At 44.0% G+C, this 477,367-nt stretch overlaps 3 protein-coding genes and 1 long non-coding RNA gene across 8 annotated transcripts; 3 read left to right on the top strand and 1 right to left on the bottom strand.

The window, feature by feature from the left end:
* Positions 1-12,850: 12,850 nt before the first annotated feature.
* On the top strand, positions 12,851-52,185 carry GABRD (gamma-aminobutyric acid type A receptor subunit delta). Of its 3 annotated transcripts, none has more exons than XM_020975917.2 (10): positions 12,851-13,451; positions 13,859-13,998; positions 30,525-30,637; positions 32,817-32,884; positions 33,744-33,964; positions 38,422-38,504; positions 41,244-41,381; positions 43,623-43,778; positions 45,965-46,176; positions 49,952-52,185. In XM_020975917.2, the coding sequence occupies exons 2-10, from the start codon at positions 13,931-13,933 to the stop codon at positions 50,249-50,251; spliced, it is 1,359 nt and encodes a 452-aa protein (XP_020831576.1). In that variant the 5' UTR covers positions 12,851-13,451; positions 13,859-13,930; the 3' UTR covers positions 50,252-52,185. The 3 variants fall into 3 exon arrangements, with proteins under 3 accessions (XP_020831576.1, XP_020831572.1, XP_078001885.1); XM_020975913.2 differs by having other exon boundaries at positions 13,839-13,998; XM_078145759.1 differs by lacking the exon at positions 12,851-13,451 and having other exon boundaries at positions 13,818-13,998.
* Positions 52,186-105,795: 53,610 nt separating this feature from the next.
* PRKCZ (protein kinase C zeta) lies at positions 105,796-340,654 on the top strand. Of its 3 annotated transcripts, XM_020975890.2 has the most exons (19): positions 105,796-105,901; positions 106,106-106,441; positions 126,410-126,531; positions 136,228-136,317; positions 141,301-141,351; positions 261,546-261,631; positions 289,964-290,095; positions 293,345-293,426; positions 294,488-294,540; positions 297,881-298,069; positions 301,461-301,558; positions 315,448-315,534; positions 317,457-317,592; positions 320,673-320,760; positions 321,977-322,096; positions 327,040-327,119; positions 328,130-328,219; positions 339,330-339,445; positions 340,143-340,654. In XM_020975890.2, the coding sequence occupies exons 2-19, from the start codon at positions 106,371-106,373 to the stop codon at positions 340,228-340,230; spliced, it is 1,779 nt and encodes a 592-aa protein (XP_020831549.1). In that variant the 5' UTR covers positions 105,796-105,901; positions 106,106-106,370; the 3' UTR covers positions 340,231-340,654. The 3 variants fall into 3 exon arrangements, with proteins under 3 accessions (XP_020831549.1, XP_020831556.1, XP_020831560.1); XM_020975897.2 differs by lacking the exons at positions 105,796-105,901; positions 297,881-298,069 and having other exon boundaries at positions 105,919-106,441; XM_020975901.2 differs by lacking the exons at positions 105,796-105,901; positions 106,106-106,441; positions 126,410-126,531; positions 136,228-136,317; positions 141,301-141,351 and adding an exon at positions 153,536-153,621.
* Positions 340,655-343,728: 3,074 nt separating this feature from the next.
* FAAP20 (FA core complex associated protein 20) lies at positions 343,729-355,089 on the bottom strand. Its single transcript, XM_020971834.2, has 4 exons — positions 354,904-355,089; positions 352,222-352,366; positions 349,540-350,096; positions 343,729-344,086 (listed from the first exon to the last, which is right to left on the bottom strand). Exons 1-4 carry the CDS (start codon positions 355,020-355,022, stop codon positions 344,014-344,016), a joined length of 894 nt encoding a protein of 297 aa, XP_020827493.2. The 5' UTR covers positions 355,023-355,089; the 3' UTR covers positions 343,729-344,013.
* A 489-nt stretch (positions 355,090-355,578) lies between these two features.
* Positions 355,579-372,280, top strand: LOC110200493 (uncharacterized). The gene is made up of 3 exons (XR_002322262.2): positions 355,579-356,348; positions 365,731-365,873; positions 367,530-372,280. It is a non-coding gene; the product is annotated as an uncharacterized LOC110200493 (long non-coding RNA).
* Positions 372,281-477,367: the final 105,087 nt, after the last annotated feature.

Genomic DNA, 477,367 nt, shown 5'->3' with positions numbered 1-477,367 from the left:
ACAATTTACAGATGAGAAAATAGAATGCTAGGTTACATGACTTATCTAAGGTCACACAGCTAGTAAATGACAGAGCTGGGATTCATCCCAGTTACCGTGACTCTAAACCCCATTACCTTGAGGTTGCCCTAGCATGCAGTGGTGTCCTGGTGCTGTGGGGGAATGACTGAGTTTTATATCATGGGATTATAGACTAAGAGCAGGAAGGAACCTCAGAAATCATCTAGTTTTACTTCCCAGTTTTACAGATGAGGAAATTGAGACCCAAAACGACAGTATTTTTACAATGAGCTTTATATATAGTCTCTCTCCTTTGAGCCCTGCAAAAGACCTGTGAGACAAGCTTACAAGTACAATTATCCTCATTTTATGGGTGAGAATACTGAGGCATAGAGGGTTAAATGATTTATTCAACCAGCAGATGTCAGAGGGGGGGGATTTGAACCCACATCATTTTGAACCCAGACTCTAGCTCAGTGCTTTGTCCATCATATATCATGCTGCCTCCTAGAAGCCCTGCGCTCTCTTGCCATGACACAGAGTTTTCTTTATCCATCTTCACCTACTCGCCATCATCTCTGTCATCATCAACATTATTCGGAGCCTGGGTACATAATTTTACAGGGTCCAAAGTTCTTTCCCTGTCTCTTATCTCATTTGATACTCTCAATCAGCCTATATCGGATATCCTTTTGGAGGTGGGGAACCTGGGACTGAGAGGACCCTCCCCCATTTGACATTCCCCCTTCTAGTTCCCCTTTATCTATTGTCTTCCCCCATAGAAAGTAAGCTCCTTGAGGGCAGGGACTAACTTTTTTTTTTGCTTTTATTTGTATTTTCAGCACTTAGCACAGTGTCTGCGACATAGTACTTAATAAATGCCCTCTCTCTCTCTCTCTCTCTCTCTCTCTCTCTCTCTCTCTCTCTCTCTCTCTCTCTCTCTCTCCCTCTCAAAACTTTGATATTGTGGAGGTTCTGAAACTAAGTTACTGAATGCTTGAATTGATTTGTTATATTATTATACATCTGCATTTGGAGGGGGGGTTGTATTGGTCTTTGACCATGTGATTACCCATCTCCCTGGTGCATTTAATGAAATCACAAAGGGAGCAGATTTATACCAATGCCCTGTTATTGCTTTATGAAGTGTGAAGATAGTTCCCTGATAGAATTGAAAGGGTAGCTTATCACAGAGTGGCAGATTAGGTGGTCAAAAAAATCTAAGCTTGTTTGCTTATTGGTTACAAGGAATTGATTTTTTTTAACTGAGGAGGAGAAAATTTAGAGGAAGAGGCTGGATAATGATAGCTGATAGCAATGCAGAAGAAGAAGAGAAAAGAACAATAAGAACACTAGTGGAGAGAGAGAGAGCAGGAGAGAGAAAGGAAGGAAGGAAGAAAACATCTTCAAAAACACCTGGCAGCAGAGAAGAGAACCTTAACAATGAATTCAGGGGAAAAGTAGTCCTGGCAGTCGGTAACTGAACTATGGAGAGGAGCAGGGCTAGGAAGCCCACGTAAGCACCCAACTCAACAGAAATTGTGCCCAGGGGAGGGGAGTATGAGATCACCACAAAAAGAGAAAGTACAACAGGGTTCTGTGGTAGAAGAGAAAGGTGTTAAATATCCACATTTCCAAGTGTGTGCCTTACTGTGAGTTTATTCTGTGCCTATGCTTCTCACTGATACATGGTGTATTTGTGGGATAGTGCAATGAGGTTTATGAATGGGAGAGAATGGGGGGGTAGATATTATGTCTGCTAGCTGATTGTTGATAGGAAGTGATTCAGAGGAGGCCCCCATGAGAAGGGTAGACCCATAGGAGTACCTTAAATCCCAAGATAGAAGCCACCCCAATCTGTCTACACAAATGTAAGTTGGGGAGATAACTCAGAAGGGATATATTAAACATCTCTTTACCTAGCCCTAATCACTCTCTCTGTCTCGCTCTAGCCCCACATTATCAGTCAATTAGAAGGCCGAATAGCAAGAATTTATTAAGCACCTACTATGTGCCAGGCAGTGTGCTAAATGCTGCCAACTGCCCATTGGACCCCTCCGACTGGATATTCTGTTAGCATCTCCAACAACATGTTCAAAACAGATCTCATCCCCCCTACACTTATTCCTTTCCCAATCTTCAATTTGTTTTGATTCAATGAGCATTTATTGAGCACCTAGAATGTGCCAGGTACTGTTCTGGGGATATGAAGACAAAATAAAACAGTCTCTGTCCTCAAAGGAGCTTCTATTCTGCTGGAGGAAGACGTCAGAGACAGAGGTAAGTATAGCTAAAGTATGGCCAGAATGCAAAAGAATTTGAGAGGGAGCCCAGCTGTGAAAGCACCTGAGCCGGGATTTGGAGGCAGGGAGGAAACAATGTGCAAGGCCAAGGGGGCTGGAATGTAGAGTATTGTAAGGTGAATTCAGCATAGAAAGACAGGTTGGAGCCAGATTGGCAAGGGCTCTCAATGCCAGCCATCAGTGCAGCATGCTGGAGAGGAAGCTGGATTTGAAACGAGTGGAATTTGGTTCAAATCTTGGCTTTGCTCCTTGTTACCTGGGTGACTTTGGGTATGTCACTTAACCTCTCCTGGCCTCAGTTTGCTCAGCTGTAAAATGAAGGGATTGATCTAGATGGCCTCTAAGGTCCCTTCTGTCTCTACATCTATGAACCCCTGGGTTTGTATTTTCTCTTAGAGGTGATAGGGAGCCATTGAAACTTCTTGAACAGAGGAATGCTTTGGTCAGACCAATGTTATAGGGGATGTTAATTTCTGTTGAAGACTAGACTCTTCTTAATTACCCAGGTTTACAGCCTCAGTCATTATCAACTCCTCTCTCTCTCTCTCTCTCTCTCTCTCTCTCTCTCTCTCTCTCTCTCTCTCTCTCTCTCTCTCTCTCTCTCTCGCCACCCCCAGTCAATCCAATCAGTGGCCAAGTCTTACTGATGCAGCTTCCACAGTGTATCTCACAGACAGTCCCTGTCTGTCCGCTTACAATGCCTCCATAGTTCACACCTTCATCCCTTCTCACCTCCACTATTGCAAAAACCTACCAAAGAGACTCTGTGTTTCCACTGTCCACCTTCTTCCTCCCAGTTTAGTGCTATACCAAGTCCAATTAATATTCCTACAGCACAAATCTGACCATGTCAGTGACTACATCGCTCCCTTCTTCAGTGTTTCAATGACTTCTCATTGCCTGCAGGATAAAATGTAAACCTCTTTTCTTGACATTCAAAGTTCTTCACAGTGTTTGCTCCAATCTATTTGTCCTGATTTATTTCATATTACTTCCCTTCACATACTCTGTGTGGCTTACTTTCTGATTTAGAATCTTGTCTTTACCTCTCCTATATCCTTGGGCATCTTCCATATCTAGAATCCCCCACCCCCATCCTAACCTCTTATAATCTCTGGCTTCCTTCAAGGCTTATCTCAGGTACCACCTCCAGTGGGAAGCCTTTCCTGATCCCCTCCCATTGTGAGTGATCCTTTCCTCTTCAATCACATCGATTTTTTTTTCTGTCCACAAATTGACTCTCCTTGGAGAATGCAAGCTCCTTGAGGGCAGAAATTGCTTCCCTTTTCTTTGTATCCCCAGGGCCTACTATATACTGTCTAGTGCATGGTAGGCACAAAAAATGCTGGTTGGATTGGATTGGATTCCTACAACAATGCACATTATTTAGACCTTTTTGTAAAATTCAGTGAAAAAACTATTCATTCACTCATCCATTTGTTTGCTTATTAAACACACTAATTTCCCACCTGGCTGCCCTCATTTGGACATCTCCAGTATATCCACAAGAACCTCATTATCCTGCAAGATCCCACCAACCTTGTTACTTACACCTCTTCAGAACCCTCTGCCTGGGGGCCCCTCTGATTTGAGGGCAGAGAGAAAAGAACTCCTGCCCAAACCTCCATTTAAGGGAGGGGACCAGACTTGCTGTCTCTATAGTGCTTACCTCCCACTCCCCAGTGCAGTGCTCTTTTTTTTGTATTTATATCCCCAATGCTTTGCACATAGCCTGTCACATAGTGGGGGCTTAACAAATGTTCACTTACTGCCACCTGTACAAGGCACGCACAGTCTAGTCTATCTATCTGGACCAATTCTCCAGAGCAATAAAAATGAGCTACTCTGTCATTTCCTTGCTGTAGGTACTCCCCTGCAGTGAGACAGATCCCATTCCCACTTTCCTTTTTATCATGAGTGACTTTCATGCATGCTTTACCCCAAATCTTCAATATAGGAGCTTACCAGAGAAGTAAGCTCTTCTTGAGAAATTCTTATAAAATTATTCAGATGTTATAAGAATAGATGCTGACATTTCTAAAGACTTTCAGGTTTGCAAAGAGGGGGGAGTGAATACTGAGCTAGCTTTGCAGTCAGGAAGACCTGGGTTCGAGTATTGCCTTTGATGCAAACTGTGTGGCCCTGGGCAAGTCACTTAACCTCTTAGTGTTGGAGAGGGAGGGTTGATCTGCGTTGAGGAGTTTCCTCTCCTTCAATGAAATCATGGGTCCAGATCCCAAAAATAAGGTTTCCAAAGCCTTTTATAAGCATCATCTCATTTGGTTAACAAATCTCCTGCTGGATACTTTCTGCCAACTTTGTCTCTCTAGGGAAAAACCATCTATGGAGAATTAAGCATCTTGGACCAGGAATTCAATTCAACTCAGGGCTTACAATGTGCTGATTGAGCTGAAGATGGGAAGACAAAAATCCAAACTGCCCCTGTCCTCAAAGACCCCACATTCAAATGGGGAGCATCTCTCTCTGTCTCTGTCTTTCTCTGTCTCTGTCTGTCTCTCTCTCCCCCCTTCCCCCTCTCTCCCCCCCTTCCCCCCTCTGTCTCTCTCTCTCTGTCTCTCTGTCTGTCCCCCTCCACATACATGTGCATTTATTTATGTGTGTATATACACATATACTTCTGTATACACACACACACACACACACACACACACACACACACACACACACACACACGCAACCTGGCTCCACGGCACCTTTCAGGTCTTATTACTTATTTTCCCACATACTATAATCCAATCAGACTAACCTTGTTACTGTTCCTCACATACAACATTCAGCCTCTGGTCATTGTACCTTTGCCCAGGCTGATCCTCCTGCCTGGAATGCCCTCCCTCCTCACCTATGCGTCTTATAATCTTTAACTTCTTTCAGAGTATAACGCAAGTGCCACACTACAAAAGGATTTTTATAATTCCCCCCAGCTTCTCCACCCCCCCAACCTGAAATTACCATGTATCTAATTTGTATTTACCTATTGTCTCTCCCCATAGAATGTAAGCTTCTTGAGGACAGGGACTATTTTTATCTTTGTGCTCCTCCCTCTAGCACATAGTAGGCACTTCAGAAATGCTTGTTTACTTGATTGATAGACGGATTGACCGGGAGAATGACTTGGTTCGATCTGTTGTTTAGAAATACCATTTTGACACCTGCATGTTGGAAGGGTTGGAAGGGGGGAGAGATTGGAGAAAGGAAGAGCAATGAGGAACTTATTGGAACATTACAGGCAAGGAATGATGACGATCTAAACTCATCAGTCGGTCAACAAACATTTAATTGAGCACTTACTATATGTCAGGCAGTATGCTAAGCTCAGGGGTTACAAAGAAAGGCAAAAGACAATCCCTGCTCTCAAGGAGCTCATAATACAATTGGAGAGACAGCAAGCAGACAGCTATGCAAAAACACAATAAAGAGAAGAGGGAAGACAGAAGGGAATGTGAATCAAGAGAAAGACATGAGTGAGAGAAACATTAGGGAGAGATTAATTGACCACAGCTGAGAACTGATTGGCGGTAGGAGAGGTAGTCAGAGATGATCCTGATATTGCAAACTTGGGTGCCTAGAGGGGTGGTGGTGCCCTTCACAGAAAAAGGAACCGAAAATGGCATAATGTATGCTAACACTCTTTCTTCAGAATCCCAGAAGGAGCATAATCCAACCCTCTGAATCCAAGCTATTAACACGGCTCAGTCCAGACAAGTGGCTGTCTCTTTAGGGGTGTTCAAACCTCAGGCAGCTAGTTTTCTAGGTGGTTTTGATTTTTTTTTTAATCCTGTCAGTTTAAATGAATGCTTCTTTGAAGTGGAATGTTGTTCCTTCCTTGATGGACAGCCCTTTTGTTATGAATGTTAATTCGTGTTTAACATTTTCTGGTATAAAAAAGAATTCAAATTGTCTCTCTAAAAACACATAAAAACCAGGAGTAAAATTCAGCCCTCCACCACACTAAACAGGAGTGATTAGGCAGAGTGGTTTGTTTAACTGGGTAGGGAAGGAGCAAGCCATGTTCTACAAGATAAACCTGCTGGGTTAGTTCTCAGGGATCCTTAGAAACCCCCAACAGAACTAAGTATATTGCAGTGACTACACCAATGGAAATGAAAACAATAGTAAGAGGCAGTCAGGTTCAGATTAATTGCAAAGACCAATCTCAGACACATTTACTCTCTCTTGAAGGAAGGGTGAAAAAGGGAGGGGGTGCTTCAGGTGGTATACGTGGTCAGACATAGTCATTGTAATGGTTGGTTGTGTTAAGCCATTTGGGTGGTTTTTTTTTTTTACAAGAGAGATTTCTCTAGAGGGACAGTATATTGGGAAATCCATTCTTATATGAATTTATTAAGAACCTACGACATGCCAAGCACTGTACTAGGTAGTGAGAAATAAAAAAAAAAAGATTCCAGCAGCTTAAATTCTGTGGAGAAACAATATGGACACAGATGAGTAAAATCAAAAGATATAAAAAGTGAATGTAAAGTCTCTTGAGGGGAGCACTCATAATTGAGAGGATCATTCAAAGCTATCTTTCAGGAAGTCATACTCCCCTTAAAAGGAACTAAGGATTCTAAGGAGCAAGAAGGTAAGGAGGGAGAGCGTTCCCGGCAGAGGGGACAGCTTGTTCGGGACAAAGCCCTGGCTGTGTAAAGAGAATTGAAGATAAATGTGGTGGGGAATTGCATCCGGTGCACTGGGTATTATCTCACTCAACGTTTAGCACCCAGTCCTTTAGAAAGGCACTCTATTTAAATGGGCCTTTAGCTAGGAGACCTGGCCCTCCTTCCACCCCCAGTCAGGTTTCCCTAGCTTGCCCAAATGGATGGATTCCATCTAATAGATAGTCGCAGAGGGTTAATGATTGCATTCTGCCTATATGCAAAGACGTTTCCTTCCCTTACAATGTCAATCCCTCCCTGATTAGCGCATCTGATCAGGAACCCAACAAGACAGCCCAGTACTTAGTAAAGGGATGGGTGTCACGTTTAGCTAAATACAGTTTCCTTTCTGTGGCCCAGCCAAGGGCTCACCCCGTGTGGTTGACCTCATGACTCACCACCACCTCTCCCAGTGGGGAGCAGGCTCTCTGTGACTGATGCTGTGAATCCAGGCCAGATTGTCTCTCCAGGGTAGGCAACCGAAAGGTTTTTGTCCCCCCTTCCCTTCTCCACCCCCATTCCCACCAAGCACACAACAAAGCGATTGCTCTGTAGAAATGAAAACATTTATTTTTGCAATATACCTCAGATTTGAAAATCTGGTAGTCACAGGAAGTCTTTCTATGTTCCCAAATGTCACTCCTAATTTGGCTGTTAAGAGTGTCGACTCAGGGGCTGCACAGGCAGGGCAGTGCCTCTGCCTTCCGTGGCCAAATATTTGTGTATCCCGCCTAGCTCCATATGGTAAGAGCAGCACCTCACTGCACTCTGAAGAAGAGCAAAGCAGTTGTTAGTTATGGTCAAGGGCACCTCCTGATGGGAGGAGTCTGAGATGTGGGCTTTAGAGTTACACACTTTTAAGGAAGCGACTGAGCAAAACTTCGAGGAAATACCCTAAAAATTTGAAAGTGAAATGTCAGAAGGAGAGGAATAATTTGTAATGTCTCGAAGAGAATCTTCTCTCAATTGCATGGTGCCTGGATGGAGCACTGGATGGAGCACTGGATGGGGGGGGTGGCAAGGTAGAAGGATTGCTCTGGGCAAAGGCTGTAGAATCTGAAAGCCATTTTCCCTCAGAATCTGAAGACCTTGTGTTCACCAAGAGCCTTCTGGGCTTGCTCTTCATTTTGGCCAGGCTTCATCAAGATGGGGGGTGAAGGGGGGGTACAGAGTAGGGCTCCTATGCCAAGGCTATGGCTATCCTTGGGTTCCACTAAAATGGAGAGTAAGTTGCATTGTCTACACTTTGACTAAGAGGAAGGAAAGAAGAAGAAGAGGATGAAGGGAACAAGCCTAGCAGGCACTAGGCTTTACAAATAGCGACAAACCTAGGAGATTGGGGCAGCTAGGTGGCTAAGTGGATACAGCACCAGCCCTGGAGTCAGGAGGACCTGAGTTCAAATCTAGCCTCAAACACAAAACACTGTGTGACTCTGGGGCAAGTCACTTAACCCCAAGTGCCTCAGGAAACAAACAAACAAACAAAAAATAATCCTAGGAGGTTGGTAGTATTATTACCCCCATTTTACAATTGAGGAAACTAGGGCAGACAGCATTGAAGTGACTTGCTCAGGGTTGCACAACTGAAAAGTTTTTGAGACTGGATTTGAACTCAGATCTTCCTGACTCCAAGCTCAGTACTCCATTCATTATACCACCTACCTGCCTCATGACGAAACAAAGAATCAGCCTTGGCATCAGGGAAGATTCAGATTAAATAAGGCTCTTGTTACTGATAGGATAGAGACTGGACCTGTGCTTTCACTGATATGGGGAACTCCCAGATGAAGTAACTCCTATCAATGCATGTTGGTACTTTTTCCCCCCCAAGGCAATTTGGGTTAAGTGACTTGCCCAGGGTCACACAGCTAGTAAGTGTCAAGTGTTTGGTCTGAGGCTGGATTTGAACTCAGGTCCTCCTGACTTCAGGGCCGGTGCGCTGTCCACTGGGCCACCTGGCTGCCCCCATGTTGGGGCAATTGTTAGAGAGTTCTCTAGAGCACTATAAAGTTAACTGACTTGCCTAAGACCATCCAGTCAGTGTGTGTTAGAGGTGTTATACCCGTGTTATAGAAAGGATTTGACTCCAGGCTTTCCTGACTCTGAGGCCACCTGTCTCTGGGATACCATTACTAATTACTAATAATAACACCTCGTTATTACAGCAAATCCGTCCATTAAATATGTTTCCGATCTTTGAATTTTAGAATGTTAAAGGTCATTTAATGCAATCCCCTCATTTTATGGATAAGAAAATGGAAACTCATCAAGGTTTGACTTCCCCGAAGTCACACAGCTGGCTTGTGTTGGAGCTGAAATTAGAGCCCCTGGACTCCTGACTCCCAGTTCATGCCTTTCCCAGTCCAGCATGCCTAAGATTCCCAAAGAAAACAAACCAAAGCTTTATGATTAGGACCATCCGAAAGATGGGATAACTTGAGGGTTGGTAACTTATTCATCAACAGTGCCAGCCAGAACTAGGTTTAAGGTCCAGGCTTCTTGACTTCCAGTCTAGGACTCTTCCTGAGAGGTCCCCAAGCTTTCAGAATTGGCTCAGAAAGTAGAGGCTAGGGTCAGGGCAGGGGGCCTCATCTTTATTCCATTTTAAGGGAAGTGTCCAGATCACCTCTGTCTTCATTCCTCTCTGGGTTTCCATTCCTGACTCTCTTCCTTTTTCTACCATGTTACCCATGGGCCATTGCCAGCCATCCTGTCCTATGTCTTGCCACTGGACTCCGATGACTCCAGAGCAGAGACTGAGGCTGATGACTTTGCACAGTTCTGCCTCACTTAAATCTAATTGATTTGCAAGTCAAAGCATCACCGTCCTGATGTCATTGGTCCTCTTTGAGAACTCAGGACAAACAATAACACTGCACAGCATCCTTCTCGCTCAGGAAATTAACTCTGTCCCTGTGGTCCTGCCCTCTGATTGATCAGTTCCTCCTAAAGCCTCCACTTTAAAGAAAGTGCCCAGGTCAACCAGACTCCATTCATAACTATCTGGCTTTCTCCATGACCCCATCTGGGTACCTTCCCTCCCCACCACTCCCAGGCCCCAACGTTTCAGCTTTCTTTTATGTAATTGCCTTCCCACATTAGAATGAAGATTCCTTGAGATCAAAGACTATCTTTGTTTCTCCTTGTATTTCTCTTTGTGTATATTTGTATTCTCAGCTCTTAGCATAGTACCTGGCACATGGGAAGTGCTTAGTAAAGACTTATTCATATGTCTTTGTCATACTGGAGATTTTCCCAGTGTCACCTTGTTCAAAGGTGTGTAATTCTGTGTTTACATGCTAGCCTTGATGCCTGAGCCAACACGATGTCCCAAAGAGTCATCCTCTTCATTTCAATGTGAGTTACAGAAAGCAGGAATGTGGATGATGGCATCCTAGTTGGAAGGGACCTCAGTGGTCATTCAGCTCAAGCTGTTCCTGAACAAGAACCACATTGTCTGCAACAAGTGGTCATCCAGTCTCTGCCTGGGGACGTCCAGTGAGAGAGAAGCCACTTCCCTGGGAGGCAGCCCATGCATTCCCCTTTTGGACAGCTTGGAGTTAGGCAGTTTTTACTGATAGGAAACTTAAGTCTGCCTCTTTGCAACTAACATTTATGCCTCCTGAGTCATTAAAGGAAGCTTTGCCCCTGAATTTGTTTTGGATAGCAGCTCCTAAGATGTCACAGAGGGAAGATCTCCAATCAGTAAGCATTTCTAAGATATCTCCTCTGTGCCAGGCACTATGTCAGGTGCAAAGACAAAAGGGAGGCAGGTCTTGCCTCAAGGAGCTTATGCTGAAACAACATGTGTGTATATGTATGTGATATGTATGTACACACATGCAAATATGTGGGTATATGTGTACATTGTGCTATATATCATGTATACATGTTTTGCATGTGTATGAATATAAATGTGTGTGTACATATACACAAATATATGTATTACATGGGCAGTTAGATGGCACAGTAGATAGATCACTGGGCTTGGAATCAGGAAGACCTGAGTTCAAATCCAGCCCCAGAAACTTCCTAGTTCTGTGACCTTGGGCAAGTCACTTAACCTCTGTTCCCCACTGGAGAAGGAAATGGCAAACCACTCTAGTACCTTTGCCAAGAAAACCCCATGGACTCATGTCCATGGGGTCATGAAGAGTCAGTCAAGATGAAATGACTAAACAATAACAAATAAATGTATTAGACATATGTGTATGTTTGTGTATATTATATATGTGTATATAATATATACACACACACACACACACATATATACACACAGACAAAACAAAGTATTTTGTGGGGGAAGTGTGGAATCATCTGGGGGAATCAGAGGAATCTAAGGGAATCAGGAAAGGCAAAGATGAAAGATGGAGGTGAGCTGAGTCTTGATGGAAAATAAGGCTACCAAGAGTTGGATGTCAGAAGGTAGGGCAATCCAGACATGAAAGACAGCCAGTGCAAAGGCATGGAGATGAGAGATGAAGCTCTGTGTGTGAAAAAGACATGCTTGGCAGAACTATGATAGAGTGTGTGAAGGGGAGTAAAGTGTAACAAGGCTGGTAGGTCAGAGGCAGGTTAGGAAGGACTTTAAATGACAGAAGAATTCATATTTAATAAAGATTTTCACAGACTCAACCAGGGTTAACAGGAAGAGACTAAAGTTGACTGATTGGTGAGAGTGGGGAAAATCACTTTGGCAGCTGTGTGGAGGATGAATTGGAGATTGATTAGGAAGCCATTGACAATCCAGGTAAGAGATAATGAGGGCCTGAAACAGGGTGGTGGCCGTGTGAGTGGAGATAAGGGGATGAATGTAAGAGAAATTGGTGAGGTGGAGAGGGCAGGACTTGGGAAATGTTCTGATATGGTGAATGGGTGATAGCAGTGAGGAGGAGTCAATGATGAGAGCAAGGTTTTGAATCTGGATGACTAAAGGATACTTGCCAGTAACAGGAAAGTTGGGAAAATGGAATGGTTTGGGAAGTGCCTTGTTTGGACATATTAAGTTTGAGATGCCTACAGGACATCCAGTTTGAAATGGCCAACAAGAAGTTGGAGATGCTGGACTGGAGCCCAGGAGAGACTAGGGCTGGGAGTGCATAGAGATGATAATTAACCTGCATCTGCAGAGAAAAGATAATTGATTGGCTCAATTAATTTACCCCAATCTTATGTCTTTCTTCAGCGGTTTTTTTTAAAATATTCTCTCAGGAAAAGAAAATCCCCTTTTCTTTGCATAGATGAGTCCAGAAGGTTCTCCTTGGGTTAATGGTGGCCCTGGCAGAGGAATTTGGGGAAAGGTTTGTTGGACAGTGGAAAGTACTGGATTGGAGTCAGAAAATCTGAGTTGGAATCCTGGCTCTGCCACTTTTTACCTGATAGATCTTCAGCAAATCACTTACCCTCTCTGGGCCTCAGTTTCCTTATGTGTAAAGTGAGGGGTTTGCATTAGACAACCTCTAAAGTCCCTTTCAGCTTTGGAGGGTATATTGCCAGGCCTAGGAGCTTTTTGGAGAGAATGACCCATGTGACTGTTAATTTTCAAGGGGGTTAAAAAGAGTTGAAATTTAGGGACTTTATTTTCTGGGTTCCACTTGGGATGGGGGCTTGAGTCAGTCGCTGTTTTAAGCAAATCTCATTTAAAAACCTCTTAACCTCTGATTGATTATATAAAGATCTGCAGATTGGAGATACAAGCAGGATCGCTGAGAGTGGTGCTGTGTCTCGGTTTCCAAGAGACTCAGCCACCACCACAACCCGAGGGTGTGAAGATACAGTGTTAGGGCTACAGACGCCGTCCTTCTCTTTCTGGTCCCTCTTTTGCAGTCAAGCCTCTCGCGGAAAATAACAAAAATTCGTTTTGTGAAATAGAAATGGGAATTCGATAATAGTAACGCCTGGCTCTAGCTAAACAAAATTATCTAGGATTGCGGCTGGAGCTGCGGGTCTTTGGGTCTCTTCCCAGGAACGCTAACGTCGGCAACGCTCTGATCCTCTAAGTTTAAACCAGAAGAGCCTCTATGCTGCTTAGTCTGGGCACCTGCCTGGTGCTCAGCTCCCAGGCAGCCAAAGGCTAACGCATCTGCCCTGGGCCGGTGCCCCAGGAAGGCTCCGCAGCTTAGACGCTTCTTGACCATCTCCAGGCGCTAGCACAGAAAGTGAAGCGGTCCAGTTGCTGGGGAACACCCCACTCCTCAATGATTCTCCCCCAACCCCTTACACTCCTTTCCTTCTAAAGCCTAAACTGGACGACAGATTTTCCAATCCCCCAAGTCCCTTCCTCCGAAACGCACACAACCCTCCCTGCGTTCAAGGGAGCTCCGTCCCAAGCAAGCCCCACTGCCCAGGGCCCCAACGGCTGCGCTGGGGGAGTCGTCCCCACGCGCCTGCTCCGGCACAGACGCGGGGCAGTACCAGGCAAAGGAAGGACGTGGAAAGGGGAAGGAGAGAAAGGAGTTGGATTCGAAGCCAGGTGAGTCTTAATTTGCTAGGGGAGACAACCCCGGGGCCATTTATGAGGCTGAAGGGGGCCTGGAAGCAGCTTGAGCCCTTGTCCTCGCGGGGGCTGGCACGGGGTGAGAAGCTGAGCCTTTCCTACTTGTGTTCTGCCGGCTTGGACTAGATCCCCAGCCCGCCCTGTAAATGAATCTCGAAACTGCTGGAGCAGGGGGCGAAGAGTGGCGGGGGCGGGGCGGGGCAGGGAGGGGCGGAGGAACGGGCAGGACCGGTTGCGCCCTTGCCCTTGGAGCCAAGGAGACAGGCAAGTGGGACAGCGCGGGGCGGGCACGGGGGCGGGCCCGCGAACCCTAGCTCCCCTCCTTCCTTCCCCTCCCTGCTTACCACTGCTTTCCGCCTCCAGAGAGCTCACTTTCCTCGCAGCCATGGGCTCGGCTCACCTGCCGCCCCCGAGCCTCCCGCCCCTGCTCACAGCCGCCTAACTCCGGGAGCGAGATGGAGGCGCTCGCCTGGCTCCTGCCCCCGCTCGTCCTGCTGTGCGCCCAGCAGCACAGATACACCAGGTAAGCGCGCCAGGCGCTGACTCCCTTTCATCCCTCTCCCTCTCCGGGTACGGGGTGGGGGAGACTGGCGCATCCAGAGAAGAATTTCCAAAACCCAGAGTGAAGATGGAAACTGGGGAACGGACGCGGAGCTGGACAGCGGCTCTTCAACGAGTCCCGCTTTATTCCTTCACCTTGGGATTAAGTAGGAAGGCGCCTCCAAGGACCTGAATCCAGCCTCCCGAGGCAGCCCCAGGTACCGGCCCGGGGTCCTTTCGAGATGACTCGGAGCGTCTTCCTTCCCTACTTTTCCCAACCCTTCCCACCTCCGACGGCAATTCGGAAGCGCTTAGCAGGCTAGGTCAGTGGCTCGGCCCTGAATGGTCATCTAGGTGCAGTGACCTGGAGCTCCAGGCCAGGAGTGCATGCAGTGAGAGGCAGCAGCTCGGTCTAGGGCTGGGAAAGTCCAGCAGACCGAGAAAAAGAAGAGTCTACCTACATTCTCCCTTAAGGGTGCTGTCCACGACTCTCGGTTCTGAACCAGGGAGCACTGAGGCAGCCTGGGAGACAGCTGGGAAGAGATGTAGGGGGGCGGCCTTGTTTCTCTATAACAAGCGCATACTTCCAAAGGCCCACGTCTCCTCCCTAGCTTCTGTGTTGGCCTAACCGTGGGAGGCTGGGCCTGGGAACTTTCAAGCGTTCTCATCCCTTAGAAACTTACGGGCTCCTTGACCCTATACCCATCTCTCTGCCTCCAGCACGAGAAGACAGAGATAAAGAGGATTCCCTGTCCACCAAGGACAGAACTAAAATAAATGAGCTTCCTTGCGGCAAAGAGGATCTGGGTTAGAGGCAAGGAGGAATTTTCTGTCCTGTGTAAGGCTGTGATAGACTGAAGTGATGGAGAGATCATGTGGAATCTCTCCAGAATTCTTTAAAAAGAGGGTAGTCGTTGTACTGCTCAAGGGAAGAGGAAATCACGGATGAACGACTTCTTAGATGCCCCTCTTAGCAGGAAGAGGCATCTCTAATGGAATTTGGATAAACAACTTGTCTATTATGGGTTTCTCTGGGCAGGGTTAGAGAAGCACCTGTCAGTGCTGGAGAGCCCCTTGTCTAGCTTTGGGACTGATTTGTGGGAGCCACAGACGTAGAGAGAACAGCAGGCAGCTCCAAAGTGGCAGCTTCCTGCCTCAGCACTATTTAGAATTTCCATTGTTGGTCAACTGGGCATCCTGCTTTCCAAGGGGCTCTTTCTAGAGGAGTGAGGTACCCTAGCCTGAATTCTGGAATCCTGGGCTACACCCCTGAGTTACCCCACCTCACATACAAGGCACTGGACACAACGACTCTAAGACTGTGTCTTTTAAAGTTCAAACTCAAGAAACATTTATTAAACAGCTGCTATTACGTGAATAAGATATTAGTGAGATGGTAATAGAGAAGGATAGTGGTGCAGGGTTGGGGGAATGAGGAAACAGGTGAGAAATGCCAGATCAAAAATGGGTCATTCTGCATTTTGGTTGTTTTGATGGTCAATTCCTTTCTCTTTAAAGTGGATCTGATAGGCTGACATTTTGTATAGTTAAAAAAAATCTGAAGTGACTAAAAAAGATAATTCTATGCCTGTGTGTGGTTACAGCCAGTGTGAGAGAGACAGAGACTGAAGAGAGAGGGGAGCACTATAGAGGCACAGAGGGCAAGCAAGGAGAGGTAGACACAGACAGATGGAAAGACAGCATGGGGCAATAGAAAAAGCATAGGACTAGGGGTCAGGGGTCCTGCACATCTAGCTGTGTGACCTTGGGTAAGTCACTTCTCTCTGGATTTCAGTTCCTCATCTATAAAATGAGGAGGTAGATTAGATAAGCTCTAAGGTCCCTCTTATCATTGATCATCCGAAATAAGAGTAAGTTATGTCATTGTTAACTGCTGAAACCTATTGCTTAGAGGAGGGGAGAGGTTCTGAACTCTGGAGAGGTTCATAAAGCACTGAATGTGGCAGCAGGAAGACCTGTGTTTAAATTCAACATCAGACACTTATTAGTTGTATAAACCCCCCCACTCCACCTTAATCTCTTGGAGTCTCAGTTTCCTCATCTGTAAAATGGGAATATAATAACACCAACCTCCTAGGGTTGTTATGAGGATGAAATGAGATATTATTTGTAAAGCCCTTTATAAATCTTAAAGTTCTATATAAGTGTGAGCTATTACTGGTATTTTATTCTGCTGCAGACCCTAATCCTGTAGGGTAGAATATTTCCATGCAGCCACTTCCTCCCCATGCATCCAGAATCTTTCCTGCAAAGATCTTGCTGCTGCACTTTTACCCACACCAATTAACCTTTCCCTCTTCCTTCATTCCCTCCTATCCCTATCATCTCAATTTAACAGAAAGGTGCAGAGAATAGGGACTTAGCCATAATTGTGCATGTACTCAGAGCCTAGGAAACTGCTGCCAGGGTGTTTGAGAAAGAAAAGTGAAAGGCCCCGCCCTAGGCATGTGGGGGAAGGTTCTAGCATTTCTTATCCCTATTCCTATTAATAGGAGTCATGCTGGTCTCATCCCAGAGCTGAGGGGTGGGGGGAGGGTCCTGACTGTACAGCTCTATGTTGAATTAGCACTTCATTCCCTGTTTAAAAACCAGAGCCTTCTTTCTACATTTGAAAATCCATAGTTTTGAAATAATTCTAGTCAATGGATCTGCAATTAGCTCCCAGGGACAGTACAGACAGGGTTCATTCTTCCTCTCTGAGTTCTAGAATTCATGTTAATTTAACTCAATTTAATTTGCATTTAGTATTTCCTCCGTGCTGGGGATGTGCTGGCTTCTCTCCGTGGTTCAATGCTTCATGGGATTGTTGAGTGGGTAGCATAGGAGGTGAGAGCCTTCCTCTGCTCAGAGGTATTCCACAAGAAAGTAAAGCAAGCATTTTTTTTTTTGGCTAGGCAATGGGGTTAAGTGACTTGCCCAGGGTCACATAGCTAGTAAGTGTTATGTGTCTGAGGCTGCATTTGAACTCAGGTCCTCCCGAATCCAGGGCCAGTGCTCTATCCACTGCACCATCTAGCTGCCCCTGAAACAAGCATTTATTAAACACCTACTGTGTACCAGGCACTGTGCTAAGTGCTTTATAAATATCATCTCATTTGATCCTTACCACACCCCTGGGAAGTAATTTCTATTATTATCCCCATTTTACATTTGAGGAAGCTGAGGCAATGAGAGGTCAAGTGAATTGCCCAGGGTCACAGCTATTAAGTGTCTGAGGCTGGATCTGAACTCAGGTCAGTGTTCTATTCGCTATACTATCAAGCTGTTTCTAGGTGTTAATAAATGTTAGTTAATAAATGAGCATTTATTAAGTGCTTACTGTATGCCGGGCACTGTGGTAGGTAGTGGAGATTTAAAAAGAAAATATAGCTGTCTCTGTCCTCAAGGAGTTTACTTTCTGATGGGGTGGAGGGTGTGGAAGAATAGTATAGATGCAAATAAGTACATATACAATATTGTTGTTGTTGTGGAGTTATATCTGACTCTTCAAGACCATTTGGAATTTTCTTGGCAAAGATACTAGAGTAGTTTGCCATTTCCTTCTCCAGCTCATTTTATAGATGAGGAAACTGAGGCAATAAGAGTTCAGTGACTTGCCCAAGGTTACACAGCTAGTATCTGAGGCCAGGTTTGAATTTAGGCACATGAGTCTTCCTGACTCCAGGCCTGGTGCTCTATGCACTATGGCACCACCTAGATGGCCCCCAAATACACAGTATATACACAGTAAATGCAAGGTAATTTGAGATAAGGCCTTAACGACTCTGGATTGTTAAGTTGTTAAACTGGTAAGGGAAGTAGCACCTGCCTTTGAAAAGATGCTCCCCTGTTTTTTGCCTTGGTTAAAAACTTCTTTGTGACCCTCATCTCAACTCTTTTCTCTCAGCCTCAGCCCAGTGGAGGCATTCCTACTAAGTAAGATTACCCATAGTGGTTTCACCTGGCTCAAATCCTTAGGCTCATATTCATTCAACAATCATTTGTTTGTTAAGTGCCCAGAGGAGAGGCAGTGTGGCACAGTGGATAGAGGGGTTTAAAGGAAAGAAGATGTGGCTTCAAGTCCTCTCTTTGACACATATCAGCTGTAAGACCATGGGACAATCAATTCACCTCTCAGGTCCCTGAGCAACTTTCTAAGGCAAGTTACAAAGATGTTGTTGATCTGCATTAATGAAAGGAGGGAGTTTCCATGCAGTTAGCTCCATATGCTGATGGAATCAAAGGTTTACACAAAAAGAAAACACATCAGATACTGGGCAAGGTAAATAATGAAATAACCATTGCCCTGGAGAGTTTATAGCCAACTGAGGGTACCCCACAGATCCACAGATAAATATAGCAGGGATCACCCATCGAATGTCATCGCTACTTAAACCATCTAGTATCCATGTGGCAGTTACCTGATATATGCCAATGAACATGGAGAAGAAAAGATAGAGGGATAGAGGAAGGAATCCAGGCATGTCTTCCTAGAAGAAGAATACTGTCTGAAATCTGGTCTTCATTGAACTCAACAATGAAAACAGGGGAAATGGATGGACTCAGATTATAAATTTCTCTCTTTTTATTTCACCTGTTTGTCACCTTGGGCTGAATAAGGAATTTTATGGCAGTGGGATGTTCCTGCATCGGTAACTTCCAGGGTAAAAAATCATTAGTTGGCCTCTCTCCTGCCTCACACTAGGTCCTGTTGGGTCTTCCTCCCTTTCCAGATTATACAGTTCCCCGATCTCTGCTGGCAAGACTAGTATCAGACACAAAGCAGGGACCTCAATCACTAATATATTTTATATAACACCAAAATGAACAATGGCAAAATTGACATGGAGAAAAGGGGAACCACTGTGCGTATGTGTTGACCAGTTACCAGTTACTGCAGAAATGGTAGCTTTCCTATGTTAATTCCTTTTGATCACATATAAGAGAAATCCAGACTCCTGAGGAGAGGGGATGCCATGGTCAGCCCCCTTCTCCCTGGCTTTTGGAAGGAGCAAATGCTTTCTAATGACAACAAGGGTCATCTCAGCCAACCAGCCCATCTCCACTGCATCATTAGCCTCTTCATCTAGAGTTTTTCAAGAGATGAGCAGAGAAGCAGAAATCAGGTGCTAAGTGCTTAGCTCTGCAAAAGTTCATGTAGCCTCAAGATGGAAGTAATCTCTCCTTCCACTGTTAGCTCATGGCTTCCCCCTTCCATGGAGAATTCTGTGGGAACTATCGTGGGTACTAACACAATTCATGACTTCATTGGCCAGTGAGTTCCTGGGAAAGCAGATCCATCTCTGTAGTTATGTGGATGCTGGGTCAGATTCTGACACAGGGTTACATAAATAAATATGAAATATATACAAAATCTATACCAAGTAATTTCAAAGGAAAACATTTGCTGGAGGAGGAGAGAGAGGATCAGGGAAGATCTTGAGTAGGAGTTATCATTTGAACTGAACCTTGAAGGAAGCTTGGGATTCCAAGAGGTGGAGGAAAGAACTGAAAGCACTCCAAGCATGGAGAACAACTTATGCAAAGATAGAGAGAGGAGAAATGATAATATCTGACATTCATATAGCACTTTACACACATAGTGTTATTTACTTATGATATGTAATTTATATGTAACATATAATATATTTAAAAAATCTAATTTGAGCTTCACAGTAATCCCCATGAAACAGGTATTATAGGTATTATTATCTCCCATTTTACAGACAAGAAGCTGAAGCTCAGAGAGTTTGAATTACTTACTAATGGTCACAGAGCCATTAAGTGTCACAGATAGGAATTGAACCCAGATTTCACAGACCCCAAATCCACTAACAGTATCCTCTATATCCATATATCTGTACCACACAGCCTGTCACATGTGTCCCATTGGAAAATGATGACAACAAGAAATTTTATTGCTAATCAATGGTGATGAGCCTATGGATGAAGACAACAGTTGCTGATTAATTTTCAATGATCTAAGCTCCCTTGTTCCTGAAGAAAGATGTAGTAAAGAAATGGAGTATGTTTATGTTTATATGGCTGCATTCCCGTTTCTATGGTTTGTGTGTTTGGACAGTGGCAATATCCTCAGAACAGGTCTTCCTGTTAGCCTATTTCTCTTTTCTCTAATCTATGGACCACACAGCTGCTAACCAATGAAGTCAATCAACAAAGTTTTACTAAACATACTATAGGCTAGGAGTCAGCCAGGTGACATAGTGGCTACAGTGTCAGGCCTGAAGTCAGGAAAACTCATGTTACTGAGTTCAAATCTGGCCTCTAATTTACTTGCTTTTTTGCTGGGTGACCCTGGGCAAGTCACTTAACCCTGTTTGCCTCAGTTTCCTCACTGTAAAATGATCTGGAGAAGGAAATGGCAAACCACTCTGGTATCTCTGCCAATAAAACCCCAGATGGGGTCATGATGAGTCAGACATGACTGAAATAACTCAATAACAAATTGTCTGGGAACTGGGGATGTAAAGACAAAATAGAAATACTCTCTCCCCTCAAAAAGCTTCAATTCTTTTGGGAGAGACCACAAGTATATACACAAATATATGGAAATATGTCCCCAGATCATCTTCCTAAGCCATATGTTTGAATATCTCATTTCCTGCTCAAAAAACATCAATGACTCTCCATTGCCTACAATACCAAACACCAATTCCCCAGCCTGACATCTCAAGGCCTCCATAGTCTGGCTCCCATCTCCCTTCCCAGCCTTATTTTACAGAATGCATCTTTCACAGACTCTCCATGCTCATCAGTCTCTTCAGCCCCTTGCACAGAATGCTTGCTGCTCAGCTCTCCTTGGCTTCCATCTCCCCAGAGAAGCTTTGCATGCTGCTTGTTCCTCATTAGCCTAATTTCTTATTGTCCAAAGAACTCTTGTTCTTCTTCATCTTGGTAACTAGAACTCTAGGGCTGCTGACTTTGTAATTAAAAAAAATTCTAATATTCTTGTCAGTGTTTCTTTCAGCTTAGGTGTGGAATAGGTGTGGACTTCAGAGACATTTTGTCACCAAAGCAATAAATGTTAGTGGTAGGATTTGACCTCAGATCTTCTGACTCCAAATCCAGGTCACAGATTGTCCTCACAGACTGAGAGATGGAAGGGACCTTGGAGGCCAATTAGTTCAGATCCTTCACTGCACAGTGAATACTGAGGCCAGGGAGCAAAGTGACTCACTCAATGTCTTGAAGCTAGTAAATGACAGAGGCCATATTTGAACCAAGGTCCCTGATTTGAGCCAAAAGACATTGCTTTCTTACTCAAATCATTCAGCTCCACCTGCTATCTGCAGCTGGCCCTGTTCTTTGCACATAGTAGGACCTTGGTAAAGGTTTCTTTCAGTGAATTGAAGTAACTGGGCAAGAGAGCTGTGTCCCATTATAATTTAGGGAATAGAGAAAAAACCCAGTGTATTTATTCACAAGCCAGGAAACCCCTGGAAACTCCAAAAACCCACTTAAACAAACTTTTAAGGCACTATCATGTGCCAGGCCCTGAGAGTACAAAAATAAATGTGAAATTGTGATGCTGACTCGCTTACTATTACGTGCACAAAAAAGTCCACCTCCTGACTCTGGCCAGTTTTTTTCTGGCTGTCCCCCATTGTTGAGATGCTCTTCTTTATCTCTGCCTCCTGAATTTTGGGACTTCCTTCAAGGCTCAGTTCAAGTCCCATCTTCTGGCAAGAAGCCTTTTTCTGACACCCCACCCCATCCATGTTAGTGTCTTCCCTCTGTTGATTATCTCCAAATGATTCTCTCAATAAATATCACATATTATCTCCTAGATTGTGAGCTCTTTGAGAGTAGGGACTATTTTTGCCTTTCTTTTCTTCTCCATTTCTTAGCATGGTGCCTGACACCTAGTAGGTAGTTGATAAATTCTAGGTGACTTGACTTTCTCTCAAAGTGCTAACTTTCTACTGGGAGAATGAAGAAAGAGTACATTCTAGGCAGGGGTGAGGGCTGGTGTGAAGAAACAGGAGCGAAAAATAACTAGGAGTCCAGTTTGGGTCCTCAGGGCAGGGGCTGCTACATGTTTGTCTTTGTATCCTAAGCACCTAACACAGCACCTGGCATGTTGTAGAGATGCAAGAAATGTTGGTTGGATTAGATGGAATTTGTGAAGAGAGCAGTATGAAATAAGACTGAGAGAGTAGGTGGGAGCCAGGTTGTGGCAGGCTAATGATAATAATAGCTGATTTTAGGTAGGTAGCTAGATGGATGGATGGATGGATGGATGGATAGATATGAATGGATAGGTAGGATGGACAGACATTGGATGGATGGATAGAATGAATGGATAGATGAGATTGATGGATAGATGGATAAACTGGATAGATGGATGGGTAAATAGGATGAATAGATAGATTGAGTGGATAGATAGGATGTATATATGTATGTATGTATAGATAGATATGGATAGATAGGTAGGATGGACAGACAGATTGGATGGATGGATAGATAGGTAGGTAGATAGGTAGATGGATAGGATGGATAAATAAATTGGATGGATGGATAGATAGGATGATTAGATGCAGAAATATATATATGTGTATATATATATATACATATATATAGAGAGAGAGAGAGCGAGAGAGAGAGAGAAAGACACAGAGAGAGAGAGAGAGAGAGAGAGAGAGAGAGAGAGAGAGAGAGAGCGAGAGAGAGCGCACTGTGGACCTGTGATTTCTGATTCAGTTTGATATGCTTTCTAACTCAGAGTTTTAGAGAGTTGTTTAGAGGACTGAAGCAAGTGACTTGCCCAAGGTCACACAGCCAGTATGTGTCAGAAGCAGGACATGAACCCAGGTCGTCTTGGTGGCCAGCTCTCTCTCTCTCTGTCCATACAGTCTTTATATCTACTATCTCATTTGAACCTCGTGATAGTTCTACAAGGTTAAAGGATTTGCCCAGAAGGGACCCCAGATGCCATCAACTGAGGCTCAGACAAGTGAAGTGTTGCCCAAGGTCAGACCTCTAGTAAGTATCTGAGACAAGATTTGAACTCAGATCTTCCTAACTCCAAGTCCAACACTTGACTCACCATGCCCCCTAGGCTGCTTCTATTTTGTCACTAGGGATAAAATACCACTGAAGGTTTCTGAGCAGTGGAGTGAGCTGGTCACGCCTGATGACTTGGCAGCTGTGTGGAACATATATTGGATAGAGAGGAGACTGGCTATTGTAATAGCCTCAAGTGAGAGGAGGTGAGGAACAGTTGGCACTGCCTTGTGTTCTGTAATGTCCATAAAGGATATCGACCCAAGCTACAGTGAAAAAATAAAAAACAAAAACCAACCAAACAAAAAACAACACCCAGCACAACCTTCTGAGCTTCCAGATCTGACCTTTCCCAGGGCAGTGGCGAGGCAGCTAGGTACCACAGCGAATGTTGGACTCTGGAAATAGAACGAACTGAATTCAAATCCTGATTCACATACTTAGTCATTGTTTTCTCATCCATAAAATGGGAATGATAATGGCCCCTCCTTCATATAGTTATCATAAGGATAAAATGTGGGAAAGCTCCACGTGTAGAGGGCTTTATGAACCTTAAAGGACTGTATAAATGCCAGCGATTAGCTGTTCCTCACCTTCCCTACTTAGTGATTGAGAATCTGATCAATTTAGACTTCCCCCAGCTCCTCCCTCCCTTTTTATTGTCACCTAGGAGGGGGGAAGCAACCTTCCTTTGCCTCATATCAGTTACTAGAGATATTTCAGGGTAAAAATAAATGTTTATTGAATGAAAAGGTTGAGGTTGTTGAAAGTGAAATAAGACAAAAAGAAAATTTTAAACACCCCACCAATGTTATAACTTTATAACTGGTCAATAAGCATTTATTAAGCTCCCACTATATGCTAGAAACTTGGAACAAAAAATACAATTTCCGATCTCAAGGAACTTAGATTGTCCTGGGGGATATAAAACATGCGAAGATAAGTTAATGCAACATAGATTTTAAAAATTAGACACAGGGGCAGCTAGATGGTGCAGTGGATAGAGCAGTGGCCCTGAAATCAGGAGGACCTGAGTTCAAATCTGGCCTCAGACCAAACACTTGACACTTACTAGCTGTGACCCTAGGCAAGTCACTTAACCCCAATTGCCTAAAAAACAAAACAAAACAAAACAAAAATAAATAAAAATGAAAATTAGATACAAAACGATTGGGGATGGGGGGGGCATGGAGCAGAACTGACAATGGGCAGATATCAGGAAGGACCTCTTGAAGGAGATGGAGCATAAGCTAAACCCTGAAGGAAACCAGGAATTCTAAGAGGCAGAGGGGAATAAGATGAACATTCTGGGCTCAGGGTAGAGCCTAAGCAAAGACATGGTGAGGCATGAAGAGAGCTGGTAGGAGGGAATAACAAAAAGGATGGTTTGTCTGGAATGTGAAGACTCTGAGGATATTGATACAGGTTGTCCCAAAAATCTTAGTGCAATTTAGAGCTAATAGTGTAAAACAAACCAAGTGATTACCTCAGTTCTTATTTAAGCTAATAGCTCCAAGTCGCACTAAGACTTTTGGGACAACCTGTATGTATTCAGCTTGGAAAAGCTAGGTCAGAACCTGACTGAAGGGTTTTAATTGGGTTTTATCTGGGAGCCCTGGGGAGCCCTTGAAGCTTCTTGAACAGTAGAGATGGGATTTAGGGATATTATTTTGGTAGCTGGTAGCAAGGTATTAGCAATAGTCCAGGTGAGAGGCAGTGAGGGACTGAATTTGGGTGGGTGTGGTAGGGATAGGATGCTGGGGAGTGGAAGATAGGAAGAGCTCGAGGAGCTGGAATTGATAAGACTTGGGAACTAATGGGATGCGTGGGTGAGTGAGAGTGAAGAGCCCAAGCTGATTCCTGTATTGGGAATTCGAGTGACTGGGAAAATGGTAGTGCCCTGGACAGGAATAGGGAAGTTAGGACAGAAATGATGAGTTTTATTTGGGACAAGCTGAGTTTGAGGTGCCTAAGGGAAAGCCAAGCTCCAATGTCAAGTAGGGAGCTGGAGATGTAGAACTGGTGCTCAGGTAAGAGATGAGAGATTTGGGAGGCATCAACACAGAGGTAATAATTGAATCTAGGGGAGCTGATGAGATCAACGAGAGGAAGAGAGACAGAGCCAGAGACAGAGAAAGGACAGGGCTTAGAACATAGCTTCGGGGTATACCCAGGCAAATCGAAAAGGACCCAGATGCTAATGCTAATGCTGCAAAGGAGACTGAAAAGGATTGATCCTGTGGGGTAGAAGAGAGCCCAGTTGAGATTCTATAAAATGCATTTGCAAGGCACTTGGTTGGTGTGGTTGTACAATGACATTTACCAGCATGCGAGCAGGAGGAGAGAAGGAAGATGGTGGGTGTAATCCAGGATTGCGGGTTGGCATACAGCAATATTTCATCCTCATGGACACCCCCTTCTCCCTTTTCCTGAGACTTTAAACCTGGATTCTCTCCTTGTTTCTCCCCTTGCCCCCTTTCCTCACCACTGCTTCCAGCCTGGCAGCTAACACAATAGTTTAAATCCATTTTCTAATTTCTTTTAGAGAGGCAGCATAGTGTAATGGGTGGCAGCTAGGTGGCTCAGTGGAGAGGACACCAATCCTGGAGTCAGGAAGACTTAAGTTCAAATCCAATCTCAGACACCTACTAGCTGTGTGACCCTGGGGAAGTCACTTAACCCTGTTTGCCTCAGTTGCCTCATCTGTAAAATGAGCTGAAGACGGGAATGGCAAATAACTTCAGTATCTTTGTCAAGAAGACCCAAAAAGGGGTCATGAGGAGTTGGACACAACTGAAACCACTGAACAATAACACCAACATAGTGTAATGGAGAGAATACTGGATGTACCCAGGAAGACCTGGGTTCAAGTACTGCCTTAGACACTTACCAGCTGTGTGACCCTGGGCAGGTCACTTAATTTCCCTTAGCCTCAGTTTACTTATCTATAAAATGGGGATAATAATAATACCCTCAAAGGGTTGTTGTGAGGGTCAGTTGAGAGAATGCATGTAAAGTGCTATATACATGTCAGATGTATTATCTTTCTCACACTCACCTTAAACTCACATACTGATTCTCAGTGATCTACTCTGCATTTCTAAGGGGTTCCCTGGGACTGATCAATCCCACCTGGGTGAATCCTCATCTAGTCTGTCATCCAGATCAAAAGAAAAAAAAATCTTTGAAATTATCTTCCTTATAGAATCCACTTTTCACTATCAATCCTTCTGAGCCCTCAGGGAGATCTCTTTACCCCACCCCCACCCCTTTATTTCCGGAAGACCTGAACTAAAGCAGATACCTTGATGTGTGTGACATGATATATACGTGCTGCTTGAGGCAGCTTCATGCTGTGGATAGAATGGAGTCCGGAAGAGTTGAGTTCAAATCTTGCCTCAGCTACTTACTGCCTTTGTGACCCTTAACAAATTGCTTAGCTTTTCTGAGTCTCAGTTTCCCTGTCTATAAAATGGGGGTGATAATAATAGCACCTCCCTCACAGGGTGGTTGTGAAGATCAAATGAGTACTTTGTAGACCTTAAAGAGCTATAGAAATAGCCACTTTTATTGCAATTTAGTCCCTGTGGAGATTGATAAAACCCGTCACTGAAAAGACTGTTCAAAGATAAAAGAGAATTTTTACCCATAAGTTGAAACTAAGCCCCAAGCCACCCACCGGTGTCCAGAGTTGGTCAAAGTACAGTATGGCGGATTTTTTTTTAAAGGGAAACGTTCCCCCCAAATTCTTTGATCTTCAGGGTTGGATCATTCCCAGTATTTATTTTCTGCTCAGTGCTCATGGGATTTGGCATCTCATCCCATCAGTCTTCACTTGAGCAGGCTCTGTGTGTACATGGGAAAAATGACCTAGGGAGAAAGTGAGTGTGAACCCACTTAGCCAAGGGAAAGGGGGCATGAGAGATGTGACTATGTGCTCACCCCCTGCCTCTGGGCCAATCCACTTGTCTCTCTGGCTTTCTCTTCATCTCCTCTAATTAGGATACAGGCTTTTTGCACACTGTCTTGCCTGCTTGATCTGCACCCCCTCTGCAGCTGTGCACAGCTGGAGTGGAGGGTTCAGGGACCTGCTACTATCTTACAAAAAAAGTGACATCCGTGGGTGGAACACAAGTATTTCCCTCTGGCAGTATTTATGGCCTTGTGGGTTAGCAAATGCTAGAAAGTCTACCGTTTTAGGAATTATTTTAAATCATTTCATTTCTGTGCCTTCAAAGCTCCTGGCCTTGACTGAGTAACTCTGAGGACACCTGGGGAAAAGGGTCCTGGGCCACTGCAAAGGAGTAAGAGTGGGCTTGGTAGGTACCAACTATTGAATATAGTTAGTAAGAACACAGAGAAAGGACCTCTCATTTCAGTGAGGAAACCTTCCCCTGCCTCCTTGTTCAACTTCATAAATAATTGTGGGTTCAATTGGAAAAATATATTGAGGCCAGATCATGGAGGTCCTAGACTACTAATCTAAGGAACTGGTAATTTGGAGGCAGTGGGAGCTATTGAAGCTTCTTGAGTGAGGGAGTGGTATATTTGAATAAATGTTTGTTTAGGAAGAGCAATCTGGCGGGGGTGAGCAGGATGGATTGGAGGAAATCACCATGCAAATTTTCCTATCTCCTCTCCCTTCCAACCCCACTAATTTCCCTCATTTTACAGATGAGGAAACTGAGGTCTAAAAAGACTAGGTTACTTTGGCCTGGCCACACAAGTAGTGAGCATCAAAGGTGGAATTTGAATCCAAATCCTTTGGTACTTTATACTACCCTCACCCTGCATTCCACCACCAGGAAGATGAGAAAATCTCTAAATTCTAATTCCAGCTCACCATAAACAGGTTACTTCCTATACTGTCCACAGAGTGAAAGAATATCTGACAGAGAGCTAAGGACCTGATTCTAATCCTTGCTCAGTTACCCCTGACTGACTGTGCCTGTGACCTTGGGCTCCTAGGCATGTCTCTGATTGTAAATAAACGGATTGGCTTCTCAATCTGGTTTATGTCTCTTGTGAGTGTGGTCAGTGATGGGGGGCAGCATGACAAGAAGAAAGACTATGGAACTTAGTGACATAGGATCTGGGTTTGAATCCTATCTCTGCCACTTACTAGCTGTGTAATTTAATCTGTATAGGTCTTGGTTTCCTCATCTGAGGAAATATACCCTGGGTATATTAATTAAATGAAATTTCTGATTCTGCAAAGCTAAGGACAAACCTTTAGACCCATGGTGACCCTACCACAGTGTGGACACACAGCAGTGGTAAGGCTGAGTAGTCAGCTTTGCTCTCTTTCTTTTGTCCAGTCGTTTTCAGTCGTATCTGACTCTCCATGACCCCATTTGTGGTTTTCTTGGCAAAGATCTTGGAGTGGTTTGCCATTTCCTTCTCTAGCTCATTTTACAGAAAAGGAAACTGAGGAAATGAGGCTAAGTGACTTGGCCAGGGTCACATAGATAGTAAGTGTCTGAGGCTGGATTTGAACTCATGTTTTCTTGACTCCAGCCCCAGAACTTTCTCCACTGTGACCTTTAGCTTCCTTCCAGAGGTAGAAATGACAGGATTCTACATTTATACTCCTGTTTATGATCTGGGCTCAAATCTCTCCTCTGGCGCTTACTGTTTATGTGACCTTGGGCAAGTCAAGGTACCTGTCTGGTCCTCAGTTTCCCTCTCTGTCAAATAAAGTGGTTGGTCCCTTCCAGCCCTGCAATTATGAGTCAATGACCTTATGGTACCACACAGGTAAGTGCTGGAATAGGCCTGTAAGAAGAAGACTGGGAAGCAGAGCCTGGTTTCCAGTATATAATTTCAAGGTCACAGGCATGGCATGAGTCATTTCTATGGTTGTTTTTCACCTATATGAGGTACTTCCTGTGAAGCCATGTCAGGCCAGGGATGGAGGAGTAGCAGAAAGGAATTATCTGCCATGCAATGAATGGGCGTCTAGGGAGCTCTCCACCAATGCTCTACCCACAGCTAGTCTCAGAGCAGAGGACCAAATACTGGAGCCATATCACAGTGCCAGGCAGAAGACCCATGGAGTAGAGGGCTGTGGGGGGAGCTCAGTGCTCAGGAAGAGGCAGGGGTAAAGGAGTCTAGTCTACAGTTTGGGGGGGGCAGGAGCTCTCGGCATAGAGTGCCCATGTATTACCTCCTCCTGCAGCCTCTTTTAGACTAGCTGAGCATGTAGACCCACAGCTGTCTGCCAATTCTTCTCCCTGGACTCCCTGGGTGAGGAGAGGTGGATCTCTAAGCCCTTATTCTAGTTCATCATCATAGGATCTGGGTACTTCCTGACTTCAAGAGACCTGGGTTCTTTCTGAACCTCAGCTTTTCGAGTGGGCATCATAGTATAGTTGACAAGGCACTAGACTTGGAGTCAGAAAGGATTGAATCTTGCTGCAGACACACACAAAATGAGAAACCCTGAGCCTCAGTTTCCCTAACTGTAAAATAAAGATAATAATAGTAATACTCCAGGGGTCTTGTGAGGATCAGACAAGATAATAATTATAAGGGGATTAACACAGTGCCTGGCACGTAGTAAGTGCTATATAAATGTTAGCTAAAAAAAAAAAATGAGAGGATTGCACTAGATAGTCCCTGAGCTGTCCTTGGTTGATGGAGGTGATTGGGTCTGATTTTGGAAGACCTTTCTTGCTTTGCTCCACTGAGTCCTTGAATCTATGAAAAGAACTGGATTTTTTTTTTTTTTTTGCCTTCTACCTTACAGCTGAGGAGACTGTGCTCTATTTGGGGACTATTTGGGGGCAGGCAGCTGTAAAGATGCTGTCTCAGTCCCTCTGGCTTATTTGCCAATTTTCCAGTGCTTTCCTGGCTGGGGGTGGGGGAGACAACTGGGTATGTTTAGCTTGGGGAAGAAAAGACTCAGGGGGGCATGTGATGGAATTGCTGCCCAGCAAGGTTTTGAAGGGTTGTCACATGGAAAAGGGATTAGATTTGTTCAGCTCAGCCCCAGGGGGAAGAACCAGTAACAGTGAATGGAAGCTTCAGAGAGACAAATTTAGGCTTGTATTCAGGAAAGATTTCCTGAATTAGAACTTTGCCAAAGTAGAATGGACTTACCCCCACCCCCACCCCACCCCGGAGGCTGGATGACCTCTTGTCAAGAACTCGATAGAGTGAATTTTTTGGTGCGGGGGTGTGACGGTGGTTATGGTTGGATTGACTGCTGAAATTCAGCTCTGAGCTTTTGTGATTCTTTGAATGTTTCAAGAATGAATAATCGGGAAGGTAGACAATTGGGAGCCTCTACAGGTTCTTGAATAAGTGAATACTTTGATAGAAGTTTTGTTATTGTTTTAGAAATATAAGTCTGTCTAGGATGTGAGAGTATTTGCACCCATTGCTAAGAAAGCAGACTCTGCTCTGCTACTAATACCCCAATAGTATTTTTGCAGTGATTTCTGCCAGTGAAGCATACTTTAACTTCTTTTTCTCTCTGCCCAGAGCAATGAATGATATTGGCGATTACATAGGTTCTAATGTGGAAATATCCTGGCTCCCCAATCTGGATGATCTAATGGAAGGCTATGCCCGGAATTTCAGGCCTGGTATTGGAGGTAATGCAGGGATATTTGGGGATGGGATGGGAAAAGGGAAGGAAGAATTCTCTGTCCTGAGTCCAAGTAAATTCACATTGATCCCTGTGGGACAATTTGTGTCCCACTGCTTCCTGAGATGGGCAGTGGGCTAGCCCATTCTTCAAGGACTGAGGTCAGTTCTGGGTCTGGAGTATTGCCCAATTAAAGACCGCCCCCCCAAGAGGTTATCCCTATACTTCAGAACTCTGGGAAATGGACAGCAGCATAGGCTGCTGGGGTAGGCAGTCCCCCAGATTTCTTACTGTTTCCCCTTTATCAGCCTAAGTTTGCCTTGGCTGTGTCACCCAGAGCCAAGAACTACAGATTGGCATTGTAAGAAAAAAAAATCAGTGCAATGTGATGAAAAGAAACAAGATTCTACTCTGTTAAGATGGTTCTACTGCTAAATCACCATGTGACCCTAGGCAAGTCCGAGTCCCTCTGTGGCGTCATTTTTCTCCTCTCTAAAATGACTAAAGGATTTCTAAGTCCCTCGCACTTCTAACATTATAGGATTCTTATCATAATCATGGCTATTATTATCTTACTTGAAAAACAGAGTGTGTAATGGATTAAAGTATAGCATAGAAGTCAGGAAGACCCAAATTTCAGTCCTACCTCTGACATAGTCTGGCTGTCTGCCCCCAGGCAAGTCATATCACTGCTCAATGCCCCTGGACAACAATCTTAAGATACTAAGTTACATGCCAATGGATACTGGTGTAGAGAGTTTCCATACTGGGAAGATACCTACCTAGATGAAGCCAAAGGGCTAAACAACAACAACAAAAAAGTTACTTGGGAAATTACTGGAGGATTCCTACATATGATATGCCTCATCAGGGTGCTCTGGGTGATGCAGTGGATAGAGCTGGACCTAGAGTTAGGAAGACCTGAGTTCAGATCCAGCCTCAGACACTTACCAGCTGTAAGACCCTGGGCAAGTCATTTAACCTCTGTTCATTCAGTTTCCTCATTTGTAAAATGGGAATGATAATGGCACCTACCTTTCAGGCTTGTGGTGTGGATCAAATGAGATATTTGTAAAAGTGCATTGTAAACCTTAAGATGCTATAGAAATGCTAGCTATTATTACTGTTGTTGTTATTAGCTAATCAAGCAATTAATCTATCCAAAGAGCATTTATTAAACACCTACTACATATAAGACATTGGGCATACAAGGACAAAAGCAGAACAGTCCCTACTTTAGAGAAGATTAAACTCTAGCTGGGACAAGCAATAAATACATACACAGGTGTATACAAAGTGGATGCAGGGTGAATTTTGGCAGGAGAGGAGGAAGAATGAACTAGTACCTGGAGGAATCAACAGATCATAGGATTCTAGATCTAGAGTTGAGAGAGAGCTGAGAAGTCACTGAGTCCTGGCCTCTCCTTTCACAAATGAGGAAATGCTCTGAAATACAGGGATATTCTCTTACAGGCTGGTCTCTACCTGGGGACTAGCCCAAACCCAGAGATGATCTCAGTCCCTGAGGAATGGGCCCATCTCAGGAAGCAGTGGGACAGCGAGGCCAAGGGTCTTTCCCAAAGTTATCCAGAGTCAGGATTCAAACCCAGGTCATCCGACTCCCAGGCCAGCATCCTTCTTAATGCACTGACATTAGGAACTGCTGCATCGCCTCTCCCACTCTGCCATGATCCATGCAAGCTCTGGCAGGGCCTTCCAAGCTGGAGGGACTTCAAGTACAGGCCCAGTAATGGACTGTTTGTCTTTAATGCAAAGAACAGTCTAGTTAAGAGCAGAAAGGCTTATCATCAGGTTGGTCAAAGGTGACAAGTTGTTATTGTTTTGGGTCACAATAACTCACGAAAATGGGCTACAAAGGCAGGGAGGTTTTGGAATCTGTATCCATTAGAAGTGGGAGGGACTCCTCCTCATAACAAAATCCCAGATCCTTGAATATTGAAATACAAGTAATTACATTATTTCTATTGAGTCCAAGGACTCTCTGTTGGCCTGGGACCAATGCTGGCTCCTGCCTCTGGTGCAGGATTCTTTGGAAACCTGTGCTTGGGTATCTAAACTCCCTGGTGATGGGAACAGATGGGCTGGCTTTCATGTCTCGGATGCAGTGGGGGGATGGGGACTGCCCAGCACAAAGAACTTCTCCACTGCTTTTTCCCTTCTTTCAGGTCCTCCTGTGAATGTGGCTCTCGCCCTTGAGGTTGCCAGCATTGACCACATATCGGAAGCTAACATGGTAACTCTACCCCGTTGCTGCTCCCTCTCATTGGCCACCCTTAGACAGGCTATCCCTCTGCCCCCTTATATACCTTCCTCATGCAGCAGACATTCAAGTGGCAAGGTGAGGGAGGCATAACTAACCAGCAATTTACCTGGAATATATCTGGGCAACTGAATGGACTCCAAGTCCAGCGTGGGTCATCTGAGAAAGTTAATATGTCTTAAATTGCATCAAAAGGAGTAGCATTGAGGACTAGTGAATTGATGAAGGGCTCACTGAATTTTGCCCTTGTCCGACCATGCTTGAAGCATTGTGCTTATTTCTGGGCACCATCTTGAAGAAGGGTACTGATGGGCTGTAGAATGTTTGGAGAGGGTAACAGAATGGTGAAGGGCTCAGAGATCACTCCATGTGAGGATAGATCAGAGGACCTGGGGATCTTTGACCTGGTGAAGGAAAGCCTTAAGGGAGATGTGAGAGCTATCTTTAAGTATTTGAAGGGCTATCATATGAAAGGGGGATTAACTAGGTTCTGATTGGTCTCAGGGGGTAGAACCAGTAGCAATGGGTGGAAGGTAGAAAGAAACAAATTTGGGCTTCATATCAGGAAAATTTTCTTGAGTTAGAGGCATATGATAGTGGAATGAGCTGCCTTGGGAAACAGTGGGTTCTCCACCACTGGAAGTCTTCAAGCAAAGGCTGGATGACTAATTGCCAGGGATGTTGGAGAAGGTATCCTTGTCCAGGTGTGGGCTCTACTTGGTGGGCTCTGGGGTCTCTTCCAACTCGGAAATTCTGGGATTCTGGCCACAAGTAAGTGAGGCTCTGGGGTGATCTGCTGCCTCTGGTTTCTCTCTCCCTTTCCTCACTCAAGGAGTACACCATGACCGTGTTCTTGCATCAGAGCTGGCGAGATAGCCGATTGTCTTACAACCACACCAATGAAACCCTGGGCTTAGACAGCCGCTTTGTGGACAAGCTTTGGCTCCCAGACACCTTCATTGTCAATGCCAAATCAGCCTGGTTCCATGATGTAACAGTGGAAAACAAGCTTATTCGGCTGCAGCCCAATGGGGTGATTCTATACAGTATCAGGTAAGGTCCACATCCCCACACAATGGCTCATACAATAACTGTACTCCAGAATTCTAGCATCCTGGACAGGCAGGAGGAAACTGCCCTCTAAACAATTTGGTAATCCACAATGCCAAAATAACACAAGAAGGAATGAAGACAAATTCAATCCAGTTCAATTAAGTTCAACAAGTATTTATTAAGTACCTGCTATATTCCAGGTGTTGGTGATATGAAACAAAAACAAAACAGTCTCTTCCTTCAAGGTGTTTACATGTGCACAATTTTTTAAAAATACCAATAATTTTTAAAGGTGATCACAGTATAATATAAAATGTGGTTTGTTTATTATAGAACAGGAATTCCAGAGAGCACAATGGAAGAGTGGGCTCGAGAAGGACAGGTACACAGAAGGGGTGGAACTAACTAGGATAGTTATGAGAGCATAGGGAACAGTGGCCAGGGAAGAGAGTGTTGGCCCAGACAGCCTCAGATTCTGAATCACCGAGATTCTAAGGGGAGCGATCATGCAGTAAATGGTCATGCCCTTCACTGACATAATAGTATTATTGATTTGATTATCAATCTCTCAGCAAGAGGTTAAAGCAAGAGTAGGGAAAGGAAGAAGGAGGAATTTATGCACATGACAGCACTGCTTGATGGTCAAAATAGGGGATTGGGAGAGCCTTGGAGTCTGGCTGATTATAGACGGGGTAGAGGGTCATTGAGGTACTCACCCTCTAATTACCAGTCAAGTCAGATCTGCCATAGGACTCCCTCCATTGTCAAGTAGATTATCCCCCTTGGGGTTGGATATTCAACTGATGGCATAGGGTAGCTGGGTCAAATTCAAATAGAAATGAAGTCACTAAATTATACATAAAGACCTCATGTAGATGGCATATTGGCAGCATATTAGAAATGTTACCATTTGTATGTTCTATCATATTTTTATTTATTTTGTTAAATATTTCCCAATTACATTTTAATCTGGTTCTGGTCACACCCCAGAAGATTGTTGGCCTCATTGTAGCCTGTGGGCATGTGTTTGAGCCTCTGCCTTAGAATACCCCAAGGTCTTTGTTGGAGAGGCAGCCGACTGTGAAGGGAGTTCACCTGGCATGCAGCTTCTGGGGAAAGGAAGTATGACATCTGCTTATCTTTTATTTTAATTAATTATCCTTGCTAAGTACTTAGCTCAGCTGTTTATACGCTGCTGAAGGGGCATGGGTGCTACTAAAATATAAATATAACAAAATTTAGAATTGGGAAATCTTTAAAAATCATTAAGGTTTTGTAGCCTCTGGATTTCAGCACCCTGGAGAAGAGCCCCAAGGCCATAGCCTAGTTAGATGTGTACCTTTTACCACTAGAATGGCATACTGAATAGCAGCATTCTCTTTCCTTCCTAATCTATGCTTGATAAATGAATCAGCATTCTCTTTCCAAAAGGGGCCTTTCCCTCCTCCTGAGGGAAATTTTTTTTTATTAACATCAGAGGAAGATTGTAGCACTGCATTCCTCTGCTACAACCCAGAGCCTGACTTCATCACTTCTGACCCACAATGATATTTTGAACACAGGGAGATCAACCAAGCCCCATGGAGAAGCTGAGACTTTAGCTTTGTCTACTCAGCAATACACATATAAATGAAAACGACAACAGCAACAAAAAACTAGTCATATTGTCCATTTAGAAAAATCTAGAAATATGCTTGTTAACTGTTATTTATGTAGACATTCAAAAGCAGTTTGAATTTTTAAAAGTTAAGTTCAACGTAACATGTAATTATGGGGTGCCTACCCTAGGCCAAGCACTGTGGTTGGCATTGTGAATAAAAGACAAAAATTAATATGGCCCCTACCTCCGAAGAGCTTACCATGGGGGACTGGAGTTGGGTAGAATATGTACACAGATAAATAAAGACAAAATGTGCACGAAGTAAGTACAAAGTAATTTTAGGTAAACTATTCCTGTTATTATTTTCCTGGATTTTTATTCAGAGATTTAAAAACTAAGTTTCATATTAAATTATTGAAAAGTCTACAGTATGAATTAATGACCTAAGAATCCTGTTTCGTTTACAAGTGAAAATTTTATTGACAGCATTATTGATAGGAGGGAGATCAGGGAGGGTTTCATGTAGGAGGTAGCCCCTGAGCTGTGCTTTGAAGGAAGCTAGGAATTATTTTTTTATATTTATTTATTAAATATTTTCCAATTATATTTTAAAATTTTAACATTCACTTTTTTTCAATTTGAGTTCCAAATTCTCTCCCTCCCTTCCACCCCTCCTCCATCCCTGGAGCAGGCAAGCAATATGATACAGACTCTACATGGGAAGTCATGCAAAACATTTCCATATTGGAAGCTAGGAATTCTTAAAAGAAAAATTATCTTTTGTTTCTCTACCACCTTTATTTCTGAATATATTCTTCCCCTTTCTTTCTTCTCCCCGGGGACTCATCAAGTCATCCCTTGCAGCACAGAATGAAAAAGAAAAAGGGAAATCATTAGACTGTAAGCTTGAGATAAGGGACTGTCTTTTTCTTTCTTTCTTTTTTGAAGGAATTGGGGTTAAGTGACTTTCAGTCAGTGAATGTCTGAGGCTGGATTTAAACTCAGGTCCTCCTGACCCCAGGGCTGGTACTCTATCTACAGGGACTGTCTTTTGACTGTTTTTGTATGCCCAGCACTTAGCTCAGTGCCTAGCACATAGTAGGTGCTTCATAAATATTTATTGCATTGGATGTTTTTTTTAAAAAGCTTATCTAACCCCTCAACTGAGCCTGACACCATATAGATTATTTCACACTCATTTCCCCTGACCTGTGCAAAGAAGGAAGGAGTTGTATTTTTTAAAACCTCTTCTCCAGGGCTAAACTTAGCCATTATGATTATATAGCACTCTATTTCATTATTTATTGTTCTTTCTATTAATATTATTATAGTTACTGTACATATTTTTCTTGATTCTGTTTATTTCAATCAATCAATAGATACATATTAAGCTCCTACTATGTGCCAGGCATCATGCTAGTCAATGGGGACAAAATTATAAAGAATGAAACAATCCCTACTCACAACGAGTACATTCTAATGACAGAGACAAGTTAATAATGATGAAGATGATGATGATAGCTAACATTTATATAGTACCTACTATGTGCAGGCACTATGTGAAGCCTTTTACAACTATCTCATTTGATCCTCACAACAACCTTGGGAAGAGGGTGCTATTATTATCTCCATTTTACAGATGAGAAAACTGAGGCAAACAGAGGTTAAATGACTTGCCTAGGGTCACACAGCTAGCAAGTGTCTCAGTGTCACATTTGAACTCTGGTCGTAACTCCAGGATGAGCATTCTATCCACTGTATCATGTTGCATGAATGCATATGTATACAAATATATATGTACAAATATAGGGCAGCTAGGTGGCACAGTGGATAGAGTGTTGGGTCTAGAATCAGAAAGACTCATCTTCCTGGGTTCAAATCTGGCCTTAGAGACTTACTAGCTGTGTGACTATGGGCAAGTCACTTAACCCTCTTTATCTCAGTTTCCTCATCTGCAAAATGAGCTGGAGAAGAAAATAGCAAACCACTTCAATGTCTCTGCCAAGAAAATCTGAAATGGGGTCAGGAAGAGTCAGACACAACTGAAAATGACTGGACAAGAACAATAAAATACAAATATATACAAAGAAGCTAAATATAAAATAGTTTGGGACAAAGGACACTAGCAGTTGGGGAGGTGGGATGAGGCATGGTCTTGTTCTTTTTTTTTTGTGAGTCAATCAGGGTTAAATGACTTGCCCAGGGTCACACAGCTAGTGTCAAGCGTCTGAGGCTGGATTTGAACTCAGGTACTCCTGACTCCAGAGCCAGTACTCTATCCATTGTGCTGCCTAGCTGCCTGCATGACCTCGTTCCACATCAGTTCACATCAGTCTTGTCATGCTTCTCTGGAGCTTTCACATGCATCAGCATTCCTGTGGTGAGATAATGTTCTTACATTCATGTACTGCTATTTGTCTGGCCATTCCTCATCAATAGGTATTTATTTTGTTTCTGGTTTTGTCCTTCCTACCATTCTTGGGGTGTCCTATTGAATAACAGCCCTTGCCTCCCTTCCTGATTTAGGTTTGAAAGGTGAATCAGGTGTTCTCTTCCAGAAAGGGCCCACTTCCTCTTTCCCTCCTCCCTGTTACTCTATTGGCTGCATTTTTGATTTTCATCCAGATGTTTGTCATCCCCACAATCACAGTCACCAAAAGGTCAAGTGAAGTACTCAACCATTCTGCAAGTCAATGACAGTCTGGTGATCAGTAATAAAGCTACCTAGTGGGTGCTTCCTACTCCCTGAGCATGGCCCGCCCGGCTCTCTTCTGAGGAGGGATGAAGGGCGAATGAAGGAATGTCTCTTCCCTCTATAACCCTCTCTTTCCTCTTGTTTCTCTTTTTCTGGGGGCAGAATCACCTCCACGGTGGCCTGTGACATGGACCTCTCCAAGTATCCCATGGATGAACAGGAGTGTATGCTAGACCTGGAAAGCTGTAAGTACTAGCTGAGCAGCCTAGATCCTGCTGGAAATCTCTTCTTAGGGAAAGAAAGCTTCAGCCTGTAGCCTGTATTTCCTCCCACACCTTCCTACAAATACAGACAGAATCATAACTAGCAATTTTGATAGGAGGGGACAGATTTCACCAATTGAACCATCATTCTCTTCCCTTTCCTTCCTCCTGGGGGAAAATTTTATTAACAGGGAATGAAGACAGGTTGACCCTGTCCAGGTGTGGTCATGCTGGGTGGGATGGCTGATCTTCCAGAGACTCTAGCCAGTGTCTCTTAAAAGCAGCTGATGATCCACAACCCATTAACTCCTGGAAGATGACAGACAGGGAAGAGGGGTGCAGGAGTGGGAGGATTCAGGCCCCAGGAGAGCATCTGATAGCAATGAGACTTTAGTGATTATGTCCCACTTCTGGGTGAAGGAAGAAGGTCATGGGACAGGTAACTATGGTGTGGTTGACTGGTAGGTCAGAAGCTCACAATGGGAAGGAAATACGCTTCCTGGAATATAAGCATCCTGATGCAAAGTTCCAGTCACCCTGACCTAGTTATGTTTCTAAGCTCCCATCCCAACTCTTCTTGCCCAGGTGCCTATGACAGATACAGGCCAAACTCAAGATGATGAATTAAGGGCTATGCTAACTTTTGGTTTTTCATAAGCTAGAAAGTACCTCCCAAAAGATGGCTTTTCATTCTGAGCAGGAAGCATGATCAGGGGACGCCCTTCTTTCTAGTTATAAGATCATAGATTTAGAGGTGGAAGACCACTGAGTCTAACCCTCTCATTTTACAGATGAGGACACTGAGGCACAGAGAGGTTAATATGATTTGTCCAGAGTCACCTGGTTAGTAGATGCCTGAGGTAGGATTTGAACCCAGATATTTCTGACTCAAAGTCCAGCATTCTAACCACTATGTCATGCTGCCTCTCAACAGTCCTAATAATTGTGTCTTGGGAAAAGCTAAAAAAGATATCCTAGAGGTATGTTTGAGCTTTGATTTTTGCCAGGACTGCTTCACTTAGCAGCTCATTCAGGACAGATATAGACAGGAGGATTCTGATACATTCCAATTCCAATTTAACCAGCATTCGTTAAGTACCTACTGTGTGCCAGGTACAGTGCTAAGTACTGCAGGTACAAAAATAATACCAAAAAACCCAGCCCTTACTCTTAAGAAGTTTGCTTCCTGCTTGGGGCAGGGGAGGAAATGGGACAACAAAACATGGACTGAAACAGGTGAATGCAAAGCATATACACAAAAATGCAAAGTAATTTCAAGAGGGAGGGGACATTAACAACTAGAAAAATATGGAAAGGTCTTGTCTAGACCTTTGCGGCACCTGCACTATGTCTGAAGGGAGCCAGAGACTCTCCAAGGCACTGAATGCATTCTTTATTACTAGAACCATCCTGGCTTGGGGTGAGCTAGAATGTATAATGCATGGAGAACTGGCCTCAGAGTCAAGAGGACCTGGGTTCAAATCATGCCTCTCTCCCATGTTGGTTGTGGGACCCTCAGGCAAGTCAATTAACCTCTACAATTATAAATTGAAGAGCAGGTGGCAGGCTACTTTGGTAAAGGGACTTTCCTCACTTGGGAATTCTCCAAACCAATGACATTACAGATCAGGGTTGAAGGGAAAAAAATAGAAGAGCTTGGAAAAAAAGAAACCCCTCTGAACCCCAGTTTGCTCATCTGTAAAATGGCAGCATCACAGGGTGGTTGCAAGGATTCAATGAGATAATATGGGTAAGATGCATTGTAACCCTTAAAGCTATATAGAAATGTGAATTCTTGACAGAATTGTATGGACCTTTTTTCTCAAACAACCCAAACACCATTTACCTCTTCCCTCCTCCACAGTCATTGGCTTCCTAGTTTCAGTAGTAAGAGATATGAAGCTGAAAGGGATCTAAGAGATCATCAAATCCAACCCCCTTGTTTTATAGATGAGGAAATTGGGCCATAGGGAAGCTAAAGACTTAGTCAGGGTCGCCTAGCTAATGTGTCTGAGGAAGGATTCACACTCAGGTCTTTCTGACTCCAAGGCCAATGCCTTATCCACTCCAGCAATTAGACTCTCAAAGTACCTACATTCCCTAGAAGCCCAGTCCTAACCTCGCTCTTAGCTTTTCCTTCACTGGACAGTTCCCAGAACTTAACCACACAGACTGACTCAGAAAGAACCATCTGCACTCCTCCTAGTAATGGAACTCAGTTGGGGATCCTTACAGTTCAATCTGCATTTGGAGAGAAGCCATGGTGTCTTCTACACTCTCATGTACAAGAGCTGATTCCTCTGAATCTGCTCTGGGTTGCTGAAGAGTCTGCCTATCTTGGGAACTTCATCTGTTGGGTTTCTAGACCCTCAGCATCAACAGAAGAAGTTACCATCAATCTAGGGCTGGAAGGAACTTCAAAGTCTTCTACCCCAACCTCCTCCTCCTTGTACAGAGGTTTAGAGAGAGGAAACAATTTGTCCAAAGCCCCACAGGTTTTAAATGGCAAAGTTAACATTTGAACCCAGGCTCTCTGATAGAAAATCTAGAATTCTTTTCCCTGCACCTTACTTTTTCCCACCCTGTGAAGCATTCATGATCTCAAACACACAGGCGGAACACCATCTTCATTGGGTCCTGGGGAGAAGAGCATAGGAGCAGCTGGGGAGCTGCCTTCAGAGCCTAGCCTTCACTCTTCTATTGGTCGAATTTCCTTTGCAGATGGTTACTCTTCAGAGGATATCGTGTACTACTGGTCAGAAAACCAAGAGCAAATTCATGGCTTAGACAAGCTACAGCTGGCACAGTTCACCATCACCAACTACCAGTTCACCACTGAGCTAATGAACTTCAAATCTGGTAACAAGTCTTCCCTGGTTCAGAAAGCATTGGACAGAGCCAACTTTATTTATAAAAAAAAAATAACCTAAGGTCATAGGAGTTGATAATAACATAGCCAGTCTCCAGAAGGGTGAAAATTAGTTACTTCTCTTACATCTTCTTTTTTTGCTTCAACCAAAGACCACCCTGGGTTGGAACTAAAAGTACAGATGGATCTTCCCAAGGCAAGTGGGTCCAATCACTCTGCCCTGGGTGGACCCCACTCTGCAGTGTTGTGTTCAGTTATGGACACCCCATTTTAGAAAGGACATTGATAATCTGGAGAGTGTCTAGAGGTGGGTGACCAGGTTGGTGAAAGGATCATAGGATCCTAGATCTGGAACTGAAAGCAATCTCAGAGAGGCCATCTAGTCCCACCTATCATTTGACAGATGAGGAAACTGAGGCTTTGAAAGATGAAGTGAATCAAAATATCAGAGGAGAGATTTTAGGGGCAGCTAGGTGGCACAGTGGATAGAGCACTGGCCCTGAAGTCTGGAGGACCTGAGTTCAAATCCAACCTCAGACCAAACACTTGACACTTACTAGCTGTGTGACCCTGGGCAAGTCACTTAACCCCAATTGCCTAAAAAAAAAAGACCTTTGAACTCAGATCTTGACTCCAAGGCCAATGTTCTACCCACCATTTCTTGGGGTGATGCAGTAAGAGGATCAGTTCAGGAGCTGGGGAAATTTAGCCTGGAGGGGCAGCTAGGTGGCTAGAGCACCAGCCCTGAAGTCAGGAGGACCTCAGTTCAAATCCGGCCTCAGACCAAACACTTGAGACTTACTAGCTGTGTGACCCTGGGCAAGTCATTTAACCCCAATTGCCTAAAAAAAAAATTTAGCCTGGAGAGGAGGAGATTTAGGGAGGAACATGATAGCCATCTCCCAGTACATGGAGGTTGGTCATGTGGAAAAAGAGAGAGATTTGTTTTGCTTGGTCCCAGAGGACAGAACTAAGAGGAATGGGTAGGAGTTATAGAGAAATGGATTTGGAGAAACTTTCTAACAAATAATGCTAGCCAAAAATTGCATTAGGGCCAGCTAAGTGGCATGGTGTATAGAAAGCCCTGGACCCAGAGTCAGGAAGACCTGAGTTTTAATATGAGTTCTAATATGACCTTACACACTCCTTAGCCATTTGATCCTGGGCAGGTCTCTTGACCGCTGTCTGCCTCAGTTTCATCATCTGCAAAATGGGGATAATAATAGCCCTTACTTCCCAAGGTTGTTATGAGGATAAAATGAATTAATATTTTTAAATTTCTTTGCAAACCTCTATACAAATTTAGGGTTAGGGTCATATAAATGCTAGCTATCATTATTTTTATTATTGGGAACAGTCCACCAAGGATTGTGTTTCCTCCCTTCTGGAGGTCTCCAAATAAAGGACAGAAGGATCTCACTTACTAGGGATGGTCTTGGTCAGGTGTGGCTGGACCCAGATAGCCACTGAGGCCCCATCCAATGATGGGATTCTCTGATTCTAGGAATGGCTCTGATTGCTCAGTCTCTGACAACTGAGCTGTCAGGGCCAAGGAAGCCACCAATGTGGGTAGAGAATGCCTGTAGAAAGGTGGGAATCTACAGATTATAGATCCAAAGTAGGAAGGCTCTCTAGAAGTCCCAGGAGTAAAAATTTGGAGGGGGAAGGGACCTTAGAGATCAGTCACCCAAGCTCTCATTTTAAGAGGAGGAAGCTAAGACCAAGAGAGTGGAAATGACTTGTCCAAAGTCACACAGGCACTTAAGTTTCATAGGCAGGATTTAAACCTAGGTCTTGAGCATTCACCTCTTATCTCCTGACTCTTTCCATTGTATCTCACTATTTTCTAGAACATCAGAGTTGCTGTTTCCTGAGTCTTTTGAGAGCACTGAGTCTTTCCTAGGCTGGGGTTGGGGATGTGGCATAGGGCTCAGAGTTGTGATGCTTTCTCTGCTAGGGCTGTACTGTTTGAAAGAGGCACTGTCTGTGACCAAGAATGGGCTGAGGTTTGGGGGGTGAAGAGGATAGAGGGTCTTGTTCCTTTCTGTGGCTCTCAGGAGCCCCTTCCAGGTGCCAGATGCTTAGCAAGGGTCCTGCTGGAGAGCCCTCCTCCTGTGAACGGGCTATGGGGCAGAGATGAGCAGAACCTACCATTTTTTGTTTTGCATTTAGATACCCAGATGTAGACCAAGAGCCATAAAGCAATGGGGGTTTATGTGTGTGTCTTACAGCAGGACAGTTTCCCAGACTCAGTCTACACTTCAATCTGCGGAGGAACCGAGGTGTCTACATCATCCAGTCCTATATGCCTTCCATCCTTCTGGTTGCCATGTCCTGGGTCTCCTTCTGGATTAGTCAGTCTGCTGTACCTGCTAGAGTGTCACTAGGTAAAGAGGGTGTGAGCTCAGGGAGAGGGCCGGGAGTATAAGGGCATGATAGAGGGAGGAGATAAAGGATCACAGATCTTGAGCTGGAAGGGACCTTCAGTCCCTTGTTGATGAGGAAACAGAGGCAGACAAAGGTGGTGACTTGCCCAGGGTCACACAGCTGGTAAGTATCTGAGGAGGGATTTGAACCCAGGACTTCCTGACTCCAAGTCCAATGCTCTATCTATCATACCATGCTGCCTCTATGGAGGAAGGAAAGAAAGGATAAATGCCATGGTTCTCATAATGGCAATTTACAAGATTGAATTTCCAAGGGTGGCTGGGAAAGGTTGGGGCTGCTCCCTCTTCACTATGGAAAAATGTGCAAGTCAACCCAGAAGTCACTCAGCAAACATCTGAGTACCCTGGGAGCGAGAGGGACAATGAGGAGGGAAGGGACTCTGACCTCAGAATATGGCATCAACAAGTGGTGACTTCGGGGGAGTCACGAGAAGAGAACCATATTTATTAGGAAGTGGAGCCTTCTGGAATGCATGAGCTAAACGTCAAATCCTACCTCAGACACTTACTGGCTGTGTGACCATGGACAAGTCATTTAACCTTTGTCTGCCTCAGTTTTATCTGTAAAGTAGGGATGGTGATGGTTGTTGTGAGGACCAAATTTGATCTGAAGTGTGAAACATTTTGTAGCCCCCAAAGTGCTAAATAAATGTGAGTTATTATTATTAATGAAGTAATTTGTAAACCTTGAAGAGCTACATAGATTCTAGTTATTATTATGAAGTCTTACAATATTGTTCTTCTGCTCAAGAACCTCACTGACTCCATATTGCCTCTAAGAGAATATACAGTCTCCTCAGCTTGCCATTCCCTAAACTTCATTTCACCTCTGTTCTCTGCTCAGGCTATCTCCTATGCCTGGATTATACTTCCTCTTCACATTTGCTTCTTAGAATTCCCAGATCCTAACAAAAAGGGGCAGCTAGGTGGCGCAGTGGCTACAGCACTGGCCCTGGAGTCAGGAGGACCTGAGTTCAAATTTGACCTCAGACACTTGACACTAGCTGTGTGATCCTGGGCAAGTCACTTAATCCCATTGCTTAGCAAAACACACACACACACACACACACACACACACACACACACACACAGAATTCCCAGATCCCTTCAAGGTCCTCCTTGGAAAACCTTTCTTGATCCCATTAGCTGTTAGTACTCTTTCCACATTCCTCTAATGACCATATATTTCCCTGCCTATACTATTTCCCTGTGGCACTGCCTTCTCCCAATAGGATGCAATATTAACAATAACAATAACAAACAAAACAAGAGGGTTGGGGACCAGAACTTGACCCATGATTTCATTGGCACAAGGAACTTATGGGTGAGGATGTTCCCTTTGCTGATGCAGGTTGGTACCTTCTCTTCAAGTTGTAATCTCTGAGAGCTGTCCAAAGTACTGAGAGATGAAGCGGCTTGTTTTTCTTAGTAGTTGTTATTCATTATAAATGAAGCAATGATTATTATGAATCAAATTTATACAGCCCTTTAAAATTTGAAAAACTCTTCACCTACAGTACTTCATTTGATCTTCACCTGTGAGTGCTATTATTGTTACCATTTTACAAATAAAGGAATTGAAGCTCAGAGTGTCAAGTGACTTAGCCAGGGTTATAGAGCTAGGAAATATCTGACCTTCCATAGTTTCAAATCCAGGTCTTCCAGACTCCAAGTCTAGGGCTCTGCCTTCTGTGGCACACTGCCAACTCAAGTGAAATAGTGAATAAATCTTTGGGTTTGGAGTCAGGAAGACCTGAGTTCAAATCTAGCCTCAGACATTTACTAGCTGAGTGACCCTGGTCAAGTAATTTAACATCAGTCTACTTTGGTTTACCCAACTGTAAAATGGGGGTGATAATAGCACCTTGCTCATAGGGTTATGAGGATCAAATAAAACACTATTTGTTAAGTACTTAGCAGAGTACTTGGCACCCAATGGTGTTTAATAAATGCTTCCTTCCTTCTTTCTTTTCTCCTTTCCTTCCTTAAGGACAGGGACTATTTTTATTTTTTGTTTTTGTGTTTCCCAATGACTACCACAGTGCCTCACACACAGTAGGCTCTCAATAAAGGCCTGTTGGATTTGCCTGGTTGCCTGACGGGCTCTGTTGACTGCCCTCTCCCAGGTATCACCACAGTGTTGACCATGACCACACTGATGGTCAGCGCCCGCTCTTCCCTCCCTCGGGCGTCAGCCATCAAAGCTCTGGATGTGTATTTCTGGATCTGCTACGTGTTTGTGTTTGCTGCACTGGTGGAGTATGCCTTTGCCCACTTCAATGCAGATTATATGAAGAAGCAAAAGGCCAAGCTGAAGGTCACCAAGCAGAGCAGCGAGGTGAGCATCCCAGGGAGTGGGATTCAGAGGCCCTCCCAGCAGGCGGTTCCCTTTGCTTGGCATCCAGGGTCAGGGACAGGCTTCTTCCCTCCTAGGGAACTGTCAGAGATGCTGCTCTGTACCTTCCCTCCCACTGAGTGCAGCCTGACTCTCAGCCTCCTGCCAATTCTCAGCATAAGTGGCTGGGAGCTGGTTGTCCCCGTGCCAACATGGGAGGAGAATGGGCATCCAGGATGCTTGTGATACAAGCTGCTGGTGGGCAGAGACAGAGCTTCTCCTTTTTATTGCTCATAGCAGGGCTTGTCACTGGGACCCTTCCCATAATAGGTACCTCCTAAATGCTTACTGAATCAAACTGGACAAGGTAATAGGGAGGTAGTGTGGAGGCCTTTGAGTCAGAAAGACATGGGTTCAAGCCCTGTCTCTGACACACGCATTGTTTAACTCTGTACAAGTCAAGGAGAAAGATAAATATATAGAGATGATATGGAAATAGAGATGAAAAATATATGTATATCTATATCTATATATATATCTACACACACACATATACATACATACATATATATATACATTATATATATATATATACATATATATATATATATATATATATATATACACAGAGAGAGAGAGAGAGTGAGAGAGAGAGAGAGTTAATGAGTACTTACTATGTTCCAAGCACTGGCCTAAGTACTGAGGATACAAATACAAGCAAGCAAGACAGTGCCTCCCCTCAAGGAGCTTACATTCTAATAGGGGAAGACAGCACATGAAGGGGTTTGGGGGATGCAGGATGGAATAAGAGGAAGGCAACCAAAACAAGGACAGTGCAGCTAATGGGAAAAAGTCCAATCAAAAATGAGGTGAAGCATGATGGTGTCCTTCCTGAAATCATGGTCCTGGGGAGGGGGATACTAATCAGAGGAGGAGGACTTCAAGATGGAGGTTTCTTAGGTGAACCATGAGGCATGCTGGGAAAAAGAGGAGGGGTCTAGAGCATCCAGGTGGTGGTAAGTTACCCTCTCAGTGCCCCAGACACTGATCTAAGTGGTAGAGCAGGTGCCTATTATCTGCATTGATAAAAGAAGTTGGCTCAGTGAGAGCCTGGTGCAGAATTGAAGTTACAGCCCAAACCAAAAATAAATAAACAAGCCTGGTTCTGTGGGGTTATCTCTAGCTTTGCTGAGGCTGAATCCTTTCCTTCCTTTTGCCGATTCTTGATTTTAAGGAACTGGGGGTGTTTCACCTGCAAAAGACTCAGGAGGGTGGAAGTGGGAAACATGACAACTGACTTCAAGTTATTTGAAGGGATGTCATGGGTGCAGCTTGCTTTGCTCCCAGAGGGTAAGGCCAAGAGTGATGGGTGGAAATGAAGAGAGAAATAGATTTATACTTGATGTCAGAAAAAATTTTCCCTCAGTCAAACAATAGCTGAAAAGCATTTATTAAACACCTACTATTTGCCAGATGCTATGCTAAGTGCTAGGGATACAAAGAAAGGCAAGAAATAGTAAATAAGCATTTATTAAGCACCTGCTACATGCCAGATATAGTGTCAAGCTCTGGGGATATAAAGAAAGGCAAAAGATAGTCCCTGCCCTCAGGGAGCTCACAGTCTAATGGGGAAGGCAACATGCATAGAGCTATATACAAATAAGCTGTAGATAGGAGATATTAGAAAGAATGAACAGACAGAAGGCACTAAGAGTCAGGACAAAAAGGAAAGGCTTCTTATAGTAGGTGGGACGTTAGTTGGGTCTTGAAGGAAGGCAGGTAAGTGCAGAGGCAGAGATGAGTGAGAGTATTCCAGGCTTTGGGGACAGCCAGAGAAAATGCCTCCAGAGGCCAGTGTCTCTGAATCACAGAGTACATGGAGGGCAGTAAGACATAAAGAGACTGGGGAGGTAGGAGAAGGCCAGGTTCTGTGAAGTCTAAAAGGGGAATTAGAGGTTGTAGGAGCATAAGACCACAAGTCTGAAGCTGGGAGTCCATGGAGTCATAGTATCCACAGGTCATAGATTCTACATTCTTTGCCCTCCTTTTATTTTATTTGTATTTTCCCAATGGTTAACCATTGTCTCTCTGAGAAACCATGAAACAGAAAGCAAGAGAAACTCTTCAGAAATACCAGTCAGGAGACAAGTTCATGATACAGTCTTTGTAAAGTACTTAACATAGTGCCAGGCATATAATAAGTGCTTAATAAATGCGTGTCCCTTCTTTTCTCCCTTAGTGAGAGAAATGAGAATGTTAAAACCGTGGTTTTAAGGATTGGAAAACTGAGTCTCAGAAACTTGCTCAAGGCCACACAGCTAGTAAGTGGCAGATGTAGGATTTGAACTCAGGTCCCATGGATCCGAATTCAGTACTTGTGTTTCTGCTAAACCATATCCATTTTACAGATGAGTACATTTCAGCACCCTTTTATATATTGTCTTCTCCCAGTGGAATATAAGCTCCTTAAGGATGGAGACTGTCTCTCCCCTCCCCCAGCTTGTATTTACATCCCCATCATTTTTAGCACAGTGACCGGCACATAGTAGGTGTTTTCCCCCCAGCTTGCATTCACATCCCCATCATTTAGCACAGTGACTGGCCAATAGTAGGTGCTTTCCCCCCAGCTTGCATTCACATCCCCATCATTTAGCACAGTGACTGGCCAATAGTAGGTGCTTTCCCCCCAGCTTGCATTCACATCCCCATCATTTAGCACAGTGACTGGCCAATAGTAGGTGCTTTCCCCCCAGCTTGTATATACATCCCCATCATTTAGCACAGTGACTGGCATAATAGGCACTTCCCCCCCCCCAGCTTGTATTTACATCCCCATCACTTAGCACAGTGACTGGCATAGTAGGCACTCCCCCCCCCCAGCTTGTATTTACATCCCCATCATTTTTAGCACAGTGACTGACACATAGTAGGCACTCCCCCCCAGCTTGTATTTACATCCCTATTATTTAATGCAGTGACTGGCACATAATAGGTACTTGATAAATGCTTCTTGACTTGACTAGGTCACACAGGCAGTGAGTAGCAGTGGGTCTCCCCTCACTGGAGGGGAGCTGAGGCTGGTGGACCCCTTGTCAGGAATGTTGTTGAGTTTAGTTTAGAACTAGATTGGACTTGATAGCCCCTGAAATCCCTTTTCACTTGGGGATTCTCTGACTCTTAAAGATGCTGAGGACCCTGTGTTCACCTTCTGTCCTTCCAAATCCAGCTTTATTCTCAGTGCTTTCTTTATTCTAGGTTTAGCACTTTTTTTTTTGGTTAGGAAATTGGGGCTTTCTTTATTCTAGGGCTTAGCATCAGGCCTGGCGCATAGTAGGCACTTATGTACGTAATAGACTGTCTGATTGAATGCTTAGGAGGAACCAGTTCCTGTCCTTCAGAACTCAAGGCTAAGCCTGCTCTTTCTGGGACAAGGGCAAAGAGGGTGGGGACAGGGTAGTGGGTGCAGTGTGTGTGTTCCACCAGCAGACAGATCCTGTGAGGCCATCATCCTCCCCAAGCACTAGCTGACATTCTCTAGGGAGAGGCAGTATAGTATAATGATTAGGACTTCCTGACTTTAAGTCAAAAAGACCTGGGTTCAAATCCTGCCTGAAAAGGACCCAAGAAAAGTCACTTAACTGTGCCTCCGTTTCCCCCTCAGTAAAATGAGGGGCTTGTGAAAATAAAGTTTAGCTAAAAAACAAACTGAGGGGGTTAGACTCTACAGCATCAAACGTCCCTCCCAGCTCTCAGTCTGTGACCCTCCGATCCCTTGCAGATCAATGTGAAGAATGCCATCGTGCTGTTTTCCCTCTCTGCTGCGGGTATCAATCAGGAGCTGGCCATTTCCCATCGCCAACACAGAATCCCAGGCAACCTCATGGGCTCCTATCGCTCCGTGGAAGTGGAAACAGGGGAGATGAAGAAGCAGGAGGGATCCACAGCTGGAAAAAAGGGAGGCTTGAGGTCATTTTTCAAGCCCATCGATGCTGACACCATAGATGTCTATGCCAGAGCGGTGTTCCCAGCAGCCTTTGCTGCTGTCAATGTTATCTACTGGGTGGCATACACCATGTAAAAGCAGCTACACACACCACACACATGTACACACCCATATACAATGTATACACTCATACACATACACACCCATACACAATACACACATACACACACACACACACATACACACACACACACACAACACACACACACACACACACACACACACACACACACACACACCCCTTCTGGAGCTTGTGGGTGCAGCTGTCGGACATTCCAGCCCCAATTTCACCTCACTGCTATGAAAGAGACACTAGACCTCTGGTCTGGTTTGTACTTTGACTTTTTTGTTTTTTCAGCGGAAGGGGGAAAAATCCCTGAAGGAAAAAAAAAACCTTTGAAACCTCTGGCTTCACCTCACTACTGACCAGGTAGAGGAACATCTTTCCAGTTCTGGATTCCTCAGTTTACCCTTGTACTGGTCCTGAAGAAAGAACTCCAAAGGCTAAGCTAACCCAGGATGATCAGATCAGGGTCACAGCAGCAGAAAATGTTCCTGGAATCCTAGAAGGGACCACAGAGAACATCAGATCCCCACCTCTCATTTTACAGAGAAGGAAACTGAGGCTCAGAAAAGGGAAATAACTTATTCCAGTCAAATAGATGGCTTTGCCAGTCCCAGCTATTTCTAACTTGGGGTCTGACCTCTTGACTTTCGGGTGACTGAGCACCCTGTGGGAGATATGGATTTTTGGACCCACAAGATGTTTTTCCATTTCTAGGTTCTCTGGGGTTAGTAAGGGAGGGAACCTGAGGGTTCTCACTGTGGTTATTGTGTATCTTGGATTAAATGTTAAAAAGGAGGAAAAAATCTCTGCTGACCTCTGGCCCCCACATGTAAGAAAGGATTTCTCCTAGAAGGGAGCTGCATTCTTCAATGACAGCTTCCCTAGTCCCTGTGCCTGTAGGAGACGCCCGCACCCCTGGGGAGGAGGGCCTGGCATATGATGCTTTTGAACACAACAAGAAAAGAAGGAACGTTTGAGCAGGATGAAAACTTGCCCCTTCCTGCTTCTGCCTGTTCTGTGACTCAGGCTTAACTTTATAAGGCCAGAGTAAAAAAAGATGAAATATTGGAGGCTTTCTTTTTTCTATCCTTGGTCCTATTTATAACTTAAATAAAATCACTGATATCACCAGGGAAGAGAATACTGTGAGGAAAAAGAAATGATTCTCAACTTAACCCTCAGAGAAAACAGCTCCATCGTCAGTCATGTTCAAATGGCCGATTCCAGTCTTAATGGAAATTTTGTGCCCTACAACTCCAGAAAGCTGTGGGCTGACTCCGGCCCCTGTATGTCCCCCCAAGGCAGGTTCTACTTAAGAGCAGAGCTGAGGAGTGACAGAGGTTTGGCTCTTTCTGATAGCTAATATTCATAATAAGGGCTAATGTCTATGGATATATGTGTGGGATGCCACTCAAATTAAAAAACATGCTTAGAGGTTTTTCAAGGAGAAACAGAAAGTTAATTTATTTGCTATTCTGGAGAATAGGGTGTCCTTCCACTGGGATGATCTGATGAAGGGAGAGAGAGTAAAGGAGCTAAGAACCAGATTAAATAGCCCTAACAGGCAAATCCCCCTTCCCACCAACTGGCCAATGTTTTGGCTCACAATCTACGGAAACAGAAAACAAACGAAAGAGAACAATATACATGTCTGTATTTAGCCCCTTAGTTTGCTGGCGTAATACCAAAGAAGCAATTAAAAATGTGCAGTCAAGCTAGACACTGTCCTGTATAGCCAGGTCACCATAACTGAAATATAGCAACAGGTACAACAAGATACAGGGGGGCTTCTTCAGGAGTTTCAGGCTTGGCAAACTTAAACTACTGATATAACAATGGCATAGAAGGGGGGGTAGTTGGGGTTGGATTCCCGTAACTCAGGTGATTTCTAATAAACTGAAAGTTAGGCCTGTTGGGCTGCTATGCCTGCCTTGAGTCACAATACGATTTCTATTTATTCTTCTAAAAAGTCTTCACAGGACCCCTCATCCCACTCTTATCCCAAACCTTAATTATACTAAGGAGTCTTCACTGGGATATCCCATTCATATATAAATATAATTTATAATTACATATTATATATTAGCATTATATTATTTATAATGCTAATATGTTATTATATAACACAAATATATTATATAATGATATATAACATACAATTTATATATTTATAAATGTTATTACAACAACACTTTCTTTAATTTAGTCAATTTATTAACATTTATTAAGCACCTACTATGTGCCAGGCTGTGGCTAAGGATTGTGCTAAGCATTAGGATACAAAAAGAAGCAAAAAAACTGTCCCTTCCCTCAGGGTTCTTCCAATCTAATGGGGGAGGCAACCTGCAAGCAAGTATATACAGTTGTTAATTTGTTTCAGTCATGTCTGACTCTTCCTGAGCCCATTTGGGATTTTCTTGGCAGAGATACTGGAGTGGTTTCCCATTTCCTTCTCCAGCTCATTTTAGGAACTGAGACAAACAGAGTTAAATGACTTGCCCAGAGTCACAGAGCTAGTAAGTGTCTGAGGCCAGATTCGAACTCAGGGAGATAAGTCTTTCTGACTTCAGGCTCAGCTGTATACAGGATAAATAAGAAATAACTGAAAGAGGAAAAGCACAAGAATGAAGAAGGAAGGCTTCCTGTAGAAGGTGGAATTTTAGTTGGGACTTAAAGGAAGCCAGGGAAGTTGGTACTCGGAACAGAGGAGGAAGAGTGTGATAGGTGTTATCATTACCTCCATTTTACAGATGAGGAAACTAAGGCAAACAAAGGTTATATGACTCATCCAGAGTCACACAGCTGGTAAATGTCAGGCTGGATTTGAACTCAGGTCTTCCTTATTCCCGCCCAGCACTCTCTCCACTGGACCACTTAACTAATTTATAGATCATAGTTCTGGGGCTGTAAGAGCTGCTACCGATATTTAGCAATTCAATAAGCATTTGTGGGGGTATCTAATCCAACTGCTTCATTTTACAGAGGAAACTGAGGCACAGAAGGACAAAGGGATCTTGTCCAAGGTCACAAAGGATGAAGTGGCAAAGTCAAGATTTCAGCCCAGGTCCTCTAATATGTTAAGGTCTTCCTGATCACAGTAATTGACATTTTTATTGGACCTTAATGTGCGTTAAGCTGTCTCTCTTCATTGTCTCAAATGAGTCTCTCAACAATCCTGTGAGGTAGATAAATCCTAAGAGATAGCATGGTCCCCATACACAGATGAAAAAGGATGGATGAGAAGTGAGATTTCAATCCTAGTCTTCCAGTCTCCAAATCTACTGGTAAATTCCTCCTTGGGAGTCCCCATTCTACAGATGAGGAAAGTGAATTTTAAATGACTTGCCTGAGGTCAGACAGCTAGGTAGTGACTATGGAGGATAGTGTTGAAACTAGGACTTCCTGACTCCTAAATCAGCATGGCCCGGGGGTCTTGTCTTCAAAGGAGCCCATCCCATTGTGTCTGCTCAGTCCTTGCCCCACTCAAAGGCAGCTGGCTGTAGAATGCTGGTTTGGTAATAAGAAAGACCTGGGAACCAATCCCACACTTCCCCCACCTCCAGGGGCAAGTCATTAACCATGTGGGAGCCTCACTTTTCTGCCTAGTAAATGGAGTTAATAATAGCTGTTATTCCTGCCTTCCAGGGTTGCAGTAAGGCTGAGAAGAGAGAAGAGATTTAAACTGATCTATAAACCTTAAAGGGTTATATAAATGCCAGTGGTTATTATTATTATCATTATGAGGCTGTGTTATCTCTGAAGGTAAAGTCGGCAGATTCTCAGCAGGAAGGAGGAAGCTAAATCTGGGTCCTAGAGCCAGGGGAAGGTCTGATTTTCAAGGCTTTGAGGAGAGGGCAAGTATGTGGGCTCTGAATACTGCAGAGAAGGGTTCTTCACCTGGAGCCCACAGACCAAAAGGCCCATGAACTTTAAAAAATATTTGTATTTTGGTAATTATTTCAATATGACGGGTTACTGTATGTGTGTGTGTGTGTGTGTACATATACGTGGGGGGGGGGAGTTTCCTTTGTAATCCTATGTATTTTATTTTATGCATTTAAAAACATTATTCTGAGAAGGGGTCCCAGGCCTCTCCAAACTGACAGCCCGAGGGGCCCACACGCACAAATAAAGATTAAGAACCTCTGTCCCAAGTTGGCATGGCCCAGCCTTTCTGAATGCCCTGCTGGCCGGTGCTAGTGAGAAGCCTCATTACTGACCAGCATAAAGGGTGGGCTACTAGGTGTCGCCATAGTGTGTAGAGCGCCAGGCCAAGAGTAAGGAAGACTCATCTTCCTGAGTTCAAATCTGGCCTCAGATGTTTACTATCTGTGTGACCCTGGGCAAGTCACTTTACTCTGTGTGCCTCAGTTTCCTCATCTGTAAAATGAGAAGAAGGAAATGGCAAACCATTCTAGTATCTCTGCCAAGAAAACCCCAAATGGGGACATGAGGAGTCAAGCATCGCTGAAACAACTGAACAATAACAGCGCAAAGCGTGAGCCAAGGACAGTGTCAGTGGTCACAGAAGAATGAATTAGGCCAGGGGAGAGCTGCTCCCTGAGAAGAATCTGGGAAGCTGTTAATTGGGAGGGTGCTGGAAACAAAAGAATAGAATTAATGATGCTCTTAAAGGGAACAAGGCATGCAAGGGACTGTGCAAGATGTCACTCCCCAGCGCTAACAAATATCCCGGAGGCTCTTTTGAGCTAGGAAGAGGATAAAGTGTAAAGCAGAGGGCCTCTGAATACCTCCCAGGGACAGAGTATCAGCTCTGGAGCCGCGAAGACCTGAGTTTGAATCTTGCCTCATAGTCCCGTGGTGTTGTTCAGTCATTTTTCACTCACATCTGACTCTTCCTGACCCCATTTTGGGTTTTTCTTGGCAAAGATGCTGAACTGGTTTGTCATTTCCTTCTCCAGCTCATTTTTACAGATAAGGAAACTGAGGCTAATAGGGTGAAGTGACTTACCCAGGGTCACACAGCCAGTAAGGCTACACCTGAACCATGAGTCTTGTTGACTCCAGGCCTAGTGCTCTATACGGTATTGTGCCACCTAGCTACCTGTCACATACACAGGTTATGTATTATACACACACACACACACACACACATATGTAGTATGCATATATATATATATATATATATATATGTGCATAATAAAATCACTGGACCAGTCCCTGTCTATCCATCCATGCCTGTATGTATGCACTTGCATACATATGTATTTATTGTACAAGTGTGCTGTTTGTCATATCCATACATATGTACGTGTATGAGAGCATGGGTCCAGTCGCTATCTATGTTTTATATTACATATGATATTTATACATCCATCCATCCAATCTACCTATCAACATACATGTACACATTTGGTACATACCCTCTCAGCGACTTCCCTCCCAGCTTGCACTCCCAGGCTGACTCTCCCAGGGGAGGGCTTTCAGTCTGTTTCTGTGCCCATGAACCAGCCACTGGAGCCCCACCACGGGGAGAGCCAAGACCTTACCAGTTGTATGACCTCCTTTCACCGGTGCCTTTGGCAGCTGCTCATGGCCGTGGTGAAAAGCAGCCAGCCAGAGAGTCAGGGGCCCTGAGCTAAACAGGAAGATCCTGTTCTTTTGAGGTTTATAAGGGCTCCCACTGGGGCTCTGGGTTCAATGTTACTCCCTTCTATTCTGATTATTTTCTAGATACTTTTATCTGAGTATAAACACTCTATCCTCCCCTCCCCCAAATAGAATGCAGGTTCTTTGAGGACAGAGGCTGTTTCATTTGTGCCTAAGTATCTCTCCCCAGTGGCTGACTCATTGAATCAATGTTTGTTGATGGATTGCTCTCAGGAATCTGGGTTTGTTTGTTTGTTTGTTTTGTTTTGTTTTTGTTTTGGAGGTAATCTGAGTCAAGTGACTTGCCCAGGATCACACAGCTAGTTAAGTGTCTGTGGTCACATTTGAACTCAGGTCCTCCTGACTCCTGGGCCAGTGCTCCATATACTGTACCATCTCAAAAAGAGCCACCAAAGCTTGAATGAAAGCTCCCTCTATAGCCTTTACTTTGCTCTGCCGATAGACCTCAGAGTAGAAGCCAATTTTAAGTCAATGAGCCTTTCCCAGGCAGAAAAACTTCCAGTCCCCTCTTACTATGTTTGCTCAATTTCCCCAAAGTCGTTATCGTTAGACTTAGAAGTGAAAGCTCTCCAATTAAAGAGGCTGCCAGGCTCTGCCTGATCAGCTTCTGGGAGCACTTGAGCCACGATAAATCGGAAGTGAATTATGCAGAGAGACAGCAGCAAGTGACCACCAGTGGCCAAGGGCAGGGGATTTCCTGGTCACTTTCCTTATATGAGGGATGCAGTTGGTCATAGCACAAAGAAGCAAGATGGGGGTGGGGATGGGGGGAGGTGCCTTGGAGCTAATCAGGGTAGGAAGCTGGCTCACAAACCTCATGTGATGGGAATGTAAGCGAATTTTCAATAAAAATCCTTAATGAGTATCTAATAGAAAGACCATCAAGCTGATGGGGTTTCATGCTCAGATGAGCATAGTGATGTTCTCATTCTTGCAATGAGCAAGACTGTCTCCTCTGCCTGGAATGGTCTCCCTCCTCACCTCTGACTCTTACAATTTGGAGATGGAAGGATCTTTAGAGGCCATCAAACCAACCCCCTCATTTGACAGATGAGGAAACTGAGGCCCAGATAGCATAAGAACTTGGCCCAAAGTCACACAGGTGGTAAGTGGCAGCAGTGGGATTTGAACCCAGATCCTCCTGGGTGCCAGAGCCGTAGCTTTCTCCATTGTGCCCGCTGACTCTCGAGTCTTAGTTTCTTCAGGGTTCAGCTTGTGTCACCTATTACATAAGTAAGACCTTTCCTGTTCCCCCTTCTTTCCCAGTTAGGCTCTTCCTTAACAAATTACTTTGTATTTTCTTTATCTACATCTTGTACACATACTCAGCTGTGTACATAATGGTAGCGCTTAGAGGGCAGAGACTGTTTGTTTATGTCTTTGTATCCCCAGGACTTAATATGGTGCCTGGAATATAGTGGGCACTTAATAGGTTCTGGTAGGATTGGACTGGGTTGGATGAGCTCATCCCTTTTCCCCAGGATCTAAGCAGGGAGAGTAGGACCTTCATCATTCATCGCCAAAGCACATTCCAGCAATGTCTGCCTGGGACTTTGATCCGTGGCAGTCATGCACATTCACCCTGGGGTTTCCAGTTCAAAAAGAGATAAGGAATTTCCTGATTTGCTCACTAGCCACTGTGTCACCTAGAGCCCAGGAAAACTGAAATAGGCTCAATACATGGTCACAACCCATGGTGACATGCTATTTATTTGGTGACATCTGTACAGACACACATATAGCTGACATACAGTAAACATTTGACTGTCCTAAGGACCTACGTCTAGACTTATACCCAGGAAATTTTGTACACGGGACAAGCATTACATCTGTGTCAAGAGACCATGAGTCCTTAGGGAGGTGGGGCGTATAGAATCCAAGGAAGTGTGGTACAGTGGGAAGAGCACTCACTCTTGAGTCAGAAGTCCTGAGTTCAAATCCCAACTTTGACACTGACTGCTTGAACTTGGGCAAGTCGTTTAACCTTGTTGTTTTCATTGGGAGACCAATCATTAAGAAGGTTATTGCAATAGACATAACGAGAGGTTAGGGGGGCCTGTGATGAGATATGGGGGCTGTTTTGAGTGGAAAAAAAAGAGAATGTATAAGAGAAATACGGTGGAGATAGAAACAATAGGGAAAGGGATGGAGGGAAGGGGAAGAGGAGAGGAGAGGAGAGGAGAAAAAGTGAGAGAGAGAGAGAGGAAAAAGAAGAAAAGAAGAGAAGAGAGAAAGGAGGAGGAGGAGAGAGAAAAGAGAAGAGCAGAGAGAGAGAGAGAGAGAGAGAGAGAGAGAGAGAGAGAGAGAGAGAGAGAGAGAGAGAGAGAATGAATATAGATGAGAGTATGAGAATCTGATGAGGGGGAGAGGATATCAAGGATGTGAATCTGGGGATTGGAAGGATGGTGGTACCCTCCACAAAAATAGAGAGATGGGTTTCTGGAGAAAGAGAATGAGTTCTGTTTTGGTCATGTTGAATTCAGATGCCCATGGGACACAAGGAAAAGCCTTGTATGTACCAAAGTATTCATAGTTGTAGTTTTTGTGGTAGAAAAAAAAACTGAAAACAAAGGCAGGAATAGGGCACACCAAGTGGGTGGAGGTAGGGGTGTCTGAGGAGAGATGCTGAACCCAGGGTTCCTGACTCCGGCAGAAAGCATTCTATTCACTAGAGCTCACTGCGTCACTAGGGAGCCAGCCCAGACTCCTCTTCCTAGTCAATCTGTGGCCCAGCTCCCCCACAGAACTGGGTATATTTAGGTCGAAGAAGAGAAGGGAGGACATAGGAGGAACATAATAGCAGTCTTCAAATATTTAGAGGGTTCTACGTGCTCTCTGGTCTAGCGAAATTCTCTAAGATTATAAGTTGCAGAGAAGGTAGTATTTAGCACTGATGGAGGGAGTTTCCACACCTGGGAGTTCCCTATATCAGTGAAATATAAGATTTATAGCTGAAGGCCATGGAATCCAACACTCTCATCTCCAAATGGAAAAACTGAGGCTGAGAGAGATTGCACATCTTGCTCATTGTCACAGATATTACAAGTGTATGGGGCAGACTTAGAAATAAGGTCTTCTTGACTCCAAGCCTAGTAATAAATATATCCACGGTACCAGAGCAGTCAAACAGGACAGGTCCTGCATTAGGAAAAAGAGAAAAGAAAAACAAATGAAAGAAAAATCTCTATTGCACCACAGTTGCCACGCAAGTGCAGTTCCTGTTTCTATCCCTGTCCCTGCCTCTTCCCCATCCCTATCCCTTCTCTGTCCCTAATTCTATCCCCTACCCCATTCCTAACCCTACCTCTATCTTTATCTCTATCTCTACCCCTATCTTTATCCTTATCCCTGTCCTTGTCCCTATCCCTCCTCCATCCCTGACCCTATCGTTACCCCTATCCCTCTTCCTGTCCCTGTCCCTAACCCTGTCCCTATCCTGGATCCAGTGAAAGGGATCAGTGTGGTTCTCCTTGGCCCCCCGAGGGCAGACCCAGGAATGATGGACAGAGCTTACACAGAGACCAGTCCAAGCTGGATATCAGGAGAAACTTCCTAGCCACCAGAGCTAGCAGCAAGAGTGAGGGGCTGCTTTGAGAGACGGTGAGCTCACCTTCCTCTGAGGTCTCCAAATGAAGGCTGGATGACACATTATGGATACTGGGGGTGGGTGTTTTCTTATTTAGTTACAGGTGGTATGAGGTCACTTCTGGGCTCCTTTCCAGCTCTGAGATTTTGGGATTCTGTAGGTGTCCATTAATTGGTAACTGGTTGAGTAAATCGTGGCACATAAATGTAATGTAACACCAACCATGGCCCTAAAAGAAACAACAAATCTGAGAAATTTGGAGAAACATGGGCACATTTATATGAATTGATTTAGAGCACAGTAAACAGAACAAAAGGAAAACATACACAATGCCTGCAATAATGCCAGTTAAAAGGCAGTGGCATTCCAATTATCAATTTCAGTCTCAGAAGAGACAATCACACATGCTTTCCTTCCATAGAGAAAGGTGGTAGACTTTAGGTGCTGAATGTTTTAGGGGCTGTCAGACACAGTTACTTTATGCATCAGTTTTCTTTCTGCCAACATTTGTAAAGCGCTTATCACAGTGTCTGGCACGTAAGTGCAATGTGCATGCTAGTTATTATTATTATTATTATTATTATTACTTTCTTTCAAGGATTGATTCAGTGGGGAAATTTAGGGAAAGGACAATCCTGTTAAAAACCAAAGGGCATCAGAAAAGAAAAACAAAACCTCCAACAAAAGAAGCCTTGGATTGCCTGCCGCTTGACACTCCCTGCCATTAGCTTGTTCCTATGCATCTCTGCAAGCCTCCTGGGGGCATATTGTCTGGCCATGCAGTGGCAGCTTTCCACCCTCCCACTCACTCTCCCCTTTATTTTCCCCTGATTATTATTATCTGTTTTTTTAAAGTTTTGCTCCTTCCCGGCTGCTGCCATGTCTCAGTGAGTGGGCTATTTAGAAAAGAGGCATGTCACTCATACAGCTTGGGATGAATGCTGTACCCTTAACCACAAGAACATGAGATTTTAAAAAATGTTCTTCTATATCAGCAACCAGCAATCACTCACTCCAGCCTATGCAGTATGCTTATTTTCACCCACATAGTTTACATGGCTGGGAAAAAACGAGTAATGTGGCTGTTCTTTAAACACTCAAATCTATTCCTGTAATTATGATGTGAGTGGAGTAAAGGTTGAACATGGATCAAAGTCTGCAGCTTGGGAGGAAACTGATTCGGGATTCATATCAGGGCTTCCTGCAACAAAAGTCATTGGAATTAGGCTATTGACCCTTATAAACTGGGTAGGAACTGTAACTAGGGTGGGGCAATCAGCCCTTTGGCCCAAGGCACTGAATTTAGAAGGCATTGACAGTATTAGACTGTACTTCACAACAAAGGAATAATGAATTATAGCAACTAGCTGGCAATCAATCAATGAACACTTATTAAGTAACTACCTTATTAAGTACCACTAACACTTGTTAAGTACCAGGCACTGTGCTAAGTGCTGGCAAAAATTATTCATTAAAAAAAAAAGAAGCTACCACGTGACCTTCCTCTTCTGCCCTGCCTTGTTTCTCATCCCTACCATCCTACTAGAGCAGATTCCCAAGCAGCAACCTCATAGATGATTCCTCTCACTTAACCTCTGTCTGCCTCAGTGTCCTTAACTGTAAAATAGGGATAATGATAGCCCCTACCTCCTAGGGTTGTTGTGAGGATCACATGAGATAATATTTATAAAGTGTTTAGCACAGGGCTGGTACATAGTAAGTGCTTAATAAATGTTGATTCCTTCCTTTCTCTCATTCCCTTGCAACTGGAGGGCATGTTTTCTGCCCCTTTCCCTGGGCACAGTTTGTGACGCTTATCCCAAGTGAACAAGTCCTGGTTATAGCTCTGCTCTGGGGTCCAGCTATAGGGACTTGGACATGTCTTCAGTGCAGTGGAAAACAACATCTCTACCAGGTCTGCTAGGGTCCCTCCTTGTCTTTGTAGCAGAGGGAGTAGGAGGATTATCTGTAGGGCACTTGGTGTCAGGCACCATGCTAAGCCCTGAGGAAATACATTGCAGTCCTAATAGGGTTAGCGCTAATCAAGTAAATAATGAAAAAGATTCCCCTATAAATAATCAAACAGTAAGCATTTATTAAGCACCTATAATGTGCCAGGCATTGAGTTAGGAGCCAAAGTTAGAAATACAGAAAGAAAGAAAGAAAGAAAGAAAGAAAGAAAGAAAGAAAGAAAGAAAGAAAGAGAGAGAGAGAGAGAGAGAAAGAAAGAAAGAGAGAGAGAAAGAAAGAAAAAGAGAGAGAGAAAGAAAGAAAGAAAGAAAGAAAGAAAGAAAGAAAGAGAGAGAGAAAGGAAGAAAGAGAAAGAAAGAAAGAAAGAAAGAAAGAGAGAAAGAAAGAAGGAAAGAAAGAAGAGAGAGAGAGAAAGGAAGAAAGAGAGAAAGAAAGAAAGAAAGAAAGAGAGAGAGAAAGAAAGAAAGAAAGAAAGAGACAGAGAGACAGAGAGAGAGAGAGAAAGAAAGAGAGACAGAGAGAAAGAAAGAAAGAAAGAAAGAAAGAAAGAAAGAGACAGAGAGACAGAGAGAGAGAGAGAAAGAAAGAAAGACAGAGAGAAAGAAAGAAAGAAAGAGAGAGAGACAGAGAGAGAGAAAGAAAGAAAGAAAGAAAGAGAGAGAGAGGGAGAGAGAGAGAGAAAGAAAGAAAGAGAGAGAGAGAGAGAAAGAAAGAAAGAAAGAAAGAGAAGGAAAGAAAAAGAAAAAAAAACAAGAAAATCTCTGATCTCAAAAAGCTTATATTTTATTGGTAGCTTATGTCCGTCTCAAAAACGGGTCCAGTTAACAGTAGTTATCAGGTTAACAGTAAGAACAAGAATATAAGTTAACAGAATCAAGATTTGTTCTCTATCGGTCACTGACTGATGAGGCCAGCTGGCCTTTGAGAGGCCAGCTAACTTTTATTTAGGGGGTTTAATTTAACAAAATAGTAAATAATGAGGCAAAAGACCTTCCAGCAAACAAACGGGGGACATACTTTCCCACAGCCTCCCCTCCACCACTGGTGGGAGGGGGAAAGGGAGCTCAGGCAGCTGGAGCAGGTGAGCATGCTGCTTCCCCCACCAAGCTGTGACGTCATCTGTGACCCGCTGGTTTCATCTTCTTGGCGGCTTCCCGTACTGTACTGCCATCTGCTGGTTCTCCATTGAGATGCTATTGCTGTTACCGGTTCTTTTTCAGATTGTTCAGTCATTGTTCAGTTGTGTCTGACTCTTTGTGAATCCATTTGGAGTTTTTTTGGCAAAGAAATCACAAAGTTTGCCATTTCCTTCTGTAGCTCATTTTACAGATGAGGAAACTGAGACAAACAAGGTGAAGTGACTTGCCCAGGGTCCCACAACTAGTAAGTTTCTGAGGTCAGGAAGATGAGTCTTCCTCTGATCCTTACAATCCCCTCTTCATAGGCAGAGCCCAATACCCCCATGTTAACTTAGTTCTTTTGTGAATCAGTCTTGAAGCACCCAGCCAGCAAAGTCTCTTTCGGGGGGAAAGCTGTCTTGCGTTCTAGCCCAGTTAGCCCTTTGAGTTGGGGAGAGTTAAGACTTTGGAACTCCTTTCGTGCCCTAGCTGCTATATTAGAGTCACGCAAAATTACCCTGAAGCTTCACTTTAGGAAGACTAGAGGGAGAAGTCTGGAGTCCCTTGTCCTTTGTCCTAGATTCCCTAAATTTCTGCTGGCCCCTACAAATCACTCTCATATCTAACATTCTAGCAGTCTGTATTAAGAAACTCACTTCACTTCGGAATCTCTCTGTGTGTCTTTTGCAAATCATTTCACATAGCACATATTTTTCTGAAGGGCCCCAACTTTGCTGAGAGACGAAACTCAGACCAACATTAAAACACCATGTGCCGTGTATAATTGATATCATCTTGCTTGTCCTCTCAGATCCGGGGGCCATGACTCCAGATTCAGGTCTCTTTCCACTCTACCACACTGTCTCCTATGGCAATGACTGCTTCTAGTGCCTGTGCCTGCACTTTTCTGGTCTGGGCTTTGCTGCTTGCCTACAATCCCATCTGCTTCTTTGGTGGCACTGAGACACGAATTCTAAGAATAGACACTCTTTCTCCTTGTACTCAAACTCCCTTTCACGGGGTCCTGTGAAGCTTGAATGGTTGACCCCAGGATTTCCTTGATATGAAGTATTCTCTGAGGCTGGGGGTCAGGGTGGAACTAAGAGTCCACAGGGGGAATCTTAGGTACTTCTGCTTTCAGGAGACACCCACCTTCCTCTCTCTTTCTTCTTGACCCCTATCTTTCTCCCCTACTTCCTATCTCCAGAGCCCCTGCCTGTCAGGTAGTTAGAAAGTGATAAGACCATAGATTATCCAGCAAGGGATTTATAGCAGGAGAGCTAGGTTCAAACCCCACTTCAGACCGTTAGTAGTTATATCATTCAACTAATCAGTTCACCTCTCAGAGCCTCAGTTGTCTTGATCTGTAAAATGGGGGTAACAATATACCTATCCTACAATGAGATCTAGTGGATAAGGCACTTGGCCCAGAATCAGGAAGAACTGGGTTCAAACCCTGTCTCTAACTCTTATTCCAGTGTGAGCTTGCTCAAGTCAGTTAACCTCCACAGGCATCATGGTGGGCATCTGCAAAATGATGGGGTTGGACCTTTCAGCTGTGTATCTATAAGACTCCCAGAGTCTTAGGTAACTCTCTAGATCTTATCGATTGAATCAGGGAAGATAAAGGAAAGGAAAGGAAGGGAAGGGAAGAGGAAGGGGAAGGGGAAGGGGAAAGGAAGGGAATGGAAGGGAATGGAAGGGGAAGGAAAGGAAAGGGAAGGAAAAGGAAGGGAAGGAAGAGAAGGGAAGGGAAAAAGCATTTATATAATGCTTACTATGTGTTAGGCACTGTGCTAAGCACTTCACAAATATTTCATTTGATCCTCACAACAACCCTGGGAGGTGGGTGCTGTTATCCCCATTTTACAGGAACTGAGGTTGATGAAGGTTCAGTAACTTGTCCAGAGTCACACAGCTAGTAGGTGTCTGAGGCTGGTCTGGATTTCAACTCAAGTCTTCCTGACTCCAGGCCCAGCACTCTATCCACTGCACAGAAGGACTACACCCTGAACTATTACAGATAATTTCCAGACCAAGAACTCCTCACTCTGATAAAATTATAAATCCTACTGGAATCTACCTCTAACAGTAGAATTTCAAGGTGTTCAGACAAATTGGTGGGAGATCTAATCTTGGGTGACTCATCCTGGATTCTCAGGGTCCTTCGGGTGACACCAGATAAGGGACCTTGGACAATAACAATAGGCATTTATGCTGTATTTCAAGATTTGTGAGACAATTTATTTTTAATTTTTGAAACATTTTTAGTTAGGCAGCATAGCCTAGTGGCTAGTGAGCTCACCTCAGAGGCAGGGAGGTCTAAATTCAAGCCTTGTCTCTGATACAGCCAGGCTATGTGACCCTGGGTAAGTCACTGAACCTCTTAGTACCTCAAGTCACTCTCCAAGGTTCTAAGTTACAGAGGAGGCACCGATCTCTTCGGTGAAGGGAGTTTGCTCACCTGGGAGCTCCCTACACCAATGAAGTCATAGGTTCAATCCAAAGACATTTTTTATTTTTTATTTTTTTACAGCACATAGGCTTTGGCTTTATTCTCTCAACCTCTGCTCACGCTGGCAAATTGGATCCCTGGAGCTCAGATGGGTCCTATAGATCTCAGGGATCTAGAGGTAACCCTTGGGTGAGTTGCAGGATTGAGTTCTAATATTATAGGTAACAAGGCCCCACAAGTGTACTTCTCCCAATGATTAACCATTGATCTCAATCAGCTAGCCACTCTGTCGGTCAATAAATAGTGAGTTCCTACTATGTTCCAGGCACTGTGCAAAGCACTGGAGATACAAAGAAAAGAAAAAGGCCATCTGGTCTTCATGGACAATAGGAGAGACAAAATGCAAACAGCTACATGGAAACAAGCTATAGGCAGGATAACGGAGGAATGGCTGAGAAAGGCTTCCTGTAGAAAGTGTGATTTTATCTGGGACTTGAAGGAAGGCAGGGAAGCCAGGAGGCAGAGATAAGGCAGGAAAGCATTCCAGGCATGGAGCACAACCTCAGAAAATGGTTGAAGTCTGCAGATAAAGAGTCTCATTTGTGGAATAAGGAGGCCACTGTTACTGGGTCGAAGAGAAGGATGGGGGTGGAGGACAAGATGTAAGAAGATTAGAAAGGTGGTGGAGGGAAGGAATAGGTTATGAAGAGCCTTAAAAGCCCATCATCCAGGAAGCTATAGGCAGTTTATTGAGTAGGAAGGAAAGAAGCATTTATTAAGCACCTACTATGTGCCAGGCACTGTCCTAAGCATTTTACAAATATTATCTCATTTGATCCTCACAACATCCTTGGGAGATAAGTACAATTACCTACTTCCCAGGCTCTGACCTACATTACTAGACCTGTGCTTAAGGAAGATTATGGCACCGCTGAGTGGAGGATAGTCTGGACTGGGGAGGATAGTCCAGACTGGGGAGAGACTTGTGGCAGTAAGTTTTGTTAAAGTGATATAGTAAGAATGGTTGGTACAAAATACCACCCCACAACAAACTAGGGGTATAGTCTCCTACTGGTACAGAGGGATGTAGGCTCCAGTTTAGAAGGCATGAGTGACAAAAGCACTTCTCCTTTTGTGATGTCCTCATGGTGTTTCCCTGTGGTAGAGGAAAGCTTTCAGGTGGGCTCCTGTAACAGCTAGGTGATGAAATGGATAGAGCCTTGGACCTGAAACAAGGAAGACCTGAGTTCAAATCCAGTCTCAGGTACGCTTATGAGCTGAAGGAACTAGGGGAAATGCTTCTTTGTCCTCATCTGTAAAATGGGGTTAATAATAGCACCTATCTCACAGGGTTGTGGTGAGGATCAAATAAGAGGGTGGCACAATAGATAAAGCACCAGTCTTGGAGTCAGGAGGACCTGAGGTCAAATCTAGCCTCAGAAACTCACTGGCTGTGTGATCCTGGGCAAGTCACTTAACCCCATTGCCTCCAAAATAAAACCAGGATCAGATGAGATAACATTTAGAGCACTACATACATGCTAGCTACTATTATTAAACTGCCTTTCCTTGGGCATCCAATTGTTTGGTTTGTGCTTTTTTTTTTTGGTGAGGCAATCGGGGTCACGCAGATAATAAGTGTCAAGTGTCTGAGGTCGGATTTGAACTCAGGTCCTCTTGACTCCAAGTCTAGAGCTCTATCCCTGCACCACCTCGCTGCCCCCGGGCATCCAATTTTTCTTCTTGTCCCAATATTCTGAGGATACTGCTAGGAAATTCACCAGAAGTCCAAAGTCTTCTGAACTTTCAAAATTTGCAAGGTCATCCTTAATGATTCCCTCTTGGGGACTCGGCAGAAACAACCTCCATCACTGAGCTAGCTAAGCACAGAAATTCCAGGGTCCACACTGACTGGCTCTTTTGCCCCAAGCCCACAAGGCATGACTGAATCTCTTCAGTCAATCTCCATATACTTCCTGTCATGTATCATTTTACTTCATCCAATGGCTGGACATAATTCAGTCCTTCCCAGCCTCACTAACTAGGTGGGCTACTTGGGTTCAATACCCTTGCTGACTAATTTATTGGTGATCTTCTCAAAAGTTCGAGCTGAGGTTCAAGCATTTTGTTAGGAAGGCAACAAGAATTTATTCTGTCCACTGGAGATGCAAATACAAGTGAAGAGGAAGACAGCCTCTACACTCAAGAAGCTTATATTCTAATCAGGGAAGACAGTACAAAAAAGGAGCTGAAAAGTTGGGAGGGAGGAAGGAAAGGGGTGCTGGTATCAATATATGGTATTGAGAAGCCTGTAGTGTCAGAAGCAGAAGTGAAGAGGAATGAAGAGTGGTCAGCCTAGGCTTCTTCCCAAAATGGAGCCTTGAGAGGAACTCACCAATGGGAGAAGGGGCCTGACATGTTAGTTCTTTAAATGGAGTGGGATGATCGATGAATTAATTAATTCAATTAACCTCTACATTTACCTATTAGAACCTTAACATTGGACAGCAGTACAAACCCTACAGCTAGGTGGCGCCATAGTGCAGCAAGCACTGGGTCTGGAATCAGGTTGACTCATCTTCATGAGTTCAAATCTGGCCTCATTCACCAGCTGGGTAACCCTGGGCAAGTCACTTCACCCTGTTTGCCTCGGTTCTTCATCTGTAAAATGAGTTGGAGAAGGAAATGGCAAACTACTCCAGCATCTTTGCCAAGAAAACCCCAAACAGGGTCATGAAGAGTTGGACACAACTGAACAGCGACCCTTTACATCTAAATGTATTCCTCTCAATGTCTAAAGCATCCTTACGCTCTTTCAAACCTCCCCCCACCCCCAAGTCCTCACTAAGCTCCTTTGTCCATTCATTCTCATTGACTTTTCCTTCTGTAATGATAATTCATATGCACTGCTTTGTTACACACACACACACACACACACACACACTTTTTATTTTTCATAAGTCTTCCCAGGTTTTATTGTATTCCTCATACTTGGTGCAAAGTACTCTAATTTCATCACCTCCTTTGGCGCCTGGCAACATCCCTGTGAGCCTTACCTTTGCTGAGCAGGGCAGCCTGTGGTTTCAATGCCAAGCCCGGGTGCTTCTGATAATGGTGCCTCCCTCATGTCAGGGTCCCCCCAGGGTGACCTCACAGAGGATGAAGGGGCCATAAGAGGATAGGATGGGAATGTCTGCTTCTTTGATCGGTCAGTGATAACGTCAGCGGGAATACATGCCTGTGCGTGCTTGGGCACTCGTGGACTGGTCCAGATGTGTGTGCTAGGAGCCAGCTCTTCCCTGCACGACTGAAGAGGCTTTGTTAGGCGGGCAGTAGAGCTGAAGGTCCTATTATTGGCGATGTCTCTGGAAACCAGTCCATTCTTCCATTCCATGGTGGTAGTGGGTGGTGGTGGGTGGTGATGAGGGTGAAGATATATAATAATAACAGCTACCATTTATAGAATTCTTTAAAGTTTGGGAAGCACTTTACATATAGTATCTCATATGGTCCTCACAACAACCCCAGAGGTAAGTGCTATTAACGTCCACATTTTACAGATGAGGAGCCTGAACCCTAGAGACATTTAGTGGCTTATCCTGGGTCTCTGAGGCAGGATTCAAACTCGTGTCTCCTTGACCCACGTCTAACACTCTATCTGATGCCTATTTGCTATTCACCACAGCCCTTTGAGATGGGTGCTTTTATCTTCCGCATTTCACAAATGAAGAAACTGAGTCTTTGATAAGGGACTTGCTCTGGATCACAGAGTAAGTGTCTGCAGCAGTATCTGAACTCAGGGCTTCCTGATTCCTGGCTCTGGGCTCCATCCTCTACGCCAACTTGCCTTGTAGGTTTTACTTTGTGACTTTTATCTGTTATCTAATTTAACCTGTCCCTTAGGACAGTGCCTGGCACACAATAAATACTTAACAAATGCTTGGTGATCGATCCACTGATCTTCACAAGAACTCTGTGAAATGGATGCTATGATTCCCATTTTATCAATGAGGAAAACTGAGGGCCAGAAAAGTGAAGTGATTTATCCAGGGTCACCCAGCTAGCAAGGGCCTGAGGTAGCATTTGAACCCACATCTTCCTGATGCTCTGTCCAACCCATACCCCCTTTACCTCATTCTCTCTCTTTGTAAGAGCCTGCTAAACCTCTCAGACCAGTCACGCCATGGAGTTTAGGATCTTGGGCACTGGAAAATAAAAGAGGAACAGGGGGGAAAAAAAGAAAGAAATTGGAAGGGGATTGGCACTATTCACAGTTGAATCTGGTTTTGTCTATTTTAATAAGAGGAAAAAGAACATTAGTATTCAGCTCGATAGGCTGAACTACAAGGATTGCCATGGTGATCTGTATTTAATACGCAGTATCACTGGGCTGATTCTTCCAAATTCTTGGCCATCACTTTGTGGTGGTGGTGTTCAAGAGACACAAAGGGTCCCAGGGATGCCTGGCCCAGGGTGGGGTTTAAGTGGGCGAGCTTTTCAGAACCCCATCCTCACATATGGGCAGTGCTAAGCACCTAGTAGGTCCTTCATGATGTTTGTGCAATAAATTCCCAGAGGCCAGTAAGCAGCCTGGCTGGGGTCTTTGTGTCTGTAGCATTCCCCAAGCAGTAGACATGCTTAAGAAATCAGAGGAGGAGCTGGGCCCAGGATCCCCAGGCACTGTGAATATAACAGAGGGATTGCTGCGATGGATTCTGGCCCCAAGCCGTGGCCCAAAGGCGGTGGGTGGGAACTAGTGGTGGGAACTCTAATTTTCAGTCTCTTCCATTCCCACTCAGCTTTCTTCTAAATCAGGCCCAGTATCCTCTCTTTGTGACAGGAAGCCACAAAGGGGAGTTGAAAGTGTGCTTAATTCCAAGGGAATTATAAGCAGAGAAAGTTCACTCTCCTACTTCTGTTTCTTGTTGGTGTTGGGAGACTGATTTCTTTCTGGCAAGACCACTACCCTCTAAAGCAAGGCTCTGTAAAGGTGTCCTCACCAGTGAGGACATCCCTAAGTCACTTGACCACAAGATGAGAAGGGAAATGTCTTGGGCATTGTATTGCACCAAGGCAGAAGTTCTTTTTTTTTTTTTGAGGCAATTGGGGTTAAGTGACTTGCCCAGAGTCACACAGCTAGTAAGTGTCTGAGGCAAAATTTGAACTCAGGTCACAGGATCCACAGACTTCCTCCCCCCTCCTTCAGAGAGTCAGGGGGCCTATGAACTTGGTTAAATCTTTTTCTAACAAAATGTCAATTAATTAATTTCCTTTGTCATCCTATATATTTCATTTCATGCATTTAGAAACATGATTCTGAGAAGGGGTCCCTAGGCTGAATCAGATGACCAAAGGAGTTAGTCCAGGATACAAAAAAGATGAAGAACCCCTTCACTAAAAGAAAGAAAGGAAGAATGGAAACTAAGAATAGAAGAAAATGAAAGAGATGAGAAAAAGAAGGGATTGACAGGAAGAGAGAGAAGGAAGAAAGGGGGAAGAGGGAGAGAGATAATGAAGGAGGGCAGGAGAAGGAGATGTGATTCCCACCCTGCAACTCACCTAATATAATCACAGAACATATTCATATATGATGAATTTTTAACTGGGTAAACAAAATGAATTTGTGACCAGTGATCCTTTTATGAAGTAGGAACTTGAATTAAAAATGGGCTAGCACAGTCGGCTAACCAAATAAGAAACTTCAGTAGTTTATCTGTTCAGTTGCTCATCAATTTGAGAGTTGGAGCTAAAAGCGGAGAAAAACTGTGTCCCTGGGAAGGAATCACATCGCTTTAGGGAAAGAGAAGGAGACTTTTTTTTTTATTTTCACTTCTTAAAATTAATTAATTTATTTTTAGTTTTCAACATTCACTTCCACAAGATTTTGAGTTCCAAATTTTCTCCCCATCTCCTCCCTGCCTCCACCCCAAGATGGTGTGCATTCTGAAAACCCCTTCCCCAATCTGCCCTCCCTTCTATCTCCCTGCCACCTTCTCTTATCCCCTTCTGAAGGGGACTTTTAGACTTTTTCTCCTCCCCACCTCCAACTGACTATGTCATCAGAGAGACTGGATTAGCAGGAGACAATGCATCCAGATGGTCTTGGGACAGATGGCTATGAAGGGCCAGCCACTCAAGTGAAAAGGCAGCTTTAGGGAGTGTGACCCCTTGTGGCAGAGAGAAGTACTGGCTAAAGACCAGCAGTACTAGGACTTCTCATTTACTTCTCTGCCACATGTGTTTTCCTACTGAAACTGTCTCTGTCTCATTACCATGGCCACCTTTCCCATGGATGCTATGTGTATTTGTGCGAGGGTACACCTTAGGCATTTCATAGGAAAGTTTTGTACTAATTATTCTTACTATACCATCTTAATAAATATCTTGGATAAAAGCTAATTAAATCTACTGATTGTTAACTCAAAGTATACTAGTGGGGGCCCTAGAGCTAAAGTATTAGGAGACATCCAAAGGGTTACCCTTAGAATCCTGAGAGTAGTCAATTGCCTCTTTGGGTACCCGACTGGATGGTGGAAATGAAAGATCAAGGGTGCAACCTAGAAGGAGTATTTATTACCCTAGAATGTCCTGCCACCTCACTTCTGCCTTACAGAATCCTTAACTTCCTTCAGAGTTTAACTGCTTGAAGTCTTCCCTGATGCACCCACTTGTTGGCACACTCTCCTCAAATCACTTTTTAATTATTGATATGTCTACATGTTGTATCCCTACAGTAAACTCCTTGAGGTTGGGTACTATTTTTTACCTTTTTGTTCTCTAGTGCCTAGATCACAGTAGGTATTTAATAAATGTTTGTTGAATTCCATTTTTTTTTTAGGCAATTGGGGTTAAGTGACTTGCCCAGGGTCACACAGCTAGTAAGTGTCAAGTGTATGGTAAGAGGCCGGATTTGAACTCAGATCCTCTTGACTTCAGGGCTGGTGCTCTATCCACTTTTTTTGGGGGGGGGCAATTGGTGTTAAGTGACTTGCCCAGGGTCACACAGCTAGTAAGTGTCAAGTCTGAGACCAGATTTGAACTCTTGTCCTACTGACTCCAGGGACGGAGCTCTATCCATTGTGCTATGTAGCTGCCCCCTGTCGAATTCCATTTAAATCAGTTCAATTCCAACTGGCCTCCCCCAAGCCAATGCAAACTCATTTGGTTTTGCTATCTTTGCAGAATACATTCTAATTCTGAGATACATTCTAATGGTTCAGTCCTGATTCCTTCTATTTCCCTCCCAGCCACCTAGGCAATAGTTTTCTGGAGAGAGAGAGACAGACAGACGGACAGACAGACAGAGACAGAGAGAGAGAAGGAGGAAGGGGAAGAGGGAGAGAGCTATGCATCTATTAAATGCTTGTTGTGTACTAGAGTCTGTGCTATGGCTGGGAATAAAAAGGCAAAAATGAAAGGGCACCTGTCATCAACGAGCTTCTACTGTATTGGGTGGGGGGAGAGAAGGGAACACATGTACCCAGATAAGATGAAATATACACAAACCAGTAAAAAGTAATTGATACTCCTTCTTCTTTAGGAAGTGAGCTGCAGCTTAGGTGTCTCATTCCAATGGACTATTGTCCATTGGAATTTTAGTTCTATGGAACTAAAGGTCCCCACACACCCATGACAATGACCTGGGGCCGAGGTAAGGAAACATCTGCTATCATCTGCTCATTTTTTCCTGTTCCACACCCAGAGGTCCAAAGAACTCCTAGAAAATATTACAGGAGCTTCCGGAGGTGAGAGCATTCCCTAGTAAGCAAATGAGCATTCCCAGCTGAAGCTATCCATTCTAAGGAAGCAGGAAGTTAATTCATGGATTCCCAGGTCAGGTGTAAGTTTGAAGGAATTGACCTTTTACTGAATCATCTTCCACATGTGAACAAATGCATAGGGAATAAAGCTAGTTGTTTTGTGTAACTCTGATGTGGTGACTGGGGCTTTGTGCCAAGGCAGCAGCAGAATTCAAAAGACAGTAATAGCACTATAAATCCTCAGGAAGTAGAAACAACTGAGCTTAACAATTAATTGCATATTGAAGTTATTGTTGCTGGGTTTTTTTCTTTGACAGTTTCTTTAAGGCTTGTTCAATTATATTTTTATTTTTTCTCAATTACCTGTAAAAACAATGTTTAACATTTGCTTTTTAAAATTTGAGTTCCAAATTCTCCCCCTCCCTCCCCTCCTTGAGAAGGCAAGCAATTTGCTGTAGATTATACATGTGCAGTTATACAAAATATATTTCCATTTAGCTATGTTGCAAAAAAAAAAACCCCACACCAAAAAAGAAAAGAAAAGAAAATTAAAGTTTAAAAAGTATGCTTTGATCTGCATTCAGACTCCATTAGTTCTGTCTCTGGAGGTGGATAGCATGAGTCCTTTCAGAATTGTCTTGGATCACTGTAACGCTGAAAATAACTAAGTCATTCACAGCTGACCATGATACAATATTGCTGTTACTATGTATAAGGTTCTCCTGGTTCTGCTCATTTCATTTTGTATCAGTTCATTTAAGTCTTCAGAAACCATCCTTCTTTGTCATTTCTTATAGCACAAGAGCATTCCATCACAATCATATATCATAGCTTGTTCAACCATTCCCCAATTGATGGGCATCTCCTCAATTTTCAATTCTTTGCCACCACAAAAAGAGCTGCTATAAATATTTTTGTACATATAGGTCCTTTTCCTTTTTCTTTAATCTCTTTGGGATATAGACCTAGCAATGGTATTGCTGAGTTAAAGGGGTACACACAGTTTTAGAGCCCTTTGGACATATTTCCACATTGTTCTACAGAGTGGTTGAATCAGTTCACAACTCCACCAACAGTACATTAGTGTTCCAGTTTTCCCACATCCTCTCCAACCTTTGTCATTTTCCTTTTCTGTCATATTAGCCAATCTGATAGGTCTGAGATGGTACCTCAGAGTTGTTTTAATTTGCATTTCTTTAATCAAGAGTGATTTTTTCATATGCCTATAGATGGCTTTGATTTCTTCATCTAAAAACTGCGTGCTCATATCTTGACCATTTATCAATTGAGGAATGATACATTTTCTTATAAATTTGGCTCAGTTCTCTATATATTTGAGAAATGAGGCCTTTATCAGAGACACTTGCTGTAAAAATTTCCCCCAGTTTCTTGCTTTGTTTATACAAAAACTTTTTAATTTAATGTAACAAAATTATCCATTTTACATCTCATAATGCTCTCTATCTCTTGTTTGGTCATACATTCTTCTGTTTTCCACAGATCTGACAGGTAAACTATTCCATGCTGTCCTAATTTGCTTATGATATCACCATTTATGCCTAAATTATGCACCCATTTAGACCTTATCTTGGTATATGGTGTAAGATGTTGGTTTATACCAACATCTGCTTCTGCCAAACTGCTTTCCTATTTTCCTAGCAATTTTTGTCAAATAGTGAGCTCTTATCCCAGTGGATCTTTGGGTTTATCCAACACTAGATTACTATAGTCATTTACTACTGTTTATTGCATATCTAATCTATTCCACTGGTCTACCACTCTATTTCATAGCCAGTACCAGACTGTTTTAATGATTACTGCCTTATAATACTAGTGGGCCTCCTTTCTTCACTTTTTTTCCATTAATTTCCTTGATATTCTTTGCCCTTCTGTTCTTCCAGATGAATTTTATTATTATTGTATCTAACTCTATAAAATAATTTTTGGTAGTTTGGTATGGTACTAAAAAAAGTAAATTAATTTAGGTAGAATTATAATTTTTATTGCTGTTGGTTTTTTTTTAATTAGACCTGTGATTTTGGTGATATAGGAAGTTCCTGGTGAGGAAAATCTCTCTAAGAAAGCAGATCACCTTCTCTGTAGCTTAGAGGATTGCTTGGAGGCACTGACTGGTTAACTGACTGACCTAGGGTCATATAATCAATATGTGTCAAAAGGGGAGACTTGAACCCAGGGGACTTGAAATCCAGTCTCCATGATTCCGAAGCTGACTCTCTCTCCATACTGTCTTTTACCTAGCTCACACTGAGTTAACAAGAATAATTTAGGGGCAGCTAGGTGGCACAGTGGATAGAGCACAGGGCCTGGAGTCAGGAAGACCTGAGTTCAAATCTGGCCTCAGACCAAACACTTGACACTTACTAGCTGTGTGACTCTAGTTAAGTTACTTAACCCCAATTGCCTAAAAAAAACCACCCAACTCAAAAAAGAATAATTTAGTGAAATATGGTGGAAATAACATTGGTTCTGAAGTGAGAAAGCCTGGGCTGCTTTGATTGCCTCAGTAACTGTGGACTTTAACCTCTCTGTGCCTGTTTCCTCATCTGTAAAATAAAGGGCCTCTGATGTCTCTTCCAATTTTAAATCTATGACTCTGTCACCCTAAAAGATTAAGCTACCATATGGCAAGCAATCTACAGTCTAGGGGAGTCCCTTTCTGCCCCTCCCTGCTCGCAGCCCTGATCTGCTGTCTCCCACCAAGAGACAGACTCCCTAGCAGCAGCCAGCAGGGTGGGAAGCATCCTTAGGTCTGGGTCCCCACCATGGGGCAGTGTCTGGGAGTCTCTTCTCTCTCTGTCTTTGTGTTCTGAAATTGAAAATTCCTACATGAGATTTCTGTTCATTTTCTTCCCATCCCCAACGGAATTTATCTTTTGTTTTGCTTTTTAGAAGCAATCAGGGTTAAGTGACTTGCCCAGGGTCACACAACTAGTAAGTATCAGAGGCTGAATTTGAACTCAGTTGAATCCTGACTCCAGGGCGCTGCTCTCTCCACTGTGCCACCTAGCTGCCCCTTGAATTTATCTTAAGATGTTTTTGGGAGGAGACTTTTCCTGCTACTTCCTATTAAGCAAGAATTTCTAGTAACAGCTCTCCAGATTCCTCTTTATGAGGAGTCACCATGTACTCTCCAGGACATGATCAAATTCAACAAGCCTGGAGTAAGTGCCTGCTGTATGCAGAGTAGTATGCTAAGCATTGGGGAGATGCAAAGTTTAGCTAATACTTATGGAGGTATAGCACTTACCATTTCCTATTCTTTAAAAACAAACCAAATTTTGTGAGGTCTAGAAAAAGAAATTTGAAACTTTTGGAGAAAAGTGATGAAACTTTTCATTACCTTTGATCCAACAATCCCAGTGCTGGTTGTAGAATCCAAAGGCGGGGGGCAACTAGGTGGCGCTGCAGTGGATAGAGCACAGGCCCTGGATTCAGGAGGACCTGAGTTCAAGACCGGCCTCAGACACATATCACTTGCTAGCTGTATGACCCTGGGCAAGTCACTTAACCCCAGTGCCCAACCAAAAAAAAAAGAATCCAATCAGCAAGCACTTATTAAGTACCTACTTGTGTGTTAGGATAGAAGACTATCTCCAAGGTCGCTCAATTATAACCTATGTGTGTAGGGTGATGAGTCTCACCACAAAAAAATAGCCATCACCAGTGATGTCTTTAAAATGATAATATTATCAATATCTTCATCCATCCCCAGAAGTCTTAGCCTAGTTCTACAAAATCACATCCAGAATTCAGGATAGCTTCTACTCTGTGTTCTCTCTGTATGCTTAATGTGAAATGGCTCAGGCAGTGGATCCCAAATATTTCTCCGTGACCATCTTGCCATCTACTGGACACAAATGCATAGAGCTCTACCAAGCATGCCCTCCTCACCCTCAGTCCAACAGTCAGCCTTTGAAATTAGCTTCAGGAGAGGGGAGGGACGTCATTAGCCAGACTCCAGGTGGCAGACAAGCAGAGAATCAGTGATTTGTAGAAACAATTTGACTTTCACCTGACCTATCTTAACTAGTGTTGTCAAAAACCTTTCCGCCCTCCCTCCCTCACTCCCTCTCTTCCTTTCTTTCCCATTCTCTTCCTCTTTTCTTCCCCACTCTCTTCCTCCCTCCCTTTCTCTCTTCTTTCCCTCTTTCCTCCCTCTCTCTCTTCCTCCTTTCCCTCCTCCACTCTCTTCCTCCCTTTCTTTCTTTCCTTCCTCCTTTCCCTCTTTCCTTCCTCCTTTACCTCCTTCCTTCCTCCCTCCCTTCCTCCTTCTCTTCCTTCCTCCCTCCCTTCTTTCCTCTCTTCCTCCCTCCCTTCCCTTTTTCCTCTCTTCTTCCTTCCCTCCATCCCTTCTCTCCTTCCTTGCTCTCTTCCTCCTTTCTCTTTTTCTTTCTTCCCTCCTTCCTCCCTTTCCTCCCTCCTCCCTCTCCCCCCACTTCCTCCCTCAGTCCTGCAGGCAGCTCTGGAATAGGTAATAATTCAGAATGTCTGTCCCCATCCTCACGGAGCTGATAGTCTTGTGGGTAGCTAAGCCCTCCGAGCCCATCCAGTTCTGAGCCCAGTAGAGTGTTATAAAGGAAGGGAAAGAGCCCATGGCTGAGCTTATGGTGGAGTCACGGAGGTCACCTGCTCAATCACAGTGACCGTATCTCACAATTTTACAGTCTCAGCATTAAAAGTTTATCCAGCCCAATACGAACTGCACTGCCCCAGAGCAGCCACGAGGGCAGCACCTCTGGGACTTTACCCAGCATTTGTAAATTTGGAGGGCATGTACAGTCCTTGGCAATGCAGAACCAGCAGAGTGTGTACCTGGTTAGCAGCTGCCTTTTTATGCCTAGCACCTAGCCCTTGGCCTAGCACACAGTAAGGGCTTTAAAAATGTTTATATTTTAAAATATTTATCAATTGAAAACAAGAAGAATGAGAGCTGATCTTGTGTACTATACAGGGAGCCAGGCTCAGAATCAGGGAAATCTGGGTTCAAGTCCTACCACAGACACCTACTGGCTGTATGAGCCTGGGACCCTTGACTTCTTACTGCATTAGGCAGCTCTCGAAGATGGGGATTCTTACCTCAACCTTTTTTTCCCCTGGGTCCTGGACCACTTCAGCAGTCTGGTGGAAATCTAGGCATCCCTCCTCAGAATTGTGTTTTTTTTTTCAATCATGTTTTTAAATGCATAAAATATACAGGATTACAAAAGAAACCTATTTTGCTGAATTATAGTCAGTAGAAAGGAAGAATGAGATTGGCTGCTATCTCACAACAAATATAACAGCCACCATCATTTTGACATAGTGATGAGCATGAAAGATATTTTATGGCAAAGACTGCAACATGATATGAAAGGATCTATGATTTCTGTTGGTGACAAAGTCACAGGTACTGCTAACATGACTGTGATTTGTGACCTCTGCCATTCATAATCGAAGGAAATGCTAAAGTTCCACTACAGTTTGAGTGAAAATGAAGATGTAATTATTTTTTTCCCATCAGCATTCACAGTCCCCCTGGAAACTGTCTGAAGATCTCTGGTTTACAGCCTCTACTAGAAGGGCTGTTGGTCAGAGAAACAGTGAAGACCTGCATGGGGAGAAGGAAAATACGTCTTCAGCACTGGAGAGCTCCTTATTACCTCTGCAATACAGGCATGAACCAAAAAAGACAAAAGAAGCGTTGGTGCTTCAGGTGTGTCCAACTCTCTATGACCCCACTATGGGTTTTCTTAGCAAAGATACTGGAGTGGTTTGCCATTTCCTTCTCTTGCTCATTTTATAGAAGAGGAGACTGAGACAAATAGAGTAAAGTGACTTGCTCAGAGTCACACAGCTAGGAGGTATCCGAGGCAGGATTTGAACTCAGGTCTTTCTGACTCCAGGCTCTGCACTCTATGCACTGCACCACCTAGGTGCCTCCTAGAAGTTACCAGAGAACATTTCTTTACCTGTCAGTGGTTCACTTCGGGTGAGTTCCTCCCCATCCCAGTCCCACTCTGTTCCCACCCCTAGCTTGGAATCTGTTCTGGGGGCACTCAGAGGCATCCTAGGGTCTCCTCCCACAACCTGGACATCCCTCCTCTCAGCTGCCACTCACCTGGCTACAGTCTGTTACAAAAGTCGTTTGCTGAGAAGGAGGAGGAGAGAAGATCTGAGGAGAAAAGAAGTCAGGAGAGCTGGGATTCCCACTCAGGTTCTGTGACTCCAAGGGCAGAACTCTTTCCATAACAACATGAAATTATTCCAGGGGCCTGGCTTTCATTTACAAAATTATTCCAGGGCCCTAGATTCCAAGGGCAACTAGGTGGTGCCATAGTGCATAGAGTGCTGGGTCTGGAGTCAGGGAGAGCCATCTTTGTGAGTTGAAATCTAGTCTCAGACACTTATTAGCTGTGTGACCCTGGACAAGTCACTTAACCTTGTTTGCCTCAATTTCCTCATCTGTAAAATGAGCTGGAGAAGGAAATGGGAAACCATGCCAGTATCTCTGTCAAGAAAACCCCAAACAAGGTCATGAAGAGTTGGGGATTACTGAGCAACAACCTAGATTTCATTTGCTAAAATTCTCTTTGATACACAGACAAGGTCACTCACTAGAGTGGCAGTTTAAAGAAGATGCAATAGACCATTGCATGATAAGCCCATACACACATGGAATGGTGCATGTGAGATCTGAAGAAGAAGGTCATTATCAAACCGAGAGGGCTGGGAGAGGCTTCCTGGAGAAAGTAGCAGGTGATCTGGACTTTAAAGGATGAGTAGAGATTTGGCAGCTAAGAAGGGGAAGGAAAACAGGGAGGTTTGTGTTCTCTTAGAGAGGTTCTGCAGAAATTAAAAACAAGATTTGTCAACTGATTACGTTGAGTGAGAGTGAAGAAGACATGGAGATTTAGAAGAGGAGACAGTCAGCAGGGGGTAAAGAATGAGTTCTGTTTCAGAACGGAATTTAAGTTGTTTGTGAGACATCAGTTCAAAATGTCCAGCAGTCAATTGGTAATGTGGGACTGGAGCTCAGGAGAGAGACTAGGGTTGGGTTTATAGATTTGGGAGTCACCTGCATAGATGCGATAATTAAACACTTGGGAGCTGATGAGGGCAGCAAGAGAATGAGAAAATATAGAGAGGAAAGAGAAGAGAAGGGACCCTCCCAGTTAGTGGGTATGACATAAGTGATGAATCACTAAAGAAGACAGAAGGAGCCATATGAGAACTATGAGGAGAATCCAGGAGGAAGTAGTATATCCTGAAAACACAGAATAGAAACTGAGGCTCAGAGATCATAAGTGATTTGCCCAAGATCATGGGTTAGTAAGCATCAGAGGTACTTACCTTTGTAAGATATATGTGTGTTGGGAAGTGGGGCTTGCCTTATGTATGTATTTTTTTTTAAGGCAACCAGGGTTAAGTGACTTGCCCTGGGTCACACAGCTAGGAAGTTTCTGAGGCCAGATTTGAACTCAGGTCTTCCTGACTACAGGGCTGTTGCTCTGTCCACTACACCACCTAGTTGCCCTTTGCCTTATATATGTAGACAGCTACCCATGGCTCCCTAAAGTCAGGTTCCACCTTTTTGCAAAGTAGAATTGCTGTGCTTGTACCTCTAGCAGATTATCTGGGTAGGACAGGAAGGATTGAGGACTGCAAAGTGGCTGCCCTTCTCTGAACTCTCTTTGGCTTCTCAGTGACCCTTCTAAAATGTTTTCTTGTTTGTTCAGTCATTCCAGTCATATCTGACTCTTCATGACCCCATTTGGGGTTTTCTTGGAGGAAATACTGAAGTAGTTTGCCATTTCCTTCTCCAGCTCATTTTACAGATGAGGAAACCAAGGCAAAAAGAGGTGAAGTGACTTGCCTAGGGTCACACAGCTATGTATAAGGCCAGATTTGAAATCAGGAAGATGAGTATTCCAATCCCAGTGCTTCATGCATTATGGTGCCACCTAGCTGCCCATCTACCTACAATCCCTCAGATATCTCTAAGGATCCTAGAGGATTAGAATAAAAGTCAATCTCTCTAAAAGGGGAGTGTAGCCCTTAGCCTAAACTTGACAGCTTAGTCCCTACCCACCAAATGCTGGTTACACAAAAGACCATCACAAATAGTGACTAATGAGTAAACCCATTTATACAGAAATAGAAAAAGTTCTACAGACCAGAATACTGCCACAAAATACACAAGAATGAATGAGTTCTTCTGCCAGGAATGAAATAAGATCTTAGCACGAACCAGGAGAGAGAACCATCTCACACAGGATACCCATTTGGAAAATACTGCATTGGAGGATTCTGGGAAGATGGTGGAGTAGGTCAGAAAATTCCAAGCTCTCCATATTCCCCACAAACAAGACAAAATAGCACCTCAGGGCTAACATAGTGCAGTAAAAATAAATAATAGTAGGGGCAGTGGTCCTCCTGGTGAAGAGGTCTAGGACTTTTTGGGGTACTGCTGGGAACCCCAAAATTGCAACACCAGGCCCTGCCTGAATGAATTCAACTCAAATCTTCTTCCAGCTAGAGGAAAAATTTATTGTTACACTTTTCAGCGGTCAAGGATTCTTAAGGATCCTGGGATCTTAAAGGGGTACAATTAAAGTTTATATAGGACAAAATACAATGAAACATGCACCAAATATGCAAATATGCTAACTAGGTGATTCAGGGTGGGATTAGAGAGTGGTTAAGGAGTGGTCAGTTCTTAAAAGGACATGCACTTCTTGTACCTACTACTCGGGCATTTCACCCAGAGTTCACTAGGAAAAGCTTACAAGGGGGGCCACATGGAGGTGTGGTTTTAGGCCTGCTACATCACCAAGTTAATTAGAGTTCAGGGGTGACTGAGAGTTATCCAGTCTGCCACCAATCAATGTCTTGTTTGACAAGATAGATGTAGGGAGTATATGTATGTCTTAAGTCTAGAATACAGATAATGAGGAGTCCAGGATGTAGATAATGAGGTAGGGTGGTAGTATAGATAGTCCAGTGGGTAAGAATGTCTTTATGACCCAGTGCAAAGCCAGTTCAAACTAATAAATCCTTCAGGTGCTGTTTGTAACTGCACCAAGGAGAGAGATAAGGGTCTTGCTGGGGCCCACTCATGAGTAATTGCTAGGCACAGTGTCCTTGGGCTGGGGAGAAACTGTCAGGAATAGTGTTTCTGAGGCTAGGGAGAAATTGGGGTCCAAGCACAAGCACCCAAACATAAGCACCCAAGCACCCCATCACTGGGACAATCAGAGAAGATCTGAAGAAAAATCCCAGGATGAGACTTTATCCCGGTGAAGAGTAAATACCCCAGGCTAGGTCCACTTAAAAGACAAGCAGTGAGCCCTGGGGTTAGCTGAGTTGGGAGGCTTCCTCAGCCTCAGTCACAGGAACTTTTACCCCCAGGACAGTGAGGGGAGTTGAGAGTGTAAGCTGGGGAAGATTGAGGGAAACTCTGCTGACAATGTCAGACTCAGTTGTGCTGAGATGTGGCTCCGGGTGAGAAGAAACCAGCTCATGCCTGGTGAGTGCAGAAGCAGTGGGGCAGGGATGTGCTGGCTGTATGCACTTACTGGAGGCTGGAGGTGTTGCTCTGGTTAGAAGGGAGAACTGAAGGAGCATCTGAGGCCAGAGGAACCATCCTCCATACCCCAGGGCTAGAGAGATTACAAAAACTAAGCTGCAAAGGAGAAAGAATCCAACCATAGAAAGTTACTATGGGAATAGAGAAGACCAGGGTTTGTCTTCAGGGGAGGATACTGAAGCAAAGAAACCCTCTTCTACCCCAAAGAGTGATGTCAAATGGTAACCTGCCCAAAAAGAACTCATAGAACTTAAAAAAGACTTTAAAAAATCAAATGAGAGAGATTGAGGAAAAACTAAAAAAAAAAAAAAAAGAACAATCCAAGAAATACAAGAAGATTATGAAAAGAAAGTCAACCAATTAGAAAAGGAGATACGGAATTTTAAGGAAGAAAATGACTCCTTGAAAATCAGAATTGGGTAAGGGGAAGCCAGCAAAATCATAGGAGACCAAGGAATAATAAAACAAAATATAAAAAATGAAAAAAACAGAAGAAAATGTGAAACATCTCATAAGAAAAACAACTGATCTGAAGAACAGATCAAGAAGAGGAAACATAAGAATAATCAGACTAAGGGGCAGCTAGGTGGCACAGTGGATACAGCACTGGCCCTGAAGTCAGGAGGACCTGAGTTCAAATCTGGCCTCAGACCAAACACTTGACACCTACTAGCTGTGTGACCCTGGGCAAGTCACTTAACCCCAATTGCCTTAAAAAAAAAAAGAATAATTGGGCTACCTGAAAGCTATGATTAAAAAAAAAAAAGAATATTGATGCAATAATACAAGACATACTGGGATGGGAGAGAAGAAGTGGGAGGGGGAGAAAATTTAAAACTCAAAATCTTATGGAAGTGAATGTTGAAAACTAAAAATAATTAAATTAAAATTTAAAAAATAATAATAATACAAGACATAATTAAAGAAAATTGTCCTGAAGCATTAGAACAAGAGAGGTAAGCAGAAATGGAAAAAAATCCACTGATCACCACCTGAAAAAGATCCTATGAGGAAAACCCACAAGAATATCATAGTCAAATTCCAAAACACCCAGCTTAAGGATAAAATATCATGAGCAACAAGAAAAAAAAATTAAATATAGCAATGCCACAATTAGAATCACACAAGACCTAGCAGCAGTGACACTAAAAACCTGTAGGTCTTGGAATAACATATATGGAAGAGCAAAAGAACTAGAGTTCCAGCCAAAACATCAGACCCAGCAAAACTAAGTATAATCCTAAGTGGAAAAAAAAAGGCCATGTAATGAATTGTCAGACTTTTAGGATTTTGTTTAAAAAAAAGTGAACTTAATAGATTTGACATACAAGAGCCAGCAGAAATATAAGGTACATACCAAAGACTAATTACAAGGTACTCATTAAGGACAAATTGTTTACTTTTTTATGAGGAAATGGAAAATGTATTCCTAAGACTGTTATTTGTAACTGGATAGTTCAGAAGAAAGATTGGGGTAGACCTGAGTATGGTGTGATTTGAAAAAGTAAAAGTGTTTAGGAACAGCTGTAAAGAGTAATTATCTTATACAAATGAGGTGTGAGAGGAAGAACTGACACAGAGGAATTAGATGGGGGAGGAGGGCTGGTAGTTCTGGAGCCTACTTTCATTGGGAATGGATTCAAGAGGGAAATATATATATATATATATATATATATATGTATTTATATAAAATATATATATAAAATATATATATATATATACATATATATTTGATAAAAGTCTTCTAAATTCAGAAAGAAATAAAACACTAAGGGGATAGGGAGGGGGGAGAGGATAAGGGAGAGATCTCTAGAAGGGAAGGGGAGGGAATAGGTTAAGGGCAGTATAGAAGGGTGTTTAGATTAATAAGAATGGGAGGATAAGGGAGGGATCCTGGGGAGGGGTAGGTTAGTAATAAGAGGGCAAAGTAGTGGGTAGAAGTAAAGTAGAGGAGTCAAGAAGGATAGGAAAGAAGAAATACACACACACCTAAAACAAATATCAGGAGTAGAGTTTGTTAGGGAAAAAGGAGCGGGGGGGGGGGGTAATCATGATCTCAGACAAAGTTAAGGCTGAAATAGATTTAATCAAAAGAGAAAACCAGGGAAATTACACTATGTGTCAGCCATATTCATCAACGTTGTTTTGGATTATTTAAAACAACTAGACAGTATATAAGGTTGGAATATTGCTGTGGTATAGGAAATGGTGAGTTGGTAGACTTGGGAAAATATGGAAAGACTTGGACTTATGACTTATGACTATGGACTTATCCACCCTCAGAGAAACAGAAGACAAGTAAGTATCTTACATAGTGATCTCACATAGACGCATATGAATGTATATGTCTATATGTAAGTATGATTATAGAGATCTAAGTATATGTATGTACAGGTATATGCATGAATGTGTATATATGTATTTTTGTGTGTATATATCTATATATGTGTGGGTGTGTGTATGTGCATATACATACATGCATGTATATGTATACATATATCCATGTTTAATTGTAGCCTGGGGAGGGTGGATAAGGGGGAAAAAAGAATGAAGTAAAAAGTACACAGCAGAGAACAAAAGAAAACTCACAAGAAAGCAAAGATGGACAGCTCTCAACACAATGCACAATAATTATATAGGCTTTCCCTCCCTTTTTTTTGGTGAGGCAGTCGGGGTTAAGTGACTTGCCCAGGGTCACACAGCTAATAAGTGTCAAGTGTCTGAGTTTGGATTTGAACTCAGGTCCTCCTGACTCTAGAACCTCTAGAGAGACTCTATCCACTGTGCCACATAGTTACCCTTCATAGTCTTTCTTGAAATGGAAATTTATTACTGTGTATTTTGAATCCTGTTCTGCTGTGCACATGGCATTTTTTTTTCTTTTCTTACGTTGTATTATTTTAGTTTTGTATTTAAGTTTGTTTCTTTTTTCTTTGCTTATTTTGTATTTAAGTTTAGAATAAAATTTACAAAAAAAAAGAAAAAGAAAGAAAATACTGCATCAAATATGTTGTAGGAAAAGCAATGCTTCACTAGGGACTCAGAAGGGCTGAGTTTCAACTTAAAGCAGCTTCCTGAACCATTTGTGTTCTGGTTGTACAGGGCAGCGTTGCCTCCCTGCGTGGGACAAGCTCCATTAGTCACTCCCTAACCTGTTAATTACTTAGGAGATCTTTCAGTCTCACCAGATATTATCTTGAAATGAGCTCCTGGTTCCCAGAGTCCCCCAGCCCAGTGAAGGCTGTCTTAATCACCCTCTAATCCCCTCAGACCTGAAGTCTGTGCTTGAAGGTATCTCTCCTCTTAAGGAGAGAAGGAGAAAGACAGAAAGAGACAGAGACAGAGAATTCCATTCTTAAAGCTATCAGTCCCAGAAGTCAGTCTGGTGGCAGACAATAATAATAGGTAACATTAATAAAGCACTTTAAAGTTTGCAAAGCCCTTTACATATTTCATTCCCTTTGATCCTCACAAGCCTGGGAAATTGATGCTATCTTTGTCTTCCTTTCACAGATGGGGATTCTGAGGAAGACAATGACTTTCTAAACTTGCAGAGAAATGTCTCTCAGTACTAGAAGGGTCTAGGAGAATAAAGCAGTGGCAAACATTGATCGTGCGCCTACTATGTGCAAGGCACTGGGGATATAACAAAAAGGAAGCAAACAATCCTTCCCCTGGAGGAGGTTATATTCTAATGACATAGAGAGGTATACACAAGACATGTATGAAGCTGATATAAAGGACTGTTGGAGGGAAAACACTAAGGTGAGTTGGGTAGGGGACCAGGAAGGGTCTCCCATAGAAGATGGCTAATAGAACTGACTTTCAGAGAAGGCTTCAAGGATCTAGAGGCTTCATGGCACAGGGGACAGGACTCTAGGCTTTAGGGAGACCTTGGCTTAAGAGTTAGATGCTTACTGAGGTGTGACTCTCATCAAATCACTTAACTTCTCTGGGAGGCTGTTTCTTCACTGCTGAAATGACAATAACATTAGCACTCACCTCATAAGGCTGTTGTGAGAATCAAAAGACAGCGATCAACTATAGAGCTTTCAGGGAGGATTAGCACCTCTGGTGCGGGGGCTGCCAAGCGCTTTTCAGGGCTGTTCATCCATCCACCTTTGGTGTCCAACTGATTGACCCAACTCTTACCTGTGGCTCTAAGAAGCTGTAGCATGCACAGTGGCCACAGCCCAGTAAAACCCTCTCAGCAGATGCGCTAAACCAGGTTGAGGGTAACTGACGGGCCTCAAACCCATTTGTGAGTTAGGGGGGTGTCTATCCCAAATATGTGAAGACTTCCCCCAGTGGAATGGGCAGATGAGAACAATTTGTTCCACTGGCTGCGAAGGCAGATGAAGCAGGTTCTATGAAGTGCCTAGAGCCGGATCAGACATCGAAGATGCCCACGTCATCCACTGTTTCCCGGGCCCATCGGCAGTTGTCCTGACTTTCATCCTGCAACTGGACTCTAACAACTCTGGAAGAAAGGGTGAGGCATCAGACTCTTTGTGCAGCTCTGCCTCACTTCAATTCACCATGAGTTAAGACATCATCCCATGATTTCATTGGTCCTCTCGCAAAATGAAGGACAATAATATTAAGCACCTACTATACACTGGGCATTGCGATAGGTGCTGGGAATACGAAGATAGAAGTAAAACAGTCCCTGCCTTCAAAGTGATTACATTCTGTGAAAGAAACAAACTTATACATAAAAGTGTATATTCAAGGTATGGAGGGGTGTTTGCCTTTTTTTGTTTATTTGGGTTTTTTTTCCCTTTCTTGTATCCTCAGTGTTTAGCATAGTGCCTGGCACATAGTAAGTGTTTAATAAATGCTTGGCAGCTAGGTGCTGCAGTGGATAGCTGGTCCTGGAGTCAGGAAGACTCATCTTCAGGAGTTCAAATCTGGCCTCAGACACTTAGTAGCTGTGTGACCCTCACCCTGTTTGCCTTAGTTTCCTCATCTGTAAAATGAGCTGGAGAAGGAAATGGCAAACAACTCCAAAATCTCTGCCAAGAAAACCCCAAATGGGGTCATGAAGACTCGGACAGGACTGAAATGAGTTTTAATCACTGGAGCCCAGCATACGGACAGTGGGGACTCAGTGGTGAGGGCTTGAGCTGATGTCATACCTGAGAACCCTGAGGGACAGTTGTAGGAGCCTGGTTCAGGGAAAGCAGACTAGGCAAGGCTACTTGCCGCACCTAAGTCATCCCATTTGATACAGAAAACAATCCTATAAGGCAGGTGTTCAAAGTATTAGCACCATTTTAGAGATAAAGAAATTGAGACTCAGAGAGGTTAAGGGACTTTCTGAGAGTCACACAGCTAGGAAGTCTCAGTGGTAGGAAGTGAAATCAGATCTCTCTGGATGCAGTCTCTCCCCCCCCCCCCTGCTCCATGGCTCTGCCTCAAGGTGAGTTTTCACAATCCAATTATCTCATGATAACTCATACAGAATCCTGTTACATTCACCCATCCTCTAAAACAGGCCTGCCTTATCTCCTGACCCGATCCTATCATAGACCCAGCTGCTAACATAAAAGAGAACATCTATTTTCTGGGCTGTAGACAGCCTGATGGATTAGAAACCCAGATGTCAGGATTACAATAAACAAGCAAGGATTAGTGTCTGATGCAGCCTGTTTAGATCCAGGGCTTTTATTTTTGAGAGGAGGGAAGCATAGTGTAGGAGAAATAGCGTTGGACCTAGAGTCAAAAGGTCTGTGTTTGAATCTTGGTTTTGCCTCCTGACTATAAGGGTGACCTTGGGAAAATCACTTCCCTCTCTGGGCCTCACTTTCCCCATCTGTAAAAATGACAGATTGGACTGAGGGATCTACATATTGTCTTTTGGCCTCAGATTCTGTGATTCTGGGAGTGACAGACTGAAATCAACCAACCTGATGGCTTCAGATGAATGCCCTGCATTAGTGTACACGCCCTTACAGTATTTTTCAGGTGGTCCCTCACAGACTCAAAGGGGCCTTAGAAATAATAATAGTTGGCATTTATATCAAGCATTAAGTTTTGTGCATTTCTTTACAAATATTATCCTTCCAACAACGCTGTGAAGTGGGTATTATTATACTCATTTTACGGGGCAGCTAAGTGGCGCAGTGGATAGAGCACCGGCCCTGAAGTCAGGAGGACCTGAGTTCAAATCTAGCCTAAGACCAAACACTTGACACTTACTAGCTATGCGACCCTAGGCAAGTCACTTAACCCCAATTGTCTAAAAAGTAAAAAAAAAAAATACAACCCACATATTATACTCATTTTACAGATGAGGAAACTGAGTTTGAGAAAGGTCAAATGACTTGCCCAAGGTCACACAGCTTGTAAGTACATGAGGCAGGATTGGCCTGGAGTCTTCCTGACTCCAAACCCCAACACATCTAGTCCAATCCAATTTAATTCAATTCATTAAACATTTATTAAGCACCTGCTAGGTGTCAGGCAGTATGCTAAGTGCTGGGGATACAAAAAGAGGCGAAAGACAGTTTCTGCCCTCATGGAACTTAGAGTCTAATGGAGGAGAAAATATGCAAACGGACATATGAAGCAAGCAATGTACAGGATAAATAAGAGATAAGTATCAGAGAGAAGGGGCTAGAATGAAAAGGAGTTAGAGAAAGCTTCCTATAGGAGGTGTGACTTTAGTTGAGACTTAGAGGAGGCCTGGGAAGTCAGTAGTCCTAGCAGGGGAAAGAGAGTATTCCAAGCAGAAGGTACAGCCAGAGAAAATGCCCAGAGCCCAGAGACAGAATGTATATTGTTCGTAGAACAGCCAGGAGGCCAGTGTCGCGGGATTAAAGAGTATGTAGCCTGCAGTAAGGTGTGAGAAGATTGCAAAGGTTTTAATGCCAAATAGACTATGTTGTATTTACTCCTAAAGGCAATAGGAAGCCACTAGAGTTTATTGAGTAAGTGTTACACTGTTTCATGGATGAGGAAACTGAGGTTAAGAGAGAGGAAGTACTTTTCTCCAAGGTCCCATTCTTAACAGCAAAGCTGGGACTTGAACCCAGAATAGGGTTCCTGCACAGTGCCTCAGGAGGCTTACCTTCATTCAGTCCATGCCTGAGAGGAATCACAGGGACCTCAACAGCCACCTAAGCCTAAATCCCCTCCAAACATCCCCAAGGAAGCTCATGCCGCCTCTTTTTGAAGACCTCCACAGAGGAGAAGGCTAGGCAATCCATTTCACTTTGAGACAGTACTCACTGATAGGAAGTTTGGTTCCCCCCCCCCACAACCAGCCTAAATCTACCTGTTTTTGCTCCTCTTCCTGCCCTTTGAGGCCAATCAAAACAAATCTGATCCCTCCTGTTGTTGACTCCAGTCAAGAATTCGATGTTATAATCTAGAGCCCGGTCTCTAACTCTGTGACCTGGCTGCAGAAATGTCAATTATTTTCCTTCTCCAGGACAATGCTCCTTACCCCAAGGTGACTTAGCCCCAAAAGAATAGAAACAGAGAGGAAACACTGGAGGGCCTCAGCTCCAGGCTGACCATTCTCTGAGGATGAGACCAGGCACAGGTAGGTAAAAAGAAAAACAAGAATTGGTTTCCAAGGTGCTCACAATGATAAGCTCCCAGATTGAGAGCCAGAAGGGCCCAGAGAGGCCATCAAGTTCAACCATTTCATTTTACAGAAGTGCAAGCTGAGATCCAGAGAAGTGAGATAACTTATCCAAGATAAAGCAGCTAGTAAGGGTCTTACAAGGGATTTAACATAGGTGCTCTTGGCTCCCAGGCTAATGCCTTATTTTACCCACTAGACCATGCTGCTTCTTAATCTTGTTTCTTCCAGTGAAATAAGCACAGTGTAAGTGGTTAAAAAAGCAATAACTAGCAGAGGATAGAGTGGACTTTGTCCTAGGGCACTGGAATTTAAAGAGGGCACTGCTAACACTCGAAATGTTCAGTATCAGATAATCAAGTGAGCTTAGCACTCAGCAAAAATAATTGTTTAAAATAGCAAGTAACCAAATGACACCCAGCTTTGGCCACCCTGTATTCCAGGAGACTTTCTCTGCCCTAGCTCCCCTCCAACAGTGACCTCGAGGTGTCCAAGGGCAACTGAATTGAGGACCCATGTTATTTTATGTACCCTAGGAACAAAAATTTTTATTTATGGGTCTGGCAGTTATAAATGCTTATCAGAGTGTATACAAGCCCAGAGTGTTTAGGCCTTGACCTCTGACCTCTTTAGCCGTATAATCAGGGCAAGAGAATTCCCTTCCTGAACCCTGACCCTTCACCCCAGCCATAGGGGATCATTGACTGACATTTCCATTCAGAATACTTCAGAGTGCTTGGGCTGGAGTTATTTTCCTCTAGGGACACCATGAGATGGCAGGACATAGAGCTGGGTCCACTGTTTAGCCAAGCTGGATCCTTAAAGGGCACAGCATTTCAGCTTAAACCAATGGCCCAGCTAGGCCGTCTCTGTTGGATCAGATATATCTCTGCTAGGAAGGGCTTAGCAGGTAACTTGCCTGCCGAGCTGACTCCTGACTCACTTGATCCTCACCACAACCCGAGGGCAGAGGTGCTGTTATAAATAATCTCCATTTTACAGATGAAGACACTGAGGCACGTGGCGGTTAAGTGACTTGCCCAGGGTCACCCAGTTTGTAAGTGTCTGAGGCCAGATTTGCACTCCGGTTTTCCTGACTCCTGTCTTCTCTGTCTCTGGCCTTCTAGGTGGGAAAATCTGTCCCCTGTTCGCCTTAGGAAAGGGAGGGCAGATAGAAGTTGCTAGCATTCTGAATCGTAACTCAGAATGCACTCTGAGTCTTTCAGAGTGGTCCTTCAATGCATAGGAATGGAATTAAAGCCAGGGGAACACCTTGGGCATCGTCTTGTTCAAGCCCTTCATTTTACAGTTGGGGAAACTGAGGCCTAGAGAGGGACTTAGGGATAGCATGGATTTCGAGCTGGAAGGGACTTGAGAGGTCACCCAGTTAAACCCTTTCATTTCATAGATGGGGAAGGTTGGAGTGGACCTGGAATGCAAATCCAGAACCTCCAGCAGCCAACCTGGCATCCTACCTTTAGTGCCACACTGCCTCCTGCTGGCGGCTAGGGGTAACTGAAGAAGAACTCAGCACCTATTGGCCTTCCAGCCACTTAGGGGTTAAAAGACGGCTTTCAAGGACTGTCCCAGAACCCGCCCATTACAGATAATATTATTTCCATGAGAGATACCTTTGCATGGCCAAAGGAGTCATCTATAGCAAACTGTCAGAAGACTGTGTCATGGCGCCTTCATACCTTTCTCTCCTCCCTTTACGTAGGTGCTCAGAGCTTAGAGACCTCTAAGGTTCTCTAAGGTTTAGCCACCTGATTTTCAGACAGGAGAAAACCAAATACTTAGGGAGGGAATTTGTTCAAGGTCAAGAAACTAGTTAGTGGCATAGTTGTGGCTGGGACATAGGTCTCCTGACGTCCTGTTGAGGAGGACACTTTCCAGGGTCCTACCTTCTCTTTCATGTTTTCTTTTTCCTGTCCTCTCCCTTGGCCCCTGACAATATATTGTAGCTCAGGTTAGGGGTGGGAAGAGTAGATAAGGTACATGACTTAAAGAGTCTTGGTTCAAAAACATTTATTAATCACTTACTGTATGCAGAGCATTGTGCCTGCACACTAGGGGAGACAATAATAATAGCAGGTATTTATATAGCACTTTTGGAGAAGGAAATGGCAAACCACTCCAGTATCTTCGTCAAGAGAATCCCAAATGGGGTCATGGAGAGTTGGACATGACTTAGCAACAGCAACATAGAGATAGCACTTTCAGGTTTGCAAAGCACTTTATAGATTATGTCTTTGAGGGCAGGGACTGTCTTTTGCTTCTTTTTGTATCTGCAACACTTGGTACAATGTCTGGCATATAGTAGGCACTTAATAAATGTTTATCTATTGATTGATTCATTATATCACTGGATCCTCATTGAGATGTGCTGGTAAATATTTGACAACTGATTTGTTGGGGAAGAACACACACACATTCCTGGCACACTTTAAAATTTAACCTTCACTATTAACATTTCCTCCATCATTTTCTTAAGTCTAGGCAGGCAGCACCAATAACAACAAATAAGTTAAGCCCTGATTTGTAGGGTTTGCGGATTTCTGAGATGTAAATGCTTACACTGGAAACTGAACAATTGGCTTTTTGTTTTGTTTTGTGTTTTAGCCAATTGGGGTTAAGTGACTTGCCCAAGGTCACACAGCTAGTAAGCGTCAAGTGTTTGGTCTGAGGCTGGATTTGAACTCAGGTCCTCCTGACTTTAGGGTCAGTGCTCTATCCATTGCACCACCTAGCTGCCCCCAACAATTGGCTCTTTGGCTGGCTGCAGCACACCTCTGACTATGAGGTAAGTGCAATTATTATCTCCATTTAACAGATGAAGAAACTGAGGTTCAGAGAGGTGAAATAATCTCTTACACAGCAAAGAAGTTCCAGAAGCAGGATCCAAGCCCAGGTCCTGTTGACTCCAAGTCCCAGGGTGCTTTCCTCTTAAATGCTGCCTTCCAAGGTATTCAGAGAAGTCACAGTTCCTGCCCTGGGGCTCAGAGTTTAGTTGGGGAAATGAGCCACATAAACTGTCAGAGAACAACATGGGAGTTTTGAAATAAGAGCAAGAGAAATGTAGAAAGACCTAGTCTAGATGGGTTGGGGCATTCCTGAAAGGCTCCACGGTAGGCGAGGGTCTTTTGCTGAGAGATGATTTTTTTTTTAAAACAATGATAGGCAGAGCAGAGAATGGTGGGCATTGGAGAGCAGGCCTCTAGAAATTCATTGAACAAGCATCTTTAAGCCTCCTGGGTACAGGGAGGCCCTGGGAGAGGCACAAAGGTCAGTTAACTGAAGCACAGTGTTTGTCCTTAGGATAATAACTGACATTTCTGCAGCAGTTTAAGGCTTGCAGAGGGTTTTATAATAATCTCACTTAATCCTCACAACCGCCCAGGGGTAGGAACTATTGTTTTCCCAATTTTACAGAGGAACAAACTGGGGGCAGTGTGGTACGGAAGAGAGGACACTGATCTTGTAATCCCAGGGCTTGGGTTCAAATCCCAATTTCTGGGTCTCCTTGGGGAAGTGACTTTACTGCCATGGGCCTTAGCTTCCTCAGCTACAAAATGTCCTATGAGGCCCCTTCTAAATCTAAGATGTTTTAGAGTGTAAGCTCCTTGAGTGTAGGGACCATCCTTCATTCAGCCTGAGTCTGAGAGAGAAGTCATAGTCAAGGTCGTATTTCTAATGTCTGAGGGAGGATTTGAACCTGGGTTTTCCTGACTAAGGCAGCTAGGCTGCGGAGTGGATAGAGTCAGGAAAATCTGAGTTCAAATCCAGCCTCAGACACTTACTAACTGGGTGACCCTGGGCAAGTTACTTAACCCTGCTTGCCTCAGTTTCTGCATCTGTAAAATGAACTGGAGAAGGAAATGGCCAACCACTCCAGTATCTCTGACAAGAAAACTCCAAATGGGGTCAGGAAGAAGCAGGAGTGACTGAAAAATGAGTCAGTAACAACAACTCCCCGACTCAAAGCTCACCATTATATTCCCATATCACAATGCCTCATAAAGCTCACAGCTTAGTAGAAAACTCAGACCCAAACAAAGCACATAATGTGGCATGGAAACATGGGTACAGCATCACAGAATTAGTTTCCTCCTTTAAAATGGGTGACTGGTCTACTCTAGATGACCCTCGAGGTTCTAGGTCTCACGATCTAGTTCTGATTCTAGATCTTATGATCCTACTCTAAATTCAGGCAAAATTGTCCTGGGAGGTTGGAGGGTCCTCGATGCAGGCTTTAGGAAAATTGTCAAGCACCACGCCTTCCAACATGGCAGCTCTGACTTAGCATGTGTCTGAATGCCAGGGCAGATCTGGTTGTTATCCTGCTTCGGGCTGGTTTGGGATCCCTCCTTTATGGTAGATTTGCAGCTTGCACTCTGATTTTAATTTAATTTAATTCATTCTGAACTTGATAAATTGCAAGAGACATCAACATTTCCGAACGCAAAGAACGGAACAAAGGGATTGTAAATTAACTGAAAATCTCTATGGAGTACATCTTGGTAATTCAGCTCCAAAGCTGTCCTGATAGTCTGTCTGTCTCTCTCTGAGCTTCCTTCTGTTCATTTAAAAATATTTCATTGAGCAGGCAGGCTTCAGAAAAACCTGGAGAGACCTATATGAACTGATGCAGAGTGAAACGAACAGAACCGGGAGAACACTGTACACAGTAACAGCCACATTGTGCGATGACTGACTTTGATAGACCTAGCTCTTCTCAGCAATGCAAGGATCTACGACAACTCCAAAAGACTCACAATGGAAAATGCTGTCCACATCCAGAGAGAGAACTACGGAGTCTGAACGCAGATGGAAGCAGACTGTTTGCTCTTCTTTTCTTTTGTCGTTTTGTTTCTTCTTTCTCATGGCTCCTCCCATTAGTTCTAATTCTTCATTACATCATGACTAATGTGAAAATATGTTTAATATGAATGTATAAGTAGACCCTGTATCATATTGCACCCATCTTGGGGAGGGGGAAGGAGAGGGAGGAGGAGAAAATTTAAAACTCAAAATCTTATGGAAGTGAATGTTGAAAACTGAAAATAAATTAATAATTTAAAAAACGTTTCATTGATTGTTGGGGGGGCACCATTGTCCCTAGCCTTCCCCCAGTTGTGTCCCCACTGCCCTCCCCAATTAAAAAAAAAGTCCTCCTTTGTAGCAAATAAGCATACTCAAGCAAAATAAATCAATGCATTGGCCATATCCAAAAACTGTGTCTCACTTTGTATCTCTAGCCCATCACTACTCTTGTCATTGGATGGGAAGCAGCTTCATCACCCATCTTCTGGAGTTGTGATTGGTCAGTACATTGATCAGAGTTCTTAAGTCTTGCAGAATTGTTTTTGTTACAATGTTGTAGTCATTGTACAAATTGTTCTCTGGGTTCTGCTCATTCCACTCTTCATCAGTTCATAAAAGTGTTCCCGGGTTTCTCTGAATCTATGTCTTTCATCACATCTTATGGTGCACAAATGTTCTATTACATTTATTGTACCCTCTTTGAGCTCACTTCTCCATCCACAATTAGCATTGTTAAGTTGGGCCCCCAAATTGGCTCTGCTACTACTCTCAGGGTTCTAGGGAGTAAATCCACCCACCTAACATTGTAGGTCATAAGTCCCCACCGGTATGCTTCTCATTACCAATCAGCTAACAGATTCAGTTAGTTCTTAGCAAAGGTACTTACTCAAATAGCAAAAACAGTAGTTTTAAGCATTCCCTCCCCCCAAACCCCCCAAAAAATCCTAGGACTCATTCTTTCACAAATACACACAGAGCTAAGGATAGGTGGACACAAACCTAAAGGGAAATCATAGTGAGGTATGTGTGTGGAGAATACACATTTCCAATGCATACGACTCTAGAATGACAGGGCTTAGATTTCCTTTCTTCCCCTGCAGAATGCTCATGAAGGTCACTCTGGGAGCAGGGTATCAGCAATGGATGAGTCAATCTACTATTTAATTAAGGTGGTCCATTGAAGGACACAGGATTTTGGCTGGGCAAATGGCCCTGTGGGCTTGCTCCTTGAAGGCACGGAATCTCTATTGGACTGGTGGATCCACTGCTAGGATGGGCCCAGCAGGTAACTGGGCTACGGGGCTGACTTCTCACTGTGCTTAGCTACAGCTGGTCAGGACTGGGCAGGTCACTCAGCTGCTGGACAGGTTGATCTGCTGGACTCCCAGAGCTCACTATTGCATGGATAGCTATAGTCTTTATTGCTTCCAGCCTCTGGTTCAGCTGAGTGTTTCTATGTTCTTTTTATCTAGAGTATGATAATTACATATCTGTAACCTAGCTTCTTTTTTTAACTTCTCACAGCCTTGGTTCTGAGGTGTGTCACCTCCAGGCAATAAGTAGGAAAGAAGACTACTCTCCTATTTCACTGTTCCTTCCGGTTCAAAGCAAGTTGCCTAGACCCAGGACTCTACTTTTATTTACCATGATTAGATTTTGACACTTTCCACATTCCTGTAGGGCTCTGGTGCAGATAAGTCTGGGGACAAAGCTACCTGACCACTCTGGGCTTTGGAACAATCCCATCGTTTTGGCTGGCTTTTTTATATGCAATTGAGCTATATAAATTTCAGACCCTTTCTAAGATGCGGACTGGTTCCTTTATATCTGAAAGGGCTTCCATTTTACCTTCCAGTGTCTGTTTTTGTCCCTTCTGACCTTTAGCTTAGACTTTAAGTCTTTACACATCCATAAACTATAACTTGTTTTATCTTTCCTCAACCGATGGGCATCCCTATGCTTTCCAGATCTCTGCTACAACAAAGAAGGGCTTCTTTGAATATTTTTATATTTATGTGCCCTTTCTTTCTTTTATCCTACTAGAAGCTTGGCATAGCTAGGTCACAGGGTATATATTTAGTTTAGTGACCTTTTTGGGTATAGTTGCAAAATACTTTCCAAGTAACTGGACCAATTCAGAACTCTGCCAGCTGTATTATGTGCCTGTCTTCTCACAGCACTTCCATCGTTTATCATTTTCCTTTTTTTTTTTAGTCATCTCTCTTGATATAACAGGCACAAAGTAGGACCTCAGAGTTGTTTTAATTTGTATTTCTCCTATTGTTTGTGATTTGAAGCATTTTTATGTTTGTTGATGGCTCATTTTTTTTCTTTTGAGAACTGCTATCTCATATCCTTTGATAAATATCTACCGGGGAATGATTATTGCTCTTACATATTTAAATAAGTGCTCTATATATCTTGGCTATCAAACTTTTGTAGGAGAAACTGACTGCAAAGATTGTTTTCCCTCTCGGTTAATGGTTTCCCCTTTAATTTTCAAGCCCCACCATCCTAATTGTTGGATGCCTTAGTCATTCACTCCATCTAAGATCCAGCTCTACTACAATTCATTTCACTTCCCATCTATCTCCTAGCTGGCCTCTGCTTAAATACCTTCTTCTTCCCCTCCTCCTAGCCCCCCTTTTACAGTGCTGTAATTATATAATCAAATCATCTCTCTCACTGATTCTGGAAAGAGCATGTCGATTGACTCATCTCTGCAACTTTCCAAAGCAAAATGTCCTTCCCTGGCTACCACTCTCCTATATGCATTATCTCCTCTTCTTAGCATAAAGCTCTTTGAGGGCAGGGAGTATTTTCATTTTTTAATTTTTTTGGTGAGTCAGTTAAGATTAAGTAACTCACCCAGGGTCACATAGTAGTAAGTGTCAAGTGTCTGAGGCTGGATTTGAATTCAGGTCCTCTTGAATCCAAGGCCAGAGATCTATCTACTGTGCCACCTAGCTGCCCCCATTTAAAAATTTTTAACCCTAGTACTAAGCACAGTGATTACCACATAGTAAGCATTGAGTAAATCCTTCTTCATTCATTCATTCATTCATGCAAATTTTATATAATTCAAATTTTATTCAATTTTATACAATCAAAACATTTATATAATTATTATGTAATTTATAATCAAAATCATCTATTTTATCTCCTCTGATACTCTTCATCATTTCCTTGTTTGGTATAGAACTCTCCCCATATCCATAATTATGAAAAATATCTCTTTTTTGGTTGTTGTTGTTGTTGAGATAATGGGGTTAAGTGACTTGCCCGAAGTCACACAGGTAGTAAGTATTTGAGGCTGGATGTGAACTCAGGTCTTTCCGACTCTAGGGCCAGTGCTCCAACCACTGGGCCACCTAGCTGCCCCATCTCTTTCCTTTCTCTTCTAATTTATTTATGTAATAGCAACATGGTCAATGGGAGTCCACTCCTTGGAGTATATGAGGCGTCCTCTGCCTGCTTCCAGCCCATATAGAAGAGGATATGGTCCCAGAAGCTTCCAGAAGGGTCCAGCTCCTTGGCTCAAAGCATGTCCAGGTATTCTGACTGTCCCTTTACCATGTGAAAAAGAGGAGTCTTTGGATGGGCTAGAACTAAGAATACATTCAAGAGTTATTAACTGGCCCCACTGTTTTCTCTTTCCTACCTGATCATGTTTGAGTGAGGAGTAAGCCTCTGGGGGGTCAGTGAGAGAGACAGAGACAGGACAGAGAGACATGGAGAGAGAGAGAGAACTGTCTTGGGTCTTTATCTCTCTATCTGGGCTGCTGCACATAGCTCTGCTGTTTGTATCCCGGCTATGTTTAATCTTTCCCTGCTCTTAAATGTGGGAGTATTAGCTCAGTCTGTGACCTTGTGAGCTTTGAAAGGTCAGGAGATTGAGCTACCAGAGATGTGGGAGCTGGAGCCCAGGTCAGAGCTTACAGCCAGCCAAGCCCAATCTGCCAGGGCAGTCCTGACAGTGTATTGAGACCACAACCAGAATGCGGTAATCCCACAAACAAAAGGAAGCAATCCATCATCCATGCCATATTCAGAAGTGAACTTAGTGGGTCAAGTTTTGGTGAAACTGCTTTAAGTTCAAAATTGCTTCCTTTAAGGACTGAGGTGGTATAGGGGGAAATGTGATATCAGGAGTTGGAGGTGGTGGTATTTGTATTTCTCTTCTTGTTATATTTTAGTAAAAGTTAATTGATCTAAATTGGTTGAATGAAATTGGGATGCTAATCACTAGCAATTAACATTGGGGAGAACATAACCAGAAACCGGACTAGAACTGATATTAGCATACTCCCAATCCCTTGGAGGTATTCTTGGGACCTCAGTGGTGGGGGACATGTAGCTGTGATCTTTGCTCTGGAGACCAGACTCATCATATTGACTTTGAGTTAGAATAAATATCTGCTTAGGTTTCTAAGGGCTACATTTATGATATGACCTTTTTCATATTTAGGTCATGTGTCCACTTTGGAGTTTATTGTGATACTTTGTGTGAGATGTTTGTCTAAACCTAATTTTTGTCACATTCTTTCCCCAGCAGTTTTTGTCAAACGGTGGATCCTTGCCTGAGTAGTTGGATTCTCTGGGTTTATTGAACCCCATGCTACTGTTTTTCTTTATTCCTGTATCTTGATTAGGGAGGAGAGAGTGAAGATGGTGACTTTGCATAGCCCTCCCTCACTTAAATCCATGTTTATGTCATGGTTTATGTCACCTTCCTGATGTCATAGTTCTCTCCAAGAAAGGACAAATAACAATCTGTGAGTATAGTAGCTGGCCCACTGGGGATCCAACTGGCCAGTTCCAGTTGAGCAATGCAGTTCGTTCCTTCCTTCCTTCCTTCCTTCCTTTCTTCCTTCCTTCCTTCCTTCCTTCCTTCCTTCCTTCCTTCCTTCCTTCCTTCCTTCCTTCCTTCCTTCCCTCCCTCCCTCCCTCCTCCCTCCTTCCTTCCTTCCTTCCTTCCCTCCCTCCCTTTCCTTTCCTTCTCCTTCCTTCCTTCCTTCCTTCCCTCCCTCCTTCCTCCTTCCTTCCTTCCTTCCCTCCCTCCCTCCCTCCCTCCCTCCTTCCTTCCTTCCTTCCTTCCTTCCTTCCTTCCTTCCTTCCTTCCTTCCTTCCTTCCTTCCCTCCCTCCCTCCTTCCTCCTTCCTTCCTTCCTTCCCTCCCTCCCTCCCTCCCTCCCTCCCTCCTTCCTTCCTCCTTCCTTCCTTCCTTCCTTCCTTCCTTCCTTCCTTCCTTCCTTCCTTCCTTCCTTCCTTCCTTCCTTCCTTCCTTCCTTCCTTCCTTCCTTCTTTCCTTCTTTCCCTCCTATACCTCTGTCCATATAGGGAATCATATCCTTCTATGGATGCTCTGCCCAAAGGAATATAAATTTTGACCACTGAAACCTCATGGAAAATTCTTGGAGTTTATGGGCTAGATTTCTTTTCTAAGGAACACATCTTAAACCCAAATCACTCGGCTCTCATTAATTGACCAACAATAGATCCCAGCCCAAGCCTCACTTGGACATTGTTTGGGCCAAGATGGCTCAGAGTGAGTATAAATAGCAATTGTTTCTGTTTTGGCCAGAAACCCTGAGGGCTTCTCCTTTAGTATTGATTTTGGTTTTGGTTTTTTGACTTGGTAAAAGAGGCCATGCTTTGACTCACTTCTCACCTAGCCTTAATCAAGTGTTGCCTCAGTCAAACAGAGACCTGGGAGAGACCTCAGCTTAAAAAGGCCAAAGTCTCCCATTGCAACCAGGGCCATCTGCTGTTGTCCTGATCTATATCTTGCCACTGGACCCAGATGGCTCTGGAGGAGAGAGTGAGGCTGGTGACTTTGCTCGGCCCTCCCTCATTGTAATCCAATTCACTTGCAAGTTATGTCATCACCTTCCTTGAGAAGGAAGAACAAACCAGGAAGGAACGAAAGATCTTGATTAGATAATTTTTTCCACTAATCACCTTTTCTATTTCAATGCCAAATTTCTTTGATAATTACTGCTTTGTAGTACAGGATGAGATCTGGTCATGCTAGGCCCCCTTCTTTCCCATTTTTTCTTCTTTATTTCTTTTGATACTCTTGACCTTTTGTTCTTCTAGATACATTTTGTTATTCTTTTTTCTAGCTCTACAGAGTTTCTTAGCTCTATAGTTTGATTGGTATGACACTGAATAAATAAGTTGATTTAGGCTGTATTGTCATTTTAATTGTATTGACAAGTTCCAGCTAGGAGAAATTAACATCCTTCCAATTATTTGATATTTGTTTTGTAGTCTGTAGAGTGTTTTGTAGTTGTATTTATATAATTCCTATTTACATTTTGATAAGAAAACTCATTTTAGATTTCCTGTAGTTATTTTCAATGAAATTTCTCTGTTTATCTCCTGCTGCTGGGTTCTGTTGGTAATATTAAAAAAAAGTTGATCTTTATATAGATTTATTTTATATCTTGCTACTTGGTTTCAATTAATGTTAGCTGAATCTCCAGGGTTTTCTAAGTAGATCATCACATCTTCAAAAAAGCAATAATTTTGAGTTTTGTTTGCCTATGCTTATTCCCTAAATTTTCTTTTCTTTTATTCTACTGTGGTAGCTAGCATTTCTAGAATTACATCAAATAAAAGGGATGATGATGGACATGTTTTCTTTACCCCTCGTGTTATTAAGAAGCTCCATTTTCTCCATTCAGTATCTTTCCATTATGTATAATTCTGGTTCTTGGTTTTAGATGGGACTTTATTATATTATTATATTATATATATTTTATTATTTTCCCTATTTTTAAAAAACAAAAATGGTTGTTTTCTCAAAAGCTTTTTCTAGATCTGTCAATATAATCAAGAGATTTTAAAAGTTTTTGTTATTAATATGGTCTATATAATTTTCCTAATATTGAGCCAACTCTGCACTCCTGGTATAAGTCAATCTGATCACAATGTACAATCTTTTTAATATGTTTCATAGCCTCTTTGCTAATATTTTTTTCAATGTGTGTTAATAACCATCAGCAATTTTGGTCTATACTTTTCTGTTTCTGCATTCTCTCTTCTTGGTTTGGGTGTCAAGGCCATATTTATATCATAGAAGGATAGAATTCCTCCCACCCCTAGTTTTTTCTTTCTCTGTTAATCTAGGTATTTTGTATGCTCATAAATATTAATTTATTTATCTGTTTTGTTGGCATATCATTGGGTAAAAATCGTTTCACACAATTTCTTTTACCCTCAAGCCTGGACTCTCACAATAGCCTATGGATTAGTCTCCTTAACTCAAGTCTCTTTCCCATTCCAATCTGTCTTCCACTCAGTCATCAAATTAATCTTCTCAAGGCACAGATCTGATATGTCATCTCCCTATTCAATCAACTCTAGTAATTCCTTATCCCTTTCAAGATCAAATGTAAAATCTTCTATTTGGCATTCAAAGCCCTTCATAACCTGCTTTTCCTCTTTCCAGTCTTTTTATACCTTATATCTCACCCCACCCCCATATACCCTGTGACCCAGTGACATTGGCTTCTTTGCTGTCCCTTTGGCTTTCCATACCTCACTCCAAAGCAGTTTAACAGACTAGTCTGTCTCTCATACCTGGAACACTCTCACTCCTTGCCTCTGCCTTCTGACTTCCCTGGCTTTCTCCAGATCTCAGCTAAAACCACATCCTCTACAATAAGCCTTTCCCACTTGCCCTTAATGTGATCGCTTTCCTTCTATTGATTATTTCCAATTTATCCTGTCTCTAGTTTGTACATCATCATTTGTATGTTGTTTCCCACATTAGACTGGGAGCTCCTCAAGGGCAGGGACAGTCTTTTGCCTTTCTTTGGATCCCCAGTGCTCAGCACAGTGCCTTGAATGCAGTAGGCACTTAATAAATGCTTATTTCTTCTTCATTTGTTGAAAATGATTCTTTTTCCTTTTTGATATTGTCAATTTCATTTTTCTCTTGGTTTTTAAAGATAAGATCGACGGTTTACCTATTTATTAGTTTTTTTTCTCCAAAAAGTAGCCCCTGGTTTTATTTATTAATTTTATGAAGTTTTTATTTTGATTCTATTGATCTCTTCTTTGATTTTCAGAGTTTCTATTTTTTGTGTTCACTTGGGATTATTTTTTTTAAATTTGTTGTAGGTTTGTAGCTTTTAACAAATTCCCTTTGTTTTCTTTTTCCTCTTGGCTTTTCCTCCCCCTGCTTTTAGCTTCCAGTTCCAGTGGCCTTATTTTGAAGCTGGGGTCAGTTGTCCGGTCTGCTGTGTTTTGATGTCATGAAGGTTTAAAGCACACACACACCCACACACACCCACACACACTCAGAATGAAACAGCATTTTAAAATGACATAATTTCCAGAGGAAGTTGAAATGACATTCCCATTAAATCTGGCCCCACTAGCCCATCTGAGCCCAGCAGGCTTTGTTTTTGCATTAGATTGTGAACACCAGGAAGAGAAGCCTGCCTGTGGTTCTGGCTGGAACCAGGGCCCTCTCTCAGGAGTTACTCTTCTCACTGAGGCATCTGTTAGGGTCTCTCCATTTGGTTGTTCTTGCCCAGATTACCTCTAGTAGTGGGTTAATTAATAACTAGGCAATGGGTATTGCTTTTCCTGTTTCAGGGGAGGAAAGTCAAGTTGGTCAAGTTGGGTTCTATGCTTTGTATGAGTGTCAGAGCTGGGGGGGAAAACTTAAAAGAGAGAATGTGGGGCAGCTAGGTAGCGCAGTGGATAGAGCTCCGACCTAGGAGTCAGGATGACCTGAGTTCAAATTTGACCTCAGACACTTGACACTAACTATGTGAACCCGGGCAAGTCACTTAACCTCTGTTTGCCTTAATTCATTGGAGAAAGATCTTTCCCAAGAAAACCTCATGTGGGGTCACAAAGAGTTGGACACAACTGAAACAGAGTTGATCTTGTAGTCAAGAAGATGTGGGTTCATATCCTGTCTCTGATACCACCTAACTGTTTGATAACCTTTGAATTCCCTAGACAGCTTCTTGACATTTATCTACTGAGCCACAGATGTGTGGTGAACTATGTTGGTGGAGGGGTTCATCTTGTGGGCTGATGAAATCTCAGATCCTTCTAGTTAGATTGTAAGCTTCCTGAGGGTAAGGACTATTATTATTATTATTTAGAGGCAATTGGTGTTAAGTTACTTGCCCAGGGTCATACAGCTAGTAAGTGCCTGAGGTCGGATTTGAACACAGGTTCTCCTGACTCCAGAGCCCTGGATTTATCCACTGGACCACCTAGCTGCCCTCCTCCCAAAAAAACTTACAACAAAAAGCTGAGATAGGTGAATAGATTTATTAAGTGCCTGTTATGTGCCTGGGACTGTACTAAAACAATGTAGGGCAAGGAAAAGCTCACAGGACTAGGAGTTGTGAAAGATTATAGCTCTATTACTAATAAAAACACTTTACATGTTATCTCATTTTAACATCACTACAACCCTGGGCAGTAGGTGCTATCACTATCATTTGCATTTTACAGAAGGGGAAGTGGAGGCACAGAGAGGTTAAGCAGAATGGGCCGCAGGTGTTCAACTTTTGGGCTGGGAGGAGGCAGAGGACCAGCCGAATGCAGGTAGCCCGTCCGGCCCTGCGATTGGCTCCGAGCCTGCGGCAAACCCTTGAGGATTGGCTCCAGGTGGCCGCCCTGATGGGCTCCCTCATTGGTCGCCAGGTACTTGTCTCTCTCTTTCTCCCCTCCTACCGCTCACGCCGCACGTCTATTGGCCGGCCGGCCGAAACCCGGCCAATCCGGCATGTTCGGACCGTTCTAGAGGGGGTGGGGTGGCGCTCAAGCCCCTCAGAGTGAACTTCAGTCCCTCCTGCTTCGTTCCCTCCTGCTTGGCGTGGGCCAAGCGCGCGCCCCTTACTACCCTGTGGTGGCGGTCGCGCGCGCGGACCACTCCCAGGCCAAGTTCTTCCAGGCTGGAGTATCTTCCGGGGAGTAAAGTTGGGGGAAGGGGAGCAGAGTTCTCGGGCAGGGCCGGGGGTAATGCCTGGGTTCTCTCTTCTGCGGCGTCCTCAGAGGGTGAGAGGGGCTAGGGAGAAGGGGCTACAGCCTCAGTAAAATGTGTATCCTCCACTCCCCGCTAAGCCACCCCCCAGGATCTCTCCAAAGCCCCTTAGCCTAGCGGCTTTCTCCCTCCAATCCCGCATTCACCCCAAATGCCCTCACCCCATGGCCAGCCTCATAGCTTCATCCTCCAGGAAGGTTTCCCGTTTACCTAAAGATTGCAAATCCCCTCCCCGCTTTGTCCTCCCCCACACGCCTGCCCCCTTTCCCCGGCTTCATACTCCCCTAGGACACCCCTTGCCCGAGGTCTTCTTCCTAGCTAATGGGTTCCAAACACTTCCCCCGATTTTGTCTTTCCCCACATGCCTGCCCTTTCCTCCTAGTTTCCTGGGATTCCACTCCACCTCAAGATCCCAGCCCCCCCAGCCCTGGGCCTCAGTTTCCTCTTTCGTAAAATGATAGGCTAGTAATGGATGGCTTTTGAGGGCTTTAAATCCAAATCCATGACCCTTATTACCAGGCAAATCTGTTATTCAAGGATCATTCCCCCCCCCCATTTCCAGTTCTAAAGCATCCCTGGGATGCTTCTTTCTGCACCTCAACATCCAGTTTTGACCCGCAGGGATTTCTGATCTTTAATCCACTCCTCCCAACTCCCTTTTGTTCTGGAGGTCACCCCCTCCCCTTGTCGCCCAGCTGCTTTTACTACTGGAACCCCCCAATCCACATCCCTCTCTCTTTCAGGAATCCCCCAGTCCCATTCTGCCTTTCTTGCACTTCCTCTGCGCCCCATTTGTCCCCAGTTCAGGTCACTAGGTCAGTTGTAGCTTTTCAGTGATAACTTTTGAGAGGAGTGTCTTTCCTCTTTGAGTCATTAAACTTCAGGGTCAGCGTGGGTTTGTCGCTATCCAGTCCACCCCTCCCCCCAGCGGGGCGTCTAATCCCTGCCCAGCCCCCTTCTTCCCCACTCCTAGGGGGAGAGAGGGTGGGGGCCCTCGCCAAAGGAAGCCAGTAAGTTCGGCCCCCGACCTGCCCCTCCCTCCTCCTGCTCCGGCCCCTCCTGCTCCTGCTCCTCCTCCTGTTCCTGCTCCTCCTCCTCCGGGAGACCAGCCTGCAGGTAGGATTCTGCTTCCTTCTTAGCTCTTGGGTTAGAAATGTGACCTGGGGGAGATTTACTCACTGGCGATCCTGGAAGTCCTAGGCTCGCTGTGGTTCTGTCCTAGAGGCAGAAATTTCCTGCCTTGGATATTTGGGAAGGGAGTCGGGAAAACTTCCCTGGGGGGCCCTTCCCCGCCTTCCTTACCCTCCCCCCTTCCCCCAGGTAGCTCCAGGCGCTCGGAGTCCTCACACAGACAGCGCCCACTCCCGGGGGTTGCCCTCTCGGGGCGGTGCGTCGGCCCTGGTGTTTCTGCTTCGTCGAGTGGGCCAGGCGGTGAAATGGAGAGAGCGCCGTGGACATCAAGCCGGGTTCCCAGCCCCGATCCGAAGCCCTGATCCCTGGAGCCTCTGCCGGCTGCGGCTCGGGAGCCAGACCCGCTGCTCTGCGCGCGCTCAGGACGCAGACTCCGCTGGTTGGGATTAATGCCATGCCGAGCAGGATGGGGTCCAAGACAAATGTGGGTCGGGAGATCGTTCGCATTAAGGCACACTACAACGGGTAAGCAAGCGACGCCCACTGCCCCCACCCCCTCACCGGCATATCTGGGGCGGTTTTGCAGCCTTCCCTCCGGTCCTGGCCAAGTTTGCGTCTGTTTACTAGGCAGCCATGGAAAGTTTGTCCCCTCTCTCGGGTCGGTGCTTTGGCAACAAACCGGGGGGGGGGAGGTTGGGCGGAGAAGGGGGTGGTGTAACAGTCCATGAGGGGAGAAGCTGTCTTTTTAAAGTCTTCCTTTTGCGATTACGACTGGATCGACTTAATGAGCAGTAAACTGTAGCTATTGCCGGAGTTAAACTTTTTCTTCTGCGTCTTAGAGTTACAAAATGTAATTCACCGCAGTGACTCATTAACAAAGCATTCGGGGGGCTGGGCTCGGTGGAAGAAGCTCTAGCAGGCAAGGCGGAGTCAAGAGTGTTCGGGCTTACCTGTGAAATGGGCCGATGATTTGTAAGCTGGTCATGGTAGACCTGTTTCTCCCCCTACAAAGCCCGAGTAGGGAGCTTTGCAAACCTTAAAGCCTGAATGAGATGAGCGATTAATCCGTGAGAAGCCGAGTCATGTGTCAGCGTTAGAGGCCGGAAGGCCCGAGTTCAAATGTCGTCTCGGACACATACTGGCTTCAGCACCCTGAGCCCAAGTCCCTTGACCTCTCGAGATTCCAGCTGGCTATTAAATTGACAAGAAGGGGCGATTTGGCACTGGTGACTCGGGAGGCTTCCTCACCCACTACTAAGACACAGGTGCATCCCTATGCCCTATTTAATAACAGTGTGCACCATTGAGGGCAGGGTAAAAAAGGGCCCCATTCTCCAGCTTGATTTTGTAATTATTTTCTTTTTTGGTTTGTCTAGTCTAGACCTATAATCTTCTCTCTCTCTGTCTCTTTCTCTGTCTCTCCATTATCTACAACTCAAATCTCTTCTGGGGGCGCGGAGACGTTCTTAGACTTGCCCAGAATCACACAACCAGTATGTATCTGAGGCTGAACTTGAGCCCAGGGCCCCATGACTCCAAGGTTTGACCTCCATACCCTCCACCAGAGCTGGCCTTTGTCAATTAAGTTAGCACGTTGTTCTCTAGTATAGAGTGCTGTTTTTGGAACATTTTTAGGCTGTTGAGGTTCAGAGCCATGGGTCAAGAGTCAGGACTTGGATTTGAATTCTGGCTGGACACTTAATTACTTGTATGATCTTGGGCAAGTCATTTCCTTGGGCCTCAGTTCAGTTCCTTCCTTTGTAAAATGATGGAGCTAGAAAGGTCTCTCCAGTTTCAGGTCCATAATCTATGATCCTATTTAAGTTCCTGCCAAGCTGGGACTGTCACATACGTTCTGTACATGATCTAGGCTGCTGTGGGCATTCAGACGTTGTCAGGTCCTTTCCCTTGAACTTTTCTGTATCCTGGCCCCCTTGGGACAGTTCGGTGAAGCCCTTGGTCCCCTCTTTTTGAAATGCATAAAATGAAATCTTGAGGATTCCAGAGGAAACCAGTTCTATTGAAATAGTTATCAAAATAAAAAACACAACTACCTCAGTTCATGGCCCTCAGGTTAAGAGCGCCTACTCTCTGGGTCCTCACCTGAATCTAGGCCTTTGATTCAGTCCCCAGAGTAGTGCCATTGTCTAATTGGTGCTTTAGCCGAGCAGGCTGATAGGAGAGAATTTTCTTTTTTTTACACTTTAATCTGGAAAAAGGAGAAAAATAAGATATCTAGTCCTTTCACTGCAAGGAAATTGTTTACAGCCTGTAGCCTTCCACTGAGTTAGATTTTTCCCTCAGGCCTTGTCGTATTTTAGCAAGTGAGCTTAACCCATGAATTGAATCTACCCTCCTGAAGTAGGACCCTAGGCTTAGTAGAAGGGATAGGATTTTTTTTAAAGCCTTTCATTCTCAGTCACTTTCTCATTTCTGAAGTTGACCAAGAGCTCTCAGTTCTTTCCCCAAGTCCAGGAAACCGGCCAAACACGAGTAGCAATCTTTTGGAGAGAACACCTCTCAGCTGAGTTAAGAGTGAAAATGGTATTCATATTTTTTTGTTTGTAAAAATTTCAGCTTGGTATTTGGCCTGGAAAAAGACAGAAGAAAGCTTATTATCATCTTAGGAAAAGGACACAGGTCATCGGGCTCATATTTTGATCATTTCATTCCCTTAAGAAATATACTGGTGAGCTTTCTAAAATTAGACTTTGCCAAAACTTAAAGATTTTTTTAGAATCTGAAAATATTTTTGGGAAATGCAAAATTATTTCCTATTCTTTAAAAAAATTCTTTTTGTTGGAAAATAATTCGTATTGAATAATTCTTGTTACAATCCAAAAGAGAAAGCCTTGAGGATGAATTCCATTGTTCAGACTATATTATATAAAATGTCATCTCATAGCATCCCATATTCCTCTTAGCATCCCTGGCTTCCTTCAAGGCTTAATGCCTGTCCTGTCTCCACTGCTTCCCTCTTGAAATTACCTGGTCCTTATATTATTTAGAGAGTCCAGATGCAGAGCTAACCTCAGAGTCTCAGGGACCTGAGTTCAAGGCTCTCCTCTGACACTGGCTATATGAACCCTGGGCAAGTCATTTTACCTTTTGGTGACCAAGCCAACTCTATGATTACCTTTCAGGGAAGATGCTGATCTAGATTGAGGGAGGGGCTTCCTAAATTAAGGAAATCGAAGAAGAGCTGGTAGAAATAAAACAAGAATGTATGTGTGTCTACATGTTGGCATAGGATGTCAACTTCACAAGACTGCAACTGGTGCATTTTTGCCTTTGTAAACTCAGCACCTAGCACTTAGTAGGAATCGTTGATGTGCTAGAGGCACCTTGAACCTGTGAGCATTTACATGTGGGAAATCTGGCAGAGCTACAGATCAGGGCTTGATTTTTTGTTTCATTGATTGTTCAAGCTAAAGAAAGTGATGGAGAAAATGTTCATAATAATAATAGCTTCAGCACTTGCTCTGTGCCAGGCACTGTACTTTACAATTATTAACTCATTTGATCCTCACCACAACCCTGGGAGTTGTTAACATAACTTCATTATTTATTTAATTATTACTAGCTGCTAATAAATTATTACTTAATTTTATTATATTATTAATAATGATTAAATTAGTTGATAATATTATCCCCATGTTACAATGAGGAAACTGAGGCTAGCAGGGCTAAGTTATTTGCTCAGGGTCACAAGTCAGTAAATGCCTGAGGCTGAATTAGAACTCATGAAGATGAATCTTCCTGATTCCAAGCCTAGTACTCTATCCATTGTGCCACCTAGCTGCTCCAAAGATATGGCACTGGTTTACCATTTCCTTCTCCGGCTCATTTTACAGATGAAGCACTGAAGCTCACAGGCTAAAGTGACTTGCTTAGGGTCTGAGAGCTAGTAAGTATCTGAGACTGGATTTGAACTCAGGGAGGCGAGTCTTCCTCACTCCAGGCCCAGAACTCTATCTGCTTCGCCTCCTAAATGTCCATATTGAACACATAGGAAGATAAATACATGATGTATACAAAGTTAGTCATCATTAAGCACCTACTACGTGTCAGGCACTGTGCTAAGTGTGGAGATACAAAGAGAGGCTTAAGATGGTCCCTGCCCTCAAAGAGCTCCCAGTGTAATTCAAGACAATTCCAAAGAAGACTAAGTTGGAGATAGTAGACAGAGGGAAGCCACTAGAATTAAGGGGGTTTAGGACAAGAAGGTGGGATTTGAGCTGGGCTCAAGGGAAGCCAGAGAAGCCAGTAGGGAGAGGTGAGGAGTGAGTGAGTGCATTCCAGGCATAGAGGAAGGCAAGTTAAAATGCTTTGGAGTCCGACAGGAGCATCTTGTGTGAAGAGCAGCCAGGAGGCTGGTGTTACTGGGTCACAGAGGATGTGTTTGGGTAGGTGGGTGTACGACTGGAAAGGAAAGGCTGGGGGAAGAGGTGATCATAAACTTCAGTGCCAAACAGGATATTCCATTTGGTCCTGGAAATAATAATGGACTACTGAAATTTATTGAGTTTAGCAAGATCACTTTGACAGCAGACACAGGTAAGGTAACCTTGGGGAGGAAGGCACTGGAAAGAGGGAATACCAGGAAAGACTTGCTATAGATGGTGATCCTTGAGTGATTAGAAACAGCATAGTTTTTAATGATTAAAAAACTCCCAATAACTAAGAATTCCTTTTATGGAGGGTGAAAGAGGGTGGCGTTTTCTGGGTTCCTGCATACACAGCAGTGAAGATAAATGTCCCTCCCATCTGAGATAAAGCAGTTTGAGTCCATGTGGAGACAATTCTGCAGGGCTGTTAATTATTCAGGTAGCTCCTAAATAATTTGTATGCCAGCTGCAATTAGAGAGTGTTTTAAAAAACCATGTGATTCAATTCATCAGCTCCTTATCCTGTACCTGCTTGGAGTCTAGCATTGTGCTGGGTACTGAAGGTATGTTGGATCTGCCTTGAAGGACTATGGGGCTCTCTATGTGGGTGTGAGGGATTTCTCAATACACAGATAAGCTCACCCAATGTTGGTATTTCCCTTCTCTTACCTCCTTCCTATAGCCAGCCACACACACACACACACACACACACACACACACACCCAGTTCAGGGTATAATTATATACTAGCTCATACTGTTTTCTCTTTGAAATTTACTAGGCTTGTTTTCTGAGGGTAAGCAAAAGCTCTTGGACATCTGGACCGATTTATAGGGTCATAGAGAGGTGGGAGGAACCTCTCGGAGGCTGCATAGACTTTTTGTTTTTTATTTTTTGGAGACTGTCTAGTCTAATGGTCACATTTTACAGATGAGAAAACTGAGGCTGTGGGAAAGAAAGTGTCACACAACATAGGTATAAGTGTGAGAAGTGGGTTTTGAATCAAGGTGTTCTGACTCACAATTCCTTGCTTTTTTCAATTGATACAGTTTCTGCCCCTTTTTTTTTTCAACCCCAGTGCTTAGTACAGTTCCTTGAATGGAGTAATTCCTTAATATGCTTGTTGATCATTGGTCGACTCTGTCTATGGTTCAGTCCAACAAGCATTTATTAAGCACTTATCACGTGTAAGGTAGAGAAGCATGTTGGTACAGAGGCTTGGAGTGAGAGGACCTGGGTTCAGAGGTTATCTCTGACATTAACCATGTGGCTTTTTCTCATCTGCCAAATGAGGGGCTCAGTCTAGATGGCCTCCCAGGTTCTTCTAGCATTAAATCTGTGATCCTGTGGGAGCCCTTGTCACAGGGAGCCCCCCTGACCCATTCTGGCTGGGTAACTTGGTAGATCCATTAAGCTCTCTGTGCCTCAGGGCAACCACCTAAAACCAGAAACTCAAAATCATCAGTGATCTTTTAATGGTGGAATCCATTGGCTTCTCTGATCCTCATCCTTAACTTCTCTGAAGGCTTCAACACTGTGGATCATTCTTCTTGATATTTTGAGATGCCTTTCTTCCATTCCCTCTCTCTTTCTATCCTCATCTACCCCAAACTCCCTCCTGGCTCTCCTCTGACCTCTCTGACCACTCCTCAGTCTCCTTTGCTAGATCTTCATCCAGGTTGTGCTAACTAACCTTTGGGCGAGAGGCTTTCCCTTTGCTCTCTTCTCTTCCCATCTCTATTCCTTCATCTAATAATAATCTACAAGGAAGGGCCTTTGCCCCTATATATGGTTTTCTGCTATCCGAGATTCTGACACCTTTTATTGAGTTCCCAGACCTGTCCTTTGATCTGGGAGAGCCTGAGTTTCGAGCCCTTCTCTCGTTAGGGGCAAAGGATCACCATGTTACATTGCTAGCTAGCCCCTAGAGCTTTAGCTACTCGAGTTGTCTGCCCTTCCCTCTTCCAAATACTAAGCCTGTATGTTCTCAGAGGAGGAGGAAGAGAGAGAGAGACTCAGCAGTAGGTGAAATGAGATGCTGACTATTGACTTTGTCAAGAGTTTCAACATATCAGACCTGGAATTTGAAGCCCTTCCCAAGTCTCCTGCCTGCCTGCCTTTGCACAGGCTGTCCCATAGGACTTAACAGATTCCTTCATCACCTCCCTCCCTTCGTTCAGGGTGATTCAGTGATGCCGGCCTCCTGGTTGCCCCTGCCGCATGACACTCATTCAGTGAGCTTTAGCTACATCCTCTGTGCTTGGAACGCTCTTCCTCCTCCTGGCTTCCCTGGCTTCCTTTAATTCCCAACTAAAACCCCATCTTCTGCAGCAGTCCTTTCCCAGTTCTTAATCTTAGTGCCTTCCCTCTGACATGATCTCCAGTTTATCTCGTCCTTTTATTTATCTTCATATGGTGAGATGACACAGTGGATGGAGTAGAGGACTCCTTGGATTCAGGAAGACCTGAGTTGGAATCTTGCCTCAGATACTTAATAGCTGACTAAACTCGGGCAAGTCACTTAACTTTTATGAGCCTCAGTTTCCTCATCTGTAAAATGGGAACGATAATGGCACCTACCCCAAATGAGATAACATGTGAAACATTTTTCAAACCTTGAAGTGCTCTATAAATGAGATGATTATTATTGTTATTTTTTGGTCATTTGCATGTTATCTCCCCTCTTAGCTCTTTGAGTGGAGGGATTATTTTTTTACCTTTCTTTGTATCCCCAGTGCTTAGCACATTTGTTGCCTGGCAGATACATAGATCTTGACTTGTCTTGAGGTGTCACCTTCTTCAGGGAACCTTCTGTGATTTCCAACCCCATCCCTCTGCAGTGGTCAGTGATCTCATTTCCCTCCAATGATTATTTTGTATAAGATCATAAGATCACAGGTCTAGATCTAGAAAGGACCTCAGGGGCCATCTTATCCAGCCTCTTTTTTCATTTTAGAGACCAGAGAGATGAAGTGATCTGTCTCAAGTCTCACACTTAGGGGTAAGAGTCAGAAGGAAATTGAATCTAGGTTCTCTGACTTCAAATCCATCAATCTTTCAAGCTGGCTTGAATGTTTATTTACTGATACAATTTGATTGATATCTTTTATTTTTTTAATATTTCCAGAATTTCTTCCAGTATTTTCCACTCCTCTCCTACCTAAATAACAATAGTTTTAAAGAAAAAAAAGGGAAAGAAGATACCAAAAAATAAGCAAAAACAATAAATAATGGAAAAAGTCTGACAATATAAGCAATGCACACGCTTGTGGTATGGCTAACTTATTCTGCATCGGGTTTGTTTATATGTAGTTTGCATGTTGTGTTTCCCACTGGGTTGTGAGCCCCTTGAGTAGGGGTGATATTAACCTTTCTTTGGATCCCCAACGTACTTAGCACAGTGCCTTCACGTTGACTGACTGACCTGACCCACAGACCTCCCACCTCTTCGAAGGAGTGGGGTGGGACTGTCTTCTGGTGTCTTCTTTAGGGCCAACGTGCTCGTTCTTTGTAATTTTGCAACATCCATTTTTTTTATCGTTGTTATTCTTTCTGTTTTCACTCATAGTCAATGTTTATATTGCTTTCTTGGCTTTGCATCAGTTCACTTAAGTCTTCCCATGCTTTGCTGTATTTTTGTTGTTTCTTACAGGACATTGTATTCCATTGGATACTAATTATATTGAATTTCATTTGTTCTGATGGAATTCCATTCAATTGAATAATTTCTAGAAGGGGAACATTCTAACTTCAGAAATGTAAAGGGTAGGAATGTTAGGCAAGTTGCCTCCTCTCTCTGGATCGCGGTTTCCCCCATGTGTAAAATGAAGAGGTCGTGATAGATGATGAGAGTTAGAGGTCCCTCCAGCTTTAACATTCTATGAAGCAGTTGGGAGGGTTCAGGATAACAAATGCTCAGCATAGGTTGGGTAGGATCCAACTTTACTGATTTATCCTGAACTGTATGTGCCTAATCCTTTGACCCTTGAACTAAGTTCTGATTTTAAGACTTGGCCTGCTCTTCTCCTTCCAGGGAAGTAATTTTTGGGGCTGGGAAGTACCATAAATTAATCATATACTAATTGGCCTTCCCTTTATTTCTTGGTCAAAGGAGGGAATTGCAGAGGCATTCCCAGACACTGCCCTCCACCCTCTAGGTTAGAAAGAGGCTGGTTGATGTGAAATCAGTTCTCCTAATTACTAGTTTCAGTAACCACCCCCTTTCTCCACCCTGGGGAAGATCAGGGACCATAATTGTGCAGAGAATAAAAAATAATATTTCTCTTTTCATCAGTCAATCAACAAGCACTTATTAAGTCTGTTTTATGTCTGAGGATTATCGCTTGGGTGAGTAAAATGACCGGTTTGTAATTGAACAAGAGCACTGCGATGTAAGCTCATCTTCTGTAGACTCGATGAAAACATCCTCAGGAGAACTTCCTTAAAAGATAGACAATGAGGATGAGATAGAATTTTCTGTTAGATACCTTATGTTATCTTCTATTTTGTCAGTCTTTTGACTTTGTTTTAATATTTCTTGTTGCCTCCTGGAGTCATTGGTTTCTGTTTGGTCCATTCTCATTTTCAGGGGTTTTTTTGCTTGGGCAGCTTTTATACTACTTGTACAAAGCTGCTAATTCCCTTTCCAATTCTTCCATAATTCTCATTTCTTTTCCATTTTGTATTTTCCTCTAGTGCTTTCATTTCATCTACAAAATCATTTAAAAAATCTTGTTTAATCACTTCCAAACCCAAGTGGGGTTTTCCATGAGGTATCGCTTGTTATTCTCTTCTGTGTTTATGTCTTGAGCATCCCTACCACAATAATACCTTTTTATGATAAGGGTTTTTTTTTGCTGGCCCATTCTTCCACAGCCACCTTCCTGACTTGAGACTTGATCTAAGGGCTGGGCTCTGCCACACTTTTGGAGGGAAGGGCTTGGCTGGTCCTGTTGCCCCCCAAGAAGGGGTATTGAGTGTTGTGTTATTCCAGGAGCTTAGGGAAAACTCAGGCTGGGGATGTGAAAGCATTTAGTGCTCCCCGAGTGGTCGGCTTCGAGGCAAAGTCTGATTGCTGCCCTCTCGGTTTGAGCTTGACAATTCTTGACTGGAATTTGGGTCTGAGTAGCAGGTCTGTGGACTTTTGCCTCATAGAAAGTTTCATTTAGGTTGCTGCTAAACTCAGCACTGTTAATAACATCTAAAGCATTCTGCAAACTTTAAAGTGTTTCATATAAATGCTAGCGATTGCTCTTTGGATCTCTTCCTGTGGGTCTCCATATTTTAGAAGATTTTCCTTCCACGTACTTTGGAGAGGATGAGCATTTGGCATGGACGCACCCGTCAAAAGCATTGTTCTCAATTTGTATATGTACTCTTGGTGATGGTTTTGCCTCTGACTTGTGTGTGCTTTGGGTAAGTTATTCCTCGGGCTCCTGTTATCTCACTTTCACGAATGGCAAAAATATCAGCACCTTGGACTTTTTATAGGAATTTTGAAAGTAAACAAGGCTTAAAGTTCTTGGTTCTTGGAGGAAGGAATGAAAAAAAATGTGTGATAGGTACGAGTTGGTCTGGTGGGCGACCCTCCGAGGGGCCTGAGATGCCATAGGTGTGGGTGCTGCTCTTTGGCTCACACACAGCTTAACATCTGGCTGGCTGGGAAAGGGGTTTGGCTTTCTTAGTGTTGCTTGTTTTCTTTTTGAAGTTGTGAACAGTTAATTCTCAACGTGCAGATGGCCATGACTGGGAAATCATACGTGATATGATTAGACAAAATAGAAACTCCAGTGTTTGTGCCATTTAAAGTCCTTCAAAATATGGCTGCAGCCAACCTTTTCAGGCTGATGACACCATATTTTCTTTCCAGCCACTTGGGTGTCTTTTTGCCGATCCTCACGCCACGTTCCACATCCCATCTCTGTGTGTTTGTGCCACGGATCCCTGGATTGCTAACTTTCCTCATTCCACTGCTGAGGCTTCTTAGTTTTCTTCCTATCTAAGGTCCAGTGTCCCCTCCATTCCTGGAGGCCTTTCCTGATCCATCCTTCCCCCTACCTGTTAGTTGTGAAGCCCTTCCCCCTCCCACCAAGATAATTTTGTATATGTCTCATATATGCTTGCATTCCTCCAGAAGAATGGAAACTCCTTACTGGGAGAGCAGGTACCGATTTTGTCTTTGTAACTGTACTGCAAGCATTTAGCACACATACCTGTGTTCTTCCAGAGATCCCAGAAATACTCTCTTTTGTGTTTATTCTATGTCTAAGTTTTACAGAATAAATCCTTTTATTAAAGGGATTTGTTCTGTGACGTTTGGATTCTGTCAGAGCTGCACTTGAGGACTTAGAGGGTCACATATTCTCTCTTTTTTTTTTTTTGACTAGGCAGTGGGGTTAAGTGACTTGCCCAGGGTCACACAGCTAGTAAGTGTTATGTGTCTGAGGCTGGATTTGAACTCAGGTCCTCCTGAATCCAGGGCCAGTGCTCTATCCACTGCGCCACCTAGCTGCCCCGAGGGTCACATATTCTCAAGGCCTGAATGCCCTCTCTATGGTCTGTGGATTTAGATATAGCCCTTGCTAAAATGTAAGCTGCTTGAGGGATAGGCTGGTTTCCTTTTTGTCTTTGCCAGTGCCTAGCACATACTAGGTGATTGATTAGTGAATGCTTATTGGTTGATTTGCCTCTTACATGAGATGCTTATTAATACATATTGAATGAATCCATCGGGAGAGAGGTCTCCTATGGTGAAAGCCTTCTATCCCATCCTCACCACCATGAAGCAGATACCCTTGGTTCAGTGGGAGCTCTTTCAGGTGGGATGGGGATCACAAATGGCTTTCCTAGGATGGGAAGTCTGGCCTGACCTTAGTTAGGCAATAGCCTTGAGAAGAAGATACATGGGGCCAGAGTGACCCAGTGAGTCCCAGCCCAAACCCTACGAGAATCAAGGGATTAGGAAAGAATGAAACTTGTGAGGAATCATGTTGGGAAGACTATTTCAGGGGACAGCTAGGTGGTGTAGTGGATAGCGTGCAGCACCTGGAATCAGGAAGGCCTGAGTTTAAATCTAGCCTCAGCTACTTCCCAGCTGTGTGACTGTGGGCAAGTCACTTAACTCTGTTTGCCTTAGTTTCTTCATCCATAAAATGAGCTGGAGAAGGAAATGGCAAGCCACTTCCATATCTTTGCCAAGAAAACTCCAAATGGGGTCATGGAGAGTCAGGCATGACTGAAATGATTCCTCCACCACCACCACCACCACCACCACTACCACACGCTAGGCCCCATGGCCACTTTCTGCCCTCGTGTTGAGGGCATCACCATCCTTCTAGTCACCCAAGTTCAAAGCTTCTGAGTCATTTTTTTAAAATTAGTTAATTTTATTTTAGGCAGTTGGGGTTAAGTGACTTGCCCAGGATCACATAGCTAGTAAGGGTCAAGTGTTTGAGTCCGGATTTGAACTCAGGTCCTCCTGACTCCAGGGCCTGTGCTCTATCCACTGTCCCATCTAGCTGCCTCTTTCTGAGTCATTCTGGACCCTTCTTTCTGTCATTCCCACATCCAAATCAGTTGCCAGATCTTGTCTCTCCAACATTTCTCTACGTTTGAGCAATTCCCCTTTGCTCTCACTCCTACAGCTGTCACTTTGCTTGTGACCTCATCACTTCTCATCTGGACTCTTGCAGAGATCTTCTACCTGATCTTCCTGCATCCAGTCTTTCCTCTCTCCACATAACTGCCCCAATAATCCTTTTATAATTTTTAATTTTGATGGATATCTTTAGCTTGGGACATGACATTCATTCCCTCTTGTTTCCTCAGCCTCAGTGACTCCCTGTTGACCTGGGAGGAAATACCAGCCCCATTGGTGGGCATTTAAAACCCTGCTACAGTCTGGCTCTGGCCTTTTTTTTTTTTAAGCTATATTTCACACTATTTCCCTTCAAGCATTTGATTTTCCACACCAAATGGCCTCCTCAATATTGTCATGCTGGGCATTCTATATCTCCAGCTGCCATACTTTGCCTGGAATACTCTTCCTTCTTACCTCTACCTCTTAGAATCTGTCCCTCCCTTCCTGTTCAAGTGCCACCCCTACTAGAAGACTTTGATTTCCATCCCCGCCCTCTCCATTGGTTTGTATTAACTTTGAATAGACTTTACTTATCTATTTATAGATTGGATCCACCCAATCATCCCTGTGTTATCAGCTCCTCCTTGGCCACACCCAGGTGGCTTTTGTCTTGACCTCTCCACTGCCCAGCTCACCTCCATTCCAGTCCTCTGGCACCCTGACCTCAGGCTTCAGACAGGAAATGGATGGGCAAAGGACCCGGGATGAGGGTGGGGCTGATTTCCCCCTAACCGCATCAGATTTTTCTGATTCTTTCCCCCTCTCCAAGACCAGCCTTGTAGATTAGTGAGTTATAATTTGTGGGATACTTCTAAGTTTACCTGTCTCAAAATCTCTGCCTGGAATTCTGCCAGTTAGACACTAATTGGGGCTAACAACAAACACTTGCTGGTGAATTGGGGGCAAGGAGGACAGAGGTCTCAGCTGGGCAGCCAGTGTGGCGCAGATAGGCTACAGGAGAGGCTTAGGTCGACACTGCCTTTGTTTGCTTCAGTTCCCTCATTTGTAAGATAGGGATAATAAGAGCACCTACCTCCCAGAGGGGTTGTGACTATCTAATAAGATGATGTGTACAAATCTTAAAGAGTGATGTAAATTTATATAGTCTCAGAGTTGCCTCAAGGCCCTGAGAGTTTAAGGGATTTTTCCCCAGGGTCATAAATCATGATTGTCTCAGAAATAGGACCTGAATCCAGATCTTTCTGGCTTTGAAGCTGTCTTTTCAACTATTACTTCACACCTTTTCTCTGTAGCCAGTAGGTGCTTTGTGGTTATGGAACTGAAAGATCTTGGGGCTCCTCTTCACCTGCTGTCCCTTCTCTGAAGGGCCCCATTTCTGGCTGTGCCTGCCCTATATTTAATGTAGGTGCCCTTCTGGGGAAGGGAGAGGGGTGGACAACCATGGAGTGCCCATTGGAAACATTTCTATGGTGCAAAGTAAGTAAGAGAGGAAGGGGTTTGGGCTGCAGGGAAGAAATGTGTGTGTGGCCCGAGTGCCTGCTCAGTTCATTCTGGGAAGAAAGTACTAGAGTCTTTTAGGCAGGTCCACACACACGTAGCTCTTTCTAGTGCTACGCCACCACCTGGAGGAGAGAGAGAGAGAGAGAGAGAGAGAGAGAGAGAGAGAGAGAGAGAGAGAGAGAGAGAGAGAGAGAGAGAGAGAGAGAGAGAGGAAAGAGAGAGAAGAGAGAGAGGAAAGAGAGAGAAAGAGAGAGAGAGACCCTTCCACATCTCAAGGGTTAGGGGCTTAGGGGACCCCACTATCTGGAAAATTACCTTATATTTTTTGACCCTCCCTTCATACCAGAGAAAAAGACTGAATTTTTTCTTTTTCTTTTATGGGGCATTTACAGTACTTTGTTGTAAAAATTGGGTTAAGTATTTGGTTAAAGTTTCTGTGTCTTCGTCCTCTCCACAAAACTCCCCCCAAAATTCCCATTTCATTTCTTGTGGGGACCCTTGATAGAGTGAAACCTGAGGTGGAGAAAGTTGTGCGTGTGTGGGATAACTGTACATATGCACGTACATATATACAAACATACACACATACATACATAAACGACTTGAATAACAGCAACCTCGTCAAAATTGCAGATGACCGATACACCAGTAATAGTAACAGCTAATGTTTGTATAACGCTTACTCTGTGCTAGGCTCTGTGTTAAGCCCTTTCTCAATGGCCTTCTTAATGGATCTTCTAGAAAGAGGTGACAACATGCATGGTTCTTTCCTTGTATTTTTCTGTTGTTGGACGAGGCCAAGACTCAGTGCTTAGATTTGCATTTCTTTTTTTAAGGACTCTGGACTGGGTTTCCAACATCTGTAACTTCTAGAGACATGAGGTTGGGATGTGTGTGTGGTTAGGGTATACATGAACAGGTGAGTTTTCTCTCTGTATCGTAGCAGCCAAGTGGACCTCTGGCCTTTGCCCAAAGACCTCTAGGCAATCGATAATCTCCTGAGGTATGAGGTAGCTCCTGCTCCTTTTGGACTGCCCTCACCATTAGGAGGGCCTCAGATACCTACTAGCTGTGTGACCCAGGGCAAGTCACTTCAACCTGTTTGCCTCAGTTTCCTCATCTGTAAAATGAGCTGGAGAAGGAAATGGCAAACCACGCCAGTATCTGTGCCAAGAAAAATCCAAATGGGGTCATGACGAGTCGGGCGGGAGTGAAGTACACCCTCACCCTGTTAGGAGAGGCAGCATGGCAGAAGTTACTCCTGAGAAAGGAGAATTTGAGTTCAAATCCTGCCTCTCCCTATATAGGCTGGGTGCCTGAATTGCTCTCTGTCCTCCTCTGCTATTGACCTCCCTGTCTCACCTTCCATGGGAAGCTTTCCCCAGCCCCTAGGGCCTTCCCTCTGGTCCTTATTTCTTATTTATCCTGTATATAGCCTGCTTTGAATATATTTGTTTATACTTCCTCTTCTCCTCTTAAATTGTAAGCTCCCTGAGGGCAGGGAATGCCCTTTGCCTCTTTTTGTATTTCTGGAATTTAGTTAGTGCTTAATAAATGTTGATTGATTGAAAATGAATGAATGAATGATTTATGCTGGGCTGGTTACTCTACCTCCAGGTAGAGTAACTCTCTTGAGAGTGGGAGTTTCCTACCTGACTCCATCCTCTGGTGGAATTTTGAGTCTAAAGAAACCAAGCTCTTTTGCCTACTTTGGTGATTCCCTGCCTGTTCTCCCCAAATTTAGCTCCAGCATTTCCATCTCTGTTGACTAGTCTCAGGGCAGCTAGGTGGCACAGTTAGGAAGACTCAGTCTTCCAATCCAGCCTCAGTTAATGAAAACCCCAGATGAGGTCACACGTTGGACATGACTGAACTACAAAAAAGCATCAGTGTGTCTGGTGTTGGGCTAGGCACTGGAAGATAAGTATGAGATTGAAACTTTCCCTGCCCTCAAGGAGTTTATATGAATAAATATTAGGTGAATAAAGATGACCGTATACACAGCTGTTAGATCTAAGGTAGTTTAGGAGGGAAGGAAGGGCAGTAATAGGGCAATAAGGAAATGCTTGTGTAGAAGATCTTGCAGAAAGGAAGAGCTAGACTCTGGGAAGTGAAGAAGGAGAAAGGGCATTCCAGGCATGGGGGCAGGACCAGTTCAAAGGCATGGAGGTAGGAGATGAGTGTTGTGTAAACAAGAGAGTAAACAAGTAGATTGGCTGGATCAGAATTCTAGAGGGCAGTAGTATCTAGGGGGCTGGTAAAACAGATGACTTTCTGTTCGATCCTCAGTACCAAGGAGTCACTGGAATTTATCAAATTGACATGGTCAGACCGCTGCTTTAGGAAATTCATTTCACCTTCTATCCCAACATTATCCTGCTTTTACTTTGTGTGTGTTTCTGTGCACCGTTGTCCCCTTTCACCCCAAACCTCCCTGTGGTAGAATGTAGGCCCCAGTGCCCAGCTTCATGAATGTTTCAGGAAACTTTATTGAGATTGGAAAGATTCTTGAATTGAGGTGAATTAAAAGAATTGCAGAAATCAAACTGCCCCCTCCCCAGGGGGCTTATGACTCCTCTCCCTCCTACTCCGAGTGGCTAGGATCCTCTTCTCCAGCCAGGACATTCCCATTCCTGGAGTGCTGTTCCTCCTCACCTCAACCTCTACAAATCCCAGGCTTCCTTCACAGCACTGTTTATGGACCACCTCCTCCTAGAAGTCTTTCCTGATTTCACCCCTCTCCTTTTTGAAATCACTTTGTATATACTTAGTATTTTCTCATCAGTATATGTGTTACCACTTTCCCTTTTCCTTGTCAGATTGGGGTCCCCACGGCCTGGTAGGTAGCAGGGGCTTGGGAGATTACGCTTCTCACCTCAGCTGCGTGCCTTTGTAACCTCTGGGCCTCAGTTTCCTCCTTGGTACTGTGAGAGGGGTTGGCCTCCTGACCTCCCTGGGCTCTCTTCCAGCTCCAAGTCAGTGATATTATTACGATTCTCCTCGAAGACATTTAAGCAGACACCCTGACTCAGACTTAATCCCTTCTCAGCGCTATTCCTTTGCTCTTGATGTGACTTCCTTTCCTGTTCATGGCCTGCTAACCACCCGGGTAGGGATTAGCTGGCACCTTTGAATAAAGAAGACTGCTTATGTCTCAGAAGTGTGTTTGTAGAGCTGAGATGAAGGAGGACCTCTGATCATCTACACCCTGATGACTTTACTTATCCTATTTCCCCTTTACCTCCTTCACTTGGACCCTGCATATGGATCATTGGGGTGCCGTGGTCCTTGGTGCTGAGCAGTGAGTGCAGTCAGATGCCCCAGCCTGCACACGACTCTCATGCCGTTTGGTTTCTGTTTGGAATAAATGGGGGATGGGGAGGTGTCGCAACTTAACAGCTCCATGGCAGGATGTGGAACATGGTCAGGGCCAGATAAGTGTTACTGGAGCTGGATTATTGGAGAGGCAGCATCATTTAGTAGATAGAATACTGAACAGAATCAGGATGAGGAGGGGTCTGGATTCTGCTTCTGATTGGTCATCGTGGGAGCTTGGATTTAGAGCTAGTAGGGACCTAGCTCCTCATCTCTTCTAGCTGCCCTCATTTTCATCATTATTGTGTCCAATTCTTTGGTTTTTTTTTTTTCTGGCAGAGATACTGGAGTGGTTTTCCTATTTCCTTCTCCAGCTCATTTTACAGATGAGGAAACTGAGGCAAGCAGGATTAGGTGACTTGCCTAGGTAGTAAGTGAGTGTCTGAGGCCAGATTTGAACTCAGGTCTTCCAACTCCAGGCCCAAAGCTCTATCCACTATGCCACCCAGCTGTGCCCCTCATTTTCATAGGCTCACAGAGTATGAGAAATGGAAGGGACTTTGGGGTCCATGATTTTTTACCTTTTTGTGTCCTGGACCCCTTGGATGATCTGGTAAGAGGTTAGGCCCTTCTCAGAATCATGTTTATAATTGTCTAAAATAAAATGCATAGGATTGCAAAGGAAACCGATTAGATTGAAATAGAGTTCTCAAAATATTAAAACAAAATAGATCTCAGTTTAAGGATCCCTGCTCTGGCCCAACCCATTCTTTGACCAAAGAGATCTCCAGTACCAACAAGTGGTCAGCAAATCTCGTTGAAGACCTTCAGTGGGGCAGCCCAGTCTTCTTTGGGGCAGCTCCCCTTGACTCTTAGCCCACCTTTGCCTTTTGCATGCATGGCTGTGTCCTCTGGGGCCAAACAACTTTAATCTCTCTTCCACTGTACTTAACTGCCCTTTAAATCCTTTTTACCCAGAAAGAAATTGACCTCTCTGAGCCTTAGTTTTCTGCTCTGTAAAATGGAATTAATGAGAAGCAGAGTGGGTAGGGGTTGTGGATAGAGAGCTGGACTGGGAATGAAAAGGACCTTAAGACATTAAGTACCTACTGTGTGCAAAACACTGGCAAAAAGTAGGACCGGTCCTTGTTCTCCAGGAGCTCACATTCTAACCCTTAGGGAAAGTTTTAGCTTCAAGTAAGAGAAGTTAAGGGAGGGAAATAAGCATTTATATAGTATTTACTATGTGTCAAGTGTTATACTAAATATATATATATATATATATATATATATATATACATATATATATATATATATGTATGTATATATATATAACAAATAATACCTTATGTGATTCTCCCATTCTCCCAACAACCCTGGGAAATGTAGGTTTTATTATTATTCCCCCCTTTTTAGTTGAGGAAACTGAGGCCAACAGTCCCAGTCACATAGGGAGTCATTGTCTGAGGCTGGATTTGAATTTGGGTCTTTCTGATTCCAGGCCCAGGGAGCCACTCTCTGGACAGGTCCCGTGGTCCTTAGGGTGAAACAGCAAAACAGACTATACTGTCTCTTCTTCAATGTCTTTTCCACGAATGAAATCAGATCACTTTCTGATATTGAGGCATTTGACAGTAGCAAAGACTTTTCTAGATTCCAGGCCTGTTTCTGATCTTTACTGGCCGGGTGGCTCTGTGCCAGTCACTTAACCTCCTAGTGCCAGGGGCAGGTGTCTGAGAATGCTGGCTGTGGGAAGGGAGTTTCCTTCCTGGGACTGCCTCTCCCTTTGGTGATGAAACAAATCCTAAACAAAGCCAGGCCCTTTTCTCCCAGGGTCATTATCTGGCTCTTGCATTAGTCAAAGTTCATCTTGTATAGGGATGATTCTCTGTTACCTGGGACTTTTAAATTCTGGAGATTTGTAGATTCCAAAAGTGGAGATGAAGAAGAAAACTGTGGCAGCCTATGCCCCAAGGCTACAAATTAGAGATAAGTTGCCTATCTACATCTGATGGAGTTTTTTTAAAAAAAATTCAGCTTTTTTTTTTAATTACAAAAACAAAACAAATCAGAATCTTTCATCTCTCCTACTCTCCCACCCACTAAAAAAAGGAAAGGAAATTATTGAAACATGCATGATTGAGGAAAAAAAAATCGAGCATTGACCATATCCAAAAAAATATATGTTTCAAGCTGCGCCCTGGGTCCTGTTGAGTGGCAGCTACGTGGTTTGGTGGATAGAGCGTCAGGCGTGGAGTCAGAAAGTCCTGAGTTCAGGTGTGACACTTACTAGCTGAGTAACCCTGGGCAAGTCACTTACCCTGTTTGCCTCAGTTTCGTATCTGTAAAATAAGCATAATAGTAGTGTTTACCTCACAGGGATATTGGGAGGAGGCACTGAGATAATATTTGCGAAGTGCTTGGTATAGTGCCTGGCACGTTGTCCGTCATTTTTCGATCACATCTGACTCTGTTCTGTTCTTTAATCACCTTCATTTCCAATCTTCCTCCTCCCTCCCCTTAGGAGTGAAGCCATACCTGGCCACAAAGAGTATTGCTTGTGTCTGTTTGTTTTTTTTTGCAAGGCAATGGGGTTAAATGACTTGCCCAAGATCACACTGCTAGTAAGTGTCAAGTGTTTGGTCTGAGGCTGGATTTGAACTCAGGTCTTCCTGGTTCCTGGGCTGGTGCTGTCCCTATTCCTTGTATCTGATGCCCAATGCAGCCTTCCATACTCCTAGTCTCCACCCCTTATGTAAAATGAGGGTGTTGGACTGGAATGTCTGAGGTTCCTCCTAGCTCATGATTGGATCATCCCATCCTGACCCCACAAGGACTGAGGAAGGAGGTTCATTTTCTTCCCTTTTTCCAGGGCCAACCTTGGTTATCATAATTACCTAGTATTCATTTTTTTTGTATTATTTCCATTTATGTCATTGTGATCATCAGGTTTATTGTTTTCCTTCTCTTTCGTTATCTTATTTGAATCCCACAACAACATAAGACAGACGTCCTGCAAGTAATACACCCATTTTAGAGCTAAGGAAATTGAGGCTCACCAAGTGGCAATGTGCCTGTGGTAATAAAGCTCACAAGCATGATCTGTTGAATTTCTTGTAATCCTTCTCATCCTTTGATTTAGGAAGCAAAGAGTTTGAGTCAACCAGTTAAGAAGCATTTATCAATTAAGCATCTACAATGTGCCAGGCATTGTGCTAAATGCAGGAGATACAAAGAAAGCCAAAAATAGGGGCCCTGCCCTCAAGGAGTTCCCAGTTTAATGGCAAAAGTGGGAGCCTACAGGCTTCAAAGACAGGGCCTCCCTGACTGTAAGTCCTGCACCTGTAGTATACTACCTGTAGCCTATCTGAGCCTCAGTTTCCCTGTCTGTAAAATGAATCTGATAATAATGGCATGTATCACCCAGGTGTGTAGAGGGACAGATTCTCCATAAATTTCAAAAACATTGTGTTTCTTCTGGTACCATTTGTATGAAATGTTAAATCACTCCACAAAAGTGAATGGCTAAATAATTGTTATTATAATAAATATTTTTGTTGGGGATTTACACTTCAGAGCCATAAGTGGCATGCTCGAAAAGGTGCCCATGATGCCCCTTCCAAGAAAGGGCTCTGACTCAAACGAGGAATATTCTTATATTCAAAATCTCTCCTTTTCCTCTCTATCCCAGGGACATGCTGATAACCAACCTGGATGCATCTATGACCTATGACGAACTTTGTGACGAAGTGAGAGAAATGTGTAGTTTACACCAGCAACAGCCGATCACCCTTAAATGGATCGATGATGAAGGTTTGTCCAAATTGGCTCTGCTCTGGGACTTTGTTTTCAGCTGTTCCTAAAGTGTCAAATCTGTGGGACCTAAGCATTTTCTTTTTCTTTTTTTTTTTTTTGGTTAGGCGATTGGGGTTAAGTGACTTGCCCAGGGTCACACAGCTAGTAAGTATCAAGTGTCTGAGGGTGGATTTGAACTCAGGTCCTCCTGATTCCAGGGCCGGTGCTCTATTCACTGTGCCACCTAGCTGCCTGGACCTAAGCATTTTCAAAACCAACTGCTTCCCAGGATAGGTAAAGAATGTTAGTTAGTAGCAGCGCATGGGTTCAAATCCTGACTCCTCTGCCATCTAGCTGGATGACCTTGGACAAGTCACCTCTCTGGGTCTGTTTCCTACTTTGTAAAATGAGAGGATTAGACTAAATGATTTCTAAGGTCCTTTCCATCTTGAAATCTATATAATATAATATACAATTATATAATGCTTTAAGGTTCGCAAAGCTTGTAGTGGCGATGATAGTGATGATGATAATAATTATAGCATCTGGAGCTGTTCTCTGGCTTTGAAGTTTGCAAAGCACTTTACAAACAATATCTCATTTGACCTGCACGACAACCCTGGAAACAGGTGCTATCATTATCCCCATTATACAGATGAGGAAACTGAGACCCAGAGAGGTCAGATGACCTGCCAAGGGTCTATATCAGAAACTGATAGGATTTTCTTAGTGGAATCAACATTAAAGAAGAAACATTAACGCCTACCTTACCCTTGAGCTGAAGGACCATGGGATCTTTCCATCTGCCTTAAAGTTGAAACCTTCCATATGTATTGTATCTCTCATTAGAATGTGAGCTTCTTGAGGGCAGGGGTTGTCTTAATATTTGTGTCTACAGCATTTAGTACAGTTCTTTGCATACAGTAAGTGATTTATAAATGCTTCATTCCCTCATTCATTCATTTTAGATAACTAGTATGTTTCTTGAGGTAGGATCTGAACTCAGGTTTTCATGATTGAAAGTCCAATGCTCTGCTTGGGGCAGTCTAGTGGCAAAGTGGAGGGAGCACCAGACCTGCAGTCAGGAAGACCTGAGTTCAGATCCTGCCCCAATCTCTAGCTGTGTGACCCTGGACAAGTCAGTTGCCCAATAATCTTAAGCTGCTTCTAGAGAATCACAGAGTCTAGGATGGCATCCAGGGAACAATCTGGAGAAACAGGAGAGCAGGAACAGGGCTTCTTAACCCTTTTTTGTTTCATGGACACAGAAAAGCACATAGACTTGCTTCTCAGGTCTCAGCTGGACCTAGAGTCAGGAAGACCTGAATTCAAATCCAGCCTAACTATATGGCCCTGGGCAAGTCATTTAACCTGTGTTTGCCTCAGTTTCCTCATCTGTAAGATGGGGTAATACTAGCACCTACCTTTCCACATTGTCATGAGCATCAAATGAGGTATGTGTAAAGAGCTTCGCTATGTGAGTGCTAGCTATTGTTTAGCATGATAGAGCTAGTTTACGGTGGCGTGGGCTGCCTGGGAGGGCCATGGGCGCAGTGATCCTGGCCGATCATTTTTCAGTCATATTGCAGAGGAGATTTTTGTTCTGGGAGGAGTTGGAGTCTACGGCCTCTGGGCTTCCTTTCAATTGTAAGATTTGGTGATGGTTAAATTGCAATCTAGGTAGAAATACAGGCACTAAGTAGGTTGCAAAGGTGGGGTTCCTCAGCACTTTCTCTTTCCCACCAGAGTCTTCTAGTAAAAGCCTCATTAATAATAGAAGGTTGCCTGGTAACTCGGATCCCTGACATCCCTACAGGGGGAGACTGGAATGGAGTTTGTCATTAGGGCTTACTAGCTGGTGGTACCATTTGTGGAAGTGTTGGGGTCTTCCCATTGGCTGGTCAGGGCCCCATCTCCTCCGGGCAGTGGTGGAGACATGACCAAGTCTGGCCCTTTTCTTCTCAAGTCTGTGTGGACCACCCTCATTTTTCCATGATCACCTACTCACCTGGCTGGGCCCTTGTCTTTCAGTCATGGAATCTCTCATTTGGCAGGGGAATCAGAGGTCATCCCCTTTCTGCAGCATCCTCCCCAGTAATGGGGAATTTCCCACTAACTGGACCAGCCTTGCCATCTTGGACAGGCTTCCAAGTCTCAGTCTCTGAGCTGGAAGGGACTTAGGAAAGCATTTATGCCAATACATACCTGAACCAGAATCAGCTTACCTGACCAAGTGGTCATCTGATCCCCTCTGGGTGACCTCCAGGGAGAGAACTTAGCGCCTCTCATTCCATTGAGAGGAACCTTTCCTACTTAGGAAGTTTTTCCTTGCGTGGAACCTCAGTCTCTCTCTTTTTAAAATGTAAATAGTATTTTATTTCTGTCCACTTACATGTAAAAATAGTTTTCAACATTTATTTATTTTTTCCTCTATCTCCTCATTTACTTTTTTATTAATTTATTTATCTTTAGTTTTCAACGTTCACTTCCACGAGATTTTGAGTTCCAAATTTTCTCCCCATCTTGTCCCTCCTCCCACCCCAAGATGGGATGCATTCTGAATACCCCTTCCCCTAATCTGCCCTCCCTTCTATCTCCCCCTCCCTTGTCTTATCCCCTTCCCCTTCAATTTTCTTGTAGGGCAGGATAGATTTCTATACCCCATTGCCTGTATATCTTATTTCCCAGTTGCATTCAACTGGGAATTTCAAGATTTGGGGTTTCAAATTTTTCTCCCTTCCCCCACCCCAAGATGGGAAGAAATCTGATATAGGTTATACATATGTGATCATGTTAAACATTTCCATACTCAATCTTTTCAGTTTCCCCCCTTTTCTTCTAGTTCTGCCTTCTGAAGCCAAGGAGAAAAAGCTAGCCCCTCTTCCATCTGATGATAGTGACCGTGTTTGCTTGCATTTAGATAATGCTTACAAAGCACTTTGTGCATATTAGCTGATTTGAGCATCGCAACAACCTTGGAGGGCAGCTGTTGTTAGCTTCATTCCCATTTTACAGATGAGGAAACTGAGGCAGGTAGTGGTTAAGTGACTTGCCCAGGGTCACGCAGCTAGTCAGTATCTGTTGTCTTAATTTGAATTTAGGTCTTCTCGACTCCAGGCCCCAGAGTTCTATCACTCTGCCAGCTAGGTAACTGAAAGCACTTTAAGTACCTTCAGGAACCCCAGACAACATGCTGTCATGCCACAAAACATTTCCATGGGTCCCTGCTTCTGTTACCCTCCCTCATACCTCAGTGTGGCATGTCCCTGAGGGCTTAGCACAGAATGATTGCTTTCAAACGGCCTCGTCAGCACCTCTGCCCTGACGCTGGGCTGCTTCCCTGCGCTGCTAACCACGGTCATTCATTTTGCATTGATTTTTAAAATAACATCACTAGTCTTTTCTGACCTTGTTTCTGGATCCTGAGGTTGTCATGCGTGAGGGACCTTGCAGTCCAGAGGAAATAGGTGATAATGATTATAATATGAGAGGCAGTGTGCGGGCCTTGAAAGCAAGACCTGGGTTCAAATCCTGTGGCTGGCACTGCCTGGGTGACCTGGGGCGACTCATTTCACCTTTCTTCGGTTACTGGATGTTGGTATTGGCACAGGCAGTTGAGATGGGTCCCCAAGATGGAGGAAGGGGGAAGGAAATCAATATTTCTGTAGTACCTGCTGTGTGCCAGGCATTGAGCTAATAATAAGTGCTAATAAATAATAAATAATTGTGCTTTACAATTATTATCTCATTTGAGCTTTGCAACAACCCTTCCAGGAAGGTGCTGCTATTATTCCCATTTTACAGTTGGGGAAACTGAGGCAGACAATGATTAAGTTTCTTCCAAGATTCTCTTGGCTAGTAAGTGTTTTGAGGTCAGATTTGTACTCAGATCTTCCTTATTCTGGGACAGCTAAGGTGGCTCAGTGGATAGAATGCTGGCCCTTGAATCAGGAGAACCTGAGTTCAAATGTGACCTCAATTACTAGCTGTGTGATCTTGGACAAGTCACTTCCCTCTGTTTGCCTCAGTTACCTCATCTGTAAAATGAGCCAGAGAAGGAAATGGCAAACCACTCCAGCATCTCTGCCAATAAAACCCCAAATGGAGTCACGAAGAGTTGGACATGATTGAAAAAAATGAGTGAACTTCCTTATTCCAGGCCCAGCTCTTTTATCCGTTGTACCACCAGTTGCTTCTATGAGGGGCTGAGCTCTGGGCTTGAGGCTTTCTAGCCAACCCTTGCCTACCTCCCGAATAACAGCTTCCATTCATGGTGTATTGCTTGAGACCAAATGCTTTTCTCATGGCAGCCTTGCCCCTTCCTCCCTGTCTGCAGATAGTGATTGTATTCTATGTGTTTTTGAGAGTGAAGAAACTGAGGGCCAGAGAGCTCGTGCTAAATGTCCACGGGGCTCTGATGCTTATTACACTTTGTGTTCTGGAACAAGTCATTTCTTTGCTCTGGGCTACCCATTTCCTGGGAGGGTTGAACTAAACAGAGCCCCTTTCTAGCTCTAGGACTTTGATCCTCAGGGTTGGACTGGTCCACTCTTTTCATTTAGCAGATTAGGAAGTTAAATGGCGGTCACCAAGATGGATTTGAACCCAGGTTTCTTCTGACCCAGAGGCTAATGCTTTTTCTAATATAATATACCACATTACCCTTGTCACCTGCCTATTGCTATTATTTTCAGTTTATTATCTGACTTCGATAATGTATTCCATACCCATAGTCCCCCACCTCTACCAAAAAAGAAAGGAAAGGAGTGTAGACCCAAAGAAGGGAGGGAATAGTCTTAACTCTTCCATTGGTGAATTGGTTGGTTTTACCTAACTGCCTTTTCTTTTCTTTTCTCTTCTTTTCTCCTCTTTTCCCTTCTTCCTCTCCTCTCCTTTCCTCTCCTGTTATTTGTTGTCAGGGATCCTTCCATGGATGGGAGAAGGGGATGGAATATATTTGGATGAAGATGATGTAAAGGTGGAGGTGATAGGGTCATAGATTGAGCAGTGGAGATGACCTTGGGGTGTCACTAAGTCGACCCCTCTCATCTTGTAGAGGCTTAAGAAACTGGTCCGGTGTCATACAACCAGTAGCTTTGCAAGGTGGAATTTGAACCCGCGTCTTCCTAATTTCCAGGGTAGCAATTTATCCATTCCCACCAATCTGCCTCTAAAGATACTGGTAAAAACTTCAAATGAAGGCTAAGTGGTATCCTGAAGTCACTGCCAGCTGTCCAGCTGTAACCTTACTGCCATCCACGTTCTGGAGAGCGCGGCTTCCATGGACCTCTGGGCGCCATACCACCACCCTGTCCACAGTGGCATTGCAGTGAGATCCCTCCATGAGAAGGGGAGGCAGTTGGGTACAAAGGAAAGAATTGCTGGATTCTGAGTCAGAAGAATAGGCCTAGATCTTGGCTCAGGCCTCAGTTTCCCTATCTGTAAAGTGAATGAAGTAGACCCTTCACCCTCTCAGGACCCTTCTTGTTGCAGATCCCCTGGCGGATGTGTAACTGACCCACGACCAAGCAATGAGAGTTCTCAGCGAGTGCGTTTTTCCTTCCCTCTGTAACCCTCATGATGGGGGTGGCGGCACATTTTCATTAAAGTGATGATATTTTCCTTCCTGTCACAATTGTGAGCTCTTGGCAGGAAGGTCTGGCTTGTTTTAACCCACCTCTTCCAGGGTCAATTGCAAGGCAAGTCACCCTGAGCTAAAGAGAAATACTACTAGCAGACACTTGGAGCTTACGGGGATCCCATTCTCACAACTCCCCACTGGGGAGGTAGCCTATTTTACAGATGCAATGACCAAGGTTCAGAGGAGATGAGACTTGTCAGTGGACGCACAGGTGCTCACGGTCCCGTAGCTCATCATTTTCAGAGGTGGCATTTGAAGCCTAACCTTGCCGACCGTCTTTGCCCCGTACTGCACCACACCAACTAGGGGCATGCCCGGAGTGTCAGATGATGGTAGATGTTTTGGAGACTGACAGAGAGGGTCAGGGAAGCCTGGGAGAGCAGAAGGTGGAGAGCCCAGGTAATCCACATCTCCCCCTCAATGCTGCCCATTTGTTGAAGGAGGCCGGCTGAACTTGGCCTTCACCATTCTTTGGCATCCAGAATCTGGGCTCTTTGACCTTTTAGGTATCAAGAAATGAATCACTGGTCAGTTGGAGGCGGCAAAGGAGTGTGCTTTGGTGCTGCCAAACCAGATTAAATGTAATTGGGAAATAGGTAACAATCCAATCTTACAAAATAAATCCAAACACAGCAGAACATAAGGTTAATTCGTGGTTTTCTAAGTCAATATGGAGCCTGCAGAGATCCTCATGTAGGGCTGAGTTGTCTTGTTTCTATCTGAGTTTTATCCCACTGGCTCAGAGCACCAAGAGGCAGGGACCTGCTCGAGGTCTCCCAGCCAGTGTGTGCAGAGGAGGAGCTAGAACCCAGGTCCTCCTGACTCTTCATCCATTATGCCAGGCTGCCTCTAACCTTGTCTTTGTTGTGTAAATATTTTTAGATTGACTTAGGTCATCATAGGAGCAAGAGGTAGAGCTAGAAGCTGGCCTGCTTATTTTACAGGAAAGGAAACTGAGGCCCAGAGAGGTTAGGCAGGTTGCCCAGGCTTGCACAGCATGATTTGGTACCCAGGTCTTTCTCACTCTAGACCTAGTTCTCCATCCATCCCAGCCCAGGGGAATGTAAGCTCCTTCAGGGCCTGTAGCATTTTCTTTTGTTTTTAATGTGCATCCCTAGCCCAGTGCTGGCTTATACTAGATACAACTTAGTATAAATGCCTGTTGAAGAATGAATGAATGGATGGAGACTGTTGTTGAAGGATTTTTGTTCTGGTCTCAGTTGACCTGGATGGCCTCTGGGGTCAGAGAGTCTTTGTTTCCGTGACTGCCTTAATGACTGTGTGACCTTTGACAAGTCATATGTTGGGACCTTATTTTTCTTATCTGTAAGGTTTGGGGGTTGGACTGGATGACCTCTAAGCCCCTTTCTAGCTGTAAATTCAATGATCTCTCGAAACAGGGAATATCTGCATTTTTTAATGTGTAAGGACTGTTGGGGTAGGGGTACAGGGGGGAGGTGGAGGAGGGACATGCTGAGATGGTTGTTGGGGGATTTGAATTAAAACTTGTTTTGAATTAAATTGAATTAAAAGGTTGTTTCTCTTCCCCCTCCCTTGCTCTTCTTTCTTTCCTTTTTCCTTCCTCCTTTTCTTCTCCCTTCCCCACTCTTTCTTCCTCCCTCTGTTCTCTCCTTTCCCCTCACTCCCTCCGTCTTTTCCTCCCTCCTCCTCCTTCTCTCTTTCCCCCCTCTTCTTTTTTCCTTCCTTCCCTTCCCTCTTTGCTCCCTCTGCCTTTTCCTTCTTCCTCCTCCTTTTCTCTCTCCCTCTCTCTCTCTCCCTCTCTCTCTCCCTCTCTCTCCCTCTCTGCGTCGCCCTCCCTTGCCTCCCTCCCGCGCCTCCCTCTACCCATCCTTGGCTGCACGTCACAGTGTCCCGGGCACACAGAGCCTGCGCGCATTAGAGGCAGCCCTTGAGCTCAGGCCGCTCTCCACAGTCCTCTCGCTTCTCTCTAGACTGTCTCTTGTTCTCGGTCACTGTCGCTGGGCGCGCAGACACTTCCTTTCCCCGGCCCTTGTTTGTCAATGTTTGGTGTTCCTTTTGCTCCGCGATATCCGCATTCTTCACATGTTCTTCTCTAGGGTCTGTTGATTCCTCCACTCATTCCCGGCCAGGTGGGATTCCTCTTTTGGGGCTCCCTCTGCTGGCCTTAGCCAGGATAGAGCTGAATCAGACTGAAGACTAAAACATTCCTTTGCCTTTTTCCCGAAGTAATCCCAGGAGGCGGAAGAAACACTTTGGGTGTCCTTTTCACGGCTGTACCTGCAAAGTGAAGGCCGTCAGATAGTTCTGTAAACGATAGACCCAAACCTTTTTGCTCTGACCTTGCTCTTCTTGGGATTCAGTGATTAGGGGGCAGCCACTTCCTACTGGGAGGCAGTGTCTTAGTCGGTAGAGGGCTGGTCTTGGAGTCAGGAAGACCTGCTTTTGAGACGTGACCCTGAGGTCTGGCCATCCAAAACTGGATAAATAATCTAAAATCCCAGAGTTCCAGGCAACTCCCTGACATATGAGTCAGCCAGTCAGTCTTTTTGGGTAGCAGGAGTCTTCTACCAGGATGAACACTGGTCCAGACCAGGGGTGGGGAACCTGACACCTTGAAGCCACGTGTGGCCTTCGAGGTCCGTGGGTGCGACTTTTGACCGAGTCCAAGTTTTACAGAACAAATCCTTTTATTAAGGGGATTTGTTCTGTGAAGTTTGGATTCAGTCAAAGGGCTGCACTTGAGGACCTAGAGGACCACGTGTGGTCTCGAGGCAGCAGGTTCCCCACCTCTGGTTCAGGCTCTGTGCATGTGGGCTACTTCCTTCCCCCCACTTTTAAAATTCATTCTTAGATTCTCCTCTCCAAAAAAAAAAGGTACTTTTAAAACATTGTTTTCATTTCCTCAAGGTTGGGTCATTGGATTGTAGAATTTAGAATGAGAAGGCACCATGGTAGGGTAGGAGCACTGAATTTGGAATCAGAGGACCCAGGTTTGAATCCTTCCTCTGCCAGCTATGTGGACCTTGGGCAAATGCCTTCCTCGCTCTGGGCGCGTGCCCTCCTCTGTAAAACGTGGGCATCGACCTCAGAGGTCCCTCCCAGCTCTGAAGCCTAGGCAGTCCTCGAGCCCTGCTGACTCTTAAAATGGAATCTGGCTTTTCATTGTGTCGGGGGGGTGACCGGGACATGCCTAGACCTCAAACTGCCATTGGGCTTTCCTTTAAAACCACCCCACCCGTACGGAGTAGTGTGTTCAGGTCTGGGCACTGCTTTTTAGGAAGGATGTTGGTAAGTCGGATGTCAGCCGGGATGGTGACGTGTCTCAAGATCATAGGAACTAAACTTTAGAGCAGGAATTGACATTGATTCTAACCCCATCATTTTATAGGTGAGAAAACTAAGGCCCAGAGAGGTTGAGTGACTTGGCCAAGATCACACAGCTAGTAAGTTTCTGAGGTGTGGTTTGAACCCAGTCCTTCCTGACTCCAGTTCCTGCTGTCTGTCCACTTCATCATTCCTCCTTTTTTTTTTCTTTTTGGTGAGGCAGTTGGGGTTAAGTGACTTGCCCAGGATCACACTGCTGGTAAGTGTCAGGTGTCTGAGGCTGGATTTGAACTCAGGTCCCTCCTTTTCTCTGCTGAAGGAAGTAGGGATATTCATCCTGAAGAAAGACTTAGAGGAGGCTTGAATATTTGAAGGGTTGTCCTGTGAAATAGAGGTTAAACTTGTAGTGTTTGGGCCCCGTGGGAGCAGAACCAGGAACAAGGCTTACAGATTGCCAAGAGACAGCTAGGGGGTTGATGCCACTAACTTGGTAACCATGAGAGCTACCCATAAGTGGAATGGGCCGCCTCGAGAGGTGGGGAGTTTCCTCTCCGTGAAGGGCTCTGAGCAGAGGCCGGAAGACCTCATGTGGGTATGGCATGGAGGGATTCTTGCTCACGGAAGGGTTGGGCCAGGTGGCTTCCAAAAACTCCTTCCCTCTCTGGGATTCTTGGATTCTGATAGCATCAAACAAGTTGGTAAGAGCCGTATCGAATATCCCGCCGAGTTTACGTGGTGTCTCTTGCCTCGTTTTTCCATTTCATTAGGTGATCCGTGCACCATATCTTCTCCGATGGAACTGGAAGAAGCTTTTCGCCTGTACTGTCAACACAGAGATGAAGGACTCATCATTCACGGCAAGTAGCTGGAAATGAAGCTTCCTGGCCTCTCTTCACAGGGCTTTCCTTGGAGAATGATCTAACTGGGGCTTGTCTCTTTGACTCGGGCTAACCCTTGGCCGCTGGAAATAATTGTGTAGGTTCTAAGTGCTGGCCAGGGCGGGTCGTTTGTTCTTCGGGTCAGATATATTATCCCGCTACTTATTCTGTCCAATTACGCTTCCCAGCGTGGAGAAGCTAATGAGCGCTCTTGCCCCCAGTGGCCCTTCTCACAACTCTTAGGGGGTGGGGAGTATCTACAGATGCTTCTTATAGCATCATCACTTTTCTACTTCTTCTCAAAACTGACGAATCTAAGCTCAGCCTAGTCTAATTGTACTCCAAGCACTGTGCGAGGCGTGGAGGATGCAAACAGAAGAGAGACAGACTCTGCCCTCAGGGAGCTTACATTCTCCATGGCTCTGAACTGCTGTTAACTTGATCATTAACTATTGGGGACAGTTAGTGTAAGGACATATTTTCTCCTTGAGGAATATTAATTTTCCCCCTAACTTCATTGTTCTTATTTCCATCCTTTGAAAATCTCTCTAAATGTCTCACTTAACGATGAACAGATTCCCCCCGGTCACACTCTCCATATCCCAGCGTTTCTGAACCCCTGTAGTTCATCGTCTAAACCCATTCCCCATCTTGTTCAGTCGTGTCTGACTCTGCATGACCCAATATGGGGTTTTCTAGGCAGAGATACTGGAGGGGTTTGCCATTTCCTCCTCCAGCTCATTTTAAGATGAGGAAACTGAGGCAAACAGGGTGAAGTGACTTGCCCAGGGTCACACATCTAGTAAGTGTCTGAGGCCGGATTTGAATTTAGGTCTTCCTGACTCCAGGCCTGCACCACCTAGCTGCCCCATCTCCCACTACCAGATAGATTCCTTCTTCCTATTCTCCTCAATCCACCCCACCCCCAAAGTCCCAGTCAAATGCTACTCACCCCATGACACTTTCCTCGGGAATACCTGCTCCGTAGGTAACAAACTTGCTTTCATCTTTAGTCTCTTCCTTTCCCATTACTTCCATTTTGTGGCTCTCACTGAGACCTGATGACACAGCCTCCTTGGCCACCCTTTCCAGCAGTGGCTGCACTTTCATTCCACTGCATTCACTGGTTGAGGCAGGGGACTTGGAATACTCCTTCCTCCCCATTGCCACTTCCCCGTTCTCCTTCCACCACCATCACTTGGTTGCTTCTCGTCCTTTTGAGGTTCATGCAATCCACTCTGCCATTCAGTCAAAATTCTGATAGATGTTGCCTGCAAACCTTCTGTATGCTCCCCTTCCTTCTGCAATGAGTTCAGTACTTGGCTCAGCTTTTCTCCCTTCCCCAGACCCTGCTCTCATACTAGGGAATTTCAGCCTACATATTGAGACTCCTTTGGATACCCTAACCTCTCAGTTCCTCAACCTACTTACTTTTCATGACCTTACTCCTCTGCCCAAGTCAGCCACACACAAAGATGGTCGTACCCTTGATCTTACCATCACCTAAAAATATCCCCCTCCATGTCCATGAACTTGGAAATTCCCTGTCTGACTAAATCTATTTGGCTTTCCACTTCTCCTTCTGCCTTCTCTTCCCTAACCCGGTTCCTTGTCCCCGCTGTGGTCTCCGATTCCTCGACTCCCTCGCCTCTTCCAAGGTTATTGCCTCTGCACTAGCCACTCTCTCTTCTTTCCTGATGTTGACCCCTTGGTGCCAGTTGAACTCAACATTTTCCTCTTCTCTTGAGTCCCTAGCCACCTTATCATGTTGCCCATTGTGTCTTGCCGTGCCTCAGCCTTGGTTTACTCCCACTGTCCACTGCCTTCCTTCTTACACACACGCTGTTCACCAAAGGTGGAGAACATCATGAAACTGTTCTACCAGGATCCATTAGGGATTCATATCATATAACCTCTGCTGATCCCTCTCTGCAGCTGGGCAATCCTGCTGTACTTCCCTTATCAACTCACTATCCCACTCTCCACAGCGGTTCTTCTAAACCTTTTTATCCCTTCTCAAACCTCCCAGCTAGGTGGCCCAGTGGGTAGTCAGGAAGACCTGAGTTCAAATCTGGCCTCAGACACTTAGTAGTCGTGTGACCCTGGGCTAGGCACTTAATCCTGTTTGCCCCAGTTTCCTCATCTGTCAAATGAGCTTGAGAAGGAAATGACAAACCACTCTAATATCTTTGCCAAGTTACCCAAATGGGGTCTCGGAGAGTTGGACACAACTGAAATGACTGAACCCAATGAATAAACCTAAGAAGCTTGTCTCATATTTTACTAAAAAAAAAATCGAGGCCATTTGCCGTGAGCTCCCTCTTCTCCCTTCCCATCCAAAATCACTTGTATGCCTTCTTCCACTATTTCCTCCTTGCCCTCTGTCCCATACCCCTTCTCCTTATGAAGGCCAGCCCCTCTACCTCCCTTGCATCCTGTGTTCTCCAGCAGACTGCTCCTCTGGCATCTCCATTTATCTTCAATCTCTGCCTGCCAGTCTGCTGCCTATAAACATAACCATGTCTCCCAAGTCCTGAAAAAAGCCCCCAAACAACCCTCACCTGCTATGTTCCACTCACTATATCATCCTATATCTCTGCTGCCTTCTTTGGGAAGACCATCTACACTGGGTGCCTTTACTTCCTCTTTTCACTCTCTTCTTAACTCTCTACAGTGTAGACTTCTGACCTCATTATTCCACCCAAACTCCTCTCTCCAAAGTTACCAGTGATCTCATCATTGCCACATCTAATAACCTTTCTCAGTCCTCATCCCCCTTGACCCTTATGACGCCATTGACACTGGTGATCACCCTCTTCTCCTTGCTACTCTCATCTCCTTAGGGTTTCAGGACATTCCTCTCTCCTGGTTCTCCTTCTCCCCATCAGACCGCTCCTTCTCAGTCTCCCCTAATGGATCTTCATCCAAGTCATACCTGCCAACTCTGAGCATCCCACAAAGTTGTCAGTCCTGGGCCCACTTCTCCTTCTGTACTCTTTCACTTGGCAATTTCATTATTTCCCACGGATTCAATGACTGTCTCTATGCTAATGATTTACAAACTGATTTATTCAGCCCTAACCTCTACTGACCTCTAGTCTTGTGTCTTCTACTGCCTATGATGTCCAGTTGACATCTTAAACCCAACATGTCCAAGACTGAACTCTATTCCCCTCTACATCCTGTTACCACCTTCCTTATTACTTTAGAGGTCAACACCATCTTCCCAGTCCTTTGGACTTACAACCTGGGACTCATCCTGGATTCCTCACTCTCTACCCCCCCACCCCATAACCAATCTATTGCTTAAGTCTGTTGATTTCACCTCTGAAGCATCTTTCTAATATGCTGCCTTCTTTCCTCTGATACTGCCTCTCCCCCTCCTTCCAGTGCAGCCCCTGGACACTTCACTCTTGCATTATTGCAGTAGGCTGCTGCTGGGTCTGCCTGCCTCAAATCTGTACCTTCTCCAATTCATCTACAATTCACCTGCTAAAGTGCTTTTCCTAAAGCACAAATCTGATCATGTCACCCCCCCCCCATTCAATAAACTCTGGTGGCTTCCTGTTGTCTCCAAGATCAATCAGAAACATCTTGTCTTTGGTGTCTAAAACCCTTCATCACCAAGCCTTCCTCTTTCCACCTTTTTGTCCCTCCTCCCCCCTCCCCAGTGCATTCTTTGGTCCAGTGCCATTGGCCTCCTGGTTGGTCCTCAGACAAGAGACTCCATCTCTTGGCTTCGGGTGTTTTCTTTGGCCACCTCCAAAGCCTGCAATGCTCTCCCCCCCTCATTCTCTACCTCCCGGCTTCCTTCAAGTCCCAGCTAAAATCCCACCTTCCACAGGAAGCATTTCTTGGTCCTGCTTCATTCTAGTGCCTTCATGTCCATTGATTGCTTCCCGTTTATCCTGTATACAGCATGTTGGCACGTAGCTGTTCGCTTACTGTCTCCTCCATCGCAGTGTGAGCTCCTCAAGGGTAGGGACTATACCCCTAGTACCTAACATAGTACCTGGCACACAGTAGGTACATAATAAATGCTTGTTGACTGACTGAGTGATAGAGATACTTAGATTTCTTTAGTTTACACATCCTCTTAGCTTTTCAGGTTTGGAGATGGGTTGTGGATTCTGGTGATGCAAAGCATAGGACTGTTGTCTTCAAATTTATCCTTTTTATCCCTGACTCTCAGCCTGTGTTCCAGAATTCTCTCGGCTTCACAAGCCATCCCTGTGGCCTCTGTGAAGAAGAGTGTGGCAGTGGCCAAGATATTTTGTATTTCTGACTCCCTGATCATGCCATTTCCCCTTTGGACCTCTGAAGTGGGAAAGAGAAGCCAGAAGGGATTCTAACATCTCAGAGTCCTGAATCTTCTACTTTGTAAAAAAAAAATTCTTTTTTTTTTTTTTGATGAGTGAGTAATCTGTCTGATTTATGAGAAGACATGACAGAAGATTCACACAGAGATGGGCAGGCATGGGTGGGTTGGAAGAGATCACAGATTCCTTGGGGGGTATTTGAATAATCCATTTTAAGGGTGTTATGTAAGCAAATGGCAAATTTATCCCAGATGATGGAGATGATTTGGAAAAAAAGAATTTTATCAAATGCTTTTTAAATAAATGAATTTATGAACATTTTAAGTATTAATTCTGGAATCTCTGGATAGATTCTAGAATACTGTATCTTGATCTTTTGTAACCCAGTTGCTTGTTACTTCTTCCCTCCCTTAAGTCCTGTCTTACTGTGTTTTTGAGACCTTTAACCATGTAATTTAGGGCACGTGTGCGTAAGATGTGCGCAGGTTATCCAGCATTTCACTTTCAAAGCTTTTCTAGAGCGACTTGTTTCTCATCAGAACATTCTTTAGAAATACTTGAGCATTCAAATTGCGTGCAGATCATTCAGAGGGAGGGCTCGTCTCCTCAAGGCACTAACTCCTTTTTCTTTGTCTGTGTTCAGTTTTTCCGAGCATCCCAGAGAAGCCAGGAATGCCCTGCCCGGGAGAAGACAGTGAGTACTCGAAAACTTCCTAGCACTTTGATGGAGGGCATTGAACTTTGGGGGAGAGTTGAATTGAATGGCTTTAAAGGGATGTGCTTGATACCAAAAGTTGGTGTGGCTGTCTCGGGGTAAATCTGGTCTAGTTATAAAAGATGTCAGGTGGCATGATGTTGTGGAAGTAGAATGTTCTCCAGGAATGGTGTTCAAATTGCAACCCTGATGCTTTCTAGCCGTGTGACCCTGGGCAAGTCACTTACATTCCCTGCATCTCAGTTTCCTCCTCTAAAAAACACGGGTTAATAGTCCCAGCATTATCTCCCTCCCGGGGGCGTTGTGAGTCTCAAATGAGATAATGTTTGTCAAATGCTTTGCCAGACGGAAAACTCTATAGAAATGTCACCCCTTATTGTTGATAAGTATTCTGTGACCTTGTGAAAAAGTGGAAAATTGAAGTCTCCAGACGGACAGTGAATACAGATTGCGTTTTCAGCACAATCGCTCTTCTTCCCATCCTGCTTACTCTTGTTTTGGTTCCTGGACTTGGGATCCTCTGCCTTTTGATTGGTTAGTGAGTGGCATGATGAGAAATCTCCATTGGGCCCCCTCTGCCCTGGGTGGTTGGGAGGGCCGGGCAGCCGCAGCTGGCCTCGCCTCTGCCCTCCTGGCTTCTTTCACCCACCCCACCCCACTGCCGTGGGCTGTTCCATTTGGTTTGGTTTCACTACAATATGTGGCCTCTAGGGGCACCATGATTTTTTTCCCCCTCATAAAAGCAACATGTTTTATTAAAATAGTTTATGCATCAGTACATTAGTACTAATACATCAGTACAACCAACCTAAACTTGCTTAGTACCCATCCATTTAAATCAATTTAATTTCATTGAAGTATCATCACTTCTTACTCTTTCCTACGCATTCCCCATCCGAATTCTTTACTTAGCTATTCATTCTCATTTGCTTTTACCCTTATATAATATGAGTTAATGTGTGCTGTCAACACCTAAGCCACTAGAGGATGCAGTGGAGAGAGAGCTGCACCAGGAGTCTGAAGAATCTGAGTTCAAATTCAGCCTCAGACATTTAGCGGCCTGTGTGACTATCTTTCTGTCTCCCCAAGCTTGGCTTAGCATAGAGCCTGGCATATAGTAAGTGCTTCATAAATGCTTGTAGGCAAGTTACCTCTGCCTGGTTCAGTTTGCTCATCCATGAAATACAGATAATCGTTGGCACCCACCTCCCGGGATTGTTGGGGGGATCAAATGAGATAGTGTATGTGAAGGGTTTCCCAGATCTAAAAGCATGATGGCAATGGTCATGATGGGTCAGTCATTTTTGCTTTGCGTTATTTCATAAAGATATTTCTAGGCATTACAGTATTCTATTATGTGAATGTCTCGTAATTTCTTTGACTATTTCCTTATTGGATATCTGGGTTATCTCTGTTAGTTTGCATTTTATTTAACACTCCCATGGACATTTTTTTTTAAACGGATAGCTCATTAGGAGAAAAAGAACATACCCATTTCTAGATATTTGGGGATGGCATCATCCTGGTTGTATAATGCCCTGGAAGGTTGGAAGAAGAAGGTCCCCCAAAACTAAAATGGGGAATGACTTTGAGACTTTGCCATATGATTGGTTCAAAGAAGAAGCAAAGAGAAGGCTCGGGGGTGTTAGCTGTCCTTTATGAGATCTGCAGTCACTCAAAAAGAAATTGGCATGGTAGTCCACACTCAGAAAAACAAGTAGATGAAAAATGTGTGTTGCCCAGATCCTGACATGCAGTTGAAGGGGAAATGTGTTGAGTTAATTCTTCAGAGCACATGATAGCTGAATGAATGAATGAAAAAGCACTTATTAAATGCCAACTGTGGGTCAGGCTCTGAGCCAACAAGCAAGAGGGCAGTCTCTGCCCTCAAGGAGCTTGTATTCTAATGTTGCTGATTAATTGTTTAGTCATGTCTGACTGCTGGGGACCCCATTTGGGGTTTTCTTGGCAAAGATACTGGAGTGATTTGTCATTTCTTTCTGCAGCTCGTTTTACGAATGAGGAAACTGGGACAAACAGGGTGAAGTGACTTGCCCAGGGTCACACAGCTAGTAAATGTCTGAGGTCAGATTTGAACTCAGGAAGAGTTCATTCTATGCAACACTCTATACACTGCGCCTCCTAGCTGCCCCAGTAATGGTGGTGTTGTTTAGTTGTTTCTGACCTTTTGGGGTTTTTCTCTGCAAAAATATATTCTAATAGGGGAAGAGAATACCACTGATTGGGGAGTGGTAGCCAGGGAGAAGTACTTTGGACAGAGAATGAAGAGGGAATGATTTGAGTGAGAAGGCAATCAATTGACTCGCCCTTTCCAAGAGTGATGTCCTTGATCTGACTGCCGCTTCCAGAGCGAAGTGTCTTAAAGTAAGCCTGAAGAGGTGTCTTGTGCAGGGGCCTTAGAGATGTGCTATTCAGCCCCAGAGGCCACAACTTTGGAACAGTGGGTGGAAGTTGCAGAGATTTAGCATGATGTCAGGGAAGACTTCCTAACTATTAGAGTGATCCAGAAGTGGAATGGGGCAGCTAGGTGGTGCCATTGAGGAAAGAGTGCTGGGCCTGGAGTCAGGAAGAATCATCTTCCTAAGTTCAAATCTGGACTCAGACACTTACTAGTTGTGTGACCCTGTACAAGTCACTTCACCCAGTTTGCCACAGTTTCGTTACCTGTAAAATGAGCTAGAGAGGGAAATGGCCAACCACTCCAGTCTCTCTGCCAAGAAAATCCCAAATAGGGACACAAACAGTGGGGCATGATTGAAAAATGACTGAATATGAAAAGTGGAATGAGGTGCTTTTGGAGGAAGTGGGTCTCCCCGTCATGGGAGGGCTTCAAGCCAAGACTGCATGACCACTTGTTTTGGGTGTGTTGTAGTAGGGACTCTCTTTGGTATGGGCTGGAGTAGACCAATGAGATGTCTTCCGACTCTGGAATTCTAGGACTTGGGAATATAGCAGGGCCTTCATGAGAACCAGAGTCACAAAAGAGACTGGCCTAATATTCCACAAGGGAAAAGCTGAATGGACAAAGAATGCGTGTTCCCAGAGTTGGATGTGGAGTTGAGTGGGAATTCTGTTGTGTTAGTTCAGTGGTGTGTGTCTCTTGGATATGTCCTATCAGTGGACAAAACACTGTGACCATTAATGACCCAGAGAAGCATGACAGGCTGGGTCTTCTTTGGGAAATCAGGTGGTTCTTGAATGATTCTTTGCCACTTGATGTCACAAAAACGTATCTATTTAAGGCCTGCATTCTCTTGGTAATGCTGAATGGCTGTGATTCATTGAACCTGATGATCTGAGAAGAAGCAGAATTGCTGGTGACTCAAAGGGTAATGGTGGGTGTCAGTGAACTGCCTTGCGTTATCCACAGGGATATGCATGAGAAGGGATGCGGGAGGCGCCATGAAAAGGATGGGCAAATGGAATTGAATTGGAAAAAATGTGGAGCTGTGGGAACCCCTTAAGGTCTAGAAATGTCCAGAGTGCTCAGGGTTGGGCTGGGTGGTTGGTCAGCCAGACTGGCAGTGCCAGTCACCCACCTATGTTGTCAGTGGCAGCCCTGATGCCCTGCCACCATCTTGCTGGGGAAAGGCGGCACATCACTTAGTGGCCCTTGGAAACATCCCCTGGCCAGTTTGACTTTTCTCATCTTGTCTTTGTATTGGTCTTGCCCAGTGCCCCTCGGCTCTGAGACAGTTCGAGCCTGTGTAACAGAGAACGGATGAGGTCACATTCCTCACAGCTTGCTTGAATGTCACCTTTGTCCAGATTTCAAGGCTATTTAGGATCACAGGTCATGGAATCGTAGATTTAGAGCAGGGACTCAGAGATCATCTACAAATGGGGAGACTGAGGCTGAGGAAGAGGAAATGGTTATGTAGATTGTAGATTTAGAGCTGGAAAGGACTTGAAGACCCTTAGATCCAACTGCCTTATTTTGTGCATGCCACAACTGAGGACCAGAGAGGTTATTGATCTTGCCCAAGGTCATGCAGGTCATGGATTTGGACCAAGAGGGCACCTGTAAGGCCCTTGAGTCCGAGCCCCTCATTTTACAGATGAGAAAACTGAGGCTCAGAGGGGTCATCCAGCTAGTAAGATTGAGGGAGGACTCGATCCCAGATCTTCAGGGTGCCAAATCCAGCATTTCTTTACTATATAAGTCTATACACACATAAAATGTATGTGTTAGGAGGAAGGTAGAAAGGGTCAAGGATGTGCACCTTTTATGAAAAATGTCCAAAGAGGGGCAGCTAGGTGGTGCAGTGGATAGAGCTCTGGTCCTGGACTCAGGACGACCTGAGTTCAAATCCGGCCTCAGACACATAACACTTACTAGCTGTGTGACCCTGGGCAAGTCACTTAACCCTACTGTATAACCCCACCCCCAAAAAAAAGGAAAAAGGAAAAGGAAAAATATCCAAAGAGAATGAATGCCAAAGGATAGTAGTACTGTAATGGTGGGAAAAGTTTTCATATCAAGCAATGTTCAGTCCAGGTGTTGGGTTGGGGGAAGGTGGGGAGGGGTTCAGTGGAAAGAGCCCTGTCCGGGAGTCAGACTTCCTGGGTTCAAAACTCCCTTGGATGCTTTCTGTTCCTGAAGTGACCCTGGGCAAGTCATTTCACAACCATGATGCTCTGTTTCCTCATCTGTAAGATGAGGAATTGTTTAAAATAGCCTCTAAGGTCTGTTCCTTCCAGTACTAGCTATGTAATTTACTTTTTACATTGTAAATACTTTTGATTCATTATTTGTGAGTTAGCTCATAGGGAAAGGTTATATAAGTAAGCTGAAAATTGGATTTTTTATTATTAGTGGCATGGAGACTCCTGGAGGGCACGAGGGCTGTTTGAGTTTAGTCTTCCATCCGTGGGGCCTAGCACAGAGCTGGCATGCAGTAAGTGCCAAATAGTTGCTTTCTGAAGATCTGATTTTCTGTTTACAGATACCAATCCAGTAGCACCTTGAGGGCAGTGACTGGTTTTTTATCTTCTACCTTGCTGGTGTGCAGTAGGTACTTAATATTTGCTTATTGAGTAATTGACCATCTATGTACATATCATATCATTCTAGTAGCTCCTTTAAAGCAAGGGATGTTTCATTTTTGTCTTTGTATCCCCAGCACAGTGCCTGCCATGTATGTAGTAGGAGATCAATAAATGCTTGTTGAATGATTTTTCTGTGTACATTTTATTTCACTACAGTATTGCATGAGTTTCTGGAGGGCAGGGGCTGTTTCACCCTTGTCTTTGTATCCCCAGTGCCCTGCACCCAGTGGCAGTCAGTAAATGCTTGTTACAGAGATTTGACTCCCAAAACGCTAGCTATTATTCTGAACACTTCAGGATGAGAGGGTCCGGGGCCTGAGAGCTTAGAGCTCTCAACGCGCCCCATGGGCCACTTACGAAGAGCAGGTGTTGGGATTTCTGTGAAGGATTCAAACTCAGGTCTTCCTGACTCCAAGACTAGCCTTCTCTGCGGCGATCCACTCAAGTGGGAGCGACGGGCGTTCAGCCCGTATCTTTCTGAGTCAGAGCCCAACAGACCATTTACTCTCAATTTCTTCCAGCTCTAAAATTCTATCACTTTTGAGCCTGTGGTGTTAACCCCGGACAGAACTATGTGGGAGGCTTCTTCTCCTGCCCCAGTTCAGTTCTACAAACACAAATTTCCTGCTGTGAGCAAGGCCCTGTGATAGACTGGGAATCTGAGCATAGGAATTGGCACCACTGGTCTAGGGTTAGAGCTAGGGAGGAAGGACAGAGCCAAAGAGCTAGGAGAAAATACACAGAGGGAGTGATCCAGGCTCTTATTTGAAAAAGTTGTGGGTGAGAGCAGAGAAAAATTTAAGAGATGTGCCATCAGACCTAGGCCTTGAACGGGATAAAAGGACTAACTCATTTCCCCCATGTTTTCTGTCCTAACCCCACCTTCCCCACCCTCTTCATTCACTCATTCATCACCTCTCTCTTCAAGAGATTTAGAATGGGAGCAATCGGACATTGGCGGTAGCATAAGTAGCAGTGTGGGACTGACTTGGGGCCCTCAGGACCTGGGTTCAAATCCCAAGATCTGTCATTTGATAGCTGGAAAAAAATCAGTCTATCTCCTTGGGCCTCAGTTTCCTCATCTGTAAAATTAGGAGGTTGGATTTAATTGCCACTGATGACTCTTCTAGCTCTTAATCGATGATCATGAGATGTGGGAAAGTGGGTCTTCTGCCTTCAGGCCTAGCTGAATGATGAGACACCGTCAGGCTCTGTGACCAAGCCTTCCTCTCTATGGTCCTCTGACGTACACCTCTCCCCCTAAACCCGATGGTCAGGAACCACTCTGAGTGTTCTCTCTGCAGAAGGCTGCTTGAGTTTAGGCACCGTCGATGTTTTCTGTCTTGTGATGAAGCTTATCCCTGAATCTCATAGCTGTAATTGACCTCCCCAGACTGCATCGCCCCCTCTCCCAACCTCCATATTCTCATAGAACAATTTAGTGTCTGACTGTGTGATATAGCCAAGATGTTGAGGCTAGTTAATATTCTTCTATGTAGGTCAAAGCAAGACCTTTGCTCAACATGGGCTGGGCATCTGATTAAAGCAATTTTTCTAAAGTAGCTGTCCTACGTGAGACTTGGGTGAAATGGTGTCCAGAGAAGTGATGCAACCCAGAGTCATCCTTAAATAAAGTTGGCAAATGAAAGAGAGAGACAGAGACCAGAGATAGAGAAAGGGGGGAGAGAGAGACAGACACAGAGAAATAGAGACAAATAAGGAAAGTAGCCAAATGAGTATTTTCATAACAGTGGGATCCTTAGAAATTCCCAAATGAATAATATACTCATTAGGATAAAATTACTCTGTCTTCAAACAAATAGTTTCCTCTCCATTCCATGGTCAGTCATACCCATGATGTGATTGATGTACCATCTCCCTCCAGAGCTTTCTTCCTCTACCCCATCCTTGCTCGTAACGATCTCTTGTTCTTACCGTATTAATTCTCAATTTGTGGTAACTTCCTCTTCTCTGATTTCTCTGTTCCTGGGCTACATTTAATGACTGGAAGAAAATAAACATGGTGCGTTCATTACTCAGCTGGGCCATCACCTGCTTGGCAATCCTTTTAGTCAAATCTTTGACTCATGGTCATGTTCCCTATGGTGACTATGGCCAGTTCTCCCTCACTCCTCAAACCTCCCATCACTCTTTTTTTAAAAAAAATTTAAAATTTTTTAAAAAAATTAATTTATTTTGATTTATTAATCATTTCCGTAATCTTTTGAGTTTAAAATTTTTCTCCCCCTTCCTCCCCACCTCCCTCCCCAAGATGACACACAATCTGATATAGGCTATACATATACATTTCTATTAAACATATTTTCACATTTGTGATGTTGTAAATAAGAATTAGAACCAATAGGAGGAACCACCAGAAAGAGGAAACAAAACTCAACAGAAGAGAAAAAAAATAGCATAGTATGCTTTGATCTGCATTCAAACTCCATAGTTTGTTCTTCTTTGTGGATAGCATTTTCCATCACGAGGCCTTTGGAGATGTCTTAGATCCTTGTATTGCTGGGAAGGGTTAAGTTTATCAATACTCACATCACTCTTGATCAGCCCACACACCCTACATCCTCCTCTTCTCTGCCAAAGACTTTGACTTTGACTTGACTTGAGGAAATTGAGGCTAACAGAAATACCCTTCCCAGTTGTCCTCCGTACCCCAGAATTTGTGTCTTCATCCATATCCTCTTGTCTTGCCTTAGAGCCAGCATCAACTCTCTCTGTATTTCCTAGGGAGTAATCTTTTTTGACTAGGACTTCAATTTTTAAAATATAAAATATCACTGTATCCTGACCTCTTTCCCTTCTGTTTCTTTTTTTTTTTTTTTTACTTTTAGGCAACTGGGGTTAAGTGACTTACCCAGGGTCACACAGCTAGTGAGTATCAAGTGTTTGGTCTGAGGCCGGATTTGAACTCAGGTCCTCCTGACTTCAGGGCTGGTGCTCTATCCACTGCACCACCTAGCTGACCCACTTTCCCTTCTAGTTTAAAGAAAGACATGTATCTCTTCTCCTCAAGTTAACTTCTTTATGTTTTTGTGGTCTTTCCCTCCCATTGGTCACATATATTGTTAGGCTGTCCTTGGTGGTCTCTCTGTCTCACTGTTTGTCTTAGCTTCTCTTATCTCTCTGGATTCTGCTTTCTGTCTGTCTTTCACCTTCAATCTCTCCTCCTGCCATGGATATTTTCCCTAATACTAGACCTAAAGTCATTCCTCTTCTATTCCTCCCCAAACCTCCCCCCAACCTTCCCTAGGTCTTTCAATTTACTTAACTACTGGAACAGGATTATAGGTTTAGATGTAGAGCGGATTTTAGAGGCCATACAGTACACCCCCCTTACTTTACAGATGAGAAAACTGGGGCCCAGAGAGCTTAAGTGATCCACTCAGGTTACACAGGTAAGTGGTGGGGATTAGAACTCCAGATGTAGTGTATTTCCTGCTGCACCACCCTGGCTCCATTGCTTGATTTCTTTAGTGTTTGACATCCTTGATCACCTCGCCTCATTTATGTTAAAACACTGCCATCTACTTCAATGAGTAGTAGTAGATTCAGTCCTAGGTACCACAGTTCAGAAAGGAGATTGCAAATCTGGAGGGTGTCTGGAGGAGGGTGACCAGGAGGGCCTTGAGTTACATCCTATGAAGATCAGCTGTAGAAACCTGGCACGTTTGGGTTGGAGAAGAGAAGAGTCAGTTGCTGTCTTTCTTTATTTGAAGGGTGGTCCTGCGGAAGAGGGAATGGATTTATTCTTCTTGGCCCTAAAGGCAGAACCAGAATCAATGGTGAAAAGAGGGAAATTTAAATGGGATGTCAGGAAAAAACTTTCTAGATAATTAGAACCACCCCGAAGTGGAATGGAATGGGCTGCCAGGAGATGTGGTGGCTTCCCCCTCCGTGGAGATCTTCACAAAGAGTCTGGATGACCATTTATTGTCTGTGTTATCTCGTTTGGATCTTTGTTGGACTAAATGGCCACTGAGATCACTTGGAACTTGGAGATTCTGGGGAATCTCCTCACTGCCAATGCACCATTTCCTTCAGGGACTCCTTTTCTGGATAGAAACCACGTGTTTGTGAAACATAAACCTTAGTTCACCGAACAGCACTAATAAAACAGCAGTTCATTTATAGTAATTTCTGCTAAACATTCTTGAAACATGGCTGTATTATCATGTGAAATCCTTTCAGATTAGGGTAGCATTTGTTATTCTTTGGTGTTTATATGTACATACCATATTGTTTTGTGAAAAGTTTAAGTATAGCATTTAGCCGGGTCTCAAATTATTTCCTAAGATCAAAGTGAAAAACTAGTTTTCTTCTTAAAATAGGCTTCCAGTAAAATTAGCAAGCTGTCAATGCAGCCGGAGTTCCTCCAGTTTTGCAAAATCATGGATATTTTGGAATGGACTGCGTTTGGCGGAAAGTTGGTTAATATTATGTGTTTATGTAAATCTGTTAAAAAGAAAACTTCCAAAAGCAATTCGTGTTACTAGTTGAAATCCAATGTGGATCTGATTGATCAAATTTCTTTCTCGAGAAACATATACATTGGCCTGATACCTGAAACAGTAATTATCAAGTTTTTATTAACACACAAATCCAAGGAGGGGGAAGTAAAGATATGGACTGGAGGCAGGGGCTTGGAATAAATGAATTCTTTGTATCTTTTTTTTTTTTAATTTTTCTTCAGTTTTGTCTTCTTTGTCCAATGAATTTAAATGAAATTCTCTGTTTTGAAACTGTGGATAGAGAGCCTCCCTCAGAATCAGGAAGACTTGGGTTTGAGTCCCACCAAACTGTGTGCCCCTGGGCAAGTCCCTTACCTTTCCAGTATCTTAGGTAGCATGCTGAAGATTAGGAGATACCAACTGTCATTCATAGAAGGAATTTCCTTAATTTCTTATGCTAGGCTCAATGCCTAGCTAATAAAAAAGAGAAAAAAAGTCGTAGAGTGGTAGCTTAGATTTTCTCTGCATTGCATCCACTTCCTTCTCCTCATCCTCTTTTTTCTCCCAACTCTGACCAGTAATTGCAGAATTTGAAGAAAGTCCCTCAATGTTAGACACCTAAGGAGTGTGTTTCTATCTAGAAGTTAATGGTTCTGTCTGGAACTTATTGGTATAATTTGTTTGAGAATAAGGGGCATGTATGTGTCTAATAGTAGAAACCTCAACAGACGGGGTCTCAGGTTTGTGAGCTTTTAACGACCTCTCTCACCTCCTTCTGGAAGCCCTTTGGGATCACCTTCTCTCTGGGCTTTTTTTTCCTTTCTCTGTCATTTCTAAGGGGTTATAAGAAGACCTAGAATCCAAAAGCTGGATTGGCTCCCTCTTCTGACGCTCACTGGCTGAACTTTTGGTTAGACCCTTGGATTTGTTTAGCCCTCGGTTTCTTTGTCTGTAAAATGGGTATAAGGAGCTTTTCCTTGCCCTCACCTCAGAGGGCCATCATGATCGTGTATGAAAGAGTGCTTTGTTCAGATCATAGATGGAGAACTGACCAAAACCTTAGAAGTTATCTAGGCCCACTCCTCATTTTACAGATGAGGAAACTGAGGCTCAGAGGAGTGAATTGATTTACCAGGGTCATGTGGAAATGTCAGAGTCTGACTGGAACCCTGGTCTACCTGATCCCAAGTCCTATGTCTCTAACCACTTTACCATACTGCCTCTAGACCAGAAGAGGAGTCTGTGTGTGTGTGTGTGTGTGTGTGTGGGGAGTGTTCTAGACTTTTTCTAAGCTCTAGTACCCTCACCTGTTGTGTGGCCATTTCTAGTGACTTGGCATTTTTTAAGGTCTTTGTTGCCTGGGTGAGTGGGTAGGATGGCAAAGGTCCCCTCACCATGCCCCACTACATCCCACCATGGGGCCCTTCCTCCTCTTCCTGTGTCTGCTTCTGTGGCCTCCCCCCCCATCGAGGAAATGAACGTGCTACAGTAAGCTGAAATTGTATTTTTTCTGGTCCCCGTTCATCTGTCACCTCTTAGTTGATACCACTGGGGGGGATGTTCCTTGCCCTCAAACATCCCCCTTCCTGTCCTGCGTAATGTGATGGCAGTGACATCATGTTCTGACATCCTGGTGGCCCCTTCCCTAGGTTTGTTTTGGTGGTCACCTGGCCCCACCTTCCTTCCCATCAGTCCGTGGTTTTTGCCGTGTTTTTCATTTTCAAAGTGTGTCCATGTTCCCGGGATATCTCCTTTCCTTTTTTGCCTTTTTTTTTTTAAACAGAGAGCTCTTTTCCCCCCCCTCCCCCGACTTGGGGCGACTGCAGAAATATTTGTTTTTCTGTGACATCAGCTCCTCGCCGTCCATACCATGTTTTAGTTTGTGCCTCAGCCGCTTGCTACAGCCTCCCCAGGGAGTCAGTACCACCCGTGCCTGGATACATGAGGCAGAGATGTGAACGGGAGAGAGAGAGAGAGAGAAAACAGGCTAACCTATTCTATTAGCTGGCTGCCTTTAACATTCAAGCGGTTTCTGCCCATTAGCCTTGGTGTCTAGTGATACCCCAACGACAACATCTGGGAAATACGGGAGAGGGGGGAAAATGTGTCCTTTTTTACCTACTGCACGGTAAAGTCAAAAAGAGGGAGAGAAAGAGAGAGAGAGAGAGATAGAGCGAGAGCGAAAATCTCATGCTGAGGAAGCCACCATATAAAGGCCAGTGAGTAATGCATGTGTCTTCTGGGTAATCCGTGCCTTCTGTGACATCCACTGCTGCTTGCAGTTGCCTCCGCCAGTGCTCTGTGTGTGTGTGTGTGTGTGTATGTGTGTGTGTGTGTGTGTGTCGTCTGGTCTGTATGCAATGCAGGAGATAGCCAAAATGCTGACTTCTTTTATCATGTAGTTGCCTTGGGCCCCTCCGTCCTCCTTTGCAAGCACAGATTGTTACAAATGCAGATAGCTTGGGTGTCTCCTGCGTGCCTGTGTGTGGAGATGTGGCTGGAGCCCCTCGGAGTCATGTCACCTGGAATGCAGTGAACGGACTGCTGGTCTGTTTGTTTATTTTTTTTTTTCTTCCAAGCAGGGAAGGGAAGGGGGCCAGCATTTTTTCTTTTTTTTTTAAAGACAAACAAGGCACTGGAGGGACCATGCCCAGTGAATGATGCTACTGATAAGGGAGATTAATGAAGGAAATGTATCCAAAAAGGACTGACGGTATGTGATCTGTAATTGAGGCCTGCTAAGTGCGAGTGAGCTTGCTTGCTTGAATTTTTGCATTTTTTGTTTTGTTGTGTTTTTTTTTTAACCTCTTAAGTGGCCGGCCCTCTCCCTTCCTCTTTTCCCCCAATAAAATAAAACGAAAAACCCAGGGATAATCTTGAGTCATTGGTTGACCTAGTCACCAAATGGATGCTACCAATTTGGTATTTCGTTGTGACAGATGGGTTGTATAATTGTGATGGATCTCTAATATAGCCTGGAAGGAACACACACACACACACACACACACACACACACACACACACACACACACGCGCGCGCGCGCGCACACACACACACCTCTCTTCTCTTAATCTGCATTGCTGTAGCCAGGCCAATCAATATCCTGCTTTAATAATAAAGGGTTGAGATGTTTGGGAACTAGGACTCATAAATTCCAACGATGATATTCAATATTGGGCCATTGCCACTATCAGCTGATTCCCTGGGAAGGAGAGGACCCAGAAATCCAGGGGAGCTGGTAGTATTCCACGGCCTTACCGGGAAGGGGCTTGGAATTTGTGGAATGTTTCCCTTTGCAGAGGCTCCCCCACCTCCCTGACAGGGCTTTTCGGTCAGGGCTGTTTATGGACACTTGGCAGCCCCCACTGAACTGCGTTGGCTAAAGTTGTTTTAAGATAATGGGCTATTCCCCCAGCCCCCTTGGGTATTTCACTCTTCATTCTGGATTTCAGAAGCTCCTATCTTGTCTGAATCTATGTCTTTAGGCTGGAAGATGTTCCCGGTCTTAGGAGATGTTTTGACAAGAATGTTGTATGTGTGTGTGTGTGATGGGGAGATGCTTGTGAAATCAATCTTCAATCTCTTTTTTTTTGGGGGGGGTCAGCCATCATGCAGAGTAATAAAATAACAATAAACATCCACCAGTAACTCTTGTGGTGGGCTTGGTGTATATCATATGGCCTATAAATGCCGTGCTCGCTCGTGAGGGCAGGATTTTCCCTTCATTTGTACTATATTGGCAACAGTGATTAGGTTATTCCAAGCACGTGAACATGTCCCCTCCCCCAGCGGAGGCAGGAACGGGCGAGATCATAGAGGCGGCTTGGAAGAGAGAGCTTGGATTGCATTGGGGAATTGGTTTGCTGGGGAACCCTCAGAGGAGAAGGAAAGGTTGGGGTTTATTGGTCGGCTGGACTGAATTTCGAGGGTGGGGGCGGCAGGGTGCAGAGAGGCCGGGCTCTTCGAGGAGGAGGAGGAGGAGGAGGAAGGAAGCAAGTAGCTGTGTCATGGTTTCTCAAGAATGTCTGTCAAGTCTTTGCCTCTGTCTTTTCATGCCCCCCACGTGCTTGGAGTTCGTGTTTATGGGAACCCTGGAGATATAGGTACCGATGGACAAGAAGGGCTTGGGTCTCAAGGGCAGGAATTCTGTTTCACATGTTCTCTTCATGGACCTGTCAGCTTGAAAAGTCTGTCAATGTTTTGGGTGCTGTCCCCTCCCCCCAGACTGAGTGATGAGAAAATGAGAGATGTATGTGTGTTTGTAGTCTGTGTGTTGGCTTTTGTGTGTGTGATCATTAAATTCATTTATTTTTAATTAAATTTTTTTTCTCAATTTACCAAGCATTCATTATTATTATTATTATTTTTTATCCCTCCTGCATCTCTCACTGGGGAAAAAAAAGAAGGAATAAGAAAAACGTGTGTCTGTTTTCAAAACAACAAGGGGGCAGAGTAGTCCAGTCCTGGACTCATTTTCCCTTTCTCTGAAAGATCCTGCAGTATTTGGTGCTCAGCTCTTGGGATGTGGACATTCCAAGTGGATTTTTGTTCCCTGCCCAGTCCTGAATCTGGCTTCTCCAGTGTAGCGTTGAGGGCTTCAGTCAGTGGTTTTCTTGCCTTGGCCCCTTCCTGTGGTTCACTGATTTAGGACGTGAGTTCAGCTACATCAGGCAGCTGCCAGTAGAGACAATCTCCTGAGTTCTCTCCTGGCTGAGGTCTATCTGAACTCCATGGAGCTGCCCCAGACCAGGTCTCCATCAGGGTTGTCTCCTAAATCCAGGTGAGAGATTAGATGATTCTGTTCATCTGTGTAATATAGCCATTACACTGAACAAATCATTTCATTCTCTCTGAGCCTCAGTTTCCTCATCTGGAAAATGGGAATAACAATAATGATAGTACCTAGGAGTGTTGTATGAATCAAGTGAGATAATGTATGTAAAATTTTTAAGCATTTTGTATGTAAATGCACATGTCAGCTGCCATCATCATTATTATCATGGAAAATCTGGGATGTCCTGTAAGGTTATTCATCAGTCTGCGTAAAGTTCCTTACACTGTCAGGATGCTGTGGGAAGGGTCAGTAGGTTTAAAACTCATCTAATTTTATGTTTAATAGCTTGTATTTAATTGTTTTCCATCTCCCGCATCAAACAGAAACCTTTCTGTGTTGAATGTAAGCAGCCTGAGAATAGGAATTATTGTGTTTTTGTCAGTCCCTGGCATTTAGAAGGTAATTAGGTGGTGCAGTGGGTGGAGTGCTTTGGGCCTGGAATCAGGAAGACCTGAATTCCAATCCAGCCTCTGTCACTTATCAGCTGTGTGACCCTGGGCAAGTCACTTAATCTCTGTTTGCCTCAGTTTTCTCAACTCTAACATGGGGATAATAATAGCACCTACCTCACAGCATTGCTGTGAGGATCAGATTAGATAATATTTATAAAGAATTCTATAAATACTAGCTGTTATGAATATCAGGCACCAGAAAGGGCCGTATCTCTATCATTTCTCAACTCTACTTTTAAGTAGAACAATCAGCTGTGGGGGCACGTTGGCTTTGAGATCAGCCTATGTATGACCTTTGCAGAGTTGTCCTGAGAATCAAATAAAATAATTGTAAAGCACTTAGCAAGATATCTAGGTCGTGGTAGGTGATACATAAATGTTAGCTATTATTATTGTTATTATAATGGGAGTGAGAGCTTAATAAATGTTTGTTCAGTTAAATTGAATATGGATAGTGGTGAACATGTTGGAGTCTTCCAACTCTGCCAGTTGGGGCTTGGAGGTCAAAAAGTTTTTGCCTCCTTTCCTTTTCCTGTTGAGTTTGAACTAATTGAAGACAAATAGCTTGTTCCATTTGTTGAGAATTTGGACTTTCTTGGAGATGACACTCAGATTCAAGAGCTCTTTAGAGATCAGTGAGACTCAGAGCATGGAGTGACAGATGCTTTATGGCCAGACTGAGAATTTCCAGGATGCGTATTCCTGGACCTCAACAACTGAGTTCCAAGTCTTTGTCTATTTCTTGCGTGTCAGTTACGCGTCTGATCGTGTGCTAGGCTCAGGGGGAACAAAAGGGGTAGACCTTTTCCTCCTCCCAGGCCTTTAGGTTCTGAACATTGTTGGAACAAGCGTAAGCAGTAGAAGCCAGCAGAACATAAGCTTCTTGAGGTCGGGGGCTGTTAGGGTTGTTTTTGTTTTTTTAATCCGCAGAGCCTAGTACCTTGAAGTAAGCCCATCATATATACTTACTGTTTGATCGGTTGATTGTTGGTGCAGGCCAAATTGTTTATATATTTAGAGGTGACTTGGCTCTAACTAAGACTTGCTTGCATGATGTTTTCTTCAAATCCTATTGTAGAGAAACTCCCCATTCATATAGTCTAGACAGTTGTGAGTACATCTGAGGAAGTGAATAAGTTCATTGGCAATGACTCTCCTCAAATCATCTGAATACAATAAACCCAATGCCCAGCATTGGGTTTCACTTGGTCTTTGAGCTAAGGAGATATTTCTTAGAGGAATAAAACCAATTTCTATAATAGCCTCATAGAATACCAAGGTTGGAAGGATCTCAAAGAGAGTCCCAATCCCTTTGCTTTTATAAACATTTATGAAAAGCCTTGTGGCATGGCATAGTGGAGAGAACCCTTTAAGGATGGGCCCTGGTAGAGGGAATACCCAAGCCCTTAGCTAGCTCATGCTACAGTTTGTAAAACTCTTCCCTTATAATGCCTTAGTTTGATGGTAAATAAATGCTGAGGGCTTGTGCTGGGCTTGATAATAATCCCCATTCATCTGCCTGGTAAACATGCAGGAGGTTTTAGGAAGCTGGGGTCAGCAGTTGGGGGGGTCTGGGCATCATCACTTAGAGACATGAGCTCAAGCCAGGTCATCCTCTCCTCCAGGATCTATGAAACACTTGACATGGGCTTAGCTTATGGAAAGTTTCAAAATCATTGACTAGACCCCAGCAGGAAGAAGTAAAGATAGGGTTTAGTTTGCATTTCAATGTCAACGATAACTTTTTAAGGAGTGAAACTCAGACTAGGTTCTTTTAAAAATATATAGATTTTGTCCTTACTTTTCTTGGCAAGTGTAGGTAAAAATGGACAAGAGCATAGGGACAGGAAAGGAAAAATGAGCAGGCAAGCTGAGAATGACCAGCCGGCCAAAAACCCGAGAGACTGTAAATGGCTGTGTTTGTTTCTGTCTGTAAACACTTTTACTTACTGGGCAAAGAGAGGCAGCAGGGCAGTGAACAGCGGGCTGGCCTTGGAGTCAAGACGATTTGGGTTGTCTTGGATAGATACAGGCTGACATGACAGTATGGGTTCTGGTAGAATGTGGGCTTCTTGAGAGCAGGACCTGCCTCATTTCTGTTGTCCTCAGTACCTAGGACAGTGCCTAGCACATAGTAGGGCTTAGTAAATTTAAAGATTGGATATCTCCTTATCTTGCCCAGGCTGAATACTCATGGCCTTAATGCCACTATTGCTATGTGCATGAGCTTTGACCTGTTCTATTCTCCGCTTAGGCTAGCTTGCCGCCGCCGTCCCACCCTCTCCCCACTACCATGTTGACACTGAACTTAGCACAGACTCTAACCTATTGTATCCAGGACTCCTGAGCTCAGGAGGTCTCTTAGCCTCTTGGGTAGCTGGGATGATAGGCTTTACCATGCTTACCAAGAAGTGACCGTTAAGATGAATTGTTGAATGGACTTTGTGACCAGAGATGAATCACTTAATCTCTCAGTGCCACAGGCAACTGTCCTTGAATCTTAAGTTCCCCATTGGTGGAAAGCATTTCCATGATGGGAATCCCCCATGGAGAAAAGCAGAGGATGTAGAGGTAAAATCAGAGGATCATCTCTAGAGATGAAGGCAGCCTAGTGGTTGGCCATCTGGTAAAGCATGATTAGTTCAGTCGAGACCCACAGTCTGAGAAATGTTGAAGGGATCCTGAGTGGAAAAAGTTTAAGAAGCCCTGATAAGAGTCCAACTCCTCATTTTGTAGATGAGGCCCAAGTTAAACAGTTGTTCTGTAGTCACACTTGAGAATTTGAATCCAAGGTCATTTGCCTTCAAATCCAGCACTTTACCCATTGTATCATGCTTCCTGATCAGTATTTTCCCCTGCAAAAACCCGGCTCCAAAGACCATTGTATTTCAAATGTAGAGTGGGAAGGGGTGCTAGGGGTCACCATTCAAATGGGCTCCCCAGAGGTCATGCGCTGGAAGAGCTGAGCTACTCAGCCCTGAACTCTGGGACCTGCAGTCTCCTCTTCATCCCAGCCATGTTCTTCCCTTTGTGGTCCTTTTCGACCTGAGAAATGTAATCAGATTTTTTACTACCATTGCCTCTGGAAAAGTGTTGTCCAGTGGGTCCAGTCCATCCAGACCAAAGCTCTCTTCCCTGGCTGCCATTTGTTTATATTTATTGTCTCTCCCTATTAGAGTATAAATTTTTCCAGGGCAAGTATTACCTTGCATCACCTATGTTAAGCACAGTGCTAAACAAATGCTTTTTCTTTCATTCATTCCCTTTTTTTCCATTCACCCTTTTAAAACAGTGGCTCTGGGGTCCATGAACTTTCAAAAAAAATTTTTTTTGATAACTGCAAAATTATTTTTCTTCCTAATCCTATATACTTTATATATTTAATGCATTACTTTGAGAAAGGGTCCCCAGGCTTCCCCAGGCTACCAATGGAATCCATGACAGAAATCATATGAACCTTAGATCTAGCCCAACTTTTTCTTTTTATAGAAGAGGAAACTGAGGGTCAGAGGGGTCAGGTAAATTGCCAAAATCATAGTGGTAGAAAATAACAGCTGGGATTAGAACCTTGTTCCTTCCTTTCACAGAATCTGTGGAAGGGACTTGAGGTCATGGAGTCCAATCTGCTGGCACATTCCTTGCCATCTCCCAGATGTGCCATTGCTTGCCTTTCATAGTGCCCACATTGTCTGATTTGCCAAAGCCTTTCTTGTGTACTGTGCCCCATGGTAGTTTTATGTTGGAAGGGTGTGTGTTGGCCCATGTTTTTAATTTTCCAGTGCTGTAATTTCTCTCTCCTCCTTCCCCTTGTCCTATCCCACGTACTCCCACACTCTCTACCTTGGAACAACCAAAGATTATAGTTAAACAAAACTGACTTCATTTCACCCCCAAGAGGAAGGAGTTTGTAAAGTGCTTGGTGATGCTATATCGATGCTTATCTCCTTTCCTCTTCCCCTTCCCCAGTCTTCTGGACTCAAGGCTAGTCATTACGCTGACCCTGAGTTCTTTGCCTTGTGTTGTGGCACCCATTCGTTGTGAAGGCTGCTCTCCCTCATCCTGCATCAGTTCATGGAAGTCTTCCTGTGTTTCTCTCAAATCTTCATATGCATTATTTCTGACTATATTCTCCAGCACCTACTAGAGTGAGTGCATGGCCATAGTAGGGGCTTCTTCTATGCTTTGATTGACTGGTTGGTTGAAATCTGAGAATGCAAGTTAACATGAAAATTTGGGCATTTTGAGGGCCTCTTTAGGAGTATAAGGTGGAGAGGAAGTGCCGACCCACATTGGCAGAAAGAGTTTCTTTTACCTAGGAGTTCAGCCCTAGAGCAGTGAAATTACAACCTATCCCTCTTTCTAGCATCAGGCACTGTGCTAGATGTTAGAGATGAAAAAACAACATGGGGCCAAAGAAAACCCAGTCCCTTGCCTTCAGGGAACTTCCATTCTCTGGGAAGAAGGTTTAAAAAGCAGAGATGCAACATTCGGTTTTTCACATTCTTTTTTCTTTTTCTCCCTGGTTCCACTAGGCTGTGGTAGGCTGCCGGGCTGGTTTGTTGCCAATAGGATGTTGTTTTCTCTTGAAGCTGCTCACATAGGGAGCCTAAGGAAGGGGGATCAGTAAAGACAGGGATGGGTAAACAGGGTGGACTCACTGCAGGGTCTGTGGATAGCTCATTTGCAGAGGCTGTGTAGGGCGATGGCGTGTGTTTGTGTAGAGGTCTGTGTGGCCAACCTTGTGTTCTTTGGGTTGGTGCCAGGTTCTTTCCTCAGAGCACAGAATCTTTGCTTAGAATCTTGCCATATGTGCCTTTAAAACCAGGGCAGGAGGAATATCAGAGCTTGTCCTACCTCCCCTAAGACACTGTTAGACAGGCCTGCGTTGGCTCACCCTTGGCTTGAGGGTCTAGACATCCCGGGCTGGGTGAATGTTAGATCCTGGGAAGCTGGAGTGGGACCTTTGTGCACACAGCAGGCATTTGTGCAGGGAACATGCAAATGGCCACATGATTCTGCTGCTGTGAAGAATGGCTTGGTGGCTGCACAAAAATCTGCTGGCTTTGTTAGTAGGCTTTTAAAGGGAGAGATTGTGTGTGCCCAGGACAGGTTCTGACGTGGACCAGAGCAGACCTTTTTCTTTGACGTTCTGACGATTCTGGTTTAAGGAAGCACACACTCAGTTTTGAGTCCCCCCCTCCCCCCTTCTCTTTTAAAAACCCTCTTAGTAGTTAAGATATTTTTCACGGAATCTTACAGTTGAAAGGAACTTCATTGCCAGGAAGACCTGGATTCAAATCCCACCTCGGATCCTCCTGGCACTGTGCCCCTGGACCAATTACTTTACCAGACTCAGTCTTGATTTCCTCTTCTTTGCATTGGGTGTGCAGTGTTGTGGAAAGAAGTTTTGGAGTCAGAGATTTTTTTGTTCAGTCATTTCAGTTGTGTCCAACTCTGTGACCCAGTGTAGGGTTTTCTTGGCTGGAGTGCTTTGCCATTTCCTTCTCCAGCTCATTTTATAGATGAGGAAACTGAGGCAAATGAGGTGAAGTGACTTGCCCAGGGTCACCCAGCTAGAGGATTCAAATTCTACTTCTGGTGCTTATAATCTGTTGTGAAGTGGCAGGGCACTTCCTCTCCCTAACCCTTGGGAGTCTCTTCATCTGTAAAATGAGGGCTTCGGTCTAGATGCTCTATTTCTTTTTGCCCAATTCTAGAATCATTATCTTTGGGTCTTCCTCAAAGTGGCTGGGGGTGGGGTGGGGGAAGGTAATATGTAATGCTTTGCAAATATTACAGCATGATATAAATATGAGCCACTTCTAGGTGGTGAAGTATATAGAGTGCTGGATCCAGAGACAGGAAATCCTGAGTTCAAATCCAGCCTTATTAACTTTGATATCGAAGTAGTCACTTGACTTCTGTCTGCCTCAGTTTCCTCAACTCTAAAATGGGAATATTAATAGCACCTACCTCCCAGGATTGTTCTGAACGCATTATCAACATTAGAGCTGTCCAAAAGGAGAATGGGAGATTCCAGCTGGTAGTGAGTTTCTCATCATTGAATGGATGCCTTTAAGCAAATTATAGATGGCCACTTATTGAGATGATCTAGAGCAGGAATTCTTTTCCTAGGGTGTATGAACTTTTTAAAAACGTTCATATTTTTTAAAAAAATACTTTGAGTTGTACTGTGGTTGGCTGTCTTTGTATTCGTGTGTATTTTGTTTTATGCATTTTAAGACATTTTTCTGAGAAGGGATCCAGAGCTTCTACCACACCACCAGAGGAGTCCATGACTCAAAAAAGTTAAGGACCCCTCATCCAGAGGGTATTTTTGTTCATGTATTGGTTGGACTGGATCATCATTAGGTCCTCTTCTGGTAGGCTATTCTGTGGTTGTCTTTTCTCTCTTAAGACCAGCCTTCACCCCAAATCACTCTAGCTCTCATTAATTGGCCAATAATAGGTCCCAGGCCAAGCCCTCCTTGGTCATTGTTTGGGTCATGATTGGCTCAGAATAAATGTTAATAGCAATTGTTTCTGTTTTGGCCAGAAACCCTAAGGGTCTTCTCTTCCAAGATCTATTTTTTTTAAGAGGCCATTCTTTACCTCATTTCTTATTAAGCTGTAATCACTGAATAGGCATTGCCTCAGTCAAACTGAGACTTATTAAAGACCTTAGCTTGAAAAGGCCAAGGTTCCCTATTGCATCCTGGGTCACCTCCAATTATCTTGATCTATATCTGGCCACTGGACCCACATGGCTGCAGAGGTGAAAGTGAGGCAGGTGACTTCGCACAGCCCTCCCTTAACTTAAATCCAATTCACTTGCATATCATGGCATCACCTCCCTGGCGTCATGGTCTCCTTTGAGAACTAAGGACAGACAGCCGCTGTGGTTGCTGTCCAGGGTCCTGCCTGAACTGTGGGAGTCCAGAACTGAACAATGTACTGGAGATGGATGGAGTCTGATGAAGGCCAAAGAGGAATGGTGGAATTGTTGGGTTCCCAGGCCTGGGCTCTTACTGGACCGAAGTTCACATCTGCTTCTTTAGCTGCTACATCACACTCTTGACTCGTTTTGAACATGAAGCTCACAAAAACCTCCAGGTCTGAAAAAGACCAACTGCTGTCTGGCCACGCCTCCCCCATCTTGTACTTGTGAAGCTGATTATTTTTAACTCAACCTTTTGAATTTTACCTTATTAAATTGAGCCTAGCAGTTTAAAAGCCTTTTGAGACCTTGGTGGATCCCATTATCCAGCCTGTTAACTATCCTTACTAGTTTGGAGTCATCTGCAGATTTGGTCGACTTGTCTTTATTTACACAAATATTAAAATAGCCCAAGGCCTAGCAAGATCCTTGGGACTCTTGAAGATTCTTAGTGAGAGAGGACCCATGACCTCCTAAACTCATTTCAGGGAATTTTCCCCATGATATCCAGCCCCAATCTCTCTCTTTTCGGTTTCTACCCATCGCTCCTAATTCTACCCCCAGGGGCCAAGCATAACACAATTAATCTCTCTGCCATACGATAGCCCTTCAGATACTTGAAGACTGCTCTCCTGTCCCCCAACGTATTCTCTGCCCTAGGTTTAACAGGCTAAATGCTCCCAATTCATTTAGTGGATGCCATATCTTGCCATTTCTGCTTCTATAGTGTCTCTCTTGTGATCCCTAATTGCTGGCCTTGCCTCAAGACTCTCTCTCCTCTAATCTATCCTCCACACAAGTGATAGAATGATTTTCTTTTTTTTTAAATTTATTTTATTTTCAATTCATGGGACAAAATAAGCATTCACAAATGCAGTGTAATAAAAAAGATGATTGCACACGAAACTGCAAATCCACCACGTACATCTCGCCATTCCCTCCAGGTGTACAACCAAGTGGTCATGCAGATGTTTATATAATTTTTAATCCATTTTTAAAATTTCTTTCCCTTTTAAACTGTAAGTCGGACCTCGTATCTTTCGCTTAGGAAGGGCCAGGGGCGTCCTATTGCCTGTAACATAAAATGTAAGTTGTTTTTTGCAACCTGTCTTGCCAGCAGCTGTATATCGTTCTCCTTCCTGAGCCCTGTGGTTCAGCCAAACGGCTCTTCTCTCCATTTATCACATTATCGGTTGTGCCCAATGCCTGACATGTTCTTCATCCCCAGAGAGTAAATACAGGGCACAAGTTACAGAATTTTTTGGGGAAAATTTTCTACTAATCAATTCATTCATGAAAGCATTCATTATGTACCAGCTGTGTGCCAGGAACCTGGCCTGTTTTAGGTAGGCACTGATTATAACAAAGGCAAAAGCAACTACCAAAAAAGATGCTGTTTTTTTTTTTTTTGCTTACATTCTTCTGATATGGGGAGTAGGGAGAAACATAGACACAGTTAAGAAAATAGAAAGTAATCACAGTGGATAGAGCACCAGCCCTGGAATCAGGGGGACCTGAGTTCCAGCCTTAGACACTAGCTGTGTGACCCTGGGCAAGTCACTTAACCCCAGTTGTCTCCAAAAAAAAGTAATCAGGGAGGGGTGAAGGTAGGCTAAGAACTTGGGGATGTCTGGAAAGGCCTTGGCTAAGCAGTGAGGTTAAATTGAGTATCAAAGGGAGTTAGGGATTTTAAGACAGGAAGGTGAGGGGGAATATATTCTTGGGATTTGCAGAAGTATGGAGGTGGGACATAGAATATAGTGTTTGAAAAAACAGCAAGCAGTCCAGTTGGCTGAAAGAGTACACAAGATGGGGAGTGCCGTGAGCCTGCACAAAGGGAGGCTAGAAACAGAGTGTGAATCAGTCAATCAACGTGCATTTATTAAGCACTTACTATGTGCCAGTAACCTTACTTAATAGGCACTGCAAAGGACTTTAAGTGCCAAACAGAGGTGTCCATTTTATCCTAGAGATAATAGGACAAAATTAAAGCTTCTTGAAGAGGGGAAGGATGTGTGGAGTATTAATTGGGGGGCAGTTGTTTGAGGAGGGATTGGAGAGGGGGAGAGATGCCCCTCCCTGGAGGTTCTCTAGTAGGAGCTAGATGACTGTTTGTGAGGGGTCTTAGGATGGGATGATTTCTTTGTTTTTCATTTTTGTGCTACATAAATTCCACCCCCTGTATTTTGTCTTGCATCACCTTCTTTCCCCACTATATCCTTTCATGCTATAGAGGGGTATCATATCCAGGGATGGGTTGGCTGAGGTGGCCTCTGAGAACCCTTTGAACCTTGAGATTCTAGATCCTGAAGAAGTAGGTTTCTGACTCCCCTTGGTTCTCTGAGCCCTTATGCAATCTGTGGCTAAACCGTGGTGAAACCAAAGATTCCTTTGTTTCCGTCTGCCTTGTATTCCTTTCAGACTGTACTGCCTTGATTTCAATAGTGCCGTTAAGTCCTGGTACAGGGAATGTCTCAATAGCACCAACCCTTTAATTTAGGATTTCCCAGACAGGAGAAATAAGCATGTGATTATGTGACCCTGCTCTCTGGTGAAGCTTCTGCATCCCGGCAGAGTTGCTCCTGGGACTGGGAAGCAGACTTTTCTTCTTCTTTCATCAAGGGTGGAGTCTTTTCCTTTTCCTCTGGAACTGCTTGAGACACCCTTCTGTTTCTTCACCCTGGCCAGTGAGAGATGAGAGAAGAAGCAAGCAGATTTCTAAGTTTTGTTGTGTTGTTGTGAATAGTAGGACCAGACTTGGGGACAGATACCTGGGTCCAAATCTGCCTTGACCTTATACTGGTTCTGTGAGTTAACCCTTCGATGCTCCTGGACAACTCTCTAAACCCATTAATTGTAGAAGAGCTGTCCATTAGCATTGGTGGAGGCACTTTGCACACTGGAAGTTCTTTGTGTGGCTAAAGCCCCGGATATAGCCTCCACTTCCCCCCTACTCCTTTAATCTCCTCCAGAATGTCCACCCTTGTTAGTTTTACTCTTTGTGGGTCATCATAGTCTTTTCAGACTGAACAAGCAGACTTGGTCATCATACCAAATTGGACAGCCAAATGGAGGACCAGTAGCTTGTATCTGTAATAGTAACAGGCACCAGGATTGCGACACCAAAGGTTTTATTTTTTTCTTCTTGTTTTTAAATTCTCTTTCCTACACTGCTGTCAGAGTGGTGTGCCCTATTATAGACTCACTTAGAATAATAAGGTTGGTTATGTAAGGCACATTCTTTGCAAACTTTGAAGGACAAACTTGAGTGTCTTCTTGCAAGCGGTCACATGCTGGGGTTCTTCCTTTTCCCTGTACTTTTTCTGTACTTAAGAGTCCTTGTCTCTGTGAATTTAAAAAAAAAGTTTCATTGATGGCGTTCATTTTTATATTATTTCCCCATATACATCTCTTCCTCTTCTCACCAGTGAGCCTTCCCTTGTGACAAAGATATTGATATATAACAAGTTTAGTAAAGCCGGCCAAGACCAACCCCACCTAGCAGCATCTGCATTATTCTACACCTGTAGCCCTCCCTCCCCTCCACAAAAGAAGAAGGTGCATTTTCTTTTTAAATTTCTATTAAATTTTAACTGATAATCTTTAGGTATTTTATTGCTGTTATCTTCACATATATCCCTCCCCTATAAGTCATTCTTTCTAATAAGGATTTTAAAAAGGAGAGAAAAGCAGATCAGCAGTATTAAGCAAAAAACCAACCACACACCTAGCCCCCAACCTCTGCAAAAAAGGGAGAGTGGTGCCGTTTTTCATATTTTCCCTGGGACCAATCTTGGCTGTTCATTAGAAGTGGCCGGGGTTCAGTTTCATTTCTGTCATGGTGGCTGGCTTCCTGGTTCTGCTTTGTTCTCTCTGAATCCATTAAGTTAGCTCACAGAACGTTAGGACCAGAAGTAGCTTCAGAGGTCCTCTGAGAGAAGACTCCCTTGTGTTAGAGATGGGGAAATTGAGGCCCAGAGAGGCAAAGGGCTCACACAGAGCTAGGATTTGGACTCAGGCTTGCCAGTGTTAAGTTCAGCTTGCCAGGTTCCTCACTGTTTCTCTACACCATCTTGCCCCATAGAGGGAGGCCCAGAAATCAACACCGTGTGGGAAGAGGGTAAGGTCCACACCTGCTCTCTTATTTCCCCAAAGGTGCTTTCAATGAGTCAGCTTCTCAGTATTTTAATTCAATTGCAATAAGCATTCAACTTATCTACCTTCATTATAGGCAGGTGGCGCAGTGGATAGAGTGGTGGTTTTTGGACTCAGAGGAAAACTTGGGTTTGAATCTTGCCTCAGATGATTACTTTGTGGGTAACCTTGGAAAGGGGGGTTCTTAGCCCCAGTTTCCTCATCTCTAAAATGGGGATAATAAGAGCACCTACCTCCCAGGGCTTCTGTGAGGATCAAATGAGATATGGAAAATGATAATATAAATGTTATTGTTAATGTTATTAATCAATTTGTAGACTATTAAATATAAAATAATAATATCAGGTGAGTGACTTATCCCAGGGCAATCTTCTTGAACCATTGAAAAGATGAAAAGACAGATAAATCACAGCAACCAGAGCGACAATAATAGTAATACCAGCAGCGGATATTTCTATGGTACGGTAAAGTTTGTTAAAGAACTTGGGATCCGTTATCTCATTTGAACCTCACCAAGGCGGTGCTAATAACATAGAAGTATTTATATCTGTGTTGACATAGATAGAGAGATATAGGTATGCCTATATCTATAAGTATATATACCTCTCTGTATATGTGTATGTGTGCATGTATATCTATCTATATCTATATTATATATATATGTGTGTGTGTGTGTGTGTGTGTGTGTGTATATATATATCTATATTATATATATATGTATACATATATATATAGGTGTATATCTATATATTTTATATATATAGGAAGTTATATATACCTATATCTGTATCTATATGCTTATAGGTATATCTGTGTATATATAGGTATATGTGTATGTGTGTGTAGATATGCATGCATACACATACACATTTGATTGAACAAATTAAATATTTTTTAAGCATACCTGGTGTGTTCCTAAAAACCCAAACAGCTTGCATTAAATCCCTTTTTACCTTTGTGAGACCCTTGATTAATTCTTAGATCCTCGTTAGAGTCATGGCCTTCAGGCTTGAAAAAAGATCGCTGATTTAGGCTCAGGAGGTCATAGTTCTAGAGCTGGAGGGAACTTTAGAACTTATCTAGTCCAGCCTCATTTACAGGTCAGGGAACAGGCTTCAAGAGGTTAATGGGATTTGCCCAGGGGTGACAGCTACTAAGTGTCTGAAGTGGGTTTTGAACTCAAGTCTTCCTGCCTCCAAGTCTAGTCTTTTACTCAGTGTTGCCGGTTCTGGGTTTCTAGATGCTGTTGAATTCCTTGTTTCTCCAGTAAAAGTAGAGAAAATTTCATAAAAATTATTCTCTTTGCCAAAAGGTCACCATCATGATTTGGTTTTAGGAGGAAAAACTGACTTTCACGTCATCTGTGGTTTTCTCTGCGGGATGACTTTTTTTTTTTTTAAATCGATAGCCTATTTTGAATCGCTTTCCCATGGGTCTTGTTACTTCCTTTGCTGATATGACACCTTCAGGGTTTTAGCCTGAATGAGATGAAATGAAACCAAAAATAACGAGTGTGTTTGTGAAGGTCCTGTTAGGTGGCCCTTCAAATGAAGGGCCCTGAGTGATATGACCTGGCTTTTGAAGGAGCTCTAGACTGTTGCGTTCAATTCTGGGCACTGTATTTTAAGAAAGACATTGATAACCAGAGCAAGTCCAGCCTGGGCAGCCAAAATGTTCCATGTGAGGAACATTTGAAAAATCCGGGTATTCAGCCTAGAGAAGAGAAGGCTGAGGTGGGAGAAGGTGGGGGAGACATTGAAATGAAGCCATGGGAAGAGGGATTGCATTTATTCTTCTTGGACTCAAAGGGGAGAGTTAGAAGTGTGTGGAAGTTTCGAAGAGACTAATTCATAAGGAACAGCTTTGTCATCGTCTTTCTTTTTCTTATTTGTATGCCTAGCCCTTAGCACAATGCCTGGCACATTTGTTGTTTCAGTTGTATCCAACTCTTCATGGCCCAATGGACCATATCACACCATTGCTGTCTGTGGGGTTTTCTTTTCATTTCTTTCTTTTTTTTAGGCAGTTGGGGTTAAGTGACTTGCCCGGGGTCACACAGCTGGTAAGTGTCAAGTGTTTGGTCTGAGGCTGGATTTGAACTCAGGTCCTCCTGACCTCAGGGCCGGTGCTCTATCCACTGCGCCACCTAGCTGCCCCCTATGGGGTTTTCTTGTCAAAGATACTGGAGTGGTTTGCCATTTCCTTCTCCAGTGGATTAAAGCAAATGGGTTAAGTGACTTGCCCAGGGTCATACAGTTAGTGAGTGTCTGAGGCCCGAATTTGACTCCAGGCCTAGTACTCCTAGTGCCGAGCTACCTAGCTGCCTTCAAGGCCAACAGAGATTAAGTGACTTGTCCAGGGTTACACAGCTTGTGAGTATCTGAGGTTGGATTTGAGCTCAGGTCTTCTGGCTCTGGGCCCAGTGGTCTGGCACATTTAACAATAACAATAGACATTTAACAAATGTTTTGTATCATTTCATTGTCATTATATAGCTCTTTAAGGTTTACAAAGTGCTTTAAATATGTAATCTCCTTTTGTTCTCACAGCCACCTCAGAAGTACTTGCTATTTTTATCTTCATTTTATGTATTAGGAAACTGAAGCAAGTGGAGGTTAAGTGATTTGCCCAGGGTCACACAGGTAGTTAATTTCTGAGGCTAGATTTGAACACAGGTCTTCCTGACTCCATAGGTTCAGCACTCTATCTACCCCCCCCCCCCAAGTCCCCTAGAGCTCATAAGAGTCCCATAAGAGCTGTCCAAAATCAGAATGGGTTCCTTTAGGAAGGTCCCTCTCACTGGAGATCATGAAGTGTGTGGGTAGTAGTGGGTTAGCCCAAATCAGGCCTGTACAACATACAGCCTGCCGGCCTCTCCAACAGAGGATTTCAGGTAGCCTTCGAAAAATGTAGAGGATGTAAAACAGGCCTGGGCAACATACTGCCCTGAGGGCCATATAGCTGCTGAGTTCTCTTCCAATTCATCTGTATGAAAGAGTTAAGTGATGAAAAGATCCAGTCCAAGGAGAAGGGGCTCCCCTGTTCTTTCTTCGTGTTAACTAAAGACTCACTCTGCCAGCCCACTTCGATCCCTACATAGGGCCACAGAGATTTGACAGCAGGCCAAGTTTCCTAGAACTCAGAGACCGTCCCCAGAGTAGAATGGGCTCTGCCTTGGGAGGGAGCAGATTCCCCTTGATGAGGGTCTTCAAGCAGAGACTGAATGACTCCTTGTCAGGGCTGTTATGGTGGGGATTATTTTGGGAGGGAATGGTCTGGATTAGGCACTGAAGGCTTTCTAACATTCAACATTCTGTGGGCCTCTGGTTCTGGGTTTTCTTGGAAAGACAGTGATTTCCGTCCTACCTTGGATTTGCAAGCACAGAGTGTCTTCTTGGTGATGTAGTTAGGATATTAATAATAACAGCTAGCATTTCTATGGTGCATTAAGGTTTGCAAAGCACTTTACATCTGCGCTTCATTTGATTCACACAACAACTCTGAAAGGTGGGTGCTGTTGTTATTCCTATTTTAGAGATGAAACTGGGCTTGGCAAAGGTCACACAGCTAAGAAATGACTGAGGCAAGATTCAAACTTGGTTTTCTTGACTTTTTAAGTTCAACAAACTGTCTAGAGATCATTTGAGTTGGACCCATTTTTTTGACAGGTAAACAAACTGAGGTGAACAGAGGTTAGTTAGGTGACTTGTCCAGAATCACACAGATTGTAAATAGTAGAGCCAGGATTTGAACCTATGGTCTTCTGACTCCACATCAAGCACCGTGGAAAGAAGAAAGGAAACAAGCATTTGTTAGGCACCTACTATGTGCCAGGCACTGTGTTAAGTACTTTACAAGTGCGGTTATGATCCTTACAACAACCCTGCAAAGTAGGAACTGTGAACTTAGAAAATGAAAAATAAATTTTAATGATTTTGCTATCTAATTGAGAGGCAGGTGTGGTGTTATGGAAAGAGCCACGAAGGTGGGTGTGCTGGTACATAACCTATCATCCCTGCTACTAGGGCAGGTTGAGGTTGATGGAGTGCTTCAGCCTGGGAGTTCTGAGTCCCAGGAGGACTAAAGCACTTTGGGTGTCACATACCAAATCTAACACCATCATGATGATTTGACGTGTAATGTTTGGATACCAGTGGAGCCTGTAGGCTGTCTTAGGACCATAGCCTTTAGAAGTTATTGAGTCTAATCTCCCTCATTTTGGTTGTTCTTCTTGTTTGAAGATCAAAATGACAGTACTAACTAGGGTCAAGGTACAGTGTGTCAGACTGTAGCTGATCAGACTAACACTGGCTCGGAAGGTCAAGCACAAATGGTCCATATGAGGAGGCCCAGAGAATGCTCCAGATGACCTGGAAGTGACTGTACCTCAGGTCCTCTGACTCCAGGCTCCTTGTCCTTTCCTCTTTAGTATCCTGTCCTTTAGCTATCTCTCTCTTACTCTTCCTGCCCCAGCCCTAGGAGAAGGGCTTTCTTCTTTGCCAGGCTGACATCACCACTTGGATAATTATTGGTTGGTAATGTGTGGCAGCCTGCTCATAGTCACTCAGGGTCTTTCCATTACCCTTTGAGTGACTTAAAACTAGCTTCCTTTTTTTAAAAAAATTTTTAATTTTTTAAAAAATTTTTTGCTTTTAGGCAATTGGGGTTAAGTGACTTGCCCAGGGTCACACAGCTAGTAAGTATTATGTGTTTGGTCTGAGGCTGGATTTGAACTCAGGTCCTCCTGATTTCAGGGCCAGTGCTCTATCCATTGTACCACCTAGCTGCCCCAAAACTTAACTTCCTTGAGGATGATTTGGTTTCCATGACTCACAGCCATTCTAACAGAAATTATTAATTACTCTGGCATTGTAGAATCATAGAACTTGACCCGGAAGGGACCTTTGAAGCCATTTCCTCACTACAAATGGGGAAACCGAGGCCCAGGGGGTTGAGATTTGCCTAAGCTCCCTCAAATAACAAGCATCAGAGGCAAAATTTGAACTCAGGTCCTCTGACTACAAACTATTGTTTTAGACTCCTCTCTCTGCCCCTGTGTGCCTTCCACCATTAGACAGCATTGGAAGGGAGTGAGTTTCCTTTCACTAGAAGTCTTCAGGCAGATGCTGGATTCTCAGCTGTCAGGGACATTATGGGAGAGGAGGCATTGAGTTGGACCAGATGACGTTTGAGGTTCTGTGATTCTGCCCTTCCCAGATTTGATTAATATCCGTTTGTGTGAAATAGACAAGGGGCAGGCACTGGAGAGATGTGTCTATAGGAAATTGTAGGAGACTGGTGCGCCCCCTTGTGAGCTTGCCTGGCACTGTCTCTCCTCCTACAGCTCTTGCTTATTAGCTTATTAGCTTGTATACGGACCTTATTTCCCTGTCTCAATAATAACATAGTCGAGAAATAACTTGTATTTGTATAGGGCTTTAAATTTAAAGAGGCAGTATGACTTTGTAGATAGGAGAGCTGGCCTTGAAAGTAGGAAAGGTCTAAGTCTAGTCTAGTTCTGAGTTCCACGTCTGTTGGATACTGGCAGTGTGACCTTGAACAAGTCACTCTCGTAGGGAGCTAGGCAGCTCTCTGTGGTTGTAAATGGCGGAGAAGGTGATGACTTTTATCAAGCAAGGAAGCTTCCTCATTGGGAGCTTCCTATTATCTACCAGTGAAATTATAGTTGAAAAGAATTTTTTTAAAAATCCCCACGTCCTGAAGGGGTATTAAAGGGTTGGGATTTTGTGTTTGTTTCAGAAAGGTGATCCGTGCATGGTTAGTCACCATTTTGTCTCATACCCTGACCCTTTTGCTGTCTTAATAATCAGTAATAATAATAATAGTAGAGCCAGCACATAAATTGTTTGCCAATTTCTTCTCCTCCACCCTCCAATCCTTTGCCATCACTCAGATGAAAAGTCTTTTCAGAGGAGTCCAGGGGTAACTGGGCACCCCTCTCAGTGGTAGCCATGTGTAGGAGGGGGCTGTGGACAAAGTCATTTACTCCTGGGGAAAAGAGCACCCAGACAGATCTGTTTTTATCTCCTCTTGTCTGCATGGGCTTGAGTAATGCTCTGCTGCTCGCAGATATTTTTTCCCCTTTTGCCAATTGTGGTGGGCCGACCTTTCTCCTGGATAGGTCATTAGCTGCTCTGTCAGCACCTGAGCCCCCTGGGTGCAGCTCGGGTTACTTGAAGAGCGTATGTGTGCATGCATGTGTGTCCATGCCCACGTGCACATTAGAGGAGTTGCTAGGGTCCATTGAGCAGACAAGACAGCCTCATTTTCTGGGGATTGATGCCAGCTTCCTAGGGCTGAGCCATTCTAGGAGCCATCACTGGGGTTGGATTTACAATAATCCCAGAAACCACTGCCAAGATGGGATATAAGTTTGGGGTGTTTTGCCGCTGGATGCATACGAGGTGCTAGGATGTTTTGAGAGTGCTTTTCTGCCTTTGGAGTCCAGGCTGGAAGGTGGATCATTAGATCCACCCCCATTTTAATGGCATTTGTAATAATGACTAGTGCTTTACTATTTACAAAAGGCTCGTGACTGTCCTTGGAGCTAGGAGTCCGAGTAGAATAACTGATTTATAGCTGGCAGGGCCTTTAGTGCTACCACCTTCATTTTGCAGATGAAGAAACTGAAGCCTGGTGAGATGAGATGATTTGTCCAGGGATGGCATAGGTAAATATGTCACAAATTTGAACCCAGGTTCTCTGATGACAAATCCAGATTCTTATTGTTCAGTTGTTTTCTTCTTGACCCCATATGGGATTTTCTTGGCAAAGATATAGGAGTGGCTTTGCCATTTCCTTCTCCAGTTCATTTTACAGATGAGGAAACTGAGGAAACAGGGTCAAGTGACTTGCCCAGGATCACACAGCTAGTAAGGCCAGATTTGAACTATGAGTCTTCCTGACTCCAAGCCCAGTGTTCTATGCGCTGCACCCCCTAGCTGCCAAATCCACATTACCCCTAGTATTATCCCCATTTTTTTCAGTTCAGACAACATTTATTAAATACCTATTGTGTGCATAAAACTGGGATAGAAATCTAGAGGCTTCAAATCAATTAAAACATTTAACAGGTATTTATTAAATATCTTTGTGTCAGGAACTAAGGATATGAAGACAAAAAAAAGTAGGGAGTTCTCATCATTTACCAAGCAGATAATAACAACAACCAGCATTTATATAATGCTTTAAAGTTTGCTAAGTACTTTACAAATATTATCACATTTGAGACTTGCAACAACCCTGGGAGGTGGGGGTGCTGTTATTATCCCCATTTACAGATAAGGAAACTGAGGCAGACAGAGGTTGACTTGCCCAGTGTCCCACCGGTAGTAAGTGTCTGAGGCTGGATTTCAACTTAGGTCTTCCTATCTCCAAGCCCATCTGTCTCATTAAGTGCTTATTATGTGCCAAGAACTGTGTTAGGTAATAGGGATTCAAAGACAAATGAAGAAATAGTTCTTTTCCTCTAGAATCTTAAATTCTGCAGGAGGACATAGCACAAACACAGAGATTAGACGACAGCCTTTGGAGGAGGAAAGCCAGCCAACCATTGGGGGAAGTGGGAAAAGCTTCCCATAGGAGGTTACTTAGGGACCTAATGGGCTTAACATCTATGATTTTGTGATCCAAAAGAAGGCCAAGGATTCCAAGAGGTGGAGGTATACAGGGAAGGCATTCCAGGCATGGAGGATGGAGTGTACAAAAGCGTGTAGATGGGAGATGGAACACCAGCTTCAAAAACATGCAGGTAGACCAGTTTAGCCAGAGTGCAGAGGCTTGAAAGGGAGCTGCAGATTGATAAGAGAATAGCAAATGGGTAGGTGAGTGGAGAAAAGGGGACATAGGTGAGAGATGCAGAGCTGGAGATGACAAGATTTGTCAACTGATGGGACATGTGGTGTAAGGGATGACTTGGAGGTTGCAAACCTGGGTGCCTGGCAGCCAGGTGGCGCCATAGTACACAGAGCTCTGGACCTAGAGTCAGGAAGACCTTAGTTCAAATCCAACATCAGACACTTTATTAGCTGTGAGATCCTGGGCAAGTCACTTAAGCTCTGTTTGCCTTAATCCAGTGGAGAAGGAAATTGCAAACCGTTCTAGTGTCTTTGCCAAGAAAACCCCACAGACAGTATTGGTGTGCTATGGACCATGGGGTCATGAAAAATTGGACGTGACCGAATGACTGGACAAGTCGTTTCACCTCTTTGTGCCTCCGTTTACTTGACTGTAGAGTGGAGAAACTGTAGCTATTTCCTCCCAGGGTTGTTGTGAGGATCAAATGAGATATTTGTAAAGCACTTAACTCAGTGCTTGGCACATATTGGAGCTTAATAAATGTGTATCCCCTTCTCTACCTTCCCTGAATAGGAATTTTCAGTAGGAAAGTTCAAAAGAGGGGAGAGTGTGGTGGGAAGTGGTCAATGATAGTCAATAAACATTTATTAGAGACCTACAGGCACTATGCTAAGCACTGGGATATGAATATGCAATAGAAAGTCAGTCCGTGCCCTCAAGGAGCTTATAATCTAATGAGGGAAGAAAGCCAGAAGGGAGAAAAGGAACAGGTATGGAGAACTTAAAGAAATCCAGAACGAACCTGTGGAAAGTTAATGACTTCTGTTTTCGATTTATTGAGTTAACGATGTCTATGGGAAATTCATTTTTAACTGTTCAGAAGGGCTGGAGGTCAGGAGACAGGTTAGGGCTAGATATATAGCTAGAGGAATCATCTGCATACAAATGACATTTGAATTATGGGAGCTTATGAGGTCACCAAGTGAGAGAGTCCAGAGGGAGAAGATGCCCAGGACAGAGCCTTGAGTAATGGCCCTGCTTAGGGGGCATGCCGTGGGTGAAGGTCAGGTAAAGGAGACTGAGAAGCATCTGTAAGGACAGGTAGGAGGACCAAGAGGGCCAGTGCTGGAGGGAAGTCAACAAGGGTGAGGATTGAGAAGAAGCATTGGATTTGATCATTAAGACATCATTGGTAATTTTGGAAAGAGTAGTTTCTGTTGAATACTGAGCCAGAAACCAAATTGCAGAGGGTTTCCGAAAATTATGTGGAAGGATGTGGAGGTACTGTGTATCTTGGCTTTCTCCAATTTAATTACTGATTACCTTTATGAGCTTCAGCAAAAAAAATCCTCTTTCTCTTCTCTGGGGCTCGGTCTCTTGAAGATTAAACCAAATTATCAGATCATAGGATTATATATTTAGAACTGGAAGGACCCTTTAAAGGCTGTCAGGTCTGATGTTGCCATTTTACAGATGAATAAATTGAGGTCTGAAGAGGTTAAATTACTAATCCAGGGTCACACAGCTAACATCTGAGGCAGCATTTGAACCCAGGTCTTTCGGTCTCTGAGTCTACTACCCTAAGGACCTATCTGGGTTTTACTCAATGATAGTTCCCTACCTGTCTCATGTGTTTGTGCTTTGTCCAGAAGGGCTCATTGGACCATAAGCCCCTTCAAGATCAACAGCCATGTTTCCTTTTGTAGAGAAAGTTAGCAGTGTAGATACCAGATAAGTAATTGTTGCACTGAATTGCTGGCTCTCTCAAAGGCCTTGAGATTGATTAAGAAATAGATTGTAGCCGTCATTGAACACCCGTTCACACCTGCCTCCTGAAGCCTTAGCTGGTGCATCAGAGGTGTTAGAAATACTTCCATCCTGCCTCTTCAGGCAGATGCCAGAGGATTGGATGGCTGTGTAACTCTCAGGTGCCGTTAGCCGGGAAGCTGCTGGGCGCTATGGAAAGGTCAGTCTTTTTCTTCAGGTTCAAACTGCGTTTGGTTTGTATAAAGGCTTGTCAGTTTCATGTAATCAAAACTACCCATTTTATCCCCGTGATCCTCTCTGTGCCTTCTTTGGTCAAGGACTCTTCCTTGCTCCATAGTTGTAAACAGCTATCTTATATGGTGTAAGATATTAGTCTAAACCCAATTGCTGCCAGCTTGCTTTCCAGTTTTCCCAGCTGTCTTTGTCAAACAGGATTAATGGAGATTTAGAGCTAGAGAGGGGGCCTTAGAAGTCATTTCACAGATGAAGAAACTGAGGGAGGTGCAATCAGGTGGTGCAGTGGATAGAGCTCTGGCCTTGGAGTCAGGAGGACCTGAGTTCAACTCCAAGCTCAGACACTTGACACTTAGCTAGCCGTGTGACCCTAGGTAAGTCACTTAACCATAATTGCCTCACCAAAAAAAGAAAGGAAGAAAAGAAACTGAGGACCAGAGGAGTTAAGATTTGTCCAGTGTCACACAGCTACCCCAGATGTGTCTGAGGTAGGTTGTGAATTTTAGTCTCCCAGCACTCCATCAGTTGGCCATGCCACCTGCTCCCTGATAGACAGACCTCATGCTATTCTTTTGAGTCGTTGGATTTATTGAACGCCATGATTCTGTTGCTTCTGGGTCTGGTGTCCCTAAACAGTGCCACTGATTATCTGCCAGTGCCCTTGGCATTGTACCCTTCTGCCTTCCTAACGCTTCCTAGCTGGGTGACCCCTAGGCAGGCCCGCTTGCTTCTCAGGACCCTCAGTTTTCTCATCTGTAAAATGGGGGCAGTCATATCCCCTCTACTTCACCAGATTGCTGTGGGGAACGCGCTCTGCACACTTTGCAACACCACACCAGTGTGGCGAGTTGTTCATCATCTCCATGAAACAGACGAGGAGATTTGTCTCAGACACTTAAGTGACTTGCCTGAGGTCTCCCAGCTCACAGGTATCCCAGGTAGGATTTGAACTTGGGTCTCTCCAAGTCTAACATTCTTTATGCTGTGCCATATTGCCAGAAATCAGAAAGCAAGTGAGAACCACGAGTAATGTCTTCTCTCCTTTAAACATTTTATTGATAGCTTTTGTTTTTATCATGCCCTTGTTTCTGGACATATTTCTCCTTAGCAGGCCTTTAAAGCGTCCCTTGCAACAAAGATCAAGAAGGGGTAGGGGTGGGGAATCAGTTCAGCAGAAAGGGGCAGCTACATCTTCCAAGTCTCAGTGTGTCTGCAGCCTTGCACACCCCTTGTCTTCCATCTGTGTTGAAGATAGGAGGGTGGTGCATATTCTCATCTTTCCAGACTATTATAATTACAAAGTATTTATTTTAGTTCTTCTGTCCTGTCATCCGGCAACGTCTTCTCTTAGCATTGGATTTGCCGGAGAGAGAAGCCATCCTTGGATTACATACATAGACCAGGCATTTCATATGGCTCTTGTCTCTGGATTTCCTGAACCCCTGGGCGTGTGTTAATAGCTGTTGTGCTCCAGGGGGAATGAAGGGGAAGCTCAGTGGAAGGAGGCTGACTGAATTGCCTGTAATTGATGGAGCTGGGGATTGGATCGGATGCTCCTTCTCCAGTGTTTCCATCCCAGAGGCAGTAATTTGGGAGACTGTGTGCTGAAACTCAATCTGTGGCATGGGGGAGCGTAAATATTTGTGGGTGATTAAAGGTGGATTTTATTCTCCTTGTTGCCTGAATTACCGATTGCGTTTCCTTTCCTGTATGGAGCATAATATTTACTCTCGATAAAGTGCTATGTGCATAGCTGACAGATTATGACAATGGTATAGTGTTCTGCGTGGAAAGCTGAGTGACCTCGTTAGCTAAATTTAGCTAATTGCCTTGGACTCTGAGTAACCGTGGTTCCCTTGCAGAAGGCACTCTCGGTTTCTTCCGTGGCCGTTAAGATGTAAAGCACAACTTCAAGATGTCTGCCGATAGAATGCTACTCAATTCAATATACATTTATTAAGAGCCTTCTGTATGCCAGACACTGCACATAACCATAAATGTGACAACCAGGCACCACTCAGCTCTTCCTCCAAAGGAGGGAAGCATTTATTAAGCACCTACTATGTGCCAAACACTGTAAAGGGGGAGACCACATGTAAATGATTATATACAGATGAAATACATACAGGATAAATTGGGGATAATCAAGAGAGGGATGCCACTAGGGTTAAGGCAGATTGGGATGGGATTCCTGAAGAAGATGGATTTTGGCTGGAAGTTCTGACTTCAGAACACAAGGGTGGATCTGTGGTCTGAGAACCCCAATTGAGTGGGCTCCTGCTCCACAATGGCTCTATGACCTCATGGTCTTTTCATCTCTCTGGGGCTCATCTCTAAAATGTGGAGATGGGCTTTGAATGCCCATCCCTTCCAGCTTGAAAGGCTGTAGGTTTTGCTGACCTTGAAGTCAGAATAACAGATCTGGCAATTGACTATTTGTCCATCCAAGGCAGCCTCTTTAAGTATGGGAAGACCAGGTGATGAACCAATGCGGATTTTTTGTTTAAGCCATAGCATTTCATGAACATGCTTATGAATACCTGATGGGGTTATAGACTTAGAGCCTGACAGGAGATCTGGGATCATCTCATTTAACTGATGACACAGATAAGGACTAGAGATACAGCTGTTTTTCCAAGGTCACACAGTCAGGGTGTAGCTTTGGAGTTTGAAGGGGACTTAATCTAATCTTAATCTAATCTAATTCAACCCTCACCCCCAATACCATTTTACAGATGTGGAAATTGAGGCCCACAGAACTTGCCCTGGGTTCTACAAGTAGTTAGGATTTGAAATTGTCTTAGGGGTTGTAGAGGACTTGTCAGAAGGGACCTTAGCAGTCATTGAGCCCAAACCCCTCATTGAACTGAGAAGGAAACTGAGGTACTGAGAGGTTAAAAGGTTAAGGGACTTGCCTCGGGTTGAGTCAGGATTTGAACTCAGCTCTTAATGATTTAGAGTGCAGTCCATTAAACATTCTACCCCAGGCTCCCTTTCCCCTTGCTCGTTTTGCCCAATATGATTCTTAGCAGAGAGCCCCCACCTCTTCATGCAGCAGCTACTAAGCCAACCTTAGTTGAATTTCCAATTGAGAGTTTTATGCCTTGGTGTTTGGCATTGGTTTTTTACTTTTTGACCTTTCTGATTGTGTTCTACACTGGCTGATATTAGAGATGGTTTCTATACCCTTGGACTAGGGAGGGGTCTAATGATCTATAGGCAGGTGTGGGGAAATGGTGGTAATGTTGATACCAGAGAAGACACAAAGTTGATCTGCTGTGGAATGGATAATTCGCTAGTGGTGATGATGCCACAGAATCTGGGGGTTGAGGAAGACTTGAGGGGAGTGGACTGAGGGCCCATCACAGTAGATTTAGAGCTAGAAAGGAGCTTGGAACAGAGTCAAAGCTGGGAATTAGGAACCTTAGAACAGGGAATGTCAGAGGTGAGAGAGCCCTTAGAACACAGAACTGCAGAACAGGAAGAGCCTTTGGAACACACAGTGTCAGAGTTAGGAGGGCTCTTAGAACAGGGAATGTCAGAGTTGGAGGTGGGGGGAACTTTACCATATACAATCTAGTCAGCTCAGAATATGAGCTCCTGCTGGGTAGAGACTGGCATCATCCCTCATCTTGTTTTACTTGGGGGTTTTGTCGAGGTAGGCATCAAAGGGGAGTTGTCAGATGAATTAATGAAGAACAAACATGTTAGATTATTCAAAGCAGAGCTAATCTTAATAACATTTGTATCTGAGAAGTGAGGTGTTGTATGTATATTTGACTATGGCTGTTTCTGTTGTGGGAGAAAAACACTGAACAAAATAATAATTCTCTTGTGTTGTGGCCCTGACCCGAGAGAATTGTGTCTCTCTGGATGCCCCACTGCTCTGCCCCTGCTTGGCACCTCCACCCTTGTGCTTGGCTGCCTGTGTGGGCAGATCTTGGAGCTCTGGCTCTTACCTTGTTGTCTTACCTTGATGGTAATGGTTTCAGAGACCTAGTGGGATCTTTGCTATTTCACTCACCCACGCTGGGAGAACATATTCTTGCTTGTCGGGTACAGCTAAGACCAGAACCAGTGGGCTAATATAATGAAATAATCTATAGTGGCAGGAATCTCTGGTACTTCCTTCCAAGCGAGCAGGCCATTCTGGAAGCCAACATTATAGACTAGAAGGTTGTGGGATGAATACTGAATCAGAACCTACAAAGTTTTATCTGGAAAAGGGGCATTTAAACCAAGTTGTGATAGCACATGAGGAAATCCTATTTCCATCTCCAAGGATATTTCTGCTAAGAACTAACACTAGTGGCCTGGAATTGGAATGTGCTTTCCTATAGGTGAGTGCTGGAGCTGAAGTCAGGATGACCTGAGTTCAAAATCTGCCTCAGGTACTTAATAAGCTGTCTAAATTTCTTCTCTTCCTTCACCGTAAAAGGGAGATAATAATAGTACCTACCTCACAGTTATTGTGAGGTTCAAGTAAGAACATCTGTACTTCATCCAGTATAGCCTTAGATAATCATATATGTAAACATACATATGCATATACCTGCTCTGTGTGTGTGTGTGTTGTATCTATTATGTAGTGCTTGTCCAAGTTATTTTTAGTCGTGTCCAATTCTTCATGAACCCATTTGGGATTTTCTTTTATCTTTATATCTATGGCATAACCTCATATAACCATATTTGCGTATATGCATGCACACACATGTATATGCACATGCATATCATATGTATATTTACATATGTACGTGTGATTCTATAAGGATATAGATAGATAGATATGGCACTTGTTTAGTCAATTTCAGTTATATCTGATTCTGTGAATCCATTTGAGATTTTCTTGGCAAAGGTACTGGAGTGGTTTGCCATGTCCTTCTCTAGCTCATTTTACAGATGGGGAAAGTGAGGCAAACAGGGTGAAGTGACTTGCTCAGGCCTCACACAGCTAGTAAGTGCCTGAGGCTGGATTTGAACTCAGGTGCTTATGATTTCAGGGCTGGAGCTCCTAGCCACTGTGCCATATAGCTTCATAACTTTCTATCTATCTGTCTGTCAATCTATCCATCATACAACATATATAAGTTTTTGTGATTATGGTAACAGGGTTAGAACTAGTCTGCCTATCAGCTCACTCTTTGCCATAGCTTCACATAAACTAGCTTCTTCTTTTGCATGTGAGCTTGGTTATCCTTATCTTTATTAATAATTTTTTATTTTTGTGTCACCCGCTTTTCTAATATATCCATCTTCCCTATCCCATCAGAAAGCCATTCTTTATAAGAAGGAATTTTTAAAAAGAGGGAAAAAACCAGTTTTGCCCTGTTAACTAATCTCTCACCCAAGCTCAGCCATGCCTACAGACTCCCACCTTTGCAAAGAAGAGAGCAGATTGTGTCCTCACTTTTCTGGAGCTAGGCTTGTTCATGATAATATTGAATTCTGGACAGTGAGAACCACTTACAAAACTAGCTTTCCAGCAAATAAGTGAAATAAAAAGGGAATGGACAACATGCCACAGACTCCGCCTTATTTAAAGGGGGTCGATTAACTTGAACATCATATTAACAGAAGTATTCCGTCTGTGGCTGTGTCTCCTTCACAGCCTGTGAGACAGAGTGAAAAAAGCATCAGATTTCAGGCCAGAAGACCTCAGGTGCAAGTTCCAACCTGGCCGCTTAATTAACCTATTTGATCGTGGTGGGTGCCTTAATTACTATTAATTTGGAGGAGGGGGTCTGGACTCAAGCTCTGTAGTAAGGAATCGCCCCCTCACAGTACAGGGGGGCACCTGCTCTGGTTAGCATCTTCCAGGCTTGGGGAGTTACCCAGGGTGCTGAGAAGTTAAGACACAGGTAGGTGGCTCAGTGACTGAGTTCAGATCTCACCTGGAGCACTTAACAGCTGTGTGGCCTTAGGTGAGTGTCTCTGCATGGATTGGAAGCCAGGTCTTCCAGCCTTTCACCACGGCTACCTAGTCAATAATGGCTGTGCTGGAGTTGGTTCAAAACCTGCCTCTCATGTGTGGCCTTAGGGAAATCGTTAACCTTCCTGGGTCTGTCTCCTTCTTTCAATGGAGGGGAAAAGGAAGGAAGGGAAGAAGCATTTATTATGCCTGGCACAGTGCTAAGCACTTTACACGTAGCACCTCATTTGAGCTGCACAGCACCCTAGGAGGTAGGTGCTGTTGTTATCCTCTGTTTAAGGAAGAGGAAACTGAGGTGAAGTGAGTTGCCCAGGGTCACACAGCTAGTAAGTGTCAGAGGCAGAATTAGAACTCAGGTCCTCTTGACTCCAGGCTCAGCGCTCTATCCACCCAGCTGCCTGCTCTGCAGAATGAGGAGGTTTTTATTTTACCATCCCCAACTTCTTTCCTGGCTCAAAAATCTCAGATTCTCTCTGTTTTATTGATTCTCTGCTGGGATGTATGGGGGGGGGATATCTTGCTTTGAGCTTGTTTATTGCCGGGGTCTTGAAACAGTCCAGGCTTCCTATTGGAGGAGTGGGGGGAGAACGGTTTTGTCTTTTAGCAGAGTCTCATACGATCTAGCATTAGCAGGCTTGATTTACCGGTGCCTGGGGAATACTGTTATTCACCTTTTGGGGGATGCATTAACTTTTCCACATCTCTAGGGTGGTATTTAGTCAGTCATCAAGTTAAATAGGACCATAACACATTGCTTCTGTCTTCTTCCCTTTCAGTCCCTCTTCCCCTGTCACACTCTGCTGTGTTGGAAGGCAAATAGAAATAATTGGCCAAAACGGAATAATAAAAATATTTTTCCTTAATCGCCTTTTCTCTTCTGGGTTCTGGCCTTTAGAAAGCTGCAATCCAACCTCCACTGCCCTCTGGCATGAGTTTCCTCTTTGAATTCATTTAGGCCTTTTAAATAAACCTCTTCCCACCCCTCTCTGTGGTGCCCCCACTCCCCAACTTCTTAACGTGAGATTAATCTCTGATGTGAATACCAATTAAGTTGTTGGAGTGTCTCTCCCTCCATATACAGGGATGGCTTTGGACTTATGTTATGCCCAGGACCTGGGAACAAAGAGAAAATTCAGTCCAGCATGAGGAAGGGGAGGAAAGTCGAGGTCACGTCTGCTTTGCTGCTTTGTCTTTGATTCAGGGATGGCAAATGTGAGCTTCCTTGGAAAATGAAGTTGTGTCTTTCCCACTAATGGAAAAGCAGACATCCCGGGGCATGGCTCCTTCCCTCATTCTTGGCATGTTTTTCCTTGGGGGGATGGCTGGGGTAGTTCAGGGCTAGAAAACCACGGGTATCATAAAGTGACTTTTATTTGCACAGCCTTCTGGACTTTAAAAAATGCAGGTAATTAGTGAATGGTCCTCCTCCCCACTCAATGAGACAATGTTATTCTTGGCAGCTCAGAAAGCAGCTAGCAAGTGTGGCATTCTCTTGTGATGTTTACTTGGGCCACATTTGGGAAAACTGCCTTTCAAATTTATTAAAAAATCTTTGCATTAAGAAATGATTTTTGATTTGGAAGCTTGTGACCCATGTAGGTTTTATTTGTTTTGATCTTCGGCTTACCTGAAGGCGAAGAAAGAGTATAACATCATTACTTTTGTAGTTAGAAAGGAAAACAAAGAGGTTGCCCAGGCTGTAGGGAGGGTGGTGTTTGAGCTTTAAGGCCCCAGCATAGGACGCATTTCAGGGCGAAGGAAGGAAGGGCTTTGACTGATTGATGACAAAGTTGATAAAATTATTCCTGAAAGTTTTATGGCATGGCATGGAAATCTCAGCCTCGTGGGTTTATTTTTTATTCTTATTTTTTTGCCTCTATATGGTTTTATTTCAGTCAGGCAATGAACATGTATGCCACACACTGTGCTAAGCACTGGGCATATGCATAGAAATAAAATAATATTCCCTGTCCTCAAGGAGCTTACAGTCTAATGGGATTTTATTTTTAAGGTTAGTTTTGTTTTGATATCTAGTTATTTCTGGATACAATGTATCCCCTGCCAACCTCCCTTTGTAACAAATGAAAACAGTTCTGGCAAAACTAACCAGCTGTCCAGTTAGGACTGACTCTGCCAGCATATGTGGCACTGAGTGCCTGTGGTCCTTCACCCCTTTCCTGAAAGTAGGGAGAGGCTTTTTCACCCCTTCTCTGGCTGGAGAGTGGTCGTGACCTTCCTGAGTATTTAGCTTCCTTTTAGAATTCTTATTTGGAAAAAAATTTTTTGAAAAAATTCTTATTTTGTTTTACCATGGTATTCATTTCTCAGAATATCCTTCCTACCTAGACAACCTACCTTTGTAACAAAAACTAAAAAAAAAAAAAAGCCAAAGTTTGCCTAAACCAACCAACAGATTGTCAACTGGATCTAATTAATGTGCTGTATATCCATAGCCAACTACCTCTGCAAAGAGCGGGGGAAGGAAGTTCACCTGGTTCTAGCTATAGCGCTGTCTTAGTTCGTATTACCCTTCCCATGTTTTTCTGAATCTCATTTATTATTTCTTACACTGTAGTAGTAGTAGAGGTAATAGTTATAATAATAATAGTAGCTAACATTTATATGGCACTATACTCAGCACTTGACAAATATTACTTCATTTGATCCTCACAACAACCATGGCTGGTATGTGCTACTGTTATCCCTGTTTTACACATAAGGAAACTGAGGCAAACAGGTTAAGTGACTTGCCCAGGGCCACACAGGTAATGCCAGTCTGAGGCTGGATTTGAACTGACTTCCTGACTCTGAGCTCAGTGCTCTTTGCACTATGGTGCCACCTAGCCACACTTCCAGTTTTTTGGGTGCCACAGTTTGTTTACCTATTTCTTAGCTGTTGAGAACTTACTTTATTTCCAGTTTTTTGTTAACAATTAAAAAAATGCTGCTATGAATATTTTTGTATTTGTGAGACCTTTCTGTTTTTGACTTCCCAGTACGGAGACTGAAAGTATGAGGGGTTTAGTCACTTATTTCACATAGAGTCCCATCTTTTAAAATCAAGTGCTTTCGATGACTAGGGATAGGGTTGGCTCCTGTCTTTTCATTAGTATAGGTCCTTCCAGGTGAGGAAGCTCCATCTGCCAATGCAAGTTAGCATCTTTTCTGCACCTCACTGTCCTAGAGAACTCTCAGGTGTGTGAGAAGGTAGCATCTGATCCAGCTGGAGTCCAGTGTGTTCATAAGATAATGGATCTCACTTTTGAAGGGACCCCAGAAGTCATTTATTTAGGTCAACTTTTTCATTTTCTAATTGGAGAAACTGAGGCTTTTTTTTGATAAGGGACTTGCCCAGGGTCACACATAAAATGTCAGAGGCAGAGTTTTGAACTCTGGTCTTCCTGACTCCCCAGTCGGGGCATTTTAGCTGCCTCCCTGTGCCCATTCCCCGTGGCATTGATTATCCCAGCAGCCTTATCTGGGGGCCTCACCTGGGCAGCTTCCCCCTTACAGAGCTGAGGAGGCTCCAGGGCTGGCTGCTTGTTTGTTTACCTTGGAATGCTTGCAATGTGGAGAATGCGTTGGAGAAGTTGAGCTAATAATGAGGTCACTGCACGCCTCCCTTGAACAGAGATAGCAGCTCCAAATGGGGCTCGGAGAGTTGGCACTGCATTTTTTTGCACCAGGCTTGTAGCTTAGAAAGGCTTGGCTTTGAATGTTTAAAATCCCCACAGTGTTGGCGAAGGCTTCACTGCCTTTTCCCTTCTTGTTATCTATGATGCCAGCAAAGGACTTGAGCTTTCATCTTGGTTTGGAAAAGGCAGCATAGTATGGAGTAAGGAATGCTGGCCCAATCATTGGAAAAAGACCTGAATTCAAATGCAGCACCTTGGGACCTAGGCAGTTTCCTCGCTTAGAAAACAGTAGCTTCTATCTCCCACAATTGTTTTGAGGATGAGATGAAATCACGTACTTGTTCTCTGTTCTCCAGAGGTAGATAATTTATCTTGGGAAACAACTGGAAAAATATTATCCTATGAGAAAGAAGATGAAAAATAACAGATGACAGTCCCAGATGCTGAGTGCTAACAGTTGGACATCTCAGAGTACGTACAACCTGGGCAGTGCCTTGACTATGTTACTGTGGAGTGTCTATTTCTTATAACTCAGCTGTCCAGATAACTGAAGTTAATCACCATTTAAAGAAATGTGAGCCCTCTTTAAAAAGAGGATAAAAAATCTCTTAGGATCATTTGGGAAGGCTGTCATTAAGCTAGACAATGCCCAGAAGACGGTAACGAGGATGGTAAGGGGCCCTGTGTCTGTGTGATACAGGGCTGGTTAAAGGAATGATGTCAGCGTGGCAATGTGTTCCCAAAGTGGTAGGACTTCAGGCCCTTGAAGGGCAGTCTCAGGGAAGAGAAATCATAGATGAGCTTAGAGAGACATTAGAAGCTGTCCAGTGGATAGAGTCAGGAAGAGTAAGGAAGACATTTTCCTGAGTTCAAATCTGGCAGAATTTGAATCTAGAAAAAGTGGCAGAATTTGAATCCAGGTCCTCTGATTTTAGATACAGTGCTTTCCACTGTGCCATTTGTCTGCTTGGACCCAGAGGGCAGAAAAGGTACACTGGGTGGAGCAGCAAGTCATGAAGACCCGAGTTCTAATCCTGTGTGATTCAGGCTGTGTTGACCCTGGGCTACTTTCTCAGCTTTTGTCTCCTCACCTGTAAAACAGGGTTGGACTCTAAGGCCATTTCTAGGTCTATAATTCTGCAAGTAACAGAACCAAATTGAGACTTCAAGTAAAAGCTGTCCAAAGGTGGGAAGGCCCCTCTCTCTGCAGGTGGTGGGCTCCCCTTCGCTGGAGATCATGATGTGGAGGCTGGAGGCTGGAGGCTGTCTGACCCATTGTCGTGTGCAGATGAGGGAGGGGGCAGAGCTATGGCAAGGCATTCTGGGCAAGCATCCCATCTATATATTTGGGGCAGAATAATTCACATGGTAGGAGAGAGCCCTTAGATGTGTTGTGAGGGAAACCCTAAGAATCAGGGAAACCATGAGGCTGCAGCTGGGGAGGGTCTTTGGAGAGGGATTTCCTGGCACATAGTAGGAGGTTAATAACTGTTTATTGAATTGAGGGGGCAGATAAGGGATTCTTTTTTTTTTTTTTTGGCTAGGCAATGGGGTTAAGTGACTTGCCCAGGGTCAGACAGCTAGTGAAGTGTTTTGTGTCTGAGGCCGGATTTGAACTCAGGTCCTCTTGAGTCCAGGGCTCTATCCACTGCGCCACCTAGCCGCCCCAGAGGGGGCAGATAAGGGAGGAGCCTGCTTGCCTCGGTCGTTTGATGTCCTCCACTTTTATCTAGTTAATCCTACTAACCAGAGAGCCAAGCACATATACTGGAATATATTTATACATCTTAAAGGAACTGGATATAACAGGAGTTTATATTTTCTTATTGAAACTTCTTTCATATTCTTTGACATTAAAATGTTTTTGCTTTTTGCTTGCTAAGTTCCAGTTTAAAAAAAAAAGGAATTTTATTTAAAATCTTGAAATACATGCAAAATAAATAAGTGGGGCTGGGTAAGGGAAAGTCTTTGTGAACTGACTCTTTTTTTTTTGTGAGGCAGTCAAGGTTAAGTGACTTGCCCGGGGTCACGCAGTTAGTAAGTGTCAAGTGTCTGAGGTCAGATTTGAACTCAAGTCTTCCTGACTCCAGGGCTGGAGCTCTATCCACTGCCCCTGTGAACTAACTGTTGAAGGAAATTGGGAATTTGGCCAGGTTGAGGTGAGGGGGAAGTGCGTTGCAGGCACGGGGCAAGAGACTGAGTGTTTTATGTGAAGAACCACCAGCACGAAGCACTTTACAAATATAATCACATTTGATTCTCACAGCAACCCTGGGAGGAAGGTACTATTGTTTTATGTGAAGAACCACCAGCACGAAGCACTTTACAAATATAATCACATTTGATTCTCACAGCAACCCTGGGAGGAAGGTACTATTATTAGTAGCATTATTAATTACTTAGTTATTATTATTAATTAGTTAATTGATTAATTAGTTATTATTAACTCCATTTCATAGTTGAGGAAACCGAGGCAGAGGTGAAATGATGTACGTGGGGTCACATAGCTAATAAGTATCTGAGGCTGGATTTGAACTTGGACCTTTCTGACTCTAGCCAGTACTCTATCCACTGCACCTAGACGGGGGAGATTTTACAGCAGTGAAACCAACAAGATTTGGCAGCTGACTGGTTATAAGTGAGTGAGAGTAAAGAATGGTTCTTGAGCCTTTGATGGCAGGGAGAATGGCGGGACCCTTGACTGGGTGGGTTTTTGGGGAAAGATCTGCTTTGGAATGTTGTCCTATGGGGCATCTAGTGGGAAGACCAAAGCCTCTTCTATAGGGTCTAGAGCGGAAAGGGAGCTCAACCATATAATCCAGTCCCCCTTATCTAAATTCTGGAGGAAGCTGAGAGAAGGCAGATAACCTGTGAGGGAAATCACCTCCCCTCTCCCACAGGGATTATCATACCCATTTTCCAGATGAAGAAACTCAGAGATCTAATGCCCCTGCCCAAAGTTACGCAGTAGGTAGCAAATGTCGGCCATGAGAATTTCTAACTTTCTAAACCAGACTGACCCAGACATTTCTTAGCCTTCCCCCATTTGTCCTTCCTCATCATTATGAGCGTCAATTATTGTATTCCAATGTCCTACTGCTCCCCTCAGGGTTATTGAGGCATGTTGGCCTATTTGGTTTATAGATACTGATTTTGTTGTCTTTCCTGTCACCTTGCTTGCTTCTTATTCCAGCTATCACTTCTCAGGAGAGCTTCCTAGAGCTTCTCCTCTCTGGTGCTTCTCATCTGCTCTCCAAAGTTTATTGAAATAGTCTGGCTTAATTTTACCCACAATTCTCCTTGGCCCTCTTCAGCCCTGAGGGGGCTCTAGCTGTCTACTTCAGATGAGTATACCACTTAGGAGCTCACTCCCTGTTCTTGGCTGGAGTCATGGGATCTTAGATGCAGAGCTGGAAGGGACCTTAGGGGCCATCTAGTTCAGTCACTTTCTTTTACAGAAAGGGAAACTGAGGTATTGTGACTTGCCAAAGATCACACAGGGAGAACTGAGTAGAACTGGAATTCAAACTCAAGTCTTCCCCAATCCAAATCCCACTGTTTTACCACTGTGACATCCTATCTATCTCTGATTCAACAGCCCTGGTTGTTTTACCTGATGCTCTCATATCCAATCCCCATGCCGTCTTGATCACCTTCCTGAACACAGGTTGTCCAAGCCTCTGGCACTTCAGATTCAGGTTTTAAAAAAATCAGATTGCTGATTTCAATCGAACAATGGATAAACACTTATTAAGTGCTTCCTGTGTGCAAGGCACTATGCTCAATTGTTATAAGGAATTCCCAGTGAGTAAACACCATCTACCAATGAAGATTTGTGCCAGCACTGCACTCGAGTGACCGGGGTGCACTGGGCTTGAGTGACTTGCCCTAGGTCACATAGCCAGTGGGTATCAGGCAGGGCATGAGCCCAGGTCTTCTTGCTTCCAAAGTCGGTTCTCTTTCTGCCACACCATGATAGATGTCTCTTGGAAATAGCACGGCAGATAGGGTCAGGTCCAGTGGGGCCACAGCCTTCTTTATTTCAGTTGGACACTGCACTTTTATTAACGCAGGCTCAGAACAGAGTAGCTTCATCCACCTGCTGACTCATGTAGCTGGCCGGCCAGGGCAGTCCCCACATAGATTTTTTAAAAATTATGAATTGCTTTCTGGCTCTCCCAAATCCCATATTTGTGTAGGTGGTGTTTGCCCCCAAGGTAAGTAACGTCTACCCCTTTCACTGTTCCAAAGCCAAATTAGGAAATAGCTGAGGAGAGCAGGGTCTCTACAGTATTATACCTTAGCATGGGCTGGTATATTTCCAATGCAGGAGGTGCCCATCAGACTCTATCACCTGGTACTGTGGACTGGGCAACATCTGGGTCGCTTTCTGTAAATCTTTGCTTTCTGTTGTTGTTTAGCTGTGTCTGACTCTTCGTGACCCCATTTGGGGTTTTCTTGGCAGAGGTACTGGAGTATTCTGCCATTTCCTTCTCCAGCTCATTTGACAGATGAGGAAACTGAAGCAAACAGGGTTAAGTGACTTGCCCAGGGTCACACAGTTAGTGTTTGAGGCCAGATTTGAACCCAAGTCTGCCTGACTCTGAGCCTGGAACTCAGATCCTCCTGACTCCAGGGCCAGTCTCTCTATCTACTGTGCCACCTAGCTGCCCAAGTGTAGTTTCTTAGAATATACAATTGGCTAGTTGAAAAGAACCTCAGGCATCTCTTAATCTCTCCCACCCCACCACCCCATTCTTCTCATCCTATTGGACAAGAAGCATCATGTCTAAGAATAGTAACGTTAATAATAGTGAAGCTCAGATTCATCTATAACATAAAGGTTTGCTGAGCGCTTTACAAACATAAATTGGCTCATTTGATCCTCACACAACCTTTTGATTGAGACACAATTTCCCCCATTTTCTAGATGAGAAAACTGATGTTGAGCGAGTTTCAGTGACTTGGCCAGGGTCACAGAGCTGTTCAAGAAGGCTTTATCAATCATTCAGCAGCCCTTGTTAAGCTGTACTATATGCACTGGGTGGTTGGCATACAAGGACAAACATGAAAGAGGCACCCTCCCCACCCCCTTTCAGGGACCTCCCTCCCTCCCTCTCTCTCTCTCTCTCTCTCTCTCTCTCTCTCTCTCTCTCTCTCTCTCTCTCTCTCTCAAAGCAGAAAGGAGATTCCTCACATTTGTCATGTTTTAATGTTTACAAAGTACTTTTCTCATGGTCCAGTCTCTTACAGTAGGCAGTACAAAGATTTCTCCCCCCATTTTTGTAGAAGAGGGAAAACTGAGGCCTATAACAAAAAACTATTAGCAAGTAACAGAAGTAGGATTCCAGACCCAGCTCTCCTGCTTTCAAAGCCTTCCAGGGGCTGTGAGGTCATCTCTTCTAACCCCTTCCTTCATTTGATAGAAGAGGAAACCGAGCCCTGGATGGTGGCTTTCTCATGGGGACACAGTGAGCTTAGGTTTTGAGTCCAAGTATTCCAGCTGGCCATCTGATGCGCTGTCCACTCTGCCATGCTGGACTGCAGAAACCTGGCAGCTGCCACCATAGGATCCATGTACCTCAGGGAAGAAGGGCTGGAGGTTGCCCTATGATATTTAACATTTCTAGAAAAGTAATTGCTCAGAAGTGCTGTTCAAATTCATCCTGTTTTCTTCCTGCCTTTCCTTGTTTTTGCCCACACCCACATTAAAAAGCAGAATCAATCTAGGGGCAACACTGTTGTTTGTCAGCCTCAGTAGGTAGATTTTTAAAAAATCTGTGGGTTGAGCTGTGCTCAGGCACTATTGTTTTCTCTGGCATCATAGGATGTCACAGGAGTAAGCCTGTCATCAGAGGCACTGATCCCCATGGAAACCTCATAAAAACAGTCAAAATGGGGGGCAGCACTTACCCAGATTACTTTAGCCCACAGGCACTTGGACATATGCTTGCTATAGTATATGGCTCTTGATGACTCTGTGTGTGTGTGTGTGTGTGTGTGTGTGTGTGTGTGTGACCCTGGAAACAAGAACATGGCATTTCCTTACGTATGGAGTTGGTACCGAGCCCCATAACAAGTTGGAGTATTGTCAGATATGTTCATGGGATTCAGAACGGGAAAGCAATCCTAGAATTTCACTGTTGGAAGGGACCTTAGCAATCCTTTAAGCTGAACCCCCACCCTAAGATGAAGGCCCTCTCTGGCATCCCAGATGGATCCCTGATCTAGCCTTTGCTTGAAGACTGCTAGTGGGGGGACACTATGCCTCCCAAGGTGGCCTGCGTGTGCCCCCCCCCTTGGGCAAAACTCTCATTGTTAGCAATCTCTTCATGTCTTTTCCTTCTGGTTCTGCTCTTTGGGGCCAAGCCCAATGAATATGACCAACATTCAGATATTGGAAGGTAAATGATCATGTCTCCTTCTGTTCCCCAGAATAACACTCCAAGCCCCATCCTTCTTCTCCCCCCCCCCACCATTCCTTCAGCTTATCTCCATCTGATGGAAACTGGGGCAGCCTGGACACTGGTCAGTTTCTCAATGTCTTTCTTAAACCACAGGCCCAGGTTTCGGGAATCTCAGAGTTGTAAGGGAGGCCTCCTTGGGGGGCATCAAGGTATGGTGGACAGCTCACTGGATTTGGAGACAGACCTCAGGCATTCAGCTTCCAGCTCTCCTAACCCTAAAGTCACACATGCATCAGAAACAGGACTTGACCCTGGGTCTCACTGTCGACTGTGCCCTGATGTCTTTGGGAAATGGTCCTCCAGGTACAGAGTCCAAGTCTGGCTCTCTTCGTACTCTCCCCTTTTGCCTTCAAAATAAGATCCAGTTAACAAGAATGAGGAAGCTGCCAAATGGTTGACAATGTGTCTGTCTGTCAGTCAGTCAACAAGCATTTATGAAGCCCTTACCATGTTCCAGGCACAGTGCTAAGCACTGTGCATTGAAAGCAAGGCCAACACTTAGTCTCTGCCCTCAGCAAGCTCACAGTCTTCACGGGGGAGAGGCAATATGCAATTGGCCAGTTCCCAGGAATGACCTTATGGCTGGTATCTAAGCTCCTGCTTTCCCACATCATCCAGGAAGGTCCTGCCCTTCCAGCTGCAATCTCCTTCTCCTCTCCTTCCCAGCCCATTTGCACTTTATCGAGGGTATCTTTCACGCTTCGTGCACCTGGTGAAAATCCTCCTAGTTCCATCCCCCCTGCTTGTCAGCCCCATGTGCCCCAGTTTGCCCATACTCCTGCGTAATTGGGGTGACCAGAACCTTGCTTATGCCGTCAGACACAGGCTTTGTTTAAGCAATTTCATTTGTCATAGTGTAGGGTTCCATTAGGGTTGGGGGTGGTGGACATCAGGCTGTGACTATGGCACCAAAAACCCTGAAAGGATTCTACAGGAAAATGGGATCTTGGCCCTTTGAAGAGTATCATTCCAGATGTTGTGGGACACAGTGGGACTGTTGCCAACCTGTGGTCCTCACATTCTGCATCAGGCTCTGGTCAGTTAACCCAAATCCTTCATGAGAGCCCCCGGAGAAGGTTGCATTAGCAAAGATCCCTCCCTCCCATTCTGTTCTGGGAGCTCCCAGCCACCCTCCTTCTCCAGGACCCTGCTTCATCAATTTAACTTGACCTAGTATGCATTCTTCTTGAATTTTTACCCCCAGACAGGAGTTTAAGATCTGGCCTCTGTGACAGACCATTTTTCCAGAGGGAAACTGTCTCTCTCACACACACACACACGTGGAGAGATAACACAAAAATCCAAATCCACGCCAAGGTTAATGGCCATAGGAGGTACCCTGTGGAGTCAAGTACAGAACGTGTCAGTTTCTTAAAACAATTATCCAAGATGGAATTTTTCCTTTTAAAGCTAGAGACAATGATTTCAATTTCCCCAAGCCCTAAGATTAGATGGGGGTCAGAATTAAGGGTGGGGCTTTACCACTGGTTTCTAAAAAACAGAAAAAACAACACCAAAGATATAAACAACCCAACCAATTTGAATGGCATGTGAGGTAGGGAGGCTAGACCTCTGACATAACCTGGCTGTGTAACCATGGGCAAGTCCATCAATTTTGAGGCTACTTGGGGGAGAGGTAGGAGAGGGATATAAGAGATTTTATAGCACCTACTATGTGTCAGGCATAGGGCTAAGCCCTTTACAATCATGATCTCATTTCATTCTCACAGTAATCCTTAGGGCTGGGTGATATTATTATCCCCATTTTACAGCTTGGGGACACTGAGGCAAACAAAATTTAATAGTAATAATAGTTAATATTTATATAGTTCTTCCTATGTGCTAGGCACTGTGCTGAGCGCTTTACGATCGTTATCTCATTTGATTCTCATGACAGTCCTATAAGGTAGGTGGTATTGTTATCCCCATGTTATAGTTTGAGGAAACTGAGGCAAACATTTTAATAATAATAATAATAATAATAGTTAGCATTTATGTGATGCTTACTGTGTGCCAGGCACTGGGCTAAGCACTTAATGTTTTCTCATTTAGTCCTCATAACAACCCTGTAAGGTAGGTACTGTTGTTTTCCCTATTTTATAGATGAGGAAACTGAGGCAGGCCAAGGTGAAATGACTTACTCAAGGCCACACAGCTAGGAAGTGCCTGAAGGTTGATTTGAAGTCAGATCTTCCTGACTCTAGGCCAGGCACTCTTTGCCCTTAGTTGCCTTGGTGAACCTTTTTTGCAGATTGTTGAAGCGTGTTTTGTCAGAACAATGTGCAGAAGATAAAATACATGTGCTAGCCAAGGAAATCACTTACAAAAAAGTTAGGAAACTTATGAAAAGATTTTTAGAAATCTAGTTAGGAAGGATTGCTGATCCACTTTGTTGCAGGTCCCTCTACACCAGTGAAATCATAAATCTAGGTTCCCTGACCCCACCCATCTAAAATGCTTTGAATTACTTGGCGTGTATTTTAGAATCTCACTAAAGTGAATATAATCCTCCTTGAGGGCAGGGACCATTCTGCTTTTCTCTCTGTGATCTCAATGCTTAGCACATTGTGGTTGCTTAATAAATGTCTGTTGAATTGGATTCATGAACTCATTCTGGAGGGGCCTATGATGCCCCCTAAGAAGCAGCTGATGAATTCTCCCTCCTCGGTTTTTGATGAGTAGGTTAGCAAGGAAGGTCCTTTTTATCTCTTTAGACCTGCAGCCTTTTGTGGCATTTGAACTAAAGTGCAAATACAGCTTTGAAAGAGTGACTTACACCCGGAGCGGTTTAACGTAAGGAGTTACCAGTTCAGTGAACTGGTTGGCACGGCACTGTTAGCTAGGGGACAGCGGCACCGTGTTGTTGTTCAGGTGTTTCGGCCATGTCTGACTCTTCGTGATCCCATGCAGGGTTTTCTTGGTAAAGATGTTGGAGTGATTTGCTATTTTCTTCTTCAGCTCATGTGACAGATGACGAAACAGAGGCCAAAAGGGTTGTGTGACTTGCCCAGGGTCACACAACCTGTAAGTGTCTGAGGCCAGATTGGAACTCTGGGTCTGGTGCTCTATCCACTGGCAGCATAGGATGGAGAATTCTCTATTTGGATTCCCCTGGGCTGCAGTTCAATGCCTGGTTCTGCTTTTGCTACCTGGGATCATAGGATCTTAGGGTCGTTTATTTATTTTTTTTTAAAGGGTTGTTGATTTAGAGGCAAAAACTCCCTTTCTGGGCCTCTTTCCTCAGCTCTAAAATGAAGAGGTTGGGCTCAGATAGCAGCATCATGTGATGGGAAGCATTTGGAGATAGAGAATCTGGATTGAAACCCCAAGCCCTGCCACTAATTACCTCTAGGATTTTGGGCAGATTGGTTCCCCTTCTTGTGCCTTTGTTTCCTCATCTGCTGAGATCCCTCATGGCTTTGAATCACTCATCTCAAGACAGTTTAATTGTGAGCATTGATTGAATTTCTAAGAAAAGGAAGAAATTCAAATGAATAATTGTTTTTTTTTTTGGGGGGGCTAGTAACACCTAATCCTGACACAGTGGAATACATTGGATTTTTGGTTTGTGTTTTTCATACTGTAAGAAGCTGGAGTCCAGGTGATTGACCCGTAACTTTCTTTACTGTCCATTCCAGTCTTGACCTTTCCACCCCCACAGCTGACAATGCTATGTCTGAATCTCTTTGAATAACTTTCCCAGGCAGATTGTTCAACCTAATGATTTAGATTAGATCATGAAGGCACAGAGTTTGAAGTGGAAGGGGAGGAGCTAGACATCACGTGGTTCTCATTTTAGAGATGAAGAAATGGCGGCCTGGGAGCTGAAAAACTACCTAACATCAGATAGCTAGTAGGTGATCTCAGCTAGGATTCAAATTCAGTTCCTCTGCTCCTCATTCCATGCACTTTGTACAGCAGTCTTCTACTTTAGTAATTTAAAAAATGCTCAACTTAGAAAGCATCAATAAACATTTCAATGTACAAAGAATAATGGAACAGGTAGATTGTGTATGAAATTGTGAATTTCTGTGACACATGAGGCAACATGCTATGTGATAAGTCAGGAGGTCTTCAGTTCAAATTCTGCCTCAGATGCTTACTTGCTGAGTGACATTGGGAAAGTCATATATCCTTTTCTTAGCCTCAGTTTCCTCATCTGTAAAATGTAGGGGCTGAACTTAGCTTCTAAGATGGTTTCCAACTCTGAATCCCTGATCTCGTACGACTTATGTATAAGAGCTCTGAACTTTCTTCTGTGTATTTTCAAGTGATTCCTTGATATTCTTGTCTTTTTTCTTTAATTTTTGTGACTGTTCTACTGCTCTTTCTTGACAATTCCCATCAACCCCTCAAAAAGCCCTTCCTTGAGTATAATCAAAGGAAACAAATTTGCACATTAGCCATGTTTGAAAATGCAATGCGTGTCTCATCTTGAACGCCACTTCCAACGGTGAGAGGTTCACTTTATCTTCTGGAGTCATTATAATGAGCAGAGTTCTTCATTTTTTCCCATTTGGGTTTCCTTTCCAGTTCTTGCATAAAATGTTCTCCTGGTTCTGTACATCTTACTCTCAGTTCATAGAAGTCTTCCCAGGTTCCTCTAAAACTGTCCCCTTCATTCTTTCTTACAGTACAAAAGCATTCCATTATATTCACATATTGTAATTTGTTCAGCCATCCTCCATTTATGAGCATCCAATTTGTTTCCTGGTTTTTACTACAACTAAAAGTGCTGTGATAAATATTTTTGTGTGGGTGGGTCTTTTCCCTCTGTCTTTGAGTTCTTCGTCTTCTCACGGTATTTCTGGGTCAAAGAGCTTAGTGTCTTTTGGGGGTATTGTTTCAAATTGGATTTCAGATGTTTAGAGCAATTCATGGTTCTACCAACAGGACATTAGAACGTATCCTCCCACAGTCCTCCTGCAATTGTGATTACTCTTTTCAATCCATTAATTATTTATTAAGTGACCACGGTGTACCAGGCACTGTCCTAGGTACTAAGGATAGAAATACAGTGGAACAATTCTGACTCTCAAGTGGCTTATATTCCTTAGGGGAGACAACATAGCCGTACACGGGTGTCCCCAAAGCTGTCCTACAGATTTCAGCTTTAATAGCTTATTATTGAAGTCTTAATAGCTTAAAGTTGTTCTAAGACTTTTGAGACACCGTAGATAAGTATATTGAGAATAATTTTTTTGTCATCTTTGCCAATCTGTTGGGTGTGTTATACCCCCTTAGGGTGGTCTTAATGTTCATTTCTCTTTTGCTAGAGAGTTGGAGCATATTTCCATATGATTATTGATTGCTTACATTTCTCTTTGACACCCGCCTCCTCATACCTGTTGGCCATTTATCATTTAGACAAGGGAACTCGTCATTCCATCATTCCCTGTGTGTCTTGGCTACCAGACCATTAGCAGAGACATTTGCTGCAAAGATTTTTTTCCCCCCAACTTCTCCATCTTCCTTCTCATTCTAACCACCTTATAAAGTTTTATGAATTATTCCTCTTGCAACTTAAGTGTGAGTTAATAAAAGGAGATCAACCAAGGTTTGTTCAATTGATTTGAGCTGAATTGAATATCAAAGCTGCAGAGCAAGTTAAAATTCAGATTCTGTGTTAGCAAAAAACCACTCAACCATCCTAGCTGGGAGCCACATTTTCCACTGTAGAAGAATGAAAGATAAACTCAAGTACATACAGTCATAGTTCAGCTTTTTGGAAGTTGTTGAGATGCAAAGAAGTAAACTGAGGCAGAATATAGAGGATGATAGCATCCCAGTGATTAGAACCACCCAAGAACAGTGGTCCTCCCCATTGGAGGTCTTTTACCTGAGGGTGGATGACCACTTTCTGGGATATTATAGAATGTTCAAGGCCTGGTTGGACTAGATGGGCTCTGAGACTTGGAATTGCTTCAAGGAATTGAGGAGGTTTCTCCTGGACAAGACCTAGGGACTTGGGGGGAGACAGTGTAATTGGCTTCAAATATACAAAGGGTTCTTATGCAGACTCACTGGATAAAACACTGGACCTGGAATCAGGAAGACCCGAGTTCAAATCCAGCTTCGGACACTTATTAATAGTATGACACTGGGTAAGTCACTTTACCGCCATGTACCTCAGTTTCCTCACTTGTAAAATGGAGATTATTGCAAGGATCACATTTGTAAAGCAGCGTGCTGTGTAAGTAGTAGTCATTTTTATTTTTTTGGCCTTAGCAGCAGAAACAGAAGAATGAGAAGTTGCAAAGTGGCAAATTTAGGCTTCTGTCAGGATAACCTGGTGAATAATGAGAGCTATCTCAGAGGGGAGTGGGCTGCCCCAGGGGAGAGGTATGGTACTTCTCCTTGTTGGAAGCCTTCAAGCCAATGCTAAATGACCACTTTCCTTTTTTTCCTAAATAAATATATACATATTTTTTGAAATTAACAAAAATCTTTTTTCTCTTTCTCCCAGTCCATTGGGAGGGGAAAAATATTGTCTTTGCATATTATGACAATATGCAAAGTCCAGCTAAACAAATGCCCCCCACCCCTTGGCCTCATCCCCAATGTCTAGATTTCCATCTGCACCCTGATTCCCATCAGCTGTCAGAGAGGGCCTGGGGAGGGAGCATGGCCACCTTTCTAGGATTCTCAGGTAGGGTTTGTAATGAGGCGGCTGCTCAGGTCCCTTCCAGTGCTGCCATTTTCTGAATCAAAGTTGCCTCTATCATCACTGTTGCCTTAGTTCCCTGCTTGTGTTTTGTCTTGCATTTTGATTTAAAAATAATATGCTGAGAGACCCTCCTCAAAAAAAAAAGTATGCTACTTATTCTGTCCTTAGGAGTCCTCAAGAATTAGGATGTGTATGGCCTTTGGTAGTATGGGTATTGACTGGCTTTATGTCCAGGTTTAAGGGTCTTAGTTATTTTTTCAGATGATAATCCTATATTTCAAAGGCTTCATTGTGTGGCATGAAAACAGGTGGAGGGGAAAGATCATCAGTCAGTCAATAAAAATTTATTAAGCACCTACTGTGTGCTAGACATTGTGTTACAGTGGTGAAGAGCCCTGGGTCATGCTTTTCTTAGCGTGCTGCTCCTCATATCCCCAACCTTTCTGTGAGGGTCGGGAGATCTGACCCAGCCAGCCTTTATTACGTGCACTGACTGTGTGCCAGGTTCTGTGCCACAGATTGTCGATCTCTGCCTATGTCCTTTAGGGGTCAGCTAGGTGGTGCTGCAGTGGTTAGAGTGCTGGGCCTAGAGTCAGGAAGCTGGAGGCCAAATGTGGCCTCAAGCATTTCCTAGCTGTGTGACCCTGAGAAAGTCACTTGACTCTGTTGGCCTCAGTTTCCTCATCTGTCAAATGAGCTGGAGAAGGACATGGCGAACCACTCCAGTATCTCTACTGAGAGAACCCCAAATGGGGTCAGGAAGAGTTGGAAACAACTGAGCAGCAACATCATTAGCCATTATCTATAGACTTCAGGGGGAAGTTCATGAATTTGGATGGGGAAAAATAACATTTTCTCCCATGTCTTTTTACTGTATTCATTTAAAAACACTGTCCTGAGAAAGGGAGCATAGGCTTCATGTGAACAGACGGCCTCAAAATTGACCGTGACATTAAAAAGGGTAATGAATCTCTCCCAAGAATAAGGAAGCTATAGTTCTCTGGAGTGTATGGGGTTCCATTCTTAGGAGCAGAGATTTAGCATTTAAGGGATCTTACGCATCTATTAGTTCAAATCTTGTTTTGCAGAATTGGAATCTGAATTCTGGAGTGGTAAAGTGATGTAAGTAGCTGGGCTGATCTTTGAACCCAGACCCTCTGAGTTCACATTCAGCACTCTTTCCACCATGTGGTTCTGCTCTGGGCACCTCATTGTAGCAAAGACATTGCTAAGCTGAGAGTATCCAGAGATGGGCACCCAGGATGGTGAAGGGCTCCAAGATTGTGCTCTAGGAAGGCAGGTTGAGGGGATGTATGAATGTTTAACTTGGAGAAGAGAAGATGTCATGAGACAGGTCCTTAAAGACTGAAGGCTTTTAGGGAAAAGAGGGATTAACTTTGGTCTGTTTGACCCCAGGAGCCCTGGAGTGGGAGCTAGCAGCAAAGAAGCAGATTGAGGTATGATGTCAGGAAGAACTTCCTCCTGTTAGAGCTGTCCAAGGTAGCTGTGGGCTGTGCCTTCCAAAGCCTCAACTCTCAGTATAGGTCTCCAAGCCTAAGTTGGAAGCCCCTGTCTCATGAGTGTCATAGAGAAGGATTCTTGTTCACTTCCCACTGTCCGGGAGATTCTGTGAAATACAGAGTATGATGGGGGGTGGCCGTGGGGAATGGAACGGGTAGCTTTTAGCTGCTGATTAAGCTATAGGCCTAAACTTTCAGTTTCCTTTTATTTACTGTTGGAAGCCCATTATTTATGTTGACCTACTTATAGAAATGGAGAGTGTTTAGACGTCGGGCAATCTTTCTTCCCCTCCCCTCTTCCCCCAAGGCCTGATAGATTTGGGCCTCTTAGAATGCATTAGCCCGGAAGCCAGAATCTAGGCAGAGTGTGTTGTGTGTGCTATGAAGAAATATAGGAGGAAGAACCTGGTCCATGAATCACAGCAACTGGGTTTCAAATCCCAGCTCTGACTCTGACTTCCAACCCTGGGCAGTTCACTTTAAAATCTGTCTTATCCCGAAACTGGAAACAGTGGATTTAAAGACTGCTGTGTTCTGATTTCCATGATCCATTGATCCCATTCGACCTCACCCCAGGTCAAGAGGCCACTTTGTAGAGTAAGTAGATAGAGCACCTGACTTGAAGTTAGAACCCGGGTTTGAGTCCCATGTCTGAAACTTATTAGCTGTGTGACTTCTCCCCAACCCCTAAAACAGGGTGGTTACACTTTGTCACCTCCAAGGTCTTATACTGCTCAGGATTTGTAATCTTACAGCCTTACCATCTGATAGGTGTGAGGTGGTACCCCAGAACTGTTTTAATTTGCATACTCTAATCAGTAGTGATTTAGAGCATTTTTTCATATGATTATAGTTAGCTTTAATTTCTTCACCTGAAAAACTGCCTGTTCATATCCTTTGACCATTTATCAGTTGGGAAGTCACTTGTTTTCTTATAAATTTGACTCAGGTTCTCTATATATTTGAGAAATGAGACCTTTATCAGAAACACTGTAAAAATTGTTTCACATCTTTCTGCTTTCCTTCTAATCTTGGTTGCATTAACTTTGTGCAAAACCTTTTTAATTCAATGTAAACAAAATCATCTATTTTGTGTTTCATAATGTTCTCTATCTCTTGTTTGGTTACAAATTCTTCCCTTCTCCCATATATGTGGTTTGGTGACAAATTCTTGTAAACTTATACTACATGTAAACCATTCCTTGCTCTCCTAATTTACTTTTGGTATCACCCTTTATGTGTAAATCATGTACCCATTTTGACCTTATCTTGGTATCCGGCATGAAATGTTGGTCTATGCCTAGCTTCTATACTATTTTCCAGTTTTCCCAGCTTTTGTCAAATGGTAAGTTCTTATCCCAGAAGCTAGAGTTTTTAAGTTTATTGAACAATAGGTTTCTATAATCATTTACTACTATGTTTTGTGAACCTAATCTATTCCACTAATCCACCATTCTATTTCTTAGCCAGTACCAAATAGTTTTGATGATTGTTTCTTTGTAACATAGTTTTAGATCTGATACAGATAGGCTATGTTCCTTTGCATTTTTAAATTAATTCCCTTTATTTTGTTGACCTTTTGTTATTCCAGATGAATTTTGTTATTTTTTTCTAGCTCTATAAAATAATATTTTGGCAGTTTGATATGAACTTCTTTCAAAAAAATATTTGGATAACTGTTTTTCCATTTCTTTGTAATCCTATGTATTTACACCATTACCCGGAGAAGAAGTCCCTAGACTTCATCAGACACTACCAAAGGTGTCCATGACAAGGAAAGGCTAAGAACTCCTCTGTCCAGTAGAACAGAATCACCTGGAGGGCAGGATTTGCTTTCTTTTTATTGTTCGTTGTATCCCCAGTGTTTGTCATATTAAGCATTTGATAAATGCTTGATTGATTTAAGTCCCCTGTATCTCCCTTGCATAGTGTCCCATAGTGTCCCATAGTGTCATAGCTTGTTGAGTTGAATTTGAAATTGAATCGGATTGGATTTGGCTGGAGTGGCTACAGAAGTAGGTCCAGTACGATCTAACCAGCACTTCCTGAGTGCCCTCTACACGCAAGCACTTTGCTACGTGCTGGGAATACGAAAGCCAGAGGGACTGCCCGTGTCCTCAGGGCACTTATTTGTGTTCATCAATATTGGCATCGTGAGATTGCCTTGTCTATTTACCATGTAACATTGAAACAAACTGAATTAGACATTGCTTGCTTTGATCATGGCACCACATATTTATATCTGGAAGGGACCTTATTGCTCATCTCATTGAAACCCCTCTTACAGATAGCCAAGTTAAGTCAACAAGCATTTATTAGGCACTTACTGTGTGCTGACCCCTGGGAATACATATACAAGCAGAAAGACAGTGGCTGCTTTCAAGAAGCTTAAATTCTAGTGGAGGAAGAACGCAAAAAGGGAAGCGGAAAAGTAGGTGGAGCAAGAGGAAAATAGCCACTAGTGAGAGTGGTCAGGAAAGTTCAGAATTAGGAGTGCAGCCTGCATAGTAATGGAGATACAGCTGGCCTGGGCCTCCTCTTTAAAATAGAGGCAGCCAATCAGAGGGAGAGAGGCAGCAACGTACTTGTAGTGTGAGAGGTAGTCCAGGGGAAAAATGAGGCAAAAAGATCTCTGGGGGCAGGGCAGAGAAAGCCTGGGCATAGTCAACAATGTCGCCAGGATAAAGGGACACTCGGCATTGAGGAATCTGGTAGATGTGCAAACTGTTGCCCAAACAGAAAAGTGATTAGCCTATATCTAAAGAATTAGGATTTGAAACCAGACCCTCTGCTTGCAAATGCAGTATTCTTTCTACTTTACGGTGGTATACTCACATATTGTACTGGATTATTGTCGAGTGGTGTAATGGATAGAGGGCCAACCTCAAAGACAGAAAGCCTGAGTTCAAAAACAGCCACTGCTATGTTCTGGCTGTGTTCAACTAAGTTAGAGAGAAGGTTCCAGCTTGCATTGGGAGAGGAAGTTCCTCACCAGGTGAGGATGAAATTACAGTTCTACTCCTCCTCCCCTTTTTAAAATTCAGTAATGTTTTGCATACATTGTCTCATCAATAGTGTGACGTAGATTATACAGATATTATTGGCTCCATTTTGCAAATTAGAATACTGAGAATCAGATGGAGTGACCTCATAGGATTTTAGACTGGGAACTAGAAGGGACAGGACAGTTCATCTAATCCAGCCCCTTTCTTTTATAGATAAGGACACTGAGGTAGAGAGAGATGAAATGACTTGTGCAAGGTCACACCAGGTAGTAAGGTGGGATTTCAACCTATGTCTCACTTGACTCTAAATTCAGCATTGTATGTACTATACTGTGCTGCCACTTATATTGTTTTAAAATTATTTTTAAACACTCGTAGGAAACAAACAAACAGACACTTGGCCTGCATTCTATTCCCAGTCCAAAATAATTCTGAAACATAAGGCTTGAAGGGATCCTTATCAATGCCTTTATATATCTGTATATTTTGTGATTGAGTACAGATTCTCCCTGCAAGGCTGGAATTTTCTGGGGTGGCATGCACATGTGTAATCCAAAGTAATGTTGAATATAATTAATAGTAATATTAGTAATAATAATGGTTGTTTGACCCTGAAACTCAAACTTCCTCATCTGTGAAACAAATATCATAATAGTTACCTACTTCACACATGTTATGAGAGGCAAATATAAAGGCTCGCTATTATTTACATATAGAGTGTTCTATATATATTATCTCATTTGACATGTCATAAGTCATAAGATCACTCTGTGGGGAGCTACCTTGAGGCCAAATTGTTGGTGAAGGTTTCAGTCCTCCTAGAAATTATACAGGAACAAATTTCAGGCCATCAGCATCATCACCATCAGTGATGTTTACATAGGCCCTTGAGGTTTGTAAAGCGCTTTACATTCATTTTCTTATTTGAACTGTTCAGCATCCCTGCGTGGTAGGTACTACACTTATTTTATGGGTGCTAAAACTGTCCTGTCCATGGCTATATAGTCATTAAGTGTCAGAGATAGGTTTTGAACCCACATCCTCCTGATTTTGAAATCAGTCCTCTATCTACAGTAACATTCTGCTGGGAAAAGCCTTTTGTCTGTGTTAGGAAGAAGGAAGAAGCCGTTCCTGCCCACCTCATCATAAACTGAGGGCCTAACCTTATTTCTGTCTCATCCTGTATCCCTCCATAGGGAAAAAAGCACTGGATTTGTCTTCAGAAAACCGGATTCGAATCCTGTCTCTGCTTATTATACCTGTGTTTCCCTGGCAAAGTAGCTCAGCTCTCTTGAATGAGATGGCATTTGAGCACCCTCTTCTAGGGCCCTAGAGCCGTGGTCTTTTGGCTAGATGGCTCATCCCTCTTGATCTGCCGTAGATGAAGGCTAGTAACCCTCCTTGTCTTTTTCTTTTCCACCCCTGGTTCCCTCCTCCCCTCCCGCCAGTCTGATAATCATTCCCTGTAGTGTTGACAAGTGATTATCCCACTGCTCTTTGCACGTGTATAGCACTTGGGGCCGTGATGTGCCAGCCATCACAGTCATCTTCCCCGTACCCTTCGTTTTCCCAAGCTCACTGTAGTTTTTCTGGGATCCCTAGTGTAGTAAATTAGACTCTGTCATGCATCTCTAATGGATTGCTCTTCTCTGTTACCCCCTGCATCAAAAACCAGCAAGGAAATTACCTTAATTGCTAGAATCCAAGGGCAGGTACCCACCCAAGGGACCAAGTTGTGTTAAGATGAGGTTTCACATACCCAACCCTTCCCTAAGGTTTTCTTTGTACCTCTCTCCCCGCTTTAATGAGCTATGTAGATCCTGGTGGACTGTCTGTCTTTTAAGGCCAAAACTCAGGCTGCTTTGCTTTGTTCCAGGGTAAATTCACAGACTCTTTCAGGTCATCTAGTCCAACCTCATTTTGCGTATGGGGAAACTGAAGCACAGAGACTTACCCCAGACCACATTGTGAGCTGAGGTCTGCTTAGACCTCCTGGTTTCTGGTTCAGTAGTCATTTGAAGGGCCTGCAGGCCCTGAAATTTGGGGTTCTTAATGTGGAGAAGGGAAGTCCTAGGGTGGACATCATGACTTTTTCCCTGTCTTTGAGGGGCCATCATGTGGGATTGTCTGGCCTCAGAGAGCAGAGCCAGGAATGATAGGAGAGAGTTGGAAAGAAGCCATATTCTGGCCTGAGTGGTGGGGAAACCTTTATGTTGTTTAGGGCCATCCCAGAGTAGAACAGGGTCAGCAGTAACTCCTGGCAGTATCTGTGAGTGTTAACAGAGGGGACTCTTGCTCACGTACAAGTCGGACCTGATAGGTGGCCTCTGGGGTCCCTCCAATGGAAAGATTCTGGGGACCAGTTCATGTATTTTATGATTTAATCTTAAGTACAAAATGTTACAAGTCTTCAGAGTCACTTAAATTCAGCCAACCTTTATTAAGTTTGAGGGAATGTGTTTGGTTATGGCTATCAAAGAGACAGAAAGCAGTCCTGGGCCTGGAGAAGCCCAAGCCTCCTGGAGTGGGCTGGGGAGGGGCGGAGGAGAATACAACAGACATGCCAATAGACAGATATGAAGTATATCTTTGTATACAACACTAAACCAATACAAATAGGCATAATAAACAATGAACAGAGTAATCAGTAATGCAAAGTAAATCTCAGGAGGGAGGGAAAGAGGAAATGAATGAGTGAGGTGAGGGGAGAGACAGAGGGAGATGAGACAGGGAGAGAGAATGAGACAGAGAGGTGGGGGAGGGAGGGAGAGTTGTTCAATGGAGGACAGCAGGAAAGATGCTGGTGTAGAAGGCGATACCTGAGCCTTCCTTTGAATAAAGTGAGGGATTGTGAGGTGACCATTGCAGGCAGGGGACACCACTTAGGCCAGCAGCTGCAGGTGGGATGTCATACATGGCAGCAGCAGCAAATGAGCCAGTTTGGATGGAATGCAGAGCATTGAGAATCACGGGGTCATAGATCTAGGGCTTGATCCGAGGCAATCTGGTTCAGCCTCTTCATTTTACAGATGAGGAAACTGAGTCACAAAGGGGCAATGGCCTGTCCACAAGGCACACAGGCAGCAATTCGAGCGAATAATGTGAACCCAGAATGGAAAGGTAGGTGGGGGTGGGGGGAGCCTGATGACCAGTATCCACTGAGTTCTAAAGGGTCATTTAATCAGCAAGTCTGATTTGTCCTCCTCATTCCCCAGTTCTTCACCTCTGGGTCTGACACTTCATTTCTGCCCACATGTCCTTGAGGGAAGGAACAACACCCTTTCTGGCTGGTCTTCAGGCCTCAGCCCCTGGATTCTGAGTGTTTCAGGCAGCCCCCTCACACCCTGCTCTGGTTCCCATGGCTACCATCTTCCAATCTCTCTTCTTGGCCTCCAGCCAAGGTAATTGCTTTATAACCAACTCCCTCGCTTTTGGGGCCCCCTCTTTTCAGTCTTTTTGTTGACATGGCCGGGGCTTTTCCTCACTTCCTTTTTGTTCATACCTCCCCCCTCCTATTGTTTACCCTTACCCCCACTCCAGGCTCTCAACAATGAGCATTTGTAAGTACCTGAGTCTATATTTAAGATGTACAGGGTAGCTCAGGTGTGCATCATGAAAAGACGGTGTATGTAATTAAGAGAAAATTATTAATTGCCAGTCTCTCAGAATGTCAAAGTTGTGAAAAAGGGACCTCTGAAGGCCTATGGTTCAAGTAGGACCTAAATAAGAATCGTTAGGCAGTGTTGAGCTGTGTGACCCTGCATGTGTTTCTTGACCTTTCTGTGTCTCTGTTTCTCAGCTGTAAGATGAGGGAGGTAGCTAAGTAGCCCAGTGGAGAGAGGGCTGGGCTTGGAATCAGAAGATCTGAGATCAAATCCAGGTTATGCCAAATAAACCAGCATTGGGAGGTAGTGCAATTCTGAGTGAATGAGTGAATGAATGAATGTACAAAGCATTTATTAAGTGCTCAACCTTGACTCTGTGAAATGGTCTCAGAAGTCTTTTTGTAATGGCTTAATCAATTTATCAGAGAACATTTGGAGCCCCTGACTTTTTTGCCTATCTAATCTGTCTGTCTGTCTATTTAGCAGGGGAATAACCTTTTAGCAATTTGTCAACTGTGAGCAGAATAGAATGGAAGGGGAAAAGACTTGGAAGCATAGAGATTGATTAGTCCAGGGGCTTTTAACCTGGGGTCTCTCAATTTTTAAAAAATTTTTGAAGTTGTAAGTTTTTTTCTTTTTGGTGAGGCGATCAGGGTTGAGTGACTTGCCCAGGGTCACACAGCTAGTAAGTGTTTGGTGTCTGAGGCTGGATTTGAATCAATTTTCTTTTAAACGTATTTTCACATTAGTCATGTGAAAGAAGAGTCATAACAAAAGGGAAAAACCATGAGAAAGAAAAAACAGGAAAAAGTTTGTTTTAATGATGTTTTGATAACTCTTTCAATGTAGTTGGTTTCCTTTTTAATCATACGTATTTGAATTTAGGCATTTAAAAACATGATTGGAGAAGGAGCCCAAAGGAGTTAGCTGACTACTGATTGCCAGTGGTCTGTGACAAAATAGGTTAAGGATCCCTGAGTTAGATGGTTAGTGATTATTTGAGCCACACACATCCAACTTGGAGTCTATGGGACCCACTGTAGACCGAGTCAATATCGATTGCACCTATCTGCAAGAATTGGAAACTAGTTGAAAGTTTAGATGATTTCTTTAAATAGTGGAAGGCAGCCATGCCATAATGGACAGAAAGCTGATCTCAGAACCTGGGAGGCTTCTGACAAATATTGGCCTGGGGAGGTAACTGAACCCCCCTGAGCTTTGGGTGTCTCACTTAAGTGGCAAGGAAGGTGTCATGTATTTGTAGAGGGATTTTCCTCAACTGGGCCTTCCCTTTACCAGTGACATGAGAGGTCCATTTAGCTCCATATCCCTCAATAGTACTTTGGATTGATTATATTTTTAGATTACTCATGGGAGTTACTCCTCTTACTCATGAGAGTCTAGCAGAAAGATCAATAAACTCAGTTGGAAGACCAGATAGCCTTCCTTGAATACTTACTACCTGGCCAACCTCACCTCCCTGGGATTCCGTTAACAAACTAAGTTCAGTCATTTTTCAGTCATGACCCCATTTGGGGTTTTCTTGGCAAGGATACTGGAGTGGTTTGCCATTTCCTTCCAGCTTATTTTACAGATGAGGAAATTGAGGCAAACAAGGTTGTGACTTGCCAAGAGTCACATAGCTAATAAGTATCTGAGGCTGAATTTGAACTCAGGAAGATGAGTCTTCCTGACTGCAGGGCCAGGTACTCTATCCACTGGGCCATCTAGCTGCCCTGGGCCTCAGTTTGCTCATCTGTAAAATGAGGTGAACCTTTATGATCTCTTCCAGCTCTTAATCCTGATACCAGAAATCACCTTATTTCTCTGAACCTCGGTTTCCTTATCTGTCAGTCGGGGATGGTATTACCCCATTACTCACCTCTCCAGTTCATTATAACGCCAGTGCTTTGTAAACCATACAGGGAGTGCCTGTGTGTAAAAGCTGCCAGTTGTCTGTCTCATTTTTATTGTCTTGGCCACACTCTCCCCTTAGTCCTCTTCAATTTCTCTTCCAGCCCTCTGTCCACATTAAAGTTTCTTGTTTTGCTGTTAAAGACCCAAGGAGACTCGGGGAGAAACCTGAATGATGCCTTTGAGCAGGGAGAAGTCGAGGTGTCCTCCACGGCTGACGGATTGACTTGGCAGCCTGTGTGCACCCGGCGTTTTCCCGGTGCCATTTATGGAAATGCATGGTTTGATTACCTTCATCTTGTAGCCCACAGTATTAGGAGAGGGTATGAGTCAGAGGCAACAAAGACAAAAAACATGACTCAAACCCTATAACGTGCGCGCAGCAATGCCAGGAGTAAAAATGAATTTTCTTTTTCATCTGTTTTAGAATTTAAATAGGCCTTCAAGCTGGGCCACACAGCTTGAAGGGCTTTCAGATGGGGAGAAGGGCCAAACCGAATGTACGTTCATTTCGCTCGGGTGGGAAAATGGTTGTCAGGAGTTTAATTTGCTGTGACGATGTACATCCTGATTGTTTTTTCATAAGGACAGAGAGAAGTCTTGTTAGTCCTAATAAAAGCTTGTTGGCTTTGTGCATTACAAAGATCTTCTCAGCAATCCTGGGGAGGAGGTGCTATAAGTATTCACCCCTATTTTACAGATCAAGAAACTGAGGATTAAAGAGTTTAAGTCACTTTGCTTAGCAGAGTCATATCTAGGATCTTTTGACCTGGGGTGGGATTCTTCCACAAAAAGCTACACTGTATTCTGAAATGAACTTAAATTTTCTTTTTAATTTTTCACAGTTACCTGTAAAGACAATTTTTAAAAGTTTCATCTTTAAGAATTTTGAGTTCCAAATTCTCTCCCTTTGTCCCCTTCCTCCTCCCTGCGATGATAAGCAGTTTGATATAGGCTATACATGTGCAATCATGCAAAGCATATTTCCATATTAGTCATGTTGTAAAAGAAGACACTGGCAAAAAAACCCACCCAAATCCCAAAAATCAATGAAAGTGAAAAATAGCATGCTTTGATCTGCATGAAGTGAACTTTTTAAGACTAGTTAAATCTGGAAGTAGTTGGGGAGAAAGAGACATAGGGACAGTGGTTCATATCATTAAAATCTCTAGGATACAGTGAGGCCACAGTACTGTCATTTTCGGATATGGGAGCTCAGCTGCATTCCAAAAACTAAGAGTAGAAGGAGGAAGCTACCATCTGGTACATTTAAAATGTTTTTGAAAAAATAAATTAAAGTTTTATCGATGTCTTTTATTTTTATATCATCTATTTCCCCCAATGTATCTCTGCTTTCTTCCTCTCCCTGAAAGCTCTCTTACAAGAACGAATTTAAAAGGAAAAAAAAGTTCAGCAATAAAATGAAGATTTTTTTATATCTATGTAGGAAATAGTTATAAAAATCTTACTCTGTAGATCAGAACCACAAAATCTCCAATCTGGAATAGGCATCAGAGGTCATCTCATCCAATTCACAATTAATCATGGGCCACTATCCCTGACAAGTGACCATCTAAGCCCTCCTAGAATGCCTCTGGCCAGCCAGGCAGCTCATTCAGAAGTTTTTGCTTTCATTTCCTCCCCATAAATTGTACCCACTGCTGGAGCCAGTAGAACAATTCTAATCTTTGTCTCTCTCTCTCTGTCTCTCTGTCTCTCTCTCTCTCTCTCTCTCTCTCTCTCTCTCTCTCTCCCTCTCCCTCTCCCCTCTCTCTCTCCTTTCTCCCTTTCTCTCTTCTCTCCTCTCTCTCTCTCTCTCTCTCTCTCTCTCTCTCTCTCTCTCTCTTTTTGGGGGAGGGGAGAGGCAATTGAGGTTAAGTGACTTGCCCAGCTTCACACAACTAGTAAGTATCAAGTGTCTGAGGTTGGATTTGAACTCAGGTCCTCCTGACTCCAAGGCCAGATCTCTATCCACTGCACCACCTAGCTGCCCCAATTCTGATCTTTCTTGCTAATTTCAAACACTTGAAGAATGAAATCTTGTCTTTTTCCCATCTTCCTTTCTCCCAGTCCTCTCTTCTACAGGCTAAGCATTCTTGGGCTTTTCAACTGTTTCTCATATGGCATTATTCCTAGACCCTTCACCATAATGGTTTCCCCTCTTCTGAAGATCACGAGTAGCCTTCCTATACTATTTAAGGACTGGGCACAACACTCCAGATAATGGTCTAACCAGGACAAGTACTTTGGTACTATTCCCTCCTCAGTTTTAGAGACTTTACCTCTCTTAATGAAGTCTATGTCTGTATTAGCTTTTTTTCTTTTCTTTTTGGTGAGGCAATTGGGGTTAAGTGACTTGACCAGGGTCACACAGCTAGCTGTATAAGCTTTTTAATGAACATGTAGCACTCACTATTCATCTACTAACAGAATCTGAAAGTTGGAAGGAACTTCCGAGACCATAATCTCCAACCTGTACCTAACTGAGAATCTGGTGGATAGAACACTTTGAGATTTGAAGTCAGGAAGACCTGAGTTCAAATTCTAACTCAACACTTAATAACCTTATTGTCTTGAGGAAGTAATTTAACTTTCTGAGCCTTAGTTTTTCTCATCTATTAAAATGGGGATGATGATAATAGGATCTATGTTACTGGGTAGCCTTGAAGATCTAATGAGATAATATTAAATAAAGCACTTTGTAAAAATGGAAGCCATCATCATCATTTTTATCTGGCCTTTTCTTGAATTTCTTCAGTTGATCTTTTTCAGGTGATCACTCTCTAGTCATGCCTTCTTCTATCTTGGACATGGGAAGTAGATATTTTGATCCCACACTTAAAACTCTAATAACATAAAATTAAATAGAAAAAAATGGAAATTGGCACAACATTGTGGTCAATAGAGAAATTCTTTTGTCTTAACTGTCATCATGTATGTTAACTATCCCTCCCCTCCCAACTTTTTGTTGTACCCATTACATAACTTGTGTTTTCTGTTTTATTCTGGAGCTATAAAAATGCCCTGGTATCTTATATTTTCTCATTTTTGTTCTTTTCTTTTCTTTTCTTTTCTTTTCTTTTCTTTTCTTTTCTTTTCTTTTCTTTTCTTTTCTTTTCTTTTCTTTTCTTTTCTTTTCTTTTCTTTTTTTTAGTGAGGCAATCAGGATTAAGTGACTTGCCCAAGGTCACACAGCTAGTGTCGGTCAAGTGTTTGGTCTGAGGCCAGATTTGAACTCAGGTCCTCCTGACTTCAGAGCCGGTGCTCTATCCACTGCGCCACCTAGCTGCCCCATTTTCTCATTTTTGTCACGTGGGATACTTATAACCCTTGTCAGCGATGTGGTGCATTGGATAGAGTGCTGGAGCTGGATTCAGCAAGTACTGAGTTCAAATCCATCTTTAGACACGTAACAGCAGTGTGACCTTGGATAAGTCACCTAACCCTTCTCTGCCTTAGTTTCCTCATCTGTAAAATTAAGATATCAATAGTACCTATCTTCTCAGTTACTGTGAGAATCAAATGAAAAATGAAATGTGTAAAGTGCTTTGCCAACACTCAAATGCTATTGAAGGCAGATATTATTTTCCTTTCTCCCTTCTTTAAAAATTTAGTTGATATCTTTAATTTTTTCTGCACTGATTTTTATCATGGTCTTTGTGTCCCCAGTGCCATCCATGTCTGTAGTTGGTGCATGATACTTGTTGGGGTGAAGTGATCATTTGTCCATAAACCGTGGGTAGCGACATCTTTGTCCAAGGCACTAACAAGGCACTGGGGTTACACAGACTTTGTGTTCAAGATTATAGTCTCATGGGAAAGGAAGACATGTACACCAATTACTGTGATGGAGGTGGGAATGAGACATGTACCAGGGAGGTCCACCCAAATGGCTCTGAGACATTTGAAGAGGGTGAGGTGACCTTCATTTTGGAAGGGATGGGGTATGATTGGGGCAGCCTTCCCAATAGGAGGCAGCATGAATTTTATCCTTGATGGAAAGCAGGAACTAAAGAGATTTGGAAGCTGAGTGTAGGGGAAAGTATGAGCCATGACAATGAGACGTGAGATGAGTTATTAGCATTTACATCATGTCCTGAGAAACTGAGACCTGGATAGACAAGAGGAGAGCACTTCAGATGGACCTTTCTGTCTTAAGCCCAGATGCAGGGACCCTTCTTCTTCCATTAGTCTCGAAGGTCAGTCTGAATTCTTTTTCAGTTCTCATCTCGCCTTCAAGATCATTCTTCATTCAGCTACAGGATGTTCAAACTGGATTTGTTTTAGCTTTGTGTCCCACTTGTCTGGATAGATCTCATTAATACCCTTTCTTTCACTTTATTCTTATTTTCCTTGTCATTATACCATTAGAGGGTGAGCTCCTTAATAGCAAACACTGTCTAGCTTTTTCTCCTTATATCTATAGCATTTAGGACAGTGCTTGGAATGTAGTAAGGGTTTAAAAAGAGCTTTTAATTAATTCATCATGATCAGTTTTCCTTATGTTTGGTTATCTAAAGAAATGTGATGCAGTGGAAAGACAACAGCATTTGGATACAGCCAATCCTGGCTTTGCCATTCATGACCTCCATTACCACGGTCAAATCACATCTCCTTTCTGGGCCTCTGTTTCCTCCTCTGTAAAATTATGGCATTGGTTTAGATAGCTTCTGATTTCCCTTGCAGAATTAGTTACTGACCCTGTGATCCTATGTATAACTGTTTCCTTCTAACTCTCAATAATGACCTTAATAAGCTGTAAAACATGTTGTTGTTGTCCTTGGTTGGTGTATTTGTTTACCTTTCTTGTATTTTTATAGTCTAGAGTGTTTGAAAAACAATTTATTCAGGACTTTTTTTTTTAAAATCTATATTTAGGCTCAGATTTCTAGGGTAGGTCACCTTGGATTGCATCATGACCTCCTTTCCTCTTTGGGACACATTCCATGTCCTCCTTTAGTTTCTGGTGGGTACAGAATAGTCTTGTGTTAGTAGAATTTTGTTTCCTTTTATTTGAAAGTCTTTCTCCTAGTCACATGCAGAATTTGTGTTTGTCATTGGAATTTTTCAATTTAACTTAAGCATCTTGGCATTTGCAGCATTGGGTTTTTTTTTCTTTTTTTTAAACCTCCTGGGAGGTGATCTTTGCTTTCTTTCAATCAGCACTTTGTTTTCTGTGTTCAGAAATTCTAGGTATTTTTCTTTAATTATTAACTGTAATCTGGCAGTTTTATATTTGTCCTGTTCTTCTTGGAGACCTATCATCCTTCAGTGGTCTTAACTCATCTTGTCTTTTAGATCAATATGTTTTGCTTATGTGGGAGTCATGTTTTCTCTTAACATTATTTTTGCTTCTTTTTCTAGATTGCCCTTCACTTCTGCATAGTTGCCTTTCCATTCAGCTATTCTCTCTTGTTTCTTTGATGAGATTGGCCTCCATGGCTTCAACTGTTTTCTATTCAGCTTATTATTTCTTCTGTGTGGGTCACTCATTCTGCTTCCACAATCCTTATTTCTCATTTATACCATTCAGGAACATCCTACTGTGGTTCTGTGCTCTCTTGGGAATCCACAGGTATTAAGTCATTCACCTTTGTTTTATAATATTTATTCAAAGATGTCTGGATTCTCGTAGTTGATACAGAGGCTATATTCCTGTCTGTTATTAATATCTTTCCTGTTATGTGTCTGCTTATGCTTGAAGTCTTTAATTTTTTTTTTCTCCTGAGATCTTTGTTAATTTCATCCTTTTCCCCTTATCGTCCCCTCATGCTCACTTTCTAACTTCTCTGCAATGCTTTCCATCTCTTTTCTTGCCTCATTTGAGGACTGGAAGGCAGAGCAATGAGCTTCTCCCAAGGACTCCCTTTATAAAGGGCCCAGACTCTCTTGCTAAATTTCTTTTGCCTTTACACTGCTGTTTGTTTTTTCCATAGATGGCAGAGGGGGAAACTTTCTCCCCAGCCCCTTTCCACTTCTTTTGTGTATTGCCTTCTCCCAGTAGACTGTAAGCTCTTTGAAGTGAGGGGCTGTCTTTTTTTTTTTTAATTTCTATTCCTAGTATTTACTGAACTGCCTGACTTTGATGGCAGTTACCCTGGGGGCTGGGCCTCCAAGCTGTCTCCAGCCCCCCCTCCCACCATGAGTAATTAATTCATATTTCACTGTCCCAGCTGGGTGCTGGGACCTTTGATTCAAGGTAGTGGATCCAGATTCACTTTAGCATCCAGCTCCAATTCCCGCTGTTATGTTGCTTCACCTACTGTTACCATGGTGCAATCCTACCTAGGGCAAGCATGTGCTTGGTTTTCTGTGGCACTGGGGAGAGAAGAGGATCAACTTTTGGTTTGCTTGTGCAGCCCCTTCCCCAGTGTTGTGGTGGTGGGGGGAGGGGTTGCCTTCTGTATGAGCACATTAGATGTTAGGGATTATTCTCCTTTTACTCTGTAAATTCATTTAATTTTTTATCCTCATTAGGGCTCTTGGTGTCTTAGACTATGGCATCAGCTGAAATTGCCTTTTCTCTTTCACATAATTCCCATTTTGGAGACATTTAAGAGGTCTTGGGGATTGGAGAAAATATCTAGTCTTCTGTCTTATTGGTCTCCTGGTCCCAAAGTCTATAAGTTGCTAGACATACTACCTTGCTGATGCATGTGTTATTGCCATTTTCTAGATGAAAAAGGAAAGCTAGCAAGACCCAGTGATTGATGCAGGCACTGAGGTAAATCTCTGACTGAGACTATTTGAACATTGGCATTTGAGTTGTGTGGGATAATGGTGCTATGATGGTAATAACTGACATTTCCATAGGCCTCAAGGCTTGAAAAGCAATTTAGATCATCCGATGCTCATCGCTGTTCTTTGAGGTGTTCCTTATGAGGAAACCGAGGCTCCCAGAGTGATGGAATTACAGAATGGATGAAAAAAAAACGAGCATTTACTATACATGAAGCAGTTTGCTGAGGATACAAATAGAAAAGGGTCCTTAATGAGCTTATGTTCTTGTAGAAGAGTTTCAGCTGCAGAGCGAATGAAGAGGCCTGGAAGTGCTCAGAGTGTATTGAGTAATGGGGTGGATGACAAGAGCAAGGGACCATTGGGGTGCATCAGCTGATCAGATAGCAGTACCCTGGGGTCTGGAGTAGAGAAGGCCAAGGCTCAGAAGACTTCCTTCCATCTTACTAGATGATTGTGGGTGCTGACTCTGTGGTCATCCAAATGGGGAGAGCAGCCATATTCTCTCCATAATAAAGGAGGTCTAGCTCCATTGGGAAGAATCACAGAATTGTGAGCTAGAAGGGATCTGAGCAATCCCCTCATCTGACCAGTGCCTCTAAAGGAATTTCTACAGCAAACATAATTAATAAGGAAGTGTCCATCCTCTAAGAGGGGGAGCCAGCCACCTCCCCAGGCAGTGCGCATTCCTCATTTGAACGTTGCCTGTCAAATGAGCTAGAGAAGGAAATGGTCAACCACTCCAGTATCTCTGCCAACATAACTCCAAATGGGGTCACAAAGGGTCAGATGTGGCTAAGACAGCACAACAGTCTTGAGATGCTTCTCATTCTCTGTGAGTTTTCAGAAGTGACTGACCGGTGGCCCGGCCATCACAGCCACCACTTAGATGCCTTGGGTTCCTTCAGAGCATTTGGGTGCTGGCTTACTCTTTCCCTGCTTGTCTCGGCTAGCCACTGCCTCTTAGCCTATCCATCCCATCCAGAAGGTATCCTCTTTAAGAGCAAACACAGAAGCAAGAAGTTGGGTCTCATGCTGCTGTCATTTCTCATTCCCATGGACCGTTGTTCCCTCTCCTTTCTTGAATCTTTTCTTCTCTTCATTATGACCCCACTGGCTGCACTCTCGTTACAACCCAACTGGCCTTCCTTCTTTTTGTCACACATGATACCCCATTGCCTCTTTCTACCCCTTTGCACACTGGAGTGGATTCCTTTCTCTCTTAAGATTTCTTCAAAATTCAACTTTCATGGAACCTTCTTAATGAGCCTTTTCCCAATCTGCTTCCTTCCCCTTTACTACTGGTCTATCTTTCATTAATGAGCATGAATTTTAGCATCTAGGTGCTGCAGATAGAGCTCCAAACTGCAGTTAGGAAGACTCGAATTCAAATCCAGCATCAGACACTTACTAGCTGTGTAACCCTGGATGAGAAACTTAACCGAGTTTGCCTGAGTTTCCTCATCAGTAAAATGAGCTGGAGAAGAAATGGCAGACCACTCCAGTATTTCAGCTGGGGTCCCAGAGAGTCAGACAGCACTGAAATATTAACTCCTTGAAGGCAGAGACAGTTTCATTTTCATCTTTGTATTCTCAGCATGAAGCACAGTACATCTTATATAATAGGGGCTTAATAATTGCTTGTTCAGTGAGTGAATATCTGTGTTCATAGTATGTCATTGTACTAGAATATAAGCTCCTCGCAGGCAAATACTTTATCTGTGTCTTTGTATTTTCAGTACCTAGGACAGTTCTTTGTTGAATTGAATGACTACTGTTAAAAAAAAACAAACCTAAAATGGGTTTATCCAAACAAAATGTTGAGGATTGTAAAAGAGAAAGGAAGCTTTTCTCCTCTGTGGACCAGATGGCCTGGGATGATCCTACTGCCTCTAATTTTTGCTTCCCAAACATTGGCTGTCTGCTGTCTCCATTACACAGGCTTTATGTCTCAGTTTGGCCACCATTGCTTATTGGGCAGTCATTGAATGGTTAGCCTTGCTAATTAATCTCTACCCCTATCTCCAGCCATAGAGAAAAAGGGAAAAAGGGATGGTCAGTTCCCTTTCTTGGCCTTTTATCATCTTTTCTTTGATTTGGATTGGAAATAAATACCATATCCCAGTTTTCAGCAGCTTTCTTAACATTATAACAGTGAAAAATTCTACAAACATTTATTGAAATCTAGTATCTGCCAGGCTTTGTATTGGGCACTGGAGATGAAAAAGAAAAATAAAAAGGAAATAGTGCCTGCCCTCAGGGAGCTTACATTTAGTAGGAAGAAGTAAAAGGTTCCCAAGTAAGTCAATTAGAAGAAGGAGAGGGCATTAATGACAGTAGAATATGTTGAGGGAGGAGTGAGGATCAGGAAATGCTTACCCAGGGGAGATTATGGAACCTGAGATGGCTTCAAAATGGCTAGCATTTTATATAACACTTTAATGCTCACAATAACCCTTGAGAGGTAGAATGCTATTATCCCCATTTTACAGATGAGGACAGAACTTAAGTGATTTGCCCAGGGTTGCACAGCTAGTAAGTGGCTGAGGATGGATTTGAATTCAGGTTGTCCTGATTAAAGGCCAGATGTTACTGAAAAGCAGAGATGGGGAAGGGCAGTGCATTTGCAGGTATGGTGGTTTCTTTGTGAAAATGCCCTGAGGTGGTAGACAACTGGAAAGTAGAATTCTTAAAGGGGGAAATAGCTTATGTATTTAGTGAGCCTTTATTTAGCACCTACTGTGTCCTAGGCATTGTACTGAATACTGGGAATATAATTTTTTTTAGAGTTTACTTTTTATTTGAGCTGAAAATGAGCATACAGATGAATATGTATGAAAAATGAGTACAAAGAAAAGACAATTTTGGTGGGGGAAGGAGAGAGCTCCAGGTCTTGGTGAGGGGCCAAGACCCCTTGTGAAGGGTGGCATTTGAAATGAGCTTCAAGGTAGCAAAGGATTCTAGGAGGGAGAGGTGAGGAGGGATTATGAGATTAGCCTTGGCTTTAAATAGTCCTTCTTTACAAATCTAAATAGATTATTTCCTCCTGAAGCTTTACTGGGACACTGAATTTCATTTGTGGGTGTCTTGAAATCCTAAAATAAGTCTTTGCTATGTTTACAACTCGCCTTTGTTCACCGAAAGATATCACAGAATTGTAATTGATTTTAGATTCCTTTCTCTCTCTTGGGGGATGAGGACAGGGGAGAAGAGGAGGGTTGTCTTTTAAACCACTAAACCCCCAACCACCCGCTGAGGAACTTTGGTTGCTTCTAGAGGGTTGGTTTATGATGGACTCTCTCCATTCGAGAAGTCACAAGACACTACTAGAAACTGAGACCTCAAAGCTAGGCCCGTAATATTTCTCTCAGTTGTGATCTCCCAATGTGACATGTATTGATGTAATAATGTAGGCTACTTCCATATGGTGCCATCTAATGAATCCATTAGCTGCCCTAGAGAATGATTTGTTTCAATCTTCCTTCTGGTTAAGAGCCATCCTGTGACCTAGACTGTCCTTCACAGATGCCCTCAGGTATTTCATTTGGGAGGGTCACATGGTTAACCTCATATACAAGGGAATGTTTGTTAAAAGACCATGGTTCATTTCCTGTCTCAGGGCTGTCCAATCTGTGTGACAGGGTTGTTGCTAGGTGGTGCCATAATGCATAAAGTGCTAGGCCTAGAGCCAGGAAGACGTAAGTTCAAATATGACCCCAGACACTTACTGGCTATGTGACCCTGGGCAAGTCATCTAACCCTGTTTGCCTCAGTTTCCTCATCTGTAAAATGAAACTGGAGAAAAAAATGGGAAAACATTCCTGTATCTCTTCCAAGAAATCCCCATATGGGGCCACTGAGAGTTGGACATGACTGGACGGCAGGAAAAATAACAATAATCCATGTGACCGTGGGCGAATTGCCTCCCAGGACCTCTGTTTTTTCATCTAAGGTTCCCCCACACCCTGACCCCTGCTCTAGATCTATGATCATATAATCTCTTTGTGGCCCTGTACAAGTCATTTCCTTCTCTCAGGCCTCTGTTTCCTCATCTGGACAGTTAGCAGCTATGATCTTAGAGAAGATGATGATAACAATAATAATAAAAGCTAACATTTATATAGTAGTTACTATGTGCTTGGCACTGTGCTGAGAGCTTTACAAATATTGTTCATTTGGGCCTCAAAACAACCCTGGCAGGAATGTTCTGTTATTATCCCCATTTTATAGATGAGGAAACTGAGGCAGTGGTTATGTGACTTTCCCAGGTTCACACAGCTAGTAAGTGTCTGAGGCTGGATTTGAACTCAGGTCTTCTTGACTTCACTAGGTCTCCTTAATCCTTCAAACAACTAACCTGCATGGGCTCTAGTTTATTCATCTGTAAAATTATGGAGTTTGATGAAACCCGTGAGATCTCTTCCTGCTCTAATCCTGTGTTTCTAAGGTCCTCTGTCACTCCCCTCAAATACTCTAGTCCACTTGTCCCACCTGCTGTTCTTCGAATATGCCCTGACATTCTGTCTCCTGACCCATGCTCTCCCTTCTTCTCTCCTTCTGCCTTTGGAAGGTCTAGGTTATTGCAAGGCCCAGCTCTGCTGCCTCTTTCTCTACAAAACCTTTCCTGGTTCTCCCCGTTTTTGGCTCCCCCAAACCTAGCATAATCCCTTGCACGTGACAAATGTCCATTAAATTAAATTGAAATGAGTTTTTTATTAGTTGATGTCAGGAATTAAATTTCTATCCAAGTATAATGAGGAATTATATCCTATCTGGCTTTTCTAAATATTGATGTTGGTTCCGTGAGATGAATTAATTATTCTTTTCTTTTAATTTCACTCATCTACCATGTTATGATCATGTGGCTTCTCACAGACACCATAGCCTTGTGGAGAGAGTGTTAGATTTTTAGCTAGAATGTCTGGATTCAGTTCTTGGCTGTAACACATAGTAGTTGTGTGAGCTTGGTCAAGTGACCTCACTCCAGCTGTCTTTAGACTCAGTTTTCTCATCTGTAAAATTGGCACTGTAATAGCACCTTTCTCCTGTGGTTCTGAATAACGTGCTTTGTAAACGTCATAGCCCTAGAGAAATGTGATGTGGTATTATTATATGATATGGTCCCTCATTCATCCATCTGCCAGTGGTCTTAGGGGAAGGCCTGATGACGGTTTATAAGTGTTTTGGAATCAGAATGCTGCTTGGTCCCAGAGGGATAAGGGATAAAGGATAGTAGCAATGTGTAGGAAGTTACTACTATGGAGGCCAATTTAGGCTTGATACACAAACATTCACTCATAATAAAGCTGTGAAGATGTGACCTTCCCTTCATTTGCTTCAGGTAAAACCTGGACACCTGTTTGTCAGGAATGTTATAAAGTCTTATTCAGGATAGGTAAGACTAGACTGGTTAGTCCCTGTGGGTCCTTCTCCCTGTGAGATTCTGAGATGAGGAAAGATGTCCAATTATGAGAGTGGCTTTGGAATATTCAGACCCTGCTTTGGCTCTGGCCTGGGGTCTGAGTATGCAAAGAAGTGGGCCTTGTCCACAAGAAATTGACTGTCGAGCTAGGGAGACAGGTGAAATATATAAATGAATGCATTGAATACCAGGTCATGTATCCCGAAACTGAAATGCATTGTATAGACGACTGTGTTCAGACAGGAAGGGATGAGTGGTCTGGGAAGCCTCCCTGGACTATGTGGGATTTTGGCTAGGAATAGAAGGATGGATAGGACATAGACAAGTGCCAAGGGTGATTATTGAGTCTAGAGGAAGAAGTAGCTGAAAGGAGAGAGCAGAGCATCCAGAGAGAGCTGGGAGGGGGTACAAGGTGGTATAGCATCTGACACAGTGGAGAGGCAGAGAAATGATGAATGTTTGACTATAGGAGCCTATAGGAGCCAGAGGAGACTGTAGTATATGTGTTTCTATGCTCCTGTGTTACTCTCCTCAAATACTCTAGTTCATTTGTCCCACCTGCTCTTCTCCAAATGTGCCCTGACATTCTGTGGTATTCTGTGAGATACTGTGGTATCTCAAAGACTATAATATCATAGTTTTTGATCTGGAAGGGACCTTAGAAGTCACCTAGTCAAACACTGTCATTTTACAGGTGAGAAAACTGACCCTCCAAGGTGGGGAGTGACTTTCCCAGGGTTGTACAGGGAGTAACTATTAGACATGGAATCCCTGACTATTACCATAGGGTCCAAATTTGGCAGGAAGGCAATGAAGGCTGAATTGACTGGGCAAAAAGGGAGGGTTCAGGGGTGATGATGTTTGTGATAATGATGGTGTCTTCAAAGAACAGGTTCACTTGGTTTAAGGGGGTGGGGAACAAAGAAGATAAGGACTTTGCAACAGACAGAGGGAGGTCTGAGTTTAATGCCTTAGAAGCAGAGTACTTGGGGATAATGATGAGATCATGCTTTTATAGGTATGGCCCCACAGGGGTAGAGAAGGTCTAGGGAATCTTAGGTTAGGTTGTGAGATGGGTCATCACTAGCCGTGTCAAAGTCAACAAGGGGTATAAAATAGGAAAACTGTGGGAAGGAGGTGGGCTGTGGCAAGCCAGGCCATAGATGAGGGCTAGCTAGCAAATGAAGGAGGTAACATCAGGAAGTGGCATGGAATTCAAGAGTAGTTTTGAGTGGTAGAGATACAGTGGCCTGGCTTTGAAGAACAAAAAGTAGGCAGACTTGTCTTCCTGCATTGACAGTATGGTGATGTAGAAAAAATGGTGGATTTCGAGTCCCAGGTTCCAATACAACTTTTTGGTCCCTTTATATTCTTATAAATTATGGAAGTTCCCCAAAGAGCTTTGTTTAAGTGGGTTTTAGCTATTCATATTTACTGCATTTGAAATTAGAATGCCCTAGTATCATAATGAAAATTGTTTTGACAGAGGTATCTTCTCACCCCCTTCTCTTTTGGTTAAGAATTTTTCCAATAGCAGTAACTGTCAAAGGTATCTGATCTTGTTTTCGATTTTTGAAAAAATGATTTATCCTTTTTTATAGGCACATTGCTTATCCATGTAAAAAAAGTTATTATGGTATGTGACACAAGATGTTAATCTAAACCTAATTTTGGTCAAATGATTTCCAGTTTTCTCAGTGGATTTTGATCAATAGGAAGTCCTTCTTACAGGATGTTAAATTTTACAGGTCTTGTAAACGCTGACTTATTGAGTTGTTTTGGTGGCTGGTGATGGCTTTTCTAGTTTATTTCACTGATATGATTTAATTTTTTTTAAGCCACTACCAAATAGTTTTATTCCAATTTGAGGACTGCAAGTATTCTTCTTCTTTCGTTCCTGATTTTTTCCCCCTCTATTTCCCATGAGATTTTTTTGTTCTTTCCAATAAGTTTTATTATTGTTTCATTTAGCTTTTTAAAGTATTCCCTTGATACTCTGATACTTGACTCTATAGCACAAATTATATAAATTAATTAAAATAATATCAGTTTTATTATATAGCCTAACAATAAACAACCAACAAATATCTCTCCAAAATTCAAATCATTATTTCTTGAAAGTGTTTTGTAATTGTTTTCCTCAAAGTCTTGAGCATGTCCTGGTAGGTTGCCTTTATATTTTATGTATTTTAAAGTGCTTTTTAATAGTATTTAGTATTCTCCTCCTGGGTTTTAAAATTGCTACATGAAAATATTTTTTTAAATAGACTTATTGTGTATTCTAATCCTCCTCCTCTTACTGTGCTAGCCACTAGGATAAGCACTTTACAGTTACAGTCTCCTTTGATCCTCACAACAATCCTAGGAGGTAGATGCTATTATTATTCCTATTTTACATTTGAGGAAACTGAGGCAGACAAGTTAAGTGACTTGCCCAGGATTATACAGCTAGTAAGGGTCTGAGGCCAGATTTGAACTCGTGTCTTCCTGATTTCAGGCCCAGCAGTCTATCCACTGGTCCACCTAGCATCTATTGATTGATTGTTCCCAGTAATTAAGTTATTAACTGGCTTGATTAGTTTCTTTGCCAATTCTCTAGGGTTTTCCAAACAAACCATGATGTTGTCTGCAAATAGAGATAATTTTTATTCCTTCATCAATACTACCAAAAGTTAGAATTATTTGTAATGGGAAGAAACTATACCCATTTCCAGTAAGTTCACGGTTGAACCAAAAGGATGTCCCTCTTTCTACTGTATTTTACACAGGCCTTGACATGTTAGTGAGAGTAATAAGACAATGAAAAAAATAACATATTTCAATCTAATTATCACTAGGAATAACCTATTTAGTTTTTTGAGGTTATAGGTTTTAGAGTTAGAAAGAACACTAAAAGCCACATGTCCAATCCCTGCATTTACAGATGAAGAAACTGAGGACATTAAGTGACTGCTGGGTGTCAAAGTGGTTGATGTTAACTGACACCTAAGCCAATATGCTATTTCACTGAAGTTGATTCACTTACCTTTTCTGTTACAAAAGTACAAATTCTTAAGACGTATGGTACAGTGAAAAGAGGTCTAGACTGTGGTCTGGAATATGTAGTTTCTGATCCTGATATTAGTGCTTGCTTCTTGCATAATCAAATCAGTATTGATCTTGGACTGGTCATAAACCTATGGTTTCCTCATCTGTACAATGAGAGGATTCCACCAGACAACCTGTGGGATCCATTCCAATGCTACATCTTTGATTCTTGAATACTTTCTCAGTGAGGGTGAGATGAATGAAGAGACTGTGGGGGCATGTTCATGATTCCAGGGTTGAACTTTGCCATAGGCCTTCATCAGCCTGTAAAACAGGCACCATACAATAATCTCTCTGAGTAAGGGTGTTGGGAGACTTAATTACTGTTTGCAGAGGTGCTTTGAGATCTCCAGATAACAGAGGTGATATTCATGTCAGGCATTTGTATCCTCATGGGATTACATTCTTACGAGCACCAAACACTTTCTGGGAAGGGCATTTGTAAGAAGGTGCCATATATATGTGATGTGTATATAAACGGTTATTCCTCTGGACCCACTCACCAGGACTGATTTCCAAAGGTATGTTTGAACGATTGCATTATATAGCCTACAGAGACTTGCTCAAAGATATTTGGGGGCTGTTCTAAACCTGTGTAGTAATGACCAATTCAGCTTGTGAAGCCAAGGAATGGAATGGGGTGGCGGTCGCGGTGGGGAAGGCGGAGGCCATTGTAATTTGAAACAATGGAGCAGGTGAATGAGAGATGGTTTTTCTTATGGTTTGTTTCTCATGTGGTTTTCAGTAGTGTCATGGGCTCCTGTAGGTTGCAGGAGAACCTGTTACATCATGGTGCAGCCCATGTCTACTTATTCTCTCTTGTTTCTACTGTTAAATACTCTGAACTCACTCAGAGTGTGGGAACCAAAGCTCCTGATCTCAGAGCTGTAGGGGACTCTTCTCCCCCTCCCCCCAAGCTCTTATAGTTTAACCTGTAACTAAGTGCTAAAATAATGAAATATTATGGGATCATGGATTAGAGCTAGAGAGGTCATTTTTTCCAGTCCTTTCATTGTACAGATGAAGAAACTGAGGCCCAGACAGGGCAAATCATTTATTCAAGGCAAAATGAAGATTCGAAGTCTTGAATTGAATCGATCCCTCTTTCCATCAGTCGACTATAATCATAGCTTGTGTACTGAGTTTTAGGCACATAAAAATTAAGTTTGGGTTACCAAAGTGGATAAGTATTTAAGGGTCTTGGGCCATAGACTTTCATATGAATCTTCTTTGAGTTTGTCTTTGGATTTGCTCATTAAGTTTCTTAATTTAATTGATAATACTGTATTTGTGGATGACATTTTTCAATTTTGACAGTGATGGTTGAGATGGTTGACAGTTGACTGGTTCTGAGAGGCCTTTGTGGACTTAAAATGCTAGGGTGGGAATAAGAGAGTCACTGGTTCTGGGCACCACAGGTTCATCTGGAGAGTGTCCAGAGGAGGGTCCTTGAGTTCATCTCTTGGGATATGGTGTGTTGGAGCCACCTCAAACCAAAGACTTAATCGTTAAAATCTCAGCGTTGGGTATTTACAACTCAGAAATCTGCAAATGCTGTAAATCACGGCTTGCTTATGATTTTGTAAGAAAGTGATGGAGAAAATGTTAATAGCACAGTTTAGATTTAAAAGCATATTGTGCCTTCATCCCCCCCCCCCCGGCTGAAATGTGGTTGTTAAACATTTACAAGGACACTCCTATCTTGGGATGATGCATTGTCGGGACTAGGAATGTTAATTCTGGAAAAGAGGTTGGGGGGCAAAGGAGGACATACATGATAAGCCCTGACATATGGATCAAGGATGAGACTTTTATTTTCCCCAGATGGTAAAATCTGGAGTTATGAATGGAAGATGCAGAGGCCATATTAGACCCCTATTTCTGTAGAGTTTCCTAACAAGTGAGCCAAACCATAGAGAAAAGGCCTGCCTTCTCCTCTCTGGTTGTCTTCTAAGTAGGTAGAAGCCTTGTGCATATGTACTTTGACTAATTTTTTTTTTTCAGGGAGAAAGTCAGATGGTGCTAGACATGGCAAGGATTAAACATCACCCCCAAATAAACAAAAATTTAAAAATTAACAAATTAGTGAATAAGTAGATTAGTAAATTTAATTTATGTTAAAAATAAATAGGTAGCCAGTGAGTGAGCAAGAGAAGGAAGGGAGGGGAAGGGAAAGAGAAGATATGACGAGAGAAAGAAGAAAAGAGAGAGAGAGAGAGAGGGAGAGGGAGAGAGGAGAAGAGAAAGAAAAGGTGGGGCTTGGGGGTGGGGGAAGAATAGAGAATATGAACATCAGTCAGGAACTTCCTGTGTGCAAAACTTGGATGGCCTCTGGTGAGAGGGAGCCAAGTGCTTCTCACTAGCCCCATTCCATTGTAGGGCATCATAGGTAACATGGTGGAACCAGCCTTGGGAGGTCTTGGTTCAAGGACCTTCTAAGGTTTGTTGGGCTCCATGGTCTCTTTTCCCCTTTATAATCCACCATGCTGTGATTCTGGGAAGCCAGCACTGGGAGTTGCTGTAGCTGGGGTACCCACGGAGCCCAACTCAGGAGCTGCCAACAGAGATCTCCAATGCCAGAAATGCCCACCCAGGCCTCGGGTTGTCTAGTCCAGAAATCCTGATTCTGACACATCCTAGCTGTGTGACCACAGGCAAGTCAGTGCCACTGTCCAGGACTGTAAGTTAATCACAAGTTGCTTATTTACATTGGAGGAAGGAAATTGTAGGTCTGATGAAATTGCCTGTCTGGACTTTTAAAAGGCATTAGGGAGTTTTTTTTCTGCTTTTAATATTAAATCAGACTCTTTCTGCATCTTCACCCCTATTATTTCTTGTTCTGTGCTCTGGGGCCAAGCAGAACAGGTCCATTCTTTTCTCTGTGGGACAGATGTTCAAATATTTGAAGATAGCTATTATTCCTTCCCTAAGTTTCCTCTAGGCAGAACATCCCGTGCTATCAGCTAACCCTTATATTCGTGATCTTAAAGCCCTTCTCTGGACTCTCAGCAACCCTACCAAAAGGTTTTCTTGTTTTCTGGTCATTTTCAGTCATCTTTGACTCCTTTTTGTCAATATTCTAGGGCTATATTTGTTGTCGTTCAGTTGTTTCAGTTGCATCTAACTCTTTGTGGCCCCATTTGGGGTTTCCTTGGCAAAGTTACTGGAATCACTTGCCATTTCCTTCTCCAGCTCATTTTACAGAGGAGGAAACTGAGGCAAACAGTTAAGCGACTTGCCCAGGATCATACAAACAGTAAGTTTCTGAGGCCAGATTTGAACTCAGGAAGATCAGTCATCCAAACTCCAGGCCTGGTGCGCTATCCACTGTGCCACCCAGCTGCCCTTTCTAAAATGAGATGCCTTGAAATGGTCACAGTAGCCCACGTAGACTTACTTAAAGTTCCTCCTCTTCCCCCTCTTACTAGTCTAGGCATTGCAGATTATATGCGATATTCCCAAAGTCTGTTTGTGAGTCAAGCAATCATTTGAAAGTCCAGATGTGTTTTCCTCATAGGAACTGATGCTTTAAATCATGTTTCTACCATTGCTCTACAATGCCCCCCACTCCCCAGTTCCACCAAGTCTTATTTATGATGTAGTTGAACATTTGCAAAAAAAAAAATCCAAGAAAAGCTCTATTTCTGTTAATTAAAAAAACACTTAACATTTAACAAGAAATAGTGTTTTAAAAGTATTTTATTAAGGATTTTTACAGTTCCATTCAATTCAACAAGGATTTATTAAATGTCTACTAGGTGCCAGCATTGTGGTAGACACTTGGGATACAAACAAAAGTGACACCCTCTCTTCCCTGGTGGAGTTTCCATTCTGTTAAAGGGGTGGGAACATCCTGTAAATAAAGGGACCTCTGCGGCCATCCAGCCCAGCCAGATGAGGAAACTGAGGCCAGGGAGATGAAGTATCTTGCCCAAGATCACACCAGTAGCATCAAAGAGAACAATTAAACAGGTTTGATGTCTCCGGAGTCAATGCTCTTTCCAATGTACTTTCTGTTTCCTGATATGTGTATGTCAGGAGGTACCTAAAGTTATAAAGTCCTACCGTGTCATTTGCTCATTTTTTCTAAAGATTTTTTGAACCCTTTTTATACCAAAGACATTCCCCAGTATGTTTTTTTTGGGGGGGGTTAGGCTATGGGGTTAAGTGACTTGCCCAGGGTCACACAGCTAGTAAGTGTCTGAGGCTGTATTTGAACTCAGGTCCTCTTGACTCCAGGGCCGGTGCTCTATCCACTGTACCACCTAGCTGCCTCTCCAGTATGCTTTCTTAAAAATAAAAAGCAAAAGGACTGTGTCTATCAGTGTGTACAGTTTTCTATGACTGTAGCCCCTTACTTGTCTAAAGAAAGAAGGGAAATGTGTTGCACTGCATGTTCAAAATGACCATGATTTTGTCATTGTAGTGAATGTGAATCCAACTTGCATCTCATGGTATTTTCATTGACAGTATCTCAGTTTGTGTTTTTCTGGTTCTGGCTTCTTTGCTCTACATCAGTTCGTATAAACCTGCTTGTGTTTCCCTGAATTTCTCATCTTTGCTTCTTAAGAGTCAATAACAGTTTTCTGTCGAGGTTTCAATCAGCTGTTGGTCAGAGGAGCTGTCACAGAACCTGGTTGCTGAATTATTTGCTCAGTTGCTGGGGCTTCAACAGTTCCGTTGAACAGGAGAGCATTTAGGAATCTCATGAATCCTTGTTCAAACCCATAATCTTGAGCGTTGGACGCTTCCCCATTCACGTATCCATGTTCAGCACTCCTGTTGAGATACTTGCGCTCCATTAGCGCCTTTTATAAAAGTAAATGGCAAAACACGCACACCTACGTGAGCAGATTTCTTGAAAGAAGACACCCAAGTTCCTGATAATAGAGCGACAACAGCAGAGATCATTATGTTGTAACATGTGAAGGTTGTGCAAAGCTGCATGCTGGTAGATATGCTGCAGGAATGCCAGGAACAGAGGATTGTGGAGGGAGGAGGCGGCTGGTTGTGCCTGCTCAGGAGCAAAAAGAACCTAGCCCTTGCCTGGGACATTTAGATCTTATTATCCCTTCGTCCACCAGAGGGCCAAGAGACCCATTCTAGAGTCCTGGTCCCTTTATAAGTAGGTAAAGGAAGGAGCCCAGCTTCTCATGCCTGGGAGGGGACCTCAGAGATTGGCTGGAACAACCTTTACATCTCTCACCAACAGTCTGCAGACTTTTTTAAAGGCCTTCCTTACAGTCGATGAGGAACCTACTATCAGTTCTGTGCTGCTTTGCGATTCTCTAATTTTAATTAATTCTAATCTAATCCACACATTTTTCTTGACATTAAGCTAAATCTTAATCTTCCTCTTTTTATCATCTGCCCATTGCTTTGATTTCATACACAACAGAGCCTAGGAGAATAAGTCTAATTCTTTCTTCTATGCCACAGTTATCTTAAAATAATTGAAGCATTTTCACAGAGTAGGTAGAGAACCTGACTTGGAAACCCAGAAGATGTGGGTCCAAACCCTACTTCAGACACTAGCTGTGTAACTGTGGGCAGACCACTTAACTGCTTTGTGCAAAACAAAGGATTTGGACTCAAAGGTCTCTAAAATCACTTCTGCTTCTAAATCTGTGATTCTGTGATGCTTAACAATGACTTTGATGTAGCGCTTTCCAAGTTCAGACGTTTTTAGCTGAACCTCACCACAACTCTGTGGAGTAGGTACTATAGATATTATTTTTACCATTTTATAGGTAAGGAAACACAGTTTTCCCAAAGCCCCAGAGGTTCTAATTAATGAGCACTTATTAAGCATCTGCTATGTGCCAGGCACTGTAATAGATAAAGGGACACAGAGACAAAGCAAAATAGTGCTTGCCCACAGTGAGATTACATTCTATCAGTCAGCATTTAAAACGAGGTCTTCTTGCCTCCAAGTCCTGTATTCATTCTTCCGTTCACTTCTCAAGTGTAGATGCTATTCCTCCCCTCAGCCTCTTGGCATCCCTGGCCACCTTTGTGTACAGAGCTGGTGCCATCAGATGCCTGAAGGGGTTTGTGTTCCCTTCCTCTCCAAGTTATTATTATGTTGTATGTGTTTTATAATTAATCAGGCTCCACAAATAAGCATACAAGTGATAGCAATAATAGCTAAGAGTTGGGGCTCTGTAAAGTTTGCAGAATGGTTTATATAACATATGTATGTGTTTATGTGTGTGTGTATATATATATATGTATATATATATGTATATATATATATATATATACATGTGCATGTATGTGTATAAAATGTATCTAGTACCTATCTCATAGGGATTTCAAGATTATACACATATATAATATACATATAATATACCATATAATATAGATAATATAACATATACCTAAATGTGTTATATATTATAATATTATTACATATAATATTATGGTATAATAATATGATTTCTATGGTCCATAATATAATAGCTAACACTTGGAGCTCTTTAAAGTTTGCAGAATGGCAATATGACATGTATGTATGTATGTGTTTGTGTGTGTGTGTGTGTGTGTGTATATATATATATACATACACGCATATGTGAGTGTGTATATACAATGTATGTAGTACCTACCTCATGGATTTTGAGATCAGTCACATATATAATTTATATAATTTATGTGTCATATAATATAGATGATATATCATAATATTATAAAATATTATGATATGGTAATATGATTTCTATGGTCTGTAATATAAGGCCTTATATTATATCATATAATTATGTTATAGATGATATATTTGATCTTATATATATATGCATATGTGTATGTATAATTTCAAGCTCCCTGTGAGGTAGGTATTATTATTCTCCCCAGTTTACAGATGAGGAAACTGAGGCTGAGTTCATTTAAGTGACTTGCCCAGGGTGTCACAACTAGTAAGCATGTAAGATCAAAATTCCTCCTCTATTGGTGGTGCTAGACTACTTCTCTCAAAGGCAGAGATAGTTTTGTTTGTACCTTTTTGCCAGTCACTTACTGGGCCATTGAAAAATGTTTGCTGAAAAAAATGTTTCTTTCTCTTTTTTCATTTTGGTAAGTTAAGTCACACCATTCCCCCACCTATATCTAGTTATATGGGCTTCATTGGTATGGCTTGTTCAGCTGGGCTTTGTCTTGTCTTCCTTCTGCCCTTGCCCTGCTACGGACACCATTGGACGCCAGCTGGTCACCTCCCTCTGCGTTTTTTTGACCACCAGACTCAAGCGTCTTCTTTTCCATACCTGACACCATTCCCCTCAGCCAGTCCGTTTCACTCGCCCTCTTTCCCCTGCACCGCCACTAGAAGAGAAGTACAAGGTACCTAAAAAAACTGTTGGAAATCTGCAGATTTCCCCTGCATGTGTGACAGTTTACATTTTGTTGATTACTCAGCCTATTAGACCTGCCTGGATTATTACAGTGAGTGATTCTAGTGAAAGGATTTTGTTGCCTGGAAATCATTTTGCAAACGAGATGTGTCCGGTTAGGCGGTCCCTTGAAGCACAACGAGGTTTCAATTCACTCATTGAAAAATGCTGAAAGTTTGTTTGAGTGTGTTGGAGTGATGTAGTGATTGGTCCTTTAAGACTCCCCTTTACTAATGTAAGGCCAATTGCTATTTTTTTTATTTGTCATTAAAATCTTCCCATTTCTGCAAAATACTCCTGTAATAGAGAGTTAGGAGGTTTTGAAGATTGTTTTTGTTTGTTTGTCTGTCCATTGTTCTGCACTTTTGATTTTAGCAGGGCAGGGAACATGGTCCATCTAAGTAATCTGTGGTCCAAGCAGGCCTCCTAGGGCACTGAGTGAGATGACTTCTCTCTGGCTCTAGAGTGTCTAAGATGGAACTCGACCACTGCTTGTACCGTCTCACTGGCTAGCTCCCTATACGCTATTCCATGCTCCCTTAAAAAAATTGTCTAGCCCTTTTGTTTTTCACATCCTTACATGTCCTGTTGTTTTTCTCTCCCCCTCCAGGGAGCTATCCCTTTTATTGTTTATTCATTCAGTTGGGTCTGGCCTTTTATGACCCCATGGATTATGTGGCACACAAGGCTCTTCTGTCCTCCACTGTCTCCCTAAGTCTGTCCAAGCTCATGCTCATTGCTTCCTTGACACTATCTCTCCATTTCATGCTCTGCCATCCCCTTTTCCTTTTGCCTTCAATCTTTCCCAACATCAGGGACTTTTCCAACAAGTGCCGTCTTCTCATTATGTGGCCAAAGTGTTTAAGCTTCAGCTTTAGTATTTGACCTTCCAGTGAATAGTCTGAATTAATTTCTTTGAGTATTGGCTGATTTGATCTGGACTCTCAAAAGTCTTCTCCAGCACCACAGTGTGAGAGTGTTCATTCTGTAGTAGTCAGCTTTCCTATTTATAGTCCACCTCTCACAACCATACGTTACTCCTGGAAAAACCATAGCTTTGACTATATGGATCTAGCAAACAATAAAAGAGAGGGGAAAACAGTCCAACAAAAGTAACCAATGTAGCAGAAATTCTTACACTATATGTAAGGTTCATACGCATAGTCCCCCATTCCTGCAAAGAAGGATAAGGATATACTTTCTCATAACTCTTCTTTGGGAGTTTACATTATAATTTTAGGGCAGCCATATGGCGCAGTGGATAGAGTACCAGGCCTGGAGTAAGGAAGATTCGTCTTTCTGTGTTCAGATCTGGCCTCAGACAATCACTAGCTGTGTGTCCCTGGGCAAGGCATCTACCTTTGTTTGTCTGTTTTCCCATCTGTAAAATGAGCTGGAGAAGGAAATGGCAAAGCACTCCAGTATGTATGCCAAGAAAACCCCAGACGTGGTCATGAAGAATCAGACATCACTGAAACAACTGAACAACAATAATAAAATTATAATTTTAAAGAGTTAAGCTTTGATTACTTTGTTGTTTTTCCTTGTGTTGTTTGTGTGTGTGTGTGTGTGTGTGTGTGTGTACACACATGTGTATATATATCTAGTTTTCCTGGTTCTGCTGACTTTATACCAATTCTGCTTTTTTCCTTTTTTAAACTGTCTGGTCTGTTTTGAATCTTTGTATTCTTTTTCATTGGGTATTTGTCTTGGTGACTCTGTCATTATTTCCTGCATAAGGACTGGCTTCTTGAGCCTAGTAGGGGCATGGACTGACTTAGACTTTAGGAATATTATGTTAGAAGATTTGTGGTTGATGTTTTGGGGATAAGAGAGACTAGAATCCCAAGTCCAATTAGGGTACTGTTGCAATAGTCCAGGCAAAATAATAATGAGAACTTGAACTTGAGTGGCAATTATATGGTTAGAGAGATGAGGACAGGCTGATGATAGATTGGGCAGGTAGACTCCATAGAACTTGGTAACTGACTTGATATTAGGGAGGTGGTGTGGACACAGGATACAATTGAAGATAAAGTTGAGGCTGTGTACTTGTTTTGCAAGATTGATGGTGGTGCCCTTAACAGAAGTATGGAACTTTGGAGGGTGGATGGGTTTTGAGGGGGAAAGTGATGAGTTGCCTTTTGAACTAGTTTAGTTTGAAATGTAGAAGAATCCAACAGGCAAAATGGTGGCTTGAGACTGAGGTACAGGAGAAGGATGAACTGTGAGTCATCGGTAGTAAGATAATATAATTGTACCCAAGGAGACTGATAAGATCACTAAGAAGTTAAGAGAGTGAGGAGGGTCCTATTCATACCTTTTGACTTATACCTACAACAAGATATAGATGATGATCCAGCAAATCAGATTGACCAAGGACTGGCCTGACAAATGGGAGAAAATCCAAAAGAAAAGGCGCTGTCCAAAGCAGCAGTTCTGAAGCCTTTTGGTCTTAGGACCACTGTATCCTCTTAAAAATTATTGGGGACCCTCCCCCACGAACTTTTATTTATGAGGATTATAGCTATCACTATTTACCATATTGGAAATGAACCTTGAAAGGTTCTCAGGGAGCCCCCAGTGGTCCCCAGACCACCATTTTAGAACTGTTGGTCTGTAGAGCCATAGTTGCAAGGTATATTCAGCTGGAATAGGTGGGCAAGAGGGTTGTTATATATATATATATAGATATATACACACACACACACACACACACACACACACACACACACACACACACACACACACATATATACACACACACATTATATATACACACACATATATATACACACACACACATACACACACACACACACACACACACACACACACACACACGCACACACACGCACACCCCTAGCCCTCATCTCTCTCCTCCACCTCAGTCTCAAAGTTACCATTTTGCCTGTTGGATTTTTCTACTAGGATGTCTTATAATCATTTCAAACTCAATGTGTTCAAAGCAGGAGAAAGATCTAGAAAAATGAGGAATGAGAAAACATCAGAATTAGCAGCTGGGTCATTGGTAACTTTCCAGACAGCATTTTCATTTGAATGATGATGTAGGAAGCCAGATTGCAGGGGGTTGACAGAGTAAATGGTAATTAGTGTAGATGGGCTGAATTTGGCTCAGAACAAAAGAGAGATATAGGATGATGCCTTCCTATGCTAAATCCTTCTTCCTGCTAATTGGATGTTCATTAGACCTTATGGGATGCTGCGATGGACTCAGGGTGGTGGCCTTGATCTGATGCTCTTCTCCATCTGTCAGCTTCTTTCCATCACTTCCTTCTCTGTTAGTGTCCAGAGACTTGGAGGAAATCCTGGTGGTGGATGAAGCCCACAAATGGAGTGGTTAAGGGTTTAAACCTTCTATCAAGAGAAGAGATGAGAAGGGATGAGAAGTGGGAGCGTGTGTGATGGCCAGCCTCAAGCTGAGGACCTGTGTTCCTGAATGGGCTCATTATATTTACCTGAGTAGTTGAGCATTGGTAAGAGATATCCCTTTATCACTGGAATATGGTTTCCCTCCCCTGGATCTGTTCCCACCCTTCCCCCAGGCACCTGTCTTCTCCACCCATACTTTGGCTGTGCCCTCTCCCTCCCCATGTTTAGATGGCTGGGTTATAGACTTTAATATCAAAGCTGTAGAGTCAGAAGGGGTATTAATTAGCACCTAATTCAGCCTCTTCATTTTATAGATGAGGATGCAGGCCAAAGAGGTTAAAGTGATTTGCCCCAAGAGGGAGGAATTGACACAGACAAACTTGAACCCAGACCCTCAGACCTCCAGACCTAGGATTCTTTGCCAGTTGTCTACCTTAGACTTCCTGAGGTGCTCCTGGGGTCATCTAGTTCTGGCCCCTGTCCAGCTCAGACTGCTCTCCTACTGCAGGCGGGTTGTAGCTTTCTTGGTCAGGTGAGGCCCTCCCTGAGCCTGTAGCTTGAAGATGGGGGAACCCTGAGCTGTCTCTACCACAGCCTCAGCCCTGTGCCCAGGCACCCAGTTCACTGAGCCTTCTGGAAGTTTTAGAGGTTGTTGGCCACTAACTATTCTCACTCCCATCCTTACCTTATAGCCTTGGCTTGGCGTGGGGGTAGCATGTGGGATCTTGGTACTTCTGGGCAATAGGAAAAGAGATGCCAAGCCCCACCTCTGCCAGGACCTCCTAGACTGTTTGTGAGGGATAAACTGTTTTCTCTAGACGAACCCATTGATGCTTCCTCCAAACCCACGGGACCAATTAGGTGCCCTCTCCTGCTTCTTAGACAAATCCCCACCTAGCACTCCCTGGTTGTGGTTCTGGGTTTTGTATTTCAGAAATCTTAGTGCAAGACTATTGCCATCTCTCCATTTCAATACTGGTTCATTCTTCCAACCCCTCCCCTTTCTTGATAATATATCTCTGAAGATGTCTTTTTCTCCTGTTCTTGTGCATCATCAGTATAGACTGCTACCCACTTATTTCATCAGCCCTTTGAATTATCAGCAATGTGCAAAGTCCTCTGTGAGTAAGGAAGATATATTCTTTGCCTGTTCAAAACATGTTTTATAGTCAGACCTGCTGGAGAACCATAGAATGTTTAAGGGTTTGGCTTCCAGATTTCAGTGGAAATCCTTGGAGCACATTGTTTGACTTGCAGTGTTTTTTCAGAGTCTAAAACTAGCCTTTGAAAATGATGCCTTAAGGGGCAGCTAGGTGGTGCAATAGATAGAGCACCAGCCCTGAAGTCAGGAGGACCTGAGTTCAAATCTGGCCTCAGACCAAACACTTGGCACTTACTAGCTGTGTGACCCCGGGCAAGTCGCTTAGCTCCAGTTGCCTAAAAAACAAAAGAAAGAAAGAAAAGAAAAGAAAATGATGCCTTAAGAATTGATAGAAACTGAAGATGACCTGTATAAGTTTGTGCAGAGAGAAGTAAAAAGAACCTTGATATCCATAGATGTAATACGCAACAATCATATGGAGGAAAAGAACCCTGAAAGACATCAGAGCTCCAATGAATGCAATGACCAGTCCTGACCCCAGAGAATTAATGATGAAACCCCCTGATCTTATCTCAGTGGATGGCTGTGGACCAGAGCTACAAAGTGCTGCCTACTCGATGGGCCATGAGCCTGTTGGGGTCAATATTTGGTTAACTGTTTACCTCTTTTGCAAGGAAGAGCTCTTGTAGCTTACTGGACAATGGGGGGGGGGTGTCAGAAAAACAAAAGGATCAAGTGTGTTTTAAATTTTTTAATACGATGCCTTCATTTTAGAAAATCATCTTATGTTTTTCAAAACTTTTATTTTCACATTGCATTTATTTCTGTTTCCTTTTCCTATACCCAGTGAGCTATCCCTTGTAACAAAGATTAAAAAAGAAAGAAATAGAAGCATTTCAGCAAAATTAACTGACATATCCAATGAGTATATTCAGTCCCCTGCATTCATGATCCTCTACTTGTGCAAAGAATGAAGGATGGTATATTTTCTCATTTTCCAGGGCACAGAATGATCATTAAAATTATACGCAGTTTGTGGGGTTTTTTTTTTCCTTTTTATTCTTCTGTTTAGGTTCTTGTGGTCATTGTGTGATATGGCTTTTTTTAAATTTTTTTTGTTTTTGCTAGGCAATGGGGTGAAGTGACTTGCCCAGGGTCACATAGCTAGTAAGTGTTATGTGTCTGAGGCTGAATTTGAACTCAGGTCCTCCTGAATCCAGGGCCGGTACTCTATCCGCTGCGCCACCTAGCTGCCCCCTGTGATATGGCTTTTAAAAATATCATAAAGTTAAGGTGATCCTATTTTTATGACAACAGCACAAAGGGGTGTTTTTTTTTTATAATCTTTTAGAAAAATTATATTAACCTTAAGGAAAACAAGGGAATTTAATTAATCTGCCTGAGGCCCCTTCAGCTGTAGATCTATTATCCTCTGAATAGGGGGATGAGGAAAAGAGAATTGGATTGCTTATGGGAAAGTGGGGTATTCTATCATCCCAACCACCACCCTGATAGCAATGATGCACAACATGTGGACCGCCACACAGGATTTTGGGTAGCCCTGGAAAAATGTAGAAGAAAACACCAGGTTGTGCAGGCCTGCCCTGTCAGGAGAAAAGCCTACTATGTCACAAGCACTGTCACAAGTTCTGAGGATATAAGGAAGGATGAAAGACAATCCCTGCCCTCAAGCAGCTTATATTCTAGAGGAGAAAACATTGTTCATATGAAAAGATATATTCAGAATAGATGAAAAGTCACGTTAGAACACAAAGCATTTTCAGTTCTAGGGGCTAAGAGAGGCCTTTTAGACGTGATGGTGTTTGATCTGAGTCTTAAAGGAAGCCAGGGATTCTAAGAAATAAAGGCTAGGGAACTGCATGCGAGGTGTGAGGGACAAAGGCTCAGAGGTGGCAGATGAGGGTCACGTGCAGGGAATAGCAAGCAGTGGCTGGAGGAGAGTAATATTTAAAAAGGCTGGAAGGAAAGGAAGGCACCAGGTTGTGGTGATCTTTATATGCCAAACAAAAGCAGGTTGAGTGAGTCACTAAACTTCATGGGGCCTCGGTTTCCTCATTCATAAAATCTAGGTCTATGATCCTAGCGTCCCACCCCTGACCCATACCCCCTTTGTGACCAGCTATTTGATCCCTCAGTGTCCCAAGCAATTCCCTGAGCCCGGAAGTCATGAGGGAGCTGCTGGATATCATCAGTGGAAGCACTTGCCTCATTTCCTTCCGTAGCGATGGGTTGGACCTCCAGGACTGGACCAAATCAAAAGGCCCTTTCATATGTGTATTTAGTCAGTCACTTGGAATGGTGGCTTGGGAGGCAGGAGTAGCCAAAGCCATCAACAGCATTTTCCGTAGCCATTGCCATGAACACGTATATGTTAAGAAAACCAGAGGAACTGGTAGAAAAACATTGGGAGGCAGAAAAGAGTGTGTGTGTGTGTGTGAGTGTGTGTGTGTGTGTTGGGGGTGTTGGCAGGGGTATATTCTATAACACTGTGTGTGTGTGTGTGTGTGTGTGTGTGTTGGGGGGTTTGTTGGCAGGGTTATATTCTATAACTCTGTGTGTGTGTGTGTGTGTGTATAACTGAGGTACAAAGAATGCTAAGTAACGTGTTCTTGGTCACACTGGTAAGTTAAAAAAATTTTTAAAAAAAATTTTTTTAGGTGACCCCATTCTTTTGCAAGCATTGTACTAGTTGCTGAGGGTACAAAGACACGTCTGTCCCTGACCTCAAGGGACTTACATTCTACTGGGGGCTAGCAACATATACACCGACAAGTTGATACAGAGTAGATACAAAGTGAATTCTAACATTATTTCCTTTTTAAACTTTGAGTTCCCAATTCTCTCCCTTCTCTCCCACCCTGCCCCACCCACTGAGAAGGCAAACGATATGATGTCAATTATATATGTGAAACTATGCAAAATATTGCCCCTCAGAAAGTGAGAAAATTATGCTTCAGTCTGCACTCAGTTCATCAGTTCTCTCTGGAGGTGGGTAGCATTTCACATCATGAGTCCTTTCTATTGATCAGGGTAGCCAAGTCTTTTACAGTTGATCATCATTATAACATTGCTGCTACTGTGAACGAAGATCTCATGGTTATTATTTTCCTTTCTAAGAAAATAATTTATTTATTTTTAATGTTCTTTTTAATTTTGGATTCAAAGTAACTTGGAGTGGCATGGGTAAAGCATGCTGCCTTTACAGTTGGCCCCCCCTCCCCAGAGGGCATCTTTCCTGGATAGGTGGGAGCTCGATCTTTTTTCTGGGCTGAAAAGAGGGACTTGTCCATTTCTCAAAACCATGTGTAGTGATGGAGTAACTCTCTCAGTCTGAGTGATGGTTAGTGATCAGATGTGTCTCACTAACAAGACCTTCTGGGCAAATAGATGGTTCTAAGTAATCCCCTTTGAATGGTGAACTCAAGCAGACACGTTTGCCAGAGGTACAGGATGAAAGCAGACTTTGACACAAATCTCTGGCTTTTTGATGTCAAGCAAGGCTAATTTTATTCCAGTTCTCTGCAGTCCAGGGCTTTAGTTGACTTCTCTTTGGAAAAGATTGCGTGCATAATGGCTAGACTTGCCCCAGATCCCTCTGGGTTGGAGTTCAGTGGGTGATTTGTTTTATTTTCCAGTTGCTTTTCAAATGTTTTTCTGTTTGTCCTTTCTTACATCCATTCATACATCGTGTTGTACCTCATGTTGCTAACTCAGCCTTGGATATTCAACACCTTCCCACCTGGTGGCATCTCATTGAGAGGTGGGAAGGTAGAGTACCTGAGCCTTCCCAAAGCTTTCCTTTTGAGAGGGCAGGACTTGGGCTCCCAGCGCACTCCCCTCTCCATCTACACCTCTGCATCTACACCTTCAACAAGATCCCCTCTGCCCTGCTGTCCTCCTTCACTTGTAGCTTCTCTTGTGTGTTGTCTTCTCCCTTTAGATTATAAGCTCCTTGAGGGCAGGTAGTGTCTTTCTTTTTCTTATTTGTATTCTTAGCACTTAGCAGAGTGCCTGACACATAGTAGACACTTAGTAAATGTTCATTGAATTGAATTTTTAAATGTGCTTCTGGAATTTGGAGATGTATTGGGGCAGCAAGGTCACTTTCTGGTCGTATTAACTTTGTTTACCTCCTGGGTTAGGGGTTTCCAAACATATTTGGGGATCAAAAGCTCCACCAGGAAACATTTGTCAGCACACAGCTCTATCGTATTTATGTTGACTTATGTATAAATGGCTGCTGTATTCATCACTATGTGCACCATAAGCTTGAAAGGAGAAAATAAGAAAGGATGAGATAAAAATGAAATAACATTTTGTACAAGACATAGTTGTTTATTGATTGGACAGCTGAGTGTAGGATGGATTGGGGTGGGGAGAGGCTTGAGGCAAACGCACCAATTAGAAAGACCCTTCATTAGTCCAGTCAAATGATGATGAAGCCGGATTAGGGTTGCTGTGTGAGGAGTGAGGAGGGGCATGGTGGGGTGGCAGAATCAAAACGATTTCCCAAGTGCTTGGATATGAAAGATGAGGAAAGTGAGGCAACGAAAATGGCCTTGGTGCTGTGAAACTGGGTAATTGGAAGGTTAGTGGTGCTGTTAGTAGTGACTGGGATGGTCAGAAGAAGAGAGGGTTTGTAGAACAAGGGAATGTATTGAGATCTTCTTGTATAGGTGCTGGCTCATGCTGCCTTAGTCTGTCCTATACCAAATGAAAAACAGGGACTCAGCCCTTGTACTTCATTGGTCCTTGCCCTAGTATCCCCCAGAGGTTTATGTGACTGTCATCTGGTGACCCAGGGGCAGGGGCTGCCATGCAGTGGGGGCATTTCCTCACTCCCAGCTGCTGCTTCAGGGATGTGATTACAGCTGCTCTGAGGATCTGAGGCTATGTTGAGGCTATGTTGGAGGTTGGGATCTTGGGAGCTTGAACAGGGAGGGGAGTGGGCTGAGTAACCAGGTAATGGAGGATGGGTTTGGGTGTATTTATTTTAGAGTCAAGACCCACGATTGGCTGTTGGGGAGAGAGCACTCCCAATTAGTTATCTCACACTCTTTTAAGTCAGTTCCCAACCCTCCATTTAGATACCACTGGTGGAAAAATTGTATTGTGATTGAAAAAAAAAATACTTTATAGGGTAGGTTCTCACCTTCTTAACCTCTTAGTTAAAACATGAAAGCTGTCTTCAAGCACTGTGGAAGATCTGTCGTGTTGAAATGGGATTAGTCATATTCTTCTTGGACCCCAGAGGCAGATATGGACCAAAGAGGTGGTCACAAATGGCCTAGGTCACTTGGAGAAGTTGGTGTTTCCCCTCACTGGAGGACCCCCTCACCATCCTGAGACAGCCCGACCAAAGCATCCTCTCCTGGCCACCTCTTCTTCCCTGATGTTTCGTACTGCTAGAATGTGAGCGTCTTCAGGGTATGGCCCTTTTCTCTTTTGTATCTGTATCCCCTGTGCCCAGCATATATACAACTTGGTACATATCAAGCATTTTATAAATGTTCCTCTTTCCCTTTTTCTTCCCACCTTCCCTCCTTCCTCCCTGCCTTCCTTCCTTCCCTCTCTCCCTCCCTCCTTCCCTTTCTCCCTCTTTCCTTCATTAGTTGTTATTGTTGTATTGTCATTGTTGTGATCCTCTGCCCGTGTTCTCCCCATTCTTGATGCCTGAGTTGGAGCAGACCATTGGCAGCACCTCTCCAAGCCTTTCCCATTCTTCTTTTTCACACCCCCTCCACCAAGGGTTGGAGGCTGGGCCTGCATTCCTTCGGGAGGGCCATGGCACCTTCTCTACCCCGCTGGGCCAGAGGCACAGTCCTAAGACTTTAGGGCAGTCTGCTCAGCACCCACATAGCCACAGTCTGAGGGAAGGTCTTTTATAACCTTCACGGTTAATTAACATCTGTGCAATTACTTAAGATAGTCTTGGTTTATATTTTTCCCGCATAGGCCGTTAGTCTTTGGCTCCTTCCCCTACAGGTGTCTTTTCTTATGTCTGTTCTTAACAGAACATAACATTTTGGAAGCTTAGTTTGGGATTTATAAATGAGTGTTCATTTTTAGACAAAACTGAGCATTCGTTTTCAGGCAAAATAAGACCTTTTTATGAAGTTGCTGTATTTACCTCAAAGCTCCCTGGGTGCTGGCGGGAAGCTATTGAAATTCCCATCTTTATTGAGTCTGTATCCGAAGATTTGGAGCCCTAAGACCTGATCTGTCACGTAAGACCTGTGAGCTCAGACAGGTCCATTCTCATACATGTATGAGATGAGCTACGGTGACCTTGGGCAAGTCATGTAGCCTCTGCCTGCCTCAATTTCTCCATCTATAAAATGGGGATAATAGCACCTCCAGGGCTGTTGTTAGGTTCAAATGAAATAATATTTGCCAAGTGCTTCACAAACCTTAAAGTGACATAGGAAGGCCAGTTATTATCGTAATAACGATTCTTATTCTCTGAGGGGTTTGGACAGGTTCACCTCTGACGTCCCTTCCAGCTCTTATGGTCTGGGTTTCCCAAATGTGGAGAGATACAAAGGGAACAGAAAGTGTTGCCCATCCACCATGCCAGCTGAAGTTTGTCTTGGGATTTTCCCAGGGTCTGAGGTTTCTTTGCTGTTAAAATCAAACCAGTCAGTGCACATACTTAATGAGTACCTAGGTGGTGCTAAGCCCTCGTGGAGGAATGAAGATTTTCAGTCCAGCCTTGACAATGAGCAGTTGTGTCAGGTTGGACCAGCCATGTGCCTTTTCTGAGTCCAAGGCTCTCCAGATACAAACAGGTTGTCGTTTATGTTTGCAGAGGGAGTTTGCCTACCAGGCATTCTCCCACTGATGAAATTCTTTAAAATTCTCGTCTGGAAGTCCATCTGTCTTAAGAGTTAGTTGTTTCTATCCCTCTCCCGCCCCTCCCCTTCCCCCATGGAAATATCATCCCTTTTGTTAGGTCATTAAAATGAGCTTATTGTCTCTATGTCCCTGACTTCCTGTCTCTCTGTCTCACTTCTCACCGTAGCCCCTTTCAAGAACATAACTGAAGCTTTTAATGAATGGACTTGAGAAAAGTCTTGCCCCGGGTGGACTGCATTTGGAGGACTATGGTTGGTTCTGGCTGCCTCATTAGTAAATGAGAAGCTACCTGGACCAGCAAAAAAAAGTCCTTTGAGTTCATGCCATACAAAGATGGGATCAAAGACCTGGGGATGTTTAGTGGAGAGTGAGCCTTCTAAATCTGAAAGCAGTATCAGGAGAGATGCTTTCAGGGCATGCAAGAATTTGAAGGAGTGTCATGTGTAACACAGATTCTGTGTGTTGTGCTTGGCCTAGAGGGTAGGACTGAGAGCAAAAGGTTTGGAGAGGCATATTTATCCTTGATGGAACAGAGGGAAGGAGGGAGGGGGGAGGAGGGAAGGAGGGATGGAGGGAGGTAGGAAGGAAAGAAGGCATTTATTATGTGTCTAGTATGTGCCATTCACTTTACAAATATTATCTTATCCAATCCTCAAAACAATCTTGGGAGGTATCCATTTTACAGTTGAGGAAATTGAGGCAGACAGAGGTTAAGACTTGCCTAGGGTCACACAGGCAGTATGTGTTTGAGGTGGATTTGAACTCAGGTCTTCCCGACTGCAGGCCCAGAGTTCTACCCACTGCACAGCCCAGCAGCCTCCAGCATTGTTAGCATTCTTTAAGTAAAAGCATCGGTTGTTGATTCATGCTTATATTTTATATTTATGTTATAAGCCACTTGAAGGCAGGAATTAATTAATTAATTATCTTTTTAGCTTCCATATCTAGCATGGTGTCTGACTAGAGCAGGTGCTTGCAGTTGATTCTGGAAAGGACTAGGAATCACAGGTTTGGAGGGCATCAGCTCTAACCTTCTCATTTTACAAATTAGGAAACTGAGGCAGATCATGGTAAAGTGACTTGCTCAGAGTCACTCAAGCAATAAGTGTCTGAGGCAGGATTTGAACTCAGGTCTGTCTTACTCCATGTGTAGTGCTCTATCCTTTGTATCTACTACCTAGCTGCCTGCTGAATGGCCACTTGTAAGGGGATATGCTTATGAAAGTACAGGTTGGACTCACTGGTGTCTTGATGTCCCTTCTAGCTCCAACCTTGATTTTCACCAACTAAATAAAGACTTTCTCTCCAAAACGGTTGTGATTTTTTTCCCCTTGAGACACTGACTTATTTGAGAAAATGCCTATTTTTAAAACCCGTTTTTCTTGAGCCAACAATCTGTTTAATCCCGCCCCCCAATATGTTTATGCTTTTTTGAAGTGCTGGTTTTTCATAATGATGTTTTCTTTCAAGTTGTTTCTTCCTCTTGGGTCCTTTGCCACACTTATCTTTCAAGGTCCCCTGTCTCCTGTTTCAAGACCATTACAGACTAATAGTAATAATAAATATTGAATGAGGAATTACTATGTACCTATGCTAGTTCCTAGCAATACAAAGACAGAAATGAAACAGTTCTGCCCTCAGGAAGCTTTCCCCCTATCACAGGGACACACCTGGTACACATATGAACAGATTCTAAATCTGATTCATTTCTCATGAAGCCTTATGTTCAGTAAGAGAGGCTGCCTGTGGGACGTGCCACAAATTCACCTTTGAAAGAAGCTAGACATTCTTCAAAGCTAAGGTGAGGTGGGAGTGTCTTATGGACATAGTTGGAAAGCCTATGCAAAGGTACGGTCCTGGGAGCCAACTGTTTTTTGGTAAAGACCGTAAGAAGGCAGTTTCAGCTGAACCAAGAATGGGTCAAGAGGAATAATATGTAATAAGCCTGGAGAAGTAGGTTGGAACCAGGCTGTGAGAGCCCTTCAGTGCCCAGCAAGGGAGTTTGTCCTGTACCTTGAAGGTGATCTGGAGCCACGCTCTACCTTCTTGAGCAGGAAGGCAGCCTGGCCAGAGCTATCCTTTTGGAATGTCTCTTTGGCCATTGTGTGGAGGATGGGCTAGAAGAGGAGAGATTGGAAAGAGCACTTATTCCAGTCCCAAAGGAGCGAGGGTCACATCCCACATATGATGCCTGCTCCCTGTGGTACCATGAGCAAGGCACTAAATCTCAGTTTTTTCTCATTTTTAAAATGGTGGAATTGGACTAGATGCCATCTGAGGTCCCTTCTAGGACACAGATATAGGAGCCTATAAACTTTGAGGGGTGCCTATTATAGGCTTTCCCATTCCTCCCAGTTCATTGTATGATCGTTGAAAATACATTGCAACATAGAGAACAATCTACAAAACCTCCATTCTCATATTTTCATAAAGGATATCCTTGATAGACCATTCTCATAAAGGCCCTTTATTTTTAATGCCAGAAGGCCCAAGTGCATCAAATAGTGCAATTTTTTTGTTTACTTTGATATCAAACTTCACCATGCTATCACTAGTGAAAAATGCACTGTGTTAACTGGCACCCCTTGCTCCTTTGAGGTACTTTTAAATTCCAGGCCTTTTGCATTAAAGTCATAATGCAATCTGTGGTCTTTTCTCATTTTTCTAGAATCTTTACTCCTATAAAAGCTGGGTGCCTTCTTGTCTTCTATTTTGGTTCATCATAGTTGCATGCCATATTTACAAAATGCTAATAGTCCCTTTTTTCCTGTAATGCGTTTTGGTATAAGAACTGACTCGACAGATTGATGGGGATATGATACATTTGCAAAGCAGCCTTTGCTTTGAAAGAGCAGTAATGCCTGATCCACCTGTTCAAGTCAGCCTGAATTGGGAACAGCGCCTGCCTTCATTAAATCTTGTCCATTTGTTTTATAACTTCTTTGCTCTGGACTCAGTTTTTTTGAAAATGTATTTTCCCGAAACGTGTCATTGCTGTTATGACACCAGGTTACCATGGAAACAGAGTTAAAATTCATTGTGACCATCCTAATAATAGATTTTCAGATAAAAACCAATCGTTTTCTTTAAGGTCAGAGGAGTTAAGTGACACATTTCCAAGGCTGGGGGGTGGTAAAGCCCAAAACATTAAAAGTGTGTGTGTGTGTGTGTGTGTGTGTGTGTGTGTGTGTGTGACAGAGACAGAAAGAGAGATTTGAAACCAGTCTGGGTGTTTTGAAGAGTCTCACATGAAATCGGCATCTTTTGATTGAGAGGAAACTCGGAAGAGGAAGGGGGAATAGGAAAACATGAATTCTTGTGGGTCTTCTCCAGGAAGGTCTTTTCCCCCACCGAGCTCATTTAAAAATCAAAGGCCATTAGCCATTTAAAAAATAATGCCAGGTAGCAGTTATATAGCGCCTTAACATTTGCATTTTACACAGCTTGTCTCATTTAATCCCAGAATTTCCTCTCTCTACCCCTCATTGGAGCTGAGTTTTGATTCACTGGACCTCAATCAAAAATTCCTTTTTGTTATGAAGGGGTGGAGTTGAGGCAGGCTAATTATTAGCTATTAATTTAGAAAGTCGGTAGCTTTATATCAAGGCCACACACTGTGCTTTGAACTGGTTTGAAGCACTCTGCTGAGCCCACAGTTCTCTTGGTCTTCAGTTAGACAATTCCAGCCCTAGAATGCCCTCCTTCCCTGTCTTTGCCCAGTGAGTTTCTATCCATCCCTTAAAGTCCTCTTTAGAAGAAATACTGTCTGGGAAGCCATCCTTGATATGCTTTTAGTACCTCTTTACCCCTCCCTTCCCCCACCCTCCAGAACCTCTCCCGCTTTTTGATGGCTCCCATCCAAGGAACTTATGTAATCCTGTATGTGATGATTCTTGGTGTGGAGAGGCACAATAGAAAAACCGTGGGACTTTGAATCAGGATGACCTGGATTCAAATCCATCCTCAGACACTAGCTGTGTTAGCTCGGGTCAGTCCCTTCATCTCTCTGAGCTGCAGTTTCCTCATCTATAAAATGTGGATAATGATACCTGTCAAACAGGGGTTCTTACTATTTTTTGTGACATGTTCCCTCTTCCAGCAGCCTTTTTTAATGTCCTTAAATGCACATCAGATACATAGAACTATTAAAAAAGCTTGTTATATTGAAATAAGTTATCAACACATTTAAAGAAGAAAACAAAACGAAACAAAACCCAGTTCACATGCCCTTAGGTGCAGAATCTTTGCTGGAAAACCATACTTGGAGGGCTGGTGTGAAGATCCAATGAGAAAATGTATCTAAAGTACTCTTTGTCAACTGTAATCCCTATAATAAGTTTTCCAAAATAAAATAATGCTTATGCTTTTAATTTACTTTTTAGTCTATTTACACAGGCATGTTTTTTGCCCCAATAGAATATAAGCTCTTCAATGATGGCTGCTGTTTCAGTGTTGTGTTTGTACCCCCAATCATTCAGTAAGCATTATTCAAATGCATATTAAGTGCTAGGTGCTATCCTAAGTACTAGCCATACCAAGATAGGTGAAAACATTTTCTCCTTAAGGAGGTTACTTCCTAACTGGGGAGAAAGCATGCACATATTATTTGCATGAGATATATAATCAGACTACAGAAAGAGTAGAGAAAATAATAGCAAAATTATTCTAGAGGAATAAAAAGTCAAGAGGAATGATGAGAGAGAGAGAGAAGAGGAGAGAAGAGAGGGAGAGAGAGAGGAGAGAAGAGGAGAGGAGAGAGGAAGAGGGAGAGACAAGGAGAGAGAAAAGAAGAGAGAGAGAGAAGAGAAGAGAAGAGAGGGAGAGAGAGAAGAGGAGAGGAGAGAGGAAGAGGGAGAGAGAGAAGAGGAGAGAAGAGAGGGAGAGAGAAGAGAAGAGAGGGAGAGAGAGAGAAGAGAGGAGAGAGGAAGAGGGAGAGAGAGAGAGAGAGAGAGAGAGAGAGAGAAGAGGAGAGGAAGAGGGAGAGAGAAAGAGAGAGAAAAGGAGAGGGAGAGAGAGAGAGAGAGAGAGAGAGAGAGAGAGAGAGAGAGAGAGAAAGACTGAGAGAGAGAGAGAACAGGAGAGGAGAGAGGAAGAAGGAGAGAGAAAAAGAGAGAAAAGGAGAGAGAGAGAGAGAGAGAGAGAGAGAGAGAGAGAGAGAGAGAGAGAGAAGAGAGAGAGAGAGAAAGAAAAGGAAGTATACCTAGCGGTATCACAGCCCAAACTAAATGCTGCACAGCAGTAGTGGTTAGGAAATTGTGGTCAGTGGAATCGAGTAGATACCTAACATACAGGGGCAAATTATTATAATAGCATAGTGTTTGTTAAACTTGAAGACCCTAGCTAAGGAGAAGGACTTCATTGTTTACAAACAAACAAGCAAAAAAGAATACTAGAATGCCATCTGGTGAGAACTAGGTATAAACCATCATTTTATACCAAATATCAAGGTAACCTCCATGTGGATGATACATTGCTGTGAAGGGTGATACCATCGTCATATTAGAGGAGCAAGGAAGTGATTGCCTTTGAGAGTTATGAATAGAGCAAGAGTTCAAGACCAAAGGAAGGTTAGCGATGATTGCAGAAGGTAAGATGGATGATTTTGATAGAATTACGTAGTTTTTGCAAAAACAAAATCAGTGCAGCTAAAATTAGGAGAGAAGCAGGTAAATTGGGGTTGGGGGGGGAGTGTGGATTTTGCAGGAAGTTTTCCTGATAAAAGTCTCATTTCTAAGATTTGCAGGGAATTGATTCAAATTTACAAAGAGTAAAAGTCATTCCCCATTTGATAAATGGTCAAAAGATAAGAAAAGGAATTTTTCAGAGGAAGAAATACGAGCTATCAAGAGCCGTGTGAAAAATATCGTAAGTCGTTAATAATAAGAGAAATGAAAATGACGCAGCTCTGGTGTTCCACCTTATACTTACCAGATCGGTTGATAAAAGTCAGTTAAAAAAGGGGGGGGGTGACGAATGCAGAAGGTGGCTGGTGCAGTAGGGCGCGCTGGCGAGCAGTGAATTAGTTCAGCCATTCTGCATAGTAATTTGCAACTTTGCCCGTAAAGTTATCAAGTGGCGCATGTTCTTTTGCCCAGTAATTGCATTACTAGGCCTATGCCCTGAAGAGATCAAAGAAAGAAGAAAAGGACTTATCCATACAACCGATTTGACACCATATTTGTGGTATCAAAGAACTGGAAATTAAGGGAGTGCCCATGAGTTGGAGAATGGCTAAAGAAGTTATGGTGTATGAATGAAATGGAATACAATTGTGCTGTAAGAAAATGATGTAAGGGACATTTTTAGAGCAACTTGATGCAGAGGAAAATGAGCAAAACCAGGAGAACAATTTATGTAATAATACCAACATTACAAAAATAACCAGCACTTAATGACTGAAGAACTTTGATTAGAACAATGACCTGCCATGATTTCATTGGTCTGATGATGAATGTCACCTGCCTTCTAGGAGAGAGGTGAGGCTGTGGTCTCAGGATGCAGAATCAAAATAGTAAAAAACATTTTCTGCACATAGCCAGTGTGGGGATTTGTCTTCCTTCACTATGCATGTTTGTTTCAAGGGTTTGTTTTGATTAGGTTCCCGCCCCCCCCCCCCCCGGAAAATGTGAGGGGGAGAGAGTTGGGAATGAGAGAAAATAGATTTTTGTTAACTGAAAGAAATTAATTCATAATAAATAAATTGATGAATTAAAATATTTCTGTCCTTCTCCTGACCTCCCCCAAAGATATAAATGAAAGGCAAACTCAGAGGGAGGACTGGAGAGAGAGAAGACCAGGATTGGCCTGCTGTAGAAGGTAGGATTTGAGCTGAGTCTTAAAGGAAGTCCAGGAAAGTTTGGAGGTAAGGAGGTGAGAAGCGATTCAGGGAACAGTCTGAATCTAAAACTCTGAGACTTCAAATTTCAGTGAAATATGTGCAGATAAAGGAGGAATATAGCACAGGAGTACATCAATAGAAAGGAACCTTCGAGATCACCTAATTCATCCCCTTCATAGGAGAAGAAAGTGAACCACAGTGTGGGGTTTGCCCAAAGCATAGCCCTGAGTCGGGATTTTTGTGCACCAAACCATGCCCTGGGTATAGTGTCCCTCAGTTGAAAGGGAAGTGGGATTAGGATGCCATCATGGTAGGGAAGCAGAGAGCTGAGGCTCCCCTGAGAGGTGGGGGAGGTATCATGGGATGGAGGAAAGTGCTCACCCCAGCTGCCATCTGGTACTTTCCTATTTTAGCTAATTATTCTTTTAACTAGGTGTTAAGTTTTGTTTTCCTGTGCTGTCTGCTGCCTCTAAATTTGGCACTCTCTTAATTTCGCCCCTTGGGACAAAGCCCCCATCACCCTGCCCTAGCTAGGGCTCTGGCCCAAGGTCACACGGATGCTAAGTGGCGCACTTGGAATTTGAACCCAGAGCCCAGTTTCATCTTCTTTCTGCTGCATCCCTCTGCTTTTGTCAGACATTCCTTTGCAGCTATTCTGGCTGGTCTCTGAGATTCCGTGTAGCGCTAGATCAGTGATCCTAGTGGATTTGTACCCCAGGTCCTCTGACCCCCATCTCCATTAGCCCTCGAGCCATTGTGCCGAAGCTTCATCTCCACGTCATGTTGTGGTTTTCCTTTGTAGACCATAAAGCTCTCCATGAAAACAGAGGTATTATTCTTTAGTGCCGAGGGCCAGGTGAATGCATAAAGTGAGCTGTGAAGGACGGACTGTGAATGTGGAGGTCCTGTGCTGGTAGGAATGAAGGAAGTTCTCATGCACAGCACGGCCTCTCAGGAGATCAGGCTGCATTTACAGTTTTACTTTGGAAAGAGCCCAGTTTGTAGGTTAAACATGATAAACCCATTCCTGGAACAGGGGGAATCATTTAGTGCAACTGAAAGATCATTGTTGGGTTTATATGTACAAGATCACTGACCACCTTTCTTCGCCTCCAATTTGCTTTCACTCCTGTCTAGTATTCAAATTTAACATTATTAAGGCTCTACTATGTGTATAGTAGGGCAGTAAAGTGGCACCATAATGCATAGGCCACTGGACCTGAACTCGAAGACTTATCTTCATGAGTTCAAATCTGGCCTCAGACACTTACTAGCTGTGTGACCGTGGGCAAGTCACTTCACCGGGTTGGCCTCAGTTTCTTCATCTGTAAAATGAGCTTCAGAAGGAAATGTTAACCCACTCCAATGTCATTGCCAAGAAAACCCCAAAATACGGTCATGAAGAGTTGGACAGGCTGAAACAACTGAACAACATTTATAGTGGTATACCAGGTATTAGAAATTTTTAAAAAACCAAACCAAACCCCCATCCTACTTGCCTTTAAGAGCTGCCATTTTTAGGAAGCAAGAGCCGCATAAAATGGGAAATTATTGTTACTGTTATCATGATATTCTCCCCATCTCTAGTTGTCTTATCACAGCTTTACTCAGAGTATTAAGAAACCCTTGGCTGCAAAGATGAGAATTACTTGTGCATTGGGAAGTGGACCTGGGTTCAAATCTTACCTTTCTGGCATCAGTTTCCTTGTGTCCAGTGAGACATCTGGTCTCACTGATCCTTCAAGGTCTAAATTGTATCATAAGACTTTTACAAGGGCCCCTTCCATCTCATTTTAGCAAGCTATGTCGCCTTGAATATGGTTTACCATAACCTACCAGTACCTCTCTTTGCCAAACTCGTGTGTAGAAAATCTTAATTTTTCCCTTTTGATTCTCTCCAGGGCAAATAATACTCTAAATTTTCCCTTCCTGACAGCTTTTTCTAAGGTTTTGCCCAATTCTGTCTCTGTCTGTCTGTCTGTCTGTCTGTCTATCTTACTGTCTGTCTTTCTGTCTCTGTCTGTCTGTCTCTCTCACTCTGTCTTTGTCTGTCCCTCACCAGAGAGCAAACTGGAGGAAGAGAAGGGTGTTAAGCCTGATTTTCCTCCTCATCCCCCATAGGTTACTACCAGGATTCACAACGAAGAGGCATTTCCAGAGGTAGTGTGTCCAATTAGTCATTACTAGAGCTGGGAGAACCTGGTGAGAGACCTCAAAACTATAAATAGAAGACATAGAGCACTTGGGGTGGGTGGGGCCTAGGTATCTATGGCAGAATCTCCTTTCTCCTTCAGGAGGGTCTCCTAGTCAGACTTGTACCTGGGCCCAGGTTCCCCTTCTGCTAGACTTCAGTCCATTGCTGTTCCATCCAGCCTCAGATAGAAAGCTTCTGGAGACGGTGACTCACTATTGTTAGGCAAGTTTTCCTGACATTGAACCAAAATCATCAGCTTCTACTTGCTTCTGTCCTGTAAAACCAAGCAGAACAGGCACCCAAGAACACCATCCCCTTCATTATAGAGGTGGTCCCAAGAGGTTGTGACTTCTTCAGCATCACTTAGCTAGCAGGTGGCTGAGCTTTTATTCAAAACCAGGTCTTTCTCTTCCACATCAGTCTATCAAACCTTCTCTTCAGCCTAAGTATCCCCAGTTCCTTCAGTGGGCTGCCTCAGTCCTTCTCTGGATGTCCTCCAGTTTGTCAGTATATATTAACAAATGTGGCATCAAGAACAGGACATAATATTCCAGCTGTGTTTTGACCAGGGTGACCTCCCCTGTTCTGGACAATGTGCTTTTATTAATCCAGCCTGAAGATTGTAATAGCTTTTTTGGCTACCATGTTGCAAGGACCCGTTTTGAATCTGACATAAATTAAAATTTCCAGTTGTTTATCAAAAAGACTGTGATCCGACTGCACCTCCCCCCTACCTCCTTTCCATCTGTATGTTTTGAAGCTTATTTCTTGAACCCAAGCAGAGATTTTTCCATTTATCCCCTTGAGTAAATAGGGAGCTGGTCATCAGAGTCAGAGGGACCTGGATTCAAGTCCTGACTCTGATTCAGGCTTTCTGCTCTGTGGTCCTGAATAATTTCAGTGCCCCCGAGGCAGCTCTCTTGAGTGCATGAGATGCCGAGAAGTGGCCAATCTGTATTGGTGGGTAAAGTTTTCTCACTGGGACGTGCCTACAGCAATGGAGTTATAGTATGAATTCCCCCTACCTCAACCAACATAAAATAGACTTTATTAAATTCTGCCCCTTGTTCTAAATTGTACATAACTTTTAAAAATTTTATTTCCTATCTCTTGGCTAGAGTGTTCACTATCCCTAACAGATTTGTGGCATCTGACTTTGGGAAGTCATTCTGTCTATGACTTCTGCTTTTATCCAAGTCATAGACAATTATCTGCAACAGAACTGAGTCTTGGTGGGGCAGCTAGGTGGCACAGTGAATAGAGCACTGGCCCTGAAGTCAGGAGGACCTGAATTCAAATCTGGCCTCAGACCAAACACTTGACACTAACTGTGTGACCCTGGGCAAGTCACTTAACTTCAATTGCCTAAAAATAAACCAAAACCCAGAAATGAGTCTTGGGAGTATTTAAAAGGCCAGTGCTTTTTCCATTGAAAGGCATTAGAAACAGCAACAATTCAGTGCTACCGGTATTTGGTACTCACTACAAGCCAGGCTGTATTTCGGCTTCTGGGGATTTAAAAATGAAACAAAACAAGATAGTTCCTGCCCTGGAGAAACATACAGGCAATCAATAAGGATTATCATTCTTTGATCATTTTTAAAGATCACCATAGCTTCCCCCACTATCCCTCACCCTTTCTGAGAACCATTCCATTTAATAAGTAGTATTCTTAAAGACACACACAGAAAAAGGTGGCATAACTGGTCAATATATGGAAAACTCCTGAGCATACTTGTGAACCACCTCCTTCTCTACCAAGGAATGGGGCAAGAATGTCTTCTGTCTCTTCTTTGAAGCCGTTATGCTCAATCTTTAGAAGTTGGCAATATTGTAAAAATTTTTTCTTTTTGGTGTTTTTTCTTTAGTTTCCGTTGTTGGAGTCATTGTGTATATTTTGACAAGCATCTATTAAGTGGCAGCCCATGGTTATTATCATAACAACTGATATCTAAATAATGCTGTGAGATTATAATCATAAATGTTTTTTGATTGCTTGAATATAAAATATTCACAAAAAATACAACTCATTGATCAAAAGAGGCACGTATTAAGCACCTAGGATGTACCAGGCCCTGTGTTTTGTGCTAAGGATGCCAAAAGGATGAATAAAACAGTGCTTACTCTTCATGGGTAAGATTATTGGAAGGTCCAGTGAGCTGTAAGGGCTGGGAGAATTGTGGAGGAGGCACTGAAGCTGAGCCTCAGTGGAAGGTAGGAGATTTTCCCATTTCCAGGGATGCAAAGTCTTGGAGGCTGGAGATGAGTGCTGAATGGATGCAGTAGAATGTAGGCTCAGTTGGATCGAAAGAGGGATGGGCTCTGGAACTATGGCTCCTCTTTCCATGCCTAACCCTTTCAATTTAATGGATCCTAGCCATGGTGATTTTGCCCTGCTAAGCTTGAGTAGTAAAGGGGGCCTCTGTTTCTCAAATTTCTCCCACTGCCTGCATTTCCTGGTTGAAGAGATTCCCCTCAAACTGACAATGGTGCCTTTTCCTGTTGCATTTACTGCTCTTCTGTTTACTAATCCATGGCCGTGCTGTGGCTTCCCTGGTATATTATAAAATCCCTGTGGGAAGGGGATATTTTGTTTTTGTTATCACATCCCTGGAACTTAGCACACACAGTAGGTGTTAATAAATGCTGAATGGAATTTTTGTTGTACCTGAGGTATAATGTCCATGAGTTTGAATCCTATCTCAGATATCCACAAAGCCATGTGTGCATGTGAGAAGGGCACTTAATTTCACCGTGCCTCAGTTTCTTCATCTGTGAAATGGGGATTTAAAAATACCTTTTCTGTACATGTCATTCAAAGGGGTTTTGCAAACTTTGCTGAGTTAGATGTTATTTATTGTTTTGATTTATTATATTTATTGTTTATTTGTTTGACCTGCCTCTGGAGGTAGTGGGCTCTTCAGGCCATACACTTAGATCCCTTGTCCTGGTGGGTTGTTGAAGGGATTCCTTTACAGTGAAGGGTTGGGCAGCATGCTATCAATTTTATTTTTTTGTTTGTTTGTTTGTTTGTTTGTTTTTAGGCAATTGGGATTAAGTGACTTGCCCAGGGTCACACAGCTAGTAAGTGTCAAGTGTTTGGTCTGAGGCTGGATTTGAACTCAGGTCCTCCTGACTTCAGGGCTGGTGCTCTATCCACTGCGCCACCTAGCTGCCCTTTGTGCCATTAATTTTAAAGGGGGTAAGGGGAGAGTGCATTTATATGATACCTAGTATGTGCTTTAAGTGCTTTACAAACATTGTCTGTTTTATTCCTCACTACAACCTTGTGGAGTAGATGCTGTTTTATCCCCATTTTATAGTTGTGTCAACTGAGGCAGAGATCAAATGACTTGCTAAGAATCACACAATTAATAATTGTCTAGGCTGGTTTTGAACCAGGGTCTTCCTGACTCCAAGGCCATGCTCTGTGCACTAGGGTGCCACCCAGCTACGTACACGGGTGCCAGACGGTAAGCAAGCACCTTCAGAGTGAGGGCCCTGTCTCACCTCAGCTTTTTAGCTCCTCCCAAATCCCACACAGAATTATGTACAGAGTGTGTGCTTAATAAATGTCCGCTGTCCATTGACAAAGCAACAGCAGTAATGTTGTCCGGAGCCATTGTAAGCCTTGATGTTTATGATGTCATCTGATGATCAGATAAGCCTGGATAGGTGACCACTTGGGAATGCCAATAGGTTTTGAGATAGGGCACTGAACCTGGAGTCAGGAAAACATGGGTTCAGATCTCTGTCAGACCACTAGGACAGGTCTAGGTCACTTAACACCTTTATACCTCCATCTCCCCATCTGTAAATGAGGGGTTTTACCTCTGGCCCTGGTTCCCTTCCAGGTCTAAATAATGCATGTATGAATTCACATTTCTATAGGGCTGCAGAGTCTGCTAATGAACCACTCTGGAAAGTGCTGTGTGTGTCTGCTGCTGCTGCCCACGCAGAGCCTGTGGTTTAGTTAATGTGGGTCTCTGCTGTTTGGGCTGCCCACTTCCATGTGACTTTTCCAGTGCTAGGCAAAGTTGATGGGCCAGGAAGAAGGCCATTGTTTCTGGATTTTGGTCAATGGGAGCAAATGCTCCTTAAACCAGCTTTTTACCAAATCTCAGAGGTGGAAGGATCTCAGATGCCATCTCAGTAATCCCCTCTACAATTTGTCTGGAGTGAACAGCTGGCCTCTATTTGAAGACCCAGTGAGTGGGACCCTACTACCCACCCCTACCATGGCTGAGCACTGCCCTTGTGGACAATAACTCTGGATGTAAGAAAAAATTCCTAATTGGGGGTCTTCATAATCTCCACCCATACGTCCTAGCTCTGTACTCTAGGCCCAAGTAGGACAAAGCTAATCCTATTTCTTCTTAGCCTAAGTAAGGGGGCATGATTCAAAGGGATGAGGAAAGGGTAATTTACTGTAGGAGAAAAGGATTCATAGACAGTTCAATTAGTCCAATCTGTTCATCTCACAGATGAGGAAACTGAGGAGAAATGACTTGTCCAAAGCCACTCAGGTATTAAGTGTTAGACCCAGGATCTTCTATATGCCTTCAATTCACAGAGAAGAGCCTTGATGGTGGTAAATATATACCATAGAGTGCTTTCATCCTTCTGTAGAGTCAGAATAGCTGTGTTTCTCTATGTCATTGATGGGAATTCAGTGCCTTCTCATTCAGTGTGAATATTATCCACGTCCTCCCATAAAACCTCCAACAAGGGTTCACCCATTGAGCCGGGGGCATTCTTCTGAATCTCTTGACATTAGATGTAGAATATAAACTCCAAGATTGGCCCAATGGCTTGGTGGAGGGTGGGCCTCAAAGTCCTTCATCTGACTTAGAGTAGCCATATGGCTCTGGGCAAGTCATGTCACCTTTGGCATAACCCAGGTAACTTTCTTGCGACAGGGGTGAGGGAATCTTTACAGTAGAGGTGTCAACCAGGCTGTTTATGGCCCATAATACTCTCAAGTATGGCCTGAGCCAGATCAAAATGAAATTGGGAAATGTTTAACAAAATAAGTTAAAATACAATCAAACACAGATAATAGTATGTTTTAGAACTAAGTCACTAGGTAGCTGCAGATGTCCTTAGTGTTCGGTTTCTCTTTGAGTTTGACACCACTGCTACATACCAGTGAATTGTGTAGATTGAATACTGTAATTGTATTATTCTGTGGAATGAAACAAAAGATGATATTGCTATGTAGTCTTTTTTTTATTTAAATTTTTAACTTGTTACTGTCTTTTGATTTTTAAATCACCTTCTCATTTCCAAATATATCTCTTCTTCTTAGAAGGAGAGCCATTTTTTGTAACAAAGATTAAAAAGAAAGAAAAAAAAACAGATCAGAAACTTAACAAACAGAAGCCAAGTCTAATTCAACGTCCAGTGTTTTGTTTCCATAAGCCTCTAGTTCTGCAAGGAAGTATACCCCAAGGACCACGTGATCTCTCCATATGGCTGATCCCCTTCCATACCTGTTGTCTCTCCTATTAGACTGGGAGCTCCTCGAGGCCAGGCCCATTCTATTTGCACCCCCAATGCTTTGTACGTAGTAATATATGCTTTTATGTATGTATGTATGTATGTATATATACATAAAAGCTTCAATATTTGCATTATTCATTCATTCCAGGGATCAAGAGGAATTTTCTCTCTTCAGGGATGCATTGTGATTTGTATATACTCTTCTTCTGTATGTTCTGCCTGTGAAAAGATTTGGGAAGGGGAGAGTTCATGAGTCACTGGCTACCTGATTGATACTTTTCCTCTCTAGGGCTCAGTTCTCTTGTCTTTAAATTGAAGTGATTGGACTAGATGCACCTTTCCAGTTCCATACCTACAATACAGTGATTGTGTTCAATCGAATTGAATTAAGGGGCAAGGTGGGGGGGGGTGCAGTGCTTGTCAAAAATGGGAGCCCGTGGTGATTCTGTGACTTGGTTTAGCTCAGTAATGTCCAGACAAGCCCATCTGTCTGCACATTAAACATGAGTCATGCCGGTGATGTTATTTCCTGTGCCGACATAGACAGAGAACTGGCATGTACCCTTCCTTCCTCCCCATACCCCTCCAGATATCTTCATACCCACAGCCTTGATCACAGCTCTCCTTGGGAAGAGAGCTGGGGAGAAGTATGGGGACAATAAGGAGAAGGGAAGCAGGACTGTGGTCAGGAAGGTTGGGAGAAGTGGGGCCATTTCCCTCTGTCAAGTCACAGGGTTGCTTTGAGACCTGACCAAGACCTTTAAACAAGATGAAACCTGCTTCTTTGCTCTCTGAATTCCTTATAGATTTAGGGATTTGTACAACTGAGCTTGTCCAGACAAAGGATCTAATAGCCCTTCCCTTTGGCTCCCCAGGAAATATCAGTATTCAAAAAATAAGTTTTGGGTGGATTTCTGTCCACAGTCTCAGGTTCAATTAAACCAGTGTTTATTATAAGTGTGTGATAGGGACAGTATTTGGTACAAAGATTCAAATACAAAACTGACAAATAACTCTTGCCCACCCATGAGGAACGTATATTTTTCTGTTTTCTAGTAAAGGTTGGATGGTGATTTCCTGGGATTTTATGAAGAATATGGTTTGAATTAGATGGCCTTCAGGGTCCCTTCTATAATTTTAGCCCATGGGCAAGAGCTAAGGGCTGTTTGACACTATCAAGGATATTGTAGAGGAAAATGCTTGGCACATAATTGGTATTTGATAAATGTTTGCTGAATTTGAATTTAGGTGTATATTGGTCTAATAAGATCATCGATTTAGAAGCTGGAAGGGACTGATGAGGCCACTGAGTCCAAATCTCCCATTTGATTAGTATGGAAACTGAGGCTTAAGTGACTTGGCCAGGATGACACAGCCAGCAGGATTTGAACTCAGGTCTTTTTTGTTTTATTATACGCCAAGCCATTATATTATAAACCAACAACTTGTAGTTGGGAAACATTGGTATCATCAAAAAGCAGTCTCCAGAAGACATCATTAACTCAGGGAAGTTTTTTGAGCTCCCGCTATTAATTGATTTGTGATGAGATAGAATCCAAAGATTTTTCAATCTCAGATTCCCTGGGTTGATTTATAGGTAGATGGTACTTTCAGAGATAGCACAGCTGATGGACCAGACCTTGGAAATAGCTCCAGGAACATGGTCACTCCAATCTCCACACTGAGGTTTCTTAGAGACTTTGTATGAGAGTCTCACTGTTCACCATGGACTCCAGTTGGGTTCCAATTCTCCACCAATTTCCTATTTAAAGAGCAAGAAGTGGGTTTTGCAATTGCTGTGACCTAATTTTAGGCAGGTTACAGCCAAGGCTAGTCATTTGCTTATTTAAAAAACATACAGTTACAATTTCCACATTAACAAATCCATAGTACTTTTCATTGCCTGTATGAAAGTCACTTTTAGGATAGGATTTTTTTTTAAAATCTCTAAAAAAATAGCACAAAGCTTTTTATTGTGTGTTGTGTTTTTCAGAACTCTTTTCCCCCTAGATGTATTTATTTTATGGTGTTTTGAGACAGCACAGTTAGAAATGCTTCCCCTCCCACGGAGAGGAAACCTGTGACACCTAGGTGTGTGTATATATACATATGGCTTTAGACATCTTCTCTTTCCTTCTTGTCACAGAAGCTAAGTTTGAGTTCTGTGGGTTTTCATTGGAAAGGATGTGAAGTTTAATTCAGGTTTAATTTTATCGTCAGCCTTTTTCCTCTGTGTGCGTGTGTGTGTGTGTGTGTGTGTGTGTGTGTGTGTGTGTGTGCGCGCGCGCGCATGCATGCATGTGTGTGTGTGTGTGTATACATATATATATTATATATTTTAACAACACCATTCAGGAAAAAGATTTGGTCAGTTTCAGTTTGGAATATCCTTGAGGGAGAACTTGAAGCATATGCAAGTTTCTGTTGTTAATTTCACTCCTGTGTGTGTAGGTATGTGTGTGTGTTTAACTAGATATTGCATCTAAAATGTTGGAGTTTTTTTCATCTTAGAACAGCAGCAAAAATAATCACATAAGCTCATGGTACCATTTATACTCCATGGGGGGGGGATATTCTCTTTCTTCTGCCTGAGCCCAAAGGTAAGGAGAATGGAAAACCCAACCAATTACAGGGCCCATCAGATATGTAATTGGTCCTAAGTCTGGGATTTCCCCCCCACCCCCCACCCCCGCCTTGTCATGAGCTAACATCTCTCCTTTGTGTTGGAATACAGAAGTGCCTCAGCTGGGAGAAATGTTGTACGTTTCCTCCCTCCAGCCCCTCCCCAGTTGGCTTCGAGGGTAGGGTAGCAGGGCTTTTGACCGTGTCTTTCTCACCTGAGCTCCAGACAGCAAGCGGCCCTGGGAACTGTAACAAGATGATTATCATGTGAGAAAGAGAGGGAGAAAGAGAGAGAGAGGGAGAGAGAGAGAGGAGAGACAGAGAGTGGGGCAGACAGAAGGGAGAGGCCGGAGGTAGAAGCAGCTGTCATTCCAAGCTTTTCCTTGGCGATTCTCGAGAATGCTTTGGCATCCAGGATTTCGGCTGTTTTGATGCAAAGAAAAGCAGGGCTGTTCTAAGCCCGGGCTCGTGCATCCCGGGCTGTGTCCGCTATGTACTATGTTGCTGCTTTATACCTTTTTAATATCCTTTCTAGAATCAATCTACCGCCGAGGGGCCAGAAGATGGAGGAAGCTCTACCGAGTGAATGGGCATCTGTTTCAAGCCAAACGTTTTAACAGAGTGAGTACTGCTGCGGCCGGGAAAATGCTTTGGGGGCTGGGGTTGGCGGGGGGCCTGTGGGCTGGGGAGGAGGAGGGAGAAAGCTTGGGGAGGGATTGATTGTGCCATTCTTCCGGGGCCGAAAAACAACAAGAGAGAGGAATGGGGGAGAGAGATGGTTGCATGAGAAGCCAGGCTGTGTTGTATTCGGTGCATAATGATGAGGAAAAGTCAGAAGTACTTGGATTACTTACTGTCTTGGGTGGATCATAGAAGCGCTTTATTTTCCAGCTCATCTTGGGTTGTTTTCCCGATGTATGTGGGTGGGTGTGTTTTGCTGTTGTTTTTTAATCCAGTAACATTCCATGTCAGGGATCCCCTCACCCCAGATCATGATTGCTTCTAAAGACACTTGAAAGGATTTTTAAAATATATTTGTCTACCATTTGTTTTTTCTTGTGGTCCATTTATTGGGGCTCTTGTAGCCCTGATTGCTTAAAATTCTTGCAGCTAGTGAACCATGCTGCTGCTAATGAGATAAATAATAGTGCCCTTGTATTTTTGTTAAGCGGGTAACTGGGCTATTCAGTGCGGAAAGGGTCTCCCAGGAACCCCACAGGAGCAGTCAACCTCATGGGTAATGCTGAAATCCCAGCTGTGACCTAGTGTATTCGGCCACAGTTATGGAGGCTCATGTCCCAGCTCCCATTTTTAGTGCTACGTGGAGGCCAGGCAAGAATCGTCACCTCCAGTATACAGAGGAGTTCACTGAGGCTCAGAGAGGGACTGGAATTTGAACTCGGGTGTTTCTGGTGGCACAGTCTGTATCCTTTCCCCCCATGGCAAAGTACAAGCCATGAAACATCCCACATTCTCAGGCATATTGAAGTGGGTTATATTCTACTCTGGGTTTATCATTTCTGCTGTACATTTCATGGTTTTTATTGTTTTTCCTTTCTAAATCTTCCATGAATACAACAGATATAGAACAGTTTGAAATTATGAATTTTGAAATTATGCCATTATTCAATTCAACTAAGATTGTAAGGGGCAGAATTCTTTAATGGGTAGGATGGGGGATAGGACCCAGACTTGTGATTACATCAATGGGGAACCTCCAGATTACATAAGTCCCTCTACCAAAACAGGTGGGCACCTTCCCTCCAACTAATAGTCTCAGAGAGTTTCCTCTAGTACTAAGAGGGCAGGTGACTTCCCTAGGGTCCAGGAATCAATATATATCCGAGGCAGCATTTGAAAACAGGTATTCTGGGCTCCAAGTGTAGCACTGTACCCCCATACCAAAGAGCACGCTCTAAACCACAGAATGAGTAAGGCCTTCCTCCGATACTTTAATGGCTCTGGGAACCCTTAACTTGTGAGTCTCAGTTTCCTCATTTGTAAAACACAGATAATGATACCTATACCACCTGTCACAGGATTGTTTGAAGGCTCAAACAAAATAATAGAGATAACATGCCTAGTAAAAATTCAAAGCAACAGAAATATCTGTTGTTGTTTTTATGGAATCCATATATATATATATATATATATATATATATATATATATATATATATGTATTTGAATACCAGGTACAGTGCTAGGCACCAGGGCTACAGAAATTAGAACAGTTGTTGCCTTTAGGGCGCTTACCTTTTACTAGGGTTCCTGTAACACATAAACAGCAGGCAAATAGAAAATTATCTGAAGAGAGAAAACACTAACGAGTAGGGGAATGTTGGAAATCTTCCCAGAGGAAGTGGTACCTGGAATGAACCATTTTCAAATAAGTAGGAAAATTCTATTGACAGAGCCAGAGATCGTCAGGGCTTTTGAATATTGAGAGAGGTTGAAATCCTTCTGAATGCTCTTTGACATCCCAAGTATCTAATGTGGAATGTGATTGGCTGTGCTGCATGTGAGTCATGAATTGACAATATTCTTCACTCTTAGTATTACTGATGTTACTGTCAATATGCTTCTGGGAATGGTTAGGGTTGGCAGAGGGACTTGGGTTCAGCTTCTAGTATTAGCAGCTCCTTTCACCTGCCGCCGTGGGATTGATCATCCTAAAATATAGCTTTGAAAGGCAATGTGCTGTAGTGGCTTTGACATCAGGAAAATCTGCATTTGAATCCTGCCTTATTCTGTGGGATGCTGGACAATGACCCCATTATTGCTTATAGGACAGAAGGAAGGAGAGAAGGAAGAAAAGAAAGATAGGAGGGAGGGTGAGAAGAAAGAAAGGAGGGAGAGAAGGAAGGAGAGGGTAGAGGAGCTATGTGCAATACACAGTTATAGAACCCTAAAAGTTTCAGGTATTATTCTGCTCTTAACCTTAAGCTGTAAGTCATATCCAATTGGCCCTATCCATTCTAGACTTAGCTGACTTTAAAGGTAAACTTTTGTGTTTATTTTTTAAAGCCTCCCTGACACAGAAAACCAAATTACTACTCTCAGATGTTTGTAGCACTGCGTGTGCAAATGAAGCTTTTTTAAAAAATGTGCTGTAAAAGTCTGCCTGTTTATCCTTCTCTGAACCTGGGCTGCCTGTCTCATTCCCATATCTGCGGCCAGCCTGTAAATTCCTGCAGTCCACCCTTTCTAAATATCATGAAACAGACAATGTAATCCTTGTTCATCTTCCCTCACTTTGTCTTTTGGTGAAACTTGTCTCCCTTGTCACTGACTGCTTGTTGGATTGTAAAATAGAGAGGACCCAGAGGGAGTGATATGGGTGGTCCCTTTACCTCTCATTGCCTCAGTTTCTTCATCTGTTAAATGGGGAAGACAACAGCACTTGCCTGACAACTCCAAGTCTGTTTGGGAAAGCTCTCTGCAGACCTTAAAGGACCATAGAAAGACACATTTGGATGTGGAGCTGGAGGGACTCTTAGCAAAGAGTTGCAGGAACAAGGAGTGTTGAGCATGAAAAAAAGAATACTTTAGTGACTCTATCTGCAGAGTGGGTGCCTTTCTTCTTTTTTTAAATTTTTTTTTGGTGAGGCAATTGGGCTTAAGTGACTTGCCCAAGGTCACACAGTTAGTATGTGTCAAGATTTTGGTCTGAGGCTGGATTTGAACTCAGGTCCTCCTGACTTCAGGGCCAGTGCTCTAGCCACTGTGCCACCTAGCTGCCCCTGCCTTCCTCCTTGATGAAAATATTTGAGCAAAGACTTCAGTGGTTACTTGGCACTGCGTTCAGCTAGATGGTGTTACTTCCAACTCTGTAACTGTGAAATTCGATGAGATTATTTAGTCTGACCCCCTTATTTTGAAAGTGAACAAACTGAGGCACAGAGGGGGAAATGACTTGTCTAAGGTCATACCAGGAGCATGGAGCAGAGCCTGGTTTCCAACATCCTTCATGGAGTCAGTCTGTCAGCAAACACTTATTAAAGTATTAGCTCTGTACCAGGAAGTGTGGTTTATCCTGGAGATTCAAAGACAAAAGCCTGCCCTCTGGAAGCTTCCACTCTACTGGGGGAGATAAGATGCAACTAAATAAATACGTGCATAATAAATAATTTTGATAAGAAGCTGGGAGATCAATAAAGGCTTCCCAGAGAAGGGGGCATCAGATGAGCTTTGAAGGAAAAATTTAAAGGAAATTTCTCCATCTACCTAAGAGATAGAGGTGAGGAGGAAGTACATCCCAGGTGTGAGTGGTCTGTCCAATGTGGGGGAGGAGAGGAAGGGAGAGGGAGAGATGGAAGAGGGGAGAGAGAAAGAAGGAAAGAGAGGAGGGGAACATTTGTGTGGGAGGGACAGCAAGAAGTCTGATTTAAAGTGGGTAGAGAGTTTTCTATAACAAGGCTGGAAAATAGTTGGAGAGAAATTAATTGTAAAGGGCTTTCAATGTGGTAATAGAAGGTGAACACAGACTCACATTATCTATGATTCTGGGCAAATCACCTTGTTTCCTGAGCCTCAGTTTTCTCATCTGAAAAATGAGGGAAGGAAGGTAGGGAGAGTGATGGATTGATTAAGAATCAGTTACAACTAGAAGGTAGCTAGTTCAGAGGCCGTCTAATTTACAGATGTCCTCAATTTACAGATGAGGAAACTGAGGGTCAGAGTCCAATAATGTTTCCCTTGCATCACACTGTATTTTAATAGCATTTGGAGAGATGTGTTCATGTACTCACAACAGAACCTGATGTTCCAAGCAATTGTACTGACCTGCTATACCTTTGGATGTATAATAATGAAGACCCATTAAGCTTATTATAGGATTCCAGACCTTTATACTTGGCTCCTGTGGTGGGTGGCTAAAGAATAAAACATTGGCTTTCCAAGTGGCATGACCAAAAGCTTTCTCTTTTTGAGGAGAGTGGGCGTGATGTTGGAAAGCATTAGAAGGATTCAGTTCCTGGTCCTGCTCCTTGCTACCTATGTGATCTTGAGAAATTTTTAAGCTCTCTGGGCCTCAGTTTACTTCTTTGTAACATGGGAGAGATTGGATTGGTTGGCCTCTGAGGAATCTTCCAGGTCTTGATCTAGCTGACCTCCAGGAGTGTTCCATCCACATAGGATTAATTTTTTTTCTTTCAGAAGAATTTCTAACCAAAGCTCCCATTAGAAATAAGTACCTTTCTTTTAAACTATGGAATGAAAAAACAGAGCATGTTACTCTATGAAAAGCTCTGACTCATCTAAACTATTATTTTTCCAAAAAGCATATATTTTTTAAAAAGTATTCTATCTATCTATCTATCTATCTATCTATCTATCTATCTATCCACACACACATATATATTATATATATAGTTATCCCATCCACGTCACAGGTGTTAGGAGCCCAGCACCCCCATAATCTGGAAGATCCACATACAATTTTTTTGTCTCCTCCTTTGTACCAGAGAAGAAATTGTGTATATTTATGGTATTAAAAGATAAAATACATTGATATTATCCAATAACATACATACATTTTATGCATGTCTGAGTTTCTAAACTTTTCTGTGTTGTCTGCTGGCCTTCACGTCACCTGCAGCTTCTGCAAAACTCCCCCCCCAAATTCCCATTTAATTTCTTATACTGACCTGTGACATATTAAAACTGTGATGGGAAAAGTCACACTGTGGAAGGGTATCTGTATATATATTGCTCACTCTTCTCTTTATATCCCTTCCCCTGCCCCTGGAACCATTCCTTGTAACACAGAATATAAAAAAGAGATAAAAAGTGATTTAGCAACAATTAGAACAAAGTCTGACCTTATCTGCAGTTTTCTACAGCCAGCTTCTCTCACTTTTAGAAAGAAGCAAACGTAATCATTATAATTACACAGCATTTGATTTCCACCATTTTATTGTTGTTTACATTTCTAATCGTTGTAGCCCATGTACAAATTTATTTAACTTTGCATCAGTGCATGGAAATCTTCTCATACTTCCCTCAATTCTTCACACAGTTTTCTCACAGTGCAGTGATATTCCATGATGTTCACATGCCACAGTCTAGTTAGTTCTTCTCCCATCTGTGGACATCTCTGTTGTTTCAGTTCTTTGTTACTTTAAAGACACTAGGCTTTAAAGATTTGGGGGTGGAAGTGGCGGGGAAGGTAGGTTTCATTTTATCCATGACCTCCTTGTGTTCTATGTCTGTGTGGAAGAGGCAGAAATATTGACTGTCAAGGGAAATTGTTTTCAAAAGAAAGAATTATAGGAGAATAGCACTTTTAGACCTCCAATTATACTATTTGTAGTAATCATGAAAAAATAGAAAGATAAATCAATGGGACAGACTAGAAAAAGAAGATCTAAGAAATAATTGAATTCAGTTCAATAAACTCTAAAACATAAATTACTTAGGAAAGAAATCCCTGTTTGACAAGAATTGCTAGGAAAATGAGCAAGCGTTCTAGAGGATACCAACATCTATCACTATACGTCACAATAGACTCTAAATAGGGGTGACCCGAATGCAAGCAGAAAAAATCAAGAAAACCCCTGACCTCAAAGAGCTGACATTCTTTTGGAGGAAATAAATGATATGCATATAAGGAAATATCCGGTAGTGAGGAAGGCAGTAGCAAATGGCAGATTAGGGCAGACCTCAGGACTGGCCTGGCGGCTGGAGCGGGCTTTGAAGGGAAGACGGGATTCTTCAGGGGGAGGTGAGGATGAACGAATTCCGGGCATGGGTCACAGCCTCTGTGGAGCAATGAAGCCAGCCAAGGAATGCCGAATACAAAGACAAGTAGGCCAGCCTTCCTGGCATATAAAGTACCTGAAAGGGAGTAATGTGACCTCCTTTGAAGGACCCAAGAAGTGTATGCACCTGGTCATCTGCTTTTTTCCCTTTGTTTCTTGCTTAATGAGCATCTAACTCAAAAACTTTATTATTTTTTTTTCTGTGCTGGGTTTTTTTCTTACCTGATATTTTGGGGGCTTTGATCACAGTTCTTTTCTCATGTTAATTGTGGCAGCTTCTAAGAAAATGCCCCCTTTCCTCTGAGCAGGAGGCCCCAGCAGCTCCACATTTGTGGTTTATAGAGATTTTTTTTTTGTGAGATCTGGCCAGGCCAGTGGCCTTTCTTAAAACCCCCAAGGAGAGGCTATTCAACCTGGTGTAGCCTAAGCCAAAACCTTGCAAAGAGGTTGCGCTACAAAGAAGCGATTCTGAATACCAAGAGGGGGACTGAGGAAATGCCAAGTTCACGCACACCTGCTCACTTTGCCCCAATAGAAAGCAACTCTTTGGATTTCTGGGAACTCTTTCTTTGATCACAAGAGATGCTGTTGTGACTTCTGTGGAAGTCAGTGAATCCCAAAATGTGATTTCAGACCCACACATATACACACAAATACACACACACACACACACACACACACACACACATTCTATATACACACAAGCCGACAGGAGTTTCCAGTGTTGCCTTCTCAGTCTGGCTTCACTTGTGCACGGTAGAAGGGTACAGTTCATTCTGGACAGCAGGAGTCAGAGAGACACTGGGGACCCACCCACAGACCAAGAACATTTTTATTGGGGTCTGCCCTGAATGAAGCATTCATTCTGCTCTTGGCCTCAGTCTCCGTATTTCCTTTCTGGATTATTTTGAAGGTTAAAATAACCTTAAAGCCCAAGGTAGCATGGTCAGCGGGCATCAGAGCCACAGTATCCTGAGCATTAATTAAGTACTTCGTTGAATGTAGTTCTGTGCTAAGGGTAGGTGTGGGGCGGGGTGGGGGGAACAAGGAGGGACTGGTCTCATCTTTTTACAGAGAAGTAAATGAAGGATTATGGAATTGTAGATTTAGAGTGATACTGGTACCCCCAAGATCATCTAGACCAACCCCATCATTTTATAGATGAATAAAATGATCACAGAATTAGAAATTTAGAGTTAATTGGGGACTCCAGTTGGTACAGTGGATAGAGCATTGGTCCTAGAATCAGGAAGATGACCTGAGTTCAAATCCTGCCTCTCGGGTACTTGCTAGCCATGTGACCCTGGGCAAGTCACTTCACCCTGTTGGCCTCAGTTTCCTCATCTATCAAATGAGCTGGAGAAGGAAATGGCAAACCTCTCTAGTATCTCTGCCAAGAAAACCCCCAGTGAGATCAGGAAGAGTCAGACAGGACTGAAATAACTGAGCAGCAACGACTTGGACCACCACCTCAGACCCCAAAGCCACTGTGCTTTCTGCTTTACCACATGGCGTATTAGAAGATCAGTTTATTTAGTGGCTCCTACGATCCCTGTACATAGGTAGCTGGGGGCCAAAGAGGTTAAGGTGTCCATGGTGATAGAGCCACAAATTGATGGGGGAAGGAAGGAAGGGTTAAAAAATCCCATTTTACAGTAGAGGAAACTGAGTCAGACAGCAGCTAAGTGACTTGACCATGGTCACACCGCTAAGAAATGCCTGAGGGAGGATTTCACTCTCCCCTTTATTGCCTAACATCTTTTGTTCTGACGTCATGTCCATTTCCCAGTGTGTTACTCTTCCTGTCCTCCTCTCAATCATCCCTTAAAAACAAGAACAAAAATGTTGTCCCTGCCACTGATGTGAAGAACTGGGGCTTGACCATGCAGACTAGTGTTGTATGTGAGTCCCCTCTGCCACCTGCCCCTCTCTGCTTCTGTTTCTCTTATCTTCCCCTGATTGTAGAGCAGACATCTTTATCCTAAGATTCACAGACCCATAGGTCCATGAATGGATTTCAGGGCGTCCATGAACTGAATTGATGCAGAAAAAAGAAAATCTATATTTTCATTAACTTCTACCTGAAATTTAGCACTACCTTCCTTTATGAATGTAGACAGAACTCCTTCTGAGAAAGGGCCTGCAAGCTTTCCCGGGCTGTCACCAGGATCCTGGGCACAGGAAAGGTTAAGGACCCTGCACTGGAGGAAATGTGCATGTTCCTTTGGGTCATTGTGGCCATGGTGTTTTTTACTATCTTTGCCTATCTGCTAAGACTGTTTCGTGACCTTTTCCCAGGGCAAAGTTAGCTCCTTCTGTCCAGACACGTGGGCCTTCTGGCCCACACATCCACCACCTGGCACACCCCCTGTCTAGTCCACATGATTCACTGAGAGTCTGCCCTCTGAATTACTGATGGGGCCTGAGTTTCCTAATTTCTCCCCAGTGCATAGAAACTCTTCTTTCCAGGGGCACCACCGAAGCCTTCTTGGGATGTCTTCCAGCTTTCATTTGTTAGGCCCATTTTTTTAAAGATATGCATGTCATTCATTTATTAAGTTCTTGCCACGTCCCCAGGCCTGTGTTAACTCCCTATCTCTGCTGATATCTATGCCCAGCTTTGCACATCCACCATGATTGCTTACTTAGCTCACTAGGGGTCTTTCTGTTGTCCCCTTGGTCCCAAAATTCTGTGATTTACAATCTGTAACTCCCTAGCATGGTGTAGTCCATGAATATCTAGATTAAGAAGATAGCCTTTAGCCACAGAGAGCAGCTTGAGGTCATAAGGAATGCTACATTCCATGACTTAACGAATGGGGTCCAATCCTCACTTCATCCAATCACAATCTGGGTCTAGCTCCGTCATCCGTCTGCATGATCACTAATGACTCAACAAGCCGTCCGCCTAACTAGTTGCTGTGGGCTGAGAAGTAGCCCATGTTTTAGATCCATTTTTTTTTTTCCTGCCTGGATTGTTGGGTCAATGGCTTGGAGGACCATGGGCCTCTTTAAGGGAAAGATCCTATAGCATTAGTGATCTAAGAGGCTTCCTTGGAGGTGAGAACACCTGAGCCAGAGAGGCTTGATTGAAGGGAGAAATTCTGAGACAGGAGTTCCTTCCAAGCACAGGGAACAGCTTGTCTCAATAAATGTACAGAGGCTGGAAATTAAATGTCCAGTTCAGGAAACCATTTGGCTGGAACAAAGAGTGAATGAAAGGTACATATGAGAAATAAGGCCAAAAAATGAAACCAGATTTTAGAAGGGCCTAAATACCCAATGGAGGTGTTTGTATCTTATAAAATACACACACACATACAGTTTTATATTGTATTTTATAAAAGAGGCACTAGGGAGCTCATGGGGCTGATTGAGTAAAGGAGTGAACGCTTAATAATATCACTTTTTCAATTCTTCAGACAATGGACGGAGAGGAAAGAATCTGGGCTTCGTGGGGACAGTCAGGAGTCTGTTGTAGTCTAAGTCTGAGGTGGGCTCTGTGAGTGCATATGAGACCAGGAATTTCACTTCTCTCTCTCCCTCCCTCCCTCATCTCCCAGCTGAAATCCTCACTTTAATAAGAAATTTCTTCTGGCAGAGGTCTAGAGAGCTGCTTTCTTGTTCTCCTCTTATGCTGGAGCTGTTTATGTTCGGGGTTTTTTTTTCCCTAGAGAATCTAGCCTCTCTGCTCCTGGTCCATTTGCGAAGTTTGACTAGGTTTGGTGTCCCAGAGACTTCTTTGAAATGTAAATGTACTCTTTAATTTTTTCTGTGAATAGGCAGGGGCAGGGTAGTTCTCACAATTTCCCATTTTAAAATCATAGCCTTTGGGAAGCCAGATGATGCCCTGGAAAAATCTTTTTTTTTTTCCACGGTTTTGAGACTCCTTCCTGGAGCCTTATTTTCCACCTCCCGCCCTCCCCTCCTCCCCCAGCTTGGAGGCAGGTTTCCTGCTTCTGTATGGTCTCAAGTACAAGCTTTATTCTCAGCAGCTCAGACTTTCATTGAATGCCTGCTGTGTTTAAGGGACTGGAAGCAAGTGAAGGGAAGGCAGAAAGCATTTATTCAGGTCTTACCATGAACCAGGCAAGAGGTGCCATGTGTTTCGGTGGTTAGCCTTGGACTTAGGAAGACTGCAGGGATGATGTCTCCAGTGGTAGAAGGAATTTTCTCACCAGGAGTTTCCTGGGCCAATGATGTCACAGGTCTACCTGTTCCCCCATCCTTTCCCAAAAGGGGGGAAAAAACTTTATCAGTAACAAAGAGAAGTACAGTGGCATAAAGAGCTGATCTCAGAGCCAGGGAAGCCTGGGTTCAAATCTCACCTGTAACTGGTACAAGCTGTGTACTTCTTGGTGAAATGATGCCACCTGTCAGTGTCCCAGGCAGCTCTCTAAGATGATCAATTTTTCCTCACTGAGGCATCTCTTCTACCAATGAATCCCTCCCTACCAGTGTGCCAGGCACTGGAGGTAAAAAGATAATACTGTCTCCACTTCAAAGGACTTCCATGTTAAGGGGAGGAGGAGAGAGAATGAGGAGAAAACAATGTACCTGCAGAATCCATCAATAAGCATTTATTAAGTGCCTACTGTGTACCAGGCACAAAGAAAGGCAGAAGATGCACCCTGCCTTCCAGGAGCTTCCAGTCTAATGAATACATCCATACAAAGTTGAGCTGAGCCTTGCTTAGCACTAGAAATTGCAGAGAGAGAGAGAGAGAGAGAGAGAGAGAGAGAGAGAGAGATTGATTTACTGGGAATTATGAAATAACTAGGTCAGCTAGGTGGCACAGCAGATACAACACTGTGCCTGGAGTCAGCAAGACATGAGTTCATATCTGGTCTCAGGCACTGTGGTCCTAGGCAGGTCACTTAACCCTGTCTGTCAGTTTCCTCATCTGTAAAATGAGGTGGAGAAGGAAATGGCAGAGTACTCCAGAATCTTTACTAAGAAATCCCAAAAAAGGGGGTCACGAAGAATTGGACAGTAAACAACTAGCATGTAATTAAGACGGGCTTGAGGGGAAATGAGAACATGGCGGGGAACCTGATCCTGCAGGGTCTTTAAAAGCCAAAGAGAAGGGTCTGTGTTTTATCCTAGGGAGTCACTGAAGTTTCTTGAGCTGTGGAGTAATATGTTCAGATGGGTCCTTTAAGGAATAGCATTTCAACTGCTTTGTGAACGTGGGCTCTTGACACCATTTCGGGTGGCTAAGACTCTACCAGTCAAGTGCTAATGTGCTTCCCTGGGGGCAGTTTCCACACCAGGAATGTGATTTAATGAAATCAGAAATCCAGTGCCCCACCCTGTGCCCATAATTAAATAAAATTAGCCTGGAATTTCAAGGCAAGATGTTGTGTTCTGACCAACCTGAGACCATATTGCCTCCGTTACTGTGGGGCCACAGAACAGCTACAAGGAAGGTGCCTGGTTTTTGCCAAGAGGCAACAGTTGGGGAAGATGGGACAAAATCTGAAATTTACAGTCTCATTTTCCAATTTGAAGATTTGTTGGCAGCTGCCCTACTTTGGGAAAGCTTCCAAGGACCTATGGAAATTAAGTCGAAGCTTAGTCATACTTCACCCACGTCCGTCCTCACCTCTTCCTCCACTCCTCTGTGCCCCCATGCCATTTCTGAACCCTGTTGGGCAGAATGAAATCAAGCAGAAGTCTACAAATATTCAGCCTCAGTTTCCCCCTCTGGAGAGGGGGAGGAGGGGTGTAGAGTAGGACTGGGTGATTTCTAAGGTCCTTTCCAGTCCTAAGTTTATGGGCTAGTTACCCAAGTCATGGTGGTGTGGATTGTATGTTTGCATTTGCTTCTGAGGGCTGACCTTTAGCTTAATGTTATATTAAAGGTGAATTGGTTTTCAAGATCTGACAGGAGGCCATTTTTCTGTCCATTATCAAAGCTCAGAAGAACATTGTTTTTTCCAGTAATAAAAATAGTTTTTGACGTCTGCTTAAATGGCCTTATAAATAAAGCAGTGATGCCCATATAGGAACAAGGATTCTCAGAACTGAGTTGAAAGTTCCCTTAGGGTCAACTAGTCCCACCTTCCACCCAGTAGGGGAGTTTTTCTTACAAGAATCCCTGCTCTGGAGGGTTATTTATTATCTTCTTGAATCCTTCAGTGACTGGCAACTCATTATCTCATTAAGCAGATCACTCAATTTTTGGCCTTGACCAATGACAAGTTCTGGATGTATCTTGTTGAAGGGCACTTAGCCATGAGTCATTGAGTAACTTTTACATGGAATACATAATTGTTTTTGTTTTATTTTGTGGGGAAGGTACTTAGAGATCTATTTTACTTCTAGACTATGACCTTGAGAGTCAAGTTTACTGGACAAGTGCCCTCATTTCTTCCTTCATTCAGCTGGGGTCCAGTCTGTATTGTAGGAGGCCCTGTGCTTATTCAAAGACAAAAAGGGAAAAACAGTCCCTGCCCTCAAGGAGCTAACATTCAACTGGGATGCATACACACCACACAAAAATAAATTCAGGCTGTATGTCAAGTAAATCCTTGCTAATTTCAGAGGAGTCCATGATGAAGGCAGGAAAGAGATCGGGGGGGGGAGAGAGAAAGAGAGAGAGACAGAGAGAGAGAGAGGGGAGAGAAGAGAAGAGAAGAGAAGAGAAGAGAAAGAAGAAGAGAAGAGAAGAGAAGAGAAGAGATTGAGTATGCACCTCCTATGTGGTGCCAGGTCCGATGCTAAGTGCTTTATACATATGATCACAGCATACCTTCACCACCATCCTGGAAGGTAGACGCTGTTATTATCCCCACTTATAGTTAACGAAATTGAGGCAGGCAGAGTTAAGTGACTTACCCAGGGTCACATAGGTAGTAAATGTCTGAAGCTGGCTTTGAACTCCCATCTTCCCAGCCCCAGTGGCCTTCTGATGAGGGATTGTGTTGAAACTAGGGATTCTAAGAGGTGTGGAGTAAGTGCATTCCAGGCATGGTGGGAGGGGGGTAGCCCACTTGTGCAAATGCATAGGATTAGCCAACAGAATTTCACATATGGAGAACATAAGTAGAGTAGGAGAGTCATGTGAAATCCTTTTGAAAAGGGGTTTATTATACAAATAATTTTAAAAAAAGAAAAAAAGAAAGAAAGTTTGAGGTCCGCCAGGTGGTGGAGCAGATAGAGCACTAGCTCTGGAGTCAGGAGGACCTGAATTCAGATCCAACCTCAGACAGTAGCTATGTGACCCTGTCCAAGTCACTTAACCCGTATTGCCCCCCCAAAAAACCCCCAAACCCACAGCTAGACTGTGAGAGACTTAAAAGTCCACCCCAAAGCACTTCTATTTTGCCCAAGAACCTGCAGGAAACCACTGAAGGGTCTTGATGCTAGGGCTAGCACAAGTGGGCGGGTGCTTTGGGAATGTCTGCTTGGCAGCTGGTTGGGAGATGCTTCCCAGGCTGGGTGAGCCAGTAGAGCTGATCTAGTTGGGCTTGATTTCAATACCAGTGATAACCCAGCTGATACGCGGGCATCTCTTGTATCTCTTGTTCTCCTGAGATGTCTTTTGCTGCCAGATTGGCACCATCATGAAGGCAAAGGACTGTGTCTTACGTGGAAGCACAGAATCTATCCTTCCCCTTCTAATCCACCCCATAGCTCACAAAGAACCCTCTTCTATTACATCAGTCAATCTACAAGCATTTATTAAGCACTTTCTGTGTGCCCACCGCAGTGCTAAGGCGGGCATATGAAGACAAAAATGCGATGGTTTCCACCCTCAGAGAGCTTATATTCAAATGGGTAAGAACACATATACACCTTTAGCTTCTACTTGAAGACCTTGACACCAAACGCCTTCCCTTGTCATGCTTGTCCTCCTGTGGTCTCTTTCTGGATTAGCCAGGCCCTTCTTAAAATATGGCGCCCAGAACTTTTTTTTTCCCTCCTATCCTCTCTTTCCCCTAGCACCCTTTTTTGGTATCATATGTCCCTTTTTTGTTTTCAGCTTCCTTCGAGGACCAGTTAAATCCCTCCAATCTCCCCTCCAGGCCAATGCCGTTTTCCTTAGACACTGCCCCATCCATCCTATCCATCTGTGGTTTGCTCATGGTGGTTTGCATGGTGTCTCCACCATTAGACTGCTCTTTCCCCTTTTTTTGAATCGCCAGTGCTGGTCACTTAGCAAATGCTAGCTGACTGACTAATACTTCCATCACTTCAGGAGGTGAGTCACCTTAGACTCAGGAGGTGAGTCAATTTCTCACCACCTTCCTAGATGCATTCCTTCATTCCAGCCATGCTGAATGACTTCCATCCTGCTCCCTCCCTCCTAGAGGCTGCCTGCCATGTCCAGAATACATTCCAGTCTCATCCCCTCCATTGGCATCCTTTTCTTCCTCGAGGTCCAGCTTGAGAGCTGCTCATCCTTCAAGTCTGCCCTAAACCCCCTCCAGCTACGAGTGAGCTCTTTGCCCCAAACTCTTGTAGCACCTTTGTCAGTTCTAACGGTGGCAGGCGACATGTGCTTAATTGGTAGGTAGAGGATACATATGGAAGGTAGATGGAGCCTCTGAGGGGATGGCATTAGGAGCCACGGGCATTTATAAAGGTCTCTTGGAGAAGGTGGGATGTGGCCTGATCCCTAAAAGGAGGGAGAGAGAGCTGCTCTAAATATGTGAGGCTTGGAAGCTTTCTAACACCTTCTTCATCCAGAATCAAACCTCAATTCTTCATTTGGTCCTCCAGGCCTCAGTTTGGAGAAGACCTCACCCACGTCCGATGGTTTTCCTTTCCTCTCTCTTTCTGCTGTGTACCTGTGGATGGATGGGGCCCTTGTCTGTCTCTGGTAAAGACAGAAGGAACTTTGCCGCTTGGCTGGCTCAGACATACGGGTTTGCCCAGAAACTCTCATAAGACAGGGGAAGAGGTGGAAGGCCGTGTCTGAAATTCACAAGACTGCCCTTGTCATGACTTGGAATGGGTCCATCAACAGGCTTTACTGAGATAAAACAAAAGCAATTTCTGCCCTTAAGAAGCTGGTGTTCTATGGTGGAAACACACATAAAATGAGGAGCTAGCACCTGGAGAGGGGGCAGGGATTGGGAGAAGTTACCTGAGCTTTGAATGGAAGTAAGGATTCTAAGGGGGAGAGCATTTCTGGCGTGGGGGACAGTCTGTGCACGTATGCAATGACATGGTGGTGGGAAATGTCCTATTCTGAGGAGGCAGCAGGATACAATGGTAAAAACACTGGTGACCCCGGGTTCAGGTGTCAACTTTCACACCTGTTACCCATGAGAAAGGTACAACATAGGATATTATGCATTTTACAGATGAAGAAACTAAGGCACAGAGAGACTGCATGATTTGCCCAGGGCCCCAGAAAAAGTACCTGAAGAAAAGACTGGAACCCAGGTCTTCCTAACTCTAGGTTGCCAGCCAATGCACCTTGTTTATACAGAGAAGAGACGCTGATTTCATGCTGCACAGTAAAACTTTGGGAAGCCAAAAATACCGGCTTTGGAGGCAGAGACCAGGGTTCAAATCCCTGCTGCCTCTGGCTTGGACAAGTAACTTAAACTTCTCGTTCCTCAGTTTCCTTATCTGTGAAATGAAGAGTTTGTGCTAGATGGCCTTTGAGGTCCTTTCTAGCTTTGGCTACATGACCACATCTACATGTGGGGAGCAGCAAGAAGATGAGTTTGGCAAAACCCAAGAATGTGGGATGGTGAGTAATGTGTTACAAAACTGGAAAGGTAGCCTTTATTATTGTCCTGTTTTTTTTTAGTTGTATCTGACTCTTTATGACTTTATTTTGGGGTTTTCTTTGCGAAGATGCTAGAGTGGTTTGCCATTTCCTTCTCCAGCTCATTTTACAGATGAGGAAACTGAGGTAAACAGGGTTAAGTGATTTGCCCTGGGTCACAGAGCTAGTAAGTGTCTGAGGCCAGATTTCAGTTCAGGAAGACTCATCTTCCTGACTCCAGGCCTGGCACTCTTATCACCACCTAGCTGCTTTGTCCTTTATTAGACACCTGCTATGTGCCAGGCATTGTGTTTCCTACTGGAAATAAACGAAGACTGAAATGAGGGAGGCCTTTCTGTCAAGGAGCTGTCTGGTGAAAGTGAGGTTCAAAGAAAGATTACTATTATTTGTATTTAATTAATTTATTTTTAATTTTCGACAATCACTTCCATGAGATTTTGAATTTTAAATGTTCTCCCTTTCCCTCCCCAAGATGGCATGCAATGTGATATAGGCTCTACATATACATTCCTATTAAACATGTTTTCACATTAGTCATGTTGTAAATAAGAATTAGAACCAGCAGGAGGAACCACAAGAAATAAGAAATGAAACAAAACAGAAGAAAAAACCCCAAAATAGTATGCTTCGATCTGCATAGTTCTTTCTCTGGATGTGGATAGCATTTTCCATCATGAGTCTTTTGGAATTGTCGTGGATCATTGCATTACTGAGAAGGGCTTAGTCTATCAGTGTTAGTCATCGCACAACGTGGCTTTTACTGTGTACAACGTTCTCCTGGTTCTGCTCACTTCACTCAGCATCAGTCCATACAAGTGTTTCCAGGTTTTTCGGAAGTCCATTTAAAGCCAGGGATGAAACAAAGATGTCCATTATCACCACTGTTGTTTAATATGGTATTAGAAATGTTAGCTTTAGCAATAAGAGAAGAACAATTGAAGGTATTAGAATAGGCGAAGAAGAGACAAAACTATCACTCTTTGCAGATGATATGATGATGTACTTGGGAGAATCCCAGAGAATCAAGTAAAAAACTACTTGAAATAATAAATAACTTTAGCAAAGTTGTGGGTCATAAAATAAACCCACATAAATCATTGGCATTTCTATATATTACCAACAAAGCCCAACAGCAAGAGATAGAAAGAGAAATTCCATTTAAAGTCACTGTAGATATTATAAAATATTTAGGTGTCTACCTCCTGAAACAAAGCCAGTAACTATATGAACACAATTATAGAACACTTTTCATATAAATAAAGTCAGATCTAAATAATTGGAAAAACATGGGTAGGCTGAGCTAATATAATAACAATGACAATTCTACCTAAGTTAATTTACTTATTCAGTGCCATACCAATGAAACTACCAAAAAATTATGGAAGTAGAAAAAATAATAACAAGATTCATTTGGAATAACAAGGTCCAGAATATCGAGGGGACGAATGAAAAGAAATGCTAGGGAAAGTGACCTAGCCATTCCAGATCTTAAATTGTATTATAAAGCAGCAATAATCAAAACTACTTGATACTGGATAATAAAAAGAGTGGTGGATCAGTGAAATAGGTTAAGTATGCAAGACACAGTAGTCAATGACTGTAGTAATCTACTATTTGATAAACTCAAAGACCCTAGCTTCTAGGATAAGAACTTACTATTTGACAAAGAAAGATTATTAATGACTAGCCTGCCATCACCCAGCCACTGAGTGTGAGAGCTGGAGCCTGGAGCCCCCATTCTCTAACCTGGAATCCAGAAAGGTCAGCTTTGTCAATTTTCTGGCCTCTTTGCTTCTGAAAGTGCCTAGTGTAGGGATGGAGACATGTTTGAAATAGAAAGCGCTTCCTGTTTGAGTAATTTGGAGGCTTCTGAGGGAGGGCAGAAAAATGGCATAGGGTTTTGTTTTGTTTTAAACTTTAGTTTTTAAAGTCACAGCTATGTTTTGGTGTTCCTGGGGAAAAGTATCTAAGAAACCTTCCTCTAAGGAGATGTGCTCCCTTTTTTCTTACCCTTTAAATGCTAATTCTGACAAATTATAAACAGCTTGGCTTTTGTTTTTGTTTTTGTTTTTGTTTTTCAAATTTGTTGATTTAAAGACACACAAAAGGCCCTTCTAATTTGTGCAAAGGTAGCTGGATTTTTTATTTTTTAAAGGAAAGCTCTTGGAAGAAAGTGTTTTTACACTGGGGAAAAATTATCACATGAATCTTGTAAATTCAAATTATGCACCGAGGAAGGTTTGTAAAAATGAAATCTTCATTGACTTTTAAATTAGTCAGCATGCATTTATTTAATACTTGCTTTGTGCCAGGGAGGCCAAGACCAAAAAGAGTACCTGCCCTCCTGCAGCTTCCATTCTAATGGAAGAGATGGCATGTAGTTATCTGTAGGTATTTACAAACCATGTTGCTCCTGCCAGGCCAGTTAGGAGGTTGTGTGAGGGACCATTGTGAAGTGAGCTCTGGGAATGGTAAGCAGCTTGTTATATTTAGCAGCAGCACAGAGATACAAAAAAATCTCTTCTTTCTTTCTGTTCCAGGAGGCTTTGGGCTAATGTTTCTATATAAGTGATTCAAGTAGTGTTGACATCAAATGGAGTAAATAACAATGACTTCCTTGAGTACAAGGCTTGTTTCATATTTGCCTTGGTATCCCCAGTCCCTAGTACATAGTAGGTGCTCAATTTTTTTTCATAATGATAATTATAGCGCTTTCTGGTTTTCAAGAATAGGCAGACTGTTTTAGTGGTCAGGGCACTGGATTTGGAGTCAGGAAGAGCTGGCTACTAATCCTGCCTCTGAAACATTTTTGGGGATGCCTTGGGTAAGTCACTTCACTTATCTGTACCTCAGTTTCCTCATATGTAAAATGAGGGTGTTAAATTCTAAGGTCTCCCTTCCAACTCTATAAATCTGTGATTTGGGGGGGGGGCATCTAGGTTGCACAGTGGATGAAAGCACCGACCCTGCAGTCAGGAGGACCTGAGACACTTGACACTTACTAGCTGTGTGACCCTGGGCAAGTCATGTAACCCCAACTGCCTTGCCAAAAAAAACAATCTATAATTTTATGACCCTGTTGGGGTCGTACCAGACCCTTGTGAAAGAATAGTCCCCAGTATTCTCCCCTATTTTAGAAGATGAGGCAACTGAGATGTAGAGAAGGGCCGTGACATGTTTATGGTCACATTGGTATGTATCGAGAGTAAGCCTTACAGCCAGGTCTCTTCTGATTTTAATGGCAGAGTTCTTTGCGTCACACTGCGCCACAGTGCTTGGACTTGAGGGCTAACGTCTAAGGTTGCCTACCAAGTCTTAGGATCCTGAATCTACAGAATTCTGTGTGGAGGTTAAGGAAGGTACTCATTTACGGCATAGTGCGCTAGGAGCGAGCCTGTTTGCCCACAGCCCCTCCAGCATCTGCCATCACTCTTGTTCCACCATCTTTGCCAGTCTGAGGAATGTAAGGTGGAACCTTGGAGCTGCTTCAACATTTTGACTGATGACCTTTTTTTTTTTTACCTGTCTTTTGATAACTTAGGTTTTTTCCTCTGAAAGAAAAGTACCTATGCCTCTATGTTGACCATTTGTCATTTGGGGAATGGTTTTTTATCATAAATTTGAATCAGTCCCTCAGTCCCTTATATCTTGGAAATCAGACCTTTATCAGACGAACTTGCAAATATTTTCCTCCAAGTTAATTGTTTCCCTTCTAATTTTAGCTGCACTAGTTTTGTTTGTGCAAAAAAAAAATTCAATTTCATGTAATCAAAATTGTCCATCTTCATCCAAGATCATCTTCTCTATCCCTTCTCTGGCCATGAACTCTTTCCAGCTAGATGGTTTAGTGGATACAGCAATGGACCTGCAAGACCAGAGTTCAAAATGCAGTGTCAGCTGCTGTGTGACCCTGGGTAAATTATTTAATCATTCTGCCTCAGTTTCCCCAGTTGTCAAATCAGAATATTAATAGCACCCACCTCCTAGGTTTATATTAGGCTTAGATGATATCATATTTGTAAAGCACTTAGGACAGTACCTGGCACATACTAAGAGCTTCATAAGCTCTTCTAATATTCTTCTAATTGGATTATGATGTGACCTTGTATATCTGTTAAGTCACATGCAGTTGGAGTTTATCTTTTTTAAAAAATTTTATTAATTTATTTTGATTTATCAATAATCACTTCCATATGCTTTTGAGTTGAAAATTTTTCTCCCCCTTCCTCCCCACCACCCTCCCCAAGATGGCGCACAATCTCATATAGGCTATACATTTACATTCCTATTAACATATTTTCACATTAGTGATGTTATAAGTAAAAATTAAAACCAATAGGAGGAACCATCAGAAAGAGGAAACAAAATTCAACTGAAGAGAAAAAAAATAGCAGTTCAACTTCCATAGTTCTTTCTTTGGATGTAGACAGCATTTTCCATCATGAGGTCTCTGGAGATGTCTTAGATCCTTGTATTGCTGGGAAGGGTTAAGTTTATCAATATTAGTCATCGTACAACGTGGCTGTTACTGTGTACAATGTTCTCTTGGTTCTGCTCACTTCGATCAGCATCAGACCATACAAGTTTTTCCAGGTTTTTCCTAAAGTCTACCTGTTCATCACTTCTCATAGCACAATAGTATTCCATTACATTCATATACCACAATTTGCTCGGCCATTCCCCAATGGATGGGCATCCTCTCAATGTCCAATTCTTTGCCACCACAAAAAGAGCTGCTATGAATATTTTTGTGCATGTGGGTCCTTTTCCCATCTGTATGATCTCTTTGGGATACAGACCTAGAAGTGCTATTGCTGGGTCAAAGGGTATGCCGTTTTTATAGCCCTTCGGGCATAGTTCCAAATTGTTCAGTTGGTATTTATTTTGGTAGATATTGATGAAACCCAGATTTTAGTTTCCAGTTTTCTTCCCAGCACCTTTTTCTTCCCAGCAAATTTCTCAGTTAACAAGTGAGTCCTTCGCTGTCGTTGCTGGGGTATTTGGGTTTAGTGGACTGGAGTGAGAGGGAAGTGTGATTCTCCAGTTCTTGGCCTCTAAAATGGCAGGCATTGGGCTTGCTGACCCATGTCCCTGGCTTCTCCCTCCTTCTGTGGTCTTATGGTCAGTCTTTAATTCCCTGCCGGGTTGGACAACATGGCAACCCGCTTGGTCCCTGTTCTCCAGCCACTGTTGTGTTGATTGGGCCACACTCCCCAAGAGCTTTCTGGCAGAACACCTCCTTTTCTGGCCTACTGGCCTTTTGGCTGCTTGTTCTTCTAGAACACTAATTGTCTTCCCCCATTAATCCATCAGAGAAATAGTTTTTGGACTGGACTTGTGGTCCAGTGAACTCCCCTCTGCCCATGGAAGCGCTTTGCATCATCTTCTTAGAGGATTCTTAACTCCAAGGCCAGCTCCCTAGTCACTGTACCACACTGGAACATTAATGATCATAATAACAAGTTATATTCATATATAGCCATAGAGCTAGAGGGATCTCTAAGGTCACCTAGTCCAAGAGCATTGAAGGGACTTAGCCATGGTGACCTCGCAAGAGATAGACATGATTTAGAAGCAGAAGGGACCTCAGAGGCCACCCCTACCCTCCTTGTTCACTTGCCCCACTTTTAAAGAAGAAGAAACTGAGGCCCAGACTCTCCCAAAGTCATACAGGGCGTCACACACAGAACCACTTTGTCCCCACATGTCTCCTCCCTCTGCTTGACCTCCTTTCACATGCTTAGACCATAGTAGGACCTCCCTTTCTTCTCTTCCCCCTTAATCCATTCTTTTCTTTGTTACTGGTCAGTTGTTTTCAGTTGTGTGCAACTCTCTGTGAGCCTATTTGGGGTTTTCTTAGCAAAGTTACTGGAGCAGTTTTGCTATTTCCTTCTCCTGCTCATTTGACAGATGAGGAAACTGAGGCAAACAGGGTGAAGTGACTTGACCAGGATCACTGAGCTAGGAAGTATCTGAGGCCCGATTTGATCTCAGGGAGATGAGTCTTCTTGATTCCAAGGCCAGTACTCTATGTCCTGTGTCGCCACCTAGCCGTCCTGATTTTGGTATATGTTGGTCTAAATCTGATTTTTGCCAGATTGCTTTCCAGTTTTTTTCCCTGCAGTTTTTGTCAAATGAATGAATCACTCAAGTGGGTCCTTACCTCAGTAGTTGGTGTTCAGGTCTCTTAAAACTCCACTTCTGGGGTAATGCTGTCCCTCATTCTCCTCAATCCTGGTATTGCACATTTTCAGTGCATTTCTGGTGCAATTTTGTATACTATAACTATATGTGGAGTGATATTCTTTTATTAGACTAGGAAGATGGTGGCCCGATGGATAGAGCGCTGGACCTGGAAGTTAGGAAAACCTGAGTTCAGATCCAGATACTTCCTAGCTGTGTGACTCTGGCCAAGTCACTTCATCTCTGCCTCAGTTTCCTCATCTGTAAAGTGGGGATAATATACCTCCCAGAATTGCTACGTGGATCAGATGAGATATTTATAACATGCTTATCACAGTGCCTGACACATAGTAGGAGCTATGTAAATGTTAGTTATTATTAGCTATTATTAGGATGGCAGGGGCTGGATTATGTTCAAGTTCATTTCTCCACTCTGCTTACAGATGGATGAATGAATGAATGAATGAATGAATGACTTTGAACAAATCACTTTTTATCTGAAGTTCAGCACTTGACGCTTGAGGATCCATTGGCTACAGACTGTAGATGTGCTGGGAAAGGTGGTGGCGGGAAAGTAGCAATAGAGAGATAAGGTGTTATAGCAGAAAGAATATTGGCCGTGGAGTCAGAGGATCTCGGTTCAAATCCTGACTCTGCTACTTACCACTTGTGTGGCCTTAGGCAAAGTCATTTCCCCTCGGTTTGCCTCAGTTTCCTCATCTGTGCAATGGGCATAATAGTACCTACCACCGAGGGCTGTTAGGAGGATCAGATGAAATATTTGTGAAGTGCTTTGCACAGTGCCTGGCATATAGTAGATGCTAAACAAATGTTCGTTATCATCATGATTTATTATTGCTGTTATTGTTATTCTCAAAAGATTAGTTTGCAAGGAGGTTGTTTGGAGACCCCCATCCCATAGTCCCTTAGAATGGTGGGAGGGGTTCTGAGGCTAGCCCACAAAGGTCACTTGGTATCCAAGCTACTTTATGATGCCGTCTTGGGGCTCCTTCCACTGAGGACGGTTACATTCCTTCTGCACCCTAGTAGACAGTATTGATGAGTTTTAAGAGCTGAACAAGATTGGTATCCAACGTTCTGGTGATGAGGTTTCAGTTGTATTTAAATTACTTTAGCAAGAAGCCATGAGTGCTCTGGGCTTGGATTGAGGAGAGCAAACTCCTTCTAGTTGTGAGGGACCTCTCTGGGCCTCAGTCTCCTCATCTGTTAAATGGGGATCATACCTATGGTAACTCAAGAGACATTGCTTTGAGGATCAAACTAAATAATTCTGCACCGTGTTCCAGAAACCTTAAATCCCTGTCTCAGTGCCCACCACTGTTAGTTCAAGGGATAGGTGACCTGATTTGTGAGCACCTCCGACCCAGGACACATCGAAGCCTCTCTGGGTATGATTCTTGTCCGTGTCTTGCCATGATTCCTCCCCACCTGCTGCAGGCCATCCTCTGGTTCGGCGTGCAGCTCTTGTTTGCAGTGGCCTTCTGTTATCAGTTTAGCAGATATTTAGGAAGTACTTACTAATGTGCTGGGCACTGAGCCAAGCACTCGAGATATTTTTTAAAAGGCAAAAACAAAAACAAAAAACCAGTCTTAGCTCCCAGAGCATCTTCTCTTTCTGTAAGTCAGGGGGATCAGGGATTCCAAGCGTTCATTAAGCACTAACTGTTTGCAAAGCTGTGCTGGAGCTAGTAAAGGTAGTCCTTGTGCTCTGTTAACATTCTCATAAGGAAGGGGACCTGAAAAGGGGGGTGGGCAGGTTATCCCCGCAGGCTCTGGCCATCTGGAAAGACAGCTGGGCCCCTCTCCGACATGAGGCCCATGCCTGGAATGCTGTCCCTCCTCACCTCTTCCTCCTGGCTTCCTTCAAGTCCCAGCTCAAATCCCACCTTCTACAGGAAGCCTGTTTGTGTGTTGTGTCTCCCCTTCGACTGGCAGCTCCTGGAAGGCAGGGATGGTCTTTGCCTTTCTTTGTATCCCCAGTGTTTAGCCCCATGCCTAACAAATGTTTATTAACTGACTGATAGTGGGAACTCATTGTTGTAGTCATTGCAGTCGTGACTTTGTGATCTCACTTGGGATTTTCTTGGTGAAGATCCTGGAGCGATCTTCCATTTCCTTCTCCAGCTCATTTTACAGATGAGGAAACTGAGGCCAACAGGGTTAAGTGACTTGCCCAGGGTCACACAGCTAGTAAGTATCTGAGGCTGGATTTGAACTCAGGGAGATGAGTCTTTCTGTCTTCAGGGCTGGCACTATCTAGTATGCCACCTAGTTGACTTAGAACAAACTTATCAGTGGAAAAAGGGACATGTCATGGTGGAGGGAATCTCTGGGGGGAGATGGGCTAAGAAGTCCTGAGAGTCAGTCAGGGGCAGGGGCAGGAGAAGAATGAAGCAAAGTGGACCAGGTTCTGTCCCCAAAATGGAGGCCCTGGTACCAATTCACCAATGGGAGAAGCAGTTGATACGGTGGAGGTATATTCCAAGGTGAGGAAGTCTAGAGCTTCAGAATCAGAGTTCTGGAAATTAGTCCAATCCGCTCACTTTTCAAATGAATAAATTGAACCCTGAGAAAAGTGACTTCCCTAACGTCGGCATGTAAGCCGTGTCAAAAGTAGGATTTGAACCCAGCTTCTCTGCATCCAGCCTGACGGCTTTGCCCCTCCCCACATGTCCTTCGTACTACCTTTTTATAACATTCCTCTCTGCAGGTCACGATGGTATCAGGCCCCAGCCTATTTATACCCACTCTGGATCTCCTCCACTGTCCTCTGGGTCACCGGCAATGGTGCCTCTCCGTGATCGTCATGTCCCATGATTCGTGGCCATGTGGGGCCTGCTCACAGGGGAGGACTATTGGTGTTAAAAACATGGGCTTTTGCTTTCTGAGAGCAGCTTGAGGTTACTGAAAGCATCATGCGCTTTCCCTAATTGGATCTGATCTCCTCCTCCACCTGGCTTCACTCCTTGGCCTTTCTCTTCGTCACAGATTTAGAGCTGTGGGAAACCTTAGACAACACCCACCCCCATTTCACAGAGGAGGAACCTTGAGGTCCAGAGGATATATGTGGTTTATCTGGAGTCGCACAGGCAGGATGTGTCAGAGTAGAGATTTGAACCCAGGTCCTCGGTCTCCAAATGTATTACCCTTTCTGCTCTGCTCTGCTACCTCCCTTCTCTGTCTTTTAGTCCCTGCCCAAGCTAGATGTGTTGATGGTATAACTTACAGGGATGATGATTTTAGAACCAGTAGGATGTCAGATATCAATAAGTCATCTGTCCAACTTCAGGTTGCCATCTGAGCAATAGTCATTTTTTCATCTGTTTTATAGTAACAATCCCAAGGCACATTAATAATGCGGATTAAAGTTTGTAAAATGTTTTTATTTATAGCAGCACATCCTCCCCTCCTCATAAATAGATTTAACCCATAATTGTAGCCCAAATACCATCACTTTGCAATGGACAGCAGTGGTTTTGGCTGCACACCTGTGATCTCATTCCCGAAGGAACCTTCTGGAGCTATGCATACAGATGGGCCCCTGCTCAGCAAGTCTGAGAGTGTTCCCAGGGGCATTGTCCTAAAAAACTACTGCTTACTAACAGAGCCCATCTCTTTCCCCCATGGTGGGGTTTGTCCGCTCGGTTTCCTCTTTTCTGTCTGTCTGAGATCTGCTACGTGACTCGCGTCTTATAGCCAATCAAACCCAACTCAGCCGGACCCTCTCCAGCCTTTTAGCATGGCCCCCCAGACATCATTGTTTTCTCCCCCACTGGCTTGAGACTCTCTTCATAGAAGCCTTGCATTTTTGCTGATATATTAGGGACAGCTAGGTAGTTGAGTGGATGGAGTACTGGGCCTGAAATCAAGAAGATCTGAGTTCAAATCTTGCCTCAAACACTTACTAGCTATGTGATACTGGGCAAATTAAACAACCTCTGTTTGCCTCAGTTTCCTCATCTGTACAATGAGCAGGATGATGATGATGATAATAATAATAATACCTCCCAGGGTTGTTTGGAGGATCAGATGAAATAATAATTGTAAAACGCTTAGCACATTTCTTAGCACATTGCAGGCAATAGGATCATGACAGTAGTAGTCAGATGTGGTTCTGCCCCATGTCTCTACAGTCCCCAAGCATTTATTCAGTGCTTACTGTGTGCCAACCACCAGGGATACAAAGAATGCCAAAAACACAGTCCCTCTCTCTCAAGGAGCTCACAGTCGAATGGCAGACAACAGACATCTTGCAACACCTGTGTATCTGTGATCCCAGAGGGAAGGTATAGGAGCAGGAAAAGCGTCTTATGGAAGGTGTGACTTGAAGTCAGGAAAGCTAGGAGGCTGAGGTTTAGGAATACTCCTTGAATGTTGGCGCCCTGGGACAAAGCCCCATTTGCCATAGGCCAGTTACGGTTTTGATTGTTAACTGAACGTCACTTGAAGATGGCAAGTGGCTACGACTTCACGTTAAAAGTGTTTTATGGATCTGATGAAGGAATCGAGAGTGTTTTTCCTGGAGGAGAGAAGGTTTGGGTATGGGTGTGTTGGGGGCGGGGAGAATGACAGAAGAATGGCCCTCAGTAACTTGAATGAAAGAGGGTGTCTGCTTCTTCTATTTAGGCCCGGAAGTCAGAAACAGGATCAAGGGGATGGAAGTGAATGGGATAAAATTTAGTCATATTAGGGAATTCAGAAGAGGGATGGGCTGCCTCAAGAGGCAATGGCTTCCTCCTCAATGTAGGTCTTCAAGAGAAGACCTCTGAAGAGATTTCTTGCTCAGCTCCAGGTTGGACTAAATTTCTTCTACAGTCTCTGCCCACTCTTGACATTCAGTGATTACAGCAGCTTCCCCCCCAACCCCACTGACAAACTGAGAATGAATCAGCAAAGAGCTTTGAGGCAAAGTCCAACTTGAAAGGCATTTGGATGGACATAAAGGTCACATCCTGTCTTTGGGCCAGTGCCCATCTGGTCCTCACTGCTGGCTGCCTAGACTGTAAGGTGACTGGGTGTTCAGTCAGACCATCTCATAGTGTGGTATCCTCTTTCTGGACTAGATGTGCTGGGAGGCCTACCCTCTCTTAAAAGCACATGCTCTGTTAGCTCTCGTAATGTGGTATCCTCTTTCTGGACTAGATGTTCTGGGAGGCCTACCCTCTCTTAAAAGCACGTGTTCTGTTAGCTCTCGTAATGTGGTATCCTCTTTCTGGACTAGGTGTGCTGGGAGGCCTACCCTCTCTTAAAAGCACATGCTCTGTTAGCCAAGTAAACTCTGACCTTCCAAGGCTAGACTTTTGGTTCCTTACAATGGACATCATGGTATAGTAGAATGACACAATTTGGTCTTGACTTTCAGTACAGCCCCTCATTGGCTTGGGATGCCAAGCAATTAATTTCTTTATCTATAAAATGACTAGTTTAGATTCACTGAGCTCTAAGGTTCCTTCCTGCCAGCTCTAAATCTGTGTTCCCATAATTAAATGGTTTTTTTTTCCAAGTTAGATTTTTGATTTTTTGTTTTGCTTCTCTTCCATAACCCATCCCTGTTACAACTATGTCCCCTTTCCCTCAGCCATCTCTTATAACAAAGAACTTTTTTTGAAATAAAAAAGTATGAGAAGTCATTCAGCAAAACCTATTCATTAAAAACCTAATCTTGCCTCAAACTATCACAGTGTTCTGCCCCACTCCCATCACCTATGCGAAGCGTGTGGGTATGTATGGTGCAGGGATCTTCTTATATCTTCAACTTGGGGACAAGTTTGCTCTGTATGAATTGACTGTTTTGGACTCTCCATTTATGTTGTAATTGTGATGATTGTTTTTCTGCCTGCTTCCTTCATTTTGTATCAGTTCATGTGAGCCTTCCCATGCTTCTCTGAATTCATCATTTTCATTGTTTCTTCCCATGGAGTGGTATTCCCTGACAATCATGAGCCATAATTTTTTTTTTGAGTTGAAGACCTCCACGGGCTGTATGTATACACACATAGATAGAAAGATTCATAGATTAGATATAGACATATATAGGGGTGTGTGTGTGTGTCCACTGTCCTTCTTTCCCTTTCTCTCCCCTAGATTGTAAGCACCGTGAGGGCAGAGACTGTGGGTAGTACTGTGTAGAGAACCGTATCTCATTTTGTCTTTTATGTCTAGCATGGCACCCTGCAAGAAGCAAGGTCTTGACGGGTGATGGCTACATAGAAACTGACCGTCTTCTTTGCTCTGTGTTCCAGAGAGCGTACTGTGGCCAGTGCAGTGAAAGGATATGGGGTCTCGGAAGGCAAGGCTACAAGTGTATCAACTGCAAATTGCTGGTCCATAAACGTTGTCATATACTTGTACCACTGACCTGCAAAAGGCATATGGTAAGTGAGGGCACAAGTCGAGGGAGAGGGCTCCGGTGTTGGAATGCCTACGGCTCGTGGCGCCAGAATGAGATCAGGGTTGGGCTCATTGGAACATGTTTGAGAGAGGCAGCCTGGTGTAATCTGTGAGGTGCTGGGCAGAATCATAAGGTTCTGGGTTTGAATCCTGTCTCAGACAATTCACTTGGGCAAGTGATTCACCTCTCTGAGACTTGGTTTTGTCTTATGTCCTATTGGGATAATAATGGCAACTACCCCAAGAGTAATTTAATCTGCTCATTATGCTATATATTATAATATTCTTTACAGTTAAAGAACTTGGGGACCTTTGGACCACTGTCAAGAATTTGGAGGTTCACAGATCACTAAATGGGAATTGCCCTATTCCCTACTGCCTGTCTAACAGTAGTGATGATGATTGGCCCTCCAGGTTTACATGCCCACCGCCATTACTGGCTAAGACGTTCTTTTCTTTGCTTTATAGAATGAGGAGAATGGGGCTCAGAAATGGAGTCACTTTTCTTGTGATTACCCAGATAAGTCAGCCTTAGCAGTGGGATCAGAACTTGGGTCTTCCTGACTCTCATGCCCTCCACACTATCCATTGCACTGCTTTCTGTGAACATGTGACCTCTTCTGTAGGGAAATTAGGTTGAATTCTTCAGCCTTTCCATCATGGAACAGCTCTTGGCATGATATGGGTGGGAGGCTGCTATAGTAGCAGGTAGCAGGCCGTGGCTCCTACCACCAGTATCTTTGTTCTCCTCTCTGGAAGATGAGGAAAGTGAGAGGTCCTAGGAGATGAAATGTCTTATTGGATTTAAAGTCCTGAGTTCAAATTCTGCTTCTGGCACATACTTATCTGGGTTATCGTGATAGTAGGAAAGTCACTTTACGACTGAGCCTCAGTGTCTTCATCTCTGAATTGGACATAATAATGCTGTGGGACCTAGCTCCCACGTGACGCTCCCATGTGCCAATCCACACGAAGTACTTCAATGTTCATTGCTCCTGGAAATCTCCATTGTCTTTTTTTGATGAATTTGGGTGTCCTTTTATTAAAAGGAAATTAAGTGTCCATTCTTCATAGTGGTTGAAAATGACTGACCTTTTCTTGGACAAGTGTCAATATCATTAGAGCCAGATGGGAGACTATCTAGTCTGACCTCATTTTACAGAGGTGGAAACTGAGGCCCCCAGACAGAAAATGGCATGTCCAAGTTTGAGAACCATGCAAGTGACCCAGCCAGAATTCCAACCCATCACGTTCAACTCTAGATCCAGAATCAAGCTCAGCGGCATTTCAGCTTCTTGGCATCACTGTACGTTCCAATAGGCTTTGGAGACATGGTGCCTGTTGCCAACTGGCCCCATTCAAGTGGCATAATAAGAATGAAGAAGCAAGATCTTTAATTGAATTTGAATTTTTATCTTCTCCATATGCCTCCTGGGTTTCATTAAAGTATAATTAATGATAAGGAGAAGAGTTAGGGTTTGGTTTGTTTCTAATTTGTTTTCAGTGTCGCACTGTGAAGACACCAGAAGGAGCTGAGGAGGGAATGAAAGCCGTGTCAAAGTATGTGAAAGGGATCATGGCTCCTCCTCTTCCTCTTCTTCTTCTCCTTTTTTTAGGGGGTGGGGTGGGGGAGGCAGTCAGAATTAAGTTATTTCCCCGGGTCAAATAGCTAGTATCTGTGACTAGATTTGAACTCAGGTCCTCCAGATCCCAGGGCCTGTGCTCTGCCCCTCGCTTCTACTGGACTGGCATGTCCACCTTTCTCTGGGGGTCTTCAAGATCATCATAACGTTGGGCATTTTGATTTCCTATTCCCAAAGTGCTTTACGTGCATTATCTCGTGAGAGCTTCACCACAACTCTTAGAGAAATGGTGTTATGTCCATTTTACAGATTAGGAAACCAGCTCTCAGAGAAGTGAAATGACTGGCTTAGAAGTGTCAGAGCTGAGATTCAAACCCATGCCTTTCTGACTCCTGGTTGATCCTTCTAACTTGATGATATGAAAAAAGAAATTAATTCACATTGCAGAAGAAAGATGTGGTAACCCAAGAATGCTGACTCAGGATTGTAAGATCTAGGTTCAAATTCTACCCCTGCTTCCTTGATGGGGCAGCTAGGTGGCACAGTGAATAGAGCACTGGCCCTGGACTCAGGAGGACCTGAGTTCAAAACTGGCCTGAGACACACAACACTTACTAGCTGTGTGACCCTGGGCAAGTCACTTAACCCCATTGCCTAGCCAAAAAAAAAAGAACCAAAAAAACAAATTCTACCCCTGACATTTACTACCTCTGTGACCTTGGGCAAGTCACCTAACTTCCTTCAGCCTCAGTTTCCTCTTGTGTAAAATGAGTGAGTTAGCCGAGATGCCTCGGGAGGTCCTTTTCATCCCTATGTCCCGTGAGCCAAGGAGAACTTTATGACTTTGGTCAAATCACTTAATCTCCTTCGGCCTGTATCCTCATGTGTAAAGTGATGATGTTGCATTCGATGACCTTTTTGAGGTTCCTTTCAGGTGTAGATCTTTGGGGCAATGATAGTACTGAATTTCACCTGACTAGATCTAGCTCAGTGTTCTAGGCTGTCTTTTTGGTGGGTAGATTTTTCGGGCCTGGAGGAACAAGAGGGGTCATCTAGTGCATATGAGGGAGCAAAGGCTTTGGGGCTGTAAGAGGCTTGGGTTCCGTGCTCTTCATGAGGAAGAGAAGAAGCTTTGCCTCTTATTTGTGGGATAAGTTTTTGAGACTCTTGTTCTGTGCCTAGGTTTTTGGGCCCCGAGGCAGGGGGTAAGAGGGGCATTTTGGGAAGGACCCCAATCTCTCCTCTCGTGGAAGTCACATTAGACATGGTGGCCAGTCAGACCCTTGTAGACCATAACTGGAGAGCTGGAAGGGTCTCTAGAGAGATCTAATTGAACCATGAAGAAACGGAGTCCCAGATACTCGCCCAAGGCCATCCTATAGATTTCCTCTGCCTAGATCCTTCTGCCCTTCTTGCCTTGCTCTGCCTGGTAACCTGTGGGCCATAAGGACTTTGGGCAGTTAGCTTCTCATCTGTCTGGAGACAGGGGAGGGACCGTGCACAAGGTCACTGAGCTGGAATTGAAATCTCCAGGCTTTTCTGCCTCTAAGCTCGGGGAGGGACAAAAGGTCTCCCTGGCCACCAGGCAGAGCCAGCTTACATTAGATGATGATAATGATGAATCATTTCGATGGCATTTGTTTTTGTCAGGATTCGGTGATGCCTTCCCAAGAACCTCAAATAGATGATAAAAACGATGAAGTCGATCTTCCCTCTGAAGAAACTGATGGACGTAGGTATCTTTCCGTCCCTTCTTTTTTTTTTCTTTCAGTTTCCAAGTAATTTTATTCAGAATTTCGTGGTTTCTTTCCTGAATCAATAAATACTGTACAAAACACCGTAAAAATGACTACTTTCTCTCCCCTGCTCCCTTTACCTGGGGGAGAAGCCAACCCAATGAGTTATTTCAGCCTCATGGTGGGGGTGGACCCCCCAAACTTTGTCCAGGAATTTCCCTCCCTTCTTTGAAGCTAGCTCGTATTCTGTTGGGCCTCAAAATGGTCTGATGCCATAGTTTCATCCTTTCTCCATTAAAAAAAATCCTTTGTGTATGTATAGCTGTCTTAGGGAGGGAGGTGGGGAAGGAAGGGGAGAAATATGGAAGTGATTGTTGATAAATCAAAATAAATTTTTAAAAAATGAGATAAAAGTTATTTAAAAGGTATCAATAAAAATAAAAAAGAAATAAAAAAATTCTTTCTGGATCCTCTCTTGTCTGGACTCAGGAAAGAGGTGAATTTGTCCTCATTGTAGAGAGGAATGATGTGTTTGGGTCAGTGTGTTGGAGACTAGGCGTTACAACCCTCTTCTCTGGAACTTCTAAAAAAATGCAGAGGAATCCAGTATTGGATGAGTGTTCCATCACCCTATCTGGTCAGGAAGCCAGAGTGGGCAATATATGGATCCCAGAGGTGGTTCTAATAGGTAGAAGAGAGCCACTACCTAGGAGCAGGCGTCCATGAGCTCTCACCACCATCCGCTGCCTCCCCATCTCCGTCTGCAGCCCAATCCAGGACGCTTGCCCATGAATCTACCCAACACCATTTTAATGGAGTGTGTCAGCTTACCATATCTTAGGTTCATCTACCAGGTAGTCAGGGGGCTTCACTTTGAATTTTAAGCATTCTCCTTCCAGAGCCGCTAGCTCCTAGTTGATCAGAGGCCCCAAGTCAAGAGCCAGCTTGATGTAAGACTTAAGGAAGCTGTTAGAACATTCATTTTGGGGCCAGGGGTCTTTAATGGTTTCCATCTAATGTTGAAAAACTGCCCTTCCCTCTTCATTTTCGTTATTAGTTGCTTATATTCCTTCAACCCGGAAACATGACAGCCTTAAAGATGATTCTGAGGTGAGTTTATTTTTTTCCAATCTCATTAAAATTTCTTTAAAAAACTATTGGCAAACGGTAGTTCATGAATAGCTTTAATTCTTTATCCCTCTCCTGGTCATGTGAGCCACTTGTATATGATGTATATGCCTATCCTCCTGTCTCACTGTGTTTTTAAATGCTTTTATTAATTTTTTAAAATTTAAAATTTTTAAAAATTTAAAAATTTTAAATTTTATGTCACCTAGATATCTCACTATAGCTCAGGCTTTGATGAATTTAGGTTTTGTTTTCCACTTTGCCATTCTTGAACTTCCCATTACGGTGCTATCCCTCCTTGAGTGCCAGCCTCTACCTCCTCCCACCGCTAGCGGGATGGGATGCAGGAAGACTTGACCTGCTGTATGCGAGCCAGCACAGCCTGTGGTCCAGATCCCCTTCTTGACAAAGAAACAGCCTGCCTGGGCTGGTCCTCACTCTTTTTTCTCAAGGACGGCCCTGTGGGCTTGGATGGAGAGGGGAGGATGAGCTGTCAGCTGGTGCTTGGCATGGCCTCTGTGTGATGCATCTCCCCAAAAGGACCAGCTGCTGTCCTGCCCATCCTCTGTTGACTCTGTGTTTTACAGTCCCCTCTCTTGATAGATGCTATGAAACGCTTTGAATCTGGAGGCCCTTGAATCTGACCTGCCTTTGTAGCTCCTAACTAGAGTTAGGAGGCCTTGGAAGCCTCTTTCTTTACTGACAAGGCACCCAGAATTCAAAGTGCCAGTGACTTACCCACATCCTATTGTAGCTCTAGAGCTAAAAGGGACTTACACAATTCTTTATGACCCCATTTGGGGTTTTCTTGGCAAAGATACTAGAGTGCTTTGTCATTTCCTTCTCTAGCTCATTTTACAGATGAGGAAACTGAGGCCAACAGGATGAAATCTTTTCATTGCCCAGGGTCACAGAGCTAGTAAGTGTCTGAGGCTGGATTAAAACTCAGGTCTTCCTGACTTCAAGCCCAGCGCTTTATGCACTGTGGCACCACTGGGAACGACTTTAGAGTTCAGCTACTCCAACACCTCTTTTTACTGGTGAAGAAACTAAGGCTGAAAGGAGAAACTGATTGCTCAGGGTCCCACTTAGGTTCCTAGAGTGAGAAGGGGCATCAGAAGTCAATATCGACCCTCCTCATTTCACAGATAAGGGAACAGAAGCCCCGAACAGCAAGTGACCTACCTAAGATTACACAGGGAGTCCGGGTTCCACCCCAGGGCCTTTTCAGTGTCTTGTACTGCCTCATGGTGACTGGTCCCACCCTTTCTGTAAACATTCCCATTAGGAGTGGTGGGGCGGTGCCTCATCTCTCCTCAACATCTCTTTGGCACATTGTTTATCTTGGTTTACTTTTAAAATTCTGTTTGCTTATGTTCCTTCTGTTCAGCCCTCCCATCCTCCCTCCTTTTACATCTGTTGGGCTACCCCCAGACCATCGCCCCACTCACTGGGCTGACGGTGCTCAGCCCGGCAGCGGGAGTGAGTCACCATCGATCTTGCCCGCCCTGGAATTTGACCAATGCACAATGCCCCCTCAGTTCTCCACAACCTTTGAGAAAAGCAGAAGCCAAATGACCAAAATGGGTATTTTGGGGGCTTCCTTTCTGTTGTCCTTCCCAAACGAGCTTGGCAAACAACCTTGCTACACACTAACCCATCTGAAGTAATGCTTGAACAAGCCCCTTCTTTCAAGAGTATAGGCTTTTAGATTTCAAGCTAGGTGGGACCTTCAAGGTCATCGAGTCTGACCCCTTTGCTTTACAAAGTTGGAAACTGAGGCCTGGAGAGGTCAAGTGATTCTCAAGGCTCATAAAGCGTTCCTAGTTTTGTATAATATCTCAGCTTCAGTATTTTCCCCGCTAAAAATATCTGCATTATTTATAATGGAGGGGGATGATAGCTCTTAATTACAGTGCCTTCATTGCTCACAGTGATGTCCCATAACACTGACACAAGTTAGTTAATCCTCTCAGAGAAGACTGAGCAAAGCCCAGTAGACTTTGGTGGCAGAGGTAGAAAACAAGGACCAAGCTCCAGGTTCCCTGTCCCTTGCTCTCTTTGGCACACACCATTCATCACTTGGAGGAAATGAGTCAGCCAACAGGGCTATTGCCTCTGCCTGAGAAGGTCAAGGTCTGACCAATCCTTTCCATGTTCTGTACGAAGAAAGAAGGTTCTTCCTTTTCTTCCTCTGGTTGATGGGTGCACTCATTAATTGGGAATCTTTCCTCAAGAGCTGTACAGCCTTCAAAACTTCCTTTTGCTTTCTAGCTCAAAGAGAGTAGATGTGGTCATAGAAATGGAATGCAAGTTGAGAGTGGAAATAGAATGGAAGGAAGGTCAGCTCCTTGAGGGCAGGACTGGTCTCAGTTTTTTGTTCTTGTGTCTCTAAGCACGATTCCTATTCCTAATGAGCACTCACAAAATGCTTGTTGCTGCAGAAGTGCACAGATAGATCCCTGATCCCTCCCTCCTTCTGAAGTAGAATGAAGCTTCTTGGGGGCAGAGACTTTCATTTTTGTCCAAGAATCCAGTGCCATAGTAGGTGCTTCATGAATGCTTATTGACAGAGAAGAGAATCTAATCAAGAGTTATTTTAGTATTGAGGACCAATATTTCTTCAAGAATTGTCACGGAAGTGAATGATCTGTATTCATAGCTAATTATGGAAGAGTCAGGGTGAGATTTGAGCTCAGACAGTATGTCCGTAGTGAGTCAAGAAGAAGTGGGTTCAAATCTCATCTTTCGACACTCAGCTTCAGCAAGTCTCTCTGTGCCTCAGTTTCCTCATCTGTAAAATGAGGGGATTTTATGTGAATGCCTCTTAAGTTCTCTTCTATATGATCACTTAAGCTCTTAACCCTCTAGGCAATTTTCTGATTTATCCTGTGGTCCTGGCTGGGGTGCTAGGATTAAAAATTGGTAAGACCTGAGTCCAGGTCCTGCCTCCATCATTCACCAGCTATGTGACCCTGCACCAGTCCTTTCTAAGCCTCAGGCAGCTCTCCAGGACTTATGTACTGTCATAAACAGATTGGTGGATGGAGTGCTAACCACATGCTGACCATGGCACAGAGCTTCCCTCTCTCTGCCTGCAGAATTGCTGCGTCTTTGATTTGATTCTCCCTTCTGTCTTCCTTTGGGGATGAGGGACACGAGAGTGGAAATGAGGATACTTGAATGCTCCTTCCAGAGCATGGATGGTATGATGTACTCTAATGGGTGAAGGATCTTGTTGTGGAAAATGTTCTCTGGCAGAATTACCATCACCTTGTTCTCAGAACCTGCCAAATCTTCCTTGTTTTTATTTTGTTTTTAGGACATTAAGCCAGTTATTGATGGAATGGATGGAATTAAAATATCTCAGGGGCTTGGGCTGCAGGACTTCGATTTAATCAGAGTTATTGGACGGGGAAGTTATGCCAAAGTTCTCTTAGTGCGGTTGAAAAAGAACGACCAGATTTATGCCATGAAGGTAGTCAAAAAGGAGTTGGTCCATGATGATGAAGTAAGTGACTTTAATGGTTAAAAAACAAAACCAAAAACAAAATAACAGGAAATGGGGTCTGGGAAGGGGAAGCGACCATTGCATAATTTAGCCACTAGAGGGCATGTATTCTAAACCTGGCATTTTGTGGACTTGAGAAACTTGCGGGAGGCAGGCAGCCTACAATGGTGATTAAAGCACTGGACTTGAAGTCAGATACAGTTTGAATCCAACCTCGAAAATGTGCTGACCAGGGGCCAGCTGCTAAAGCTTTGTGTGCTTAGCTATCTATCTGGCAGGGGTAGTTGTTACACTGTGTGTGTGTGTGTGTGTGTGTGTGTGTGTGTGTGTATGTGTGTGTATGTGTGTGTGTCCCAGCTACTGAAAACAGGACTTGTTTATTTTTGGTTTTCTCCGCAGGGCTTAGAGAGTCAGTGTTGCATGGTGGATAGAGAGCCAAGGCCTGGCTTCCAAGTCCCAGCTGGCTCTGTGACTTTGGGCAAGTCTCTTAAGCTCTTAGAGTTGCAGAGAAGGTGCCAGTCCACATTGGTGGAGGGAGTTTTCTCACTTGGGAGCTGCCTATATCGATAAAATCACAGATCCGTTCTCTATCCCTAATCTCTGGCACATACACAGTAGGTGCTTACTAAACGTTTGGTGCTTGAGCGATCTCAGACTTGGGAAAATCTAAATCTGGTCACTGCTGACACTGTGTCGAGATGACAGCAATAGCTTAGAATGTCAGCTTCTTGAGGGCAGGAAGTGGGAATCGCATAATAGAGGGCATTATGCGTATATGCCCATGATTTCCACAGTGTGGATGTTCCATCAGCTTCTGCAGATCACAACTTTTCCTGTGTGGTGTTTGTCCGTGTCCCCTAGAGAACCCCAAGGAGATCCAACTAATGTAGTAGAGGCCTTCCCTACTTTTTCTGACACCCTGAGGGTCCCAGTGGAACACTGGCTGTCCTCCCATAGTCCCTGGTTTCTCAGTGCATGACTAGTCTAGCAGTTACTAGCTCCCTTATGGATGTTGGTTAAATTGAACTGAATTGAATTGAATTGAGTACCTGCTCCAGAATCATAGGGTCATAGGAACTCAATCAAATCTACCAGTAAGCATTTATTAAGTACCTACTGTGTATATACACCACGTTAAATTCTGGAGGCGCAAAGAAAGGTGAAAGTCCCTGCCCTCAAGAGGTCACATTCTGACTGGGGAGACAACATGCAAACAACAGACAGGGAGATAATCCACAGAGATTGTCTCTGACCCCAGAAGCTAATGTTTCCATGCCATCACCCTGCTAGTAAGAGAGTGAGGAGAGACTTCGGTTGTGGTCTGTGTTGATGGAGCAAGTTCCAACCGCCAGGTTCTCTAGTCCTCTCATGGGCCCTTCATACAATTTCCAGGAGTCATTTTTGGAGCTCATCTCATTGTCCTTGGTAACATTTGAACCCAGGTCTTCCTGCCTCCAAAGCCAATGCTCTTGGCGGTAGACCAAACTGCCTCTCATAGGATGAATTTTCTAGGAATGAATGGCAGAGAAATTCTGGGTTATTGGGGTACATTAGGGCTGACCTTCACAGGGTTGCAGATCTTAAACTGGACCCTACTTCCTTGGTTTCCTCATCTGCACAGTGGCGGGGTGGGGGGGGGTAGGGAAGGAATGGGCTAGATGGGCTCCAAGATGCGATCCCTTCTGGCTGGACATCTGTGCATCTGGGGTCTTGTTTTCTCCTTTCCTTGTACAGAGATTGTTTCTGTTTCTCTCCATCTATGAGGGGAGTGACTTTTTTCCCATTGCGATGATGATGATGATGCCGACAATACCTAGCATTTATATAGCACTTTTTGGTTTGCAAATTGCCTATCAAGATTATATCACTAATAAATGATTAATCAATAATCAGTAATATTATAATATTATTTCATTTGATCTTGGGAGGGAGGTGCTATTATTATCCTATTTTACATATGAAGAAACTGAGGCAAGCATAAATAAAGTGACTTGTGCAGGGTCACCTAGCCAGTCATGACTGAGGGTGGATTTAACTTGGGTCTTTCTGACTCCAGTTCCATTGCTCTAACCACTGTGCCCCCTAGCGGCCTTCTGGTGACCTGAACATCTATTTCTCATCTGAGGCTCTCCTCTTTCCTAGCCCTGCTTCTGCACTTTCTTTGGCCCCAGGGCTGTGCTGCACAGCCCCAACAAGGGGCCTTCCAGCCGCTACTCAAAGACCTCCAGGGAGGTGGGGTGTACCGCTTTTTAAGGCAGCCCACTGCCCTATGGGAGAGCTTTCATCATTGGGAAGTTCTTCCTGACATCAAACCTAACTTTGCCACTTTGGCCCTCTGGAGCCAAGCAGAACAAGTCTACCCTCTCTTCCAAGTGCCCTTTCATTAACCGTTGTCATGTCCCCCTAAGCCTTTTCTTTTCTAGCCTTAACATCCCCGGGCTCCTTCAACTGAGCTCTGTATAACATTGCTTTCTTTTTGGTTGCCCACAAGCCTCTCAATATCCTTCCTAAAATATGGTTTAACCCAATACTCCAGATGTGGAGTCCCTGTTGCAGAGTATAAAGGAGTGGATTACTTTCTTAGCCCTGGATGCCATTCCTCTCCAGATATAGCCTCAGCTTGCATTACCTGTGTGGGCTGCTGTATCCCCCTCAGTGACTCTCAGAGCTTGTGGTCTGTTAAAACCTCCAGATCTTTTTCTGCTGATTCATAATTATGACAAATTATTGTTGCTTGATTTGCCAAAGCTTTCAACATTTTGGTCCAACATGCCCTATACATCAGGCAAATCCCTCTTCCTCTTTATCTATCTCTGCTCGTCCCAACTGACAAAGATGGCGTTCCGATGGGATGCCCTCTGGGTACTTGTATCGCTGGAGAACTTTGTTTCCAGCTAGATCCTTGTTTTCTGCAGATCTGTGGGATCGTTGGCACCATCTGTCCTTGGGCATCATTCAACCCTGACTTTTACTTGTGGGCTTTGTTTTGACTCGTTTGTCATCATTAATTCTCTACAGCTGAGTTCATTTCATCAGCTGTTTGATGCAGTGAATGTTTCACCAACGAGCAGAAGTCACTGGTGATAGTGTTAGCCGCTGGGGGTTCAAAGAGAAAAGCAAAGCCATCCGTCCCCTCTGGGAGTGTCTTCTCCTTGGGGAAAGGGGCATCAAGAGAGGGAAGTTCAGTACTCCTGAGAAGAACTGGTTCATCATCTGATTCCCCGTTCGATTGTAATCTCCTCGAGGGCAGGCACTGTCTTTTGCCCTTCTTTGAATCCCCGTTGCTTAGCCCAGGGCCGGGCACACAGTAGGCACTTAATAAATGTTGACTGACTTGACTGACCCCAGGGTCCATTGGGCTCTAATTAATGTGCCGCTGGTTCTCTTGCAGGACATCGACTGGGTGCAGACAGAGAAGCATGTGTTTGAACAGGCCTCCAGCAATCCATTCCTTGTGGGCCTGCACTCCTGCTTCCAGACGTCGAGTCGGTAAGCGAGCAGAGTGAGGAGCTGCTCCCTTTCCCCCCTAACTTTAGGAACTTTGCTCCTTCTAAGACAAGGAGGGTCCTGGGTCACCAGCATGCTGATCGCCCTCTACAGAGGCTGTCAGCAAAGAAGAAGAATAATGACAGCAATAAAGGTGGTAGTAATTGATTTATTGACTTAATTATATTATTATTGTTATTGTTACTAGTATTATTGCTAACGTTTACATAGCACCTACTATGTGCCAGGCAGTATGCTAATTGCATTCTAATTAAGTTCTCATTTGATTCTCGCAACAACCCTAGGAGGTAGATGCTGCCATCACTCCCTGTTACTCTCATTTTACAGATGAGGAAACTGAGACAAACAGGTGAAGTGATTTGCCCAGGGTTACACAGCTAGGAGGGACCTGAGGCTGAATCTGAACTCGGGTCTTCCTCAATCCTAGCTCAGTGCACTGTAGCGCCACCCAGCCTTCCGAGAAAGTTGGGTCTGGATTCCTGTGGGCTCCATCCATGTCAGGAAGCATTTACTAACTGTCTGCCAGGTGCCAGATCCTGTGCTAGGCACCCGGCATCCAGAGAACTAAACGGGCAGATCCTGCCCTCAGAGGGCTTTCTATCTGGTTCAAGATAGGACATAACCAGAGGTAATACTGTTCAGTCGTTTCTGTCACATCTAACTCTTCCTGACCCTATTTGGGGTTTTCTTGGCAGCGACACTGGAGTGGATTGCCCTTTCCTTCTCCAGCTCATTTGACAGATGAGGAAACTGAGGCAAACAGGGTGAAGTGACTTGCCCAGGGTCACATGGCCCATAAGTGTCTGAGGCCAGTTGCATGGTTTGCCTCTTGCCAGAGAAGAATAACATGAGCCTGGGAAGGTCAGCTTGCTCATTTTGCTAATGGAAATAAATGAAATATGTATTACAGTGCAGTAGCTGTGGAGCTGAAGTGACCCGCGAGGTCATCTCGGCTGACTCCCTCTTTTTGAAAAGGAAGCCCTCGGAAGACCAGGGCACCCGGGTTACAGGTGGCAAGGCTGGGACTCCGACCGGGGGCCTGGGACTTCAAGCTCTGCACTTTCTGCATCCTGCCCCCTTCGATCAATGTCCTCTGCTGCCTCCGCTTCCTTCACTGACAGCCCTCTGATTGGTTTAAAGAATCATCTTGCAGGTGGTGACTTCCAGACTTTAAACCGCTCGGTGTATGAATTCTGCACCTCCTTTTTGCATGTTCCCCTCAGCTCTTCCTTCAGCTCCCTGGCGTGCAGCGAGTTTTGTGATGAGCTATTTGGCTTTGAAGGTTGTAGATACACGGATGTAATCAATTCCTAGTCGGCATTCCCGACTCTCGTCTGTTCCTGCAGATCGTCTCTTCTGTCTGGGCCGGGTGTGTATGTGCACGCACGCACGTGTGCCCCACTTAGCAACTCTTGACTGGCGCCTCCGGTTCAGCAGCATGGAGTGGCCGTTGCTGGGGTCTAATCCCAGGGCAGAGCTCAAGAAATGCCTAGTCACCCCAGTGGTTGGCCAGCGCCTGATAATCTGTGACCTCTCTTCCCTCAGGTGTTTATTAGACATGATGTCCTTGCCCCTCATAGGGAATAAGCCTATCGTTACCGTTAGGGAGGTGAGGCTTTTATAAAAGGCTAGTTCACTGTCAGGAGCCCTGGATTTGGAGTCCAAGGACCCGGGTTAAAATCCTGGCTTTGCCACGTGCTCTGTGCGACCTGGGCCAAGCCACTGCTGTGTGCCTCAGTTTCTTTCCTAGTTGAATTACTTGACCTAAGAATCAAATAAGATGCTATATGGAAAGTGCTTTGCAAGCCTTGATAATGGCACGTTCAGTGCCCTATTTGTGTTCATAGTAACAATTATTCTCGTTTGCATTGCAATCCTGAATCCCCTGAGATCCTAAGTGATTCTGAATTGGGAAAGCTGATCATAGGCTCATATAGCTCAAGTCTGAAGGGGACTCATTGATCACATTTGATAGATAAGGAAATTGAGACTTAGAGATGGGGAGTGACTTGCCCAAGGGAACATGGGTAAGGAAGACTTGAGTTCAAATTCAGCTTCAGACACTGTATGACCCTGGGCAAGTCACTTGCCCTGTTTGCCTCAGTTTCCTCATCTGTAAAGTGAGCTGGTGAAGGAAATGGCAAACCACTCCAGTATGTCTGCCAAGAAGATCCTAAATGGGGTTATGACTGAATCACGGAGAGTCGGACAGGGCTGAACCACAGCACCGAGATGCTATTAAAGCTTGAGAGATACCCTGTCTAGACAGCAATCTGGGAGTCAACGTTCGAGGGTGGAGCTTTAGCACCTGGGCCGTCGGGGAGCAGTCTTGGGGCGGGGGACTGTCAGAATTCCCTCACAGAAGGCGGCGTCTGAGCTGAGTCTTAGGGAACAAAAATATGAATTCACTTGACATGAGTCAATAGTTTGAGAGAAAGTATAATAGGCGCTGAATCGTGTGTCATAGACATTACAGTAGCAGCTTGTCACACTGGAGAGGGCATTGGACATAGAGTAAGGAAGACCTGAGTTGGAATCCCAGCTCAGACACTTGCTGTGTAGTGGTCCTGGACAAGCCATTCAGCCTCTCCTTACCTCAGTTTACCCATCTGTAAGTGGGAATAATGGAAGCACCTGCATCACAGTATCGGCTTCCCCAGCTTCCGTCGCGTCCCGTTCCAAATCCCCCTTTCTACAGGACGTTTTGCCTGATCCCCCCAAGTGCTAATGCTTTCCCGTCTCTGATCGTTTTCCATTCGTACTTTATAGAGCTTCTTTGTGGGTACTTAGTTTTGATTGGGCAGAGCCAACTCCCCAGCGATGAGAGCTTGCTCCAAAGTAGGCTGGGCAACTTCTGAAGGTAGGGAGTTTCCCCCTGACTGGAAGGCTTCAAGCAATACCTGGGGACCACTGGTCACGCGCCATAGAGTGCATCCTTCTCCAGTTACGAATGAATGAAAAGGATTTATTAAGTGTTCACTCTACCAGGCCAGGGATTGTGTTCATGAATACGGTGAACTGGTTGGCCATTGAGATCATATCCAGCTCTCTCACATTCTACAATAAAAAGGCAGAAGAAAGACCTGTCCGCAGAGAGCTTACATTCCAACAGAGAGCAGAGAGGGAACTTTGTGTCTGAGATGTCGCAAAGGTGGTGAGTGGAGGGGCAGCTAGGTGGCGCAGTCGATAGAGCACCGGCCCTGAAGTCAGGAGGACCTGAGTTCAAATCCGGCCTCAGATCAAATGTTTGGCACTTACTAGCTGTGTGACCCTGGGCAAGTCACTTAACCCCAATTGCCTCACCCCCCCCCAAAAAAAAAGATGGTGAGGCCACACGCCCTTTTAAGTAGCAGTAGCAGGGTTGACCTTAGTGCTGTTCCTTGAGGAAGATGTCAAGACCAGAAGGAGTGAGTGTGCATGGAGCAAAATGATGTTGTCGTCAGATGGCCAGAGCTTGCTGGGGGTAATTAATGTAATGTGTGAGGTGTCGTGCCAAGTTCCAGGGAGACTTAGTCACCTGGATTAGCTGGAAAGTAGAGTGCATGAATGAGAGAGTAATGGAAAATAGAAAAGCAGGTGGACCTCAGATTATGATCGACCTTACATTCCACACTAAGGATTTCTGTTTTATCAGAGGGTCGGTTGGGAGCCGCTGGACTTCATTGAGCTGAGGAGTGATGTGGTCCATCTTGTACCTTAGGAAAGTCACTTTGCCAGCACTTTGGAGAACTAATTGGAAAGAGGACAGAGTTAATAGAGTTAGGGTTGATATGCCAGGGAGCTCCATAATATGGCCATTTCAGTGGTCCAAGCATGAGGTGATGAGGTCCTGAATTTGGGTGGTGTTTGCATGAATCTGCACGAAGGAGCAGATGAGAGAAATGCTGGGCTTGTGGACAGCTGTTGGTGGCACAGAGAAGGCAGGTCTGTGTTTCTGACCGGCCTGCTGTCTCCGCCCCCTCCACTCCCCCTCCCCACCCCCTCAAACTGGCTCCTGTCAGTTAATAGCTCTGTGAACAAAGGAGTAGACAGAAGCCTCCTGCTTTGTTCCCTAGGATCTTTCTTCTCTTAGGAAGAGGAATATAAAAAAATCCAAAGCAAAGCCCAATGATAGTATTACAGCTATGAATTTTAATTATATGCATCAGTCAGTTATATGCTGTGACCCAGGTCCTAGGAATCGGTGTTGTGAGTACTTGGCCAAAGGTCACATCTCTCTGAGTCCTGCTGAGCCCTGGCCTCCTGCAGCTCGGCCCCGGCCTCGAAAGGCCAAAGCTTCTCCCAAGCAGCCACCAGCCCTGGGACTCCCATCATGGTTTAAACCTAGGTCTACGCTGAGCAGCCCTGCCCCTTCCTTTTGTGCATGAGGGACCAATGACAGTGTTCTAGCTTTCCTACATCCAGGACAGGTAACTGTGCTCCCAGGAGCACCAGCATGATGAAAAGGGAAGGCTTCTGGAAACATGACTGATCAGATTCAGTTGGGCTAAGGTCAGTTATGCTCAGGAGTCCCTAATGGTGGCAGTAGCCACCTGCCAAATAAATTAGTGAGTGAAATATTTGGTGAACCGCCCAGCATCTAAAACTTGGAAGAGACCATTGTCATCCTTTGTAGCTCTTTGCACCCCTGCCCTTTGCTAGGCCCTATGACATCAGAACAGCGCAAAAGTAGAATCAATCCACTGGCCAACAGGCATTTACTAAGCACCCACTGTGTGCCGGGTACATGCTAATTACTAGAGATAAAAAGAAGGGTACACATAGGGGAGCTTACAATCTATTGGGGGAATCAGCATTCAATAAGCTATGTATCCTAAGCTGTACAGTATGAATGGGTGGTGATCTCAGAAGGAAGGCACTAGCAATGGGAAGGGACCAGGAAGGACCTCCTTTAGAAGGTAGGATTTGAGCTGAGTCTTAAAGGAAGGTACGGAAATAAAGGTACAGGCCCTGGTACAGAGGTGGCATTCTAGGTATAGGTAATAGCCAATGAAAAGGTATGGAGGTGGAGTGCTGTGGGCTAGAAATACCAGGGAGGCCAGGATGGTGGAGTCATTGACTACATGAAGGGCAGCCAGATGGAAGAAGATTGGAGAGCTCTCATCTTGTGTTCTATTTTAAAGGTCCTCTGACCCTAGAACCAATGATTCTTCTTCTTCTTTTTCTTCTTTTTTTTTTTGGCTAGGCAATGGGGTTAAGTGACTTGTCCCAGAGTCACACAGCTAGTAAATGTTACACATCTGAGGCTGGATTTGAACTCAGGTCCCCCTGAATCCAGGGCCAGTGCTCTATCCACTGTGCCACCTACCAGTTCTACTGCACCAACATTGGCCTTGGAGGTCCATTCCAACCCTGAGATTCTCTGATTCTGGGATTCCGAGCAGGGCACTTGAGCAAAGCTAATGAGTAGGATTGTGACCTGGGGATAGGGGGAGTGGAGGAACTTCCGTGAAGCATTTGGCCTTACACTTTGAGCATTCTTTGCCATTCTTTGCATTGGTCCTCAAGGGTTGGTGAACATCCCTGTGTGTTCTGTCTAGCTCTTCCTTGACTTTTCTGCCTTGTCCCACAGTGAACCTGGAGCACCCGTGTATATGACATGAGCCTGTTGCCATGTCGATGACCATAGATAAAGCATTATGATCTTACTGCTGGCTCAGGCCAAAGCTGAAAAAATAGCCAGACAGAAAGAATTCTAGAGCCCACACTATTCACTGTGCTCCTCTATCCCTATACTAGCAATGTACTTACATTGCAGTGGGGGAGGCAAAAACATGTATAAGCACATTGAGCATAAATTTAAAGTGATTAAAATATAAATCAAAATTAAATAGGAGGTAAAGTAATCAGGAAGGGAGGCATCAGGAAAGGCTTCAGGCACAAGATGATGCCTGAGCTTCATCTCAGCTAGAGATCAAGTGCCCCTGAGGTCCCTTCCACCTGTCTGACGCCATCATTCTTTGACCTCATAGAAGGGCTTGGGCCTTGACATATAGTGAACCAGTATGGCCTGTTTACTAGACAGTTAGTGAGATCATGATAATAAATAAAAATGATGAAATTAAATAATATAAAATCACTTAGTTCAGAACCAGGTACATAGTAGGCATGATATAAATGCTTATTTTCTTCTTCCCTCCCTCTCCCAATAAGGAAACCATCCTTGACTTTTACTAAGTCAGACCATCGCACATTTAAGGGAATAAGAGGAGACGTGGTTTAGATTCAGAGAGTGAGGAACTGTGAAAGATCAGAACTGGGAGGAATGTTGCATACATTGTCAGACAAGATCAGTGTGTTGGTTAGTTTTTCTGAGCTGCTTTTTATTCTTAATGTTATAAGAGATAGCTCTTTGGGAAGGGGAGAAGTGAGGACCATTCAGAAATGAACGTGATGGGTGAAAACAAAAGCTGTAAATTAATTAATGAGCCTCTGGCTCTGAGAGATGAGAGGGGCCTTGGAGGTCATTTGGTTCAGAAGGGTCAAATGTGCTGCACTGAGACATTGCCTAGTTCAATGGGGACTAGATTAAAATGTAATAGGGAAATATTTAACAAAAATAAATAAAAATACAATAGGACATAGATAATGTTAATATGTGATTTTCTAAGTCCATATTTAAATCATCAACATTTACTGAGTTTCCGCTAGTTACCAGGTACTGTACTAAATTCTGGGGATACAAAAAGGGGCAAAAGAAAGCCATGCCCTCAAGGAACTTATAATCTAATGTTAGATTGTAATTAATTAATTAAACTAATATTAGTTTATATTAATATTATAATAGTATGTAATATATGCTATTATGATATTAATTATTAAACTAATATTAATCTAACCATCCTTACGTGTGGCTTAGGCCCCATTTCTACTTGCGTTTGACACCCGTGATCTAATCCAACCTATTCATCCATTTGACAGACATTCAGTAAGTGCCTGCTGTATACCCGGTACCATGCTTCATGCTGAAGCCAGAAAGACAGTGATGAAATAGCGCTTGCCCTCAGGGAGTTTACATTTGACTGAGGTGAAAAAACATGTAGACAGAGAACTAAAAAGGAAACACAGACTAAGTAATTGGGGAGGGGACAGCCTAAAGCACTGATGTCTGGGGGCTTTTTGTAGGAGGGCGTATTTGAGTTAAGTCTTAAAGGGATCTAGGTGAGGAAGGAGGGCACTCTGGGTGCGAGGTACAGGCCCTGGGAAGGCATGGAGGGAGGTGAGTGAAAGGCATGTCCAGGGAATGGAAGCTGTGTGAGCAAGCTTAGTGGGAGATGAATCTTGAAGGATAATTTGAAGCCAGACCACGAAGAGCTTTGCATGGTACAGGAGTCGACGTGTGGTACTGCAGTTAGTAGGGAGTTACTGAGGTTTGTGGAGTCAAAGGACAACGTGGTCAGGCACGTGCTTTAGGTGTGTCCCCCTTGGTAATTAGGTGGGGGATGGATCAGGAAGGAATAGTCTGGAAGCAGAGAGACAAGTGCAGATGTCATCGTACTAGTCCACGAAGGGAACAAGACCAGGGTAAGATGTTGTGGAGGCTGAATTGAGAAGACGGTGATTGATTAGACACGTGGGATGGAGGAGAGTGAGATGTTGGTGATAACTGAGGTTTAAACAGAGGGTAGTGGTGCCCTTTATGGGGAATTGAGCAACTCAGAGGAGGGGAAAGTTTTGAGAAGGAAGATCATAAGTTTTGTTTTGGCCATGTGGAATTTGAGATGCCTACAGGATATCCAGGTGAAGATGATCCACAGGCTTGGAGATCAGGAGAAAGAGCAGGGCTAGACGTGAATCTGGAGGTCATCTACAAACAGATGGGAAGGGATGGGAGCACTTAGATCAACCAATCAATCAATAAACATTTATTTAGCACCTACTGCGTGCCAGACGCTGTGAGAAAGAGCAGAGGGCCCAGGGCAGAGCCATCCATAGTTATGGGGCATAGCTGATAAGTGGTCAGACGAGGGGGAAGGGAACGGAAAGAGAGCCACGCTACAGAAACCCAAAGAGCGTCCAAGAAAAGAGGCTGGTCAACTGTGTTGATGCTTTGGGGAGGGCAAGAAGGGTGAGGATTGAGAAAAAGGCCCCGGAATTTTGCAATAAAGAGATAATCGGTAACCTTGGAGAAACCAGCTTCTGCTTTGTTCAGGAATCCTCTCTATGCCCTGACCTAACAAGGGGCAGCCAAGAAAACCCTCCTTGAACACTTTCAGTCACGGGGAGCCTACCGGTCAGCCCTCTCTATTTTTGTTGTTCAGTCATTTTAGTTATGTCTGACTCTTCATGACCCTGTTGGCGTTTTCTTGGCAGAGATACTGGAGCGGTTTGCCATTTCCTTCTCCAGCTCATTTTACTTAGGAGGAAACTGAGGCCAACGAGGTTAAATGACTTGCCCAGGATCTGAGGCTGGATTTGAACTCGGGTCTTCCTGACTCCAGGCCTGGCACCACCTAACTGCCTATTCTATCTTTTGGGAATACTATTATTCATTCTTCTGTTGAATCAGTCAAATAATGGACCAGAGTTGGGACTTTGAAAATGAAAAAGGAACGCAGTAAGAGAGTTTTATCAAAAAGAACAAGGAGTGGCGTGCCAAGCCAGTCCCACGAGCATTTATGAGCACCTACTATGTGCAAGTGGAGGAGGAGCCGTGCTGAGGTCAACACCAGCTTTGGGTCACTACTGGCCAGCTGACTTTCCCTCTCAATACCCCAAGAGTCTCCCTCTAAGACTAGGTTACAAAGCAGGCACTAATTTCCATTGGTGTAAGAAGTTTCCGCTCTGGATTTACCCTGCACCGGTGAAATCCCTGGCCCGTGTGCAAAGCGCAGTGGTATGTACAGTGGAACACTGAGAGCAGAGATGGCGTGCCCTGTGAGGAGCAGCCAGATGTCCAGGTAGGCTGGACCATAGAGTGAGTGAAGGGGGTGAATGTGGGATAAGTCTGGACGTCAAAATGACAAACAGTTTTTGCCCTTAGGAAGGTTACATTCTACTGGGAAGATGGCTGGCTGGCTGAATTTGGGGTCCAGAGGAGAAGAGCAGTGGGGGGCCTGGGAGAAAAGCAGGGAAGTTTATGTCTCTGGGCCTCAGTTTCCTCTACTGTAAAATGATGGAGTTGTGGACTTGATAGCTACTAATGTCTCCTCCAGCTCAAGGTCCAGAATCCCATAATCTCAGGAGAGAGGTGGTGGGCTGTGGGGGTGGAATGGTGCATATGTAACTGTGCTTCTTGGTTACAAGGGAGGGGTCTATAAAGAAGGGAGTCTTTGGGAATCTCTAGTGCAGGGAGAAAAAAGCATTAATAAAACTTAAAAAAAAAGATTAAAAGGGTACATTTCAGTTTTAAATGTATAAGTAGATTTGCCATTGTCAGAATTTAAAATCCCAGCTTAGAAAGAAGAGTTTGAAATGACAGTCATTTCATTCTTCACTCACCTGTCAGGTGGTGACAGATGAAATGGCCTGTCTGTCCCCCCCCCGCATCTACATTGCTTAAAATGGTGAAAACTCAGTTCAGAAGCATAGGGAGAAGACATTTAGTCAGACCAGCTTTAATGAGCTAGGGGGCCGCTAGGTGGCACAGTGAATAGAGTCCCAGGTCTGGAGTCAGGAAGACCTGAGTTCAAATATGGCTTCAGACACTTCCTATCTATGCGACCTTCGGTAAGTCACTTAACTTCCCAGTGGCAACTCTCCAGCACTGTAAGTTTCAGGACAGGTGCTTATCTGCATTGGTAGAAGGAAGTCCCTCACTGGGAAGTCCTTACACTGGTGAAATCACAGGTGTGGACTAAAAAACCCAACCTCTTCCATTCCAGTCTTATTCTTATGTATTCTTCTGTTTGTCATGCCAATGTGATCACGGGGTCTCAAAGTCCATGCCCGTGGATACAGAGCTCTCGGAGGACTGAGCAAGCTGGAAAGGCTTTGGCCACCTGTCTTACACAGAAGGGCGAAAGACGGTCTCTGCTCTCATCTCACTTTTCACTGCTGAAGGAAGAGCTCACGTTCTCCCAGCTGAGAGCTGGGATTGATGATGGATTAAGCTTCCTTTCCCTGGCATGGGAATCCGCCCAGTTTCCTGCCTGTTGGAAACAGGTCACTGTCCTTTATGATGAGGAGAGGGGAGACTGATCCATCAGGCTCGTTTTCTCCCCCTCCCAGCGACTCGTTCGCTCCTGACCTTGGTGAGGCTGAATTAGCCTTGTCAGTAACCTGATGATTCTCTTTGTTGAGTCAGGTTTCATTTCCTGTTCTCAGGAATATCGTTTCTGATCTTGGTAACTGTCAGCTGAGGGCTCTCAGATGGAGGTATTTCTCAGACTTTTTGAGTGTCTTCCTTGAGCACCCTCCGAATCCCCTTTCCCATGGGGATGGCTGTTCTCTGTGTGATTCAGAAAGCACTTGGGAAGTTTGTGGCCTGTCAGATGCATCTCCTTGCTCAAATTGTCTTGTTTTTATTTGTCTGTGTGTTCTCCAATTGAACGTAAACTCCTTGGGAGGAGGGACTGTTTTTGTTTGTCTGGTATCTGCCACTTGGCATAAGGCATTGTGCACACAGTAGGCACCTAATTAATACTTGTCTTGAATCCGACTGGTAGCTGATCTTAGGCAAGTGTCAAGTTAACATGTCCCTGGGCAATGTGAGACTCTGCCAAGGGCAAAGTGTCACCTCTTTCTAGCTCTCAAATGCCTTTGCCTTGGGAGAAGAACCTCACCCCAACCCTAGAGTATTAGGGAGGAGTTGGGAAGAGTTCCTAACATCACTCCTTAGTCAGTAAGCATTCAGTAGGCACCTACTGTGTACCAGGCACCGTGCTAAGTGCAAAGCAATACAAAGAAGGGCAAAAGACGGCCTCTGCTCTCAAGAAGCTTACAGTATAAGGGTCTGGTAGAATGACTCTGCTCCTTACTAATCCCTTTAAGTGGTGGTGTGCCAAGGGTCTGTGCCCTTCCGGGCTACTGAGCTGTATGCATTTATGTTGTGTTAGGGACAGCCGGGTGTCTGTGCCCTTCCGGGCTACTGAGCTGTATGCATTTATGTTGTGTTAGGGACAGCCGGGTGTCAGAAAGACTCATCTCTCAGGGTTCAAAGCCAGCCTCAGACATTTCCTAGCTGTGTGACCCTGGACAAGTCACTTCACCCCTGTTTGCCTCAGTTTCCTTATCTGTAAATGGGAATAATAATAGCACCTCCCTCCCAGGGTTGTGGTGAGGCCCAAATGAGATAATATTTTGTAAAGCATTTAGCACAGTACCCAGCACATAGTAGGGTCTATATAAATGTTAGTTGTTATTATCTGTGAGCAGGTTGTATTCCTCTGCTGGAATGGAAACTCTCTGGGAGCAGTTGCATGAGGTTAGAGGCCCCACTGTCTTTACACTAGAGGAGTAGTGGATAATGTGCTGGGCCTGGAGTCAGGGAGACCTGCCTCAGACACCCTGGGTGGCTCTGGGGAAGTTATTTCACCTATGTCTGCCCTCCTGGTCCCAGTGCAATGCTCTACACTTCATTAGTAGTTACCGAATGAATGAATGAATGAATGAATGAATGAATGAATGTTTTTACCTGAATAGCTCTTCCCCTCCCCACAGTGGCCTCTCTTCTTGACTCTCTTGTCCCTTTGTACTTTTCCTCCATCCCTTCTCTATATCATCTCCCTTGTCCCATGCACTTTTCATATGAATATGCTGGCCTGGCCAGAGTTCCTTCTTTCCAGGAGGCATGGAGCCTACAGGGCATTGTCCCGGGCCTCAGCTCACTGGACTTGGCTGCTCCGGTCCCTGCTTCTTCATCACAAAAGACCTTTTTTGTAATGGGGCCACGGTGGGAAGAGCAGAAGCCAATGCCTGGTTGGGAGCTGTGTCCGTGTTGCCCCAGCAGAGGAGATTGGGTAACGGAGCCGTGGGGTGTCCTGGGTGCAGCCACTAGTCCAGATAAGGCCCTGGCCTCTCTCTCCCAGCCACAGCTGCCTTATACCAGCACAGATAATTGGGAACAAGCAGAGTTTCTATGGCTGGTCTGTGTTTTACAGTGAGTGGATGCTGACTCTGCTTGAGTGAGAGGGGAGGTCAGAAGGACGCTGTCATGAGATAAGAGACAGCATTTCTGAAAGGTTCAGATGTTGCCTTTTCCATTTGTGTCTGTTTCTGAGTTCTCCAAATGTGATCAAATCAAGTCCAGACATACCCCCAAAATGCCATGTGCCTTCCATGTTCTCCAATACATCTGTGATCTCATTAATAATGAGAAGCCTCGCTGACATTTATGTAAGCACCTCCTGTGTGCCAAGCACTGTGTTAGGTTCTGGGGACACAATTGGTCAATCCATAAGCATTAATTGAGTGCCTATTAAAAGAAAGGCAGCCCCTGCCAACCAGCACCTTAACGTCTTAGTAGACTAGATGCAACCTGCCCACCCCACCGATGGGTAAAGACAGGGAATAGAGCAAATAAGTTCTGGGGATTTGGAGACGGTGAGTATTGATAACTAGGGGCGTGGGGTGGGGGGAATCAGGAGAGGCCATTTGTAGACACTGGAGCTGAGCCTTGAGGGGAGCTGGGAGTTCCAAGAGACCAAGGTAGAGGAAGGAAGGCATTCCAGGCATGGAATCAATGCCAAGGCCTGGAGGCTGGAGATGAGCATCACAGTCCTGGGAGGCTGCTGGGGCTCAAAGTCCCCTGGGGCCTCGACATCGGGAATCTCCTTCAGAGTGAGTGGGTCAGCTCCTGTCGGACCGTGTTGTTCATCCAAAAGCCTAGCCAACCAGCTTTGTTCACCCAGCCCGATGCCAAATGACGTGGAACTGTTTCAGCAAATTGCATGCATGTTCAAGGGACAGAAATTTCTGTCTCCTGATTGCTAGAATGGCCCCATTTAGCATCCCCAGTTTCTCCACCAAGAATATTTGAGTGAAGATCTAGCTTGATAGGCACACGGAAATCCAAAAGTCTCTTGGACTAAAGGCTCTTGGTATCTGGGCGTCTTCATCACTTCACGCTTGGTGCCTGGGAGGAATGGTTGTACGTGCTGCTCTTCCCCCTTCCTGCAAGATACGCGTGGTGAATGAACTTCAGCCAATCACAAGATCCCCAAGATTATGGGCTCGAATCACAGCCTTCTTTGGAATGGGATCATTCTATTTCATTAAATCCAGCAAGGATTTATTTAGCACCTACCTTCATGCCAAGGCTCAAAAACAAAACAGGAAATGGCTCCTGACCTCAGGGAGCTTGTATTCTGTCAAGGGCCAGCAACATGTACAAAGAGAAATAAATACAAGCCACTTTGAAGAGGGTGAAGCCGCCAACGCTCAAGGGGATCTGGAAAGGCTTTCCCTACAAAGAGGCATCCCATATGGTCCTCGAAAGCCCCTCACGATTTGGAGAGACGGCTATGATGAGGGAAGGCATTCTAGACATTGGTGGGTAGCTTGTGCAAAGAAATGAGTAATGGAGTGCTGAGTCTGGAAATTGCAAGTAAACCTAAAGAATGTGCAGCTCCTTTAAAAACAAACATATTTACAAAATATTGGGAGCAAATGGTCTCCTTAAGGGGATAAACAGGGCATCATCCAGGTGACTGCTTCAAACAAAATGGTGCTCATTCCAATATACGTTTTGGTTTGGTTTAAGATTTTTTAAAAGTCTCGTTCCTTTAAGGTTCATTTCCAGTTGTCTGTAGAGGGTGGCTTATGAAACTTCTGCTAAAGTATTTTTCTTGGTGGGTTCTTTTCCTCCCCTGCAATATGGTTTCCTCATCATATCTAAGCTGCTGCAGATTGAATTGTGCCGGAAACATCCAAGTTCCTTCTTCCCCGGGGGAGCTCACTGCCTGCTGCTCATGAGATCTTCTCTCTTCCAGGTTATTCCTTGTCATCGAGTACGTGAATGGAGGGGATCTCATGTTTCATATGCAAAGGCAAAGAAAGCTTCCGGAGGAGCACGCCAGGTATGTTGCAGGCAGCGCCCTATCCCTGGTGTTGTCATCGATGACAATTGGAAAACCAGATGCTGTTTGGATAGAATGCTAATGAAGAATTGTGCTTAATCACTGCCCCATCTCTCTACCCATCTTTTTAAACTTGGTTCTCTAAGCATTTTACAGATATTATCTCTTATTTTCACAATAGCCCTGGGAGCTAGGTGCCATTAGCCCAATTTTATGAATGAAGAAACTGAGGCTCAGAGACATTAAGGTGACTTGGCGCAGGTCACCTGGACAGGGTTTGTGCTGGTATTACTGATCTTAGGCACAGAGTTCTGTTAAATACACAACTCTGTGTGTGTGTGTGTGTGTGTGTGTGTGTGTGTGTGTGTGTGTGTGTACGTACGCAGGGAAGATTAGATCTGTCTGAGCTAGGAGGGACCTCATGGGTCCCCCTCTAATGTACCCCTGTTTTAGCATTCCCACATTTTTTTAAACAGTGAGGTAGCTAGGTGATGCTGTAATGGATGAAGCACTAGCCCTTGAGTCAAGAGGACCTGAGTTCAAATGCGGCCTCGGACATTTACTAGCTGTGTGACTCTGGGCAAGTCACTTAACCCCGATTGCCTCCCTGTCATTATACCTGTCATTCTTGTTCACAAGAAGGCACAGGAATAGGAACTATAGCTGTGGTTTCTTTGGTATAGGGACCTCCTGGATGGGGAAACTCACTTTGCCAATTCAAGTTGGCCCCTTCTCTACAGTTTAGAGCCATTTAGGGGGTTGCCTCAAGCAGTGAGATATTAAAAGACCTGTCCAAGGTCTCACAGCCAGTGTGTGGCCTGAGAGAGGATGGAACTCGGATATCCCAGGCTTCAAGGCCAGCTCTCTTTACCATCCACACTAGACCAGACTATCTCATTTGTAAGAAGAGGAAAATGAAACAAAACAAAAACTTTGGGAGCTGGGGATGGGAGGAGAAAGAGAGGAGGGAAAGGTATGAATGGTTCTATTAAGTGTAATTTTCTAAGATTGTTTTTTAAAAATACACAATCTGATTTCCTTAGTGTGGGACACATGTGTAAATCCCAACCTGCCTATGATTTAGTAAATGAGACTCAAGCCAGATCTGTCCAGATTGGCATCTTTTAAGTTTCAGAGGCAGATTTGAACCCAGGTCCTGCTAACATCAAGACATTCCCTCTCCCAAGCCTACCCTGCCTCTGTGATAAATAAGTCACAGTTAAGTGAAGGTAGGAAGAAACCTGCTGAACTTGCAGTCTGAGGAGCTGGGTTCAAATCCCCGTGTTGCTATATGCTTGCCCAAGTCATTTCCTCTCTCCACCTCAGTTTCTTTCTCTGTAAAATGAGAAGGTTATGTTAGATTGTCTCTATCTCTGTCACTCACTACAAGTCACTAGTCCAGTTTAACAAATATTATTGGAGTGCATTTTGTGTCCCAAGCCCAGCACCACTTGCTGAGCTGGGCTGGATTTCTGTTGAATGGAGCTCAGGGGCCATCTCCTTGGCACCCAGCTCCCTGCAGGGGCTGAGTGATGTCTCTGGTACCTCATTCATCTTGACTTAACTTTGCAACCGAGAAGGGCCGATGGCAGGTTCAAACTGCAATTCGGGTTAATGACCTGAATCTGACAGGGCAGCTTGGAATTTTTGATACCAACGAGAATGGATTAGCAAGGGCTGGACTGAATGAAGGCAAAAAGCCATCAATCTCACCTGGTTATTTTGAGAAAACTTTTTAAAAACTCCTCTGTGCTGTAAGAGAAACGACATTGGGCCCTCCTTTCTTGCCCCTAGCTCACTCTTAGCTGGCTCTCTCTTTTTAGAAGTCATGAATCTCTCCCTTTGAATTGTGAATTGGGTCTTGTCACCTCCAGGAGCTACGAGACGTTGATAGCTTTTCGGGTTTGTTTTTTCCCTCCAAGGTTTTATGCTGCTGAAATATGTATTGCTCTAAATTTCCTCCACGAACGGGGAATTATCTACAGGGACTTAAAACTAGATAATGTCCTCTTAGATGCTGAAGGTCACATCAAATTAACAGACTATGGCATGTGCAAGGTAAGTGACCTTGTCCGTGTGGATTTCTGCCTGGCTGGGTCCGCCATGTGCCTCTGGGACATAGTCGGATCGTGGGATGCTAGCCGCCTCCACGTGCCCTGTGTGCCTGCTTCTGCATTACATCCATGCCACTGTTTACCTGGGCAAGCTTCTGCCTCTGGTTCATCTGCCAGTGCGGGAGTGGATCGGTGTGTGTCTGCCTGTTTGTCCACCGATCAGCCTCCTTGCGCACGCGTTTGTCTGGGCTTCAGCTTGTGTGCTTGCTCGTTTGCCTCTGCCTGGGTCTGTGTCTCTTTCTTGTGATGAGAACTTTACCCCTGAAGGACCAGATATAACCTCCCTGTCATCCAACGACTAGTTGAAGTCCTTCTGGGAGGGGACATCCCACACCCTCCCAAGGCAGCCCATTCCACATTGGGTCAGCCCTCTACCATCCACGTCAGTCAATCAAGAGACATTTTTAAAGGACTTCTTGTGTTCCGGGCACTGTGCTAAGTGCTGAGTATACAAAGAAAGGCAAAAAACAGCCGCTGCCTTCGTGGAGTGCACAGTGTGATGTAGAAACAGTGAAATGATTCCCTCAGCAGAGGGAAGGCACTAGAATGCAGTGGGAAGGGGAGAGACTTTTTGTAAGAGGTGGGATTTTACACAGGACTTGAAGGAAGCCAGGGAAGCAGATAGGCAGAGATGAGGAGGGAGAGCAAAAATGCCCAGAGTGAGGAGAGGGTCTTGTGTGAGGAACAGGCAGGCAGCCAGTGTCACTGGATTGTAGAACAGAGGGGGGTCAGGTCAGCTATAAGAAGACTGGAAACACCTGATGGCCAACCATTCCTCCCCGGTATCTTCTTGTGAAGTCACTTTCTTGAACTCAGGTGTGCGACTTGACGTTTTCCTTATTGAATTTCATCTTACCGTGTTCTAACCTGTCGTGCCCTTCGTAGATCCTGCCTGTCACCCGGGGTGTTAGCTGGCCCTCTTGGATTTGTGTCACTTGACATAATTTGATGAGGCGTGCCATCTCTACCTTTGCCTGAATATGACACGGCACCAAGTGACAACCAGATCCCTGGGGCATTCCGCTGGAGACTTCTTGCCACGCTGACCTCAGAGTTGACTACTTTTAATCCCATTATTCAATTAATTCTGAATATCGATTTGTATGATTATCTAGCCTATATCATTCCATCTTTTCCAAAAGAACAGTAGAAGCAACTTTATCAAAAGTTTTGCCGTATGCACAGCATTCCCCTATCTTCTGGTTTAATAATCCTGCCGAAGAAGGAAGTGGGTAGTTAGACTGGCATGACCCATTCTTGATGAAGCTAGGCTGACTTTTCATAATTGCTGCTTCCCTTTCTAGGTATTCACCAACTTTTTCTTTTTTGGGGGGGGGGGGCTGGGCAATGGGGTTAAGTGACACATAGCTAGTAAGTGTCAAGTGTCTGAGGTCAGATTTGAACTCAGGTCCTCCTGACTCCAAGGCTCTATCCACTGTGCCACCTAGCTCCACCAACATCAACCATTTTTTTTTTAATGATACATTCCAGAACTTCCTCAGGAATTGATGTTGTTTCCTGGGCTGATTATAGGCTCTTTTGGTTTTCTTTTCTTTTCTTTTCTTTTCTTTTCTTTTCTTTTCTTTTCTTTTCTTTTCTTTTCTTTTCTCTTTTCTTTTCTTTTTTCTTTTCTTTTCTTTTAAATCAGGACATTCACCTTTCTCCCATATTGTGCTCGCTCTCTTGTTTTTTCCACGATCTTTGACATTATCCCCAACAGAGGCTCGGCCATCACAGCTGTCTGCTCTTTCAGTACCAGAAGATCTGGGCTGGGTGAATAAAATTTACCAAGGGCAGTGAGGGACTCGCTGACCATCTCTTCACCTATCCTGGGTATCAGTTCCCTGTTAGTCACTTTTGTTCTGACATTTCTAGTGTAAAGGTCATTGGCAGAGAAATCAGGAGCAAAATAAGGCTTGAGCAGCTTAGCCACCTGCCTCTGTGTCATCACTTATCACTATCCCATCCACCCCAAGCAGCAGACCTAATTCTTCTTTGGCCCTCCCCTTTTTTCCACCGGTAGAGCTTTTCAGAAAATTCTGAAAACTCTTTTTACGGGTGCTTGTTTCCCTGACCAGCCTCAGCTCTTTCTTCTTCCTTTACACCCTTTGTAATTTTTTCCACCAAAATGGAGGTTGCACACCAGAGTGAACCTTCCTGCCTCTTCCACAGACTCTAGCAGGGAGAAGGCAACGCTGTGCTTCTCAGTGCTTCCACTCCAGCCACCACTTCCTCTCTGGTAGTGACCATGGATGCAGAGAATCCCCTTGTTGGTTCTTTCACCTTTTGAAGAATGAAAATAGCCCTCATACAAGTTAAGAATTAGCTGTTAAAAAAAAAAAAAGAATTAGCTCCTTTTTCTTGAACACAGACACAGAGAGCATTCCAGTTCTTGATAAATTAAGTCCCCTATCATTATTATTTGATCCCTGTTTGCTGGACTATTGATCTATTTCCTGAACACCTTATAGCTTCTTTCTGTCTAGGCGGTCTGTAGTACATTCATGACTAAATCACTTCTCTTTTTTCTTCTTCCATTGATCTCTACCCAGTGCTGTCTCCCCACCATGCTTTCTCTCTCTGGTTCCTAGATTTTGTCACAACCCAAGTGAAGAATTAAGACTTTCTGAATGTACAACCCCCTCCATTTTTATCTTACCTGTCTTTTTTTTTAAATAAGGTATTACCCACATTCCAGTCCAAGTGGGGTTCCCCTTCCCCTCCACCAAGTCTCTGTGATGTCAAATTTCCCTCCTGAGTTTGTCTAGCCTATATCATTCCATCTACCTTTTACATTTACTTTCTAATGTTAAGGCAGAATAACTATTAGTGTTTTGAATGACTTTTAGGTATCCAGCATTAGCGAACCACATTATAATGAGCTGGCAATTTAGTTGATCTAGGTACATTTTCCAAATCCTGGATTTGACAGCCTTAGGGTTCCATGGTGTGTGTGTTGGGGTGAAGGGCGGGGAGGACATCGAGGTTTTGTTCAGTAACACTTGCAATGATTTGTCCCCACAGGAAGGATTGGGTCCCGGTGATACAACAAGCACTTTCTGTGGGACGCCGAATTACATTGCCCCAGAAATCCTAAGGGGAGAAGAGTACGGTAGGTCGATGCTAAAATGTCCCCAGATTTTCCTTCTCGTCTTACTCAGTCCTGCTCGTTGAGGCGTCTCTGAATCCTGGGCTGGACCGCCGAGCATCACGTGTAACCTGTCCCTAAATGAGAACTGCCCTCGACAGCCTCCTCAGCAAGTGCCGCCAAGGCTGACCCGTGTGGCTATGGGGCTTTGAGGTCTCTGTGTTACTAAGTTAAGGTACTTTGGAGGGAGCAGAATACTGCTACCCAATGTAACCCAGGTCTTCCTGACTGCACATCCAGCTCTCTGTTCACCACCCCATGGTGCTTCTTGGGGCTCTTCCTTCCCAGTAACCAGAACATGGAAGAGCCAGCCCATCCCTCTTGTGAGCACCCTTTTTCTGGTCCTGAGTAACCTGGGGAAATGAATTCATCCTGGAAAGTTTGCTGGCCAAACAGAACATCGGAGCCAGGAGGATTGGACAGTCTTAAAGGATGTCTGGTCTAGGTAGTGAGGGACCAAGGTTTGTTCCCATGTTCTCTCCTGGCCAGAAGTCTCATGTTTGCCCCGCAGAGTGCTTCTCTGGGAACGGCCATCCCTGGCATCTTCATCCCTGGATCCTACTCTCTTCAAGGCACAAATCAAGTCATTTCAACAAACACTTCACAAGCACCTGCTATGTGTCAGACGTTGACTGGACTGGGCATTGGGCATATAAATATAAAAGAATCCTTGCCCTTAAGGAGCTTACAGTCTATGAAGGAGTAGAGCAGTGTGGAATATGTTGTGTTCACAGTTGGAGAGGCAGCATGTCAAGATGGAGAAAACAGTAATAACTAGGGGGAAAAGGGAGGAGGGAGATCCATCAGGTGGCACCCAAACTGCTTTGAAAGTTAGGATTCTATAATGCAGAGGAGAAGAGGGAGAGCATTCTAGGCATGGAGAAGGGGAAGGACAAAGGTTTGGTGGTGGGAGATGGAATTCCCAAATTGCCTGACAGCAGTTTCCCAGGAATGGTAGAGTGCTTGGTATATAATATGTGCTTAAATTCTTGTAGCTTGATTGCATGATGGGACCCACCCTCACACCCCCCCCCCCTCCCCCAGGAGAACATTAGCTTTATTTCATTTTTTGCCCATATATCACCATCACCTGTTACGGGGCACCCCCCCCCCAGTAGTAGTACTTCACACACAATTGTTAATTAATTGGTTGGTTGATTGGTTCTTGCCCTATCCCCAGGGTTCAGTGTGGACTGGTGGGCCCTTGGCGTCCTGATGTTTGAGATGATGGCGGGAAGATCGCCATTTGATATCATCACAGACAATCCGGACATGAACACTGAAGATTACCTCTTCCAAGGTACGTGTATGCATGCACGCCTGGCACTAAGGATGGGGAGGATGGTGCCCCAGGAGGGTCTGTCAAGCTTAGAAACAGAGCTTTCTCCCAAGCTCTCCGAGTTTCAGATAACAATATTTTTCTCATCCTCCATATTCAGTCTGTTGCTAGCTCCTATCAATTTTATCTTCACATCTCTTGAATATGCCTCCTTCTCTCCTCTGACACTTCTCCCATCCCGATCCAGGCCCTCATCACCTCATCCTTGGACTATTGCAATAGCTGTTTGGGGGTCTGCCTGCCTCAGGTCTCTCCGCACTCCCACCTTGTCTCCATTCAGCCACCATAGTGATTTTTTTTAAGGCAATTGGGGTTAAGTGACTTGCCCAGGCTCACACAGCTAGTAAGTGTCAAGTGTTTGGTCTGAGGCCAGATTTTAACTCAGGTCCCCCTGACTTCAGGGCCAGTGCTCTATCTACTGTACCACCTAGCTGCCCCGATCATAGTGATTTTCAAGGCCAGGCCTGACCGTGTTCACCCCCAGCTCACTAAACTCCAGTTTACTATTACTTCCAGGATGCAATATAAAATCCCCTAATTGGCATTCAAAGCCTTTTCTACCCTGCCCTCTTGCTCTTCCTAACTTCTTATGCCTTCCATCATTCTCCCCCACCACACCCTACCCCTCCCTGGGCAATCCAGTGACTGGCCTCCTCATTGTTCTTCAGATGAGACCCTCCATCTCCCAGGTCTGGGCATTTCCCCTGGCTGCACCCCGTGCTTGGCATGCTCCCCTGCCTCATCTCCGTTTCCCTGGCTTCCTTCATGTCCCAGTTAAAATCCCACTTCCTCCAGGAAGCCTTCTCTCGCCCCTCTCCATTCCAGCGCCCTCCCTCTGGGGATCATTCCCCATTCATCCCGTCAGTGCCTTGTTCAGACATACGTGTGTGCACGTTGTCTCCTTTGTCAGGCTGCGAACTCTCTGAGGACAGGGACTCTTCTTTTGCATTTCTTGGTGGACCTGGTCAGTGCCTGGCACATAGTAAGGCACTTTACAAAGTGCATGAGCTGACTTACTGCGGTTCCAGGAGTTAGAATACTAATTACAGCTAACAGTCATACTTCAAAATCTTATTTCATTTTATCTTCATTACATTTGGGAGGGAGGTGCTGTTATTATCCCATTTTACAGATGAGGCAGGTGGAAGTTAAGTGACTTGCCTGGAGTTACAACTAGTCAGTGTCTGAGGCAGAATTCGAACACAGGTCTGTCTTCCTGAATCTGAGGCTGATGTTCTACCCATTGCACCACTTATCTGTTAAACCGAAGAAGGCCTTGTAGATGTGGACTTTTCTATGTACTCCCAAAGTGCTGGGAAAGGTATGAACGTGGTAACCAGGGGGTCTGCCTTCTACTTGAAGGTATATATCTCAAAGCTTTACCTTGAAACCCATGAAGTCCTCTGTATTTTAAGCCCCAATCTGAAAACGAGACTAGAAAAATCTCTTGCACCTTAATTTTCCAGAGTACCTTAAGCATGGTACCACTGAACAGTGATAATAATTGTCATTATAACTGATGAGAGGAAGGATTCATTGTATGGCATGCTAGCCTCAGACCCAGGGAGACCCAAGTGCACATCCTGTCTCTGACCCCTACTGGCTGTGTGACCCTACATAAGTCACTTTACCTGTGTGCCCCAGCCAAAACTATAAGATGCCAACCAGATGCCATCCTACACTGGTGCACGTCAGTCAGTCAGCTGGTGTCCTTAAGCTTCTGTGGCCCAGCTACTGCCCCAGGGATGCCCTGAGCTGACAGAGAGGCAGCTAGGTGCTGCTATGGATAGAGTCAGGAAGACCTGAGTTCAGATCCTACTAAAAATAATTACTCGCTGTGTGATAAAAATGAATCATGCTAATAATAATAGCCCCTGCCCTCAAGGCGCTAATAATGAATGAATGAATAATGGTGATGGTGATGACAGTAATGTCTTGCCCTTCAGAAGCTTACATTCCAAGGCAGAGAAGATGGTTTAGTGGCTGAGCTCTCAGCCTTGGAGTCAGGACCTTCCCTCGGACACCTCCCCGCTAGCCATGTGGCCCTGGGCAGGATACACCACCTGTCACTGGTGGAGGGAGTTTTCTCGCTGCAGTTTCCCTACTCTGTTGAAACCACAAATCTGTAACAACAGCTGCCGTCTCTATAGTGATTTAAAATGTGCAGTCTGTTTCAGCCTCCTAGCCACCCTATACAGTAGGTCCTCTGGGTATTATTATCCTCATTTTACAGATGAGAAAACTGAGGCTCAGAATGTGCCATGTGTTCTTCATGGTCACACACATAGTCACTGTCAGAGGCAGGATTTGAACCCAGGCCTCCTTTTCTCTCAGTCCTGTGTGCCTCGTTACTTTTTTTTAGTGTCACTTGAACCAGTATGGCCGCAATGCCTGCCTTATAACCAGGGTCCTGAGCTCAGAATGGACTCATTCAGCCTATGTGGTGGCCACGCTAACAGGCTGCTCCTCATTTCCAGACAAACGTCTCGCAAAGACTATCGGGAAAGGGCATCAGATTCAGCTTCTCTCTGCTCTTTACCATATGGGTGACCCCGGCCAGGTCTTCATCTCTGTGTGCCTCAGTCTGTAAAACGAGGGAGTGGAACGGGATGGCCTCTGAGCACCCCCGAGGCCAGTCCTGTTGGCTCTGTAGGTGCCCCCAGTGCGTTTCTGGGCCTTAACAGACACGCAGGTAGAATGTCGTCTTCCATCGGCTGACCTTGGGCTCTGAAAGGGACCCTGAAGGAGGAAGAGACAAGGCCCTGAGGGAGGAATGGATTTGTTTGGGATCACACAGGCTGCAGGCAGAAATTATTACCAAATGAGAGTATTTTTAAAAATTAAAACCATCCTTCTATAAACTTCTGTGTGATGTTTATCGAGGGATAGAGGGCTGGACTCCGAGCTCAGTTTGAATCCTGCCCTCCGACACTTATGGTTGTGTGACCCTGGGCAAGTCACTGAAGCTCTCTCTGCCTCTTTCCTCATCTGTAAAATGGGCATAATCACAACAGCCCCTCCCTCCCAGGGTTCTTGGGAGGATTAAGTGAGATAAGATTTGCAAAGTGCTTTGCAGACCTGAAAGTGCTATGTAAGGGCTAGCCATTATTATTATCATCATCATAATTGCCCATTGGAATATAGTTTTCTAATTTTGTTGTTTCAGTCCTATCCCATTCTCCATGGCCCCATTTGAGGCTTTCTTTCTGCAGCTCATTTTACAGATGAGGAAACCAAGGTAAACAGGGTGAAGTGACTTGTCCAGGGTCTCCCAACTACCACGTGCCTGAGGCCAGATTTGAACTCAGAGATGAGTCTTCCTGACTCCAGGCCCAGCACACTTGTGCACTATGGTGCCCCCTAGCTGCTCTTTGGAATGGGTACAAAATGAATAAATACAAGGCTGGTTTGGGTGAGAGTGTAGTAGTGGCTGCCCTCCATGGAAGAAAGTAGCTTTTTCCATGTTATAGCCTTCCCTGGCCTCATCATCCTAGTCAAACTGCCCTGTTTCACTCTTCTACATAGAGAACATTTCTAGTTTCATCTCCTATTTTTTCCCAGGCTGACCCCCATACCTGGGATTTCCTCTCTTCCCTCCCGAGCTTGGGTTCCACTTCCAATACAAGATCTTTCTTGATTGTCCCAGTTACTAGTTCCAGACCCTCAGAAATTATTTTTGTATGTACTTACATATACACGTTTTGTCCCTTCCTTCCCCACTCCAAGGAGGAGCGAAACATGATGGTCCTAACCCTTGAGCTGGAGGGAATATTAGAGACCATCTAGTGCAACCTCAGCAATTTACAGATGGGGAAACTGAGGCTGTGTCACTTTCTCTGAGCTATAACTATCAGAGACAGAATTTGAACCTAGGTCCTTTGACCCTAAAATCAGTGTTCAAATTGGTGAGTTTCTTGAGTACTTGTCCTGGTTTGTTTTAATCTTTGCATACCCAGTACCTAGAGCACAGCCTGACACATAGTAGGCACCTTAAAAATGTTTGTTTGCTAGGAAAGGGGACAGGGATTAATTATAGTAGAATGGAAGCTTCTTAAGGGCAGGCATTGTGTTTATCTTAATGTTCCTGGCCCTTACTTAGAATGGTGCTTTATACTCAATAGATAATCCTTTTTTAAAAATATCACCTTCATTTCCAAGCACAGCCCTTCTCTCTCTCCAGAGTCAACCCTTAACAAAGAATTAAAAAAAAAAAAGATTCCACAAAACTAACACAACAGAGATTTCTGACCGTCTATTGAGTATGGTCAGCCAACGTCCTCCATTTCTCCAGTGAAAGGAGGGATGGGTGTTTCCTCATGTCTCCCTCCAGGGATAAGCCTGGGCTTTATCATTAGCATTGTTTCAAGTTGTGTTGTTGGGTTTTTCCCCCATTTCATTTTATTTATGCAGTTTTAGTCACTGTATAGTACTTTCCTGGCTCTGCTTACTTTGCTCTACATCAATTTGTACAAGTCTCCCTGTGTTTCTCTAAATTTTCCCTCTTCTTTCTTGTTTCTGAGAGTGTGCCGTCCTGTTCCCTTCCATTCACAGAGCTCGGCTTCTTCAGCCTGTCCCTGATCCCTAGACTTCCAGTCCTTTGCAATCCCCAGAAGTTCTGCTTTGGAATATACTGAGGTTCTAGGGCTGGTCTTTCTGCCTTTGACCTCCTGCGATAGATGCTGAGCCATGGACCCACTGGTCCATGTAGATTCTTAGCCATTTGTTGAATTTGGTTAAAGCAGCTTTTTTTTTTCATGTCTTCACATGCGATTGAATAAGGATACACAAGGTAGACAGTTGTACGGCAGGTCTAGAATTTTACTTTTTGGCTCATTTGTGAATATTCTTGTAAAACAGAAAAGTGGGGCAGCATTTCTCAAGACCTTTTTTCCAATCTCCTCTAGTTATCCTTGAGAAGCCTATTCGAATCCCCAGATTTCTCTCTGTCAAAGCCTCCCACGTCTTGAAAGGATTTTTAAATAAGGTAAGTGTTCCTAGTTCTTTTGCCACATGAGCAGGGTGGGGATGGGGGTTAATCTGGCATTTTCCTCTTGGTAATTTAACAGCAGGGAAGAACTATAATGCAGAAAACATGAGGGTCCCCAGGCATATTGGAGGAGAAAATTAATATGTAATTTTTTTTAGAACAATGTTTTAATGAATTACCCTTCCTGCCTCTAGGACAGACATTCCAGGCCTTCTAAGCCCCAAACTCACCTTTCCACCCATTACTTCCATCCGAGCATTCCAGTTCTCAGCTCCATGTCTTATAAATTCTTCATGACTTTGTTCATGGGCACCCCTTACAGGAAGCACGTCCTTCGCCATGTTTTCCCATCTCTGAGTCCTCTCTAATGATGCTCTATTTGTGTGCAGCTTATAGTCTGTCCTTCTCTTCCCTTCCCCTCCCCAAAAGTCAGCCCCTGGAAGGTGGGGCCTATTTGGCATTTTGTCTGTCTTTCCAATCCTATCCCCAGTGCCTCCTGAATAACAGTCAATTGCTATGTTGGCTGGATTGTTCCAGACCCCCAGAAATTATTTTGTATGTACTTACCTGAACATGTGTTTTGCCAGTACACCCTCTCCAAAGGAAAACTGGTCCTTTAGCAAAACCAAGATTCAGTTTAAAATATGGAGAAGAGACAAATTTTCTCATAGCTGGGAAGGCTGCTTCTGACTTGAGGAAAGGAGGCATTTTTGGTGATAATGTTTTTTTGATTCCTTTCTTGAGTATAGAAAAAAGATGTGGGAGAGAGGGAAGGAGAGGATTTATATAGCCCCTACTATGTGCCAGGCAGTCTGCTATGTGCTTCCCAATATGATCTCAGTTGAGTGTGGAAGTATAGGAGTGAGCAGAGGTTGGGTTCTTTTAAGCTTCTCTGTTACAATGCGAACCATCAGCTCATTTGACTCAGGGAGGGAGGGCTCATCAGTAAATTGCAAGAGCAAATGTTGACTTGACTTTTTCTTCCCCTTTTATATTTTGACTTCTAGGATCCCAAAGAGAGGCTTGGTTGCCAGCCACAAACGGGATTTTCAGATATCAAGTCTCACACGTTCTTCCGCAGCATAGACTGGGATCTGGTAAACAACCCAAGCCCCATGAATTCCCTGGTGTGATGAATGAAGTGTGGTTTCTTACTGTCCAGGAATTAGATTTATGTAGGACAAAGCCAGCTCTGTGTGTGTGTGTGTGTGTAAGTGCCTTCTGTGGGTCTTCCTAGACCACTTTTCTTCTGCTAACAGGGCTCTGATATCCAGAGAAAACAAAGGGAAAGCCAGAGCTGACCCATTAGCAACCTCCCTCCAAAAAAGGGAAAGATAAGAAAGATTGTTCATTTTGCAGTACAATATAGAACTGCAACTAGAAATTGCAATTGTCTGAAGCAAGAAGCATTAAATATTTCCACCTCCATCAACCTTTTAAGACAAATTCCATTCAGGGGAGAGACCCCAGGACACCAGCTGGGGACAGAGATCTAGGGACCCTTAGAGGCTACTGCCATAGAGGCCAAAGGGAAACATAGCATGCAGTCGCTTCCCTTTTTCACTAATTATTCTTATTAATTAGATACTAAGCTCAATTGTTTTTAGCTGCTAAAAGAGCCTGCATGGTATTGGTGTCTCTTCGGTCTCAGTGCCCGGTGCCAAAGCCCTGGTTGCCCCATCTTGGTTATCATTCTGTGATACTCTCTGAGGACAATACTTGTTTGGAATGCTTTGCTGGGGAAGTACCTGCTTCCTTGGCCTCACTGAATTGTAGCTGGCATCTGCTGGGGCATCTACTGATGCTTCACAGGGCATTTGCTGGGGGCATTAGGAATTCGGGATGATCCAGAACACACTGAAAACTCCCATCTCGGTTCTGTATGCCTCCTGTGAGGCTGCAGAAATGACCCCCAGGCCGATCTTCTGGAGGACAAATCCAGAGCTGTTTTCTGGCTTATGTCATTGTGTCATTCAATGAGGAGTTTTTCTGAAGAAATGGAGAGAAACAACCCCTGGCTGAAATAATTATATAACTTAGCAGGCCTGTAAACCCCGATGCCTCTTGTAAATGCATGAGAACCAAGAAAATGAAACTGAACGGGGTACATTCATTGTCTGTGCCCAGTGAAAAGTGAATACTTTGCCAAGTTACTGACGTTTTGCCTCTAAATTACACTTTAACTTTAAAGGGGAAACAAAAGACATTGTTAAGATCTTGAGGCCAGCCACTTCTTGAAAAATTTGGTCTTTTGCTTCATCCCCCCAGTCTAGGCCAGCAGCAGGAAGGAAAGAATTGAGGCAGCTGATAGAGACTGGGAGCGAAGAAAACTCGGATCAGAAGGAAATTGGGCATTTTCTTAATGCACTCCTCTAGCTAGACTGTCTGTTTGCCTTAATAGAATTCACTGGGTCACCCCAAGAAGGTCTCGTGGAGACAGGCTTGGTCTGTTCCTGAAAACTCTGAAAGAGCAGGGGTAATGGGTCCCAATTTGTAGCTACTGAAAACCTGATTATATCCATGTACCTATTAAAATAATTCTCTTCGATGGACAATTTCGGTAATGGGAGCCGACATACTATTTCCAAGGATTGTGGAATATGTGTAATTTTCAGTGACATTGGAGAAGTGGGCAAGGCTGAATTTTCTAGGTGCTCCTTTGAAGGGGGGATGGGGCATCACAGGAAGGGAAATCTGGGTGTTCCAGCCAGGTGCCCTTGGTAAATGATTAAGTCTGTAATCTGGATTCTTCAAGGCCTGGCGGTCCAAGGCTCTATTGAAATAGATTACTTATTCTTACTCCTTAGGGCTGGGCCCTGCCTCTCTCTCTTTGGTTATGCTGCATGATGGAGTTTTATGTACCAGAACACCTGGCTGTACACTGTTCTTTTGTTCTGCTAGAGACATCTGGGTGGTGCAGGGAACAGAGCAAGGGACCTGGGGTCAGCAAGTGGTGATGGTGGTGGTGTTCAATTGTTTTCAATGGTGTCTGACTCTTCATGATCCCACTTGGGGTTTTCTTGGCAGAGATACTGGAGTGGTTTGCTATTTCCTTCTCCAGCTCATTTTACAGATGAGCAGACTGAGACAAACAGGGTTAAATGACTTATCCAGGGTCATGCAGCTAGTATGTGTCTAAGGTTGGATTTGAACTCAGGTCTTCTTGACTCCAGGCCCTGTGTTTTCTCCACTGTGACTGAGGCAAACAAGATGAAGAGATGTGAATTCAAATCCAGTCTCAAACACTTCCTAGCTGCATGACCCTCAGCAAGTCACTTAACCACCAATGGCCTCAGTTTCCTTCTCTGTAAAGTGGGCATGATAATAGCACCTGCCTCCCAGGTGAGAAGCAAATGAGATAGTATTTGTAAAGTGCTGAGCCCAGCACGCAGTAGGTGACTAATAAATGCTTCTATCCTTCAACCACAGTACTGTAGAAAAAAGCTTTGACCTCAGGTGTCGGGGATCTGGGTGCAAATCCTGCCTCCGATGCGTTGCTTCACACCCTGCCTCCCCATTTCCCCCCACGTTTCACTTTAAGCTTTGCCCATGCTTTTCTCACCATAGCACAACAAGGAAGATCCTGCAGGTGTGACTATTCCCATTTTATAAATGGATTTGTCTGAGGCCCCCCAGCTAGGATGGGTACAGAGCCAGCTTGGGAGCCTGGGCTCTCCTCACCTATGGGGATGACTTGCTGTCTGTGCTACTGAACGGTCCTGGATGGGGGGGGCTTCACAGGGAGCGATGGACGCTCATTCCCGGGCCGGGCCCCGAGACCCCGAGGCTCGGCAGCTCTCTATAAAAGACTCTTTGTCATATGGGGCAGAGGGAGCTGTTTCTGCTCCAGACTGCAGAAAGAAATATTCCATCGTCTCAGGAAAATGGAGAAGGTGCCAGTTCCAGGCCCAGGTAACCAGGGCAAAGGCACCAGCTCTCCAAGAATGCTCGGCTCCCAGCCCCGTGGAGTTGGCGGAAGCAGCATCTTGCATCCTGAATGGAACAACCTTGGGGGGCTGGGTGGGAGAGGGAGGAGGGGCCGGAAGCAGAGTGAGCCTTTTTAATGCCACCAGACACTGCCCTGAGCTGAAGAGCTCGGCTGATTTCTGGGAACTGGCATGAAAGGAAAGCAGCCTGTTCTGCAGAAACTGGGTGGGGTTTCTTGTTCATTAGATTTTTTTGTTTTGTTTTGTTTTTATTGGGATTTTCCAGGCTGGCAGGGAGCCTCTGGGTGAAATGGGTTAAAAAAAAAAACCCTTCATAGCCAAGGATTCTTATGCCCTTGTTTGGCCAGGGCAAACTCCAGGCTTTGGTCACCCAAGGGTCTTTGAGGGGAACTGTGGGGGTGGAGAAAGAGGCAGGAGGTAGCTGGGTTGGGATCCTGGTTCCCCGGCCAGGAACTGGCCCAGTGTAAGAGAGGGGAAAAGGAATTTGGAGTCCGAGGTCCCAGATTCAAGTCCTGGCTAAGCCACTTACTAACTGTGTGACCTTGGGCAAGTCTTTGCCTTTCTAGGCCTTGGTTTCCTCACCTATAAAATAAAGAGTCTAAGGCCTGTAAGGTCACTTGCTTTCTGTGATCCTAAATTACTTAATAATGTACTTGCTACCTTCTTCCTTCCCTGTGCCTTTGTATCTACAGGACTTGGCACATATTAAATGCTTATTTAAATGGTGCTTATTAAATGCTCATTGATTGGTTGATTAGCCTTTGGAAGGGGAGGGGAAGGGAAAGCTTTCATTAAGCACCTATTACGTGCAAGGCACTGTTATTATCCCCATTTTACAGTTGAGATAACTGAGGCAAGTGGGTGAAGTGACTTGCCCAGGGCCACACAGCTAGGAAGTGTCGAACTCAGGTTTTGCTGACACCAGACTCTATCCCCTGTACCCTGTGGTGGCTGAAAGAGCACCGGAAGACACTGGGTCCACATCAAGTTAATCCTGCGCTGCCACGTCCTGGATGTGTGACTTTGGGCAGATCATCGCCCGTCTCTCAGCCTCTGTAAGAAGAGGTGATGGGGATGAATGGCCCCACGGGTCCTTTTCCGTCCTGTGGAAAGTCTCTGATCCTGTGACAAAGTGATATGTAAACTCGAAAACACCACATACAAAGCTCGGTTGTTGTTTTGGGTTTAGAATGGTCATTTCATTGTCATAGAAGTACCTTCTAGCCATGCCCATCAGTGTCTCTGTACAGACTTCACTGACTTGTCCAGGGTCACCCAGCCAGTTTATGTCCCAGGTGGAAGTTGAATCCAGGTCCTCTTAGCCAACCCTCCATGCATCACAAGATAATCTTGATCTGTGGAGCTGTGCCTGAAGTCGTATAAGCAGGAAGGTGGAGCAGTAGGATTTGAACCCACATCTTTTGACTCTAAAGCTGCAGTGGTTCGCCTTGCTCCCTCTCCCTGCTCAGTCCTGCTGGTTTCTGGGCCCTCACTCCCCCAGGGGTCTTACTACCCTTCTTGGACAGTCTCCAAATCACATTCATCCCCATTGCACTGGGAGAGGATTTATCCTGTCAATTAGCAAGGCTTTGCTGGAGATGCCAAGGTCACTCTAAAAGGTGGGAAATGTGTGCTCTGTTATCCTGTGTTTTCCAGCGAATATATGAAAAGCCAACTGCGACTCCTCCCAGCCAAGCTGGGGGCTCTGCTTTAGTCCTCTGGGAAAAGAGTTCTCAGCAGAGAAGTCAAAAGATGGGAAATGCTGTAGATCGAATACTCTTTCCTCTCCCTTTCCTAGTGGAAAAGAGAGACTATTAGTCACGAGACTGAATAGGAGCAGAAGCAAGGTGCTGGTCAAACCTAAAAGAGAAATCTGTAAGGTAGTTCTTCCAGTCGTGAGCATTTGCAGCTTACAAAAGCAGGCTCGTTCGACAGCTCCCCACCCCCAGTCTGCTCTTCCTTCTTCCTCCCTTTGCTGGTAGCATCCCTTCCCTTCCAGACCCTTTTGGCCCTTAGATCCCTGTCCCTTCTCCCTGGTGCCCCTGGGTTCCACTCGTTTTGAGACCTCGTTCCCTTGCAGTAAGTTTGATGTAAGCCCCAAGAGAGCTGCCCCACAGTGGGGTGGGCGGCCTCAGGTTCCCTGAATGGGTTCCTTCTTACTGCAGATTTTTTTTCCAATAATTTATTTTTGGTTTTCAATATTCACTTCTATAAGATTTTGAATTTTAAATTTTCTCCCCTTTCCTCTCCTCCCCCATCCCCAAGACAGCATGCAATCTGATATAGGCTTTACTTATACATTCATATTAAGCATATTTTCATATTAGTCACGATGTTAAGAAGAATTCGAACTAATGAGAGGAACCACGAGAATGAAGCAATAAAACAAAACAACAAAAGAAAAGGAGAGCAAATAGTATGTTCTTTCTCTGGATGTGGATAGCATTTTCCATCATAAGTAGTTGTCTTAGATCCTTGCATTGCTGTGAAGAGCCAAGTCTATCAAAGTCAGTCATCGCACAATGTGGCTGTTACTGTGTACAGTGTTCTCCTGGTTCTGCTCACTTCACTCGGCATCAGTCCATACAAGTCTTTCCAGGTTTTTCTGAAATCTGCCTGCTCATCATTTTTTATAGAATAATAGTATTCCATTACATTCACATACCACAACTTGTTCAGCCATTCCCCAATGGATGGGCATCCCCTCAATTTCCAATTCTTTGCCACCACAAAAAGAGCTGCTATATTTTTGTACACGTGGGTCCTTTTCCCGTTTTTATGATCTCTTTGGGATACAGTCCTAGAAGTGTATGGCTAGGTCAGTGGTTATGCACAGTTTTATAGCCCTTTGGGCATAGTTCCAAATTGCTCTCCGGAATGGTTGGATCAGTTCACAACTCTACCAACAATGCATTAGTGTTCCAATTTTCCCACGTTCTCCAACATTTATCATTTTCCTGTTTTGTCATGTTGGCCAATCTGATAGGTATGATATGGTACCTCAGAGTAGTTTTGATTTGCATTTCTCTAATCAATACGAACTGCAGATTTTAATGCAAAACTTGGATGACCGCTTGTTGGTAACGTTGGAGAAGGGATTCTTGGTCAGGGCTGGTTTGGATTGGAATAGTTGGTCAACAGATCATTGGTTAATAGTTGGTTGTCTTTGTTTTATTTTGAAACTGGGTCTCCCCTTCTGGTCCAGGCTGCAAGAATAGTAGCCCTTCACAGGGCCTATCCCAGTACTTATGGATTGATACAGAAGCTTTAACCGGCACCATTTTTCCAATATGGGCTGGTTGCCCCTCATTAGGCAGCCTCATGATTCTCCACCAGCAGGGCTCACCATATGAGTGATCTGAGCTTTTCTGCAGTTCACAACTCCTAAACTCAGCCCCAGCCAGGAGCAGGGCACTTACTAAGTGCGTACGCTGGGCCAGGCACTGTGCCCAAGGGTTGTGGATACAGAGAGAAAGAAAACATAGTGCCTGCCCTCAGGGCACTTACAGTCTAATCCAGATGACACCACGTATGTAAATTGGAGCCATACCAGATACATGGAGTAGATGGAAGGTAGCCTTAGAGGGAAAACCACTGGCCGCTGAGAGGACCAGGAAAGGCCTTCTACAAGAAGGTGGCATTTGAGCTGAGTCTTAAAGAAAACCCAACGTACCTTCCAACTCTGAAATTCTATGAGAAAGGGATTGAGCCCTCCTAATCACAGCTAGTTACAGAGGTGGTATTTGAACTTGGGTTCTTAAGTCTTCCAGACCTCGCACTCTCCCCATTTTAAGACATTGCCCAAATGTTGCTTGTGAGCTTTTTGCCAGTAGAGATCGTTTCTTTGTACGTGTACTGCCAGCCTACCATGGATGCTCATGGTGCTTAATACTTATTGATGAATAGGTTGGTTTTTGGCTTCGTGAACCTATCAGAGCTTGTGCTGTGTAGACAGAGCCTTCCAGAATCTGGGGGCACCTACACACCAAGAATTAGACAGCTTTCATGGAGGAAGCAACACCTGGTGCAGTAGATCCAGAGAACCCGGGTTCAAGATCCTGCCTCTGCTACTTACTATCTGTGTGACCTTGACCGTGTTACTTCCCCTCTCAGGGCCTCAGTTTCCTCCTCTGTAAAAGGACCGTGTTGGACTTTGTGAACCCCAGGATTTCCTCTGACTCTAAATCTACCATCTGGTAGGTTTTAGGGCAGCTCTTTGGTAGTTGGCCTCTGGGGTCCCTTTCAACTCTAGATTTACTCTCCTCACCTTAATCCTCATGTGCCATACCTTAATAGACAAAGGAACATTAAACTACAGAAAGATGGGTGGCGGATGCTTTACTGAATCACCCCCAAATAATGTCTTTTATAGAAATGGGTGTAATTGTGATTTCATCCAGATGTATGTGCCCCAAGAAGACCGTTTGTGTAGTGCGTAGAAGCTCGATATCTGCTCAGGGGTAGTCTTGTTTTGTGCTTAGAGAGAATGTAGGTGAAAAGACTGCAAGGGAGAGATTTCCTTTCTGTCTTGCACCTCATCCCCTGGCCCTTACCCGAGGTTTGTGTGCCACTCTCTGCACTAGAGGGCAGCATTTTGTAGTGGAAAGAGCCAAGGGCTTGGAGTCAGGAGTTCAAATCTCATTGTGGATATTTACTAGCTGTGTCAACCCTGCTGCACCCCACCCCCCAAGTCTCTGTGCTTCACTTTCTTCAACTGTAAAATGAGAATAACGATGCTCAGGCTCATCTTTGGGTGGTTTTGAGGAAAGGGGTGAGGATGGTGGGATCATCATGAATGGCGTATCTCCTCCTTCCTGGATGTGAAGCAGGGCCCATCTGCTGTCCAGTCTTCTCTTTCTGGCCGAAAGCAGTCCCTGTGGGCACAAGGCCACCCTCGCTCAGGAGGCAGGAAGCAGTCTCTGTCCCTCCATCTGAAGCTGACCCTTTCTGTGGAGTCTGCTCTGGCTGACATCCTGACCCTCCAGACCTGTGTCTACCTACGGCAGCCTGACCCTTCCAGCCTTACCTGGCTTCCTGAGACTTAGGTCTGTGCTGCTTGTCAGACCTTCTCTGGTTAGCTGGATTCCTAAGTTTTACTTCGCCAAGCCATTCCCATTGATGCTCAAGAGATTCACTAGCCTCAGTCTTCCTGGCAGTGGGGACAGCCCCAAGTTTCTGGAGGTTTTTCTGTGAGGCCAGTTCACAGTTTATGCACCTACAGGAGGCTGCCTAAGAAAAGGGGAAGTCTGTGGTGACTTGGTCATGGATGCCCCCCACCACAGAAACAAAAGACTCGGCTGCCGGAGTCCCCTGGGGTGTGCATCTCTGTGTTTGGGGTGCTTGGGGGGTGGGCCTTGGGATGGCATCTTGCACTGTGTTTTCCCTCTCAGACCCTGGGCACTCTGGGGTACTTTCAGGCAAGCAATGCTAATCACATTCCCCAAAGTGAACTGCTTGGTACCTTGGTGGTTTATTCATCATAAAGAAGTGTCAGGTTAACTTTGCCACAAACTGAATTTGATTCCAGAACTAAATGGCTTGTGGCTAGAGGCTCATTTTTCCATTCGTAGAACATGTGGCGAGAGCACAAATTCAAATCCAGCCTCCGATGCTGTGTGACCCGGGGCAAGTCACTTCCCCACTGTCTGCCTCCGTCTCCCTTTATGCAAAATGGGGGTGACAATACTAATGGGACCTACTTCCCAGGACTGTGAGGATAAGATGAATGAGGGGATGTTTGTAAAGCACTTTGCAAGCATTATATACACATTAGGTATCCCCTTTTATCTGGCCATCATTTTGGAGGTAAAAAAAACACACTCAAGGCCCTGGTCTTGGGGAGAACGCCTATGAAAAGACAGTTTCATGTTCGGCACACATATGCTGGGCTCTCTGCAGCTCCTTCCAGATCATCATATCAGAGGGACTATGTCAGGTCAGATTCTGCCCCAAAATCTCCTCCAGAGGTATCGAATGACAGTTCACATAAAGGACAAGAAATGCCAAGACATGCATTGCAATCGGATCCTCTTAGACTCTTGCTGACCCTGAAGAGTCCACGCCAAAATCAAAAAGCTTGGGTGATGCTTACAGCGAGCTGGGTGTGCCTCAGAAAGAACCCGAGAGACCATTTCAGCTTCCAAATTATGGAGAATTGGGCCTGAAGGGGGTGGGAGGTAGCGCTCCAACAGCAGAAGAGGGGGAAAATACCCCCAACACTTTGGCATGCTCGTAGGACTAAAGTCAGTCTCCTAATCTTACAGCACTAGCTCCCAACGGTGGGGTCTGCCCTTAAGGTGCACCTCTGGAGCAGCATGAATTCCTCTTACCTAGGGGCTTTGTTGAGGAAATAAATGTGCCAGGGTCCCCCAGAGGGATGTGGGAATCCAGTTATGGGGAGAGGATTCAGAGTTACCCGGGCTCTTACCCTTTGATGCCTCCATGACCTTGGGCACACTCACCATCCCTGTAATTTCCCATGCCCAAGCACTCTTCCCTGGGCACCACACCCCTGCGTGTCTTGTCTTCCTCTGTTAGAATGTGAGCTTCTTGGGGCAGAGGCTGTGTTGTTCTTCATACAGTGCCAAGCATAAGTTTTTTGTTCATTCGCTCATTCTGTTCCCTCATCTATAGAATGTGTCATCTAGGTGACCTCCACGATCCCTTCCAGGCCTAGATCTGGGAGGTGATGAGCCTGTGGCTCTTTCTGGAGAACCTAGATCTTAGGTTTGATGATACAATGGTCTGTGGAATCTGTGTGATCCAAGCCAGTTAGAATGGAAGCTCCCTGAGGGCACGAGCTTGTCTTTGTATCTCCAGCTCTCATCTCAGCACAGTGCCTGGCACATAGGAAGTAGCTCATAAATGCTTCGGCTGATTGACAGATGGGGAAACTGAAGCCCAGGGAAGTTAACTGACTTCCTCACAGTCATGCAATCATACATAGGTCAGCACCAAGATTTGAACGCGGGTCCTCCGACTCCCCACCCAGGGAGCTTTCCCCTCTGCAGCACTTTTCCCAAGAGAAGTGCTTAGTGTCTCTCCCTAGCAGCGGGGCTGAAAATAGTCTTTCCTCCGGAGCTGGAGGGATGTTGGGAGAGATATGAAAGAAAGCTATTTACAACTCCCATCTTGTATCCCTGATGTGCTCCCCACCAGGGCAACTTACAAAGAAGAGACTGCCTTTTATCATGACGCTAAAGGGGTCTGAGGCCAGACTTGTATGTGGGGGAGTGTGGAGGGAGCGGGTCCTGACTTTTGCCAGCATTCCCATTTTGAGGAGAGATGGATACTTCTTTTTTGACTTAAAGATGGTAACACTTGGTTGTTATCCAGATTAACCTGTAACTAATGTCAGAGACAAGCTGCCAGTATTAATTTAAGAAACCTGGGCAGCCAGTTGGACGGGCCCTTGGAGAGAGCATCATTGGACATCAGAGGGCCACAAGTCTATGCTGAGATCCCAGAGGAGATAGAATCCCAGGGTTGTAGAACCTCAGCACTGGATGAGAGAGACCCCTGCCTGAAGATGTCCCTTGGTGAAGGGCCTAGCAGAGAGAGAGCCCACTGCCCCTGGGGCCAGCTCTAATTAACCCAAAGTGTTTCCTTAGGATAGGAAATTCCAAGGCCTTAGGTTCAAACACTGCTGAGGTTCTGCAATCCTGCAGCAACACTGATGACATAGAACCAGGGATTTTATCTCATCTGGGCTCTCAGGCATAGAGTTGTGGCCACCTGACACCCAAAGACCTGGATCCAAATTGCCCTTAATAATAAAGACTTGTCAGTTGAATGAACTTTGGCGTGAAAGCCTTTTTTTTTTTTTCTGTTTCCAAAATTTGGCTTTTGCCCTGTCCTTAGAAAAGGCTGGTCCTGTCTGGCCCTCTGAGTCTTTTTCTACAAAGCAAGGCAGTTGGGCTAGATCAGCAGTTTTTAACCTAGAGTCTGTGAATGTGCTTTCCTTTTGTGTTTTTATAACTTTCCAGATAGTTGGTTTCTTTTGTAATCTTACATATATTTTATGCATTTAAAAACCTAATTCTCAGAAAGAGTCTGTTCCTGGCTTCCCCCAACTGCCCAAGGGTCTAAGAGACCCAAGATTGCTCAAACCCTGTGGACTAGGGCATCTCTGGGGTCCCTCCCTGGTCCCTCCAGGGCCCCGATCTTCCCTCTTTGAGTGAGTGGCATATGGAAGGTGCATCTCGCACACTGATGTTATAAATAGGACACCATTTGATCTTTGTTTTGTTCTTTTTCAAAGCTGGAGAAGAAGCAAGCCCTCCCTCCTTTTCAGCCTCAGATAACCGATGATTATGGTCTGGATAACTTTGATACGCAGTTCACCAGCGAACCTGTGCAGCTAACCCCAGATGACGAGTAAGTGCTCTTGTAAATCCAAGGCTTTCCCGAATGGAGTCACAATGGAGGCAGAGGGATTTGTGACGTGCTCACTGTGTGCCACGTTCACATTTCTATCACCCAGCAGGCCTTGAGCCCCTCACTCCCCAGGCCGGCCCACCCGCCGGCCCCTGCACTGCCCCGAACGGCTACCACAGTGATCTGCCTGTGGCTGCTCATGGGCTGGAGTTTCCAGAATATGTGAAGGGCTCCTCATCATTATTCATGAGAGTTCTGTGAGAGCCCTGCTGTACAGGGACGAGGAAAGACTTCTTTTAGGATCCCTCACAGAGGAAAGCTTACTTTTTCCGAGTCATTCAGAGCTTTCTCAGGCAGTGTCTGGCTTTTGGGTTCCTCATGTGTCAGCAAACTAGAGGGGAAGGGGCCTGGGTGGTAGAGCTTTTCCTGCCTCTTCAAGTGTCGTATGGCCCTCGGCAAAGCACTTCCCTGTCTCGCCATGGATTCTTCCTCTGTAAAAAAGGGCTAGAATTAGGTGGTCTCTCAAGGGCCTTCCTGTTCTAAGACTATGCTTATGTCACCTAATTTGGTACAATGAATATTTTGTATTCTCAGCCTTCTGAAATTAAGCACATCCAGTAAAGTCTGTGAGTGAGGCATTACCAGTAGGGATTAAAACACAAGGCAATAATTGTGTCTTTTTTGTTTTTTCTTAAAGGGATGTAGTAAAAAGAATAGACCAGTCAGAATTTGAAGGATTTGAATACATCAACCCCTTGTTGCTTTCTACAGAAGAGTCAGTATGAAGAAATGGCATCTCCATTGTGGACAAATAATGTGAATGAACTTTTACATTTATCCCTAACTACAGTATATGCATGCAAGGCTGGGGAACTGTAAGGTTTTGAGTGGAGACCAATGATTTTTTTTAAAAATTGCTGCTGAAAATCAAAGAAGAGAATAGATTTTGGTGGGTGTCTTCCTCTAAGTGATCCTGGTTTTGGAATCTGGGGCACTGATGCGACTGGCTTCTTTTCTGAGGGAATGTGCACACGTGCCTGCTTCGTGGAAGAATCTCATGTTCGTTACGTCCTCGGGAAATGAATGTTCCAACGACTTTGAAGATGCACACTTTCTACAAAACAAAACTTGATGCAATGGCCGACAAATTCAAGAAAATTAAAGTGTAATATCCTGAAGAATAAAATGTTACAGTGGTGTTGAACCTCATTTCCGATGCCTTTTTTCCCACCAGTGGCACCTGTCTAAACATCTCAGATACACTATCTAAATAAAAGAGGAGTTGTGTTTTATTAGCAATCAAAACATAAGTTTGGGTACAGAAGTTTAAGTGCCTAAATGGATAAACTGCAACGAAGAATTTTTACAAATTCGGAGCCTTTTCTAAATCCTGGTAAGTTCTTGTTGTTAATATTTAACAGGTATTTTCATACAACGCATGTAATTAACAGCTGGAGTGTCTATTGCTGAAAACACACCTTTATTTTAGAAATGTCCTTTGAGCTACAAAGGAGCAATGCGAATCTCCATTAGTAAAACATTATCATTCTATCGACGGATAAAATTGGATGAGGTAGATGTTTAAAATGATGCTTGCCAAAGCACCATTAGACCAAAAAATATGTATATTTAAAAAACTAAATTTGCACAAAATAGATTTCTGAAAAATCCTTAAGCAGTGCCTACATGTCTTGTGTTATGTATTAGATTTTTGAAAAATATTTTTATCAGTAATATGGTATTCCGAATTAGAAAATAGGGGAAAAAAAGTATGATGGAGCTAGCCTTAAAAGTTTAATAATAAATCTAGAGTATCCATAAACATAACCCATTTTCCTGATAAAGCACACCTCCTACTTCTAATAATCTCTTTGCTTTGAGAATCTGTATATTACTAAATAACCGTTCTGCTTACAAGAAAGGATTGCTTGATGAAGCTCAACTGTAGGTTTTATATACGTCAAGATGGCAAGGGGGAGTGGGAACCACTTGAAAAATATAACAATTTGAAAACTGTCCATTAAATCCCTTCTCTTTTGGAAACAGTGAAAACAAAAGCATGTGTTGGGGGGGAGGGGTCGGGTCGGGTCACCATCGATGTTAGCTTCACAGGGGTTAACAGGATGCTTTCTTGTCCAGCTGTGGAACAGTCGGGTCACTTTGTTTAAGGATCACCAAGTGTCCACTGCCACAGAAAACGTTTCAAAGGCTTGTAAAGACCCACCTGCCGCTGCTGCAGGTCACCGTAGCCGGGCTGCACGGGTCTCTGTGCTAGTTCTTGGTTCCGTGAATTGTGTGGTTTGGATCTGGGAGGGGAGAAGGGGAACAGTGCAGGAAGCACAAAGACAGACACCTAAGCCGGTACAAGATACAGACTCCCCCTGAACCCTCCTTCACTCTCTTTGCATTAACATGTAGGTTTCTCAGGGTACAGCATCGCACTTGGTGCTGAACGTGACATCTCTCAGATTCACATCCAAGTCATGAGGTGCTAGGATGAGACTGCCAAAATATTCTCTCAAATCCCCAACTGACCATTGGTAAACAGGCCCCACTGTAGCCTCCACAATTCCTAGGGGCAGTGACTCCGTCTGAGCTCGGGGTCTCCACGGTGGCCCGGAAGCTGTGCTCGAACCAGCGCCCCTCCCCTTCCAGTGAAACGCACTTGCCTCAAAAGCCTAGAAATGCAGGGCGTGCAGGACGCAGGCCAGAGGCCGTTCCCGACTGGCTCGTTCTCCACTCCCCCACCTGGCTGTGACTTTCATCAGATCCCTCCACTTTCCAGCCGCACACATTTGAGTTATGCTACGGTGTGACTGCGAGCAGGGGGACCCTGGTCGGGAGGGATCCTCCCTTTGGCGTGAGTCTCCAGGCGAGGGACGTGTGTGTGTGTGTGTGTGTGTGTGTTTGCTCCACTCATAGACTGCTAGTGGCAGCTGATTCATTTCGCTGCAGCGGCTGGAAAAAAAAGGCCCGCTGGCCCCCGTGGCGGCACCGGCGCCCCGGGCTTACGTAAGTGCTCGAAGGCATTCACAATGTTGCTGTGCTGCCAAATAGTTCGCCAGCTATGACTTTGGGGGCTCACGTGCAAGTGTATGAATAACGTTCTTGTTTATGATGAAGGAGAAATTTTTATATGAAGTACTTGTTTTATATATTAAAGAAACTGAAGGATGTAATTAAATGTGTGGTTTGGAAAAAAAAGTCCTAATATATTACAAATGGATCTGGTAACGAGATGGTCTATAGTTGTCATATCTGAAATAGGAAATGAAAACTCTAGCTAATTTAACGGCTGTAAAGCAGTAACTATGTTCTTGTAGTTTTGTATAATTACTTAGTTCCGATCTTTGCTGGCCCGTTTTCCTTGTGCAGAAGATGGTATGCTAACCCATAACAGCTGAGATCGCTTCTATTCTTGCACACCTATTAAAGACTTTAATGAAAAAGCCTAATAGATTGTTATTCTTTTCCTTAAAACCGGGTATTTCCAAAAAGGGCACACTTCTTAAAAAATCATTTTAAAGTCAAAGATACTATGTAAATAGCTAGTGATAACTTCTATCTACCTCTAAGTTTTCTGTAGTTTACCTTTTTTTTTTTGTTCTCGATTCACAGCTAACCTTCCTTGGGTTAGGACTTGATGCACTGTGACAAAGCAGGGTAAGGAGAAGAGGAAAAGATTAAACAGTCTAATACTTGCTCTATGCTAAAAATATAAAATAAAGGCATTCTACACATTTCGTAGGGGAAAAGAGCAAGTGAGGTTAAAAATGAAGGCTCTTTGGTATCTTCCCCAGCCCTGGACCACAAGAAAACACTATAATAGAATGCCAAGTGGTCACCATGTTCTGGGCTAACTCAGGATCATACAAAGAGCGGAGACTCAGTTACAAAACCCCAGTTTGGTGGAAGGTTCCTGGAATTTATACAGCTCTTAGGGACAACCCAGCCTCCCAATCCCCCGAAGTCCCGGGCAAGGCAGGCCCATCAGTGAGGTCTGAAGGGTGGGCTCAGAGTGTCCACAGCGACTTGGCCAGCCCCACCCACAGCTAGGGAGTTTGGAAGCCTGGATTTTCTGAGTGCAACCAGAGTCCACATGGCCACACCCTGCTGCAGCTCATTTACTTGTCTGGACCAGAGTCATCGACCACATCCTTCAGTGACTGTTACTCTGACTAGCGCAGACTCTTACTTTACCTGTAAATCTCTGTCAAGAAGGAAAGCTCTGCATAGCACCTCGTTTAAAGAGGTCTGAAGTATGATAGAAATTAAAATAGCCATTCAATATTCAAAATGGAATTTTTATTGTCTACTGTGAAAAGGCAGAGTCAAGAAGTCCTCCCAGCCAGGACGCTGCCTCCCAGGACACTCCAGGGATGACTCGGGGAAGCATGCCTTAGGAAGGGCTCTTCAGAGCATCCAGAGTCTAGGGAGAGTATGTGTACACACAGGGCCAGGGGTGCCTGGGGCCATTTCTTGTGATCTCGTATTCTGCTGTAGGGGAGGTCATATTCTAGTCATTCCTACTTTATAAATGGATTTCTTGTGAGCTGTTCCTACTAAGTTTACCACGTCACATCTTCAATACTCTCTGACAAGCATTTAGCAAGATGGCTATCAATATCCAGCTGGGAGAACCTGCAGAGGAGGAGAAAAGACAAGAGTTAGTGAGTGTGCAATCTAGGCCGCCAAGAGTAAATATCTGCTCTGTAGGCAATTTGGGGAGATGCTTCATAAAAGATGGGACATACTAAGACCATCTAGCCTTTCCTGGTAAGGAGTCTTCCTAGTAGCTTGTCAGGACCTTAGATCAGTGAGAGTAAACTGAGAGTCCTGTTAAATAAAGATTCGGACCGCCTCAAGGTAATGCTAGAGCGCTGTCCTGTCTCCACAGGAAAAAGTCTAAGGCTCTAGATTTTCTCACCCTTCAGTCTTAAAACATGTCAATGAAGTGTTTCACGAAGCACAAACGACACATCATCTTTTCCAAATTTGGTCACTTCTCAAGAACGTTGCTAAATAAACCGAGTTTTATGTGTCTCCCTCCCAAAGCATGAAAAGGCCGCCTGTATTCCTGCATGAATGTTTCCAGCTAGAAGAGCTTTGGAAAACTGGCCACGTTTTAGGTCCCTCCTGCAGGTTAACACGATCACAGGCTTTTAGGTACAGCATGTGACAACCATGTGTAGTCATGTGCTCCTGTTCACAAACAGCCAGGCGTGTGGGTTCCCCTTCAAAGTAGAGAAATAAGAAGCGCTAACAAGGAACAAGCCCGGAGCTGGCAGGCTCCTGTGGGCCTCATCGGGCACTACCTGCGAGGGGCTCTAGCTGGCTGCAAAGAGGCAGATTCCTGCATTTAGGTCATAACAGAAACATGATTAACAGCATAATGAAGTCTCTCCCGCCTCTGCCTACTGCTGCCCTTAAATTCCCCCAGACTGTCAGCATCCCAGACTACTACCCAACATTGCTCACCTCCTCACTGCTGCTGCTGCAGTCTCAAGTGCTGACAAGCATTTGCCATCATTACCCACCACTGTCTATAAATAAAGGAAAATCTCATCTGTCAGGTCCCTCCTTTGTACCTCAACTGCACCTGCTAAATGCTGCTTAAATGACTCCCAACAAGCTTGTAGCAATGGAAATGAAACACTGAACTGCTCTAATGATTACTCAAAAAATTGTAAGGGGTCTGCAAGGCTTCTGTTATGAAAAGCCCTTACTTTTCCAACCCCAGGACCCTGACCTTCTGACTTCTCCACCTCTACCCCTGCCGCACCAGCCTTAGCCCAGCAGCCAGCGAGCACCAAAGCACCTCAGAAGCAAGGGTTCTAGGCCAAGATTCGAATGCATGGCTCTTCCATAAAGCAGAAAGCAAGAGAGCCTTAAAGAGATAAGAATGATTTAGTAAAAATATTTTCTATCCAAACCAATCTTTAATTTTGGGAAACGTCACTGATAATATCCACTCAAGCCATTCAAAAAGGGATTGGGGTAGGGGGGAGATTGTCCCTTAATGTCAACCCAGAACATTTTGATGCTCTGGGAAAAAATGGTGCCATCTCCCTCCATTGCTGTATTTTTAAAATTCCCCATTTGCCCTTAAAGAACAAATTACTACATGATGCTATTTACAAGCTTCTATTAAGAAAAAACTAAGATCTCGCTGTTTTCTTGGAAAAGTCATTCACCTACAAAAGCACTATTGAGCTGCCAGGAAAACTCAGGTATTTCTACCCAGCATTCAGTCTTCCCCCAATGACTGATAAAATCGAACAGCCCTGGCAGCTTTTCCTTCCAGTGGTAGGGAAGCAAATCTCCAAGGACCCTATAAAGGTTAGCAGTTACTGAAGTGAGCCTACCCTCAAGGTACACTTCTAAAATTTTACACAGAGCAGAACTCTTGTACAGTCTCCTCTCCTGCCTCCATTTCCCTTGATGGACTAGCCAGAATGGATCAAGTGGGCTGAGCAGAAGATCAGCTCCAAAGTAACACGGGTGGCATTTGGGGGCTGTCAGCTAAGGGAACGGCTACCATTCAATAAGACCTAAAGATGGTAGGTTAACAATTTTTTCTATGAATGGTACATGCTAATTATAAAAAAAATGCTTTCCCAGCAATAGTTATGAGACAAGACAGTCACTGTGTACATCTGTTGACATCGGTGCTCGTGGCAGGCATAGCTGGTTTTGCCAAAACACACAACCCAAGCTCAGCAATCCTTCTTTGGCCTCCAGAGGCCGACTCATCACTTAGGATGCACAACAGGCCTCCTGTCTGGGCCACAGACAACCACACAGCTAACAGGGGTGGACTCGGGTGCACTTTCTTTCCAGAGAGAGAAAAACAAAAGTGGATGTTTTCAAATCTGAATCCCTCATCTATTTGACTAAAGCATTTAGTGACGTGCATTTATACACACCATCATTTATAATGACAAAGTCATGAACACAGAATATATGCAGCTCAATGGCAAGACAGACAACTAACTGGATCAACACCTACTTTCTCCCCCAAATCTAGGTCTTTGGCAAGTCATTTCAGCAACTACTATAAAACCAGACAGCTACTGCTTGTCTCTTCCTCTTCCAAGGGCCTAGTTTTAATGCTGCTTTTAAAATGAATCTCAAATGCTGCTTCAGAAACATAGTAGTTGTGTGGAAATCTGTTTAATGTGATTGTACGTGTATAACTTACATAAGATTACTTGCTGTCTTGGGCGGGGGGAGAGAAAAATTTGGACCTCAAAATCTTACAAAAATGTTGAAAGAAACTTAGCAGTTGTGTGCCCCCGGTAATGTCACTCAGTGACTGACTCGTTTTTCTCATCTGTAAAAAGAAGGTAAGAATAGCACCTCTCCCAACTTTATATGGATAAAAGGAGACAATATATGTAAAGCCCTTGCAAACCTTAATGGGTGATATAAATGTTATTCTAAGAGGCAACACTGTATAAAGCAGAGGTCAAACTTGTGGCTGGCTGGGAAAAGTGCTGGGCAGTCTAGTCCAAAACAGATTAAAATGTAAGTGGGAAATATTTAACAAAATAAATAAAAACACAATACAACACAGATAATGTTAATTTGTGGTATTCTAAGTCAATACACAGCAAGCATGAGTTTGACCACACTGGAGCTAGAGCAGGCCTTGAAGGCAAGAAGACCTGGGTTTGTCTGGCCTCTGACCTACACTGGCTATAGGCCCCCAACCAAGTCATTTAATTTCTCAGGGTCCAGACAACTTTCTGAAACTTCAGAGAAGGGGCCAACCTGCACTAGTAGAGGACTTCTGCTAATCTAGGAGTTCCCTCTATCAGTAAAATCACAGTGCAGTCCTGAGCTCCCCAGAAATAAGGCAGCTAGGATAGTGTGCTGACCTCTACTCCTTCACTAGGCCCCCCTCCTAAGCCTCCAGGATCCCTGACTTCACCCCCACAGATGTTCCATTTACTAGCATGGCAGCTCACTGCTCCAGGATGCCTTGGCAGACGGGTCATGAGCTGCTATCACCAACAAGACTACATCACCTCCCATTTGGCAACAGGCACCTCTCTCCAAGCTCAGCCAGGCTGGTTCCCTAACCCCTAAAATAAAATGACTGTCTGATGGCTATTTCCCCCACAATCCCTTGCCAACCTGATGAAGTTATTTGGAAGGATAAACTGGACTAATCAGACATCTGACCCCAAGGTCTTTCTCCTTCAAAAAGATGGGTCCTTCTTAAGGAATTCCAACAGCCTTTTTCTATTCCCTCAATTTCTTGAGAATTCTCCTGACATTCATTAATTTGAGACCTCAACTAGCTAAACTGTGTTCTGTTATCACCACCCTAGCCAGGCTGGACCCCATGGTAAGCCATCTAGATGATATGCTCTCTAGGCTCTCCCAGAATGCCTCTTCCTGCCCTACTGAGCCTCAGCTGTGGTCATGCTCCATGGGTTCAGATACAATGCAGCCGTACATCCCATGCCCCCAAACGTGACTCCAATTGTCTACAAGGTAAATGTCCTCCTGTCCCCTGCTGTATGAATGGAGCTCATTGTATCCAAATGAGTGGAACACTCCATTCCAGGATTAGAATATTTAAACACCATGTAAAGCAGGAAACTTTCTATCCCTGTTTAATGCATTAAAAACTGATTAAAAGCCTCCTATCAAAAGAGCCCTGAGACATACTGTACGTGCTCAATCTATCTTCAGTTTCTTTTGTGTTTATCTAACTCCAAAGGCACACAATTCTAAAATGAGAATGATAGAAATTATGTAGCACCTACTATGTACCAGGTACCGTGTGCCAGACATTTTACAATTATCTTATTTGATCCTGGGTGCTGTAATTATTATAGCTGAGGAAACAGGCAAACAGAGGTGAAATGACCCGCCCAGGGTCACACAGCTAGTAAGTGTCTGAGGGCAGATTCAAGCTCAGGTCTCGCCGACCCCAGGCCTGGCGCTCTAACCACTGCACCACCAGCTGCCCACGTCCTCCTACCCAAGGCTTGGAATCATGTCTGGAGCAAGGTGACAGCCTTACTGTGGGCCCCACCCACTGGCTGCCCCAGCCATGCTGTTTAGGAGACTCCTCCCCAGATTCTCCCATTCTTTACCCTCCAGATGTAACTATAAACAAAGACCAAAAACGGCTGGGCCTAGGAGCTATGTTGTCAAGCCGGCAGGGCGGGCATCTCTGACTGGCCAAACAAAGCAAAGCTCTAAGGAAGCTCACCTCTTGGGGAGGTGGCGACTCTTGGGAGAACTTTAGCAGGAGAGGGCTCCATCCCACAAAGAAAAGACATCAAATTGAAAACTTTAAGAAAAACCCGAGTTTCAGCTCTGGCAATAATGACAGAGTATTTTCAATTTTTCAAACCTCCCAAAAAACACCCGGAACATATTAGGGCAAATATTCATGGGGTTATTTTAACAAGGAAATGCTCGTTTAAAACACCATCCTCACTCAGAGCTAGATGCTCATCTTTATGTGGGGATTTCTGTGCTTAACCCAACTCCCACTAAATCAACCACGGGAGCTAAGTGAAATATCCAACGTTATAGAACGAGATGATATTTCCTGTCCCAATGAATTCTGCAGTGTTTCTGTGTGGCCATAAAGCTGCAGCTGTGCTCCTGCCCAGGGGTGCCCGGACTGCAGCAGTGGATGACCAGCCCCATGTGCTGATCCTGGCCCAGGCCGTCACAGACAGCCAGCAGCTCCACGTGCCCTCGGAAGCCGAGAATAGCCAGGAAAGAGACGTTAGCCTTCCCAACTGGGTGGAAGTCAGCATCATCAATTAATTTTGCAGGCACTCCTTATATAAAATGATTTTACAAGGCCCAGGCTAAAGCCATGGTGGCGCCACATTTCGATGACTTCTACTCAGTAAAAATGGCTGCAGCCCCTCATCCTCCCGGGGTTTTCTAAACTGCTGTCCCAGGAACAACACCTGCCTGGAGAATGCCACTGCCCGCGGGCCTGTTAGAGACGCCCTCCCTGGGACACCCCTCCACCCCACACCCATGGGCTCCAAGCTGGCTCTGCTGGGCACCTCCCTAAGGGGTTCCCCAAGACAGGAAAAAGACTGAGGACTTACTTTCCAGTAAATGGGACCTGGCACATCGGACAGCTATCAAGTGCCACTATTCCCTGGCTCACGGCAGCAGAGGCGGCATCTTTTTCCACTCTGGCACCCTCTGAGCAAAGGCTGTGCCTGGGCTCTTCAGAGGAAGAGTACCCTGGACGGCTCACCCCTGAGGTGAGGGTCTGGGGAGATGCTGGGGAGGAGGCGTCGCCCTCCCCCCAAAGTCTCTGTTTCTTCCTGCGCTGTGGAAGTCTGCTCTTCGAAGCCTCGATGCCACTGTCCCTTCGTTCCAAAGGCCTTTTCACCCCAGTTCCATGGTCACGCCTTGGCTCCAGGTTCTCGCGGCCCCCAGCAGAGGGCCCCCAGGAGGAAGGCCCGCTGCTCTGGCCCACTCCCTGCGCTTGTTCATGGAGGATCAGAGCAGGTTTCCCTTTTGTGAAATGAGAAGAGTCTGGGTTTTTGAACTGACCAACAAATGTGAAGGCAGGGGGGAAAGGTGTCCACTGAAACTCTTCTGTCCCCACTTTAAAGAGGGCTGGTTGCTGTGAGCTCTTATCATTCCTGGTGTTCTGCAAAAACAGGGTTTTACTTTTTCATGATAGTTCTAGAACTCAGGCCATGTAGCCCAACCCTCTCGTTTTGCAGATATGAAAACTGAGACCCAGAGAGGGCAAGTGATGCATCCCAGGGTACCACAAGTAACAAGTGGCAGGGGCAGGATTTCAACCCAGATCATCTGCTACTAAGCCAGCACTTTTCTCTCTGTTTTAGATCAAACTAGAATGGCTAAACTCTTTTTTTTTCCCCTTAAAAAGCATTGTGTAAAAAGCAATATTCCTAGAATCGTAGACTTCAGGACTGGAAAAGAATTCAGGGATCACAGTCCAACCTTCTCCTTAGGCAGATGGGGAAACTGAGGCCCACTGAGGAACAGTAACCTAAGGGCATACAAATACCAAATGTGAGAGCCAAGATTCACACCCAAGTCTTCTGCCTCCCAGCACAGGGCTCTTTCCCCTACAATATGTTCCAGTTTCTAATACTTTTAAACCACAGGCTGGGCCAAATGCCTCAAGCTTCTTTTGGACTGCCAGGGAGGACAGCTGAAGACTTCTAGGGTATGCATGCCTTGTGTGGGCACTGCCAAGAGAAAGCTGCTGTGCCAACTCCAGGTTTGCCATGATCCTGAGGAAAATGTCCTCATCACGAGGAAGTCCTGATCACGAGGAAAATGAACCATCCTAGTTCCTTCTCTGCGTCCTGTACGTACTAAGAAGGACTTTGGTCCCTCTAAACTAACCTGAAGCGCACAATCCACTGCCCAAAGGAGGCAAAGCCCTCTCCCGGTCTACTGTCCCTTTGACAACTCAGCTGTAAGGACAAGTTCTTGAAGCAACAGAGGGATGATCACCTCCAGACTCCTAGGAGGGGTCCCTTGTTAAGAGTGGCTCGATGTCGTCAAGTCTGTCTGTTCTCTGCCCTCCTTCCACCACAGCTGGAGCGCTGGGACCAGTTCTAGTGGCTGTCACTTAAGAACATTAATGTACTAGGTGGTATCCAGAGGAGGGCTACCAGGATAGTGAGGGGCCTTGAAGCCATGCCGTGTGAGAACTGCAACATGACAAGATGGTCAGGCTGCCCTATGGAAAAGGGATGAGACTTGCATTTGGCCCCTGAAGCCAGAAGTAGGAAGGAACAGGAAGAAGTTGCAAGGAGGCAAATGTCAGGAGAAATTTCCTGTGCATCCCAAAGGGGGATGGGCTGCCTGGAGAAACTGGGGCTCCCCCTAGTGGAAGGCATCAAGGCTCAAGGGTGGCTCTCCAGAGAGGTTATGGTGGGGATTCCTTCGGTGGGGCCTTGGGGTATTGAGCTTGCAGAGGAGGTGGTGGGGTGGGAGCATATAACTGACCAGAAGGTTTCTTGTAGCAGAAAGCCTTGGCCCGCAAGGGAGACCCAGGAGCCACCAATGGGTGACTTGCTGACGTAAGCCTCTTCAGCCCAACAGGGAAAAAGCTTCTCCAAATAAGTCCCATCTAAAAGTAAAATGGGCTACCTCAATACAGGTAATGAGCTTCCTGACACTGGAGTCTCCAGGTGGGCTGGGGCTGCTAACACTCCTTGAACACAGGGACTGCTACATCTTGCCTGCTCTCCAGTACCAGGCAAAGCGCAGGTAATTAATGCTTAGTGGCTGAATGACTGCCTAGCGTCTGAGGTTCTTTCCAACTCTCAAAATTTAGTGATACCATGAAATAGAAATGTAAACAACAAGAAAAAACCCACAAATAGCAGGGGAAAAAAAAAACCACACACACACAATGCCCCTTATTCTCCTAGAAACTGTAGTGTCTTCATACCAGAAGGCTTTGTGTTGGGGGGAGGGAGTTTACAAAAAGCTTTTTTAAAAAATGACTTAAAACGATGGTGAGGGTGGAGAAGTTTTTTGTTGGTGGTGGTAAAGGACTCATCCATTCCAAGTCGACAGAATCATCATCCCTTCAACAGAGTACTAGCCCTGTTCTGTACATGACATAATCTTGATGAAATGGATTTGTCAGGAGTTTAGCAATATTTGTAAAAGGTCATGTTTTCCTACTTTAAAAATCTAATTTTAAAAGGCAACTGGTGCCACTTTAATAGACTCTGTCATAAAAATCTACATCCTGACCATTAATATCGTGAGGTATAGGCTACCTTGTCAAAGAATGCTGGTAAATCTGGCATTTCCTGGCTGGCCTCATGCAGACTGGAGTTCACACTTCTCAATACCAGCAGCCTCCACAATTCATCAGACTCATTTAACCCTTCTTGGTCCAACCAAGAGGGGATGTTTGAAGTTCTGTGAATACAAAATGAGAGAGACATCGTACTTGCCATTAAGATCAATTCCACAAATTGGCCTGAAAGGACCATGTGCAGGGATGCCAGAGAGGGAATGCTCTGTTGAAGAATCTGGGAAATGGTGGTAATTATGGTCCCCGGGGAGTCTAAGGACCTAAGTCTGAATTCCAGCTGGATGACCGTTGAGGGGCCTTCCAGTTCTGAATTTATGACCCCATCTATGGAAAGGTTACAGAGTAGGAAAAGCACTGCATTTACCTGAGGCCTCATCTCAGCAATGACCTCTCCAAGCTGCAGAAGTCTGATTAAGTACCAGAAATGAGATGCAAAAACAAAATGCTCCACAGACTGCTCAAGCTTGGGGTGTTTACTGAAAAAAAAAAAAATCGCTGGGATAGGGGAGGAGTTTGGGGTTGGAGAACACTGAAGAGTAGGGACTAGAGCATCAGGCATCTTCTGACAGACCTCATCAGGCAGCGCTAGGGGTGATGTGGATTCCTATGCCCTCAGCATCCATATGTCTCTTCTCTTTACCGACCTCCCTCTTTCTAGTAAGACTTCAAATCGCCTTTCCACAGTCAGCCCCTAAATCCTCTCCCTGCTTCTGGAGGCCTGATTCCTTGACGGGCCACAATTTGGTGGCTAAGCAAGGTTGGGGCAGAGGGCAAAGTCTATTCACTGAAGATGAGAATTATTTACAGAATACCTTCCTCAAAGCAACCCTGAGTAGTGGGGAGTTATTATCCCCATTTTACAAATGCGGCAACCGAAGCCCAGAGAGGTGACTTGCCCAAGGCCTCAGAGTTAGTCAAGTGTTAGAGCCAAGAACCAACCCATGGTTTCTTGACTCCAAGCTCAGGGCTTCTTCCTCTTGAAGATGAGGCTTCATACTTCCAAGGGCTTGGATCTGAGCTTGCCTAGTTTCTCTGTCCACTGTTGCTACCTTATTGCTCGCCCTGGATCAATCCCCATTTTTAAAGGGGAGACTGGTGACTTCTATGGGTTACACTAAGTCATTGCTATTCAGCTGTTTTCAGTCATGTCTAACTCTTTGTGACTCCATTTAGGATTTTCTTGGCAGAGACACTGGAGCGGTTTGCCATTTCCTTCTCCAGCTCATTTGATAAATGAGGAAACCGATGCAAACAGGGAGAAGCAACTTGCCCAGTGACACACAGTTAGTGTCTAAGGCCAGATCTGAACTCATCTTCCTGACTCCAGGCCCACTGTATTACCTAGCTACTCCAATAAATCACAGGATCACAGAGTTAGAGCAGGAAGGGACCTTAAGAGACCAAGCAGTCCATTTTACAGGAAGGTGAAACACACTTCCCCAAAATCACAAATGTCAAGACAAATACACAACTTAGATTTTCCGTCTTCAAATTCAAGGAAGGGAGCAAAGGGGGAGGAAGAGAGACCATGGATCAGTCTCCTGCCTGACAAACATGGACAGACTGGATTGTAATTCTGGGCTGAAGCCTTACCTGCCACAACTGAGGTGCTGGTAGCCTGGTAGATAGCACTATGCCTAGACTCAGGATTCAAATCCAGCCACAACCGCTATGACTCTGGACAAGTCACTTCACCTATCTGCCTCAGCTTACTCAAATATAAGATGGGGATAATAATAGCAATACTTATTATAATGATACATTATGTTATATATGATTATATTAATATATAATAATAATGATGATGATAACACTTCACAGGGTTGTTGAGAATCAAATGAGATATTTGTAAAGCTCTTAGCACAGTCTCTGCCACACAGTAGGTGCTACATAAATGTTTTTGTCCTCCTCTTCTCCCATATGCTCTGGATGGATCTTGTATGGACCTCGTTGTTTTTGTTTCCTCCATTAGAAAGTAAAATCCTGCGGGGGCTGTATCCCCAACGATTAGTCTAGTGCCTGACACAGAGTAGGCCCTATACAAGCTTATTCCCTCCCCCTACTTTGCCCATTTTGGGGAAGTCTAGACCTGTCTGATTCAATCTTCACATCAAGGAAAGACAGCTCAGATCAACAAGGCTGGGATGAGAGATGGGGGTGTCTGTGTATTAAGATTTTAAAACATTTTAAATGCATTGACTCATTTGAACCTCACAGGCCTGTGACCTTCGGTGTGACATTTGACCTCTTTGTAAAACGAGGGGGTGGGGGCACCTCGGACCACGGCTAAATCTATGACCTAAGAGGTCCTGGTGGCGGGCGGGGGTCTACGACCACAGTCCCCTCCCCCTCCTAATGAATGCTACAGGCCCGGAAGGTACGAAGGCGGCGGCGGGGGCGGGGGTCCTGGGGAGGGGCTGGTCACTGGGGGCCAAAGCCCGAGCGGGTGGGGGAGGGGGAGGAAGAACGCCCAGCTAATTGGGGGATGGGGGAGGGAGTGAAGACGGCCCTAGAAAGAGAGAACGGGAGAAGGGCCCGGTTAGCGGAGGAAAGGAAAGGAAGGACGAAGGCCCGGTTAATGGGGGGATGACGAAGGCCCGGCTGACAGGGCTCCCGCCTCCCTCCTCGGGCGGGGCCTCACCTGCCCTCCTGCCCCCCGCCGCCTGCCCCGGAGCAAGAGGAAGAGGGGGGCGCGGGCGGCTTTTTCCGCATCAGCCTCAGCCTAGGCCCACGAGCAGCCGCCGCTCCAGGTAAAGCCATTGGCCGCCTGACACACCAAAGCTCCCGCCCAGCAGCGTCTCCGAGAGCTGCGCTTGCGCGTACGTACGCCGCGCATGCGCCTGGAGGAAGGTGGGCGTAGGGAGCCTGCCAGCGAGTGCGTGTGCACGTGCTTACGTGCGTACGTACGTCCGCCTGAGGGTTGCGTGCGTGCGTGTAAGCTGAAGTTGCCCAAGCCCTGCCGGGGGGGGGGGGGGGGCAGAGCCTGAAAAAAAGGGTGGTGCCCCGCCCTTCCGGTCCCGTCCTCTGGAGGCTTCATCCGTCCTCCTCTCCTCCCTCACCTGAAGCTGTTCCCTTCCCCTCCTGACCTGGAGCTGTTATTTCCATTCTTTCCTCTCGGTGGGAGCTGTTATTGCTTCTCACCCCTCTCACCTAAAGCTGTCAGCCACCCCCATGCCCCTCCCCTGAGGCTAATGATACTCCCCCTCCCCTGGACACGTCATTACCACCCCCCCCTTATCACCTGGAGTTACCTCCCCCCTCACCTGGAGCTATTATTACCTTCGTTCACCTGGATCCCCCCCCCCCCCCCCGCACACACTTTCTCACACACACACACACACACACACACAAACACACGATTTCTCACCCACTCACACACACACACACACACACACACACACACACACACACTTTCCCCATCACCCAGATCTATACTCTCTTTCTGCTCTCACCTGTTATTTTAACCTCCCCTCTGGAACTATTATTATCGCCACCTCCTCCCCAAGTTTGGAACTCTTTTACTCTATCCTTTCTCACTTGGAGATATTCTTTCTTCTCTCCTTTTAACACCTGGAGATGTTACTCCCCTTCCCTCTTATCTAGAGTTATCTTCCTCCCACCGGTACAGCTGTTATTCCCCTGCAAACACACACCTCTGGTCTAGAATTCATTTCCTCCCTTCCTTCTCACCTGGAGACCTCATTACCTTCCCCTCACTCACAGCTGTTATTTCTCCTGTCTCTTCACCTGGAGTTGTTGTTTCCTCCTTCCCCTCTCACTTGGAGCACTTGTCATCCTAATCCCCTCCCACTGCTGTGCTGGGAGGGTGGGATGCTCCTCATGGGAGGCCAAACTGGCCTGGCAGTGCCCCTCCACAAACCTTCCCATCAGTCCAGGCTCCAAGCACAGCCATACTCAAAAAGGGTCTCACTTCAGGTAGGGAAGGGGGATAGCATCTGCTTATGCTTTCCAGTCCCCTGTACATTTTCCTTTTCTTGAAGCTTTGGACTTTGTGGCTTTTCAAACTTTTCTTCAGTGGAGTAAGCAAGAGGAAGGAGTTGAATGTATCATGGACCACTCTGGGAGGTAAGAAAGGGGCATTTCAATGCCCCTTGGTGAACAGGGACCAGGCCCCCCAGGCGGGAGAATCATTGCCCAAAGCCTATTGAGTTCTCTGCCACAGTCCAAGCGGTGGGTAGTTGGGCACCTAGGGGAACAGCCTAAGGCAAGGCAAAGCAGAAGAAGGGATATGGGACCTGGGGGTCTTTTCTTGGCCTCCTCCTTGGCTTCTGGAAATTTCCTATTGATGGGACCCCAGTCAAAGAAGAATTTAAGAGGAGGATGAACCTGAAGAGAGCTAGGTATCCCCCCCTTCCTCCCACCAGCTGCTCATCCTCATTCATGAGACCAAGGGCCTCTGCTCCAGATGCTCCAGGACCCTGTTCCCCTAAGAGAGGCCTAATTTCAACAGTGTGGCTGACACCAGGCTGGACTCCAACTCAGAAGCCCTAGGTTACAGCCCTTTCTCTGTTGCTAACTCTGGGCCTCTGTTTCCTCCCCTGTAAAATGAGAGAGGTCAGCAGGTAGGCAGCCTCCCCAGCAACAGATCCCAGGATCTCTTATCCTTCCCCACACAGTAGTTTCTGCCAGCTCCCTCCCTTCCAGTGGCCTCTTCCCACCCCCTACTGCAGGTACCTTTTGTGGGCTTGTTCTAAGCAAGTTTTATGGGTTAAAAAGTACTAGTTATGGCTCTGGTACTGAAGAAGTCAGGACCAAAGCCAGTGCTCTTGGGCCAGGGCCCTTCCAGGTTGTGCGATAGTTTTCCCTGGTCCTGGGCCTTCTTGACCCCACTGCTGGAGATCTAGGTACAGTTAAATGAAGCCAAAGGTCATAGCATCACAGATTTAGAGCATTAAGGGGCCTCAAAGACTATCTAGCCAGGTCCCTTCATATTACAGATGAGGAAGCTGAGGTCCAAGAAGATGAAGGGACAATATCCTTGTGGTGGGTATGTGGGAGCGGGGAGACACGTATTCAGTCTGATCTGAGGGCAGCACTCAGGCCCTGGTCAGGGTCAGGTTTTGTTGTGTCTGGTCACAGGATGTGAGGAGGGCCCCCCATCCCAAGTCTTAGTCCAGGCTTCTCAACATCCTTGATAAAAAACACGCTTGAAAAGTAGGCAAGGACTTCCCCTCTGATTTTTCTGTGATGGAGCTCATATAGCTTGAAAGCCCTGGGTTTGGGATGAGAGAATGAGGGGCCCAGTCCTGGCACCGTTACTGCCTCTATGACCTTGGACAAATTCCTGCTCTGATACTCATTACCTGTGTGACATTGGACAAATCCTTTCACTTCTTTGGATTTCAGTTTCCTCTCCTGTAAAATGAAGGGTTTGGACAAAGTGGCCTCCAAGAGCCCTTCCAGCTCTGGGGTTAAGATCTCGTGATCTTTCAAGCCTAGGCTCCTTAACCTGAGACACAGAATCACAGAACTGGAGAGTTAAGAAGGACCTGTTGGGCCATGTAGTCCAATCTTGACCCATAGGGTAATCCCTTCTTCAAAATCTACGGCTAGGAGTCATCCAATTGTCACTTGATGTGAAGGGGAGCTTCACCCCAGTGATGGGGACCTCAGAACCTTCCAAAACAGATCATTTCACTTCCAGACAAGTTGATTCCTTATGAAGATTTTCCCTGCCACGTAACCTAAATTAGTCTTTACTGACCACTCAAACCTTCATTAGCTTTTATAGCACTGATAAATCTATAGCACACAATTTAGCTATATTCTGTCTTGCCTCATTTACCCTTGTTTCTGGTGTCTTATGGGAGGGAAAGTTCCTAGAGGGCAGAACTCATGGATCCTATTTTTCCTGGGTTCCCCACAGTGCTTGGCACAGGGTTGAGTCCATAGTTAGCACTCAAGAAATACGTACATTCCTGAAATCCAGTTATTATGGTTCAGGTAAACCCATCCTGGGATTCTCAATCTGGTCATAAAGCATCCATAAAGCTCTGTGTGTCAATTTTGGTCAGGTGATTTTTAAAGCTTCACTGAATCTGGGCTACATTTCCAGAAATCACAGAAGCTCAAAATATAAAATGAGCAATTAACTAATTTAAAGTTAATAAAGCCCCAGATTTGGAGCCTGGTCCAACTTCCTCATTTTGTAGCTGAAGAAACTGAGGTCTCTCTCATATCAATTATTGGGTCTAGAGCCTACAAAAAAAAATTTACAATTTTTTTGTTTGTGTAATGGAAATAAAGATCTCATCTTTTAAAAAATATTGCAAATGCAGAAATACTCTGAAGCTACTCTCCCAGCCCTCATTCACACCAGAGGGTGACAACCTTAGAATTCCAGAGTCCCCTGTAGTGACCCCACAGGACATTGTGCCATTATATGAAGCAGGTGGGGGGAGAAAATATGAGCATCTGAGGGAGTCAGGAAGAGGTTTGTGAAAAATGTGGTGTCTCAGATGAATCATGAAGGAAACCAGAGATTCCAAAAGATGAAAAGGGATTGCATTCCAGGCATAGGGAACAAGGAGGTGGGAGAAAGAGTAATGGATTTGCAGAATAGCAATGCATGTCTGGATTGTTGAGTTCACGAAGGGGAGTAAAATAGAAGAAACCTGGAAAGGTAAAAGGAAAGGGCCAGCTTATGAAAGGCTTTAAATGACTAGTAGAGTAGTTTATATTTTATCATAAAGTAATAGGGAACCACTGGAGTTATTGAGTAGGGGGTGATATGGTCAGATTGATGCTTTAGGAAAATCACTTCAGAGGCAGAGGGTGGGGGGAATGGGTCTGAGTAGGGAAAGGAGACCAAATAGAATGCTATTACAATAATCTTGCAAGACATAAGGAGGGCCTGAACAAGGCTGGTGCTTCTGTGAGTGGTTATTAGGGGACACACGGGAGAGATGTAGAAACAAGAAGATTTAATGATTGGATGTATGGCATGAGGGAGAGGGTAAGCAATGGAAGATTACACTGAAGTGATCCTGGGTGACCCGAGGAATAGAGATACCCTTAATACTAACAGGGAAGTTCAGAAGGGGAGTAGGTATGGGGGAAAAGATGATGAGTTCAACTTTGGACATGTTGACTTTGAAATGCCTACAGGGCATCCACTGGGAAATGTCCAGTAGGTGGTTGGTGAAATTCTCAGGAGGAGAGAGAGAGACTAGGGCTGGATATGTAGATTTGGGATTCATCGACATAGAAGTGGTGATTGAATGATGGGAGTTGATGACATCACTGAGTGAGAGGATAGAGAAGATAAAGAAGAGATCCCAAGGACGTACTTTGGGGTATACCCACCATTAGTAGGCTTGGCATGGATAATGGTCTAACAAAAGATACTAAAAAGGGAATGGTCAGATAGGTAGGAGAGGGCAATGAAAACAAAATTCAGTGAGGAGACAGGATGCAGAAGGAGAGGGATGGTCACCAGTGCCATGGGCTGCAGAGGTCATGAAGAATGAGGACAGAGAAATACAGGGTGATGGCTAGCAGGGATAGGGGGGTCAAAAATGAGGGTTTTTAAGGATGGGGAGACTTGGGTATAATTGTAGGAAGCAGGAAGGAACCAATCATCAGAGATTGGAGTAAAGGAAGGCAGAACCAGAATTCAAACTCGGCCCTCATGTCTTGTAATTCTACGTGCTAGGATATCGTTCATTACAGAATGCTTTGGAACCAGGGTGAAGAGACACAGAAGTAGGGGAATTATGGGGCATGTTTGGGAATACGTAGCAGTTCAGCTTGACCAGAGTTTAGGATGCTAAAGGGCAGGATAAGGTAATTGGAACCAAGTGATGGAGAAGCCTGAATGCTATTTGAAGGAGTTGTGACTTAATTCTAGAGGCAATGGGAAGTCATGGAAGGCTTTTGAGCAGAGGAAGGGCTGGTGTGAATTTGCTGGGAGGAAGAGACTCAGACTTGGCCAGGGAGAATCCATGAAATAAATAATTCATGAACATAATGAATTAATCTTAAAATACTGCTTTCATTCTGTTACTTCCCTACTCAGAATTTTTCAGAGCTTCCCATTTTCTGCAGGATAATGTGCAAAAGCTTTACCCTGGCATTCGAAGCCCTCCGTCACCTGACTTTCACTGATATCTCTCTTCTTACTTCTCCCTGCACAAATTCTTCACTAAATGCAGCAAATCTTCTCATTGTGTAAATAGACCTTACGTTTTCCTCTCTATATCTTTATTCGTGTTGTTCCCCCATTTGCAGTGTTATTCTCTGTCTCTTGACAAATTCTGGTCGTCCTTCAAGGCCCAGTACTAGATGCCATCTCATCCCTGAAGTCTTTTCTGATTCCCCTATAAAATAAAGGTAATAATAACTGCCCTGACAGTGTTGTTGCAATAGTAACAATAATAGCTAGAATCTGTGTAGCAGCTTTGTTGCTGTTCAGTTACTCAGTTATGTCCGACTCTTCCTGACTCCATTGGCCATAGATGTCCACAGGGTTTTCTTGGCAAAGATACTGGAGTGGTTTGCCATTTCCTTCTCCATTCATAGTGCCTACTATGTATGTTAACTCTAGTCCTCACAACAACGCTGAGAGGTAGGTGTTACTGTTATCTCTATTTTACAGTGGAGAAGACTGAGGCGACCGAGGTTAAGTGACTTACCTAAGGACACATAGCTAGTAAAATATCTCAGGCTGTATTTGAGCTCAGGCCTTCCTGACTCCAGGCCCAACTCTCTATCCACTGTGCTACCTAGCTGCCTATATTCTACAAGGCCTGCCTCAGGTACCAGCTCTTTCAAGAAGCCTTTGCCCTCAAAAAAATTTCTTTCTCCCCTAAACTCCCATAGCACTATATATCTATCTTTTGTACCTATCAAGTCTATTGAATCATAGAATCTGGGTTCAAATCCAATTTATCTGGGCCTCGGTTTCCCCATCCATAATGGTCCCTTTCATCTCTAACGCTGGGATTTTATGAGCATCTTCTTTGAAATCTACTTGTGTATGTGTCTTACTTTGCCTACTTGGGGGAAGCTCCTCAAGGACCAGAACCATGTTTGATTTGTCTTTTTTAATTTTTAAATTTATTTTTAAAATTTTTTGGGTGGAAGAATTCAGTGATTTTTCTTTTTATGTCTCTTAATGTCTAGCACAGTGCCTTGGACATGGCAGTCACTCCATAAATGGTTTTTCATTTGAGTTGTAGAATTCATCTAATAAGATAATGCATGCAAACCACTTTGCAAATCTTAAAGTGCTGTATGATCATATAATAATGAATTCTAGTTATTATTAATGAAAGAAGAGACAGTGTGGTGTGGTGGAAAGAGAGCTAGATACAAAGTCAGAGGACCTGGGTTCAAAGCCCATCTCTGTTCCTTATGAAATGTGTGACCCTGGGCTAAATCTGAGCCTCAGTTTCCTCATCTGTAAAATGAGGAGTTTGGACTAAATCCAAAGAAGGGGCTGGCCATGTGGGGAGGGGGGAGCATGGCTTGACCCCAGGGGGGTTAATCAGAGGGTAGGAAGATAGATCACACTTATTTCTTTTTTAAAAAATTTATTTTATTTTTAATTTATGGAACAAAACAAGCATTTTCACACTTATTTCTAGCACAGCCACACTTACCCTTACCCCCTCCAAACTCCCCCACTCTTCCTCTTCCCTCCAGCTTTCATCTCCCCATTCTGAGCCTAGTGTCAGCCCCCGAAGGTGGCTGCAGCCTAACTAACCATTGCCCGGGCGCCTACGGCAGTGGGGCAGGTGTCATCGGGAGCCCTCCCCTCCCGGCAGATCAGCTGATGGTTGCCCAGCTCTTGAAACGTGGTTTCTTTATAACCTCTCTACATACCCTCCCTGCCCCTTCCAAAATAGATACTCTACATTTGTGAAACGTGGCCATTGGCTAATGAGAAAGAGGATGAGCCGGCGTGGAGAGGAACTAAAAGCCACGTCACAGATCTCATTACGTTATCTTGCTCCTTTGAACCCACCGCCCCACCATCTCTATTTATTATCACGGGCACCACCATCTTTTCAGTCACCTGGGTTTCCAACCTTGTTGTCATCTTCAGCTCCTCACTCCCGCCATCCCCATTCAGTCACCTCCACTACATCTCCCAGACACATCCCATTCTCTCCCCCAACACTGCCACCACTGTTGTACAGGCCCTCATCACCCCTGTCCCGGACTGTTTAGATGCCCTTCAGGTTGGTCTCCCTGCCTCTACACACCATCCTTCGCACAGCCGCTGATCAAAGGTCTAGGCAGGTCCCTTCCATGGCTCTCTGCTGGCTCTGGGATCACATATTATTATTACCTTTATATTGTCCTTTCTTATCTCCTTTTGTGGTTTATAATCTACACAATTATGAATATAATAGTACCTGTACAAAACTTACAAGGAAATATATACATAGTGAAGATGTTCTCAAAACTTTGTATGATCAAAAAAATGGAGGATCCCTGGATTAGACAATCCTCCTTAATGCTGATGCCTTCCGTCTATTGACGAGCTCTAGCTTGTCCTGTCTGTAACTTCTTTGTACAGTTTGCATGTTCTGTCTGCCTTTGGACTGTGAGTTCCTTGAGGGCAGGGACTGTCTTTTGCCTCTTTTTGTATCCTCTGTTGTCAGCGCAGTGCCTAGCACAGGGGTGGGGAACCTGCTGCCTCGAAGCTACATGTGGCCCTCTAGGTCCTCAAGTGTGGCCCTTTGAATGAATCCCAAACTTCACAAAACAAATCCCCTTCATGAAAGGGTTTGTTCTGTAAAATTTGGACTCAGTCAGAAGGACCGCATGGAAGGACCCAGAGGGCGACGTGCGGCCTCCAGGCCGAAGGTTCCCCACCCCTTGGCCCTAGTATATAATAGGTGCTTCATAAATGTTTATTGACTGACTGACCTCTGAGGTCCTTTCCAGTGTGACTGATATTGTACACAATTACTATTGAAGCCCTCTGTATGTGGTCCTGCCACTTGGTGGCAGCAAAACACACTAAAAAAATTCCCCTTCCCCCACTTCTCACTTAAGCTCTCAGTGGGAGGCGGGTCCCAAGCCCTTCTAAGCTTGGGGATGGGGGTGGGAGGGGCTGTTTGCCCACATGTTTATTTCTCTGTCTGCCCCAGTGTTTGTTTGCCTACCTGTCTGCTGTTGGTGTGTGTGAGAGAGAGGACAAAGAGACACACAGAGAGAGAGAGAGAGAGAGAGAGAGAGAGAAGAGGAGAGAGAGAGAGAGAGAGAGAGTGTGTGTGTGTGTGTGTGTGTGTGTGTGTTGTGTGTGTGTGTGTGTGTGTGTGTGTGTGAGAGAGAGAGAGAGAGAGAGAGAGAGAGAGAGAGAGAGAGAGAGAGAGAGAGAGAAAGCTATTTTCTTGGCCCTTCTCAAGGGGAAAGTCAAGCAAATCTGTCATGTTGGGTCCCAGAGGGAATGAATGGCCCGGATTCTTTCCTGTGCTCATGCCCACCGCAAGCCAAGCTGATTTCATTAAAGAGTCTGCCAGAGCCCCTTGACATCCGGGCATGCACTCCAGAAGCATATCAGTCCCTTGCATGCAAACCAGGAGATGGCTCTCCCTGCTCTTGCCTCACCAGGGAAGGCCTCACTGAGCCTGCAGCTTCTTTTACCCTCTCCAGAAAGATGGATGTGTCCATTGAGGCCTTATGTTTCCATTTATTTCTCTACTCTCCTTCTAAACTGCTTGGTATGTTGGAAAGAACACAGACCCTGGATTCAGAGAACCTGGGTTCAAGTCCTGCCACTGATGGTTTTTGGTCATTCACATCCCTAGCCTCAGTTCCTTCATCTGTAAAATAGGGGAAAGGGTTTTGGACTAGATGAACTCTGAGGTCCTTTCCAGCTCTTGAACCATGTCCATTTCCAATCCCCCTTAAAGCTAGTGCCTTTCTTCTGAGTTGATCCAATTTATCCTGTCTGCATCTTGTTTAAATATAGCTTTTCACCTCTGTAACACACCTCCTCAGCACTCCAAGCCCTTGGGGCCCCTCCTTCCCTCTGACTGAAGAGGGTGGAGGTTGGACATTGAAGAGCTCCTCCCCAGTCCTCCACGTCTAAGGAGGGACTTCCTGGATTTCATGATTTTCAAAAACTCATCATTCTTCCAGATGAAATCGACTCTGTAATAAATACCCTCTAAGATCATTTCCTATCTCGGCCGCCCACACGCTGGGTATCCTCACCTTTTCAGCTTAAAAAAAAAGTGTTCTCTTACTTAAATAGATTGTGAGGTCCTTGAGGGCAGGGGCTGTCTTTTACCTTTCTTTGTATCCTCAGCACTTAGCAGAGTGCCTGGTACATAGTCGGAGCTTAATAAATGTTTATCGACTCTGTTGGCTAAGTCTCCTCCTTAGACTGTGAGGACAGGACAGGAACTGTCTTTTTGCCTTTCTTTGTATCCCCAGTGCTTAGCTCAATGCCTGCCACACAGTAGGCACTTAATAAATGCTTGTTGCCTGACATTCTTTTGGGGAAAACAATGATTATATGGATAAATCAGCACAAAACATATACAAAGTAATTTTAGAGAGAAGGGACTTAGAGACCTTAAGTGACTCATCCTAGGTTTCAAAGATTGTGGGAGGGTGGGGGCAAGGGGTAGTATTGTGTGTACAAAAACTGGAAGGAGAGCAGAAAATACCTTTTCTAGGAAGTAGTATTTGAACTGAGCTTTATAAGAGACTGAGGGATTCCAAGAGTCAAAGGCAAGGAGGAAGAACATTCCAGGCACGTGGGACCATTTTGCAAAAGCACGGAGGTGAGAGTTGTGTGCGGGAAACAGCAAGTCAGCCAGTTTGTCTGAGCAGTGTTTATGAAGGGGAGAAATATGTGATCAGCCTAGAATAAGTAGGAGGACTTGTTTCCTAAAGACCCTCCCCTAAAGACTTACTGGGGTGCTGCATCCAGTCATAGAGGTGAGCCTGGGATCTAGAAGGCTGTGCCAGTGGAATGCCAGCTCTGAAAGGTCCTACCAGCTAGAAGGAGCCGTGAGGATTAGATAGATATCTCTTATCCAAGAACTAATCTAGCTGAGTTCACAAGGGCTCATCACTATGTTGGCCTCAGAGGGATGGGATGTTCCTGTACAGCAATTCTTAAAGACTATCTGCCAACCCCAAGAGAGACTGGCAAATGCATCAGTGGAGGGTACTGCCCACAATGATGAAGTCAGAGATCTTTGCCCTATCTCTCAACTAGACTTCCCAGTCTGACATTCAAGGCTCTACCTAGTCTGGCCCCAACTAAAGTCACAGAAGCTAGTCCAGACTGTACCTGACTGAGAATTCCATCTGAAACATCTCCAACAAGTGGGCACCTAGCTGCCGCTTGAAGACCTCCATTGAGGGTGAACCCAATACCCCTCTTCTCCCCCCCCCCATGCCATCTTGGGGCAGCTGTAATTTTTAGAAGGTTTTCCTGGTGTTAGGCCTAAACCTGCTTTTTTTTTTTTTTTAACAGTTTCCAGCCATTGCTGTTGGTTCTACTATCTGGGGCCAAGCAGAAGGCTTTTCCACCTGGCAGCCCTTCAGATCCTTGAAGGCACCTATTTCTTCCCTGGTCTTCCTCCTCTCCCCCTTCTCCCCAGGCTTCTCTTCTGAAGGGTAAACATCTCGAGTTATTTCAATTGATTCTCATATGGCACAATTTAGACTTTTCCAGCCCATTCTCAACCCAGTGCACCCCAAGCTCCTGCCACACTGGACCACTCCAGGTTCCCTAAACGTCCCACCTTTCCCACCACCGTGCCTTTGTCCGTGTAGTCCCCTCTTTCTAGAATATCATCTTTTCCCCTCTTCCCATTCACCTCTAGCCACCTGGGGGAACCCAACCTATTCAAAGACCCAGCTCAAATGTCCCATCTTCTCTAATCTTTTTTGTCCATGTAGTAAGAACTCTCCTTTAGATAGCACTTTGTAACCCAATTTCTGTATATTAGCTTATTTGATAATCACAAAATTTCTGTGAGGGAAGTATGAGATTATCGTCCCCATTTTACAGATGAGAAAGCTGAACCTTAAAGAGTTTAAGGAATTTGCTCAGGGTCAGGTAGCAGGCTTTGAATGCAAGTTTAAGGTAGAGACAATTATCCCCATTTTACTTCACCGAGTCTCCTAGAATTGTAACCACTCTTCCTCAAGTCAGTTCAGCCCATACTCATCCTGCCTCATTTTGAGGAGTGACCAGAAGCCCCACCAAATCCCAGGCTCTGTCTGATTCCAGGCCTCCTGGAAGTAAAGCAGAAGCCATTGGAAGAGTGAAGCCAGCTAGTCCTCCCAGGATTTCCTTCACATGACATTGCTCAACAGTCTCTTCTTCCCTTCCCCTCTGTCAGCTGCCATCTCCTCCCTAATATGTCCCTTTTTTTTTCTTTTTGATTGTATTGTGTAGCTCCTGTCAAGGCCTCCCTCTGCCTGGGTCCCTTACTTGCTTAAGGTGGGCCTGACTGAAAGCAATAGGATATCGATCCCTACCCCCTGGGGGCACCTTATCTGCAAGGGACAAGAGACAGTCTGACCCTCCCTGAAAATGACCCCATTATCACCTTCTCTAGGAGATTTAGCTGCGAGCATTTTCTTGGACACTGGGGTAGGTTTGGAATGTGGGTGCTGGTGACACCCAAGTCAGGAGTTTGGTTCTATCCCAGAAGAAGCTAAAGCTCCCTGAGGGTAGAAAATGTTGTGATTCCCCCCCCCCCCCCCCCCCCGTTAGACCCTTTACACCTAGTTCAGTGGCTGGCAATGGCAGACGCTCACTCTGTTTTTTGCGTTGAGTGCGCCAAGTCGGAGTTGATTAGACTGGGCTGGATCAGACTCTGTTTCAGGGCCAAGGAGGAATCCCGAGGGCCCCCATCCATTGGAATGTCTCATCAACAGGCAATCCCCATCCCTAGAGAAACAATGGAGAAGTTATCCCCTTCTAAGGGTAGTTCATAAATGTCGTCTTTTAATCTAATCCAATCCAGAGAGCATTTGTGAAGTATTTACTCTGTGCCAAGTATTGTGCTAAGCACTGGAGGAACAGAGACAATGGGAAAAGTAGTCCTGGCCCTCAAGAAGCTTATGTTTGGCGCCAAAGACCTTCCCAGTCTGGCGCCAGCCAAGTCCAACAGGGACTTGCTAATGCGGGCCCAGTCCTGGGAGCATGGGGATGCTTTGTGAGCTTGCTCCTGGGCATATGAGTGGAAGACTTTTCTTCATTTTTCAGCATGTGCAGTTATTCTGTGACTGTTTCCCATCTGCTAACTACTTGTCTTTCAGCTGACCGCTGGGCTGGAAATGAGAATGCATTGAAGACTCCCAAAGGTGTAACAGTCATGTTCTTCACCTGGTGGTGATTGAGGAGGATGAAGTGCTGTAGGCCTCTGGGTGGGGAAAAGGCTTAAGACACCCTCTCGCTGGAGGGTCTGTTATGGCTGAGAGACAAATTAGTGGCCTCCTGCTACCAACTACTGATCTCCCTAGCCAAGCTGATACATAACCATGACCGCAACATCTCTGTTTCTTTGCCTTGTTGCATTTCTCCACTCCTGCCCTTAAATAACTGAGTGTTGGAGATGATACAGACGAGGCATGACCTTGTGAGGTCTCAGCAAGTCCAGGGAAAGAAGACCACCGCAGAGTTTGCTGACCCGCAGCCTGAGGCCCCAGCCTAGCAGCGATTGGACTCTGCAGTCAAGATGCCGTTTTCTGGAGCTACTGAAACTGCTGGCTGTGCAGCATTGGGGAATGAGCTTGCTGGGTCACCAAATGCTTTGAGTTTGAGCCCACTCTCCCCAGGGACTAAGGTGGCATAAAGGGAAAACGTTCCCCCTGATTGTAACTTCTGCTCTTGCTGTATCTGTTCCATAGACATCCCTTTGTGAAAAACTAATCGATATTGGTTAAATGACAGTGGGGTGCTAGTCTCAGTTAATCAGTGATACGAGAGAAGTACTAACTGTAACTGATGATTGACATTGGAGGAAAACTCACCTGACCGAGGGCTTGAACTGATGCATTAGAGACAACCCCACAGCCCCTCACAGTTACCCTGGAAATTTGAAGGGGAATAGCTATCCAGCCTTCCTTTGAGGGGTCTGGCTCATCTGTGAGTGGGAGTCATGATAAAGACCCACAGAGTCTATAAAGGCCTGCATATCTCTCCAGATATGTCTCATATCTCCCCCCTTCATATACTTGCTGTATATATAATATTCCATTTTGAGTCTCCCATAGCTCTGCAGCTCCCTATCCGTACCCTTCCCTGTGTCTGGAATCTTCTCTCTCCTCACTTTTGCTTCTCTTGGAATCCCTGGATCCCCAAGGATCACCTTTTTCTGATCCCCTCTCCAGTTTTTAGCACTTCCCCCAATTTACTTTGTCTCTATTTTGTATTTATTTTCTACAAGTGCACATGTTGCCGCCTTCCATCCCCCCAAATGTGTAAGCCCATCAAGGGCAGGGACCATTTCTGTTTTGTCTTAGTATCTCAAACCCAGAGCTCAGCTCACAATAGCTACATGATAAATGCTTGTGTGGAGTTAACTTTGATTCTGGTTCCGTGACCACAGGATTCCTGAATACCAATCAATACCTGCCTGCCAATTGAATGGATCCCCTAAACCCATCCACACATCTGGAAGAAAACAACTCAATAATGCAAACCTTATTGACGGGGTCATGAGTGTCATTTCTCAACCCAATCTAAGTCTTATTTATTAAGTGTCTGCTGTATGCACTGTAGGCACTATGCCAGGGGCTGGATTTTTACAAAGACAACAGTTCCTTCCCTACAGGGGCTTATGTGCTCCTGGGGAGGTGGGGGATCCAACATATACAGGGATTAAGCACATACATGGAAATTTTCATAGAGCGTCCTCTCATGACATACGTAATATTACTACTCCATCATTTTCTCAAGTCGTGAATCTGATCCCAGAAAAATAAGGAAGTCTACCTGGTTAATTCTGAGGCCCTTGCCTATTTGGAACTGGTCCTGTCTGGGTGAAGGATACTCCCAGTCTTGTTAGAAACCTCTGCTTTCCCTGAGTTACACAACCTGTCCATCTCAGCACTTGATCGCTGACCTTTTGTACAACCAGGCAACTTTCTATTTCAGCATTGTCTGTTACAAAGAACACACCGCCAGGGTATTCTACCCAGCCCATTAGAATTGCCGGCTTGGAATCTACTCCATTCTTTAAGCAGTGAGTCACAGAATCCATTCTGAGTTTCTCTGAGGCCAGTAGCTGAGTCTTCTCAGCTAGTCCAATCTTCTGTCAAATAAAGGGATTTGACTCCATGGGCCTCTTCAGCTCTCGATTCTTACTTAGACCATGGCTACTTGTTTCCCCTTGCCTTTCCAAGGAGTTAACTCCTTGTTTGTGGGACAGCATTATGGATATAGGCCAGCCTTGGATTTAGGAAGACTTAGCTACAGGTCCTCCCTCTATTGATACATACTAGCCATGTGGCCTTGGGCAAATCCCTCCATACCTCCAGGGCAGAAGCTGTAACTACAATTCACCAAGGAGTTACTTAGCCACATTGGCAGAGGGAGTTTTCATGCCAGGAGTTCCCCATGCAGATGAAATCAGAGTTTGGACTGAAAACTTGGTGGGACTGAAGACATTAAAAAAATGATTTCATTTAAGTCATCTGGCAGAATCTGGACCTGGCCACTGTGAGCCTTTCAGTTCCGGTATTTCCAGTTGAGTATAGACCTCAAAAGGGACTCACCCAAGCTCGAGGGTGGTGTGAGAAGAAAGTGAATCTGTGACGAAGGTTGCATCAGCCAAAAGAGTGGCTGGTCACTGTCTTCAGAGCTGCACTGAGGACCTTCTTACCACCTAGATGGTCTTCTGCCAAGTTACTTCCATTAGATTATGATCTCCTTGAGGGCAGGGGACTGTCTTCTACCTCTTTTTGTAGCACCAGCCTTGGGCCAGTGCCTGGCCCATAGTAAGTACTTAATAAATGTTTAGGAGGCAGTTTTGTGGCTCAGTGGGTAGAGCGCTGGGCCTGGAGTCAGGAAGATGAGTTCCAGTCTGACTTCAGACACTTACTAGCTGTGTGACCCTCGGCTAGTCACGTCACCTCTGTTTGCCTTAGTCTGTCGGGGAAGGGAATGGCAAACCACTCCAGTATCTTTGCCAGGAAAGCCCCGTGGACAGTCTGGTCCATGGGGTCACAAAGAGTCAGAGAACACCAAATGATAGCAACAACAAATATAAATGTTGACTGACTGGTTTTTTTCTTTTCTTTCTATCCCTTTTGCTTTGGGCGATGCCTGGCACGGACTTGGTGCTTACTAATGTTTACTGACTGACTTCGCCTCTCCGTCTCCCTCACCGTAGCCCCAATTTGTAAAATAAAGGAGCCGGCCTAGGTGGTCTCCCGCAAATGATTCTATGAATGTGTGGCTGAGGAATGGCATCCGTTCTGGTTACTGTGATGCTGGGCATGTAACCTCATGTCTCCGTCTCTGCAACTTTGAAATAAGAGGGTTGGACCTGTGACCTCTGACATCCTTTTCTGCTCCTCATCCGTGCTCCTAAGATCCCATTATTTCCCCTCTCTGGGACTCAGTTTCCTCTTCTGTAAAATGAGGGGGTTAGACCAGATGACCTTTAAGGTCCCTTCTAATGCTAAATATATACTGCTAAGATCCCAAGTCATTTCCCTTCCCTGAGCTTCCATTTCTGCATCTGTGAAATGATGGGGTTACACTAGGTGACCTCTGAGGCCCCTTCCAGCTTTCAATCTATGATTCTATAATCCTATGCTCCTAGAAAGGGGAGGGTTGGAGAGGGGGTGGAGAAGAGGAAGGGATGGGATCGGAAAGAATTTTAAAGCTCTAACCAATTTCCCCAAATCCATAAGCCCGTAAATTGTGAGCCAAGCGGCCCCAGTGACCTTTCCATAATGTGGGATCGGAGCAGAGTGTGAAGCAGGTGTCAGCATTTGCTAGGGTGGGGTGGGAGAGAGGGAGGGAGAGAACTGGAATATTATCAGCTAATCCACCTTCTGCTGCTCCTTCCACTTCCTCCCTAACAGCTGCAGCGTTAAAGGAGAGCCCCAGCATTTGGGAGGAATTAGAAACCCTGAAGGGCTTGGAGGGGCTCGCTCTGGGAGACAGAGACAGCCTCTCACAAAAGGGCACGTTCTCTGCCAGCAAAGAGAACCTGGGACACTGAGTTCTCGTAACCTTGAAAAGTCATCATCTGTCCAGCTGTTCTAGGGGGGCTATTGTTGTTGGGGGAAGAGAATGCAGTTGGCAGAAGTTTGGCAAATGGAATCCGATCAGAAAGGGCATATTTATTCTGTAGCTATGTGTACTGATGCTGACCCGGTTGCTGAGAGGTTAGTGTTATTGAGAAACTGTTTTTCTCTAGAGCTGACCAAACACTGCTGCCTTTAAAAAAGTATAAGCCCATGTTCGTTTTTACAAATGGGATGAGGATAATCATAGTAATAGCTGTAGTGATACCTACTCCAGAGTAGTCCCCAAACCTGCAGTTGAACTTGCAGATCGGGTCTCAGGAGGGAGGCTACACTCATGGGTTCTTGGGGTTACCCTATGGCTTTGCCCAACAAACATGATAGTCCATGAGCCCCCACCAGTGTGCTTCTCCAAATAAATGCCCAATAGACACAATTAGCTCTCAGTACAGACATTTACTAAGAGAACAATAACTATAATGTATTCTCTTTCCCATAAAGACACGCACATCTGTGTGAAGAGTGGGTATAAACTTAGAGTATAATGGTAGTGAGAGACACAGGCAGAGACCAGATGACCAAGGTAACTCACAGCTCTAGGAACTGTAGGACGCAGTGTCCTTTTTCTCTTCATAGAGCCCTCATGAAGCCCCCTACTGAATGTCACGTCTGTACTGGGTCAGTCATTTATTCCTCACTGGGGCATGGCCCTCAATTTGTATAGTTGGCTATCTCGTTGATCCATAAATGGCTTTTTTTCTTAAATGCCAGGAGTTCCATTCAATAAAACAATCTTCTCTCTCAAGTGACTACTTTTCTCTACCTATATCTGGAATGTGTCTCTGACCTCTATGCCTCGAACTATTTTGAACCAATGAACCCTTGAACTACTAGATAGACTATCTCCTTCCCTACTAGGTAGCACAGTAGATAAGAGTGCTAGACTTGGAGTCAGGAATAACTGAGTTAAAATCTGGCCTCAGACACTAGTTGTGTGACTCTGGACAAGTCACTTATTCTCTATCTACCTCAGTTTCCTCATTTGTAAAATGAGAATAATATTGCCAAAGCTTGTCACAGTTCCTGGCACATAGTAGGTACTTAACCATCCTGTCCAATTGGAGGTGAGACAGAGGGAAAAGTCTTCTCCTCTCAAAGGGAGCTTCCACAAAGTTCTCATGAGCTGGTGCAGCCCATTAGTTTTAATAATTAATTCTTTGAAGTGGTTACATTATTTAGATTTTTCATTGCATAGTTCCATTGGTCTGGAACCAATGACCTTGTTTTACATATAATTATAACTTCAAATAGTGCAAATTCAAATAATGCAACCATTTCACAAGGTTCATGATTTGCACCAATCAAGATCTATTTTACTGCCTGAACTTCTTCTGACTTAGTTATTTAAAGACCCAGAGGTGTGACTAATTTGTTTCTCAGCCAATCATATTGTCCCTCTCTGATCCACTCAATGGAGTTCTTTTTTTTTAAATCTCATAAAGTCATGACCAAAATCTTACAGTTAATTTAGTGCTTTCTATCACATTAACACCTTATATATTTTTTTTTTACTTTTGGTGAGGCAGTTGAGGTTAAGAGACTTGCCCAGGGTCACACAGCTAGTAAATGTCAAGTGTCTGAGGCTAGATTTGAACTCAGGTCCTTCTGACTTCAAGGCCAGAGCTCTATTCACTGTACCACCTAGCTGCCCCAACACTTTGTCTTTAACTAAATTGAGTAACTACATCAACTGGGTTGTGGGGGATTATATACCAATAACTAATATCTCATATTTTTAAAAATAAAATATTATTGGAGTTTTTTGATATTAACATCCTAGTCATTTCTGGATGTGCCGCCCCTTATCCCCACTCTCTGAATTAAACTCTCTTGTAACAAAGGCAAATAATTGAGCAAATCACTGCCTATTTGACTTAAAAACTCACCTCAGTTTCCTCATCTGTAAAATGAGCTCGAACTGAAGTTGGCTTCTGAGGTCCCTTCCAGTTCCAAATTAACGTTAAGATCTATGATCCTAACAAGCAACATACTGAACCTCTGTCAGACAATGTGTGTAGCATTCTATCCCCCGATCCTCCCACAGTAGTCCCCTGCCTCTCTACTGGGAAGATGGAAATGTGTTTCATTTTCTGTTTTCTGGGACCGTTATTCATTTTTCAATCAATCAACCAACATGCACTTATTAAGTATCTTATAAGTATTTAATACTTATTAAGTATTATGTGTTACGCACTGTGCTAAGTCCTGGGGACACGAATACCAAAACAATAGTGTCTCTGCCCTCAAGGGGCTTATGATTTACTAAGGGAAACAAAATACACACATAGAAAAAGATACAAAACATATACAAAGTAAAAGCAAATTATTCAGTTTGGCTTCCTTTCATTGATCTTTTTTATTTCCATTGGTAATGGAGGGATTGGCCAATGAGGGTCCAGCCCTTAGAGTGTGCTCAGATGTGCCCTTCCTAGTAAATTATACAGAGTATGTGCAGATATTCCCTGTTCAGTTCCAATCCAATGTATGGAACTTTGGAAGCTTATTTCCAGCCATGGGTGATTGGGTGGTTAGAACTGTGTGTTGATAAAAAAGTATTCTACTTGGCTGCAAAGCCATAATAACTGATGATTGAGGAGGTACAGATCTGGAACTAAGTTCATAAAAAAGGAATGATTTCTTACTCCCTTTCTTTTCCTGGTGGTGAGTGAGGTGAGGACTGCTGTTAGCCACCAGGTGAAGGAGTGCCAGCTGGCCTCATTCCCTTATCGAAAAGCCATGTGTTCCGAACACATAGCAGTCTGCTTCTTTTTTGCTTATTCTTTCCTTATCTTAGGTGAATGAGTATTACAAGAGAGTAGTGCCCAAAGGATCTTAGGAGTTCATGAGATCCCATGATTCCAACAGAAGTCTTAAGGGAAACAAGAGGCAGTGGCGATGGTCTCCACAGCGGTAGTGTCCCTCACTCCTATTGTACTTTAAATTTGGCACCACTCTCTTTGGGGATCTCATGTGCACAAGGGGAGGGCACGCTCCTGGTAACAGAGGAATTGTTTTTGTAACTACTGTTCTTGACATACCTTCTCAGTAAACCTCTTTTTCTCCTTAAAGCTGATGGAATTTAACTGGTTGATGGTGGGAACCCCACTGGTGGGGGCTCAGAAGCACAGTGTTAGAAGCCACAAACCTTCAGGATGGATTAGTCATCCTTGCCTTCTGGGAATCCAACTGGTCAATGTGATTGTGAGTAGGGGGTCTGGTCTTAGAGGCCATTATTGAAGTCATTATGCATGCAATTGGAGGGGTTATTATTTCACCTAACATCAATTCATACAATTCTTCCCATGTTTTGCTGAATTCTTCACATTCTTTGTTTTTTGACTGCACAATAATACTCCATTAATATGTCATAGCTGGAGGGCAGCTAGGTGATGCAATGGATAGAGCACCAGCCTTGGAGTCAGGAAGATCTGAGTTCAAATCCAGCCTCAGACACTTGACACTTACTAGCTATGTGACCCTGGGCAAAATCACTTAACCCCATTGCCTAGCAAAAAAAACTCTGTGTGTGTGTGTGTGTGTGTGTGTGAAATAGCTGGAGTTTTTTCAGTCATCCCCTAATCAGCAGACACCCCTTTAGCTTCTAGTTCCAGTTCTTTGTATAGCTCACATTTATGCAATATCTTACTTACATTATCCCATTTGATCCCAAACCAACCCTGGAAAGTGAGTATCATTATTCTCTTCATTTGTCAAAGGAGGAAACTGAGGCTTATGGGGGTTAAGAGATTTGTCCAGGGTCACACAGCAAAAACTGTACTAGACAATGTTTGAACCTGAGTCTTCAAGGCTCCAAGTCTGGTCCTCTAACCATTATGCCACAGTGTTAGGATTACAAATTCAATTCTAGAAGGGATCTTAGAGGTCATCTAGTCCAACTCCTTCATATTACAGAGAAGGAAACTGAGTGCAAGAGAGGTAAAGTGATTTATTTAAATTCAGATAAGTAGGAAGTAGAGGCAGAGGTAAGACCCAAACTTAGGGGCTCTGAACTCCATACTCAGCCTGCTTTCCCAGAAGTCTTCTGGTTGACCTCTTGAACTGGCATAGAAAAGAGAAATGGGTTTTCACCCAATTTGAGTTGAATGCCCCAAACTGGCCACATGTCCTTTGGCCCTTTGCTAAAGGGCACAAATTCTGGAGTTTGCTCCCTGAAGATATCATGGTCTCTTTCTAGCATACGCCTTTTTTCCTTCCAAGTCTACCATCCCATCTGAGGAAAAACTGGCTAATCTAATTCTCTCATTCCCCATTTTATGTTAGCCTGTACAATTCCTGCCCCACCACTGGCCCTTTAAAAATTCCAGTTTTCCTTTATTCAATTCATAAGGCATCTACTGTTTGCCACATGCTGTGGGAGGTGTTGAGTTCATGCAAAAGGAATGACTTAGTGATCTCTTCCTGGTGGTGCATGAGACAAGGGCTGCTGTTAGCCACCAGGTGAAGGAGTAGCAGCTGGCCATATTCCCCCACCCAGATGCCATGTGTTCACCAACACATGGCACCTTTGCTTTTGTTTGTTTGTTTGTTTATTCTTTCCTTATCTCAGATTAATGACACAAATAAAATAGCCCCTTCCCTCAAGGAGCTTACACTCTACCACATGCCCCTGCTATGGAAGATCAATTCATAGTAATTATAATTGACATTTACATGTCAATGTAATAATTTAAAGCATTGCATATATTAACTGCTTTGAGCCTCACAACAACTTTGAGAGAGAGAGAGAGAGAGGTACTTCGGGTATTATTATAACCATTTCATAGATGAGAAAACTGAGTCTCACAGAAGTTAAATGACCTGCTAGTGCCACAAAGCTGGTAACTGCCAGAGACTGGATTCAAATCCAGCTCCTTCATTTTACACATGAAAAAACTGAAGGGCAGAGACACTCTGCTATTTATCTGGGGTCACACCTTTGCGTTAACCTTTGGTGGGGGGAAGTAACTTCTCTTCTCTCCCTCCTTATTGGCTAGTATGGGATTCAAACCCAGGTCTTCCTGAATCTAAGTCTAGTCTTCAACCTGGTATACTACACTACCTTTCAGAAACTTATCATTACAATGGCTGGGAATTGAACCCAGGCCTTCCATTTGTCCAGGGAGAAGTCCACCCCTGAATCACCCATGCAAGTCACTGTCCAGTCTCTCTTATTTTACAGAAGCTGAGGTTCAGAGGCATTAAGTGACTGGTCCAAAGTCACATGGGCAGTAAGCACAAAAGATGGGATTTGAACATGCACTCTAGGACCAGCGTTGGGCGCCCTTTGGTTGCCCTATTATACACATCCTTCCATTTCTCTAGCTTTTCCTCTCTTTCTTATTCCTAACCCTGGGAGTGGGCGGGTGGAGAGAGGGGACAGCAGAGAGAATCCTGGGGCTGGACCAGTCTGTTTGCTGGACAGGACTGGAGTGGGAATATAGCAACAAAACCTCCGAAAGGTTTCTACCTTTCCTAATGGAGCTCAAGGGATGGCTGTGCTTCCAGGAATGGCGTTTGGCTGCCTGTATCGTCAACCATGTGGCAAAATGCAGTGCCCCCACTCACCAATGGGGTATGCCAGCTTCACCAAGACTGGGCAGAAAAAGTGAGCCTGTGACAGCTAGCCTGTGGCCACCTCTTCTGCCGGAAGACAGACTTGAGAAAGGGATGCCACATGCTTCTTTGTACGGGACTGCACCTGTTGACGGTTATTCGCCAAGCTTGCAAGCCCCAATAGAGGAGTGAGGGGATGGCATTTGTGGGCATGTGATGGTGCCAGCGAGACATATTGTATTGAAACAGTTGCCTGGGAAACATTTAAGACTACAGTGGGTGACGAGGCATATGTACTATGCCCACAGGCGTTCTGTGTGAATGAAATGCCACTGGCACTAGGGGTAGGGTGGGGGTGGGGGGCTGCTGTTACTGGGTAAAAATACTTTTTTCCCAGGCTGTTGCTTCTTGGGAGGTCTTGCCCATCAGAGAGTTGTTGTGGTGGTGTGTTTTTTTTTTTTAACCCGAACATGAGTGATCAACTGTGCCTGGGGATCTCTGGGTGGGCCGGGAGCCTTTGGTTTTATGAGCCTCCCCCCTAAAGCTTCAAGCTACTCAGCCTCCTGTACCTCATAGCATCAATTTGGAAGCTATGGGAGAACAGAATGAACTGTGTGTAGAGTGAAAACAGATGACTGGGAGGACCCCCCCCCCCAAATCCCCCCAGCACAGAGGATAGTGGAGGGTTGGACTGGCCCTTAGAAAAATGTTGACTAAGAATGTGAAAATGAAAACACCACTAATAATAGCTAGTGTTTATATGGCATTTTAAGGTTTGCAAAAGATTTACCAAGATTACCTCATTTAATCCTCATAATAACCCTGAAAAGTAGGTGTTATTATTATCTCCCATTTTACAGATGGAGAAACTGAGTCAAGCAGAGATTCAGTGATTTGTCCAGGATCACATATCCACAGGTGGGATTTTAATGACCCATTGAGGTAGGTACAATTACTATTTCTGTTTTATAGATGAGGAAATTGATTTAAGTGACTTGCCCAGCGTCATACATTGAATAATAATAATAATAGCAATGCTAATAGCATTTATAGAGAAGTTTAAGGTCTGTAAAGTGCTTTACAAGCATTATTTCATTTTTATCCTCACAACAACTCTGACCGATAGGTACTGTTATTGTTCTCATTTTACATATGGGGAAACTAAGGTAGACAGTAATTAAATGACTTGCCCATGAACACACAGCTAGTGCTCGATTTGAACTCAGGTCTTCCTGAGTGTGGGCTCTAGGGCTCTACCCACTGTACCATCTGGCTGCCAGCAAAGAACCCCTCTGAGCATTTGAGAAGACACAAGGCAGGCAGTCCATACCTTGGTTTACAGAAGCAGCTAAAGACTGGACTCAAGTGCTATCTCCTATGAGAGCCCGCTCCTGGCTGTCTAAGTTGAGGGGTCCTCCTATGACCTCACCCTGCCCCCTTAAATTATTTAGTGATTATTTAATCCAGAATTTATATTTCCTTCCTGTTTATGTGCTGATTCCTCCAAATGACATGTAATCTCCTTGAGGGCAGGGACTATTTAATTTTGGTATTTGGATCTTCAGCACTTGACACATAGAGATAGGGCCTGGATCTGTGATTTCATTGGCATAGGGAACTCCTAAATGAGGAAGCTCCCTCTCCCCATCCTGATAGCACCTCCTGTTCAACTTGGAGTCCTAGAGAATTACCTAAAGCTCAGAAGTGTTAAGTGATTTCAACAGGATCACATAACCAGTATGTGTCAGACACCAAACTTGAACCCCGGTCTTCTTGGCTTCAGGCTAACTCTCTACCTAAGTGGCCATCATGTCTCTCAAATAGTAAGTAATTAATAATTTTTTTAAAATTAAAGACCCTATTTACTGAAGGTAGAAGGGTAGCACAATGGGTAGAGCACTAGGCTTGGACTCAGGAAGACTTGAGTTCAAATCCAGCCTCAGACACTTACTGGCTGTGTGACCCTGGACAAGCAACTTAACCTCTATCTTACTTTCCTCAACTGTAAAATGTGGATAATAATATCATCTACCTCACAGACTTGTTATGAGGAGTAAATGAGAAATCATTTGTAAATGCTTAGCATAATGCCCTGCCTATAAGTAGGCTCTTAATAAATTCTTGTTTCCTTCCTTCTTCCTTCCTTCCTTCCCCTCCTCCCTTCCTTCCTTCCTTCTTCTTCCTTCTTTCTTCCTTCCTTCCTTCCTTCCTCTTCCTTCCTTCTTCCTTCCTTCCTTCCTCCCTCCCCCCTCCCTTCCTTCCTTCCTTCCTTCCTTCCTTCCTTCCTTCCTTCCTTCCTTCCTTCCTTCCTTCCTTCCTTCCTTCCTTCCTTCCTTCCTTCTTTTCTTCCTTAATGAATTAAAGAGAGGAATGTTTGCCTCTTTCAGTAGATGGGATGCTATTCATCTCACTGATAAGCTAGAAGACACCCAGACAAGGCAAGCAAAATGTCAAAGGACCCTCAACCCCCCACCACATGAAGCCCAGCTGAAGGAGCTGGGAATGATCAGCTTGAAGAGAATAGTTGGCAGGAGACAAGCAATATGACAACTGTCTTCTGGTTCTTAAAAGGGCATCAAATGTAAGCAGAGATAGAATAATTCTGTTTGACTCCAGAGGGCTGAAGTAGGAAAGATGAGTACCTGTGGCTGAGAGGCTGATTTAGGTTGGGTGCTAGTAAGACCTTCCTCAGAATTTGAGCCATCCCAAGCTGAATGAGTTGCCTCAAAAGGTAATGAGCCTTCACAACCAAATGAAAAAAGAAATGCTCCAAATCACTGATAATATGAGAAACTAGAATCAAAACAACCCAGAGGCCTTCACACCCTGAAAATTGGCAAAGATGACCCAAAAAAATGGTAACACTCAATGGTGGAAGGTTGTAGAAGGATAAGCACACTAGTACATTGTTGGTGGAGCTGTGAAATGATGCAACTATTTTGGAGAGCAATTTGGAATTATGCAAATGAAGTGTCTAAAATATCCACATGCTTTAAACCAGAAAAGGAAGCTATTGAGAAGAAAAGTCCCCATATAGTCCAAATTATGTATCCAGCACTTTTTTTTGGTGATAGCTAAAAATTGGAAACAAAGTGGGGAACAAAGTCCATCCATTGAGGAATGGTTGAACAAATTGGTGTATATGAATGTCATGGAATATTACCGCTGTGAGAAACTATGTGCATGAATACAGAGAAACACAGAAAGATGTTGATACAGTGAAGTAAGCCAAGCTAAGAAAATAATATACACAGTAACTGCAAGAATTACAAGGAAAAGAACAGCACACAAAAAAATCAAAATTAAGTGTAACAAGATTATAAAGATCAAGTGGGACTCAGATGAAGAGTTATGAGAAGATACTCCCAACCTACCCCTTCATAGAGGCGGGAGGTCCATAGGTGTTACACATTGCATGCATTTTCAGACTTTTTCAATGTGTAATCAGTTTCAATGTCTCAACGGATTAGCTATGTTTTATCGTATTTTTATTTATTTTGTTAATATTTGCCAGTTACATTTTAATCTGGTTTCAGTGGGGAGTGTTACGGGTTCATTGCCCAAATGTTTGACACCTCTGCTCTAAGACACTGAATAGTGTTACATCAGTAACATCAATAGTCTTTAGGTAAGGTTGTTCAACTAGTTACAAATCTGTTTTGTAAAATAAATAATGTACCTGTTTGGTAAAATTGAGATTTTTTTTTTCAGAGTCCAAGTTTGCCTTAAACAAGGTTACCATGAAGCCATCCTTAGACCCGTGTTGTCAAGGTTAAGGCAGGAAAGGAAACAATGGAGGAAGGTCTGCCTTAATTAAATACGCGCCTTCACTTTCTAAAAATTGGTTGGCTAGTTGTTCTTTGTTCTCAGAGAGGACCAAAATGACATCACTATGTTAGAGTCAAGTCACGATGCGTCTGACTGGCTGATCAGACCAACACGAGCTCAGAATGCTCTACCACAGGTCGGGCACAAATAGTCCATGTGAACATTTGAGGTGGATTCGCTAAAGTTTTGCGTCTTGTGTTTCTTTTGAGCTGCTTCAATTCCGCTTTGCTCATAGAGCACAGCACCATCTCTGATGAGGGCACACCATGTTGGGCAGTCCTGTGCCAGTGTCTCCCATGTCACATGATCAATTCCAAAATTCTTAAAGAAAGACCTTGGCAGTGTCCTTGTATCGCTTCTTCTGACCACCGTGTGAGTGGTTGCCTTGTGTGAATTCTCCATAAAATAGTCTTTTAGGATGGTGTGTGTTTGGCGTTTGAACAACGTGGCCAGCCCATCGGAGTTACGTTTCTCTACAGTAGCGTTTGAATGTTTGGTCTGGTGTCAAGATCAGCTGCCTCACTGATGGTAAATTCTTCAACTTGAAAAGGCTACAAGCCAAGACCGAAGTGGAAGGAGTGTTGGTGCAAGATTTTTTGTTCGAAGATGATTGTGCACTCAATGCAGCCTCTGAAGCTGAGATGCAACAAAGTATTAATTGTTTCTCTGCTGCTTGTGCTGATTTTGGCCTAACAGTTAATACCAAGAAAACACAGGTGCTCTATCAGCCAGCACCACACCACTCATACATGGAACCATTAATTACAGCAAATGGCGAAGTTTTGAATGCTGTGCTTAAGTTCGGTTACCTTGGCAGTATACTTTCTAGGGATGTACACATTGATAATGAGGTTGATACATGCATTGCCAGAGCTAGCTCAGTGACTGGGAGGCTCCAAAGGAAAGTGTGGGAGAGAGGAGGTATTAGACTGACTACCACACTGAAGGTCTACAGAGCCGTTGTGCTGAACTCATTGTTCTAACAGTTAACAACTACCCAACAGTGGGAGATGCTGCCTTGTCAGGTGGTTAGCCACGTGCTGACTTTCCCCCCCTTTGTCCTGTCCAAAAACTACTATTTGTCTTTTGGGATGGCTGTCTAGGACCAGGAGAAGAGGGGTATGTGGGATACTATGGTAAAGTAAGAAACAGAAAATATCAATAAAAATTGATTTAAAAATACAAAAAAAAAAAGGTAATAAGCCCCTATCACTGGAGGCCTTCACGTAGTGGCTAAATGACCACTTCTCAGGGATTTTGTAAAGGGCCTTTTAGTCAGATATGGTTTGGACTAGGTGGAGTCCCTTATAACCTTGAGATCCTATGATCACAGCAACCCAGTAAAACTGCCAACACCCTCAACAAAGCATCATAGAAATGATTATTAAAACCAATATGAAAGACAAAGCTCAGCCTTAAGAATGGCAGCCAGCTGTATGTTTCCCTCCAAGGGCGATGAACATGCTGCAGGGAGGTTTGATTGCTCTCTGAGCACCTGCTTAGTTAAAATCTGTAACCACATGGGGGGAGTCCCCCCACACATGTGGAGACAGGAGGAGCCTCATCTGATCATCTGGGAACTTCTAATAGAATCTAAGCAGTGAAATCCAGTGTGGGCATTTGATAGCAAGCATTCTGCTGTCTTTTGAGCAGATGGACACCAGGCTTCTGCAGAAACTCAGGATTTTTACTTCTCAACAGAAGTCATGTTCGAGTGAATTTAATCTCTTGTGAAACTCCCTGTCATCTTGGGAAAGGTGGGTGTCTTCTTAGCTCTTTCTAGTAGTGTTTTAGGGGACAGAGTACAGGACTTTGAGTCAGAAAGAAGTTATCTCTCTAGGTCACAGGCAACTTTCTGAAGTTTATCAGTTAGGTTACAGACTGGCTACATGTTGTCTGGGTGGAAAAGGTTTCCTTCACTGTGGATATCACAGCTATTTACCTTTTGGAGTTGCCTTGGGCCATGCTACGACTAACCAGGGCACAAGTTTTCTGATAGCTTATCTCACGAGAGGAGAGAGTGTAATGGATAGAGTCCAGTACTGGGGAGGATGCGTGCCTTGATTTGCATCCTACCTAAGATGCTTGTTTGAGGTATAATCGTGGACAAGTCACTTCCCAGAGTCACAGAATTTGATAGTAGAATGATACCTCAGCAGCCATCCAGTCTATGTCCATGGGAATCTCCACCATTCCAGCCCCTCCAAGTCCACACAGCTTCTGCTGGATAATCTACAAGGAGAGGAAAGCACCATCTCTGGTGTGGTCCATTCCAGTTCTGGACAACGCTAATTGTTAGGAAGTTTTTATTCCTGAAACCAAGCCTAAATTGGTTTCTTTGCAGATTCCATTCATTGTTCAAAATTCTGCCCTCTGGGGCTAAGCAGACAGAAAAAAACCCATCCACTCCTTCCGTATGACAGCCCTTCAAATATCTGAACACATATTGAATACTTGAGCAAATATTTGAGCTCTCCTGTCCTGCCTGAATCTTCTCTTCTTCAAGCTGAGCATCCCTGATTCCTGCAGCCGATCCCCGCAGGCTGTGGACTGAAGGTCCTTCCCCATCTTGCTTGGCCACCTCTGACTGTTCCCAGATGATCACTTTCCTTCCTGCACCTTAAGAGCAGGGACTCTTTTGTGTTTGCCTTTGTCTGCCCAGCATAAAACACAGTGCCTAGCACATATTAGGACCTCGATAAATGCTTGTTGGCTGGCTGATTGGATAAATTGGGTCCAGAGCTGAGCACAATACTCCATTTGTGGTCTAACAATGCAGAGGATAAAGAAGGACCGTCACCTCCTTGTTTCTGGAAATTGGCTTTCTTAGTGCAGCCCCAAACATTAGGTTTTTAAAAAATCTGCCTCATCTCACTACTGACTCATATTGAGCTTGCAGTCCGCTAAAATTCTCAGATCTTTTTTTCCAGAACTTCTGTCTAAACGTGCTGCCTCTTGAGATGGAGGAAGGAAGAGGGGGAGAAAAGGCATGTCAGAGATGGGGACACTGCCTAGGTAAAGCCATGGAGGGAGGAGAGGGATTTTCACCCATGGGAACAGCTAACAGCCCAGTTTGACTGGAGCGAAGAGTGAGGCAAGTAAGAGGATCCACTGAAGAGGGAGAGATGGCCGTCATTTGGATCCCACCTTGGACACTGACCAGCGTTGTGACCTTGGACAAAGCATTTATCCCTTAATGCCTCGGTTTTTTCACGTGTAAAATGGGGGAAATAATAGCGCCTACTTTATGGAGGGTGAGAGTCACGTAGGATAGCATGTGAAAACCTTGGAGCTCTACACAATTGCTAGCTCCGATTATTGTTTTGTCAGCTGAGTGAGGCAGTGAATAGAGCATTGGGCTTCCGATCAGGAACGCTCATCTGTATGAGTCCAGATCCAGCCTGAAACACTTACTAGCTGACTGATCCTGGGCAAGTCACTTCACCCCGTTTGCCTCAGTTCCTCATCTGTAAATTAAGCTGGAGAAGGAAATGGCCAACTGCTCCAGTATCTCTGCCAGGGAAACCCCAAATGGGGTCACGAAGAATCGGACATGACCGGAACGACTGAGCAGCAGCATGACTATTGTGATCGTACCTAGAGTTCGTAAGAACACCTTTCTGGTTTTCAGAGTGTTTTCACAGACAGGATCACCGGTACTGATCGAGTGTGTACCATGTAGGAGGCCCCGCCTCGGGTGCCAGGTCTTAAGGGTGAGACGTAATACAAGGAACAGACTTTGCTCTCAAGGAGTTTACAGTCTGCTCAGCAAGATAAGAGGGCTTTACAGAGCAATATAATTAACCACATACAAGCTCCAAATAAGTAGTTGGAACAGGTTTTAAAATAAGAGAAATTTGGGGGAGAGAGATATGATTATTTGGAATAGAGGTGGTTCTGATACTCCCTGGGGTGGTCTAGGCCTTGAAATATGGTCCTTCCTCACTTCCACCTCATACTGAGCTTCCTGCAAGGCTCCACTTATGCTTGACCTTCATCAGGAGCCCTGTCTCTACCACCCTCTCCTCCCCAGCTGCTAGCGCCTTTACTTCCAAGATTACCCTCAATCTACTCTCTATTTGTCTTGTACATCTCTATTATGTACCATCTTTGATTCATCTGTGTCTGTGTTGACTCTCCCGTTAGACTGGAAGCTCTTTAAGAACAGAAACCATGTTTCTCCTTTTTTTTGTATTCTTAGATCTTAACAGTGCCTGGCATATAGTAAGTGCTTAATGTTTGTCGATTAATTGATGGGTTCCCCAGAGCCAAGCTTGTGGTCCTCCAGCATCCTGGGGGAAAAAAAGGACGTATACATAGGTCTGCAGAAGATTAGAGAGGTTGATGAACTGGAGGCTTTACATTGTTCCAAGAGATCCTGGGGGTGAGGATGAGGGTCATCTCATAACAAGGATGGTGGACAGAGAGATAGATCACCTATCTAACATATAGACAGGGTCCCATGGAGCCACAAAATGCCACCCAAGAAGTTGAGACCTGTGTAGGATGAGTCTCTAGCCCATTTATTGGAACAAAGCTGGAAAGAGGGAGCAAAAGATAGTTAATCATGGTATGTTTGGTATTAGCAGTCTCACAGCATTGACCTGCTAGGGAATCTAATAAATTGGATGGATGGTGACTGAATCAAGTCAAACAAACAAAAAACCAAATTGGATGATCTTAATTGGAGGTAAGTTGTTGGATTTTCAGATTCTTTTTTTTTTTAAGGTAATTGGGGTTAAGTGACTCGCCCAGGGTCACACAGCTAGTAAGTGTCAAGTGTTTGGTCTGAGGCCAGATTTGAACTCAGATCCTCCTGATTTCGGGGCCGGTGCTCTATTCACTGCACCACCTAGCTGCCCCTTCAGATTGTTTTTGTTAAGGACATATTTGAGTATTTGCTTTTCCCATATTATTTTTTTTTGTCTCCGCTAACAATTTCTGACTGTTTTATACCACTTCTGCTTTTTTTGCCTTTGTTTTGTTTTGGTTTTCATTTTATTTTTTATTCTGAACTTAACAAGCACCAAATAAAATGAGCATTTACACCTACATTTTAGAAAAGGAAATATTGTACATGAAACTGAATCTCGATTCTGTAGAGCTTGCTTTTCTTTTAAAGCACATAATACATTCAACATATAACTTTCAAAGCTTGTCCTGATTGTCTGAGACTCCATTTGGCCTCTGCTTCCTTTTGCCACCAAACTTTTAGAATGAGTGATCTACCCTCACTATTTCCATTTACTCATCACTCCTTCAGTCCCTGGCTTTCTACCTTCATTCCTTTCATTCATCTGCCCGTCTATCCACCCACCTATCTATCCATCCATCCATCCATCCATCCATCCATCCCTCCCTCCTCTCCCTCCATCCATTGATCCATCCATCCATCCATAAATATTTTACTGAAACTACTCTCAAAGTAGTCATCAGAGATCACTTAGTTTCCAAATTTAGTGATTTTCTCAGTCCCCATCCTTCTCTCTGCAGCACCTGACCTTGTTGGCCTTCTTGACAAAAAGATTAAGAATTCCTGAAGGTGCCTGCCAAGTTCAGGTAGGAGATGACATTCTTGGAAAGAAGGAAGGACACACCTATTTTCTGAAGCTGATCAATTTTCAGACTTCAAAAATTGCCTTCTTATGTCTTCCACTGTGACTAAATTTCCTTCTAAAAATGTAATTATGGAGGAAAAGACTTTCCAATTTCCTTCTGGGGCCCTGCTGCCTCTCCCAATATGATGGACAAGGATAAGTGTGAAGCTCTGCTGTTCTGTTCTTAAGCCACAGCCTTGGTCCAGAACTTGTGATTTCCTGGTAAGAAGGAGCTCTCCCCACCACCCTCCCTAGGGACCTCCCCCTCTATCAAAATGCTTGAACTTAGAGAGCTGCCTAGAAATACTGAGAAAGGTAAAGCAGCTTGCTTAGTATCACACTGCAAAGATTGGTCAGTCAGGACTTGAACACAGATCTGCTGACTCCAAGGTAGGCTCTCTCTCTACACTATGCCAGGACTGCCTCATCCAATATAGTGAGGACACCATGCACTTGGCATCCTTGCCAATAGCATGAAGGGTCTGGGTTGCCTTCAGAGATATCTTTTTGCTTATTTACTTAAAGTCCCTACCCAGAATCCTGGGAAAATCTCCAGATTCGACAACCTGGAAGGCTGAGAGGCAAATATAATGCAACCAGAATGTAGGATGTAAGCTCCCTGAGGGTAGGGATTGTTTTTATTTTTGTCATGTTGTAGTCCCAGCACCTAGCACAGTGCCTGGGACATAATTGGCTCTTAATTAATTCTTGTTGAGTTGAATTAGATGGGATATGGGGCTTGGAGCTAGGGAAACCCGAGTTCCTAACCTGCCTGGGAGATTTACTAACTGTGGGATGTGAACATGGACAAGTCGATTAACCATTAGGAGCTTCAGCAATATGAGAAAGCATTTTGTAACCCTTAAAATGCCATTTAAATGTGTTATTGCTATTGTTGTCATTATGGTGATAGTAATGCCTGTACTTTCTACCCCACAGTAGGTTCAAGGAAATAATATATGGGAAGGGTTTTATAAACTTTAAATCACTATTTAAATATCAGCTTGTATTATTATCATCAACTCCATCCTGTCTGGGCAAGCACTCTAGCTGAAGTGCATCAGGGGCTGGGTTGATCCAGCCCCTAGGATTCTGGGATTTTGCAAATTCTAGAAATAAAGACAAGAAACTCGTCCTTATTGTGAGACAAAAATTGGCCTTCTTGCCATTTCCATCCAATTGTACCTTCCTATACCTGAGCAGGTGATTAAAAAAAAAACCAAACCCAAGCATAGGACTTTTCATTTACCCCTATTAGATTTCCTCCTTAGCTTCTCTCTCCCTGTAACTTCCACCCAGTGGTCCCACGTCTGCCCTGTGGGGCCAAGTAGAACAAGTGAGAAGATACTGGATTGTCTGGAAAATAGGTCATTCTCTGCTCCTGTGTCCATCCCATCCCCCTCATTTATTTTTGGACTCTTTCATAGTATTTCCCAGCATGTGTTGCTTAAATGGTGCACATAGCCGCTGGCGTTCCTGACCCTGTCTTCAAGGAGGGGACTGGAAACAATACCCAGATGCTCATCAGATGCTTCCTCCAGCTCCAAATAGCTGCTGTATGCCCTCGGAGGCTGTACAGAACACTAGCGCACTAAAACACTAGGGCCTGGTCTTTTCATCCATGCTGTGGACAGCGTCTACATTTTATCCTGTCCTTGTCAGGTGTACATTGGATGAGGAAAGGAGAAGCCACCATCTGAAAGAATACTCCCTGGTCTCAGAGGCCCTGGGTTCAAAATCCACCTTTAACACTCACTTTCCATGTGACACTGGGCAAAATCACTCAAGCTCTCTGGAACTCAGTGTTGACATCTGTGAAATGAGGACATTAGACTAGGTAGCCTCTGAGATCCCTCAGAGTATGTGTGTGTGGCGGGGTGGCAGCTGGGGAGAGTCGTTGGCTGTGTGTCTTTACAGCACGATTCCCCTTCCCTGGGGGCCGTATAGTGGTTCATTCTGCCTTTGCAGGAACAGTGATCTTTGTGCTAAGGTTACTTTGAAATCCTCCTGAACTCTGGCCCTGGGCCTTTTAGGGTCGTAGCCAGGGCCCCATTAGGGACATGAAGACGCTCAGTCATATTGAAGTCAGCCCATGCTTTTTACAATGATCAAATGAATTCAATAAGCATTTATTAAACCCCTTCTATGCACCTAGTATTCTGCTAGAGGCTAGAGATGAAAAGTGAAAAAAAAAGTAGCCCCTGCCCTCAAGAAGCTTACATTCTCTAGGGTGAAAACAATGTGGACATAGATCAGTAAGTATGGAATATGTACAATTTAAATACAAGGTAATTGGGGTGGGGTGTGGGGAAGGCACTAATAACTGGGGGAATATGGGGAAGGCACTAATAACTGGGGGAATATGGGGAAGGCACTAATAACTGGGGGAATGTGGGGAAGGCACTAATAACTGGGGGGATGTGGGGAAGGCACTAATAACTGGGGGATGTGGGGAAGGCACTAATAACTGGGGGGATGTGGGGAAGGCACTAATAACTGGGGGGGTGTGGGGAAGGCACTAATAACTGGGGGGATGTGGGGAAGGCACTAATAACTGGGGGGGTGTGGGGAAGGCACTAATAACTGGGGGGATGTGGGGAAGGCACTAATAACTGGGGGATGTGGGGAAAGGGTTTGTAGGAGGTTGCGTTTGAGCTCAGCTTGGAAAGGAGCTAGGGCTTCCCAGAGGCAGAGGTGAAGAAAGAGTGTTCCCAGCATGGGGGACCACTTGTGCAGAAATACAAAGGTGGGAGACAGATGCTGTCGGATTTAAAACTAGAAGGGTTATCCAGGCCGGCCCCCCTCACTTTGAGGATGAGGAAACGGAGGCGCAGAAGGGTTGTGACTTACCCAATATCATGTAAGTAGCAAGGGGCAGAACCAAAATTCGAACCCATGTCCTCTGACTCAAAATTGAGCATCCTTTCCACTTGACCATCCTGCTCCAATAAGAGGAACAATGTGGAGGCCAGTTTGACTGGAATGCAGAGTGTGGGAAGGTAAGTGAGTGATATGAGGACTGGAAGGGCAGATTAGTGCCAGAATGTGAAGCATTTGAAATGTCAAACCAAAGACACCGCATTTATGCCTGGAGGCAATAGGGAGTCAGTGAAACTTCTTGAGCAAAGGAGTGACCTTTGGAGCTGGGCATATCTGTGCTCTAAGAAGATGGTTTTGGCAGCTGTGTGGGTGATATATTGAAGAGGGGAGGCAGGGAGACCAATTCCATAAACATCTATTAAGCAGTCAACAGTCAAGCAATTATTAAGTACCTATGTGTGCCAGGCGCTGAGCTAAGGCACCAAAGATGCCAAGCAAACAATAACAAAATGGCAGTCCCAAGGACCTCACAATCTAATGGGGAGACAGCAAGCAAGGAAGTGTGTATGAACAAGACGGAGACAGGATTAAGTTGGAGAGGATGTGTTCATCAGAGGGGCAGGTACTAGGGTTAAGGAAGGCATGGAAAGGCTTCTGGCAGAAGGTGGGACTCTAACCGGGTGTTGAAGGAAGCCAGGAGGCAGAGATGAGGAGGGAGAGAAGCCTAGACATGCAGGACGGCCAGAGAAAGTGCCTAGAGCCTGGAGATGGAGCTTCTTGGGCTGGGAACAGCCAGGAGGTCAGCGTCACTGGATCATGGAGTTCTCAGCAGGGACGAAGGTGTAAGAAAACTAGAAAAGTAGGAGGGGCCCAGATTATGAAGGGCTTTGACTGCCAAGAAGAGGATTTTATCTGCTCCTGGAAGTGATAGAGAGCCTCTAGTATTTGTAAAGTAGGGAGGTAGCATCATCAGACCTTCTTAGGAAGATCAATTGATAGCTGAACAGAAGATAAACTGAAATGGGGAGAGATCTGAGCCAGTGAGGAGGCCAAACAGCAGCCTCTTGCCATAGTCCAGATATGAGGTGGTGAGGGCCTGCACCTGGGGGGGTGGCTGTGTCAGAGGAGAGAAGGGGGTGTATACCGTGTCTTGAAGGTAGACTGCCCCATCTACCTATATGATGTTGGGTAAGTCACAACTCTTCTGTACCTCAGTCTTCTCATCTTCCTAACTTGCCTATTACTGGTAAGAGCACCACCATCCCCCTAGTTATCCAAGCTCTAAAACTGGGTCATCCTCAGCTCTTTACTCTCTCCCATCCCTGATGATCACTGAGCTGAGGATGACCCAGGTTTAGAGTTTACCAGGAATAGGGAAGCTAGAAAATAGTAGTTACCGGCTTGATCAGCAAGTCACTGTGCAGAGCACTGTGGCTAAAAATACGGAAATGAAAGCATCCCTGTCCTCAAGGAACTTCTATTCTACTGGGAAGCTGTCCAAAATTATTCTCTTTAGACCAACTGCTGATCTTAGATCAGTTCCATTTCTGAGCACAGTACTGAGCAAAGTGAGGGAAAAGACCACTTGGGAAAAATCAATTTGACCAATAAGGACAAAAGAAGGAGGCAGTTTGCATTTACATTAGGCCAAGCCAACTTCAAAACTTCTTTCTGACTTGAATTTCCTAGCCTTCCATCTCCTACTCCCTCCTTTTGACTGAACCTGCTCTTTGGCCTCATTAAAATCCCAAGTCCTGGAGTTCATCTGCACTCTCTGACTCTGTCAATCCTCGTTGGCCTCAATTCAGTTCAATAAACCGTTACGAACTGTCTGTATGGGCTAGTAGAGGAAGCATGGAAGCCAGTTACACATACTGGCTTTGAGACCCTAAACAAGTCCCATAACCCTGTGCTCTGGGTAACTCTCTAAGACAAGGATTCTTAAGTTGGGGTCCATGGACTCCCAAGAAGTCTGTAGGTAGATTTGGGGAGTCCATGATCTCAGATGAGGGAGGAAATTACATCTTTCTATAACTGGGGTTTGATGTATGCCCAGACCACCTAAGATGGAGGCAGCCATGGGGTAGACACTTAAAACCTGCTTTAGGTTTGGACATTCCATGTTGGCTTTTATGTAGTTGAAAGAAGCCTCTTTCCATCAATTATATAGCTGGAACAGCTTCCCTCTTTAAAACTACCTGATTGGGACAGTATCTCTTTCTTTCCATTAAGATGTAGGGATGAGGAATTCACTTGCAGCAAGTAACACCCTGCAGGGGCAGCTACATGGTGCAGTGGATAGAGCACTGGCCTGGGAGTCAGGAAGACCTGAGTTCAAATCCAGCCTCAGACATTTGATATTAGCTATGTGACCCTAGGCAAGTCACTTAACCCCAATTGCCTCACCAAAACACAACAAAAAGTAGCACCCTGAGAAAGGGCTAGAGGATCACCTTCCCCTCCCCTTACTTAGTCCATTTGGCCCCTAGAAACAGGGTTGAATTTTTTGGGTCTGTTTTGTGTGTCCTTTTCAGTTCTAGAGGAAGAGAATGGAGTCCTCCACCCAGTTTCTCGAACCATGGGGATTTTGAAGCCCAGAATTCCAGCCTAGATACTTCAGCCAGTCCAGAAGCAAAGCCCTGAGAAGCCACAGTTCCTGGATCTAAGCTTGGGCCTTGAACTTGATGAAGGAACTGAATTGAGCTGTGAATCTAATCTTTTTCCTCTCCTTAGATACTGAGGTGATGTAGAGGGGATTATGCTCTCAGGATATGGGGGGAAATGTTTTTCTGTTTATTTTTGCTGTTGCTTTGAAGAAAATATTCTTTTATAAAAGTGACTCTGGATGTTCAGAGGTTAAATGGAACTGGGGTACTTAGACCCCTAAATTTAGGGGAATATAAATGTCAAGGGCTGTCTATATCCAATAACAACAAATAAAGGCCCCTCCCCAAATCCTGAAGGTACTGGAGAACCAGATGAAGAATGAAATGTAACACACCTGGCCTTCAGGCAGTGATGACCAGAAAATCACAATTAAATTTATTTTTTTCACTAAACTACAGGTGATGAAACTTTTTGTCTCAAGAACCACATTGGCAATCTAGTGAAGCCTATAGACCCCTTCTCAGAATCATGTTTTTAAGTGTGTAAAATAAAACACAAGATTACAAAGGAAAACAGTCATATTGGAATACCATTACCATTTTTTTTAGTGTCTGTCTTCAAAATACATTCAGTTTTTGAAATTTTGAGTTCCAAATTTCTCTCTTCCTCTGCCTCCTTTTCTTACCCCTTGAGAAGGCAAGCTATATGATACTCATTGTACATGTGAAGTCATGTAAAACACATTTTTATATTAGCCATGTTATTATCAATATTTTAAAATCGATTTCACAGAGTCCCTCCCCCTCCCCAGTCTCTCAAGAACCCTGGCCCTAACTGAAATTTAGTATTTCCTTCAATTTTGAGTTGTTATTAAAAAAAAATTATGCTGAGAAGGGGCCTATAAGTTTCACCAGCTTACCCAAAGGGTACATGACACCCCCAAGGTGAAGAGCCCCTGATTTAAGGCAAATTTCAATTCGATCTGTAATGACAATGAAGTCACATGTCTACTCCCCATCTGTATTCCTATTCAGTGTGCTTAGTACTTATTCTAGGGGCTGAAAAAGCAAAAACAAACCAAAAAAACCATGGAAAATAGTCCCTGTCCTCAAGGGGCTTACATTCTATTAGTGGAATAAGTAAATACATGATACTTTGAAGAAGAAATAACTGCCCTCTAGGAAGGATCAAGAAAGGCTTCACTGAAAAGGAATGCTGGGAAATGATATCATTCATTCTTGCCTTTTTTCATCAGGCATCCAGCCAGCCAACATTTAAGGAGCGTCAAAGAGGAATGCACCTTGCTAGGTGTTGGGAAGATATGAGGATAAATAAGGGACAGTCCCCACCCTTAAAGAATTTATAGTATAGTCTATAGTCAATAATCAGTAAACATTCATAAAAGCTACATTCTGCCAAGTGCTGGGGATAAAAAAAAAAAAGAAAGAAAGGTTAAAGACAGTTCCTGCCTTCAAAGAGCTCGTGATCCGATGGGGGAGAGAATAAGCAAACAAGTATATACAAACCAGATACCATACAGTTTAAACCTATAACCAGTCAACCATTCTAATGATAATATTTGTAAATCATTTAACACAGTGCCTGGCTCATAGTAGGTCCTTGATATAGGCATGTTTCCTTGTTTTCTTCTCTCTCAAGGTCATTAATATCCAGGGGGATGTGGGTAAATGTTTAACAACCAGCTCTCTGAAAATGCATGACTCACTTTTAAATTTAATGTTTCATTAGCATTAGTATGGACAACCAACAAAACAATATATCAAGCCCTGATTTGTGGACCTTGTTGATTTCCAAGGTGCAAATACAGTGAAAATTCAATTATCAGGATTTGAGCCTGCTCCAGCACACTCCTGCCCTCAGTACAGGGCTAGGACGGTTTTTTGCCTCTCTTTGTATCCCAAGCACTTAGCACAGTGCCTGGCACATAGTAAGCAGGTGCTTAATAAATTGCATGTTTATTGACTTGCTGATAGATTGCTTGTTACACAACATTTTGGACGATAGGGGGGAGAAACTTAGTAACTGTCTAGATAGAGGTAGTGGGAGGGCAGAGTGGGGCACAGCCCTGGGGATGGGAGAAGTAAAAGATTCCAATGAATGATTCCAATTGTGGGGAAGTTTTGTGCCCAGGGCACAGGGCTAATAATGCTGCTGCTGACAAAAATGAAAACCTCAAGAAGGTGAACTGGCCTGGGGCAAGAGTAGGTGGAGGATGGAAGAATAGATTATGGTCCCAAGTAGCTATGAAGTTTACGATGATACTGTTTCCTTTGACCAACATCTGAATCCCTTTGGTGCAGTGTTTGAATCCAGCGAGATAGCTGTATGCACGTACCAATTAGAACTCTCATTTCTCTAGCCTTTTACCACTTATGAAGCATTTTGTGTTCTCACAGCACTCTTGTGTGTCCAGTCATACAAACATTGTTATTCCCATTTTACAGATAAGGAAGATGAAATTCACAGGGATCAAATGACTTGCCTATGGCCACACAGCTATTAAATGTCAGAGCCCAATTGCCTGCCCCTCACCACCCCATGTGAAACAAATGTCAGCTGCTGTCATTGTGATTAAAATCATTGTTATGGCCAAGGTACAAGTGCAGTGGGCTTTCCTACCCTCCCGTCACCCTAAAGAGACACAAGACATCTTATAAATTTTGTTTCCTCCTCTTCATTATACTTGCTTAAAAGTAGCTGATTGGGTGTATAAATTATTACAGCCCAAACCACCAATGTTTGACAAGAAAAGAGAAAGTACAATCTTCCATTGAAAGTATGAGGAAGAGAGAAGAGTTCATTGTTTTAAATAATCCTGAGCCTGGGGTAGGGACTGAGAAGTTAATTTAGTGCTTAACTGGGGATCCTTGGGTCTGACTTTCTATTTTAGGGTTGGGAGACCATTTTAAGAGTTCATTCATTTTAAAAGATCATTCATTCATTCATTCATTCATTCAATGAATGAACATTTTTTAATAGATCAAATTAAATCAGAGATTTAAAGCTGGAAGAGACTTTAAATGCCATCAAGTTCGATCCCTCTTATTTTACAGATGAAGAAAGTTAGGTCCAGCAGTTAAGTGACTTGCCCAGGGTCACATAATTTTTTCTGAGGCATTATTTGAATTTGGGTCTTACTAACTCCAAACCTTGCCCTCTGTCTACTACTCTACCTACCTACTCCAAACCTTCCTGGATATATAGGTCTCACAGGGGATTTTGATGTTTATGCAGTAAAAACTTGTGCAATCAGAAATACCAGAGTTTCAAATCCTGCCTCGGATACTTATTGGCAGTGTAATCATGGACAGGTCACCTCACCCGGTGCCTCAGTTTCCTTATCTGTAAAATGAGGCTAATACCACCTAGCTCACAAAGGTTGTTGTGAGGATCAAACGAGATAATATATGTTAAAGTGCTTTTCAATCCTGAAAGCCCTGTATCAGGGGTTATTATAACCTGAGGCTCTATGTGTAGATTTCAAGGGGTCCATGACACTGGATGGAAAAAAATGACATTCTCGTTTTCACCAACCCCTGACTGAAATTTGGCATTTCCTCTACTATTTAAAAATGTGACTCTGAGTAGGAGGTCCCTAGCCTTCTCCAGATTACCAGAGGGGTCTTAGCACAGTGCCTGGCACATGGTAAGCGCTATGTAAATGCTTGTTCCTTTCCCTTCCCCGTGACACACATAAAATAGAGAACCCCTGCCCTCTATAAATGTGTGCTCTTATTATTGCCAGGAGTGGGCTCTCTCAGCTTTGTCCGGACAGGCTTAACTGAAGTAGGAAGCAGCTCGCTGCCGGATTCAATCGGCACTCCCCCTGCCTCCATCCTTGGTATTCTGCTGGCTAGCCAGCCTGAGCCAGAATCCTGTGCCGGGGAGCCCGGCAGGGCTTGCAGCCCGAAGTTCTATCAGCACCGGAAGCCAGGGAAAGAGGGTGGAAGGGCTGGATATCCGGCCTTGGCCGCTCTGAGTGCCTGGACCAGGCTCCCCCTCCCCCTTCCTGCTATTTTCCAGGCTGCCTCTTTCCCTCTTCCCTTGGCACTGGCTTTGCTTTCCTGTTTCCCTGCGAGATGCACCAAGGGGACGATTATTATAGTAATCGTAGCTAACATTTCTCCAAAAGTGCATTCTCCACATCATCTCATTCGGGCCTCACAAGAGTAAGGGAGACATCAATACACCTTTCCAGGTTATTACGACAACAGCAACAATAAATAAATAATAAATAGCTAGCATTCTTATAGCACTTTAAGGTTTGCAAAGTGTTCTAAGAATATTATTTCCCTGGATCCTCCCAACAACCCTAGGAGGTAAGTGCTATTAGTATCCCCATTTTACAGCTGAGGAAACTGAGGCAGACAAGTTGCCCAAGGTCACCAGCTAGGGAGTATCTGAGGTTGGATTTGAACTCGGGACTTCCTGACCCCAGGCCCAGTGCTCTATTCACTAGCGTCAATAAAAGGACTTAATACATGTTAACTGAATTGAAACTCAGAGGTCATTCATTGGCTAGTCGCCTCTGCTCCCTTCTTTCTTCCTAAAAGCCCAGCTTCTTGTCATGTTTAGAATGGTCTAGATGTCCAAATACAACTGATTTGGTTCGCCCCTCACTGCTGGTGACATCAGAGGAGAGAAATCAACCAGACTTGCTTGAGCAACATCTCCCTCGCTTCCTTAATCCCTCCAGAGGTTGGCTAGACTAGCTTCTACCAGCTGACAAGAGCTGATTGTTAAATCTTCAATGTGATGATTTACACCACGGAAAAGTAACCAAGGCTACAGATCAGGGCTTGATTTATTATTTTGTTGACTGTCTAAACTTAAGAAAGTAATGGAGAAAATATTAATAATACAAATTAAACTTCAAGTGTGTGTCCTGAATACAGGATTGTTTTTGAGAGCCACTTGTTAAACATCACCTGGCACCCTCTTGCCCCTTGCCCCACTCTGGTATCTTAAGGAGCTGCCCTGGCATGAAGGGGATTTGGCTGCAGGCTGACTAGACAAAGACCTTGGCGGAGCTGAGTGTGCTGGACCTCAAGGTTGGCCTCTCTGAAGGAGACCTGGGGAGGCATCCAGATGCAGGGCAAGGTACTGGATTTGGTGTCCAAAGATCTGGGTTTGAATCCTGACCCTGACACTTACACCTGGTGTGACAGCAGACAAAACACTTTGTCTCCATGGGTATCTGTTTCCGTAGCCTATAAAGAGAAAAGAAAAGAAAAGAAAAGAAAAGAAAAGAAAAGAAAAGAAAAGAAAAGAAAAAAAGAAAAGAAAAGAAAAGAAAAGAAAAGAGAGGCTGAAGAAAGTTAATTAGAAAGGTATAGGAAATGGACAAAGTGAGATAAAGAAGGCTGTGCTTACCTCTTTGCCTACTTTATATCTCCCCCAGCAAAACAGAAGCTTCTTGAGCAGAGGGACTCTTTTTTTCTGTCTTTCTGTCTCTGTTTCTGTGTCTCTGTTTGTCTCTGTTGCCCTTCTCTTAATCTCTGTCTCTCTCTCTCTTCCTCTCTCTCTCTCTCTCCTCTCTCTCTCTCTCTCTCTCTCTCTCTCTCTCTCTCTCTCTCTCTCTCTGTCTTCCTCTCCCTTTCTCTCTGTCTCTGTCTCTGTCTCTGTCTCTCTTCCTTGCCCTTTCTCTCTGTCTGTCTGTCTCTCTCTCTTTCTGTCTGTCTGTCTGTCTCTCTCTCTCTCTCTCTCTCTCTTTCTCTCTCTCTCTCTTCCTCTCCCTTTTTCTCTCTTTCTGTCTCTTTCTCTGTCTCTCTCTTTCTCTCTCTCTCTCTCTCTCTCTCTCTCTCTCTCTCTCTCTCTCTCTCTCTCTCTTCTCTCTCTCTCTCTCTCTCTCTCTCTGTCTCTTTCTCTCTCTCCCTCTCTCTTTCTCTCTCTCTCTCTCCCTACCCCACCCCCCCATCTCATACATATGCCCAGCACTGGGGACAAGAAGCAGCTGACCATGGAGGACTTGAACTCAAGTCCTGTGTGAGCCGGGGCAGGTTTCCTGGGCTCTCAGGAAACTCTCTAAGAGGCCTACAAACCACAGATTAGAAAGCAGATGGTGATTTCCACTGACAGAGGGGGGGTTTCCTCACTGGAAGTTCCCCATGACAATGAAATTATGGGCCCAGTCCCATCCCAGTACCTGGCATGTAGTAGATGTTCAAATGCTTTGGCCATATAATGAGAAGACAGGACTCATTGGAAACAACACTGATGCTGGGAAAGCTTGAAGGCAAGAGGAAAAGGGGAAGGCAGAGGAGGAGGTGGATAGAGAGTGTCATGGAAACAGTGGACATGGCCTTGGACAGACTTTAGGAGATGGTGGAGGATAGAAGGGCCTGGTGTGCTGTGATTCATGGGGTCACGAAGAATCGGACATGACTGCACAACAATAAAAACTGTTCAAATGTTTGCTGAAAGAATCCCTTCTCAAGGGAGAAGATGGAGACTCTTTTCTGCACTGAATTCTCCCTCAGGAGGGTGGTTAAATTTGGTCTGGCTGTCTTGGCCAGGACACCCCACAGTCCATGGGATGGAGCAAGCCCAAGTGAGTGACCTCCGTCCAACCACTCCTTAATGAAATGAGTCATTGACATCGGAGACAAGAAAGGAGAGATCCTCCTGCCCATCTCTCTTTGCCCACAGCTGTCCTGGGAACGTTAGCAATGATGAGGCCCTTGCTTCACCTCTAAGAGGAAAAGGCTCCCATGCTTCCTTTGGAGAAACCAAAAACCTTTCTGGTTTCATAACCCCAGGTGTCAGCCTCACTCTTCCTCCTCCCCCTCTTCCTGGTGCCCAGGTCTGTGCCGCTGGCTGGATTCTCGCCAGGGCTTCATCTTCCAAGGTTTGGGAAGGGGAGAGGGCAAGTAGAGACGGTCATGACTCAGCTGCCTCTTCCCACCCATCTAACCCCATTGTCTTCTCTGCTACTAATAAATCCAAGGCTTTAGAGAGAGAGAGCTCTAAAGGACCTGGGGAAGGGCCCAGTGCCTTTCAGTTACCTCAGGAATCACTCATCGTATTTATAGTTTTCCAGATAGGGAGCCTGGTGGTCTGGCCTCCTGAAGATGGTGCCTAACAATATAGATTGTAATAGAAGCATGTATAGAATCATTTTACATATGTAAGTGTGTGCGTATACACACATATGCCTATTTGTGTCTAATGGTAGCCATCTCTAGGGTGGAAGAGGAGGGGGCAGAAGAAAGAAAAGGGAAAAAAAGACATTGACATGATGACTTTGTTGCACATTTGGAGGGCGTAGAAGTTCTACATGGTAGATGTGCAGTTTCATGTACAATCATCTTTTTTTTTAATTGTACTGGGTTATGGAAATGCTTGTTTTGTTCCATGAGTTGAAAACAAAATAACTTTTTTTAAAAAGAAAAAAAAAGAAAAAGGTATAAACAAACAAAAGGGTAGTATAGTGGAATTTAGAGTCAGAGGCATCCAAGGATCTCTGCCCTGCTTCACTCTGCCACTCACTAGCTGTGTGACCTTGGCTGACTTATTCCCCTTCTCTGAGCCTCAATGTCCCTATCTGTCAAAGTTGGACTGACCTCTCAGGCCCCTACGGGTCCTAAATCTGTGGTCCTCTCGGAACCCAGAGAAGACCCCTCCTCTCCCCAACCTCCCACACCACCGAAGTGGTGGCTGCCCCAGGGCCTGACAGTGCTCACAGTGAGCGCTAAGCACAGCTTTAGACTAGAAGGGGCTTTGGAGCTCATCTGATCCAACTCTGGCCTTCTGCCGATGAGGGAACTGAGGGCCGGATCGGGGCAGTGAGCAGCTCCGGCCACATGAGGGACGGCAGGCCTGCTCCACAGCCCCGCAATGCCGAGCCTTCTCTTGGTCCCTCCCTGGTGTGTCCCGGAGAAGACGCGCTTGCTTTGGGCCCCCTGGGACGCGCAGGCCCGGGAGAATCCAAGCAGAGAGGTAATAGAATGAAAGCTTGGGACTTCTCGGGCCGCTGCCCAATTTCCTTTAGGCCAGGCCCCAAATGCTCTGGGGCACGCTGTTGAGCAATGTGTTGCTTCTCTCAGCCCTTGCCAGGGCATAGTTCGATGTGTCTGTCTTTGGCATGGACTCCGGAGGCCCTGGCAGGCTTTGAATGGAATCGTGCAGAAAAGACTGCCCTTGGATTGTGGAGGCCTCCTTTGAGGAATCCGTCCCCTGCTGGGACTTGCCCTGGGGACTGTCAGTTCCCCCAAATAGCAGCTCCTCCCCTCCAGATAAAGAGAGAGTGTGCTGGCTGTCAGGAGTGGGAGGGAGACCCAAAAAAAGACTCCCGGGAAGCTGGCAAGAACTGAGGAGCCGTGCAGCCGAGAATGCAAGGCAGCTCAGCACAGAATGGGATCCGTGAGCCTCGGGGGACTGAAACAAACACCACGTGGATGTGCCGGCAAGATGGAAGCCCCGGCACGTCAGTCAAGGAAGCGGGAGGGGCCTTCTCTCAAGGGAGTTTGGGGGCGGGGGAGGAGGGAGAGTACAGCCCGATTCCAGGCAATGAGCCTTATTGAGGCGCCTTCTGCTGGCTAGGCTTTGGGGAAAAGGAGCCCGCGAGGACTTAACATTCTCTTGGGGAGGGGGGAATGGATGCGATCAACCAACGAACATTTACTATCGCTCTGTACGTGCCTAGCATTGGACTAGGTGCTAGGCATACCAAGGCAGCAAGTGACAGTCCCTGCCCTCAGGAGGCTTATCTTCTCCTGGGGAGAAATGACGCATACACAGACAATTCAACAGACAACATAGGAACAAGACTGCACCTGAGATGTCATTCACCTCCCAGGTGACAAGCCCCCTCTGCTAATGCTTTAAAGAATTGTCTAGTCATTTCCGAAGGACTCGTCATGAAAAATGCCATCCACCTCCAGAGAAAGAACTCATCGAGTCTGAATGCAAGAGCGAAGCATACGTTTTTCCGCTTCCTTTATTTTTCTTGTTTTGTTTTGCTTGTTTTTTGGTGGTGTTTTCTTTTGCAACTTGGCTAATGTGGAAATATGTTTTACATGCTCTCACGTATAGTTGATATCAAAGTGTTTTTACATCTCAAGGAAGAGAGAGGGGAAGGAGAGAGAATTTGGGGCTCAAAATTTAAAAAGAAAGTTAAAAATTTTTTATATGTAATTGAGGAAAAATCAGATAAAATAAGATAGGAAAAAATACAATTGTTTAAAACAGTAAGAGGAAAAGGGACATGCTTGGGGTCACAATTTGGAGGAAGAATTAATCAGTAGGAAAATCAGGAAAAAGCTCAAGGGTGGTATTTGAACTGAAAGGCTGAAGGCTGCTTCTAAGGGGTGGAGGTGAGGAGAGAGAGGGGGCGAGGGGGAGAGACAGAGAGAGAGAGAGCCCCTTCTGCCTGGGGGACCGACTGCACAAAAGAAGACGGATGGGATGTGGAAGGTTGTCCACAGGCCATGGCAAGTGTGTGAGTATGGAGGAGTGTGTCAAATCAACCCATCTTAATTGAGAAAAAGTCCTGGCAGACTCATGGCATTGTCTTTGAAGCCAGAATCCCATCCACTTAGGAACAACACAGTAACTGCTATTTTCAGCTAGGTGGTGCACTGAATTGAGTGATGGACCTGGAGTCAGGAAGACCTGAGTCTCAGACACTTATTAGCTGTGTGACCCTGGGCAAGTCACTTAATCTCTGCCTGCCTCAGTTTCCTCAACTGTAAACATGGGGATAATGTGAGGTTCAAATGAGATAAAAATTGTAAGAAGCATGGCACGTTTGTTGTTCAGTCATTTTCAGTCATGTCTGACTCTTTGTGACCCCATTTGAGTTCTTCTTGGCAGAGATACTGGAATAGTTCACCATTTTCTTCTGTAGTTCATTTTTCAGATGAAAAAACTGAGCAAACAGGGCTAAGTGACTTGCCCAGGGTCACACAGTTAGTCAGTGTCAGAGGCCAGATTTGAACTCAGGAAGGTGAGTCTCCCTGACTCTAGGACCGGGACTTGGCACATAGTAGGTGCTTAATAAATGTTTCCTTGTGGTCTTTCTATTTCATTTGAACCCCACAACAACACTGGGAAGTAAATTTTTTATCCTTTATGCTGGTTTTTTGAACGAAAACCTGTGATTTCATTAGGGCTGGAAGCTAACTGTATGGAAACTCTCTCTATTGACGCAGATTGGTGACTCCTTGGATTGTCTGCTCTTAGATAATGGCCAGCATTGAAGAGAAGCAAATGTCTAGAACAAGCTGTGTAACAGAGTCAGGACCTGAACCCAAAGCCATCCCTTTATCTGCAACACTATGCAGCCTCTGGTGAGATAGATACTCCCTCTTCTTTTACAGATGTGAAAATATAGCTAATGAAATGGAGTGACTCTCCCAGGGTCACACAAGTATTTGAACCCATGTCTCTGACAAGTAAAAGAGACTGCAGCCAAAATAATAATAATAATAATAATAATATAATAATAATAATAATAAAAAACAATAGCTAGCATTTATATAAAGCTTTGAGGTCAGTAAAGTGCTTTACAATTATTATCTCATTTAATCCCTACAGTTACAGTGGGAGGTGGGTGCTGTTATTCTCCCCATTTTACAGATGAGGAAACTGAGGCAGACAGATTTTAGTATGACTTGCCTGTGATCACAGAGCTAGTCTTTGTCTAACGCAGGATTTGAACTCTGGTCTTCCTGACTCTAGGTCCATTGCTTTCTCCACTAAGCCTCCTAGCTGCTTTGAAACATACTGTACCACACTTACCAGTTCTTTTCCATATGTGAGGAGCACCGGAGAGCTATCAAACATCACACTGATTGTGGTACAGTAGAATGAGCCATGGATTTGAATTTGGTTAGTCTGAGTACAAATCTTGGCTCTGATACTTAAAACTTGTGTGCAAATAACTCGTTCCCCAAGCCTCAATTTCTTCATCTGTAAAATAAGGGTTTGATAAAATAAGGTCTGTGCCTACATTAAATCGGTAAAAGCCATAAAATGCTCAGAGAGGTATGTGAGATTTTTTTCATGTTTGACGAATATGATAGAACTTGTATTAGATATTAGGTCTGACCCTGTCGCTCCTCAGCTCAAGAAACTTCAATGGCCTCTAATTGCCACCAGGAACAAACTCCTGTGTTTGATACTGAAAACCTGTCACAATCTGGCTCACACCTCTCTTTGTGGACCCATTACTCCTTCTCACATACCCTTTGTTCCAGCCAAACTTGTATACTTGCTGTTGCCCATAAATGACCTTCCAAATCCAGCCTCCATGCCGCTGCATATGCTGTCCCTCAGGCCAGCAATGCTCTCTCATCTCACTTTACCACCTGAAATCTATACTACCTCTGGTCTAAGAAGCCTTTCCTGATTCCACACCACCCCCACAAATGATTTCATTTCTGGCCTAGGAAATTGCTTTGTATTGGTAGGTAGTTTATATTAACTTAGGATCAGCTGGGAGAGACCTCAGTGGACATCTAATCTGAGCCTCACGTTTCCAGAGGAGGACCTGAAGCCCAGAGAAGTGATTTACCCAAAGCCACAACAATAGTTAAATGTCAAAGGGAGGATTTGAACCCAGCTCTTCGGACTCTAGGATCAGAGTTCTTTCCTCTGTATCATAAGGTATGTGTTGTTTCCTGTCATTAGGATGGAAGGTCCTGGAGGGAGGAGCTGTTTTGTCTTTGTGGCTACGGTGCCCAGCAGAACACCTGGCACATGGTAAGCAATTAATAAGTGCTGATTGTGGTGAACTTCATGCCCCTGGGATTTTGTGAGAGCTGGGGGAATGGTACCCTTTGGTACAGGTTGCCTTTTCCCCTAGTCAGTAAAATGATAAATCCTGACTGGTCTAAAAGAGGGGAGATGCCAGCGGTACTCATTAGCATTTTGTGAGAAGTTTTGAGCTTGGGAGCAGCTAGGTGGCAAAGTGGATAGAGCACCGGCCCTGGAGTCAGGAGGACCTGAGTTCAAATCTAGTCTCATACCAGACACTTGACACTTACTAGCTGTGTGACCCTGGGCAAGTCACTTAACCCCAATTGCCTTGCAAAAAAAAAAGTTTTGAGCTCAAAGCTGGGAAGAAATCTAGGATTGCCCTTGGGACAAGAAGGCAGATGACTCAGAAGTTGTCTTCAGAGTGGAAAACAAAGGGTCTGGTTTCATCATTGGTCCAAAAGCAGTCAGAAAACTCATCACGTGATCATTCGCACCAATGTGCCCATGAAGATGCTAAGCAAAAAGACCACAGAGTTGAACAGGATAAGCATACATATATAGTGCCTACTATATGCCAGGCACTAGGCTAAGCGCTTTTAACAAATATTATCTCATTTGATCCTCACAACAACGCTGTGGTCAATCAATGAATCAGTAAACATTTATTAAGCACCTACTATGTGCCAGGCACTGTGCTAAGTGCTGGGGATACAAAAAGAGGCAAAAAACAGTCCCTGCCCTCAAGGAGCTTACAATCTATTGTGAGAACCAACAAGCAAACAACTATACACAAAGCAAGCTACCTACAGGATGAATAACGAAGGGAAGGCACTAGAATTAAGAGGGGCTGGGAAAGGCCTCTTGATAAGGTGGGATTTTAGTTGGGGCTTAAAGAAGAGGCAGACATTTGCGCATTTGCTGGATTTGAACTGAGGTCCTTCTGACTCCAGACCTAGAGCTCTATCCACTACACCACCAGCTGCCCGTTGGAGGTCATCAAGTCCAATCTCTTCATTTTACAGGTGAGGAAACTGAGGCACAGACATGTGAAGTGCCTTACTCAGGGTCACACAACTAATAAGACTCTGAAGGGGAATTTGAACCCAGGCCATCTCGAATCTAAGTCCAGCATCCTATCCACTACGTATTACAGCCTCTGATAATTGCAGCTTAATTATTAACATCTGTCTCAGAGGAGGAAGAGGAGGTAAATTCTTTGGAGAACTTGACAAGACTCTCCAAATTACAATCAACATGTCCTTTAAGACTCAGTGACTTCAATTCAAAGGTAAAGTGGAAGGGAGAACATTGAAAAATATGCTGGAAATTATATCTCATAGTCAATAAATGATGGAGACCAGTCAGTCAGTAAGGGTTTATTAAGCTTGTACCAAAACTTCATACATATATGTCATAAATACTGTTTTCAAGATGAGAATTGGAAGGCACTGGGAATGACAAATATTTAATTCCATCACACAAAAAAATGACGTTGACTATATCTTAACAGACAGGAAATGAGTGGTTAGTTACTGATGTGAGAGTCATTTCTGAATCTGTTGTCTATGTACAGTCAGACTTTCAACTTGTCAGAGCAAAGAAGGTATGGCATGCAATTAAATCAGCTCCAGCCTAACCTGTTTAAACAAATTATTGCTGGGGAAAAAAAAACAGATAAAGGAAGAGATAGCAACATAGATTATTGCCATTTCCGGTGGATTTTTTTTTGGACTCTACCTATGATTTCACTGGCATTGGGGACTCCCAATAGGGAAACTCCCCCTACCAATGCAGATTGGCACGTGCTCACAGACTATAGCCTTTGAGAATTGTCTAGGGCACTGAGATATAAAATGATTCACCCAGGGTCACTCAGCCCAGAAGCAGTCCTTGAACTCAAGTTTCTGACTTGGAGGCTGGCTTTCCCTTTGTTATATCATGCTACTTCCTGTGGAAATTTAATCCATGTAAATGAATAGCCATGATAAGGAAGCTTGAAGCGGCTAGAAAGTGCCTTAGCCAGCAAATCCTTTATCTCCTTGCCAAATGGAGAGATATGGTATCCAAAAACAACATTGGTTTAGAATATAAACTCACTTGCAAAATATCATTTCCAGGCGGATAGCAAAAGATTATAAGCAATGTCACCTCATTAAAATAAGGTTAGGACGTAAAAGGGGAAAAGACATTTATGGAAAATTTGGTGTAAGACCTAATTAAAACAGATCATCCAGAGAACATTATAACTCACATCTTTGATCCCTCAGGTAAGGATAACTCAGGCTCATGGTATTATGTGGGTCCACATCCACTCAAAACCAGAGTTTGTGAGCCCCCACTAATGTGTTTACCTTACTAATCAGCCAGAGGACATGATGAGTTCAAAACAAAGACAATAATTAAAATAACATAGTAAGAAAAGTAGGACAACAAACATAAAAAATACAGGAAAAATCTATCAAGATTTCTGTAAAAATAATTTCTCCATCAATAACAATGGTGCCTCCATATTTGGACTCTCATGTCACAGTACCAGAAGTATTGCATAACAGAGTAGAAATGGCACTTAATTTTTTTTTTAAAGAAAATAGGAAGGACATCTAGGATCTAATCTACAGAGGAGGCCTGTGCTAGAGGTGACATAATCTTGAGGGTACTGAGGGAATGATTCTCAAACTATTTGAAAAAGGGGAAGTAGCAGTAGGGTGGGGTAGGTAAGTCATGGATATTATTATTACTAAAAAAAATTATTCAAGAAGACAGCATCAATGCCTATGACCTATATACCTACTTTTCCACCTCTCAAATATCTGTGTGAGATAATTTAGACTCATAATGTGGAAATGCTTGATGAAAACATGAGAATGCAACAGAGAGATTTTTAATAAACAATAGGCTACAGCATGCCACATCTTGGCAGTCAAGTCTTGAAAGGTTCACAGGACGTAAGATACCACTGTGTTTATTTTTTGTGAACTATAAAAAAAGCATTTGATTCAGCATAGTGTAGGATTCCCTAACTCACACAGCAGATCCCTCAGACAAGATTAATCCAGGCTCAAAGTACTATCTGGATCCACATCCACTCAAAACTGGAGGTTCATGAGCCCCCACCAATGTGTTTACCTTACTAATCAGCCAGAGGCTGTAATCAGTTCAAAACAGACATTTAATTAAATAACATGGTAAGAAAAGCAGCAATAAGACATTTCCTCCATAAATCTGGAGGAATCAATGCTCTCCCATAAATACACATATCATATGTAGGAAGAGTGGACATACATAATTCTCATGTGTAGAGAGGCATACATACATTGATGGAGCATGCATGGGCAAAAGAATTCCCTTCCAACTCTTCAGGGCTGCCAATATCTTCTTGTCACGTGCTGATCTCATTGGCCCTTCTCCCTGATAATCTTGTGTGGCGTTCACATTCTGCCAGGAGTTCAGCCTCTGCTTAGCAGGTGGGAATTGATTACTGCTTGTCTTTTGTGGTTCCTTTTTGACTTTGCTTTGATAGCCCTATGGTCACTGCTGGTTGCTTCCAGGTGAGGCTACACTAGGTACAAAATTGTATAGGTTCTCTTTGCTCTAAGCTTCTGGCTTTAACTAGAGTCCCCGGCTAAGAGGCTTCCTTCCTTATAGGAGGAAGGGAAGACCCTGTCATTGCTCTGGTAGGTAAAAAGCACAGAGACTTTCTCTTCCACTGCTTCTTTAGAAAGGAAAAACCTCTAACACACCCAGTCATCAGACTAGGGGGAAAAAAAAACCTTAAGTGGCTGTTCTCATCTGTTTGCCTATGTCTTAGGTAGATAAGCATTTCCTCTCCAGAAGGAGAGTCTTCATTCCAAGACAAATTCTTTGGAATACAGAGCCAGAACTGCTCCAGTCAACTGGTACCATTGGACTTAATTCTATTTTTTGAAGTGAATTTCCTGGTCACCAATGGCAGGGTCTCATTCAGAGGCTTCCTTCTGACTTGGGGTAAGAAAATTATGATTTTTTTTTCTTTTTCTCCCCCCCCCCATTTCCTAATTGGTAAACACCACCTGGCCAGCATCCATTCTATAAGCTGCCCTCCCACTCTACTATCAAGGTCTGTTAAGGTTTGAATCCCTTCACACACCCACTCCAAATTTCTCAATTCTAAAAACTCTTCTGCTAGTCCATGAAAATGAGTGGGAGAGGAAAAATACACAGGAACAAAACCAAACCCGAGGGCCAAGGTCATTGTCTTACTCCTGTCTTGGCCTTTTGTGTGTCTGTGTAACCAGAAAACCTTTCTAAGCTTGGATGTCTTAAAGGTCTGTGTCTTGAAGGTCCCCATTCAGATCATAAAATATTCCATGGATTTAACAAAGTGGAGCAACAAACAATGATAAAGTGATTAATAAACATCTGTCACCTGTTCTGAGGATTTGGTTTTAAAAAAAACCCAACCTCAAAGCAATGAGCTAAGGCTGTGCAGGGTAAATAAAGGTTTGTTGACTGATGGAGGGACTATTTCTCAAACTGAATCAGCAAGAGTCATTCTTATCTAACAGGACTGGTGAGACAGGAAGAGGGAGAGCCATCTCATTGGGTAGGACTTTTACCTGCACATGGAATACTAATAAAAAGACAAGAACAAAACAGAGTCCCTGCCTCCAAGTAGCAGACATTCTACTACAGATTCAAAATGTGCCCTGATAAGCTGCTTGGGAGTGTCTACAGAGTGAAGTGGACGGAGTGTGGGACTTGGAGCCAGGAAGACCTGAGTTTGAATTCTGCCTTTGGCACGTACTGGTTGTGTGGCCCTGAGCAAGTCACTTGACCTCTCTCAACCTCAGTTTCGTCATCTGTAAAATGAGGATACTCTTCCCTCCTCCCTCCCAGGGTGTAAAATATCTCCCAGGGAGATAAAATATGCAAAGTGCTTTGCAATCCTTCAAGCGCTATATAAATGTTAGCTATTTTCATTTCTATTATTATTAATTTGAGGAAGGAGAGAGATTTAACAATTGGGGACATGGGAATCAAAAAAGATTTCAAGGAGGCAGAGCCTGAGCTGAGTCTTTGTTGTTCAGTCATATGTGACTCTCCGTGACCCATTTTGAGGGGTTTTCTTGGCAAAGATACTGGAGTGGTTTGCCATTTCTTTCTCCAGCTCATTTTACAGATGAGAAAACTGAGGCAAACAGGGTGAAGTGACTTATTCAGGGTCACATGGTTAGTAAGTGTCTGAGGCCCGATTTGAAATTTGGGTCCTCCTGACTCCAGGCCTGGTGCTCTATCTACTACACCACCTACCTACTCCAATCTGGGCCCTAGAGGGTCCAAGGATTTAGAGAGACAGAGAACAAAAGGCAGTGCATTCCAAGCATGGGGGTGGCTAGAGATATTCTCATTGTAGGTCCCTGATAAATTTGTGCTAAATGAAATAAATGCCTTTTGCTCCTATCTTGACTGATGCAGGTAAAGGAACTTTGGTCTCTCCCCACCTCCTCCAACAAAAAGTGACTTTGTCACTACCTTGCCAAATATATTTTTTTTAAAAAATAAGCTGTTTGTCAGCTAAGCTCACAGTTTAATATTCAATCCTTTTTTTTTTTGTTTTTCTCTGTATGTGAAGATGTTTGTGGCTAATTTAAAAATCCACAATAAAAAAGAAAAAAAATTAATTGATACAGTGCCCCACATAGTCTGATATCACTGCTTTGGTTTTTTACCAAGTTCTTAGAACGGGCAACAGACGTTGATTAATCACTTTGCTAAATCCAAATTGGAAACGCTCTCTAGAACACTTGCAAGGATGTGCCCTTGCTATCCTTTTTAATTATAAATATATAATATAATACATAGTATATTATATGACAATATAATATATAATATAAATATAAAGTAATAAATTAGTTCATTTCTTACCATTGTGTATACCATTTTTACTTAGCACACATGAAGGCTGCCTATAAAATTGCCTCATTTTGGCTGAGCTAAAGAATTGCAAAGCAAAATGCCATTGCATGGAACTTTCTTAGGGAAAGGAAACAAGCCTTGAGCACACTGATACCTTGCTGGTGGTATTTTGAATCAGTCCAACTGTCCTAGAAAACAATATGGAATTATGAGAGAAAACTCATGAAGCTGTTCATATCCACCACTGAGCAGAAATCTGAAGAGTCAAAGGCAGAAAGAAAAGCCTCATGTATACCTCCCACAGTGTCTGGCACATGGTAGAGACTTGATAAGTGCTTTTTTGGTCAGCTGATCAATACCAGAATGTCCATAGTAATGCCTTTTGTAGTGGCAAAAAACTGGAACCAAAGTAGGAAGCAAAGCCATTCCTCATCCACTGGGAAATGGCTGAGCGACTTATGGCACGTGAAGAAATGGTACTGTGTTGTAAGAAACACCAAATATGAAGTCTCCAAAGAAGCATAAGAACTATGCCAAAAGGACTAGAAAAATGTGCATACCCATTGACCCAGCAATAGCACTTCTAGGGCTATATCCCAAAGAGATCACACAAATGGGAAAAGGACCCACATGTACAGAAATATTCGTGGCAGCTCTTTTTGTGGTGGCAAAGAATTGGACATTGAGCGGATGCCCATCAACTGGGGAATGGCTGAGCAAGTTGTGGTATATGAATGTAATGGAATAGTACAGTGCTATAACAAATGATGAACAGGCAGGCTTCAAAAAACCTGAAAAGACTTATATGAACTAATGCTGAGTGAAGTGAGCAGAACCAAGAGGACTTTGTACACAATAACAGCCACGTTGTGCGATGACTAATATTGATAAACTTAACCCTTCCCAGCAATACAAGGATCTAAGACATCTCCAAAAGCCTAGTGATGGAAAATGCTCTCCACATCCAAAGAAAGAACTATGGAGTTTGAATGCAGATCGAAGCAGACTATTTGCTATTTTTTTTTCTCTTCTGTTGAGTTTTGTTTCCTCTTTCTGGTGGTTACTCCTATGGGTTCTAATTTTTACTTACAACGTTACTAATCTGAAAAAAAGGAAACATAAGATTTGTTTGAAATGATGCAGAGTAAAGTGGGAAGAACCCAAAGAACAGGGAATACTGTCTTGTCAAGGAAGACAATACTGAAAGGCAGCTGGCCTCAGCTTAACTTCAATGATAAATCTTGGTCCCAGAGGACAGAGAACGAAAACTCTTTTCCTAACTCTCAATAGAGAGGTCGAGGATTATGGACATGGAATGTTGCATATGCTGTCAGATATGATCGCTTTGACTTAACCTGTTGCTTTTTCTTTGTTGTGAGGGAGGAGAGTTCATGATGGGAAAGTTTCAGGGAATGATTATGATGGGGGAAAAATAAAAGGCAAAATCTTTTTTAAAAAAAAGCACTCAAGGAAAGGTGACGCATTCCTGAATGATGGAGCAAACTAATTCCCTGATTGATTCAAAACCTATAAAGCCACCATGATTCTAGATTTACAGAATGTGGAGCTTGGGGCAACTAGGTGGTGCAGTGGATAGAGCACTAGCCCTTGAGTCAGAAGTACCTGAGACTGAGAGAGAGTACCTGGCCTCAGACACATGATACTTACTAGCTGTATGACCTTGGACAAGTCACTTAACCCTGATTGCCTCACCTCTCCCCCACTCAAAAAAAAAAAAGAATTTGAAGCCTAGAAGGGGCCTTAGAGATCATATGGTCCAATCCAAGCATTTTACAGATGAGGAAACTGAGGCTCTGAGGGTTAGTGTCATATAGTAAGACAAAAAACTTCTCATTGGCAAGAGTACTTATGATCTCCATTAATCTAGATTGCAGCCTTTTTACACTCTCATCCTGGCCATTCTTGTCCAAATCTTTCCATTTGTTTTTCTTGGGGGAATCTCCATGTTATTGGCCAGGCTCTTTATCTTTTAACATTACCTGTGTACCACCAGGACCATCCATCTGTTGTCCCTGACTGACTGGCCCACCTTCTTTTCTAACCATATATGTCTCTGAAGATGTCATTCATTGCCTTCAGTGACCCATGTAACAGTTTTGTGGTTATGTTCATGGGTTCAGGGCTTCAATAGATTTTATTGTGTCTGAGTATGCAAAGAAGCAACATGACCTCATGACCTAGGAGACCTCGGTTCAAGTTCTACTTTTGACATACATGGTCTATGTGATCCTGGGCGAGGCACTTAACATCTACATGCTCTAGGCAATTCTTCTACATTTGGATGACACTTCAAGCTTTGCAAAGCACTTTACAAATGTTATCCCATTTGGTTCTCACAACTATCCTTGGAAGTGGGTTCTATTGTTGTTCCCATTTTACAGATGAGGAAACTGAGACTAAGAGAGGTAAAGGGACTTGCCCAGGATCACACAACTAGATAGGGAGTGTCTGAGGCAAGATTTAAACTCAGGTTTGCCTGACAGCAAGTCCAACTCTCTATCTACTTTACTACTAAGACTCAGAGTTGGAGAGACTGTATGGACCTACATTGGTAGAGGAAGTACCCTCAAGGAATGCAATCATAGGTCCAGTCTCTCTCCTTTGAGTATTCACCAGATCAACCTCGACTGATTCCAGTTATAGTCGCCCTCCCTCAACAATCTACTCCTACCTTCCTATTACCTCTGTTCTAAGAATGTTCTAAGTTCTAAGAACAAAACTGTAGGTCCAGTCCCTATCCTTTGAGTGTTCACCAGATCAACTTCGATTGATTCAAGTTATATTCGCCCTCCCTAGACAATCTAGTCCTACCCTCCTATTACTAAGAATGCTCTAAGTTCTAGAAGTTCCAAGAATGAAATCATGGGGCCCAGTCCATCTGCTTTAAGTATTTGCCAGGTCAATCCAAGTTATATTCACCGGTTCTCAATAATGTAATTCTGTCCTTCCTATTAACTCTGTCCTATCTCACCAGGCCAAGTGTTCAATGCAGTTCAAAAAGCATATATTAACAGTCTTTTATGTGATTCTCTGCTAGATGCTGGGGAAACATATAAATCATCCCTGCAGGAGGTGACAGGATGTAATAGAAAGGACATTGTTTTTGGAATCAGAGAGTCTGGGTTCAAACCCAGCCCTGCTATCCAGTGAGATAGAGCACAGGTTATAATAAACCAAATGTGGCCTTCAGCAAGCAAGTCACTTAACCCATCTGGACCTCAGTTTCTTCTTTAGTAAAATGAGAAATCATAGATCTTAGAGTTGGAAGAGATCTTAGAAGTCACCTGAGACCACCCCCTTCATTTTACAAATGAGAAAACTAAGGAGTAGAGAGGTGACTTCCTCAGGGTCATACAGGGAGCAAAGAACAAAGCTAGGATTGGAATCTGAATTCTTTGACTCCAGGTACTGAACCCTTCTACTGTGGCACATTGATTAATCGAGATGACCCATAAAGCCCCCCCACTCCCTCCAGCTCAAAAAACTATGTCCTTTTCCAGTGAGGTTCCTCCTAGCTCTAATCTCCATGACCCTATTATCCTATAATCTGTGATCTGTTCTCCATGGTTACCTATTCACTTCACCCTCTAGCTTTCATTCACTAAGCAGGGACTTTGGGGTTAATTCAAATTTAAGTGTCACCTCTCACAGAGGCTTTAACTTCTAACTTTAATTTTTCTTCCTTGTTAATGTTGTCTCATTATTTCATAATATATTTTGTACATATTTTGTATTTACTTACTGGGTGTCTGTATGTGTTGCCTCCCAAGCCAATAGAATGTAAGCTTCTTGAAGACAGGGTACTAGTTAGTGGTTTTTGTACAAGAAAGAACACTCACTCATTAATGAGGAGGCTCCTAATGAAGGTCTCCCTTCACCAAAACAGGTTTCAAACCATTTATGACTTAGCAGATAAATTTGAGGGGGTTGTTGAGTCACAGAGAGGGTAAGTGATTTGCCTGGGGTCACATAGCTGTCAAGTTTCAGAAGTGGTATTAGGATGGGGTCAAGTAGTTGAGAGCCATATCCTCCCAGTAGTTTATACAGATGAAGGTTTTTCCATGTGGGATATGGAAGAAACTGGTGTCTAGGAGACAGTAAAAAACTTGGCTTCTCTGGCCTGCCGGGGGTGAGGTGTGGGGGAGGGGGAGGAGATTTCTCAGAACATGATCTCATGACCCTTGAATTGACTGCAGGTTCAAGGTGCCTGAGTCGAATTCATTCTGGAGGAAGCATGTCCCACACCTCATCTAGGGCTTTGCCAATTGGGCAAATCTGCCTCACGTGGGGCCAGGTCTGGGAGCTGGAAAATTGGGTGAGAGGCCCCAGAGCCACAGTTTGGGATCGTAAAGTCTCTAACTATGAGCCTTCAAAATGAAACAGCTCTTTAGAGAAAGAACATTAAGGGCCTTTGGTTGGCAGGCAAATTTTTCATTCTGAAAATCTTGTTAGAAAGTCTGGAGATGAGTGGGAGGGCTTTGTAGGCAGGCACAGAGAGTTTTATGATTCATTTACTGTTTCAATAAATATTTATTAAGTGCCTACTATGTGTCAGGCACTGTGCTAAGCTCTGAGGATACCAAAAGAGCAAAAGACAGTCCATGCCCTCAAGGAGCTTACAATCTAATGGGGGAGACAACATGTAAATAAATATGTACAAACCAAGCTGTATATAGGATAGATGGGAAATCAGAGGGAAAGCCTGGAATGAAGAGGGGTTGGGGAAGGCTTCCCGAAGAACTTAAAGGAAGCCGGGGAGGTCAGTAAATGGAGATTAAGAGGGGGAACTTTCCAGGCATGGGGGACAACCAGCGAGAATGCCAAGAGCTGAGAGATGGTGTGCCTTGTTTATGGAACAGCCAGGAGGCCCGTGCCACTGGATTGAAGAGTACATTTTGGGGAGTTAAGGTGTAAGAAGACTGGAAAGGAGGGGGCAGTTAGGCGGCACAGTGGATAGAGTTCAAGCCTTGAAATCAGGAGGACCTGAGTTCAAATCTGGCCTCAGACACAGGATACTTGCTAGCAGTGTGACTTTGGGCAAGCCACTTAACCCTGATTGTCTCACCAAAAAAGAAGAAGAAGAAGAAGAAGAAGAAGAAGAAGAAGAAGAAGAAGAAGAAGAAGAAGAAGAAGAAGACAACTGGAAAGATAAGAGGGGACCAAGTTACCATTAATGTGTTGTTCAGTCATTTTTCAGTTATGTCTGACTCTTTATCACCCCATTTGGGGTTTTCTTGGCAAAGCTACTACAGTGGTTTGCCATTTCCTTCCCCAGCTCATTTTACAGAAGAGGAAACAGAGGCAAACAGGGTGAAGTGACTTGTCCAGGATCACTCAGCTAGTAAATTTGAACTCAAGAAGATGAGTCTTCCTGACTCCAGGACCTGCTCTCCATCCACTGCTCCAACCATTAATAATAGCTAGCATTTATATAAGAGCACTTTATGGTTTACAAAGCAGTTTACATATGTTAACTTATTTGATCCTCACAATAATCCTGTGAGGTGTGTGCTAGTATTACACAGATACCCCCATTTTACAGATGAGGAAACTGAGATAGATAGGGTTGCACAGGGTCACACAGCTGGCTAGGGAGTGTCTGAGACAGGATCTGAATTTAGGTCTTGCCATTCATATGACCCAATTAATGTTGCTTTCTTCCTTCTTAAATTACCTCATTTTTACTTTGCCTTGAATTGTAGACTGAAAGCTGTAAGAGGCCCTAAAGACTGTAGGATCGTGGAACTAGCTCTGGATGAGCCCTGAGAGGTCAGTGGATCCAATGATGAGGTAACAGATGAGGCCCAGAGAGGGAAGGAGACTTGCCAGGCATCACCCAGCTGGTAACTACCAGAGGCAGGATTTGAACCCATGTGCCTAGGGTCTGGGTTCATGTTGTCTCCCTCCAGTGGAATGGAATGGCTTCCTTTTGTCTTTGTGCCCTCAAGGCTGAGCACAGTACCTGAAACCTACAAGTAGATACTGGATTAATTAATGTTTGTTGAATCTCTTAGATCTCCAGCCAAGATATGTGGGGATGGGGGTGGAGGAGGAGTTGATCAGGGGTGTTCCCTGATCAGCTTGATGAGAGTATCTTTCTCCTCCCCATTGAACATGGGAATGCCTATTGGCACATCGTTCAGAAGACAAAGATGACCCCAAATTGGGATCTGTCTCAAGATAAATAACCCAGCTTGGAGCCATCCCATGGCACCAGCCAAGCCCTCCTGGCCATCCCTGGGGAAAAGTCATCCTCCCCCAACTGCCACTCACAAGAGAGGCAGGCCAGCCAGCCTTGTTGAGGCAAGTGCCCTGAAGGAGAGATGGGAGGAAGCTAGCCAGACCACCATTCCCACCACCTTGACTACCATCTCCCCTCATGTGCTGATGGAAATAGCCCAGAAGCAATGCTTCCAGCCTAGTGCTCACTTTCTTCTTCCTGGGAAGTGACCCCTCTGGGGATAGATGCTCCCTGGTGGCTGCTTCTGTGGCTATTATAGCCACAGCTACTGAAGACCCAGAAAAGAAAGAACTTGGTATCATTAAATGATTCACCATCAGGAACTGATGGGAATTTATCAGTGAAATTGATATTAAAAAGGAAGCATCTCCTCTTCTGTGCTCTAAGGACCATGGGATATTTCCATCTGATTTGCAGCTTAAACTATAACAGTAGTAGTAGTAGTAATAACAGCATTTATGTAACACTTGAAGGTTTGCAAAGCACTTTATGCACATTATTTCATTTGATCTATATGACAATCCTTTGAGATAGCTGTTCTTATTATCTCCATTTTACAAATGAGGAAACTGAGGCAAACAGAGGTTAAAGTGACTTGCCCAAGGACACACAGCTAAAAAGTATCTGAGACTGGATTTGAACTCAGGGACTTTCCCCACCATGGGCCACCTAATTGCCCCATTTATGTTGTCTCCCCTAACAGAAGGAGAGCTCTTTGAGAGTAAATAGAGGTTGTCTTACTTTTTTTACTTCTCTCATCTCCTTTTGTACACAGTGAACACTTCATAAATGCTTTGTTCACTCATTAGCCCCGAGATTTAGAAGGCACAGGGACCTTAGAGACCCTTTTCGTTTTACAGATGGGTAAACCCCACCAGATTGTAAACTCCTCGAGGACAGGAGCTGTCTGTTAAGCTTTCTTTGTATGCCTAGCACTTAACAAAGTGCCTGGTGCAGCAGTGGGCATTTAATAAATGCTTATTGACTGAATATATGTTGGGGGTGGAAATATAAAGAATGAAACCACCTCTACTCAGAAAGAGCTCCTACCCTAGTAGAGGAGACAACATGTTCGTATAGAAGTATATTCAGAATAAATACAAAGTCAATCCAAGGTAATTATAAAGGGAGGGAAGTGGAGATCGAGAGAGGGAGCAGCCAAAATCCTACCCTTCCTGAAATAGCCTTGTGGCTGGAAACCAAAGCTGTAACTAGCATGAGGCTGGCAAGCCTTTGTCCCAGAATGCCAACACTCGGCAGGGTAGAGGAAATGCACCGACTGACACCCCAGAAGGAGCCATCCCTTCACCTTAGCCACCCTCCTGGTTTTGCCCCAGGAGAAAATATTCCTAGTTATGGCTCTGCCTGGTACAGCTCGAGTCTTGATTCATTCCTTCTCAGGGGACATGCCTGGAGTTGTTTCTGTAGCAGTAGGGGTGGAATCAGGAGCACCCACGAGGCTGGAGAGAGGCACACAGGTTCCCCCTGGTCCTTAAAAATGGAAGGTGTCACTAGCGACCCCACAGGGCTTTCTCAGACCTCGGTGTGGTGTCCTCCAGGTGGCCTGTTAGTAATCAGACTGGCCTTCGAGAAGAACTAGCCAGCTTGGGACTGTTCTGGGCCAGTGCTGATGGGAGCTCAGTGACCTCCCCAGCCCCCTGCACCCTCACCTGCTGCCCTGGCTGATACAATAAGATGAGATTGCTTTGTATCTCTCTTCTGTATACTCTATCCATGTATCTGGATATAGATTGTAGACTGTATGAGGGCAGAAAGTTTCATTTTTCTTTCCTTCCCCAACCAGTACAGAAAGTGCAGCAAGACCTGATTTCAAAACCTGTCTCGGATACCGACCAGCTCTGTGACTCCTGCCATTTGTGCCTGCCTGTCTCAGTTTGCTCATCTGGAAAATCGTAACACCTACCTCCCAGGCTTGTGGTGAGGATAAAAAGAGAAAATAATTGTAAAGCTCTTTGCAAACCTAATTTCTCTATTTAGGCTTGGCACCATCACTTCTAATTTCGTTAACAATAATAATGTTCTTGGAGTGTTATTGTTCTGGGCCCTGAGGCACTTGAAGAACAATTGTTCCCATTTCACAGATAGCAAAACAGGTATAGAGAGGTCTGCTGCAGCCTGGTGGGATCCTTGGCCGCCTCCTACATGAAGCTTTCCCCAATTGCCTTGGTTTCTAGCATTCTCTCCATCTCAAAATTATTTGGTCTTGCTTTGTACTTTGTATTTCTGGGTATGTTATAATCTACCATTCCTTTCCCCTCCCCTAAAATGTAAGCTCCTGGAGGGCAGGGACAACTTCCTTTCTATATATTTATATATAAATCTATTTTTGTATATTGTATATTATTTATATACTTATAGTTTTATATATTAAACATATTATTTACATTTAAATATTATTTATGTACTTATAACTTATATATTAAATATATTTTATATTCATCTATTATTTATATCTTTGTAATTTTATGCATTAAATATATGTTTATATTTTAATAACCTTAGCATCTTCTACAGTGTCTGGCATACAGCAGGTACTTAATACAAGCTTGTCATATTAAATTAAGATCTCACAGATCTGGAGCAAGAAGGGGCTTTATAAGTCAAATCCCTTTTTAGAGATGAGGAAACAGTCTTAGGGAGATAAGTGACTTGCCCAAAGTCATACAGGTAGCTAGTGTCAGAAGCAGGATTTGAACCCACGTCTTCTGACTATCGAGTTAATGAATGCTCTACTGTGGCAGGTTCCATCCTGACTACCTTGGACAAGTCCATCTCTGGGCTGCAGTTTCTTCTTCTATGCAATGAGTTGAATGAAAAGACTTCAGAATTCAGACAAAGATGCCAACCTTCATTCCACAGGAATGCCCAGGAAACAGATCATTAAGATGGAGGGGGTGGGTGAAGAATGTGGGCTACGCTGTCAGTTGTGGTTGTTGGGAAGAGATCATTGGGGGGGGCATCACTGGAAAGTGAAAATGATGTTTAAAAAAAACCCTAAGCATCAATGAAACATTTTAATAGAAATAAATGAAAATGATATTTTAAAGAAGAAAAAATAAAATGAGGTTAGCCTAGATGATGTCCGAGATGCCTTCTGGCTCTGAATCTATGATCATCTGATGGGCAAGCCACTCGGGCACCCTGGGCCTCAGTTTCCTCAATTGTAGAATTAGGAGATTGGCCTAGATTATCTCTGAGGTTCCTCTGGTCATGTGAGTAGTGATTCCTAGTTCTAGGCCCAATGTCACATAGCCTTGTGTCTCTGAACTCTGTGTCCTTCATTCTCCTCTGCCCCCCTTACCAGCAGCCCACACCTTGGAAGAGGAAAGGCCTCCAAAGGCACTGGACTTCGGATCCTTCCTGTTGCATACAGTCCCTTCCTCCATCAAGCTGCTCTGGGGCATGAGGGTGGCCCTTACTGGGGCTGATTTCTATTCTGTGAACCATAGCTCATTTGGTCTGGAATCATGTGGGTCTTTGAAGATGGGCTGAGGATCATTTTATCTCCCTGGGTCTTTCAATCTCCTGCCCTGTTTATCTCTCTGTGCCGCTTGGGACTTTCTCCCCACTCTCTCTTCCCCCACCTTTCCTCTCTCTGTTTTCTCTCCCTTTCTCCTCCTTCCCTCCACTTTTCCTCCCTCCCTCTCCTTCCCTATCTCCTCCCTTCCCCCTCTCCCTCTCCCTCTCTCTCTCTCTTCCCTCCTGTCTCTCCTCCCTTTCTGTCCTTAGCCTTCCCTCTTTCTCTCCCCCTTCTCTCCTCCTTCACTCTATCTTTCCTCCCCTTCTGTCCTTAGCTTTCCTTGCCTCTCCCCCCTCCCTGTCTCCTTCCCCATCTTCTCTCTTCCCCCTCCCCTTTCTTTCTCTTCCTTCCCTCCTCCCTTTCTGTCCTCCACATCACCACCCCCATTCCACTCCCCCCTTTCCCTGTTCCTGGCGTCCTCGTAGCAATTCAGACGGTTGTTAACTTCTCCCCTGCAGTCGTCAGCGCTCCTTTCCAAGTTAAATATTACACATGGAAATTAGAACATGCTTGGCAGTACCTTTGGGTGAAGGTGAAATCTGCACATTGGAAGGTGATGGGCAAAAGCTCATGTCAGCCCCGGAGAGGTCCAGCAGATGGGAATGCTCGTTTTCTCTGGGTGTTTGTTTAGATAGATTCATATGTATTTAAAATGCTTGGGGAAAGCAAACACCCAGCGCCCAGGCTGGTCACAGCCAGCCCAGCCAGGGGGCCAGGAACTCAGGGCAGTGGGGCTCAGGCAGGGTTCCTAATGCATATTAAGGCCTTGCCCAGAACACTCGGACCTTACACAACTTGTTGACATCTCTATTTATTTAACTGGCTGGCCCCAGCCAAAAGCACTGTTTTCTGAAAGGAGAAGCTGGTGGAACAGTTCTCTGGGACAGACCAGGTGACAGGAGGGTGGCAACGCTAAGCTCTCCCCCTCCCCTAGGGGCTTTGGAAGGGCAGCAAGGGCCTCTTGGTCACTCACTGAGTACGCCAGGCAGTGGGTGTAGCTAGGAACAAAGTGTTCAGAAAAATAGCCGGGGCATTTAGAATCAATTTATCTTATCTCGTGTTCAATTTTCCTAGGAGAAAAACAAAATGAGCAAAGGCTAGTTTATCCATATATTCAGGCCATTTCAGAGCAGCCGCACAAAGCCCTCAGTGGCCCAGTAGAAGTGTCCCAGAATGGCCTAAGCCTAGCCATGACTCCAGATTGGTCAATTATTGGCCAAGACCATAGCCAGAACCTCTAAAAAACCACTTTGGCCCTGGGGATAAGTGCTGCAAAATGCCCCTGGAGCAAGCAGCCCCACAAAATTTTAAGACACATTTTGTTGTCATTGGGGGAAAGACCTAGGACCTCCAGATGCAAGGCCCTGTCAGGGGGAGAATTCTATGGAACCCCATTCTGTGTGGGATGCTTGGGAAAGCCATCTCTAAGGAGAGGAGTACAGCTAGGTCTGGCAGGGAAGGAGCTCATCAGGGTGGGGCAGGAACAGAACAGGTATGGGGGGAGGAAGCCACCACTTGGTAGCTTCCTGCCACAATTATTTTCACTAACTAGGTCCAAAGCTCAGTCGCTGTTTGTTTTTCTACTTGGAGTAAAAGTGTTATTAGAGGCCTGTAAATTTCAGAACCTGGGAGCAACATCCCAGTTGCCCTGCCCCAGTTTCAGCTCTAGATGTAGGCTAGGTGATAACAAGGGGCAGTTGGGAAGTAATGAGGTCAACCTGGGTTCATGTTCAGCTTAGGAAGGAAGTCACTACTTTAGTCACCAATGTAAGGCTGTTAACAAATACCCCCACCCAGTCCAAGGATCTCAGCTTTGGAACCAGGGCTATCTCGTCTAGCTTGTACATAGCCATTCACATAACACGTCAGAGGAAGATCCAGTTAAACATGCATTTCAGAAACCATTAATGATAGAAATACTCAAATATTTGAATAATTCCCGTAGACATTCTTTCATCCCTAGTTGTCATCTTTAAAAATGATTCTCTCAGTCTCCTTTGCAGGCTTATCATCCTTCCTCTACCTCCATCCCCAGGCATGGGTGTGTCTCAAGACTGTCCTCTTTCTACACCATCTCTCTAGATGACTTCATGGGCTTCCATGAGTTTAATTAGCACCTCTATGATGATGACTCCCAGATCTATATCTCCAGCCCCAATCTTCCTCCTGAGCTTCAGTCTTTTATCTTCAATTTTCTGCTGGACATCTCCAACCAGGCTTTTCAGTCTCAACATATCCAAAACCAATATGCCCTGGCCAAGGGCCTGGGGGAGAACCTCAAATGTATCTGGGTCCTTTATAACCAACCAGATCTCAAGATTCCACCAACCCCTGCCTTGACCATCAGGCAGGAACCGGGGACTCTCTATCTGTCCCCCATCTTTGTGCACACCACCACTGCCTTGCTGTGGGATTGAAAATCAAACCAACATTATGATAGCTTCTGTCCTATTCTCTACTGCCCTATGGTCTGTAATTCAGACTTAACAGGCTCTGTGGGTCCAGCTATATCATTGGCAGTCCTGTCCTTTTTTACGTTCCCCCATTAGACTGTGAGCTCCCTGAGGGAAGGAGTTTGTCTCTGCATCTCCCTCAAAGCCTAAGGCCTCCTGCACAGAGTTGGTTGGTTTTTTATTGTCCTTCATGCCCAAAGAGGACCAAAATGACATCGCTATGTTGGGGGTCAAGATACAGTGCATCCAACTGTGGTTGATCAGACCCATCTGAGCTCAGAAGGATCTACCATCTACTATTTGTAGGGGAGATAGTCCACATGAACATTTGGAGTGGAGATGGCTCTAAATCTAGGCATTTCGCATTTCTTTTGAACTGTTGCAATTCTGCTTTGCTCATAGAGCACAGCACCTTCTCTCATGAGGGCATGCCACTCTGGCAGTCCTATGCCAGCATCTCTCATGTCTTACAATCAATTCCAAAGTTCTTCACAGAGATCTTGAGAGGGTCCTTGTACCCTTTCTTCTGACCTCCATGTGAGTACTTTTCTTGTGTGGGGTCACCAAGAGTTAGATATGACTGAAACAACTGAACAACAAAGAATTTGACCTCACATACTTACCCTCCAAACCCAGAGCTCTTCCCACTGTGAATAGCCTTGAAATCTGGAATAAGGGCTGGAATAAGAATCATTTGGGTTTCATTCAAGACAACTCAATTCCACAAGGCCCCTCCTATGAAGCAAGAGTTGTGCTGTTAGAGATATGATGGCAAAAACTATTTAGTCAGGGAGTAGTAAGAACTCAGCTGTATGAATGGGTAAGACTGGAGTCAAATTGCAGAGAGTGGATGGTTGCACTAGTGTGTGCCTGTAATCCCTACTATTGAAGGGAAGCTAGTGGATAGCTTGAGTTTAGGAGCTCTGAGTTACAGAAGGGCTAAGGCTGATGAGGATTCCCACCAAGTCTGGCACCAATAGGATGAGCATGTGAAATCAGGTACCTTTCTAAGGAGGGGCTAACCAGCTCAGCTCAGAAATGTAGCAGGTTAAAGCTTCCATTTCAGTCAGCAGCAGGATCAGGCCCTTGAGTGGCAGCCATACTTTCAGCTTGGGCAAGATAGGGAGACTTACTTTCAAAAAAACATGCAGAGGATCTTGAATGTTAAGCTTAGAGGTTTATACTTAATTCTGTAGGCAATGGGGAGCCAGTGAGGTTTTTTGAGCAGAGGAGTGATATGACCAAAAAACAATATAAGGAAAGTTCCTTGAGTGGTAGGGTGGACATTGAGTTGGATAAAGACTGGAGCCAGGAAGAGGCATTATGAGTTGGTCAGGAATCTAGATTAAGGTTACCATAGTTGGAGTGGAAATATTTGTGGAAGTCAAAATAACAGGATTTAGTAACTGTTTGGATGTGTGGAGTAAGGGAGAGGGCTGAGTGAAGGATAGCTTTGATGTAAGTTTGGGGATTGAACAGATGGCTTCATAGTCAATAGGTAGAAGAGTGGGGAAGGACCAGGTATAATGATAACAACAACAACAACAACAAAATAACAATAAAAGTTAACATTTATATAGTGCTTACTTATGTGCCAGGCACTGTGCTAAGCACTTCGCAATTATAATCTCGTTTGATCCTCATAACAACCCTGGGAGATAGGTTTGCCATTTCCTTCTCCAGCTCATTTTTACAGATGAAGAAACTGAGGCAGACAAAGATTAACTGATTTGTGAGGGTCATGCAGCTAGTAACTGTCTGAGGCTGAATTCCAACTCAGGTCTTCACCTAGACCTCCAGATTTAGAGAGAGAGAAGGTAATGAGTACCGTGTTCAGTTGGATATGTCAGACAGATCAGAGCTGAAATTCAAACCCTTAAGAGATGGGGCTGAGATGTCCATGGCAAAGTTAACTCCTCTTCATTGGACAATTGCCATTAGTTTTCAATGGTCTGCCCCCATGGGGGAAACAGATGCAGAGGGCTCATTTATAGGATCCTAGAGCCTAAGTGGTAGAGGTCATCTAGTTAAACTCCTTCATTTTATAGATGAAGAAACTGGCTCTCAGAGAAGTGAAATGATTTGCCCACTTAAGAACCCACCCAACTATTAAGTGGAAGAGGTGATATTTAGACTCAGTTTTGATCATGCCAATCTAACATTCTTTTAACTGCACCATGTTACCTCCCAATAATCCCAAACTTTGAATGGATGGATGAATGAAGGAGCATTTGTTTACCAAGTACTTATCATGTGTCCTAAGAGCAGGATATACAATAGAAAAGACAGGAAAGAAAGAAGCATTCACTATGTTCTAGGTACTGTGCTAAGCACTAGGGATACAAATCCAAGCCAAAAGAAAGACAATCCCTGCCCTCAGTCCTTGATGTTTGTCCTTCAATCTCCAATGATGTCGTGGGGGTGATGTGTTGATTTGCAAGTGAATTGGACTGAAGTGAGGCATGGCTCTGCAAAGCCATCAGCCTCATTCTCTCCTCCAGGGTCGTCTGAGTCCAGTGCCAAGACATAGGTCAGGACGACTAACCCGTGGAACTCCAATTCTAATGGAGGAAGACAGCGTACCAAAGGGAAGGAAAGTACTCTGCATAAGGGTAGAGTTTTGAAGTCCAGAAACCAGGAACAGGGCCAGGAGGGGAATGAAGTCAGGCCAGTCTGGGTGCCTTCAAAAAATGGAGGCCCCAAGAGAGTCCCTACTCTCAAGGCATTCCCATTCAAATGGGAGAGACGACTCGTGGAGGAGCTTTCACCTGCAAGTCAGAATGAGCCTCAAACCATTGTAGATAGCTTTGGAATAAAGTGCCTGGTCTTGCCCACATTCCTGATGACTCCCTTCATCCCAGCCCCTCCCCCAAACAGAGAGAAAAATCAAAATAGCCGTTCCTTATTGCTTGAGTCCCAAGACCATGCCTGGTTGTGGAGGGGAGGGAGTCCATGAGAGGCAGAGATAATTTCTTGGCTTCTGAATTAACTGGGAGCTGCCCCACTTCAGAAGGGCCAAGTCTTTTGGGCATATCAAGCAGGTTCCCAAGTGCAGGCTCAACTCCTGTTTAGAGGGGTCAGAGTTTGCCCATGTGCATGCATACACCTCCTGGGATTTGGATCAGAAGCAACTACCAGGGCCGCCTTTGCCTCAGTCTGAACTTAGATAGGGGCTTATGTTGCTGAACCAGACTCTGATCCCTTTGAATCATAACTGATATTTTTATAGGCTTGGAGGCTTTTAAAGCATCTGATGTACACAATCTCATTATGACAACCCAGGGAGGAAGGTGCTTCTAATCTACATTTTACAGATGAGGAAACTGAAGCTAATGAATATCTAAACAGGATTTGAACCAAGTCCTCTAGTGTACCTTCAGCTTGAGCAGTGGGGTGGAGTGGAATGCATGGGGTCCCTGTGTAGTGGTTATGGTTCAGATCCCACTTCTGATACTTACTGTCTGTGTGATAGTCCCACAGTGACTTGGACAAGTGACTTCAACAACAACAATAAGCATTTATTAAGTACCTACTATGTACCAGGCACTGTACTGAGCAGGGAGGATACAAAGAGAGGCAACAACAAAGTCCTTGCCTTCAAGGAGCTCAACCTCTCTGGGCTTAGCTGGGCTGTCTAAACAAGCTTTTGCTCAAATCTGTTCTCATCCTTCGAAGAACAAAGACCATGCCCACTGAATTTCCAGATGGGTAGTCTAGACATAAACAAGGGATCCAAATGTCTGGATGAAACGTCCTGCTCGTTTAGATGGTGCAGATGTCTTCCCTACATTCCTGTTAGCCCCTCTCCCACTCCTTCAGCTAAATTCCATTCAATTCACAAAGTGTCCAAAGGAGCAATGGAGTCAGATATACTCTTGGAATGGGAGGACCTCTGTTCAAAGCTCCCTGATTATTTCCTACCTGTGTGATCTTAAGCAGCTCTCTAGCTTCATCTGTAAAACAAAGGACTTGGTCTAGAATCTACAACTACCAAACACACAGCCCCCAACACTCCAGAATGCAGCCTGAACCAGATTAAAAATGTAATTGGGAAATATGTAATGAAATAAATGAAAATACGATAGAACACAGATAATGTTAATACATGGTTTTCTAAGTCAATAGGGGGTCTGCAGGGGTACTTAAGAACAGTTTAAGGGCTCCAGGTTCTATTTGAGTTAGACACCAATGGAGTAGATGACCTTTGAGGTCCCTTTCAGTTCTAAATCTGTGATTCTATGTGACAGCCATATTTTTTTTGGTCTAAATCTGTGATTTCTTTGGTCAGTAAGAGGAACTCCCAGTATGAAAATTCCCTCTAACAACGTACCTCCAACAACTAAGTAACTTAGAGTCTCAGAGAATGCCCAGGGCCCTCAGAGGTTAACCTCGGTGATACTTATAGCTAGTGTATTATATATAACTAGCATGTTCCAGAAGCGAGTCTCAAACTCAAATCTCGAACTCCAAACCTCGGTCTTCTCCTCTATGTCTGAAGCTCTGAGAATACAAAGACAGTGCCTGCCTCAAGGATTGTCCTGGGGGCACCTGTCACAGTCTTGTGACCTGGTAAAACCTTTAGAACATGACGTTCAGTTCTGCATGCTACAATTTAGGAAGGTTATCGACAGGCTGGAGATGATCCCAAGGCAAGAGGGTGAGGGGCCTTGGTCCCATGTGACATAAAGGACCATTGAAGGAACTTCAGGTGTGACCCTGGGAAGGAGGATGGGGGGTGACATGCCAGAGGTCCTCAAGTATCAGAAGTGGGATTATATGTTCTGCTTGGCCCCAAAAGGTAGAACTCAGAGCGATGCAGGGAAATGGCAGAGAAACAGTTTGGTGGGGCTTCAGGGAAGGAAAGATTTTGTTACAATGAGAGGTGCCCTTAAGTGGGATGGGCTGTCTCAAGAGCTAGTAGGCTCTCTCTCATTAGAGGTTGGAGAGGAGAGGGAGATGAGAATAGCGAAGAGGAAGGGAGAGGAAGGGAGAGGAAGGGAGAGGAAGGTAGGGGAGGAGAGGGGAGGGGAGAGAAAGCAGGAAGAAAGGAAAAGGGGGAAAGGGGAGAGGAGAAGATGGGAGAGTAGAGGAGGGGTGGAGAGGGGAGAACCAGAAGACGGGACCAAGCGTGAGGAAACCATGAAGGCTTTGAACAGAATTACTTAGGTTTTATAATTGAAAGTGGGCGATGAAAGCAAGCTTTGAATTAGTCCAACCAACAGGCCCTGGAAAACACTCCCTGTGGCCATTTTGAGGGAGTCAGTGAACTTTTCCTCTAATGTTCCCCACCTTGCTTTCTACTCTGGCCAGTCAAAGGCTTTGTGCTCTCTCTGTTGGCCTTGACTTTGCCTCTGGCTCGCTTTGCTCCCCCTCCCCCTCCTCAGGTGTTCTGGAACGTTCTTTCTCCCAAAGCCAGCAATTAGATCCAGTGGGATCACCTGTGTGGGGCTGCTCACCTGTGTCAGATCGCTCACCTGTGCTGAGCACAGGTGCTCAGGCACCGCTGCTGACAGACCCTCTCAGGGCCCAAGCTAAGTCCTGCCCAGGGCTTCCAAAGGAGCACAAGAGCGTAGATCAGCTGCACAAATCTTTTCTTCCTCACTTCCTCCCTGCTTCCTTCTTCCTCCACAGCCCCGAACAGCAAGGAGGTGTCTGGGAGCCAGAGCTGATTCATAGAGTAGCCTGGACGTTCCTTCCGTCTCTTGGGTTCCATTTTTCCTGTGAGCGGTGTGTGCACCGGGCTGTATTAGACTTTTGGAGATGGAAAGCTGCTGGACCAGCAAGGTTGTCCTTCCTGCCCAGACGTGTGATTGCGCCTGCTTTCATGTGCACACAGCAGGGCTGCCAGACAGTCGAGCTGGGGCTTCTTAACTAAAATCAAACAGCAGAGTGAGAAGGGAGGGTGAGGGGTGGGAGATAAAGAAGGAGAGAGGGGAGGGGAGGAGGGATAAAGAGGAGGAGAATATGAAGGGGAGAGGAGAGAGAAGGGAGGAATGAAGAAAAAAGGAAAGGGAAAGAAGAGAGGAGAGTGAAAAAGAAGAGAAGAGGGGATGGGAGAAGAGAAGAGGAGAGGGGAGGGTAAGGGAGATGAGAGAGATTAAGTGACCCCCCCCACACACACGCAGTCTTTCCATATTTTCTGCTGGCATGATTAATCACCGAATATGTTCCCAAATGCAAAAATATGTGCTGGGAAAATGACAAAAGACAGTGCTCTCTCTCCTAGGAGCCTTCAAACTTTGTCGCCTCCAGTGTGAAAGTCTCCAGACTCAGTCCTTAGCTCTGCCCTCCATATATAGCTTCCTACAGGTCTTGTTCATTTCCCTTCCACTCCTCATCCCCTCAAACTTATACTCCACCTGCCTATTCTTCCTTCCTTTCTCCATCCCTTCTTTCAACAAATGGGCTAAACACCTACTGTGTGCTAGGCTTGACCCATGGCTTGGCCGGTTGGTGTTTAGTCATTGAGTGATGACTGGGAAATAATGAGAAAAAGGAAAACCAGAGTCTGGGAGGGGAGGCAGCTGTGCCAGGCAGAGGGTGGGTGGCCACACCCATAAGAATTCCCACACTCTGACCCCCACAATCCCCGGGGGGACTGGGGAGGAGCCCACACCCATTCTCCTGTTTGATGTGGGAATGGCAGGTCTCAGCATGAGATGTTGAGCCCTGATCCCCAGCAAAGAGAAGCAAATTTTTTGGCTCCCACTCGGGGAAATTTGGTGTTTTATGTATCTATAATATATAAACTTTTTTCCTGCCCACCTATGATTTTATTGGTTTAAGGAACTCTCTCTGTGGAAAACCCTTCCACCCATTCAAATCAGCACCTGCCCTGCAGTTTATAGCCTTTTTTTCTTTTTATTTATTATTTCTTTTTAACATTCTTTTCTTTTTAAATGTTGAGTTCCCGATTCTACCCCTCCCTCCCATCTCCCTCCCACCCATTGAGAAGGCAAACAATATGATATCAATTATACATGTGAAATCATGCAAAATATATTTCCATATTAGCCATATCTCAAAAAAAAAGCAAGAAAATTATACTTCAATTTGCACTCAGAGTTCATCAGTTCTCTCTCTGGCAGTGGAGAGCATTTTTTCATTATGAGTCCTTTGGAATTGTCTTGGATCACTGCATTGATCAGAGCAGCCAAGTCTTTCACAGTTGATCATCATTACGACATTGCTGTTACTGTGTACAATGGTCTCCTGGCTCTTCTCAATCTAAACTTTGTATCAGCTCATATATGTCTATCTATGTTGTTGTTGTTGTTTTCTGAAACCACCTCCTCATCATTTCTTATAGAGCAATAGTATTCCATCACAATCATATGCCACAACTTGTTGTCATTCCTCAGTTGAGTCCTTCTTTTTCCAATTCTTTGCCACCCAAAAAGAGCTGCTATAAATATTTTGTACATATGGATTCTTTTCCTTTTCTCTTGATCTCTTTGGGGGTACAGACCTAGTAGTGGTATTCTGGGTCAGAGGGTAAACATAACTTTATAGCCCTTTGGGCACAGTCCCAAATTGTTCTTCAGGGACAGCTAGGTGGTGCAGTGGATAAAGCACCAGCCCTGGAGTCAGGAGGACCTGAGTTCAAATCCGGCCTTAGTCTTATAACACTCAATTAGTTGTGTGACTCTGGGCAAGTCACTTAACCCCAATTGCCCTCACCAAAAACAAAAACAAAAGCAAAACAAATTGTTCTTCAGAATGGTTGGACCAGCTCACTACTCCACCAACAACAAATTAGTATACCTATTTTCCCTCATTCCCTCTAGCATTTGTCGTTTCTGATAAGTGTGAGGTGGTATCTCAGAGTTGTCTTAATTTGCCTTTCTCTAATCAATAATGATTTAGAGCATTTTTTTTTCATATGATAGCTTTGATTTCTTCTGAAAACTGCCTGTTCATATCCTTTGACTATTCATCAATTGGGGAATGGCTCTTATTTTCATAAAATTGACTCAGTTCCCTATATAGTTGAGAAATAAGGCCTTTGTCAGAGAAACTTGATGTAATGTTCTTGTATTACTTCATTGTTGATAGCACCCTTTAGCAAAATGTAGTTTCCCTGATTATCTCTTTCAATTAGGTCTATTTTTGCTTTTGCTTTATCTGAGATCATGATTGCCACCTTTGCCCTCTTTGCTTCAGCTGAGGCAATATCTGCTCCAGCCCTTCATTTCAACTCTGGGTGTGTCTTTTTGGCCCAAGTGTGTTTGTTATATACAACCTATTGTTGGATTCTGGTTTCCAACCCATTTAGCTATCTGCTTCTATTCTATAGGTTAGATCATTCCATTCACTTTCATGGTTATGATCACTAATTTTCCTCCATCCCATTTTCCTCTGTTTATCCTCCTCTCTTTTTATCTTGTCCATCCAAAGTCTGTTGATTCTAACTACTGCCTCTGCCAATCTGCCCTCCCCCTTCTCATCATCCCTCCCCACCCTCCACATATCTCTTATCCCTTTCCACTCCTATCTTCCTATGTGGTAAGATAAATCTCTAAGCCCAGATGAGTGGATTCTTCCCTCTTCAACCAATTCTGAAGTGTTGCCTGCCAACTCCCTTCATTTCCCCCTCAATTATGAAGGCTCTTCCTTGTGCACCCCCTTTATATGAGAAAATTTGCCCCATTCTGCCTTTCTCTTCCCCCCTTCTCCCAGGGCATCACTATTTCTCACCCCTACATTTTTTTTGAGATCATCTCAACATAATCAATTCACATTCATGCCCTCTATCTATGCAGAATCTTAACTGCCCTAACCATGACAAAGGTCTTAGGAGTTCCATGTATCATCTTCCCAGGTAGGAATGCAAACAGTTTAACTCCATTGAGTCCCTTAGGATTACTCTCTCACATTCACCTTTTTATGCTTTTCTTGAGTTTTTTGTTTGAATGTCAAATTTTCTATTCAGTTCTGGTCTTTTCAACAGGAATGCTTGGAAGTCCTCTACGTCATTAAATATCTATTTTTCCTCTTGAAGGATTATACTGTTTTGCTGGGTAGGTTATTCTTAGTTGTAATCCTAATTCCTTTGTCCTCTGGAATATCATAGTCCAAACCTTCCACTCCTTTAATGTGCAAGCTGCTAAATCTTGTGTGATACTGACTGTATAACTAAATTGTTTCTTTCTGGCTGCTTACAATATTTTCTCCTTGACCTTGGAGCTATAGAATCAACTATAATATTAAAGGGAGTTTTCATTTTGGGGTCTCTTTCAGGAGGTGGTCAGTAGATTCTTTCAATTTCTCTTTTATCCTCTGGATATAAAAATCAGGGTAGTTTTCCTTGCTAATTTCTTGAAATAAGATATCTAGGCTCATTTCTTTTGTCATGGCTTTCAGGTAGTCCAATAATTCTTAAATTTTCTCTCCTCCATCTATTTTCCAGGTCAATTGTTTTTTCTGATGAGATAGTTCACATTTTCTTCTATTTTTTCCATTCTTTTGATTTTGTTTTATTGTTTCTTTTTTCATTTTATTTTTAAACATAATTAATTAATTAATTTGTTTTATTGTTTCTTGAAGTATCATGCAGTCACTAGCTTCCACTTGCCCAATTCTAATTTTTAAGGAATTATTTTCTTCAGAGAGCTTTAGCACTTCTGTTCCATTTGGCCATCTCTGTTTTTTAAGGTGATATTTTCTTCAGTATTTTTTGTGCCTTTTTTTTTTTACCAACCAAGCTACTAATTCTCTTTTCATAATTTTCTTGCGTTACTCTCATTTCTTCTCCCAATTTTTCCTCTACCACTTTTATCGCTTTCTTTAACTCTTCCAGGAATTCTTGCTGGCCTTGGGTCCAATTAGCATTTTTCTTGGAATTTTTGGTTGTAGCTGGTTTTACATTGTTGTCTTCTGAGTTTTGTCTTGGTCTTCCCTGCCACTACAGTAGCTTTTTATGATTAAATTGTTTCTTTTCTTTTTTTCTATTTGTTCATTTTTCCAGCCTATTTCTTCATTTTGAACTTGATGTTAAAGTTGGGCTTTGTTCACCTGGGGATGGGGAGGCACTGTCCAAACTTCAGGCTTTTTCTTGATTCTGTTTTCAGAGCTAGTTATGGGAGTCTGCAAGTTTTTGGTGCTTCCACGATATTGGGATCTGAGGAGAGATACGGTCATTGCACTCCTGGCCTGAAATCTGGTCTTTACCCAGGAAGGGGCCCTGCTGTCCTGAAGCTGCAAGTGCTAGTGCTCCTTTTGGCCCTGGAACTGTGACCAGGGTCCCTGCTCCCTCAGATCAGGTGCTCCTCTCCATCCCGGAACTGCGACTGAGAACTGCTGATGGGCAGTAGAGTTTCCAACTGGTACCAGCTGCACCAAGTGCCAGTAAAGGGTCCCCTGTAATTTCTTTGTCACCAGTCATCTGACCTCCTTACTGTCTCTGGGCTGAGGGCTGTTGAAGCTGCTGTTGCTGTTGTCACTGCCTCCAAAGTCCACAGCTGGTGCTCCTGCCATGGTCTGGGGCTGTGTCTACCTTGGTGTTACAAACCTCTCCTGCCAACCTCCTAAGTTGTCATAGGCTGGAAAAAATGTCTCCCTCTGATCTTTTGTTGGCTCTATTAATCCAAAATTTTATTTGAGGCATTATTTTCAAGTTGTTTGGAGGGGAATGTTGGGAGAGTTCAGCTGGGTCCCAGCCTGTGCTCTGCCATCTTAGCTCTACCCCACCCTGCAGTTTATAGTCTTAGAGCATTAGTTACCTGGGGCACTTAGAGGTGTCTTTACCAGCTCTCACTGCATAGATGTGTCAGGGGCTTGAAGCCAGAGCTTCCATTTTGTCTATGGACCCAATCAATTTTTCACCAAAAAGCCAATATTCTTTCTAGGATTCAAATTGAAGGCATTAGTCAACAGATGGTCTCTGAGGTCCAGTCCAGTTCCAGAGTTCATGAAGTCATCTTTTGTTTCTTCTCTCAGCCCTTCTCCCGTAGCCAGTAGAAATAAGGTGGATTAGCTGGAGGCCTACACACACACACACACACACACACACACACTCCGCTCTCCTCAGTGTTTGAGCAAAGGGACAGGAGAGAGAATGGACTATGGAAATCACATGCCCTCCTGGGGAGTTGCCAATGTTCAGCTGGGCAAATTGTAGGCACTGCCAGGTCACTGCAACTCCAAGCCTTCAAGTGACCACAGAGGTTAGGAGGCCAAACTCAGTGGATGGTGACTTGATCGAAGGGCAACGGACAGGGGGTTGGCAAATTCTCCCCGCTGGCTCCACCAAGGTCTAGGAGCCAGCCCAGAACAGTGAGCCTAGAGTCGGTGGGCAGACCAAGGGAGGGTAGGGGTAGGGAGGTTGGCATCACAGACTTGGAGCTGGAAATCATTAAGTCCTACCTCCCTCATTTTACAGATGAGGAAACTCAGGCCCAAAGAGGGAAAGGGGCTAGTTGGGATGACTTTAAGGAATAAGCAACAGTTGCTGTTTAGTTGTCTTTGATTTTCGTGAGGTTTTCTTGGCAGAGACACTGATGTGGTTTACTATTTCCTTCTCCAGTGAATTAAGGTGAACTTGCCCAGAGTCACATGGCTGGTGAGTGTCTGAGGCCAGATTTGAACTCAGGTCTTCCTAACTCCAGGCCCTGTGCTCTGGGAAGCCCAACCCTGACTTGTGAATTTGATGGGAGGGCAGAGCTGGGGAGCAATGTGAAATGCTTCAAGTTATTTGAGGACTGGAAAAGAAGAATTCTAGCTCCTGGTCCCCTTTTTTAAAAGGAAAAAAAAGATGTCTTTTATTTCCCTTCTGTGAGTTTCTTTCCCTTTTCTGGCTCAGTGAATCTTCTCTTAGGAAACGTTTCAGTAAAACTAACCAACATATCCACTCTGTCTGACAGTGTATGCTATATTCTTTACCCATAGTTCTCCACTTCTTTAATGAAGGGAGGGAGTTGATGACTTTATTTTCTATAGTACTAATGGGTTTCCCTCACCGAAATGCTTCAAGGTAGCTAATAATAATAGTTATATAATAATGTACAGTATCCTCAGTTAAGAACTGAAAGGGATGTCAGAGGTCATCTGTTCCAACCCTGTCATTTTTAAGATGTGGAAACCGAGGCTGAGGGAGATGAAGCTGCTAGCTCAAGGTCACACAACTGCAGAATCTGCACGTGGGCTTTTGGGGAGCTCCAAGATGGGAGATGGAGTGTGTTGTTTGGGGAACAGAAAGGAGGCCAGTATCAAGGGATGAGTCAAGTTTAAGAGAAAAAATAGGAGTCGTGAGAGACCGTAGCGGCCAAATGGAGGATTGGATATTTGATCCTGGAGGTTATAGGGAGACACCAGAGTTTGCTGAGTGGGGAGGTGTCAGGGTCAGACCTGTGCTTGGGGAAGATCACTTTGTGGTCTCTGTGGTCTCACATGTGGCACAAGGAGCCCCCCAAAAGGGGTTGGCTGACTGAGGGGCAGCTAGGTGGCACAGTGGATAGAGCATCGGCCCTGAAGTTAGGAGGACCTGAGTTCAAATCTGGCCTCAGACCAAACACTTGACACCAGCTGTGTGACTCTGGGCAAGTCACTTAACCCCAATTGCCTAAAAAAAAAGGGGGGGTTGGCTGAGGGGTGGTGGTTGAGGTACCCCTAGATTTCAGTTTGTGCCAGCTTGGCAGAATTCTCTGGATGAGGAATGACTTAGGGAAGTTACCACCCCCCCTTCCCTTCCCCTCCTATGATGTAGACCTGGGAGCTGTGGGCTTTGACTCACTTGCAGAACAGCCTTGCACGTGGGGGCGCCACGTGTGCCTCTCAGGGCAGGCCCACTCCCCCTTCCCCAGCAGGCATCCCTCATTTGGCACTCAGGCTCCGGCCCAATAGTTTGCCAGCTCTGCTTCACTACTTTGCCTTCAGGGTCTCCTCTGACCTCCCCACCCAACCACTCCATTGCCCGTTCCAGAGACTCTTCAGGGTAGTTAGTTAGGCAAGCCAAAAAGCCAAAAGGATCACCCCCACCCTCTCTCCTCTCCCCCTCTTCTATATGCCCATTCACCTCTGGCCTCTGAGGAAATTTGGCACCCAGGGGAAAGAGTGAAGATGCCCAGCTTTCCAGAAGAAATGCCATCCCTGCTTTGCAGTGGAAATTGAAATTTGTTGGGTGGGGGTGGAGGAGAAGGGAGGAGGGAGAGATTGGGGCGGGTGGCTTATAGCTTCTCAAAACACGTTGGCCTCTTTGACCCAGGCAGGATCCCAGGAGAGATAGGCTATGGTTGCATTTAGTGGGAACCACAAAGGAAGAAAAAACAGAACTTTTTTTTGGGGGGGGAGAGGAAGGAATCCCAAGTTTCTCTCCTGTTTCTCCCAAGAGGAGAGAGAGTAGAGCCAGAGGTGAGGGAAGATTAAGCAGGAAAGGGGGAGGTTATGTCATTAGAGGCTGGAATCCAGTGTTTGGATGAATCGCCATGGTTACCGGAAGGAGCCAACTGGGTAAAAATAGCCAAAAAGAAAAAAAAAGGATGCGTTCCAAGAATCTGAGTCTTCAAAAAGAAAGAAAGAAAGGAGGGGAAAGAAGATATATTCTTGTTTCAAACCAAGAGGACAAAGTTGCATGTGGTTGGGTGTCCACACTGGAAAGGGGGGGAGACGCTGCTGAATGGGATTTCTGGCTCTCCCCAATTCCAATATGAAAATAGACATCCTGAATGTGTCTTATCCAATCCAGTTGCCTGCCCAGTGGCTGGGATCCCAAAGGAAAAATAGGTCTTTTGTGACATATTTCCATCAGGAGATTTGGGGAAGTTGCTCAAGGGAATGATTTTTTTTTTTAACATACGGCAACAGAAAGGGGGAAAAAAAACCTGTTAGGCAGATTTGAGATACCTCAGAGTTAAGTACCATCCGGCTACTCCAACAAGGAGGTTTTTCCCCCTGTGGCCTGGAGGATATTCAGTGCTTTTTCCACAGGCAGACTCAACTAAAAGGGTCAGGGCTAGTGGTTTTTCTTTCTCTGGAGTGACATTTTGGGGACCTGGAAGTCTCTCATGTATTGGTACCTCACTTGTGTCCCAGAGAAATCTTCTAAGCATAGACTCACAGGTCTAGAACTGGGAGGGACTTCCAAAGCCCTCTTGTCCAACCCCTTGACTTTACAGATGAGGAAACTGAGGCCCATCGGAGCATAGGTTCATAGGTCTAAAGCTTGGAAGGACCTTACATACCCTCTAAGTTCAATCTCCTTCATTTTACAGAAGAGGAAACTAAGACCCAGACAGAGAGGAGAGAGAGAGAGGAAAGAGAGAAAGAGGAGAGATAGGAGAGAGAGAGATAGGAGAGGGGAGGGGGGAGAGAGAGAGAAAGGGAGAGAGAGGAGAAAGAGAATCTGAGTGTCCCCAATAACACAGGAATTAAGTGGAAGAGACAGCACTTGACCCAAGGTCCCCCGACTTCACACATTCCACTGCCCCTTGATGCCTCCTTCGCACAAGAGAGAAGACAAAATACAAAATCAAAGAATTTTTTTTTCAATTTGGAATTTGCTTCGTTTCTGTGGTGTTGTTTGTTTTGTTTTTTCTAAACAGCATCAATGGGGGCATCTCCAGGGAGGGCGTGTGTTCATCTCCATCTCTTTAACCTCTCAGCCAGGGGCAGCCCCTGTCTATAGCCAATAATCTGAGCCCAGAGTTGAATGGGAGGAGCAGAAGGGGCTGGATGGCCTTTGGGGAATTGCAGAGTTCTTTTAATAACTCCAAAGCTTCAGCCTGAAACAAAGACCTATTTTTTTTAAGGGCCAATATTCTTCCGGCAATGTATGACTTCAAATCCTGGAAAGTTAATCTCTGAAGGAGTAAAGTTAAGGATCACCCAAAGGGCAGGAGAGAGGGCCATGGCTGCCATATTTCAGCAGGAGAAGCAAGAGCAAAAGGTGGTATAAAAGTAGAGGATGTAGAAGGACAGCTAGGTGGCACAGTGGCCCTGGAGTCAGGAGGACCTGAGTTCAAATCCAACCTCAGTCACTTACTAGCCATGTGATCCTAGGCAAGTCGCTTAACCCCAATTCCCTCAAAAAAATAAAAAGTAAAAAAGAAGTGAAATAAATAAATAAACTTAACTATTTCCAAGCAAAGCACCCTAGCCTTCCAGTTTTCCAAGTTTGTAACCTTGGCATTCACCTTGTCCCCATGCTCTCTCCTCACTTCAGTAGCCGATCAGTTGTCAAATCCTGTCATTTTCATCTTCGTATCTGTTGCCTCTGACGTTTTCTCTCCACTTATGGAGCCAATGCCTTCGTTCACGCCCTCATCTCCTCTTGACTGCATTAGTCCACCAGTCTTCTCACTGATCTCCCTGCCTCCAGTCTCTCCCCACTTTAGTCTATCCTACACACAGCTGCCAAACCCACACTCCTTAAGCCCATATGTGACCACATCATTATCCCATTCAATCAACCCCAACATGTCCTGTTGCCTCTAGCATCAAAAATAAACTTCTTTGCTTAGCTTTTACTCCCATACAACCTCATCCTAAGGCTCTTTCCACAAGCATTGGACATTACTTTCTTTTCCACATTCTGTGATCCAGTCAAGTTGTCCTCTCTATTCCTTGCACAGAGCAATCCATCTCTCATCTCCAACCTTTGCATTGGCCATCCCTCATGCCTGGGACACACTCCCTTCTCACCTCTGCCACCTAGAATCTTTCTCATCCTTTGAAATGCAAGCCAAGCATCACCATCTACACAAAGCCTTTCCTGATTTCCCCCTTGTATTTTTATTTTTATTTATTATCTTAATATTTATTCTGTATACATGTATACATATATACCTGTTGTGTACTCCATTTGAATGTAAGCTGTTTGTAAATAAGGACTGTTTTATTTCTCTTAATTCTACCCCCAATGCCTCTATGATGTTGCTATGAGTTGTTCAGATGGGGCAGATTCAAGGTGAGTGGGAAGGATCTATTCAGGAGTCCTCCAATGTATCTATCTTCCAGGGGAAAGTCTAATAGGCTATTAAAGTACTTCCTGTTTTTGTTTTGGTTTTTTTTGGCTAGGCAGTGGGGTTAAGTGACTTGCCCAGGGTCACACAGCTAGTAAGTGTTATTTGTCTGAGGCCGGATTTGAACTTAGGTCCTCCTGAATCCAGGGCTGGCACTCTGTCCACTGTGCCACCTAGCTGCCCCCTACTTCCTGTTTTTGTATTTGTTAATGAACTCCTATGAGTTCTTTGTATAATGCATTTTTTTTGTGACAGATAAAGTAAGGGCTGTCCCATTTTATAATGAGTACCTAGGTGGCACAGTGGATAGAGCACTGGGCCAAGAGTCAGGAGGACCTGAGTTCAAATCCAGCCTCAGACCCTTACTAGCTGTGTGACTCTGGGCAAGTCACTTCACCCTGTTTGCCTCAGTTTCCTCACCTGTAAATGAGCTGGACAAGGACATGGCAAAACCATTCCAATGTCTCTGCCAAGAAAACCCCAAATGGGCTAGTGGAGAGTAGGACACAATTGAAATGATTCAGCAACAAACACAGCAGGTAAGTAGCACAATGGATAAAGCTCTGGGCCTGGAATCAGGAGTGCTAATCCAGCCACAGACACTCACTAGCTATGTGGCCTTGAATAAGTCACCTAACCTCTGCCTGTCTCAGTTTCCTCAACTGTAAAATGGGGATAAAAAGAGCACCTACCTCACAGGGTTGTTATGAGACTCAAATGAGATAATATTTCTAAAGTGCCTAGAATACAGTTGGTACTTAATAAATGCTTATTCTCTTCACACTTTCCCCTATGCAGGAATGGGGATACCTGCATTCAGGGAAACCCTAGACAGCAGCTGCACCTAAACTTGATTCAGATTTCCCTAGAGTTTTCCTTGAAGGTGGAGCCAATAAGCCAAAGAGAGATACTGCCCCTTTTGGGGTCAACCTCAAAGATCAAACCTGAGTTGGTGCGAGCCCAGAATCCTTGGGGTTTGAGGGGGCCAGAGGTGAAATAATATTTCTTGAACTTGAACTTGTGAGATCCCTTCCAACTCTGAAATTCTGTAATCTTTGAAATGGAAGTTATTTTCATTGTTGCTCATATTATCATTATGATATCCTTGCATGGGATAGGAGGAGTCTCTGCTAAGTGAGGGGTCCAAGGACACAACCAGGTGAGGTACTCTCCACTTACAGATAGAGAACCAAAGAATGAAAGAAAGAAAGAAAGAAAGAAAGAAAGAAAGAAAGAAAGAAAGAAAGAAAGAAAGAAAGAAAGAAAGAAAGAAAGAAAGAAAGAAAGAAGGAAAGAAAGAAAGAAAGAAAGAGAATGAATGAATGAATGAATGAATGAATGAATGAATGAATGGAAAAGTGTGTATTAAGGTTAAGGTTTGGAGATGTGGATACAAAAATAAAGATGATCACTGCCCTCTGTTACCTTACATTCTAATGGGGGAAACAAATGCAGAGGTGAGTATTGGCCAGAGAGGGGCACTTTAGTCCAGAAAGTTACGGGGATGGTGAGTGGGGTCATGACAGAATATATTGACACACCCCATCCAGGAACAATGGCAGAGTTCTTTTGATCATGGTCCCAGAACTGGGAAAGGTTAGGGGAGGAGGGAGGAAAGGGTACCTGGCAAGAAGTCGGCAGCCACGCAAATGGTTTTGGAGAGGGAGCAGAAAACCCTGTCAAAGGCTTTCCTGAAATCGGATTCCTGGAAAGATCATCCCCAGTGAGGGGACTGGGGATCTAGGGAGGAAGTTCCATAGAGTATTCCTACTTCTGCCTTCTAGGACCGAGCAGAACAAATCGAATCCACTTTTCTACACAACAGCTTTTTTAGGTAGAAGGTAGCTATTATGTTGCTCTTAAGTCTTCTCTTCAGCAGGCTGAACACTCATCCTTCTTTTGGGCAATCCTCACATGCCACAAATCGGAGGCCCTTTACCACCTTTTGCTGGATGCTTGTGGATATAGTGGCTATAGGTCTTAACGTTTCAATGGATCTGTGATTCATTAATATACACGTATATGCATATGCATATGTGTATGGATATGTATGTATGTGTGTCTAAAATGTGGTGTGTGTGTGTGTGTGTGTGTCCAAAGATATAGCTTCCCCCCTTGTTTATCTGTTTCCTCCTCTGTAAAATGAGCTGGAGAAGGAAATGGCAGACCACATCAGTATCTTTGCCTAGAAAACCCCAAATGGGGTCACAAAGAATGACATATGTCTGAAAAACAAGTCAACAACAACATTCTGTAGTGGGGAAAAAAGATATCTTCTTCCTCCTTTTCCATTCTAAGTTCAACTCATGGTCCATCCTCAGAGTCTGGACTGTCTATTGACCTCCTTATCAGAGTTTGGACAGTAGGCATTCCTTATCCACTTGGTTTTTCCAGTGTACATAGGTTGGCTTCTTTTAAGTGATCATGCATCTTGTTTAGAAGGCTCTACCATTTTCTGTGGTTTTCTTCAAGTAGCACAATGTTATGCACAAACAGGAACATCTAGAGGACCTTGTTATCTATAGGGAATCTCCCTTCTACTTGGATTCTGTGCTGGACCTCCTTCATGTAAGAATCAACACACATTTGGAGAGTGTACATCTCTCTGCTTTATACCTCACTTGATATTCATAATCGGGGAGGTGTTGAACACTGTTATCTCCACTATCGTATCTTACAAAGAATCTTGTAATATTTTGGCACATGCATGGGAGACACCTTGTTGGAAGGCAGCCTTTAGGGCAATGTTTTACTCTACCAAATCAGATACTTAAAAAAAATAGTCAACAAAGGGTAAGCTTAGTGGGTTTTGTTTAAAGTGGATTTTTATTGTTGTCTTTTGTTTTACATCTCCTAGATTTTTCCCTGTATCTCCCTTCCTTTCCCCATCCCATGAGCCATCCCCTACAAGAAATAATTTTTTAAAGAAATGAAAGGAAGAAAAATCAGTAAAACCAATCAAGACACCCCTAAATTATGACATTATATGCAATATCCATACCTGTGGATCCTGCAAAGGAGTAGGGGAAAACATCTTATATTTCTTATTTGGGACCAAGCTTGTACTTTACACTTTCACAACATTTGTTTCAATTGTCTTATGGTTGTTATTTCCATTTGCTGTAGTCATTGCATAAATTGTTTTCCTGGCTCTGCTTACTTTTTTTGCATCAGTTCTTGAAGATCTTTTTATGCTTCTCTGTATTCATCATGCTCATTGTTCGTTTGGTTGTTTTTTTTTTACAGCATAGTAATACACCATAGTAATATCCCATACCACTTATAGCCCTTCCCCAAATGGTGGGCACCTCCTTTGTTTCCAATATTTCTTATTTCTATTAAATTATTGTTACTTATTACTATATAAATATTATTTCTTTATAGTGATAAACATAAATATAATTACTCTTTACTATATAAAATACTATTAAGTGGGGAAAGAGAAATAAAATGTAGAGGTGGCATATTTTAAAAATCGCTCACGTTCTTGGGGTGTTTGCTTAGCAGTAAAATCTCTGAGTCAAAGGGTATTTTAGTCACTTTCTTTGAATAATTCCCAATGGCTTTCCAAAACTGCACCAATTCACGGCTCCACTAACAGTGTTTTAGCATGACAATCTCTCTACAACTTCTTCAATATTGACCATTCCCTTCTTCTGTCATCATCGCCAATCTGCCAGCTGTGCAGTGAAACATCAGGATTGTTTGATTTGATTTTTTCTTCTTATTACTGATTTGGAGCATCCTTTCATACAGTTGTTGTTAGTTAATATCTTTTGACCACAGTGAGATCTTTTATTCTCTTTGTCTTTCAGTCAATTGTATGATTAAAAAGACAAGGTCTGCTCTTGAAAATATTGTCTGTAGAAGCCTTCCTGTTCCCTTCTTATAACTTCATTGAGTTCATCCTCAATGCCTATATAGATTATTCTCATAAAGATTTTGTGGATATGGAAAAATAGACCTATGGTTTTATATTAACTAAGATTTTCTGACTGATCCGTCATTTCTTCAGTCTTAATTTTATAGTAACTAAGATTTTCTGAATAGCTTTTTAAAAAAAATCATAATAAGATTTCTGGCTTATTGGATAGAGTCAGGAAGACTTGACACATACCAGCTGTGACCCCAGGCAAATCATTTAATCTCTCAGTTCCCCAGGCAACACTGGAAAGCAGTAAATTATATATTAGGTGTAAATCTTTACTGGTAGAGGGATTTTCCTCATTAGAAATTCACTATACCAATGAAGTCATTAGTCAGCTTAAAAAAAAAGGTCTGTACTGTTTTTGAATGTTTTGTTACCCTTCCCTTTTTTAGATATCTTGAGAATTTGAGTTACAAATTAGCCCTAGAAATTCTTTTGCCTCCATTGCAGAACTACTCTATAGCTTTGCGCAAAAGCAACTGGTCCATACTAATCAAACTATCAAAAAATTACTTTATAGAGCTAGAAAAAATAATAACAAGGTTCATTTGGAATAACAACAAGTCCAGAATATCAAGGGAACTAATGAAAAGAAATGCAGGGGAAGGTGGCCTAGCCTTTTCAGATCTTAAATTGTACTATAAAGCAGCAATCATCAAAACTACTTGGTGCTGGTTAAGAAATAGAGTGGTGGATCAGTGGAATAGGTTGGGTATGCAAGACACAGTAGTCAATGACTCTAGTAATCTACTATTTGATAAACCCAAAGACCCCAGCTTCTGGGATAAGAACTCACTATTTGACAAAAATTGCTGGGAAAACTGGAAAAGAGTATGGCAGAAACTGGGCATAGACCAAAATCTCACACCATATACCAAAATAAAGTCAAAATGGGTTCATGATTTAGATATAAAGACTGATACTATAAGCAAACTGGGAGAGCAAAGAATAGTTTACTTATCAGATTTATGGAGAACAGAAGAGTTCATGACCAAACAGGAGATAGAAACATTACGAGATACAAAATGGATAATTTTAATTACATTAAATTGAAAAGTTTTTGTACAAACAAAGGCAATGCAACTAAGATTAGAAGGAAAGTAGAAAATTGGGAAAGAATTTTTACAACCAGTGTTTCTGATAAGGGCCTCATTTCTAAAATATGTAGAGAAGTAAGTCAAATTTATAAGAATACAAGTCATTCGCCAATTGATAAATGGTCAAAGGACATGAACAGGCAGTTCTCAGATGAAAACATTAAAACCATCTGTAGTCATATGAAAAAAATGCTCTAAATCACTATTGATTAGAGAAATGCAAATCAAAACAACTCTGAGGTACCACATCACGCCTAGCAGATTGGCCAACATGACAAAACAGGAAAATGATAAATGTTGGAGAAGATGTGGGAAAATTGGAACACTAGTGCATTGTTGGTGGAGTTGTGAAATGATCCAACCATTTTGGAGAGCAATTTGGAACTATGCCCAAAGGGCTAGAAAAATGTGCATACCCTTTGACCCAGCAATAGCACTTCTAGGGCTGTATCCCAAAGAGATGACATAAATAGGAAAAGGATCCACATGTCCAAAAATTTTATAGCAGCTCTTTTTGTGGTGGCCAAGAATTGGAAATTGAGGGAATGCCCATCAATTGGGGAATGGCTGAACAAGTTGTGGTATATGAATGTAATGGAATACTATTGTGCTATAAGAAATGATGAGCAGGCAGACTTCAGAAAAACCTGGAAAGATCTGTATAGACTGATGCTGAGTAAAGTGAGCAGAACCAGGAGAATGCTGTACACAGTAACAGCTGCATTGTGTGATGACTAACGTTGATAGACTTAGCTCTTCTCAGCAATGCAAGGATCTAAGACATCTCCAAAGGTCTCATGATGGAAAATGCTATCCGCATCCAAAGAAAGAACTATGGAGTTTGAATGCAGATCAAAGCATACTCTTTGCTATTTTTTCTTCTGTTTTGTTTTGTTTTCTCTTTCTTGTGGTTCCTCCTATTGGTTCTAATTCTTCCTTGCAACATCATTAATGTGAAAATATGTTTAATAGGAATGTATATGTACAGCCTATATCAGATTGCATGCCATCTTGGAGAGGGGGGTAGGGAGGGAAAGGGAGAAAAATTTAAAACTCAAAAGCTTATGGAAGTGATTGTTGATAAATCAAAATAAATTAATTTAAAAAATAAAAGCAACTGGTCCAGTTGATAGAGCACTAGTCAGTAAGATTTGAATTCAAATCCCACATCAGATACTTATTAGTTGTATGACTCTGGGGAAAGTCACTTAGCCTTTGTCTGCTTTACTTTCCTTATTTATGAAACAGAGGTAAAAATAGTGCCTACTTCCCAGGTTGTTGTGAGGATAAAATATTATTTCTTATGTAAATGCTTTGTTATCAAGTTGTTTTTCAGTTGTGTCTGACTCTTTGTGATCTCACTTAGGGTTTTCTTGGTAGAGATATTGGATTGGTTTGCCATTTCCTTCTCCAGCTCATTTTACAGATGACAAAACTGAGGCAAACAGAGTGAAGTAACTTGCCCAGGGTCACACAGCTAGTAAGTGTCTGAGGCCAGATTTGAACTCAGGAAGTTGAGTGTTCCTGACTCCAGACCCTGCACTTTATTCACTGCCCCATATAGCTGCCCCATATGAATGCTGCTGCTGCTGCTTTCTTCTTCTTCCTCTTCCTCCTCCTCCTCTTCTTCTTTTTGTTATTTTTATTATAATTATATGCTTGATCTGACTTAGTTGGTTTTCTCATCTTTGTTGTCTTTAGTGCCAATCCATTTACTTATGCATCATATTTTATCTGTAGTATTAGAAACTAAATGTAATGGTCCCACTGTCATTGATGGACAACAAAATTTTAAAATTTTGACAGAAATTCTCCATTTTCATTGGCTTGTTGCCATCCATTCCATTCCATTATTATAAATGCATGTCATTTTTTTCCATTCCTCTATTGTTGGACGTTTGATTTGCTTACAGTATTCTGTCATTACACATAATACAGTTGTAAAAAACAATTCCATTAAATATTTCTAGTAAAGGTCTGATAGCCAAGATATAATGGATATGGACTTGACCTGTGATTTCAATGATATGGGGAATTCTCAGATAAGGAAATTCCCTCTCCTAATGCAGGTCAACACTTTCATTGCAACTTATTGTCTCAGAGCAATGTGTAGAGCACTCAGGTTAAGTAACCTAGCCACGGTCACATAGCCAGTAGGTGTCAGAGGCACCTACAGGGCTTGAACTCAGGTCTTCCTGGTTCTAGGGCCTACACTCTGGTCATTATATCTCTCTCTATTACAAGAACTCACTCTGGGTCATCACGAGATAGATTAGTTTTACTCTACTGATAATTTTGAATGCTGAAATTAAAAAATGGGTCCAGGTGAAGAGCAGTGGAACAGGGGTCTGTCATCTATGAGATAGGTGAGGCTAATTCTGAAGGAATGGGCAGTGGCTTCCATTACTCTCAGGTAATCTAAGATATAGAAGAAATTAACATAAATAAGTAAGAGTAAGAGCCATTCCTCAAAGTATAAGTGGTCAAAGGATAGGAACAGTTACCCAAAGAAAAATTACAAACTGTTAACAACTCTATGAAAGATGAATCTACATAACTAATAATAAGAGTGATGAAAATTGAAAAGAGTTCTAAAGTTTTTCCTCACATCTAGCAAAATGGGCAAAGATTTGAAAAAAAAAGAAAAAGAAAAAGTCCACGTTGGAGGGACTAGAAAAAGATCAGAATGCAAATTATTGTTGATCAAGCTATGAATTAGCACATCCATTTTGGAAAGCAATTTGGATTTGTGATTGAAAAGTAACTAAAATGCCTGAACTCTGTCTCAGAGGTTCCATTGCTAGGCATGTACCTCAAGGAGGTCAAAGATACACACACAAACCAGTCCCATATTCACCAAGATATTTATAATAGCATTTTTGCTGCATCACAAAGGCGATACCTATCAATTGAGAAAAGACTAAACAAATTGTTGAGGTGATGGGATATTAAGCCACTATAGGGGAATAATGAATGTGAAGAGTTCAGAGAACCATGAGAAGACTTAAACAAACTAATGCAGAGATAATCAAGAAGAACCGAGAAAACTATTTAAAGAAATGACCATGACAATGTAATCAGAAAAGGGAAAAAAAAAAAGGGAAATGGGATGTGGTGTGAATAGAATGATCAAGCTTTGTTTTAGAGAAGAGTTGAGAAAATGTACTTTCTTTTCCTCTTTGTAGAGGTGAGATCCTATGGGTGTGCAATTTTGCACACATTGTCAATCAGATAATAAGCACTTATGAAGTACCTACTATATGCCGGGCACTGTGTGAAGAGCTTCAAAGAAAGGCAAAAGACAGTCTCTGCCAGGAGAAGTTCACAGTCTAATGAGAAAACAAAACAAAAACTTTATACAGAATAAAACAGGAAACAAGTGAGAGAGAAGACACTAGAATGAGGAGAAATGGGGTTCCTGGAGAAGGTTGGATTTAAAATGGGACTTGAAGGAAGCTGATTGGGGGAGAAGAGGAGGAAAGTATTCCAGGCATGGGAGACAGCCAGAGAAAATGTTCCAAGCCTGGAGGTGAAGTATATCGTTTGAGGAACAGGCAGGAGGTCAATGTCACTGGATCACAGAGTATGTGGTGGTAGTGAGGGGTGGGGGTGGCAGAAGGTCAGACCCAGCTGATGTAGTGGTTCATTTTCTTAACTGGTCTCCCCTCCCCACCTTTTTCATTTTTAGTCTTTGTTACAAGAGTAACACAATGAATAAGAGAGGGGATAGGGATATTTTTCAGAAATGTAAAAATGAAATATGTTAGTAAATTTTTTTGTCTAGACGTGTCCTATGATTTAACTGGTGTAGGGAAATACCAGAGAAGAAACTCCCTCTATTAATGCAGATGGGAAACTGTCCTGTAATTTATAATCTTAGCCAGTTGACTGGGAGATTAAGGGGGTTAAGTGACTTACCCAAGGTCACATAGCCAGGTGGTGTCGGAAGTAGGATTTGAACCAAGGTCTTTACGCTGAGGCCAATACATGTTGCCACACTTCCTATCAATAAAATATTTGTTTAAAGCAAAAGCAAATGATTCTATCAAATCTTTTAATAGAGAGAACTTTTTCATTTATTTTTAACAACATTCTTGAGAAATATTCCCAACAATTAGATTATTGAGTCAAAGAGTAGGATTATTTTGTATCTTCTGTTTGATTGCTTTGCAAAAAAAGAAAGTATCTTCTAATTTGCAATTCTACCAGCTAACGAATGAGCTCACCTGTTTCTCCATAACCCCGCCGATATTGAGTTTCTAATTCAATTATTATTTCATAGAATTTTATAGTTGGAAGCCAACTGGAACAAATCATACCCAGAAGAGAATTCCCATTACAACACACTGCTAAGTGAGACCATCCAGCTTTCACTTGAACCTCCAGTGAGGGTAGAACTCAACACTGCCTCTTGAGGCAGCTAGGTGGCACTACAGTGAATAGAGCCCTAAGCCTGGAGTCAGGAAGACCTGAGTTCAAATCCAGCCTCAGATACTTATCACCTATGTGATCCTGGCTGGACAAGTCATTTAACTTCTGTTTGCCTCAGTTTCCTGATCTATAAATGGAGATAATAATAGCACCTACCTCCCAAGGTTGTTGTAAGAATCAAATGAAATTATAATTGTAAAGTGCTTAGCACAGTGCCTGGAAAATAGTAGGTGCTTAATAAATGCTAATTACCATTCCACTTTTGGGTAGCTCTAAATGTTAAGAAGTTTCTTCCTGGCATCAAGCCCAGACTGGCTTTTCTTCACAACTTCCATTCCACCAATTGCTTCTAGTTCTTCTCAGTCTCCTTCCTAAGCAATAATTCTCAAAACTGAATGCAGTAGTCCAAACGTGGCCTGTCCAGGGCCTTGGGACAGTGTGATGATCCCCTAGTTCTTCCTTGCAGCTCTTCCTCCCTTAATACAACCCAAGATCTCATTAGCAAGGACAGACTTGCATGGAATAGGATGGCTGAGCTCTGAGTAGGTTCTCGGTTTTCAGGGATGGACCTTGTCCAGGTGCCAAGGTAGGGAGGGGTGTAGGATGAGGTCAATGCCCTTCCAGAAGCTTCATGGTTCCCCTCCCCTCACCATGCCAGATCTCAGCTTGGAACTCTTCCTGCATGACAGGAGTTTCATAGAAGCCCAATTTCCACTCTCCCCCCCCCCACCAAAGAAATCATTCACATAACTTATATAATGAATGAGCTCACTCCGCAGGTCCTTGCCAGAAACAATCAATTCCAATAAAGCACTGCCCAGATTTACAGTGAGAAATAGAGTGGGTCAGACTCTACTGTGGCTGGCGCTGGCCCCATTCTCCCCTGTGGGCCTCCTCTTGGTATAACAGACTATATTTATTCCAAGGAATAGTGTATAGGCAGGCAAAGAAATGAATGGTTTGCGAGAGAGGAGGTGAAGGAGGGGAGGAAGATAGAGATCAGAGAGGAAGAAAGAGCAGAGCAGAGAGAGACAGAGACAGAGAGAGAGAGAGACAGAGAGAGAGAGAGAGACAGAGAGAGGGAGACAGAGAGAGAGAAAGAGAGACAGAGACAGAGAGAAGGGAGAGAGAGAGAGAGAGAGAGAGAGAGAGAGAGAGAGAGAGAGAGAGAGAGAGAGAGAGAGAAGGGAGAGAATTAGAAAAAAGAGAGGAAGAGAATGAAAGAGGGAGATAGAAAAAGAGCAAAGTGAGGAGAGAGGAAAGGGAGAAGAGAAAAGGGAATGAAGAGAGAAAACAGAGAAGAGAGAAAGGAAAAAAGAGAAGAGAAGGGAGGAGGGAGGAATGAGAATAACAAGAGAAAGAACATTGGGGAAGAGAGCAATAATAATAATAGCATTTATATAGCATTGTACAAACATTATCTCATTTGATCCTTAGAAATACCCTGGAAAGCAGGTGATATTATTATGCCCATTTTACAGATGAGGAAACTGAGACACAGAGAGGTTAAATGACTTGCAAGGTCACACAGCCAGTAAGTATGTGAGGAGGAATTCAAACTTAGCCAAATGCTTTATCTGTCTTGAAAGGAGTAGAAAAGAGGGAAGGAGGGTGACAGAGAAGCAGAAAGAAAAGAGAGAAAGGTCTGCCAGAGGCTTGTTCTGCATCCCCCATGCCCCCAATTATTCATACAGTCATAAAGGAGAAGGCATGGTCCTGCCCCCAGAATGGGTGAATATCACTCCCCAGATAAAAGAGCTTGGCACTGCAGGAATGCCAACCTGCAGGCACCCTGATGCAGGCTGCTGCCCCTTCCACATTCTTCTGATCTTTTAAAAGGGTTTTGACTTCTCTCTTTGGAGAGACTGGCTGCCAGGTGATGGACATTCTCTCAAACTCAGGCTCATACTAAGGTTCTCAGGAAAAGCCCAGCCCTGCCCAGTCTAGCTGAACCTCCATCACCAACTGCTTTCTTATAAACCTGGGCAATCTAGGGCGTCTTCTGTGCCACCTCACACCCAAGTGAGGCTAAAAGGGACTCTGAGTGAGGCCATGATTATCTAAAGGAGTGGGAAGAAGAGGTTTTCTTAAGGTTTTTTCTAATGGACATTCATTCCCTCCTCCCCTCCCCCCCTTTCTCTCTGTCTCTCATCCCTGCCTAAGATCAGATTCCTTCTCTGCCCAGCCTTGGGCACCAGGCTCCTGTGAAGGCTTTTCCAGTCCATAGTGTGGTGAGACCTCGGCTATGAAAATTTAATCTCCTTGACACTGTAGAGAAAATGCTGACCAAGCTTGGAGGGCGACAGCGGGCCCTGTCTGAAGAGAAGGCTTCAGGAATGAGAGGGACAGATGCCAGTGCTGGCGTGACTTCAGCCCACCAATGCTGCCTTTGCCACTCAGGGACATTTGGCAGCTGGGGTAGGGAAAGGGGGGAGGGGTGCGGGGAAAGGGTGGAGAGCAGTTTCCTAACTCACCAGGTCTAAATGGGTCCATTCTGCAAACTGTCTGGGAGAGGGGAGAAGGATGGCCTCCCCTTCCGTCCTCTCTTCTCCCTTCCTCCACCCTCCTTTCTCTTCCCCTCTTCCCTACTCTCCTTCCCTCTTCTCTTTTCTCTTCCCCTCTTCTCTTCTCCTCTCCTTCACTCTCCTCCCTCCCCCTCCTTTTTCCTCCCTTTCCCTCTCCTCTCCCTTCCCCTCTCTTCTCCTCCTTTCTCCTCCTCTCCCCTCTTCTACTCTCCTCTCCCCTCTCCTCCCTTCCTCTCCTCACCTTTTCTCTTCCCCCTCTTTTTCCCTCCTCTCTCCTCCCTCCTCTTCCCTCCCTTCTCCTCTCCTCTCCTTTCTCTTCCTTCATCTTCTTTTCTTCCCTTCCTCCCTTCTCTTCTTCTCCTCTTCTCCCTCCTCCTTTTCTCTCAGTTTCTCTCCTCCTGCTTGCCCTCAACGATCCAACTCGACCAGCAGACATTAAGCACCTTCTATCTCTCAGGCCCTATCCCGGTGGCTAAGCTCACAAAAACCAGAAAAGAACCCCCCACCCCCATCTCCAATAGGATGATAGACTGCCGTGGAGGAGCTTACATTCATCTTCCCAGGAGTCTCCAATCTTCTGGATGGATTGCCCATCAATTAAGAGACATTGTCTTTTCTCCGGTCTACACTGGGAGGGTTACTCTCCTTAGGTGCAAGTCCCTTCCTGCCCAAGCCTGGGAGTCTGGGCTCCCAATTGTCCATCATTGCACCCTTTCATTGAGACCTTCCTTTGAGATCTGATCGGCAGGGTCTTCCCAGGCCAGCTCACGGTGCCCTTGTCTCCACGGCCCTGGTTTTCTGAGCCTGGCTCTATCCAAACAAAGTGAATGGAAGAGATAGCAGTCTCAGGCAGCGCTGGCCAGAGCTTCTTCCTCTGGCCAGCCTGGAAGACTATAGTGGTTGGGGACATCTCCTGAGTGCTTGGCTCAAAAGCCCTGTCAAACCACTGCCTTCTCTCCATTCATCAGGAGAAGTTGATGATGGCTGCTGAAGAAGCAAAAGGCTCCTAGATATCCATGGGGTGGATGAAGGGTTTGGGAAACCCAGGCTAGCAGTTGCTTGGCATGGCCCTCAGGGAGCTCAAGACAACTGTGTTCTAGAACAGCTCACAATGGCCCTTCTTTAAGGCTTACAAAGCACCTTCTTCCGTTCTACCTCCAAAGTCAATAGTGCAAGGATTCTTCTCCCCATTTTACAGAGAAAACTGAGGCTTGGAAAAATCAAGTCATTTGCTGGTGTGCACAGAGATAGCACTCAGCCAACAAGCATTTACTGAATGTCTACTATGTGCTGGGCAGTGTGCTAAATAAAAAGGATACAAAGAAAGGCAAAAACCAGCCCCTGCCCTTGAAGAGCTCACAGTCTAATGGGGGAAGACAAGGTGAACCCAGATCTCCTGACCCCTGTGATCTGTGATTTCATTGGAACCCCCAATAAGGAAACTGCTTCTGCAGATGCAGATTGGCCCCCCCTTTGTGACTTCCAGTTGCCCGGGACACAGAGAGAAATGACTTGCCCAAGGTCACACAGCACATATATGTCAGAGATGGGACTTGAATCCTGGTTTTCCCGATGCCAGGTCCAGCAGTCTCTCCAACGTTCTTCCTATTAGGTGCACTGCCTCCTGTATTAGTGACATAATATTCTTTCCTCCTCTTCCCCAGGGACCATGGACCGTAAACACTCCTTACCTTATTTTATAATTGGGGACCCTGAGATGGGGATGAAATGAACCCTTTCACATTGTTATGGGGGTGTTCCCTAACTTCTGTAATCTGCCTTGGGGGTTGTGGAGAAGATCAGGGTTCAAATTTTGACTTAGGTCTCTCTCCCTCTCCTTCCCTCTCTCTCCCAAAATACACTCCCTGGTCACCAGACCACCTCTCTTCTGTCTTGTTTTCTGAGAAGAGCCTCTAGAGGGGAAAGAATGGGTGTGAACTGCAGGGAGGCAAATTCAGTTAGTCATCGTATTGACGGAACATTTATTGAGAGAGGTGTCAGCTGCAAATCAGATGGAAAGGTCCTACAGTCTTAGGGTATCATTGCCAATATGTTATTTCCATTGGTGGTGAGAGGTGGAGTCCCTGGCAATTACTCCAGAACTCTCACAGAAGAGTCAATCAATCAGATCAAAAACAAAGTCCTTGCTATATGCCAGGGTACTGGGGAACACAGAAAGCATGACCTCAGGGAGCTCACATTTTCATGGGAGAAACAACATGCAAACACCTGTGTGCATCCAAGAGCTATACAAAATAGACAGAAGGTGATCTCAGAGGGAAGGCACTGGGAAGCAGGAAGTTTATCCTTGCGGAAGGTGGGATTTGAACAGAGTCTTAAAGGAAACTGGGGCAACTAGGTGGAGCCATAGTTCATAGAGTGCCGGGCCTGCAGTCAGGAAGAGTCATTCATCTTCATGAGTTCAAATCCTGCCTCAGACACTTACTGGCTGGGTGACTCTGGGCAAGTCACTTCACCCTGTTTGCCTCAGTTTCCTCATCTGTAAAATGAGCTGGAGAAGGAAATGGCAAACCACTCCAGTATCTTTGCCAAGAAAACCCCAGACGAGGTCATGAGGAGTTGGACACAACAACTTGAAGGAAGCCAGGAGGTTTAGGTGAACATGGGGAGCATAGGGGCAGCTCGGTGGTGAAGTGGATAAAGCACCAGACCTAGATTCAGGAGGACCTGAGTTCAAATCTGGCTTCAGACACATAACGCTTACTAGCTGTGTGACCCTGGACAAGTCACTTAACCCCAGTGCCTAGCCAAAAAACAAACAAACAAAAACAAAACCCAATAAAGATGGGGAGTATAGCAGGCAAGGAAGACAGCCAAAGGTTTGGAGTGAGGAGATGGAGGGTATTGTGTGAGGAACCAAAAGTAGGTCACTGTGGCTGGATTGTGGAATGAGTGAAGGTGAATAAAGTATAAGAAGGTTGGAAAGGTAGGAAGAGGCCAGGTTGTGAATGGCTTTAAATGCCAAACAGAGGATTTGTATTTGACCTGGAGGTCATTGGAAGCCAATGACATTTATTGAGCAAGGAAGTGGCATGATCAGATTGAGTTTTAGGAAAATCTTTGGCCACTGAGTAGGGGATAAATTGGAGGCGGGAGAGAATTGAGGTAGGGAAACCTATTAGAAGACAATTATAATAGTCCACCCCTAAGGGGTTGAGAACCTGAACTAGGCAGGTGGAAGTGTGAGTAGAGAAAAGGGGATATTGATGAGAAATATTGTCAAGGTCAAAAAACCAAGACTTGGCAACAGATTAAATTTGTGTCATGATTTTGAGGGTGGAGTAAGGATGACTCCTAGGTTGTGAGCCTGGGGAACTAGGAGAACAGTGGTGCCGTTGACAGTAATTGGGAGGTTTGGAATGGGGGATGAGTTGAGGTGGGGGGGAGCAGAGAAAGACAACGAGTTCAATTTGAGATTGATTGAGTTTAAGATGCCTCTAGGACTTCCAGTTCAAGCTCCGTGTCCAAAAGGCTATTGGTGATGGAAGACTGGAGCTCAAGGGAGAGGACTGATGTCAGTAAAAAGCAAAAACAAAACAAAGCAAAACAAACGAATAAACAAAAAACCCCATCTTAGCAATGAAAGCTGTCCCCAGATGGAAGGGCTGCCTCTGGAAGTGATGGGTTCCCCCTTCCTTGGAGGGGGAAGAAGAGTCTGGACAGCCACTTTTCAACTCTGTTATAGCAAGAACTCCTTTTAGGTGTCTATGAGGTAGACCAACTCTCTTTCCAACTCTCAGATTCTGTGATTTTGTGATCACCACTGTGCTCTGCCTGTCTGGGCACCGGGCAATCAGGGGGCCTTTTAGAACCACAGAATTAGGGAAGGAATCTTACTTCCACCTCTCCTCTCAGAGAAATTTATCAAAGTGGTAACTAGGGGTTTGGGGGCCTAAGGCAAGAAAGGAGAACATTCTCAGTAACCGTGGTTGGAGGAAAGACATGCATAATGGGGGTGGGGGAGGGGAGGAAAACTGTCCAGAAGCTTTCTTTTTTAATTAATTATTTTTGCTAACCAGAGAGGCAGCCCTGGTGTAGCGGCCAGAGAGCCTGCCTCCCACTGAGGGAGCTCTGGGTTCAGATCATGGCTAGTTGTGCGACCCTGGGCAAGTCACTGTCTCTCATGCCTTGCGCTCTGCCTCCTCATTTGTGCTTCTCGGTTTCCCTGGTTTCCTATGAGACTCAGTTGAAATCCTGCATTCTTCAGGAGGACTTCCCAGGGGCCAGGGGTTGTCAATGTCTTCCTCTTGGAAGTTACTCTCTCTCGATCTTGTATGTACCCACTTACTGATATGTCATCTTTCCTATTTGATTCTCCTTGGGATCTCTTTGAAGGCAGGAACTGTTTCTGCAGTCCCAGACTCTTAGCCTTGACCCACAGTAAGCCTTCATAAATGCTTGTTGACTGACTGACTGACAACCTACCTACGCCTCATCTATAAGAGGAGGGTAGTGATTAGATAGTGAGATGCCTCTTCCAGCTCTAAACTCCCAGTTTAAAGATTTAGCCTTTCAAGGGCCCCTGGGCAACTATCTAGGACAGTAAGTTACTAGGTAGATTGGATCTATAACTGTGGGATTTGCTTTAAGGCAATTCCCTACACCATTGAAATCACAAATGAGGTGCTAAACTCAGTTATTTCTATCCTGTTTCTGCAGGATGCACTGGGGCCAAGCCGCACTGGTACATCCCTAATTATGTATCTGCTGACTGTGTGCATGGGGAGCCCATCCTGTTGCTTCTTCCCAAGAAAGAGGGTGTAGTAGAGACATGAGTCCCTGGACAGCCTGTTTGATCTTGGATGCCTGGGACCAGCCGAGGCCTACGCAAGAAGTCCTAGATTTAGATCCCAAAAGAACCTTAGATGTCATATTGTCCAACCCTCCCATTTTACAGAGGAGGGACTGAGGCCAAGAGGGGTATTACTTCCCCAAATTCATACTGATAGTAAGTGACGAAGTCAGGATTCAAATTGGGATCCCAATCCAATTCTTCTCCTGTGAGTGTGCCAATGTACATTCATTCAACACATAGATGTTATCTTCAATGATTTCATATAAGGCATTGTGCTCGGGCACTAGGAATCCACTCTCCCTGCCCCTCAAGGAGATTACATTCTGCTGGGGGAGCAGGGAAGGATGGAATGTATCCACAAGCAAAGACAATACTGGGTAATCCAAGAAGAGAAAGGATTTAGTAACTGAAACTCCCATTAGACTGTGAGCTTCTTGAGGGCGTGGGCTGTTTGTCCTTTGTACCAGTAGCACTTAACACAGGCACATATTAGGTGCTTAGTAAATGCTAGCTGATTGACTAACTGAGGTGACCCCTGAATTGAGTTCAGAAGGGAGTGGGCCACCCTCCTGTCTGACTCTGGTTCAAGGAAATGCTACCTGGACATCACCTAAAAGCAGAGCTCTGTCTGCCCAAGGGGACTCATCCCTACATATACTTTGGTGTCTTAGTTCAAAATCCACCCAGATTGTGTAGACAGCTCCCATACAACCAAGGGTGTTTAATGGAAAGAAATGTGTTTGACTTTTCCAGGGCAGGAGAAGGCCAGGGAAGGCCAAGGACTCCGGGCTGGTAGAGGGCGGGGACCTCCTTCTCTGCTGGCCAGACCACGCCACCAAAGCTGTGATCGGTGGACTGTGTCTGGAGCCAAAGAGGACCAGGGAGCTGCATATTAGCACATACCACAGCAGCACGGGACGCTTCAGGGAGCAAGATCTAGGGACTGAACTGAGGGCTGCTCCTGGCACCAACCCCCCTCCACAGATCAGGCTGCCGCCTGCTTCGGCCAGTGGCACCATCACAGGGTGTGCCCAGACCCGAGGCTCAGAGTGTGATTTACTTACAGTCATGGGGAAAACCTATTCTCTGCCATAGGGTACTTAGCTACAGCCAGATAGCTTGAGACGTGGGAGATGGCCTGCTGAGAGCAGACCCTGCCACTAGAGAAATGCCTTCACACACACACACACACACACACACACACACACACACACACACACACACACACACGGGTCAGTGGGTCTGGAGTGACCCGTCATCTTTGCCAAACAATTGGCAAGCCTCTGCTCAAAGCCTTCCTCTTCTTCCTCCTCAAAGTTTTATCCTATCTTCTACAATCATAGAATTAGATTGAGAGCTGGACAGAATCTTAAAGGTCAGACAGGAAATAGATCTGTAGGGGAGAAATGTCTTTCCCAGATAGTAAGTGACAGAGGTAGGATACAAGCCGAAGTCTTCTGATACCCTTTCCATTGCTTCTCCAAAGGATTCCTGCAACTCCCTCTTCCAGTCTTGCTGACCATTCAACAATCCAACCTAACAAATATTGATCAGGCACCTCCTGTCTGCCAGGCACTGTACTGGGCACTGGAGACCCCAAGGCAAAACCAAACCACGGTCCCTTTCCTCATTGTGAGTGTCTACCCCATCCAGGCCCATGCTCAGAGATGTAACAAGGGTAGGGTACCAGGGGGTATTGACGCGAGAGAGCGCATTTCCTCTCCATGGCAACCTCCTCCAAGCAACCTAGGGCCATAAGCTGTGACTCCCTTGCCTGCCCTCGGGCGGTCACTCCCAGGGTCCTCTCCAGTGCTTGCTTCCCTCTGCTTTGATCCCCCGACTCTAAGAGGCTTATTTCCTATACCATGGGGGTGCCTAAAAAGCCATGTGTGGGGTGAGCAAGGTGAGGGCAAGCTCACATGCCCTGTACAAGTATCCCAAGGCCTTCTTGTATCCTAGGTGAATGCTTGAATAATTTGTGTTCTGAACTAGTCCCTAACCTACCCATACCTACAGGGCATTACTACATTTCCTCAGCCAATCAGAACCCTTCCCATCCAAGTTACCCAGATGCACCCTAGGTCATTTCTTACTTATTACAAATGACAAGTTACAAATACTTAAGCATTTGATGGGTGCAGACTCGTTCTCATCTCCTTAAGGTAACTGGATATGTAATCACTTACTTAAGAGGAGTGGGTGACTTCACTGACTGATTGATTGATTAATTCAATCTCAACCTGGTAACTGGGCATAAATTAGCCCAGCAGGTGGGGGGGGCACAGAGTGGGTGAGGAGGGCTCCTCAGTCATCAGGAGCTGACCCAATGCCCCGGCCTCCTGTCTGAGAGGCTACTCTGCAGCCGTCCAAGGGCTAACTCTTGCAATGTGCGACGTTGCCATTTTGTGCAGTCTAATCCACACTGGGTTTGTCTTCCAGGGTGAGGATACCTAGGTCACCCAAATCACAGCATCTCGGTGTTGGAGGAGACCCTCAGACATCATCTAGTCCACCCAGAATCTCTAAGTTGTCACCAGGCCACTGCTTGAAGACCTCCAGGGATGAGAACTCGCTGCCTTCCTGGGTAGCCACTTTACTGCTGGCATGACCTTGGGAAAGTCACTGCCCAGCTCTGGGTCTCAGTTTCTTCACCTGTAAAATGAGGAGGTTGGATTACATCACCTTCGGGGTCCCTTCCGGTTCCAAGCTGTATGATATTATGGTCCCATTCACCTGCATTAGCACGTTTCATCCACCCAACACCCCAGTAAAACTGGTATTATTATGCTCACTTTACAATCAAGGAAACTGAGGCCCAACAGTGAAAGTGATTTGCCTAAGGTCACAACACTGCCACGAGGTAGGGACAGGCAGGTGTTATTATACCCATTTTGCAGATGAAGAAACTGAGGCATTAAGAATCTAATAATTGGTAGGGCCAGTACTCCATCCCAGATCTTCTGAGAAAGTGAAATCAGAATGGAGGCAGAGGGAGGGAAAGATCAACACTCAGGGGGATTGGGAAAGGTCTCTTGCATGAAGTGGCATCCTCGAGCAGAGTATTGGAGGGAGCAAAGCATTCTAAAAGGCCTTGGTGAGTATGGAGTGCATTCTAGACATGAGGGAACAATCTGAGCAAAGGTTTGGAGGTGGGAGATGGAATATCATGCAAAAAGCGAAGCAAGGAACAGATGATCATCATAGGTGTGGTCTGTGCTGCTCAGACATTTTTAATTAAAAAATATATATGTGTGTGTTATGGATTTAACAAGCCCTCCAGGCTTCCTAAGCTCCAGGAGGGCTCCCTGAAGGATGCTGTCTATGCTGGGCACAAGGCTGTCCAGTCCCAGACCCAAGGGGCCACCCAGGAGAACAGCTCCAGGAGCCCCTTGCCCAGTGGGGCGAGGAGCAGCAGTAAAGGACCACCTGGCATCGGGAGCCCAGGAAACAAGTAAGAACATATTTGTTGTGAGTTTTGTTTATTAACAGTGTTTTCACACGTTCCCAGTCACATGCGGCCTGAAGGAGGCTCTCAGCTTCACCTCTGCACTTGCAAAATGCATGCTGGCAAATTCCAGGCCTCCTGCAAAGCTGGGTAAGTGGGATCAAATTGTTTGAAAAAGAAGAAGAAGGAAGGAAAGAAGGAAAAAAGGGAAGGAGGGAGGAAGGAAGGAAGGAAGGAAGGAAGGAAGGAAGGAAGGAAGGAAGGAAGGAAGGAAGGAAGGAAGGAAGGAAGGAAGGAAGGAAGGAAGGAAAAAGGGAGGATGGGAGAGAGGAAGGAAGGAACAAAAGGAGGGAGAGAGAAAGAAAGGAAAGGAAACCTTTTCACAGGTGTCTGTGTGTTGCAAAGCTTTCATCCTGAAAGACTTCCTCACTGCCCTGGGGCTTTGGGCAAGGCTTGGTCACAGCTTTGGGAGCCCTCCTACCTGGTGTCCTTCACTATGGAAAACAGGGCTGCCCTCAACCCAAACCTGGGTTTACTCACTCATTTTAACCTCATTGCTTCAATTAATAGGCTCACAGCCCCAGGGGTCCTGTGCTCTAACTCCCTCAGTCTATGGATGAGGAAACTGAGGCCCAGAGAGTTTAAGTGACTAATTCAAAGTCACAGGATCCTTAGTAAACAGCTGAAAGGAAATTAAGAGGCTATCGGATCCAGTCCTTTCAGTTTTTGTTGTTGTTCAGTCCTTTCAGTCATGTCTGACTCTGTGAGCAACCTCATTTGGGCTCAGCAAAGGTACTGGGGTGGTTTGCCATTTCCTTCTCCAGCTCATTTTACAGATGAGGAAACAGAGGCAAACAGAGTTAAAAGGTTTGCTCAGGATCACACAGCAAGAGGGTGTCTGAGGCCAGATTTAACTCAGGTCTTCCTGACTCCAGGCTCAGTGCTCTATTCACTGATCCGCCTACCTGCCTCACATTCCTAAATTACTAACCATTGATTCATGGCTGCTAGGTCCAATGGTTCTTTACCTGTCTTGGCTGTCTTGGACAGTCTGGTGAAGCCTATGGAACCATTCTCAGGATGCTATTTTTAAGTGAACATTATATGAAAAAAATAAACAAATGAACATTATATGAATGTTAAAAAATTATATTTATATGTAATTGGGGGGGAAATAAAATATTATTTTAAAAAATTAAATGCACAATATAAAATATGCAGGGCTAAAAACAAAATCAATAATATTGAAATAGTTATTAAAATATGAAAAAATAGGATCACAGACCCCAAGTTAAGAACCTCTCTCCCTCCCCCCCCTTCTCTTCTCTTTCCTTCCAGCTCACTTTTACTTTTGGGAGTGGGGAGAGAAAGCAGGGATGACCAAAAGAAGAAAGAAGTTAAATCTTGCCTCCAGACCCAAAGCTTACCATTCCTGGAAAACTCTTAAGATGAGTTTAGGTAGTAAATTAATTTGTTTGAAAATAAATAAGCTTTTGAGTGAATAAATGAGTGATTAAAGCATTTCTTAAGTGTTTTACTATGTACAAAGCACTATGCTAAATGGTGGAGATACAAATAGAAAAGCAAGGCAGCCCCCTGGGCTCAAGAAGCTTACAATCAAACCTTCCACACCATGGAAGGTTTCTGCTGCAAGTAGGATGGAAAAGTCTCAATGGCTCTTAGGGTGAAAAAGCAAAGCAGATAGCAACGCCTCTTCTTTCGTGTCATTTCCACTGAAAAAATCCTAGAATTTCTAATGAGTTGAACCATTTGACAATGCCAAGGATTTTCGTGGCAAGAAGTTTCATGAAGAGAAAGTCTTTAATAGCTTAGAACCAGAGTTGCATTCGACATAGTAGAAGGCTCGGAAATGGTTGGATTTGTCATCTGTATTTTTTTTTAAAGGAAGCTAGGGGATAGTAGAAAGAACAATGGACTAGGAGTCAGAAAAGAATAAGAGTGACTTGCCCAAGATCATATATAGCAGATAGTATGTAGCTAGAGTTTGGATTTGAACCCAGGTTCTTTTGACTCTGAACTTAGGATGATTTTCAGCACACCATGCTCCTTCTCGAGGTCTAGGGCTAGAAAGGATCTCGGTGGTTGTCTTATCCAACCCAATTCACTTTAAAGAAGAGGAAAGTGATAACATGATTGCATGTGTATAACCTATATCAGATTGTTTGCCTTCTTGGGGAGGGGGTGGAAGGAGGGAGAAAAAATTAGAACTCAAAATCTTATATAAAATGACTGTTGAAAACTATCTTTACAGTAATTGAAAAAAATGCTATTTATAAAAAAAGAAGAAGAAGAGAGAACTGAGACTTGGAAAAGTTAGCTGGTTTCCCCAAGGTCCCCTAGGTAATACGCAACAGATCCTGGGAGTCAAACTCACTTCCTCTGGCTCCAAACCATTATTCCATACTGCCTCCCATAAGTTTTGTATTAGCTTATCTGAGAGCCTGTTTCCCCTACTAGACTATAAGCTCCTTGATGGCAGGAATTGTTTTTGTTTTGTTTTGTTTTGTCCTTGAACTTCAGCACCCAGGCTAGAGCTTTGTACACTGTAGGGGATTAGTGTTTGTTGAATGAATGAAGATCCAGATGTGAAATACAAAGATAGTAAGCGCTAGTCAAAGTATCGCCCTGGTGATGTTACTACTCTTAGAAAACGAGGGGCAAACAACAACAACGAAGATGGTGAAAGGCGTCAGAATCATGACATGTGAGGAGCTGTTAAAAGAACTGTTTCGGGAGGCATAGACTCTGGGAGAAAAACAGCTATCTTAGGCAGGAGAGTAGGTGTCATAGTGGATGGAGGGATAGACGTAGACTGGAGAGAACTGATGCTCTTAAATGGACAAGTTAGAATCTTGCTTCAGACACTCACTACCGGTCAGTTGCTGGGCAAGTCACTTGACCTCTCCCTGCTTCAATTTCGTCTGTAAAATAGGGATAACAATAGCATTTACCTCTCAAGTTTTGTGAGGATAAAATGAGATCTGTAAAGCATTTTGCAAACCTTCTATATAAGTGTTCCCTATTACAATTATTATGCAAGTATGTGAAGGGTTAGCCCATCAGAAAAGAAAATAGACTTGGTCAGGTGCCTCCCAGAAGGCAAAAAGAAAGCACTTCCTAACCAATTGAGCTCTCCCCAAGTGATGTGAGATGTCTCAGGGAGTCGATGAATTTTGCTTTCGTGGGGGTACTCAAAGAAAGGCAGGGCAGTCAATTGTTGGATATGGAGAAATGATGAAGCAGATGGCATTGATTAAGCACCTATGGTGTATAAAAACTAGGGATACAAAAACAAAAAGTAAAGCTAATCCCTGCCCCCAGAGATACTGCATTCTGTTAGGAAGAGACCACCCATATAGAGGAGTAGTGACCAGAAAGACTTATGATAAGACAAGCTAATATGTATGTATGTATGTATGTATGTGTGTGTATGTATATATATTATATATATATATATATATATATATATATATATATATATATATATATATATAAAACTTTAAACTTTGTGAAGAACTTGATCCTCACAATCCACTGAGGCAGGCGTTCTTATTATTCCCATTTCACCGATGAGGACACAAAGACTTACCCCAAGTCACATAGATAGTAAGTTTCTGAGATGGGATTTGAACTCAAGTCTTTCTGACCTCAACTCCAGTATTCTGTCCATTGTGTTTCCTCTAATCGGTTATGGGTTGAACTAGATAGATAGTCTTTGAAATTACTTCCACCCAGGGATGTCCTTGAGTCTGCTCAAGAGCCAATTTTTAAATGTTAGTGTGAGCATTTATATCTCAGAAATCCCCCAATATTTCAAGTTAGATCATATTTTTTTCTGTTTTATTGCTTATCTGGACTTAAGAAAATGATGAGGGAAATCTTAATAATAGGTTAAACTTAAAAGTTTAACGTTTTAAAAGTTTAATTTCTTTTTTTAAAAATCCATACTTTTTTTTTTAAAGAGAACCAGTTGTTAAACTTTTGCCAGCACATCCCTGCTTCTGGCTCTGAGATTCCATGATTCTGTGAATCAATAGTACTCATCCTTGCGTGGGCAAAAAAGCATTAAAAGAATCCTCAAAGCCTAACCACCTCTGACTCAGAATCAGGCTTCCCTCCTGTGTTGCTGATTCCATTGGCTAGAGCCAAGCAGGGGAAAAGCTTCCTAGCAACTAGAAAACAACATTTGGAGAGGGGAGAAGCCTACTCTTTGGCTCCCCCAAAATCTAACTCTGAGCACTAATTCATACCCAGAGTTGGTAGCCTGTTTAGAAGTCATGGCTTTGGGGTTTCCTTGACCTTTCTTCCATAGCCCTAGCCAGGTAAGTAATAGACTGTGGACATGTCCCATCCAAGGGTTTTCTTTCTACCACTTCTTCTACCAGCCTCCAGGCTACCTGCCCTACACTCTCACTCTTTCATTCTTTCATTTAACCAACAGGTATTAATATATATCAATAACACTGTGTTGACACTTATTAATTAATAATTATTAATTCTAATACAAGTCACTTGACAGCATGGTCTCTCACAGGACACTGTGAGTGAAGGAGACACCATGGAATGAAAGGAGGTGATCAAACCTTACTCAGGCCTTTACAAAGATGTCTCCAGTTCTAGCTGTGCAGCATTTGTAAGGGGCTCTTCCCAGCCATTTGGTTAACAGACTGGAGCCAGTTGCAGAATGTCTACACATGCTCTATCCAAGGCATTTCCCTTACATATGATCATGTGTCTGCTGGGATTCAGCTTCCTAGTGGTGGGGTGATAACCACGGTTATACAGACAAGAGGGACCACCTCACATCAGTTTCTTGGGGACCTTTCCTAGGGGAGGCTGATTAGTTTGGACCCTTGTAGATTGCACCCTACCTTATTGGCTATGAATCTAAAACTTCAGAATACTGGAGGCTGGTCTGAGGCTCAGAAGGTGTACAAAGAGCAGGTCCTGGGGCAGTTTGGATAGCATCTTCCTCCTGTCTTCATGGAGCTTATATCGTCTATCAGGGAGATGTGATCCAAGCACAGACAATTATAATTCACGGTTCTTACATAATAAGTATATTGAAAGGTGCAATGGAAAGAATGGTTGACTTGGGGCCAGAGGACCTGGGATCAATCCTGTGACTCTTTTCCTGATATAGATTAGATGCTATCAAGGTCCCTTCTAGGTCTAAATAAATGATCCTATGTTCAATCAGTCAATTAACAAGTATTTATTAAATGTCTACTATCAGAGCGATGTTTAAGGAAATTTACTCTGGTAGGGGAATGAAGGATGGATTGAAAGGGTGGGGCAAAGGAGAGACTAGGAATGGGAAGATCAATGGGGAGGATATTCCAATAGTCCAGGCAGGTGGTAATGAGAGCTTTTACTAGGGCTAAGGTAATGGGAATAGAGAAAAGAAGCCAGATAACTCCAAAGTTAAGGTTATGAAAAATAGAATGAGTGGTAGTATTACAGGCAGAAACAATGCCTTAGTGTCCATAGGATCACAGTTCCTTTGCAAGGGACTCCTCTTTTTACAGAAGAGGAAACTGAGGCTCAAGAATGCTAAGTGACTTGCTTAAGGTCATTCAGATAGGAAGAATCAGAAGTGGGATTTGAACTCAGGTTCTCAGACTCTCTTTCTAATGTACCATGCTGTCTGACTAGCAAGGGATACAACCTGTAAAAGGAGAGGGTGGACTTGAAGACCTCTAAGGACCCTTCCAGCCCAAAATATCTAATTCTATGTATTCAAGGGAGCTCTTAGATGTTCAGACCATGCCTGAAAGAAGGAGTCAGCTACGTAATGGTCTAGGACTAGTAGGTAAGTGTTTGCTCCAGGTCACATAAGAGTAAGCATCAAAGGCAAGATCTGAATGCAAGTCCTGTGATTCCAGAGTCAGGGGCTTTACCTTGTACCAGCTACTGCATAGGTAGGGAAGAGATCTCACTCAGAAAATTTCATTGGTTTCCAGCCTTTAAGGTCACAGGTAGGGAGGCATCAATAGACTAGAAAACTGGAAGTTTGTAGCCTAGAAGCTTCTAGACATAGAAGAAACAGATCCGTGGGATGGTGGTTTCTAGAGAAAAAGCAGGAGAGGAAGGAGGGAGTGCTAGGTATAAAGGAGGAACAGGCTGGAGAACAGACAAAATGTTGGACAGAGGCTCTATGGGGGTGGAATAGGGAGGGATGCAAGTCTAGGACTTGGTAGAGATATAGAGACTAAAGAGGGGCTTCAGAGTCATCTACAGAAAGGTGGTACTTGAAGCCATGGGAGTGAGTGAGATGGTCAAGGGAGAGAATGTAGGTAGAGAAAAGAGGGGGCCATGGATCAACTCATACTAAGTGATTAAGACCAGGACGAGGAGCCATGGGAGAAAACAGGGATAGGAGAGATAGGAGGAGATAGGAGGAGAACTAGGAATATACGGTATCTCTGAAGGTAAGGGAGGAGAGATCCATGAAAAAGAGGTGGTCAATGGTTTCTGTGGAGGGGTCAAGAGGAATGAAAACTGGGAAAGGACAGTAAATTTAGTAATTAAGAAGTCATGAGTAAGAGGACTTGAGTTTGAATGCTGATTCTACCATTTCTTTTCTTTGTGATCTCAGGCAAGTCACTTTACTTCTCTGAGACTCAGTTTCTCAATATTTAAAATAAAGGGGTTGGATTGGATGACCACCAAGGTTCCCTTCAGCTCAAAGTCCTATAATACTATGGTAAAGAAGAAAGAAAAGAAGGGGAGAAAATGTTTCAGCCAAAAGGAGGGAGAGGAAAACCAGTTGCAAGTCTTGAAGGATTAACAAGTTTATATGTTGCATTCATTCATTCATTAAAAATTCACTGAGTGCCCCCATGTGCCTAGCACTGTGCTGATGGCTCAGGGGATAAAAAGGAGGATAAGCCCTTGTCCCTCACCTCTCTGGGCTGACAGTGTGTCATAGTGAGTCTGGTATGAGATACAAGACACCAAAACTGACCTGTGACCTTCATGGTTACCATCCTCATTTGTGTTGCTAAGACAATCCTCAGTCTCCAGAGACATAGAATCACAGAAGGTCAGAACTGGTCACTGAGTTGACTGAGAATCTTCAGTACAACACCTCCAACAAGTGGACATCCAGGCTCTACTCGAAGAACCTTTGATTGTTAGAAAATGTTTGTTGATCATTTAACCTCCCTCCCAGTTGAACAAGAAAAAGAAAACCCTCAGAACAAAAATGCATAATATAACAAACCAAATTCTCACATTGGCCTTGGCCAAAAATGTCTTTTAAGTCCTTATCCCGTCTGGTGAGAGGTAGTGACATCTTTCATCTTCAGTCTTCTAGACTCATATTTTCTCATTGCACTTATCAAGTTGTAACGTCCTTCAAAGTTGTTTTTCCTTATAACATTGGTGTCCAGGAGAACATTGTACACAATAACAACAACATTGTGTGATGACTAACATTGATAGACTTAGCTCTTCTCAGCAATACAAAGATCTAAGACTATCCCAAAAGACTCATGATGGAAAATGCTATCCACATCCAGAGAAAGAACTATGGAGTCTGAATGCAGATGGAAGCATAGTATTTTCTCTTTTTTGTTTGTTTGGTTTTTTTTTCTCTCTTGTGGTTTTTCCCTTTCGTTCTGATTCTTCTTTCACAACATGACTAATGTGGAAATATGTTTAATATGATTGTATGTGTATAACCTAAAGAAAAAACTGGTGTCATTATACACATTGTTATCATAAGTCTGCTTACTTCACTCTGTATCAGTTCATAGAGATCTTCCCAGTTTTCTCTGAGACTATCCATTTTATTTCTTATGATACAATAATATTCCATTACATTAATATATACAGTAATTTGTTTAATCATTCCCTTTTAGATGGGTACATCCTTAGTTTTCAGTTTTTTGCTACTATGAAAAAAGCTACTATAAATGTTTTTGTATATAGAGGCCCTTTTCCTCTTTTTTTGATCTCTTTGGGGGTACAGTCCTAGTAGTGACAGCAATGGGCCAAAGGATATGTACAGTTTAGTAATGTTTGAGGCATAGTTCCAAATTGCTCTCCAGAATGGCTGGACTAATTCACAGTTCCACCAACAGTACATTAAGTTGCCTGTTTTTCTATAGCCTCTCAAACATTTGTCATTTTACTCTTTTATAATCTTTGACAATCTAAGGAGTGAGGTAGAACCTCAGGGTTGCTTTAGTTTGAATTTCTCTAATTATTAGTCAATCCAGCACTCCCCTCAATATGTTGATAGCTTTGATTTCTTCTTTTGAAAACTACCTGTTCGTATCCTTTGGCCAATTATCTGTTAGGCAATGGCTTTTATTCTGGTAAACTTTCATCAGTTCCTTATAAATCTTCGATATAATCAATCAGTCAACAAACATTTATTGAATACCTACTATATTCCAGGCACTGTGCTAAGCAGCTAAGTGGTGCAGTGGATAGAGTACCAGGCCTGGAGTCAGGAATATTGATCTTTCTGGGTTCGAATCCAGCCTCAGGCACTTACCAACTATGTGACCCTGGTCACTTAACCCTGTTTGTCTGAGTTTCCTCATCTGTAAAATGAGCTGGAGAAGGAAATGACAAACCACCCCAGTATCTTTGCCAAGAAAACCCCAAATGGGGTCACCGAGAATCAGACATGACTGAAACCACTGAAGAAATGCTAAGCACTGGGGATACCAAAAGAGACAATAGAGCCCCTGCCCTCAAGGAGCTCACAATTTAAGGAGGGAGACCACAAGCAAACAAATAGTACAGACAAGCTATATACAGAATGAATAAGAAATAATGATAATAATAATAAAGACAAGCACTAGAATTAAGAGGGGTTAGAGAAGCCTTCTTGTAGAAGATAGAAGACTTTTATCAAAGAAACCCACTGCAAAGTTTTTTTTTCCCCAGGTATCTGTTTCCCTTCTAATTTTAACTGCATTAGGTTTGTTTCTGCAAAACCTTTTTTGTATAATTTTATATAACCAAAATTGTTCATTTTATCTTCTGTGATCTTCTCTACTGTTTTCACATGAACTCTTCCCTATCCATAGATCTGAAAAATGATTTCTTCTTTGCTTCTCTAGTTTGCTTAGGATATCCCCTTTTATGCCTAGGTCAGAGATCCATTTAGAGTTCATCTTGGCATCTGGTGTGAGATTTAAATCTCATTTCTACAGAGAAGTATTCCAGATCTATATATTTGACCACTGTCTCTTTCCTGAGCTCCAAGCTCTTATCATTAGCTGCTTCTTGGACATTTCCAACTAGACACCTGTGAGCACCTCACACTCAGTGGGTTCAAAAGAGAACTCATTCTCTTCTGCCTCCCACAAATCCTACCTTGTTCTGAACTTTCTTTTTACTGTCAAGGGCACCACCATCTTCCTTCCAGTCATTCAGGTTTATAACTTCAGAGTACATTCTCAACTCTTCACTCCCCCCACTCTACATAGTCATTGATTCTACTTCCATATTTCTAATATCTGTCCCTTTCTCTCCGCTTACATGGCCATCATATTAGTTCAGCTTCTCATCACCTCTCATCTGGCCAATTTCAATGGTCTCCACATTGGTTTTCTTCCGGTCTCTTCTCTTCTTACTTAATCTTCTATACAAATGCAAAAGTAATATTCCTGAAGTATAGGTTTGACTATGACTCCCTCTTTCTCCCCCTCACCCCAATAAACTTCAGTGTCTCTCTATCGCCTTCTGGATCAATTGCAAACTCCTGTTTGGCATTTAAAGACCATTACAACCTGGATCCCTCCTATTCCATTTCTCATCTCTGTGTCTTTGCAAAAGTTGTCCACCATTCCTGGAATGTATTCCCTCCTCATCTCTGTCTCTTAGACTGTCTAGTGTCCTTCAAAGCCTAGCTCTAATATCACTTCCTTCATGAGATCTTTCATGATCCTTCCCTTCCCCTCCTCTCCTCTCCTCTCCTCCTCTCCTTGAGATGCCTGCAAATTGCATCTGATCTCTCCAGTCCTGGTGGGGGAGGTGGTGGGGGGGGGTGAGAAGAAAAGGAAAGCTGGCCTGGGGAGGGAAGGAGTGAGAACCTTCTTCTCTGCTCTGCTCTGCTCTCAGGCGATCAGGGACAGTAGGCTGAGCCAGAGGGAGGACAGAGATAGAGCAAATGAATAGAGTTCCTTGGGCCTGCAAACTGTGCTGGGGCCTGGTCAGGGGATAAATGAATTGTTTTTTTTTAAAAAAAACACCAGAATGAAGTCTGCTTTCCCTGCTTGGCCTTTGGAATCTGTGGGTGGACCAGATCGGGTAGGCAGAGAGTGAACCCCCACCCTGTTCACTGGCCGGCTGGCTCACTGCTGGGCCTGGGCAGGGCTGTGCAGTTCAGAAGTTTACAGGACTGTTTGTGTTCTTGGAGCTGGCGGCCTTGCAGCCGGGGGGGGGGGGGACAGACTCAGAAAGGAAAATAATACTCTGGTACTTGCGCCCTTCCTTAGAGATTCATTTTTCCTCCTTTGGCTTCCCAGCTCTAGGTGAAATGAATGGTGATCATTAAAAACCCTGCCCTGCCATACCCCTTGTGGAGAAGTGTAAAAGTGGTGTGTCTGTGTGTGTGTGTGCTCACACACATATGCCTGCATAGATAGGGGTGGGATGCCTGTTTTCTGTTTTTGTAGGCACATGGACTCTGGACAGCCTAGAGAAGAGGCTTTGTCTTGCTCCCACCTCCAATGAATGGGGATGTGTGTGTGTGTGTGTGTGTGTGTGTGTGTGTGTGGGTGGCGATTAACTATGTCTGTCTTCAGAATTCTGTGTGGTTTTCATTGCCCTAGCCAAAACGTGTCCTCCGTAAGCGGATGGTTTTTATAAATGTGTTTCTAGCTTATGAAAAACAGCGTTGTTGTGTCTCTGAGGTGGTAGATCCTCTGCTTTATTCTTCCTTTCCTAGACTTGTTAAACACACACACACACACACACACACACACACACATACACACACACACACACACCACTAACTTATTTTTTTTTAACTGAAAAGACACAGTGAGATTGCTAAAGGCTCCTCTAGGAGTGAGAGGATTGGCTGGGTTATTGGTCATCGTGGGACCCAAAGTTGGTAATGTCACCTTTCTGTCATCTTGTAAGCTGCCTCCTTCTCATCCCTCCCTCCTTAGGAAGTTGGTCCTTGGGAAGACTATTGAAATCCAGCTCGACTTTGAAGAGATGGGGCCCTGCCGTCTTTGGACCAAGGAGAGAGAGCACATTTTGTCTTAATGACAGTGCAGCCTGTGGTCCAGTGGCAAGAGCGCTGGATTTGGAGTCCGAAGCTTTGAGTTTAAGAAATCCAGCTTTGTGGATTTCTATCACCCTTCTATGGGCAACACTTCATCTCTCCGGCCCTCACCAAAGGTGGTGGACAGGATGATCCCTAAGGTCCTTTCCAACTCTGTGAACTCTAATTGGTGTCAGCTGATCTACCTGTTGGTTCACAAACCTCCCCCACCTCCTCTTTTTTTTTTTCAGAGTACATGTTTTCACCCTGTCTGAATGACTGTGAGGAAAAAAAAAAACCCAAAACCAAAAAGGCAGAGCAAATAGAGGGCTGGACTAGATGTCAGGAAGGCCTGGGTTCAGATCCCACAATTACTAGCTGTGTGACCTTGAGTGTGATCACATGCAATAACACATATAAATCACTACAAAAATATAAGCCATCTAAAAAATTGGCACGGGCAATTCCAAAACAAGAGAGAGCACATTTAAGAGGCTCCCTAACCCCTCCCCCAAAATGTGGGCTAGAGAGAAAATCTCCAGGAAGAAAAGAAGAGGGATTGCATTCGTTTCTAATTTTTCCTTTCAAGGAAATAAACTTTTTTTAAAAAAAACCTTTTTTTCTTTCCTTTACTTTGTTAAAAACAAATGAACAAGCAAAAGAATTGAGAGAACCAGTAGAGGAGGAGGGGAAAGAAAAAGAGGAGGAAGGAAAAGAAGGAGGAGGGAGGAGGAGAAGGGGGGAGGACGGAGGAAGAGAAGGCGAGGGAGGAAGAAGAGGAGGAAGAGGAAGAGAAACAGGAGAAGGACGGGCAGGCAGCTGAGGTCTGGAATAAAGTTGGATTTTTCTCCTGGAAGGGAACAAGAAAAAAGTGAAGACCAGCTGTAATAGCATTTAAATAATGAGGCCCATTACCGCAGCGCCGCAAAAGAGCACTAGAGTGTGGGAGAGAGATATTCCATGTTTTCACAACGGGAAAACTGTCAGGTTTTCAAATATGGAATACTGCTCTCCGTATTTCCAATGATCCGTTCCAGCATCTGCATTTGCTTCCAGCTGTACGGATGAAGAGCGCGAGATAGTCTCACGCTCACTCGGTTTCTCCAGACGCGTTTTTCCCAGCTTTCCCGACACGCAATCCCGGATGGGACTGATACCTCTAAATCCCTGCTACGCCCTTGCAAAGACTCCTGAGAGCCTCGAATTCCCAATGCACACGAACCCGTTTCCATTCTCAACCCTTTTCCCATCCCTGGTTTGCTTTGGGCTGGACTCCAAAACTCTGTCGGGGAGAGAGGAGGAGGGACGGGTCTCACACTCAGAGTCATGTAAGGCTGGACTTTCCTGACAGGACAAATGCGGAACGGCAGGCTTTCCCCTGACCTAGCTGAGAGGGCACTACAGAGCTCCTTTCTCCAGAGAGAAGCCGCCGGCAGGGAGGCAGGAGAAGACCTGGGTTTGAATTCTGCCTCTGACCCTTACTAGGTGGGAGACCATGAGACCAGTCTCTTCATCGCCCCGAGTCTCACTTTCCTCATCTGTGAAATGGGGCTAGGGGAGAGGAATAACAATACCAGTAATATCGTCTTCGTGAGGCCCTTGTGAATCCTGAAGTAAACAAAGTATTTAAAGTGGTTGCAAACTTGAAAGCAATAGAAACATCTGTTTTCATGGATCCGACCAACACAAATTCCATTTTCGGTTCTGCTCCTGAGGAGCCTCCTGAAATGGAACGATAGAGAGGCCAGACACTCGCCTTCTAAGCTCTTATCTACAGAGGATCAGAGAAAGGGTCCCAGTGCCCCATTCCTCTGCAATGCCCACTTACTGTACACAGATTTAAGTACCAACTTGGTTGTGTCTAATCTCACATTCTTTTGGGGGCAACTCTCTAAAATCGCTCAGTATCTTCCTATCTTCTCATCTATCTATCTATCTATCTATCTATCTATCTATCTATCTATCTATCTATCTCTATCTATCTTCAGTCTATTGATCTAACTATACCTCTATCTACTTATCTATCTCTGTGCGTATGTGTGCGTATATCTACACATACATACATACACACATACATGCATATACACACATTCAGTCTTTCAATGAGTATTTATTAGCCAATAGGTGCTGGGGTTATAAAACGAAACAAAACAAAAAGAAAGAGTGAAGGGGTGAAGGGTACCTAGGTACCTAGAAAATGAAATACAGATCACATACCAAGTAGACACAAAGTCATTTCTGAGACTGCCAAGGCATTCACAACTGGAGGGAAGAGGATTAGGAAAGACTCCCTGTAGGAAATGGCACTTGATCTAAGTTTTGAGGGAAGTTAGATGTCCTAAGAGGAGGAGGGAATGCAGTCCAGGCATAGGGGAATAGCCTGCCCAGAGGTATCAAAACAGGAGATGGAATGTTATGCATGGAGAACAACAAATAGACCAGTTTCTCTGGAGCATGAAAAAGAGGAATGTGAAGTAAGCCTGGAAAAGGTGGCTCAGAATCTACCAGACTGTGAAGGACTTTATCTTGGCTGGTGCTTGTTACATTTAAAATCATTTTTAAAGGGATTTTGTCTTCTCTAAGCTTAAATACTCCCATCCCTAGTTATCCACTTCATAAAGAAGCAGGCATGGAAGCTCTTCCTCACCATGACATGGATTAAACATGTCCTATTCCTGCCTCCAGCATTTAATAGAAGGACATATTGTGTTGAGAGATGACGTTAGGTGGAGGTCATCAAGTTCTGAAACTTTGCAGAGTCTCTGGGATGAGATCTATGATAATTCAAAAACCTTTAGCCTAATCATGTACCCAGGAAAAACCAAGTGGATGAAAAATGCCTATTGACCCGACTCTTTTCTTCATCAGTTTATCTTGGGCAGATTTGGCAAATGCCTAATGAAGGTGGCCCAGATTTGAATAGGACTAGGAGAACAGGCTAGATTGCCTTTGAGAAATTACAAAGATTTTGCTGTTGTTGTTGTTTTTAGTGACCCCAAACTTAAACAAAGGTCCATTTAAAAACATTTTTTCAATCAACAAAAAGCTATTTTTACTATCTCACCTTCCCTATGAGGAAACAAAAGGAAGAACAAAACTTTTGTAACAAATACAGCAAAACAAGTTTCCATATTGGGCATGAACAAGAAATATGTCTCGATCTGAAACCTGAGTTCATCATCCGTGGGTAATGTACTTCGCTACTGATCCTCCTTGGGGATCTTGGCTGGTCACTTGTGCTGATTAGCGTTCTTAAGTCTTACAAAATTGTTTGTCTTCACAATTTTGTTGTCACTGTATAAATTATTCTCCCAGTTCTGTTCACTTCACTCCTCATCAGTTCGTTTACAAGTCTTCTCAGGTTTCTTTGAAATCATCCTTTGTTTCATCTTTTCTTATGTCAAAATAACATTTCGTTACATTTATATACTTGTTTCTCCATTCCCCAGTAGACAGTCAGCCCCTTAGTTTCCAGTTCTTTGCCAATACAAAGTGAGTTGCTATATTTTTTTTTTTGTGCATGTGGGTACTTTCCCACTTTCTTTCATCTCTTTTGGAATAGACCTAGTAGTGGTATAGTCGGCTTAAATTGGATTCACAATTTACGTTTGGGACACAGTTCCAAATTACTTTCCAGAATGGCTAGACCAGTTCACAAGTCTACCAAGTCTATTGATTTAATGGAACTATTGTCCCACAGCCCCTTCAAATTTTGTCATTTTCCTTTTTTGTTAACTGTTAACCTGAAGGGTATGAGGTTGAAACTCAGAATTGCTAACAAAGGCTCATTTAAAAAATAGTGATAGGGAATGAAGCTGTGATTTCACTGTTCTAAATAAAATAAAAATAAAGTAGAATATAAAATAATATATAAGATAAATATAATTCCTAGATGAAGAAACTCTCACTCCCAAAGCAGGTTGGTAACTTCGCTGCAACTTAATGTCTTAGAGAGTTGACGAGAAAATTCTGATTAAGTGACTTGCCCATGGTCACAGAGCCAGGATATGGCAGAGATCGGACCAGAAACCAAATCTTCCTAGCTTCAAGGCCAATCCTCTCTATCCACCACACCAGGATACTCCTCATTTTCAGAATATAAATTATTATTGATGTCTTTTACTTCCATATCACTTAACATTTTCCACTGCATTATCCCATGCCCCTTCAGAGAGAGGGCAGAGAGCCATCCCTGAAACTAATGAAGAAAAAAAGTTCTAGAAAACTAACAAACACAACAGCAACATTCAGATGTCATATGTAGTATTCCATCAGCTCTACAAAGAAGCAAGGGGATTTTTTCCCCTCCTGTCCTGTCTTTGGGCAAAGCTCAGGAGCCATGATATTGGAGCAGCTGACTTCAATTGTTTCATTATTGTTATTTCTATTTCCATTGTTGCAATCCTTGTGTGTATTTTGTTCCTGAGTCTGTTTACTTTGTTTTCTGTCAGTTGATTTTTCATCCCCTTTGTATGCCACAATTGGTTTGCCATTCTCCAGCCAATGGAGGACCCGTCTTTTTTTTTTTTTCCAATTTTTTTCTTTTTAAGCACTGGTAGCATCTTAGCCTGTTGGTGGCATTACACAACTTAGCAAAATGGAACATTCCTGAAGAACTGAAATTGAAGGTCACCCAAAGGGCAATAGATAGGTATATGGTGGGGGTGAGCAGGCTGTAATACATTGTGGACAGAGAGGGAAGAGAATTAAAATAAGTTGCTGTTTTTAAGTGATTTTCAGTCATGTCCAACCTTTCCCCATTTGGAACCCCATTTGGGCTTTTCTTGGCAGAGATACTGTGGTGGTTTGCCATTTCCTTCTCCAGCTCATTTTGTAGATGAGGAGACTGAGGCAAACAGGATTAAGTCACTTGTCCGGGATCACTCAGCAAGTAAGTGTCTGAAGCCTAATTTGTACTTAGGAAAAGGAGTTTTTCTGATTCCAGGCCCAGCACTCAATCCACTTAGCTTTTGAGTTGGGAAGACTGCTAAACAAAAAACAAAGCAGTCCCTGCCCCCAGAGGGTTTACATTTTAACTGACGTGTTACAGGAAATCAGAGATAGTGGAAAAAGTCCCTAAGTGAAATACCCTGAGGTAATACAAAAACAAACCCCCTCAGTAACATTTGCAAAGAACTTTCTAATTCATTATCTCTATTGATCTTCCCAACCAAGATGTGAAAGTGTGACTCACCTCACATAGTCACTTAGCAAGTTAAGGGAAGGTCTAGAACCCACGTCTCCTAATTCACTGCTTCTTCCCCGCCCCCAACTATAACAGCATCACTGAATTGAGAGCTGAAAAGGATTTCCAAAGATCAGCTAGTCATTCTCCCTTCTTCCTCTCATAGATGAGGAAATAATAACTCACCTTTTTCTAGTGATTTAAGGTTTATCAAAGCTCTTTCCAGACAACACATAAGAATTTTGTAAAAAAAAAAAATGGAAATGTAGCCATAATTTTAAAGCGCTATGAGGTTTGTCAAGCGCTTGACAAATGCTGTCTTGTATTATCCTCACAACAACCCTGGAAGGTAGGTACTATTAACATCCCCATTTTACAGATGAGGAAACTGAGGTTAAAATGACTTTCCCAGGGCCACACATATGGGGCTGAATTTGAACTCAGGCCTTCCTGACTTCTGAGCCCAACACGCTGTGCACCGGGACACCCAGCTGTGTGGTTAATGACGTTTTTCTCAGTCATTTTTTTTTCTTTTTTGGTGGTGGTATAATCATAGAGTCCATGATTTTCCCAAATGTTTGGCATCCTCCCTCCTTCCAAACATCTTTGAGAACTGCTCTTTCCATGTCCTACAACTTGTGCTAATGCCCTCCTTACTGTGCTGCTTTCCACAGGGGCCTCCATTGTAAATCCTTGGTTCAGTCCAGTTGCTTTTCCCATCTTTGTTTTCATTAGAGTCATTTCGACTTCCTGGAGGAGCCTGTAGGAGATGGGGATGTTAATTCAAATGTGGTGACTCCTCAGTCTGGCTCTGATTCAGTCAAAGTTCGCATCTGTTTGCAGATAACATTGCGTTGACTACAACAAGCCCCAGAATTCTGAATACCCCACTGAAATCACCAATAAGCATTTACTGGCTCCTACTAGGCATCGGGCACTATGCTAAGTGCCCTTGGGGATGGGTACCCAAAGGAGAAACAGGCAGTCCCTGACTTCAGAGAGCTTACTATCTAATGGGGGAGGAAGACAATGCACAAAGGAGGCTCAAAGGTGAGGAGAGAGGGGTGCCTGAGGGTACCCAGCAAGGGAGTATGATGTGAGTCCAAACCAGCCTGAGGAGCTGATAGGAAATGAAGAGTCAACTGGAAAATTCTGAGCCAGAGAGAGAGAGAGAGAGAGAGAGAGAGAGAGAGAGAGAGAGAGAGAGAGAGAGAGAGGAGAGAGAGGTTTGGAGAGTTTATCATTCCGTACTCCCATCCTTCAGCCCCAAGGGAGAGGCGATGGAGAGTACTGGAGAGGTATCAGTATCAAAGCTGAATCACTCTCTATGCTGGTGAGATTGCAGGTGTTGAAACCTTAAACACTAAGTGAAACCTCTAAGCACTTCAAAGAATTTGAACTATCTATACGAGAAAAACCAAGTGGATGAAGAAGGCCTATTGCCCAGACTATAATATACAGTTGGATGGACAGCCCGTATCTTATGGACAGGTATTGCCCATCAAAGGACAATGAACTGAGCCCAGATTTGAATAGGAAGGCAACAGAAGGATGGATTGCCTTTTGGACACTGCATCAGTCAGTCAATAAGCACTTATTAAGCACCAGGCTTTTAATGATCTCAAGCTGTTTACTGAAACAAAAATCCATTGCTCCCCCCACCCCCAATATTTTTCCAGTGATCAACGGAGAATGACTGGTAAAAGAGGTGGAGACTAATAAGGCTAGGAGATAAAGGGGATAACCAATAGACAGCCTCTGTGCTCCATTGGTATCCCAGCAATGTGCAGAGACTTAGAAGGAGGCCCCAGCAAGCTGAGCAGACCTCCTATAGGAAACTGCCTGGAGAACTGGGATAAAAGGTGCACAGGATGAGAGGGCATGGATGGGTCTCCATTTGCATCTTTGGAAGAAGTACCCATAATAATGAGATTACAGACCCTCCCAAGGTTCTCAAAAGCCAAGGAGGGTGAGTAGAGCAAACCTTATTATATTCTCATGTAATAAATGAAGGAACTGAGGCTAAGTGAATTACCCAGAGTTACAGAGCTAGTGAGCATAGGAGCCAGCAGATCATGGTTGCTCCCTAAAAATTAGGGTGTATAGCAGAGAGAGGAGGCAACAGTGGTATAGAGAGAGGGCTGACTCCCAAAGTCCTCTGACACATACTAATTCTATGATCATGGGCCAGTCACCTAACCTCTGTATCCCTGGGAACTTACTAATGCTCTAAGGCACAGAAAAGTTCCCCATCTCCATTGGTGGAGGGGGTTTCCACAGTGGCTATCAGTTCTCCACACAGATGAAATTATATGTGGGGAATTAATCTCAGCACTCATTCCTCCCCTCTTCCCCCCTCCCTCCCCCCTACTTCTGAGGAAGGACTTTGTATTGGTATAGAGTTTGAAACTTTCGAAGTATATTCCTAGCTATTAACAAGACTTTTGTGTGGGGTGGGGGTAGTGAAGCTGAGATCCTGGAAAGTTTTTGCCTAAAGGCACACAGTTTCCTGACTCGGTCTTCTCACCTAGGGTGTGTGTGTGTGTGTGTGTGTGTTACTGTGACTTTGAGTCAAAACCTTGGATTGGGTATCAGAGGACCCGGGTGGGAATACTCTGACCTTGAACACAGTCTCATTTTCTTCACCTGTAAAATGAGGAGATTAGACCAAGTAAAAAAATCTCTTCTACCTTGGATTCCTATGATCCTTTCTAGAGATCAAATCCCAGACACCTAAAAACAAGCACAGATTTGGGTCGCCCACCAAGCCCCTGGGAAATTCAGAGGAAGAGGACAGGGACTTTGTCAAAGGCAGAGAGCCTGGGTATTTACAAAATAAATAATTTTTTCTTGCCAGAAATCTTGAACAAGAAACGTCCTGTTCGTCTATCAAGGAAATTACAAGCCTGAGCAAATATT

This window comes from Phascolarctos cinereus, unplaced genomic scaffold, assembly GCF_003287225.1.
Source record: "Phascolarctos cinereus isolate Bilbo 61053 unplaced genomic scaffold, phaCin_HiC Scaffold_726;HRSCAF=1367, whole genome shotgun sequence".
Classification (NCBI taxonomy): Eukaryota; Metazoa; Chordata; class Mammalia; order Diprotodontia; family Phascolarctidae; genus Phascolarctos; species Phascolarctos cinereus.
Note: the sequence above shows the minus strand (reverse complement) of the source record. Positions and strands in the feature narration are given on the sequence as shown.

Coding starts and splice junctions, on each gene's coding strand:
- GABRD (XM_020975917.2), top strand. CDS start 13,931: ATGGAGGCGCTCGCCTGGCTCCTGCCCCCGCTCGTCCTGCTGTGCGCC. Junction 33,965..38,421: donor GTGATTCTATACAGTATCAG/GTAAGGTCCACA, acceptor TTCTGGGGGCAG/AATCACCTCCACGGTGGCCT. Junction 43,779..45,964: donor ACCTGCTAGAGTGTCACTAG/GTAAAGAGGGTG, acceptor GCCCTCTCCCAG/GTATCACCACAGTGTTGACC.
- PRKCZ (XM_020975890.2), top strand. CDS start 106,371: ATGCCGAGCAGGATGGGGTCCAAGACAAATGTGGGTCGGGAGATCGTT. Junction 327,120..328,129: donor TGAAAGGATTTTTAAATAAG/GTAAGTGTTCCT, acceptor TTTGACTTCTAG/GATCCCAAAGAGAGGCTTGG. Junction 328,220..339,329: donor GCAGCATAGACTGGGATCTG/GTAAACAACCCA, acceptor TCTTTTTCAAAG/CTGGAGAAGAAGCAAGCCCT.
- FAAP20 (XM_020971834.2), bottom strand. CDS start 355,022: ATGGCTTTACCTGGAGCGGCGGCTGCTCGTGGGCCTAGGCTGAGGCTG. Junction 350,097..352,221: donor TACCAGCATTCTTTGACAAG/GTAGCCTATACC, acceptor CTGTTTTTGCAG/AACACCAGGAATGATAAGAG. Junction 344,087..349,539: donor CAGGTCCCATTTACTGGAAA/GTAAGTCCTCAG, acceptor CCTCCTCTGCAG/GTTCTCCCAGCTGGATATTG.